At 44.2% G+C, this 512,378-nt stretch overlaps 5 protein-coding genes across 6 annotated transcripts; 3 read left to right on the plus strand and 2 right to left on the minus strand.

Moving 5' to 3' along the window:
- The first annotated feature begins 43,894 nt into the window (after positions 1 to 43,894).
- Positions 43,895 to 101,468, plus strand: PINX1 (PIN2 (TERF1) interacting telomerase inhibitor 1). The gene is made up of 7 exons (XM_033056521.1): positions 43,895 to 43,943; positions 47,569 to 47,678; positions 49,322 to 49,414; positions 49,737 to 49,815; positions 53,361 to 53,453; positions 55,725 to 55,801; positions 99,520 to 101,468. The coding sequence occupies exons 1-7, from the start codon at positions 43,925 to 43,927 to the stop codon at positions 100,117 to 100,119; spliced, it is 1,071 nt and encodes a 356-aa protein (XP_032912412.1). The 5' UTR covers positions 43,895 to 43,924; the 3' UTR covers positions 100,120 to 101,468.
- A 6,299-nt stretch (positions 101,469 to 107,767) lies between these two features.
- Positions 107,768 to 111,669, plus strand: SOX7 (SRY-box transcription factor 7). Its single transcript, XM_033056794.2, has 2 exons — positions 107,768 to 108,109; positions 109,696 to 111,669. The coding sequence occupies exons 1-2, from the start codon at positions 107,884 to 107,886 to the stop codon at positions 110,601 to 110,603; spliced, it is 1,134 nt and encodes a 377-aa protein (XP_032912685.1). The 5' UTR covers positions 107,768 to 107,883; the 3' UTR covers positions 110,604 to 111,669.
- A 40,114-nt stretch (positions 111,670 to 151,783) lies between these two features.
- Positions 151,784 to 178,677, plus strand: RP1L1 (RP1 like 1). Its single transcript, XM_042779099.1, has 7 exons — positions 151,784 to 152,422; positions 169,259 to 169,427; positions 171,332 to 172,668; positions 173,485 to 176,034; positions 176,257 to 177,193; positions 177,437 to 178,107; positions 178,234 to 178,677. Exons 1-7 carry the CDS (start codon positions 151,784 to 151,786, stop codon positions 178,675 to 178,677), a joined length of 6,747 nt encoding a protein of 2,248 aa, XP_042635033.1.
- A 42,402-nt stretch (positions 178,678 to 221,079) lies between these two features.
- Positions 221,080 to 237,509, minus strand: PRSS55 (serine protease 55). Its single transcript, XM_033054482.1, has 5 exons — positions 237,461 to 237,509; positions 236,396 to 236,591; positions 234,431 to 234,678; positions 231,551 to 231,648; positions 221,080 to 221,367 (listed from the first exon to the last, which is right to left on the minus strand). Exons 1-5 carry the CDS (start codon positions 237,507 to 237,509, stop codon positions 221,080 to 221,082), a joined length of 879 nt encoding a protein of 292 aa, XP_032910373.1.
- Positions 237,510 to 240,821: 3,312 nt separating this feature from the next.
- Positions 240,822 to 483,351, minus strand: MSRA (methionine sulfoxide reductase A). Of its 2 annotated transcripts, XM_033056459.2 has the most exons (7): positions 483,129 to 483,351; positions 480,362 to 481,133; positions 395,597 to 395,665; positions 370,506 to 370,625; positions 342,500 to 342,604; positions 324,949 to 325,055; positions 240,822 to 241,578 (listed from the first exon to the last, which is right to left on the minus strand). In XM_033056459.2, the coding sequence occupies exons 2-7, from the start codon at positions 480,501 to 480,503 to the stop codon at positions 241,414 to 241,416; spliced, it is 708 nt and encodes a 235-aa protein (XP_032912350.1). In that variant the 5' UTR covers positions 480,504 to 481,133; positions 483,129 to 483,351; the 3' UTR covers positions 240,822 to 241,413. The 2 variants fall into 2 exon arrangements, with proteins under 2 accessions (XP_032912350.1, XP_032912351.1); XM_033056460.2 differs by lacking the exons at positions 480,362 to 481,133; positions 483,129 to 483,351 and adding an exon at positions 464,244 to 465,523.
- Between the last annotated feature and the right edge of the window lie 29,027 nt (positions 483,352 to 512,378).

Consider the following 512,378-nt stretch of genomic DNA (forward strand, 5'->3'; position numbering starts at 1 on the left):
CCTGTGGGAGTTTTGGCTGTTGGTTCCGTGTCCATCGAGGTGGATTCGTCCCTGGTTGAGCCCCAAGCCACTCAGGTGAAAGCCAGGATAAACTCTCTTTAGAACGAGGGAAGGGATCCAGTTCATTGCTCCAAATGTCACCACTGGTCAGATGATTCAGAAGGGAAAAATGTGTGGTAGAAAGCCTGGGGTTTAGGGTTTTTTTCGTGTTTTTATTGTCTAAGTGTCCTGACCGTTCTATGATGTCTCTGGTGGGAATGCAATGCCAGGCAGGACTCCCTTCTCCCTTGTAGAGATGCTTTGTGAAGTCTGCTCACACTCTTTACTCAGGCAAAACTCCTGGGTTTTGTTGTTGGGTCTCCTTTTCTGTCCTGGGTAAAGACTGTGGAGCCTGGTTTGGGATCTCTGGGGGGTGTTTCAGGTGGCTGTTGTCTTCTCTAGCCCAAGACTTGCCTTGCATGAAGCAAGAAGGAAGCTCTGGCTTGGTCTGCCACGTACCTTCCCTGTCCCTTCCCTGTATCCACCATGGGGAGGGACTTCAAAATCTTCTGGCTCCAGGGGCCAGGCTCTTCCACCTGAATTTCCAGGCAGCTGCACATCTTCCTGTTGGGGCAGAGCAAATTTGGAAGCCCCACTCCTGCAGATGGGCCATCACTCATCTGCATTGGCTTTGGGTCTGCTCCTTCCCCTTCCTTCTCCCCAGCTGTTTCTTTGCCCTGTTTTAAGCACTCAGCTTGGTGCTTCTGGGTTCTTTTTACTGCTTCTGTTCCAAAAAATAGAAAAAAAAAAAAAAAAAAAGGATTGAAGTTGGGAAAAAAACAGCAATGTAACTCCTTCGGTGCTATGCTAACTGCTTTGTTTGACCCAACCAAATGCTGGCCAACAAACAGATATTCCCTCTTTGTCCTAAAAAGCACCACACATCTGTGTCTTGAACAGGGGTGGACTGAGAGGGCAGAGAGAGGGCAAGTGTGGTTTTGAAAGCAATTAAAGTCTCATGTTTATCTGGTAGAGCAAAAAGATGTAGGTGCAGACTGCTTTCAAAGCTCGTTGTCGCCCATCTCGTGGAATTAAATAGGATATAGCCTATAAGGTATTGAGGGCATTATATATATATATTTAAAAAAAAAAAAAGACAAGAAGTTCGCATTATTGATAAATCACCCTTTAATTCTCCTGAAATTGTGGTGTTTAACAGGGAAACCACCTGGCTGTGCTTGCACCCACTTGTTTTGGTATGAACCACTTCAGCAGCAAGAGTAAAACAGCAGGAAGAGAGAGAATTCCTCCTACTATATATTAAGCCTGAAGTGAAGTGGGTGCCTATGAATTTTCAGGATTAAAGGGATTAATCAACATGTATGTCTGAGTCTATATCCCCAGTCCTGTGGAAATATAGGTGAGCATACATGCCATGTTACTGCAGCAGTATATATGTTTTAATATATATATGAACACATTGTGAATTCCAAAGGGCTTTTTCGAGATGAGGAAGGTCATTCCTGGTGAGAGGTGCTAGCAATTTGGGATTTGCAAGCAGGGTTGAAATAAACATTCCTTGTAGGGGCTTTTTTTTTTTTTTTTAATTAAAAGACCATCAGAAGCTTAACGTCCTGAGGAAATGCTGTCCCACCTGATCTTCCACTTCTTAAGAAATTTGGAAGCCAAAATCAGACCAAACACGAGGGCCAAACGCAGCATCAGGATAAATCAGCAGAGCTCCACTGATGGCCAGGTGCCTCCTTACACTATCTATGCTAAAAGCAGTCATTTCCACTGGTGTTGGGGAGCCCAAACAGGGCCCCATTGGTCTTTTTCTTCAACTGTGACAATAGATTTCATCTTTGAGGCTGTAGAGTTTGTCAAAACCCTGGAAAAACTTGGGTGAAAGCAGGAGTATCTTTCCAAGAGCAGCCATATGAGTGTAGCCTAACCCTGATCTCTATAGGGGCTTTGTAATCCCTGGCTTTAGCTGAGGAAGAGATGGTTTCTCCTTTCACCAGTATCAGCACTGCAATGAGAACAGCCCTGTCACAACACACACAGCAAACAGGACCCTCCTTTGCAGGGAGCAAACCCTCCAAATCTGATTTCAAGCCCTTAAAATTCAAAATGCCAAATGCCACTCGAAGGGAATGATTATTGTTTTGCCTCCAGATGTCATTCCCGTTCATCAGTCACAAGGACAAGCAGCTCATATTTTCCTTTCTAGCTGTATTTACCAATAAAACTGGCTGCCAGTGCCAGAACCTCCTCCCCTCAGCCCCAGCTGAACGCCACCTGCATCCGCCCCCGCTTTTCCTCTTCCTTCACTCTAAAAGCAAACACAGTTCCTTCCTAACTAGGGAAGATGCAGGACAAATGCCAGCTGATTACACCTGCAATCTGTTCTCTTGAGGGCTTGGTTTCAGTTTCGGAGGGCACGCGAGTGCACGCGGGGACGCGCGCCCGCAGGAATTTCAGCAGCCTGAAGCTGAAGCCTCCCGACTTCAGCTCGGTCATTCTTGGGGTCATCCCATGCAGGGCCAGGGGTTGGACTTCCATGATCCTTGTGGGTCCCTTCCAGCTCAGGATATTCTGATTCTATGAGCTGGCACTGTGAGAGTAACGACAAAGTGCTCCCAAGGCAACCCCCTTGAATTTCTTCAATTTCACAGCATTCCCATATAACCTGCTTCTTTTTTAAAATCATCACTGAAATCTCAGTGTCAGCCAACAAATTCGTGATGGATAAGAAGTAGGGAAAGTGGACTGGTTTGCACTTATCCCTAGACTTCCCAGAACTACTCGAGCAATTAAACAAGCCTTAAATTGGATGTAATTGCAGTCATTTGGAGGAGAGCTGTGATGTGTGTTTTCTGAAGGAGGGTCTAAATAGGTATCACAGCCAAATCCCTTTGTCTCCCATCTTTTCTGTGTAGGGAGAGTGACAGGAAAGAGATTTTAGTTTGCATATCAACGTTTTCCATTAGCTACAAAATATGTCCCCTCTCAAAACAGATCCAAAACTTGAGGGGGTTTCCATGGAAAATATTTTCCTACCAGAAGAAAACAATGGTTCTGGCTACTGTTTCTGCTCTGCAGACTTTTACCATTCCAGCCTTTTGTTCCAATGAGGAATGGGAATTATTTTTAAAAGTGTTTTATTTACTCAGGGAAGGACTATTTCACATCTTGGTTTGGTGACTCCTGTCACTGAGCCAAGTTGGGACCATTCCACTAAATCTGATGTGGCCATCCATTAAGAAAACAGGATGAGAAAACAGGTGGGGTGAGGTTCTTGCCTGGTTTTCTGTATGTTCCTTGTTCCAGAGTAACAGGGATATGCTTGGGAATCTGATAGCATGCTCCATGGCGGAGCTGTCCCCCTGAAACCAGAATTATCACAGGAAGGCTCTATATTTTGAACAGCTTTGAATGACTTCCTGATTGCAAGGAAATGCCCATCCTGTGGTGTGAATATTTTTTGATTTGTTTAGAAAATCATGGTGCCTGAAGATCCCCATTCTCTCTCCATCTCTGCCATGGCTGGGAAAGCCAAGAGGATGTTAGGGTTGTGTCTGCTGCAGGTGTAAGATGCTCCCTGGTGCCATTGGTTTTCCAGGGCATGTGGTTTGGGAACAGTCAGTCTGTTGCCATCTCCACCCCTGGATCTCTGCCATGCTTACCCCAGGTGTTGCAATGTGCATTTAAAGTTCTTTGTCAATCCTACTTCTTGCAAACTCTTCTGATTGAAAGGAATCCCAAAAGTCCACAGAAACCTCTCAAATGAGCTGTCATCCTAGGAGAGTTTTTGATTAGTGAATTTTGATAGTACTGGAAAATTGGCACAGCCACAGAGAATAGCACAATTTAAATACTTCTATTGCAGAAGTGCCACTTTTCCCATAAACATTGAAATTTGACTAATCACTACTGGAACTCGTGAACAGTCAAAACCTGGAAAACACTCTGGCACTTGATGGCTCAAATAAACCTTATTCAAGGAGAACAAATTCCACAATCACTACAAAGTGGTAAAAATAAGTTGATAGGGCTTAACCTGGGGATTTTGGGATTTTTTTGCTCCATGTTTCATCTGTAAACTGGGAGAGATAAAGGTTGCCTCACAAGGGTGATGGAAGGATTATTTAAACAATGTTGGTGATGCGCTTCCAGACATTAACATCAAAAGTGGTCTGGGACTGTGGTGGTGGTGGGCAGAGCAGGACAAATCCATCGTGTCACCTTCCTTCCCTCCCCATTTGGCTCAGCAGACACAACCAGGCAGATTGTTCTGAAATGTCACAATAAGATTTTGGGAAGCTCTTTTCCCCATCCTCTGAAATGCCCCTCTCTCCTTGTGGAAAACCTCCATGGAAGTCAACTGAGAAACCACGGATTTAGCACAGTCCTGTTGGGCCATGGAGTTGTAGACAGCAGAGGTGGAAAGAGCCAATGGGTCCTCAGGTGCATTCCCAAGAGTTCATGCCACAGGCATCCCTGTGTCTTATTTTCCTGCCCTAAATCCTGTCTGGCTGAAAAAATTCCAAAGAAGAATTCTGCTCACCCCAGACCCTCTCCATCGGGTGCATCAGGCAGGAATGATTGCCTAAGCTTTCCAAGTAAAAAGTACTTTATTTTGTTAACTAAGCTTGAAGCTTGGTCATGCCCATGCCTTGAATTTGCCTTATAAACCAAACTCAGCCCATTCTGAACCCAGGTTCTCCATCTGAAGGTGTTCTTCCAGTGCCACCCCGACCCAGCGTGGCTTGTAGGTTAGATGCCCATCCATCCCAGTTAGGATCAAGGATTTTCAACTCATCTGGGAGAGCCTGGCTTCTTGCTAGGTCATTTCAGCACCTGAGCCAGCCTTCCTCAAATCCTAGAAAGACTGGGATCCAAATTAAACCCCCAAAAGTTGATCTGAATGAACAAGGAGAACTAGGTCAAGTCCTGCCGCGGGCAACTCCGCTTGTCCCCTACAGTGGTGTCCCAACACCATTCCTGGCTTCTGCCAGCAAGCCACACACACAATGCTTGGGTGACACGTGGCTGCCACCAACCCCTGCTCTGAGCTGGCCAGAAGTGGCCAGGGGCATTCCTGCCCCTCTTCTCCATCCAGTGAGCGAATTTCCGCCAAATTTGTTGTTTTGTCCTTGACGCGGCATGGTGCCGCCAACATTGGGGACAGGCTGCTCGCCAGCAGCTGTCGGAGGAGCTCGGGATTTGCAGATGGGATGGGCTGACAGGTGTCAACATGATGCAAAACCTGTGCTCTTAACTTGGCATAGAGTGCCTGCGAGTCTCTTCTTTCCCTTTTTTCGATCGCCAAGCAACGACCTTACGCGCAGGGAGCCCGCTGGGGATGGGCAACGTCTGCAGCAACTTCTTGTTTTGCAGGAGGGCTCTGAGGATGTGCTCTGGCTTATTCCCAGCTCTTCCTCTGTTTTCTTGGAGGGTAATGTGCTTGAGCGTGAGTTTACGAGCAGAAGAAATAGAGCAAGGGCCAACACAAAAGTTTAGCGCAGCGGAAATGTTGATTGAGTAAGGAGGGAATGAGAAGCACGGGCTAAGACCTCAGAAAACCAGACAGGTGCAGCTTTCATCTCTGCCTCAGCCTGGCAGGACTTCTGCCAACCCATCAAAATTGTTGCCTGTGTCCAGGACAATTTATTCTCTGGGCTCCTGGGGTGTGACAGATTGAGATATTCAGGGCAGGGCTCTGCAGAAGGATGAGATCAGACTCGCTGAGCGCCTTCGACTTCCCCTGGTTTAGGGGGAGCTGAAGGCATCCAGCACATCCCAGGAGGCAGCCAGGGCAGGCTGTGCCCTCTTTGTGTTGGATTATTCCCTGAGCCCTCCAAGTCCAACCCTGCTTTTCTTCCATGGGTGCAGGCATGTTGAACACAGCATGAAGAGTTTGAGTTGAGGAAAGCTGTTAAAAAGTTTCCAAAGTGCTACGTAAGAGCTCGCAAAATCAACGTGCCCCTTAAAAGACCAAACTCTGGTCTCAATTTCACCATCAGCCACCCTGCGTAAACCCCAGTATTTTTTTTCTGGGAAAACTCTGTTTTTTCTGTCATCAGCAAGGCCAGAATTCAGCCTGGCCCCACCTGCCCTCATAACTCCACCAAGATCTTTATTTTTGTTGATGATGGCTATGTTAGGGCAGCAACATTTCAACTCTCAAAGCCTCGTGGTGCCTTTCCTTGTGGTGCTCACCCTTCACAGGACTCCAGTCAAGGCAACCACTTGTATCCAGCAGCAACGCCAGTACTTTTCCTCTGTATTAGGTGCCAGTGCAGTAACAGACTTTAATGTATACTTATATAAATATAGATAGCTAGATAGATATATTGCTATAGTTATAATTATATATATATAATTGAGGTTCTGATGCCGCTGTCTGGGGAATGGACCATTCCCCTGCAGGATTAACACTGCTAGAGTGAAACCAACAGCTCAACATCCTGTAAAATGTTACAACTTTGGCAAGGAGCTTCTCCTTCCTATGTTTTTTTTTTCTTCCAGCTTCCTTCTCCCCTCCCAACTCCCAGAAACGCTCTCAGTGAAAGATGCTGTTTCACATCATAGAAATTTCTAAAAATTTCTCCAAATCTCCCCAGGGGATGCTGCCAGGCCACATCTTCCTCCTCACGTGGGATGGGGAGGTCTCCCCTTGCCATGGAAGGAGGATGATGGGGTGATTCAGGGAACATCCCAGGGGAGCATCCCAGGGCAGCATCCTTGCCTTTTCCTCTGCACCTTGTGGCAAGTGGTGTTATTCCCTCCACCCCGAGCAAATCCATCTGCTGTCGAGCCTCTCCATCTCAGCTGTCCCAGCAAATTGGTGAGTTTTTTTTGGTTTTTTTCCTCTTTGGATGCTCGGTTTTCCGTGCTGGTTGAGCGAGCCGCTGCCCCAGCCCGCGCTGGCAGGCAGGAGGGAAGCTGATAAAGGCTTTGCTCACACGAGCAGTTCTGCCTGACTTCAGAGGGGAGAGGTTTTTTTTTGTCAAAGGACTGCTGGTTTGGGTCAATCATCCCCTTATTGTTACCTTTGAAGTATTGCTGAAAGTAGAGAGAGATGATAGAACAGATGTGGAGTGAAGGTATATTTTTTCCTAAAGGGAACAACACCAATAATACTGTAAAAGGTGCTAGAATCAAACCTCATTTTATATACTTTGGTTCTTAGAGATAAAAAAAATAAAACACACAGTATTCTTCCTGTGCAGCCTTACTGTAGATCATTATAACCAACTCATTATCCAAAAGACAAAAAAAAAAAGTGAAAAGGTTAAAAGAGGACAAAAATGAAGTGATCCTGTATAAAGTGTAACCAATATGACTTTCCTATATAAATGTAAATGATCAGACATATATTAAAATACACTTGAGACAGGCAGCAAGCATGAAAAGCTTTTGAAATATCTTTTTTAATGTACAACACCTGTCTTTTTTCATTTGGCTGGTGCAAGAAGGAATGTGCCAAGTTGCTTTTATTTCATTTTCATTCCATTTGTGATTTTTGGAAAAGGACAGAGGGTTGGAAAGAGGGTGGAAGGTTTAGCTGGGACAGAAATATGGAATATTCATCTCAATTTTATTTGTTTTTTTTGTTTCATTGTTATTTTACGATGTTGGTGGCAGTGTTTGGCCTCACACCTCATTTCTCAAATGCTTTTGAAAGCTTTGCTGCCTGCCCCAGGTTCTGAGCATAACTCTTACCTCAAGAACACTTTTTAAAAGAAATAAAAAGTCAATTGTTTTTTCCCATCTCTGGAAAATTAATGTAAACAAATGACAACAACAAAGAGAAAAAAAATATATTTAAAAACAAACAACCAGCAGTGATGAAGGAATGAAAATTAAAAAGAGAAAGAAGTCAAAGCAGAGGTTTGGTGATCAAACCGAGCCATTGTGGTGCTTTTCCCCTTTTTGTGTTGCTAATGATCAAAATTACATGAGATGGGCTTAGACAAGTCTGTGGTCTTAGGATGTAGCAAAAAATGTATTTAAAAAGAATACAAATTTGCATGGAACAAACTCTGATGGAACCTTTAAAGAATGGCTGTCTCAGTGTCAGACGTTTAATGTTAGCATGTGTGTGTGCTGTAAATACCTTTTCATGTGTGACATGTACAGTTGACTGAGGAAAAAAAAAAAGTATGGAACCGAACAAAAAAGAATAATAATCAAATGCTATTTTATCAGATGATGCACTTTTTCACCTTGATGAGAAGCCACTGTTCACAACTATGCAATCTTCCAGTTTCTCTCTCTATCTCCTCTCTCCAACCTCAAATTTCCCAACTATTTTCCATAACCTAAACCGTTTTTTCTTTTGTACAAAGAAACACAACAAAGTTCCAAACTCTGGTTCAAGGTGAGAGTGCTACTGTGACTTTTCTCAAACAATAAGAGCTAACAAACAGACAAACAAAAGGGGTTTGGTTTTGTTTTTAAGAAAAAGGAGGTTCGGACATGACCCTCTTTATGTTCTCTAAGTGAATCAATGTTTTCTACATGTGCCAGGCTTCTGTTGACTGTTTTTTGGGTTTGATTTTCTTTCTTGATTCATTTCTCTCTCTTGGGTTTTAGAATTTTTTTCTTTATTTGGTTCCTTATGTTTTTTCTGTTTGGTTGGTTTGGGTTTTTTTTGAATTCTGGTTTTGTATTGTAGGTATTGGGGATGTGAAGATGAAGGTGAAATTTGGCTTAACTCCAAGTGTTTTAGTACATGTGTGTGCTATATGTACATAGTTTTCTACATAGAAAATTTTACGCGCTTTTTAACGCACTTTACGACTTGTATGTACAAAGTTGTCTATATAGAAAATGTAGTGAGTGTCCCCCAAGCCTCAACAAAGAGCCTTTTGATTCCATGACTTAAGAGAATTTCAGGTGTTTGAGTATCTCACGTGCGTGTGTGTGTGTGTATTATATACTATATTATATATTATAGAAATATATAATAGCCTATGTCCATGTGAGGGTGTGTATAATATAGACACACATCCAAACCCATCTACACCATCCAAATAGAGGTTTTGTAGTTCTTTAAGCTGTAATAAATAGCCTGGCTCTACTGGGTAAAATCCTTAGGTGAAAGATAAAAATTGACCCGTTATTCACAGCGCGTATTCCTTGGGGCGGAGGGAATTCACCCACCCCATTTTTGCCACGGAGAGAGCGTTGGTGAGGAAAAAAAGAGCATTGGTGAGGAAAGAGGAGAGAGCGTTGGTGAGGAAAGAGGAGAGAGCGTTGGTGAGGAAACAGGGCGGTGCCGTGATGAGCTCAGGAAACCACGCGGCCGCCAGAGGTGGCTGCCCTGTCCCCCGCCCACCACCGGCTCCCCTGCACGTCGCTCCCGCCTCTCTGTGCCTGTCACACGGGGGTTGCCACTGCTGACCCAGCCTTTAAGCACTTTGCACTCACGGTTCTCCTCGGCACGTCCCTCTCCGTGCCGGCGGGAGGCGATTCGGGCCAGTTTACGCTGAGTTCTTCACCAACATTGTCCTCCAGCTCGCTTCTGTTCAGGAAGCTCACTGCTGCTTCCTCTGACCTTCATCACTTCATCTTTATCTTCTGGTTGTGCTTCTTCCTTCCAGTCAAGGCTTCCCCATCCTTGGGGGCCATGGCCCACTGTGGTGACACTCTTCAAATCCTTCTAGCAGATTCTTCTCAGCTTGGCAAGCCAAAATCGTGGATTGCTGCTGTCAGCTCACTCTTATCCCATATACTGCACACAGATCCCATGGTCTGGATCCACATGGATGCCTTCCAACTTGAGATACTCTGTGATTCAATGATTCTGTGATCTTGAATTTCTTAGGGTAGGACAGATAAAATCCCATTTCCGACTCATTGGACAACCAACATAGTGAAGCTCTTCCAAGTGACCAAGGAACAGCTGTGGGTACAGAAAGGGCCCTTTCTGAAGCTGGTAAAAGTGGGGAGGATGAAGGGAATGGATTTGTGGCATCTCTTCCATGTATCATTGGGAACATACTTGTCCACATCATTCTTTGGTATCAATGGTGCTTCTTCTAGCCAATCTTTTTGCATTTGGATCCTCAATAAGAGCTTCATGTGAGTCTTCCTGCTCAATTTACTGCCACATTTACCTGAAAACAACTGTAGTGGAAAAGCTGGATGCTGGCATCTGCAGTTTGTGTTGTTAATGATTAATTTAATGGTTAATCAGTATTTTTCAAGGAGAATATTTTCCCCCCTGGCTCACTTTAAGTTTGAATTTCCATACCTGAAAATGCAGTGCTGAGGGGCCAAGTGGAGTCATCCTCTGCCACTGTTTCTTCTAAAGTTTTAAGGAAAAAATTCAGGATACTTTCCTAATTGCTAAATTCAGTGAGCAGAGGAACCTATAAGGCAAGTTTGGCTCAATCTGTAATCCTGCAGCTGAAATCTCTTAGGTTCATACACTCCAGTTCTTAAAGGAAGTAACTTGCAAAAGCTGCTTGTTCCATGACTCACCAAGAAAATCTGTCAGGGAAATGTATGGAAGATGCTTGGCAATACATTTTTCCTTTCTGTATTACCTCAAAGGAAAGTGAGGCACCCTTCAGAGTCTCAATAGAAGCACACCCATGTTTCATTTCCAAATGGCTTTTTTGGTGACGTGAAAACCCAAATTTTTAGCAGTGTCTTTGGGAAAAAACAGGAGAAATTCACTTTGTGGATAAGTATAAAGCCACTTCCAGCTTCCAGAGCCTAAGACATGGGTGTATTTTTTGACAGATTCCGCTGGGTAATGAGGTTTGTCCAAAATTCCTTGGCTTTATGTGAATGGGATCCAACCCTCTAATTTATCCAGAAGATCTGGGTATCCCATGAGTTACCAAGATCCATTCCATACTCAAGGGAGACTGCCAGGTAGGGATCATCCCAGTTGATTTCAGATCTGTTGTGTGGCATTTATTTGGTTACTTTTAGGTCAGATGAGTCCCATCCAAAGGGGACAGGATTTGCCATGCTTCCAAGACACTCTCCACCGTGGCTTCTCATGAGAATTTTGCACTCTGCTAATGAGCATTCAAAATTATCTCCTCCAAGACAGCTCTGGAGTCAGGAATTTGGCTCTGCAGCCCCTGCTGAAGTGGCACACCCTCATCAGGACTAGAGGTATCAGGCTGCAGTTCAGTGTAGGACTCACTCAATATATGGGGGAATTTGATTTTCTGAAGTGTTACACATTTTCTGTGATCATCTCCTGGTCGCTGTAGGGGTTCCCAAAAAATCTATTGGAAATGAATGCACAAGCAATAACCTTCTGTGTGTTTTCCTAGAGGATAAGGTCATTCTCCAGCAGTGACTTGTTCAATTCACACAGTGAACAGCCACACTGGCTTCTCCTCCTGCTCATTTGCAATTTGTTCTGGTCAATTCTCCTCATTTTCTTTAATCCAGCCATGACATTGTAAATGGTGGGAGAATAAAGCTCACACTGCCACTGTTTGCAGGAGAGCTGGGGAATCATATTTCTTACAAGGCTTTACTTCCTACCTTTGCAAGAAGATTAGGAGATGTTTGAGCAGCAGCAGAGGGGTTTCCTAGTCCAAAAAATCCAACTTGTTTTGTCTGTGTTGGACATAAACCACTGAGAGCTCCTTACACCACTGATAATTCATAACTCCTGAATGGTATGAAGGTGCCATATCCATCCTTTACTGCACATCCCACCTCATGGATGAAGGTGGTTCAATGGCCTAAAGAACTTTTACCAACCATCCCTGTGCTGGAAACACATTGGAAATGCTTTCCAGGATCCACCCTGGCTAACACTAAACCCACAACTTCTCACATCCCTCTTTCCACTCACGGAAGGAAGCACCAGGTACATGTTGTCCTGGGCTGACAGACTAAATTTAAAAGCCCAAGGCTATCCCAAATCCATCCTGGGATATTGTGCTGAGAATTACCCACAGAGCCCCAGTCATCCAGGTGCCTTAACAAGTTTCCTAGTGGGAATGCAGAGGGAGCAGCCAGACCCCTCCAGGTGCCAGCACCGGTCCCACCAGCGCCGGTCACTTCAGTGGCACCAATTTTCTTGCCACGTATCTGCTGCTGCCTGGAAAGGGCAGCAGGATCCATCCAAGGGCTGCCCTTCTGCTGAAGCCTTGTTTGGTTGGCCATCAGCAATGAGTCCAAGATGATATTCCCGAGCAAACGTTTGGGGATGCAGCCTCCAGCGTTCCCGGGGTGCGCTGTTTCCTCTCAGCCCTCTGAAAAAAAAAGAGAAGGGTTTATTTTGCTTATGTTCAACCCCAGTAAAATCCCCTTGCTGGAGAGTCCTCCCTGTTTGCCCTCAGGCACTACCAGTACCCCTAGATCACAGGCTATTTCTCAGAGCTGTTTTATCAACATTAAAAGTCATGAAAAATCAATGGAAAATTTTCCCTCAGAGACGACCGGTTTGTAGGAAACGCTTCTGATTTATTTTCCTCCCCGTTCCCCAGATGGCATCATTCCTAAATGGGCTCTAATATCAATATCAATGTTAGTAGGATCCATTGATCAAGCTGTGAATCAAAGCTCACTGCTGTGGTGGATATACAGATGTTAATGACAGTTGCGTTAAGCCAAATTTAGCAGCTGGATTCTTCAACATCCCTTTGTTTTGTATCTACCTCACTATGATTTCTTTGATTTCTTGTGATTTAGTGTTGTATACAATGTCAGAGGTGATATGTAGATAAAAATATATATATATATATACAAATATATATTTTTTGCTTTGCAATAAAGCTCAAAGCTATAACACGAATATTCATAAAATGTCATAATCTTTATTGTAATGTTTCCTTCTTAGTTGTAAAATCCTGTCTGGATCCTATTTTCCTGTACACTGGAATCGATATTGTGTTCATGAGTGAATGGTTATTATTTCTGTTCTTTTTCCATTGAAGTGATGTTTTTAAGATGTGAGATAGACACCAGAATTGTCAAACATGAATTTACTTTATTTCTTTTCCCCAAATACAGCCTGTTTGTAACTGGAATCAAAGAGCAAAATTGAAAGAAAATTATTTGCAGTCCTGATCTTTCAATTTTGGTTTGTCTGATCTCAACACTGAATTTGGCAGGAGGCAGAGAGGGAGCAGACAAAGAGAGGCTTTTAGGACTGATGGAGGAAAAATATGTTCATCTCTTTCCATTTGGGTGAAGAGGGGGTCCATTATTTGAAATAACTGGAATGTGGCACTTCCCTGAGCCATGGGACCACATTCATTAAAGATTTGTCCATCTAATGGCAGCCACTGACCCAGAATCACCAATCCAGGTCCTTTCTGTGGGAGTGGAGAGAGTCAGAGAGTTCCCCAGGACAAATCACCACTTGGCTAAGGCACGTGGGATCCATCTCCTTCAGTGTGCAATTGAGGATTTGAGGCTCACCTTGGATTCCTCACCTTGATGGGCTAAAGCCAAATTCCCATTTGGGCACTGATATCCTGGAAAATGAAGAGCCCTCGTTTTTTTTGGTCACCTGCATCATTTAGAGCCACAGAGTTCCTTGTGCTCTGGCAGTGGAAGGGGTGAGGAATGTGGGAGCTCCTGGCCAAGTGAGGAAGATTTTTCTGGTGGAAAATGTCCTTGGACCCTGTGAGGAGCCAGGAACACCACAATGACCAACACCAAAATTCTGTGGTGTAGGAGCAGTTAGAGAGAGCTGTTGAGGTGGACAGGACCTCCCAAGTGTTTATTCCCAGGAAAACCTTTCCAGGAGCCTCACAGCTTGGTCCTCCTGCCGGAAATGTGAGGACACAAAGCCCAAATCTGCCCAGAGCAATCCTTTTCAATGCCCCCACTGCTCCAATAAGCTGTAATTTAAAAAAAAAAAAAGCCCCAAATACTGGGATTCTTAGCTTGGTGAGGAAATATTTACAAGGATTTAACTTTACTGGGAGTAAAACGAGGGGAATCCTCTCCATTTCCTTTCCACCAGTGGGAAATGTAACATTTTCCTCCACTGCTTTGTCAAAGCAAACAAAAAATTAGTGACCAGAAAGAACTGGACACAAATGGAGTATGACATTTTTTTTTTTAAGAGCAAGGAGAAGAATTATTACTGAACATAAATCCAGCTGTTCCGTTAGGAAATGAAAATATTTTGAAAATCAAAAATTTAGAAAGGAAAAAGAAATAAAGAAAGCAGCAGGAAATGAAACCCAAAGATGAGTAAATCTCTGTGGAGAAAATGCTGTTGGGTTTCACTTAAAGCACAAGACAGGACTGCAAAACACAGATTTAGGCTGGGTTTCAAGAGACCCCCTTCTGCAGAGTCTTCTCTCTAAAACTGGCACAATTGTTCAGTACAAACAGCATTTTTTTTTTCCTCATTCTGATCTGGTGTCTGTACAAATCTGGCTTGTTCTTTGGTTTGGTTTGGTTATTTTTGTTGCCTGTTCCCACCTATTTCTATTTTTATGGTGTAGTATTTTGTCTATCTGGAATGAAATACAGGTGTGTTCACGAAGTTGTATAGCAGATGGAATTACAGGTTGGTGTTGAATTGGAAAAAGAAATAATCTAACAATGAGAAAAATATCTATATGAAAAGTATGCTTCCAAAGTGTGTGTTTGAATTTGGGCATTTTGTCATTCTACTGAGCTTTTTGAAAGGTTTATTTTGAGATAATGAGACTTTATGAAGTTTGAGAGGAGCTTGAGATACCAAAAAGCACAATTTATTGTTAAACTGCTATAATTTGATTGAGGGTCCATTATGGTAGTTCAATCTTTGCCTATTACAACCCCCAAATTTTGACATGAAATACACAATCCTTTCAATCTGTCCATTAATCATCTTGCATTAGGCAGAAGGGAGAGATGCAGCTGTTTCATTTCTGCTCACAAATCACACGGAATTCCTGGCCTTATCTGTTCTTTATTTGCTTCAGAAATAGGGTTGGATTTTGTATTTTGTGGTTATTGTCTTCAATCCCTGCTGTGAAGTCAAAAAGGTCTCCTTTTAATTGAGTGGCAAAGAGTCTGCCCAGCAAATGGAAGAGGCAGCCTGGCTTTTCTCTCATCCACAGTGAAACGAGTTCTGGGAAGGACCAGGTCCTGGAATTACAGCTGGATCTGATTGGGTCACACTAATTAATGTTAACGAGGTTCCTGTGGATCCTCTCTGCCCTCCAGAGCTGCAGTGTTGGATGAACCTCATGTCTGAAGGAGAATTCATGATGTCCTCAGATGTTCAGAGGGCTGGTGGTGGTTTGATGGACTGGGGAAATCTTCAGCATTTCTTCTTCTTCACCTCTTTGAAGTGAGCTCAGGTTTTCTTCCCTTTCTCCCACAATTATTTCCACTGGTGCTAATGGGATGCCTTTGGTTTTGGTCATGGAAGCATTTCCTTGTCCCATCTGGTTGGTTTGTGGTCATTCTGCAATGATTTCCTAATGCCACCTCTGAGGTTTCAAGTCCTTCTGGAGCATCAGCTTTGCTTTTTTGAGAATCTTTCTGTGTCTCATCCATCTCTGTGGATGCTCACTGCTCCTTTCCATGTTTCAGGACTGTTCATTTCTATAGAGCTCCCTTTTGTTCTGGAAGCTGTCTCCTGAGCAAATTCTCCTCTTACTCCACCTTGGCTAAATGTGGGAAAGCTTTAGCAGCTTCCATGGAGCTGACCCAGCTTTTATCCCAGCCTGGAGCAGAGCATCCCTCAGCGAGCAGGGCGTGCTGTTTGAGCAGGAATTGCCTCTGTGTGTGACAGGTGGGATAGAGCAAGTGGATATGGCAGCACTGGGAATGTCTTCTGCTGTCTCACCTGCTGCAGAGAAGGTTTGGGGTAAAATGTTGAGCAGGTTCTGACCATGCAGCTTTTACAGAAACTGAGCCTCATCTGATTTGGGTTTCCTGAGATCTTTCAGGCAGCAGAGCAGTGACAGAGGCTGCAGGACTCAGTTTTATTTTCTCTCTGTTGTTCCTGAGGTTTGGAGGCACAAGGCCCTGCACAGAGTCAGATTTTCTCACTCACTCCTCAGCTCAAGACAAGAAACAAATTTTTGTCCAAGGCATGAGGTCAAAACCACGGTTTGAGGCTCCCTTCATGGCTGTAGGGCTGGCAATCAGGACATGCCCAGGCTCACATGAGGAAGGACAGACCAGAAGATCCTACAAAAGAGCTTAAAATATGAGAAAGTGCTGTTTTAGCCCACTGAAATTCTGAAATACAGACTCAGCAAAGGAGGCTGAGGACGAAATGCCTGAGGGGACAACTGTGAATTATGTCCATTCTCCTGTCAGGAAAAGAGAATTGCTCAAACAAGTGATGGATCCTCTTGAACATGAGCAGAACTAGCCTGCACTCACCAAAGCAGCCACACCACCAACACAGCCCTGCCTGACCTGGGCTAGGCATGCCAGGAGGAGCTGTAAGGCTGGGGGAAGCTGAGAGGATGATCCTCCTCCTCCTCCTCCTCAGGGAGCCTGTCCCATCTCCGAGGCTGGCTCCAGGCTCCAATCTGCACCCTGAGCCACTGCTGAGAGGTGTTAATGGCACTGCTGTGAGGACACTCAGCTCCAGTCCCTCTTTGGATCATTACTCAGCACCAATGACATCACCTGGCAGGGGATTTGGTACAGCTCCTCCTGAGCACCAGAGGAGCCTTCACTGCCCAGCCAAGTGCACTCCTCAAGATCAGCAACCAAACTCCTTCCTTGGCATTGCCTGGGCTCTCTTCACTTTGAAGTGGCAAAACTCTAAACTTAATAAGACAGTTTATTCTCCCATTCCTGTTGCCTTCCTTGCCTCCACTCACACTAATGAATTACACAGAGCAGGATCTGGCACTCAGCTGTCGAAAGTTTTTCAGTTCTTGGCACAGTTTTGGTTGCAGTCAGTGAATATTGACCCAGAGATTCCCCCATGTGAGGATTAGAGACAATTTTGGTTGTGGGCAGCCTTTTGTGGAGGCTCAGGGACATGTCACAGGAGAAAGAACCACTCTCAGAGTGGTTTTTTTATTTATTATGGATAAAGTCATCACAAACCTTATCAGCTTTTGGTTCAATGTCATGACAAGCAACAGTGCAAAAGTCAAGAGGAGGTGATATCAGACTGAACCTGAAAACAAGTCCCTGCTTAATGAGAGCCAAGGTTTAGGGGAGAGGTCATATCTTTTACAAGAAATATATATTTTATTATTAAAATACCTCCCCCTTCAAACCATGCCTCTTGTATCACCTCAGACTGTGCCAGCTCCCAAAATGCGACTGGGAAGTGCTCGGAAATATCCAAAAATGGATTTTATCCCAGTGTTATCATTCTATTGTTAACAAACTCTTGTGGCCCATTTCATCCTCCTGGCTTGCACCCTGTTCTTATCCCACACCAAAGCAAGAGGCTTCAACTTTGCAAGGTGCCAAAGGTTTCTTATTAAATCCCAAAATACCATCCCTGCTTTCCATGGGAGCGGAGGGGATCAGAATGTTCCAGGAAGAGCCCAGAATTTTTTTTTTGGTCCATCCTTCCCTTTGTTAAGCTGCCAGCAGAGCCTCAAGGATGGCATATGGCTTTGTTACATTTGCTTTTTGAAAAAAATAACGACCCCACAGTGCTGCCTGAGTTTTAACAGTGCTGTGTTTATGTGCATTTCCCTTTTGATAAGTGAGATATTGCTGCAGAATTCAGCACCTTCAGAACTGCCTGCAATTTCCTGCAATAATTCCTCATTTTTCAGGCTAGGGTGAGTTTTTCTGGCTATTTTTTTCTTTCTGGCTTTCCCCCAGTTCAAGACTGATTTAAAATAAAATTCTTTGGGTTTTTTCCCCAAATCCTTTCCCATCTCTGATGCTTACTCTAAGAACTCAGCCTTGGGCTCTCTTAAAACTCACAGCCAAGAGCACTGAAAGAATTTGCATCAAGTGAGGCCTGGGAGATATTTGCAGCTTCAGATTGGGTTAAAATCCAGAGAATTGGCAAATCAGATTTGGCTGCACAACTCTGGATCACTTCAGTGCTGGTTCCATCAGGTCCTGTGTCCAGTGCATCAGATCCTTTTGTAATATTAGGGGTTTTTTTGGTATAAAACTGTCACATTTTACCAGAAAAGAATTAAATGTATTTGAATCTTTTTATGACAAGAGCAACAAATCACCTGTAACCCTTTATTTGAGCAGCTTGGTTCCTTTCTCAGGAAAAGAAGCACCTGGTTTGCATGAAGCAAAAAGGGTTGGACTCAATCTGGTATTAAAAACTACACCAGGTATTTAAGGAAATTATCCTGTGCTCATTTCTCTTTTGGTGTAGTCTGGGAATATTTAAGCAATGCTTGAAATCTGGTTGTTTCCACATCCCATGACTACATTTATAATTTATTTAGGAGATAATTCCCTTAAACATCAGGCTTTGGCAGCCAGATGTTCTTCCCCAGGTGTGCTCAGCCTGGTTATCATGGTAGGATTTTGGGATCATTGCTTTTGTAAAAACCATGAAGAACACTGGGAGAACACCCAGCTGGTTTTGTCCTTTCAAAATTTCTCTTAGCAGCAACAACAAGACAAGTTTTTAGCACGTGGTTTGTTTTCTGTTCTTTATTAAGATATCTTTCATCTAAATTCCCATGACAATTTGTCACCCCTGCACACCTTAGATGGGTGTGTGAGGCAAAATAATGATTCCCTGCCATTCTTCCAGGGCAATTTTATTTCTTCCCCTTGCTCTTCATCCAGAAAAGGTCTCCCTCAAATCTCTCAAATTTTAAGGTTTCTGACTGTCCCCTTAGAAATGAGATTGGTCCTTGAGATTTGTGTTTGCTCCATGACATCCTGCCTGCTTTTGGAGGCAAAAAAAAAATAAAAAAGATGTGAAAATGAATAACTTTGCAATAAAGGTGAAATTTGACTCATCCAGATTTAGACATTTGCAGCCTGGTTGTCCCACTTGTGTAGATTAATGAATGGGTGCCACATTTAGGAAGGAATGTGCCTTTCTTGGATGCAGTTCCTGTCATTGCCTGCACTTTGTCAGGTGAATCACGACCTAGAAATGTCTGCATTGTCTTGACTTTAGAAGGAGTCCGAGATACCAGCTCAAACACAGGCATCAATCTCTGTTTGTTCAGATAATGAGGCTCCCAGCATCCCAAGATCAAATCAATCTTTAAAGTGTGCCCTGCAGACTGCTCACCTGTCAAGGTGATCTCCTGTTTCTTCCAATCTTCATGGGAGGAACAGAGCTCCTCACTTTTAACACTGTGGCTCAGGGTGATGACAATTCAAAGTTTGATTTCTGTAAAAGATCTCATTGGAACCTTAATGGCCACTTAACACCGTGTTTATACAGCAGCACTTCCAAACTATCTCATTTTCATCCCAATCAACCTCATTTTCATCCTCTTCCCCAGCTCAGGGTTTCAGTAGAGAAGTGTCACCTGCCAGAAATCTGGAGCTGCTTTCAGTCTTGGTCTTCTGTCCAGATCTGGCCACAGCCACATTTGCTCATTTTGGGAGTTCAGATAAACTGGAACAACCAAGATCAGCTTGCCAAGCCCCTCCAAAGGGACGCTGTGAGATCCTGCAGCTCCTCTTCTAGATTTTTATTGCAACATCTAAAAACAATTCAGAGGCTTGAACTGCAGTGTTTGGTACCTTATTTTTGAAGAAGGAATCCTTCAGAGTACTGACATCTCTTGCACAAAGGTAACATCTTTTCTCTGGCAGAATGAGTGGCATCATTTGTTTTCACCTTCCAAAGAGATTTTAGAGGATTAACGTCAATGAGCTGGTGCTGAGACATTCCCTGTGCTCCAAAAAGATCCTGATGATCTCTGTGAACATCTGGCTGGAATCTGGACTCTGAGGGATGCTCCAGCAATCATTGCATCGCTCAAAGAACAAGAGATTCAGCTCCCAAAGCCACTGGCTGCACATGGGAGACCCAAGTAGGAAAACAATTACAGGTGCAGTGGGATGAGAGCAACTGTGCTGACAACACTGGGGAAAAGCAGCTCTGTTGCCTTGTCACGAAATGAAAGAACAAAAATTTAAGATGGCTGTTGCTCCAGTGTGGATTAATAAATTCAGGATGGAATAAGCCAGCATTGAAATGAGTCGGTACTTTAAAAAATCCAAACCTCCACAAACTTTTAAGACTGAATATTGATGGTAAAATCCACTTTATCTGACTTAGATAACTAAAAGTTAACTCTCCAAACTCAAACCAGCGCTGCTCAACTTTGCCTTTGATCCTTGGAGAAGAACACTCACCCCTCCTAGCAGAGATATCTAAAGCAGGAGAGATCAATCAGGCTCTGGAAATGCCAATTTCCTTCCACTGACTACAGAAGGAGCCAGGGGTGATCCTCTACTCTAACACAATGTAGAGATCACAGCCCATTTTCACTACTCATGCAGCAAATTCCTTTGTGTGGGAATGAGGCAACATTCCTGCTGCCCTTCTTCCATCTGCAATTCATCACAGAAGTTCAGACATTAACACCAAGGGGCAAAATCACTGTAAAAAAGTAGAGATCTTCATTGTTTCCTGGAATAAAAACCTCACAGTCTCAGATCCCAAACCTTGACATAACTTGACAGGAGGAATTTGGCTGATCTGATTCCCACCACTTCTTTTCCAGCTTGAAAGCTTGTGCTTTAATTGTCCAAGTATTTTCTGGGCTGGCCATGAAGTTTTCATGGAATTCCTGACTTTTCAGCCTTTTGTACTTAGACTCGTGCTTCATTGCCTTGCTGCTCAGAGACTGGGAGGAGGATGCTTTTGCTTTGAGAAGGTTGTAAGGGGGTTTTTTTTGTTGAATTAGTCTGTTAAAGGGATTTTGGCATTAGAATAATGATTATAAAGAAATTCCTCCTGCAGTGGGGCACCTCAGAACACCGGAGGCCTCCATGCTTGGATTGCTCTTCCAATGGCCCATCAAGCTTCCAGAGGAATGTCTTGTTAATTAAAGCCTAGGGTAGAGGAGCACTGTGATGAGAATGTGTCTAGTCCTTGATCCTTTCCTCTTCAAAGAGATTAATTCTTCCTGACCAGGGATTTTGTCAAGCTTTTTACTTCTCCATGAGCTAGACTGCTACGAGCTCCCCCAGTGCTGGGTAAACCCCACCAGCAGAGCCAGGCTCTTCTCAAACAGCAGGGAGTGTTTAAAAATCAGGAAACCCAGGTGCAGGGGCAGGTTGTCCATGGGGAAAAGGGATTCCTACATGGACAGGATTGGCAAGGAGGAGCTGAGGGGCAGTGGTGGAGCTGACTGCAGAAATCTGCTGGGAGGATGGAGTGTCTGATAGAGCTAAAACAGGGTGACTGACACAACCAAGGGCATCCCACTCTTGTGCTGCACTCCTGCTGCTTCTAAAAGTCCATCAAGTGTCCAGAATAAAATCTAAAGGGGAGTAGAGATGGAAGAACTTTTACAAGACATTCATCCTGATCTACTTTGAGCTCACAATGTTCATCAAACCTCCTCCAGCCTCTGGCTGGGACTGCATTTTGCTAAGGATTGCAGATGCAATTTTCAAAATATGTTCGGTATTTTTTGTGTAAGATACTCATTTTTTAAGTAATTCTGCAGCCTTTACCACCTGACTACTGCATATTTACTTAGCCACCCATTTAGAGTGGGGAGAGAAGCTGAAAGAGGAGTTAATCCACTTAAATTTCTCTCCCATAAAGAGTCTGGTCTGAGTTCTTTGCATCTGCTTCCTCTGCCATCAGGAAGGAGATGTGCACCTCTGGAGAGAATCTCTACCCCACTTTTCTGGGTCTGACTTTCAATAACTTGAACTCAGATGAAAAACACATTATTTACCTGAGTAAATGCAACTTGGGAAGGCAGAAATTGGAAAATCATGCACTAAATATTGCCTGGATCACTGTTGAGGGACAGGAACATTTCTGTTGGAAGCCTGTGTTTTTGGTGGTTATCAAGTCAGCTGGATCCCTCTTCTTGGAGCTGGGATTTAAACTGCAGCATCAGATTTTCCTGGCTGTTTTCTGATTACTGTTTTCTTGCTTTCAGAAAAGCCAGGTTGTGAAATAAAATCAATGTGTGACTAAATTAGTGAGTTACCATGGCACAGGGTGGGATTCTTGGAACTGTCCGGTGCAGGGCCAGGAGTTGGACTCTGATGATCCTCCCAACTCAGGATAGTCTGTGATTCTATGATTCTAAAGCTTCTTTAACTCAGAAAAGTCAAAGCTGGGTGCAGTGAGACCAGAGGGGATGTGGTTGAGGACACGGTTTAATGGTGACCATGGTGCTGGGTTGATGGTTGGAATGGATGATCATAGAGATCTTTTCCAACCAATTTCCAAGGATTATTGCAAGGATGCAGTCATTTGCATCTCATCCTGATCATTTCAAAAAAAGGATCCCCATCCAAATGAACAGGAGCCACAGACCCTCTGTGGATGATCCTTCTTTTCGAGAACTCATCCACCCAAAAAATAGAGTGCTGATAACATTAAATGCACAAACTCAAATCCCAGCTGTGGGAAGCTGAACACCACTTTGCCTGGCCAAAAAAAACCAAAACCAGCTGGTGGGTGAGCGAGAAGCAGCAGTTTGGACAGCACAGACTCATCCAGGAGCTCGGTGGAGTGGCAGAAAGCCGTGACTCAAACACACACTCACGTCCCTCATTGAACGGTTTTTACATTTCTTTAAACGTCGGGGTTTCGACCAAGTTTTCATGCTTTTTATTAAGGCAAAATTCCGTGCTTGTGAAATTGTGAACTTGATGTGTTATTTTGTATCTGTTTAAAAAAAAAAAAGAAAAATGTATTTAAAGCTAAAGAGCCGTTATTGTGCGGGGTTTTCTCTCAAACTGGTGCATACACTTTACATCAGGGACCTACTATACATAACAAAAATCAGTGCTACAGTTACTGTAAAACCAGATACACACCTTTTACTGTAATATTAACTTTTAAAACCTTGCACTGTAATGGTTGCTATTAAAAAAAAAAAAAAAACTACAAAAAAAAATCCTCTTGTCAGAACTGATTTTTGTATCTTTGATTATATCTGAAATTTTAGCATTTTTGTATACTTGCCATGTCAACCACAGCACCCTCCATGGTTGATTTCCAGGTTCTGTTTCCTTTCTGTCTAATCCAACACATGCATTGCTCCGTGTGGATGGGCAGGGTATGGCCGTGGGGGAGCCACGGAGGTCCTCACCCCGCTCTGCTTCAGAGCCGAGTAGAAGGAAAAGCAAAGAGCCCAAACCGTTGGGATGGTTTCAGATCCCGAGTCCCAGCTGCCCCAACAGAACCCAGCGAGCGATTCCCGAGTCATTCCTTAATCCTGGCGTTGCTCCAGCTCCATCCCACGGCAATGCATCGCGAGTAGGTAGGAAATCCAAACCAACGAGGTAACTTTGCAATCACTGAGTTTATCGATTAATTTTTTTAAATTTTTTTTTTCTTACCTTCCCCTTTTGAACATTTTTTTGAACTAAGATGTATTTGGAATCACAGCATGGTGTTGCAATTCTTTCTATTTTTAAATACTGATACATTCTGTGTGTAAAGTCTTGTTTCTTAGCTAAGAGAATCTTAAATGTGGAGCTGAGTTCGAACCATTTTTTTCCTTGTTGTACTGTGATTTGGGAATTATTTTGATATAATCCTTTAATTTGGTAGAAGATTTCCCACGCCTTCTCCCTCCTTCCTATCACCATTTCATATTTTTTACAAAACTGAAAAAAACAAACAAACAAAGGAACAAATAATCTTTTTTTCTCTATTTAGGCTGTGTAATGTTGTGTTGTCCAGATTCTGTATAAAAATATGTATATGATGTATCTGATATTTGGCAGTGAACGGCTGCAACTTTAACCAATATAATTAACAAAGAAATGCATAATGTTGGTGTTTTAAAAAGTAAAAAAAAAAAAAAAACCTAGTTAAGATGTTTGTGTAAACTTGCATGGTTTAAAATGTACTTAGTGCATTGAGAAATGTTGTTAGGGTCCTAAGTGAAAGGCTGGTTTACTTTTTGATTCTAATGGTGATTGGTTTGTTGATCAGAATATCCCCTATACTGTATGTCTTAGTTTATTTAGCATATTGGTTTCTTTTCTTTCCTCCAGACCTAGCATAGTGTATCTATCTCTGTGTGATACTGTTCCTTAAAACCAGGTTGTGGAAACTGCGTTTCGTCCGGCCAAAACGATGTTTCGCATCGCGCTCGCGGTTCAGTTGCGCTCCATTTGATTTGCTGTGAAGTCCAGGTTTGACTTTCCCTTGGGATCTTACGGCGGGGGAGACGCTCCAGGCCGGGTTGAGGGCGCCACTGGGACCAGGAGGATCCGAGGGCGCGGCTCCAGTGGGACACCAGCGCCAGCCCGGCGGTCTCTGACCACGGAGGGGTTTGAGGGCAGGATTTGCTCCAGCCTTACCCAACAAAGGCTGGGTTTTTCCTCTCGGCAGCGTGTGTTTTATCAGGATCCCAGCAGGCATCCCCTGGGCTTTCTCCCAGCTCTCTAATGGATGAATTTGGCTTTCGTGGCAGCCGTTCCACCCCGCTGAAGTCACAGGGTACCGGCAGCAGCGGAGTGTGGACGACCAGCCCCCGCCACCATGAGAAACACAAGGAGCCTCCAGCACGCGCAATAAGCTCCATGTTCCCTTCCAGAAGCACAAATCCCATGTTCCAGAGGAGCTGGCTCTGCATCCTGATGGATATTGTGACAGTCAGGACCAAATGTCCAAGAGGCGACCACGCGGGCAAGGGTCACGGTTCATTTTCACATCTCCTGCCCCCACCACACCTCTTCCCACTTCTCTCCAAGCTTTCCTACTGCTGAACCACCACAATGGGGACACTTCCAAGCCTCCAGCAGGAACCAACAAAATTTGCTGGGTTTATCGACCATTAATGGCTCGTGTCACTGCCCTCCCTGTGCTGGGCAATCCATCGCTCATGTTCTTGTCTCTTAATGCCTGAAAAATCTCCAGTGGCCTTCCCCCAAAAAAAAAAAAAAAGACAGAGCTAGGCTTGAATATATAGAGCTATCCAACTTCTTCAAGTCCTTCATCCCAGAGGGCTTTTCCAGCATAACATGATCTTACTGGGGCAGCCAGTGAAGTGGCAGAGCATTTTAGAGCCCTCGACCACTCTATGCAACAGTCTGGTGCAAGAGGTGTGGAGCACACCCTTGGGAGGACTTGGCAAAGCTGTAAGATGCACAAATCCCAGATAAACCCATGCTGAGGCCCAAGAAGACAGATTGATTCATTGAATTTTCCTTTTCTGGGCAGTCCCCCTCTTCTTTTCTGTCCTCACACCACAAGCAGTCCGAGTAACCTAAACTTTTCCAGTTTGCTTTCATCAGCTTTTTCCTTCCTGAAAGCTTTTTAAATATTCTTTTCACACAGGAGGAGAAGGAACAGACCTTTCCTTCTCAGCTCCATAAATAGAACAGCTCCACACCTCTCTCTTTGCTTGCCTTCCTTCTAGTCATTGACCAATTAACTTCCAGTCTTCCCTGATCTCCACCACATCTTTCAAACGACAACTGCGCGCTGATTTTGCTGCTTGATGTTCTAATTGGTTTTAATCCGGACAGAAATAAACAGCCTGACACTAGGCACTGGCAGGAATCCTTGCTTGGCATGCAGAAATAGGCACTGTCCTGTGGCCAAATCCTGCAGCTCGATGGACGCCGGCTTTTGGCCTTGCTGCTGACTGCAAATCCTGTGATTTGTTGCAGGATTGGCTGCATCTCTGAAAAGCTGCTCGTGGCACTCATCTCCCCAGCTTGGTAAGCTTTGTTCTTCCTGTGTTCCAGGTCCAGAATTGCTGCAAACAGTGGGAATGCCTCAGCACTGGCTCTCTGCAGAGAGGAGATCTCCTGGTTGATGTTTCCTGGCGTGGTGCTCGGTGGATCTTTCTGCCCAAAAGGAATTCAGTTGGTCCCAAATCTGAGCTCTTTATACAGAAAAGCTGGTGCTGGAATCAAGCTTGGCTTTCAGAGGCTGTGAGCTCAGCTGCTCCAGATCCCTCAGGTTTCTGGAGCATTCTCAGATGGAGAACATCAGCCCTCAATCCCTTCCAAGAGCTTTTCCCATCAATTTTCTTCCTGCAGAGCTGGCCTTCTGTATCTCCAGCACATCTGGAGGAAGGAGCTGTGCCCTGCTAGGAAAAAGTTTATTCCTTGAGAGATGCCATCTGGATTTATGGACCTGTAGTGTCCCCTTGCCCTTGGCCCATCTTGCCTCTTTGTGGCCCCACAGACATCAAGGGGAGTTGGCTTTTGGAGCAGCCTCCTGCAGCCCATCCTCCTTCCCTGTCCCAAAACCAGCATGAAAGTGTTTCCATTTGATTAATTAACCACACACCTGCTATAAATTACCAGAATCCCACAGAAATAACTCATGGCACAGCTCTGCACCAGCTGTTCATCTTCCAGTTGTCCACCAAGGTTTGGTTTGCTCAACAGGAACATGTTCTGGGATAAGACAAAATTCCTCTTAAAAAACATTACCCTGGGCATGGTGCTTTGTTCACCCTCACTAAAAACACATCAGAAGAATCTCTCTGTATAAACAGACTTTCCCCTTCCTGCCCTCAGAAGAACAAATGCCATGACCAGCTCTAATTTCCATCCTTGAAACCAAATTTAAAAAACCAACAAAACCCTCAAGCCCTAAACCCTGAAAATATTCAGCAAATTCAAGGTGAGGCGGGGATTTTGCAGGCCATGGCTGTGGATTTATGCAGGACTTTCCATGACTGTTTTATTTCCAACGCAATAAAGAATAACCAACTTATTGTAGCAAGCCTTGTGCCAGGTGCTATCTCCCAAAACCTTCTGCATGGGACAGTCTCCCTGTTTTTTTCTCTGCCTCACAGCACTTTGCAGAATGTTGGAAGGGAAAACAGCCCCTTTGCAGATTGCAAATAGGGAAAACGATGTGATTTTCTTTCTTTTTCTTCATTTTTTGTATCTTAATCTTTTTCTTTCTTTCTTTCTTTCTTTCTTTCTTTCTTTCTTTCTTTCTTTCTTTCTTTCTTTCTTTCTTTCTTTCTTTCTTTCTTTCTTTCTTTCCTTTCTTTCTTTCTTTTTCTCTCTTTCTCTTTCTCTTTCTCTTTCTCTTTCTCTTTCTTTATCTCTTTCTTTGTATCTTCCTCTCCTTCACTCTTTCTCTTTCTTTCTCATTCTCCTTTTTCCCTTTCTTTCTCCTTTCTTTTTGGTCTCTCTCATTCTCTCTTCCTCTCTCTTTCTCTCTCTGTCCTTTACATCTAATTTTTCTCTATTTCTCTTCTCTTCTTTCTTTTATTTTCCTTCCTCTTTCTTTTTTTAAAAAATATCTTCTTCAGTCTTGCTCTCCCAACCTCTTTCTTTGCCTTTTTTTCCTTCCTCCTCTTTCTTTCTGGTGAGATGAGGAGCTTCCACTGGCAGCCACTGGAATCTGTGGAAGAAAATCCCTTTGGTCTTTCCATCACAGTTCCAAAGCTCACTTGAGGGTGTGCTTGTGAAGACCCCACTGATGTCACTTTTGGAAGTGATTTCCTTCATGTCCCGACTTCCCAAATTTTCTTGATCCTCTCTTTCACTGGTCTTATGCCCAGTGTACTTTTCTGACCTTTAACAAGTCAAAAACTGGACTTCAAACAGGAAAATGAACATTGTCCCACCCTCCAGCAGACAGACACGTCTCTTCTCTCCCTGGAGCAGCAGGCTGGCATCCCACATCCCTCCATCCTTGTTGTTTTTCCTCACATTTTCTCTCTCCATTTCTCTGTGTGACTCTTTGCCCACCCAGGTTCAACATCCACCTCTCAGCACTGCTGTGAGAGCCTTGTCTGGGAGCTGGGGTAGGAGCAGCCACCGTTCATGGATCAGCTCATCAGCATTCCCAGACTCTGCCTTGACACACCTGTGCTGGCAAAAATCAGGAGTTTTATTCATTCCTTTCATCTGATGCCAAAATCCGGGGCGTTTGCATCGACATCCCACAGGCAAGGCTGGGTGTGAGATGTGCAGGAGATCAGATAAAGGAATTTCTGCTCTTATTCCTCAAATACATGGAATTTCCAGCACAATCACGGACAAAAGAGGTTTTGCCTCACATTCCCAACCACCTAATTCATCTTTTCCACCACAAACTCAACCTTTGGATTGCAAAACTCCCTGAGGAATGGTGCAAGTGCACATTTTGTCTGTGTAAATGATGCCAGTGCTTTCTGTGCCACAGTCCAGGCTGTCCTACAGGAGCAGCCCAGGAAATGTTTGCTGGTTGCTGTTTGAAAGGATGTGCAGGGAAAAGTAATTTTAAAATAATTTCTCAGCTTTGGCAGGGGTTTAGCACCCTCAGCCAGCCTCTCCTTGACTGTACACACTTCAGTCAATGGATTTGGGCTCCAGCAGACAAAATTTAGGACATGAAACCCAGCAAGAGGAAAACTTCATCACCATCTTAGCCTATCCCACAGCCAGTAAAAAATGCTATTTTATCCCAAGTTTTGTCTTAATCAGAATGAATGGTTGGCAGGGTGAAAAACATTCAATTTGAGTGCAGGAATTTCTGTTCAGAATTTCTGGAAATTCCTTCAAGAGCTCCATTGAGGTGGACTTTTGAAAGCTGTAAGAAAATTGGATTGAGGAACAAAATGGTAAAAAAATAAAATTAAAAAAAAGAGCAAAATGCCCTCTCAGGGATGGAAAAGGAGCCCACAAAAGACCCTTCTTGGGCACCATGTGGATTCAATTCAGGGAAAGCAGTAGGATAAGTGATCTCCTTTCAGCCACACTGGCACATGGAAATTCTTGGAGCAGCTTTGAGTGGGTCCCTCCCACTGGAAAGCAGCACTCAGAGAACTTCTGCACTATTTGCCTTTGAAAACCGAGTCACAAATCCAAAAGTAGAGAAGGGGAGAGCTTTAGGTAAGGTGAATCAAGTCTTCTGCACAGGGGGGTTGGATAGGAAAGAACTGTTCCATCCCTTAAGAATTTCTGTGGATTTATTTTTCCAACCCACATGGAAACCTCAAGGCTAACAGCAAACATGAAACAAAAATATGCAAAACAATGCATACACCAACAAAAACAATTGGCTATCATGGAGGGAGATTGTTTTGATCTTTCCCTGTTTGCATCCTCTTTTTTTTTTTTAATTTAATAGATAAACTATCCTGCATTTTGAAACAAAAGCTTTTCTGAAAACAAAAGAAAAAAAATTGAAGGAAAATGTCAAAGAAGACCTCCAAGAGCTGCAAATCACGTCACTGGTTTCCCAATGGATGTGATATTTTCCAACAGGAAAAGGCCTGAAGTTGGCATTTCCCAGAAAGTTTTAACTGTGACTCTTTTTGTGGAGGCAGAAAAAACAAATTTTCCCTCCCAAATCTTGAGTGTCCATCACATCTTCACGGGGTTCTTTTTACAATGGGATTCCCTTTGATATGGGAGCTCTGCTGGTGCCACGAGATCCTTCCTCACAGGATGGGAGCTGCCAGGATTCCAAGAGCATTTCAGCAACAAGAACAGCACAGGCAGCACCTTCTCAAGTCCAGGATGGGGCTGTCCCTCAATTCTGGGCTGGCAAAATCTTCTACTGCCTTCAAAGCAAGCAAACAAAGGAAACCCACCCTTAGCTCTGTGTGGTTTCACTGGCTGCCAGCAAAACAACCCAAAGATTGGCAGGATGATTCTCTTTAATTCCATTTTAACATAACCTCGTTTCTTTTCCCCTTTTGAGTGAAACTTGAAGAGTTCCTGGCATGCTGAAATTTGGAAGAAGTCACCACTGTCCATCAGGGGAAGCCCATTCTCCCACAGGCAGCCCCCACAGGACCCTGCCCACTGCAGGAATGATAAGCACATGGTAGAGGTTAGAGGGACCACAGCAGCCCCTGGCTGCAGTGACAAAGACAAAAAGCACACTAGAGATCAAAGCACACCTCCAAGCCTGCTCCAGGATCCTGATAAAACCCGCTGCCCAGGAGGGAATCCCCCACTGCCTCTCCTCCAAGGTCCCAAACCCACACTCACACCTCCCCTGTCACTCTGTGATTTCTCATCTCGACATCACCCCCCTCTCCCAGGCCAGGCTTACTCCAGGATATCCCACTGAGCTCGGCTCTTGCTTCACCACCAGCGAGGAAGGAGTCTGCAGAAGGTTCCTGTGTGCCAAGGGGGGATTTTCCCAGGATCATGAACACCCCTGGGAGCTGCAGGGGAGCCCAGAATGGTGGCATCAGCACTGATCTCCTTCCCCTGTGAAGAATAAAAGCTTATCCTGGCCAAAGCTGATTTGTTAGACCTGGCCTGGAGCTTTGCATCAGATCTGGGCTTGTGCACTTGCCTCTTCCTTGTCCCATTTGCTTTGGTTTCTGGGCTGTTTTCCTTTTTTTGCACTGTCAGGAGTTTCTTTACCCGTGTTTAATCGTTGTCAGCTGCAAAATGTTTGTTAAGCCTCTCCACCAAGCTCTTTAAATGAACGTCAGTGGCTGTCTTCCCTTGGACAATAATGAATGTATATATCGTAAGTGCAGACTATACAGAAAAGTGGCTAAGTCAAGGATCAGAGGGTTTTGTAAAGCCTGTTTATTTTTTTAAATAAGTTTGAGCATTTATATTTTACCACCATTTACGTGGTTTTGGGGAACCCAGATTGTGTCAAGATCTCATGCCAAAACAAGCCAAAAGTTGTTTGATTTCAACCTTTTCTTCCATGAACCATATTTTAAACGATACTTTGTCATTTTAAATGTTTTATTGAAACATGTACTGATGAAAAAAAAAAATGAAAAAAAAAAGAAACAAAATGTCATCTTGACAAAAGATTTATACATGAATCAGAAAGTATTTATTTCAATTTTGTACCTTTCCATTTTAATACATTATAATGTATTGACTCAACCGAGATAATATAAACAGTTCATTTTAATAACATGTTTGCAGTGTGCTGTGTCTTATTCTTTCCTTTCTATTCCAGAGCATCCTCCTGATTTTCTCCACTCCCCTCCTCTGCCCCCTGCTGCTCCCCCAGCCCCTGCCCAGGGAGGTGCAGGAATCCCTCTCACACACAGGACACATCTCCACTGCTGCCCACGAGCTTTGCTGCTCTGCTGTGTCCTTTATTGGGGCAATCCCAGATATCAACACAGATGGGAGGGGAACTCACTGAGGGCAACCCTGGGAAAGGGTTTGGGGGTTCTGGAGGGTGAGAGCTGGGCATGACCCATCCCTGAAATCCCCCATGTCCTGGGGCAGCAGAGGATGGGGGGATTCTGCCCCTCTCAAGTGAGACCCCACCTGCAGAGCTGCCTCCAGTCCTGGACCAACAGAAGGACCTGGAGCTGCTGGAGAGAGCCCAGAGGAGGCACCAGAGATGTTCCAAGGGCTGGAGCCAGGCTGGGAGAGCTGGGGGTGCTCACCTGGGGAAGAGAAGGATCCAGGGAAACTGCACTGTGGTTAAAGATTTGTAAAAAAGAGAAAGAACAACTTATTACCCAGACAGACAGTGATTGGGCAAGCAGGAATAGTTGTAAACTGAAAGAGTAGAGGTTTAGGTTCGATGGGATATTGGGAAGGAATTTTTCCTGTGAGGGTGGGGAGGCCCTGGAATAGAATTCCCAGAGAAGCTGTGGCTGCCCCTGGATCACTGGAAGTGTTCAAGGCCAGGTTGGATGGGGTTTGGATCAACCTGGGACAGTGGAAGGTGTCCCTGCCCATGGCAGGAGGGTGGAACAAGATAATCTTTAGAGTTCCTTCCAATCCAAACCATTCCATGATTTTCTGCTCCAGTTTTCTGGCCTCAGTTTGTGTCTCCTGTTGAGTCCCTCTCCCAGCCCACCCCTGAACCCAAACACACCTTTGATGACAACTGACCCCTCAATCCATCACTCCAGAGGGAAAACACAAGTACCAAGCAGTCTGTGCAAGCTGTCCTCCCTCACACCTGGCTGTGCCATGCCCTGGGAACTCTTGTCCACATTCTGCTTGTGAGGACAGGACCCTGCTCTGAGGGCTCTCTGCTGCTGCTGGAGGTTGGCATCATGTGAAGAACAAATCCTTTGTGACCACGAGGGAAATGCTGTTTCCATCCTGGGACCTCTGGCAGCTCCATGCCCCCAAACTCCAGAGGAGAGGAGAGTAACACCCAAACCACCTACTGGGAATGGCCTGTTCTAACTCCTGAGGCAAGCCCAAGGATTATTTGGGACATTTCCAGGTGACCTGGTCCAAAACTGTATGCTTGGAAACCAGAATTTGTTTAATTTATTGCTAGAGATATAAGCAGCGAGGACCAAAGCACACAACAACAAGGCAGGGGGGACATTCACTGCAGAGCCCCACTGGGTGCTGATTTCTGGTGGCAGTTTTTGGGAATTATCAGGAAAAGCAGATCCTAATCTCCATGACTGAAATACAAAGCTGTTCCCCTCAAGAAACTGCTGTTCTCTTCCCTCTGGGAACTGTGGACCCAGAATTGCTGCACCCCTTTATTTCACAGCAGAATGAATGCCCAGTACAGACTGCAGGAAAGTTCCTCACCAAATTTGCCAGTTTGGTACCAGTTCTGTTGTAAAATATCTGATCCTGGGAGGTGATTGGGAAAGAGGATTTCTGGTACAGTGATGTCCCAAAATCTTGGGGATTTTCTCCAAAAGCCATCAGCTTCACCTTCAAAAACTCCCTAAAAGAGCTTTTTGCACCACTTTTTGTACTCCCAGCTTGCTGCACAGCTGTGAAGGTCCAGTATTTCATTGCATATCAAAGAATACAGAGCAAGAGCTCAAACCAAACATCCTTGTGCTTCCCAGGTGCTCTGGGCAGGATCTGGATTTCAGGACACTGCCAAAGTTTGGTTGGATATTGAATGGGAAAATGAAGGAGAAAGGGGTGGGAGGCTGGGCAGCCTCAATGTCACACCTGAGACATCAGAGAAGAGATCTCATGGGTTCTGGAGAGGCATCTGGAAGAAAACCAGGTGAGTGTGGGCACTCACTGCACACGGTGCCCTTTATTCTGACTCAAAATTTCCCTCCCTGGGGATATCACAACAAACTCCTGCAGCTCCAGGCTGGGGCAGAGTGGTTGGAAAGCTGGAAAAGGCCCTGGGGGTGTTGGTGACACGAGCCAGGTGTGCCCAGGTGGGCAAGAGGCAGCTGGGCTGTGCCAGGAAATGTTCCCACCAGGAGCAGGGCAGTGCCTGTCCCCTGTGCTGGCACTGCTGGGACACCTCCAGTGCTGGGGACACCTCTGGGACCCTCCTGACAGAGGGACATTGAGGGGCTGGAGCGTGGCCAGAGCTGGGGAAGGGGCTGGAGCACCAGGAGAGGCTGAGGGATCAACCCTGAGATTAAAAATCCCTACCCCTCCATGCCCTCAACTCCCCAGATCAGGAGCAGAGATTCCTCCACTTTTCCATATAAAATGGCAAGTCTGGGTCACAAACTTCAGGCAAATGCTGTAGCAATGGGGTCTTTGAGGCTGGGATGTGGAGGGAAAGGGAGAGAAGAGAAGCAGGATATAGGGATGAGGCTGAAGAGGTCCTGGGATGGTGGGAGAAGCTGAGGAAGAACCTCAGGAAGAGAGAAAAAGCCAGGGACTCTTTAAGAGTGGAAAGGGAGGAGAAATAAATGCAAAAGGAATAACTCCTTTTGGGATTTCAACCTGCACCAGAACCAGAGCAGAGCAACAATTCTGGAAAAACCATCTTTCACCTATTAGGATGGGGAAAAAACAAGTGAAGAAATCACTTCACACAGCAATTCCTTCTCTCCTGCTAACACACCCAGGACAACCTTGTGACAAAACAGGCTCCCTGCTCCTTTTCATCCATCTGCCAGCTTCCATTTTAGCACTTCCGATAATAATTTTCCCTGTTTTGCTGCTAACAAACAACTGAAGAGGACACTGGCAGTTCAGTGAACAACCTGGCTGGTTTTTGTGCTGTCCCTCCCCTGCCTAAGGAGGGAACTCCTGCAGAAGGTAGGTAGCACCTGCCTCCACCTAGGCATGGGAATTACAGTAATTTCACGATTATAAGCCGCACCATTTTGACTAAAATTTTGGTCTGAACCCGAAGTGCGGCTTATAATCAGGTGTGGCTTATATATGGACAAAGAATGAAAAGTTGCTGTTTTAGTTGGGAGGACAGGTGTCTGCTGAGAAAGGCAGGAGCTTCTCTTTGAAATGGAGAATGTAAACACCCTCCCTCCAAATTATTATAATTTTGAAATCAAGGGGCTCTCAGGCAAAGATATGGGAATTAGGAATAACAGTTCTTTACTAGGGAAATTAAAATAGAAATACAGCACTACAAAGAACAAACCCCAAACCCTGACACAGTCAGAGTACAACCTGACACCCGTCAGGCAGGGTGTTGGCAGCAGTCCCATCCCATGGTGGCTGCATCCTCCTGCAGTGACAGATGTGGCTCAGTTGGAGCAGTGCTCCTGTACAAGGTGCAGTTTCCCTCCGGAGCTCCAGTGGGGATGTGGAGAAATCCGGTTTTCCTCTGGAGTCCAGTGGAGAAAGGGGCTCCCTTAGTGTCCCAAAACCTCTGTTTTTATCTTGGTAAGAAATGTTGGGCTCTTCCCCCTGGCTGGAGCAACTCCCAGTGGGATGCAGGAATTTTATCAGTGCCACAGTGGGACTCAATGGCCATGAGCAGAAAATGACTGGCTGGAGGAAGGATGGGTTGTGAAAAGATAAAGAACAATGCCCTGCCTGGTTTCAATGGATGGCCCATTAGCAGAATATCTCCCACAGAGATCAGGATCACTGCCCCCACCCTCAACAGATGGTGATAGAACAGATACCTTTTATCACACTCTGTATTGTAACGTGCAGTTTCTAATCAGGTGCGGCTTATAATTGTGAAATTACTGTACCTGGAAACTTTCCCAGTTTTTTGTTTCTGTAGGGAAGCTCATGGAAAGGGTCAGCATGGCCCCAAGTGAATGGTGGGACTAGAAAACAAAGCAATCAGGACAAAGAAATGGGTTTAAAAGGAGCAAGAAATGGGTTGAAAAGAAGTGTGGGGTGAGAGCAGGAGAAGCTTTCTCCTGGTAGGATAAGCAGACAATGGGGAGGTTCTGTGGGTGAGAGCTGAGTGTTTTAAGTGCATGACATAGCAAAATAAATGCTATATGTATAATGTAAATATAGCTTTTCTTTATGAATATGAGTTTTTTTCTAATAGCAAAAGTTAGATATACTTTTTTCAAAAATAATATACTTAAACTACCCACTCAGTTAAAATAACAGCCTGTAAATGTGTAATAAAAACCCTACAACTAGCACAATTATCAACACTCACCAGCTACAAAAAACCAAAACCACCACCCAAATTAAAAAATAATAATAAAAATAAATAAAACCACAAACCAAAAAACAGGCATACTCTAAAAAAGCAAACCCAAAAAGTAGCCATGCTAAATAGTTCACAAAAAAAGTTAAACTATGCATAAAAAAACTATAAATATGCAACAAGTTAATGTATTGTAAAACGTATTTAAAAAGCATTCCCAAAGCAACCATGTACTAAACACCCAACCATTTTAACCCTTTGCTTTATATATATCTCCTATTGTCTTTTTATTAAACCTTTTAAATTTTACCAAAGCAGTCAAACGTGGTTTTCACATGACATTCCCCAGGGGAGGTGAAGAAGGGGTTGGATCTGATTCAGCAGGACTGGTGTGGGTGGCACTGCAGCCACCTCCTGAGTGCCACCAGTGAAGGGGACACCGCTCCAGGGTTTGTAGGGAACAGATTAATGGATTAAATAGATTAAATTGGTTTTTCCAATTCTCTGCTTACAGAACCTCTGACCACGTGTGCATCTTACCTGTTTGTGAATCTCTCTCTCTCCCTAGAACAAGCCAGGACCTGAGTGCTGCAGTAAAGTGAAGATTTCCCTCCCAAACTGAGCACTTCCCCAAGTGCTCCAGAGAACATTAAACAAACCATGGCATTTACAGGCACTGCTAGTGCTGCTGCTTCCTTTAGATTTGGATTTGGAAGTGTCTGTGGGATAAGTGAGCCACAATAAATTCCAGGCTCGTTGACTCCACAGTGGGTGAGCAAAGCTCCAGCTCAGGTCCTGCTTTACAGGGGAAAATTCCTTCCCAACATCCCATCCATCCCTGCCTCTGTCAATGAAGCCATTCCCTGTGTCCTGTCCCTCCATGCCTTGTCCCCAGTCCCTCTCCAGCTCTCCTGGAAGGGGCTCTGAGCTCTCCCTGAAGGTTTCTCTTCTCCATTATGAACAGTTCCAACTCTCTCAGCATCGTTCCTGTGGTACCATGGGCTCCATGAGGGAATCCTGCTCTTCCAAGGTGTGGAAAAGGTAAGGACAGGGACACGGGCTGGCAGGGAATGACAGCAATGTCCCCAGACATGGCATTCCCCTGTCTCTGTCAATGGGGAGCCCACAGGACAAAGTGTAGATGAGAGAAAAGAAAACCAACGTGTAATTAAAGAGCTAATGAGCCCATCTTGGCTATTTTTAGTGCTCTTTTATTTTCCAGTGGTTGCTCAAACAGCTCTGAAATGACAGTACTGGGTCAGCCTTGAAAGTGCAGCTCCACTTTGAAAAGTGAGCAACGTCCTTGTGGGTTTCCCTCTTTATTTCTGTTCAAAAGCCCTAAATCTAATTTGCTGTGTTTACAAAGCTGAGCCCTGCTGGGACTGCGAGCGGTGCTGGTTTTGAAATCTTCAGAAGGAACTTCCATCCTGCCACGAGAACATCCCAGACAACCAGGGCTAATGAATAAAACTGGAAATTGGTTGCATTAAAACAGTTTAAAACCCGTTGCAGCTCTATTTGCTTTCTTCACTGCTGACCTCTGGTTGCTGCTGCTGGATCCTGACAAGTCTTCAGCACATAATTCCTTATGAATAATATATCAAACATGCTCTGCTGGGCCTGGCATTTCCTCCTCCTCGTGGAAAGCAATGAACTTTCCTTGCAACCATTTGCAAATAAAAAAAAAAAAAAAAAAAAAAGAAAGAAATATCTGGGGCAGGGATGTTTTGTTTAATTTTGCCAATTTCTTCCTGATATTTTTTGTTGAAGTGAACCATTGGTGTTGCTTTTGTGTTATTCAATATTTCCTTTTGTGCTTCATGACCAGAGGAGTGATTCCTGTATCTGCAAATTGCCATTTTCTTATCTCACATGTGTGGTAAATAACACATGAACTCCTGACAACAAATGTCTTGTGCAAATAAAATTTGCTGCCCAGTTGCTCCTCATAAAAAGAACACAACAATGATGGAAGGGGATTAATTTTGAAATCTGAACCAGCCTCTGCAGGAAATATTTATTTTTTTCTTTCCCATCTCAGTTTGAGCAAAGTGAGTGTTTCATGGGATTAAATGGGACACTTTATTTTGCAGAGTGAGCTGCACTCTACAGAGGAGCAATTAGCTCAGGGTTGGTTTTGTGGTTAAGTCATTGCATCAGGCCTGAGGGAAGATGTCTTCCCAGAGGGCTTCCTGAATCAACTCATAAATGATAAAATCTGGAGAGCTGGAGGAGCCTTTGAGCAGCCACCTGCATCCTTCCCTATTCTGTGGTCAGGTCAGACACTCCATCCATGACAAATGTGACCTTCAAAAAAGAATCCCAGCACCCCTCAGCCATCCCCAGGTGTTCTGTACCCTGCCTGTTCTCCAAGATGCTCCAAGATGTTGATTCCTGCTTTTCCAGGTGGCAGTGCACAAGGAAACCAATCCATCCCCAGCAGCCTGCACTGCTGGAGTTCCTGTGTGCTTTCCATTTCTGGATCAAAGAATCCCAGCTCATCCAAGCTCTTCCTCAGAGCATTTTTCAATCATCTGTTTGTGTCTCTTTCTCTCCTGGTTCATCCCTGATTTCCTGAATTGCAGTGGCCAAATGTGGGCACGTTGTTACAGCCCTGGGGTTTTTCCATCTCTGAGACTGGGACCAATTATCCTCTTCCACCGCAGGGAATGGATCCAGAAAAAAATTACAGTAATTTCACAATTATAAGCCACACCTGATTATAAGCCGCACGTTACAATACAGAGTGTGATAAAAGGTATCTGATCTATCACCATCTGCTGAGGGTGGGGCAGTGATCCTGATCTCCCTGGGAGATATTCTGCTAATGGGCATCCATTGAAACCAGGCAGGGCATTGTTCTTTATCTTTTCACAACCCATCCTTCCTCCAGCCAGTCATTTTCTGCTCATGGCCATTGAGTCCCACTGTGGGACTGATAAAATTACTGCATCCCATTGGGAGTTGCTCCAGCCAGGGGGAAGAGCCCAACATTTCTTACCAAGATAAAAACAGAGGGTTTGGGACACTAAGGGAGCCCCTTTCTCCACTGGACTCCAGAGGAAAACCGGATTTCTCCACATCCCCACTGGAGCTCCGGAGGGAAACTGCACCTTGTACAGGAGCACTGCTCCAACTGAGCCACATCTGTCACTGCAGGAGGATGCAGCCACCATGGAATGGGACTGCTGCCAACACCCTGCCTGACGGGTGTCAGGTTGTACTCTGACTGTGTCAGGGTTTGGGGTTTGTTCTTTGTAGTGCTGTATTTCTATTTTAATTTCCCTAGTAAAGAACTGTTATTCCTATTCCCATATCTTTGGCTGAGAGCCCCTTGATTTCAAAATTATAATAATTTGGAGGGAAGGGTTTACATTCTCCATTTCAAAGAGAAGCTCCTGCCTTTCTCAGCACACACCTGTCCTCCAAACTAAAACAGCAACTTTTCCTTCTTTGTCCATATATAAGCCACACCTGATTATAAGCCGCACTTTGGGTTCGGACCAAAATTTTAGTCAAAATGGTGCAGCTTATAATAGTGAAATTACTGTAATTCTTTTGAACCAGTTTTTTAATAAAAGTTCTCATTTAATTTGTCATTTCCCAGATTTCCTCCTTCCTCCTTTTTTATTTCCCCCCAGTGTTGGTGCTTCCTGGTCATTCCCACTTTCCCAACTCGGTTGGTTCCCAGGTCAAAAGCTTTCCTCCCTTTTGGCCCTCAGTCACCAAAACCAGCATCATGGTCAGAGGCAAAAATTGGGTTGGTTTGTGGAGGATTTTCCCCAGTGAATTATTCAGGTGTTTTTTTCATCACTCTGTTGCCCTCCAGTGTACAAACATTGAACCATTTATGGAAGAATCTCTGCAGGGCTTTCCCAGGGGCTGCTGGCAAAGTGGCTCCTCCATGATTCCCTGAACTCCACAACCCTTGCTCCCAGTATGATTCAAAGGCTGTTACATGACACTTCTCAAAACATCCAGGCTGAGCTTTCCCTGAGTCACAAACCTCCAAGTGGATGCATCAATTTTGTTCCTACTCCCAACCCCTCACCATTTAATTCACTCCAGATTCCACGAAAAACCGAAAACAACAAACCTGAAAAGCCTTCAGTCTCCTGTCAATGCTTCTTACAGGCTTTTCACCTCCTCACCTACATCCAGGTGAGACCAAAGCCAGGCTGGATGGGGCTTGGAGCAAGCTGGGATAATGGAAGGTGTCCCTGCCATGGCAGTGGTGGAATGGGAATAGTTTTAAAATCCTTTCCAATCCAAACCATTCCATGTTTCCATGACCCCATAAGGCCCAGCCTGATGAAATAAAAAGAGCAAAAATAAGAATATAAACACACTGCACTCAGAATAGAAGGAAAATCATCAGATTTCCTCTTTGCTGCCTCTTTTTCCACGCTCCCTCCAGCATTCCCAGCTGAGTTCTGTGCTGGCAGCACTTCCAGGAACATCACCCCCTCTCCCTGAGCCTGTTTGCGCTCCTCAGTGCCCCAGTAGCTGTTCTTTGACCTCCTCATCTCCTGGCTGTGGGCACTCGTTGTGACATCCCTGGCTCCATGGGTCACACCTTGTTAATCTCTTGCTCCCTGCCTGGCGTTTGATGGGCTGCTTCTCCCACCAGAGCTCACCTCTAATCCGTGTGCTCCCTCGAATCAGCGTCCGAAATCAGAGCTGTCTGGTCGTTTTAGGGTCTGCAGGCAGCCCCTGTCCCTCGTGCTTCCATCACACCTCTCCCAGGACTCCCTCAATAAGCATTTCCAGCCTGGCCTCAGGCCATTTATCACAGCAGAGGCTGATTTGTCTCACAAAGGATTGCTGCACAGCCAGGACTCACATCCTATTTCTTTCCTCGATTTCCTCCTCCTTTTTCCCCCCACTTTTTATTTTTTCTGGCTTCTCTCCCTCCTCCTCACATCTCCCTGGTTTATGGGGCATTGGAATGGGGCCCCTCTTCAGCTGGGAAATGTAATTCTCTCCTTCCAAAGGGTCTGCAAGGTGAGTATCAGGCTCAGATGTGCTCCCACTTTCCTGCTGTTCCAATTCCCATATTGCTGGCTCTGCTCATATCCCAGCTGGATCTTTCCCTGTGAGCCCAGCTCAGCCTGGGAGTGGCACCAAAGGAATTCCCCAAAGCCTGAAGGGACTCTGGAGCTGTCAGGATGTGCTAGGAGGAAAATTCCCAGCTCAGACTCTGAGCTCTGGTGATCCTTGCAGGGCTGGCTCCCGGGAAATTCCCCTTTCCAAGGATTCCCCCAGGAGGAATCTCTGGAGAGCTCAGCCTGGAATGCCCACCAGGCATCTTTATCCCTTTATTTTCCAGAGCAGAGCTACATCCCAACCTCCCCAAGCACACTGGAAACAGGATTTTAGGCTGTTTTCTTAGAGGGCTGGAATCACCCATAGCAGAAAATTTATATTCAAACATCCATGTGTTTTTTCTTTCCTGTGACACCAGCTTTTAGTAATTGGGAAACACACATTGCCCCTGGATGGAACCTTTTCTCTGCCTAATTTCACTGCCTCTATGCACATTCGTGGACTTAATTGTTTTATAAACTCCTAATTTGCAAGGACTGTGTCGGATAATTTGGACCTTGACCTCAAGCTACCCGTTAAGCAAATATTAAATAATAATTAAATCAAGTATGACCTCCTTTGTGTTTTGAGTTGTGATTCTTTGCCAGCCAGAGTGAGAGCTCTGGAGGCAGAAATGCCTTGATGCAGCCGAATATTAAGTTTGAAAACCAAACAAGAGAAAAATCTCAACCTCAAGGCATCCTTTAACAGAAATTACTTCACATTTTCCACCTCCAGTGATGTCTTCATACCACAGCCAAGCTGTTCCAAACGTGGGGAATGCTGCTCCCTATTGGAGAGAGCCAATACCACACTCAGCTCTCAGCCAGGAAACCTCAGTATCTCCAAAATTAAACCCAGAGCAGAATCCAGCTGGTGTGAGATGGATCACGGGTGACAGTACAATTTTATTGAGGTAAAATAGATCTTAGAGTTGTAATTCATGGAAATGGCTGCTACTGCCAGGAGGAGCACTTGGATCAGGGAATACAGGTAGAAGGATAAGGGAGGGATGAATTCTTTTATTTCAGAGACAGATGATGACACCAAAGAGTGGCCACTACAAAGAATGCCTGGGTGGTGGTGGAAGGGAAGGAGGAGACTTCCTGCAACTCCCCAAAAGGGGGAAGAAATGTCGAGTTGTGCCAGAGTGTCTTAGTTTGGAGGACAGGTGTCTGCTGAGAAAGGCAGGAGCTTCTCTTTGAAATGCAGAATGTAAACCCCCTCCCTCCAAATTATTATAATTTTGAAATTAAGGGGCTCTCAGGCAAAGATATGGGAATTAGGAATAACAGTTCTTTACTAGGGAAATTAAAATAGAAATACAGCACTACAAAGAAACAAACTCCAAACCCTGACACAGTCAGAGTACAGCCTGACACCCGTCAGGCAGGGTGTTGGCAGCAGTCCCATTCCATGGTGGCTGCATCCTCCTGCAGTGACAGATGTGGCTCAGTTGGAGCAGTGCTCCTGTAAACTTTGGTGTCATTTTTTCAGAATTTGTTCAGTATTTTGATTGGATGTGTCAATAATAGAACTCATTTGGAGTGGAAAGGACCTTAAATCTCATACAATTCCAAGCCCCTGCCATGGGCAGGGACACCTTCCACTGTCCCAAATTGCTCTAAGCCCCATCCAACCTGGCCTTGGACGCTTCCAGGGATCCAGGGGCAGCCACAGCTTCTCTGGGCACCCTGTTCAGCCTCCCAGGGAACAATTCCTTCCCAATATCCCATCCATCCCTGCCCTCTGGCAGTGGGAGCCATTCCCTGTGTCCTGTCCCTCCATCCCTTGTCCCCAGTCCCTCTCCAGTGACTCCCTTCAGGTACTGGGAGGTCACAATTAGGTCACCCCAAAGTTTCTCATCTCCAAATTCCCTCAGCCTCTCCTCCCAGGAGAGGGTCAGGACAGATTTCCCACTGTTTTTTCTCCATCCATCCATCCTCCCATGTCGATGGCACCCTCTAAATTTATAATTAGCTGGGTGATTTATTTTTAATAGTTCATATTCAGCTCCAATTAAACTGGCTGCTCTGGCTGCCCCACTGGGGTCCCTTCCAGCCTGACCCATCCTGGGGTTCTGGGCTCAATCCTCCCATTTCCAACCTCACTCAGGGTATTGAGGACACCCAGGTGACTCCAGATGGGAAAGAGAAGCACCAAATATCCACAATTCAGAACAGCACAGTGTGGAAAGATAAAAATACTGATTCAGTAAAGGGGAAAAGATTGAATTAACACACGCCACAAACACAGGATGTAAAACCTCTACACAGCACTTCTACAAAAGGGAGAGTAAAGAACAAAATATTGCATTTATATATATTTAAATTAAATTATGTATTGTTATAAGTGCATGACACATCGTTGGCTTTTCAAAACTATTAAGATAAATGCTATATGCATAATGTTAAAATAGCTTTTCTGCATGAATATAAGTTTTTTCTAATAGCAAAAGTTAAACATATATATTTTTTAAAATAATATACTTAAACTACCCACTCAGTTAAAATAACAACCCGTAAACGTGTAACAAAAACCCTACAGCTAACACAAATTATCAACATTCACCAGCTACAAAAAACCAAAACCACCACCCAAATTAAAAAATAATAATAATCAAAAAAATTAAAACCACAAACCTAAAACCACACATACTCTAAAAAAAAAAGACCCAAAATTTCGCCATGCTAAATAGTTCTCAAAAAAAAATTAACTAACTAAATTATGCATAAAAAACTATAAATATACAACAAATTAATGTATTATAAAATGTATTTTAAAAAAAAGTCCCCAAAACAACTGCGTGCTCTTAACAACTCATCAAGCACCCAGCCCTTTTAACCCTTTACTTTACGTTTATCTCCTATTATCTTTTATTAAACCTTTTAAATTTTACCAAAATAATAAAACGTGTTTTCCACATATATTATATTGAATATTGCAAAACGCAGGCAGAGAGGAGCCAGAGCTGCCTGAAGAACTCAGTCACATTTTGGGTGCTGTTCTTCAAACAAAACAACTGAAGAGATGCTAAAATCCCCAGAAAATATGAAAGACCAAGGGGTCAAGAAGGTAATTACAAATAAAGATTCCTGTATAGAAGCGCTCCTCATCAGAGGGGTTGTTTCACTCCTCAAATACAATTTGTGGCAAAAAGAAAAAAATAATTTTTCCCCCCCCACACACATTTTACAGAAAGGCAGGAAGGGGATATTTCTCAGGATGACTCTGTGTGTCTCCCCCCACTGTGTTCCTTCCCACGACAGCGAGATTTGGGGAAATCCAGGGACATCCACACCCAAAATTCCCTCGAATTTCACCCTGCCTGTAGCCCTTATTTCCAACCACACACATACATCCCCTTCTCCCAGCTCTGAAACAGCCCATACACAACCGAGATGCGTTTTGAGACATTTATTAGAATTTTAACAAATTTACAAACTTAGTTTTCTTTTCTTTATTATTATTTTTTTTTCACTTTGGTGGCCGCCGCGTTCGCCTGTTTTAAAACTTTTTTTTAATCAGGCGCTCCTCAGGCCGCCCTTTCTATGCGCCGCATGTGACGAAAGTCCCCCCGCACAGAGGGAGGCCCCCAAGATGGCGATGCTGGCGGAACGTGAGTGCCGATCGCGGCAGAAATGCCGCGTTAATGCCGGGGGAAATGGGGATGAGCCGGTGCCCCGGGAGCGGCCTCAGACCCTTCCCACAGCCCTACCTGAGGGGTCTGGGCCGCGCTACCCCTCCCGATCGGTGCGGGGGGATCCCAGGGGTTCGGGGGGTTCCAGAGTTAAGGGAAGGGGAGTGTGGGTGCCGGGAGGTGAGGGGTCCCTCTGTCCAGGAAATGGGGGTCCCTGTGTCAGGGGAAGGGGGAGTCATGGGGTGGGGAAGCCTCGGGATGGCCTGGAAAAGGTTCAGGGGGTTCCCGATGTTGAAGAACTGGGGAGCTGGGGGCTGGAAGTGCAAGAATGGGGGTCCGGAGGGTCCTCGTGTCTAGGAAAATGAGTGCTCTGGGAGATGGGAGAGCCAGGCTGGGCCGGCAAAAGGGGCTCCTTGTTGAAGAATGAGGGGGTTTCGGGTCTGAGAAAGGCAGGAATGGGGGTGTGGGGGATCCTAGGATCAAGGGAAAGGGGGGCTGGGATCTGGGAGACCTGGGCTGAGGCAGAGAAGGGTCTTCAGGGGTCCCTGGGGGTGAAAGGAGGATCTGGAGTCTGGGAAAGGTGGGAAGGGACATCCAGAGGGTCCCAGGATTAAGGCAGATGTGGGGTCTGGAGGCTGGGATGGCCAGGAAAGGGGTTCCAGGGGATATTGGTGCAGGGTAAGGGGGTGCACGGGGATTCTTTGTGGGGTCTGTCATGTCCCAAGCAGAGCAGGAGCAACAGGAATGTCCCTTGGACAGCTTTAGGGACAGCTTGTCCTATCAGTGGCTCAGGGCCATCTCTGTGTGTTTGAGTGGAGCTCTCCAGGCTGGGAGTGTTGGGGACACCCAGGGGATGTGGCAGGGCTGAGTTTTGGGGACACCCAGAGGATGTGGCAGGGCTGGGTTTGGTACTGGGTCATTTCTGGGGCATTGTTAGAGCTGAGCTCAACCTGTGCCAATGTCCAGCTTTTAGAGACCCTCCAGAGGAGGATTTGGAGGTGGGGAAGGGTCTGGAAAGGCCACACAAGGAGTGACCAAGGGTTTGTTCAGCTGGAGGAGACTGAGGTCAGACCCCATTTCTGACAGGGCACCTTTGACTGAGAGCTGGTGAATTTATTTGCTGGGCTGCAGGAAATATAAATACAAATTGCAAATATGGATAATGCACTTTACAAATTGGTTTACAATAGGAAATATATATATTTTTCTCCACTGGATGGTGCTGCTCTCTCAGAATTCCTTCCCCATCTGTGGCAGCATTTTCTAAGCAGCCCAGAAAATTGGTGTTAAGTTAGGAGTTGAATCTTGTGCCTTGTTTCGTGTCTCACTCTAAAGACCTCAGTGAACAAACATTTCTGGTAAATTATTGATTAATTAGTGGATTTCGTGGTTTGTTTGGAAAGGGAAGATGATTTTATGTTTTCTGTAAATGGCATAGAGCTGTTGCTGGCTTTCTAAAACAGCTCTCTAAAGATGAAACAAAGAGGTTTTTTTGGTATTTTTCCTGCATCCAACTCACCCTGTTTAAAAATCACAGAATGTTAACCTGGCAGAAACTGAGGATTAGTCCCACATTGCAGCTAAGAAGTTTGCAATACTTACATTGAAAGTGGTGGGAAAAGGAAAGTCTCTGAATTTCAAGAAATATTTGTGTCAGGTGCCCTTGTGCTTTGTTACAAACCTCCTAGGAAGCAAAACATCTCAGGGGCTTCTCCACAGGGAGAGACATTCAAGAAAAACCATTTTGTGATTGGAAAGAAAGGCAGCTGCTCAGCTGGGGAGCAGAAGATCTGTTGGAATCCTTGAACCAGAATCACTGAGGCTGGAACAAGACCATCAAGTCCAATCATCCCCCAGCACTGCCCCATGTCCCCAAGGGCCACATCCACAGGGCTTTGAAATCCCTGCAGGGATGGGGTCTCCACTGCCCTGGGAAGTCCCTTTTAATTCCTCACCACCTTTTCCATGAAGATTTTTTTCCCTCATGTCCAATCTAAACCTCTCCTGGCACAACCTGAGGCTGTTCCCTCTCCTCCTGTCTCTGTTCCCTGGCTGTCCCCTCCTGTCAGGGAGTTGTGCAGAGCCACAAGGTCCCCCCTGAGCCTCCTTTTCTCCAGGCTGAGCCCTGTGCTTCTCCATGGGCAGCAGAGAATCCCAGTTTGTTTGGAAGTTTAAAAATCACAGAGCACAGTGCTGCTTTCCATCTTTTGCTGGCAGCATGGACAGGGCTTGGAGGAGTTGCTGCTCTCAGAGTTTCCTGGTGGGAATAATCACAGAATCCCAGGATGGTTTGGGGTGGAAGGAACCCTAAAGCTCATCCCATTCCACTATCCCAGGCTGCTCCAAACCTCATCCATCCTGGCCTTGGGTACTTCCAGGGATCCAGGAGCAGCCATAACCTCTGAGGTTAATAAGTTGTTTCCTGTAGAGAAGTGAAGCAGGCAAAATTTGGATTCCCCTCCCAGCCCTCAGGCCTTTAATCCACTGTAAAAAATCTTCAGGGACTGTTTGGAGCTTCAAAGTTTCGGAAGTGTTTTTAAAAAAAGCCCCCACCTTGAATTCTGACAGCCATAATTCCTTAAAAATGAAACAAAACTGGGCAAAATATGAGTCAAACATCCCTGTAATATTCAGTCCCTCTGGCCCAAATCCCAAATCTTGTCTTTTAGGGAATGATGACTTCCTGATTGCATTGAAAACACCTCGTTGGATTTGGCTTCTCTCTGCCTTTGTGTGGCCTTGGCTTACCCAGGCAGTTTTGATCCAGCATTTCCCATGGTGTTTAATGAAGTTTGGGATCTTCCTGTCTCCCATTCTTTGTTTGTCTTGTTTATTTAGGTTCTCTTCCTGCCTGGGCTTAGGTGCACACTTCAATGGTTAACTGGGCTGGCTGCTCTTCCTTGATTTCAAGGAAGCTGTTCCTGGTGGGAAAGGCAACATGTGGGACTGGGAATCTGTAATTTCTTCAGGAATCCACACAGGACAAAGGACTCTTGATTCTCCTTTGCATCTCTTAACTCCTGCAATAATTTCTGGCAGCTTTTCAATTTCCCCATAAACCATTTTTGAGAAATCCAAAAGCTGAAATCCCATTGGTTTGTGCTCTGCCATTCCTTTTCTCTGTTCACTTACACTGGATTTTTGATTTGGCTTTTGTTAGGAAGGCAAATATTAAAATTTCTGGGTTCTGGTTAAAGGGAGGCTTGAAGAATTTATTCTATCCAGAACTGGGAAAGCAGCATCATAATCTCTTCCCCCTGTAGATTCCACGTTGAAGCCAGATGTAAAACAAAATTGGAATAAATATGGAATTTACACCTAAATGGTAATCCTTAAACATCCTGAAAAAATCCTAAACTAAAAATCCTAAACTGCAGCCCATCCTGAGCATCCATTGCAACCCCACTTTGGCATCTTCCCATTAATAATTAATATTTTCACTGCGATTTTCTTGTTGAGTTTTTTATTTAATAAAATTATCCCCCAAAGTAAGTTCTGGAGTGGGATTTTTTTGCAGTGAAGAGCTTTGTTTGAACTGATTCAATCCCAAGAATTCTCTGGGAATGCCAACAGAACCTGTTTGAATTTTCCCTTCCTGCTGCAGCCCGGAGGAAGCAGAAGTGGTCTGTGGATCCACGAAACAGCGCCTGGAGCAACGATGACTCCAAATTTGGCCAGAAGATGCTGGAAAAGATGGGCTGGTCCAAAGGAAAGGTAGGATCTGAAGGAGAATTGTGTAGCTGAAGGGATCTAAAACTGCCAGGGGACTCTGATTTATTGTCTTGAGTGCACAGAGAATTTGAGCAGTGATAGATTGCTGCACTTTGTTGTAAAGTCTTGTTTGTGCTTCTCCTGCTTTCCAGTTTCTCTCCATTCTTTGACAATCTGAATTCCCAAGTGAGGGCAGGAGTTGGGATATTAAATCAGGTTAAAGATTTTAAGCTACCTTTGAACCCTCAATTCTATCTCTGCTTTTGATACTCTTTAAAGCAGCTCCATTTAGTCTTTCACCTGATTTTAATATTTATTTTCTGATCTGTTCCTTGAGCCCCCAAAATGCTGTGAGCTGTGTCCCTTCCCAGCTCCTGGACCTGTGGGTGAGGGAACTGGGTCCTGGCACTAATAAAAACCCCCAGGTCAGCACAGACAGCTGCAAAGTGCAGGTTTAATTCCACAGAGGTGCTTCAGCAAAGCTGAGATTTGGGGCTGCACATCAGGGTGTTCAGTGATAAGAATCTCCACAAAACTCCCACTGCCTTTAATCATTCTTCTAGATTTCCTCTTCCAGACTTTCCTTAAAAGCCATAAAATTAGGCTCATTCTCAATTCTCTAAATGCCTTAAAGCCAATTTTTGGGTTTAAACTTTTGCCTCAGCTGTCTCACAACATTTCCCACTCTGGATCTTCCTTGCCAGCAGTTGTACAAGAAGGATTTATGTCTCCATTCCATTACAAACTTGGACAAATGGAACTTTGCCTTGATGAAATTAAGGGGCCAAAGCCCATCTGGGCAGTGAAATCAGGCTGCTTGCTTCCATACTTTTTGGGCAGCAGAAATTTCAAGGCAAATTTTCCACCCCATTGACCAAATAAACTCTTCTTTGTTTATAATAGCAACAGCTTTTTCCAAATAGGCCTCATCCCTTTAAATATTTGATATCCCAGGATGTACCTGCAGGGCTTCTCTCCTCTGCAGCACCACATAAATGTTTATTAAGATTTGTGACAGGTGAGGCAGGTAAATACCAGAAAAAAAAGTTTTAAACCCAAATCTTGGCATTTTAATTTGTGAGCCTTGACTATAGAATTGAGAAAGATAACCCTAAACTTGAATATTGCTTTATATTAAACAACCCCCAAACTGTTTGCTCCAATATTTTCATCCACTTATGAGGTGGAAGGAGTTGTGAATGTCCTGCTGGCTCCAGTCTGCTTCTCCTCTGTCCCTCCCCTATAAATTTGGTCTGGGTTGTGTGTTCCATGTGGCTCTGCCTTGCTCCCATTACCCTTCCCAGTGACAGAGACTTTTTTTGGCAGAGGCACATTCTTCTAGTGTGTTGTCTTTGAAAGCTGTAAACACTTTGGGCTTGCTTAGGAATGTCAGGTGGCTTCCTGATTAATCACCCAACTACTTAATGCTGTTGTTATTTCAGTGTTTATAATGTTTTGCTGGAGGCTTAAGTAGTGAATTTAAAAAACTTTGTGTGTTGTGTGGTAATGCCTGGGAATGAATTCAGCTACAAACAGGCAAATGAATAGGAAGTTGTGATTTCTTGCTGTATTTTCTTGTCTTAGAGTCCCAAAGCTCCAACTGCTGCTGTAAAATCCTGACATTTTTGCCTTCAAATCCTCCTTAGGGTCTCGGGGCTCAGGAGCAAGGAAATCCAGAACACATCAGGGTTAAGGTGAAAAATGACACACTGGGATTAGGAGCTGCCATCAATCATGAGGTGAGCAGGGCAGGGAATGGATCCCATTGCAGCAAATTATTCAACACAATTATTTGAATGGAATATCAGTGAAATCTGTTGTCACAGCTGCTGGTAGGGTTGTTCAGGAATTGCCAACACAACCCTTTTAATTTAATTTAATTTCATGACTGTAGGAGCTGTGGTTGTTGTTACCACCTGTGGAGCTTCCCAGGGTCCCTCCCACCAACAAGGACTGGATATGTCCAAATAATTTACTTCTAAAAACCTTAATATTTGTTTTGTAAAACTTGTGTTAGTTCTGAAGATTTCTGCCTCGTATTCATGTGGGTGATATTTACAGGACAACTGGATTGCTCATCAGGATGATTTCAACCAGCTTCTGGCTGAGCTGAATAGCTGCCATGGACAGGGTGGAACAGGTAGGTTCATGCTTGGCTCAATCAGATGCTGGAAGCTCAGCAGAGTTTCCATTCTGTGTCTTTAAAAAGTTCCTGAGGCCCAGTTTGTGATGCAAATAATATTTTTGGTAAGGTTGAGAACATCTTCTTCCCCAAAATCACTGAGAGCCAAAGGATGTGTTGCCATCCATGACCATGGATTTGTGGATCTCAGTGGATTAGTTTTGCTCTCAGGACTCAAAGGCTTTTGTTGAGGAAAGAAAACAAAATGCTAAACCTGTTTATTCCATCCAGGATCACAATATTTGGGACACTTTCCCTGCACTGCACCTAGAGGAACATTTCTTTATAAAGCACCCAGAATCTGTCTGAAAGCTCACAACAATCACTCAGCACTGCAATGCTTTGCCTTCCTTTGCTGATGATCTGTCACACTTGGCTTCCATGCTCCAGTGGCTTCTTAAATCACCTCCTTTTCCTGTCCTTGGAGAGCTGCTCTGTAGCTTTTGCCTCAGAGTTCTGCATCCCTGCTCTGAGTGTGGCATAAAGTGATTTTTGTAGCTCTGGTGTTGAACACACAAGTGGGGGAAACTTTCCCAAAAGGGCTATTTTTAAAGTCTTCTGTTTTGGAAGAGCTTCTTACAAACAGACCTTGCTCTGTGAAAATGAAGTTAGGAAGTTGTGGTTGGTGTGAGCTTAGAGAAAGGATTGATTTATCAAGTGATTTATGGTCTCTCCTTTAGTTAAATTGAGTTTAAACTCTGATTTTGTATCTGAAAACCTCTCTGGAGTGTTGTTAAACCAGGAACTCCTGCTTGGGCACAGCCTGTCCTTGTTCTGCTGGAGCAGAATTGCCAAATTAGTGAATTTAGCAACTCTTCATTCATTCATTCCTAACCTTTGAGCACAGAAGAATTTCTAGGAGAGAAAACAGGAAGAACAGCAGGAAGATCAGTTAGCAAGGAATTTTTTTAATCCTGAAGTACTAGGATTAAAATTCTGAGCCTGATGCCTCAAAACACCTTTTTTAATTTGCTGTGCAATTTGTTCCTGTGGGGTCATGAGGCCACCCAAGGACTCAGCACTGTCACTCAGCTCCTGGAGAGGCAGGAGAGCATTTCATGGGGAAATTCCAGAAGTTCCTGTCTCCCTTTAGAATTAAATCCTCCCCAAGTTGCAACTTGAGCCCTGGGAAGATCAGGGAGGTGTAACTGGTGGGAAACCTGCAGAGTGATGAGCAGAGAGCTGAAATGACTTGCCCAGGGCCACGGTGAGTCAGCAGAGGCAGGTTCAGGGAGCAAGGCTTGCTCCTAAGCTCTGCACTGTTCCCTAGGTCACCTCATGCAAAATGACCCTTGAAAACCCAGATTTCTCCTTGTTTCACTCAGTTCTTTTGGTCCTTTTAGAGGCAAGTTAACAATCACAGAGCAAATTCGGGTACACCTTGAAAATTCCAGGTCAAAGTCACGTTTGGCATCGCTCTGAAACTTGTTTTTTTGGCAATTGTTGAAGCTGGCAAAACTCATCCAGAAAAAAACTCTGCCTGCAGCTGTGCTGCAGGAGCAAATGTTACATTATTGGCCATCCTCCAGTTTCAAACTGCATTAAAAGTCAGCTGAAAAACCTCATTGTTCTTAAAGAACTGCTGCAGTTGCCAGAGCTGGATTGCAATTAGAGGTCGGAAAGGAAGGGCCCTGTGAGGGTTGATGCCAACATTCAAATACCCTCAGTGGATGCAGCTTTAGCTGTCTTTTCCTTTTTTTTTTTTTTTTTCTTTTTTTTCTGGCTGAGCACCCAGTGAAGGCAGGTTTAGTTTAGATTAAATGTTAAGAAGAAATTAATTCACTGGTTTTGAGCTCTGAGAAGCTGTGGCAGCTCCTGCATCCCTGGGAGTGTCCAAGGTCTGAAGGGGGCTTGGAGCAAGCTGGGATAGTGGAAGGATTTGGAACTGCATGGTCTTTGCCCATTCTGTAATTCCTGTCTCTTTTCCTGGGATCCTCAGTGATTAGGCTTTCCCATGGATAAAAAGTGGGAACAACACCCTGGCTGTGCTTTGGCAAATCCGCCTCGATCACATTTGCTGCAGAAATGCCACTTTGGTGACTTTATTGCCCCGAATAAATTGCTTTAAAAAGCACATTAATATTCCTGCAGTGCTTGCTCGGTTTCTCAGAGGATTTTCCAGTCCCTGGAAGACACAGAGATGTGTTTGTGTTTCCCTGCCCAGATAAGTGCCAGTGTTTTGTAGTGAAATTCCCCCTGCAGGCACGAGGCGGTGCTGCTGCCCCTTTCCCTGTAGGAACAACGACGAGGAGGAAAGCTCTGTGGAAACCCTTTTCTGTGTAATACTCCTTTTGCTACCAGGAGATTGGAAACCAGGCTCAAAGTGCTGCATTGGCAGGATATTTTAGTTGAGGATTTTTTTAGTTAAATCTGGATTTGCAGATCCTTTCTCTCTCCATTAGTGTGGCAGTGAGAGAGTGGATCTCAGCTCTTCTCTGCAGGTTGAGGATTTCAGTTTTAGCTCAGGATTATCAGGTGGCACTGCCTATCAAGCAGGGAAGTGCTGGAATTCCAGTGTCAGAAAAGCTTGGGCAGCAGAGCTTTCCAGGGTGGGATCCTGTAAAAAAGGTGACTCAACTTGGCCCTCGAGGTATGGGTTGATTTTCCTCCCATCCCACAGGGAGAAAAAAAAAAAAAAACCACCTCACCATAGTAACCTGTGAAGTTACAGAGCAGACACTGCTGTGGTGCCTCTTTTCAGGGCTAGTAAGGCAGTAATTAACTGCACAACAGGTTAATTCTCTCTGTCTGGCAGTGTTTTGTAAATTATCAGGCTGCAAAGAGAACATTTGTACCCCCCAAATCACCTGGCACAGCACAGGAACGTGATCTCTGTGCTGTTAAATAGTGAGGTTAATCCTTCACGTGGCTTTAACCTGCTCAGAGGCTCCCAAAGTGCTCCTGAGTGACTCTGGGACTGAGCCAGCCCCAGAGACCATTCCCAGAGGACAGTTTAGATGCTGTCCCTCTTCTGGAAGGCTGGAAAATGAGATAATAGGGATGTGGCAATTTGTTCTAGCTGGCCTCAGGGACAGAAAAGCTTTGTCACCACTCAGTTTCCTTACCCTGTATCAGCTTATGTCCAAATAAAGGAATTTTGTGTAGGGTTAGTAATGAAAATCCTGGGCAGGGGGAATCAGTATTTTATTTCTTACTATTTCTTACATCTTTCTCAGACTCTGGTGTTGGAGATACTCTATGAAAAACAACACTATTATTATTTTCTTACCACAGAGATAGATTTGCCTTTGACCTGGATCACCTTTTCAAATTACATTGGATTGGAAATGGGAAAGAAAGGGGATGGGGTAAAAAAAAAAAAATAAAAAATCAAACATTGACATATTTCAGACAAAACTTAGAATGTTTCATTCATTAATACTTTATGATATGTTGTTGACTGAATTAATTACTTTCAAACATCATTACACTGATGTTTGAATTTGGTGCAGAAATGCCTCTAACAGAGCTGGACCCTTGTTGCTTGGGGTTTGTTTTTTCAGAGTCCTCTGTGAAAAAGCAGAAAAAGACATTCAGCCTCGAAGAAAAATCCAAATCCTCCAAGAAACGTGTCCATTATATGAAGTTTGCCAAAGGTAAGAGGAGTTTTGTTGTTTCATAAGCCTGGCCAAGATTAGAACAAACCCTTCTCAAGGTGATCTGTTGCCTTGTGGAGTCTAAATTTGGCAAGTAAAACCTGGGTTTAGAAACACCCCCTGCAGCTACTTGCTTGAAGCTCTGATGTGCTGTTCCTCTTTATTTTGGGCAATTTTGGATGGCCTTAGGCTGCTGGTTGTTGGGAATAAAACAATTAATATCCTTAGTGAAGGAGGGGAATAAAGGAGCAGCGAATATTCCGAGCAGGGATGGGAACAGGAGGCAGAGGTGAGATGGGAGTGGGCTGGGCACTGCATGGCACTATCCCCTGCAATCCCCAGTAACCCCTGCTCAGAGATCATGTGGAGGAGATCAGGGATCAGATTAAACCTGCATGAAGGAAGAGGAAAACCCTCTTACATCGACCATGAGATAAATTAGGGCAGCCAGAAAAACTCTGTCAAGAACTTGTGGAGTTCAGTAATTTCTTTCTTTCTTGCAGTGATGCCATTATTTCAGTGAGCCCAGGTTCTGGCCCTTGACAGTTGTGCAGTCCTTTTCCTTTTGCTCTGCTCCCCTTAGACACAGTGTGTGTGCCCATTTCAGGGCATGGATAGGATCAGTTTCCACTAATGGCTGATTTATTAAACTGGAAGCTCTGTGTAATGTTTTCTGACAGCAAATACCTCTGCTAAAACAGAGCTAATTGATATCTGAATGGAGGCCAGGTTTTCATGTCAGGGTTTGGGAATTTTGGTGGCCGAGCTGTTAACATGAGCCTGCCACTTTATGACATTAAACAATTAAAGAGGCCATGGCCTGTTTGAGCAAAGAGGATTTATTTTGATTTGGATTTAACCTTTTACTAAATATAGAGGAAAAAAAGAAGTGTCTTTTGAGCATGTAAAACACAGCTCAAGGTTTTCATATTCACGATATCCCTGATTTGTTTGGTCACGTTTCCCCAAGGCAGCTCCCAATTGCTTGTACCCTCTGTGGCCTGACACAGGGAAACTCTCCTTTTTCAGGGAAAGAGGAAAAGTTATTTGGGAGGCTCATGTTGTTGAAGTCCAGTCCTGTTTCCTTTCAGACTAAACAAGACAAGCTGACACAAAAGCGGGAGAAGGGAGCAGCGACGGCACCAAACGCGGCTTCCGCTCCCGGGGCTGCTTTGGAGCCTCGCTGCTGGAGGAACAGCCACCCCTGGATCTGGGAAATACACCCCAGCCTCACATTAAAACACTCCTTTCAGCTGCTTCTCTAGTAGCTGCTCCCCTGTGATGCTGCAGGAGAGTGGGGCTGTCAGCTGAGCTGGTTTTCTGTCAGAGGAAAAATGGGGGATACATCCAGGAGGAGACACGGAAAGGAAACCTGGAAATGGGAGCAGGAGGATTTCAGCATCACATTCCAAACTTTGGCCAAGAGAAGGTTGAAAACAGCTCTTCCAGCTTGCTTGGACAAGGCCATTTAGAGGCAGTGCAGGGAGGCAGCAGGAAGCTGGGGAACACTTGCTTCTCTAGGCTGATGTGTCTCTTTATCCTCTTTACCCAGTTAAGAATCCCAGGAAAAAGAAGTCAGATTTGCTTTGTTTGTTTTGGGTTTTTTTGGCCATCACAAGATTCATTTTGAGGTCACTTATTTTGGGATCAGAAAATCAAATGATTGAGACTCCAGAAGATCCTTAAGAGTCTGGATTAATTTTGTTGCTTTAACTTTTTCTGACCTTTTCCAAAAGAATTTTCTGACAGAGGCAGTGGACAACTCAACAACTCCTGCACTGTGGAATTGTTTAAACCTTTGTTTGTATCTCTGAATATCACATCAGGCCCTCCTGCTTCCCCCTCCTTGCTGCATGTCTGATATCCAACTCACCACACAACAATCAAAGTCCCTACTGAATAAAAATATTTGGGTTTTTTTTCATTGAGTGGAGGGCCTGTAACTCCCTAAGTCTGTCAGAAATGGAGAATCATCATGAGAATCCAAATGCATAGAGACATTTCCTCTTGTGTGCCTTCATTTAGTGGCTTTAGCACAGAACCACAGCATGGTTTGGGATTGAAGGGACCTTAAATTTCATCTCATTCCATCCCCTGCCATGGCAGAGACGCCTTCCATTATCCCAGGCTGCTCCAAGCCCTGTCCAACCTGTACTTCCTGTTTGTTTATCTCCAAGAGCAATTCCTCTCTGTCTGTGGGTCACACTGTTCCCAAAATTCATTCTCAGATGTGAAGGGTTTGGGGTTTTTCCCTCTCTTTACCCCTTCCAGGTAAGGATCTCTCATCACGCACTGAACAGGACCTGTCCTGCATTTTTGGGAGGAGACAGAAGAGTGCCAAGACCCAGGTAAAGAAGAATCTTTTCCTTTCTCTTGTTTCCTTGTTTATTATCCCTCATAACAAAATATCCAAATGTGTTTTTTCTACTTGAAGTGCCCTGCTTGAACTGTGAGGGAATAAGAATAAATTTAATCCCTGTTTTTGTGGATTATCGTGATGGAACTTCTTTGGAGATAGAGAACTCCAGTATTTTAATGTATTGGAGGAAATGTACATCACAAAGAAGAATTTTGCTTGACCTGAAAGATCAAAGGTTGGACTCAATGCTCTCAAAGATCTTTTCCAACCTAAATGATTCTGGGAAAGATCCATGAATATCCAAAATAAAATTGGACATTTGGTAGCAACTGGGCAATCTCCACAAAAAATGGGAAAGGCTGAGCAGCTGCAAAAGATTCAGACCTGAACAGTGATAAATATTTGATGAGAAGACCTTTCCCCTGACTTTGTGTAATGACACTCAGGTTTGGACCAGCTTTTATTTTATTTATGTGTTCATTAGCATTTTGCACTTGCAGAGCACAGACCTGCTCTATCAGTGGATAAAATAACTGTGGCATGACCAACATACCCTGAAAAAATTCATTGGAAAAACACAAATGAATATTTGGCAGGCATTGCATTGTTGGTTCCAAGTTCTTGGAAATCTCTGGTTTAAAGGGAAAGATGGAGCTTGAAATGGAATGGAAATTTTTGGAATACTCTGTGGTGTTTGACACCTCGCTCCTTGTGCTGTTGGAAATTGTTGTGGAGCTTCAGTGCAGGTCACTGGGAGCTGAAATAAAGATTTGGGAACTTCCAGACTGTGAGAGCTGTTGGAGTTCTCACATCCTGTGGGTAAACTTGTACCAGAAATATGCCCTGGATCTTCTCCTTGGCTCCCTTGCTGCCAGATCAATGGAAAGGAGGACAAACTGGGATTTAAAGCAGCTCAGCACTGCTGGCCTTGAGGGAGCAGATTTTGCCCACTCCTGAGCTGTCATGAGTAGTTGGTGCTGTTGTCTCTCCATGTTCTGCATCTTTTGAACTCCAGAGTTGGAAAGTTGCTTCTTCTGGGACTTTTTTCTGCAGAACATTTGCTGTTTTGTGGATAAACACTGCAGATCACCTGGGTTTTGTGAAGGGTGTCTAAGTTTGTGCATGTTTCTGCCAATCCCTTGACAGATGCAGAGTTTGGCTGATGGCTACTGTGCAGATTTCCTGAAATGGTTCAAACTTCTGGCAGAAAAGTCACAGACTGTTCCCTGCTAAGCACCCAAATTTCCACATGCAAATCCAGGCAGGAGGGAACAGGATTTGGAGCTGCATTGTTGTCTTCTGGCTGCTGCTGAGCAGCCACAGGGGGAGGAAGCCAGAGGCAGCACAATTGCTTCCCCCAGCTCCCCCTTCTCCTTCTCTTCATGGATCAGAGATCTGTGGAGTTTGCACAGGACAGGAGTGCATGGCTCAGGCCCTCCAGCTCTGAGCAGTTTCATTGCACTGCACCCATGAACTCTTCTGATCCCTTTCCATCATGTTCCAGAGCCTGGGCCTTAAGGTGGCACGAAGGGAAGGGCAGGAATTCTCTGTTTTTGCCTTCTGGTTTGAAATCCCTGAGCTCTGGGCATTTCCCTGCTGTGGCACAGAGCAGGAGCAGGAGGGTGCTGCCAGTCTGGAACTGAGTTGTTCTACATGGAGATGATTTAGGATAGGCCCTGGGTTTGCCTGCAGGTTGTGATAGGCTCCAGTTCCCTTCAGATTTCAGCTTCTGCAACCCTGGGCTGGTTTCCCTGGTCACAGCACAAGGACTTCCATATTTCCATAGGAGCCAGAACTGCTCCTATCCATGAATCTGATTGCATGTTCCTGGCTGTGGGAGATGATACATGGATCAATCCAGGCTGGGGATGAAGGGATGGAGCAGCCCTGGCAGAAGGACTTGGGGGTGCTGGTGGGGGAGATCTGGACATGACCCAGCCCAGAAACCCCTGGAGGTGCTGGAGAGAGTCCAGAGGAGGCAACAGGATGAGCAGAGGGATGGAGCAGCTCTGCTGAGGGAAGGGCTGAGGGAATTGGGAGTGCTCAGCCTGGAGAAGAGATGCTTTAGGGTGACTTAATTGTGGCCTCCCAGAACCTGAAAGGAGCTACAAGAAAGATGCAGAGAGACCTGGAGGGGCAGGACACACAGAATGGCTTCAGACTTACAGAAGGCAGAGTTAGATGGGATATTGGGGAGAAATTGTTCCCTGGGAGGGTGGAGAGGCCTGGCACAGGGTGCCCAGAGAAGCTGTGGCCGCCCCTGGATCCCTGGAAGTGTTCAAGACCAGGTTGGATGGGGCTTGGAGCAGCCTGGGACAGTGGAAGGTGTCCCTGCCCATCTGGATGATCTCTAAGATCCTTTCCAACCCATTCCATGATTTTATAGCTTGTAAGTCCTGTCTCTGAGACTGTTTCTGAAGTACCATCTCCCTCCTCTCTTCTCAGAGATGCAGTTTGAGAAGCATTGAGCACACATTTGATGTGCACTGGGTGACCCCAACAGAGTTACCATTCTACTCCTGATCTTTTGACAAAGATTTCCAGCTTTATTCTTTTTCCCTTATTTCTATTTGTTTCAATCTGGAATTAGAAAAAAACTTGGGTGTAACTTCATGGGAAGGTGCAGGAACTGCTTTTCACAGAATCACAGAATTGCTGAGACTGGAGGAGACCTGGAGGTCTCCCTGCTCAGAGCAGGGTCAGCTGTGGCAGCTTCTTCAGGAGTTTGTGCAGAGTTTTGATTATCAGCCTTCCCTAAAGCCTCCAGTTTAATCCCATGACAAAATTTCAGTGGGTGGATAAAAGAGATCTTAAGAGACAGAAAAGATCACAAAATTATGGAATTATTAAGGCTTTACAATCCTCAACTCCAAGCTTGTTCACCACTAAACCCTATAGTTGATAGCATCAGGTGCTGTGTCCATGTGTTTCTTGAACACTTCCAGGGATGGTGACTCCTCCACTTCCCTGAGCAGCCTGTTCCCATGCTAGACAATGAAGAAATTTTTCCTAAATCCATTCTAAACTTCCCCACTATTGCACTAGCTCTGACTGGTTGGCTGGTGTCAAACCAAGCTGCCTTTAGAGGTTAGGAAAAGAAGAAAAAAGCAGAACACAGGGAATTCAATCTGTGCTTATGCTCCAAGGGGAAATTCTTGTAAAAAATCTGTCACCCCTGAACTGCAGCAGTGATAAACAAGGTCCCAGCAAATCAGATGTGTCACTGTTCCAGTCAGTCCTGTCCACTGTTTCCCAGTGTGGTCATTACTAATCATTCTGTGATCCTGACTGTGCAGGCAGCCTTTGGCAGGAGATCTCTGTGTGAGCTTAATCTCAGCTCTGGTAACTGTGGGGATGATCTCACACTCCTTTTTTTAACTGGTGGCCAAGGATTGGTCTGGTCATGGATCCTTTCTCTTCTTCCACAGCAGCTCTGCAGCAGTGAGTGGGGAATGTTGAAACTTGGATTATCTACCTTATCAGAGGAAGAGGGAGTTGGCCAGAGGACTGTAAAGATTGCAAAAGAGGGGAATTGCAAAGGATGTGGAAGGAAATGCTGTTTGCCCCTGAGGGTCAAAAGGAGTTTCTCTAGAAGTAATAAAACTACAATGCTGTGTTTTGATGGCTCTGGGATATGTGTTACTAATCAGAAGCAATTGCAACCTTTAATTTCTCCTGAATGTTCAACATAATTGTCCTCTTTTTAAAATTATTTTTGATAAATCATGTGTCCAACTCAAACCTCCTTAATAAACTACACAGGGACCTTTGTTTAAAACAGAAAAAAAAAAAATACAAATAAAAAAAACGAGGTGGGGAAGAAAACAATGGCTGGGCTTCAGAGTGGACCTAAATTGAAAACGTCTGCAGTTTTTCCCAGGGAGAGCAAGTGATCGAAAATATTGAATTGTAATTATGATGCTCTCTGGAGAGCTGCAGTGAGGACCTGTTTTGCAGGGTAAGATCTGCCAGACTTGTTTTTTGCCCCCCACTTTTCCCTGTGATTTTTCTCACTTGCTTAGGAACACTGGGGAGACAGAAAAACAAATTCCATTAGTTCCTATCTGCTTGAACTTCCTGGAACCCCCACTATTTTTTTTTTTTCTTTTTTTTTTTTTTTTTTTTTTTTTGCTTCTCAGAATTTCCTTCCTCCATCCAGCTGTGTTTCCTGATGGAGCCTTATCACTGGAGAAAATGCTCCTGAGCGAGGCTGAGGATTTGGGAATGAGTTGCAGACAGTCCCAACTTGGTTGCTGAACAACATAATTCTGGCACTGATTTTGCTCTGGGGGCTGTGGGGGGGAGGGAGCAACTCTGATTTGCTCCAACCCAGTTGGAGATGCATAAAAACCTGAGTGTTTTGTATCCATCTCATGGCTCAGGCAGCTCCATGAGTAATCTGCTTCCTCCAAGTTTGTGTAATTTGGATGCAAACCTGCGTAAGTTCCCTCGAGCCACCCAATCCAAGCAGCCCAAAAGTCTCAGCCTTGCAGTGATTTCTTCCTTGTTAGGCATTAGAAATGGAACTGTCCACCCCTGGTGCTTTTTCACTTTCCTTTTTTTTTTTTTTTTTTTTTCTGTTTTGTTTTTTAATCAGGAAATTGTCTTCTGACACATTTTGCAGAACTTCCTCGACTGATTTGTATTTCCCAGCACTTATCAGAAAAGCATGTTGGGCTAATCTTAGGGGACATAGCTGAAAATCCATTAAAGTCTGGCTCTGCCATGGGCTCCCTGAAGTTATGGGTGAGCTGATCCCATTCCCTGCACCTTGACTTTATCTCTGCAAAATACCAATCATGATCTTGGTATTTGTGGGGCTTCCCCAGTTGTGACTTTTAGGCAAGTTGCAAGTTTAATCTTGGGGTATTTTTTTTTTTTTAACCAGTGACCAAATTTGTTGCAGGGTTAGCACATAAATTAATTTGCTGCTCCCTTTTTTGGCAATGCCAGAGAAGGGAAAAAAAAAAAAACCTGCAGAAGAGAAAAATGAGTTACAAATTAACACAAATTTTTCACCGTTCTGCTTTGGAGACCACAGTTAGCATGAGGTATTTGGGACTGAGAAGCAGAACAGAACAATAAAAAAAAAAAAGGACATCAAAAACCTGGAGAGAGTCCAAAAGGATTTAGTAAAATGGGAGACAGGGTTAGAGGGCATGTCCTAGAAGGAGAGAGTGGAGGAACTGGATACGTTCATCTCAGAAAAGAGGCAGAAAAAAGATGACCTCTCTGCCTATAAATATCTGGGGGTCATGGGGAGGGAGGAGCAGAGGAAGGGAAGGGACAGTAATCAGAGCAGGCAAAAGCCAGGAATGGGACTGGGGGGTGAGAACTTCAATTAGAAAAAGGAAGACACAGACGAACTCTTCAGCAGGTTTCCTCACAGTGATGTCAGCAGGGCACTGGAGGAGTCTCCTGAGGGAAATCCCAGCTCCTCACTGAGTGATGCCAAGAAAAAAAGATGAATTTAACACTTTTAGACCCGTTGGGATGGGCAGAGATGGATCAGTTCAAGTGAAACATCTCCCAGAAACCGTTCTGTGAGCAGCTCCAGCACTGAAGTTGGATTCCTGTGGTTGTGTTGGGTTCTGTGTGGCTGAAGGAGATGAGCTCCTGCTGGAATCCCTCTCCCTGTGCACCTGGATCTGTTGGCCTTCCCTGTTCAGTCATCAAATATTTTAGAGTCTTAATATCTTTGAAATATCTGCTGCTTCAACCAGCACGTTTTACATGCTTCAGAATTTCAGTCTCAAGTGGTAGGACAATGGGGAATGGTCAGATGAGATGTGAGGACACCTTCCTCAGATGAGAATCACAGAATTATTAGGTTGTAAAAGACCTCCAAGACAATCAAGTCCAACCTGTGAGTGACCCCCACCTTGTCACCCAGCCCAGAGCACTGAGTGCCACATCCAGTCATTCCTTGGACACTTCAGGGAGTGGGGACCCCAAACCTCCCTGGGCAGCCCCTTCCAAAATGTCCCATATGGGAGCAGCTGATCTCACTGTAGCTACTCTACAGCATCTGAATTGATGACTTTTAGGCTGTAATTCAACAGCTCAAGCCAGTCATCCCATGGAAGTTTTAAAAGTGGTTTTGGATTTTTTTTTGGAATGACTTCATACTGAAAGAGTTTAGGTTGGATTTTAGGAAAAAAAATTTCTCTGTGAGAGTGGTGAGGTCCTGGCACAGGGTGCCCAGAGAAGCTGTGGGTGGCCCTGGATCCCTGGCAGTGTCCAAGGCCAGGCTGGATGGGGCTTGGAGCAACCTGGGACAGTGGAAGGTGTTCCTGCCCATGGAAAAGAGTGGAATGGGATGAGCTTTAAGGTCCCTCACAACCCAAACCATTCTGTGATTATTATCAATGGATTTTTACCGCCTCTAGTACTGCAGGAACTTCTTCAGCCTCTCCAGTTCTGCTCTGCACCCCACCATGGATTATTAACAGCAAAAAAAAAAAAGAGAGAAAACCAACTCAAAACCAGATTCTGCCAGCAGTGAGCAGTGCCAGGCCTTTGCCTGCACCTGAGGAGCAACCAGGACAGGCTGGTGACACAAAGTCACAAGGAGGACCACAGGACAGTGCAGCTGAAGGGCTAAATCACACAACCACAGAATGGTTTGGGTTGGAAGGAACCTGAAAGCTCATCCAGTTCCAGCTGCAAATCTGGCAGCACAGACCCATGGAAAGCAGATTCAGAGCCCTGTTGCTTTGAGCTGACAACATCCTCCATAGCAAGTCAGAAAATTAATCAGGCTCAAGGTTAATTTGGGCCATATATTTAATATTTCTCCATGCAGATCAGATTGTTTCAGCAATAGCAGGAAGAATTTCTTTTTACCCAGCATTCTAGTTGGGCTTTTGATAAAAAAAAAGAGGAAGAGCAAAGTATTGATGTTTTGTTGCCTTACTCTATAAGCACCTTGTTAATCAACTGGAGGATAAATTATTGCTGCTCAGATATCAGGAGAGAGGGAGAGGAGGAGATATCTCCCAATCTGGAATTAAAGGTGCTTTTTCTTCCTCTCTTCATTGGAGAAGTCTTGCCTCCACATTTGTTCCTTGGGGGGGTTGTTAAGGAACAGAAACAAAACTGGGGGGAGCTCTTTTTGATTTATCTTCTCTCCTTCCCTTTTGGTCACTTCCAGAGGCTTAAAGAGCCGAGTTGGCTTTAATGTGCTACCATTAGAGCCCAGGCATTAGCTGGAATAACAGTGAAAAATCTGCCTTGATTGGATAATTAATCAGTCAAAGGGGAATGACATGGCCCTCGGCTTGAGGGACTCTGCTGCACAGGTAAACAGGTCATTGATGAATGGTTTACCCACAAATTCATAGATCAAGAAAACTTAGTCATTTTTTAACTACACTTGGTGTGAAAGCTGTGCTGCATTTTTTTTGGAGGTGGCTTTTTGCTGTCTTTGCTTTTTTTTTTTTTTTTTTTTTTTTGCATGGTGGAAGCTTTTAGGCTGTGGAAGTTTGTGTGAGGAAAAGAACTTTGTCATGGTTGGAGTTCTTCTGTTTTCAGAACTGGAATTTAAAAAAAAAAACCCTCAAGGATTTTCTTCCCTTCTCAAAAAAAGAGGAAATCATTGTCATGGCTTTGTGTTTGAGTGGGTCTGAAATCAGGATGGCTCAGTTGCTTTTGTCATTTAAATATCCTGAGGCTGCTCAGTTGGTCATGGACAAAAAAAAAATAGATCCATAAATGGGTCTGATGAAATAATTGGGGAAAATCTGTAGTGAAAGAGACAGGTCTGTGTTGGTAAAAGGCTTTAACTGACCTGATTTCCTATTGGCTTTTGACATTTCTGTGCTAGATCCTTGTCATCTGTATATTTTATAACCTTGTCCTGCAAAGGTGCTTCTCCAGTGGGATTCTTCACTGAGAAAAAAGAGGGAAAAAAAAGAAAATTAAAAAGGGAGGAAGGAAATCCAGCTCAAAATTAAATTGCATGAAAATGTGATCTAGAAACACTTTAATCCATGGGGTAAATAGGGTTAAAGCAGTGGAATCATGTAAAGGACCACAAAACAATGTTTGGCATAGCTGCTTAACTGGATGCTCAAAACAAATCCTAATTGTGCTTCTTTTCTTGCAATTGTCTTTTTTTCTATTTTTTTTTTTCATTTTAACTGTGTATTATGTGAGAAAGTAACACACCAGTATCTAAAATATGGGTTTGGCTTCTGGGTTGTAAACTTCACCTTATTTTTGTCCTCTCAAGCAGCCCTTGCCATGGACCTGAGCTTTATAGAGCCTTGGTCTGTTTTTCCTTTTAAAAATATTTGTCTGATCAAAGAGCTTTCCTTAAAAAAAAAAATTAAAATGGCAGTGCAGCAGTTCAAAACAAGGAAAAGTACCTTTTTTTTGATCCTATCATAACAGGATTTGTATATGGAAGTGGGAACTAAGCAGGTGGCTTCCTGTTGATTTTTAAGCCAGGTGGGCAAATTCTTGATGATGAGTTGTTCTCCCTCCCTGCCCTGCTTTCCCTGGGGCAGGAATTTGCTTATTCCTGTGTCTGGAGGAGTGGGATTTGGGCTGAAAACTTGTAGGGATAATGCATCTTGGTCTGTCTCAGAAATCAGGGATTAGGTGACATTTTATTACCTCCAAGGTGGCAGCTGGAGCTGGACTGGGTGTTCACAGCAATCTGATTTTTGCTGACTTGGTGTCATTAAAGGGTGTCTAACCTTCCTCCAAGGGTGTCTTCTGATTTTTTGGCTCATCAAACTGGTTATGAAACTGCTGGTTGGTTCAGATGGGTTAAACAAACCAGAAGCTGGAGCAAAAGAAATGATTCAGCCTGAGAAAGTGCTTAAAATCTAAAGAAACAAGCTTTTCCACTTCCAATCCAGTATTTCAGCTTCTCTGCTGGGTCTCTCTTTCTTCAGCTGTGAATATTTGCTTTTTTAACTCTCCAGTCAGGGGAAATATCTGGTGCTGGAGAGTGACTTGGTGGTGAAGTTCCCCACCAGTGTCCAAAGTGGTTCCTCCTCTCTCTGAGCTCCCTCCAGCTCGCTGGCATGTTTGCAAACGTGGCCATTTGAATTTAATTTGGGCTTGTTTGAGTTTTCCCAAGGTTAAGACAAGGTTAAGAAATGTCTGGTTTTCACCACATCTGCAGACCACCACCAATCCCAGCGTGCTTCCTTTGAACAATGATGGTGTTGGAGAGGGACAAATGTGACAAAAGTGCTGATTAATGTCATTAATTTGACCATCTGTTAATAACTCAGCTAAGGAAAGAGGAGGAGGATGATGGGGAAGGCACAGCATGCAGGGGGATGGTTGGTGCCTCCTGTGCTCAGGTGGCTGCAGCAGCAATTTGGAAGATGTGTCCTGGTGGTGGATCAGGATCCTGGTGATGGATCAGGATCCTGGTGATGGATCAGGATCCTGCTGCTCTCCCCCATGGAATACTCTGTGGGAAAGGTGTCACATTTGGAGTTAAGGATCAATGTTGTCCTGCTTTGATTTGTTGAGAGGAGAGAGCAGGGACTTGTGGATCTGTTGGAATTTTAGAATCACAAGGATCCACCAGGGGCTGCAGCCCCTCTGCTCTGGGAGAGCTGGGGGTGCTCACCTGGAGAGGAGAAGGATCCAGGGAGAGCTCAGAGCCCCTTGCAGAGCTGGAGAGGGACTGGGGACAAGGCATGGAGGGACAGGACACAGGGAATGGCTCCCACTGCCATAGGGATATTGGGAAGGAATTGTTCCCTGGGAGGGTGGGCAGGGTCTGGAATAGAATTCCCAGAGAAGCTGTGGCTGCCCCTGGATCCCTGGCAGTGTCCAAGGCCAGGTTGGATGGGGCTTGGAACAACCTGGGATATTGTCCCAAGCTGTCCCTGCCATGGCAGGGGTGGAACTGGATGATTTAAGGTCCTTTCCCACCCAACCCATTCCATGATAACAACTGAAATCAGCCACAGAAAAGGCAACTGAGGAGAACTCAAAGAGTTTGCTGATTTGGACAGAGTCTGCTGAACAGATCCCAACATTTCCATGCACACAGAAGGGTCTGAAGTCTTCCCTGCTCTGGATGAAAGGAGGTGAATCCATCTGTGGTGTGTAGTTTGTCCCTTCTCTCCTTGGGGACAGTTGGTTGTGCCCTTGGATGTTGGGATTTGCTGCAAACCCAGTGGGTGGGGAGCAGAGGCTGGAGCTTGGTCAGGTTTTGGAGCAGGAGGTGCTGCTGTCTGTGACCTTTTAATTCCATAAATTGTGGGTTGTAGCCTGGGATGGATCTCCAGAAGGTTCTGCCTCAAAGATCCTGGTGGAAAGTTCTGGAGTCCCTCAGGATGCAGAATTCCCAGGGTGGTTTGGTGGCCACCTTGCCCTTACCTCAGCTGGAATTAAAAGCCAACATATATTGGATAAACTTTCAGCTCCCACAAAAAGTCAGGATTGAGGATGATTTCACCATGGATAGTAGAGTGTGAGTAGTGTGCCTGTCCACAGCATTCAATTTTAAATTCTTTATTTACTGGAATTTACATTAAACCTGCTCTGTTTCACTTTTTCCAAGAGCTGGGAAGAGTTTTTGACAGCAGAATCCAACCCAGCTCAGGGTAACACTGATCCTGTGTCACCTGTGTGGTACAGGTTGTTTTTTTAACAAATGAAGGGAAGATCAAAAATATTGCATGCCCTAAAATCCTGTTTTCCAGAATATTGAAGAATTTAAATGTCACTCAGTGCTTCAATACTTGAAAGAAAATTATTTATTCTCAATACTTTTTTTACAAAGAAATATCTGAGCTTGGGAGCAGAAGAAAGTTTCTGTAGTACAAGGTAGTCAAAGGCTAATGCTAATTAGGAAATGTTTTCTAGTTCACAGAAAATCCAATTTATTTTTCTTAAAATTTCTAAAAATAAATTTAAATTTCAAATTGTCAGCTTATTTGCTGTTAGAAAAATAGTAATTGCTACAAACATCTTGCTGTGGTCAAGTACAAGCTTGAAGGTGTATTTTTAATTATTCATTAAACCACTATATCTCATAATGGAGTAAAAAATTGTAGATGAGAAAAAAAAACAAGCAATTTTGTTGTTTCAGGAAACCCTTTATTAATGTATTTATTCTTTGATATCTCATCATATGGGTATGGGGGTTTTATTTAGTGGAGAAAAAGAGGAACAGTTCAGGTAAATAAGCAGAAGGTTTTTGTTGTTTCTCTCCAAATCTCATCTACTGCTTAAACTCTTTAAATATTGAAGAAGCACCAGACACTCCACATGCCTGGAAAAGTTCTCAGCTTTAGTGAAATATTTGTAAAGTCCTCTGGCTATCAGTGAATGTGGAATTTCTCTCCAAATACTAGTGGATTAAGCCACTAAAAATTTGATATGAAATATGTCAAAGACAAAATCCCAAATTCTGTCTTGATGCATTTTGGGGCCAGCTGACTCTCCATGTCCCTGCTGTCACATCCAAGCAAAAGCTGTTTCCTCCAGCAATTCCCAAATGATTTTAGAACTTCAGGTCTTTATTGACTTGCCTGGCTCTGTTCAGTTTGTAAACACCACATTTAACCCAATGGATTATTCAATTTTCTAAATATCTCCCTTTTCTAAGTCTGTGCAGTGATAGCACCAGTTCAAAACTCCAGTTGTTCCATGAAGACCACCATAATGTATAAATTATATAAATTACATAAATTATATAAATTATATAAATTAATTATATAAATTATATAAACCTCCTGGTGCTGCTCAGCTTCCAATCTGGGGCAGTGATAAAACAAAATGTGACTGTTGAGTTACCCAGCTCTCAAATTGCTTCCCCCTAAAAATATTTCTCCTCCTGACTTAAAGAATCTGTGGGGACAATTCAACCTTGGCCAAAATGACCTAAATTCAGCCTTTTGATACCTGTGTGTGTGCTGATGCTGAGAGCTTAAGCATTCATTTACATTTCATCTTATGAGCAGTGAGAATGCTGGGCCAAGCTTTGAGGTGATGAGAGAAAATTGGGTAATCCTACACGTCAGCAAGGGCTGAAGAGGAAGTTTTCTGTTGGAACTTGCACACTGACAAGGCACAATGTCCCTGTTTTAACTTCTGCCTTGCTAAGCCTCCTATTACGGTATTTTCACGATTATAATTTGCACCTGATTGTAAGCTGCACGTTACAATACAGGGTGTGATAAAAGGTCTCTGTTCTATCACCATCTGTTGAGGGTGGGGGCAGTGATCCTGATCTCCATGTGAGATATTCTGCTAATGAGCCATCCATTGAAACCAGGCAGGGCATTGTTCTTTATCTTTTCACAGCCCATCCTTCCTCCAGCCAGTCATTTTCTGCTCATGGCCATTGAGTCCCACTGTGGCACTGATAAAATTACTGCATCCCATTGGGAGTTGCTCCAGCCAGGGGGAAGAGCCCAACATTTCTTACCAAGATAAAAACAGAGGTTTTGGGACACTAAGGGAGCCCCTTTCTCCACTGGACTCCAGAGGAAAACCGGATTTCTCCACATCCCCACTGGAGCTCCGGAGGGAAACTGCACCTTGTACAGGAGCACTGCTCCAGCTGAGCCACATCTGTCACTGCAGGAGGATGCAGCCACCATGGGATGGGACTGCTGCCAACACCCTGCCTGACGGGTGTCAGGTTGTACTCTGACTGTGTCAGGGTTTGGGGTTTGTTCTTTGTAGTGCTGTATTTCTATTTTAATTTCCCTAGTAAGGAACTGTTATTCCTAATTCCCATATCTTTGCCTGAGAGCCCCTTGATTTCAAAATTATAATAATTTGGAGGGAGGGGGTTTACATTCTCCATTTCAAAGAGAAGCTCCTGCCTTTCTCAGCAGACACCTGTCCTCCAAACTAAAACAGCAACTTTTCATTCTTTGTCCATATATAAGCCACACCTGATTATAAGCCGCACTTTGGGTTCAGACCAAAATTTTAGTCAAAATGGTGCGGCTTATAATCATGAAATTACTGTAATTAAACTTCCAGGGAGTCCTGGAGTGTGACTGTCTCCAGCTTTCCTGCAATCCCTGCAGGAGCAGGGCTGTTTGCAGCATGGCACAGGGGTCTGTGCTCCAGGGCTCGGGGTGGGAGGGTGTAACCCTGCACTTCTGTGCATCTTGGGAAGCTGAGGCCAGGCAAGAAGTGCAGGAGTGTCTCACCTGTGTAAAGGGTCAAGTGGAGCAGCAGCTCTTGTTTTGACAGGCAGGATTTCACATTTCCCTTGTGCTGCTGCTTCCCTGCCCTCCCCTCACCCCAGCAGTGCCCCTGTGCCCTTCCCACCTGGAACACTTCAGCTTTGGGGATTTTTATCCACAACTACGGGGTCAGGTTGTTTTTTTGAGGTTTTTTCCCCTTTTTTTTTTAATAAGCCTGGTGTTTGTCAGTTAGCAAATGGCAAAGGAATGCTGTGTGTAGCAACTGGGATGGCTGTGGTCCAAAGGCAGGGAGCGTGGCCCGTTGGTTTTTCCGGCGCTGTCGTAGGGAAATGGGTGTCTCCAAAAAACGCCCAGAGCCCTCGCTCCTCAGCACAGCCAGCCTGGGGCTTCTGATCTGAGCACTTGCTCCTGGAAAACAGAGCCTTGTCACTCCTGGCAACTGGCTCTACAAAAACACTGATAACAATAAAGGGCTCCCTGCCCAGTCCAGGCTTGCTTTCTGGGAATATTCCAGGGTAGAGGAGATGCTGCCCCTCTGCTTTAACCCACACTGGGCCCTTCTGCTCCCTCCTGTCTCTCCACAGACCTAAAGACTTCCAGGGCTGTGGCAGATCCTCTTCCAATCACAGAATTTTCACTTTTCTTTCTTGTATCAGCAGAACACAATGCCCTTCACCTTCAGAGTGGCTGAAGGGATGGGAACAGCTCCCACTCTCAGAGGAAGCTTGGGAAGTAAGGAAAAATTATCTCAAGTTCATGTCAGGCAATAAGAGATTAGAATTTTGCCATGCCATCTGTAAAGCACTTAATTTTCCAAGAAGTTTTTATGGTTAAAAGTTTTGGACTGAAAGCTGCAAAACTCTTTAGTCCTAATTAGTAAGCAGTTTTTCTGGAAGCTGGATTGTCAGGCTGGTGGGAGAATTCTCTGTTTTCCTGGGTCTGACTCCACTTAAGGACCCTGACACAAAATCACCTTCAGGGTGTCATGCAGGAGGCACCCACAGGCTTCTTGTTTTATCCTTCAGGATATCTTGTTGCTGAATCCATCAGGATTCAAGGCAATATTCTCCAGTTGTTCCAGAGTTAAGCTGAACACCTAAAGGAGAGGGAGATTAATCCCAGCTGAGAGGTTAAATGCAGTGATGTAACATCTGAAAAGCAGGGGAAAAGCTGCAGTGAAGGGTCATTTAACCTGCTTAAGGTGTGAGCTGTGCACTTGAGGGTCATCTCTCTCCTTACTCCTGGATGTAAAGCTTCCACTAAATATTAAATATTTATTTTGAGCTTTAGGTACAAAGCTCTTGGTTTATAATCATATATTGCAAATATATTAAAGCTTTATACTGTTTTCATTTCTATACAGATACAATATGCTTTTGACAGTTTCTGTCTTTTATTTTTTATAGAACAGAATTACAGAATGGTTTGAGTTGGAAGGGACCTTAAAAATCATCTTGTTCCAGCCCCCTGCCATGGGCAGGGACTCAAATTTTTGGTGCTGCTAAAAGAATTCAGTCCCAGAACATGGCTAGGACCTCAAGGAACATTGGAAGGGACCACATGTACAAAAATTATTCTGCAGATGAATGCCACTTCCTAACTTATCCTTAGATAAATGATCTTTCTGTCACTTCTGATTGCTTTCCTTTCCCAAGTTCTGCAAATAAAAATGCCTTCCTGTAGGAGATACAAGCAGAAATCCTTCTTAAGGCAGGAGCTTTATGTGTCCAGGAATTTATAGGCACCTTTTCCCCAGTGTGCAGCTCTGAATCTTTACCTGGCTCTTATTTAGGAGGGCATATTATTCACTTTTCTCCAATATTTGGGAAAGCAGGACATGCTGCTCATTTGAAAATCATACCAGCTCCTTTATCACTGCCAGTCACAGTCAGCAGTGCTGCATTCCCAGCTTGACACGAAGGAGGAGGTTTGCCCTGAATAAATAGAGGAGATAAATGGTCCTTCTGTTCCTCAGAGGAATTTGGGCCACCTCTCAAACTTGGTGCCAGGAGTACAGTAGCAGAGTGGCATGGTTAAAGTTAATTGCCCTCAGATTTTAGTTAAAAGTCTAACTAGCTTGTCAGCTTTGAATTTATATTTTCACAGTTCACTAGGGAGTGATAATAGGGAGGCTTTGATGTAGCTGCCTGTTTTTTGCTTTGCACGAAATGCTCCCAAGTCTAGTAAATAAAGTTTTATTGAGAGGGGAGCAGGATTGACAGCTCAGAGCCAGCCAGGAGCATCACAGATCTCCCCTCAGCCAGGGGCAGAGGGGCAGCAGGACTTTGGAGCTGCGTGGTTGAATGATAAAGGAGATTTTGGTGGAGCACCGTGCTGAGCTCTCTAAGAAACAGCTCATCAGAGATTTGTTAATTAGGTGTCACCGGAGACTTGCTGAAACAGTGAAGCTGCGATGCACAAAGCATTGCCTAATTAACTCTTTAATAGCCCTGGAATACACTTGCTAGTTCCCTCCACCAGGGAAACTGAGGAATGCTGAATTATTCCCCAGGGCTGCCCAGGGCTGTCCTGAATAGAGATGTGAGACTGATTCAGAGCTTGTAACGAGAAATTGTGGCTTCTAAACCAAGAAAAGCCTTGATAATTAATTGATCATTCTGGCTTTAACTGGAACCAAAGTATCTTTTCAATTTTTATTTTTTTTTAAATTTTAATTTATGATGACCCCTGTTCTATACTGTACCTCCGCTCTATAGCCAGCTGGGAGGGACCTGAGCTGTTCACTCATCTTTCAAGTACAGAAGCAAAAAGGCACATTCAAAAGCATTTAAATTGTAATATTATTATCTTATTCAAGATTATCAGAGGGTGGTGAGGCCCTGGCACAGACTGCCCAGAGCAGCTGTGGCTGTCCCATCCCTGGAAGTGTCCAAGGTTGGATAGATTTTTGGAACAACCTGGGTTAGTGGAAGATGTCCCTGCCCATGGTATGAGGCTGGCATCTGGATAATTTTTAAAGTCCCTTCCAACCCAAACCATTCTGGGATTCTGTTATTGGTTAACTTCCCAGTCACAACATTATTAGGGTTGATACCTTCCAGCAGCTGTTCTCTGGTTGAAGGGCAGATCAACCCCAAGAAATTGAAGTGCTCCCCCTAATTCTTGCTAAAGTCATTCTTGAACACTTTTAAATTTTAATACATTTTTAATCCTTTCTCATTACTCTCCTGTTTTACCTGGTGATGTGTGAACAAACCACTGAGCTCTGTGAAGGTGTAAGTGATTTTCTTGGCTCTGCAGCCAGGGTGGATAAATTCCATTCCCAGATCTTAGTGCCATCCAAACCTTGTCTCAGTGAGCTGCTCTTTTTGTGGAATCTCTTCTTGAGCTGCTCTTTTCACTGCAGGTGGTTCTGCAGAGAGAGCTGGCTGGGTTTGGACACAGAGATGAATTTGTGCCTTTGTGGCTGAGCTTACACAAGCACAGATCACCTGCTGGCCAGCAGGAATGTGGTCTGATCTTGTTCTGGCTGACCCCAGTGAAAATGGGAGCTTGCATTGCCAAAACTATTGGAGCATCCAGTGGCTCCAAGGAGTCCAGCAGGCTGCAGACAGGTTTGAACCACCTGAGTGGGAAGGGACTTTGTGTTTTCCAAGCCCTGCAATATTGATTTCAGCACTGTCTGGCTGGGGCAGAGGCAATGCCAGCTCTTGGAGGAGTAGCTGTGGCTCTGGCTGAAGGAGAACTTGGGGTTTATCCACTCTGAAACCATAAGAATAAAAATGTTATTTCCTTCAGAAAGTTCTTAAAAAGAACATTTGATGAAAAGAATCCATTTGTAAGGCAAACAGTGAAATAGTTACATGTGAAAAGCCATTATTGCTTTGACATAAAATCACAGAATCACAGGAACATTTGGGTTGGAAGGGACCTTAATTTCATCCAGTTCCACCCTCTGCCATGGGTAGGGGCACCTCCCACTATCCCAGGTTGCTCCAAGCCCTGTAAATGGATGTAGATTTCCTCCAGTTAATTTTTAGTAAAGTGTATATTTGAGTTTTGGTTGAACTCAAAATTCTGAATTGTTTCACAGTGTCATAAACACTGTATTTAAAAATTATTTGTTTGAGGGAGAGGATGCTGCTCTTGGGTTTTTATGGCAAATTTTTGAAAGACATGTCTCTTAAAAAAAGTTTATGCCTTTCAGCTGTCTTGAAAATATTTGAATAAATACAATCCTGGAGTCCTGGGATTATTTGGGTTTTAGGGAAAGCTCCTCCAGTTTCACCCCTCTGCCATGGGCAGGGACATGTTCTGCTATCTCAGGTTGCTCAGGACCTCATCAAGCTGAGCCTTGGACACCAATTAATAAAAATCCATCAAAATTTTGGGGGATTTTCCTTTCATAAGACACATGAGGATATCATACAAGGGATATTTAAACCTCTATGAGGATTTCAGTGCTTGTACTTCCATCAGGCTGGAATTGCATCTTCTCCCACAGAGGTTTTGGGCTGCCTGTGCTGGGGTTGGGTGAGTGCTCCTTTATACAATGCCCTTCAGTCAGGAATTTTTTTCATCCTTTTTCTGCTCTCTATAACTTCTTCACATATCTTACTGAACCTCATTCAAATAGCAATTGATGTATAAAAAAAGAAAAAACACCAAACAAACCCCTGGAAATGCTGAATCTGAGCTTGATCGTGTAACTCGACTAGCTCCAACCCCACAATGAGATTATTTAGTCAATTATAATTGTTAAATGCATCATTATGTACAAACAGCTATTGAGTTTTTTGGGTTGTTTTCATTTAGGGTGTGCCCTTGGTTTTTATTTACATGCAGTTCAAATGCTGTTTGGAAAACAGGATTGGGAATATTCTTGCTGAGAATTTGGGAATATTCTTCCTATGGTGTTTACTGCAATTGTATCTTCATCCTTTCTGGTCTGGGGGCAGAGGACAATTTGTTAGATACTGAAGAACAAATCAAAATCTGAAGTTTGGGTGCAGCTGCCCCATGAGGCAATATAGATATTTACTGATTTTAGGTTGGCAAATTGAGATGGCTGAGACCTCAGCTCTTTCTGTTTTCACATTGCTTCAAATGGTTGAGTGTGAGCCCACATTCAGAAAGATTTTCTGTTTTCACTACCAGTCTGATGAGATAACTGAAGCACTAAAGAAGAGACAGTTTCTGATGTCAGCCCTGCTGCTTTGCTGTTTGTTTGTCATACATGGGAATGCTTTTCTCATCCTTCCACATACTCCTGGATTAAAGGAACAAGCATTATTTCAGGTGATATTATTCATGACAGCACAGTGGGGAGTTATTGTTTTATTAGAGAGGCAAATTATACCTCAGGGAAATATGCTGGTCATATCACCTTCCATTTAGCATGCTGTTTCATATCTGACATGTCTGCAGACAAAACAGACAAATTTGAATTTTTTTCCCCTATTGGATTCCATTTTTTTTAATGTATTGGTACTTCTGTCTTTTCTGGGAGGGGTTACAGTTTCTTAAATAAACAGAGCAGCTCACTCACAAGGGAAGGGATATAAATACCTGGCTGGGAACTCAGCCTCTATTAATTCATACCATCCATCTGGGATGCTGCTGATGGATGTCACCTTGTGAACAATGCAGGTGGGAAAACAGAGCACGAGAGCTTTGCAGGCAGCATTTCCTGTAAAAATAACAGGTGACATTTGTCAGAGGCTGCCTGAGTGTGAGGGATGTCCTTGTGTGTAACACACACAAGTGTGTGTGCCTGGAAGTGAGCACAGATTCACAGCTTGTGCCTTGCTGGCATGGTTTATTAATCAGATCCAAATGATGGCACTCATTGGGAATTCCCTGTGAACATGCACAGATTTGGATTGCTTACACTTCCACTGCATGTGTGTGACTCCTGGTGCATTCCCTGTGGTGCCTGAAGGCTCCTGGATCTGCAAAGTGCCTGTTTGGGATGGGTAAAGGTGCACAGGATCGTGTCCCTCTGTCCCTCTCAGGTGAGACCCCACCTGCAGAGCTGCTCCAGCCCTGGAGCACAGCACAGCAAGGACCTGGAGCTGCTGGAACAAGTGCAGAGGAGGCACCAGGATGTTCAGAGGGATGGAGCAGCTCTGTTGTGGGAAAGGCTGAGAGAATTGGGAGAGGTCAGGAGAAGAGAAGGCTTCAGGGTCATCTAATTGCCCTTTTAGTACCTGAAGGGAGGCAGGAGAGCTGGAGAGACAATGGCATGGAGGGACAGGACACAGGGAATGGCTCCCACTGCCAGAGAGCAGGGATGGATGGGATTTTGGGAAGGAATTGTTCCCTGGGAAGGTGGGAAGACCCTGACACACGCTGTGCAGAGAAGCTGTGGCTGCTCCATCCCTGAAAATGTTCCAGGCCAGCTGGGAATACTGTAAGGTGTCCCATGGCAGAGGGGAGCTGAATGGTTTTTAAGGTCCTTTCCACACCAGTCAATTCTGGGGTTCTGTGATTTGGAAGGCAGAGCTTTGCCTGATGCACTTGGGTTGCAGAGAGAAAATCTCTGTGTGTGTTTGCTCAGTGGTCACTCACACTCAGTTTCCATGGTTGCAACCCAAACCTTTTTCCAACATCCCACCTTCCTCACAATTCCAGGGTCCCAATCCTTCCTGATGATTTCATTTAACATGAAACATGTCACAGTGGCAGTGTAGCAATCACACAGAGTTTAGACCTCACTGAAATACCTCAAAATTTCCATTTTTGTGGATGCACAAACCATTTACTTGTTATTAGTGTGGAGTTATTTTAAGAGTAGCAGCAGGAGGAGTATCTGTGGGTCAGGTGAAAGTTTCCTGTGCCAGGGTGTAAAAGCATCAATGATTTGTCAGTATTATGAAATGCTGTGTCACATTTCTGTGCCATGCCTTGTCCTTTTGTCCAACTCTCCAACCTGAGCTCTGCTTTTGGGGTGGATCAGGGCAGAAAAGGACACCTTTGTGTTTCTTGGAGAGCCACTAAATTGACTCCTGGAGAGGCAGGAGCTGTCCAGGTTTTCTCCCCTTCAGATACATGTTATCACACATTAACTTATCTTGATTAATTCTGCAGCAGATATGGGAGCAGCTCCCTGGAGTTCTTGTGAAAATGAGAGGGACCTGCTATCTCCCCATCATCCTCCCTCGGCGTCAGAGTGTCTGTCTCTGGCATGACTGGGAGCCAAGGGAAATTGCTTGACATCACTTCAATTTCTGAATCTCTCTTGGCACTGGGAAGGTGAATTCCAAAGCCAGTTTTATCCATTGGATGGTACAGATCATGTTGACACACTTCCTTTGCTCCTTGTGCTAAATCTTCCAGGAAGACTTCCCCAGGTGAAGTGGCAGCAGCGTGAAAAGTTCAGGATTTTCTTTTTTTTTTCCCCTTTTTTCCCCCCCCTCTCTGTTTTTTTTCCAGAGGTGGACAGATGCCACTCTCCTCCCATCTAACCCCAGACTATTTCTGAGCATCAGATTGTGGTTCTGGTCACTATAAAATCCAGATTTTTTCCCCACTCTGAGGTAAATCCTCTCCTGTGTAATACAAGCAAATTAACAAACTTTGGATAAAAAGTCACATTTCCAAGCCATGATTTCAGTATCATATCCAGGTAATAGGTCTGCAATTCTTCAAGACAGAATTTATTAAAATATGTCACTTCTGGCTCATTTTAGTTGATGGAAACCTCCTTCTTAAAAAAAAAAAAAAATTCAAATAGCCTAGTTTCTGCTGGGGAAACTTTCTTCTGAATTGAGCGTGAAATGCTTTTTATTTTATTCAGAAAATCTGTTTCAGATGTGTTTCAGACTTCTGCTTTGATCAACAAACAAGTTGCCAATCAGCCTATTGAAATTCACTTTTCCAAAGGAGACCAAAAGGAAAAAAAAAAAAAAATTTAGGAAGTTCATTCCTTTTGTTTCTTCAGACACCACCTCAAAGTACCAAACAGATTCCCCCTGAAATGGCTGTCTTTTTTGTAATTTTTATTTTTTTTGGCTTTTCATTTTTGTTGTTCTTTGACAGAATTATCTCAGCAATGTCAGAAAGGACCTGACTTACCCAAAACAGCAACAGTTAACAAAATCCAGCCTCTGATCCGGGTTTTCCTCCCGAGACTCTGAGTTTATTTTGCCATTCTTGAGAGGTGGCTGCTTTTCCAGTCAGCTCTGCCTTTGATATCCCAGCTAAGTAAAGCTGCTAAATTTGTCCTGGCTGTGTTTTCTTTTTGAGCATTTTCTGGACAAGTGTTTCAACTCTTCCTTTCCTGTCCTGTCTGATATCCAGGGATAAACACACACACACACACACATGCTGGTTTATCCAGAATCCTGGGCTCAGTGCTGCTTTCATGTGATTAGAGTCTTAAAATATTTCTTTCATTCCAGTTTGAAGGAATATTTGACATTTTTTTGATGCCATCACTATTATTCCTGTCTTGCCCAAAGAGCATTTCATCATCATTTCCTTATTTTTGTATTATTGCAGGAGGTTTGAGTGAGGAAATTTTTCTTTTTTGTGGTAGAACTTAACGAGGAATGGCAGAATGGAGTTGGAGAAATGCTGAGCTCTCATGATTTGCCTTTTGAATTCTTTACTAGATAGCAGTAAAATAACATAAATATTGGTGTATATGTACACAGAAAAATGTTTTTCATTTAATAGAGACACTAAATCATATTTAAGGGTAAAAATGCATCAGCAACAGTTATTTTAAAAGCCAAATTTTAGAAGCTTCTTTTAAGGAAGAGGAGGGACAGGAACTTCTAAGAGGGAAGTTCTGCTTTGCCTAAAATGCCAATACATTGATTATTTCTACATTGGCCTCTGTTCATTTTGGTTCTTCTGTGTAGATACAGAGTAAACTCTTCCCATCACCTGGAAAGTTAATGTATTTTAGGATCTTATGTACTTTTAAAAATGAAACTGCTTCTTTTAAACACTTTGTCCTAGAAGAAATTGGTAGCAGGAGAAGGTCCAGAATTTGGGAATCTTGAAGTGCCCTGTCACATCCATAAAGTTCTCCCCCCATTTTTTGGCATCCTTTGACATCTGTGATGTGGATTTAACAGCTGCTGCAATTACATGAGAGGTGTTTTCTAAAATTGTTTCAATTTATAAATTGGCAGTGCAGCCATGATTTTAATAATGATATTGAGGGCTGGGGAGGAGCAATTCTTGAGGTTTCCAAAACAGCCATTTGGCATTTATATGTGGGCATTTATTTGCTGGGTGATTCTATTTTTTTTTCCTACATCAGTAGATCCAGGGGGGGCTTTGTGGAGAGCTGGCCACTTGGTTTCCATCTGGAATGTTTATTTACCACCTCTGTGTTCAAATCCTACTTGAAGGTGCCTCCTGAAATGATGCTGAGTCCATCTCACTCATGGCTGGCAATGTTTTAACAAGTAGCTCCAGTTTTATAGAGGGTGGAGACTGAAGCACCCATGAATTAAACCCTATGTGGGCAGGAGATGGAAAGATGGGAGAGAACCCAAAATCCTTGGAGGCTCTGTCTGCACACCAAGAAAATGAAGTGGCAGAACTGAAGGAACATAAAGAGAAAGAGGGAGCAGCAGAGAGAGAAGGAAAAGCAAAAAAAAACCCCTAAAATAAAAATATTTATTTATTTTTAAAAATGGGCTTTGGAGCAAAAGAAACCATGAAATAAAAATATTAATTTATAGAATGGGGCTTGGAGCAACCTGGTCTAGTGGAAGGTGTCCCTGCACATGGCAAAGGGTGGAACAGGTTGTTCTTTAAGGTCTCTTCCAAGCCAAAGCATTCTGTAATTCCAGGATCATTTCCACATTCAGGGAGTGTCCTTTTGCCAGCTGATTGGGGAAGAATTCTCCTGTAATAAAGATTATTTAAGTAGTTAGATATCTTTTAAACCCTAAGTCATCCTGGGTCTGTCAGAGCAGTTTACTCTGAGAATACAGAAGATTTTAGGTGGTTTTCAGTACTCCTAAAAATCCTAGCACAGTTTTTTTTCCCCAAAAAAACTTCAACCTTTGAATTACAGTTATGAGAAATACTTTTTTTTTTTTTCTCCTCCTTTTGCTTAAGTTTAATTTTTACTGCCAGCCTTGGTGGTGTCTGTTCTGGAGAGTAGCAGGAAAAGCTGATAAGGGCATAGGACAGAAATCTTTGTGCTTATCTCCCTGCAACACATGGAACTGAGAGTGCATCCTTTTCCTGTGCTAGGACAGGAGACGTAAACTGACCATCTCCTGACAGCAGGGACTTCAAACACAGCCTGCAGCATCCAGAGGGTAGGAATCTTCTCTCAACTTCACAGGCCAGCTAGGTGAAAGTGGGTCATTGGCTGTTTAGAAAGCTGGGTTTGGGCCAGAAAGAATAAAAAATTAAAAAAAAACCCCATTCCATTTCTGATAACTGCTGGGTCAATAGACATCTGTGTAGATGTTGTGGTGTTTTGTGGTGATTTTTTTCCCCCCCAAGGGGTATAAATTCAGCCTGACTCCTAATTGTTTGTGTGAATTAAGTTTAAAATTAAGGAAAGAAAAAAAGTGTATTCCAGAATTTTGCTGTCAGATTTGGAACAAAGGTCAGACCAAAACTGTCCTCACACAAGAGGTTATTTGGACAGTGTTGTTACAGATGAACATTCTTTTAGGCATTGTCTTTTTGTGACCTGAAAGTGAAGGGACTAAGGCAGAGGGAATGGGAATTGGAGCAAAGAGAACTTTCCACCAGGAATGCCTGAGCCTTGGTGTGCCTGGAGCTGTGCCAGGACTGGGCTGTGACTCTGGGTTGGGAAGCAATTCTTGGAAAACTGTAAACACAGTTAGGAATTGGTCAGAGCAGCTCATTTGTTCCACTTAATAACAGGTAGGGTTCATTCCTAATTTTCACCATTAAGAGAGGCACACAAAGTCCCAGCTCTTCTGGCTCCATGTGAAAATTTTCCCCAGTGGCCAAAGCCCTGGAAGAGAAAACCAGGAAGAAATCCAGGAGTCCCCACAACAAATATTGCTGCTGAACAGTTTGGGACAAACTGCTTCAGTGCTTCCTGGGCCTTGGTGTCCCTGGTGTAGGACAGCCCAAGAACTCCATGGTAATGCCAAGTTCAACACACAAGTTCACAATGGGGGAGAAGCTTTGGAAGTGTTTTTCTCCTCATTAAATGCCTGCCTGACAGCCTGACCCTTTCCAGAGTGCCACAGCTCCAGAAATCCTGGGACTCTGCAGATTTCCCAGCTCTGACAGCAGCTCACATCAGCTGAAGGTGCAGCCTCACTCTCTGAACATTTATTTATTTATTGCTCTGACATTGGCAGGCCTTGCTGAGGCAAGTCTCATCTGCTTCATATGTTCACTTGGAGACCTCAGCAAGGCTGAAGAAACAGCAATGATCTCATCCTTTCCCTTTGTTTCAGGATGCACAGCAGTTCCTCCAGAATGATTGATTTGTTTTATTTTTTTTTTTAACAGTCACTTCTAGTAAATGTGAGAGCTGGAGGAATCAGGAGCATTAAATCTCAAAGGTTTTCAGCTGGGGTTTGAGGTTTACTACAGTCCTTAATCTCAGCTCATGGTCACATAACTTTGATAAAGGCTGGCTTTGAGTGCAAAAGCAGCAAACTTTTATCTCTTCTCTCCTTATAATCTGATATTCCTGTCCCAGCAAACCTCAAATAACTTCCCAAATGCAGCTCTAAGACCCTTCAGCAGCAGGATGAATGGGATCTCTGGAATAAGTGATTAATCCCAACTTCCCAGTTCTCTGTGAATCAGATGCAAATTGTACCCAGTGGGGTTGGCTAATCTGTCATTGATTGCAGGATCTCAGCTGCCTCTGCAGGTCTTCTGGTGTTTCCAAAATCATCCTCACACCTTTGCTTTGTTGTTCTTCCACGAATTTCAGCTCTCCAGGATTCATGTTACTGTCAGCTCTGCTTTAAAGGCAAAGCACAGCCTCTGGGGAATGTTGTGAAAGCTTTTTCTGAAGTGATGTGAATGTGAGACTGGGTTAAATTTGCTGAGATTCAGGGTTTTCTGCAGTCTTCAAACTAGTGATGGACTAAAGGCCAAAATTTTGGATTCAAAATCTAAATAAAGGGATGCTGCTGAGTTTTCTGAGAAGCAGAGGAGCTGGAGCTGGGAGTTCAGCTCCCAGTTTACACCCACATCCCCCTTTTCTCCAAGGCAGGAAAGCTGGGAACTGGTCTGAGCACAGGGTGTGAAGATCCAGTCTGGGAGGGAACATTCTTGTACACAGCTCACCCTTCCCCTGGACTTGGCAAAGTGAGCTCAGCTTCCTCCCTCTGAATCACTTTTGCCTTCTGCACGAGCACAGAGCTGGGTAGCTGGTGAGCTGGGGTAGAAGATACAGAGGCAGAAATTTGGATGGTAATTAGAGTTATGGATGGTTTAGGTTGGAAAGGACCTTAAAGATGATCTAATTCCATGGGCAGGGACACCTTCCTATCCCATCCAGTAACTCCTGTGTAAGAAATTTGCCATTTGCTGTCGAGCCTGAAGAAAAATTCAATCAGTTGTTGGTTCTGCAAAAATTTCTGTCCTCTCAGAAGGACCCTGACCTCCAACTGGAATTTATCCCCATTCTTCCACATCCCTTGGCCACTGCCTGAAAGGCCACATGACCCAGTAATTCCTGTTGGGTATTGCAGAGGCTGTCACTCATCTCTGGAGCTGCCCAGCAGCGTGACAGGAGCTGTTGTTACGTGAGTCCCATCAGCTTTTCCGTGCCCCAGGACATTTGGGAAGCGAATCCCACCACCTGCCAGGGATTTCAGGGCTGTGGGTGAATTCCTTAGTTCCTTGAGAAGGGTTGCCATGGAAGGGTGGCCTTTTATTCCTGTTTGTGCTGGCTTGTCTGCATGAGTGTCAATGGCAGCATCAGACTGGGCAAAGTGAGACCTGTCAGTAGCTGCCTCCCCATGTTAGCATTGGCAGCAGCTCCTCGGAAATAGCTCTGGTGGCCAAATTCTTTCAAAATTCAGATATTAACCTGTTTGAATGGTTAACTCCTTCAGGAGAGCTCTCAGTCTGTTCCCAAGCTGCTGTCCAGGTTTCTTGGCACAATGGGTAGTTTAGGAGAGGATCTAAGAGCTCATGAAATCCATCACCTTGACTCTGAGAGGGATCAGCTCTGCTCATTTGAGTTTTGACAGATGTATTAAAAATCCCACTGTAACTGGGTGCTCTTTTACATCATCCCACAGGCTGTTGTGTGCCTGACTGACAAGGAAAGGCTTCTCCAGCTCTTTACAAAATGGATCTTGCTTGCTTCTGTTTCCAAGGGAGTAGAACATGGAGGTGAGACCATCGTTCTCTCCCAACCTTTGACACTCATGTTGCTGCAGGAGTCATAAACCCCAAATCATGCATTGCTGCCTGTGTCCCTGGTTAAAGCTTTAATAGCTACTGGCACTCCAGGCAGAGATGAGGCTGGCAGATTTTCAGGTTTTCTCAATCATCAAGGCTAAATTACCATTTTTCTCCTTACAGCAAGTATAACCTGACCAGCCCTCAGCGTGAATCATGGCAGGCTCAGACTCTGAATCTGTAATCTGGCATCCTAACCATTACTGTGACCCTGAAACAGCAGATTGTTGCTGTGCCTGACCTTCCCTCTGAACATATTTTAGGGAGTTAAACCAGAAAAAGACATTTAATATTGTTTAGAAAGTGTGTGTGTGAATGGGGGAAAAGATGGGTAGGGTTGAGAGATGAAGGGGCTGGGGAGCTGGGATGGAAAAGGAGGCTCAGGAGGGACCTTGTGGCTCTGCACAACTCCCTGAAAACAGGTTGGAGCCAGGTGAGGGTCAGGCTCTTCTCCCAGGATCCTCCACAGAAGCAAATTCCCTCCCAAACTGGAAGTGAATGAGCAAACCAAACCCCCTTAGAATTTCTGGAGACAGTGTCAGGAACCTTCCCATTCCTGCCATATGGGCTAGACTGAACCAGGTCTGGCTCCTTCCACCCTTCCTGCCTTTTTTGAATCCCAAATGTGGCATTTTGAGGATGTCAAGCAGGTTCCTTCACTTCAGGCAGTGATGCTGGGTGGGCTTTAACAATTACACTGTTATTAATTGAAAACCAGCTTGAATACACACGCACAAAACTTGTAACAAGAATTCCCAGAGCAGCATCCCATGGTGAACTCCCTCTGAGCGCAAGCAGAGAGAGATAAATCCAAATTTGTGCTTTTTAACTCCTACAGATGTGCAGCAAAGAGGGGAAGACTATTAGGGAATGAAAAATGTGGTTTCTCTCCAGGGAGTTGAATCTGTCCTGATGACTCCAGGCTTAGCAGGAGATACAAATGGTTCTGTTTCGCTGCTTTGTTTTAATGTTGATTTGTTTGTAGTCTGCCCGAGCTACTAATTGGTGTTTTACAAGTAGAAATACAAAGGTGTGTGCCCTGAAGAACTCACTAACAAAAAGCACTGCAGCACCGTGTTAATGACAGTCAGATTTTCTGCCTAATGAACCAATCGCTTTGATAAAATCTCGACCTCCTGGTGAATTCCCTGCTTTGATTTCCCCCTCGACTCCCATCTCCTTTTACACCTCACTTTGTATTCTTTTTTTTTTCCCCCCCTCTGCTTTAAATGTTGGGGGCGGGTTCGAGCTCTAATCAACACTTTTGCAGTGCAGCTCCTGGAAAGAAAGTGAATCACCTCTTTCATTAGGAACAAACAAAGATGTTGCAACTGTGGATATTTCAGCTGAGCAAGTGGAAGCCCCTGGCCTGGCACTGGATTTTAAGAGGGATGGTGGCCTGTCATTAGCTTTTAATCCCTTCAGCATGCTGCTGTGGCTAACAGGTTGTAACATGGATGTCATTCGCAGTGCTCATAGCCAGGATAATAATTGAACAATTCCTCCTCTTCAGTGCTCTGTTGGCTTCTTACCACCTATGACTTAGCATGGATTTTTGCTTTTTTTTTTTTTTTTCCCCAGGAGGTGTTGATTGCTGCAAAAATAGTCATGTTAATGGTTGCCATCCACACTTTACTCTCACTGCTTCCATTTGGATGTTGTTGCCACTTTTCCAGAGGTGATTTCCTCTCTGGAAGAGGGTCTGTGGCTGCTGCTTGTCTGCTTCAGCACAAAATATTGTTCTAAATGCTCTTCAGTGGTCATTTATGCTGTTGGGGCTGTTTTCCTGTTTCTCATTTTGCCTCACTTCCAGCTTAAATCAACACCTCCATGAAGGAGGTGAGAAATGTCTGAGAAATCTGATGAGGGGTAGTTAGAATTAATGGTAAATAGTTCTGGCACACTCGATTTTGGGGAGCTTTGGACCAATCAGATTACAGGGATTTCTTTTTAACCTCTCTGTGATATGCTGCTTTCTAAATTGCCCAACTACTTTTAGATCTGGTATTTTAGACATGCAGAAGCATCAATAACATCCAGTAACAGGCTGGATGAACTGCTGAAATACATCCTGACTTTCTAATTTTATACTATTTCCTATTAGGTTCTATTTTACCCAAGTGTATTTATTTCTATTTATCAACACTGAATTATTTTGGTTTTATTTCAAGTACTTAGAGGACTGCTTCTATTTTAGCCTGGCTTCCAAGTCAGTTAAAGAATAGATTATTTTTTCATATTTTTTTAATACTTATTATGCTTGGAAGTGTTTGGAAGACATGGATGTGGCACTTGAGGATGCGATTTATAGTGGTGGTGCTGGACTGACTTTTCCAACCTTATTGATTCCGTGATTCTGTGATTTTTTTCTCACTGATTTGAGGCACAATCCACAGCCTCACAAATATGAAGTCCCTTCTCTTTGTGAAAATAAATGATTGCATGAAATGGAAAGACAATTTTTTTTTTCCTGGCTGGGCTCAGCTGTATCATTCAACATCAGAGAATCCACCTGGAGGAAAAGTGTTAAAAATTCCATTATCACAGTTACAGCTTCTATCACAACCTCTTAGAAGCTTTATCAGGTCCAGGGTCATCCAACCACAATATCCAAAGATGCAGGATCAGCAGAGGGCAAACCCAAGGAAAGAGCAGGGCAGTGCAGGATTGACTGGAGGGAGGCAAAGCAAAATTAGCAAGCAGATTTAAGGTGGATTTTAGAGTGTAGGATAAGCAACATTTCTTGAAGCCTCTGTGTTCCTGCTAAATGCAAGGCCACTCAGGTCTGCTGGATGAGGGGACACTCCCCATCCTGGAAGTGTCCTAGGTCAGGTTGGATGGGGCTTGGAGCAACCTGGGATAGAGAAAGGTGTCCCTGCCCATGGTGTTCTCACCCAAACCATTCTGTGATTCTTTATTTCCCTTTTCTCTATACTGTTGTAATGCTCAGCATCAAGCAAGAATTTCTTTGCTGTTTGGCATCTGGTTTTTTTCCTCTGCTTCAGGGCACTTAGGATTTCTTGTTGAGCTCTTCTGAGCCTTCCAGTATGGATTTGAGACCCCAACCAACAGCACTTCCCTCTCAGCTGAGGAACAGGAGGGGGCAGGGGACAGCCAGCTCTGTGTTGGGCTGATCCATCCCTGACAGGAGAGTGCAGCCAGGTGGGAGTCAGGCTCTTCTCCCAGGTGACAAGTGACAGGAACAGAGGAAATAACCTCAAACTGCACCAGGAAAAATTTCTTCATGGAAAGGACTGTCCAGCCCTGCACAGCTGCCCAGGGCAGTGGTGGAATCCCCATCCCTGCAGAGATTTCAAAGCCCTGTGGATGTGGCATTTGGGGACACGGGTCAGTGGTGGCCTTGGCAGTGCTGGGGAGTGGTTGGACTCTGTGATCTCAGAGGACTTTTCCAACCTCGGTGATTCCACGCCTCTGTTTTCCTTTGCTTACCTGCAGAGCGCAGAGCATTAGGAGCAAATGAGACGTTGGGAACAAATTGCTCTTCCCTTTAATCTGACATTTCCTCTTGAGTCTTCATTTTGCTGCTTGTTCCTGGAGCAGTTTGCTGCTGAGCTGTGATAAGCATCCCATCCCCAGTCCTTTTCCAGAGCTCCTGTGCCAGGAGACGTTCCGGCTTGGAAGCTGCCTGCGGGATCGCCTACCTGGCAATTATTTGTATTGTTTTGTACCCACTCAGAGCTTTAACCTGCAAGTCCCTTGGGGCACAGCTTCTCTGTTTTGTGTGGTTCACTGGGCAACCACAGAGCTCCTCACTCCCCTCAGGGCATTACACAAAGTGTTAATAATAAAATCCTAGGAAATCTATCTGGAATTGCAGGCACGGGGATTTTCTCGTTGTTGTTTTTTTTTTTTTTTGCATTGCTGTGGAATCTTTATGCAGTTCCCAAAAGCTCAGACTTAGTGTAATGAAAGACAAGTGTGCCTTTAAAACTCTACCAGGTCAAAACCAGGGATGCAGTCATCACTAAAACAATTTAAAAAAAAAAGAGGAAAAAAGGAAAACACCTCTTCTGTACAGCCAGGCTGGGAGAGCTGGGAATGTTCACCTGGAGCAGAGAAGGATCCAGGGAGAGCTCAGAGCCCCTTGCAGAGCCTAAAGGGGCTCCAGGAGAGCTGGAGAGGGACTGGGGACAAGGGATGGAGGGACAGGACACAGGGAATGGCTTCCACTGCCACAGGGCAGGGATGGATGGGATATTGGGAAGGAATTGTTCCCTGGGAGGGTGGGTAGCCCCCAGAAAAGCTGTGGCTGCCCCTGGATCCCTGGCAGTGCCCAAGGCCAGGCTGAATGGAGCTTGGAGCAACCTGGGACAGTGGGAGGTGTCCCTGCCATGGCAGGGGTTGGCACTGGATGAGCTTTAGGTTCCCTTCCAACCCAAACCATCCTGGGATTCCATGAAAAGCAGAGCAGGAACACAAATGTCCTCCATGGAAAGCAGCCCAAAGGCAGAGAAGTCCAAGAATGGGTTTGAAGGTGGAAAATGAGGCTCTTTACTCCCAGGAATAGAATTCAGTGTCAACCCAGGAGCAGGCTGGACAGATCTGGACATGAAACAAGAATAAATCAAACGTTTTGACCTTTAATGCTTGGGAGATCAGGACTGGGTTGCCCATGAGCAAAGCTGAGATAAGATCCTGACTGTGAGGCTACAAAGTGTCTCAACATTTTAAGGATCAGAGAATCACAGAAGGGTTTGGGTTGGAAGGATCCTTAAAGATCACTGAGTTCCAGCCAAGCCTTTTTATCTGTTTTGAAGGACAAGACCTCTCCTCTTGGACATTTAAAATTTTCTTTGCCACTGAAGCCTGGGAAATGTCTATTCTGTACGTGCTGATCTGAGCTGTTCTCTCCTCAAATGACCCAAAGTTAAACCTGGGGAGTTGTTCTGCAGGTTGGGAGAGCCAAAGTTGTGCCAGGGATGGGATGGTGATTTCACCAAGTGACCATGAGGATCCTTTGTCCCAGGTCACAGCAGACCTGCCCTGTCTTGCTCAGGCTGCAGGGCTGGGTGGGACATCCTGGCACTCTCAGGCTCCAGGGATTATCCATAAATTGGTGCCAACTGCTCCATTGCAGGTTTTCTGGCTGCTCTGGGGCTGAAATGTGCTGTTCACTGTCCTGTTCTGAGTGGGGATCACCTCAGTTTGGTGTTTCAGGGCAGGATCAGTGCTGGGTGGATCTAAAATCAGAATTTCAGAGTGTGGTCATCGTTGTTAACCTACTCATGTAAAATATGGAGATTTAACCACATACTTTCTCCCCCCCTTTCCTCAACATTATTCTTCTCTGTACATTCTGAATGCCATCTTTCTCCATCCCAACAACCACTCCAAATGGATCATTTGTCCTTTTCTTCCCTTTCTTCATCCTCCTTTGTGCTTCCTTGGCTCCCCAGCAGAATTCCACGTCAACCTTATTAGAAATCTTTGTCTAATTGCTTTGGCACCTTATTTTTCAGTTTTGAAGGGACACCCTCATAACACTTCCTAGCAAGTGTGCAGGAGCCTTGAAGAGCTGTCTTACAGCAGGAAACCTCAGGAGTTGGAAATATTTTATTTGAGTGAGTTTTTAGGCTTTCCCTGATAACTGTTACCATTCCCTACTGGCTGTTGTGGTGTGTGTGGATGGAAACCCAAGAACAGGTTCTGTTCTCCTTCTCCTCCAGCATTTTTTTCATCCTAAATGATGTCATTATGTTGGTGTTGCATCTTGCTCATGGTTACATTCATCCTGTCTTTCCTTCCTTTGGTGCTCCCGTTGCCAGAGTTAATTTAGAACCAAATGATGATCCTTTCACCTCCAATTCTGAGATTGATTGTAGTATTCTCTGTGTAAATACTCACAACTGGTCGTGTTAATGAGCTGGGGAAAGCAGCAAAGCCTGGAAATCCAAATAAAGTCAGAACATTTTATGTCTTCTTTAAAACACAGAGTTCACCTTTGCTTTTGTGCTGCCTTGGAGGAGAATCTGTGCCTCCAGGAACTTGGAAGCTGCAAGCGAGCACGGAACAATGCAAGTCTCTGCAGAAATGGGGCTGTGATAACTTGGCTTTTTTGGCCTACATTTCTCAGTGGTTATTATTTGTTAATTATGTTGTAGAGTGCTCACAAGTGGGCTAATTGCTTCCCCAGAGAGCTTGCAAGGAAATGATGGACAGAACAAGGGCAGGATGTTACACATCTCAGATAGGGAGAGGGTAAGGTAGGACACAGGCAAGATGGGTAGGGAAACACTTGGAGCAGAATTTTGAAGCTGAGGGGAGAAGAGTTGGGTTGATTTTGGGAGGGGAGGATGAGTCCCAGTTGGAATTGATCTGAGGAGCTGATTGTCAGAAGAGTTGTTTAAGGAAGCACCGAAACTAAAGGCAGAAATGGAGAAGAAATGCAAGAATTTATGAAAATGAGGCTGCAGAGAGGTTGTACCTGGCTAGGCTGTAGTCACTGGGCAGTGCTGTGTGAACTCTGGAAAACAAGGATAAGATCTTATGAACTGCATGAATGGTATCCCTTAAAAAAATAAACCCCATTCCTCAGTCAAACTCTTTTCTTCAGACCCTTATAGATGGGAGAGAAGGAAAAAAAATGTACATCCACAGCCCTGCTGTTGTATTTCAAATTGAATTCTCATTCTTGCTGCTTGTGTTTCTGCATCTGTCTTTTAGCCCACACAGGGCCCAGCTGGTATTTTTGGTATTTCTGGTCTGTCCTGCCCCAAACTGGGAAGTTCTGATTCATTTCCCTGTGCTCTGAGTCCCCCCTTCGCACCTGCTTAGAGGAAAGGAACCAAGCCTGAGGAAGGCACACTCAAAAGTGACAACAAAGTGACACAGGGTTTTTCTCAGGGGCTCCTGGGCCGCTGCTGGTGCTGATAAACAGGAAATGTCTGTCCCCTTGCCCAGAGGTCTGAGCTGGTTTGGATCCATGGATCAGCTCTCCCACAAATCACCCTCTCAGATCAGAGAACAGAAAGTGTTGATTTTCCTTTTGAGAAGCATTTTCTGAGGGGAAGGGGAAAGGAGCAAAACTTTGGTTTAAATTACCTGCTTTGAATGCTCCTGGAAGCACTTTATTTCTCCCCAGATCTGCTTCTCTACATTTATTGTTAGAAAAGAGCCAGAAGAGGAGTTTGACGTAGGCAGGTGTTGTTTTCAGATTTCAAAGCATGTGCAGTTTCCTCTGCCAGAAGCCAAAGCTGTGATGCTGTGACTGTGCTCACTCTTGGAATTGCTACCAGCACTCCTTTCTCTCCTCTGGGTGCTCCCAAGGGATTTTATTCCCTTCTTTCTCTCCATCCCAAATCTGCAGAGCCCTCATTGATACCTCTGTATTCACAGTCTGGCTGCCCAAGCCCACTTGTTACTTCTCTTGGGGTTCTGTTTCTGTGGAGCACAGGAAGAAATCCTGAACTTGAGAACCAGTGAGGGTTTGGTCTCCTGAATCCTTAATAGCAGCTCCCATTCCACAAATTATAAAGGGATGATAAAAAGTGCCCAGGGAGTGACAGGGCTTGGATTGTGTCTGAGCATGGCAGTGCCACAGGGGTGACTGTCCTGGGTTCTTGAAGACTTTTTAGTCATTTAGAGTATGGATTCAGGATTAACAAAACAATCTGCACTGATTGGCATCTTGAGCTGATCCCCAGTGTGGGCAGCAGGGGAGGAGGGGATTCTGCCCCTCTCAGGTGAGACCCCACCTGCAGAGCTGCCCCCAGCCCTGGGACCAACAGCAGAAGGATGTGGAGCTGCTGGAGAGAGCCCAGAGGAGGCACCAGAGATGTTCCAAGGGCTGGAGCCAGGCTGGGAGAGCTGGGGGTGCTCACCTGGAGAGGAGAAGGATCCAGGGAGAGCTCAGAGCCCCTTGCAGAGCCTAAAGGGGCTCCAGGAGAGCTGGAGAGGGACTGGGGACAAGGGATGGAGGGACAGGACACAGGGAATGGCTTCCACTGCCACAGGGCAGGGATGGATGGGATATTGGGAAGGAATTGTTCCCTGGGAGGGTGGGGAGGGCCTGGAATAGAATTCCCAGAGAAGCTGTGGCTACCCCTGGATCCCTGGAAGTGCCCAGGGCCAGGTTGGATCAGCCTGGGATAGTGGAAGGTGTCCCTGCCCATGGCAGGGGTGGAACTGGATGAGCTTTAACATCTCTTCCAAACCATTCCATGTTTTTTCTCCTGCCCACTCATTTAAAACACAGTATCTGAGACTCCTGGTGATCTGGTTTCTCACAAATCCATCCCAGAAGTGCTGCTGGGTCACATCTGTGTTTCAGTGTCCCAGCCCCTGGTGCAGCTGAGTGGAATTCCAGGATTATTTTCATCCTCATTCCTCTGTGAAGGACCTCAGGACACCTTACAAACACTTTCTGAAACTCTCAGCTCTGCTGTGGGTTTCATGCAGTTGATCAGGCATGTTCTGTGCTTTGCTAACCTGTGCCAGAGCTGGAGGGAATAACTTCTCCAGGGTTTCCCACCAGCTGGGAAGTGAACTTGGGAAACGTGACCTTCCCAGTCCTGAGCTGGTTTTGCTGGACTGTACTTCCTCTGTTATTCAAGGTGAGAACAGAACAGTTAGAATTGATTTAGGTGCTTTTGGGGAAGATGAAGTCACTGTGTTTGGATCTCTGCATCGTGCCAATAGAGAGATCCTAGGGGAAATCTCTTCCTTTAGTTTTGTTTATATCCAGTGTAAGGCACAGATGTAATTTGCAGGGAAATGCGAAGGGAGAGAGGTTGTGCTGGCCTCAGCAGAGGAACTGGAGTGGAATGAGATGTCACAGGGATATCTAAGTGTCTCTCAAGATATGAGAACGATTTTCTCTGCCATATGCTGAGTTTTTTAACTCTTTCCTTATGTTCCTTCAGCCTCCTGCACCTCTTGGGAATTATCCCACAGTGTGTATTCCCCCTTTGCCTCAGCTCCTGGATTTTACTCGCTGCTTTGTTGTGCAAAAACTTAAATAAATTTTTTTTTTTTTTCCTGAAAAGTGTAAGAACAGTAGGAGGAAGTGTGTGTGTGCCCTGTGGGACACAGTGCTGGGATTCCCAAGCTGCCCTTGGACATACAGGTGCTGTGGCCTGACCAGGATCTACTCAGGACAGCTGGAATGAATCCCCAGGACTATCATTGCAATCAAGTCCCTGGTCAAAATTTAATCCGTTGCACTTTTGCAACCCTGCTGTTTCCTGTTCTGCTGGTGTTTGCAGGCTGGAGGCAAAACCTGGCTGAGTGTCACAGTTTTATTGTGCAGCTCCTGTTTCACTGATGGGATCAGGCTGGGCTCCAGCTCATCCTACACCCCTGGAAATGGATTGTTTGTATCACAAACAAATGGAATTTTGCATACCAGGAGTATTCAGCAAGAGAGACGGGGCTTTCTGTTGTGTGAATGAATAAAACTGCTAAAATTGGCCACTTGCTGAGGTGCAGGATGAGCTTTTAACAAAAATATAAAATAGAAGGACGAGACAGGCTGGGAGAATTTAGATGTGGTTTTAATAGAAGTGCATCACCACAGAATTTAAAACTGAAATAAAAATGGAATCAGCAAATACAATGTACAGTAATTTCACGATTATAAGCTGCACCATTTTGACTAAAATTTTGGTCTGAACCCGAAGTGCGGCTTATAATCAGGTGTGGCTTATATATGGACAAAGAATGAAAAGTTGCTGTTTTAGTTTGGAGGACAGGTGTCTGCTGAGAAAGGCAGGAGCTTCTCTTTGAAATGGAGAATGTAAATCCCCTTCCTCCAAATTATTATAATTTTGAAATCAAGGGGCTCTCAGGCAAAGATATGGGAATTAGGAATAACAGTTCTTTACTAGGGAAATTAAAATACAAATACAGCACTACAAAGAAACAAACCCCAAACCCTGACACAGTCAGAGTACAGCCTGACACCCGTCAGGCAGGGTGTTGGCAGCAGTCCCATCCCATGGTGGCTGCATCCTCCTGCAGTGACAGATGTGGCTCAGTTGGAGCAGTGCTCCTGTACAAGGTGCAGTTTCCCTCCGGAGCTCCAGTGGTGATGTGGAGAAATCCGGTTTTCCTCTGGAGTGCAGTGGAGAAAGGGGCTCCCTTAGTGTCCCCAAACCTCTGTTTTTATCTTGGTAAGAAATGTTGGGCTCTTCCCCCTGGCTGGAGCAACTCCCAATGGGATGCAGTAATTTTATCAGTGCCACAGTGGGACTCAATGGCCATGAGCAGAAAATGACTGGCTGGAGGAAGGATGGGTTGTGAAAAGATAAAGAACAATGCCCTGCCTGGTTTCAATGGATGGCCCATTAGCAGAATATCTCCCAGGGAGATCAGGATCACTGCCCCCACCCTCAACAGATGGTGATAGAACAGATACCTTTGATCACACCCTGTACTGTAACCCAAGACAGTTGCTGACACCCTGATGTGCGGCTTCTAATAGTGAAATTACTGTAAATGGAAATCAAGCACCTGTGGATTGCTGCAGAGGGGTGAAATGGGGGCTGTTATGAGGTGATAAATCCTCCTCATGAGGATGTGGTGCCATATCCAAGGCCAGGCTGGATGGAGCTTGGAGCAGCCTGGGATAGTGGGAGGTGTCCCTGCCATGGCAGGGATGGAATGGGATGGGGTTCAAGGTCCCTTCCCACCCAAAGCATTCCCTGATTTTGTAATCAGCATAGGGATATCCTGGAGGATGGTAAAACCTCTGTCTTTGGAGGTTTCCATGACTCCACTAAAAAAAGTGGAACTGGTCTAGCACTCAGTTCTGCTCCAGAGGTCAATGATGCTATTAATAACCTCCAGATTATTTTAGGCATAGATGTACTATAATAAAATTCCATGGCCTTTTGATTGCTAGAGAAGCAATCTGCTCTTCTGTAGTTGCTAGTGTAGCAAAAATGGATCTTCACAATTCCATGGAAAAACATTACATTTTTTCAAACATTTTTCCTTGTCCCCTTATCCATTAATTACTTCCTAACCTCTCTTCTTGTCCTTGTTGGCTAGAGACAGCTGATGGCTCATGTGGGGTGTAGAAGTTAATATCAACTGCAAGGCAGCAGCTGATGTTTCAATATATTCTGGCACAGAATTTATTTCAACAGAGTCAAGCAGGAAAGTGCTTCTCTGTAATAATTGGAACTTGTCCTTTTAACAAGTGTCATGTCATCCAGGTATTGGACATTCAGGATTTTCATTCCATTTCCCATCAGTGGATTCATTGTTCTATTGGTACTCAGGATCAATAGTAGTAAAATTAAACCTTACTCTGAATATGGTGATCACAGCAATAAAAAAGTGAAGTTGCAGGTGACCTGAATTTTTACCACTTTTGTCCAGGTATCCCTGCTTCTCATCTCTTTCATTAAACCCTCATTTACTATAACAGGCTGCCCATGGAAATGGTGGAATCATCATCCCAGGAGGGATTTCAGAGCTGTGTGGATCTGGCACTTGGGGATATGGGTTGGTGATGGCCTTGGCACTGCTGGGGGATCTTTGAACTCAATGTCTGAGAGGGCTTTTCCAACCTTAACAATTCTGTGATCACCAGGAGGTCAAATTGTATCCCTGTTTAGGTTTTTGAAGCATTACAGAACTGAAAGATGCTGAAAGATCCAGATCCCATTTTCCATTCCAAGCAAGGATTAACTCCCCCTAACCCTTCCCTGGTAGCTTTCAGTGGTTGAGACTCCCAGTGGTTGTTGAGGCTTCACAAAGACACTGAATTCTCCTACTGGCAGAGTTCTGTGGATAATTTCCATCTGCTGCTTGTCCTTTTCCTCACGAGCTCCAGGGCAATTGTCCCATTTTCCCTTTGCATCAGCCCTGTCTGTACTGGGAGTCTGCTCTCATCAGCTCTTCACAAGATGCTGTCTGCAATAAACCAACTTTAATCAGGTAAATTCAAAGCACTGGAGCCTCCTGGGTACCTGTTCTGATGCCAGAACTGACTGCAGAACCGATGGTATGTGGCCTTATTTATGCATGTATTTATTTTAATCCTGCTTAAACTCATCAGGCTACAGGTCTTTGTTCACCCTCTCGCCTGTTTGATCCCAATCCAAATGTTAATGCTCCTACTTAACTTGAAGTTGTCAACTCCTTAAAGCAAGGCTCTGTCAGCTGTTGATGTCTGCAAAGCTCCTGAGTGGCTCTTCAGGAATTTTCTGCAGCCATTCCTGGGATGGAAAGATACAGGGATGCCCTCAGCTCTTGCCTGTCAAGTTTTGAGCACTGCATGAAGGTCCTACCAACCTCTGGGTGAGGATCTGAAGCAGCAGGAACAGAACAGGATTATTTTAATCTCATTGTTACAGTTTCTCAGCAAGAAAGTTGGTAAGAAAGGCAGAACAGGGGTGGCTGCCTTTTAAAGCTAGGAGTGATCCTGTGTTTTCCATGGAACTCAGGCTCCATCCAGCCCACTTTGTGTCATTTGAGTGAGAGCCTACTGAAATAATTTAGCTTTATTCTGCCTTTTTGCTCATCCCTTCTGGACTTTGCTTTTTGTGTCATTTTTGTAAATCAGATTTCACAAAATTTTTGTGAATTAGTACCAACAAAGCAGAGTCACCTGAAATTACTGAGCTTAAGTAACAGTAGTTCATATGCAGCAGACAGAGGTGGTGTAAGAGATTGTTTTATTCCCCTATTTTAAGATTTAGGAACCTTAAAGCTCACCTCATTCCCACTCTGCCATGTGCAGGGACACCTTCCACTAGACCAGAGTGGCTTTCAAATATATTTAGTTTCATGATGTGCCTAAATCCTTCCCACTTTAGGCTTCTCTTCTTCTTTTCACTGATGTGAATTCCTTTGATAATTGACCATAATCCCCTGGTTTTTTGGGTTTTTTTTTCCTTTCACTGAATAACTGAAATAGAGTGGGATGCCCTAGAGATGCAATCCTGATCCTGCAGGATTCAGGGGAACCAGGATTTCCCTCTGTAAGTTCAGTGTACTCCCTTAATGATTTCATCAGCAAGAGAAGAAAGGCAGAGAAAAACATGAAAAACACGATGGTACATGGAGTGCTTTATGTCCTTTAGATTATTTTCCATACATTTCACTAATTACATAAACAGATGATATTTACAGGGGACTTCTGCCTGTAATTGACCTTCATCTCTTCCTGTGCACTTCCCAACCTCTCCTTGAATTTTCCTATTGTTTCCTCTTACTCATTCCACATTTAACACCACATTTCAAGCAGTCCTTTTCTTTTGCTTGGGACCATCCCACCAATTCCCTATTCCCAGTTTCTTCTAACTTCATCTCAATTTTGTGGGCAATTTTGGAGCTCATGGCATGGACAAACATCTTCTCCAAAGCCCAATCTTCAGGTTTCCCTCCAGTTCCAGCACAATTGCTCTTTTCATTTTTACCTGATCATCTGGAGCCAGAATATTTCTTTCTGTCTTTTATCTGGTCTTTCAGAAGCTGCAGCAGCACAATCCATTTTTGGGGATATCTGTCTTATTTTTCTTAGAATTTTTAGTCTGTGTTGGGTCAAACAGAGGAGAAACCCCCTGGTTAGAGTTCAGCAATGTTCCCATGGCTACTGGGACAGGTACACCACAGAAGCAGGAATACCTTGGCATTGAACAGCCCTTCCAGGTGATTTATGGTTTTACATAAGCTTTTCCTAAACCCAGAGGTTTTCTAAGGTTGGCACCTCTTTGCTTGTCTCCATGCCCTGTTAGTTCTGTGCTCAGTGGCCCGTGGTTATTAAAATTCTTATCAATAAAGGAGTTTCTGAGCAAGGTTCTTATTTTCTAAACTTGTACATACCTTTGGAACTCCTCTGCTTAACCAAAGGAACATTTGTTTTATGCCTAATGTACTTCATGAAAAGAAAGAAATGTGTAGAGCTCAAGTAATATTTGCCTTCAATTACAGTAATTAAGTTGTCAGGACTTGAAGTCACCAAGGCAATGAGAAAATCCTTTCCTGGTTGGCCAGAGGTGTTCTGGCCCCAAGTGTGTTTTACACATTGGGGTGGGGAAGGAAACAGTTCTGGCTGAAAACCTGGGAGTCTGTTTGTCCTTTTGCAATCCAGGGTGTCAAAATCCTGCTGTGGGGAGGAAGGAAAATGACCCTGCTTGCCTGGGCTTCAGCAGGGCCAGGGAAGTGATGGGATTGTCCCTCTGTGCTGGGAACAGAGCTAGGGAAGGGGCTGGAGCACCAGGAGAGGCTGAGGGAGCTGGGAAAGGGGCTCAGCCTGGAGAAAAGGAGGCTCAGGGGGGACCTTGTGGCTCTGCACAACTCCTGACAGGAGGGGACAGCCAGGGGGGTGGGGCTCTGCTGCCCCAGGATCAGAGGAAATGGCCTCAAGCTGTGCTAGGGTTGGACATCAGGAGGAATTTCTTCATGGAAAGAGTTTGTAAACATTGGAGGGGCTACCCAGGGAGATTTGGAGTCTCCATCCCTGCAAGTGTCTGTACACAGCACCCAGTGCTCTGGGCTGGGTGACAAGGATGGTCACAGGATGGTCTGGATGGTGTTGGAGCTCTTTTCCAACCCAAATGATCCTGTGATGACATGGGATTCTCTGCTTGTTGGGTTAGGTCTCATTAAAAACAGGTGTAATATAAATATAGCTCTGGGAATTCTGCCTTGTTAAACTTGTGCTGCAGCTCCCCTTTCACATGTAACCTGTGTGGACACATCCTGTTTTTCCCCCTGCTCCACATCCCTTCTTTGCCAGAAGTCAAATAGTTTCAGTTACTTCATAACCTTTCAGGAACGCTCCAACATATCCCTACAAGAAAAGTCCCTAATTTTGCTGAGTGCCCACACAAACATCACTGGAATCTCAAGTGCAGCCTTACTTTTGTTCCACTGGAATAACTCTCTTGAAAGCAGATGGATGAGGAAACCACCACTCATAATGCATCACTAATGACACCAATTTGTGCATTCCTGCTCATGGCAGTAAAGGTTATGGATGCACAAGGAGCCAGGCCTGGAAAACCTTACTCACAAACCCTAATAAACCCCACTTGAGCCCTGGAGTTTAATGATGCCCTCAAGAGAGTCAGGTCCTTTATCTGCAGCATCATGCAATAACTATAAAGTGTTGAGATAAGTGGAGTTTTATCTCCCAGCTCTCTGCTGCCCTTCCCTGAGTATCAGGTTGTGGCAGTGAAAGTGGCTCTGTGTTGGAACCCTGAAGCCTGGGAGTTTTGAGCTTTCTGTGCTTTCTGACACTGACCCCCTGGGAGAACACTGCTTTTACCCTGAGGCTTTGGAAAAAGCTTCCAAATTCGGGTGATGGAGTTAAAATCTGGGTATGGAGTTAAATAGCAGTGTGTGATTTCTCATGGTGAAGGGCTTGGAATTTGGAATTTTTAGAATATAGGAATAGCTATGGGACAAAATGGAAATTTTTGAGTGTGGTCTCTTTCTGTCTTCATTCTTCTTCATGATTTCAGGCAGTAGTTTCTGGTTGGACAGTTGGTGCTGCACTGTGGGTCACAGGAGTTTGGTTATTGGGTCAAAAGTACAAATTGTATAGGTGTTAGTTCTTTATTGGACTGTTTAGCTTTAAAAGACCTTGTAACTAACTAAATCCACCTCCATTTTATTTGCTTTTAGCTGGTAGCTAGAAGTGTTGCAGAACTCTCTGTACTTCAGATAAGATTTAATAAACAACCAAGTCCAAACACGAGAAATTCGTCCCCCTCGTGGTTTTAATCCTGCCTCTGAGTAAAACCAGAAGAAAATAAAAACAAGCCCCTAATTAGGTGGTGCAGTTAACCCATTTACAGCTGTGAAATATTTAGGCAGGCAGGATTCAGGATGTGTGGGCAGAGTGGGTGCTCTTACCCATTCTTGTGCATTTATGAATGGAAAAACAGGGAATTGCCTCTGTAGTCATTCAGGAAGGGGCTGTAGGGCAGATGTTGGTGAGGATTCTACACCATCCTTCCCAGCTTTTCCCATCCTGAGGGGGTGCCTGGTTCCCTGTGGTGTGTACAAGGCTTTAAAAAAACAATTTATGAGCTGAGGGTGCTGGGAAAGGGGCTCAGCCTGGAGAAAAGGAGGCTCAGGGGGGACCTTGTGGCTCTGAACAACTCCCTGGCAGGAGGGGACAGCCAGGGAACAGGGACAGGAGGAGAGGGAACAGCTTCAAGCTATACCAGGGGAGGTTCAGGTTGGACATGAGAAGACTTTCTCCATGGAAAGGGTGGTCAGGGATTGGAACTGCCCAGGGAGGTTTGGAGTCCCCATCCCTGCAGGTGTCCAAGGAATGACTGGATGTGGCACTCAGTGACAAGGAGGGGTCAGTCACAGGTTGGATTCAATGATCTTGGAGCTCTTTTCCAACCTGAACGATTCTGTGAACGTTTGGGACATTTCCAAGAGCCATCTGTGACTTTTGCCAAGCAAAAGGCTTTACCACAAAGGCTTTGTTTTGAGTGCTTTGGTATGTATGTGAACAAGCCTTCATTTCAGCTGCTTTTCTGGTTTGTTTCTCTGGTAAATCTCAGATAATTTAACAAATTATACCTTTGCATCTTGTGGCATTTGTTGCTTTCTCAGTCAATTCTCTTCGTGCCAGCCATAACATCCATCTCCAGAGCTATACTTTGCTTTTAGTTTGATATTTCCTTTCGAGAAAGGAGACTCTTCACCTGCAGCTGGAGATGAGCAGCTCTTTATTTGATACCTGCAGAAACCTTGTAAGATGTAACCTGTGATGTTGTTTGTGCCATGTGATAACGTGTGATCAAATGGAGCCCGTTTAAATAACAACATCTGGGACAGGCTGACAGCAGAGCAGCTCTTGAAACAAACATTTCCAAAGATCACATAACCTGGAGGAGATGCCTCAGTGCTGGATTGCTCCCTGGATCACAAGTTCTTTGCTGAAAAGTTATTCCAGGGATGGGATTTCCTTTGTGCCACAAAGGATTGTAGTGGATCATTTTATGTTTTGCTGTGGAAATGCACTGAGTGTGACATTGGTAGACATGAGTTGTGTAGGAAAAGGTAAAGTAAGGAGCTCAAAACAACTGAAAATTGTCTTGGTTTGTGTTCTCTTGCTGCCTTCCCTCCTCCCACCTCTTTTCCCTAAACCTACAGCATCTTTTCAAATCACCACGTCGCTTTTCAGTATTTTCCTTATTAGTGTGCAAAAAAAACCAGCATTATGTTTAAAGTCATGACTCCTGCCTCACTCCTGCTCATCTCTGTTCCCTTGCAGGAGGATGTTGCTGATCCTGACTCCCAGGAAGAGAAGAACAGCTCATTCTCCAGCCCTGGAGATGGCTCCAATACAGTGAAGAGCGTTCTCACTGTCCAGGAATATTTTGCCAAGCGCATGGCAAAGCTGAAGGGATCCCAGAAGGAAACAGAAACAAAGGTGGATCATCCCAGCCCAGCAGCTGATGAAGCTGTGGAGCCTCCAGAAGAGCTGGAAACCAAAGTCAAAAAGAAAAAGGAGAAGAAGAAGAGAGATGATGAGGAAGAGAGGACAGAGGACTGTGAGAAACCAGGGAAAAAGCCTAAGACAGGGAGCTTGAATGGAAATGAACTGAATGATCCACTAAATGAATGTCACAAAAGGAAAAAAAAGAGGAAACATAAAGAAGAGAATGAAGGAGAAGACATCAGTTGTGAGGAAAACACAGGCAATGGAGAAATTTCTGTGGGAATGTCTGAGGGGGAGGAACTCAGCACAGAGGAGCAGGAGGAAAAGCAGAAAAAACGCCACAAGAAGAAGCACAAAAAACAAAAAGGGGAGACAGGGGAGTGTGAGGAAGGAGCACCCAGAAAGAAAAAGAAGCACTGCAAAAATATTTAACCCTTTCAGGCTCAGGGGTCAGTCTGTGTTAGAGGAGGCTCTGTGTGAACACAGCACCAATCCAGGCTTGGACACTGCTCCAGCAGCCTGGGTCTAAACTCAGGCTGGGTCTAAACTCAGACTGGATCTAAACCCAGCTCTCCCAAGGGAAAACATGGTGATGGGCCAGCAGGAGCTTCAGTGCCATGTTCAAAAAGGATCCACATGGAGGATTAACACATCAGGACTGTGAAAGGCAGGGAATGACTTTCTGCTGCTTCACACTGACTGTTTTTTGGAATCTAGGAAAAAAATAATTAAATTTCACCTTAGTACTGCCTTTTTATTAAAATTGTTTTCAATTGTGAGAGCCCAGCTCTGCTTCTGGAAGCAGAAGGGGGTTTGCAAAGCTGTCTGTGTTCTCATTGATTTTTGCAAGGTGGTGTCTAATTTTTGTTGTTTCTTCCCAAAATGCTTACTCTGATAAAAGTTTGGTCCTAAGTGTCAGCACTAAAGGATGAAATAAAAAGACCTCCCTGTGCCTCCAAATCATTGTCAAACAGTTGTAACTTTGCACCAAAGCTAAAGGAAATGTGTATTAACCTTATCATTTATTAACCATACCTAAATCTTTGATTTCCAGGCAATACTCTGGATCTCCTCACTGGTACCTCTGGAATGCAAAGCTGCCTTGGATAGAGCAAGGTTTGTCCCTGAAATTGGGAGACCAATAGATTTTAAAAGCACAGGCAGATTGTTATTGCCATTCACACATGGAAAACTTGCAATTTGGATTTATAACCAAACTAGAGCTTGTTTCCCATTGTAAGAATGCTGGAACTGGGCACTGCCACGAGCAGTTTTTGTGGGAGATCTGAAACATTCAGCATCAATTTTGGCATTTTAATGTCACTCAGAGCTGTCAGAAGAGAAGTGGTGGACTAGGAAAAAGGATTCACCTTCCTGGTGCCCTGTTCTGATATTTCTTTGGCCACAGCACAACCCTGAACACCAGCCAGTTATCCTGGCAGAATCCAGAATCCAAATCCTCATTTCATCCAGGCTGGGTTTCATCAGTGTAAATCTAAAACATCCCATTGGCTGCTCTGCTGAAGAAAATGGGTACATTTTTATATTGTCTCAGCTCAGCAGAGTTGCTTAACATGGTCTGAGGAACATTGTCAAGATGCAGATGTTAATGAGGAAAAAAATTTCCTTAAGCTGCCTTTATTGTGCAGTGGAGGAAGCTCCATCTGCAGCACCCAGACCACATGGATGGTTTGGTTGCAGCTCAACTCCTCTTTTTTTAAGATCTTTTGCTTTCTAAAGCACCTTTTTTTTTTCCCCTACCCTCAGGACATGCTCATTCACAGCAGCAAAATGAAGTTTCACTTCTTGTATGGGAGAACAAGATGCCTTTCCCTGGATTTCACATCCCAGGGGTTTTAACCTTTGTTGCATCTCCTTTTCAGGCTGTACAAGTATTATTCACCATAATCTGCTTGTCCCTGGCTTCCTTAAATGAAATACCACCAAATACCATCAGTTCTTCTCAAACTGGGAGGAAACTCCATGCTTGAGGTGAAAAAAATCATCTCAGTGGAAGAAGACAGCAAAATAATATTTTATATTAAAACTGAAGCATCCCTCCTGATTTCTTGCTCACCACAAGTCGGAATTTTTGTTATTAGGATCCAAAAGCCTGATTGTTTCCAATTATTATTTTTTAAACTTTACAGCCTCTCTGGGATTTCAGTTTTAAAAGGTGCTAGTCAAGGAATAAGGTTTCCTCCTCCAAATGCTGCTGGGTTTGTTTGTTTGTTCCCTCTGTGAATTTTCATGTGTCTCTGTGTGCTGATTCTTGTGGGTGCTTGGTCACATTCCAGTGTCAGTTACAGGAGGAATTAAACCAGGAATAAACCTTTAAATTTGTGCTCTTGCTCCTGTTCAATTTGGGATACCCAATACTTAAATCTGGCTCAGATGGAAGAATCAGCTACCAATGGAAGATTCTCTATTTCTGCAATAAACACACGGCACTTTATCCTGGGAAATGTGGAATTTTAATGTGTCCCAAGCTCTGCATGTGGCTGTAGGAGGGGAAAAATCATAATAAATAAATAATCATAAATCATAAATTGCTTGTATTTGACAGAAGCAATTGATTTAAGTGCTCTGCTCTGTGTTTGTGGTCAGCATTACTCAATGAAAAGCTCTTCATACCAGATACTGTCCAGCGAAATGGGTGATTGGAGCAAGAGGAACATGTTTCAGAGTAATAAATTACATACATATATTTTAGGGTTTTTTTTTGTTTCTAGTGGGTTTTGAGTTCAGTTTTAACCCAACTCTTGGTTTGGCAAGAAGGCCTTTTTTAGAAAGCACAAAAAAGAAGAATTACGTCAGTGCCCAGATGGTGGAATTAGCAGAATGCGAGCACAAAGGAGCGACTTGGTTTCATTTCCGCCAAAATCTGACTTTCAAACTCCGAGCCCTTTTGTTATAAATTCATCCATTGTGCTCACAGAATGAGGTGGCTCCCAGTGAAATTACCTGGACACCAAGGAAAATGAGACTCCCTGCTCTGCTGCTGCTCCTGAATGGGGAGTGAAGCACAGATATTAAAATGTTTTCAGTTTTGGTAACCCCAGGTCAGCAGTGACTGAAGGAAATTTCCCTTTTTGCTTTGGGAGCATTCCAACACTGGTTTCTCCTGAGCTGTTCCAATCTTTGCAGGGATAGGGCTGCTCTTGGCTTTGAGGCTGGGAATTGCAGTGTTAGAGCAGCAATAGTGGAGGTTGAATTGTGCTGGTAAACATCTGCAGGCACCAAACTGGGAAGGAGAGAGCATGGCAAAATAGTCCTGGTACCCAATTTTGTGTGAATTTTATGGATTTTCCTAGGAGCCAGGGTGGGAGATGGCACCAGAGCACCCCAAGTGACAGCCCAGACTTGTGGTAAAGGCAGAATTCCTTGAATTTCCTCCCAAGATGTTCCAGCTCTGATGCTTCACACACAGCCAGCACAAAGCAGAGGTGGAATTGTAGAATCATGGAATCACTGAGGTTGGAAAAGCCCTCTAGAACCATCCAGTCCAGAGACCGAAGTTGCTGCAGCACCCACCTTCAAAAGGAACAATTTACATCATGGAGCCCCAGAACCTGCCAGCACTGAGGGAAGGAGGCTCCAAGAAGAGAGGGAAACCACACAAAGTCTATTGGAAACACTGCCCAGCATCACATCTGGAAAAAAAAAATATCTGGGAATGATGTATCCTATTGGATCCAGGGTGAGGATTGTGGCATTTGTCCTAGTTTGGAGGACAGGTGTCTGCTGAGAAAGGCAGGAGCCTCTCTTTGAAATGGAGAATGGAAACCCCCCTCCCTCCAAATTATTAGAATTTTGAAATCAAGGGGCTCTCAGGCAAAGAGATGGGAATTAGGAATAACAGTTCTTTACTAGGGAAATTAAAATAGAAATACAGCACTACAAAGAAACAAACCCCAAACCCTGACACAGTCAGAGTACAACCTGACACCCGTCAGGCAGGGTGTTGGCAGCAGTCCCATTCCATGGTGGCTGCATCCTCCTGCAGTGACAGATGTGGCTCAGTTGGAGCAGTGCTCCTGTACAAGGTGCAGTTTCCCTCCGGAGCTCCAGTGGGGATGTGGAGAAATCCGGTTTTCCTCTGGAGTGCAGTGGAAAAAGGGGCTCCCTTAGTGTCCCAAAACCTCTGTTTTTATCTTGGTAAGAAATGTTGGGCTCTTCCCCCTGGCTGGAGCAACTCCCAATGGGATGCAGTAATTTTATCAGTGCCACAGTGGGACTCAATGGCCATGAGCAGAAAATGACTGGCTGGAGGAAGGATGGGTTGTGAAAAGATAAAGAACAATGCCCTGCCTGGTTTCAATGGATGGCCCATTAGCAGAATATCTCCCATGGAGATCAGGATCACTGCCCCACCCTCAACAGATGGTGATAGAACAGATACCTTTTATCACATCCTGTATTGTAACCCAAGACAGCATCCAAAGCCATCTTTTGCATAATTCCTCCTCATTCCTGGGCAGGAACCCCCAGGAAGGATCAGAGCTTGGAGACTTCGGGACAATAACCATGGATTTTATCTCTGTATCTCTGTTCCATCCATAACCATGGAATTTATCTCTGTACCTCTGTTCCCTCCAGGGATAAACCCATTTTTTATTTGGATCAGCAAACTTTTAGTGATGTGGGACTGGGAAATACAGTACAAATTTTCTGGTGGCAGAAGTGGGAATATTGTACAACAAATTGAAGCTCTGTTTCTCAGCGAGTCAAAATTTGCTTCTGAATCATTCAAATACATGTTTTTCTTATCTTAATCCATCTTTATAAATTTAAAGGTGTAAGAGGGAAACTCCTCCTAGCTCCTTTTTACCTAAAGGCACTAAAATACATGTTTTTGTAACCTTATAACTGCAATTTAAAAGTAGTAAGAGCAGAAATATTCAACACCATGCTGAAAAATTCAGCATTTTGCGGGGGGAAGGGGGAGGTTTTCTGCATTTTTTTGTATAATGGGAAAGCTCTGGGGTTTTTTACCTAGAAAATAAATGGTCCAGGTAGCAATCTCTGGGGAAAACCTGGTGGAATCAGGGAGGATGGGCAGTGGGCAGAGTTGGGAACTGCAGCACCGAGGGAATCTTGTGCTGGGAACCCCCAGCTCTCTCTGCACAAACTTCCCTTGGGAGCCAGGAGTTTCATCAATAATTAAGGAGCATGTGAATATTGAGCTAATTTAGGATTTTGCACTTTCTCACATATTTGAATCTCCCTGAAGGTTGGTGGGGCACGAGTTGGTGGGGAGGGGGAGTGAAAATAAACCCTCCCTTTGCAGGAGTGAAATTCCAGATGTCAAATCCACCCCCCTCCAAAAAAAAGGGATATTTTTAAAGAGATGCAGGGTTCAGCCACTCATTTTCTGCCTGGCCCATGGGAGTTGTTGCCACTGTTCCCCATCCTTGAAAATGGGGGAGAACAAAGCTTTCTTCCCCCCTTTGTCTGCTCCTTCTATTTTCGCTCGCGGCTTTTCGCCGTAATTTCCCTGTTCCCAAAGCCCTGGGAGAGCTCTGCTGCTTCCTGTGCCCCAGATACAGGTGAAGCCTCACAGCAGAGCAGGGAAGGTGAGCACACACATAAAAAAAATAAAAGGTAATCCCGAGGTTTTGAGGTTTTTCCAGACTAATTACCCCGATCCGGTGGCAATTAATGGGTGGCATTTTCACATGGCCTCAGCCTCCTTTATGTAACGTGGGAGCTTCCCACAGGACAGGTTTGACCAGCATTTTAGGCAGGGTGCAGAATGAAACCCTCCCTGCTCATGCCATCAGAATGCCAGGTGCTGGAGAGGGGAAAAAGAGAAAAAAAAAAAAAAAAAAGTGGTTATTAATAATAGTAGCAGTGTTTGCACTTAAAATTCTGTATGGGGGCCCTGGGAAGGGAGGAAATCCAAATGAGGAATATTCTGCTGGATTTCTTTGTGCTGTAAGCACACAGGAGCCCCAGCTTGTGTCTCAGGAGGTTGTGGAAAGGCACGAGTTGACCCCTGTGATACCTTTGGGAGGGCAAATGTTGCTCCCAGGATGGGGAGGGAATAATGAGGATCAGGAGCACCCTGAGAGCTTCCAGGCTTCTGCAGCAGAGGCAGGAGGTGGGTGCAGGTCCTGTCCTTGCTCAGGATTTTTATCCTCTCCCAAATCTTCCCACCCATCCTGCAAAATGTGGAAACACAAGGCAAGGTGGAAGCAGTGCTGTAAAAGAAATCAAGTGGAATTCATCCATCTCTTTTCCCAGGAAGGGAAATTCTGCTGCTGCTACAAAAAATTCCTGGCCTCTGGGGCCTCGACTGAGGTGTTTTTATATTCGTGATATCCAGGTCCTGAGCATCCTGAGGCTTAAAAAATAACAGTGAGCCATGCAATGTACTCACCATACCCAAAGTACCGCCCCATTCAAAATAAAATTTTGCAACCTCGGGCAGCCTCTTTTTTCACCCTTCCTAAAGAGAACTGAACAAAATTAAGGATGTTGCAGGTTTTATTCCCAAATTCTCGCTGCCAACCCCCCACAGCAGTTCCAGGCTCCAAAATACACCCGGGGAGATCTGTGCAGGGCAGGGTGGGGAGTTTGGCATCCTCCCTCCCTGCTCCATCCCGGCACTTGGAGGTGTGAGACCTGGAGCTGCTGGGACAGAACAAGCTGTCCCCAGCTCCAAACCCCAGATAAAAGGCAGCTCCTCTCTCTCTGTGTGTGTGTTTGTGTGTGTGGAAAGGGTTTATAAATCTGTCCCGAGACCAGGAAATCTCCTGCGCCTTTTAGATTTAAGAGAAGTTGCCTTCCTGTTGTATCCCCAGATAACGCAGCTCTGATGGAGCCCACTTGTAAATAGCTTAATAGATTTAATCAGTTCCTTTGGAAAATGTTGTTGCTTCCGCAGGGTTTTAGTGCAGTCCCGGGGAAAAGCTCGGGGAGGGCACTTGCTGCTTCTGCTGGCAGATTCCAGCTCTCCTGAGCCCGAAATTGCTGCAACCCACAAAAAAAGCAGAGCCAGAGCAGAGGGAAGGGAGAGACCAGGAAGCCCAGGCGGATCCAGCACATTTACACGCACTCTCTCCATCACTGCTAATCTGACAAGAGTCAATAGGAACACCCAGGCACGTGGGAAACCTGCCCCAGCTCCCAGCCTGGGCTTTTCCCTGCTTTGGGGTCAGACGGGGCAGCCTTGGCCAGCCCCAGGAAACCCAGAAAAGCGGAGCTGCTGCAGCCCCAAAAAACCATCCAGGAATCCAGCTATCAAATACATTCCCCGGGGCAGGGCGTAGGGATGAGCCGGGCATCTTCTGTGCCATCACCTTCCTGGAAATCCCTTTTTGTCCTAGCGAGAGGAATGCTGCTTGGATGGTTTTCCCACCCAGCTGGGGTTAGTGGGGAGCACCATTTGGGATTTCCATCCTTTTTTTTCTCCATAAAAAGCAGCAGCAAGGAAAAGATCCTTTGTCTCCCAGTGTCCAGGGACGGGCAGAGGGGACAGGCTGGGGATGTTTCAACCTCTTTGAGCTGTGCCCAGCCCCATCCCTGCCTTGTTTGCCCCTAAAAGCTCTTTAGAGTCCGACCAGGCACGTTCACTGTGTCCCAGTTTCCATCCCATATGGAAATTTGGGGTGAAAACCCACATGGGGTGGGCAGAGCACAGCCTGGTGTTAAAGCAGAAGTGGGGGAAAGGTTTCCCTGTGGGATCCGTGCCTTGATTTCCCTTTGCAAAGAGGATTCCTGCAGCTCGTCAAAGCCTGGGGAGGGGCCTTTTCCACCCCGGTGGGATCTTCCTTTCGGTGTAATTTCCCTTTTTTCCCCAAGTTTTCGGTGCCTTTATCTCCTCCTTTATCAGCCTTTAAAGTTTGAGGTGCGGGGAGGCAGCGGAGCTGCTTGGGGGCGGGACATCTCCACTCTCCTCACTCCCTTCCAGCGGGCAAAACAGGGAAAAAATAATAATAAAAGAGGAGGAGGGGGGCAGCGGGAAGGAGAAAGGGGGGTACCGAGCAAAGAGGGGTGGGGAGAAGTTTTTTTCCTCCCAGCACCACCATCCCGGCCGGCGCTGAGGAGTTTGCAAACAAGGAGGAGCAGCGAGTCCCTTCGGTGTCATTGGAGGAGGCTTTTTCCAAGGAGCTCATAAATACGGGAGAGGCCGGGCAGGAGGCTGGGACTGCGCGGGGACCCCGAGGGCAGCCGGGGGGCCGGGGGGGGGCCATGGCAGCGCTGCTCAGCACATTCCCCTGGCCCGAGCGGCTGGAGGGCGACACGGGCGAGGGGCTGTCCCCAGGGCCACCCCCCCGGGTGTCGCAGGGGGAGAAGGGCTCCGAGAGCCGCATCCGCCGGCCCATGAACGCCTTCATGGTGTGGGCGAAGGACGAGAGGAAGCGGCTGGCGGTGCAGAACCCCGACCTGCACAACGCGGAGCTCAGCAAGATGCTCGGTGAGGAGCGCGGGGGTTTGGGGGGAGAGGAGAAGGGAGAGGTGGGGGAGACAGCTGGGCATCCCTTGGGGTGTAAACCGGGTTCCACCCACCCATCCAGGTGTAAATCCCGGCGGGATTCAGTGCCCAAAGGGAGAGCTCGTGTCCCGGTTCGGTACCCACGAGTCCATTCCCAGGATCGCACCCAGTGCACCGGGATCCAGCGCTCCGGGCACCCACCTGCGCTCCCTGGAGTGAAAAAAAAAAAAAAAAAAAACCCATCGGGATTCATGCATTAGGGTGGGGATCCAAGCACTCACCCGGTCATTCCTGGGGTGCAAACCCCGTCTGGATCCACCGTGCACCCACCCGGACATCCCTGGGTGCAAATCCCGTCCGGATCCAGCAGCCTGGATTGGGAATGCCAGCACCACTGGGGGTGCCAGCCCTGCCCAGGTGGGGACATCCTTACCTGGCCGTTTTTGGGGTGCAAAGCAGCACCCTGAGGCTGCAAAACCCGATGGAGTTGTGCACCCAGGGGTGCTCACCCCAAAGCTGTCCCGCACCCCAGGTGTGCTCTCAAGGCTTGAGGATGGTCCTGCATCCCAGGGGACAGGCACCCTGCCATGGCTTTACTGCAAACCCCGAGGGTGCTGCCCTGCTCTGCAAGGAGGGACCCCCGGATTCTCCTGGCCTGTCCTTGCTGTCCCACTTTGTCCCAGTATTGCATGGCTGTGTGTATTTCTGCTGTTACTTTTGGGAGATCACAACCCATTTCGAACACACTTTTGTTTCCCACTGTTTCTCCTTTTCTCCCAATTCCCATTTTGATGTGAAACCGAGAGGGCAAACCGAAATTACCGGCCCAGACAGCCTGAGAAAGAGCTGCTCGAATTGCAACACAGCTTTGCTGCCCAACCTCTTATCCAAAGTTTGTGTTTCCCTGGACAGTTCTGTGGTGTTTTCTTTGGTGGTTTGGGTTTTGTCCTTGCTGCTTTGCCGTGCAGCATCTCAGCTTATTAGTGTTATTTCTGCTGTCTCAGGCCATGGGAAGGCATCAAAGGCTTTGATCTGTATCCTCATTTCTCCCCCTCACCCTGAGGGACTCAATGTGGGATAAAACCCCCCTGCCCAACGCTGCTTTTCTGTCCTGTGTCTTGGGGACATTATTCTCAAACAGAGAGGAACAAGGTCATAGAATTAACAGAATAATGGAATGGTTTGGGTTGGAAGGGAGCTTAAAGACCATCTGAGCCCTGGGCAGGGACACCTTCCACCACCCAGCCCAGCTGTCACAGTGCCCTGGTGCAGGTCCTGGCAGGGCACAGGCTGGGGCAGCTGGAAGGACACCACGTCCTGACCCTGTGCTCAGCCAGGCACAGCTCGGCTGTCCCTGCTCCACAGCCAGGCTCTCTGTCCCACCCCATGGAGCTGGGAGAGTTCACCCTGGATTTATTTACCAACCCTAAACCCACCCTGTGTGGGGTTAAGTGAGTCAGAGCAGAGTCCCTATAGCAGCCCCTTCTCCTCCTGCCTGCGGGGTTTTTGGGATGCGCCCCCTGCCAGGTGGGATATGGGGCGCTAAGGGAGCGTGTCCTGCGTTTCAGGGAAGTCCTGGAAGGCGCTGAGCCTGTCGCAGAAGCGTCCCTACGTGGAGGAGGCCGAGCGGCTGCGGGTGAAGCACATGCAAGATTATCCCAACTACAAATACCGGCCCCGTCGGAAGAAGCAGGTCAAGCGCATCGGGAAGAGGGTGGATGCCGGCTTTCTGCTGGGCAGCCTGGCTCGGGACCAGAACTCTGTGCCGGAGAAAAGGACCTGCAGCCGGAACGGGGGGGACAAAGAGGGTCCCGGTGAGTACCCCCCCCGCCCGGGGCTGCCGGCTGTGCGGGGGTACCGGGATGCTCCGGGTAGCGCCAGCAGCGCCAGCGTGGACACCTATCCCTACGGGCTGCCCACCCCGCCGGAGATGTCCCCCCTGGATGCCATAGACCCCGAGCAGAGCTTCTTCTCCTCGCCCTGCCCCGAGGAGCATCACCGCTCGCACCTGGCCGGTGCCACCTTCTCCGCCGAGTACGCGGCAGGCTCCTTGCCCTGCGGCCACCACCCGCTCAGCCCCATGCCACAGCCGGCCACCTGCATGATCCCCCCGGCCTCCAGCTGCCCTGCCCTTCCTCCTCCTCCTCCTCCTCCTCCTCCTGGCTACTACACACCTGCCTTCCCCTCCCTGCCCCCTCCCAGCCTCCATGCCCACCTGGGCCAGCTCTCCCCGCCGCCCGACCACCAGGGCTTCGACACCTTGGACCAGCTGAGCCAAGCGGAGCTGCTGGGCGAGATGGACCGCAACGAGTTCGACCAATATCTCAACAACCACGGCGGCCACCACGGCGAGCACCACGGCGGGGCCTTGGCCAACGGGCACGCGGCGGCGTCGGGCGGCTCCGAGAACAGCCTCATCTCCTCCGTCCTGGCCGACGCCACGGCCACCTACTACAATCACTACAGCGTGTCTTAGGAGGCCTGGAGCGGCCGAGGAAGGAGCCGACACCGTTCCGAGGCGTTGCTCCCTGGGGACGTGGCCCCTCAGGGTGACCGAGCCCGAACCGAGGGCCCTGGAGTCTCCTCGGTGCTGTTGGGTAAAGGATTTGGGTTGTTGGGTCACCACCTGGAGTGCTCTGCTCCCACCGTGGCCAGGGGGCACTTCCCGAAGCAAAGCCCTTTGGTCAAGTCCCTCTTCCAAAGCAGGGAGCACAGGAAGGTTTGTCCCTCATTTTGGGGCGTCCCCAGCTCTGCTTTGGGGTCAGGAGTGCGGCAGCACCCCGCAAACGTCAGGTCTGAATTCCCCCCGGCGAGGGGGAAAGGCAGGGATGGGAGGAGGGAAGATTTTGGTGAAGGTCTGTGAGCTGGTTGTGGGTTCTGACCTGCCCCAGAGCATGGACTGGGGGCTTCATCCCTTGGGAAACCCCAGAGGGGATGGAACACCAGCCAGGAGAGGGACAGCCAGCCCTGAGGGTGCTGAGCCTGTTCTAGAATGGGGTAAAATCAGGGCTTGGAAAGGCAGGAGCAGGTCTGGGATGAACATTTTGGCCAAGAGGTGATGATGTAGCAGACACTTTTTTTTATCAAACATCCTTCAAAGGGGAAGGCTCCGTGTTTGGAGCCACAGTGCCCAATGCCTCTCCTAACTCTGGCGTTTTATTGCTTGTAATAAAGCTGTACATTGATTTATTCCTTCCATTATTTCTTCCCCCACCTCGGATTTTGTATTGCTCGAGTTCTCTTCCTTTCCATAAAGATGAAGCTTTATTTTAAATCAGTTATATGACATGATTAATCTTAGTGTTTACTGTATGGCACTTGGTAATGATTAGTTAGCAACGTGGTTATGATTTCCTGGTTTCAGTCCCCAAAATGTATTAATAATAATTGCAAAAAAAACTTTTAAAAAGAGCCCCAAAAGTTCACCGGTTTTTAAGCTAATACATTCCATCTCTTTTGTGTGACTCTATGCATTTTGAATGAGTGTAGATACGAGTTTGCATAAAATATTTAATTTAAATAAATATGTTTTTATATGATGACTGTTCGATGATTTAAATTGCTGTCGCTATTGACAACAGTTTTCAAAACAGAAACATTTCCCGTGCAAGTGCTATTTTTTTATATTTTTGTTGTTGTCGTTGTTGTTGGTATTTTCAGCCAAATTTTTCTACTTCCATTTTTTTTTATAAATAAAAGAAAGATCTGTGGTTATCTTTACAAATTGTGGATTACTTTCTAACAAACAGACTCGGGGCATGATGTGTGTTCATGGAGTGTGTCAGGGCTCAGGTCACTGTGCTGGCCTTGACCCTGCTTTTGCCATCTCTCAGATGTGATCTTTGTAATCCTGTTTCCACGTTCAGTGAAGCCAAGAGCTTTGCCTTTGGTGTCTTGGTGAGCACAAATGATGTTGGCAATTTATGGAGCGAGTGCCAGTGCCTGGAGCGTGGGTTTTAGTCACTTTTAAGGCTTTCTTTTCTTTTCTTTCATAGTTTGGGCCAATTCACCTTTTAAGGTGGGGATCTTGAGAAGGGCCCTGGTTTCAGGTGTAGATTGAGGCAATGAGGTCTCAGAGATGTGGGGGTCAAATTTGTGAAGGTGATGTTCAGTGATGGTCTTCAAGCCTGGCCAGCAAAGAGAAAACTTAATTCATGTTGTCCATGGGAAAAAATCACAGCCTGCTCTTGCCAGACATTAAATCAGGCTGTGTCCCTGCTGTTTTTGAGGTCAAGCCATGCACAGAGAATCCCAGAGCTGCCAGGGCTGGAAGGCACCTCTGGAGATCCAAAACCTCCCAAAGCAGTGCTCTCCCAGGCTGGGTCCTCCTGCTCGGCCCCAAAAAGTGGAGGAGCACTTTTCCCAGTGCACTTTGTGATGCCACCTCTGTGTGGTGGCTGGGAGGGGTCTTCAGAGGTCACCCAACCCAAACCAACCCCATCCTGACCCACAAATGACATCTCTGATCCACAGAGCCCAGAAGGTGGAGGCTGTGTGAGTGTTTGGGGAGGCACCAACGTGCTCCTGTCCTGTGTTCCTGTATCCCCCATCAGATCCCCTGGATTCAGCTCCCCCATCCTGCCTCTTCCTTCTTGCACCTCTCAGGCATCCCAGCTCACCCCTGGCCTTTAGTTTTTAGGGGGACAGCAATGGGTACCTTTGGGTGCCCTGCCAGCCCCAGGCACGGTGGTGGCTCAGCCCAAACGTGACTCTTGCAGGAGGATTTTGGAGCTGGAGGGAGGCAGGGAGGTGCCAGGATCCTGTTTGGCCTCCCTACCCAGCAGCGTTGACTCACGTGGGGCCGTGCCAGGAGCAGCAGTGGGGCTGGAGAAGTCCTGCTTTTCCCTTCTCCATCTCTCCCCGTGGTGTCCCAGCCCCAGAGGCAGCTGAGAGCACTGAAATTCCCTTGGGGAGGAGGCTCAGCTGTCCCAGCCCCCCCAGTCATTCAGCTCTGGGCATTGCCACCATCCTGATCTGGGATGTCACACTCCCACCCTACAGGACCCTTTCTCCATGCTCCCACTGATCCTTCTCCTCACCCTGAGGAACAATGGGATCAGCAGCACCACCCCATAACCCTTTTCCCTCCTTGCTTTCATCCCACGGTGAAAACAAACCCCTCTCCAAGCCTGATTTCCCAGGGGTTTCTCCTCGCACCCCATCCCCAAGGATCCACGCCAGCCGAGCCTGTCCCCACTTGCTCAACCCAGCGCCGCGTGAGGAGAGCTGGGAGCTTGTCCCTGTGCTCTCTGCACGCCAGGAACAGCTACAGGTCCCAACCAGGATCCAGGGCCCCCCGAGGGCGTTGGGAGCCCCAGCCAAGGCGAGGTGCGGCTCCCTGGGAGCCACGGCCGGATCTGGGCGCACGCCCAGCGCCGCGAGCAGCCGGCTCCCACCTCCAGGACAGCGCTGAGACGCGGCTCAGGAGCAGAACCATCCTCCCCTGCTCTGGTGGGATGGAAAATGAGATGCTCTGGGTCAATCCCCTCGTTTTTTTGGGATGCAGGGTGTTGCTGCAGGGAGCAAGGGGATGGCAGAGGTGGGAAAGAGGGGTTTTGCTTGGAAAATGGATATCCATCTAAGGACTGCTGGCCATCACGTTTTATGGGTGTTGGACTTGTTCTGCATCAGTTTCTCCTCTCTCCCCATCCCAAATCCAGGAGCCCATGTCTCTGTGCATGCTGAGGAGCCTTGTGGTTTGTGGCCCAGCCTGGGAACCAGCAGGAAAATCAAATCAGGGCTGCAGGAAGGGACAAAACAGCCTCACACCACATTTGGGGGGTGTCAGCGTGGGCTAGGACAGGGATATCTCCCGGCCATGAGGTGAGCAGGGTGTGAAACCTCTGTCCCCGTGTCTGGTGGCCTTGGGCAGTGCTTGCCCCCGTGGCTGTGCGGGTCGTGGGGAGCAGGGATGAGGTCACCTTTGGAGAGCCGGGATTTGGGCTGGCCAGGAGCTGCCTGTGTGATTTCCTCTGCATCCCTTGAGCAGGTGGTGACTCCTCTGCGCTCTCTCTGCTCGTCCCAGTGCCACTGGGCAGGGTGACAAACAGGCGCGTGGATGTTCCGTGCCTCAGTTTCCCTTTGTAAAACAGAGATAATCCTTCCTTCCCTCCCATCCCCTGCTGGGGTGTGACCTGTCTCTTCCCCACAATCTGAACAGGACCAAGAGTTTGTGCTGCCTTTAGCACAAGGGGTCCCTGCCCCATGTGGGGGATCTGGATCCTACTATGAAATCACCTGGGAGACAATTTTCCAAAGCAGAACCAGGTGAGGGAAGCAGAGGCAGAGAAGGGGGTGATTTGCTGAGCTGCAAATCAATGACAGAACCTACAGAAACCCTCAACATCAACTCCCCCAAACCCCCACATCACAAATCCCCCCCTTTTTTCTCACCTTCTCCCTCCATCCCACCCTGCCTCCAAACCCCACTGCACCCCACGGCGAGGAGGGCAGGATCAGAGCCTCCCTCCCATCCCTCCAGAGGAGGGAATGAGACAAGCTGCTGAGTGGTTTCCTGCCCAGCACTGCCAATGGGAGCAGGGGAGGATGCATCCGGAGCTGAGTGTTTCCTGGCAGATAAGGACAACCCCTCCTGCCGGATGTTATGAGTCCAGGTCCTACCTCCCACCTCAAGAGAAGGGGCCGAGGAAAGGCTTGGATGTTTATGTCAAGGAAAAATAACTTCTCCCTCTGTGTACAATCCTCTGGCTCCCCCAGGGCTACGTGCAGCAGGGTAAATGCTGGGAATAGGGAAATAGGGATGAGGGACAAGCAGAGCTGTGGGGTCTCTCCCTGCTCGCTGGGGATGCATGGGAATGTGCCAGGGTAAAGAGAGGATTGATCTGAAGAGCTTGAGGATGGATAATTCATGCTCAGCGCTGTGGGATCATGCTCATCATCAATCCAGGGTCACCTTGGCCCAACCCAGTGTGTCACACCTGCAGCAGGTCCAGCCCCAGGTGGGATTTCTCCTCATCCTTCACAGCCAGAGCCAAGGCAGCCCCAAAGCTGGAGATCAGGGTTATCCTGCCCACCTCTGTCACCCAGGGAATCACAGATGCTGGTAGAGTTGAGTCAGGCAGCTGGGCTGGCTGGGGACAAGGTGCAAGTTGTGCAGTGGGTATGGAGGGAATGAGGAAAACCTGGATTTTCTCCATATGTTTTGCAATGAATGGGTAGAATCTGGCCAGAACCTCCTTTCCAGATTGTAGCTGTGCCCTCCTAACACGCCTCTGGGAATTTCCCCAAGGCTCAAGGCAGAACCTGTGCACTGCTTGAGGGCTGGTCCATGTCCAGGGCCACCTCTGGATGATGGAAGGAACATGGAGACACCTGCACTGGGTTTGGACTGGTCAAGAAATTAGGACAGGGAAGACCCCCAAGTGTTACCATTCCCACTGAGATTACACCAGATGCCAGCACAGCCATGCCCAGACCACAGGACATTCCTGGGGAGGGTTTGGATGTGGTCACCTGGTTTGGATGGCTCCAGACATGGAATATCTTTTCATGGAGAGTTTTGTCTTCAACATCAATAGGGAGAAATCTGAAATGAGATTAAAGATCTGGCAATCTCCTGCCCAGGGTGATTAATGAGAGCTGAGCTGCCTCCCACTCCCATTCCCCACCCAGTGGGACAACAGAGCACTGGAGGAGAACCTGAGAAGAAAGCAAAGAGGGAAAAGCCCTGTTCTTCCTCCTCCGAGCTTGAGGAGTCCCACCAACATCTGAAGGGCACCCAGGGAGCGCTGCAGGGAGAATTTTGGGCTGAGAAGGCTCGTGCTGGAGCCCTGACCTGTGCCCTCCTGCAGTGTGTCCCACCCCTCTTCCCTCAGCAACCCGAATTCCCCCTGTGCCACCCAGCCAGGACGCCGCGCCCCTCCTCGGCCAGCCCGAGATTTTGTTCTTTCCCTTTGATTTCCAGGAGCTCCCACTCGGCCCCCACGGCAAACAAAACATCAGAAGGGCAGTGCAGGAAGGAAACCAGCTCATGTGGGGCTGAGTCACGATCCTGCTGCTCCTCCCGGCATCCCAGGGAGAGGGCTCGGGGATCAAGGGATGCCAGGGCCACCAAAAATCCTCCTGCTCCACCAGCACCCCCTTTGATTTGTTTTGGGAAGCAAAACACGGCTCCTGGGATTTTTGATTCAGTTGGAGTGGATTTGCTTCCCTGTTGAGTGAAGAGTCTTCATACTGCCCATTTGGGCCTCGGCCAAAATTCAGGGAGGATGCAAAAAAAAAAAAGTTTAAAAGAGGCTCCTCAGCACCCCTGAGCTGGGAGCAGCTGCTTGGTTTTCTCCTCTGGGTGTTCTTCATGAGAGCTTCACATGGGTGTGATTGGCACCACTCAGACATTTCCAAGTCTCTGCTTCATATTTACTGTAGATAAAAAAAATAAAAATAATAATTAAAATATCACACATACAAGTATATGTATATGTATATCTATATCATCTATATCATCTATATCATCTATATCATCTATATCTATATCTATATCTACACTATAGATATAGTTTATACATATATTTATTTATATGAAAGATGAAGATGGTTACTCCCAGCTCTACCCCTCTCATTTACTGGAGATACCAAATATACATATATAAAGATATAAATATATTTTAAAAATTTATATATTTATTTATTTATAAATATATACAAATATTTTTATTTATTTATTTATTGATAAATAAATATATATAAATAGATATACATATATAAAATATATATTTATTTATAAATAAATAAATATATAAATAGATATACATATATATACAAATATAAAATATGCACATACAGAAGATGTGTGTATACATATAATGACACACATATATATATATATATGCATATGTATATCTATACGTATATCTATATCTATATCTATATCTATATCTACACTATAGATATAGTTTATACATATATATATTTATATGAAAGATGAAAATGGTTACTCCCAACTCTACCCCTCTCATTTACTGGAGATACCAAATATACATATATAAAGATAAAAATATAAATATATATATAAATATTTATATATTTATTTATTTATAAATAAATATATATAAATAGATATACATATATAAAAATATCTATTTATTTATTTATAAATAAATATATATATAAACAGATATACATATATAAAAATATATATTTCTTTATTTATAAATAAATATATATATAAATAGATATACATATATATACAAATATAAAATATACACATACAGAAGATGTGTGTATACATATAATGACATACATATATATATATGCATACATATATGTATATATGTATAAGGGATCCTTATATATATAGGAAAAACAAGTTCAAACTTTCAAGGCAAGGCCATCATGATAGGATAAAGTGTAATTGTAGATTTAGATTAAATATTAGGAAGAAGCCTGGTCTAGTGGAAGGTGTCCCTGCCCATGGCAGGGGGTGGAATGAGCTGAGTTTTAAGATCTCTTCCAACCCAAGCCATTTTTGTATTTTATGATTTATACATATTTTTGTGTGTGTGTGTGCACACAGAGGATATAGGGCTAGGAGGAAGCAGCATCCCTTGGTCTCCTTTTCCACAGCTGTCTGGTGGAACTCTCAGCAGAGTCCTTTGAGGTTTGGGCACTGAACAGCTCCCCAAGGAATGGCACAGCCCCAGGGCTGCCAGAGCTCCAGGAGAGTTTGGACAGAGCTCCAGGGATGGGATTGTTGGGGTGTCTGTGCAGAGACAGGAGCTGGACTTGTTGATGTTTGTGTGTCCCTTCCAAATCAGGATCTTTTATAATTCCAGGATTCTGTTATTCTCATCCTCTTCAGTGCTGGCCTGGGAGTGGTGACAGCCCCTGACTGTGCCTCAGTGCCCTGAGGGTTCCAACCACCCTCATGGATGCAGGAAAATGAAGGGATCAGCTCTGAACCCTACTGTCCATCCCCTCAGCCTCCCAAAGAGGGTGACAGCACACAAACCTTGTCCTGGGAATGACCCCTGCCCTTTGCTCACCTTGTGGCTTGCATCCCTGCCAAAATCACCCCAAACAACTGGAAGGTCACTGGGAAGCCTCTGACCCTGCTCCTATTCCTTCATGGGTTCTTCTGGAGAGTGGATTTGTCTGCTGGGCTTTTTACCTTAGAAAAATTCCCACTTCCCTCCCCCATGGCCAGGAAGATGGAAGATGTGTTGCAGCTGCAGAGCCCAGTGCTCCAGGATCAGGAACGACCAGCCTAGAGCGTGTTTGTGCAACCTCCCTGCTCCTTCCAGGTGCCAGGCACTGCAGGAGGGCTGGAATTGCAGCAGTTCCCAGGATGTGACTGATTTGATCCGGTGGTTACAGCATCACAATGAACTTTTCTGCCCCCTTGGACCACTCTCAGCTCAGGCAGATTTGGGTGCATCCACTCAACATTGAATTTTAACAAGACTGCACTGGGCAAGCCTGACCAGTGATTTAAGGTGGGATTTAACTCCCAGCTTGTCCAGCTGTCTCCACTCTGATTTGGAGGTCAGTTTTCATCTCAGCTGGTTGGAAAATAATGTCAATAATGCCATGGTTGTGATTCTTCTATGGAAAATTCACACAAAAGTTGGACTTGATCCTTGTGGGTCCCTTTCAACTCAGAATATTCTGTGATTCCCACAGGAATGCTGAGGTTCTAAGGGACCTCTGGAGATCCCATATGGCATCTGTGACAGATCACTTGAAGCAGAACCCACATTTCCACCAGCACAAACAGGTTGGTGATCTTGGCACCGTGGTCCTGCAGAGGATCCCTGGATGTCCCAGCTCTCCCAGGATCCCCCAATCCAGGCTCCTCTTCCCTTCTTTTGCTCGAGGGAAAGAAGAGGAAACCCACAACCCAGACCCTCCACACCATCCTGCCTGCCTTCCACCCCCCAACCTCCTGAAAAGCCCCAAAAGCCACTCCAAAGGAATTTCTCCAAGGGATGGGAGTCCCCTGTGAAGGACCCATCAGACCTTCCTGGCTGCTCGTCCCTGCTGCCTTCCCGGGTTCAAAAGGTGATTTAGGATGACATGCCCTGCTCTACAGGAACTTGCCAGCTATTGCCAGCTCTTGCCAGCAGCGTGACGAGACACCCCTTCATTGTACATTAATTCCAGCAGGCGTACGGCCCAGCAATCAAAGTGCCTCATTAAACTTTAATTAAATTTCCCAAGTGATTTGCTCCCGGGCGGAGAACCTGCAGGGCAAGCCCAAGCAGGTCTCTGTGTGTGTGTGTGTGTGTGTGTCTGTGTGTCTGTCTGGGCTTTTGGGGTGGCTTTTTTCCCCCCAAAATGTTGTCAACACTTCATGGCTGGGGTATGACATAAAGCCAGAGGTGGAAATGCAGTTCAGACTAGGAAGAAAAGCCAAATTGAGCAGATATTCTGCTCCTGCCAGACCCCTTTCTCCAGGGTCTGCTCTTCTCCAGGCTGAACAATTCAAATTTTCCCTGCTCTTCTCCTGGAATATTTTGCACTACAGTCCCTTTGTAGGATATGGACAGGAGGTGGAGTGGTCAGGAATGAGAGTTCACCCTCAGATCAGTTCCCACAATCAAAGCTTGGCAAAAGGCACGAAGGAATTCCAAATTTGTGATGGATGGCAAACAAAATTCCTTCTCTTTCTGTCAATGACAAGTCTCAGAGGGGTGAGGATTAGAAGGGACCTTAAAGACAATCTGACTGCCATGGGCAGGGACACCTCCCAGTGTCCCAGCTTGTCCCAAGCTCTGTCCATCCTGGCCTTGGACACTTCCAGGGATCCAGGAGCAGCCACAGCTTCTCACATGAACCTGTGCCCGTGCTCTGCCTCAATGACCAGTTGGTCAAAACTCTCTCCAGAGCAAGGTGGCAGCATCTGAACGAGCCCCAGGATTGTCCCTTGGGCTGTGCTGACCCCTGACCCATGGCTGGGATCCTTTGGGCTCCCTCCAGCAGACTCCAGCCCAGACCAGGAGCACAAAGGAGTCCACATGGAGACATACCCAGCTTTGTCTCTGTCATTTCCTGCAGGCTGCAAGTCGATCTCCAGATTCCAATTCCCTGAAGGCTCCAGAAGGAGCCAAACCCAAGGCTTTGTTGAAAAAACCGACCCAGAGCTGGGATCCTGCACGAGGTGAAATTTCCCTGTGTGTTTTTCCTTGGCCTGGAGTGGATGGATGGCAAACAAAAGCGAATACTGGAGCACTTATTCACATGGAAAGAGGCACAAAAACCAGTCACCCCCTTGAAACTTGGAGTGAGGTGGGGATTTCCATGTATTGCCTGTGCTTCCAGATCTGCAGATAAGGGCACAGCTGGTCAAACATTTTCCATTGATGATTTCCTTGCAGAAAACATCCTTCTAAGGAAAAAAAAAAAAAAAAAAAAAAAAGCCCAGTAACTTAAAGAAAACTTAGAGTTTAGCTTTGTTTCCCTTAAGCACACTTAAATAGAAAGGGCATTTTGTGCAACTTTTCAGGTTTTTCTCATAGAAAAGAAAAATAGAAGTGATGAGGGACCAGTCAGAGTGAGATTGTTTGATTTTTTTAAATGACAAGTTGTATATTTTTTAAATGTGTTTTTTTTCATAGCAATATCCAAACTCTCCCAAAATATCCATAGAAAACAGACTTTTTTTTTTTTCTTCATGTTCTGTAATTTTCCTTTCCATTAACTATACTTAGCAGTTTCTTGGTCAAGTTAAGCTTCATTCTCATCATCGTATTCCATCAGTTTGAAGACCTATTTAGTCTTAGGGGTCAGAGCAGATGATCTTTGAAGATCCCTTGCAGCCCAGTGATTCTGTAATTTAAACCCTTTCTACATTAATATTAACTATATTCAGGTGTACAACTGTGAGTGAAAATAAGAGATGTTTCAATAAAATTGATAGATTACTATTCTCAATTAAACAAAGATGAAACTGAAATAGAGAAGGTGATTTTCCCTCTAAAAAGAAGAAGGTTTTAATAAGTTTTTTTTTCTGAAAGACAATTTTTTTAAAATGAGGACAGAAAAATAAGGACCTCAGCTGGGAGGATAATTGGGATTTTCCAGTTGTTTGTTGCTGATTTTGCCTGTCCATTTAGTCAAACTGGATAAAGACATTTATAGAATTAGGGAATCTTCATAAAAAATATGTTTGGAAGCAGAAGGAAAACAGGGATCTGTTTCCTAACTCTACACTCTGCATTGTATTAATGGAAGAGAATAATTAGGAATGGAACCAGATCTGTGCATTTACATTTCTCCTGCCAGGGAATCATTCCACACCCTCTGCCAGGTCCCTTAACCCCAGTGAGCTCTGTCTCACCTGTCAGCAGTGCTGGGAGGATAATTCCTCCCTTCAGGGACCTGGGAACATCCATCATTCCCTGTAAGATTGGCCTGGTTTGGAGGACAGGTGTCTGCTGAGAAAGGCAGGAGCTTCTCTTTGAAATGGAGAATGTAAACCCCCTCCCTCCAAATTATTATCATTTTGAAATCAAGGGGCTCTCAGGCAAAGAGATGGGAATTAGGAATAACAGTTCTTTTCTAGGGAAATTAAAATAGAAATACAGCACTACAAAGAAACAAACTCCAAACCCAGTGGAGAAAGGGGCTCCCTTAGTGTCCCAAACCCTCTGTTTTTATCTTGGTAAGAAATGTTGGGCTCTTCCCCCTGGCTGGAGCAACTCCCAATGGGATGCAGTAATTTTATCAGTGCCACAGTGGGACTCAATGGCCATGAGCAGAAAATGACTGGCTGGAGGAAGGATGGGTTGTGAAAAGATAAAGAACACTGCCCTGCCTGGTTTCAATGGATGGCCCATTAGCAGAATATCTCCCATGGAGATCAGGATCACTGCCCCCACCCTCAGCAGATGGTGACAGAACAGATACCTTTTATCTCACTCTGTATTGTAACCCAAGACAAAGATCCTAAAGGGAGCACAAGCTGTTTTTTTCCTCCAAGGTGACACCAACGAGTTGGAGAGATCTGTGTGTCTGTAGGAATAGGCTGAGCCTTGGGAGATGAGGCTGTCAGCATGGAAATATTTGTCTAGGAAGGAAAATCCAGGGCAAAACCTGGCAAAAGCCCAGCCCAGCCCACTGGGGATAAATTTGGATAAACTGCCGTGGTAATTAATCCCAACATTCCCTCGGTGCCTCTTTGGTTTAATTACAGGAGGCTGGAGGAGCCTGATGCCCACTGATTTCACTTGGAAGCTCATTCCTGGACTTTGTTGGGGATGGATGTCCAAAAATGAGTCATGTCCCAGGAACGGGGTTAGGGGATGAGACCAGGAATTGACTGGGTACGCCTGGTCCTGCCTAGGCATGAAAAATCTTTCAGGGATCCTGTGGGATGAAGAGGAACAGGTTATTGTTGTGCAAAGTGCCTGGCTTCCACTCTCCAGCCTTTTGCAATTGCAGGTTCAGGACTGAAAGTGGAGTCTGCTTCCTTTGTGCATTTATAGAGGAGAAAACTCGCAGGACTGAAGTCCCCAAATCCTGCAGCTTTGAGCACATCTCCCGGCAGACAAGGAGCAATATTATTTCTGGGGAGCTGAAGGCTGGAGAGCCACCCCCTGCCTCTGATTTGTGCACAGCATTGGTGAATTCCTTTGTGAAAATAGCAGGAGAAAACTCAGCTTCTGTCTTGTGATCACCATCTTGGAGCTCTTTTCCAGCTTTAAGGGTTCTATGGATTCTGTGGGCACAGAATAAAATGTAGGGTGCTGTTTATCCCACCTGAATTGTGGAAACTCAGTTTTATCTCCATTACTTGCCTAAATATTCTAGGGGAAAGTATTCCTGCCTGTGGTCTTTGTGGTTTCTTCCAATCCAAACCCTTTTATGATTTTATCATGTTTATTTCCTGCCCAAATAACCATAACATTAAAGATTTTAGGATGGTACACCCATATTGCCTGTTGGGAATCACCCTAGGAAATGCAAACTCCCAAAATCTGTACAGGAATACAGAAAAAAAAACCCAAAAACCCCCCCACATTTCAATGCTTTTTCTCTCTATCAGATGGGACTGCAGCGCTCCAGCCTTGGGAATTCCTGGTTTGCTGGAAGATGAGTAACCAAAAAATCCAGGTCCCAGCTAATTTAATTTGCCTCTAGTCCAAGAGGAGAACTGACAACCTCCAGGCATGGTCAGGGCATTTTGTAGGGCTGTTTTAAAATGAGACAACTTGTCCTTCTGAAAACCAACCTTTGTTCTTATTCCATTCTTCACTTTTATCCTCCAGAAGGTGTAAAGGGAAGCAAGAGCTTGGATTTCTCCAGCTCCAGGGTGGCACAGATTAATGAGCCTGATCCCAGAGACTGACCATCCTGCCTTTTCTGTGCAGGAAGACATCCCAGCTCAGGGAATGAAGCAGAAATGTTGTGTTGTTACTCCTCACTCATCTCCTTTTCCATCTAAACCTCGGCTGCTGCAAGCTCTGAGCTTCTTGTGCTCCAGCTGGCTTTGCTCTTCCAGCCTCTCACTGGAGATTTCCCTCACTGCAGCAAAGCAGGAAGAGTCTTTGTGCTCTCTAAAAATGCAATAATTTAGGGTGGCTTAAAATTCCCATGTAATCAAAGCCATGCACTGTGGTTACAGCCATTAACCTCAGGATTTTTGCTAAAAAACCCTTCCCAAAAGGGACAATTTCTAGGCTTGTAGAGGGAATAGAGCCCTCCAACTCCCAATTTTCATTGTTCCTGACCCCCCAGAGCTCCTCTGACTCCCAGGACCCCCTCCACTGGTCCCCGTGTTTGTGGGGATGTGTGAGAGCAAGAGCTGCCTCAGGATTTATTTTTTATTTTTGTTACACGAGGGGAAATGCAATACCAGAGCCCACAAGGCATTTTCTGAAACTACCCCCAAAAAATGCACTTCCAGAAATCCCTCAGGAGCTCACAAAATCCTCAAGGCTGTGCTTACCATCCTTGCTTCTTAAACTGATTTTTTTTTAAATTTTTTATTTAATTTTCCATCTCCCCACCTCCTCCCCAAAAGAAAGGAGTCGTGGAAGAACACCCTGTCTCCTCTGCAGGACTTTGGGCTGCCTTTAGCATCTCATGCATTATTCAGTGGGCTGATTATGAATGAATCAGCACAGATCCCTCCCCTTGGAAAGCTGAGAAAAGCTGCAGCTCTGTCACAATGCCCCGTGGCCCTTCCTGACCCAGCTGGCTGCAAAGGGAGATGTAATTTCTTAGTGACGTTTAATTAAAATTTAATTAATTTGCGAAGAAGCCGTGGATGTCCTGAATAGATTTTTATTTCAAATGGAATGCTTGAGAATTGGTGCCCTGATCCTGGGTAGTGCTGGGGAAGTCCTGAATGGACAATTTTTAATAAGGATTGGGGGATCAGTGGGGCAAGAAGCACCTGGAGGAGGGTTGGGAATGTTTGATCCGTGACTGAATTTGTGATATTTGCAAAATAAATAAGGGTTGAATGATTATTAAGCGTCTTCTGATTAGGAACATCAGCAAGAAATAAAGATCCCCTTTAAGTTATAAAGTTCTCAAGTTGTAAATTCCACCTGACCCCAGCAATCCAGGAGCAATCACCACGGTGAAATCCAGCTGCTTTTCCCTTTTCCTCTTTTCCTCCCTCTCCAAATCCACCCTGTGACAATTTCCTCAGCCTGAGAGCTGATCCCCTGTCGAATGTGCTGAATGGATAAAATCTGCAGCAGCAACAAGCAGTCTGTGAGATTCATTTGTCTCTGGAATCAACATTATGCAAACGGGACCCACCCTAATTTGTGTGAACAGGCTGAGGGTGTTATCTTGTGATTAAACAGCTTTGTAAGCATCAAAAATATCTCATCTGGCTTCCCTGAGCAGGGTCTGATCCTGCTGCCTTCCCTCCAGCTCTGCTCTGCACTTTTGGGCTCAGAAGGTCCCAGAATATTTTTTAGGGAGAGGAACCAGCTCTGTGTCAAGTTATAAATTAGTGGCATCTTAATTTTGTGTTGGAGGAGCCCTAAAAACCCAGTGAGCAAAGGGTCAGCACAACCCTCTGTTATCTCCCTTTAGCCATGGGTGAGATGGGAAGAAAACCAAAATATTGTACAAAATTCCACGGTGCTGTAGCACCATTCCCACTTTTCTCTCCACTCAGATGTTTTGTGGAAATCTTTTGAATTGATTGATGGAGTGTCACTGGTTCCTCTCATCACCTGTTCTGATTCTCCATGGAGGGATGAAGGGAAAAGGGCTCATCCTCACCTTCCTCTCAGCTTGGATCTGAGTCCTGCTTGAATGCATCAATTCAAATAAGGGAAAAAAAATCAAAATACCAAGAGGATGGATATGAAAGAGTCCAAGAGGAGCAGAATCCTTATTACACTTTCTGGGGTGTAACAGAACCACATCAGTGTGTCACAGAGGGTTTTTCTCCTTTTCATGGGAGGCTTTGCTATGTGTGGGACTCATCCTGGTCAGAGACTCCCCAGTTTTGAGCTTTTCCACAAGGAGGGGATTGACAAACTGAAGAGAGTCAGCCAGAAGGTCAGGGTATAGATTTATATTTATATTTATATTTATATTTATATTTATATTTATATTTATATTTATATTTATATTTATATTTGTATTTGTATTTATACTTATTTTTATATTTATTTTTATATTTTTATATTTTTATATTTTTATATTTTTACACTTATTTATATTTATATCTATATTTATATCTATATTTATATCTATATTTATATCTATTTTTATATTTATTTATTTTTATATTTATTTCTACTGACATGTTTAGGGAGGTAAAGAGCAGGATTTAGAAGGCAAGGCTGAGGGATCTGAGTTTGTTCAGCCATGGGAGGATATAGAGCATGTAGAGTCAAATTTTCCTTGCATGTCCTGAATGAAAAGAGACAATTGACTTTAATAGCAAGACCAGAAATCCCAGTTAGACATGAGGGGATTGAAGGTGAGGAAAACCCATCACAAAGAGAATAAAAAATGGTAGGGGTGACCCAAAGATGCTGGAGGGGTCTCCATGCTTGGAGATAAAATATTTCTGAGTGTGACCCTGACAATACAACTTTGAACTTGCACCTGCCTTCGAGCTGGGGTTTGAATTGGGTTTTTTTTGGGGTTCCCCCTGCTCCTCATTGCTGTGTGACTCTGTGAGGAGCCTGGGCTGGCTCCTGCTGCAGGTGTCCTGGAGGGGAGGGGAGCATCCCAGAGGTGATGTCCCAGCACTGCAGGGAGCAGAGCTGCTCTGTTACCTCACAGGCAAAGAGGGGAGGTGTTCACTCAGGATTAGAGAAAGAATCACACTGATGATGGTTTTTAAATGGCACTAACAATGCAGGTGCTTCAAAGCATTGAAGGACTGAGTGGGTTCAGTCTGAAGCCATTAACACAAGAAAATTGAGGTTTTTGCAGGGGAAACCCTCAGGATGCTCTTATCTGTCTGTGCCTAAAATATTCTTAATCAACAACCCACAAAGCAACATAAAAAACCCCCTTTATTGCAGTATCTATAAATCAAACAGTGCTTTTCCATTCTCTGGGACTTCATCCACCTGCCATGGTTTGGACACGTCCATCCTGTCAGGTTCAGCCTTCAAAACAGGGTGGGCCTGTGCTGAGTCCTGATCCACACCTGGGATTTGTTCCTGAGAGTGGTGCAAGGTCATGCTGAAAGCCTGCCAGGGATCTGACACTGGGTTTGGAGGCAGCCAAAGTTCCCAGTGACTCAGGGCAGCAGTCAGGTTACCCATGCACAGACACACTTCAGGGCTAATCCATCCCCTAAAATTCCCAGAGCATTCCCAGTGATCCTCAGGGACTGCACTGATGGGAGGGAGTGGGAAATGCTCCGTTAAAATCATCCCACCTCTCCTTAGAGAGCTGGGACTTCATGGGGAGTCAGAGCTGGGCAAGGGGGTGACATGGTGGTGACATTTGTACAGCACAGGGGTGGAGGCTCAGCAGGTCAGGACATGGGGTTTGGAAGAGACAAAGTGCAAAGGCAAGCCTTGATCTCTGGGAAAAATCCGTCTGCCCTGGGATTTGCAGCAGGATTCTGCAAACTCCACCCAGCAGAGCCAATTTCTCTGTAATGCCCAACATGAATGTAACAATCAGCATCAAGTGAGGGGTTGAATTGTGGATTTATTTTAATGATGTAAAGCCACAGTAGCTCCTTCACCTTTAATGTGATCAGGTCAATGCTGCTGTGATGGAGAATCTGTATCCAGACCTGATTCCCAAGAACATCTGAAAGTCCAAAGTAATATAAAATACAAATAAAAAAGCAATATTTTTTACTGCCAAACAGGGCACTGAAATCTTGGAGGTTTTATTTAATTTTTCAATTCTGACGTGGTGTAAATGGGACAAGGAAAGGAGCTGGATAAAACCCAAAGCTGGGGTTAAAGAGCCAGTTTTACCCAGGAGCAAATCCTCAGGGAGCTTGGCATGGGGGGCATGGGCAGGACCCCTCCAGCTCAGCACCACGGGGATGTTTTCCCTGCCACTCTCATCTCCCTGCTTGGCAGGGCACAGATGGATGTTGTCATCCCTGTTTCAACACAGGGAAGCTCTTCAGAGCTCACAGGGAGGTTGGGTGAGGGCAGGATTTCACAGCAGTCACACCAACCCCACCAGACTCGTTCTGCCAGGCTGTGCTCCCAGACATCTCACCCAGAGCATGACTGCTCCTGGTGTCCCCAGCAACCACAGCTCCAACAAACCCTTCCCTCCTGGGCTTATCCCAGCCATGGAAATTTCTGCCTGTGTTTACACTTCCTCCCTGAAACAGCATTGGATGGATTGGGGTTAGCACAAGGGGACACAGTTCTTCAGCTGTACCAGGGGAGGTTTAGGAATTTCCTGAATTTCCTCATGGAAATGGTGATTGGGCATTGGAATGGGAGGTGGTGGTGTCACTGTCCCTGGAGGTGTTTAGGAAAAGATTGAATGTGTGGCACTCAGGTGGTGTTTGGTCACAGGTGGAACTCAATGATCTCAAAGTTGTTTTCCAGCCTAATTAATTCTGTGATTCTGGGTTGGAAGGAGCCTTCAAGACCATCTCATTCCAAACCCCCTCCCATGGGCACCCACTCGCTGTGGTCTGGATTTTGAGCTAAACACCCCACACTCTTTATGTAAAACCCCTCTGGAGGCATCTTTCCTGTAGAGGACAGCACTGAAGATCCCAAATCCCAAATCTGGCTTTTGGGAAGCCACAGCAAAGATCTGAAGCCCCATTAGAAAATTATTGACTCTCACTGTTGGCTACTTCCAGGAAAAAAGGCAATAAAATCATTCCTGGAGGTGAATGGAAAGTGAAAGGGAGGAAAAAAGAAAGGAGGGAGTGTCTGGGAAGAGCAGAGTGGAGTGGCTGGGAGAGTGGATTTTGAATCCCAAAAGGGCACAAAGTGCATCCTATAAAATTGTCATGTCGGGGGGTTTGAAGGCATTTCCCTTTCCAGCAAAGCCAGGAGAAATCCAAGCCATTTCCCTGGAGGTGTCAAGCCCCACAGTTGTGATCAAACCTCTGAATCTCATGCCCTGAGAGCTTTTCCAACAGGAGCAGAGCTGGTTGCTGGGTAGGGAAGGAACCTGCACCTTGCACACAGTGTCATTTCCCTGGGGAAGCATTTCTGCCCTGATTCACATCCCCTCTGGCACTTGAGACCCTGACCAGAGTCAGATTTCCTTCTCCTCAGGGTTCTCCACCCTCTCCATCATGTTCCTGGCTTTCCTTCAGTCTCCAGCTTTTTTCTGCTCCCTGAATCCAGCAGTGATGATGCTGAGAACAGTCAGGGACAAGCACTGGGTTAACTGCTCTGTGAAAGCTGTTTGACCACAATCCCAGCTCTGGCCCAAGCTTGAACCAAAGCCCATCCCTGATGCCAGACAGGAAGCAATCACTTCATTTTGGAGGAAGTTCAATACTGTGGGCATTGCCAGCCCTGACAGTCGTCACCAGGACCAGAAAATGACTCCAAGCAGTGACTGGTTTCCTGGTAGAGATGTCACCTTCCTGCCCTGAATCAGTATTGCATCCTAAAACCCAGGTATGAAAATGCTCAAGTGAGCAAATCCTGGTTGACATCACCCTCAATAAATAAGAGTTTGAAATAAGAGTTTGTGTCCCAGGTTTAGAGGATTTGCTGAAGGATTCCCAGCCTGTGGCACAGCCAGGAGAGCACCAGAGCTTTAAACTTCCTGCTGATCATTTCCATCATGTATTTTGGATGTTCCAGTGTTCAAACAAGCAGTTCCTGGATGAGTGGGAGAGGTTTCCCCATGTGCTGACATGACAGGCCAGATCTCCAGTTTAGGATTTAAAGAAGTTGCATCATTCCTCAGAATACAGAGATTTCCACATTTCTCCCACCTCCACCTCCCCTGCATGGCCTGGGTTTTTCCCAGTAAATACCTTCCCTAAGGAAGATCTCCATCTACTCTATAAATACCTACAGCTTAGTTGGATGAATTCAGGCTGATGCAGCTGAAATTGGGGGAAAAGAACGAGCCATGAAGAGCTCTGCATTGCAGAAATTCCCTTTGGGCTGAAGGCAAGGACTGGAAGTGGAAATGTTGGGTTATGGCCACAGCAATCAGCCACAGCAGCTGATTCCTGCTGGGAAATTGTGTCCCCTGAGGAGAATGGGAGCCACCAAGCTGGCACATGGCTGTATCTGAGTGTAGCTGCAGATTTTGGGTGATTTAATTGAAGGGAGCCTACAGGAAAGATGGAGAGGGAATTTTTACAAGAGCATGGAGTGACAGCACAAGGAAGAATGGCTTCAGACTGCCAGAGGGCAGGATTAGATGGGATGTTAGGAAGAAATTTTCCTCTGTGAGGATGGTGGGGCACTGAGAGGGTGCCCAGAGAAGCTGTGGCTGCCCCTGGATCCCTGGAAGTGTCCAAGGCCAGGCTGGATGGGGCTTGGAGCAGCCTGGGACAGTGGAAAGTGTCCCTGCACATGGCAGTGGCAGGGACAGAACTGAGTTTTAAGATCCCTTCCAACCCAAACCATTCTCAGTCTCATCACCTGAAGGCTGTGAGTTTGATCCTCACACAGGGCACAGCTTGTAAAGGTGATTTTTGTGCTACTTAATTAGTGGCTTGTTTGTATTTTTTTAAAGATATTTTTTATTATTTAGAGTTAGGATTAAAAAACTCTAAGGAGACAATTTATTTCATGTTTGGGCTTGGTTGTTTATTAAATCTTATTTAAAGTACAGAGAGTTCTGCAACACTTCTAGTTACCAGTTAAAAGTGAGAAAAATGGAGGTGAACTTAGCTAGCTACAAGGTTTTTTAAAGCTGAACAGTCCAATAGAGAATTAACACCTATATTATTTATACTTTTGACCCAATAACTAGACTCCTGTGACTCACAATGCACCACTGATTGTCCAACTAGAAACCATGAAGAAGAATGAAGAACACAGAAAGGAGACAACACTAAAAATCTTCTGGTTTTCCCCATACCTATTACTATATTATAAAAACCTCAAATTTAAAACTCTTTACCATGTGAAATCACACACTGCTATTTAATTACACACCCAGATTTTAACTCCATCACTCAAATTCGGAAGCTTTCTCCAAAGCCTCAGGTCAAAAGCAGTGTTCTCCTGGGGGTCAGTGCCAAAAAAGCACAGAAATTTCCAAAATCCCAGTTTTCTGGGATCCAACATTCCGTGGTTCTGTGACTCTACAAGATGAGGAATGAGCTCTGGAAGGCACAAGGAGCAGGCAAGGATGGAGCCCTTTAAAGGCTGGTGACGTGGTGGGCGTGGAGGTTGCATCATTAATCGAGTCCCTAATGCTCTTAGTGCTAATCCATTAATGCCTCAGCATATGAGGCAGTTACTTCTCCCTCAGACCAATTTTGGGTCCAAGGGGATTAGGACAGGAGCTCTCATCTCCTGTGCTTGTGCTGTGCAGCACACCCAGGGCTCCTTGCATCTGCTGCACCACAGAAGGTGGAAAAACACAGTTCAGAACCTGCATCACCCATTGGAGGTGCAGCTGAGGCAAGGTCAGAGATTTATCTCAGCCCAGCAAGGCTCAGCTGGCTCCCAACAGCAAGGTGAGATCCTGATCTCAGAGCCCAACACAGTGAGAGCTTGGCCAGGGCAGGGATGTCACCCTGCTGCTGGTGTCCCAGCACCAGGAGATGGAGCCCTGAGGAGATGGAAGATGCTGTGCTCCAGCTCCAGCTCTCCTTCAGGCTCTCCCTGAAGAGCTGCTGCTGATGCTCAGACCGCTCTGGGAAGCCTGGGGTTGGTTTTAAAGAGGAGCCCAGGCAGGAGGTGAAGTCTGGGAGATGCTTGAGCATCCCACAGCTCTGTCTTACATCTGTGATGGACCAAAGCAAGGTAATGTCACTGTCCTGCCAGTCAAACCTCCACACAATTGGTGTTTTGAGACCAGTGCTTGTGGCCTCTTACTCTTGACCCTGCACAGACATCCCAACAATCCCACCCTGTGCCTCAGAGCATTGTCCAAACCCTCCTGGAACTCTGGCAGCCATTCCTGGAGAGCCTTTCATTGCCCAACCCCCTGCTTTCACTGACCCACGTAGCTTAATGCATTTATACAGCTGCATTTCAGGACACAGCATGGTTTTCAGGCTGGTTTGGTTTTCAGGTGTTTCTGTTTTTATAAAATTCCACAGCAAATGAAAAGCTTTCTCAAGTGACCCTGCCAGGCTGAAGCAGGATGTTGTTTTTGGTGAGGAAAGAGGAGAGATTTGGTAAAGAAATAACTCCAGTCTAATGGCAAAGAGGAGTCTGCCTGCAGCTGCATTTCTCAAGTTTCTTGACTCCCCTCCGTATAGAACAGAACCAAGGAATGGTTTGGGTTGGAATACAGGATGTTATAAAAGGTGTCTGTTCTACCACCATCTGTTGAGGGTGGGGGCAGTGATCCTGATCTCTGTGGGAGATATTCTGCTAATGGGCATCCATTGAAACCAGGCAGGGCATTGTTCTTTATCTTTTCACAGCCCATCCTTCCTCCAGCCAGTCATTTTCTGCTCATGGCCATTGAGTCCCACTGTGGGACTGATAAAATTACTGCATCCCATTGGGAGTTGCTCCAGCCAGGGGGAAGAGCCCAACATTTCTTACCAAGATAAAAACAGAGGGTTTGGGACACTAAGGGAGCCCCTTTCTCCACTGGACTCCAGAGGAAAACCGGATTTCTCCACATCCCCACTGGACCTCCTGTCCACCTGACCACCACTGTCAGGGTTTGGGGTTTGTTCTTTGTAGTGCTGTATTTCTATTTTAATTTCCCTAGTAAAGAACTGTTATTCCTAATTCCCATATCTTTGCCTGAGAGCCCCTTGATTTCAAAATTATTAGGTTTGCTCTCTTTTCCTGGGCAGCACAGCCACCTCTTGATGAACACCTCTGGGACTGAGGTCCTTTCACTACTTGGAAAATAACTCCACAGGGAGAAAGTGAGGCCAGAAGAGGAAAACACAGGAGGAGGTTAAACACCTCCTGGAAATGAGGTGCTGGCTCCTATGGGAACAGGGACTGAACGATTTCCCCAAAACAATGCCAGTTGTTCCACACTCACTTTTTCTGAGTGAGACCCAACAGCCTTGGTAATTTCACTGTTAAGTGTAAAACCTTTCAATAATGGATTAGAAACAGGTGCTAATAATATCCAAACATAAGGAGGGGTTTATGGGAGTCAAAGGGATTAGGTTCTCCCTGTCAGTCAGCAAATTTCTCCTGTCTTCTGCTGAATTTCTCCTCGAGGGGTAGGAAGTGTTCAGTAGGGGAGGAGGGGATTAGAAAAGGGACCCCTGGGTTTATTGCATGACCTGCTGCTGTGTCATGTTCCCTGGATGTTTGACCTCAAGATCTTAGAGAATTCTTCATCTGAGAAGGAAATAGGGTCAGAACAGCCACTGTTGTGAGGAGCTGGCACATCCAGCATTAATTTATTAAAAATAATCTGGTTAATAGTTATCCACCATGGTGCTTCCTCTCCCCTGTAGATTTGAATTTGAGCAGTGGGCCCAGCAGGAGTTTTTTCAAGCCTAACACATTTTCCAAAATGCCTTTTCCCCCCTGCATTCTCCCTTAACACTTCATAAACCTCTTCAGCCACCTTCGTGGGTGAGTCTATTTTTATTAATGCCTTGAAGTCACACGGAGATTTACAGGTAAAATAGTCCAGGGAGGCTGCCAAAACACAATTAATTATAATAAACAATTAATTATTGAGACAGTCTCTGAGGAGAAAAGTGCTGGAAATCCCACTTGGAGCAACTCTGTGTAATCTCCTTTTGGAAAAAACCCCAGGCAACCACGGCAGCGTGAGGTCAAGCTGATCATGTGCAGCTTTAGGTGCTGAAGTCATTAAAGGAAAGGGGTAAAGCTGGAGAGATTCCCCCTGTTCTGATGATAAACAGCCACCAATCCCTCAGGAGATTTAACATGACACCTGCCTGCAACGTGTGGAATCCTCACACATGGCTGAAATCAGCTCCTTCCCTTGGGTCTGGGGGTGCAGCACACCCAGGGAGAATCTTTTTACACCTCAGTTCTTGTGGCCACCTCTTTTGGGGTGTTATTTTGGGCCCATTGTGCAGGATTTTTGATTTTTCTGTGGTTACAACAGCCTCTTGTCTGTTATCAGAGTCACTTGCAGGGGTAATTCAGAGCTGGCTGAGCTTTCTCTGTTTCCCCCTAGAAGAAACAGAAGCACCTGGATGTAGCTAAGAACTTCTGAGACTTTTTATTTACAGCCACACCTCATTTAGAATTATAGGATTCATTGAATAAACTCCAACATTGAACTGTTCATGCTTCCACTGCATTTGTTTTGCATATGATGATGTTCCTGCTGGATGAGACATGGTCAGCAGGGCCTGGAAAAGGGTTCAGCTCTTTCTAAACAAGGATTCCAGAGGTGTCTGTCTTGCCCTGGAAGGAATAAAAGCACTTTTTACATGGCTTGGAGCAATCTGGGGTAGTGGAAGGTGTCCCTGAGCCTAGCAGGGGGTGGAATGAGGTGAGATTTAAGGTTCCTCCCAATCCTAACTGATCTAGGGTTCTGTGATGATTGTCCTGTGCTGCAGTCAGTTTTCACTCTAGGATGCAGAAAGATTTTAGGAAGTGCTCATCCTCCTGTATGCACGGTGAGAGGATGAACCCATCCCATGTAATTCCAGCTGTCCCTTCCAGAGGTCAGGATCTGAGCTAGAATCTCAGATTCCACTTATTCCCTGGAGAGGTGAAGTAATTCTTGAGGGTGAATCATGGAATCACAGAGTATCCTGAGTTGGATCATGGATCCAGCTCCTGGCCCTGCACAGACACCCCAAAATCCCACCCTGAGAGCATTGTCCAAACACTCCTGGAGCTGTGGCAGCTTTGGGAATGTCACCATTCCCTGGGGAGCTTTTCCAGTACCCAAATGGGAACAAAACCTAAGAAAACACGAGAGTTTTGGCATGGGGGCTTCATCTGGGGTGAGACTGGCATTAGGACATTTGGGTCTGGCCTTACTGTGGGGGGAAATACCAGAATCTGAAAATGTCTCCTCCACTGAAAGGGTGAAACCAATGAAGGAAGACAAACCTCATCTCTCTGGGGTTGTGATTTTTCCCCATTTCTTATAACTTATAATACAATTTAAGAGTCACTGATGAAATATTTGAAACTTTGTCCTGGATACTGAATTTTTCTTTTGGCCATCCTGAAGAGTTTTTTTCAGGTTGGGAGAAGCTTTTGCATTCACTTAATCTGATTTAATCATTGCATATCAGAGGCTGGAGACTTAAAACATGGGCTGGGTGATCAGAGAAGGCAAGAAAACCTTTGCCAACAGGAGACAGATTTTCCCTGGCTGGAATTCATGGAGGAGGGGACACTGGGTCAGGCTGGGTGAGCAGCACAGCCCACAGTGCTCACAGCGATGCAAAACTCTCCATCACCCAACCTGTGTAGGGAACAAAAGGAAAAAAAACCAACACAAAACCACAACCAACTTTAAAACCTCATTAGCTAATCATCGTCACCCAGATGGTGCCCAGCTGTAAGCTCCTTTCTGCTCATCCTAATCCCATCCCAAGCAGCTCCCCTTGGCAGAGGAGCCTGCTGCCTTTGTTATCTGGAGAAGTGGTGAGCATGGGAGCTCCTGGCAGCGGGCAGGGCTGGGCAAGGGCAGAGATGTAAAAGTTTAGGAGGGGAGTGGGGGCCCAGCTCCCTGTGCAGGCAGGGGCTGAGCAGGAGCATCCTTCACTCACAGGGCTGAGGAGCAGCAGCCAGAGGAATTCCCTGCTTGGCTTTTTGATCTCTGCTGTCAGTGCTGGAGGAAGGCCTGACCTGGGATGGATTATTGACCTGGGCAAAGCTATGTACCTGGATTACCTTCGCTGTGGTGAGTGGAACCTGCCTCTCCCCATCCCTCTGCAGCTTTTAAACCAGCACTGGGAAAAGGAGTGACAAGGGAGGTGCTGGAGCACTGATGTTAGCACTGGCTGCCTTTTTTCCTTTTGGATTTGTTCCTTACTAGGAAATGGAGATGTTGCTGGTTACAGGCAATAGGTGCCTGTGAATAACAGGAATTCTGCTTGCAGGGAAAGGCTCTGGTGGGAACAAGCCATAGCTGGTGGCTGTGCTTTGCTCTGTTGAGCAATGCAGATGTTATCCCTGGAAGGCCTCCAAGGGCTGTGCTTGTGTTTTCCTGGGAGGTTTTGCAGTGGGCTCTGGGTCCATCCTTTTTGAGGCATTTCCCAGGCAAACAGGTCTCTCTTTTCTGCATTCTGGTTTTCCTGATGTAACTTGCTGCGGGCTCTTAAAGTCCCTGCTGCTATTTAGGGGCAGCAGGAGATTGAGTGGATCAATCCCATAAGAAGATCCATGCTCCTGTGCATAAATAGGGGACTTCTGTCCATTTTAAGCAGTACTGGGAGGGAGCCAGGCTTGCTCCAGCCCCTGATGGGAGAGATGTCACTGTCACCACAAGCCCAGTTGGAGTCTAAACCAGAATTTTTACTCTGATTTTCTCTGTAAGAACTGGATAACCACAAAGCCATTTTTTCCCCTTCTTCTTTTCTTGGCAGCCCCTCAGTCTCCCTAAGCACAGGCTAAAAGGGGGGCCTGGTGTTTTTTTGGCTAACATAAGTCTCAGGTCATTAACCCTTGACAGTTCTTTAATGAATTACTATTAAAAAATGAATTGATTTTGGGCTGAAGAGACATTCATGCTGTTTGTGACACAAGGGTCATTTAGATCATCAAGTGTGACCATTTGAATAGAAAATGGCATTGAATTTCATCCTGTTGCTTTCTGATCTTTCCACATTCTGTTGAGAAACTCATGGCAGGACCCCATGAGCTGAATTAATGCAGAAGGGAAGGTGAGAAGTGATATAAATTCATATAAAGGTCAGCATCCCAGGGAGCCTTTGAAGAGAAGAACCTGGCAATCCACGGGTGTCTCTGCTGGAAACCCAGCTGGTCCCACCTGCCTGTGATGGAAGGATGGCTCCTGGTGGCCATACCCCTCAGCTGGGAATTTCTGCACCTCTGTGGCTCTTCTAGGGTTTGGATCAAGATTTCTATTTGCTTTTGAACGTCTCAAACTCCAGTCTCTTGGCCTGGCTGCAATCACCATGAACTACTGGTTGTGCTGATTGATTTCTCTTTATTTTCTGCATCTTCTACTCCCCCAAATTGCTCCTCACAGCAACTGAGGGCACAAGATAATGTCTCCATCCTTTGCTGCTCTTTTTTGATTTTGGGTTTTTCCCCCTGCTTCACTGGATGTCCCTTGGCTGTCCTTTGGAGCTTCAGTAGAGATCGTTTTTCTCCTCTCTTTTAACTTATTTCACTGTAACTGTGGCTGTCTTCTCATTTTGCTTTGAAGAAACACAAACCCTTGGCCAAGAGGTGAGTTTTACTGCTGTCAATTGTTACAAGTAATTTGTGCCCATTAATGTAGAAAAGGGACAAACTGCACATTTTAAGTCTAAAATGGCATTTATAATGCTTAGGTGGTTTAAATGTATTTAAAATAATTTCTGGGAGATAAACAATGCACCTTTTAATCTCTTCACAGTGTGATTCTTCCCCCCCTGCAAAAATAAAACAATCTCTTTTTTCCCCCCTCAGTTTAATTTTAAATAACCTGTGGGAAGGGGCTTCTGCTCCTTCATTTGAAGATGATTCCAATCTAAGCGACCTCACTTGCCCTTTTCTCAGTTTTATCCCATCACATCTATTTTTACCCTCTTGCTCCACATTAAGCTGTTCCTCTGCATGCCTGGGAAGAGGAAGAATTAGACCCTTAACATTTTGTCCACTTAGAGAACGATAAATACAGGAGAAAACCAAGACCCAGGTGCCTGGCTGCTGCCAGAAATATTCCAGAAAGGACCTGATTTCATCTGTGTGTGCAGTGCCTCCACTGCTCAGCTTCCCCTCAGCCTGATCTGGTTCCCAGTCATTCCTCACTGCTCATTTTCCAACAATGGAGATCCCACTTCTTCCTTGGCTCTTGGCTCCCTCCTGCCTGCCAGCTCTTGAATTTTCCCTTGGGCATTACTTGGCCAAGCAGTGTATATTTAGTTCTTTCAACATTTTGTTTTCTCCCTCCTTCATCTCCCCAACCCCTCAATCACTCTGCTGCTTTTTTCTACCAAAGCCTCCCCAAATTGGCAACATCCTGCAGGCTTGTGGTTGTCCAGTGCTGCCCTCAGTCTTCCTCCTCCTGCAGGGCATGGAAGTGGAGTTTTTTTCATTGTTTTCAGTGCCCTGGATGGAGTGAGAAGGGTCCTGTGTGTGTGCTTGAGGGGTGAGTTATGGAGAAGGGAGAGCAAATCCTCCCCTGGCTGTTTCCATGCAGCTCACCTGGAAACAGAAATTGTGGCAGATATTGGGGTTGTGTCTCTCTCTTTGCTTTAATGCAGAAATGGGGACAAAGGGGACAAAGGTTGTGTTCCTATTGCTGTCCCCATGGCCCAGCAGTGGTACTGGGCAGGTTACTCCATCCACCAGAACCTCAGTATTCCCTTCAGCCTTGGTCTGTCTTCTGTCTCAGCTCTGAGAAATTGTGGAAGTGTCCAAGCCTGGTTTAACTGTCCCTGGAATGGGATGAGCTTTTCCAACCCAAACCATTCCAGGATTTCATGACTATCACTCAGGTGTCTGTCTCCACAGCTCTGAGATGAGGTGACCCTAAGCTTTTCAGGCTTCCCAAGCTTTCTGTGCTGTGTGCTGGATTTCAGCACCCAGCACATGCTGGGAAGGATCTGTGCATGGATATGGGGAGAATGGAGACCTTGGAGAAGAGAAGGATCCAGGGAGAGCTCAGAGCCCCTTGCAGAGCCTAAAGGGGCTCCAGGAGAGCTGGAGAGGACAAGGGATGGAGGGACAGCTGAAGGAAGATAGACTGATGTTAGGAAGAAACTCTTGGCTGTGATGATCAAGAACTGGTGCAGGATTCCCAAAGAAGCTGTGGCTGCCCCTGGAAGTGCCCAAAGCCAGGCTGGATCGATCTTGGAGCAGCCTGGGACAGTGGAAGGTGTCCTGCCCATGGCAAGGGTGGCACTGGATGAGGTTTAACCCAACCCAAACCATTCTGATTCTCTGATCTGAAGAGGATCCCTGACAGGAGGTTGCAGTGAGGTGGGCTCACTTTCTCCTACCATGACTGCTCTGAGAGGAAATGGCATTGAGCTGAGACATGAGAGATTCAGATTAGATATCACAAAAAAAATATTTTCACTGTTTGGGTGGCCAGGCCTTGAAAGGAGCTGTCAGGGAGGTGTTAAAGGAGTCACCATCGCTGGAGGTGCTTGAGAAGTGTCTGAATCTGGCACTGGCTGATGTGGTTTAGGGGCTACAGTGGCAGTGCTGGACTGGATGACCCTGAAGGTGTCCCAGCCCTGCTGATTCCATGATTCCATGATCCAGTGATGGCAGTGCAGCGTGACCTGGATGTCAGCCAGCACAGGGAGGCTGGCTCACACTGTGGCACCCCCAGAGCAGAGGTGACTCTGTGTGTGCTCACTCCTGATCCCAGCAGGGCTGCTCCTGCCAGCGAGCCTGGGCTTGTGCTGCCTGCCTGTGCCCATGTCCCAACGTGTGCTCCAGCCTTGGAGCACTGCTGGAATCCAACACACCAATAAATCTGTGGAAATTATACCTGCTTGCTCAACAGACGTGATGCTCATCCCGGAGCCGCGTTGTGCCAGTTCTGCTCTTTAAACAAACATGGATTTTTGGATGTTCTTACCCAGGTGCAGCCAGTAAAGCTGTCAGAATTAGAAAAGGGCTCTTTGTTGCCTGATGGAACCGTGTGTACAGGTGCCAGTTAACCTCTGGATTCTGTGCTGGGTTGGACTGGGTGGTTCTGAGAGGAGACCCTGCCCCAGAGCCCAGAGAGCAGCGGGGTAATAAAAATAACCTGCAAAGCTGTAAACTGGGGAAGGGGCTGGAGCCCCAGGAGAGGCTGAGGGAGCTGGGAAAGGGGCTCAGCCTGGACAAAAGGAGCCTCAGGGGGGACCTTGTGGCTCTGCACAACTCCCTGACAGGAGGGGACAGCCAGTGGGGTCGGGCTCTGCTCCAAAGGAACAACCTCAAGCCGTGCCAGGAGAGGCTTAGCTTGGAGAATAGGAACAATTTCTTCACCCCACAGGGCTGTCCAGCCCTGGCACAGCTGCCCAGGGCAGTGTTGGAGTCTCCATCCCTGCAGGAACTTGAAAACCCTGTGGATGTGACCCTTGGGGACATGGGTCATGGTGGCTTTGGCAGTGCTGGGACAATGGTTGGACTCGATGATATTTGAGGACTTTTCCAACCTAAAGGATTCTGTGACCTAAATGTAGAATATTTGATCAAGAGTTACTAGGAAGAAACACATTTGCAGCAACTTTTTGGTGCTAAAACTGCACCTAAGAATAATGAGGCCACTCCAGCTGCTGCAATAAGTTACAACAGCCTGGTGGAACTTCTTGCCCTACTTCTGGGAACATTCCCAGCTGCACCAGAAGTTCTGTCTGAAGCTGTCCCACACCAACTGCTCCCAGGTGTCTCTTGCATTCTTTCTGCATTAGCTGACCAGGCTTATTCACCCAGTGTCATCCTCTGCTGGCTGCACAAACCAATCTTGTGTCACTGAGATGTGGCCACGAGGCTGGCAGGGAGGGAGTTCTGACTTGCCCTCCACCTCAGCAAGCCCACGAGCACATTTGGCAGGTGCCCTTGCCATTAAAGTTCAGGCAAAGTGAGCATTGAAATCAGGAAAAACGTGGCCCTTGGCCAACCCATGGGGAAAAAAATCAGCACAGATAATCCCAGGTAATTTTTGCAGTACTTTTCCAGACCTATTCCCATCCTGCTGGAGATCCAACACGCTATCACTTCAAGCTTCCTCAAAGGCGTGCAAAGCATCTTAATAAAATAATCTTGCTGCTCCTTATCACATCTGAGTGAGAGACAGGACAAATGGAACAGTGCTCCCATCTGAATCCAGGGCAGGATCAGATAGAAGCTGGGAAATGGGTGATCACTGCAGTGTTATGTAAGCTTAGCTTTAACTCTGCCATGTTTTGGAAGATCTGTGGTTTTAGGATGGGTGTGAAGCCAGGGAAAGGAGATAAATGGCAACAAGGATTGTGTCCCTCCCTAAACCTTCACTTGCTGCCCATTCCCATAGCATGAAAACAATTATTGTTTTACATGGATTGAGATGTGTGAGCAGGATTGGCCAACCCTTGCAGTCCTCAGCACAGAAAAATCTTCAGAGAAGCTGAGCATGGTAAAGACAAAGGTGAAAACATGGAAAAAAAGTGACTGGAAGGTGGTGGAGTCCTCACCCCTGGAAATGTTCAATAAACGACTGGATGTGACACTCAGTGCTGAGATCTCCTTGATGAGATGGTGTTTGGTGACAGGTTGGACTCAGTGATCCTGGAGAGGTTTTTTCCAACCTAAATGATTCTGTGACTGCAGAAGTGAAGAATTTTATAGGCAGGATTTTGAATGGCTCTTGTATAAAATTATGAAAACTGATAGAAGTTTGTGTAGGCTGAGGTAAGGTCACTCACAAATAAGTGTTCCACAGGGAGGGATGGCAGAGGTTTGGGAGCAATGTCAGCCAGGAATCTGGAAGATTTGGCAGCAGTGCAGATGTGAGTGTTTGGTGTGAAGGAGATCAAGGTGTTGAAGATGAGCTTGGGTGAGTTGTGGGTTAATCCAGCTGGGAGATGAGGAGGTGTTCTTTTAACTGTGATAAAATTCTGTCCAGGGATTTCATGGAGTCTCCCTCTCTGCAGGCATTCCAAACCCACCTGGATGCATTCCTGCTCCAGGTGACCCTGCCCTGGTGGTGTGGTGGGGCTGGAGCACCTCCAGAGATCCCTTCCAACCCAGATTATTCCTGATTTTGTGAAAAGCATTGATAGAAAATGGGAAAGCTCAGGAAGGAAAGGAGAGAGCCAGCAGGGGAGGGCTGCACCTGACACCGTGGATGTCAAGGCTGATGTCACCAGCTGACACCACAGGGATGAAATCAGCAGGGAGGGGATGAGGATGAGGAGGAAGCACCAGGACATTCAGATCCTACCAGGGGTGAAGGCAGCAGAGCAGGGCAAGTCTCAAAAATGTGGTGTGAAGGAGAACTGCAGCTAACATGGAGGAGGAGGTGACTTTTTTAGCTGTTTTGGGATTAAATCAGTAGTTCAAATGTGGAGTCTTGTAAAGACCCAGGATTGTGTCTCAATATGATATTTCTATTCTTTTTCAAGCATTCTTTCAAATGCTTTGAAAGAGTAATTAAGGTGAAGCAAAATTTCTAATTTATTATTTTTTTTAAACTTTCTCATCTCTCAAGAACATCAAAGGGATACTGTTTGATGGGTCAGCTCAGGGGGAAATTTGGGCTTTTTAGGGGCTTTTTATCCCTTCCTTCTCAGTACTTCAGGTGCTCATTCTCAGTAGTTCTTTTCAATCCAATAAGAAAAAAAATTTAAACATGTTCTTTGAAGGGTCAGCAAGGAGCCATTCAAGCACTCAATTCTCATAAATTAGAGCCAGGACACAGGGAATGAGACACAATGGATGAAACAACCTCATTGTAACCCTCTGTGTTCATCACCTTGAGCTTCTTTTCCAGACAGTGGAGAGAAAGAGAGAGCTCATTTGAGACTTCCAATTAAGAATAAAGGATGTGAAGCTGCTGGAATGAGTCCAGAGGGCTGGATCCAGGCTGGGAGAGCTGGGGGTGCTCACCTGGAGAAGAGAAGGATCCAGGGAGAGCTCAGAGCCCCTTGCAGAGCCTAAAGGGGCTCCAGGAGAGCTGGAGAGGGACTGGGGACAAGGCATGGAGGGACAGGACACAGGGAATGGCTTTAAGCTGAAAAAGGACAGGGATAGATGGGAAATTGAGAAGGAATTGTTCCCTAGGAGGGTGGGGAGGGTGCCCAGAGCAGCTGTGGCTGCCCCTGGATCCCTGGAAGTGTCCAAGGCCAGGCTGGATGGAGCTTGGAGCAACCTGGGACAGTGGAAGGTGTCCCTGCCATGGCAGGGGTGGCACTGGATGAGTTTTAAGTTCCCTTCCAACCCAAACCATTCCATGAGCTGAACACAGCCTGGAAGACACCAGAACTTTCTGGTGCTCTGAAGGAGAGCAGGACTTCTGGAGCCATCCACATTCAGCCCCCTGCCCAGCAGCATTTATTTCTCTCACATTATCCAGGCACTTGTCCCATCTCCCTGCCCCTGCTTGAGCAGTTGTGGGGCCACAAGTGACTGCACAACCCAACCAGGACACTTTGTTCTGCCCAAAACATCTGTGTCAGAAATCCCCCCCATTGTCCCCCAGCTGGCAGGGCAGGGGGAGCATTGTCCCTTCTGCCCTGCACACAGCAGGTGCTCAATCCCAGGAGATCCCAGCAGCTCCTGCTGGCTCATCTGATCTCAGGGATTCAATAGATGGGGGAAATCGGGAATGGTTTAATTGTGCTAAAAGTGTAGGCCAGCAGAAATCACAGAAATGCCAGATTTGGGGTTTGGCCAGGGCACCAGTGCTATCTGCATGAGAGCTCAGAGTTTTGCTGACGTGCAAATATCCAGGATAAGTAAGAAATGGAAGGATATAAATCTTGGGAGTAGAGAAAAAGTAGCAGAAAAAGCAGGGCTAATAATAAATTAATAAGGAGGACAATAATTCAAAATTGGCTGAGTTATTGAACACCTTAAAAAAAGAAAAATCTCCTGAAGAAGGAAACTATAAGAGAGTGATTTGGACAGGATTTGAAGTGAGGAAGGAAGTCACTATAAAAAAAAATGCAATTGGTAAAGAACAAATAGAGGAATCTTTAAAAAAAAATTAACAAATGGAAAGAACACAGATGAGCTTTGCTGATCTTGACAAGTTGGGTTTTAGAGAATGAATTGAGAAACCAACTCTGTCACTTCCCAAGGGCAGCTGATGTCAACTGGGATGAATAAAGGAGAAAAAACTGGGAAAATATCCCTGATAATTTTTTTTTCTCCTATTACTCAAAGCCAAAAGGAGTCATTCCAGGTGAGACATTGTGTCTTCTAGGACAATGGAGCAAATGTTGAGGCCCAAATAAGAGTGCAGCTGTATGGCAAGAGAATTCCAGACAAAAGGCCAGACAAACACATGATTCCAGAGAAATCTGACTGTTCCTACTGTTTATCAGATTTTACACAGGGCTGGATTTGGCTTGGAAAATTATTTAAAAGCATTTTAGAAAGAGACATTGTTGGATGAATAAATGCTGTCCATGGATTCAATAATACAGATTGAAAAAGTGAGAGAGGAAGGATATAGATGTTGGAATGTGGAGGGAGCTGATTTGATTTAATATATTTTAAAATAACTTTTTTAAGAGTGTAAAAGACACACCATTGAAAATCAAAATTAATAATAATTTGGAAAGAGCTGAGGGTATAAGAAAGGAAGGAGAAATCATATAAAGGGGCCTGGGAATGTTAACAATGGTCAGAAAAATGAGATCTGTACTGAGGGGAAAAAAACAGTTTCATTCAAAGGTTTAATAATCTCAAGTAAATGCCTTATTATAATTGGAAAATAGGGAAATGATTGTGCAGAGGAAATTGATTTGTGCCTCACAGAGATAGAAACACTGGGATGCAAATGGTTGTTGGACTTATGGAGAACCACATGCTGAACTCCAGAGGTCTGGGCAATAAAATGTCTGTTTTAAAAACCATTCCAAGGGTTGTCTGTTGTCCTGAGGAAGGACTGGAGGGGCTTTTTGTGGAAACAGGAAAAAAAAAACCCAACCCTTCCAAGCCCTGCAGTTTCTGGAACCTGGTGAGTTCCTTCTCCTGCCATACAGCCTTGAGCTGCCAGGCCAGATCCAGTGCAGATTGAAACCTCCCCAAAGCTCCTGGAGACTCTTCATTCTACAATCAGCTTCTGGGTGGTAATTTTCAGGTACAGCTCACCTCAGGTCCTGGGTTTTGTGCATATTTTGTGCATATTGTGTCCTGGTTCTTCAGCTTCTTCTCACTCCAAACTCCAGTTTGCTTCTCCAGATGCTGAATTTTCTCAGCCTCTTCCATCATTCCCTGTTACAGAGAGAAATTCCTTGTTACAGAGGAGCTCACCAGCTTAGGAGAACCCAACTTCTCCTCTATAAACTCCTTGTGTGCCTGAGGTTCCTCCTCTGAGCTGGAAACAGCCCTGGAATGAGGGGTGGGAGTACAGGAGCCCCCTTGTGTGGCTGTGATCCCTAAACCAAGGGACATCCCCACCAGACATCTCCATGGGGAGCCAAAAGAGCTGTTAACATCTGCTTGGCCCTTTCCTGATCTGGTGATCCATGTGTGCTTTTGGGATCGTGTTTCTGTCACTAATTAATTGTATAATTTCAGTTTGAGTTGGGCAAGCTGCTCCAGCTTTGCCACGCTCTCCTCTCTGAGTGATGAACAGAACCATGGAGTCACAGAATCTCCTGGGATGGAAGGGAGCCACAAAAATCACTGATCCAGCTCCTGGCCCTGCCCAGGACACCTCCACAATGCCACCCTGTGCTTGAGAGTGTTCTTCAAATGCTGCTGGAGCTCTGGCAGCCTTGGGGCTGTTCCAGTGCCCAGCCCCTCTCTTGGGGAGGAAACTTTTCCTGATACCCAACCTCAACCTCCCCCTGACACAGTTCCAACCATTCCCTCAGGCCCTATCCCTCATTATTAGAGAGAAGAGAGATAGCACCTCTGTTTATCAATTTCCTGGCACGAACATGCAGAGCAGGTTGGACATCAAACTTCACCTCAGAAGGAAACACAAAGTTATTTCCCCCAATATTGCCAGAAATGTGAGTAAAGGGCAGTGCTGGTAACCTACAACGATATTTTTGGGAAATGCCTGCCTTCAGCACTAGAAGCAAGAGCTTTGTCCCTAATCCTGGAGGTATTTCTGCCCTGTGGCTGGAGCTAAACAATGCAGCCTCAAACTCCCTGTTGCTGTTGGATCCTGTCACAGTGTCCTGGGGGCTCTGTCCCAGCCCAAGGGGCTGCCCAGGGAGGTTTGGGGTCTCCCCATCCCTGCAGGTGTCCAAGGAATGTTTGGATGTGGCACTCAGTGCTCTGGGCTGGTGACAAGGTGGGATTTGATGATTCTCAGAGGAATTTTCCAGTTTTATCATAGGTAAGGATGTGGATGTTTCCAAGTCCTCCTCCAGGTTCAGCAATTCCAGTGCTCTTATTTCTACCCACATCATGCACTCCTAGAATCCCAGACAGGACCTTAAATACCCCAGAATTCCACCCCTCTGCCATGGGCAGGGAACCTTCCACTAGACCAGGCTGCTCAGAGATCCATCCACCCTGCTCATGAATGTTCCCAAAGATGGAGCTTTACCCATCCATCTACCCTGCAAAAATTCCTGACAAAATCCCACAAGAGGAGGAAAAGAAATAAATTATTTGAGTTGCAGTAAATCCAAACCCTCCTAGAAAATAGTTGATGAAAATGTTCTAAGCTGTAGGTGCTGTCAAATCAAGAAGATTTTTGGCACAGAGGAGAGTTTGCATCTCCAACTTCCTTTCTGATCCAGTGGTGAGGTTCAAGGAATGGTGTCAATCCCTGAAATCCCCAACACTGTTCCTGCCTGGAGGTGATTTCCCTTGGGTTTAGGACCAGCTCTGACATGAACCTGGGTGAGGAAAATTGGGGAATGGTTTAGGCTCGTTCATCCATGGAATAGAGTGACATGTTGGCTATCAGAAATCTCCTCTCCAAACAATGAAAAACTTGAATTCCTTGTGATAACCCTTTCCAAGTAATTTAAGTGACAAATTAATTGAGGAGAAAATATAAATTTTATCCATTTTGGCCTCTTTTTATTTTCCCAGATAATTATTATATATTCATAGGGAAATAGATAATCTGCTTTCCAGTTCAGTGCTTTTATCTTTTTATGAATCAAATTTCTCCAAGTTTGTAATTTTCCATACACTGCTTTGTCTTGGTCAGACCATAAATACTCCTTGTTAATTAAGATCACTTTGATATTTAAAAAGTATTTTTCTTTATCAAAAAGAGCACAGGGCAAATTGAAATGAGGGAAAAAACACGGTTAAATCTTCAAACTGATTCCTCTTCCTAGCTAGAAACTCTCATCTACTCTGGGAAAAATTCCACATTTTGTTTATGATTTCCCTGGAAGGCAAACCTGGAGTTTTCAACCAGCTGCAATCCAAATGTTAGTGGTGGTTTGTAAATTTTTCTTTGCCCCTGGATCCTTGGAAGTGTCCAAGGCCAAATTGGGGCAGCCTGGGATGGTGGAAGGTGTCCCTGCTCCTACACTGGCATTACATTTAGAAGATTCCTGTTAAGGATCTGAGATGTAACCCTTGCTGAATTTATTCCTGCAGGATCCCCTAATCCCTGCCCTTGTAATAGAAGCCCTTTGTGACCCTGATCTCTCTGCAAGTAATTTGTTTCTTCAGAAGGACAGGCTTAGTGCTGGGAGTGAGGAAGTGGAAGTCATGGAATCGCAGAATCACAGCCACTGAGGTTGGGAAAGACCTCCAAGATCATCAGGTCCAATATTCAAGAATTCCAGTCCATGCAGGAGCAAGATTTATCACTGATTTTGTACCTAAAGCCAAATTTTTTGTTGTTGTTGGTTTTTGTATGTGTTGGTATGTATTGTTTTGTTTGTATTTCTTTTTTTGCAAGTAGGAACTGAGAGAAAACAGGAAGGCTCTTACAGGTGAATGATGACAGAACAAGTAATTTCCCATTATTTGTCATTCACGTGCTTGTCTGTCCATATTTCATGCTCAAATTTCAATGACACTGCTGTCAAGCATCATTCTGAGACTGTGACTTTAACATCTGCCACGGACTTGAAAATTTTGGGGCTGGGTCTCTCCAGAATTTCCTGTGGCTTTCTCTTTGTGGTCCCTGGTGGTATTTACCAGGACCAGAGAGTGCTAACATTGAGCAGTCTCTCAGGAATTCACATTTAGCCAGCAGAGAAAGACTGGAGGTCTTACTTGATGTGTTCCACAAGAGTCTTTATTTCATGGGAAGGGTGGTCAAGCAGGATTCTCTCAAAACAAAGGGCAGACAGTCACATTTATAGGTTCAGGGAGGATTCAAACTACAACCAATAAAAGTTTATAGAAAGAACAGCATCCAATCCAAGTGAGAAGCTCTGAAGGTGAACTGACCAATTACACAGACTAATTTCTGACCAATTATCTTCCAAAGTGTTAGAGAGTGACCAAATTCTTAAGGAATTTGGCTCAGCCTTGGTATCCAGGATACCTTATCTATTATAGCAAGTTCCAGGGGAAGATGGCTTTGGAGGAATTGTATCATCCACAATTTCCTGTTAATACTTCCCTGAAAAAGTTGTCATGGATCTCCCCCATCTCTGTCCTGAGTAAGGGACTGTCAGCCAGGTGAGAGGTGACAGATCCACACAAACCCTGCAGAGCCACCATCATCCTTACTCCAGTCCCACCGATTCCCCTGCAGCTGCCAGAAGATAAATAAGATTCCAAAGCATTTTAATGAGGGGGTTGGACCAGGAAAGTTTTCCAGGTGTCTTTATTTAAGAGAGGAACCCACCCTGAACTGCATTTCCAGTTGTGCTGGTGTGATTTCAGAGCAGAGTCAGATTTATACCAGAGTTACATGGCCACAAGGAAGAGGAGGATTGGACAAATTGTGGCTAAAACCCCAGTGGATTTGAGAGCCCTCTCCAGCAGCTTAGGTAGCTTTTCTTTCTATCCTTAGCAACACAGCCCTGCTTAACCCTCCAAGCTGTGCTAAGTCATTTTGAGGCCAGTTTGATTGACAGCAGGTAACCTGTTAACATTTTTCCCTGCCTTTTCCAGTGTGTTTGATCCTCTAGGTGGCTGGTTGGATGTGTTGCTTTTCTAAATCGTTATTATTTGGTTGGTTTTATTTTTAATCCCTTGGATATTCTGTAAGAGAAAGTCATCTTGAGCCAGAGGGATGAAGTATTTCAATGTAAGTACGAAAATATGCATTGAGACTTCTTTTATTTCTCTGAAAAGGTGGATTTGGGCAAGATGAGCATTTTCCTTCACAGATTTGCAGCAGAATTCCCTTCCAACTTTGACCCTTCAAATGGATAATATTAAATTTCTCTGTATGGGAACTGTTTGTATATATATATATATATATATATATATATTTAATTTTTTTTTGGTGGATATATGGCTTTATAAGAGCAGATCTGACAGACCCTCTAGACTGGGATGGGTAATCAGCTCTATCACCCAAAACTCAAGGAATAATATTCCTTTAAATTAACCATCCCATAACAATCCTATGAAATTATTCCCCAAGAAAAGCAGCATTGGGAAAGCACATTATGGGTTTTTTTTCTGTATTTCATTTTTTTCTGTACTTCTTACAATATTATTTAAAAACTTAAAAAATGTGCAATAAATCCTTGGGAAGCAGTTTAGATTTCTGGGAGTGCAGTCAGCATATTGTGGATCACCATTTGTCCAGTGACTACAATTTGGATAATGGGTTTGTTTGGAAATGATGCTGTTGCTGTTTGAAAGATCCAGTGTGGGGCTTGTGGAGAAAAAGTTGAACCCACCTTTCTGGAAGCTGCTGGAAAATAGAGAAATGAGATAATTTTTCCCTGGAAATGATGAGTTGGAGTAATGGATTGACCTTTAACTGGGAAATAAATAAGTGAATAATTGCTTGGTGAAATGTGTTTGTGGAAAGAATAAATCATACTGAAATCTTTGGGTTGTGCCTGAATGCAAAGAAAGCAGGGATTTGTCACAATAATGGTTTTTCAAATGATGCCTAACGTCTTTTCTCACCTAGCTGAGCTCAAACTTCCATTTATTGCAGCATTTGCTGTAGTACAACGTGCACAAATATTTCACTTGAGGGTACCATGGTGAGAATCTAATGGTTTTGTTCTAAAATGTAGAGAAGTTCAGCATTTACAGCTTTTTGAATGCTCCAACAGTGACAAAATTCCCATTAATGGTAGTGGGCACCAAATTGATTCTTGTGATTATCACAATTATTCAAACTAAAACTTCATTCAGATGCTGCCAGAGAGGCAACCAGGGGCAAACTGCAGGAACTATTTCATTATAAAGACATTTATATGTGTTTATTATATGCTTTCTAATTCATTTGTGAGCACTAAAAAATGTTCTTTCTTGTAAGATATTTTTTGAAAGTTACCATAGAAAACCAATATCAACTAAGAGCAGAATTTGGAAAATAAATTGGATGTAGATGTTTGTGACCAGAACTCCCTCCTGCAAGTTACAATTCTACTGGTTCCTTACTAACAATTCAAATTATTTCCTACCTGTGAGCAGATAAATGATGACATTTTTAGAGTCTCCATTGAAGACTGAGTAATTAACTCAGAGTAAACTGGAGAATCACTGTTCATATTCATGAAATAAATGTATTGTGCTCATTACAGTCAATATTTTAGTAGTTGTAAAAATAGCATTAATCCTTTTATTTTTTTCATGTCAAAATCAAAGTGTGGTTTTTTGGGGCATAATAGTTTCATTCCATGTGAGGCCTGAATTTTTTAGCAGCTGGCTTCCACAACAATGGATTTGATAAGGGCAAGTAACAAAGAGTCTTGTCTTCATCAGGACAATAAAATTAAAATCAATAATATTAAAATTGTGTTGAAAATGTGGCATGCAACCACCAGACCGAAACCCCAAAATCAGTTTATCTTTTAAAGTGAAGGACACCAACAAAAATTGCGCAGATAATCCCAACCAATTTCCAATTTTCCCACTCTTTAGAGGCACCAAGTTTTGTAGTTCTGTTTGATGTTTTGTGCTATTTGTTATTTGTTTGCATAACTACCAGAAATTTTTCATCCAGATCTCAGCACATTATGGCATGGCCTGTTCTAAAACCAGACTGCTCTGCCCCTCAGTGAGCTCAGGACTGATTGTGTGCTCCAAAATGCAATCACAACATGGAGAAATTCAGCTTTGTTTTGGTTTATGTTATGCTCCTGTCCATGGGGTTAAAGGGTTACATGAGAATCTAGGGGCTGTGCTTGTAAAAATAAAACTGAAGTAATCACTGCCTCTGGCAATTTCAGAGAAAACCTCAAAAATATAAACAAGGAAGACACAAAACTCCAACTCTTTTTGTGGGTTTTGCTCGGGGTCTGACTCATGATTTTGGTGCCTTGGGGGTGACTGACACTGACTGGATTCCCACTGGAATCTGCAGGACCAGGAGGGTTTGACTGTGAGGAACAGGGTTATGGATGCTCTTCCCTGTATCTGACTGATCCATGAATTCCTGAGAGTTGTTGGTACAATCTGCTCATGATGGAGCTTGTGAGGAGCACAAACCTTGCTCCCACACCAGTCAGGCTCTGATCCTTCCTGACTCAAACAAACCCCATGTCCTGGTTGGGAGGACAGGTGTCTGCTGAGAATGGCAGGAACTTCTCTTTGAAATGGAGAATGTAAACCCCCTCCCTCCAAATTATTATAATTTTGAAATCAAGGGGCTCTCAGGCAAAGATATGGGAATTAGGAATAACAGTTCTTTACTAGGGAAATTAAACTAGAAATACAGCACTACAAAGAAACAAACCCCAAACCCTGACACAGTCAGAATACAACCTGACACCCGTCAGGCAGGGTGTTGGCAGCAGTCCCATTCCATGGTGGCTGCATCCTCCTGCAGTGACAGATGTGGCTCAGTTGGAGCAGTGCTCCTGTACAAGGTGCAGTTTCCCTCCGGAGCTCCAGTGGGGATGTGGAGAAATCCGGTTTTCCTCTGGAGTCCAGTGGAGAAAGGGGCTCCCTTAGTGTCCCAAAACCTCTGTTTTTATCTTGGTAAGAAATGTTGGGCTCTTCCCCCTGGCTGGAGCAACTCCCAATGGGATGCAGTAATTTTATCAGTGCCACAGTGGGACTCAATGGCCATGAGCAGAAAATGACTGGCTGGAGGAAGGATGGGTTGTGAAAAGATAAAGAACAATGCCCTGCCTGGTTTCAATGGATGGCCCATTAGCAGAATATCTCCCACAGAGATAAGGATCACTGCCCCACCTCATCTCAACAGATAGAATAGATACTTTTGGTCACATCCTGTATTGTAACCCAAGACACCCCACTCTGTGTTTTCCTTCTTTGCAGTTACCTTTAAGCAAGAGGGATGACTCAGGTGCCTGCTGACCACCTGTCAACCACCAGCTCCTACAACTATGAGCCGCCCCTCCCCTCCGTGGCTCGGGCCAGCACCCTCACCAAGGTCCCTCCAGCCAAAAAAATAACCTTCTTCAAGAGTGGAGACCCCCAGTTTGCAGGAGTCAAGATGGCCATCAACCAGCGCAGCTTCAAGAGCTTCAACGCGCTCATGGACGACCTCTCCCACCGGGTCCCGCTGCCCTTCGGGGTCAGGACCATCACCACCCCACGAGGAATACACTGCATCAGCGAGCTGGACCAGCTGGAGGATGGAGGCTGCTACCTGTGCTCCGACAAGAAGTTTGTGAAGCCCATCAGCATCACCTCTAGCGGGCACCGGCCGGCGCCACCGCGCAACAGCCGCCCCTCCAGCACCATGAGGAGAGCGGCGCAGGAGGGCAAGCTGGAAGATTATTCCACACCTTTCACTCACCACGGCCCCAGAATACCCAAGAAAATCACTCTGGTTAAGAATGGGGAAAGTGGATTTCGGCGCTCCATCATCCTGAACCGCAGAAACGCCCGGAGTTTCAAAACGCTCCTGGACGAGATCACGGAGATCCTGCAGTTCCCGGTGAAGAAGCTCTACACTGTGGATGGGAAGAAGGTAAATATCTAATTGTTCAAAAAGGAGCCATCACATTCCTTGTGATGCAAATCCTTTAGCTCATGGGTCCAAAAGTTTATCCACACTGCCTTAATCCTTCGAGCTGTGTCACATTAATCGTTTCCCCATTAATTACACAATAGTTTGATGTACAAGAATCTCGTTCAGCCACTCAAGAACTTCATGCCAAATATTGTTTGTGGTCAATAGGAGGTTTAATGTTTTGCAGTCAGTTTTCTAGTTACAGTGTTTCTCACCTTTTTTGGGAGGCATTTCCCAACAGAGGTTCTGCTTTTACACACCTGACCACTGGGAATTTAACAGAACAAGGTGGCACCTTGTGGTTGTGCAGTTCCCACAAAACAAGGATGTGGGATCCTCAACAGAGATCATGATAAGGTGATAAGATAACCAAATAATGCATAAAAAATTAAGGTTTGAGTGGGACCAAGAAACACTCTTGTTTTGATGAATTAGTGAATCTGCTGTGGGAAGAATTATTTTAATTGGAAATCCCAGCATTCTTCTGTTCCCAAAGGAATTTCCTGACAAACCTGAGATTCTCTTGACTTCTTCACCATCTCTTTTTAGCTAACTAACCTTTACCTCCATTTTTTTGAAGGGATCTCATGAGTTATCCTGACATGTCCCTGTCCCTGCAGTGAATTCCTATCTCCATTGCAATTTTCCCCACCTTTACAGGGCTGAGAACCAGCTCCTCAGTGGTAAAAACCCAACCACTTGTGGTGTCACTTTTTGAGCCAGGTGACTGAAATGACCTGGATTCAAATGGCACATTATCCAGGAGAGGAAAAAATGCAGGAATATTTTGCAATAAACTCATTTTCCCCTGGCACAGGGGGAGGAATGTGCAGTAGGAAGGAGAGAGAGAAGGGATAATTTAAGGTGTCTTTCCTGGTGGAAGCATTGTGTCTTATCACAGAGATTTCTGCTATTCCCACCAGCATGGAAAGAGTTTCCAAGCAAACCAAATCCTGCTGACAAGATATTTTATAATCTATGGATAACTGACTTATTTTGCCACTGATTTATTAATTTTTCAAGCCTTGGACTCCTGCTCAATCCAGATGGGCATAATAATCTTGTGAACTGATAGCAGTTTCCTTTTCTTCTGTTTTTGAGAATTTTCACTGATTTCTCTAAAGAAAAGTTTTGCCTTCTACTTCTTAGTGCAGTCTTAATGTTCCCCTTGTAATTCTTAAATTAATTCCCCACAATTTTGTTTCTAGTCATTATAAACACCAATATTTTAGGTGGGATATGTCCTAAAATGCACTTGATAAACACAGTATCTTCAACTCAGTGATCTTGGAGGTCTTTTCCAACTTTTCCATGTTTTTCATCAGCAGAAATGTGGATGTGGGTCAAACACCATCACTAAATCTCTCCAAGGATTCTTCAGATTCTATTGTTTTTAATATGAAAACTTTCACTACTGTTTTGTCAATAAGGAGTTGCTTTTCTATGCCTTAATAATTCTATTTTCACTCCTTTAATTCCTGTGCTGGATATCACAAGGGGTCCAACCTCAGCAACATCATCATCTTCCACATAATTAGGAGATATGTGATGATTAATACTTTTCCTAGGAATCTTTTAGAGTTTTTTGGTCATTATTAGTTTTAGTAATTTACCTCCAGCTTTCCGACTGTTCATTGCTGTTCATTTATTAACTGTTAGGGATTCCTGTTACTCTAGGCTTGGTGCAAAGCTTTTAAACCACAAAAAAATTCACTCTGTCTTGGATTTTCCAATCTTTTCCTTTCACATGGATTCTCTAAATCATCTCTGTTCTTCTTCTAAGTTTTTTGTCCTAGCTCAGCTTCAAGACCTCTGTTGTGTCTGAGTTTTCACCAGATATAACTGTTTCACTGAGGAATGAAAATAATGAATTTAACACACAATTTTGAGTTTTCCTGAAGTAACCTCCTTCCACTGGTGCTGGAGTTTAGTTTCAGCTGTTCATCTTATCTTTATACTTAAATTTGCATTTTCTGTTAAAGACAATGGGAAGAAGCTTCCATTCTTCCATGATCACTCAAAGGTATCTGGATGTTTCCTCTTTCTTGGGTGTTTCCTTTTTTCTTGCATTATTCTCTTTGAAGAATAATTCAAATTCTCTTTAAATAATTTTGCAAACTTCTTTCATCCCAATTATCTACGCAATTTTTTCCCCTCAAGACTTAGCACAGACATTTTTCTGGGAAAGAGGGCTGGGATTGAGTGGAATGTAACTTTTGATATTTATTCCCATATTTTGACAGATTAGCAGAATAATTCCTAAGCAATGCATCTCGACTGCTGATGGATTGACTTCATATTTGTCTGGCTCAAAGCAACAAAATTCACAGCATTTAATACCAAGTTCACAATGTCTCTTTTTCAGCCAGTTTTTCCTTGAATTCTTGAAAACCAAACACAAAAAAAGGGGAAAATCTCCTGTCCTACATGTTAATTAATCTTCCATCCATGGAAAAAGTGTTCATAGATCTCAGAGTGTTTGCTCTTCAATCTCCTTTTGTTTCTTCTACTACTGTAATTCTAAATCTAAATCTGAAATCTAAACTTAAATCCTAAAATGAGTTAAAGCACCTCCGTCCCAGTGGCTCTGTTTTGATCTGCTCCATTTTAATATTCTTACCATTCTGTTGAATAAATTCAGGACACTTCAAAATCACAAATTTTTATGTGACTATAAATTTAGACACTCATGGGAAGGCTTGTTTTGTGTTCCTTTCATGGAGTATTGATTTGAGAAAGCAGAGAAAAGTGATTTCTTCCTTTTGTAGTCTGCAAAATTTTCAAGTAAACCTTTAAGTTTAATTCAATCATAGCTCAAAGTTAAATCACAGAATCTGAGAATTTAAAATTTCCATTTGATTTCCACAGATGTACATCCAGTTTAGTTCTATTGGTATTTGCATATTTGCGTTTTCATTCTAACTCCTGAAACCTTGAGTGAGGTGGAACCAGTATTTTTAATCCTAAACACCAACCAGATTTCCTACTAGGAAATCCTAGTCCCACTGAAGAAAGTAAGTGTGTAAGCTCATTTCATAGCCCATTTTCCCAAATTAACCAAGATTTTTCTTGCCTAGAAATTTTATGACTGTGGGACTGGAGAAAAGTTTAATTCAGTTTTAGGTAAGCAAAATCAGTTGAGTTTTCAGCAAGAAAAGAAGTGTAAATCATAAAGTTTTTCTTTTTTCAGGTCAAGCCACTTGTTGGTTTTTTCCAGGTGATTAACTGGAAATAATTGGATTAACTGCTCAAATAGAGAAATTTGTTATTTAGGTTAACATTGACACGCAATTCACTGGCCAATGAAACTCTGTGCACATTTTTCCACTAAAATACAGACAATCCTGGATGCAATTCATTAATTCATCTAAATCTGATTGTCTTGGGAGGCATTTGGGATGGGGTCACATTTTGCCTGTTGGACACTCTTTATGAATTATGGAATTTAGGAAGACTGACTGAGACTAGTAAATTAAGCTAGGCCTAAGTTTTCATATACTATTTACAAAGTACTACAGATATTTAGATATTGGCAAACACAAATACAGGACTTTATATCCATTAACTGATGAGATTGTTGGAAATCGTGTATTCCCTAGTTTTTAATGAGAACATGAGTTCTACACTTAAAAAACCCCAGATGAGCAGGTATCTCAATAAAAAGAATAATTGTAGGTTATCTTCTCCATCAAATGACCTTTTGACTCCATTCTGGGAAGTTTTTATACCACGTAGTGGGTTTTCTTCCTCATGGTCTAAACCACAGGAATGCATTTCTGTTCAGATCCCCACCACTGGTCTCTGGAGAGGGGAGGATGTCTCTGGGGGCAAAGAGAGATCACAGAAAGGGCAGAAATCCTCCCAGGCTGTAAGAAATGACGTGTAGGATAATGAGGCAGCGACAGAGGATTTCCCTTACAAATGGCAATTTTCCAGGGCCCACCAGCTGAACAGTCATTAAGACTTTGTTAAGTCACAGGAACCCAGCACCATGACTGTGTCCAGGCACAGATGTCCTGATTTCTGAATCACTAGGCCTTCCTTTTACTGGCTGCTCTAAATTAAAACAAAAACCAAACCAAACTCTTCCTTAAAATCCAACGTTCCTCCTCGCACGGCGTTTGAAACCACGCTGCGAGGTGGCAAATAGTCTACATAGTTTATGGCTACTGGTAGCAATTACCAAGAGCAGCTCAAATGGGATTTATCAGCCCTCGAAAGAGTTTTCCAGGGGATGTGGCCAGTTTTATGTTTGTTGGAGCGAGGCCAAGGCTGAGATGTTTTTTTGTTTGGGCGCACTCAAGGCTGACCGTAAGTTGTTACATTTAATGAGTGAATCTGATCCGGTTTTGCTGTGTGGAAAGGTCGGGTGGAAGACCAGAAAGACTCGATTCTGCCTCAGATTCTGCAAGTGAGAACGTTGCAGGAGGAGCTCCGTGTGCCACCGAATTTCCTGGAGGGATCAGAGAATTGCCGTGCGCGTTAATCAGGGAGCGATCGCGAGTTAAGGAATGTTTCCCCAGGCACCGCCAACTGGAGACTGTAAAGGATTAGTTACTAGAAACTCCTTGGAGGAAGAACCCTCAGTTTTCTCCTGTGTTTTTGTGTGGAATTTGGCATGGGTTGGACCATTCTGGGGCAGATCAAGCCATCTTTGACCACATCCCAAAAGACAGAACGGCCCAAATGAAGTGACTCCTTTCCAGTCTCCACCAACCTGTAGGATAAGATCTTCAGCCCAAAGCAGCACAATGAGCCCTCACAGCTATTCCAGTAGCCAGGAGAGTATCAGGGCACAGACTCTGGCACCAATGGATAATCCCATTTTGTAGCACCCAAAATAGGGTCTAATTCCCACAGGGATGGTCACGTTCAAGCTGCTGCTTAGAAAAGCTCCCTGGCATGTGTTAACTCCCAGATCTGACCAGGAATTGCTTGGGGCAGTGCCAGTTGATCCAGGCTTTAAATGCTCTAAACACCACTCTAAGTGTGGTAGTGCTGTTCCAGTGCCCTGCATCCAGAATTGATTTAATTCAGCGGTAAAGACAGAACTTTTATTTTTAGATGTTATTAGCCAAGCTGGTGGCCTAACTATTATTACCAAGTAGTTCTTGATAATGACTGTATTTACAGTGACCTAGGGGTGCAAGGCCAGGAAACAGGCTTGTCTGACATATTTCCTGGCTCAGATTTACACATCCATAGAGCCATTCCTAGGACATCTGTAGGCTGCCCGCAGGCATCCTCTCGGCCACTCGTGTTTGGGCTCTCTACCAAGATCATCTGTCTTAATGACAGGTGTCATCAAGACCCTGGTGGAAGTGCAGGAGGACACATGGAGGCAGATAAGCTGGTTTAAAATGTGGTGTGTGTATAAACAGAGAGAGAAGAGAGGTGATAATTTGCCTCCGTGGGATCGTTGATTTTCTGGTTGCACATTGAGGTATTCACTGACACCCGGGTTCTGTGCTCAGGTATGAAGGATTGCAACCAATTCCAGCCCCTGATCGTTGTTATCAAGCGAGCTGTGCCACTTTTCCACCCACCACGTGTGTGACTCATGGTCTAAAAACAAACCACAGGTTTCAGGTTTGATATTCTCTGATTCCGTGCCAAAACCACAATGACTCCAACGAGATTTACACAAGCGATCTGTAAACCTCAGCAAAACTTTCCATGAACCTCATCCACAAGGAGATTCATATCCAGGTGTGTTTTGTGAACCTTTGAGATGCCCTGAGATCATCTGGCCAGGTGCCTTACAAGGTAGAGTTAAAGGGACCCCGTGTTTAGTGACTTTCTTATCTAACAAGCAGCAAATCTGATTCTTCCTTATCTAACATACACCAAATGCAGATGATTCCTTTAGCCTGAGGAGGTTTTGTTCTTTCAGTAATAATGGAACAAAGTGTAATTGCTTTCTAATCCTTTTGAATTTAATCCAGGGCAAAGATATTTCTAATCATGTTATTGAGTATATGTAACAGTCATGGAATCATGGAATATCCTGAGCTGGAAGGGACTCCCAAGGATCATGCAGCCCAACTCCTGGCCCTGCTCAGGATATCCCAAAAAATCTCACAACATGCCTGAAAGTGTTTTCCAAACCCTCCTGGAGTTCTGGCATCCTTGGTGGTATGCCCACTAATATTTCCTAATTTTTCCTAATAGGAATTTAGAAAATTCTACCACTCATTTAACTTGTATATATGGACTTCAATTATAGTTTCTGCCATGCTATGGATACTTCCTACAACTGTTTTTGGCATTTTTAGGTTCTCCCCAGAACAAACTATTCTGTTTTTAAATGCAACTGGTTTTGAAAAAATAAGGAATTGAATTTTTTACAGGTACAATTTTGTCACATTTAGGGTTTTTTTTTCCCATCTTAAACAAATTTTAGAAAGCACTTAGAGGAAAATTACTTCTATAGTTACCAACATATAGCAGCTTGGAACTCTGGAAAGGTTATAGACAGTTAAAGAAGAAACAAAACACCCCAGACTTATCAAATGCAGATTTGTCAATGCAACAGAGGGCACAAAAGTGCATAATAGTAATTTAAACTTGATATGAAAATCCTGTATGGGGGTGTTATTTATAAAAAAAATGTATTGAGCCAATAAAAACAGTTCTGTGTTAGTAACAGGTAAATTGCCAGAAAAAATCAGGGTTCATCAGAAAAAGTTGTTTTACAAAATATTTTATGAGAAATGTGAAGCTTTTCTTGTTGATGATTCTCTTTATAGTGCAGAAAAGGAGCACTAAATAAAAGTGGTCTTCAGGAGAGTTCAGATTTGTCACCAGGATCTCTCTATTTATTCATTTGCTGAGAGTACAAAAAATAGCAGAATTCCACCCTCTCCTGGAAAAACTGTGAATTTTCTGTAGGTACTTTCAGTAGAAATCACTTTTTCTTCAAAGAATTTTCAGAGGAAAGTCTGGCTTTTTTCATAGGGAAATTAGGTTTAACAGATGCAGACTTGGGAGTCTTTAGCCAGTAAAAGGAGAGGAGAATAGAGGATTTTTACGTTTGCATTGATTTTATTTTTCCTTTTGGACCTTGAACATGGAATTCTGCTGCAACTCTTAGCAAGTTCTGGAAGCAGAAGTAAAAACTTTCCCAATTTCATCCACCTTCTCATCCACCATGTAAATATTCTCAGTATGGAAGGAGTGAGTTTTGACAGCTTCTGGCCATGGGGAAAAGCTTGAACTCCCCAGTTGCATCCTTCCCACTGACTCAGCCACCAAAAGGCTGAGCACAAGAGCCAAATGTTTCACATTTTTCAAGGCACATCAATTTTTAAGCTAATCCTGCCCCAGGAGAGGATCAGGGCAGGCTCACGGGGTGGAGTGGGTGTCACTCTGACTCATCATTTTCAAAAGCTGATGTTGGATGGACCAGATTTAACAAACCCAATGCCAAGGGGGCAGGTGTGGGACTCTGCTTTCAGTCAGATGAAAAACATCAGCAGCAAAACTTTTCTAGAAAGGCCATCCTCTCTTCTCAGTAGAAATTTGCACCTTCAGCAGCAGTTTGCTCTTTCTCTGCCTGCTTCACAGCTTGAACAGTGTCAGACCTAATTTTGAGCTGACAGAGTGGGTGGAGAGAGAAAAAGCCACCAAAAATTGCATATAAGGCCAGGGCAATGTGGAGATCTCCCAAAAACAATCCAGCATTTTGTGAAGTCTCCCATAATCTTCATCAGGAGCCAGCTCATCCTGCACAGGGACAGGACTGGTGGCACCACTCACACAATCAAAACTTCCAAACTGAACCAGGCTAGAAATCACTTTTCTTCACCTGTTTCTTAAAAACATGTTTTCTCCATGCCTTTATTTTCCCAATCAATCCTCTTCACTTCCCCTTTTCCCTTTTCCCATGAACTGTTTCTCTTCTGCTGCTCTCCAAGTGATTTCCAGCAGCCATTGATTTTCTGATTGCAATATTTCTCTTGGAATGATGAAAGAGCTGTTCATCCAAAGGATTTTCAGGGCAAAACCCAGAATGGTTTTTTTAATGAGTGTGCAAAGTGTCACACACAGGGAAAAAGCATCCTTGAGTACTCCAGGAGCAGCTGCCAGCAGAGCAATAGCTGCTCTTTGCCTGTGCTTGACTGAGAAAGCAGAGCAGGACATTTTTGCATTTTTCCTCTCTTTCACATGTTTTACTTGGCTCATTGAGTGCTTCCAAAACTCCCATTTTTTTCATGCACCTTTACACTGTGGGCAAACCTGAAAGCTGGGCAGATCAGGTCTGTTAAAATCTAGAAGATGCTGATGTTTGGAGAAATGCTGGAACAGCAAATTATCTTACATTGCTGCATTTCAGTGGAGCACTGCATTTGTCCATATTCTCATTAAATAAGCATAAAGTGAAGGTGGCAGCTTGTAATTTGTGTTTAACAAACCACCTGCTCTGACAAGAGCCTTGGACACTGGAATCAGTCCTGATTTAAGCATCTTTCTTTGCTAAAAGAAGGTTTTGGGATGAGCCTTCCAGTACCTGAAGGGAGCCTGCAAGAAAGATGGAGAGAGACTGGACAAGGACATGGAGTGACAGGAAAAGGCTTCAGACTGCCAGAGGGCAGGGATGGATGGGATTTTGGGAAGGAATTCCTGGGTTTGAGGGTGAGGAGGCCCTGGCACAGAGAAGCTGTGGCTGCCCCTGGATCCCTGGAAGTGTCCAAGGTTGGACAGGGCTTGGAACAACCTGGGATGGTGGAAGGTGTCCCTGCCCATGGTATGATGAACTGGATGATCCTTGAAGCCCCTTCCCTCCCAAACCATTCCATGATTCTGTGTGGTTCTGGGGACCTGATATTTAATTTAGTTTAAGAATCCATGTGAGTTTTGATTTGGGAGATGCAGGGATGCTGTGTGCTCTGCTCTGGATGATAATTTGGATGCTGCCATTTCCAGATGATTGGATCCATTTCCATGCAGTATTTCCTCAAAGTTCAGTATCACCTCTTGCTCTGTGTTCATCCTGATGACAGGGAAGAGCCTCCTGACCCCTGCTAGAGAAAGGGAGAACAAATCATGCACTTCCTGATCTCTTCCTCCTCCTTTTCTTCCACTGCTTTGCTAATTTGTATGTGGGCATGGAGAGGCAACACCCCATGATTCACCTTCTGACCACAGATTACCCAGCCACTCCCCAGAACCACTCTCTAATTCCTCCGGTGCAAACTTTGGGGAAGGGAAGGGCAAACGGGTTCTTTGCATGAATAAAATGCAAAATTCATTATGGTTAAACCACCACGTATCAGTTCAGAGCCTGGATGCCTCCGGGTTGGATGGGGCACAACCACAAAACAACAGGGCTGTTCACACTCCAAGGAGGTGTAAATGGGAGTGGAAGGAAAAAAAAGGAGCAGATGGAAGAGATCTAGGAAAGGATAGACCATGGATTCAGCCATTTACCTGCTCTTCAGTGGGTCTGTTTCCAGTTTTTCCTGTTTCTCCCATCCATCTCTGCACTCCTCTGGAAGGTTGATTTGTTCATAGATTTGTCCTCTGAACCATGCCTTGCATCTCCACATTCTAAATCTCAGATGTTTTTGGCTGGCTGGCAAATCAGAGGCAGAGCAAGGGTGTCTCCTTCACTCTTCATCAGAAACTGGTGTCTGTGTTCAGAGCAGGGCTGAGAGGTTTTTCTTCCTCTGGGAAGAGCCAGAGGGTGGCATGTTCTCCACAACAACCTCTGCTCCTCTATTTTAAAGTGTAACAGTGGTGGGAGTTTTGCACCACTTCATTAATTAGTGGTTTGTTTTCGTCTCTTCTGCTTTCACTCGTAGCTAGGATTAAAAAATGCACAAAGGAAATGGATTTTCTCGTGTTCAGGCTTGGTTGTTTATTAAATCTTATCTAAAGTTTAGCAGCACTTCTAGCCACCTGCTAGAAGTGAGCAAAATGGAGTGAGATCCAGCTACTGATCTCTTAAAGCTAAACAGTCCAATAGAGAAATAACACCTCTATTATTTATAGTTTTATCCCAATAACCAAACTCCTGTGACCCTCAGTGTGACACTGACTATCCAAACAGAAACTACTGCCTGAAATCAAGAAGAAGAAGGAAGATGAGCACCAAAAGAGACACCACCCAAAATCCTCCATCTTGTCCCATACCCATTACTATACTATAAAAAACTCAATTTAAAACCCTTCACCATGTGAAATCACACACTTCTATTTAACTACACACCCATGATTTTAACTCCATCACCCAAATTTGGAAGCTTTCTCCAAAGTCTCAGGTCAAAAGCAGTGATCTCCAGGGGGTCAGTGCCAGAAAGCACAGAAAGCTCAAAATTCCCAGTTTTCTGGGATCCAACATTAGAGGTGTTATGTTTGCCTTGCTTCTGTAGAGGTATTGATGACATTTTATTATTAATTGTGTTGCAGTAGCACCTAGAGGTCCTTGCTGAGATCACAGCAGTTGGTGGGTCCTGTACAGCAAAATTCATGGAGACAATCTATGGATAGCAGCCAGACTGGGAGAAAAGGGGTATTTCAGAAGAGAGGATGTGTTTTCATTTACACCTCACCTTCCCAGTGGAGCTTAATGTCTGTAAAACATTTTTATTGGAAAGAATATCAGGGTATTTTTAACCAATCTATAAATGCCATGTCCCAGGGCAGGGAATTTTGCTGGGGGATAATGAATCATAAATTATAGAATGGTTTGAGTTGGAAGGAACCTTAAAAATCATCTTGTTCCATGCCATGGACGAGGACACCTTCACTGAACTGAGACTCATCCAGCCTGGGCCCTTGCCCAGAATTTCACTTACAGTATCCATAATCCTCTTGGATCCAGAGTCTGTGGAGGTCACCATGTTTCTCTCCCTCTATTATGGTGGGACTTGGATCAGGTTTTACCATAAGATTGAGAAACTCAATTTAATTTTCAGGTATTACGCAATAAAAAATTTAATGGGAGTCTATTCCAGCCCACCAAGTGCCAACTGCTAGAGACTGATCCCATGAATTTTGGTGGATTCTTGTTTCTGATATTCCACAGCCTTGACTGTGACTGAGTTACATCAAGGGAACTCCAAAAAAATGGATCTTGAGTGGTCCAAAGGAACTCTTTGCTAACCCATCAAACATCTTTATCATAAAACTTTTTTTTTCTCTTCCATTTTATTCCTAATTCTTCACTTATGGATATAAATATTCTTGAAGTTCCCATGTTTTGGGACTCAGCTTGCCAATGAAGATACCTCATTTTCTAACTTTATGAATGTGGTTGACAAGTCCCACTGAGATTTCCAGTCTCATATTTATATTTTATCCTGTCAGCCACCCTCAGGCACATCTTGGATACTCTAGAACATCTGAAATTGTTCTGTGAATCTGCATTTAGACAACTGCATTGAGATTATTGACTCTGTCATCAGTGAGAGTCAGGCATGTCCAAGGGGGGTTGTTGACCTGGATCAGGTGAAATTAACTGTCCTCCAAAAATATTGGCTGCTCTGCACCAAGAAACCTTGATTGTAAATGATGAGTTACAATCCTGGGTGATGAATTAATGGAGAAATATGAGAGCAGGGCATTCTCTTCTCCATCACATCTCCTTCAGGTGATCACCGGATTTTAAGGATTTACAGTCCATTTCCTTTGGGTTTATTTTAGCTAAATTGTGGTGGGATTTAATTCTGTTTTCTCTGAATATTCTAGCATGACTGCTCAGGAATCTTGCCATGGCAGCCTGAGGGAAGTGGGGAATTGTTTACCAGAAGAATCTAAGGTTTTACTATTGCTTTAAACTACAGAATCATCATAGAAATGATCAAGGTTGGACAAGACCTTGACAATGATGATCAACCTCCAGATGAAACAATCCCCCTTCAGTGGCATTCAATTTTCTCCACTGTCTGTGAGAGCTAAGCAGATAAGAACATTCACCTTCTTGTCTTTAAATTCCACCCCACTTTTTCTTAACTGATGTCTCCATGAAAATAACATCCACTTCTACAATAAAACACAGAATCACATTATCACTGAGTTTGGAAAAGACTTCTGGAGATCATCTCATCAAACCTTCCTTTTCCTCCATATGTAGGAATTCACACTGTTCTCTGCAAGGTCATTTCCACCTCTTACCTAATCTGAACAGCAATCCAACATCAGATTATTCTCTGAATTTAATCCCATCTAATATTTCATCTCTTTCTCTGGGGCTCACAGGGTTCTGAAATAGGAATAACTGCTGTGTCTGCTTTTCACCATGGTCTTACTGCCACAGTGTGTAATATTCTCTCTCTCCAAGTTTCTGTCTGATGTCCAGTTCCTTCTCCCAGCATGAAAATCTGTGACAGAAATTGCATGGAAAATACAGTTGCTCAAGTCATAAAACCTCTTTGGTGGTTGTTGTGTCCAAGACAAAGAACTGGATCACTTCTCTTGCACAATAGCAAAAAAAAAAAAAAAAAAAGAAAAAAAAAAGAGGCTGGAGACTCTGGGAATCTTCACCTGGAGAAGAAAACCTTCCAGGGAGAGCTCAGAGCCCCTTCCAGTGTCTAAAGGGGCTCCAGGAGAGCTGGAGAGGGACTGGGGACAAGGGATGGAGGGACAGGACACAGGGAATGGCTTCACTGCCAGAGGGCAGGGATGGATGGGATATTGGGAAGGAATTGTTCCTTGGGAGGGTGGGGAAGGTGCCCAGAGAAGCTGTGGCTGTCCCTGGATCCCTGGAAGTGTCCAAGGTCAGGTTGGATGGGGCTTGGAGCAACCTGGGATGGTGGAAGGTGTCCCTGCCATGGCAGGGGTGGTACTGGATGATCTTTAAAGTCCCTTCCAACCCAAACCATTCCATGATGTTGATGGAAAGAAATCTCCCAGTTTTCCTCATTTCCCAGCTGTAGGCAATGCGATGCAGGCTCCAGAGAAGCCAGGGGAGATCCCACCACTGCTCGAAATGGGGCCAATATTTCACTCAGCACATCCAGGAGCAACAGTGGACACTGGAACACCTGCAGGGTCAGGATCTGACCCCTTTATAAAATATAAACAGTTTTTATAAATAGTTTTTACATATTCCTTAAAATGAAGGAAAGCTGAGAAGAACCACGTGGGCCTCACCAGGGCACACCGAGGGAGCTGAGAGTTGCTGAGCACACAAGAAGGGATGTGCTGCTCAGGGATTACCCAGCACAAGTAAAAGATGTGCTGTGGATGGCCCTGGAAACAGATGTTCTCTGCACAGTGTGTTCAGAGGATGGGATTCCTGCAGCAGTGTGGCAAGGCTCTGCATGGAGCAGATGGAATGAACTGTTATCCCAGCCCTGAAACAGTGCATGAACGTGAGAAATGGGATTTGTTTAACCCTCAGAAAACATCCAAACTACCAAAATGCTTTTAACAATGAAGCAATGCAAAGATTAACCTCTGGAATTGTTAATTCAAACAGATTAATCTTGCAAGACATCAGGAAGAAAATCTACATTATAGGCACAAACACAGCTAATTGCTGCTGATGTCAGAAATGCCCCATACTACAAATACAGACTATTTTAAGTGACATAACTCAAGTGTATTCCATATAAAAGAATGTATAAATTCCCTAACTCAGCTGGCTCAGCTCCATGGATCCCTGACTCTGTCATTGGCACCATCTATTTTCTGCACACACACTGCAGCAGTGATGAGTGTGATTGAAATATCTACACCCAGACATGGGACCACGTGAGAAAATGTGGGCAAAATATAGCTTTCACTGAAAAAAATGTCCTTTGCAAATAGGAACAGTTCCTAAACTTAGTGGGGCTTGAAAGACAGATTCTTTTACTTTAGGGACAGAACACATTTCATGTCTATTTTTTTTTTCTCTCCCTCTTTTTCCTTTTCTCTTTCTTCTTCTTTATCCTCAATTTTTTTCTACTTATATGAATCAGTGGAAAAGATCTCATCAAAGCAATAAAAATAAAAATAAAAATAAAAATAAAAATAAAAATTAAAAAAAAGGTAAAAATAAAAATAAAAATAAAAATAGAAAAGAACAGGTCAAAAAAGAACAGAAACATAAAGAAGGAAATTAAATATACAGATGGCAAAAACATATTCAAAATATTTGTTTTATTAAATTCTAGGATTTCTATAAACTTTTAAAGTGAGCTATGAGGATGTTTTCATTAGGATAATATAAAGATGTTTTCTTTAGGAATAGATGGACCAGAGGTGGAGTGAACAGAGGCAAACTGAGATTTGTGAGCTGTTTTTCTGTTTCGTGGTACCCAATACATGAATTTGGCAGTTTTGCTGCTTTGCAGAATTTAATGAAAGTTTCAGTGAGAAAAGCTCTCTTATTTTGGGTTTCATAGCAAACAGGATGGGCCTAAAACACAAGCATTGTTACAACATAAACAGAAAATTAAAAATAATGGGAAGACAGAGGGATTTTTGATGTATTCCCACTAAAAAGTTGATTCCATATGTTTTATTGTAAGAAATGTTTTCAGAAGTGATTAACTGGATCTAGAATGTGCTTCCATTTATCTCTGCCTTGCTCTTTCACCCTCCACACATTTATCTTCTTATTTGCACCAGATCCAGCACCCATCCCTTAGTGCCTCCCACAGTCCTGGTGGGACAACTTGGAAAATCCCAAAAGCATTTCACGAACTGAAATGAATGAAACTTGGGCTCTGATGGGCCCTGGTTCTTCATTAAACCCCAAGAGCATTTCACAAACTGAAATTAATGAAACTTGGGCTCTGATGGACCCTGGTTCTTAATTTTTTGGCTGTGACAATATCTAGATGCCAAGGTCTTTCCTTCACATGCTGTTATTTCAGGCACATGTGACAATTGCAGAACTGTCACCACTGCTCCTCTGAGATTCCTTATCTTGGTTCTCATTTAGGGGATGATGACCAAGTGACAGGGTGAGGTCAGGGTGCATCTTGCACCACTGCTGGCTTGGTAACCCTCTGGTTGAGATCTTCCCCATGCTCTAGAGATGTTCTCCCTGATGTAGGAAGGGACATCCCACTTTGTGGAGATGCACAAAGCTGCCAGAAATTGGCCACTCCAAAGTCCTCTCAGACAGCAAGACATTCTTCTTCTTTTGGAAGACATCAAGTATTTCACCTGAGAGCTCAACTTCATCCTTTCAAATGAGAGGTTGCAGAAACAAGATGGAAGATGGGTCCAGGATCTGTCTGCTCAGTGCTTCCCACAGGACTGATTCCTGCTCTTTGAGAGGGACAAATGGATTTGGGTAAAAGCTGGATGGGGCTCTGAGAAACCTGATTCAGCTGAAGACGTCCCTCCTCATTGCAGGGGGTTGGACTGGATGCCATTTAAAAATTCCCTTCCAACTCACACTGTTCTAGGATTGTACAGTTCCATGAGAAGTGACTCGTGGAGGGCTTGGTGTGTGATCCAGGAACAGCTCATGTGGTGAGGGTGAAGGGTGCAAACCTGAGTTCTTGTGGAGGAACAAAATTCCTTCACAGGCTGGGGAAAACATCCCTCATTGTCCAGCACTGAGGCAGTTCTTGGGGTTATAACTGAGGCAGTATTTGAGGGAATTTTAGGGGAAGTCACAATTCTTGTCGCTCTTCCTGAGCAAGAAAGGATCAACTAAGGGACAAAATGAAATGTAGCATTTTTCAGGTGATAAAAGCTGCCCCATACAGGAATTAAAATACTTTGAAGGTTATAATTATTTGTAAGGAAATCTGAAAAACCTCCAGTTCCACCCTCTTCTTCACTACCACATGGAATATGCCCAAATATTTTCCAGAATATGTGAAATCATTTATAAAACATAATAAATGGGATATATTCTCCCTTAGGCAATCTCTCCCAGCCCTTCCCTATCTTAGGAAATCTGATCAAAACATAGCAGAGCTTCTCTTTCAATGGAGGAATTCTCCAACAGGCTCTGGTAGACCCCAAAGTTCTCCAGAACATTTATTTTATTGAATCACAGAATATCCTGAGCTGGAAAGGACCTACAAGGACCATCAAGTCCAGCTCCTGGCCCTGCACAGGAAAACCCCAGAAACATTGCATGCCTGAGCCAATTATCCAAATGCTCTGTTATTTCAGTGACAACTCATTGTCAGTTGATTCCAGGCCTGGAAGGGTAAGAGCTGAAATGAGGGATGTGGGACTTCAGGTTGCCCTTTAAAAATACTGTTTATTGCATCCAGATGATACAGCAATTTATGGGTCGTGGGTAACAAGAGCCCAGCCCACAGCTTTTTCAGCCACAGTTTGTTTGAAGACAACTCTAGTTTTGATTATAATGCATTATATATTTTTTATTGCAAAGCATCTTAAAACATGACAACAAATTAGTACTTTTACTATTACCTATAGCCTATCATAACTACTAACATTACCATATTCATATTACTATTTTCCAATCACAAAATGTAAGTACATTATAGTTTAAACTAGAAGTTGTTTTTCAGGTTTTTTTGGAGTAAAAAATGTTGAATTTGTTTTTTACTTGCAGCATGGCATTTTTGTTAAGCTCCAAAAATCTTTTTGCTTGGGAAAAACATATTTTGTCTAAAGTAGATTTATCCTTTACTGTAAGTCATAAAAACCCCTTTCAACTCACTACTCACTTATTCTTTACCTTTTTATTATCCAGTAAAACTGGCTCAGCAATTCTTTTTCGCTACATCAGAACTTGCTATCATTTTTATTCCTTCTTCAGATGCTACATTGAAAAACCTTTCTGTTACACATACATATCCGTGAGACCTTTCTGTCCAACCCTTATCCTTCCCAAATGGAAGAACCAAACTCGTGTTCCCTTTGCAGATCGACAGCATGCAGGCCCTGCTCCACTGCCCCAACGTGCTGGTGTGCGTGGGCCGGGAGCCCTTCAAACCTGTATCCACGGAGAATCTGAGGAAACACTCGGTGGAGAAGCTGCCCAACCTGCCTCCCCGCTCCAACAATGGCAACAATGTCAACGAGAACAATGAAAGTAAGAAAACCTCGGGGCCGCGTCGCGCGCGGTCGTAGCCGGGCCTGCGTCCCACAGCATGGGGATTGCAGGCCCCTATTGTGCTGCTCCAAAGTACAGATTTCATGTGGAAAATGCACTTCCCTCTCCCTGCCTCCCAGGCCTTTCCATCCTCCCCTTCTTTTGCTCTGGTTTCCTTCTAGGATTTCCTCCCTACAACCCTTAGGCTTTCTTTTACGTGCTCCCCATGTCTGGCTGACTTCCCTTCCTCTTTCATATCTCTGGGTCTCCTTTTCCTTCCAGAACTCCCTCCTTTCCTGTGTCTGTCCACCCAGATCCCTGAGATTTCCCACAAATTCTCTATCCCCTCGTTGTCTGTCCTATCATGCCTTCCCTCCTGCGTTTTCCTACACCAGGACCAGAGGATGCTCTGGTTCTGCCAGCAGGAGACTCAGTTTCTCCTGCAGGTTACAGCTGGCATTTTGGGAACAAAGTGTGTTATTATGGAAAGATGATGTTCAGGAAGGAGTATGTCACAGATTATTCAGGATTATATTTCTTTGACATCCCATCATGAGTTATCTAAGGTCACAGGTAATTAAACTGGCCACCTCTGTAGCTTGAGAAAAGAAACTTCCCGATTCCAAAGGGCAATTAATCTCACCTGTATTAAGGATTAATTGTGGGATGAAATTAAGTGTACCCCAGAGGCGTGTCTGTTTCTCTCCACTGTCAGTACCAGGAGCTTGGAAAGATTCATTTGTGTGTTGCCAACAAGTTGTAGAAACTCAAGGACAGAGGCATCCTACCCTCATTGTCCAAGACATAAAAAATTGGAGGGAAACATGGGAATAAACTGGAGCTTTGCCCATCAGAGACTGAGCAAATCCATCAGTTCAATCATTAGGATGGTTAGGGAAGAGTTATTTAATGTGATTTTGATGTGCTCCTGTTCAGCACTTCCTTCCTTCAGCACTCCAATCAGCTGCATATCCATATGCCCATGGAGGCACAGGATTGCCTGGATATATGGACAAGGAAATTTTGGACAAACATACATTTGAAACAAGACAGATTAATATCTTGCAAGACAGCCTGATAGAAATATATTCTGCTTGAAGTGAAGTGACCTAAAAAAACTATGCAAATCACTGCATGGGTCATAAAGTTGTTCTTCCAATTGCAATTCCTAAATTCCCTTATTCTCACTGATTTCTTTTACAACTCCCACCATTTATCTTTGTAATCATCACCAGCTTATAATTCCTTTTCTATTTGTTCTTTATGTTTTAATAAGAATTATAATTATTCTTAGTGGCACATCCCTGCAGGAACAGAGTGTTGCTCAGGTCTACATGGCCACACATTTCCTGGAATATGAGTGGAGAAGTAGATGATGCACAATAAATGTGTGACCAGCTAAGGAAGAGGGTCACTTCTCCCTGTATTTTTCCCTGGTTAAATAAGAAGAATTAAAACTTGCACAGTTAAATAAAGGAATATTTGCTACGTGATAAAATGCCCAAACTCAGAGAGTAAATTTCTCTATATGTGTATATATATATTTTGAATTTTTTTTTAATTTTACTTCCTGACATGCACGTAATAAAAAAAAGTGTTTATGTTTCAATTTATTTTTTAAAGTTAAGGTGTAGAAGATTTTATTAATTATTGAATTGATTATTAATTCAAAACTTAACATTTAACAAGGAAGTTGGACTAGATTATCTCCAGAGGTCCCTTCCAACCTTAACTATTCTATGATTAATGGACATCACTTAGTCAAAGACAAATTTTCAAATTATGTAAATTGTTATTGGTTTCGCTTTAATGGAATGACATTAGGATTCACTAGTTTGAGGGTTTGACTTACGTATTTTCTGTCATCTTTATGTGAGTTAACATCTTTGTTTTCTTCACCCCAGTGAACTTTGGACTGAAAGCCAAAAAAAGCGTTATCCATCCACGGTCAGCATCCAGCAACAGGTCGATGAGATTTTCCTTGTCATCAGAAAAGTCATACCCCAATGGCCTCGCAGCCTCTCCAGACAACGGGGCACCCTTCTCCAATAGCTGCTCTCACCCAAAAGCTGGGGACCTGGTCCAGTCCTTGGTCAACGATGACATCGAGAAGCGGGTCCATGTGAACAAGGACGGGAGTTTGTCCGTGGAGATGAAGGTTCGCTTCCGTTTGCTCAACGATGAGACTCTGCAGTGGTCCACCCAGATCAAAAAGTCCAACCTGATGAACCAGCTGCCTTGTGGAGAGTCAGGAGTGGAGGACAGCGAAGTAGATCCCCTACAGAAAATGAACCCAGAAGCCAGCTCTGAGGCAGATGATTCCTTATATCCCTGTGATATCGATTCCTACATGTCCAAACTTGAGGAATCAGAATGTGACGAGGCCCACTGTCACAGCTGTGGAAAGAAACACCAGGACTATGACATTTGGAAGAACCCCATGCACATGTCCCAGAGGGAAGAGCCCAGCGTGCGAAGCACCTGGCACACGCGGTCGTCGTGTTCCAGCACATCTTCCCGGAGGAGAGTAGTCCACAAAAAAATGACATCCGTGGATAGCATCCACACCACATCCAGTGAGGAATTCTCTGAGCACATTGTGCGAGAGTCCTCGTCCTACTCAGAGACTATAAAGAACAGGGTGGGGTATCGATCCGTTAAAAAGTGTATGTGCCGAAGTGATTTATCTACTGGTGCTTCCAACGGAGAAGAACAGCAGGAAAACACTCGGACAAGCACAGGAAACAGCCAGAGGCCTTCATCCTTGGGCTTGATGTCACATTCAAGCTGTGAAAACAACCTGGATACTCAAGACAGCCCTGAAGACCAGGAGATCACCAAAATCATTTCACAAAATGAGGATGCAAATTGTTTCGAAGCTTCCTCTGTGAAGTGCTTGAAGGATGACCCAGAAGAGGTTGAAAGCAGCAGAGTTGGGAGCGTCATGTCCAGGTCATCCCTGCAGTCCAGGCAGAGCAAGAAGAACGTGTGTGAGGAAACCAGCAGCGTGGGCAGGAGCATGTCTTCCTCAAGCCTTCAGAAGGCAAATCAGGGAGACAACAGCCAGTGCTCCACCCCTGCCAACAGCGTGCACAGCAAGTCCAGTAACTGCACCACGCCAAAAGAAAAGACTGAGCAGGGTGACCTCTCTGATGACAACCCAGTGGTGTCCTCTTTCTCCAGCGAGTCCTGCCCCAAGAAAGAGGCTGAAGCAGAGCAGGAAGAAAGTGAAGTCAATGAAGTCAGCTCAGTGTCAGAAAAAACAAAGCCAAGCCAATCAATCAGGGCTGATAGCAGTGAAGGGGAACGATGCTCTACGCAAGGCACCCACCGTTCCAAGGCTAGTGACATAAACAGCAAGAGGAGTGACAGTGATGAAAACGTTCCATGTAGTGTCTCTTGCTCTTCCAGAGGCACCAAAAAGAGCAAACGTAGCCACATTCATTTGGATGCACGGTCTGAAATGTCTGTATCTTCACTTGGATCCACTCAGAATAAAAAGAATTCCCTGCATGCAGATAATGGGAGATCAGGCAGCAGGGCATCAATTTACTCCAAAAGCTCATGTGAAACCAAGAAAAAATCTGCTGGAGATGCCATGTCTCATAAGTCAGGATCTCTTCACTCAAACTTTTCATCTACCAGTGAGGTAGAGGCAACTGCAGGTCCTGCTGAGGTGAATAGCTCAAAAAGCACTGCCAATGGCTACAGTGAATCCTCAAAAAGCTCAAAGAAGAGAAACCATAAGGAAGGAAGCAGCAAGCCATCATCCCTCTGCTCTAGTTTTTCAAGTCCTAATGGAAAATCTGGAGAAGTTCATGCCAAGATTAGTTCAGAACCATCCTCTTCAAAACACGGAAGCATGAGTGAGAGTGTATGTTCAAAAGTTGACCATCCAGCTGAGGATGGGATCAGGAATGGAAAACCTACAAGCAGCTCATCAAGAGTCTCTTCAAAGTCAGAAATACAAGATAAATGCTTGTTGACACAGATATCCCAGGAAACTGATGATAGGTGTTCACAATCGAACATGTCTCTATCTTCAAAATCAAAACAGACAAAATCAAAAAATCTTCGTGTGAAGGTGTCGAACTCCAGCCGGGCATCAGTGTCAGAGACTATGTCAGTGTGCAGTCTGCAGTGCCCTGTCCCACCAAAAGGGAAGCCAAAGAGGAAAAATATCCGTTCAACCATGTTGAAGAATTCCTCCATCAGCAGCATTGGCACCGAGTCTGTGCTGACCGCAGGAAAAGAGCAGAAAGAAATTCTGGATTCCTCCAAAGCAACTTCCTATGGCTCTAAATCCACTGCAACCAAAGAAAATCAGAATAATAAAGAGACTGATGATTCTTGCAACAAAAAACCAGAGGAAGAGGTAGAAGACACAGGCATTCAGGAGGAAGGAGGTGATTTAATGCCATCAGCTCTACCAAATGCATCTCCAGAAGAAGTTGTGCAAGAATGGCTCAGGAAAATCCCTTCGGAAACATTGCTTATGAAATATGAAATGGAGGATGACGGAGAAGAGGAACACGCAGAGTCGACCACCGAGGTATCACACTGTACAAATGTCGAGGAAGCCCCAGAGGAGGAAAAAGCTGAGGAAAAGAACGAGGAGGAGGCTGAAAAGGATGAAGCAAAGGATGAAGCAAAGGATGAAGTGGAAGAAGAGAAAGCAGAAGACACGCCTATTATTGAAGAGGTTGAAGAATGTGGGAACCAGGAAGAAATCTCTGAGGTTGCACCTGAAGCTGCCAAAGCTGAGCAGGCAGAATGCAACCAGTCAGTTACATCCAGCCAAAATAACAAGAGAGACCTGCCAACCTCTGTCCAGACATCTGTCCAGATCATGAAGGCCTTGCTCAGTTCAAAGCACGAGACCAAATTTGACCGATCAAACAGTTTGCCTGAAGTGTCCCCCACAATGGGGAGAAAACTGAGTAATTCCACCAACATTCTGATTACTTGTCTTGCCAGCCTCCAACTCCTTGATGAAGAGTCAGAGGATCCATCAGATAAATCAAAACATTTGAATAAGTCAAGGTACACGGAGCTGCTAAATATTTTTCAAGCTCTATGGTTTGGGTGCACCCCGGAAAGGGACGGCCCAAGTTCAGGCCAAGAGGCAAGCGAGCTGGCAAAGCCAGTGTCTGGGTCTAAAGTCCCAAAATCCATGGGTCACGCCTTCACTCCCATGTCCTCCTCTGGGGTTGATGTTTGCAGTGGCTCTGGTGGCTCAGAAGAGTGCACAGCTGGTGCCACGTTGGTGGCACAGAAGACCTTGGAATGCAAACCAGCCGAGGAAATGGAAAACACAGAGACTGGCACGGAAGTGACTGAGGTTGAGGAGCAAAGTAAAGCGGAAGAGCAGCCATCCCGCCCTTCCACAGCCTGCTCAGAGGCAAAAGGTGAGGAAAAAGCAGAGTCTGCTAAAGAGGAGGAAGAAGAGAATAAGGAGGCTCAAGGCAGTATCTGTGAGGATGGTCAGGAGGAAGGGGGAGAAAATGAAAAGGAAGAAGAAAACAAATTAGCTGAAGCTGCAGAACAGGAAGAAGCTGAGACTGTGAATGATGAAGTCCCACAAGAACACCCTGAAGAAGAAGCTGATCATCCAGAGACAACTGGAGATGCCAATGTTGGTGATGCTGATGTCGGGACGGAGCTGAAAGAGGAGTTGCAAGAGCAGCCCCAAGAAGAGTCACCAAATGACCCCAAAGTCGATACATCCACCAGTGTGGGCACATCCCTTGTCCAGCAACACTCCATGGATCCAGACCCAACCTGGGTCCTGAGACTACTCAAGAAAATCGAGAAGGAGTTCATGGCTCACTATGTCAATGCCATGAACGAGTTTAAAGTCAGGTGGAACCTGCAGGACAACCAGCAGATGGATGCAATGATACTGGAGCTGAAGGAGGAAGTGAGTAAAAGGATACAGAAGAGCATAGAGAAGGAGTTGAGGAAGATCAAAAGCAGGGCTGGGAAGAGGATGCCGAGACCTCCAGAGGAGCCACCCACACGCGAGTCCAAACTCCAAACTGAGCAGAGGAGGTGGCGACTGCAAACGATGCATAAAAAGTCTCTCTTTGGGGACAAGAATGGCAACCAGGTGAAGCTGGAGGAGACGACAGACTTGTCATTCGATGTAGATAATGACTTTGATCTTAGTGCAGCTTTGGAGGACAGCATTAGCAAACAATCCAGTGAGGAGGAATATTGCCCATGTGACACCTGTGTGAGGAAAAAACTGGCTTCCAGGCCAGCCAGGGCTCCTGTGGTGGCCACCAATGCCCCAGTCATGAAAGACTTTGATTTGCAGAAAATCCTGAGGCTGAAAAAAGATGACAATGAAGAAGCCATTGTTGCAGAAGCAGCCCAGGACACCAAAATGCTTCCCAACGGTTCTGTGGAGGAAGGGGCAGAAAATGAGGAGAAGGATGAGGGGCAGCCTCAGACAGGTGAAACAGAAGCAGAGGATGATGAAGGAAAAGAGTCTGAATTAAATGAAGATGATGGCACAACGTTGACGGGAGATGGAGAAGAACCTGAACTAACAGAGAATCAAAACTCTGAGTTGGAGGATGAGGCCAAAACTGAAGAAACGAAAGCAGAAGCAGAAGAAGAAACAAAAGAAGGAGAAGAAGAAGCAAAGGAGGAGGAGGAAGAGAAAGAGGAAGAAGAAATGGCTAATGCTGAAGGTGAGGAGGAAGAGAAAGAGGAGGAGGGTGAAACTAAAGAAGAGGATGAGGAAGTAAAAGATGAAGGAGCAGAGGAAACTAAGGAGGAAGAGGAACTAAATGAGGAGGAAGAGAAGGAAGCAGAAGAAGAGGGAGTGAAGGAGGAGGAAGAAACAAAGGAGGAGGATGGGAAGGAAGAAGAGGAAGAAGCAAAGGAAGAAGAAGAAGGGGCAGAGGAAGAGGAAGGGAAGGAAGAAGCAGAAGAGGAGGAGGAAGAAGAAGTGAAAGAGGAGGAGGAGGAGGAGGAGGAAGAAGCAAAAGAGGAGGAGGAGGAAGCAAAAGAGGAGGAGGAGGAAGCAAAAGAGGAGGAGGAGGAGGAAGAAGTGAAGGGGGAGGAGGAGGAGGAAGAAGCAAAAGAAGGGGAGGAAGAAGTAGAAGAGGAGGAAGAAGAAGCCAAAGAGGAGGAGGAAGAAGCCAAAGAGGAAGAGGAAGAAGGTAAAGAAGAGGAGGAGGAAGGGAAGGAGGAAGAGGAAGAAGCCAAAGAGGAGGAGGAGGAAGAAGCCAAAGAGGAGGAAGAGGAAGAAGCCAAAGAGGAGGAGGAAGAAGCCAAAGAGGAGGAAGAAACAAAAGAGGAAGAGGAGGAAGAAACAAAGGAGGAGGAAGAAGTGAAAGAGGAAGAGGAAGAAGAGAAGGAGGAAGAGGAAGAAGCCAAAGAGGAGGAAGAGGAAGGGGAGGAGGAAGAAGCCAAAGAGGAGGAGGAAGAAGCCAAAGAGGAGGAGGAAGAGGAGGAAGAAGCCAAAGAAGAGGAGGAAGGGAAGGAGGAAGAAGAGGAAGCCAAAGAGGAGGAGGAAGAGGAAGAAGCCAAAGAGGAGGAGGAAGAAGAAGAGAAAGAGGAGGAAGAAGCCAAAGAGGAGGAGGAAGGGAAGGAGGAAGAGGAAGAAGCAAAAGAGGAGGAGGAAGAAGAAGAGAAAGAGGAAGAGGAGGAAGAAGCCAAAGAGGAGGAAGAAGGGAAGGAGGAAGAGGAAGAAGTAAAAGAAGATGAGGAGGAAGGGGAGGAGGAAGAAGCAAAAGAAGAGGAAGATGTGAAAGGCGAGGAAGCAGAAGAGGAGGAAGAGCAAAAAGAGGAAGAAGAAACAAAAGAGGAGGAAGGGGAGGAGGAAGAGGAAGAAGGAGCAAAGGAAGATGAGGAAGCAAAGGAAGATGAGGGTCAAACAAAAGAGGAGCAGGAAGTGGCAGAGGAAGAAAATCCGGAAGAGGAAGAAGAAGCAGAAGAAGAGGGAGAAAAAGAAGAGGAAGAAACAAAGGAGGAAGAGGAGGAGGAGGGGGGAAAAGGGGAAGAGGAAGAACAAGAAGATCAAAATGAAGAGCAAGAAGACGAAGAAGAGTCCAAAGGTGAAGATGAAGGTGAAAATGAAGCTGTAGAAACAGAGGAGCCAGAGGATGAGGAAGTTTTGGCTGATGATGAGGCAGAGACATCAGAATGCAGAGGAGATGCTGAGGGGTCTGGAACTGAGAACAATCCTGAAGAAGATGCTGCTGAAGGAAATGAAGAAGCTGAGCAAAATGAAGCTGAGGCAGAAGATGCAAAACCAGAGTCAGGAGATGAGGCTGAGGAGAAAAACAGTGAAGGCAGTGAGAAACCTGATGAGAATGGTGAGGAACCCACCGGTGATGACCCTGACAAGGCACATGAAAAACATGAAGACCAAGGCAACAACAAAGTGTCTGAGAAAGCCTCAAAGACCAAAGGCAAGAGAATCAGCAAAAGGTTAGAGTCTCTGAAAAAATCCACAGCCTTTTCTTGTTACTCTTCTGTTGGAAACTTCTCACAGCAATCCCAGAAGGGATCTGATGACGAAGAGGAAAGAGCAGATGAAGATGAAGGAGTAGTTGAAGAGGAAAAAGCAGATGAAGGAGTAGTTGAAGAGGAAGGAATAGTTGAAGAGGAAACAGCAGCTGAAGAGGAAGCAGCAGCTGAAGAGGAAGCAGTGGCAGAAGAGGAAGTAGCAGCAGAAGAGGAAGCAGCAGCTGAAGAGGAAGCAGCAGCAGAAGAGGAAGCAGCAGTTGAAGAGGAAGCAGCAGCTGAAGAGGAAGCAGTAGGTGAGGAGGAAGCAGGAGCTGAAGAGGAGGCAGTAGGTGAGGAGGAAGCAGGAGCTAAAGAGGAAGCAGGAGTTGAAGAGGAGGCAGTAGGTGAGGAGGAAGCGGGAGCTGAAGAGGAAGCAGTAGGTGAGGAGGAAGCAGGAGCTGAAGAGGAAGCAGCAGTTGAAGAGGAAGCAGTGGCTGAAGAGGAAGCAGGAGCTGAAGAGGAATGCAAAGGTGATGATAACCCCACTAGCGACCACCCCAATGGAGAGGTTCGAAGTGATGAGAGCTCCAAACCCTCCCAGATGTATCCTGACAGTGAGGAAGAAGAGGAGGACAAAGAATCCTCGAGTTCTGACCCTGTGGGAGATGAGGAGCAGCCAGCTGGTGAAGGTGCAGATCCAAAGGAGGCAGAGAACACCGAGGAAGTTCAGGCTTCTAAAAAGAAAGAAAACTCCGATGAGATTGACCAGGATGACCTGGACTTCTAGAACTGCTGACTAAAAACTGACTTTTTCTTTCTTTCTTCCTTTCTTTTGTTTTTTTTTTAAAGTATATTTTCATCACATATTTCGGTACCTCCGGTGAGTTGAGCCCTCATAATCGGCTTTTCTTCTGAGTTAAATGTGGTAAACTCAATCTTGAATCCTGTGAGTAATGTTGCAATTACCTGCCCTCATTTCTAGAGGGCTAGTAGCTCATTAATATCCTGTGGTCTCCATAGATAAGTGGTTTGGGGAAAGGGAAGGCTGTTTTGTTTGGGATACCTTCTAGTTCCCTTTAAGCCATGCTATTTGCTGCTGGAGTGATCTGTGGCTCTGCTGGGCATCGTCTCTGTGTGACTTTGGGATGCCTTTCACCTGTTGCACACCATTTTCCTGGAGAGATTGCCAATCCACAGGAACACGACAAAATCGGGATTCATTGCCAAAGTCTGGTCAGAGCCCACAGAGATGTGCATTCATCTTCCCTACCCTCCCTTCCCTGCACCCTGTATATTCATCTTGCCCTCACCTCCTCTGCACCCAGAAAAAAGGGTCTGAGATATCAAAGATTTTCCCCATTTTCCTTTTTTTTTTTTTTGTCTCTTTAGTAGATGTTGAGCTCATTCCTCATTTCACTGGAAGCCTCAACATGGAGAAAGGTCTTTCCAGTAGATTCTCTTCCAGACCCCATCTCTTTGTACTGTGCTCATCACTGTAGTGCTAGATAAAAAAAAAAAAAAAAAGATGAGTCAATTCACTCTGTCAGGTCTCTGAGAAGTGGTTCGATGCAATATTGACCAAATCAGGGATAGATCCAATCCCTTGTGATGTCCTTTACAATGCCAATGATGGTATCAAAGCACTTTACAACCATCTGGAATCCCTCAGACAATTTTGCACAAGGCCCTGTTGTGGGGCTAACGAGATTTGCAATGGCTCAGTGCCCCACCCTTGCAGACAAAATTTAAACTAATTTTCCCTTTAACATGGAAAAGCTTTGGGCATTTGTGCTGCGGCAAACAGCTGGAAGAGGCTGAAGCATTTATTGGAGAGCTTGGACTTTACAAACCACAATAGAACTGCAAACTTCATTTAGCAACTGTTTTTTACCAGATTGTAATTTTTTTCTTTTTTTGCTTCCTCTGGGGTAATATAAACATTTCTGAATAAATGCCCAACTCATGCCAGGAGAAGTTTGACCATACCTCAGCTGCATACTCGTGTGAAGCTCTTAGGGACACTGTTCATTTTATCAAAAATTTGCAGGGAGAATAAAACAGAGAGGTTGAAAACAAAATGCCTTAAATTGTATGGAGAAAAAGTATGTGTGTAGTGCTGTGTTGGGTTTGTGAAGATGTATGCAGACATGTTTGAATAATCAGTATTCCAAATTAAATAATTCCTGTGGCTTTCATTTCTAGAATCCATTTCTTAGACTTAGAGCCAGAGATAAGATTCATTTCACTCAGATGAAGGAGTGGGTTCACCTCCAGAGGTGAACACCTAATTTTGGGTGTATGAGGAATAGGGGAGGTTGGGAGAAGTCAGTGGAGAGCTGGATCTCAGCTGAGCTGTTCCCACAAAGGTCTCCAGGGAGATCATCCAGGGACAGCAGCACCATCCTCAAGATGGAGAAGTTAAAATTATCTTCCTCCAAAGAAGGACAATCCTATCTGAGTTTCATGGAATCACAGAATGGTTTGGGCTGGATGGTCCTCCCACATCATCTGGTTTCACCCCCCTGCCATGGCAGGGACACCTCCCACCATCCCAGGCTGCTCCAAGCCCTGTCCAACCTTGGACACTTCCAGGGATCCAGGGGCAGCCACAGCTTCTCTGGGAACCCTGTGCCAGGGCCTCCCCACCCTCACAGGGAAGGATTTCTTCCCAAAATCCAACATAAATCTTTCCTCTTTCAATTTTTACACATAAAGGTGCAGCTGTTAACCCAGCACTGCCAAACCCACCACTAAACCGTGTCCCCAGGTTCTACATCATGAACAGAACCCTTTTGGTCTCATAATCAGCTTTGTGACACATCAATTCATTCAGGATTCCAAAAAGAACTGAGCCTGGTAGTCACAACTCTGATCTTGACATGAGGCATAGACTGGAAGTGGTTCACATTGAGTGAACACACAACATTCCTGGTGAAATGTTTCCCTCCAGACTCATCATAACCTGCAGGGAGAGAGGGACAAAGACTGATTCATCTGCTGCAGGCAGCTCCCTTAGGAGGGCACATTTCTACCTGCAGAGTGCACAGGGAGCCTAGACACCTTCCTCAGATGAAAATCACAGAATTATTAGGTTGTAAAAGACCTCCAAGACAATCAAGTCCAACCTGTGAGTGACCCCCACCTTGTCACCCAGCCCAGAGCACCGAGTGCCACCTCCAGTCATTCCTTGGACACCTCTGAGACTGGGGACCCCAAACCTCCCTGGGCAGCCCCTTACAAAATGTCTCATATGGGAGCTGATCTCACTGTAGCTACTCCACAGCATCTGATGTTGATGACTTTTAGGCTGTAAGGCAACAGCTCAGGCCAGTCATCCCATGGAAGTTTTAAAAGTTTTTTTTTATTTTTTTTTTTGTTCCAATGGGGTTTTTTTGGCTCCAAGACCACAAGAGGAATGGCTTCAAACTGAAAGAGTTTAGGTTGGATTTTAGGAAAAAATTCTTCCTGTGAGGGTGGTGAGGCCCTGGCACAGGGTGCCCAGAGAAGCTGTGGCTGCCCCTGGATCCCTGGAGTGTCCAAGGCCAGGTTGGATGGGTTTGGAGCAACCTGGGACAGTGGAAGGTGTCCCTGCCATGGCAGGGGGTGGCACTGGATGATTTTTGATTTCCCTTCCAACCCAAACCATTCTGGGATTTTATACCATTCTGTGCTATTGCTAAAAGCCACTGCTGGAACTTAGCAGGTTAGGGAAAGGGCAAACATTTCCCAGGATTTCTCCTGCAGCTGCTGACTTTGATCACCTTAAAGCTGCTTACACAGTCAACGCCACACCCTGCTCGTGTTGAATCAGTCAGGGACCCACCTGCAGCACAGGCAGGGAGAGAGAAACTAAAAGGAACACAAAAATACAGTTATCAAACCAGAAACTGAAATCACCAAAATTCCTGCCCAGGAGAGCTGTCACACTGCTATCTGTGTTTGTCACCGTGTCTGGGCAGTGACTCACACAGCCAGGGCAGAGTCACCAAAATCCCTGCTCAGAGGGGCTGGGGAGCAGCCAGCAGGGATCCAGAGACAGATGTTGCTGAAGGAGGTGTCTCCTTCCTCCCCTAGTGTCACCCAGAGCATCCATGAAGGGAGCAACCACCTGGACAGGATCCCTCTCCTGCACATCCCTCGCGCTCCAACCTTCGCGTTTCCCCTTGGCTGCCGTGACTCAGGCTCCTGTTGGGTCTTGCATTTCCCCTCTCCCTCTGACAGCACAGGAACTCGTGTTCCCAGCCAGCCCCAGGCCTGTCACGTTCCTAGGGGCAGGGAAGATCACTGCTGTCACCACCTGGAAGGGATTACAGCTGCTGTCTTTCAGCAGGGCTGAGGAGGAGGAGGAGGGAGACTCACACAGCTGTACTTCGTGTTTTCCTGTGCTCCTCTGACTGGCTTTGGGGTGCTTGTTTTTGTTTCTTTACCAGCCAGACAAATTGCTTCTTGATGTGGCTCAGTTTTGTTTGCCTGCTCGGTTTTGAAATGGGAGATATCCAGTGAAAGATGAGGAGGAGCGTGGTGAAAATCAAAGTGCAAACCATGGAAATGAAGGAAATGTGCTTCCCAAAGCTGAGCTCTTTGCAGACGTGTGTGAGCAGACTCCTCTCACTGATGGAGAGCAATAATCCCCCTTTCCTGGTGGCTCCTTGTTGACATAGGGCCATATTTAGCTCCAGCCACTTGAAATCCCAGCTGCCTGACAGGAAAAGGTGGTTTGTGGTTATTTCTGGACCTCAGGCTCCTCCAGTAGGTTTTGCTCTGTTGAGTTTCCAAGCTGGCTGTGGATGTGCCCTGCAAGCTCCCTTTTTTTGATAATTTTAAGTTGAACTTGCACTGCAGGGCTTGGTGTCTCCTTGGCAAAGTGCAGGAATCACTGTTCCTCCTGGGTGGGATGGGAACACTTAAATCCATGCACACATAATCCCCAGGCATTTGGTAGGTGCAGTGTTTTGATCTAAAAGTGTGACACTCCTTTCCTGGGGGCAAATCCATCAATCTCACTGCTCCTCCAGAGAGGCACTTCCTCGTGGATGCAGGATGGGATAATGAATACACAAAACTGGTTTAAACCCTGACCAGGCATCACATCCTTGGCCACACTCATTCCCTGCAGTTTGCCCTGCTCCAGGTGGGATAGCCTGAGCCAAAGAGTTGGGAAAAGGTGTCTAAAGAAGGCTTGAAACAAACCCAGGCTGCTGGGGCTGTGGGATCTCTTGCCATCTCTTCTGCCCTGCTTTTGGTGAAAAACTTTCCCAGAGTTGCAGGATAAACTCAGCAGAAGGAGGGGCACTTCTGGATGGTGAACGACCCTTTTTATGTCCAGAAAAATGCCAAGACATCTCCTGAGCTGTGTCCATCCAACACAGCCCTTCTAGGAGGTGACTCAACTAGGGATTCCCTAATTATTCCAGTCCTTTCTTTTCTGCTGTGGTCAGCTAGGTGTGTATGCATCCTCTACACACCAGGGAGAGAGAGGGATTATTTAGGGAGGAGTCCCTGATATTCCAAACCTCATGCTAAAGGCAGGAGAAGAGGTGTTTTCTGTGATCCTCTAGAAAATATAAAGCCTGGAGATGTTTATTTTCTCATGCCCCTAAGCCGCAGACCCCATGACCTTGTCAGGCTCAAGGAGCGACCTCCACAACCCCGTGGCCACTTCTAATTTTAACTCCCTGCCCTCTGATCCGAGCACCAGGGGTTGTGCAGCCCCAGCAGGAAGCATCCCCGCTGACCTTTCTAATTCCAGGAGCTTGATGCTTGCTTATCCCTGCAATCCACAGGAAAACCCCTACCTAAGAGCCACCTGCACCGTGCACAAGGAATCACATTTTGCTGCAGCTGGGAGGACCCAGCCCTGTTTGGAAAAGGATGTGTTTATTCTCAGCCCTGTGGTGTGAAAGTGGGGCTGGAGTGTGAGGGTGGAAAGGTCAGGCTGTGACAGGCTGGTGGTTTTTTATTTCCCTCAGTAAAAAAGGGCTCTGCCCATTGTAGAGCGCTGGCCGACAGACGTGACACGTATTAACCTTTCAGCTCTTGCATAAAGGATGGTGCTGGGGCTCATTTTCCAGTTTTAAAAGAGCTGAGCCAGGCTCTTTCTGGCCTGTGACAGAGAGGGAGTGGGCGTAGGAGCAAGGTCAGGACAGTGCTTCCTAAGCGGATAGAAACGCTTCCCTGTGGTGCCTAATTAGTCTGTCCCAGCACAGAAATCCTCCCCCTGCACCAGCCCAACCTGGGAGCTCTCCCTGCTCCCAGAGGGAGTCCAGCCTTAGGGCAGTGGATGTTTTGGCTCCTGGTGTGGAATTCCTGATCCCCTTGCAGAGAAGGACTCAGGTTCACCCAACAAACCCCATCCTTCTCGCTGCTATCCCAAAGCATCCTCTCCATCACAGCCACTCAAGGGTAATTCCATGTGAACTTCCATGAGTGGCATGGGTAAGTCCCTGCAAAAAACCCTTTGCTGTGCACCAAAACACTTGAAGAATGATTTGTGCATTGCTAAATATTCAGATTTCTGTATTTCTTTTTCAAGTATTGGGTTCTTCCCAGGATATCCAGGGCAGGAACTTTACTGAAGTACAAGGAACCAACTCCTGCCCTTGAGAATCTCACTGAGCAGCAGGATTCACCCTCCTTGTCAGGAGCAGGTTTGGCTCTCCCTCTGTCTGTCCTGGGCTGCAGTCCCTCCCTGGCTCTCCCTCCTTGCATCAGGCACCTGATTCATCAAATCCAGGGAGGGCAGGCACAGCCCAGTGCTGCAATCCCTGCAGGAATTCACAGAGTCACGGAATGCTTTGGCTTGGGAGGAGCCTTAAAGCTCATCCAGTGGGCAGAGACGCCTTCCTCTATCCCAGGTTGTTCCAAAGTCCCATCCAGCCTGGCCTTGGACACTTCCAGGGATCCAGGGACAAGATAATGCTCTGCTCTGGGCAGGATAAGGCATCAGGTTGTCCTTGAGGATGGACACAACCCTTCTGCTCTCTCACCTTGTGGGCTGCACAACCCTTGTACCCCATGCACCAGCCAGGGTGTGTTTGGGAAGTTTTTTAAGTCTTTTCTTGATCTTTATGGTGACATCAGACAGGTTAGTTGGTTTGGGTTGCTAAACCCAGTCACATGATGGAGCAGAAAGGGAACAGAGATTTCACATTAAAATCTGCAGTGATTTGAAGAATGGAGGGTTTGCTGTTAGTAAAAACATCCCTGTGTTTCTGATAACCCAAATTATATTTTATGACACAAGCCTTGATCTCTTCCCACCTTGTCCTGAACCTGACCTTGAAGTCAAACACCCCTCAGTCCTAATGTGCTGCATTTCCCTTGGCTTCCCAAAAAACCTGGAGAGTAAAAACAGAACCATGGGATCACAGAATGGTTGGGAGGGACCTTAAAGATCATCCAGTTCTGTCCCCCTGCCATGAGCAGGGAATAGAAGGACACTAAGGAGTAACCTGAGCCATAATGCTCCCAGAGGTGAGGAATGTTTCACTCAGATCTGGCACCGTATTGCACAGCCAAAAATTCCATCCCAAGAAGACAAATTCACATCAGGAGTAAAATTTTGGAAGCTACTGGTGTAGTAACTGAGCTTTCTGAGCAGTAATGCAGTAATTTAGTTTTCAGCCCTTGGGATGGAGATCATAAATAAGAAAACTTAAGGAATGAGACCAAGCATGATGAGCCCACCACAGCAACGTGTGCTGGGAGGGAAGCAGAACTGAGGAGGAAAATGCACCTCTCACATGTGAGATGCTTCTTATCTGGCCGCTGCCCACGCTGAACTGCGAGGATTTGGTTACATCAGATGTCTTTTGGAGCTGTCAGCCAGTCCCAGCGAGGGACCACATCTAATCTCATCAGGTTTCACATTCCTGTGACATCCCTGAGCGGGGAAAGAGGATTGTGCATCTCTGGGCGCACCCTGGGTTCACGTCATGTGTGGGAGGGCTCTGCTGGAGAGGAAAGACAGGAATGGGGAAAAAAATGAGCTCCCTGTCCCCCTCCCTTCTCTCACTTTCCTGTCCCTCCTCCCTATCCCTTCCTGTCTGGTGACAGAGCAGACAGTGACCTTTCCCAGCAATAGGACAGGATTCCAAAGTCTTGGGCTCTTGGGAAGGCACCAAGGGGAGCTGGGAGAACCCACAGCCCACAGCCATGGAAGAAAAGGAGGGGAGCAGAAAATCCATCCCCAAACAGGGTTCTGGCAACATGAGCAAGCACAGGAGTCTGAGTCTCTTTTCCAAATGAGGAGTGGTTGTAACAATCCTGCTCTTGGAGAATGAAAGGGTGGATCTGTATTAGCTTCAATAATAATCAAGAATTGGAATTCAGATCTATCTAATTACACCTGCAGCTGGTGCTAAGATGGGAAGACTTTTACAATTTACTGACCCTCAGGATGTCAAGAGGCAGCTCCATGAGCTGGGTATCATAAAAGAATCATTGATTTGTGAGGATGATCCACAGAAAGAGGAAGATCCATTTTGCTCTGGCATGGATATACACACCTGGAGAGGAATTTGAAACAACACCACTGTTACCTATAGGTAAAGCTTTATAAAGGTAACACCTACAGGCTGGTATTTCTCCAGTCAACATATTGATAGGCCCTGATCCATGGATAGAATCATGGAATGGTTTGGGAGTGAAGGAACTTAAAGCTCATCTTTTTCCATGGGCAGGGACACCTTCCACTGTCCCAGGTGGCTCCAAGCCCCATCCAGCCTGGCCTTGGACACTTCCAGGGATCCAGGGGCAGCCACAGCTTCTCTGGGCACCCCGAGCTTCTCACCACCCTCAGAGGGAAGAATTTATTCCCAATATCCCATCTAAGGATCTGGTCAGAGCAGGCTATGCCACACACCATCAGCAAAAACAGGCACAGAAATGTTTTCTCAAGTCCCACCAGAGTTTTTCAGTCGGGGTAAAAGCAGGGAACTGAACTCTTGAGTGGTCTCAAGGTGTCCCATCTCAAGGTGTTTTTCTTGGCATAACTAATCCATGGAGAGAACATGATATTCCAATCATGTTCTGGGATATCCCATCCTTGCCATACCCTCTTGGATAGTCTGATGACAGAGAACCAGTGCAGAGCACCTATGGATTAATGACACAGAAAACACAGGTCAAGCTCCACATGGAGCTATTTTAACAGTGCTGGCAGTGAGGAGAGAGGCTCTAACTGCTCAAAAGGCAGGAGGTTCCTTCCTCCTGCTGCACAAATTTCTGCAAGGAACGAGCTGGCACCTTCTGTGTGCAGCCTCTGGATCAATCCCCAAAGTGAGCAGGTAGGGACACGCTCAGCTGGTGAATCCCAGCAGGGTTTAGGGGTGAGTAAACTCCTCACTGATCATCACTGCTGAGAGTCAGGCAACTCCAAACATGTCCTGAAGTGGAGAAATTTGTACGTGGTGAGGACTGGACTGATGGGAATGAGGAGCCACCAGTGCACCTAGGGGTGGGTGGCAGCAAACTATTCCTTTTGGGAATTAAATTACTCTAAAGGTTTGCAGCACTGAAATCCCAGGAGGGATGATTAGCACAGGGCTTTTGTTAAGCTCAGGGAATCCAGAGCACAAATTTTTGGGGAAAAAATAATGAATGCACTAACACCTGCAGCCCTCCCACCTCCCTTCCATTCTGGACTCTCCTCTGTCCAAAAAGTTTAAATTCAATTCTATTCAATGAATTTGGATTAAATCGTTGCCACGTGTGGCAGCTGTTTTGTCATGGACATGACACACTGTCCTCAATATTTATCCATCTCAAGTGGCACTTGCTGCCTGTGTAAGGAGAGGTGAGCCACCCCTGCCCCCTGGGACTGGTGTTTAACAGGAATTTCACCTGGGGACACCTGCAGGTGCCCTGACAGTCCTTGCCCATCAATTGGAGCTCTGTAAAGAGAGGTGAACCCTGCTCTGAGCATCAAGGAGAGAAAGGATAAAGCCACAGAATCCCAAAATGGTTTGGGTAGGAAGGGACCTTAAAGATCATCCAGTCCTACCCCCTGCCACAACCAGGGACATCTTTCATTATCCCAGGTTGCTCCAAGCCCTGTCCAACCTGGCCTTGGAGACTTGCAGGGATCCAGGGGTATCCACAGCTTCTCTGGGCAGGTACTCATAAAGTGAGTCAGATACTCACAGAGGGAGAAATTTCACCTTTAATTAGCAGTTCATCCCAGGACACTGGCAGAGAGTTGTATTTTTTCAGGAATGGCATTACAGCTGCAGTAACTCCCAGATCTGGGGGGGAAAAAAATAAATCTGAGCATAAAATATGAAGTTTGGCCACTGGAGTGAGTTCCCTGCTGCTTTTACCTTTTCCAGGAAAAAGTTCCATTTTGCTCCTCATCTTCCAGGTGGGGGAACCTGACAAAAGACCACCTTATGTCCATGTTTGCAGTCCCTGAGATCTCTGTGGAATCTTCCCTCAGTGCCTAAAGACAGGAAAGATAAACCCCACACCATGGGACAGAGGAGAAATCAGGCAGCTGCAGTGAGGCCCCACTGGAATAATCCCTGTGATTATATACAATAATCACATGGAGATAGATTAATAATGACAATCCCAAGAAGCCCAGAAATTTAAGAAGGTTGGAGTGGGACTTTTTATGAGATCATGCAGTGACAGGAGTTAGATGGGATATTGGGAAGAAAATCTTCCCTGTGAGGGTGAGGCACTGGCACAGGATTCCCAGAGAAGCTGTGGCTGCCCCTGGATCCCTGGAAGTGTCCAAGGCCAGGCTGGATGGGGCTGGGAACAACCTGGGATAGTGGAAGGTTGAAACAGGATGGTCTTGAAGGTTCTTTCAAACCAAAGCATTCCAAGATTCTGTGATCTTGGAAGAACTGAGCACACTAAGCATGAACAAGCAATGACAGATTGTGTCCCAGCCCTTGAGAAATGGAATCCCAGACAGACTGACACAGTGAAATGCATTCAGTGGGTTAAAGAAAAACTTTAAAAGGTCAAAAAAAAGAAGGTGACAAGACAGCAAAATTGCCACGGAGGGAAGTTCTCCACCACTACAGACAGCAGCGTAAATAGATCAGGTGTGCCAGAAAAAAGAGAAACTACCACATCATCATCATCCAGTTCCTCTCTCTACCCTGAAAAACACTTCCTGCCTGTCTCTTCTTGTCCAGGCAAGTTTTAAACCTCCTGAGGTTGGGTTTAAAGAGTGTGACGTGCGTTTTCTTGCCTTATTCAAGAAATAAACACAAAGCACAGGAATGGTGCAGCAGGAAAGATGGGAAGAAGGAGCAGGGCAAGGGGAGGGAGCAGCAGTGCAAAAAGGCAGCTGGGAATAGCTGGGGATCAGCTGTAAGAGGAAGGCTTCACTTTGATATATGGTGCCAGAGACTTTATTAATGATTTGCTGGTTTTTACCTTTAAAAACTGGGGGTGGATTATTTATTATGTCACCACAGAGCTCGTATGATCTATGGAAGGGGTGATAATATGTACCTGTTCCTGCCTCTCAGATTCACTGCATTTTTACAGCCTTTAATTAGGATTTAATTCTGCACTCCCAACACAGAGGAAGAGTTTGTGGTGTGCTTAAAGAAGATAAAAACACTTCCCCCCTTGCTTCAAATATCCCATTTGACAATGAATGAGCAGCTCTGCTGAGAGTCATCACGGCATTTTCACAGGTCAAAATATTTATTTTCCTCTGAAAACAATGAATAACTCAGGGAAACCCAACTGAACTAGAAATATTGCTAAAGCCCTGACTTTGGTGTCCTTCCATGAAGTTAGCCAGGGAAGCAGTGGGCCTTAGCTGCATCCTGAGTGGGAATCTCTGCAGCAGGGTTGGAGAAAATGGGAGATTTGGGTCCAGAATCATCATTTGAGCCTGGGGAAAGGCAGGAGCTGCATATCCAACATCCTCACTTGCCATGCACAGGCAGAACTGCAGATAACCCAAAGTTACTGGTGTCCTCAGCACCATCTTAATGTTTTCTCCTGGTAATCCTTCTCCTCTTCTCTTCTCTTCTCTTCTCTTCTCTTCTCTTCTCTTCTCTTCTCTTCTCTTCTCTTCTCTTCTCTTCTCTTCTCTTCTCTTCTCTTCTCTTCTCTTCTCTTCTCTTCTCTTCTCTTCTCTTCTCTTCTCTTCTCTTCTCTTCTCTTCTCTTCTCTTCTCTTCTCTTCTCTTCTCTTCTCTTCTCTTCTCTCCCCTCCTCTGAGCAGACAGAGACCTCAGAGGCTGTTTTATTTTTTATTTATCATGTTCCTTTTCTCCTCCATGAGCAGAGCATCTATTCCTGGTGGTTTGGAGAAGGACAATAATAAAACAACCAGAATAACTATTCTGAACAGAGGGAAAATGCAGTTTTATCCTGCTCCTGGCCTGATTCTGCCCCTCCTCAATGCCTCTCTGAGTGCTTTTGTTGGTTGGTAGCTTCATTGTGGGACTGAGGATGTGGGTGTTCATGCAATAAACACCAAGAGCACCTGCAATGGGCATTTTCCTGCCCAGGGGCACCCAGGCTCCCTAATTCCACCTGCTGGGATTTGGGTGGGTGGGAGTTGGGTGTTGGGTGGGTCAGGAGGTGACTGACCTGTGGTTTTCTGGTGGTGGTGATGGCAAGTTTCTAACAGAGGTAGAATCAAAAAATACCAAAATGATTTGAAAACTCATCTCATTCCACTCCCCATGGGCAGAGACACCTTCCACTATCCCAGATTGCTCCAGCCTGGCCTTGGAGACTTCCAGGCATGGAAAACCACTGCTTCTGGTGTGATTTTATAGATTTAGCCCTCAGGACATGGTTGGTTCTCATCATTCCTGCACCAGTGGGATGTGACCTGCAAATCCTCACCCTGGACTATCCCAGAAAGAGGAAAAGGGATGGCTCACGTGTCCTGGACTCTTCCATGGTGATCTTTTAGCAGGAAAGTGCAGCTGCAGACAGCAAAATGTGAGGAATAAAGCTCAGGACAGAGCTGACATGAGCTGTGGGATGAGCAGACCCACCAATAATTCAAGATGTTCATTATTATTTTCATTAAACTGCAAAGAAGCATTGAGGGATCGTGGATGTGATGTGACTTTCCCAAAATCACTCCAGGCACAGCCCAATTCCTGTCTCCCAAGCTGTGTTCCCACCATTTCCCATCCTATCTGCAAACAGAGCCTCATATCATCCCAAAACCCAGTCAGGGAAAAAAACCAAAAATTAAGACAGGACCATCTGGAAAATCCAGTGATCCTTGAGCAAAGCAAAAATCTCCACATACCCTGGTGGTAAGACTTTAACCCAAGCTGATGTTAAAATAAAAATAAGACACAGTCCCTGCTTATTTTAAAGCAAACATTTGCCAATAAAACAAGTTTTAGTTATTAAAATTAATTACATAAAGGAGTAGCGGCCTGAATGAACTTTTGGTTGAACCATTTACCCAAGCTGAGAGACTCAGGCTCATTTTTCAGTTTCAGTCCTGCTGGGGATGATATAAAGCTCCCCATAACCTCTGTGGCCTGGAAGAAGCCACGCTCAGCCAACACCCCCTCAGCATGACAGGTCCCAAATCCCACTGTGAGCCGTGATGGATCGTCCTGGGGTGGGATTTCATACATCTCCTGCTTTCAGAGGGGAGCTGACACAAATAATTGGTGTCACTTTGGCTGGGGCCGTGCCAAATGCTGACAAAACAGCCCCTAATCAGAAGAGCTGGGATTTGTGAGCTGGAACAACAGGGAGGGGTCGTGGTGGCAGTGAGCTCGAGGGGTCTCAGCTGGCTGGGACAGAGTGGCCTCTTGGCTGCTGTCACTTTGTGACAGAGGTTGGTGGCACTGATTTGGTAAAAGCTCTGCAAAACCCAGCTAAAGCCTCACCCTGAGCTCTGGGGAGCTCAGGAGTTCAGGAGAAAGGGCATCATTCCGTTTTTGTGCAACTCAGCCCTTAATTCTCCCTTGGAACACCCACAGGATGCTGCCATGCAGGAAGGGGAAACAGTCTTTGCTGCACCACTGTGTATGGTTTCAACCCTAAAAATGGGATTATTTCAGCAGTCATTCAGGAGTGACAAGGATTTATCACTTTCTCAACATCCCAAAAGGAGTCTGAATCCAGGGCCTCACCCTGTTTTCACACAAAACTCCTCCTGCACCTCAGTCCCCACCACTTCATTGCAGCCTCTGTCCCTCACCTGCTTTTCACCAAGAGCAGGATGTGCCCCCAGCACCAGCAAAACATAGCAGGGACAGGGAAATTCCTTATTCCCTGGGAAATTGATCCATCCTGACAGGCTGCTGGGATAAATCAAAATTCTCCACTAAGGCAGGGGGGTGACTGATACCACAGGACAAGTCCCACTGAAGAGTTTCAGGCTGTCAGAGGGATTCACCCAGTAAAACCACCCGGTTTCCATCCTTAAAAACTCGGATTTGGAGACACATGAATAGGGGGAGGGTTTTTTCCATGTCCCTAGGGCTTGCAAAGGGCTGCTTAATTGTCCTGTTCCTCTCCCACTTTTCCTTTGCCGCATTGTTAGCGTTATCAACAATTCCCATGCTAGAGCACCACGCAGGAAAATAATTCCACACCTGGCACTGGGCTCGTATCCTGTCTGCAGGGGCCACAGGGCGAACAATCGGGTCTGCAGCTCCCGTGTGGCACCGAGCACGGAGCAGGGAAGGAAACCTGGGACAGCGGCACAATTGGCGGGGAAGCATCGGCCGCGCTCCGAGCAAGAGTTTTGGCTGCTGTGGGATTTGCTGTTGGAATCGGGGCTGGGATTTAGGGACACGCGTGTGTTGGACGCCCTCTGCTGCTGATAAACGTGAGTTTGTAGTGTTTTTCTTTAAGGATGTAATTCCAGGCCTGATGCAAGGTCATGGAATGATGGAATCGCAGAGTTGGAGGATGTGGGATCAGAGAATCACAGAACCGGGGAATGGCAGAGTGATGGAATAGTAGAATCATAGGAAGAGCCATGGAATCATGGAATCATGGAGCCAGGACATCATAGAATCACAGAACTGTGATATCATGGAAGCATGGAATCATGGAATCATAGAGCCAGGACATCATAGAATCACACAGCCAGGACATCATAGAATCACAGAGCCATGATATTATGGAATCATGGAATCATAGAGCCATGACTCATAGAATCACAGAGCCAGGACACCATAGAATCACAGAGCCATGATATTATGGAATCATGGAATCATGGAATCATGGAATCATAGAGCCATGACTTCATAGAATCACAGAGCCAGGACACCATAGAATCACAGAATCATGATATCATGGAATCATGGAATAATGGAATCATGGAATCAAGATATCATAGAGCCATGACTTCATAGAGTCACACAGCCATGATATTATGGAATCATGGAATCATAGAGCCATGACTCATAGAATCACAGAGCCAGGACATCATAGAATCACAAAACCATGATATCATGGAATGAAATAATGGAATCATGGAATCATGTAGCCATGACATCACAGAATCATGGAATCATAGAACCATGGAATCATTGAGCTATTACATCATAGAATCATAGAACCATGATACCACAGAATCACGGAATCATGGAAACATAGAGCCATGATATCATGGAATCATGGAATCATAGAATCATAGAGCCATGGCATCATAGAATCATAGAGTCATGACATCATAGATTCATAAAACCATAATATCATGGAATCATGGATTCATAGAGTCATGACATCGTAGAACCATGACATCATAGACTCATGACTTCATAGAATCACAGAGCCATGACATCATAGAATCATGCAATCATGATATCATGGAATCATGGAATCATAGAATCATAGAGCCATGGCATCACAGAGTTACAGAACCATGATATTCCAGAATAATGGAATAATGGAATTATATAGTCACAGAGTCATGTCATTACAGAATCACAGAGCAGGACATCATAGAATCATACAACCATGATATCATGAAGTCATGGAATCACAGAATCACAGAGCCATGACATCACAGAATCACAGGATGATGGTATCATGGAATCATAGAACCATGGAGCCATGATATCATGAAATAATGGAATCATGGAATCATTGAGCCTTGACTTTATAGAATCACAGAGCCATGTTATCACAGAATCATAGAACCATGATATCATGGGATCATAGAATCATAGAGCCATGTCATTACAGAATCACAGAGCCAGGATATCATAGATTCATAGAACTCTGATATAATGCAATCATGGAATCATGGATTCATGGAATCATAGAGCTATGACAACATAGAATCACAGAATCATAGAACCAGGGAATCACAGAAGCATGGAATCATAGAATCGAGTCATAACATCATAGAATCAAGGAATCATCGAACCAAAGAATCATAGAGCCATTATATCATAGAATTGTGGAGTCATAACATTACAGAATCATGGAATTATAGAATCATAGAGCCATGACATCATAGAATCATAGAACCATGACATCATAGAATCCCAAAGTTACAGAATCATAGAATCATGGAATCATGGAATCAAAGAATGACAGAATGGTTTGAGTTGAAAGGGACCTTAAAAATAATCTCATTCCAAGCCCGTGCCAGCAACAGCTCTGTTTTTACACCAGCATAGAATAGTAACAACAATATGGAATGGAATTGCCCTGTATGCCATGCCCTACCCCAAAATAAAATAATTTTTGCTTGAATTCTGATTGCTGAAACTTTTTCCATCTTCTTAAATTTTCTTTTGAATTATATTTTTTGCCTGCTCCATTCTGCTCCTCCACCTGTTTAACAGCACAGCCAGGGCTGCATCCCTTTAGTACAAATGAAGCCATTGGCTCTGAATTCCTCAGTAGCTCATCCAAAATTTCTCTTTGCCCAGGAAAGCTGTAGCTACTCCAGCTCTGGAAGTGTCCAAGGCCGGGTTGGATGGACTTGGAGCAACCTGGGATAGAGGAAGGTCTCCCTGCCCATGGCAGGGGAGAGGAATGGGATGAGTCTTGAGGTCCCTTCTAATCCAAACCATTCAAGGATCCTATGACTGAGGTCCCTACATCCATCACCTCAGCTCACAGAGTTTCTGAAATTCTGAAAAGTCTGGCTCAACCTTGTCTCCCAGGATCATGACTTTCCCCATCCTGGATGGCAGAGATAAAGTTGAGGACACACACCTGACCTTTCAGGTTGAATCTTCTTCCAAAACCTCTCTGTTTTCATGGACTTGTCCACCTTGACAAGATTTCCACACTGGGGTGGAAGTCTCCTAAGGTTACCTGACCACTGGAGAAGGAGAAGATGCTCTTTAAAAGGTGTATTTTTCTGTGGGCAAAGGCTTAGAAATACCTGATTTAATAATTGTGGCTGTGCCACAGGGATTTTATCCAGGCTGAAATATGCTTGGTGTCCCATACAGACAGAAATCATCCTGCATTTTCTATTGGCATCAAGATTTATTTTTTTTTAATTTGAACTTTTAAGAAATCTCTTTGTCAATCCAATCCCTCTTTCTCTCCAACTGTGCTGTGATCCTACAGCCCAGGGAGCAACCTGAGGGAGTGCAGGTCTGAGAGAATCTGCCTTGTTGTGGACTGATTTCTGGAGTCAGAAACAGCATCCAGCTCTGACTGATTTTTTAAGGCACATTGACCCCGTTTCAACACCTTGGCATCCAAGAAAAACCTTAGGTAACTGAAGATCCAAAGCCCAAAGTTTAGGTGCCCACTCTGAATCATTTTAGTGTTGTATAAAAACTTCATCCTCATCTGTGTGTGGATAAAAGCAGTCAGGAGGATTAGGGAAGGCTTAGGTTCAAATTCCTCACCCTAGGGGTGCTTCAGACCAACACCTGTTAATTGCACCAAGGTTTGATGGACCTTAGGATGAGCCAGGCTGGGATCAGGGGTCCTTTACTCCACTCATGACATTTTCCTCACCCTTTGAGCCTTTCAGAGCCACTTGCTCCAAACAAACAGTCAAGGTAATGATAAAGAATAGGATTCTATTCAGGATTCTCAGCTGTTTCCCACCCAAATTCTGTTCAGGACTCTAACATGCCCTTTTCTCACTCAAATTTCAATACCTTGTGCCCATCCTGCCAGGTTGTGTCCCTTTATAGGGTGTCCACTCCTGTGGGTGTGATTTTCAGGGAAGCCAGGGTAGTTTGGATCACTTTTTTTTTTTTTTTTTTCAGTGAGGAGCTGGATGCCTCCTGCAGCTCCCAGGGATGAAGGCACTTCCAAGCTGTGTCCCACGATGCCCCATGGTGTGACAAACCCACTGCCATCCCTCTCTCTCCCACGTCCCACCTGCACCCAGCCGTGGCAGAGCTCCAGGCTCCCAAGCACTGATGAAAGTGTGGAGATTTACTTCTGGCAGTGGGAAATATTTCATCTTGACAAAACAACAGCCGTATTTCCTGTATCTGTACACAAAAGAAATAACAGGCAAACGTGTATCGAGTGGATTTATCTACACAGGATTTTGCCTTACAAGGAACAATGGAAACTCGAACCCATGCGGTTGCCCAACCACAGCAGAGTGTTTAGAATTTTTTTTTTCCTTTTTTTTTTTTTTTCTTTTTTTGGAAAATATTGTGCATAGGGGAGTTCCTTAACACAGCAAGACAGCAGGCAGCTTCCTGTTATGAAAACAGTCAACAACCTGACATTCAGCAATCTGACATTCCCCGCACCCAACGTGATAAACAGGGCTGATAACGATCTGCCACAATAGGTACAATAGCACCCCCCCATAGAGGAATAGGACGTGGACAGAGCCTCAATACACAAATATCCCAAGCCATCTCTTCCAGTTTCTTTTATACAGTAGATAATCTCATCCTGCTTTCCCTATTTTCCCAACATTGATTCATTTCCCCTCAGGCAGGGGTCAAAGTGGGAGCTGGGTGTTTGACACCACTTTCTCGCAGGTCTTTGTAGTTCAGAGATCTCGGTTGAGATCTGAGAACTGTTTACTGGGTTTCCCTTCCTCCTGGCCATTCATGATCCCTGCGTTTCAATGCCACAGCTGCTGGCCTCCTCTAGCTTGTCCCCAGAGTCACCTCCTCGACCTGAATTAAATCCCAGAAGCAAAACAGAAAATAGTGGGAACCTCTTCCCCCTTCCATGACCTTGGTAATGGATGCTGGAGCTGCTTTTTTTTCCTCCCTGATTCCCTATGGCCTCCACCACAGTGATGCTCGGGGTTTCTCTGCTAAAGCTACAGAAGAAATATCAGATAATATTATTTTCCCACCAAGTAAGCATTGGAGGAACTTTTCCTCCATCTGAAAGTGACTGCAAAATAAAAGATGATCTCCTTCACTGCTGCTCAGCTCCTAGGCTGCCCAGGAAAGCTGTGGCTGCCCCTGGATCCCTTGGAAGTTTTTAAACCCAGGTTGGACAGGGTTTGGAACAGCCTGGGATAGTGGAAGGTGTAGAGAGTAGGAACTAAATGGCAGAGGGTAGGGACTTAATGAGCTTCCAGGTCCTTTCCAACCCAAAACATTCTGGAATTTTATGATTCCTGCATTTATTTTAAAGGAGTTTTGGCCATTTTCCAGCCCCTCCACAAACTCCAGTTAGTGGAGCATCTCCCAACTCTTCCCCAAAGTCTGCAATTCCTTCTCTACATCCTATAGGAAAAGAAACAGGAAGGACACATCCTAATCCTCATCTTCTGCTCTCAAAGAAAGGACAACCTCTCCCTGGCTGGCAGGAGTCTTTGTGGAGGGGAGGATGTGATCTGCAATATGGAAAATTTTGAAGCACTCCTTGGAGGCACAGACCAGTCCCACTGGCCCTTGATTCTGCTGCTCACTCACAAAGAATCTTCCTTTGAAGCCTCCTTTGAAGGCAGCATTCCCACCCAGCTCCAGAGGGGATGGGAATGAGGGCAGGCAGCAAACTGAGGATTGTGTCCCACGAGCAATACCTGGCCAGAGGTGGCACTGGGGATTTAGTACAGGATTCATTGCTTTTAAAGGTATTTGAGTTCTTCCTGCCATGGGACAAGGCCATCAGCAATCTAGAGCCAAGAGCTTGTCCTGGTATTGTGTTTTATCTTCATTTTTCTCTACCAGAGTTGGGATGAAATGCTCAAGATATAACATATTGTGTTCAAACTCAGATGTTTATTAATTCTTATCTGTATCACAGTGAGTTCTACAGCACTTGTAGCTAACAAGTTGACCTATCTCTCTCTTTACAAGGCCTTTTAAGTCCTTTAAGTGTCCAATTAAGAAAAGCCACCTAAATTATTTTTACTTTTAACCCAATCACTAAACACCTGTGACCCGCAGTGTGAAATTTTCAATCCAATTAAACAAGATCCCACCTAGACCCATGAAGAAGAAGGTGAAAAAAGAAACCTCTGCCCTAATACCTCCATCTGAAACCTTAAATTCTAAGTTTTCCACCACGTGGTATTAAACATTTCCATTCAAATGACACACTCATGATCCCAGTTCTGTAATTTAATTTTGGAAAACTTCTCCACAGCCTCATGTCAAAAGCAGTGTTTTCTTGAGGGTCAGTGCCAGAAAGCACAGAAAGTCTGAAATTCTCAGTTTCCAGGGTTCCAACACCCTGGTGCTCCCAGACATGTGAGGAATTCCTGAGATGGGGATGCACAACCCTCAGCTCCCCTGAACTCTGGTGCCTGTGCCTGCAAGAACCATCATTCCCTTTGGAAGCACAGCTGGAGGAGGCATTGGCTCAGCAGGTTGTTGTTTCCATGAGGGTGCTGAAGCATTTTTGCCACTTCACCACGAGGCCACTGCCTGGGGAGCTGGGCCCTGATGTCAGGGCATAATTCTTTGTAGCCAGGAGTGTCCTGGGTGATTGTTCTGCCCCTCTGCCACATCTGAGTGCTGGCTCAGGTCTCACCCAGTGAGACCCTAATTCCTTTCTGCACCAGTCTATCCATGAAAAAAGGACAGCTGGTGGTCAAACCACCAATCCTGGAGAGGTTTATGATGGACATTAGATAAAGGTTCTTCCCCTAGAGAGTATCAGGCAGGGAATGGTGACATTCCAAAGCTGCCAGAGCTCCAGGAGGGTTTGGACAATGCTCCAGGGTGGGATTTTGGGGCTAGGGGTTGGATTTGATGATCCTGGTGGTTCTCTTGCAACTCAGGATATTGTAGTCTAATCCAGTCTAGAAAACAGCTGTGCATCCAACCCATATTACACAGCATTAGGTGATAAATGGAAATATTTGTGACACTTACTAAGACCAGTCAAGAACACTTAAAAAAACCACCCTAAGAGCCAAAGGGAGAAAGAGAAAAATCAATCCCATCTGGTCAGAGAAGGTAGCAAAGTCTTTGTGTGGCTGAGAGGGAAGGAGCTGTGCCACCTCAGGTCACGGTGACACCGTGTCTGGCACCACCTGGAACTCACAAGGACCAACATCTTGACCCTGGGGCAGCACTTGAATGCACCCTCAGCTAAAACCTTGCAGGGGAAGAAATGTGAAGGGTGTCAAAGGCAGTGAGAGCTGCACTGGGGATCTGGGAACCAGAGCACGTTTTCCTGGTGGGGAAATGTCACTGCCATGCAAACACACTCATTAAAATGGGTTCATGCTCATTAAAACAGGCTGGACCTGCACCAGCCAGTGCCAGGACTTGCTCCTAGCTGTGTCCCTGTGGAAATTGCTCTCTAACCCATGGGATGGGGTCCAACACAAGATTCCCAGCTGGTCTCTGGTCCGTGCTGATGGCTGAGCCATTCCTGGGCTGGGCCAAACCCATGTCAAGGAAAGCTGGAACAATCCAGAAGGAATTCCTGCCAGGGGTAATTCACTGGTGTGATGCAGCCCTCGAGCCCTCAGTGACCTTGTTTGCTCACAATCCCTAATTTATGCCACTGTTAATTGCCATAATTCACTATTTCCCCTGCTCTAACAGCGAGGAGCCTCAGGCTGGAGAAGAAATGCTTCTGCTGGGTGCCAGAGCAGCTCTGAAAAGGGTCTACAAATCAAAATATAACCTGTGAGGAGGAGAGCCAGCACCCACAGTGGAAGGGGAAGGTGACTGCAGTGACAACTCACATTCCTGTGATCTCCTGAGGGGGTGGGAAAGGGTTTTTAAAGCCAAAAATGAGAATTTAAAGGCAGATCAGAAGGAGAATCCTGGTCCTTGCCCTCACAGGGCACAGTGTATTTGTTAGAGAGCACCCAGTGCTACCTCCCAGGCACCCACCCTGGAGCAAAACCTTCCCAGGCCACTCAGGATTGGGTCACATCCTTCTTCCACAGGTGCCAAATGACCCCAAAGCAAACATTGTGGTGCACGAGTGGCTCATGTGTTGCACTTGGGGCTGTTTGCAAACCCTTCAGCTTTTGTGTGCTCCCCACCTGGGAGGTGCTGGGCTGAGCAGCTGTGTTTGAGCAGCAAACTCCCCAGTGCCTCCTGGTCCCAATAGTCTCAGGATCAGCCCCAAATGGTCTCAGGATCAACCCCAAAAGCAAAGGGACTTCCCCTCTCCCTTTCCATCAGAAATTGGAAAACTTCCCTGAGCTTCTGTTTGGCCACTGCATCATTTATAGGTGGGTAACACTGGCTTAGCAGGGGTTACAATAATTTTTAACATTTTTTTTTCTTCATAGCTGAGCTCCATGGAGAGCCTCACTCACCTCCTTTGCTCCTTGTTCCTTGAGAGGCATTTTTTGCTAACACAGAGCAGGCAGGATTTGCCCTTGCGCCCCGTCCAAGAAAAAGAGAGAAAAATAACCCCAAACAATTGCAAATCTTTCATTTGAGAAATTAATCTGCAGGGGAGCAAGGTTAAAAATAAAATTCCTTGGCCAGGGCCTTTATAAGCTCCAGCCATATTCTCTGGAATATAATTCATAAGCACAATATGTTTTTTTGTTGTGAATGAGTGTGAAGTACCAGAAAAGGAAAGAGGAAACCCCTAATGTAGTCCTGAATAGACCTGTGAAAAAGGATAATAAAACTTGTCCTGGATTTCCTTTAGCAGCAGGTGCTTCCTTTGGAGTTTCTATTCATTCAGACTTTGGGCAGACACAGCCTGCCAATTTTTTTTTTTTTTTTTTTAAACTTTTTGTAAACACAGCCCTCAGTTGATCTGAATGAAGGTGAATTTGTCTTCTTGGCCACTGCCAAGCTCATGGGCTCACAAGGTCAGTGCCAAAGCTCCTCCAAGATTTTGGGGTGGGTTCCCTTCCAGACCTGACAGCTACAAAGGTGCTGCCTCAGCTCAGGAGGTTTCTCCAAGAATCCAAGGCTGGAAGGCCCCAAATTTCCATTTTAAATAGGCCATCCCATCATTCCTGGTGAGACATCCACGCTTGCCCATCCACAAGATGACACCAGCAGGGGAATGCAGCTCCTCAACCTCCCAAGGCTCATTTCTGGGGGAAAAAAACAGGATATTGAGCACTGATTGGTGTCTATAAAACCTTTAACCAGAGGATTAAATTGCTCAGCATGCAAAGGCCTACATTATCCAGACCCTTTAGTTTTCAACATCTCCCTGGACAAGACCAGAAAAATTCAATTTCTCCTGTTCTTCCCTCCCAAACTCTTTTCCCAGCCAGACACAGCACCACAAACTCCTCCAGTCATGGAATCCCAGAGTGGTTTGGGTTGGGGAGGGACCTTACAGCTCATCCTGTTGTGTGCACAGACAGAAAAAGGCAGTTTGCTCCAAGGAACTGAAAATCTGAATTCACCTTTCCTGAAACAGCTGACACTTAGATGAGGAAAATACTGAATACATTAAAACATATCACAGCACATTACAAACCTTGTCTGCCAAAAGGAAGGAGGGATTGGAACCAGAAGATCTTAAGGGTTCCTTCCAAACCAAACCATTCTGCACAAACTGTCAGAACTGCTGGTTTTTAGTTGTCTTTGAATAATATAGATTATTTTCCATAGCTGCTTTGTCTTGCCAAACATCCTCCTACCGAGGAAAACACGAACAGCTCATCCCATTCCCTATATTTAACATCCCAAACCTGGCACAGATTTGCACCAGCCCTGGTAACAATGGCATGCAACACCTGTCAGTGACTGCATTTGCCCAGGGATTCACTCTGTTCCATGCAAACAATGGCACAAATAATTTTTTATTTATTTTTTTTTCGCTCAGCTCTCACTCAAGCCAACACCACTGTCCAAATTGTACATGAGGGGCCTGCAGAGGCTGCTGGTTGTTTCCTAGACTTGAGGCCTCTTTCCCTCAGAAAAAGGTGTTGTCAGCAGCTCTGAGCTCAGAGAGGGCATTTTCCACTTGTATGGAAGGAAGGAAGAGGAAGAATGAGCAGGAAAGGGGCAGCGTCGTGCAGGGCTCTGAAGGCGAAGGATGATGGATTTGAACTTCAAGCAGGGGATGACAGACACATCTAGATCTGAGCAAAAGGATGAGGGACAGCCAAGGCTGGAATAAATAACAGGGAGGAGGGAATAAATGCAGGAGCCAGGCAGGAGGGAGCTGCTGAGCAGAGAGTTTAACACACTGCAGCTCTGTCCTGGAACAGCTGGTGGGGATGGGGATGGGGATGGGGATGGGGATGGGGATGGGGATGGGGATGGGGATGGGATGGGGATGGGGATGGGATGGGATGGGGATGGGATGGGGATGGGGATGGGATGGGATGGGATGGGATGGGATGGGATGGGATGGGATGGCATGGGATGGGATGGGATGGGGATGGGGATGGGATGGGGATGGAGATGGGGATGGGGATGGGGATGGGGATGGGGAGCATGGGGAGCTGGTGGAAAGAGTTCAGAGGAGGCCACAGAGATGCTCCAAGGATGCTCTGGAACCAGGCTGGGAGAGCTGGAGAAGAAAATGCTCCCAGGGAGAGCTCAGAGCCCCTTGCAGAGCCTAAAGGGGCTCCAGGAGAGCTGGAGAGGGACTGGGGACAAGGGATGGAGGGACAGGACACAGGGAATGGCTTCCACTGCCACTGGGATATTGGGAAGGAATTGTTCCCTGGGAGAATGGGGAGGGCCTGGAATAGAATTCCCAGAGAAGCTGTGGCTGCCCCTGGATACCTGGAAGTGTCCAAGGCCAGGCTGGACAGGGCTTGGATCAACCTGGGACAGTGGAATGTGTCCCTGCCCATGGCAGGGGGTGGAACTGGATGATGATTCCATCTTTCTATGGCCCAATCCAGCCCCTTCATGCCAGCACAAAATTCACCTTCCCAGACCTTATGTCTCCTTCCAAACAGCATTTCCCATCCCTGCACCAGCCCCTATCCCCAGAGCAGGACCCCAAACTCATCAGCCAACCTCACCCTGCCTTGTCCCCACGTCCCCATCATTCCCCCAGTGGTGCCAGTCTGATCTCAACTGCTCTGAGTCTCATGCAACACCACCAGAACACACCTCAGGCAGAGCTTATCACACCAGAGTTATCATCTGAGGTATCTCAGCCCTCCTTAAGCAGCAGGAAATCCATCCCAGAGCTGTGCTCGAGCACCTAGAGCAGCACAGCTGGGGACAGGTGATGCTGGGGGACATCCCAGCCTTGGGGGACCTCCAAAACCAGCAGCCTTCCCTTAACATGGGCTGCTGGAGGCCATTCCTGCATGGAAAACAAAGTCTTCTTAGGTCATTTCACCTATTCCCAGGGTTCAGCAAAGCTTCTTGCAGCCCAGCCGTGTTACAGATATGATTCACACAATGATATTTCAATCACTTCCTCTGGGAGACTCTTTCCAACAATGCAGATTTCTTGGCAGGAGAAGAATTCCCAGGGACTGAGCTGAAGTTTTTCCTTCGCCCTTGCAATGCATCCTCTCCAACAGCTTCCAAATGAGAATTTTCCCTCACTTTTCATTGCCCTGCTGAGGAGCTACATCATTCCCGAAGGGCAGGTGCCAAGCCCAGGGAAAAAGTGAACTGAAAATGCAAAAATCAGTGATCCTAATCCAGTTCAGAGAAACCCACTGGAGAACAGAGATGGTGGGTTCTCCACAAGGCCCTGACAGGAGGGTGGAGCCAGGTGAGGGTCAGTGTCTGATCCCAAGGAACAAGTGACAGGACAAGAAAAAACACCAGGGGAGGTTTAGACTGGTCATTAGGGATAATCCAGGGAAGTGTTGGAATCACCATGCATGCAGGGGATTAAATCATGTGGATGCTGTCTTGGGTTACAATACAGAGTGTGATAAAAGGTCTCTGTTCTATCACCATCTGTTGAGGGTGGGGCAGTGATCCTGATCTCCATGGGAGATATTCTGCTAATGGGCCATCCATTGAAACCAGGCAGGGCATTGTTCTTTATCTTTTCACAACCCATCCTTCCTCCAGCCAGTCATTTTCTGCTCATGGCCATTGAGTCCCACTGTGGCACTGATAAAATTACTGCATCCCATTGGGAGTTGCTCCAGCCAGGGGGAAGAGCCCAACATTTCTTACCAAGATAAAAACAGAGGGTTTGGGACACTAAGGGAGCCCCTTTCTCCACTGGGTTTGGGGTTTGTTCCTTTGTAGTACTGTATTTCTATTTTAATTTCCCTAGTAAAGAACTGTTATTCCTAATTCCCATATCTTTGCCTGAGAGCCCCTTGATTTCAAAATTAGAATAATTTGGTGGGAGTGGGGTTTACATTCACCATTTAAAGAAGAGGCTTCTGCCTTTCTTAGCATCTTAACATTTGTCCTCCAAACCAGGACAATGTGGCACTTGGGGACATGGGTTAGTTGTGCCCTTGGCTCTGCTGGGGAATGGTTGGACTCAATGCTCTTAAAAGACTTTTCCAATGTAGAGGATTCCACTTTTTGTCCTTTTCATCATTTCCCAACTCAGAGGTTTTGGTTTTTTGGTTTTTTTTTGGACCAGGAAAATCCCAGTGGCACACCCCAGGTCTATCCCATGGTTTTTCTGCAGGTGCATCCCAGGTGTCTGTACAGGGATATTAACCCAAGAATCTGCTAATCCATGAGTTTCCTGATGTCTGACAGGATGAAACTTTGCCATGCTGGGTTTCAAAAATCGATGATTTCTGAAGTTTAAATACGCTGGAATGTCTTGTAGCACAAACTCAGGATCCTGGAATCTCTGAGGTTGGAAAAGCCCTCCGAGATCATCGAGTCCAACCATTCCTCCAGCAGCACCACTGAGCAATGTCCCCAAGTGCCACATCCACAAGTTTTTTTAACATCTCCAGGGATGGGGATTCACCATTTCCCTGCCAGAAAACCACCCCATTTTACCAGAAATGAACACCCAGTCATGGATCTGCTCTTGGAAGGAGGGGACAGAGGACACAGGACCCCTGGTGACCCCAGGATGTCCCTCTGGATGGCACCTGCAGGGAACACCTGCCAACATTCCAGCAGATGAAATGAGAAATTCTTACAGTGTCTTTGAGCAGGGGTGTGGGAGAGGGAGGAACAGAGGCATTTTCCTCACATTCAACTTCTGCAGGTGAAAATTGAAGTAGGAAAGTTCATTACATTGGTTGGGTTTTCTTGCTGTACCAAATGATGGCTTGGCCATGATTTTCCTCCCTCTTACAGCTCAGTCTCACAGTTTTTACTTTTTATTTTGAAGAATTCTCTACCCAGAAGTACAGAAAAATAAACTTCTGAGCCCAGCAAGTAATTGTGGTAGGGATCCAACAGACAAAGCAAAAAGCACAAATACAGCCAGATTTGTGGTGTTGCAAATATTAAATTGCAAAGAAACTGGCTTTGTATTAGAATTATTTGTTATTACCCACCTCTTGAGCATCTCTGAAAACAAACCTTCTCCCCTGAGAAAGAATAACTCATCCCTTTTTATTATTTTTATTATTATTACGGTGCTCAAGACACCGTTGTGGTATCAGATCAGTTATTGAAGGTGAGCAGTTTTCTCTTGTATTAAATGATGTGGAAACATTATGAGACAACCCCTGATGCTGCAAATTTGCAATTTAAATAACTGAGCACTGAGGAAAAACAAGGAGGAAACTGAGGCACAGGAAGGTGTTTTGCCTCCAGCACTTTATTTAATTTTATTTTATTTATTTAATTTTATTTCATTTATTTATTTCAGTGCTTTTGAGAAGGAAGCTGAAGCAATTCTGGCAATTTGGGCTGTTTGAGGTCACACAGAGAAAGTTTATGGTGCGCTCAAGAGGTGAAAGCTGAGCAAGATTTCCCAGGGCTTAACTCCAGCAGTGAATCCATGTTTGCTGGAACACAGGGAGAAATCTGTCAGGAGAGTTATTGCTCATGTCCACCTGTCTTGAGCATGAAAATATGGAATTAGGGAATGGTTTGGGTTGGAAGGGTTTAAAGCTCATCCCAACCCCTGCCATGGGCACCTTCCACTATCCCAAGCTGCTCCAAACCCTGTCCAGCCTGGAAAGGGTCACTGTGTGATGTGGGAATGCTGAGATCCTCTCTCCTGCATCCCACCAGACCCCGGAGCCTGGAAGGAATCCCAAAGTTAGGAAAGGTTCTGGTGAGCCCTGTGACATAAAAATCCCCATATCTGGGCAACAACCCTCAGGCAGGACCCACCAGTGTCACACCAGCTTGTGCAGGTGGAATTCCAGGTGGGATAAATCCCCAGGTGTGGGGGTCACTGGCACCCACTGAATGCTCCGTAGGGATTCCTTTAAGCAAGGAATGAAGTCTCACAACTTCCCAAGCCTGGAGTGCTGATGATTTTCCCATCCCTGGAAACACTCAAGGCCAGCTTGGGCAGGGTTTGAGTAACCAGACCTGGTGGGGGTGGGACTGGGTGACCTTCACACGTCCCTTCCCACCCGGACCATTCCATGATTCCTGGATCACCTTCCCTGCTGAGGTACAGCCTCGTGTCACCCCCTGGACCCCATCCCAGGCTTTATCCCACCACAGCACATCTTGCACAGCCCATCCTCTTCCCACTGCTCGTGCACACACACACAGATCTATTTTCCCATTGGGATCCCAGCAAAGCCCATGACAGAAGCGCCATCACCTTTTGGGATCTGCTCCCTACGGACCCGCGAAGGGGACGCGAATCCCTTGAGCGTTGGGTTTGGTTTGTCATGCATATTTTTTTTCCCTCTTTTCTCTCTCTCTGCCTGGATCAGGGATGAGGCCAGCATGAGAAAGTGGGGCCGTCCGTGCAGATGTTGCCCAGGGAAGCCGAGGTTCCCACACCAAGTCGGAAGCGGGGCCCCACGGAGCCGGGATGGGGACTGAGGAAGTGGCAGCAGGGCTGGTCCAGGGATGATGGGAGAGGAGAAGCCAAGAGGGGGGGCCCCGGCGTGGAGGGGGGGACATCTATTCTTGGAGAAAAAGGGGGGCCCTGCCTGGGGGGGTTTTATTGTAAGGCTTTGTTTACACCCCGAGCTGAATGAATCAAATGACCTTGTTTATTGTCGGTCTCCTGAATGGACACAGGCAGAGGGGGGAGGGATGGGGTTGTATTATTGTTAATTCTGCCATTTACAACTTCTTCTTCTTCTTCTTTTTAATTTTTTTCCCCCCCCCCACATGCATTGTTTCTGTGATAAAAGAATAAAAGGTGAAACTCTATTCCTTCCTTTCCCCATCTCCGCAGCACTCTCCAAATCCCCAGGCAGGAGCCTTGTTGGGATGAAAGTGCCAAACCAAGGAGCTGTGGATGAGATGCAGGGCCTGATCCTGCTGCTCCTGACCTCATTCCTTCCCAAAATCCTTTCCCATGGGGTGAGACCTGTCCCCACAGGGCTCAGTGTACCTTCCAGGGGGGACACAACAAACCCTTTGTCACCATCGTTGTATGGATCCCATTTTGCCCCTGGATAAATGCTGCAGCTCTCACATTCAGGCACACGATTCCCAGGGAATAACAACATCCAGGAAGGGTTGCTTACATCCCTGCAGCTTTTGGGAGCTGAACTGAAGCCCTCCTTGAAGGACCCAACTTTGCAGCAAACCACCTGCCTGGTGCACAGAGATATTTTGGTGCAAGTCCTGATTATAGTTTATTTTACCTTTTAATTGGTCCCCACTGCTGCTTGATAACTCCCCAAGAACCCAGCAATTTTTTTGAGTATTTGGCTTAGTAGAGATGTGAAGATCCAGGTTTGAGGATTAACAGGATTGCTGAGGGCATGAAATGGTCCTTTTGGTTTGAGCATCATAAAAACGCTCAGAGAGAAAGGCAGAGGATTATGTTGGGTTTGAAATTACAGTTTTCCCTCATTGTTACAATTTATAAAGATATTCACATCTCTAGGATGAAGAGAAAGGGTGAAATATTTCCCAAATTCTGGCCCCTCCAGGGTCACCCCTCTCTGTCCCTTGTCTCCACATGGGAGTCACTGGGATTTGAAATATTCGTGGGTGATTCCCTCCATCCCTTCACCTCTCTCCTCTTTCCCTTCAGCTTAGAGCACTTTGATTCCTTCATATTTTAATTTCTTAATGACTTCTGGATTTAATTAGCACAATGTTGGAGATTCTCACTGGGCACAGGTTGAAAACTCATCCCAGCAACCTCATCCTGGCTTCCTCCCCTCTCTCCCAACAACTTGCAAATGGTGATGGAGCTTTCCTGGCTGAGAGACATCAGTGCAACAAGGAAAGCATCCTAAGCAGTTTGTACAACCAATCTTCTGGGAATTCAGCCCTGGAAACCTGAATTGTTCAGGGATGCTGGTGTCTCAGGTACTTCAGAGCAGCTCAAATGTCACCCAGTGCCCACATCCTGTGTGGGCAGCTGAATCACAGAGCTGTGGCAGAGACTGCCACATCCCAGGTGGGTGTTTATCCCCCAGAAACCCAACCAGACAGCCAGTGAAGTGACTCAGACCACAGGGAGCTCTCTGATTTATGGGGAGGTGAATCACTGGCTGGGAATATTTGCCAGAGATCCATAGGCAGGGTAAGAGGGCAAAGACCTGAGCTGATAAAAAAGCCATAAGCACTTAAAGGCAGCTGAGATGAGCTCCCAGGGCATCCAGCTTGGGAAGTGCACCTTCCTAGGACAGATCCCAGGGAATTCCTGCCCCTGTGCTGGAGCTGGGGTTGTCCTGAAGTGAGCCTGATCCTATTTCCCCAGGCTGGCTTATGGAGAAGGAGAGAGATGGGCATGAAATCCCAGACCTGGACCTACAGAGGAACTCAGATACACGATTTTAGCTCCTTTCTGGCCATCAAAACTATGGATTTATTGTTATTTCAAGGAATAACAAATAATCCAGCCAGAACAAGGGCACTCTGACCACACTCACCCCTGGTAGAGACTGGATGGACTCATCACTGAAGTCATTCAATCTTGATGTTCTTGCTTTATATTCTGCCTTATGAGCTTTTCCAATTATTTATTAACTTCTCCAATCCTTGCTTGATCACAGACTTCTCAGTCATTAATATCAAAGATTATCCTGGGTTCTTTGGTCAGTGCTGAGCTATAATTAAGGTTTTGGTCCTTGACTTCCTGCATTCCTGTGCTCCATTTTACTGGCAGACTCCTTTTTTTTGCCTCAAATCCTTCAGCTTTCCCCAGGCTGGAGGGAGGTGGATTTAATGCACAGGGTACAGGACAGCCACAAATCTTGAAAATTTACATCAGCACTAGAAAAGCACATTATGGGCCAAGGTCAAGAAACTTTTGTCTGAGAAGAGAGATGGGAAAAGAGAATTAAAAACATGAAGAGGCAGAAATGAGCAAGGAAATGTCTCACCAGAGACAGAAGAGAGGATGGACAAGGCGAATTTTGGTTGTGACCCCATGGGCAGGCAGATAAATAAAGGCCTCTCAGTGGCCCAACCCTTTTCCCAGCAGCATGTGAACCCCTTGTTTGCCATGCAGGCCGTCACTTCCCAGCCTGTGCAGCCCCAGGTGAGGATGGGAATTCATAAATTTCAGTGAAGGAAGGCATGAGGCTACAAGAGTGCAGCAGCAATGGTCCTTGAACAAAGTGGATGTCCCAAGGAGGAGGAATTAATTACTTGTCTCACTCCATGGACAGCAAAAAACAACCTGAGACCTCCTCAGCCTGGATTCTTGAGTTACAATACAGAGTGTGATAAAAGGTATCTGTTCTATCACCATCTGTTGAGGGTGGGGCAGTGATCCTGATCTCCATGGGAGATATTCTGCTAATGGGCCATCCATTGAAACCAGGCAGGGCAGTGTTCTTTATCTTTTCACAACCCATCCTTCCTCCAGCCAGTCATTTTCTGCTCATGGCCATTGAGTCCCACTGTGGCACTGATAAAATTACTGCATCCCATTGGGAGTTGCTCCAGCCAGGGGGAAGAGCCCAACATTTCTTACCAAGATAAAAACAGAGGTTTTGGGACACTAAGGGAGCCCCTTTCTCCACTGGACTCCAGAGGAAAACCGGATTTCTCCACATCCCCACTGGAGCTCCAGAGGGAAACTGCACCTTGTACAGGAGCACTGCTCCAGCTGAGCCACATCTGTCACTGCAGGAGGATGCAGCCACCATGGGATGGGACTGCTGCCAACACCCTGCCTGACGGGTGTCAGGTTGTACTCTGACTGTGTCAGGGTTTGGGGTTTGTTTCTTTGTAGTGCTGTATTTCTATTTTAATTTCCCTAGTAAAGAACTGTTATTCCTAATTCCCATATCTTTGCCTGAGAGCCCCTTGATTTCAAAATCATAATAATTTAAAGGGAGGAGGTTTACATTCTCCACTCTAAAGAGAGGCTCCTGCCTTTCCTAGCAAACACCTGTCTCCAAGCTAAGGCAATTCTGAACTTTTAGGAACCAATTCTTAACCCCTCACCTGATCATTGTACCCACTGGACTGTGCTAACAATTCTGCAATGCCCTCATCTCCTCTCCACCTCTGCACCAATGCATCCAAATATTCCAGTATTTAGGCCCTGAGCTTATTCAGATTCACACTAAAGGACTGGACACCAAAAAGCCCTGGGATCTCTCTGGTGAGAGGACAGGGAGATGCATTTTGGCACAAGATTTGTAGTTTGATCAGCAAAAGCAATTTCAGTGAGGTTTAAAACTCCCTGATGTCCCACCACGGTCTGAGATCTTGGATAAGGCTCACTATCACAAATACTGAAACTCGAGCTCGTGGCATCCTGTGCAGGAATTAAAACAAACCAGAACACCTCAAAAGAGGGACTTTCTGCCATCTAGGGGTTATGCTTTTCAATTACAATCAGGACTGAAAAAGGAAAACTGTAATTCCACCTCTTTTGATTCTATGCATGTAAATACGGCAGTGTAAAAAAAAATGAGTATACATTCTTTCCAAAAATACCTTCTAAAAGGAAAACATATTTTTTTCTGTGAATTTGCAGAAAGAAACACCATTTAATTTCTGTTTTGCTGCAACATCTCAGCACTGTTTGTGTTAGAAATGTGCTGGATAAAGCTCATGAGAAAACACAGTTTATTTTCCATTTCTTGACTGGGAGGAAAGTTTTTAGTAAAATCCACAAAAGAGGAGGGAGAAAAGCAATAGGTCTTTTATTTTTTTCTTCTTTAAAACCTCAATATTTGTAAGATAACCAATAGCAACATTAGCATCACATATTTTTATGCTTCACACCCACAGCTAAGCTCAGCCTATAAAAGAATTCAACTTGTGCTTAAAAAATTTGATATTTAAAGTGTGCCCCACTCTTCATTACTTGGGCATTTTGCTGAAGGATTGTAAATCTTAATAGGCTAATAACAGAATAATATTTTAATATTTAATATTTCATTTCTGTGCTACACAGATGGCAAAATTATGTGATGAGTTTCTTTTTTTGATGGAGTGCCAGGACAAGGAGGAATGGCTTCTCACTGCCAGAGGGCAGGGGTGGATGGGATTTGGGAAGGAATTTTTCCCTGGGAGGGTGGGGAGGGCCTGGAATAGAATTCCCAGAGAAGCTGTGGCTGCCCCTGGAAGTGTCCAAGGCCAGGCTGGATGGGGCTTGGATCAGCCTGGGACAGTGGAAGGTGTCCCTGCCATGGGATGAGCTTTATTGTCCCTTCCAACCCAAACCATTCTGGTATTCCATGATTCCATGAAAATCCAGCATGCTCAGTTCATTCACAGTTTCCCCATTTCCATCTGACATTGCTCAAACTTTGCCATCTTGCCTGGCTGATAAAGATCCAAAATTCAGCAAGCACATGAAAAAAAATTGTCTTATTTTCATAACATTTCATTTCTCCACTAAAGTAACTGAAGGAAAGTGCCCTGAGCCAGATCGAAACTGGGGCTGTTTGGCCCAGTTTTGTGTCTCCAGACTTTGTAAGTGGACAATGCCCAGAGGAAAGTTTTAAGGTATGATAGGGATAAAATATTTTCCTGGTAGCTGAGCCATGGGAGCATCCCTAGCTGGGAGTCAGACTCAGCTGATGAAATCCTTGGGTTTAGCATTGTAGGACACCACACTATCCATCAGTTCAGGAATTTCAAGAGGCAGTGGGATTGAGGGCACCCATTTGGGGAAGGGAGAGATTTAAAAGTCAAACTGGGCCACTCAGCTCTGTGAGGTTGCCAGCACTGTTGGTACCATTGTTTATTGACATACAAGTGGCACATCTGGGATTCCTAAAACCCTGCCTGGGCTCTGCATCAGGTTGGACCAGGAGGTGACTTTGTAATGTTGGTGGTGTCTCAGGAGCTCCAGACAACCACTTGTGTAGTTTAAAAGTCTCTGTGTCCCAGCCCAAGAACCAAAGAAGGAGTCAGGAGTCGTCTTCTGTAGTTTCCAGAGGTTGTTTATTTTATCTAATCTAAAAGTTCTTTCCCTGACCACTGTGGTCTGTTCAGTAGGTCAGTCCCAGGCACACTTTTATTATCTTTTTATTATCTTTTTATACTATAAACTACCTAAACATTATTTACAGTTATCTTCCAATACCTGTCACCTATATTGTACAGTCTGGTTCTACTCTAAACCAATCCAAAAGTGCCAACATCACCCAGAAGATGGATGCCAAGAAGAAGGAGAAAGAAGGACAGATCACGCCCAGGTTCTTCCATCTTGACCCTAGACCCCTATTCTAAAAAATCTTTAAAATTTACTTTTTCACCTTTTGATAAACTAACTTAATCTCTACTTATTTTTTGTGGCTTGTAACTCTTCATGCAAAGGTGGTAATTTTCCCCAGGGGTTGAAATCAAAGGCACAGGGGTCTTGGGCTCTGTGCCAAGGTCTCTGAGCCCCCTGCCAGGGTCTGAAGCCATCCAAGGTACCCAGAGGGATGTTCTGGGTTCTCACAACTTTGCTTCTCCTTTACTCCTGTATTTACTTTGGGATTTTTCAGAATTCTTCAAAAACTGTATTACAAATATCTACACCCCCCTCACTGCCAGAAGGACACTGAGGGGAAGGAGGGAACGGAGCTGGGGAAGGGGCTGGAACCCCAGGAGAGGCTGAGGGAGCTGGGAAAGGGGCTCAGCCTGGAGAAAAGGAGGCTCAGGGGGGACCTTGTGGCTCTGCACAACTCCCTGCCAGGAGGGGACAGCCAGGGAACGGGGACAGGAGGAGAGGGAACAGCCTCAAGTTATACCAGGCGAGGTTTAGATTGGACATGAAGCAGAATTTCTCCATGGAAAGGGTGGTCAGGCATTGGAAGGGACTGCCAGGAAGGTTTGCAGTGCCCATCCCTGCAGGTGTCCATGGAATTCCTGGATGTGGCACTCAGTGACAAGGGGGGGATCGGTCACAGATTGGCCTCGATGGTCTTGGAGCTCTTTTCCAACCAAAATCATTCTGTGATTCTTGTCTCTTACCCTTTTATCCTTGCAAATACTCATGGATAAGATGCAGAGCAGCTCCCACAGTGACTCCCACCATGGACTCGTGCCCTGGATCCTGCCTGGGGAGGAAGGGGATGTTCCTCTCAGCTGACTGCAGCAGGAAGGGCTAACAGAGTTGGGATTCTGTTTCACAGAATCGTGCCTGGGTTATTTATCAAAACACAAAGCACAACAGGAAAAATCCACAGCCTCTCCAGCGTGCTCCCAAGATGGGATGCCCCTTTTCCTCCTGTGTCTAATTGGGATTTCTCCTGCTGAAACCATCAGAGGCTCATTATGCAGCGGAGCAGAAACCGATTTACCTTCATTACAGAGCAGTTCTGCCTTTCTCCACGAGGTCACAGTGGGATGGCACCATTCCCTTCCCTTCCTTGTGTTGTTAGCCTGTAATTGTTGCCTGGATTGCTTTGAAGCCCTGGCAGCTGAGCAGGGGTGTGGGTGGCATTGGGAAGTTTGGGATGCAGCCCCTTCCCAAATTGAGTGGCAGCAGGTTGGCCCAAACCCTTTTCAGCAGTGACTCAGGGTGCCCTGAAACACAGTGGGGGAAACAGAGCACCAAAATGCATCTTTTAAAGCCATTGGGGGATTTCTACCACGGCTTCATGACTCCAGCCAGCCTGCCAGGCTGTAGGAGGATGTTTGGGATGGCTGCAGAGATGGAATCATTGGCAGAAGAGCTGGGAAAGAAGCTGGGTTTGGAGGAGGAAATCAAGCAGGGATGAGTGGGTACAGGATTTTCCACCCACACAGAGCAGAGATGGCTGAAACCAACCCAAACACCAACCCAAACACAGGGCTCTTTGCCAGGAGGAAGTTTGGATCAGCCACCCTAATACAGAGAATGTGACCATATGGGTCAGGCAGGATAGGGCCAGCTGGTTCTGGGGGTGGAAAAGAGGTTTTGGTACCATTTAGGTTATGGGGAGATGTGAAATATCAACATCTGTGTGTTGGTAGGAAGGAAAATAAAATACTCACCTCAAGCTGCAGATGTGGTTTTTAAATGAGCCTTTGGAGGTGCATAAGTTTGGGATTTAAAATACCAGGAAAATGGAAGTGCAGGGTCCTGTGTAAAGGAAAAAATCCTACAGGGCAAGCTAAAGGCAGTTTAATAAGTGAAGCAAAGCTGTGTGCAAGCAAAGAGGCAAAGAATAATGGGAATTACAGAATGGATTGGGTTGGAAGGGACCTTAAAATTTAGCACTTCTCAACCCCTGCCTTGGGCAGGGACACCTTCCACTGTCCCAGGTTGCTCCAAGCCCTGTCCAGCCTGGCCTTGGACACTTCCAGGGATCCAGGGGCAGCCACAGCTTCTCTGGGCACCCTGTGCCAGGGCCTCAGCACCCTCACAGCCAAGAATTCCTTCCCAGTGTCATTTAAATATTTCACCTTTCTTTTAAAACCTTATGGAAAGGCTGAAACACACCTCCTTTCTCCTTCTTTCTCTAAGATTGTTCTGCTGAGCATGACATTCTGTGTTATGGAATTCCCTGTGGTCATTTGGGGTCACCTGTGTCCCCTCCCAGCTCCTTTTGCCCTCCCAGCCTCCTCACTGGTGGGGAGGGGTTGGAAACAGAGAAAGTTCTGATGATGTTCAAGCCCTGCCCAGCAACAGCAAAATCACTGACACCCATCTGGGGACAAATCTAACACACAGCACCATGTGTGTTGGTATAAAAAATGTGAATTCATTCCATTCCAGCAGAGCCAGTGCGTGGGCAGGAAGGTCCTGGCCAAGCCAAAATAGAGCAGGACAAGGTCACACTCAGATCTCTCAGTGCACAGAGCATTTTGGAGAGAATTAAATTCCCCCGAGGGATGGGGAGTGCCAGGATCCTCTGGGAAACAAGTTCAGATGTGGGGCACTGGGGAGATCTGCAAGTGGCAGCACACTTGGATGTGATAACAGGAATGTGCCAGGAGGCTCCTTCTGCACCTTCTTCTGGATATTCCCAGCCAAACAAACAAGCAAATGCGGCCACAGCAGCTCAGCCATCCACAAAACAACTCTCTTGTCACAAGGCACCATCAGTTGCACCCAGCCTGAATAAATATTTTGGGGATCTACACATCCAGCTCCAGCTTCCCTCTCCTGCTCCTCCTCTGTGAGCAGAGCTGAGCAGGGACTGTGGCACTCAGACAAATGGAGTTTCCCAAAATGTCCCTTAAGCTCCTGCACCACTCCTAGAATCAGAATTTCCCAAATTGGAAGGGGACCCACAAGGGCCATCAAGTCAAAAACCAATCCCCACAATCCCACCCTGTGCCTCAGAGCATTGTCCAAACACTCATGGAGCAGCCTTGGGAGTGACCATTCCCAGGGAAGCTGTTCCCAATATTGGAGCCCCTCCCATCCTAACAAACTCTCTGCTCTGTAGAGCATCACTTTCACCTCGAGTCTCTGGACAAAAGTTGCAAAACAGGACAAAATATTGGTGTAGTTTGAATGGAGGAATATGTGGAGCACTGGCTCAGCATTTCTAAACTCTTGCTCACAGTTAACAAATCACTTCCCATTTTTCCCTTGGCCTTTCCCATGATTCTGTTAAGGCTACTCCCAGATTTTTTTCTAGGATCTCAAAGGGCTGCTGAAAACTGCACTCCTGTGTTTGCACTCAGTGCCTAAATCATCCTTTCCCCCAGTTTATTTTCCAAGACACACAGGGCAGCTCTGGAGTTGTTTACATTGCTGCTCATGCCTGCAGGGGTGGTATAAATTCAAAAACCTTAAGGAAGATGAAATTTTGCATTCCAGCTTTGTGTTGAAGCCCAAACTTCGCGGCAGAGGAGCAGAGTGCACTTGGTAAATCATTTTAGTGGTTTGGTCTGTGGGAACAAAGAGAATTCCATATTGAAAAGCCCTTGGAGCAATGAGTCACGAGGGGACAGTTGTGAATACAAGAATTGTTAGAGGGCACAAGACACCCCCCAGAAAAGGCAGAGAGTTGGAAATACCCAAAAAGAGGATGTTTCCTGCTGCTGCAGGGCGTTGTAAGCTCGGTTGCTGGCAGATTGTCCATTTTACAAACCCTATTAAACACCAGCAGCAGTGACCAGTGAGAGAATAATAAAGGATGGGGGTCTGCCCAGAGGTGGCCAAGCTGCTCCTCTTGTTGCCCAGAGAAGCTGGGGCTGCTCCTGGATCCCTGGAAGTGTTCCAGACCAGTTTGAACAGGGCTTGGAGCCACCTGGGATGGTGGAAGGTGTCCCTGAGTGTCTCCAGCCTGACACCAGAAGTGTTCACCAGGTTTTTTTTTTCAACAAATCAAGGAGTTCAATACTGCCAGAGCCACCTTCAATTAACAGCAGTGATTAATCACTCTCATCACTGGTGCATCCCAAGGGGACATCCCTGCTCTTTAATTATCCCCCTGCTTACAGAAGGATAAATAGAGCCCTCACTCTGAAAAATAGCAGGAAATCCACATGGGAAAGTATTGAGATTCCTGAGAATAGGTTCTGATCCTGTGCAGCCTCCAGTCTCCACCTCAAATCCTGCATTATTATCAATAAAAAATCACATTTCACTCCATGGAGTGCATAACGGGTGACAAATGGATGGCACTGGCCATGTCCTTCTCCTCAGAGGGACAAAAAGGTGCTTGAGGGAGCAGGACAAAACAAACCTGGGCTTTTTATTGTGAAGAATATTGTGAAGAATCATTATTTATTTTACTGGGCTTCTTATCCCTGTGAAGAAATCCAGGCTGGGAAAGGAGAAAATGGGAAATCTCAGTCCCCTACAAGGACAACTGCTTTGTGTTCAGATCCCCCAGGTGACATGTACTGAGAAGGAGCTGGGTGACAGGTTTGGGATCACCCCCTTGAATCACAGAATCATGGAATATTTGGGGTTGGAAGGGACCTTGTCTTAGGCTGAAATATAGGATGTGACTTAAAGTCTGTATTCTGTCACCATCTGTTAAACCTGGTGGGGCAGTGATCCTGATCTCCATGGGAGATATTCTGCTAATGGGCCATCCATTGAAACCAGGCAGGGCATTGTTCTTTATCTTTTCACAACCCATCCTTCCTCCAGCCAGTCATTTTCTGCTCATGGCCATTGAGTCCCACTGTGGCACTGATAAAATTACTGCATCCCATTGGGAGTTGCTCCAGCCAGGGGGAAGAGCCCAACATTTCTTACCAAGATAAAAACAGAGGGTTTGGGACACTAAGGGAGCCCCTTTCTCCACTGGACTCCAGAGGAAAACCGGATTTCTCCACATCCCCACTGGAGCTCTGGAGGGAAACTGCACCTTGTACAGGAGCACTGCTCCAACTGAGCCACATCTGTCACTGCAGGAGGATGCAGCCACCATGGGATGGGACTGCTGCCAACACCCTGCCTGACGGGTGTCAGGCTGTACTCTGACTGTGTCAGGGTTTGGGGTTTGTTCTTTGTAGTGCTGTATTTCTATTTTAATTTCCCTAGTAAAGAACTGTTATTCCTAATTCCCATATCTTTGCCTAAGAACCCCTTAATTTCAAAATTATAATAATTTGGAGGGAGGGGGTTTACATTCTCCATTTCAAAGAGAAGCTCCTGCCTTTCTCAGCAGACACCTGTCCTCCAGACCAGGACACTGCTCTTCCCACCTTCCTTCTCTCAGGTGGACCCACACAACTGTGCTTGGAGCCCTCCCCACCTCTCACCTCCACCAGCTCTTGCTGCCAAATTTGCACAAACATCATCATCATCTTCAACTCTTCCAGCTCCCTGCTCCAGCTGGCGTGCGAGTGCCAGCTGGGATTGGGCAGACAGGGAAACACGTGGATACACAAAGCCCTTAATCTCTGCAGAACTAAGCCAAAATTACTTTGATGTATTGGCTTTTAAATTGCTGCCTTCAGTGCTCACGGGAGCTTTTCTTCTTATCTCCTCAGCAAAACGTGCAAGCAGCTCCTGACCACCTCTTTTCTCTGCTTGAGTACTCATATCCTCCTATTTTTTTCCCCCCTGAATCCTCTTACAGATGTTTTCCCAGGTCTCTAAGCATTTCCATATCCTGTTTATTTGCTGCTAAAGGTGTAGTGCTGCAAACAAAATCTGTCTCTGCAAAGAAGGGAGGGGCAATAAGAAATGAGCTGTGAGTTAAGATAAAAAGTGAACTTTGCCAGCTAAAGACTGAAGCATAAACATTGAGGTCTTTCTGTCTGGAAATGCTTCAATTTCATGCTCTAAACCCAAAAAAGAGAAGCCTGGAAATGTCCAAGGCCAGGTTGGATGGGGCTTGGAGCAACCTGGGATAGTGGAAGGTGTCTCTGTCCATGGCAGGGGTGGAATGAGATGATCTTTAAGGTCCCTTCCAACGCAAACCATTTTGGGATTTTACAATAATCAGTGTTTACACCAATGTTGTAAAATAAAAGAATTGGTGTGTCCCATTGAACAGTTGCATTTTGATTTTGGGTGACTCCAACATATTGCCATCAAATCCACAATCAGAATGCTCCCTGAAAACCCAAAGACCCTCAGAAAAAAACCCCACAGCATCAAGATGTTTTCATCAGGCCTAATTACAGCCTGGAATTGTTAAACAGACGTGTCATTTCTCACCCTAATTATTGAACAGTGGAAGCAGTAACAAAGAATAATTCACTTTATTGAGTTTTATGATGTTTTAAGTAAGGAGGAAAAGGTTTTTCCTGTTTATTTCTTTGCTGGTCTGAACTTGCAGAAGTGATGCTCCACATAGAAATGGGAGCCTCTTCCATGCTCTCAATTTACAAACAGGGAAATTGAGGCACCAAGCACAAACTTACCCCCAAATCCATTGAATAAATAAAGAGCAGGATGAATCAAAGTCCAGAGCAGCAGGGCCCTGCCTTCATTTAGCACAGACCATGATCAATTTGCAAATGCTTCTGATGGAAAAGACCTACTGGGTCATTTTGCAGGCCCCTGTAAGCCCAGGCTTTTTGCCTGCCATGTGCTGGAGACAAAAGTGCTTTATACAACCCCTACATTAAAATAATTTAAGCAGGAGGACTTCTCTCATTTCCTCTGGGGGAAACAATTCTGCAGCTGAAGAGATTGCAACATTAGGAAATATTTCCTGACGTCCACTGCTTCCAGAATCTGTTGATATATTATTAATAGAAAGGAAAATAAATATAGGTATTAATGCCAGCAGACACTGTCTGCTACTAATAGCTGTTAAAGTAATATATTCCCCTTGTTTTTAGCTCTTATTAGTCTTTTTGCAAAGGGTTACAAGACCCTTATGCATCCATTAGCCAGTCAGCCATGTGAAATTAATGTGGAGCAATTTTCATAAGCATTACTCAGAACTAATAATAATTAAGCATTATTTTCTGCTCAGATAACACAGAAAATAAAGCCTGACTTTTATGCCAAGATGGGTTTGCATTAGCTTAAGGTAGATGAATTAATTCTCATTTACAAGGCTTCTCTGCCAGCTAGCCAGAAAAATATCAAGGTAATTAAAACCAATTTGTGAGGTTCTGTCCCATTGCACATTCACTGGGTTTTATCATTGCTGCAAATTGCAGGTGCTTTTCTGCAAAGGTGGGACACGAAGGGGACTTTGCTGCCTCTCTCCTTCCCCATCACTCCCAAGAAGAGCTGGAACCTCCTTGTGAACAGAACAGAGTAGCTGTGGACAGAATATTTGGAATGCTGGAGATCCATAGAGGACCATGTGTAGGATGGAGGGATGTGAAGGATCAGCTCAGCCCCAGCTGAGAGAAATGCAGGAAAAAAATGCCTGTAAGAGAGAGGGGGGAAAAAAATCTCTTTTCCTTTGCTTTACCATAGACTTGAAAGGGACTAATTTAGATTATTTATAAAACTGAGTGGGTTTTGTAGGCAGAATTTTCTGGAGACCCCCCAAATTATTCTCCCATCACAAAATCCTAAAATGCTTTGGGTTGGAATGAACCTTAAAGCTCATCCCCTGCCATGGGCAGGAACACCTTCCACCATCCCAGGGTGCTCCAAACCCCATCCAACGTGGCCTTGGACACTTCCAGGGATCCAGGGGCAGCCACAGCTTCTCTGGGAAATCCATTCCAGAAGTTTGACAGCACCTGAGCAGGGGCTGAGCTCTCTGTGAGTGTTCTTAGTAAAAATAAAATCAGCTAATATTAGACAAAAATAAATTGGCACAGCTATTAATTAGCTGTAAAAAACAAAAGAGCTATCCTATACCACTAATGATAATCAGTCAGTGAATCTCTTCCTCTGGGTCTCAACTTTCCAAGGGGATCAGCACCTTCAGGTGGCACATCTGAGCTTGGCAAACCACTGAGTCCAGTGTGACCCAGCAGTGTGGAAAATCTGTGTTTTCCAGAGGATTGTGGCTCTTCTTGCCCAAATCCTTCCTCCTTCATTTCATTTCATTTCATTTCATTTCATTTCATTTCTCCACCCCCTGTCTCATTGTGACATCTCCCATTGGTGCCTGTGTCCACACCAGTGACATTGAGCAGAAAAAAAAGAATAAAGTGGCAGTTCTGACTTTTATTTTCAAAAATCTTCTCTCAGGGTAATCCAGCTGCTATTAAAAAGATGAATAAAAGGAGACAATGCTCCAAAAACACCACCTGTGTTCCAGCCCTGGAACGAGCAACCCTGAGATGTGCCCCATTGTCCACACCCTCGGTGAGGAAAGGTTTTCCCCTTATGGCTGTTTCCTTCTCAATCCACTCCTGGTAGCTGCAGACAGGTGTTAAAATCCTGTGGTTTGGCTTCCCTGAGCTGGTGATGCCGACCTGGAACCACTTCAGGGTGTTCCAGTAGCTGCAAACCAGGGGTCCCCCGCTGTCCACCTGTGACAGAAACAGCAAAGTTACAGCTGGATGCAGGCTCAGCTCCCTCAGAGCTGCTTCACACAGCCTGAGGGGGAAATCAATCTCTGTCTGAGGATTTGGGGAGGGAAAAAAATAAGGGGAATTTGGATTCAAAGTGTGGCAGCTCAGCCCTGAGATCCTGCAGGGTAAATAGATACAGAAGGGAAGGGGAGGAGAGCAGTCCCAAGCTCTGGCTCTGTCATTCAGCTGTAGCTGGAACACCAAGAGCACATCCAGCTCTGGAATCTCTGGACACAAGCTCAGGGAGAAGAGAAAGCAGCACAAAATCCACCCAAGGCAGGTGCAGAACTTTTTCTGAGAAAAAGGTGGGAGAGCTGGGGGTGCTCACCTGGAGAGGAGAAGGATCCAGGGAGAGCTCAGAGCCCCTTGCAGAGCCTAAAGGGGCTCCAGGAGAGCTGGAGAGGGACTGGGGACAAGGCATGGAGGGACAGGAATGGCTTCAAACTGGAAAAGGGAAGATTTTAGTGGGATATATTGGGAAGGAATTGTTCCCTGGGAGGATGGGGAGGGTCTGGAATAGAATTCCCAGAGAAGCTGTGGCTGCCCCTGGATCCCTGGAAATGTCCAAGGCCAGGCTGGACATGGCTTGGAACCACCTGAGATTGTACCAGAGGATTTTTAAATCCTTCCAAGCCAAACCAACCTGGGATTCCAGGACATTTTCAGTGCTGTGCAGCCCCTGCTATAAATAAATTTCCTTCCACAGTGGGTCTGAATCTTTTTTTCCACCTTTTCTAACCAGCACTTGTGATTAACAAATTCAATACAAATCCATCTCCCAAGAGAGCAAACTTTACTGGGAAATGTTGTCCTTCCCTGTTTGCCCCCTACTTTGGGAAACATCTTTGTCATTAATGGATGAAACCCCTTCTGCCAGCAGCTACCCCGAGCTAACACACATTAATTAATGAGCAAGGAAGGGGCTGAAGTTCCCTGTGCAGCTCATCAGCCCTTGCTGAAGTTTATGGCTGCATTCCCACTCCAGTAGCCAGAGGGTTCTGGTCATTAATATTCTTTTTTTTTTTTCCCCCCCTTTTTTTTTTTTTTTCAATTCAGAATTCATTCAGGAGGTAAAAATTAAGATAAATGCAGAGGAAATGTTCATAGAATCACAGAATATCCTGAGTTAGAAAGGACCAACAAATATCAGAGATTTACAAACTCATTTAGGCTGGGAAAGACCTTTCAGATTGAGTCCAAACACAAAATCAACTCTGTTTGTTGTTGTTACAGCCATGCCCTTGCATCTCAAGCAGTGCTGCTGGACCATCTTCACACTCAGCATCTAAAGAAGTTTCCTGATCCCATCTCAGCCAAGAATTCCTGTGAAAACCACAGAGGTGACCTTGGGATGAAGGAGCATCCACAGAGGATTCCATCATCAGGGATTTCACTGTGAGTCCCCTTCTGGAATCCTCCCAAAGGGAATAACGAGAGGAGTGTGGAGAGAGGGAGCACGGGATGCTCCACTCCAGCTTTTCCCAGCCGGAAAGAAAATTATAAATAAATATATTTTAAAAAAAAATTAAAAAATTTAAAAATTAACAAAAAAAAAAAGAGAGAGAGAGAGAAAAAAAAAGAGATTTTCAGCCTCCAATTTGTTCACTCTTGTGAAGGATCTCCCTTCCCAATGCCTGGTGACTGTCCCCATGGGAATTGTCGCATCGCGCTCCAGAGCTGGGACAGGGCAGGACAGGGATCCCTGTTGGAACTCTGCCAAATCAGATCTGCTTTTCCCCTCTTTTCCTCCTGAACTTTTGGTTCCCTGCCTGGCTGGTGGGGAAATGGGGATGTTTGGGGGATCAGTGATTAAAAACTTGGGCAGGGAAGGAATTCAGGAACGCTCCCAGCAGCCCAGGCAGCTGCTCCAAATCCTTTTCCCTAATCCACAAACCCTGGAACCCAAATCCTGCTCTCTTTCTGCTTCCTTCCATGGCATTTCTCTCAACTTCAGCTGTTTGGCATGAGGATTGTATCACAATATGGGCCAAATCATCCCCTCCATGTGATAACCTCACATCATTACAGCAGAGCCTGGATGAATCCGATTTTTGTAGGTTTTTATAGGACCAAAGATGTAGAAATAAATTCAGTCCTTGGACAATTCTGGATATCCCTGCATCCACCTTAAGCCTTCAGGAGTGCCAGCCCAAGGTTTTCCATCCTTGTGTAGGAAAGGGTGTGGGAGGAGCGAGGTTTGGAGTGCTGGGACAATTATCTCAGCTCCGTGATGCTTCCAGTAATGCTAATTTAATGAACGCTCAGCTTAATGACTCTGAGGGTTGAAGAATTATTAAATGCTGCTTTTTCAGGCTCCTGTACCCCAGTGCTGGTCAGCTCCACACACCAGATACCTGCTCCTGCTTTTCCCTCTGAGTGCCAAGCTTGTGGATTGGGAAAACCAAACTAAAAATAGCAGCTTTGCTTCTGTTTTCTCGTGTTTCTTGTCATCTCGAAGATGAGTGAAAAGCAAGTGTAACAAATCAGATCTGGCGCTGAATTCCTGCCTCAAACATGTTAATCCTCCCATTAGGAGAGGTGAAAGCAATGATACATTCACTGATAAATAGCTGTGGGTTGTATAAAATCTGTCACTGCCTAACAAGGTGCTTTGTTCACTGAAGCTGACCAAAAATTTAATCTTTTTCACTGTGGTCAAAACCATTTTTTTTTTTTTTTTTGTGAGCATCAGGAGCCTTTCTGCTGCCTTTAGTGGGCTTTGGATCAAAAGTCTAATCTCTCTTTTACATTTGTATTCGTGTCTGCAGCACAGCCATTGATCAGAACAAACACATAAATCTTCCGAGGTGGGAGAAGCTCTGGGGGTGGGGGAACAACTCATCTGATCCTCATTAGGTGGATGCACAATCCCTGCGAGTCATTGCTGCTTTCATTTTCATCTTGGTGAGCTCTGTGCAAACTGGGGACAATCAGCACTGGGAATGACAGCACTGGGAATGACAACAGTGCCCATCAGAGCTGCCCTGGCTGCTGGAGGCTTTGGCAAACATCGTCTTGCCCAGTTGTTTCCAGCTGTTTTTAAAGGAGGTTGTGGCTATTAATGAGCAGGTATCAGAAATGCAGCAGGTAGTTCTCACACAAACCCTGTGAGAACCTTCAGCTGCTCTGCTCCTCCATGCCCTGGCTGGAAAATGGGAGCAGATGACCCAAATTCACCCAGTGTGATGCCAGCAGGGCCATTAGTGGCTGCTGTGGCACAGACAGTGCAGATGATTCTGGCCAAAGCCCTGTGGCCCAGACTCCTGTCTCTGCCTGTCATCTGCAGCAAGAGGAGCAGGACCAGTATTTACAGAGCTGTATTTACATCCCAGTGGTTAATGGCCTCAGAGAGATCTCCATCCAGGAAATTGCCTAATTGCTTTTTGAATCCATTTATCCCTTAGGATGAATACCCACAACATCCTGGTCAGCGACTCCCACAGTTTAATTATCTGATGGGAGGAAAAACACTTCCTTCTCTCTGTTTTAGACCTGGTGAGGCCACCTGACACCCCTCCTTCTCTCCTCCTGTGACACGAGGACAGCTCGTGACTCCTCTCCACGCTGCCCATGAGGCTGGGAATGTGTCACATCCCCATCAGACACCTCTCCCACCAGCCTCAGAGCCTTGCTCTGCTCTTCCCTGTGCTGCCAGCAGCTCCTCCATGGCCCTGCTCATCCTCCCTGTTCCTCTTCCCTCCTTTTCTGAAGTCACCACTCCTCTCTCAGAAAGGAATCACACACAGGGAGGCTCCTGGCACAACACATTTGCTTTGCCACTCATTCCCACCCTAATAATTCCTAATGCTCTCCTTGCCCTTTTGACCTCCCCAGAGCCTCGAGCTGATGTTTTTGAAGGACTACCCAGAGTTCTTCTGACATGGTAATAGCTAAATTAGAGCCTATTATGGCCAGGAATTGCTTCTCCACATATCCATTACTTTTTTCTTTATCAATAATGAGCTGCAGCTGCTGTTTTAACTCACAACAATGGGGCTGCTGCACCTCTGCACAGCCACCTTTCCCTTTGACCACTTTCAACAATGCAAACTTGGTCATCTTGGCATCAAAATTCCTTGCATGGATGCCAACAAAACTCTTTCTTCTTTCTGTGTTCAAATCCCTTCCACTTCATGACAGCCCAGTTTCTCCATGAACACTTGGTGATGAATCTCCTTGCAGGAGTTTTTGGGAATCTCAGAACATGTTGGATGGTTGAACCACCCTCTTCCACAGGGTTGGCAACTCCTTTAAAGGATTTGGATGTGCCTGTGAGTCACAGCCTCCCCTCAAAGCTGTCATTGTATGAGATGAGAAGCAGCTCCTCTGAGTCATCACAGCCATTCCCCACTCCCAGGGCAAGCTGGGATTTTGTTTTCAGCTGGATCCAGAGGTGTCCTGCTCCCCACCAGGCACACAAAGCCAGGCTGGACTCCCAAACAGCTTCAGTTTGAGGGAGTAAAATCTATGACCCAAAGGCAGAAAGCAAAAAGACACCCAACATCATCCTCATCATCATCATCCCAGGAATTAATTTTTCACAGATTAAAGAATGAAGGAATCAGAGCCTGAATGTGCTCACTTGTCTGCCCACACCATAAAATGATAAAGTGCTGAAAACCCTAAAAACTCATGGGCCACTGGAAAAATGTTCTGGTTCTTGTGAGCTGCACATCAAAGGATCCTTCAGGAGTTTAGAAAAAACATCCTCACTGAAAGGGCTGTCCAGCCCTGGCACAGCTGCCCACACCAACCCTGGAAATATTCAGAAAACAGGTGGATGTGGCACTTGGGGACATGGTTTTGTGGTGGCCTTGGCAGTGCTGGGGGAAAGGTTGGACTCAGTGACCTCAGAGGGCTTTTCCAGCCTCAGTGATTCTGTGATTGAGGTAAGATACAACAATAAAGTGCTTTTATGCAGCTTGGACTGAAATGTGGATGGTTGTGGCTCCTGGCCCCAGGGAACATTTGGCTGAGAGGCAGAAGGAGCTCAGAGCTGCTGTGGATGCTCCCCATCCCTACAGACTGCAGGGACTGGCCACACTCTCCTGGTTTGTGCTCTTCCCCTTGAATCCATGACAATCACCTATCAAAACACAGCTTTCATTTGCAGCCTTCTTTCCTTTAAAAATTTCTATTTCCTGAGTCTGTCTTGGCAGTTTTGGGGGCATATTTGGACCAGCAAAAGGATGCAAGGCCGTGTGAAAGGATGCCAGAGCTTTCCCAGTGTAAAATGTCAGCTCCCATTGCACTCACTGGGGTGGGAGCAGTGGGATATCAGGATAACCTGGAATATCTAACAGAGAATTAATTGTCCTGCCTTGGAGTGCCCCCTGTGAGCTGGATTTCAGTTCCTGGGGAGCAATAAACACACATACAGGGCTTGCTGTCATTTTAACACAGATGCTTAAAACAATCTCAGTGACTCCCATCAGGGCTTTTTCTCCCTGTTGATGCAAAGATGGTTCTGTAGATGCTGGTGGTTATTAAAAAACATCTGTGAAATGGCTGGGAAACCCCATCCAGGTTTGCACAAAAATTGCTGCTCCTGTTCCAGCTCTGTGGGGTGAGAGCCCTGAGCATCCCAAAAGCTGTAAAGGGCATTTCCAGAGATGGGACAAGGGGGAATGGCCTGAACCTGAAAGAAAGCAGGGATGGATGGGATATTGGGAAGGAATTGTTCCCTGGGATGGTGGGGAGGCCCCAGAGAAGCTGGAAGTGTCCAAGGCCAGGCTGGATGGGTTTGGAGCCACCTGGGACAGTGGAAGGATGGAACCAGATGAGCTTTAAACCCTTTAAACCCCAACCACAGTGTGATTTATGGCCAAGACCCCCCTTGCTGCAGGCTGTAGGAGGGGGTGGATACCTGCAGCTGAGCTGGAACCACCCCACTGCTCTTGGGGGTCACCCAAGGATTCCTTTCCCTGGAATCAGAGAAGAGCTGGCCCCCCTTCCCGTGCTGCTGAACTGTGGGTGACCTGTGACTCCAGCTGAACACTCCTTGTCCTAATCACCCCATCAGAGCTCCCCCCAGAGCCCCTCTGAACTATAATTGGGCCATTTACTGAATTTTGCCTGGGCAGGGAAGGCACTGAAGGAGATATTTGCTTTGTGAGCCCCTTATACTCTAATTATTGTTCAAGTTACCGTTGCATCAGAGCCTAACAAAAGATACTTAAGAAAGCAAGGAATGAGACATCAATTGTGGTTCATGGGGTCATGGAAGAAATGTAGCACACAAAAAAATAATACATAGGCCATCTCCAGTGTCTGTTCTTTAGCACTTGTACCCCCTGAACATCCATTAATGTTAATGTTTATGACTAAATAGAACTATAAGTCAATTACAGCTCCTGGTAGTGATAATTTCCAGTCAATCCATGTATTTGTCTGCAGAACTGCCAGGGAATTGGGATAGAATAGATTTTTCTTTTTAAGGGAATGGACTATTTTTTTTTTTAAGTCCAAATAGTTGGGAGCTCTGCTATTCAATCCCCTTGAGATATTAGAGGAACACGGTCAGTTATCCACAAATTAGGCTGGTCTGGTATGAGGGCAGCTGGTGAAATGTCTGAGCCTTTTTAATTCATGGCTTTTCTGTTCATGGGGTGTCCTCGAGCTGCACCAGGGGAGGTTCAGGTAGGACATCAGGAGGAATTTCTTCCACTATCCCAGGCTGATCCAAACCCATCCATCCTGGCCTTGGACACTTCCAGGGATCCAGGGGCAGCCACAGCTTCTCTGGGAATTCTATTCCAGGGTTTCCCCACCCTCCCAGGAACAATTCCTTCCCAATATCCATATCCCAATATCCAGGTTCTAATAACCATGCTCCTTTGTCCTGTCACTGTCTCCCCGTGTGCAAAGTTGTTCCCTCCATCCCTGCTCACAGATTTGGATCCAGATGTGGATCATGTGGATTTTACAACCTCCATTCCAGCAACTTTCCTGCCTTAGCCTGGCTCTGGACATGAAAACATCTATTCTGATCCTCAGTAAATCCCAGGAAAGTTTAATATCTGGCTTTTATCTTCTCTGTGTGCAGAGCTCCTTGGGCTACAGCTACTGGAGCAGACTCAGCATCTCCAGGTTTTGTTCCCTGACCAGGAATCTCTGCCTTGCTCGAGCTTTTAACCCTTCCTGGCCCCTCCAGTGACTCCTGGGTGGCTCCTGATCCATGCCAGAGCTGGGGCATGGAAGTGCCCCAGGACACAGCTGGATGGAACAGACCAGCACCATGCCCAGGGCTCTGTCCCCACCACAGAGATGAGGATGTGAAGGGTTTGGGCACTTTGAAATCTGGCCTCACTCTGAGCTGACACAAACCCTGTAATCCTTGCAGGTAATTGCAGCTTGAGAGGCTGCACAGTGCTGATGGATTGTCCAGAGGGACATTGGGACATTGAGGGGCTGGAGCGTGTCCAGGGAAGGGAACAGAGCTGGGGAAGGGGCTGGAGCACCAGGAGAGGCTGAGGGAGCTGGGAAAGGGGACTCAGCCTGGAGAAAAGGAGGCTCAGGGGGACCTTGTGGCTCTGCACAACTGCCTGCCAGGAGGGGACAGCCAGGGGGGTCAGGATCTGCTCCAGAGAACAGGGACAGGACAGAGGGAAAACAGCCTCAAAGTTATACCAGGGGAGGTTTAGATTGGATATTGGAATAAATTTCTTCCCTGCAAGGGTGGTCAGGCACTGGAACTGCCCAGGGAGGTTTGGAGCCCCCATCCCTGCAGGTGTCCAAGGAATATCTGGATGTGGCACTCAGTGACAAGGTGGGGATCAGTCACAGGTTGGACTCAGTGATCTTGGAGCTCTTTTCCAACCTGAATGATTCTGGGATTCTGCTGCAGAAGAAGCATCAGGTTCAGCCCTGCCCTGTCCCAGGCCATGACCAGGCAGCCTCCAGGACAAACCACCAGGTTTCTGACCCAGCCAAAATGTGAGGCCAAAATGAGTCCCCCTGGCTTTAATCAGAAAATTCTGGATTCTCAGAAATCCAGGAAACCATCCAGCAGCAAAGTGCTTCCCCTCCAGTAAAATCTGGTGGCAAGTCCTGTCACTTGTTTCATCCCTGAAAAGCACAGCTTCTGACCCTCAGCCCTGTTTTGTTCTGATCCCTTTATTCCAGTTTACAAAGCATTCCTGCCTGGTCAAGATCCCACTAAAACCAGAGAGATGCTGAATTCTGAGTTTATCAACCATGCAAAGGCATTGTGCTCCCACTGCTTGGAAATCTCCCATTCCTACTTCATTCCTCAGACATTACTGTGGATCAAAATAGCTTCTTCATCATCTTTCTGAGCCCAGGAGATTCATTTTGCTGGGAAGAAGTGCTCCTGCTATTTCAGCAGCATCATTCACCCACAGAACTTCAGGCTAGGCTGGGCTGGGCATGCTTGAATCATTGTAATGTTATCCTGTGGCAGGCTTCTTTTTAAGATTTTTTGATTTACAAGTAATTTCACGATTATAAAGCGCATGTTACAATTACAGAGTGTGATAAAAAGGTATCTGTTCTATCACCATCTGTTGAGGGTGGGGCAGTGATCCTGATCTCCATGGGAGATATTCTGCTAATGGGCCATCCATTGAAACCAGGCAGGGCATTGTTCTTTATCTTTTCACAACCCATCCTTCCTCCAGCCAGTCATTTTCTGCTCATGGCCATTGAGTCCCACTGTGGCACTGATAAAATTACTGCATCCCATTGGGAGTTGCTCCAGCCAGGGGGAAGAGCCCAACATTTCTTGCCAAGATAAAAACAGAGGTTTTGGGACACTAAGGGAGCCCCTTTCTCCACTGGACTCCAGAGGAAAACCGGATTTCTCCACATCCCCACTGGAGCTCCAGGAGGGAAACTGCACCTTGTACAGGAGCACTGCTCCAGCTGAGCCACATCTGTCACTGCAGGAGGATGCAGCCACCATGGAATGGGACTGCTGCCAACACCCTGCCTGACGGGTGTCAGGTTGTACTCTGACTGTGTCAGGGTTTGGGGTTTGTTCTTTGTAGTGCTGTATTTCTATTTAATTTCCCTAGTAAAGAACTGTTATTCCTAATTCCCATATCTTTGCCTGAGAGCCCCTTGATTTCAAAAATTCTAATAATTTGGAGGGAGGGGGTTTACATTCTCCATTTCAAAGAGAAGCTCCTGCCATTTCTCAGCAGGACACCTGTCCTCCAAACTAAAACAGCAACTTTTCATTCTTTGTCCATATATAAGCCACACCTGATTATAAGCCACACTTTGGGTTCGGATTAAAATTTTAGCCAAAATGGTGCAGCTTATAATTGTGAAATTACTGTAATTTAATGGTGGTGAAAGTCACTCCTTGGTTGGTTTCAGAGGGAGATGCTGATCAAAAAAGTCATTTTGCAAAGCAACTTTCCCACAGCCCTGATGCCCCCCTGCCTTTGCCTACAGGTCAGAGGATCTCTCTGTGTCCTGGGTGCTGGTTTAGTTCCTGCAATCAATAATTCCTACAGGATGGAACTGTCCATCCATGTGTCTCCCCATGCAGATCCCTCCAAACCCATGGACACGTACAAAACACAGCTGGATGGGGCTTGAGGCAACCTGGGATAGTGGAAAGGGGTTGGAACTGGATGAGATTTAAGACCCAAACCACTCTGGGATTCCTAGAAAAGCATTGCCCAGGGGAAGAGGGGAATCTCAGTCTGGAAGCAGAGGCTGCAGGAGAGCCCAGACCCTGCCAGTCTCCCAGGAGAGGGTTGGAAGCAGGATGCTATGAAAGACAAGGTGATTTTTGGCTTCCAGACTCCCAGAGATCCTGGGGTGGAATGTGTTGTCAGGGAACGAGTTCTGGGTGATTTTTGCCTCATTTGGGTGTTTGTGTCAGCTCCCTGATATCAAATACTGCTCAGACTGTAATTTAGCTTGAAAAGCCCCTCATCCTCTGTCACCAACACACTGCCACAAGATGTGACTCATTCTGGCACCCACAGACCAAGCACATTTGGGTCAGAGCCTCCTCACCTGAGAAGTGTTTCTAATATTTAAATTAAACACTGCCAGATTAAACTCCTTTCCAAATTCTTTGCCTTGAACCTCCTGGACAACCATTCCTGTCTCCTTTCAGGCTGTGACCTGGCTGTGAAGCAGACCAGGAATGCTGCTCCCTTACCTTGCAGCCTCCTCTTCCTCCTCCTCCTCCTCCTTGCTCTGTCTCAGCACACACCACGCTCCCCACGAGTTGAGGGATCTGCTGCAGGCATTTTTCCCCTGGTGCTCAGCTTCGTCTGGGTTTTTTGCAGCACGTGGAATGCTGCAGCAAATGAAAAGAGAAGGGTCAGCAAAGCTGCAGAGCAGCTGGAAAATTCCTTTGGGAAGGATCTCAGCTGGGTTTCTAAAGCATCTGAGGGCAGTGGGGTGTCTGGGCTGGACTGTGGAGTTTTGGGGTCATGAGGGGATCCCCAAGTGTTGGCAGTGATGAGTTTGTGCTCCTGAGTCTGTCACAGAATCCCAGAATGGTTTGGGTGGAAGGGACCTTAAATCCCATCCATGGGCAGGGACACCTTCCACTGTCCCAGGCTGCTCCAAGCCCTGTCCAGCCTGGCCTTGGACACTTCCAGGAATTCCAGACTGCTGGGAACCCCTTCCAGGAATTCCGGACTGCTGGGGAACTCCCAAAGGATGGATTTTCCTGCTGGTGGTGTCAGTGATGACCTGATGAGCTGCCCTGCACACCTGGAGTTTCTCACTCATGGTTTTCTGGGAACTCTGAGGGGATTTTCATGGGATCCTGTGCAAGCCCCTGCAGATCAAAGTCCACTGAGCTTTCCCCAGAATTCTAATCTTAGAATTATAGAATAATGAAATAATTTACATTGGAAACAACCTTTGAGATCATGCAGTCCAACCATCCCCCAGCACTGCTGCATGTCCCCAGGTGCCACATCCACATGGATTTTAAATTCCTCCAGGGGTGGGGACTCCATCACTGCCCTGGGCAGCTGTGCCAATGCCCAACAACTCTTCCAGGGAAGATTTTTTCCTCCTAATATCCATTTAAAACATTGTTCTCCCTGCAATCTTCACAAAGTGGCTCTTGGGATGGCAGCACACAAAGGAAATATCTGCATTATTCTTCCCTTGGGATGGGAATTCAGCCATCACAGCTGGCACCTGCAAGTGGGCAAAAGACTGAAAACGTGCTGGGCTACTTGGAAACCTCACTTATTGCACCCACATTTCTGTCTAAAGTGAACCTGGGTCTAAGGGATAAAATCTTCAGATTATTTGAAACTCAGCCTTTGTTTCATATTTCACTGTGCTAAATCCTCCCAGAGCCTTCAGGAAACTGTGACTCTGTGACAAGAGCTAAAAGATGGAAAGTTGTCATGTCCCTTTTCCAGCTGAGATGGAAGTGCCCAAAGATGAAAATATAGGAATCTCAGGAAGGAAACCCTTCTGTTATGGAGAGAAACTGGGAGAGCTGGGGGTGTTCAGCTGGAAAAGGATCCAGGGAGAGCTCAGAGCCCCTTCCAGAGCCTAAAGGGGCTCCAGGAGAGCTGGAGAGGGACTGGGGACAAGGGATGGAGGGACAGGACACAGGGAATGGCTTCAAACTGGAAAAGGGAAGAATTGAGTGAGATATTGGGAAGGAATTGTTCCCTGGGAGGGTGAAGAACCCTGGAATAGAATTCCCAGAGAAGCTGTGGCTGTCCCTGGATCCCTGGAAGTGCCCAAGGCCAGGCTGGATGGGGTTTGGATCAACCTGGGACAGTGGGATGTGTCCCTGCCATGGCAGGGGTGGCGCTGGATGGGATTTAAGGTCCCTCCAACCCAAACCATTCCCTGATCTGTCCCTTCTTGGCTTTGCCCACATCACACCAGCACACCCCCTCTCTCCACACTCAGCTTCTGCTGGATTTCTTCTGAAGCCTCTGCCAGGCAGGGTGTGGGGGGTGCCAGGGCTGAGCACACCAGCAGCAATTTTTGGAAGCAGAATCTGTGTCAGCTGAGCCCTCACAGCAGCACGAGGCCAATCCCTGAAACTGCTCCGTGGATTTTGCACAGAGAAATCCTGCAGAGGGACCCTGCAGCAGCCCCTCTGCTCTGGGAACACGTTACCTTGGTGAAATGGGAGAGTTTCACAGCTATCAGAGTGCTGGGTGTTACTGCTGAGGGAGGAAAATGAAGCCTGAGAAGGCAAATGAAGGGTTTCATGGAAAAAAAAACAAAACCAAACCAGCAACACTTTGGAGCAGAACAGCAAGGATTCAATGGGATATTCCCTTCCTGCATCCTGGGAAGGAACACTCCAGCTCCAAGGCACCCCCCTGGCCTCCCAGTCCTGATTAATTCTTTCCAATAATGAAACAGCTCATTGGCTATCTAGTGGCATTTGCTCAGGACAGACATTTTGGGTCACAATCTGATGGAACTGCTTTAATTAGGGCTTAAATGAGATCAATTAGCAACAGCAATCTGCAGTCCTAAAGGAGTGAAGGAAGGAGTGGCCAGAACCAATGAGTCAATCCAGCTCATGGAGGCATGAAGCCAAAGACACCCCCAGACATTAATTTCTTTTAGTCCAGACCATTTTAGACCCAGCCTAACTGGGTGATTCATAAAATATCTGGAGCTGAAACGACCCACAAGGATCCCACAGGTGCTCAAGACCCAGCTGGATGGGGTTCTGAGCAACCTGGGATAGTGGGAGGGGATTGGAATAAAATGAGATTTAAGGTCCCTTCCAGCCCTAATAATTCCATGATTCTGTGCTAATTTACCCTCCAGGATGGAGCTTGTCTTAATCTGGGTGCCAAAAAGAGCTCCAGAGTTTGGAGGTGCTACCAGAAAGGTCCCAGATTTTGCTCTGGGGGTGTGTTGGTGACTGGTTCTTGCCCTGAACAGGGAACTGAGGCTGGGGAGGTCTGGATGCATTAACCAGCGAGGTGGGGAGTGGAATTTTGTCTGGAAAACCCCTCAAGGGAGAGAACAGCCACTTGAAATGGCCAAACCCATCCTCCATGAGCAATGCATCTCCCCAGGAGCTCGCCTGCACTCGAGTTCTCCCAGCCAGCAGCCCAGCAGTGCTGCCACGTGTCCGTGTCACACACAAAGGGCAGGCAGACTGGCATCTTCTCCTTGCTGAACTCGATGGGATTGCTGAGCAGGATCAGGGCAATGTCATTCTGCAGGCTGGTCCTGTTGAATTCCTCGTGCAGGATCAGGCTGTCAGGGCTATGCTCTTCCAGGGGGAGGCTGAGGTCGACTCCCCCCACTGCCACTGTCAGATCTGCTGGCCTTAAAAACAAAACAGGACATGGTGAACATGTTATAAATTGGATTATAAAGGTTGGTACCCCTTCCCCAGAGTAGGCCATGATGGTGGCTTAGGCAGTTCAGCTATAAATATCCAAGGAATTTACCCTCACTCTTAGAAAAGGATGATTTCCAGGGCAGGGAGGTGCAGAGGTAGAACGTGAGTGCAGCCAGGTTGTAAATAACCCAATAAATAACCCAGTCACTGGCAAACAGATGGAATGGTCTGGATCTTTTTGGGTCTCTTGGACCCTGCTGTCCCCAGCCAGCTGCTCCAGGCTGTGCTGCCACAGGCCATTTGTCACCCAGCAGCCCTGCCACATTTTGGAGGGGACTCACAGAGGGCTGCACTCTGCCCCTGGACACTGCATGGAGCTGATTTATCCAGAAACTTGAGAGTCTCCATGAGGTAAAGGTGGTGGCTGTGTGAAAGCAAAGGTAATTTGGGGAGATACAATGAGCAAGAATGGAATACATCACCTTCTACAAGGAACAGGTGTGGATGCACAGGAAATGCTCAGGGCCATCACAATAGCATTAGAGGCACTCATTCAAGGGTGCTCAGGCCATCCCTCAAAGTACAGTAATTTCACGATTATAAGCTGCACCATTTTGACTAAAATTTTGGTCTGAACCCAAAGTGTGGCTTATAATCAGGTGTGGCTTATATATGGACAAAGAATGAAAAGTTGCTGTTTTAGTTTGGAGGACAGGTGTCTGCTGAGAAAGGCAGGAGCTGCTCTTTGAAATGGAGAATGTAAACCCCCTCCCTCCAAATTATTATAATTTTGAAATCAAGGGGCTCTCAGGCAAAGATATGGGAATTAGGAATAACAGTTCTTTACTAGGGAAATTAAAATAGAAATACAGCACTACAAAGGAACAAACCCCAAACCCTGACACAGTCAGAGTACAACCTGACACCCGTCAGGCAGGGTGTTGGCAGCAGTCCCATTCCATGGTGGCTGCATCCTCCTGCAGTGACAGATGTGGCTCAGTTGGAGCAGTGCTCCTGTACAAGGTGCAGTTTCCCTCCGGAGCTCCAGTGGGGATGTGGAGAAATCCGGTTTTCCTCTGGAGTCCAGTGGAGAAAGGGGCTCCCTTAGTGTCCCAAACCCTCTGTTTTTATCTCGGTAAGAAATGTTGGGCTCTTCCCCCTGGCTGGAGCAACTCCCAATGGGATGCAGTAATTTTATCAGTGCCACAGTGGGACTCAGTGGCCATGAGCAGAAAATGACTGGCTGGAGGAAGGATGGGTTGTGAAAAGATAAAGAACAATGCCCTGCCTGGTTTCAATGGATGCCCATTAGCAGAATATCTCCCACGGAGATCAGGATCACTGCCCCACCCTCAACAGATGGTGATAGAACAGATACCTTTTATCACACTCTGTATTGTAACATGCGGCTTATAATCAGGTGTGACCTATATATGGACAAAAAACCAAAAAGTTGCTGAAACCCAGAAGTGTGGCTTATACTCAGTGCGGCTTATAATAGTGAAATTACTGTATTCCCCTTCTGCTTCTCCTGGTTATGCAGCTCTCTGCACATTTCTGTGCTCAAAAAATTGTTTCCCCCCAAAAGGAGACAATCCCTGTGTTCAGGGCTCAGCCCCACAAAGGTGGCACAGGACCCCAGTGCCCACCCTGCACCCACCAGGAGGAACCCTTTCCCCCCCCTGTGCCTGGAGCACTCACAGCTCGTCTGCAAAGCAGTGGGCTGCAGTTAAAATCCACAGGGCACTGATGATGGAGCCTGCACAGAGGTGCTTGCCCTGGCTCTGGATGCTCACGAGCCACGGGAACTCCCCAGGCTTGACGTCTGTCCCTGTGCCAATCCTCTTTCCAGTCGTCTGCAGGGACTCGTAGGACGGTCGGAGGCCACACCCTGGGTACAGAAAGGGACATTTTGGGCATGTTCAGCCTGTGCTGCTGAAAGGTAGGGGCAGGAAATCACTGAGAGCTGCAATGGAAATATCCATGGAATCAGAAAAATGCGGAATCGCACAATGGGTGGGGTTGGAAGGGATTTAAAAATAATTTTGCCAATTCCATTCAAACTCCAACTTCTACTATCCCAGGTTGGTTCAAGCCCCATCCAACCTGGCCTTGGACACTTCCAGGGAACCAGGGGCAGCCAGAGCTTCCTCACCCTGCCAGGGAACAATTCCTTCCCAATCTCCCACTCAATTCTTCCCTTTTCCAGTTTGAAGCCATTTCCTGTGTCCTGTCCCTCCATCCCTTGTCCCCAGTCCCTCTCCAGCTCTCCTGGAGCCCCTTTAGGCTCTGCAAGGGGCTCTGAGCTCTGCCTGGATCCTTCTCCTCTCCAGGTGAGCACCCCCAGCTCTCCCAGCCTGGTTTCATGGAACATCTTCATGGTTTCCTCTGGGCTCTCTCCAGCAATTCCACATCCCTCTGCTGTTGGATCCCAGCGCTGGGGCAGCTCTGCAGGTGGGGTCTCAGCAGAGAAAAGGATGAGAATGCCCTCCCTAGATCTGTTATTTGATGTCTCCCAAAGTCTGTGACCTCCCCAAACCTAAACTCTGCCAAGCACTGCCCGGAATTTGGGGTGGGAGGGACCATGGTCCCATGGCAGGTGGGATAAAATCCTTGTTTAGGTGGGATAAAATCCATCAGAACACAGCACAGGCCACACCTTCCTTCCCTCAGCAGCAGGAATAAGCCCAGCCCTGTTTCACTTACCCACATGTGAATACTCTGCAGCTCTCCTGTGCTGAGAATGCAGAGAAACAAACCCTGCCTGGGCACTGCTGGTCAGGGAGGCTAAACAGGAGAGGGTAAGGAGCAGCATCTCAGTCCATGCTGGTCCAACTCTGTCCCACAGCTCTCAGGGCAGATTTGCCCCTGCAGGTGCCTCAGGACATCACCTGCATTCCACATCAACACAACCGGGGTGACATCACAGCAGCCATTCCTCACTGCTGCTGCAGCACTGGGCTGCTCCTTCCCCAGGCAAAAGGGTCACTGAGAAAGCTCAGGATTCCCAAAAGGTGGGTGATTTCCTCCAGCTCTCACAGGGACAGGGCAGAAGTGAAATTCCTGGCTGACCTCACAGGATATGGCAATGGTGGTGAAGATTTCAAGGTCCTTTGCTGGATCCTGAGCCATCTTTGCAGACCTCAGGAGCTGGTCCTGGATCAGCTTCCAGCTCCATCTCTGCAGTCTGGTATCATATTCATTTCCTCATTTCCTGGTAAATTTTCTCTCCAGTTAGACCATGCCTGGGGTATTGACTTGAATGTACAGTAATTTCACGATTATAAGCTGCACCATTTTGACTAAAATTTTGGTCCAAACCCAAAGTGCGGCTTATAATCAGGTGTGGCTTATATATGGACAAAGAACGAAAAGTTGCTGTTTCAGTTTGGAGGACAGGTGTCTGCTGAGAAAGGCAGGAGCTTCTCTTTGAAATGGAGAATGTAAACCCCTTCCTCCAAATTATTATAATTTGGAAATCAAGGGGCTCTCAGGCAAAGATATGGGAATTAGGAATAACAGTTCTTTACCAGGGAAATTAAAATAGAAATACAGCACTACAAAGAACAAACCCCAAACCCTGACACAGTCAGAGTACAACCTGACACCCGTCAGGCAGGGTGTTGGCAGCAGTCCCATCCCATGGTGGCTGCATCCTCCTGCAGTGACAGATGTGGCTCAGTTGGAGCAGTGCTCCTGTACAAGGTGCAGTTTCCCTCCGGAGCTCCAGTGGGGATGTGGAGAAATCCGGTTTTCCTCTGGAGTCCAGTGGAGAAAGGGGCTCCCTCAGTGTCCCAAACCCTCTGTTTTTATCTTGGTAAGAAATGTTGGGCTCTTCCCCCTGGCTGGAGCAACTCCCAATGGGATGCAGTAATTTTATCAGTGCCACAGTGGGACTCAATGGCCATGAGCAGAAAATGACTGGCTGGAGGAAGGATGGGCTGTGAAAAGATAAAGAACAATGCCCTGCCTGGTTTCAATGGATGGCCCATTAGCAGAATATCTCCCATGGAGATCAGGATCACTGCCCCACCCTCAACAGATGGTGATAGAACAGATACCTTTTATCACACTCTGGATTGTAACGTGCCTTATAATCGTGAAATTACTCAGGAGAGTTTCCCCATCCCTGGAAGTGCCCAAGGCCAGGCTGGATGGGGCTTGGATCAATCTGGGATTGGTGGAAGGTGTCCCTGCCCATGGCAGGGGTGACACTGGATGGGATTTAAGGTCCCTTCCCACCCAAACCATCCTGGGATTCTGTGTTTGTAGGGGAAAGTGGGAGCTTTGTCAAATGACAGTTTTCAAAGAGTGGCCAATCAAAACTAATCAAAATCAAATCAAAGATGTCAATAAATAATTCAGTAAAATATTTTGGTGTGGGCCAATTGTAGTATCAATGTAGGCATTATGCTGATTTTTATATCATTTGCATCAGGACAGGGCTTAAAAAATCCTCAGCCAGTCTCAGACTTGAGGATATTTATAAAATCAGTTTTTCCCAAAGACTTTCAGCTTGCTTCTAAACAATAACTACAGCATGGAGTAAGAGGAGAGGAAAAGGGAAAAGGGAAAAGGGAAAAGGGAAAAGGGAAAAGGGAAAAGGGAAAAGGAAGTTTAGGAAAGGGGAAAGGGGAAAGGGAGAAGGGGGAAAAAGGAAAAAAAGGGAAAAAAGGGGGAAAACGAAAAAAGGAAAGAAGGAAAAAGGGAAAAGGAAAGGGAATGGAAAAGGAAAAGGAAAAGGAAAAGGAAAAGGAAAAGGAAAAGGAAAAGGAAAAGGAGAAAAAGGAAAAAAAGGAGAAAGGGAAAAGTGAAAAGAAAAAAGGAAAAAAAGGAAAAAAGGACAAAAAAGGACAAAAAAGGACAAAAAAGGAAAAATAGAAAAAGAAAGGGAAAGGGACAGGGAAAAAAGGAAAAAAAGAGAAAGGGGAAAAGGGAAAAGGAAAGGGAAAAAAAGGAAAAAAGGGAAAAAGGGAAAGGGAAAAAAGGAAAAAGGGAAAGGGAAAGGGAAAGGGAAAGGGAAAAGGAATTTTGTGAGGTCCCAGATGATTCATCACCTGAAGTGCTTTGCCTTGGAGCACATCAGGAGTTCTCCCACCAGAGTCTGGATTGGCAATGCACAGGATGAGGGTAACAATTTATTTCCCTCTCTTCTTTGCTTCTCTCTCACTTTGTGCCAAGGAAATGAGACACCAGTGCTGGTTTACTTGGCTGTGAGCACTGAAAAAACTCCATGGCAGGGCAGGTTAGGGACAGGATCAGTTACCACAGAAATGAAAATTCCAAGTGTGCTGTGGACACATTTTGGGGCATCTCCAGAAAGAGCCTAATGGGGCAATCCTGCCCAGGCAGCTCCCCAGGTGTAATCTGCCAAGAGGACAGACTTCCTCTGGATTTTGAGACTGGGATTAGCATCAGCTGAGGAGCATGAGGGAAGATGATTTTTCTGGCACACACTTACTGCCCATCTTTGGGACAGCAGGCAGGGCTGCAGCTCTGCATTTACAACCCCAAACACTGACTTTGTGGGGCACATTTTCAGTCTCTCCAAGCTTGGAGCAGGACCTGATCTGCTGTGTAGGTACAGGAGATGTTCAGGGAGCTGCTTTGGGCCTTTTTGAGCTTTGAAGTGAGCAGGAAACATCAAACCAAGCTTTGGGGAGCAGTGCTGTGGATTTGTGTCACTCCTTGAGGCCTGGATCCCATTTCCATGTGGGATAAACCATCCCTGCATCCTTTATCTGCAGCTTTGAGTCTGTGCTCTGAGAATCCCATGAATAAACCCAAAATTGATTTTTTTCCCCCCCTTTTCTGGCTGTCCTGCTATTTTGACTGCACACTCACTGCAGACTGCCCCAAGTTATGTTTGCCATGACTCTGCTCTTGGTGGGGGCTCCCCAAGTTACTAAAGTACAAATAATTAAACATAGGGATAATTCTACTCCTCTGTACTGTCATGCCTGATGATACAGATTTAAAAGCCCTGGTGTTTAATTAGCAAACTGCAGCATTTTATAATATTTGATTTTTTTTTTTTAGATTACCCAGATATCTACTTGGAACACATCACAGAGAACATTTTCTCTTTTTTTTGTTCTGTCATTTATTTCAGAGCAGGAAACAAAACCAATTTCTTTTTGTGTTTATTCATTTCTGTCAAAAAGAAGCATCACATCACAATTTTGACTTTTTTTGGCTAAAATAATTTCAGAAAATAGGCACTACAGGTGGTTCTAAACGCTGTGAAAGTTGTGGTAGGAGAATCTCTGATCTGATCAATGCATCATTCCCAAAGCCATCAAATTCCAGGGTTGTGACAGGTAAAGAACCCAACCACACCTCCAGAAGTCAAAGCTCTGGGAACACCAGGAAATTAATAAAAGCCAAGAAAATCAATAAGTCCAAAGGCATTGGAAATGCAAAGCAGCTCTGGGTGCAACCACCTCCCAATTTTAACAACATTTCCAACCAAACTTTTGGAAGTTTGGATCTCTTTCCACCTCTCCAGACAACAAGGAAAGCCCAGGAGCTGCACAGAAGCTGTGATGGAAGCAATCCCTGCCTCCACTTTGGATTTTGATGTCAACAGAGAGAAAACTTTGTGGAAAGCAGATTCCCAAATCTTTATCTACGGATGCTGTAGGAACATCCACCCCTGGCATTCCTGGTTGTTTTCCCAACTCCCTACCATGAAGAGGAGGTGGTGGAGCAAGCACAGGCTATTTCCTGAGGCCGATGGGGCAGGAAACTCCTGTCCCCCCCAGCCCACAGTATCCACCAGGATTCTTGCTGAGGTACTGCTGGTGATATTCCTCGGCGTAATAAAACTCAGGCGCCTCCCGGATCTCCGTGGTGATGGAGCCAAAGCCTCCCTCTGTCAACACCTAAAGGAAAAAACAGGGAAAGCCATTAGGGGTTTGCTGTGAATGACATCAGGGTTCCTCCCTGAAGGTGTCTCTCAGTGCTGGGACCACACTCCCAGCTTGTCCAAGAAGAATTTCTGGGTGAAATTTCAACCCCCAGCATGTCCTTGAGAAATCAGAGCATTTGGGTTCTTTTTTTTTCTTTTTTTTTCCTTTTTTTTTTTCTGCAGAGTCACTGCAAACTCCTTCTTCAAAGAGAAAAGTTCCATCTTGGCCAGAAAGTTTCAAGTTTTAACTCAAATTATGGCTCATTTTGGAAAGATTTGCCAATACGTGGACCAGGAGCAATAATCACTTGGCAGGAAGAGTAGATGGAATGTGGGTGGGGATTTTAAATTAGACTTTAATTGCTTTCTGATATCCCCTAACTGAATTTGAAACTCCTGAGAGGTTTCTGACAGAGGGAATTTCTTTTAAAGATGAATTGCTGTGACATTTCCCTCACTGCATTGTCCTTTCCAAAGGAAACTGGTAAACACCAACATTTTGGAGCCAATTCTCTTCTCAGTGGGGACATAAGTCGTGCTCTGAAGTCCGTGCTAAAACCTAATAAGCACTTTAATTAATGTCAGAGTGCTGATGCAAAGTGTGGTTATAAATACTGGATGTAGATAGAATTGATTGAAGGGTCAGCATCCCAGAAAAAGAATTGTTACCTCATCATACTATTAAATATATAAAATATAAATGGATGGAAATCATCACATGGAATCACAAAATTGTGCATCTGCCATCAGTCATCAAGTCCATCCTCCTTCATCATGGTAGACTGAATGATAGCAGCCTTGATCCCCAAAAAAACATTGGTTATGGAAGATCTTTGGAGATGGAGATCCCCACTCCAACATTTTCCATCCTGTTAGAGAGTCCCTCCTAAGCCCAGCCCAGTTAAACCCAGTAGAGTAATTTCACGATTATAAGCCGCACCAATTATAAACCACATCTTCAGGTGTTGGCAACTTTTCACCTGATTATAGGCCTCACATTACATTACAGAGTGTGATAAAAGGTATCTGTTCTATCACCATCTGTTGAGGGTGGGGCAGTGATCCTGATCTCCACGGGAGATATTCTGCTAATGGGCATCCATTGAAACCAGGCAGGGCATTGTTCTTTATCTTTTCACAACCCATCCTTCCTCCAGCCAGTCATTTTCTGCTCATGGCCATTGAGTCCCACTGTGGCACTGATAAAATTACTGCATCCCATTGGGAGTTGCTCCAGCCAGGGGGAAGAGCCCAACATTTCTTACCAAGATAAAAACAGAGGGTTTGGGACACTAAGGGAGCCCCTTTCTCCACTGGACTCCAGAGGAAAACCGGATTTCTCCACATCCCCACTGGAGCTCCGGAGGGAAACTGCACCTTGTACAGGAGCACTGCTCCAACTGAGCCACATCTGTCACTGCAGGAGGATGCAGCCACCATGGAATGGGACTGCTGCCAACACCCTGCCTGACGGGTGTCAGGGTGTACTCTGACTGTGTCAGGGTTTGGGGTTTGTTTCTTTGTAGTGCTGTATTTCTATTTTAATTTCCCTGGTAAAGAACTGTTATTCCTAATTCCCATATCTTTGCCTGAGAGCTGCTTGATTTCAAACTTATAATAATTTGGAGGGAGGGGGTTTCCATTCTCCATTTCAAAGAGAAGTTCCTGCCTTTCTCAGCAGACACCTGTCCTCCAAACTAAAACAGCAACTTTTCATTCTTTGTCCATATATAAGCCACGCCTGATTATAAGCTGCACTTTGGGTTCGGACCAAAATTTTAGTCAAAATGGTGCGGCTTATAATTGTGAAATTACTGTACTTTGATTTAAACCCAGTATTGTGCATTTACTCATCCTAGAAAAAGAAATCATTCCCTTCCTCCTTCATCTCCTACATGGCTAGGGAGAAGCAAGGATGGCAATGGAAATACAGGACTTAAACACCAGGTGATTATTTGGGGCAAAAATCTAGATTTCCCACACTGGGGTTTCCCAGATCCTGCCCACAGCCTGACAGCAGCTGCTGGGCTTTGGAGAGCATTGCTCTGATTTATTCCCACAATTTCACTGCCTAAAGGACACATTCTGCTGTGTTCAGCCTTCAGTCAGGAGTGAAGGAATAAGATGGATGTAAAATCCATGATTGAGCAGTCTGGAGAGCCCTGAGTTCCCAGTCCTGGACCTGTCAGCTTAGGGAGGTGTTGACTCATTAATTCCTTGTGTTCCCACACAAGGAATTGGGATCACAAGCCCCTTCTTTCCCCATGTAAAATCACCACCCAGCCTTTTTCCATCTTTGGGACAGAAGGGAATTGGGTTATTCACCTGCCAGACATGTGAGTAAAGAAGACAAAACCTGTGAAGGTTTGTGCCACAGCACATCAACAGCCCCAAACACAAAGAGGTGTCAGCACAGCTCCTTTTTCAGAGCACTGCTTCGCTTTCTAACCTTCCCAGCAGAGAGAAAACACTTTGGAATGATCTTCACTGCTGAAAGGGGGCACAATCTCTGCATTACTCATTTACCTGCTGCTGCAAATGCAGCCAAAATTGGCCTCTCCCCCTTCCCTGAGTCGTGAGGATGCTGCTGCAGGGGGAGAGATTTTTCCACTGTGCAAAACAGTGTTTGTTACAGGTTTTTAATCTGGGACTTTTCCATCACTGGCCTCATTTTGTCAGGGAGGAAACCCATTCCATTCGATGAGGCACCACAAGAGGGCATGAACATCATTCATCCCTTCCCAGCCCATCAAAACCTGAATAAAGCAGAACCCAAGATGAGTCCTCACACTGCACTTTGGTCCTCCTGTCAGGAGCAGTGGGAACCCCAGGCTCTGACTCTCTGCCAAACCCCACCTTGCATATTTGGATTTTAAAGGGAAAAATATTTTGCTGGCACTGACAGTGTTGATGTGAAGATAAAAACATCACTTGGAGACGTGGGGAGGTTCAGGATGTGCTGGCTCTGGCAGATGTAAATCAGCCCACTCTGGATTGATTTCCTGCCACTGAGGCTGATATAATTTGATGGTAATCCTGTTCTAGAAGAATTTTTAGTCCTCTCTGTCTCAAAATTCCTGAGCCATCCAATGGAACCTCTCATTACCGTGCTGCAATCATCCCTTGGGAATTTTAACTCAGTGCAGGAAATTTTTTAAGAACTATTGGATCATTCACCCCTACCAATATTCCGCTGCAATTCAAAGAGAATTTATTCCTTTAGAGGATTTCTGTGGTGTTTGTCATAGGAAAGATCAAAGCCCTGACTCCAATTGTTAACCCAGCACTGCCAAGTCACTGCAACATCACAAAAGATCCTTTAACTCATGATAATCCAGCCCAAAGATCCTGTCAGATCCCACCAGGGAGGGGCCAAACAAAACCAGAACCCAAATCTCACCCAGCTGCAGAGGGGACACAGCACAGCCAACTTGGGAGAATCCCAGAATCATTAAAGGCTGGAAAAAACCTCCAGGATCATGGAGGGGGTACAGACAGCACTGGGAACCTCAGCACTACAAGATTTTCAGCCAACCTGTACTTTCAGCATGTAAAAGATGTGTTTGATGATTTTCCTGCTTCTTTACAGCCTGTGGAAGTTTATTTCCTGTTCTTTGCATTAAACTCCTGCCTGACCATTGATGACCAGAGTTGTCACCACGTCCTCTATCACAAAACTCTGGATCACAGAATCCCAAATAATTTGGGGTTGGAAGGGAACTTAAAGCTCATCCAGTTCCAACCCCAACACCTTCCTCTATCCCAGGTTGCTCCAAGCCCCATCCAGCTTGGCCTTGGGCACTTCCAGGGATCCAGGGGCAGCCAGGGCATCCCCACCCTCACAGAGAACAATTCCTTCCTAAAATCCAATCCAAACCTACTTTCTTCCCATTTGAAGCCATTTCTCCTTGCCCTGCCACTCCAGCCCTTATCAATAGTCCCTCCCCACATTTCCTGCAGGCTCCTTCAGGCACTGGAAGGCCCCAAAGTCACCCCAAACCCTTCTCTTCCCCAGGCTGACCAATCCCAGTTCCCTCAGCCATTCCTCACAGCAGAGCTGTTCCATCCCTCTGCTCATCCTGGTGCCTCCCAATACAATTCCTTCTCCCTGGTTATGGTCAGTGGTGTCTCAGGAGCTCCAGACAACCACCTGTGTTGTTTTAGAGTCTCTGTGTCCCAGCCCAAGCATCAAGAAAGAGTCTGGAGGTGTCTTCTGTAGTTTCCAGAGGTTGTTTATTTTATCTTATCTAAAAGTTCTTTCCCTGACCACTGTGGTCCGTTCAGCAGGTCAGTCCCAGGCATACTTTTATTATCTTTTTATACTACAAACTACATAAACATTATTTACAATTATCTTCTAATACCTATCACCTATATTGTACAGTCTGGTTCTACTCTAAACCAATCCAAAAGTGCCAACATCACCCAGAAGATGGATGCCAGGAAGAAGGAGAAAGAAAGACAGATCACACCTAAATTCCTCCATCTTAACCTTAGACCACTATTCTAAAAAATCTTAAAATTCTACTTTTTCACCTTTTGATAAACTAACTTATACTCTACTTATTTTTTGTGGTTTGTAACTCTTCATGCACATGTGGGAATTTTCCCCAGGGGTTGAAATCAAAGGCACAGGGGTCTTGGGCTCTGTGCCAAGGTCTCTGAGCCCCCTGCCAGGGTCTGAAGCCATCCAGGGTATCCAGAGGGATATCCTGGGTTCCCACACCTTCTCTCCATAGAAATCTGGGTTTTACACCTTCATCCTGCCCGTCCATGCCTTCAGCCAGACCCACACCAGTCCCTGACCCAGAGCTGCCTCCTCACCCCTTCCTGCTCCTCTCCCAGCTCTCCTTCCCCTGCAGTCACAGGGGTGACTGGAATTCCACTGGATTGATTCAGCCCCGTGCTTACATTTCCTCTTTCATTGCCCATCTCTCTCCCAGCAATTCTTTGCATTCCTCTTGCCTTCCTGACCTCTGCTGAGCACGGAGCAGATGTTCCCAGAGCACCATCTGCAGTGACGCCAGAACCTCTTTCCCGGGCTAATTTAAACCCTCTCATCGTGCCTGCACTTGACTTTTATTGACATGGAATTTCAGCAGCTATTTTCTGTGGTATTGTCAGATTCTTCTGCAATTTTTTTTTTTTTTTTTTTTTTGTGGCTGTGTCTGCTTTGGTTCACCTGGAATAACTCTGAACCCTCAGTGGGTTTTGGTGCCTATCTCCCCTTTTTTCACTTTTTTCAGCCTTTTTGTGAGGATATTGGACTGCACAGCTTCCCAAGACAGGTTAATCTCCCTTCACTGTACCTTTTATTTCCTCCTTGTAACCAGTTCTTCACTCAGAAGAGCAACTTTGCTCCTATTCCACATGTGGCACCTCGTTATGCACCCGCTCTCTTAAAAAAAAATCAGTATTATGTGTGCAAGACATGAGTCTCCTCATGCTGAACTCATTATAAATTTGACAAAAAGGCTTTAAAATTGGTTTTGCTAAATGAAACCATTTAATTTCCCGAGCAGAGGCATTAATAAAGCAGGGGAGTATTAATTGGCTTCGAGCATTTTGTGACTTTTAATAAAAATGGCATCATCCTGTGTTTGACTCAATAGACACTTTATAAACCAGCTTATACCAACATCCATCCACTTTGTCTCGTGTTCCAGTGAGTTGCAGGAAGCTGCTGCATTTCTAAAACCTTGAAAAATCACTGATGTTGCAATCAGAGCATCCTGAAATGTGTGGCAGCTTCTGTACCATCACCCCTGATGCCAAACCCTAACAACAATCTCACCAAATAAAATCTGCCTTCATTGCAGTTGCTACTCAAAATTTCACACCAGCAGCAGCAATCCTGAATTTCAGCTCTTTTCCCAAAATTTCTAAGAATTAAAGGAGCTGCACTATGTTGAATACCTGCAGGAATTAGTTCAGGGAGTTTTCTAGGATGGGAGGCTGTGGGTATCCTAGACACTTGATTCCTGTGATATTTTTAACTGCAAAACAACTAAGCTGACTTTGCCAGGCTTGTGGATTAATTGCTACAAGGTTTGGGGGCAGAAATTCAGCCCTACAGGCTCGCTTGATCCACAGGAACAAACTTTGGTCCAGAGGAATGAGCAATTACCAATGTTTTATTTTCTCCTTCATTTATTTTCTCTTTTTTTCCCCTCTCCTCTCTGGCAGTTCAGCCCACTCTGCTGTGTCATCGATGATATATGATCTGAGATTGTTTCCTTTGTGCTGCCTTCACTTGGCTGGAACAGCTCAGTTTGTCACACTGGGTCCACTCTCCTCTCTGTCACTTACTGATGTTGGCTTTTCCAAATTAATTGGTGCCAGCAACCTCCACAAGCGCTGGAATGGGCTGGAATCCTGATTATTTGTAAAAATCTGCATTCCCAGCCTGTAGGTGACCTGTTTTTGGAAATCATGGGTTTGTGACAGGAAGAAGGACCCTGCCAGGGAAATGTGGGAGCAGAGGCTGGTGAGTGCTGCAGTCCAACCCCTGGACTGGGACCAGATTTCCACATTCCCTTGTTTCCAGCTGCCTCTGCCCAGTGGATTCCATGGAATTGATGCATTTGATAGGAGGTGCTGGAATTGATTAGCAAATGCTTTTTCACAGGGCTGTGGAGTGCTGCATAATTAGCTAATGCTCACACAGGGCTTGGAGAGCTGTGTCATTCCTGAGGATTATTAATATCCTTGCAGGGAAGCTGTCTGGTCTCAGAACCCTCTTTGCAAAGTGCCTCTGGCAATCTGGGCAGGATCAAAACTGGGAATGATGGAATCATGGGGGTGTAAATTCTTCATCTTTCACAGAATGGGCAGGTGGATCTAAGGGTGAAATCCACAGACTCCACACTGGGAGGGAAAAGCAGCTGCTGTGGGATTAAGTGTGAAGAAAAATGTCATGGAATCATGGAATGGTTTGGGTTGGGAGAGATCTGAAAGATCATCTAGACCATGGACAGGACAGTTTCCACATCCCAGGTTGCTCCAAACTCATCCAGCCTGGCCTTGGGTACTGCCAGGGATCCAGGAGCAGCCACAGCTTCTCTGGGAATTCTCCCAAGGAACAATTCCTTCCCAATATCCCACCCATCCCTGCCCTATGGCAGTGTGAAGCCATTCCCTGTGTCCTGTCCCTCCATGCCTTGTCCCCAATCCCTCTCCAGCTCTCCTGGAGCCCCTTTAGGCTCTGCAAGGGGCTCTGAGCTCTCCCTGGATCCTTCTCCTCTCCAGGTGAGCACCCCCAGCTCTCCCAGCCTGGCTCAGAGCAGCTCCAGCCCTTGGAGCATCTCCAGGATCTCCACTTCCCTCCCATGTTGGGATCTCCAGAGCTGGACACAGAGCTCCAGGTGGGGAACACCAGAGAGAAATCAGCCCAGGACACATCCTGCAGGGATTTCCCATTCCCTGGCCAAAGAGGAGAAGTGCTGCTGCAGGAACATGCAGGAATTTTTCCTAGGAATTTATCCTTCCAGTGCAGCACAGAGAAAATGCAGGTAGGAAGGAAATAGGATAGAAAAAGATGATAGTACAGAATCCAAGCTGAAGAATCCTGATTTTCATCAATAAAACTGCAACAATGATGTTGTCTGAGCTGTTGACAAATCTCCCACAGAACAGAACACATCACCAGCATGGAGTAAAGTGATCCTGGCTGGAGACACATCTGCAGGAGCCTTAGGGGAAGCTGGGTGTGTGGATAAAGTGTGTTTTCCCTCCTTCTCTCTCTGAAATGTTTCCCTCTTAGCTTGGAGCAGCTTGTTGGTCACTCCTCCCTGCCAGAGGGGAAGGAATTGCTGGGCTTGCATAGCCATCAGTGCTGCCAAGGTAAATCACAGTTGGATGATAGCCTGGTATTAACACAGCCCCAAGTGGTTGTGCTCAGAGGGTCTAGGGAGGACCAGGAGTGCAGTTAGGGTGATATTCCCTCCTGTTTTACCTCTGAGTGTAAAACCTGAGTGCTGCCCACAGCAATGAGCTCTGCCAGATGAAATATCACACTCACCCAGCCAGATTTCGTGGTGCCTTCTCCCACAATGGGAAAAGAGGAGTTTGAATTTGTCCTAAATCATCTTAAGTGCGACTGACAACGAAATAAAATCTACAATTCTATTTTTTTCCTGTTGGATGCTGATCCTGTGAACGTGCACAGGAAGGAAGTTGTGTCCTGCTCTCCATCATACCCATCTAATTCTGGATTCAAAGCTTTTTCACTCCAGATACTGCCTGGTTTAACAGGATCAGCTTGACCCAGAGTCTTTACAAGCTTGACCTTCAGCGTGGAGCTTCCTGAACACCCATCCTGTTTTCTCCTGAGGGAAGAGAGATGAAAGTGGGGAATGGCACGGGCGGACATTTAGGAGGCAGAGGGAGATAACATTAGCAAAGATAAAAGACATCTTGCCCCAGTAGCATCTGGGAGCTAATTAGGTGTTGAAGGAGCCATTGAGAGAGATGGAAATTCTGTTTGTCTGGCCAATTTTAACGCAGCCAAACAGCCTCTTACTGCACATCCTGCATGGATAATTGATGATGCCTAAGAAAACTCTGTGCCCCGTCCTGAGTGATCTAAAGCTCAAATCTCCTCCCTGGCTGGAGGCAGCACAGTCTCCTCCCCTAATCACTCATCCATTGCTCTCATATTCCTGAAACAAAAATTTGGGGTGAGCTGGGATGGAGGAAACGATCAACACACAGAGCAACACAGAGCAGAACGTTCCACACTGCAGCCCACAAGTGGTTTGGCCCTGCAGGACTCTGAGAAGCTGAATCAGGGCCAAAATTACTCTAAGATCAGGCAGCCCCAGCTGCAGATAAAACCCTCCACATGTAAATACTGTGCTGACAAGACTTTCCCACCTCCATTAGCTCAGTTATCTCTGGATCACATTTTGTTCCAAGTGCAGAGCTGCCTGTGGTGCTCCCTTGGGTGTGAGCCCTTGGCAATGCATGTGAGGCCCTGCAATTATTTTTTATTCAGGGGAGCAGCAATGAAGAAGTAAGAACATTAATTTGCAATATCAAACCCAGAGGGTTCAGGTCAGCTCTGCTGTTACATGGCCATCATTTTATTTTTCTCACTGGATTGGCATCAAGAATTTCTTCCATGATATATGATCATGACAGATTCTCAGGAACACATAGGAGTTTCCCAGAGAAACAATTTATCTTTACCTAAACTCATCCTGAAAAATCCAGAAATTATTTCTGTTGTGATTGGAGGGAAAAAAACTTCCAGACAAGCGACCATGCACAAGTATTTACTGCTAAAAATCATAAAATTTGCTACATTGGAATACCTTCAATGTCATCCCTACTTATTTTGCTTTTTTTGCTACTTATTTTTACCTCTAATAACACACTGGGATTTTCTCTTCAGCCTCCCATTGCTTTATAACCCTGAGCCATTGCATCCCCCAAAAAGTTGGGAGATGGTTTGTATTTTACTGCTCACTCTCTGGAGAGGTGAACACCCACCATGAGCCTCACCTGCTAAACTCAACGCTGTCACCTTTATTTTCAGTCTGTGTTGGTGGTTTCTTATATATAAGGAAATATATCTATATTATATATATATATATATAAAATATATATTATATTATATATATTATATTATATTATATTATATTATATATATTATATTATATTATATTATATTATATTATATTATATCATATCACATTACATTATATTATATTATATTATATTATATTATATTATATTATATTATATTATATTATATTATATTATATTATATTATATTATATCATATCATATCATATCATATCATATCATATCATATCATATATAAGGAAATATATATATATTTCTTATAAGGAAATATCTCAGAAGGATCCAACAATTTACAGCGAAATTATTTACGTTACACATTCCAGCAAATAAAATAAAATCACAGAATCTTTTTGGCTGGAAAAGCCCTCTAAGACAACAGAGTCCAACCATCCTCAGCACTGCCAAGGCCACCACTAATATGTGGCCCATCAGATATTGATTGTGCTCTAAAGGATGGGAAAAGGAAAAAGTCAACACCATGTTTTTCTGGTTTTTTGGGATATTGTCCTTTTTTTTTTCCCCCATGGAGATGCCTTCTGCAAATAATTCCCCCCTGGCTGCCCTCTCCAAACATCATCAAACAGAGAGGAGATGGATCCAGCATGAGACTGATCCAAACACAACACTGCACACCAAATGAAACAGAAAATGGAGGTCCTTTCCCTGGGGGTATAAAACAGGGGGCACATCCCAGTGCTGGATCTCAAGGATCAGCGCAGCTGCAGCTCTGTGAAATTCCCAACTAAAAATCCCACTCTGGTTTAAAACCCAAATTCTCCTGCCCTGCCAGTGTGTGTTGTCAGGCAGCTGCTGCATTTCCATCCTTTCTGACCTTCCTGTCCAGCTGATTTCAGTGGAGTATTTGCTGGGTTTTTAATACTTTAAAGCAATTTGGATCCTTCAGGAAGACAAATTGTTTCTGTTATCGAATATATGCATAATTACTACTAAAATTATATTTGAGATGGCTACCAGGCAATACAATTTTAGCCCATTCCAAGGACTGAAAAGTCAAGAGAAAATGAACAGAGCATTTTTTAATCAGAAGATAAGTAGTTTTCCAGCCACTATAAATAGAAAAGCCTGGAAGAACCCATCCAACAAGAAAGTGTGAGGAGGGTAAAATTCCACAGTGTTTTGGCTTTGGACTTCAGAAGGTAGTGAGTACGAGATAGTGTGAAACACAAAGAAGTCTTTGTTGTTTACATCTGAAGTTTGAAAGTGGCACAGTGTGAATAAACAAAGGATGTTCCATGAGACGCTGCAGCAGGGATGCGCTCGCTCCGCCGGAGCTCCGCGTCAACAGAGCTTTGCAAAGACGGGGAGGCAAACTTGAAAGCTTTGCCTTCCAGAAAATCTCATTTACCCGGATCCTCAGGCTTTTAAGTGGTAGAAAAAACACACACAAGCTTAATAAGACCAAGATCTGGATCATTTAGCATTTGCTTTCAGGTTGGTTAAGCTCCTTCCTAACGATAACGGCGCGCGTGCTCAGCAAAACCTGAATTAGCTGCTCCTTATCTTCCTGGGGAAAATAAGTTTTGCTCTCAAGAACTGGGATAATATCAAGCAATTTCTTTTCTGGCAAACAATAAAGAATACTGCCTTGATAATTTCGTGAGTTAACTGATTGTTTTCCAGGAGGGTGCATAGGATAATTGGTAAGGACAGAATTTAGAATACCCAGCTGCAGTTTGATATTCATGGTGGTATTTCCTGTTCAGCAGTCACATAGCATTGAACTTGATCCATAGGATCATGGAATGGTTTGGAGTTGGAAGGGACCTTTAAATCCATCCAGTTCTAACCCCTCTGTGATGGGCAGGGACACCTTCCACTATCCCAGGTTGTTCCAAACCCATCCAGCCTGGCCTTGGACACTTCCAGGGATCCAGGGGCAGCCACAGCTTCTCTGGGCACCCTGTACCAGGGCCTCCCCACTCTCTCAGGAAAGAATTTCTTCCTAACATCCAATCCAAACTAACTTCCTTTCATTTTGAAGCCATTCCCTCTGTCCTGTCCCTCCATCCCTTGTACAAAGTCTCTCTCCATCTTTCTTCCAGCCTCACTTCAGATACTGGGAAGCCACAATTAGGTCACCCCAAAGTTTCTCTTTTCCAGGCTAAACAATCCCAATTCTCCCATCCTTTCCTCACAGGAGAGGTGCTCCATCCCTCTGATCTTCCTGGTGGCTTCAAATTAGTTATGGTATCTGTATATAGCTTTTTATGAGAAAGTCCCCTCTTATTTGACAAATCTGATAAAACTTGATTTTGATTCAAAATATTTTCAGCTATTCCTATGATCTACAGAGGGTAACTTTTGATGAAGTTAAAAATAAAATTGTAATGATTTCTCCCTTGTTCTGTCCCTCCATCCCTTGTCCCCAGTCCCTCTCCAGCTCTCCTGGAGCTCCTTTAGGCTCTGCAAGGGGCTCTGAGCTCTCCCTGGATCCTTCTCCTCTCCAGGCTGGACACTCCCAGCCTGTCAATGATTTAATACAATCCCCTTTCTTATACACTTGTGAAAATTGGTGCAGCAGAACCATTTCACCAGAGGAGGAGGAAAAGATGCATTTGGGTGGAACATCAGCTGCAAACCCAGCAGCGTTTCACAGCTGCCAAAAGTGCTGAGAGTTCAGCAGCAAGGCTGAAAACAAAAATGCTTCATAAGGAACCAGGGTAAATCCTACAGCTTCACTCCTTCCCACACCATCCCTACTCCTCTGGACACAACAGGGAGTAACTTGTGTGTACAGGGCACCTACAACAATCACAGTCACAGAATGGTTTGGGTTAGAAAGGATCTTAAAGCACATCTAGTTCAACCCCAAAACTTTCTTTTGACTCTCCCTACCTTTTAAGAGCAGCAGATTTCTTTCTCAAGTTTCTTGATCAGCTCTAGTGATTTTTTTTATTATTAAAGGGGTGCACCTCAGGATTCTAGAAAAGTACCAGTGAAGGAAACCCCCAGAGCTGCTTTAGCTTTTCCACCTGCCCCAAGCTCTGCCTGCTCCCTCCTGGAAGAGTTTAGGTACAAACAATTCTGATATATAGAATTAGTGACCCTCAGCACAAACACACCCCACAGGGGCTGAGATTTGAATGAGACAGTCAAGAAGTTGATTTGTCAGGAGGTTTGGAAAATACAAGACCCTTTTGGACTTCAGGGTCAAATTCCACTTGTTGTACGAATCACCCACCACCACTGGGATGGATTTGTGTGTCTGGAAAGGAGATTTGAATTTGGCCATTAGGAAAACAAAATACCGAGCTGATTGAGGCTGGAGAGGAAGCAAAGAAAATGCAGGGAATGCACTTTACATTTCAGAGAGAACCTGGCATTTGCAGCACATCATCCTCCTGCCAGCTACAGAACAGCAGTGACTTGGCAGAGGCTCCATGGCCAGATGTCACCCTCATCTGGTTCTCTTGGCTCAGGCTGCTCCTTTGAAATGAGCAGCAAAGCAGGGCCAGGATGGCTCTGCCTGGTGCTCCCTGCACAAGGAATAGGAGGAGGAAAAGTTCCCCAGCCCCCCCAAAACCTGGCAGTGCTTCTCACCATTTTGACAAATTCACAGCCCTCAGCAGGCAGAATCTGGGAGGTGGAAGGAGAGTCAAGAACCAAAGAGATTTGTTTGACAGCTGCCTCTCTTTGGGTGATGGGCACAGCACAAATCCCCTCCGTGTGCTTTCCCTGCAGATTCAAACACTTCAGCACTCAGAGCCTGCTGCACCTCCCAGCAAAAAACCCTGCACTTGGATTTCTTTGTTTAAAGGCACTGCTGTGTCTCTGTTCCACTGCACCCTTTTAATTGGTTGTTTTATTTAACCAGGGAGATCCTTGAAATGAGATCTTTAAGATCCCTTCCAACACATCCTACAATTCTCTGATTCCTGCAATTTCTATTGTATCACCACAACCAAGAGCATGGAGAAAAACATCAGGGTGTTCCCCACCTAAAAGCTGCCTGTTTTGGAGTTAATTGCTATCCAGGCAATTAAGGATTTATGATAAATATGAAGGGACACAGCCTAACATCACACCTTCAGCTACAGCAGGAAATCTGGACCAACAGCCAAATATTTGTGGTAGCAAAGCCCCCAGCTGCCTTTAGACCCAGGGAACAAAAGAGACAGGCACAGGCTAAACCCCCCCATGTGAGTGACCTTCTCTCAGAAGGAGAATTCCTTTTGAAACCCAGCACCTGATAGCACGTGCGTGTTTGTACACACATCAATATGTGTGATAAGAAGGCTGCTCCGTGGCAGAACCTGCCAACAAACCCATTTTTTTGTCACCATCTGCTAGTGAGAGAGCGAGCACCTGTTAGGAGCAGCTGCCTGAATGCAGAATGGAGGTGAGAGAGAAAAATCAGTTTCATTTTGGACTTGGCCTGCTGCAGGTAGCACATGGCTCCCACCACCGAGGATGCCAAGCGGTCCTTTTTAAGTTTGTCCTAATTAAGAGCGTTATGAAACCTCCAAATTGTTCATTTATTGGCTGTTACAGCAAGTAAAAGGAGTGATGGGGTCCCTCAAAGCACCTCCCCATTCCCAGTGGGGTCTCTGCCCTGTTTCCCTGCTTTTTTTGTTCCTTGGAAGCCAAGGAGGATTTGGAGGTGCTGCCCCAGGACGAGCTGCTCTGAGGAATCCCAGCACTGGCAACACCCCCTGCCTCCTTTCCTTTGGAGAACAACTGCTTCCCTTTGGCTGTGCCCATCCCTGTGGGGGTCCTGGGAGGGATTTGGGAGGGATTTTGGAAGGGATGAGGGAGCTGGCTGTGATCAAGGCAGCAGCAGCTGCCAGCCCTGCCATGCTGTCCTTTCTCCAGGGGGAACAACGGGGGTGCCACCACCCAGAGAACTTGGAGAGGGCAAAAAAAACCCAAACACATGGAAGGATTTCCCATCCAGATCCAAGTTCACAACTCAGCATGGCCTCTGACACCAGGGATGGGCTCAAATCTGGTGCCTTTAATCCCCACTTATGGCATCTGTGCATCCGTGGCAGGAATGAGGTCACTCAGTTTGTTCTTTCCCAAGCTCCCAAGCATGGATTGTTCCTGGTTTTCCACAGGCAGAAATGCTTTGTGTGACCTGTCCTGTGTGACATAGCCATCCACCAGTGACAGCACCTGCTAAAAATCACCCATCCTGCAGGGAATCTTCACCACCCAGCCCTACATCCAAGAGACATTTGGGGAAGAACAATAGGATTGTGAGGAGATCCCGTCTCCATCAACAGCAACAGGAGGTCAGGGGATGGGCTTGCCTTGCAGAGGGAATATTTGAAATATATTTCAATATTTGGGAGCCCTTTGAGGTCCAAATATCTTCCTCATTTTTCTTATTTCCCTGCTTCTTCATTTTTATCCTCCATTTCTTGTCATCCCAACTACTTCTGTCCATCTTCTGAACGACCCTGCCACAATCCCCTTTTATGAGGAACATAAATATTTTTTATAAATCATCTGTCTGACCCATTTGACCCCAGAAATTTGTGTTTTCTAAAATGGCAGCAGAGAATTGGTGGGACTGTCACAGCCTGGGAAAATTCAGGCAGTGCCTGAGGTTCCAAGCTCTGTGATGTGATTTACACTTCAGCTGGGTCAAATGCTGATCCCCAAAAAACCCAACCCTGATTTCTGGATGGGAAAACAACACTTCAGCTGGATTAAATGCTGATTAAAAAAAAACCAAAAAACAAAACAAACAACCAAAAAAACCCAAAAAACCCACAAAAAAACCCCCACAAAAACTCAAAAAACAAAAAAATTTTAAAAACCCACAAAAAATCCCACCCAACCCTGATTTCTGGAATGGAAAACAACATTTCAGCTGGATCAAATGCTGATCAAAAAAAAACCAAAAAACAAAACAAACAAAAAAACCACCCCAAAAAACAAAAAAACCCCACAAAAACTAAAAAAAAAAACAAAAAAAAAAACAAACAAAAAAAAAAACCACAAAAAAACCCACCCAACCCTGATTTCTGGAACGGAAAACAACACTTCAGCTGGATTAAATGCTGATTAAAAAAAAAAAAAAAAAACAAACCCAACCCTGATTTCCAGGTGTGAAAACAACACTTCAGTTGGATTAAATGCTGATCCCCAAAACACCTAACCCTGATTTCTGGATGGGAAAACAACATTTCAGCTGGATTAAATGCTGATTTAAAAAAACCCAAAAAACCAAAAAAACACCAACCTTGATTTCTGGATGGAAAAACAACATTTCAGCTGGATTAAATGCTGATCAAAAAAAAACCAAAAAACAAAAAAAAACCCCAACTCTGATTTCTGGATGGGAAAACAACACTTCAGCTGGATTAAATGCTGATCAAAAAAAACCAAAAAACAAAAAAAACCCCAACTCTGATTTCTGGATGGGAAAACAACACTTCAGCTGGATTAAATGCTGATCAAAAAAAAATCCAACTCTGATTTCCAGGTGTGAAAACAACAGTTCAGATGGATCAAATGTTGATCAAAAAAAAAAAAAAACAAACCCAAAACAAACCCAACCCTGATTTCTGGATGGGAAAACATCATTTCAGCTGGATTAAATGTTGATATTAAAAAAAAAAAAAAAAAAAAAAAAAACCCAAAAAAATAAAAATCCAACCAACCCTGATTTCTGGATGGGAAAACACCCATCCAGCTTGAGAGTGAGTGCCCAAGGCTGAGGGAGAAATCCCATTTCTCCTGCTTGCAAAGGAGCAAATCTGCTCTTGCTGCAGTGAAACCCAGACAAAATCCCACAAAGCCACCCCACAGATCCCTGTTCCCTGCAGAGCTGCACTTCCAGCCGTGTGCTTTAGCACACAATTCTTTTTCCTGATGCAGATTTCTCCCTGTGAGCACATCTGGATGGATCCCTGCCCCTGGGACAGCCTAATGGGCTCTGCATCCTCTCTGCCTCATTTCTTGGGGAAGCAGTGGGAGGAATGAAGAGGGGCTTGCACCGAGGGATGTTTGTTCATCCTGAATTTAAATGTGCAAAAATTTAAATGGGGGTTGTTATTGCCCAGAGAAACGACAACAGAGGGCTCAAGAGTCACAGAGTGGGGAGTCAGGGACACAGAAGCATCCAAGGACAGGGTGAGCTGGTTAATTAATGTCACCCTCTGCTCTTAAAAATGGTCCAAAATTTCCTTAAGAGCTCCTGCTCCCCAGCAGCCCAAGGGCAGCGATGCAGGAGCACAGGGAGGGCAGCTCTGGGTGTCCCAGCTCCTGCCAGGATGGTTGGTGGTGAGCAATCTCCTGTGATTCCCTGATGGGTTTGGCATGTCTGAGCAAGGCAGGGGTATTGAACAGCTCAGTGCTGACTTTGCATGCAGAAGAGAAGGGGAGGGAGCTGGAGCTGAGCTCAGTTATGGATCATGAGAGCAGAAATCAGAGGGGTCCATGCTCAGGCAGGAGGGGATCCCACCAGAAAAGCTTTCCCCCTAAGAAACATGGGATAAATCCACCCTAGAGAGCAGCCCAGTGAAGCTCTGCTGCAAAGCAACCCCCCTTGGGGCACTCTGAAATATTAAAATTCTCCATATTTTTACCACCAGCACATGCTCAGATGAAGAACCTCAAATTAGGAAGAGCTCAGTGTTAGAAACAATCTGGTGAAAAATCCAAACTCTCCTGTATTTAAAAAAAAAAAAAAATAAAAATTCCAGCAACTGAAAGGGAAAAAAAAAAAAGAGAATAAAAAAAAAGGAAAGGAAAAGGTTTGTTCATGCTGTTACAGTTTAGGAACTGCTGGCATGCCTGTCTGAGAGAGGAAGGGATGGGGAGCTGACTGCTCAGCAGCTGAGAACGTGTGTTCTGGAAGCAGCTCCCGGAGCAGATGGTGCAATGATTACTGCCAGTAAATGTTAGAGCCCTCTTTTCCTTTCTCTCTTTTTAATTTTTTTTTTTTTTTTAAACTAGAATTCTGAACAACAGGGGGAAAAAATAATGACAAAGAATACATGAAAGCAGCTTGATTTCCTTTCTTTTTCCCCTCTCCTTCTCTGATACCTGAGGCTGCAGAAGGGGGATGTTCCCTGGGATTGCTGGGATGGTGGAATCCTCCACCAAGCACTTTGTCCTGGGGAGTTTGACTCTGCTCTTGTGCTCCAGGCTGTGTTCCCTGGGAAATGAGGAGCTGCAGGACCATGTGCTGTGTGTGGGATCCTGAAAGCAGGGGGAAAGGAGAAGGGAAATGCAGCTCTGTGTGATGGAAGGGGTTGGAATTGGTGGCTTTGAGGTCCCTTCCAACCCCAACCACTCTGGTTGACAATGATTCCATGATTTAAACAGTCACCCTGCTGGCCTGTGGTGTGATAAACAATCCTTGGGCCAAGAAATGGGAATTATTTCCCCTTTCATCACCAGGTCTGGCTCCCCTGGCCCCATCTCCCCTTCCAATGTCTCTGAGTAGCCCTAAAACATTTCTCCTCCATTTCCTCTCTCATTCCCCTCTCTTTGTCCCAACATTTTCTTTCTCCCTTTATATATATTTTTCCCATTTATTTTGCCTCCTAGCTTGTCCCTAATCACTTTAAAATCCCTTTAAACCCCCAGGAGAACCTAGCTCCCAAAATTTAAGAGCAAACATCATCCAGGATGGGAAGGAGCATCCCCACACCGTGGTGCTGGAGCAGCACAACTCATCCCCTGCAGCATCTCTTGAGGGATTCAGCTTTTAAATGCTGTGACATCTCTCCCAAATGTGTCTCAGGGTTGGTTTTTTTTTTCAGTTTTTGAGCTTTTTTAATGTCTGTAAATTAAGAAAAGCCAGGGAAATTTCCACAGGGAGATTTAAAAAAAAAAAAAAAAAAAAAAAGCAGGATATGCGCAAAAAAAACCGCCTCCTTCCTGAAATTCAGATCCCTGCTCTGCAGCAGGGAGGTACCAAAGCTCCTCATAGACAGGCTGGGAGAAATATTTTAGTATTGAAAACAACATGTTTTTCTCCAGCTTCCTGTTCCCAACAATTTTGGCTGGAACTTTAAAAATATCAGTCTGAGGAGGCAGAAAACTGGCACGGAAAATGTCACCCCCCCTCCCCAAATTAATGTTTGCTGAAGTATCAATCAACTGAGGGAAAAGACTTCTGAGAGGAGCTGTCAGACATCCCTAAAATGGGGAGCATCCAGCCCCACTGGCAAGGCTGAGGTGCCAGAATTCCTCACTGTGATTCCAGGTCAAAGCAAATCACATTTTCAATTAGAAGACTGAGGTTTCTTTGTGACCATATAGGAAAATGAATGGTCAACATCTGCTAAATTATCAAATTCTTCTTATTATTAGCCATAAAATTCCTCTTTGAAGGTCAGGAATGGCTTTTCAAGGTGAAGCCTAACAGTAGTTAAAGAACAAGATTTTTTAATTTCAGTTATAATAATTTTGTGGCTTTGTTGGGATGTTTTCAATTACAATCACAGCTCTCATCCTTTGACAGCTTCCAGGAAAGAAAAGAAGGGAGTAAATGAAATGTTGCATCTTCATTCAAAGCCTGCAGCACTCACCAAACAAAACTGAAATGAAGGGTACCAAGAAAGTCAGCACTGGACCATCCCTGAATACTCCTCTCCTTGAGATGCAGCACTTGTATCAAGGACACAAACCATCCATAATGACAGCAGCAGTTGTTTGTTCTGCAATTTGTGGGTATTCAGAGCCCACTCCTCAAATCCTTGCTTAAATTGTGGCAGCACAAATGGAGTTGGACAGAGCCTGGTGCTCGAGTCCTACACCATTTTCTGGGTTCAAAGGCTGAGCGTTTTAGCTGGATAATAATGGGTGGTATTATCAGGTATTGTGATGAAAAGAAATCTTCCTTGAGATGAAAATACCCTCTTTGCACAGAGCATGAACCCAGCTTTCTCTTTCTTCTGTGCTGGATCAGTGGTATTTGCAGAAAAACTCTTGTGGCACTTGTGGGATAGCACTTCATGCTGAGCTACCAAGGAACAGGTCAGGCTTGGGGTTTTTTTTTCTTTTAATTTGTTGTTCCAGCTAACTGAGGACACCAGATTTAAGACTGGCAGTGCAAACACAAATACTGCATATCTGACACACCTGAGCATTTCTTGGCTGATTGACAAATAAAAGTGAGGAAATGTGCAAGGGATTGGATGTATTTTTAATATTTTTGTTGTGCTCTCCAGGCTGGATGGGGCTTTGAGCAACCTGGTCTAGCAGAGCCATGGCAGGGGTTGGAATTCATGATCCTTAAAGTCCCTTCCAACCTAAAACATTCTTTGATTCTCCTTCAAAGTACATTTACTGAAACCTTGTTTTTCCTTGTTTGCCCCCAGCTACTGAAGGGTTTTATTCTCTTCTCTCAGCCTGGCTTAGTGAAAGGCAAACCTCCCCAGCTCTTTCCTTGTAGGGTTCATAAAGTGATCCTGTGGTCATCAAGAACAAGGCCAACCTGCACTCCAAGACCCCTGTACAACCCCAGAGGTATGATATTGTTTTCATGATTTTCCTGACTGTCTTCACATCCTGATGCTGATTTCATGGGATTACGAAGAGAGGCTTAGAGATCTCACTAAAAATATCACCAAAATTTAAAAAAAAAAAAAGTCTTTGGGGGAAAATTGATTTGTGATGCTGTAAACTCAAGATTTATGAGGCTGCAGAATGAGAGGCTGGGGCAGGTCCCTTCTCTCTGTGGGGCTGCTTGTAAAGCAGATGTTGCCACATCTGTACTTGCAGCAGGGCTGAATTGTTTGATATGAGAGCACTGCTTGGCCACACGGGATCCTCAGCATTGCCTGACCTGCTGAGGAATCCCAGGAGGTGCAGCCACACTGAGAAAAGTAATAAGGGATTGGTTGCCCAGAGAAGCTGTGGCTGCCCCTGGAAGTGTCCAAGGCCAGGTTGGAGCCACCTGGGATAATGGAAATTGTCCCTGCCCACAGTGGGAGGGTGGGAACAAAATGGTGTTACAGGTCTCTTCCAACTCAAACCACTCCATGATTCTCGTGCCAGCCTTCCACTTCCCCTCCCTCTGGTTTTTAAACTTCCACCTTTACCCAGAGAGTGCCCCTGAAGAGCTTTGGGAACCCGAGGTGAAAAGCGCAACGCAAAACTTCGCCGAATCCCACGCTGGCCTCTCGTTCCCAGGGCTGTTAATGAGGATAATTGATAGAATTCCACTAACACAAATGCATTCCAAGCACCCCTGCCCCCCACCCCAAACAAGGAATCAATTGAGGGAAAATGGCCCATGACAGGAAAGGAGGAGAGATGGATTAAATATTTAAAGCGTTCCTGTAAACGAAGACGCCGAGGCCAGGTCAGTAATGAGCTTCCCCCAAAGCCACTGGGAGCTCACATTAGTGCTGCACTTGACTCCTGCAGGTCTCTCCCACATGCCAGCAAAACTCTCCCAAGCTGCCAGGCAGACACATGGAACAAAGTGTTGTGTTGGGCTCTGGGCGTGTGGGCAGGATGGGGAGAGAGATTTAACCCCTTCTGCACATCCAGAGCCCTGAAACAAAACAAGGATCAGAAATCGCTCTCATTTGGATCTGGGGTTGACTTCTAGCAGTGAGATAATCAAGTTCCCATGAAAGACTGTGATTCTCCTGAAGAAGTTGAACCAAACATAGAATAAATGTATTCTGTAGGTTGAGACTCTGAAGTGTTCTCAGAGGAGAGATGCTGGAAATAGAATCATGGAGTGGTTCTGGTGGGAAGGGACTTAAGGAGCATCGAGTTCCAATTCCTGCATCATGGCCATTAACACTCATTTCACCAGATATTTCCTAAAGAATTCATTCTATAACATGTGGAAACTATGTGCTGCACTTAGCATTGTCCAGCCACCCTCCTGGAGCCCCTTTAGGCACTGGAAGAGCTCTGAAGTATCCCTGGAGCCTTTTCCCTTCCAGGTTGGACACCCCCATCTCTCTCAGCCATCCTACCATCCCACAGCAGGAGCAGCCCCATTTCCAGCTCTCCCAATGGATATTTTCCCAATCTTTTCCCAGCCTTGCTGTTTTCCACTCCAAATACAAGACTTGCATTCCCTTGCCTAAACCAGAGCCCTGTGAGCTCCATTCAATGCAACTTTCTCTTTTGACACAGAACAAATATCAACATTTGTATTAAATTCTCTGACTTCAGACTCCCAGTAAATTTTCTGCAGAATTTCCAGCAGTTCCATGTAGACCTGGTTGCCTTTTCTTTCTTTCAGGGTGTTTGTGGAGGCTTTGATCATTTGTGCCAGCGTATTTCTAGGAATTAGAATGGTTGATGCCTACACTGCCAGATTCTCCTTTCCCATTTAGACAGGTGCCAAATATTCTTTATTTCAGGTCCCCACTCCCTCACCCATCTCCTGCAAGTTTCAGCCATTTGGAAGTGCCAACAGCTCCAAGATTAATATGAAGAAGACTGGAAAACCATGGAAGAACAACCAAAAGTTGAGCACTCAGAAATGGATGAAAAAGGAAGATTTAAACCCAGGCATGAAAAGAAAAATCTTCAACTATTAAAAAAAAAAAAAGTTTGAGCTGTCCCAAGTTTGGGAGTCCCCATCCTTGGAGGGATTTAAAAGCCATGTGGATGTGGCACTTGGGGACATGGGGCCAGGGAGCATTCCCAAGGGAAATTTCCACATATTTCCAAAAGTAAATCAAGAGCATGAGCAGTAATTAATACCATGGATGAAACCAGGCTCTGCCCTTCAGGCTTCACCCATGATGCCTCTCTTAATGAGACAAGTGGAACAAGGGATAGAATCATCCAAGAAATCTCTTGGATTGAGACATGGACATTAATAATTTCCTCCCAGGCTGCTGGTGGGACTGTCCAGAGCCTTTCCTACAGGGTTTATTCACATTACAGAACTTGTACACTGCACAATTTCTGAGGCTGTTTGGGGCATCTCTTGATCTGTTCCATATTAATTAGCACTTTTTTTTTAGCTTCCACCTGTGCACTATCAAGCAGCTGAAAACATTATTCCACTAATTTATCTGCTGATGACACAAGCTGGGGTGAGAAGTCTTCAGTCATTAGTCACTTTGGCTCTGGCATTTGCATCTCTCTTCTCCCACTGGATGATATTTGCAGATAAATCTGCCAGAATTAGGGAATTTCTACCTCCATGATATCTCTAAGGCTTAGGAGCTGATCCCCACTGTGCTGCTGAAGCAGAACCTGCATCAGCCAACCTCAGAGTGGCAGGATGCTGCCTTTCCAAGATTTTGGGATCAACCTGGCTGTCAAAACAAGATTTTTTTGGCAAGCCAGTGGGACCTATCCAAGGGTCTCCCAGGATTCTGCCACTGATCATCTCCCCTGGCAGCAGAGCATTATGAATGGATGATCTCAGAGGTGTTTTCCAGTGATTCCATGGTTAAACTCCAGGATAATTCATCCCATCCTGGTGCCTGTTCATTGCTCCATCCCCATATTTCTGCTGTGTAGGGAATCCACAGCCTCAACTCCTGCACTGATGAAAAGCTCACTCAAGCTCCAGTGCAAGAAAATCCCTAAATCCTCCGTGGTTTCAACCTCCCAAATCATCCATTATCAGCTTTGTTGTAGTGGTTGGCACAAGGAATTAGTCCAACAGGCAATGACTGACAGTTTTCTCCTAAAAAATGGCACCATCTGGCAAAGCAGAGTTGCCATTCCACATTATCCTGGTCCTCCAAAGCATTTCTGTTCCCTGTCCAAGGCCCATGAGCAACCAGCAGATGTGGACAGGCTTTGAGAGAGAATCTGAACCACAGCTGTGGCTCAGTTGGCCGTGAAGACATGTGGAAATTAAATAAAAAATATTACAACCAAAAATCTTCCAGATAAATGAGGTTATTCCCCTCACAATGGGAATAACTGGGAGAAAAACCTCACTAGGTATGAAATGGTATTTGATCCATTTTTATGGGAATGATTCCATGAGATTATTGCCCAGAATAACAAGGAACCACATTAGCTGACCCAGGGAATCCTTTCCAGACCCAAGTTTTGGTTCTGTTTAAACTAAATAAAAGGAAAATGCAGTTCTCATCTCTGAAATGAAAATCAGTTTTCCTGGAGCCCTGACATGCAAACAGGACTTTTTTTTTTTTTCCCATCTGCAACAGTTCAGACAGATTTAATGTGATTAATGCTGCTAAACTATGTCACCTATGGCATTTTTCTGCTTTCCAGTAGATGAAAAGGCTTCTGTTCAAAAAGCAAACTGCAATATGTGCTGCATGAAATGCCAGCTGGGAGTGGAGGGAGAGAGTGTAGTGATGGCAGATACTTGATTTAGCTCTGCATCAATAAAACATCCACATTTGTAAGAGAGAACGTGATGGAAAACATCTTAATTGAGCAATATTTGTACCAGGACATTGGGCCACTCACCTGGAAACACTTCCAGGGTGCCCTGCTCTACTCCTTGAATTCAGACTTAGATCCCCCCCTTCAAAGCTCTCACTGAAAACAACATCAAAAAAATGAACTTCATGGGTTTGAGGCAAATTTCCATCAGATTCAGGTACCATGAGCAACCAAGTTCAACAAGCTGGGGGTGCTCACCTGGAGAAGAGAAGGATCCAGGGAGAGCTCAGAGCCCCTTGCAGAGCCTAAAGGGGCTCCAGGAGAGCTGGAGAGGGACTGGGGACAAGGCATGGAGGGACAGGACACAGGGAATGGCTTCAAACTGGAAAAGTGGAGATTTGGGTGGGATATTGGGAAGGAATTGTTGCCTGGGAGGGTGGGGAGGGTCTGGCACAGAGAAGCTGTGGCTGCCCCTGGATCCCTGGAAGTGTCCAAGGCCAGGTTGGATGGGATTTGGATCAATCTGGCACAGTGGAAGGTGTGGCACTGGATGAAATTTAAAGTCCTTTCCAACCCAAACCATTCCATGACCTCTAAGGCTGCTGAGCCCAACAATCCAGTGATTTTCATTAAAAAATCAATATATCTGTACAAGGCTGAGGTGCTGATGTCCCCTGGCCAGAGGCACAGGTGCTGCTGCAGGGACCTTGCCCAGAGCTCTCCCATCTCCCCAGGGGACTGCTGCAGCTCCTGCTGCCTTCTGGACAACTTGCCCAGGGAATTGTTTTCAGTGGAAAACTGACCCACAATATTCAGTGTGCCAGTTTAGATCTCTGAAGTGGCTCAGCACACGAATCCACGTGCAAAGGAATTGTGTTAGGGGGCAGCAGGAGAGAGGAGAAGCCAGGATCTCCTTTTTTCCCAGCCGTGCGACTGCACCTGGATCTCCTCCTCCTCCTCTTCCTCCTCCTGCAGCTCAGCCTTTGATGCCAGAGGAGCTATTTTGGTCCCCACTGGGTGTCCTACATAGCAGCCTGCTGGCAGTGATGGCGCAGAGAGTCCTGACTCACGTCCCCTCCACGGAAATTCCTTCTCCAAAGTTTACATCACCTGGCAGCTTTTTATTATTTTTATTATTTGGGTACCTGGCAGTCAGCTTGCAGCTCCTCTCTCTGTCAGGAGTACAAGCACAGCAGAAGACAACATCCAGGATGCTGCCAGTGATCAGAAATTATTGTGGCTTTATAAAAGGCAGGATTATTTTGTTCCTATTGTATCCCAATGAAAGGATGCTGCTGACAGGGAGTGTTTCACTTCACTCTCACTGTTGGGGTTCTTTCACATTATCAGAGTTTAGCCTCTCAACCAACTTTTAAAGGTTGGTAGCAGCAAAATAAAATGAAAAACTTTCATTTTTTCACATCCACATCCAAGGTTCAGGATATTCTTCCCATGGTCTGGCCAAGCTTCCCTGTGGCATCCAAATCTCTCCTTGTTCTGTGCCATAAGGTCTTGCAAATCCTGCTCCAGATCCTCAGATTATGGAAGTTTCTGCTCCTCAGCACAAGCTCTGAGCTGTGCATGTCCCAAAACAAGGAGTAAACTCCCCCAGAGGCTGGGATTTGCCAGTGGGAACTGGAGCAGATGGCTTTGGGAATCTGGCCAGAGCAAGAGCTCTCCATCCCAGCCTGGTTAACCAGGTGGGTCATAAATCTGCTCCTTTGGATCAAAGGGATCAACAAAGAAAGATCTGAAACTCCTACTCAAGTTTGTTCTAAATCTCCAAGATGACACCTCCTCTCTGCATCTTTATTATTTGAAGATAATAAGGAATGACATCACAACATTCCTGTACCCAGAACTTGTCCTTTTCCTCCTAATACCTTTGGAAAAAGAAGGAATTATTCTGATCTGGAGGTCTCATCTTCTCCATTCACATTATCTCCAACCCTGCCTGGTTTTGTTTGAGCTGTGCTTTTCACTTCATCATATTTAGGCTGAGATTAAGGCCCAGCCCAGGTGGCTGCCATGGGAGCAAGGTGGAGCTTTGGTCAGCCCCAGCACACCTGGCCCTGTGTTTTTGTGCAGTTTGCACAATTTTCAGCCTTCCAGAATAACAGATTGGGTGAAGGAAAATTGGCCTGGGGATGGCAGAAAGCTGCTTGCAATTCCCTGCCCACAGAACAGACCTGAGTCTAATCTGATTCCTGCCAGGTTTGGGTCCACATCCATAGACAAAATCATTCCAGGTTTGCATCAGCAGTGCCAGGGACTGTGAAAATGCCTGAAATGTCCATCAAACCCCATTTGTGCACATCCCAGCCACCCCTCCACACCTACCCAGACATTTTATTGCTGTGGTAAGAATATTTATTGTGGGGAGTGCCCTTGGGAGCCAGATGTAAATATGTTTTACAAGGGTTTGTCCAAATTTCAAAACAATAAATGCAGTAGCATTATAACTCCTGAAGTTCCTGGAAAAAAATGACTTAATTTGCATTTTATCCAGGCCAAGGCACTTCTGTTTGCAGGCCAGTCCTGCTGGGTAACACAGGGTTGGTACTTGGATATAGCCTTCCTGGGTGTTTGGAGTGCAGAGAAGGTTCAGATGGGAGGAACAAGCCCTGGTGCTCTGAGGGCTTGAGGATGAGAACAGGATTTCATGGAATCACACAATGAACCCACAAGGATCATCCAGACCCTGCACAGACATCCCAACAACCCCAAACTATCCCTGAGAGCTCTGTCCAAACTCTCCTGGAGTTCTGGCAGCCTTGGGGCTGTGCCCATTCCCTGAGGAGCTGTTCAGTGCCCAAACACCCTCTGGAGGAAGAATCTTTTCCTGATTTCCAATCTAAACTTCCCCTCTCCCCATCCAGCCACCCAAGTGTGATGGCAAGCCCAGGGTGTGAACACCAAGAGCTGCATCACCTCAATGCTCCACCTCCAGGTGCTGTGCATTAATTTGGGGATTTATTATTTAATGTGATCTCCCACCTGCAGGGCTGTGCAGATCTGTGACTCTGACACCAGAGCTGGCAGGTGGCAGCACAGCCAGGCAGGCACATTAAAGAGCAGAGCAGTGACACTGCCTGCTGAGAATTCAGCTTTTTCTCCTAAGAAGTTACAAGAGGAAACATTTGTAGTGTGCCTTGGTGACATCTCTGGGAATAATCCCCACTGAGCCCCTTCCCCTGCGCTTCTTAAGAAGTCACTACCTGCCCTTATTTTTGGAAATCTGTTTCTAAGCAGCTTTACTTCATTTCAGCTCAGCCTTACAACAAGGGAGCTTCCACAATCCCCTGCAGCACAACTAAGAATACATTCTAGGTCACTTCCCCAGGCCAGGTTTTCCTCCCCAGTTCAAACCAGCAAAACAGCCTCTGCTCCTTCTTGTTTCCATCAGGACAAAACTCTTCCAGGAATTTCAGCTCCATGGAATTGCCTCTGTCTAAAGGTTCTCACAGAGAAGCTGTGGCTGTTCCATCCTTGGCTGTGTCCAATTTGGGATAGTGGAAGCTGTCCCTGCCCATGGAATGAGTTTTAAGGTCCCTTCCCACCCAAACCATTCTGGGATTCTGTGATTTCACATTCAGCTGATGTCTGCCAGCACGTCCTCTGACACTGGAGAGAATCATGCACAGCCCAATTCAGGAATATATTATAAATCAGAATTATAGATGTGGCTTGCAGCTGATGTCACTTCAATTCACATCATGCAGATCCCATCAAAACAATGCATCTTCCGTGAAATAATTCAGCATCCTCAAGTAGCAGGAAAGGGCTCTTTGCCTATAACGTGTGCTTCTCCTTTATTTTAATATAACATTAAATATGCACAGTTAAGCACTCAAAAGTCAGGAAATGAGAAATGCAAGGCTCATAGAGCTTTAACTCTGCCTCCTTGAGGATATTAATTATGTTGTCATCTTTTATCAGATCATTGCATACTGTTTCTTAAATAATTTTTTTTTTTCCGCAACCTTTCCCACATCCAGACATTCCAGAGCAGCCCTGGATGGCTCTGCTGGAAACCACCATGAGGAGAGGACACACTGAAGGATTCACATTTCTGTTCTGCCTTAGCCTTCCTTGGCTTCCCAGAGTTTAAATGTGCAGCTGGAAAGGTTAAAATCCCACTTGCTTTTCATTGCTGTTCACCCCAAAGTGTCACCATGGAATCACCATGGGATGTCCTGAGCTGGGAGGGACCCACCAGGATCATCCAGGACATGACATCCCAAAATCCCACCCTGTGCATTTTGTCCAAACTCTCCTGGAGCTGTGGCAGCTTTAGGAATGTCACCATTCCCTGGGGAGCTGTTCCAGTGCTCAAACACCCTCCAGGGAAGAACCTTTCCCTGATATCCAACCTAAATCTTTCAGCTGTCCCTTGGGCCCTGTCCCTGCTCAGAGTAGAAGTCCCCCCAACTTCACTCATTGTTCCCCCCCTTGTTCTGAAACTGGTCCTTCCCCAGTGCTGAAAAACATTTTAGGAAGCAATAATTCCATTTATAGGTGAAATTTCCTTTGTACTTGCAATATCATATATAATATATAGATATATAATATAGAGATATACATCTTGTATAGAAGAGCATCTTGTCTTTATCTACAGACTAATTTTCCATAGAGAAGGGGAAAAAATTGCAAATTTTGCACTTAATGATGGAATCTGAGTGCCCTGAGTTGGAAAGGCCACGCAGAATAATGATGGGAACAGAGAGGCCTCTCTTCAGGAAAGGCACAGAACTTCCCCTCCTTGAACATTAAATATTAATATTCCACCTCCTTTTTGTTTCAGGACCTGATCCCATCCCACTGGCTTCCATTGGAGCTGAACTGCTCCCTGCAGAGCATCTCTACAGGGCTGGCAAAATTAATCCCTCTTTTCTTTTTTTCCCCTCTCCTCTGGCTGTCTCCTCACTGAATATTTAAGGAATAGAGCACAGGGACAAAAGAGCAGGTTCCCACCTCCATGCTGGACTTTTGAGGTGTCACTAAGAATTACAGACAGGCTCTTCCTGCAGGAGAGCCCCAAACCCCAACAAAAAGCCCAGGTTTGTGTTGGGTAAATTATAAAACAAGCAGGAATTTTCTCAGGGCTGCAGGAAAAGCTGACAGCCTCTGGTGAGGTCCAAAGCAGGGGGATGCTCCTACTCCTCCCAAAAAAAAGGAGCTGTACAACCTTATGGAGAGTTTTTGCTCCCCCAGGGGTGGGTTGGATGCTGTTACAGATAAGGTGAGTTGTTGTGGTTGATTTGAAATAAAAGAGGGTCTGTGCATAAGATTAACTGCATTACAGCAGCTTTCAAATCACCATGACAACCCTGGGTTTATAGGCAAGATGATTTTATAGATATATTTATTTATACATAGATATATGTATGTATCAGCAAGATGTGTATGGGTTTTGTTGGGATAATGAGGAATGATGGGGCTCTGTCCCAAGGAACTTTCAGACTGAATTTGGCACCCCAAGGCATGGAGCATGTCCACTCTGGGCAGCAGGGAGGGTGAAAAACACCACAGGTATTTTCAGCAATGATTTCAAAGCTCAGCCAGATTATCCACACTGCACATATGTGATTTATCTTTTACCAGGAAAATAAAACATCTCTTCTTCTTCTCAATAATGCTTCTCCATGACATTTTTCTCCCACATAAAGAGCTGAGTTGCAGGAATGCTGAATCCCCCGAGAGTAAAGCTTGGTTGGAGATTCCAAAAGCACTGGGAGTGTTTTAGGAACCTCCACACACCCTGGCCTTGCTGCAGGCACATGGCACAGATAACCAGGTTATCTCCCAGGCAGGGAAATCCCAGGCCATTTCCATCATTTCTAGATGAGCTCAGCTGAATGAACCCGACACGGAATTGTCACCGTCTGTTGAACAAACTGTGTGGAGCTGTTGAACAAAGGGACATTTTTGCATCTGGCATGGCACAACAGAGGCCCCACATGAGCAGCTGTGCAAAGCTGGGGCTGGAAATTGTGTTTTCAGCACGAGCAGTTCTGCTCAAAGTTCTCCATTCCCAGCCTAACACCAACCAAACCCTGTCCTTGCTAATATCTGTGTAAAGGTAATCTAATAATATCTTTTCTTGCAGAGGATGTTTACAAGAAACCTTTTTTTTGCCCTGAAATCACTCATTGATTGCTGTCTCTCTCAAAACACACCTGAGACCTCAAGCAGTTTAAATGTTCCAGCCCAGCTTGCAGCCATCCATTAACCTCTCCCAGCCCCTCAAGAAGGGTTTCCATGTGCAGATTCCACACTGGGAATGCTCCTTGCCCTGTGCTGGCTTGTCCCCCATGGCCAGGAATTGGCAGAGCCAGCCCCACCGTGCCAAGGATGTGCCCAAAAGGTGGGGATGGGCCAAGGGGCATCTCCAATTTAATGCCCAAGGACAAGGCAGGCTGTGCTTTGTGCATTCATTCCCACTGCCAGAGGGTGAGGTTGGGTGGGATATTGGGAAGGAATCCCTCCCTGTGGAACTGGGGGAGCTGTGGCTGTGCCATCCCTGGGAGTGTTCAAGGCCAGCCTGGAGTAACCTGGGATCATGGAAGTGCCTTCCAGCCCAAATCATTCTGCCATTCCATGATTTCCACTGGGCTTATTTCCCAGAGCATTTCCAGACAAGTGATGGGATCTCAGTTCCTCCAGATGATGCCTTTCCTGGGTGCTATTTTTTCCACTAATGTGTTAAACTATTGAAGCATTGCTGCACTGGGGGAGAGAGGGAACAGGGTGTGGAACTATTTTAAAACTTTTGCTCTTCCTTCTCTCTGTAATCATGGATCTCTTCTGCTTTTCACTGCTATGTACAGCTCAGTATCCAGGCAGTTTCCCTCCCCATCTGCCACCAGGAGCTGCAGTTCAGGGAATTATTTCAGTTTAAGATGGCTGCTCTCAGAGAAAAGAAACACATCCTGTGTCCTACCCTTGGATTTGGATTCCCTTTTGGATTTCTTTCATCAGCAAAGTCCTTCACTCTCCAGGGATGCTGTTGCTCTTTATTTGTGGATGTTCCTGAACTCACTTTTGGCTGAAGGGACCACAAATGGAAATTCTAAAACTTCCAACTAACTGCTCTGAATGTCTTGTGAGCACTTGTGCCACCGAGCTTCTTTAGCAGAAAAAGAAAAAGCTTTTTCAACTCAAATATCCCTGACAATAAACACAGAGACAACACCACCTGTGAAACCAGCCTCGATTTCCTGCTGCAACACCTCAGACCCTTTGCAAAGGGCTCCAGAAAGTTCTCAGCCAGCTCCACCCAACCCTTGGAGCTGCTAACCTGCCTGCTACAAAGCTAAACCCATTTCACTGCACTGCAGGCGCACGTTGGAAAGGCAGAACCGCTCGAAAGGCACGAAAAATTCCACGCTGCAAACATGGAAACAGCTCCTGAGAGACGGAGAAACTCTTCAAAATAGCTCCTTGATTCATTAGGAACAACAGCAAGGTTGACACATCCCCCACGATCCATCCCACCCGTGGGTTCATTACAGGCACCAGAGAGATGCAGGCGCTGAGGAACCGAGTTCCTTCCCCCTCCTTCCTTCCCTCCAAAGCCTCTCACTGGGTTTTATCTGTAACTTCAGCAACAGCTTGAATTGCTGGGGAGCTTGACAGGGTGATTTATCATAGCTTGTTGCATTTTTTCTCAAAACATCCCAAGCAGATGATATTATGATATAAAGGAGAGGGGGGGGAAGAACAAGATGTAGTCATTGTACATGACAAAAGCTCATTATTAGGGCATCACAAAACAAAATAGAGGAAGATTAGGGGCAGATAATGACAACCAGTGCTGAGACAGACAAAAAAAGAGAGAAAACCAGGCAATTGAATAAACAAAAAGGTGTTAAAATGGGGAAGGACCTCTAACCCAGCCTACCTGTGTCAGTCCCAAGAGATGTTTGTGAGAGTCCTCAGCAAAACCAGTGTCCTGTGCTAAGTAATCACCTGCAACAACATCAGTGGAATTCTGAAAAGCCCCACACTGAGCCACAGCTGCTGATGAAACTGAATTTCAGAGGGAAGAAATAGCTTGCCATATTGTAGAGGAATAGGAACCCCTTGGTGATAGAGAAAGAGCTGACTCCTCGAATTCCAGGGGGCTTGGGGAGGGGGCCTAGGAAAGAAAATGTTTCCTTTCTCCCCAGAAGTGTCTCTGCTTTGGAATATTATTCTCCTCAGGGCTTGCTTTGGGATGGCACATGCTCATTACATCATTTTGCAGCAATATTAGAAACAACAAGACCGAATAAATAGATCTGAAATGTAAGATTCAAATGTTTTCCCTTTTTTTTTTACACATCTGTCTGGGAAGGGCTTCATAACATCCATGAGCAACACCAGGATTCTGGAAATGTCCTTCCAATTCCAGAAGGGCAGGGTGGGTTTGAGCTCACATCTCTGTGGGTTGGTTTATTTATGTGGGGTGTAAAAGGCAGGTCCAGCTCCAGCTGTGCTATCAAACCAGCTCCCAGTGCCCATTCCTGATGAGCCTCATGGAGACCTGGAGCCCACATTTTAGGAAAGGCTGGAAAATCCCAAAACTACAAGTGAAAAAGCTCTTTAAAGCTGTAAGGCAGGGTGGGTGACCTACAAAGCAGAGGCTTCTTTTGGTGCTCATTGCACTACACACCAGGGAGAGAAAAAGAAATCTTGTCTTGAGCCAGTGGTGAGTCAGAATGAAACAAAACCTTCACCATCCACCTGAAAGCCACAGTGCTTGAAGGTGAAGTTGTCCCTGTGTCAGGGCCAAGGTGACACCTGAATTCAGCCCTCAATGGGGTTACACAAAGCTCTGAGCTGCTGCTGTGACCCACGTGGGAGTTCTTCATCATTCCTTTCATAATATCAATTTCACACCAGCACTGGAGTCAATACAGCTCCTCAGAAAGGAGAAATAGGCACAGAAATGTCTCATCTGTGACCAGCACATCTCCTGTAGGTGCAGGTTGGCCTGACCTGACCTGCCACAGTGCAGGTGACAAATGGAGGAAGGACAAACTTAGCAGCTCTTGCTTAAGGTCTGTGGAACGAATTCTTCTGCATACGACATGACCAGTGTCAACTAAAGCAGAAACAGCACAGAGCCACAGAGCCACAGAGTCACAGAATCACAGAGCCACAGAATCACAGAGCCACAGAATCAGAGTCACAGAACCACAGAACCACAGAGTCACAGAATCACAGAGTCACAGAACTACAGAGTCACAGAATCACAGAGTCACAGAGCCACAGTCACAGAGCCACAGAGCCACAGAGTCACAGTCACAGAATCAGAGCCACAGAGTCACAGAGCCACAGAATCACAGAATCACAGTCACAGAGTCACAGAGTCACAGAGTCACAGAGTCACAGAGTCACAGAACCACAGAGCTACAGAATCACAGAGTCACAGTCACAGAACTACAGAGTCACAGAATCACAGAGCCACAGAATCATCACAGAGTCACAGAACCACAGAATCACAGAGCCACAGAGTCACAGAGCCACAGAACCACAGAACCACAGTCACAGAATCCCAGAGTCACAATATCACAGAGCCACAGAATCACAGAATGGTTTGGGTGGGAAGAAGAGTCCCAAAGCTCACCTTGTTCCAACCCCAACTCCTTCCACTATCCCAGGTTGTTCCAAGCCCTGTCCAGCCTGGCCTTGGACACTGCCAGGGATCCAGGGGCAGCCACAGCTTCTCTGGGAATTCTATTCCAGACCCTCACCACCCTCACAGGGAACAATTCCTCCTCAATATCCCATCCATCCCTGCCCTCTGGAAGCCATTCCCTGGGTCCTGTCCCTCCATGCCTTGTCCCCAGTCCCTCTCCAGCTCTCCTGGAGCCCCTTTAGGCTCTGGAAGGTGCTCTGAGCTCTCCCTGGATCCTTCTCCTCTCCAGGTGAGCATCCCTAGCTCTCCCAGCTCCAGAGCAGAGGGATCCAGCCCTTGGAATATCTCCGTGCCCTCCTCTGGATTGGCTCTTTGATATTTGCCCCAAACCCTTCCTATTTTAAGTCACATCCCTTACTTTCTGCCTCAATACATTCCTGTATCATTCACCCAGACCCACATTCCCACATTACCTTTGAGCTGCCAATTCTTGTTTGGATCTAATCTATTTCTGCACCTGTGGGCAGGTATTTGACAACATCAATGTTTCCTTTCTGCAGCTACTGAGCCACAAATCCACTACAAAAGGACGTGTTAAGACTCTGTAATGGATGCTTAGGAACACAGATTTGTGCCTACATTTAGAAACTTCCTCTATTAAAGTGTTGGGTTAATATAGAACATTATGTTTATATTATTATGATAATTAATTTTATATATCTGCCTCTAAGCTCCTTTGGAGGGTTTTTATAATAGATAAAGGACTGGTCTAAAGATCACAAAATCAATCTCAAAATGTTTTGGGTTGGAAAGCAACTTTAAAGCCCATCCAGTTCCACCCCCTGCCATGGACAGGGACACCTTCCACTGTCCCAGATTGCTCCAAGCCCCATCCAACCTGGCCTTGGAAACTTCCAGGAATGGGACAACTGTCCTGGTTCTGTTTAAGGACATGAAAAACAAATACTCCAAAACAAGAGGCCACATCCAAATGTCAGTTTGGCACATGGCATGTGCTGCCTCAGCCCCCATCTGGGAAAGGCCCTGTTAATGTGGCCAGAACTGTGTCAGAGGATTTACTGAAAACCCCAGGCCAACATCCAAGCCCATGTCCTGGCTGCATTTAGGCTCCTAATAGAGATGTATTTATTAGGCTCCACTTGGAGCATATTAAAGTGGTGGGGGTTTGTGGGATCCAGCTCTGCTGGGCTTGGCTCACAACTGGGCTCAGCTCAATGCAGCTGGAATTCAGTGACCCTGCCTGGTGTCAGCTCAGCTCCCGTGGGCTTTGCTTTTATCCACAGGGCATTGCCAGCACCCAGTGCATATGCTGAGCATAATTAAAGCCTCTTTCTTCAATTAAACCTTTTGTCTTTGTCTAACAAGGCAGAATCCGGTCAAATCTCTGCGTAATGCAGAGAAACGTGGAAACAAATGGCTCAGAGAATTCCTGTGCACACGTGGGTCTTGTTTGTAAATCAGATTTACAGTAATTTCACGATTATAAGCCGCACTTCCAGGTGCAGCAACTTTTCGTTCTTTGTCCATACATAAGCCACACCTAATTATAAACTGCACGTTACAATACAGGATGTGATAAAAGGTCTCTGTTCTATCACCATCTGTTGAGGGTGGGGCAGTGATCCTGATCTCCCTGGGAGATATTCTGCTAATGGGCCATCCATTGAAACCAGGCAGGGCATTGTTCTTTATCTTTTCACAACCCATCCTTCCTCCAGCCAGTCATTTTCTGCTCATGGCCATTGAGTCCCACTGTGGCACTGATAAAATTACTGCATCCCATTGGGAGTTGCTCCAGCCAGGGGGAAGAGCCCAACATTTCTTACCAAGATAAAAACAGAGGGTTTGGGACACTAAGGGAGCCCCTTTCTCCACTGGACTCCAGAGGAAAACCGGATTTCTCCACATCCCCACTGGAGCTCCGGAGGGAAACTGCACCTTGTACAGGAGCACTGCTCCAACTGAGCCACATCTGTCACTGCAGGAGGATGCAGCCACCATGGAATGGGACTGCTGCCAACACCCTGCCTGACGGGTGTCAGGCTGTACTCTGACTGTGTCAGGGTTTGGGGTTTGTTCTTTGTAGTGCTGTATTTCTATTTTAATTTCCCTAGTAAAGAACTGTTATTCCTAATTCCCATATCTTTGCCTGAGAGCCCCTTGATTTCAAAATTATAATAATTTGGAGAGAGGGGGTTTACATTCTCCATTTCAAAGAGAAGCTCCTGCCTTTCTCAGCAGACACCTGTCCTCCAAACTAAAACAGCAACTTTTCATTCTTTGTCCATATATAAGCCACACCTGATTATAAGCCGCACTTTGGGTTCAGACCAAAATTTTAGTCAAAATGGTGCAGCTTATAATGGTGAAATTACTGTATTTCCTTTGTGTCGGGGTCAGGGTCTGGCACAGCTGCCCAGGGCTGTGCTGGAGCCCCCATCCATGAAGGGATTTCAAATGTGGATGTGGCACTTGGGGACATGGCTCAGGTGGCCTTGGCACCTGGTCACAGGTTGGATGTGATGATCTTGGAGATGTTTTCCAACCTATAGAAAATAGCACTTCATTGCAGGACACTGGGCTCTTTCTGTGGCTTCTGTCCTCAGGCCTCTCTCCACATTTTATTTCAATTTTCTATGATGATCTTGGTTCCTTATCACTGTTAATAGATACGGAATCAAAATGTCTTAATTACAAAATGTGTCCGGATTAAAATACCGTGAACAAAACCAGTTTAGCAAAAGCCAGAGGAAACTGTGTCCTTTCATCAGCCAGTTTATTAATAATGTAATAAGTTCTCTCCAAGTTCTCTCAGGGCTCACGACTTTCTGATGGAAGATTTTGCTGGAGGGATGTGAAAGGATCTTGTGCTCAGTGAGCCAAACCACGCTCGGGGCACGAGCTGGACTGCTAAAAAAAAAATACATTTAAAACTGGGCTTGGTGTCACCTTCGGGGGAGAGATGTTTAAGCCAAATATAAATAAATAATTGCAGAGCCCATGGGAAAGAAAACCATAAAATAAACACACAGCAGAGAGATTTGCCCATTTCCAGACCAGCAAACTCTCAGGGATGCTCAGGAAGTTGCCCTAATTAAAGGGAGATTTAGGACGTGGCCATCTGTAAATCTATTTTGTCAAGATCAGGCGTTAATGGAAAAGGAAAATAATTTGGAGAAAGCTCTTGGCTAAAAGCTTCCTATATATACCCACCTGTTCTTCTAAAGGTTTTCTATAGCAACCATCAACAAAGGGCTTTTAGAGCAACAGCATCACTGAACAGAAATGTGGAAGCCATTAAATTTTCTTCTGAAAAAATGAATTTTTTGCCTGGAAATGAAAACTTCAGTGGCAAAGCTGTGTTTTTATGAAATATTCTCATTTTCCTAAGAAATCTCAATTTTTGAACTGTGAATTAGGGTTCTTCTGGTCTTCTCTGTGCATCACAATTATGTTCACCTTTGATATGCTTTTTATCCCTGTCTTTTTCCCTCCCTTACCATCAAAATAATAACAAGAAAATAAAAGATGGCCATGAAATAATGAAAATGTAGTGAAGCATTACATCTTTTATGATATTACAGGTCAAAATGGGGATCACAGCAAGGTAAAGACACAGCAAAATGTGATTTCTTCAAAAATGGTCGCACAATGGAAAGATCAGAAATTCCATTTCATTTCTGGAAAAGCATAACTTCAAAATGCCAACATCTCAATAACTTTCCCCCTCTCCTTTCTGCCTCCCTTCCCAAAAAAACAAAATAATTTAACTGAGGACTCACAGATTGGAAGGAGCTGTATTACAGAATACAAATACACACACTCATGCACTGAACATCTCTGACCAGCCCCAGGTTCCTGGCTGTGAATTTCCCCTTTTTCTCATTAAATTGATGAGTTTATTTCACTTCAAGAATGTCATTGCCTCTAGGAATGTGTAACAGGCAGCAGGTGTTTCAGTTTTTCGAGGAAAACCTCAAAACATCTCCAGGAAGAACGGCTCAACCACTCTGTTCTGAACCACACCAAGGAACTGATTCAAACTAAAATGAAAATCAGAAAAAAAATTAAAATAAAAAAAAGAAAAAATAAAAGCTTTTTTTTTTTTTTTTACAGCATGAGAAGTCTTTTGATCTGGTTTCTTGCACGTCCCCATCAACAACTTCTCTGCACTGTAAGACTCAGCCATGATGCACAACTTTTCTGGACAGTCCACAGCATTGCTAAATTGTCACAGAAACAGGAATTCAGGAATTCAGACATAGATCATTGAGAAAGGTATCTGGTGGCCTGGTAAAAATTGCAAAAAAATGCAGCATTTTGTCCCTGCCTTGAAGGTCCCTGGGATTGTTGGGGGGTTGGGACACACCAAACAAAGGAGGGGCTGAGAATTGGGTTCGTCCAAAGAAAGAAATGCTGATGGAAATCCTACTGCTTTCTTAGACTGTTAAAGAGGGGGTGCAGAAGACAAAGCCACACTCCTTTAGAGGTGCAGAATGGAGGAACAAGGAAAAGCATTTCTCTTTAAAAATTCATCTGGGCACAGCCATGAGCAACTGAGCTTGGACCTGCTTTAAGCACAGGCTTGGACCAGAGATCTCCAGAGGCTCTTCCAATCTAAATTATCCAAGTTTCTACAACCCTAATATTCAAATATCTTCAGTTTTACTGTCCCAGGTTGCTCCAAACCCATCCAGCCTGGCCTTGGACACTTCCAGGGATCCAGGGGCAGCCACAGCTTCTCTGGGAATTTTATTCCAGGTCCTCCCCACCCTCCAGGGAACAATTCCTTCCTCAGAGTTAATCTAAACCCTAACTCTAATATTCTATTCTAATTTCCATGACTTTCACTTCCAAATGGATCCAGAACTGAAGAAAGGGTATCAATGACTGTCTCAAAACCACAAGAAATTCCAAGATCCTTTACCTGTTTCTCCTCAATACACCCACTCATCCACCTTTGGACCAAACATCACTAACTAAATTATTTTTTTATTGGATTCTGGCTGTTTTTCCAGGATATTGACTCCACAACTTGTCTTCTCCACGACTGAGCACCAGCACAGTCTTTGTCTGAGCATTGTACATCACATCAATGTTATTTTTGTGGAGAGGGTCAGGCCCTGTCAGGCACAAAGAGCACAGAACTTCCGAGGTGGAATTCAGTGCACAGCACAGGAGTCGAACATTCCCTGAATTCCACCCTCCCACAGACAGTATCTCATGCAGGATGAGTCTCTCAGAGGGAAACAAATGAATGGCTTTTCTCAGGCTGAAAACATTCCTTTCTCCACACAGCAGAGATGATGCCCAGGCTGAGAGAGGTTGCAGTGAGGAATGAAAATGCACATGGGAAAAGTTCTCTCCGGCTTTTGTCCTTCAGTGATCCTCTCTCCATCATTTTTATGAACATTTCTACCAACTGCTTCTCAGTGACATCACTGAGATGGCTAAATCTGACCTCAGTAGCTTCCTTTGCCCAAGTTTTATCTATTTTGGTCTTATAAATGGCCTATATACAGACCTAGAATTAATTCTGACAGGCTTCTTATTTTTTCTTCTGTTTCACAAAATGGACGAGTCCATTTATATCAGGATGGAAATGAACTTCTTACCAATTACATCCCTTGCAGCACTTCCTTTCAAAATGACATAATTCAGATGACAACTCAGAGTCCTCCATGCATGAGCTTGAGCACCACACCAAGCACAGGGTTGCTCATTGTGCCTTTTTCTTTAAAAAGTTTGGTTTTCAATTAATCCACCCACACTTCCTATGTTTCCTCAGTTTTTTATAAATAACAGTACAGGGGTTATGGACACTAATATTTATATCTCAAATATTTTCTTGAAGCTATTTACAGAACTGGAATAAAAATATGAAGTTTGATCTTTTGTGGCTATTTCCATCATTGATGACAACAATACTGTGAAAATGCAGTGACTTTCACAATTTTTCCCTATAAAAAGTTCTTTAACAGAGAGACATCAAAGAGATTAACAGCCAAGCACAGATTTCTCTTCCAGAAACCTGAAGGAGTTGGATTCTCATAGCCTGAGCCCACATAAAAAGTCCAGAACTTCTCCCAAATTAAGGGCAATTTTCACCAGGTGCTATTTCCTGTAGTCCCTTTTTCCTTTTCTCCCTGACAGCTGCTGAGCATTTCTGGTGGCTGACCTTCAGCTTAGGCACAAAAAGAAACCACAAGATACGCCCCTAAATGCATTTACTGACAAATGCAAATCACAGAACATGATCTAATCCTTCATCCTCACTTTTCTAAAAGGAAAACACTTTTCAAGTGTTTCCGTGAAGTTTAAGAGCGTTGGATAGCTGGAATTCAATTCTGATGAAGCGTCTCTGAGACCTTGGACAAGGCAAAACAGATTTTTTTTGCTAATCCTCAAGCACAGCTGGCAGGTGAAAGGATTAGCAGGGGCTGAGCTTCTCGGTGTGAATGAGAGACGTGACACATCAGCAACCAGAAAAACTCAGGGTTTGTGCTGATGGCTTCAAAGCACCTCCTTTGCCTGTGAGCAGGTTGGACGTGCCAGCCTGAAGCTCCACATGGGTAATTTTCCCTTTCAGAACCATTTTGGAAGCAATTTGGATATCAATATCCTCCACTGGTTTTTCTGGAGCTGCACTAAAGTCACATCTCCCAGCTTGAGTCTCGCCACCCTCAAGCCTAAACTGAAGTTATTTTCTTGAGTTTTAGGAGTAGTTTCAGCCTAAACCACCTTTTGTGAGACCTTTGGGAGAGGAGGCACTGGAGGAAATTCACTGAATGCCTTCATTAAAGGATCTCTTTGTTATCCTGCATTCCCACCATCTGTTCCTTGAAAATACTCCCCACCTCTCATCTTATACAGCAGCCAGAAGTGGGTTTGGAGACAGGACAATCTTGTGCTGTGTGACAGGAAACACTTGCCCTAAGTGGATTTGGGGCTTGTAGTGGCTATTGAAATGTGAGAATATAAAAATGCAGGAAGTTCCAAAAGCAGAGTCTGAGTTCTTGCCCAGTTCTGAGCACACCAAGCAAACCTTGGGCTGCTCCAGGACTCGGTTTAGATTTTATAACACCTAAAATGCAGGTGCCTGGCATGAATTCAGAGCACTTCAATTAAGCACACTTCAATCCAGACACTCCAGCTACCACCTAGACTGGCAAAAAATGGGCCAGCTCCCATTTGCTGCCCCCGAGGCCCAAAAACAAATGGCACAGCTCAACTTTTTTCCTTCCCAAACCTACTGCTTGCATCCAAAGAGCCAACTGGGAATAGCTCCAAGTTTTCTAACCATGCCTGGTCACTGTCCAGCTCCAAATCTGTCTGACTGTACCAGGAATTCTGATATAATTTTAATAGTGTGGAGAATGACTTTCTAAGTACCCAAAACTCTGCTGGGCTCTTCAACAGAACAATGCTAACTTGGTCCCAGGCACTTCTGAAGAGTAATTCAGAGTTCTAGGCATGGAGATGGGTCAATCCACTTGATTTGAAGCTTAAACATCTGAGTGAAGCATTGCCACCATGGATATCCAGCCCTGACTTGGAATATAAAGTGGTCTCCTGAGGCCAAATGTTCAACTGAAAAGAGCTCAGCCTTTTGAAAATCAGTGAAAAAAAAAATATTTTCAAAATGCATCTGTTGGATCCTGGCAGGAGAAAGACCCAGTGTGTCATTTCTGGAACAAAAAATGGGAGGTAGCATCTATTTCAGTAGGATTCATTTAAAATATAGTCATAGGATCATGCAATTCCAAAATGGATTGTTGGATGTGACCTTAAAACTCATCAAATTCCAGCAACTGTCACGGTCAAGGACACTTCCACTATTTCAGGTTGCTCCCCCAGCCTGGCCTTGGATACTTCCAGGGACATGGGAATTGCAGGTAGGTAGTTCTAGTTAATTTTCTAGGTTCAGCAGAAAAGTGGGGGGAAATTGCCATTGATTGACACTGACTCCAGACCGATCCTGGGACATGTTGGATTGTTCCCAGGAGGAGCTGCTATCTTTCCACAGATAATGGAATGTTTAGGTTAAGGCCATTACTCTTAAAGCTAAAACCAGGTAAGATCAGTCCCCCTCTGAGTGCTTAAGTAATCAAATTGATGAGCTCCTGTTCTTTGGCCCAAAACCCAACTTTCCATCCAGGTTTACAGATCCTGGAGGAGATGCTGCTGGAAAGGAATTCCTGAATGTTTGGCATGTATTGGGCACCACAGAAAAGCCATCCCACTCTCACAGGGTGCCCCAGGCCGAGACAGAGACATGTCAGTTCTGTGATGATTCCATTTGAAAGGATTAATTCATTATTAACAAATGGATATTGTTCCAAATGCACCTTGCCCACAGTTCTGGGAGATGAGAAGAATGAGCCTGCTATTATCCCATGTGCTGGAACACGCACTTATTTTCCCTTTTACAAGAGCTAAATACGTTGGGAATGCATCTTGTGGGCTGACATTTCCACACATTCCTATGTCTGTGTTCCTGCACCTTCCATTACTGAAAGCAACTGATTTAATTGGACTTGTCACTATCCATGATTCCTTCGCCAACGAGGATATTTCCAGCACATTGCCTGAAGAAACCACCCCATTAAAGCAATTTTTTAGGGCTCAAGAAATTTTAGAACCATGTGGAAGCTTTGGAAGAGAGGAGAGAGACAAGTCAAAGACTGTTGGTGATATCTTAACCCTTTTTTCACTGCCTTTATTAACAGGCCACAGGTTGGATGTGCTGATGGACTTTTCCAAGCAGAGATATTGGCTGAAATTATAGTTTAGATGCCAGGAACAATGACTGATCAGAGGAACCATGGTCAGTCATCAGATCCCTCTTTTATTTAGGAATTTTTACAAGCAAACATGACCTGTGGAGACCTTCACTGCAGGTACAGTGTGGTGGGTGATGTTTGAGTTCAAAAGACTTCTTAGAGCACTGTCACTAAAAGAGAAAATGTTACCATTGGCTTGGAACTACCTTAAACATCACCTGGTCCCAACCTGCCCCCTGGGGCAGGGATATGTCCTAAAGCCTCATGATCTATTAAAAAAACAGCAGAATGTGCTTCTCATTTTCAGTATATTTATTTTTTTGCCTCATAATGACTAGGATTAAGGATTCAGGTAATTTAGATCTCTATGAAGTTAATACTCTGCTAAAACAGCAGGCACTCATCTCTGCTGGTGACCAGGGACAGAACCCAGGGGATGCTGGAAATGTGCCAAGGAGGTTTAGGTTGGACATCAGGAAATGGTTCTTCCCCAGAGGGTGGCAGGCACTGGAACAGCTCCCCAGGGAATGGTGACATTCCCAAAGCTACCAGAGCTCCAGGAGAATTTGGACAATGCTCTCAGGGATGCAGAGGGTGGGATTGTTGGGGTGTCCTGGGCAGAACCAGGAGCTGGATCAACAATCCTTGTGGGTCCCTTCCAACTCAGGGTATTCCATGAACAGCCTCATTAATTCACAGCTACTTGTGTAGTCATCAAAACCATACACACATTGCACAGGCCAGGAACCTGTGAATACTTAATTTTAAGTATTTGAAGACAGAGAAACTGAGGCTCAAGGAGTGTTTGACTCAAAAGAATTGTCAGAGGGTACCAGGCTATGCACAGAAATCAGTTCTGGATCCTGCTGCCCCAATCCATCAGCTCCTATGGAATTGCCTCTGTCTGAAAAAAGGAACAGGTTGGCCAGAGAAGTTGTGGGTGCCCCATCCCTGGAAATGTTCCAGGCCAGGTTGGACAGGCCTTGGAGCAACCTGGGATAGTGGCAGGGGGTGACTTCCAACCCGAAACATTCCCAAATTCCATGAATAAAGGAGCTTGCCTTTCCAAGGTTAAAATTTTTAGCCTTGTCATCTCACTCCCAATCAGGTAACCAGCAAATTCAAAAACTTTACCTCTCCAACTTTCCCCCCTGACTCCCCTCCCCGCTCTTTTCCAAGGCACATTTGGTATTTGTTTTGAATCCTGGCCGATTTTCAGCGCGCAAAAACCTGATGCCGAGAGATACTTGATATTCCGAAGGCGTTATTTTAAGATGAAACAATGTAAATTCTGCCTCGGATGGCAGATGGCTGGCAGTTCACTGTTTGGCAAACCAACTGGTGGGGTATGTTGGAAAGTCGGAGCAGCAGGTAGTACAGCTCAATTTGAAACGACCACAGATGCTCGGAGAGGCGCGGGGGAAGGGCGCAAGCTGGTCAGGAAATTAAGAACAGTAGTCAGAGCTCACAGGGGAAAAAAAAAATTAAAGGGAAAAAAAAATGACAGTAATTAGCTGAAAGTTTTCTTCTCCCAATCAGCACTTTTTGGATGGGAGCTAGCGGAGATGAGAGCGGGCGTTGTCGCAATTCGCGCGAACGCGGCGCTGCCTCGCTGAGGGCTCCTTTCTGTGCTGTGCCCTGATGGCTTCAAAGCCCTGCACCACTGCCATCCCACATGAGGGCTGAGGGTCACACAAACCTTGTACAAAGCTGCTCTTTCCACAGGGATGGATGTTATCCCTGCTCTCCAGGCCAGCCTGGTGCTTGCCCCTTGGTGCAGGCCTCTGGTGCTTCCATCTGGATGGCCCAAACATGAGGCTGGACTCAAAAATTTTGAATCATTCAATCCCAGAATGGTTTGGGCTGGAAGGGACCTTAAGTGGATTTGCCCTAAGTGGATTTGGGGCTTGTAGCGGCTTTTGAAATGTGAGAATATAAAAATGCAGGAAGTTCCAAAAGCAGAGTCTGAGTTCTTGCCCAGTTCTGAGCACACCAAGCAAACCCTGGGCTGCTCCAGGACCCTGTTTAGATTTTATAACACCTAAAATGCAGGTGCCTGGCATGAATTCAGAGCACTTCAATTAAGCACATTTCAATGAAGACATTCCATCTACCACCTAGACTGGCAAAAAATGGCCCAGCTTCCATTTGCTGCCCCCGAGGCCTTCGTTTCTGTGCTGTGCCCTGATGGCTTCAAAGCCCTGCACCACTCCCATCCCACATGAGGGCTGAGGGTGACACAGGCCTTGTACAAAGCTGCTCTTTCCACAGGGATGGATGTTATCCCTGCTGTCCAGGCCGGCCTGGTGCTTGCCCCTTGGTGCAGGCCTCTGGTGCTTCCATCTGGATGGCCCAAGTACGAGGTTGGATTTGATAATTTTGAATCATACAATCCCAGAATGGTTTGGGCTGGAAGGGACCTTAAGTGGATTTGCTCTAAGTGGATTTGGGGCTTGTAGTGGCTACTGAAATGTGAGAATATAAAAATGCAGGAAGTTCCAAAAGCAGAGTCTGAGTTCTTGCCCGGTTCTCAGCACACCAAGCAAACCCTGGGCTGTTCCAGGACCCTGTTTAGATTTTATAACACCTAAAATACAGGTGTCTGGCATGAATTCAGAGCACTTCAATTAAGCACATTTCAATGAAGACATTCCATCTACCACCTAGACTGGCAAAAAATGGCCCAGCTCCCATTTGCTGCCCCCGAGGCCTTCCTTTCTGTGCTGTGCCCTGATGGCTTCAAAGCCCTGCACCACTGCCATCCCACATGAGGGCTGAGGGTGACACAGGCCTTGTACAAAGCTGCTCTTTCCACAGGGATGAATGTTATCCCTGCTGTCCAGGCCGGCCTGGTGCTTGCCCCTTGGTGCAGGCCTCTGGTGCTTCCATCTGGACGGCCCAAGCAGGAGGTTGGATTTGATAATTTTGAATCATACAATCCCAGAATGGTTTGGGCTGGAAGGGACCTTAAAGCTCACCCAATTCTACCCCTGCCATGTGCAGGGACACCTTCCTCTATCCCAGGTTGCTCCAAGCCCCATCCAACCTGGCCTTGGACACCTCCAGGGATCCAGGGGCAGCCACAGTTTCTCTGGGCCAACACAGAGAACAATTCCTTCCCAATATCCAGTGTATCCAAATACCCAGTGTATTCCTAATATTCAAAACCTACTTTCAGTGTAAAACCATTACCCCTTGTCCTGTCATGCCAGATCCTTGTAAATAAACTTGCTCCATCTTTCTTGTGGGCTCCATTTGGGAGGTCACCCAAAGCATTCTCTTCTCCAGGATGAACAGCCCAAATTGTCTCAGCCTTTTCTCACACCAGAGCTGCTCCATCCCTCTGATCATCCCAGTTCTTGTTCTGCACTCTCTCCAGCAGCTCCACATCTTTCCTGTGCTGGGCTCCAAGAGCTGGAGGTTTCACCTGAGCGAGGAAGAGGGGCAGAATCCCCTCCCTAGGATCCTGTGATCTCTGCTCCCATCACTTCCCACAGAGGGAATTTGCCCTCCCCTCTCCATCAGCACCTGCTCTGCCACGAGGCAGGAAGGCTCAGCACCCACTGCCAGTCTTTCCCAAATTGGTAACTAAGTGGGATGAGTCGCCCTTTGGAGCAGCCCAGCTCTCTGCACTGCCGCAGCTTTGGGAGCTCAGAGGAGCCGTCTCACTTCGTGGTAGCTAAAAGTAGCTCTGCTGGATCCCAGCACGAAGGGTGGGAGCTCTAAACCAGAACTTCACTCCAAATGTGGAGTGGAATTTTATACCCAGTCCCAAGGGCCAGCTGGCATGGGCTGGCCATGCTCATGATCTTCTGTGCTCCAGAATTGGGTAGCAGCATCCAAAGTGCCTTTTGGGAATGGTGTCTGGCAGGGGGCATCTCCCAAAGAGCGCTTGGGAAGGGTCTGGGAAGTTCACCAGGGCCAAAACTGTGCCAGGATCAGGCAGAAAGGAACATCCCTGCAAGTGTTTAAGGCCAGGGCTTGGAGCGACCTGGGAGAGTGGAAGGTGTCCCTGGATATGGCAGAGGGTGGAATGGGATGAGCTTTAAGGTCCCTTCTAACCCAGGCAATGATTCAACAATTAAGGCTGGAAAAGACCTCCACGATCATTGAGTGATTCCACCACTGGCACTAGGCAGCCTGTCCACACTTTCAGTGAAGAAATTGTTCCTAATATCCAATTTAAACCTCTCATGATGCAACTGGAGGCCTTTTCATCCCATTTCTTCCAGCTGTAACACAGGATGAAGCTCTCCTATGAAAACAACTGCAGGATCATTCTGCTGTCAACCTTTAGTCTTGACCTCACCTCAACCTTTCCACAACCCAGCAACACAAAGCGGATTTGGACACACTCCTCAACTCTTAACACCTTGCAGTAAAAAAGCTGCATTAAGGAAGAGCAGCTCATTAAAAGGGAGCACATTAATTACCTGATCACATGCTCCAAAACTCTGGATCCACATTCAAGCTTTGCTACATGATCATTTCCAGCCTGGATGCTTCCTCCAGGTATTTTTGAACCGTGCCCATGCTGCTTGCTGTGTATCACTGGGTGCTAACGAGCTCTGAGTGGTGCTCAGTTAAAGAAATTCCACTCTGAGCCAAGTGTATGAGGTTTCTCTGCAATTAAGCAATCAACAAAATCAGGAAATGCCACCTGCACGCTTTTCTCTGGCCCCCAGACAGCACACATGGTTCCTTTCATCTTGGAAAGGGCTTGGAGCAACCTGATCTAGTGGAAGGTGTCCCTGTCCATGGCAGGGAACTGGAACTTGATGGCCTTCAAAGCCCCTTCCAACACAAACCGTTCTGGAATTCTACAGTCTTGCCCAGATTTATTCTGATCTAACTCCTCTGAAGTAAATGAAGTTATTTGTAGGAGGAAAATTTGGTTTTTAAAGTGATTCTGCTGTTTTCTGCTGTCTATAATTTCATGGACCTCCCTCCAGTGCTGGTTTGTTTGTAAGAGCAGGCAGCATTCTTTCATGGCTACTTACTCTGCTTAACATCACCTTAATCAACTTTAAATGATCTTTCCTCCCTCTAAGGTGTGGATTTCAATATTTCAGCAAGCAGCAATCATGCAGTACAAAGCTCTACAACCCCTTTCTGCCAACAATTCATGGAAATTAAGCAGTTAAGCACAAAAGCAATATACCTGTGAACACACACAAATTGCAGACTGGCAGATGAGGTAATTAGATACAGAGTTAATTTACATGAAAAAACTCAGCAGAGCTGGATATTTCCTCAGCTGTACATTGGTATTCTACAACATTCACATGTAGAAGATTATATAGGAGTGCTGTATTACTTTGCTCACATCATGCTGGATTTTTTTTCTGGAAATTGTAGAAAATGTGTGTACAGAGCACTGGATTACTTGGAAACCTGTCTGCAACCAGGAAATTAAAGTTCCCTGTAAAGCAAAAGCAGGCAGGGAAAGCATTAAGGCTGCTTGGGAAACGTGAGCCTGAAATGACTCCTGAATGTTGAGAGGTTGATGTGAGTTCTTGATGTTATTTATTGTGGGATTTCATAGGGCCTTGGCACCCCAAATTAGAGAGCCAGAAGAAGGAAAGATTATTATTTAAATGCTGGGGGCAGGAACAGGGACAGCTCAGCTGGCTGAGTTACCTGCCCATGTTTGCCTCATTTTTATCCTTTCTTTAAAGAGATTTAATGGACAATGTTGACCAGTAATAAACATCACAAGCATCACTACTGCCCATTCATCTGCACCACTGAGAACCTGAGAATTGCTCCTACACACCCCCTGCTTCCCACTGGCTATAAAATAAACCACTCCAGCCATTTCCCCAGTGTTGCATCACCTTTTAAAGGCCTTGTCTTAGGTCTAATGCTATTCAATTTTCTTTATGGCAGCTGGAAATAAACACAAAACCATTGCTGATAACATTTGTGAATGACACAAAGTTTGACATCATAATAAGTATTAAGGAATGTGAGGTGGCCATAAAATCAGCTTGGATTCCTTAGTACATTAGGCTCAATCAGCAAACCCATATTTAGAGTGTGTGTTCAGCTAGGAGAGCAGGAAAGCAGGAATGGAGAGAACAAAGGATTACATAATGGAAAATAGCATCTGAAAGTAATTTAGGGGTCACAGTAGCCAAAAAGCTTAGCACTAGGATCCATTAGGATGCTGTGATGAAAAGCACTAATGCAATTCACGGACATGTGCACAGCAGAGGAGGAGTGGGAGGAAAGAGTGACTTGATTTTCATTTATGGCAGTGAGAGTAATGCTGGGATGTTAAATCCACTCTTGCCAACCAAAGGATCTTGAAAAACTAAGGATGCTGTGGGAAAGGTCTGCAGTAGGAATGGCAGGACTGAGAGCTTGTCTTTGGTTTCCAGGTGACTTCAAATTCTGCACGTCCAGGAAATACAAATTATTATAGAATCACAGAATGGTTTAGGTTGGAGGGACCATAAAGTTAATTTAATTCATTCTCTGCCATGGATAGGGATGCTTTCCTCTATCACTCCAAGCCCTCTCCAGCCTGGTCTTGGACACCTATGCTGTGTTAAATTTTCCTCTGGCATAAGGAAAAGTGACTGAACCGTGCACACGGGGGAATTGATGAAAAATTCTAAGATGAAAAAATCTCAAACCCTGTTGGATTTGGTGAATGAAGAGATGATCAGTCCCAGAGCTTGGCACTTCATCAATATTTGACCATCAAAATTTGAGAGCAACAGTTAATGAGGCAAATGAAAAACTTAATGTTACGTGTACGAAGATGATTAGGATCCAATTACGGCCATCAAAAGAAACTGCCTCGGAAATGAATTCCTTAAATGTCCTGAGGAAACCAGGGAATGCTGCCATCCACTACACTGACATATGCTTGGGACTCAAGGACTGAATTCCCTGATGCCCTGGAATGACAGATCACTGAATGCATTCCTAAACAACTTGAGTGACACCCAGGATCAGGCTCAGACACCTGAGTTCAGGCATCCACACAGACTGGGATCTGTCACCACACATCAACATCCAGTGTCAGCCAGATGCCACCCAGAGGGACCTGGACAAGCTCCAGCAGTGGCAATCTCATGGATTTAACAAAACCAAGTGCTGGTGCTGCACCTGAGTCAGGGCAACCCCCAGGGTCAATCTAGGCTGGGGATGAGCAGATGGAGAAGCCCTGGGAGAAGGATTGGGGATGAGAGATTGGTGGGTGAGAGCTGGACATGACCCAGCCCAGAAACCCCCATGGGCAGCAGAGATGGGGGAGGATTTTGGATAGCTTCCCACTGCCAGAGGGCAGGGTCAGATGGGACACTGGGAGGGAATTCTGCCCTGTGAAGGTGGGGAGGCTCTGGCACAGGTTGCCCAGAGAAGCTTCCCCACCCCTGGAAGTGAACTTGCAGGTATGAGACATCCCTTCAATTTTATAGTAACTTTATTTTTAATTATTGCTACAATAATTTAAAATAAACTCAGAAAACCTGAATATTTTGCTAAGAAAACACTGAGGTTTGTCATGAACATCTGCCTATTTTGGGTTGCATTAGGTGAGAAAGAAAATGGTTTACAAAAAAAAAGAGCATTTGCTTATCTTTCTGGGACCTGCACAAATCTGCCTTTAAAAAAATCTAAATTAAAATGGTATGTCAGAAATCAGGTTCCCCCTTTTCATGCTGTCACCTTTAGCATAGAAAACACATCCATTAGGTTCCCTTCTCACTTTTTTTTAAGATGTTTGCATTCAAAAGTGAAGAGAAGAAAACACAGAGGATTGGATTTCCCCCACCCAATTATGAAAAGCAACAAAGCAGAGGCTTTGAAGAGTGCAACTGCAATGACAGAATGACACCCTGTGACATTGGGAGTTGGCAAAGTTGTTTCCCAAGGGGCAAAGAAGTGAGGGAGGGGATGAAAAAATAAGGCCAAAGTGGGAATTACCTAAACAGGATTAAGGGATTTTTTTTTTTTTTAATTGGGAAAGGAATAATAGAATCCCAGAATGGTCTGAGTTGGAAGGGAGCTTAAAGCTCATTCCCCATGGGCAAGGACACCTTTCACTATCCCAGGCTGCTCCAAATCCTGTGAATTTTCTGGTGGGGGAGGATGAACACCTTGTTTTTCCTAGAACATTTCTATTCCTTATTCCTTTGAGATATACACAAAAGAAAGGGCTGAGCATCACCAGAATCTCTTTATTTCTGTTGTCATTACTCAGGGTTCAGGGATCTGTCCAGCCTCACTGCTATTTTAGGAGCAGGTTAAGAGGTTTCACCCCTATTTTATTGCAATCTTGAGGCTCAGCCTGTCCTTTAACAACTTCCCCTAAAAAACATCACCCCCAAACTCATTATCCTTTTGCACTGACATCTAAACCAGCACTGAGGGAAGTAAAAAGAAATCACACTTGAGGAGGTTTTCAGAAGATAAAAGGATTTTTCTCCTGAGTCAAGGACATCACAAAGCTCTCCTGTGTGTCCAAAGTTCCAAAATGCAAAATTCCCTCTGCTGCAGCCCCCAGGTGAAGGTTCAAACCCCAGTGGTGCCACAGGTGAGAAGTGCTTCAGTACCACATGGGCAAGGGACACAGAAGTGATTTATCCCCAGGACACAGGGCTAAGCTTCCATTTCAATTCCCAGACTCCCTGCACCCCCCAGGGAATGGATAAATTGCCTCTCCTGCTGCTACCCATGCCATGCACTTGCAAGAGATTTTTTTTTTTTCCTTGATTTAGTCTATTAGAGATATAGAGAGTTGAAAAGTCCAGAGTCAGCACCTGGCTCTTGCAATTGGGCATTTATAACACACAGGCAATGGCCAGAAGCTAGAATTACTGATAAAAGTAGAGCTGGTAGGAAAATTCTTTCCTTTCCCCTGAAGAACTCAGAGAAATGAAATAGAAGAATCACATTTTAATCTATTCTTAACCCACTGATTTTTCTAACTGTCATGAAAAAAAACCAAAAATTCACATAATGGCTATTTATACAGCACATACACACACCCATATGTCAACACACATATACACAATCAACATTCTAAAATAGATTTTTGAGAAGCTTCATATCCAAAGATTTTTTAAAAAATCATCCTAATGAGACAATTTCCCTCAGTTAAAACCCCACACTTTTTTGGCCAAAAAAATAAAATTTTCAGGGAAGTGTAATTTAGGGCTCTAATTTGCTGATGGTTGAAATCCTTTCTAGTCTCTTTTTTTTTTTTTTTTTTTTTTTTCCTTGAAATCCAAGCTTCAGATGTAAAATGGATAATAAGGCTTTTTCTTTTAAGGAATATGCCTGGAGCTGAAAGCTTTAAATTGAAATCTCAGGAGCTGTAAAACTGCTCCATCCAAGAGGGGCTCGTGGTGGATGTAGCAACGCTCACTTTGCATTTATCTGAGCAGGACTCGGTGCAGACACCAATCCAGCATTTTTCTGTGCCAGAGGTAGGGAAAGGATGGGATGCAGAGAGGAGATTCTGCAATTCCAGCACTCTCTGATGGAGAGGGAGGGAGAAGAGAAGGATCTAGGGAGAGCTCAGAGCCCCTTGCAGAGCCTAAAGGGGCTCCAGGAGAGCTGGAGAGGGACTGGGGACAAGGCATGGAGGGACAGGACACAGGGAATGGGTTCACACTAAAAAAGTGGAGATTTGGGTGGGATATTGGGAAGGAATTCCTGGCTGGAATAGAATTCCCAGAGAAGCTGTGGCTGCCCCTGGAAGTGTCCAAGGCCAGATTGGATGAGGCTTGGAACAACCTGAGGTAGAGGAAATTGTCCCTGCCCATGGCTGAATTTAAGGTCCCTTCCCACCCAAACCATTCCACGATTCTCTGATTGTGCCACATGATCCCAACAAAATAAAACAGCTGCCAAGAGCTGCCCAGATGTGGAGCCCACCTCCTCCAAGAGCTGTGGGGGCCCAGCCTGGCTGCAGCACAAATGGAATCTGTCTGTGTCCTAGAAAATGCCTGAACTGTGTTTGCATAAGACTCTGACAAACAGAATTAATACACAAAAGGTGAATGAAGTCACACGTCTGCCACTGAGTTGCAAAAGCAATCTGTTAAGAACACAAAAGGAGAGCTTTTTGTTTCCTTGTTTGTTTATTTTTGTTTGGGGGGTTTTGGGTTGTTTTTTTTATTTTTTTTTTTTTTTTTAATTTGCAGCTTTTATTTTCCACCCTAGGAATGAAAACAGTTTTCATCTACTCCTGTAAGGACTGCCCAGGCACAGGAGTGCTCACTCCTCAGACAAGAAGTCAGTCTGCATTCTTTTTGTTCATTGTCTGTAGAAACTTCTGGGTTATTGATAATGTGAGCACAGTGTAGGCAAATAAAAGATATTAATGCATCTCTTTGTATCTGGAAAGACACAAAGCCATCCATGCTCCCTCTCTCCACAAAGAACCCCTCTGGAAAGTTCTGGTTTTTTATATTTCTATGTATATACTCTTGAGAAATGGTGTAGACACAAATGAATTTTCAGAGACTTTTGGACTCGGTGTCATGAAATCAAAGTGAAAATGATTTCAATAACATCACCCAAAGCCTTCCCATTGTGGTGGCAGGGAACCATCCCTTGTTAAAGGACTTACAGGGAGCTGAGCACCTATTTAGACACCATTGTAAATGAAGACAATGCATTTATTTCATTGCTATGGTTACTGAATCAAGTCTGAAGTATAGAAATATGGTGCACAAGGAGGAAAAAAAATAAAGAGATGAAGGAAAATAAATGATACACTGCTTTGGAAATGCAGAGGGGAAATCAAACAAACAGGCTGCACAGTTTAAGAAACAATTAATTATTAGAACTTTCACAACAGAATTTGATATGATCTCATTGTAAACTGATTGCAGCCATTCTTACCCGGTGTTATCTCATCTCCTCACTTGTACCCATCTCATCTTTTGTACTGCTGCTGGTGTGGGAAAAGCTGCTGGTTTTTTATCTGTGAGATGGAGAAAATGAGGAATCACCGCAAACCTAAAGCTCTGTGGGGAGGATTCTCCTGGGATGGGCTGGGACAGAGCAGCTCCTCCTCTCCTCCACGGGAGCTGTTTGGCACAAATGGGCTCCTGCTTGGGCTGAAGAGCAGCACAGGCTCCTTTCACATGTCTGGCCAGACCTCCAAGTGTTTCCTGGGGAGTTGCTGAAATCACAGAACCATGGAATGCTTTGGGTGGGAAGGGACATTAAAGCTTATCCAGTCCCACACCTTCCATGGGCAAGGACACTTTCCACTGTCCCAGATTGTTCCAAGCCCCATCCAGCACAGTGCTCTGAGTGAAAAAATCAGATTATTTAATATCTGCATGTGCCACCACGACATAGTATCAGGGAGCCAGTCAGCTTGATTAATTTATTGAAGATAAAGTTAAGAGGAGAACTGGCTCTAAATTAAAAATACATTTCTAGAGGAAAAAAAACCAAACCAAACCAAAACAAAAAAACCCAGATAAATGAGGCTCTTCAGTCTTGCCAATGTTGTTTTAATTGGGAAAGGCAATTTAAAATCAAAGTATCCAAAATCCAGGTGGGAGATAACATCCAAGCAACAAAGAGCATTTATCTCTTGGACAATGCACCTAAAGCCACATTCCATTGCTGAGGGCTTCACTTTAAGGAAATACATTTTCATAGAATCACAAAATCATAGAATCACAAAATCATAGAATCATAAACCAGTTTGGGTTGCAAAGGACCCTACAGATGACCCAGTTCCAACCCCCTGCCATGGTCTGGACACCTTCCACTATCCCAGGTTGTTCCAAGCCCCATCCAGCCTGGCCTTGGACACTTCCAGGGATCCAGGAGCAGCCACAGCTTCTCTGGGAATTCCATCCCAGGGCCTCCCCACGCTCACAGGGAACAATTCCTTCCCAACATCCCATCCATCCCATCCTCTGGCAGTGAAGCCATTCCCTGTGTCCTGTCCCTCCATCCCTTGTCCCCAGTCCCTCTCCAGCTCTCCTGGAGCCCCTTTAAGCATTGAAAATGCAGAAGCTCAGAGGCCCAGCAGGTCACAGATTTTTTTCTGCCCATCAGCTCTGGTTTGGACCTTTCCTCAACAAGGGAGCAGATCTAGGCCAGAGAGGTAATCCAAAATTACCAAAATGACCAACAGAAATGGTCAACATCACATTTTAATGCTTGTAAATGCTACAAAGCTGCACTTTTTGTATTTTGTCCAGTCAAAGTATTTAAAAGGTTTTCTGATTAAAAATTTTTAAAACTACTGGCCTAAAACTACAAGACTATAAATCCCTCTGCCCTTTCTTTAATGACACACAGTCAACAATTTAATTCCCCTCCCTCACACACAGGAACACCGCTGGCTCCAGAGCTGCCAGTCAAATTCTATTTATCTCACAGCACCCTCATCTGAACAATTCCAAATCCAAGGCTAAAAATGCTGCAGTGAACTCCTGGGCAAAGTGGGTGGGAGGCCCAGGGATGACACTGTGAGCCAGGATGTGCAGAAGCCAGGATTAATGCACCTGACACGCTGTTGCAAACTGCTCAAGGCACATCCAAACAAATTCGGGACAGCAGTGGCAGGAACAGCCTCTCTCTCATCTGAGCAAAGCCACTGTGTGCTCTTGGCATGCTGAAAAATCTCTTTGCCACAGCCAATTAGGAAGAGATCTGATTAATTAGGACTTCTCCATCCTCCTTTTCTGACCAACACATAGCAATGGATTATTCAGTGCATTAAATGGGGTCGTTCAGCTACGCTGCCTCGAACAAGAGCTCTTGTGGGGGCACTGAACAGAGCCAAGGAGATCCAGATGGAATTAAAGCACTCCAAAGCATGCTGTTCCCACACAGCCCCGTGCAGGAGCACAGCTGTACCCAGCCATGGCCAGAAAGGAGAACAGGCTGGCTCTGCCCTGTCACTTAACATCGTGCCACAGCTCCATGACACAGCACTGGCATCGCTCCAGGGTGCTGGCACAGCATGTGACAGTCATTGTCCCCATCAGATTCCAGGGGAGCTGGGCTGAAATTCCCTCAAGTGGCTGAGGAGCCTGAACTTTGCTGAGTTTGTTGGGGCTGAGCCTATTCAGTCTCTGTAGGAAAGGCCATTTCCTAATCCAAAAGGTGAGAAAAGAGGAAAGGATGGAATCAGACTAATAACAAGGACAAGAGACTGAATAAAATTCCTTCTTTTTCATCTCTGACACAAGATACAGTTATCAAAAAGAGACCAGAAACAAGGCATGTGCAGATCCATGAAAATAACCTTGGTGTATCCCCTACAGCCCCTGGGATCAGCACTTCCAAAGTCTCCCTAGGAAAGCACAAGTGAGCATCTCAGTGAAAAACAAATTGAAAACCACTTTGCTGAGGTATTTCTGTCTGACTGAGTGTTGCACCAAACCATATAATTTCCATGAAACGGAAAATAACTGCCTGGTGGCTTGCAGTGAGGAAAAGTGTGGAGAGCAAATTGCAGGAACCAGCAGTCCTGGTGGATGAGGCACGATGTGCTTGGGAGCTGGGAGCTCTGCTGGGTCAGATTTTGGTGGGTTTGGGGAGTTTTAAATGCCTTTGTGACACTTGATGTGGTGGTTTAGTGGTGCTGGGTTGATGTTTGGATTTGGTGATCTTGGAGGTCTTTTCCAGCTTTAAAGATTCTGATTATATCAGCTCAAGGAAAAGCAAGGTCAAGAGCTGTGATGAACACTCAATTCTCTTTTGATAAAATCTGTGAACCTCATCTTCTTCTTTGCTGAGCCTTGTTGTGAACTTGGTGCAGTTGCTCTGAAAAGAAGCTATAAAATGAGAATAAAAATTTCATGGAATCACAGAATATCCTAAAGGGACTCATCCAGCTCCTGGCCCTGAACAGGCATCCCAAAAATCCTACCCTGCCCCTGAGAGCATTGTCCAAACACTCCTGGAGCTCTGGCAGCCCTGGAGCTGAGACCATTACCTGGGGAGTCTCTTCAGTGCCCCAGCACCCTCTGGGGGAAGAAACTCTTCCTAAAATCCAGCCTAACCCTTCCCTGCCTCAGCTTCATGCCATTCTCTTCTCAAAGAGCTTAAGGAAAGGCAATATGAAAAAAATCAGAATCCAGAATTTTATTAGCATCCAAAATCCAAAAGTCAAACTGAAACATCCTGAGATTGAAGGGGGAGAAGAAACCCTACAGAGAAAAAAATTGGTGCAACTTTGAAACAACTTCCAGCAGAAGCTGACAGAGAGTCACCTTGTCCTGCAGAAAAAGTTATGTGAAAAATGAGCCATTAGAGCCTGAAAGTCACCCATTATTTTGCTTACATGAGCATGAACCTGTGTTTTTCTTCCTGGAGGTGGCCCAAAGGAGCAGCCAACAAGTGCATGGAGAAAATTCCAAAGAGTCTGGCACAAAGTATTAAAGAAAGAGTTTTCTTTGGAAGGTAAACTCGCTCTCCCAGAGGGGATGAGTAAGCAGTCACTTCCCTCACAGGCAAATGAAAGCTTTCAAACATGTCATTCACAAACCTGCCCTTAATGGGAGAGCAGAGTGATGAATCCAGCCAGGAAATCAAGAAACAGGGACGGTCATTTTGATGAGGAGACTCAAAGGGAGCAGAAAAAGGAAACAAGGGCTGTGCAGTGCTGTTATCTCCTTTGACTGGGTCCCATTAATAAGAGAGTGATGAAAAGAATGGGGATCTTTACATAAAACAAAACTCTTTCAAAGGCATAACTCTGAGTTTCTGAATTTCTCCTTCCAAATACACCCAAATACGTCCCAGCAGGACAGACAAGATTATGCTGTATGGATTATCCAGTGACAGGGGGATTGTCATGGAAACATGAGCTTTGCTCAGACGTGATCACTAACTCCTGCTTGCTCTTCATATCTTAATTATAGATATTTTTTTAAAACCTATATTTTAAAATTAAATTAGTGACAGACTATGGGCCCAAATCTTCTCCTGTCTCCTGTATGGGTTTCATCCTGGATTTCAGCTTCTTTGAGATTTTGTTTCTCATTTACAGCCTGACTGTAAATTCAGGAAGGAAACACAGCATCCCATCCTTTTCATGAACAGACACAACTTTTTTGGCCTAAGAGCCAGTGAACACATGGCAGATGTGAAGAATTCACCTCAGTGCATCTAATAAAATAAATTAAATGAAATTCTCCTCCAGAAACTTTGCACTTGGGCATTTCTAGGAAGACATGCAGACACAGCCCTTGGGGACATGGCTCAGCAATGATCCTGGAGGGCTTTTCCAATCTGAGTTATTCTGTGGTGAACTCACAGAGTTATACAGGACTGTGAGTGAATTCTGGTGGCTTTGGATCATCTCTTAAAATGTGTAGGGTTAAAACAGGCTCTTCCCCCCAGAGATGAAGGCAGAGCCCACCAAAAAAAAAAAAAAAAAAAAGGAAGAGGAAAGTTTGGAGACATTTGGGACATTTGGGGGAGAAATGTATTATGTCTGCCAGACTGGTAAGCAGATTTCATAGAATCATGGAATGGTTTGGGTTGAAAAGGATCTTGAAGATCATCCAGTTCCACCCCCTACCATGGGCAGGGACACTTTGACTATCCCAGGTTGTTCCAAGCCCCTTCCAACCTGGTCTTGGACACTTCCAGGGATCCAGGGGCAGCCACAGCTTCTCTGGGAATTCTATTCCAGGGCCTCCCCACCCCCACAGGGAAGAAGAATCATTCAGGCTGGAAAACATCTTTAAGATGGAATCAGAGCCTTTAACTACAACTTAACTCTTCCAAAGTTTTCTATGAAACTCTACAAAATTTCATCCTGTTAATGAGTGGAAACACCACTAATTTCCAGGGCAGGCCCAGAAAAACTGAGCTCAGATTTATTTCTCAGTTGCATCTGTGTAGCTGCACCCTCCAGATGCATTATTTAAAAATGCAGGGAAACGGTTCTGTTTAATTATTTTGCACACAAAATTGTTGGGATGATGGGTATTGTTGCTTTAACTGCACACAAGCCCCCTGATGCTGCTGAAACGGTCACTGATGAGCTTGGAACCGAGTTTTACAACAGTGCAACATTAAGAGCAGAGTTAATTTTTAAAAAGAGTGAAATCCATGTATCCACCATCCTCTTCCTCCTCCCTCCACCCCAAGCCCCGCAAAGGCCGGGTCTGGCGGTTGTTTGATCCCTGGAGCTTGAGGCATGTTTGATTCACAGACTGCAGCATGTCTGCACCAGATGGCCCCGAGTTAATGAACACAAACTCATCACTTCTACTCACGAGGGAAATGTGCAGCTCAATCTGACTCGTACTCGACAACTAAAAATATTTGAGTATTTTTAGTGAGCATTTTACTGTTACAAAATGGCATTTGAGGAAAGCAGTAAAAGAACACAGCCTACCCAACACATGGACTTGCACAGATGAAGAGCAGCACTGCTGCCTTTCGCCCTTCTCATCCCAGCTCACATATTCCCAAACCTTCCAACTGGGAGCAGCACAGAAGGAAAGCTGTAAGACCTGGGTCTCCTCAGGCTCCATTTGCAGAAAGGCTCCTGAGTTTGCTGAAAGCAGGATTGGGTCTGATTTTGTTATGGGTCATAACCTCAGCATAAAAGAAAGGGAATGCCTGGAAAATCCCAGAACTGGGATTATTTGTGCTGGTTAATGATCTGTCTGCTCGAGGTCACTGTGATTATGGAATTCTGGAATGCTGTGGGTTTGAAAGGACCTTAAAGCTCATCCCATTCCATCTCTGTGCCACAGACAGGGCACTCCCACTATCCCAGATTTCCACAAGATGCAACTCCATGAGAACATAAAACACACCCAAACCCCAGCTTTACACTGCCATGATATCCAAAGGATTTTTTTTCTCCAAGGAACCAAGAGATGTTTGTTAAAGGATGGAACCCAGATTCCTCAGCCTACAATCCAAAAATGGATTAATTGTTTCCATTGGAGTCAGTGGGCACAAAGTCAGGATGGCAAACACGTGGCAGGAGTGACATTCCCAGAATTTAAAGGAGTGCTGGGTTCACTTTTACTCTAAAAGTTGTTGGGTATGCCAACAATTTAATGGAATGTGATTTCCTGATTACTCTCAAGTATTTGATTTTACACAGAATTGTTTGGTTTTGGAAAAGCCCTCAGAGATGATCAAGTCCAACCATCCCCCAGCACTGCCAAGGCCACCTCTGACCCATGTCCCCAAGTGCCACATCCACATGGCTTTGAAATCCCTGCAGGGATGGAGATTCCAGCACTGCCCTGGGCAGCTGTGACTGGGTTGGACAACTTTTGGTGAATAAATTGTTCCCAATATCCAACCTACACCTCCCCCAGCACAACCTGAGGCTGTTTTTTTTCATCTTGTCCCTTGTTCCCTGGGAGAAGAGAGTGAAAAACTCTCCCTGAGCCTCCTTTTCTCCAGGCTGAGCCCCCCAACTCCCTCAGCAGACTTGTTTTCCCACACCATGATAAGATACAATTCCTTAAAAAAAAAAAAAAATTGAAAACTCAGAGGCACTGCATGTTAATGTAAATATTTCAGACAAACCCTTCAGGTGTGCAATTCCAGCTCCACAGCAGTATTCCCACAGAGCATATGGATTGTTTTGATGGCCTTTTTACCTCTCTAACTACAAATTTTCCCAACAAACCCCATCTCCATTGCACACTGGTGATAAATTATGAGTTATCAAAGAGCAAAGTACCAATCCAACATGGGTGTCAAGCAGGATATTCCCAATGGTTGAGCTGATAAAAAAGAGAGAGGAAAACCAGAGGATGCTGAGAGGTCATTGTTGTCTCCTAAGGCATGGAAGAATTATCCAAGGGAAACACCCATTCATCACTAGGTGCAGGAGGAAACCCCAAACCAAGCTTTGCTTCCAGCTCTTCGTGCTGCCTCGATCAACCTTCTTCTCTTTACAGTTCTCCACTAAAATCCAGGAATATTTGCAGCTTGCCATGAAGGGATCACCTCCCATCAGGATTGCACCATGCCAGGGCAGGAGATCCCATGGTCTCACCAGGATCATCCAGGAATCAGTGCTAGGGAGCAATCTCACAAACTGGGCAGGATGCACAAACCCTCCTTCTCTCAGGATCTAAATCTTGGTTTAATGTGAATCAAATCAAATAATTCTAAAATCAAATAATTCTAAATCTTGGTTTAATGTGAAGCAAAAGCAAGCACAGAAATCTTGATAACCTTGATATTTTCTAGGAAACAATTTGGTTTTTGACTCACCCCACATAAAGTCTACAAAGCATAATAGAAATATTGGCAATAAATCTGCTTTAATCAATCAAGGAGTCAAAATTCAATTTAGAATGGAATATTGTGACTTCAGCACTCTAATAATACCTGTTGATATGCACTGTGATGCAGTGAAGCTATAACCTGGGCACATTCTCTGTTTGGAATTCTTTCTTTTAGACTCCTCTAAAGACTCAAATGGCTCTAGGAAATACTTCTTTGTCTCATTTATCTCTCCTCCAATACAAACCTCCTGGTGTACAAGTTGTTCACTCTCCCCATCCTTCACAACTGGATATAAACATGAAATCTGAGAGGTCTTTAAGGGAGCAGGGACCATCTATCATCTGGGACAGCACAGAGTAATAGGAGAAGGCGGGAATGGTTTTAAACTAAAAGAGGAGAGATTTAGATGGGATATTGGGAAGGAATTCCTGGCTGGGAGGGTGGTGAGATGCAGGAACAGAATTCCCAGAGAAGCTGTGGTTGCCACTGGATCCCTGGAAGTGTCCAAGGTCAGGCTGGATGGGGTTTGGAGCAATCTGGGATAGTGGAAGGTGTCCCTGCCCATGGAGGAGGGTGGGATGAGATGAGCTTTAAGGTCCTTTCAACCCAAATAATTCCACAATTGGATAAAGTTACCAACATTTCCTACACACTGATTTCAGCTGCTCACAGATCAGGATTGCTCTGCAGTGCTAGGCTGGGGTCTCTGCTATCAGCAAAATTCAGCACATGTTTCTAAGGCAGATATCCCCTTTCACCTTCTCATTCTTTCCTTACTCACCCCACTTTTAAACACAAGTTGAGGCAAAAAAATGATATTTTAGCCTATGCCCATGCACCATTAAAAATAGGCATGCAGCACTTCCCATGCATAATTCATTCTTCCTGTATTTCCAGTCAAGACGTCTTCACTTTGCAAGTGCAAAGTGACAATTCTTGCAGATTTGGGAAATAATCCTTTACATCTGTTACAAGCTAGCAGACACCATTTGGCAAGTGTTAAAAAATACCATATAGGACCAGGACTGCAGTGTCTGTTTGGTTGTGAGCACTCATGGTCTAAAGTCTGTAGGAAAAATATGAGATGGCTTGAATGTTCTTTCCTTCTAGCAGAGATATTCCAGTTTTCCAGCCATTTCTCTCTCTTTGTGTGTTATATCCTCGTTATTGCTCACTCTCTTATGTCTCAGAGAATCTCCTGAGTTGGAAGGGACCCACAAGCATCATTGAGTCCAAATCTCTGCACAGAACACCCCTAATCATCCCACCATGTGCTTGACAGCATCATTCCACTGGGTTTTCCTTGTTTTGCAAGTTTGGGATTTTTATTTCTTTTTTTTAGTCTTTAAAACTGACCTTTCAGCCACCACAAGCTTCAATTCCTGCTTGGGCTCTCCCGTCCTCTCCCCATCTCAATTCCTTCTCTCAGCCCACGCTTTTCCATCATCCCAGCCAGTCTCTACCCTGCCTTCACTTCCCCAATCTCCCCAATTTAGCTCAGCTTTTAAGTCTCATTAGCCCAGCCTCGGAGCGTGAGCAGCAGCGCTGTCACAACAAAAGGAGGGAGCGCTCGCAGCCCCGCTCCGGCAGGGCGAGGAGCATCTCCCTGCATGCTAATTAACGCTGCTTTAATCACGCTGCCCCGACAGCCCGAGCCTGTGCTCGCAGTCTGCAGGCTCGCCGGGAGCTGGGGATGGGATCTGCGTGCACAGGAGGAGTTGAGATGATGGCGAATTCACATTTTAGCCAAGTTTGCCACCGCGGTAACATCACATCTCGTTTGGGTGTTTTCTCCCACTCTACCACTTTGCTCCCCGCGTTTCAATCTTCTCCATTTGCATTCCATCCTCTGCTGGAAGCCGCAAGAGGAGCGGTGCCATCCGCACAGCTAAATAAAGCGATATATATTAACAGTACAGTAATTTCATGTTACAATACAGGGTGTGATAAAAGGTATCTGTTCTATCACCATCTGTTGAGGGTGGGGGCAGTGATCCTGATCTCCCTGGGAGATATTCTGCTAATGGGCCATCCATTGAAACCAGGCAGGGCATTGTTCTTTATCTTTTCACAACCCATCCTTCCTCCAGCCAGTCATTTTCTGCTCATGGCCATTGAGTCCCACTGTGGCACTGATAAAATTACTGCATCCCATTGGGAGTTGCTCCAGCCAGGGGGAAGAGCCCAACATTTCTTACCAAGATAAAAACAGAGGGTTTGGGACACTAAGGGAGCCCCTTTCTCCACTGGACTCCAGAGGAAAACCGGATTTCTCCACATGACCACTGGAGCTCCGGAGGGAAACTGCACCTTGTACAGGAGCACTGCTCCAACTGAGCCACATCTGTCACTGCAGGAGGATGCAGCCACCATGGAATGGGACTGCTGCCAACACCCTGCCTGACGGGTGTCAGGTTGTACTCTGACTGTGTCAGGGTTTGGGGTTTGTTCTTTGTAGTGCTGTATTTCTATTTTAATTTCCCTAGTAAAGAACTGTTATTCCTAATTCCCATATTTTTTCCTGAAAGCCCCTTGATTTCAAAATTATAATAATTTGGAGGGAGGGGGTTTACATTCTCCATTTCAAAGAGAAGTTCCTGCCTTTCTCAGCAGACACCTGTCCTCCAAACTAAAACAGCAACTTTTCATTCTTTGTCCATATATAAGCCGCACCTGATTGTAAGCCGCACTTTGGGTTCTGACCAAAATTTTAGTCAAAATGGTGCAGCTTATAATTGTGAAATTACTGTAATTTCATGAAAGGTGCACCAGAGTATAAGGCATACTTCCAGGTTGGCAAATTTCTGAACTTTGTCCATATATAAGCCGTACCTGATTATAAACCGCATTTCCGGGTTCAGACCAAAATTTTAGTCAAAATGGTGCAGCTTATAATAGTGAAATTACTGTAATTAAAATGATGCTGACGCAGCAGCCGGGCTCACGCTCCGCCTCTGCTGCCGGCAAAGACGGGTCAGCAAAAACATCCCCAGTGCTCCGGGGACCCGATCCTGCCACCTCATCCCAAAATGCAAAGCTCCTCGAGCATCCTTTGAGGTTTCCCCTCGGAAAGAGTTCAGGACTTGCAAGCGCTGCCTCAGGCATGGCTGGAGGGAGCCCAGAGTTTGCAGGGAGCCACAGAGCCCAAGGAGGAATTTGCTTTTATTTGGTGTCATGCTGGCAGAACAGCTGTGGAAAAAACAAAAAAACACACGCCCAGAGTCACAGCTGGGCGAGGTTGTGAGAAGTCACATTTAATCACAGAATGGCAGTGTGGTTTGGGGTTGAAAGGGGTCGTAAAGATCATCAGGTTCTAACCCTATGCCATGGGCAGGGACACCTCCCACTGCACAAGGTGTGGAGGAAAAAAGTTCTAAGTTTATTTCAGGTTTCAGAGGTGAGACTCTAAAATATCTGGTTTTTTTGTTTTTTTTTAAACAATGGAAAGGAAAAAGCCACTCTCGACCTGTCCTTTTTCAGGTTGAATTGGAGGAATGCTAGACCAGCTGGATGAAGAATATTGATTTTTCCATTTGTGGTTTTGATGGGAATTTAATGGCAACGCGCTGCAAACGGGGGTTTGAAATTTATCTGCAGCGTGTTCCACAGGCAAACCATGAAAAAGGGGTTAAAAAACCCCAAACACCCAAGGATTTTTTTTTTTAATCTCCCATCTCCTGGAGCTTGAAACCCCAAGCATTTTATTCACTGCCTATAGACACCATGTTTTGTCAGCAGAGCTCAAGAAAGCTGCTGACAATTTATTTTTCATCTTTTATTTTCCTCCTTTTTATGTAATTGGAAATGGTCAGAAGGATTTACATCAGCAACACTTCAATAAACTGAAAAACGAGGTAACACCCCAGCTCCCTCCTTTAGGATTGATTTGCTTAATGTGAAACATTGGGGGAAAAAAATCTGACACTTCTGAAGTTGTTCCATAAACCCACCTTGGGTCCAAATATCCTTTATTGTTTCTAGATCAAAAAATGCCAAGGACAAGCCTGGAGAAGGAAGCAGTGACAGGGTGGGATGCCACATGGAGGGATCTTTTTAACAGCAAACAGGAAAGAGTGACACATCCCACAGATTTCCTCCACTTGTTTTCAGGGAAAAATACCTGCAGGAGGTTTTGGTGGTGTCACTGTATGAACTTGCCATTGTGTGAAATGAGTTTTTAGTTTAGTTCTGGCCCGGAATGTGAGTTTTTCCCAAAACTTCTCCCACTAGCTGCAGTCCTTGTCACAAGGGGAATGTGTTCTCCCAGAATTGGAGCCCAAGCTCAGTTCAGATCTGAGATAAGGGATTACACAGCTGCCTGATCATTTAGTGACAATTCCACATATTTTGCTGTCTCACCTGGAAGTGTTTCCAGTTTGGGATGGTAGTTAAATGTTCCCTTTATCTGCAAAACCTCAGACAAAACTGGATGTGTTTCTGCATTTCCCTTGTAATATGGCAACAGAATCATGGAATCATGGAATCATGGAATCATAGGATCATGGAATCATAGACTCATGGAATCGTGGAATCATGGAACAATGGCATCATGGAATCACAGAACCATGGAATAATGGAATAATGGAATCATGGAATCATGGGACAATGGAATAATGGAATCATGGAACACTGGAATCATGGAATCATGGAATCATGGAATAATGGAATAATGGAATCATGGAATCATGGAACAATGGAATCATGGAATCACGGAATCATGGAATGGTTTGGGGTGGGATCCCTGAGGATCATCCCATTCCATTCCATGGGCAGGGACACCTTCCACCATCCCAGGTTGCTCCAAGTCCCATCCAACCTGGCTTTGGACACTTCCAAGGGTGGAGCAGCCACAGTTTCTCTGGGAAAACATTCCAGTGCTTCCCCACCTCTGTCAGCACCAGGAGATTTGATCTTTCAGCTTCCCAATGCCCAGGAGGAAAGGGTTGTTTTGTGATAAATTTGAGGAGGATCTCAAGAAAATAAGGATATTTCCATCTGACACTGACACTCTTTTCTCAACTTTCCAGAAAGCTCCTGGCAAACTTCTCCAGGGAAATAATATTAATTAAACAGATCAATCAGTGGGATGCAGCATTTCTTCCTCCCTCTAAGCTGTGTATAAAATAATATCATGTCCCTCACAGCCTAATGGAGGCACATGGAAATGGAACTGCAGTGTGAGGATGAGAAAACCATCACATGGCAGGCAGTCCCAGGATGAGAGTATCTGTCCCACATTTGTATTATTTTGGGAATAATAAACATTATATGTAGGAAAACACGATGCCAAAAGAAGCTTGGTCATCCCACAGAGCTTGTGACAGATGGCAATTCCAGTTCTATAATCAAAGCAATAACTAACCTCGTAGGTTAAAAAAGAATCAAAGTGCATTTGCAATCCAGTTCTCCACATCAGGGATATGCTGGAATATTCAGCAGTGTTTTCAGATACTCTGATCACCTGAATTAAATACAGCTCCTGACAGGAAAGCTCTGCTCCTGCAGCAGACACCATGGACCAACATCTAGGATTTACTGATAACTTTTGGTAAAATGTTGCCTGAAATTTGAAAACAGGATCTGTTCAAAAGACCTAAAACCACTTTTGCATCCATACACAGACTGAATTACAGCTCTTTTTATTCTCTTTTTTCAATACCTGAAAAGGCTAATTTCAGTTTTTTAGCTGCTTGTGATCTGTATTCCCTCTGAATTCAGTGGTGAAAATAAATTCTACATCTATCATTTATGGGTGAACTGGTTGGACTTTCTGTTAACCTTTATCGTTTGAAATAATATTTTTAAGCTGGAGATGGTAAAATTAATTTTAAAATAAATAGGATGTGTGTGAGTTTGTATAGTAGACAGTCCAGAGGAGGCCTCAGAGATGCTCCAAGGGTTGGAACCCCTCTGATCTGGAGACAGGCTGGGAGAGCTGGGAATATCCAACCTGGAGAAGAGCTTGGAGTTCTCCCTGGCCACAGAATTTGCTGATTTTCTGTACATCAAATCTTTTCAGTCCATCTAACTTTGCAAATCGTTGCACAAACAGCTGGGAATAGTGGGACACACCAAACATAGGGCCCAGGAAATGGAATATTGATGAATTGGCTCCCCCAGTTAATCCATACATTCATAATGGCCAGGCATGGGATGGAGGACAGTGGTTTAATGCAGTCACAGCTTTTTTTAAATGGGGAAAAATTGAGGAGAAATGGGTTCATAAAGCAGTAGCACTTTGTAGTGGTGGGGACACAGGTCTGGAAAACCTTGTCCCATGTTATCCAGTTGAGTTTCTTGCCACTGCAAGCTCACATCCATCCTTTAATGAACTTTGCATGCTCTGTTGAATAAATTGTCAGATTTCTCACCTCTTCTCTTCTGTTTGGGCAGCTGTTCCTGAGCCCAGCTGCTCTAATGATTACAAAACATCTGATTTCCAATCCTAAACATAAAGATGGGCAATTTATACCCACCTGGATTTGTGCTACCATTGTTCTTCACCTTAACAGCTTTTTCACTTCTTCCTGATATACATTTATTTTTTACTATTTCTTAAAAAAAAGAAAATCTCTTTCCTTGCTTAGCTTGTTTGCTAGGTAACAAATCAGAGTCTTTTTGAAATCAGTAATCCCATGTTCCCTGATCACCCCATTCCTCAGTTCTACACAAAATAATTTGGCCAACAGATCCCAGATTGACCCAGTGCCTCACAGTGTCACCTACAAGTGTCCCCAGGTCACAGAACCACAGAATGGTTTGAGTTGGAATGGATCTTAAAAACTCCTGTACCATGGGAAGGGGCACCTTCCACTCTACCAGGTTGCAGGAAGCCACATCCAATGGTCCTTGTCTGCTTGGATAATTGAGAATCTCCAACCACCAGAGAAATTTATGGGTTTTTTTGCCAAACATTCCAGCAATTTTCTCAGCAGGCAGGATGATATCCACCTGCCTGAGGTGGGTTTTGTAGGGGTAATCCTTGATTTCATCACAATTCAAGGAACCAGTGTAAGTCCTTCTCATCCCCAGAAGTAATTCCAGGAAATGACTTCATTCATCCTGGAAAATCGAGCGTGCTGAGTCACCCACCAGTCACTCAGGTCCAGAAGAGCAGGGCATCACCTGGGCCTAGCTAGGCCAGGCTTAACACACCAAGGTCAGCCTGGCTTCCAGCTGGATGTGTAACAGATAATAAAACAGCCCAAATTGGGATCCAACAACCATAGTGTACCCTATAATCCAGTTCTGGATGACTCCAGCAGAGAGATCCGCTGCTAAACTGGTTGGATTCAGCCCAAATTCAGATTCTCTTTGATGGCCCAGCAGCTCACAGGACTTCTCCAGATCCTTTCACCCTACACAGCCCCACACAAATGGCACAGACACCCTAAAGAGCCACACACTGCACCAGGTGCTGCATCAGGCAACCAAATTTCCCCTCTACTATCCCCTGCAGAATTCCCAAGCCATCAGACAGTTGTGTTCAAGTCTTTGAAACTGGAGTAGTTCATCCAGGGTGGATCAGGCAGGTGGGAGCACAGGCACATACTGGGCTTTTGTAGAGGAAAAAAAAGTTTGGGAGTTTTATTTCACCCACTAAGCCAAGCCAAAGAGGGGAGATGGCAGGAGAAAGAAGAATGTGAACAGCCATGGAGAAAGAAAAAAAAAGCAATCAGGAAGGTGAGAGCCATGATGGAGCTGCTGGAGAAACTCCAGAGGAGGCACCAGAGATGTTCCAAGGGCTGGAGCCAGGCTGGGAGAGCTGGGGGTGCTCACCTGGAGAGGAGAAGGATCCAGGGAGAGCTCAGAGCCCCTTGCAGAGCCTAAAGGGGCTCCAGGAGAGCTGGAGAGGGACTGGGGACAAGGGATGGAGGGACAGGACACAGGGAATGGTTTCAAACTGGAAAAGGGGAGACTTGAGTGGGAGACTGGGAAGGAATTATTCCCTGAGAGGATGGGGAGGGTCTAGTACAGGCTGCCCAGAGAAGTTGTGGCTGCTCCATCCCTGGAAGTGTCCAAGGCCAGGCTGGATGGGCTTGGATCAACCTGGGACAGTGCCCATGGCAGAGGTGGAATGGGATGAGCTTTATGTCCCTTCCAATCTAAACCACTCCATGATTCCAAGATAATTATTAGCAATTAAGACTTCACTAAAAGGGTAACACTGGACTTTTTCCACTCCATGCACAGTTAAAACACCACACTAGAAATGAAACCTGCTGACCACGATCTCCTTTGCCCTTTTATGCTCAGAGATGGAATTATTTCATTTTTGTCTTTGCAGCATGGGCAAATTCCAAAAGGACAAGTTGAAATGGAAAAACACTCCATGGCATTTTTTTTTTGTTGTTTTTGCAAGCTGCATTTTTCCATTGACCCAGCAGCATTAATAAACATTGCAGAGCTTTCTGAGGGGAAGATTTCCCCTCCCCTCTGTGCTCTACCTCATTACCTTTTCATTTTGTTTTGTTTGCTTCTTCCTGTCAGGATAAACACGAGGCTCTGTCAGGCAAACAGCAGGTCGGGGGATGACATTTTTTAATGTTCACAGAACAACCTGACCTCCTGCTCACAGCCACTAAAAGGGAAATAAGGAAACCCCCTGTTTTAAGTCCTAAATGCTAACGAGGTTCTCTACTTGATTTGTTTCTCCTTTCCCAGCAACACTAATTTCCAATTGAACCACTGACTCAATTAGCAAAATGTTGAATTTGGTGAGACTTTGTATAATAAAATGTCCCAGTAATAAAAAGGAAGCCAGCAGTGGTTTGGTGCCAGTAACTAAATCCATTTTAATGGGCTATTTTAATTAAACAAATTAAATTAATGATGGCCTCTGCACAATGATGAACTACACTATTTAATAGATCATTGCTATGTGCTAATCCCTTTTTTAATATTATCTTCTAACATTGATCCATGTGTAGACACATAAGTCATAAACTGAGCTCAAGAACAAAAAACAAACAACAGGTGCAAAAGGGGCAAAAAAAATGGAAAATGTGGGATGATCTTAGTTCCAAAAAATAAAATTTTTAAAAAATTTCAGTTGAGGTTATGGCAATTATGCACCATTATGGGATAATGGGAACCAGGTGGAATCTACAGTGCCCTCCATGAGGGGTTCAGGTTGGATATTAGGAGGAATTTCATCATGGAAAGGATTGTTAAACATTGGCAGGGGCTGCCAGGGAGGTCCCTGGAGGTGCCCAGGGAATGCCTGGATGTGGCACTCAGAGCTCTGGGCTGGGTGACAAACTGGGGATCAGTCACAGCGGGGACTCCATGGCCTTGAAATTCTTTTCCACCCTCAATGAATCTGTGAGAGGAAGGTCCTGATAATTGTATCATCTTTTAAAGAGATCTAACTTCATTTTTTGGCTGCATTTATAAGGCAAGGGTAGGATTTAAAGGTTGGAATTGATGAGCTAAATGATTCCCTGATTCTGAGTGTGATTTTCTCTCAAGGGACTCAAGTCAGAGCTCAGCCAGGCTGTGAAGCCTCTCTACTCACAGGCAAAAAGGGGGGAAAGGGGAAAAAATGTGTTTGTAAGGACTGCTAATGACAAATAGAAATGGAAAGTGGTTTAAGGGTGGCAGTGATTTCCACAAAACACATGGGAACAGGAGCAAGACTGAGGGTAAAACAGGGGGACAAGCAGCACCTTAAATTTGGGAGACAACCATAAATACTAGGGATGGTGGTAAAGGCTCTCCTGCTGCTGTAGTCTTCCATAAAAAAATCCAGTTTGCCATAGTTTTTCCATCAAAAAGTCCAATCTGGGCTGGTTTAGAACCAGAGCACCAGACTCCAGCTGATTTTAGAGGATTTGTCATGTCACTGACCACTCCTCAGCTGAGGGGATCTGAGGTCTGGCTTGCTGATAAAGACTCCAGGAAAGATTATTTGGGATTAAATGGGAATAAGTGACAAAACAGAATGAAAAAAAGAGATGCAAGGTGCAAACACAGCTGGATAACAGAACCATACAAAGTACAGCAGGAATGCTGAAAATGTAAAATATTCTTTACATAAGACGAAACATTTGGCCTTAGCATCCTGAAATTCCAAGGATTACAGGAAATGGAATTTAAAAAAAACACTTTTCAATGAAAAGAAATAAAAGAAGCATGGACTTGAAAAAGACCTGCTCATCTGCCACAAAGAGAGCACTTCAGAGTTCTCTAAAGTACATCCAGCACTCAATTCCCATCACCCAGACAGGACCTGGAGATGTGCCAGAGCTCAGCATCACCCTGTGCCCACACAGCACACACGGGCACAGGAGGCACCACCTTCATCCCTGGCCTCTCCCAGGTGCTGGGACAATCTTTAGGCTCCCTTCCAACCCAAACCATTCCATGATTTCAGGATTTACCAAGTTCAGATTAATTTGTGGATCCCAGCTTGTGTCCCATAAAAAAACTGCTCTAAAATGGATTTATCCTTGCAGTGGTGTGGCTTTATGGAATCACAGAATGATTAATGCTGGAAAAGCTCTCAGAGATCACTGAGTCCAAGCATCCTCAGCACTGCCAAGGCCACCACTGACCCATGTCCCACTCCAGGGCTGGACAATACTTTCCATGAAGAAATTGTTGCTAAAATCCTTATTCTGATTCCATTCTGCACAGAATGTTTAAAAACGAAGAAGTGGGCTCTGCATTTTTCCCTTTTAGCTGCAGTTCAGAATCCTGGTGCTTGTATCTGAGGGGATGGAGGAGTGAAGGAGCCCCAGACAATGTGGCAGGATGCTAATTCAGGCTTCTTAATGAATTCAGAGCCAGAACAAATCAAAGAAGAGCTGTGTTTAAAATAATCTTTAAAAAAAATTAAGAACACAGCTACAGGTGTAGATTGTGAACTCGCATTATCCTCCCTTGTTTAAGAAATGACATGGTAATTCTAACGACAAACTCTGTTATAAATAGACACTTAATTACAATATCTGAGGTCTGCCATCTGCATTTTCCCCATCTTAAAGGCAGAAGCTGAGGAGAGTTCAGTGCAAACTGGAGACTTAAACAAGACAAAAGGAAACATGAAGTTCAACAAAACCAAAAATTTGCTGCTCTTCACACCCTCCACTTCACTGCCAGCCTGCAGGCACTTGTCCCAGGAGAAGGAAGGAAATGGAATGTCCTGCCTGCCCTCTCCCAAGGGAGAATGGACATCCTGCACCTGAATTCGGCCACTTGGAGCATTTTTTATCTCCTCTGCCTCCCAGTCCAGGGGTCCAGTGGCTACAGCAGCTACCATAGAAACCAAAGTGCTGCTCTGCAGCACACGGAGCAGATGTCACACCCAGAGCACAGGAATGGCACTGTGGGGAGGAGGAGGAAGAGGAGGAGGGAAAGCAGCATCACACATTCAGAATGAAATGTTCCCACCAGAGGGAGTGAGTCATTCCTGAAGTAAAGTGCAAAGCTGCAGGATTTTTTTTTTTTTTTTTTTTCCCTGCTGCTCTCAATGCACATCTGCAGACGTGGATGCACAAATCTCCATCCTGTGCAGGATGCAGGGGGAATGGAACAGCAAAGGATGAGGAGCAGCTGGGGGGTCCTTAACACCTTCTTTGCCTCAGTTTTTAACAGCCAGAGCAGCTGTTCTCCAGAGAGAAACAGGGAGCAGGATGAATCCCATAACCCAAGGCTGTCACCAACCTGTTACACCACCAAAATAAACCCATGGGGTGGGCTGGGATCCACCCAGAGGTGCTGAGGGAGCTGCCTGAAGCACTCCCTGATCCACACCCCATCATTTCCCAACATCCTGGCAAACCAGGGAGATCCCAGTCCGCTGGAGGGCAGCAAGTGTGACACCCATGGCATCAGTGGATACAGGGATGGTGAATCCATCACACAGGACAGCAGGGAACGGCCTCAGGCTGCACCAGCAGGGTTTGGATTGGATATTAGGAATAATTTATTTCCCAAAAAGGTTGTCCTGCCCAGGGTAGGTGGAATCCCCCTTTCTGGAGGGATTTCAAAGCCCTGTGGATGTGGCACTTGGGGACATGGGTCAGAGGTCTGGCAGTGCTGGGATGGTTGGGCTCAGTGATCTCTGAGGGCTTTTCCAACCTAAACCCATGAATCCATGATTCCAAACAACCCTGCTTTGGCCTCTTGCTCAGGTGCTTGAGTCCCTCGTGCTCTGCTCTCTAATGAGCACTGTGATTTTCTCAGGATGGAAATTAATGCCTGACCTAAGCCAAGTATCTGAGGCAGAACTGTGCTGCCATTTCCAAAATGCCTTTTAGAGAATTTTCCCTTCCTCTCTTTCCAGGACAGTGAAGAAATACAGCTTTGTATGAAGCCAACATGTATTAAACAGGGAATTTACATCCAAAAGTCACCCACTTTATAATCCATAATACTTCATGATATACTATATATTTGTGAATTGTTTGCTAATTCAAAATAAAAAATAAAAACAGCCAGTCTGGAGTTGTGTTTGATTTCCTTTAATCTTGCTGTTCAAAATTCATCTTTTTGCCTCAAGGGCAAAGGGACAGGACACAGGGAATGGCTTCCCACTGCCACAGGGCAGGGATGGATGGGATTTTGGGGAGGAATTGTTCCCTGGGAGGGTGAGGAGGGTCTGGAATAGAATTCCCAGAGAAGCTGTGGCTGCCCCTGGATCCCTGGAAGTGTCCAAGGCCAGGTTGGATGGGTTTGGAACAACCTGGGATGGTGGAAGTTGTCCCTGTTCATGATCCTTAAAATCCTTTTCAACCCAAACCATTCAAGGATTCTCTGACAAATCACAAATAAATGGGATGGAACATTTGCCAAGCCCTCCTTCAGCTGGGCCGTGGGATGAATTCACAATTCAACACAGCTACAACAGCAGAAAATGATAAAAAACCTGCTCTCTGCTTCTCCAGATTGTAAATATTTCAATGACAGCCCAACACCTACGAGTTCCTTTCCCAAATCTCACCTGGGGAACGCTCACTTGGGTCGTGCCCATCCCCTGCTCTCCACAGCAAAACACAGAAACCTCTTTTTGTCATCAATTATAAACCCCAGCAGGATAATTCTGCTGTATCTGATCCATGAAACCGTGCTCTGGGAATCACACAAACATGGACAAAATCACAGAAAATCTGATGGTTTGTGTGGCACTGAGAGAAGGGGAAATCTCCTCGTTCCCTGCCCTTGCAGAAGAGCTCGAGCCCACTAGAGGGCAATGAAAGAAATCAGGATTTCTCCAGCCCTGGAAAACCCCTAATTTCCCACTGAAGGTTTTCCCTGTGATAATATATCACAGGATAATGGGGAAATATATTTCCTAGGATTGCTGGCACATAAAATAGCAGCCACATACACATAAGGGCAAGGAGAGCTGCATGAAAAATCACCACCCGGGATATAATTAGCTGATTGAGATAAAAATAAAAAATATTACAGAAAATAAAATGATGATGATGTTAAAAGTGCACATTTGTGTGTGTGTGTGTGTGGAGAAAGAGGAGGGATGCTACAATTCCTCACTGCAAATTTTCAACTCTTAATTTTCCTTTGGGTGTTTTAATCTCCACAAAACCTCATGATTTGGACTGAAAGTTGTCAATGCTGAGGAAAACTGCTTTTTCTATATTTCTAAGATAGCCACGCAGCCATTTGTGATAAATACAATTTTATTTGTTAAATATTTAATAAATAAATAATTATATAATAATATAATAACAATTATATAATAATATAATAACAATTATAATATAATAACTATAATATAATATAATAAAGATGATAACAATTATAATATAATATAATATAATAACAATAATAACTAATATAATATAATATAATATAATCGTAAATAATATAATATAATCGTAAATAATATAATAAATATAAATAAATATAATAATTATATAATGATAATAATTGTGTTTTTTAAAAAATCTAGCTTATCAAGGAATATCTAGAAAATGTCTTTAAGAAGTGCAAATACCTTTAAGTCTGAGCGTCTTTCAACATGAAGCACTGGCAATAAAGGTAAATTTGTCTGATGTTTTGGCTTTTTAAGGAAAATTTGGGTTTCATCTAATCAGTAGATGATGAATATTGAAAATTTTAGAAGAGGGAATGAGCACCAGTTCCCTGAGCACTTCAAAAGGGAAAATAAGACAACACAAACAACACTGGGCCAGTGTGTATGGGGGTAAAAAACAAACAACCAAAATCAAAACAAACAAAAAAAACCCACAAAAAAAACCCCAACACCCCCCCAAGAAAAAAAAATGACATTCAAATGATAGGGAATATAATCAGTGCCAATCAATGTTTTTGTAGAAAACAGGTCAAATATAAACCCAACATCTGTCTTTGATGCTATTACAAGTTCAGCTGACACAGGAAAATTTGCAGATTCAATGCAGTGAACATTTTGTGTTTGATTAAGCACCATAAAATTGTTTTAATTAAAAAAAGGAATGCCAAAATGGGATTGATGGAGGGAATGATAACGGGATTTAGATGGACTTTCACCACGATTGTTGTGAATTGCAGTGATCAATTCACAGAAATAATTTTTAAATGAATGCTGGTACAGCTGGGAGATCAGCTGAAGGTCAGAGCCCTGCACCACTGACATCATTGGAATGGGGTTAAATCTCACATTGCCTCCAATTTTTTTCCCTAAAAAAATCCAAAATTCCACTTCACCCCTTGTGTGATACAGCCCCACCACCTCACAAAGGGTCTTGATGTATAAAAGAATTTTTTTTTCTTCTGTGGACACCTCAAATACAACTCCTTTAAAACTTGAAAAAATCCTGGTTTAAGGGAGCCAACTAAAAATAACCAAAGCACAGGAGAAAGCCACAATGGAAATGCATTAACCCCAAAAATCCATAGGAGGCTGCTTGCTCAGGGAAAGGTCAGGATTAAACACAGGATTTAATACTGGGGCTTGAAGCAGGGATTCATTGGAAGTGATTTCTCAGTCTTTGATGACTCTTCCTGCACAGAACTCAATGGCCCTGCCCTAGAAGGTGTCTCAGGATGCAGCAGGAACAGGGAATATATTTTGTTCACTTTATGTTGGGTAGTTGGATTCACTTTCAGACCCAGTGAGTAAATGACACCTAATAAATGACAGTTAGAAAAAATAAAAGATTGTTTTTTTCTGCAAGGATAAAAAAAAAAAAGAAGGTTTTTCAGCAACACAGGCCTGAGGGAAAAAGATGGAAAATCAGAGGACTGGGGAAAATGTGGAACTAGGAAGGAAAGGATGAGGGACATCATCAAATGACAGAAGATTGTTCCCTGGGAGGATGCTGAGACCCTGGAATAGAATTCCCAGAGAAGCTGTGGCTGCCCCTGGATCCCTGGAAGTGTCCAAGGCCAGGCTGGATGGGGCTTGGAACAACCTGGGATAGTGGAAGGTGTCCCTGCTATGGCAGGGGATGGAATGAAATGAGTTTTAAGGTCCCTTCCAGCTCAAACCATTCTGAGATTCTGTGATTCCACAATAAAACAAAAGGAAAGACCAGAAATCTGTGGAAGTCAATAAAGGAGAAAAAAAAGAAAAAAAACGTGATGAAAAAAGATGAAGAGATCAAACCAGACATGGCAAAGTTGCTGGCTAAAGCATCCTCTGATTTTTCCTTCCAGGAAGTTTTGACTTTGAGGAAGTTTTGACTTTGAGGAAGTTTTCCCCAAAGCTGAGAGCTCTCTGCTGTAGGGGCACACTTCATACAGAAAATAATACACACAATCCTGTGACAGCTCTTTGGGCAACAAAAATACTGAGTGGAACCAAACTCCTGGGCCTGATTTTTATCTCAATTGCATTGCTGAGAATCCAAAGCAATCCCATGAATTCAGAAGGTGTTGCTTTGGATTTGCAGCTTATGGATGATCTGCACTGGGTCCTGTGAGGGAATCTTGAGAGTTATTTAAGCAAATGGCAACATCAGCTGGAAAACAACTTCAGCAGGGATGAACTGCCAGCACAATTGGTTATCAGCCACCTGGTCATCAAATCAGGGGGGCCTGAGTGTTTAAGTGGACCCTCCTATGTCCATGTTTTATAAATGTTGAGTGTCTGTCATTTCCACATGAGAGCTCTGTGGAGCTCAGAACTTCCTGAAGTGCCATCATGCTCAGGTACATTTTTTTGCTTTGTATTTCAGAGCTGGATAAACAGTGGGGAAGTGTTCCATGAGTGTTATTTTAAATCCTGGCTCAGGCATGGTTCTGTGCCTGAGAAAAGGAGGTTTGAGGAGTGCTCTTGGATCCCACAGCTCAGCACTAGGGATAAACAAACTGTTTGGAGAGCAGGAGGAATGCTCCCATGCTCATAGGAAATGCACATGTCACTTTTAAAAAAGGCTTTCTTTTTAATTTTTAATTTTTTATGGAAACCTCCAACCAGGCCAGTCTCTCTCCCTCTCTCAGTCCATGCAGAGATTTCAACTTCAAATCTTGTCCTTCACCCGGACATGGATGGATCCAAAGGCCACAGCAGAATCAAGACACAACATTTTCACACTTGATAACACTGAACACATCTGGAGATGATTCCTCAGGTTTAGTTCCTGGAATTTTTTCCTTAGGTCAATTTTAAGGGCTCTGTTTAACCCAGAGAGAACAAGAACAGCACCAGCTAATAACCACCATGTTCATTTTACCTTGATCTTTTTCTATTTTATCCTGTCCTCCCCAGAACTAATCTCTCAGTTAAACTGAACTGCAGGAGCAGGAAGGAATTCCATCCTGTTCCCTGTAAATCTGGTGCTCACTTAAACCACCATCACAGGTAATTATCACATTTATGCACCTCCCATTTAAGGTGCTTGGACACTTTGAGAATGCTGCAACAGATGCATAATCAAGATCAGGAAATTGAAAAGCCTGGACTGGAAGCTCTCCAGAAGGATCCCAGATAGACTGAACCATGGGAGAGAACACTTCCAGCTGGTGGGAAGGGATTTAACCTCTGTGCTGGCACCAGGGCACATCCCTCCACTTTTCCTTGGCACATGTGCCAGGTCACACAGGGTAGGACCCCTCAAACAACAGCTTCAGCCCTTTAAATCTTCATTTTCTGAAGCAACATGGGGATCTGCCCTGGAGATTGAGAATTCATCTGCCTAAGAACATGAGAATGGATGTCGACACAAATCCAGCGTGTTTTTACATTAATGGCAGGCTGAACAGGGCAAGCCACACAAAGCAGGGAATGTTTTATTTACAACCCACTCTTGGAGTCAAATCCATTTGATATTTGCATTAGTTTATTACAGGGCAATTTCTAGCATTAGTTTAAATGTCCAATATAAACTTTGCATTCCCAGTGCAATAAAGCAAACGGTGACCCCCGCGACCTCCCAGATGAAAAAATGATTGCAAAACACAAATTCTGGTTTCATCCTGCTGCTCCTTGCTCTAAATCCAAATACAGGATCATCTCTATTTGCAACAGTCAAAGGGCCAAGTGAAATGCCTGGCCTTTATCAAGTGAAGACAATAAATGCAGAATTGAAAGCTATTAAAAAAAAAAAAAATCTTGCTTTTTCTCAGCATGAATAGAAATTAGCACCACGTGCTGCATTCCTGGGGAACAGGAATAGTAGCAGGATGCATTCAGCATGGGATGGTGGCACTTCTGTGTCTCAGGGAATGCCCATCCCCAAAAGGGTCCAAGGCCAGGTTGGATGGGGCTTGGAACAAATTGGGACAGTGGGAGGTGCCAGGAATGAATGAAATGGAATGAAGTGGGCTTTAAGGAATCCACCACCCCCTTGGGAAGCCACTTCCAACATCTAATCACCTTTGTCATGGAGAAATTCCTCCTGATGTCCAAACTAAACCTCCCCTGGCCCATCCTGAGGCTGTTCCCTCTCCTCCTGTCCCTGTTCCCAGATCCTGACCCCCCCGGCTGTCCCCTCCTGGCAGGGAGTTGTGCAGAGCCACAAGGTCCCCCCTGAGCCTCCTTTTCTCCAGCTGAGCCCCTTTCCCAGCTCCCCTCAGCCTCTCCTGGTGCTCCAGCCCCTTTCCCAGCTCTGTTCCCTTCCCTGGATGCTCCAGCTTCTCCAGTTCCTTCTTGTCCCAGAGCTGTCCCCAGCCCTGGAGGTGTCCCAGCAGAGCCAGCACAGGGGACAGGCCCTGCCCTGGTCCTGCTGGACACATTTCCTGGCACAGCCCAGCTGCCTCTGCCCACCTGGGCACATCTGGCTCGTGTCACCAACACCCCCAGAGCTTTTCCAGCCCCTCTGCCCCATCCTGGAGCTGCAGGAGTTGTTGTCACCAATGCAGCATCATCCCCCAGCACTGCCTGTGCCCAGCCATCACCAGTTAACTCAGCCCAGAAGGAACCTGCCCAGGCTGCTGGATTTTCCAGGAATAAACCCCATGGGAGATGCTGTCAAAGGTTTTCCTGACTCCAGGTAGACACATCCACAAGTTCATCCTAAGTTCATGCCATTAATGCTCTTATCTTGCTGCCACTGCCACCAAGAAATGGATTAGGATTAGTTTTGAGAGATGTTCCTGCTGTGAGGTGCCTGGGTTTTATCAGAGTGGCAAAGCCAAATTTTCTGCAGTTACAGTAACGTGAAAAGAGTTCACACAAAACCTCCTCATCCGTAGCCCCATGCAGCTTTCTCTGAGAGGGATGAACATACAAAGGGTCTCTCTGCAGCACAAAAAAGTGATTACCAACCAAAGAATGGCTCAGTTTATCAGATCAGCTTTGCTTGTCTCCACAAGAGCCACCACCATCAATCAGGAATCAAGTCATTGCCATTCACAGCAGAGTGAAGCAGAGATAATTTGACACATAAAGCCCTGAATTAGACATAATTTGAAGAGGAGTAAGCAGGTGTTATTTTTTTATTGACTATTGTATTGCTTTAATAAAAACAATCTAATTTTAAAAGAGCTATTTAACTTCTCCCAGCCAAAAAAATCACATGAAAAACCATCTTGCAGGCAAAGCCTGCTCTGAATTCACACAGCACGTCAGATAAAAACACAGATGAAGGTTTTGAATTCCTGCTGCCAGGCATTCCTTCATGGAATTAACCACTCAGAACTGCAGATGCCAGGGGTGTGTAAACAGCCCTTCCTCCAGCTTTGACAAATCCAACCCTGAACACTTCACCTCCTTACAGGTTGCTGCTCCAAAGCTCACTGCTTTTGGAAACTCCAGCTTTTCGATCTCTTTTCCCTCACACCAAATTTACAACTCTTATTTTTGCACCTGAGAGCTTTGCTGGTTTTTTCCCACATCACAGAAAGCCAATAAAGTGCTGTGCTCCAGAGATTGTTGCATCTTCTACTGCCCAGTGCTAATTCATTGCCTTACTTATTCTATGGAATGCATCCATCCAAAATTTCTGCTCTCCAGGCTGGGAGAGCTGGGGGTGCTCACCTGGAGAAGAGAAGGATCCAGGTAGAGCTCAGAGCCCCTTGCAGAGCCTAAAGGGGCTCCAGGAGAGCTGGAGAGGGACTGGGGACAAGGCATGGAGGGACAGGACACAGGGAATGGCTTCAACTTGGAAAAGGGAAGAATTGAGTGGGAGATTGGGAAGGAATTGTTCCTTGGGAGGGTGGGGAAATCCTGGAATAGAATTCCCAGAGAAGCTGTGGCTGCCTCTGGATCCCTGGAAGTGTCCCAGGCCAGGTTGGATGGGGCTTGGAGAAACCTGGGACAGTGGAAGATGTCCCTGCCATGGCAGGGGGTGGCACTGGATGAGCTTTAAGGTCCCTTCCAACCCAAACCATTCTGTGATCCATGAAAGGGAGGCACTCAGTGGATTCTTGGAGCCTTAAAACCCAGTGCAAGTGCTTAAGAAAACATCCAAATCTAAAAACAACAAAAAAAATTAATACAAACTTCTTCCCACCCAGATTTCACTCTCTGGATCACAATTGTTTTGATAATTCATTTGAAAACCAAACCCAGTCGAGCAACTGTCTTATAAATTGAGTAACCTCAGCTTCACCTGTATTAAAAAACCTCAGCTTCAGGCAAAACTGCTCATTCACAGTGATTTCACCAAGGCCTGGCCCTCATTTGATGTTTTTTTCTGATTACACTTCCATTGTGGCACCTTTAGCAGCAGCACTATTGTACCACAGTCTCTGGTGCTCCAGCCCCTTCCCCAGCTCTGTTCCCTTCCCTGGACACCAGGAGCAGTTGGGAAAAAAACCCAAACCTCATCTAGCAAACCCATCATTTTCTTTTTGAAGTCCATTTTCAGGGCTCTTTCAGGCTTTCAGCTCAACCCACATCTAAGAGCACATGCACAATTATTCAGTGAACAAAAAAATAAATGACATTTTGATTTCATTTCCCTTCCTTTGCAGTGCCAGCAAACTCTGGAGTCACCCATGCACACTGCAGTTATTGTAATATTTGTTAGTCCTTCCTCCCTTGCTGAGGGCACCACTGCTTATCACAGAAAAATTGTGCCATTCCCACATTTTTATCCATGATTATCCGGCGTGTGTCACTGCCAGGAAAGCTTGATATTTATTTTAAATTGCTGCAATAATAAGGAAAGTGGCTGTATTCCGTTTACATTAAAATAATGGAATGCACAGCATTTAATATGAAAAGGGATTCCTGAACAAATTGTTTGCTCAGTATGTTTCCCACACAACCATTCCACTGCTGCTGCAATACCCCAGTAGATAATATTGGAGATATTGTTGTTAATAATACATGGGAAACACACATCCCTAAGGAATTTCACTGCATATTTGCTGGGTTTCCTTAGCTGGCAACACCATCCCTTCCTTCCCCACTTCAGTGCAAAAACAAACTCTACATGTGCTCACTTACAGTTGTGCCTAATTATATAAATGTACTAATTACACACACTTTTCAAAGTAGGTAAATTTTAAATGGTGCCATTAAGGAAATCTATTTGATGATGGAAATTTCTGTAATATCATATTGCAATCTCACACATGGCAATTTTGCTCTCATGTCAGTATTTATTTAATGACAAATAACAGCAGAGGATAATAGAGTTGGGAAAGCAAATTAAAGCTGTAAGATTTGCAGGATGATGTTGGTCAGCAGATGCTAAAAGAAAGGAATAAAAATAATTTGGAAAAGCAGTGGATCTAAGGTAATGATGAGCAAAAAGAAGTTTTGAATGATAAATATCTTCCAAAACCACCAGATAAACACCTGCAAGATTGACTTATCCCCGTGAGAAAAAAAAAATGTCATTGAGCATTTCATTTACACACACAGTTATCAGATCTGAAAATCACTTACCTGCACTTCTGAGCACCTCTTTGCACTCAAAATAATTCCAATTGCAAGTAGGAACCAGCCCTAGGGGCTCACCCAGTCATACCCACACTGGCAAAAAAACCAAATTGCTGCTTTTTGGGACCTTCTGGCTGGTATAAAAAGTGTTTTTTACTTCTAACATCAAAAACACCAAAACTCCTGGTTCTTTAACATAACACCAGTGAGGTGATTGCATAATTAAATATAATGAACACTATTTTCTTTTAGTACTATTTAAGCTTACTGCCCTGATGTCCCAGGTGATTTTTCCATACAAATAATAATAATTTAATATTCTTCTGCTGCAGAATCTGGATTTTGCATTGACAAGAACAGTGGGGAGCACCACAGTACAACAACACTGCAGGATATTAATCCCTCTGTCTTTACTTAAATAATAACATGGCAGGGAGGAGACAGAATCCATCTATCCCAGAAAACAGGGAAAAATTCTGTGTAAGAAAGGGAATTGGTCGATGTTCTCTCACACAGATCTTTGTGTCACAACAAATACTCTCAGTAAGTCACAGGCTGTCACATCTCATCCGAGACATTTATGGAAAGGCTTCATAGAAGCGTCTCATAAGCACCAGGTGGGTGATCCTGAGTTACCCAGCTCAATCATCCATCAGCAATGTTCAGGAACCCTTGGAGCTGGGTTTTTGGGTGCACCCTTCAGGGTTTGGGGTCCAGAGAAGCTTGAATAGTTTTAAAATCAGATTTCTCTTTCTGGTGAACCCATATTAAATAAATCTGCAGAGGAGACTCAAAATATCTCTGCATAAGGAACGATTTTTCTTTCTGTGTGGTTATAAAATGATTCACACACACCAAAAAAAATTCCTAAAAGTTGGAATTTAAAGCAGCTATGATGCAAGTTGGGCATTGGACTGAGGAGCTGCAACAGCAGCATGGAGAGTTGTCCTAGATTACAGTGTAAAGATGTGCCTAAAAAGTCTGTATTCTATCACCATCTGTTAAACCAGGTGGGGCAGTGATCCTGATCTCTGTGGGAGATATTCTGCTAATGGGCCAGCTGTTACACCAGGTGGGGCAGTGTTCTTTATCTTTTCACAACCCATCCTTCCTCCAGGAGATCCCTTCTGTTCATGGCCACTGAGTCCCACTGCATGACTGATAAAATTCCATCATCCCATGGGGAGATGCTCCAGCAGGGGGAGGAGCCAAGCATTTCCTACCCAGATAAAAATCTGAGATTTGGAACACCAAAGCAGCCTTTTTCACTGGATTCCAGAGGACAAGAGCTACCAAACCTTTCTACAGGATCACTGCTGCAACAAGATCACTTCATCTGGACTGCTACCACCACCCTAACTAGTGGTTGTCAGGTTGTATTCTGAATCTGTCAGTGGTTTTTTTCTTTTGTACTATTGCATGTATTTTACTTTTTTCTCTTTTTTCCTATTAAGTTGCATTTCTGGCTTGGAGTCTCTCACTGGTTTTGCTTTCAAACCAGTACAAGAGTGCGCAGCACAAGGATTGATTTGATGTTGATTGCTGACATCTTTGTGCTCACAGTCCCACCCCCCTGCCCAGTGTTACCTTCTGATATTCCTCCTTGGATCTCAGGGCGGCTTCCATCTGCTCCTGGGAGAAGGTGTAGATGGCAGAGCGGTACTGAGTGCCCACGTCGTTCCCCTGGCGCATCCCTGGGGGCACAGAACACAGGGGATCAGCTTCCCTCCCTCCCTGCCTGCTGGGAGAATTCAGAACAACCCCCATGCCACACAATCCCAGGATAATGGTGGAGGTGTTAATTAATGGTGGTTTGTCTGGAGTTTCTTCTGTCTTCACTTGGAGCCAGGATTAAAAAACACACGAAGGAAATGGATTTTCTGATGTTTGGGCTTGGTTGTTTATTAAATCTTATCTAAAGTACAGAAAGTTCAGCAGCACTTCTAGTTACCAGTTAGAGGTAAAATGGAGCAAATCCTGCAAAATGGAGACAGATCCAGCTGCTACAAGGTCTCTTACAGCTAAACAGTCCAATAGAGAAATAACACCTCTATTATTTATAGTTTTAACCCAGTAACTAAATTCCTGTGACCCTCAGTGTGACACTGACTATCCAACCAGAAACTGCTGCCTGAAATCATGAAGAAGGAAGATGAGCACCAAAAGAGACACCACCCAAAATCCTCCATCTTGTCCCATACCTATCGCTATATTATAAAAACCTCAAATTTAAAACCCTTTACCATATGAAATCACACACTTCTATTTAACTACACACCTATGATTTTTAACTCCATCACTCAAATTTGGAAGCTTTCTCCAAAGCCTCAGGTCAAAAGCAGTATTCTCCAGGGGGTCAGTACCAGAAAGCACAGAAAACTCAAAAACCCAGGTTTGTGGGATCCAGCAGGGTTGGGAGAGACCTTAAAGCTCATCTCATCCCATGCCCCCACCTGGGACACCTCCCACTAAATTCAGGATATTACATACAGCTGGGTTAGCACAGTTCCTTCCATGCACACTTAGCAGGTAATTTTAGGAAGTCCAAGTCTTTGGTTAAAGAATCCTGAAAGGATTCAATGCTGATATCTCATTCTAAATGCCACAAAAATGAATTATGAGCATTTTACAGTTTTTTTGCCATCACATAATAGGCAAATACACATGTCAAACCATAAATAATTAATCTGCAGTCACTGTAATGAAGGAACTCTTAAAAAAAACCCTGATTTTGAACCATACAAATGGTTATCAAAAAATGTTGATTTTATCAACTGCTTTTAATTTTTCTTGTGCTGTGGGAATACAACTTCATGGGAGAAAGGTACAAAATACTTTTGGAGAAAAAGAATTATTTTTGGGACAGGCTGTCCAGAGAGCTTGTGGACTCCCCATCACTGGAGGTGTTCAAGGCCAGGCTGGATGGGCAATTTTGGCACCAGGATTTTGTGATATTTCTGCTGATATGTGTAACTTGATGTATGAAGTTGTTAGTGTACAAATTTGCAATGTATGGGATGGATTCTCTCTGAAAAGCTACAAAACACTGGGCCAAAGCAGAGAGGTGACAACTGTCCCCTCAGGTCACCAACTCAGATCTGGTTTGGCACGGCATTCCTGGGAAGCCACTGCTGCTTCCCATTCCCATCCCATCCCATTCCTACTCTCATTCCCATCTCATTCTCATTCTCATTCCATTCCTGTTCCCATTCCCCAAATCCCATTCCCATTCTCATTACCTAAATCCCATCCCATTCACTAAATCCCATCCCATCCCATCCCATTCCTATTCTCATTCTCATTCTCATTCCCATTCTCATTCCCATTCCCATTCTCATCCCATTCCCATCTCATTCTCATTCCATTCCTGTTCCCATTCCCATTCTCACTCCCATTCCCATTCTCATCCCATTCCCATCTCATTCTCATTCCATTCCTGTTCCCATTCCCTAAATCTCATTCCCATTCCTATTCCCATTCCCTAAATCCCATTCCCATTCCCATTCCCCTTCCCTAAATCCCATTCCCATTCCCTAAATCCCATTCCCCTTCCCTAAATCCCATTCTCATTCCCTAAATCCCATTCCCCTTCCCTAAATCCCATTCCCCTTCCCTAAATCCCATTCACTAAACCCCATTCCCATTCCCATCCCCATTCCCATTCCCTAAATCCCATTCCCATTCCCTAAATCCCAATCCCATTACCCTTCCCTAAATCCCAATCCCATTCCCCTTCCCTAAATCCCATTCCCATTCCCTAAATCCCAATCCCATTCTCATTCCCATTTCCTAAATCCCATTCTCATTCCCCTTCCATAAATGCCATTCCCATTCCCTAAATCCCATTCCCAGTCCCATTCCCATTCCCTAAATCCTATTCCTATTCCCATTCCCATTCCCATTCCCTAAATCCCATTCTCATTCCCTAAATCCCAATCCCATTCTCATTGCCATTCCCATTCCCTAAATCCCATTCCCATTCTCTCCAGCCAGCTTTGCTGTGGATCATTCCCCAAGGTCAAACACCAGCCTCAGAGCAGCTTCAGCATCAAGAATTTTCTGGACTTGCACTTTTCCAGCTGCATTGGCAGCTTTGTTATCACTGCCTTTCCCCCTTTGTTCCCCATTTTGAGCTCAACAACACAACTTTTCACTTTGCTGGAATAAAATGTGTTCATTTTGACTTTATCTGGTGGTGTGGATGAACTTGGGGGACTGAAAAAGTTGGAGTTTCTTAAGCAGAGTGCTCCCAAAAAGCTGCAATCCAAGACAAATTGGAAATGATCAGGATTGGTGTTGTGATTGCCACCTCCCTCTGAGGATTCCCATCAACTCTCAGGATTGTGGAGATGAAATGGAAAAGGAAAAGGATGTCCTGATAACCCCCTGGCAAAGGGCAGAGGGTGGAGGAAGAGATACTGGAGGGAAAAGATACCATCAACTCACTACTCCTCATTAAATCATGGATTTATCCCTCTTGGACTCCCCAAGGCAACAAAAAAATGATTTAAAGGGAAATACAATAAACAAACAAAAACTGCCTGAAATATTTATGAACAACAAGACACAAAAATATTTTTAAATATGCATTAGGACAACAACTCCATTCGATGACCAGCAGTTACATGAAACAATCTGATTCCAAAACATCTTACAGAGTTTTCTGATGATTTGGGTTATTTTTCAGCTGTTAAAATGTATTATTACAACTTAAAAAACAACAATGTTCTTCATCAATACTTAATAGTGCCAAGTGCCACCAGAGAATATTTTGCTGATTCCTTTGGAAGTTCTTCCAGGGTGGCAGGGAGCTCTGGTAAAGCCAGTTTGGAATAAAATGAGGACAGGCCAGGAAAGCTTTAGTTTTGCCAGGGTATGTTAATGCTGATTGATGTTTGAGCTTAAGCATTTAACATTCTACAAATCTATTTATTGCTTAACAAACTGTTTAACAACCAGCTAGGGAGGAGATTACAAAAATCTCTCTAAATGGAGGATCACTACAGAGGGTGCTGGTTTCCAGCATGAATTTAGGAGTGTGAATTTGGTATGTGCTCATGTGCACAGTGCTCTGAGTGAAAAAATCAGATTATTTAATATCTGCATGTGCCACCATGACATAGTATCAGGGAGCCAGTCAGCTTGATTAATTTATTGAAGATAAAGTTAAGAGGGGAACTGGCTCTAAATTAAAAATATATTTCTAGAGAAAAAAAAAAGAAAAAAAGAAAAAAAAAGAGAGAAAAAAACCAGATAAATGAGGCTCTTCAGTCTTGCCAATGTTGTTTAAATTGGGAAAGGCAATTTAAAATCAAAGTATCCAAAATCCAGGTGGGAAATAACATCCAAGCAACAAAGAGCATTTATCTCTTGGACAGTGCACCTAAAGCTACATTCCATTGCTGAGGGCTTCACTTTAAGGAAATACATTTTCATAAAATCACAAAATCACAAAATCATAGAATCATAGAATCATAAATCAGTTTGGGTTGGAAAAGACCCTACAGATCACCCAGTGCCACCCCTGCCATGGCAGGGACACCTTCCACTGTCCCTGGTTGATCCAAACCCATCCAACCTGGCCTTGGACACTTCCAGGGATCCAGGGGCAGCCACAGCTTCTCTGGGAATTCTATTCCAGGGTCTCCCCACCCTCACAGGGAATAATTACTTCCCAAAATCTTAATTTTCCCTCTGGCAATGGTCCTGTCCCTCCAACCCAAACATTGGCTTGGTCTGCTAAACCACACATGAGGAACAGATATTGCAAATATTTCCCCAAAGTGTAAACTTAATGTGACCAATTATCTAACCCAAATTTTGTTTTCTTTTCACTTGCTGTTTAAATTATTTTGTATCTAAAACCCCTACAATATGGGGCTAATACACACCTAAGCCCCTAAGACTATGAGATAACAATAAATTCCATGTGTGCAGACATGGCCCAGTGCCACCTCTGCTGTTGTTATTTTCAGTGAACCTCACATGGACAAATATCTCAGGGGTCCATCACTGATTTTTCAAACCCTCTGGCAAGTCTGACATGCTGAGATTCAGAACTCAACAAGCAGCAAACGGGAAAGAAATTTTATTTATTGAATTTGTGGGTGGATGATTGAGCTTAACGATTTTGTCTTTAAAAAAACATATTTACTGACAAAAAAACCATGGTTGGTTCTTTAAAAACTCCACAATGTATCTGTGATTAAACTCTTAACTGGGAGAAGGAACAATTCCTACAGAACATCAGCTGAACATCTTCAGAGCAACTGGATTTTCTTGGGAAATGCTGGTTGTGTCTACAGCTCTTCTGTGAGCTGTCTCAAAGCTATTTTCTGTGCAAAACCTGCCAGTTTAGGGATAGTTTTTAGGGTAGCTCCAGAAAAACAATGTTTTTTCCTCAAGGATAATAGGGAAATCTGTCAGTAGGACCTGAACCTCCCTTTCTTTCAGGACTGAGATGATAAACAGGTTCCTTCTTAAAGTTGGTGAGAAAAATTATTAACCCTGAGGAATCAGAGAATCACCAAGGGTGGAAAAGGCCTCTGAGATCATAAAATCAAATCATTCCTCAGCACTGCCAAGGCCACCACTGATCCATGTCCCCAAGTGCCACATCCATGTGGATTTTAAATCCCTCCAGGGTTGGAGAATCCAGCACTGCCCTTGTGCCAGGGCTGGACAATCCTTCCCATGAAGAAATTATTCTCATCCAGATCTACTTTAATAAAATCAGTGGGGCAAGACAGAGAGTGGAAAAGGCAAACCCTGTGTCCCTGAGCAGGTGATCAGGATCACATCCAGCAGGAACAGGAACAAACACATCCAAGGTAACAGCCTGGCACTCACTGGTGGAACAAAGAAAATGGGCAGATCTGCTGGGAGCAGCCAGAAAACCTCTTGTCAAGGAGATGCTTTGATAGAGAGACAGAGAGAAAAGCAGAGAATTTGCACCTCTCTGGCAAAAGAGAAAAATATGTGGGGATTGGATATGGTTGTGTGGTGCCAAAGTATCAAAAAGTCCAAAATCCAACAGCCCAGATGCTGTGTGAGCTCTTGTCTCTGGAGAACCAGGGTAGATGAGGACAGCTGGAGCTCCAAATGTGTTCAGATGCTGGGCATGGATCATATTCAGGAATTTCCCTCTGGCTGTGGTCAGCTCAGCCGTGAGCACTCGGGAGAACAGAAAACATCCTCACCGTGCCAGCAGAGCCCAGAGCACCAATTAACCACAAAAAGCCCTCAAGGGCTTTATATGAAATGGAAATTTGTGGTGAGAGGATGGTGGCTGGAGAGAGCAGGGAGCTGTGATGGGCTCCCAGATCCTGTCAGAGGAATGATTCCCAGGCTGAGGCTGCCATGGAATACAAACACACTGCCACAGGCAGAGCTGCTCTTTGCCAAAGTGCAGATAACAGGCAAAAAATGGCTCTAAAAATCCCTTTTGCACCAGCACTTTGGTGTCTTCTGATGCACCTGGGTAGGAATGACTTAGTTTTCATCTCACTCACATTTGTTGGCATCAAAGCAATAAATGCTGGCTCTCCTCTGGTTTGAATGACTGGAATATGGACTGGAATATGGAATCCCCATCCCTAGAAGAGTCCAAAGCCAGGCTGGACAAGACTTGGAGCAACCTGGGATAGTGGAAGATGTCTTGCCCAAGGACAGGGGATGCAATGAGATGATCTTAAATTTCCCTTCCAAACCAAACCATTCTGTGATTCTCTGATTTAAAAAAAATAAATAAATTAAAAACAGATTTCCCAGTACTGCTTTTTTATTTCAGAAACTGCAAACAAGCAGATTTGTTTCCAAAAAAGCCAATGTTTAATACATTACCTACAGAAAGCTAAAGCAACAGACACTTTATTTTATTGGCTAAATCAAGGAATTCTTTCGAAGACTCAACCCTCTAATGACTTGAAAGTAACACTTACACACCACTCCTTATCTTCCCTCCATTTAAAAATAATAAAAAAAAATGTAATGGCATCATCCGTCAACTTTGCTATTCTCAGAGGATCCCAGGCATAATGGAGATAAATGGCTGAGGTCTCTTCCACTCTTCTCTGCCATCAAGTGAAATTTTAAAGGGCAGTTCATAGCTCTTATTTTTATCATAATTTTTCCTGTGATTTATAGACTTTTCTGCAGCTGTCACTTATTTTCTTATACCTGCAGCAACCTGAGATAGGGATTGGTCATTTTCTTCTCCCCAATCAATCCTTGCTGAGTTAAGACTAATAAAACTCCTTCTTCCAGCTCATCATATCATTATTTAGTAAAAATCAATTGCACCATGTCACCCTGGCTTGATGTCATCACTCACTCTAATGATTACATCCATACAGCTTAAAAGTTGCCAGGGGAAAGTAAAACTCTTTATGGCACATGATTAAAGGAGAAAAATGTTAATAGGAAAGATTTTTGTTACAGTGCTGTGCATTGAGAGTTCTGGATGATTTTCAAGGTGCTGTGGTGCAGGAAATATAAATTAAATAGAAAAGAGTTTCTTCAGGAGGTTCAAAAGAATTATTGAGCTTGTACCTAATAAAGAAAAGTTTTACACTGTCAACAAGGTTTAGAAAGTTTTCAATGTACTCAGTTTTTTTAGGAGGAAACTCTGGTTTTGGTCTTCTTTTGGCACTAAAAGATCTTTGAGGTCTTTTCCAACCCAAACCATTCCATGATTCACAGACCAGAAGCAATATTGCTCCTCTAACACTTCAAATATTTCCTACATATTTTTAAAAGTTGTAAATTCTCAAGGAATACTTAGTTTAGAAGAAAAGTTCCCCGTATATTCATTATTTAATTGGTTCAGATATACCAATGTATAAATGCATTTTGAATGACCTTTGAAGGAAGTGCATCATCAACCTGAGCCCAGAAAAAACAAAAAAAAACCCCACACAAGTTTGTTTTGGATGAGTGTAACAAAGCTCAAGCATTAACTCAGGTATCACTGGCAGGCAAAAGTGTTAATCCATTTCTAATTATTCGTTGAAAATTCATATTTACCAGTAGTGCACAGAACAGATGAATAGAACAGTGAATTATGCACATAAATCATCCTTAATGGCACTAAACTTATTGTAGGGGACTTTTACTTTAATCAAACTTGACTTCACTTTAATCAGAAGTTAAATGATTGGGTTTAGGCAGGATTTTAGACATTTTCTGCCATAAATAGGCATTAGGCTTTTTCAGAGGGACTTTATTTTAAAAATCTGTCTGGGAGCTGGATGAACCTCAGCCTGCTGGAGAAATTCCAGAGGAAGCCACAAAGATGCTCCAAAGGTTGAAGGATCCAGGCTGTGAGAGCTGGGGGTGCTCACCTGGAGAGGAGAAGGATCCAGGGAGAGCTCAGAGCCCCTTGCAGAGCCTAAAGGGGCTCCAGGAGAGCTGGAGAGGGACTGGGGACAAGGCATGGAGGGACAGGACACAGGGAATGGCTTCCACTGCCAGAGTAAGATGGGATATTGGGAAGGAATTGTTCCCTGGGAGGGTGGGGAGGGCCTGGAATAGAATTCCCAGAGAAGCTGTGGCTGCCCCTGGATCCCTGGAAGTGTCCAAGGCCAGGTTGGATGGGACTTGGAGCAACCTGGGACAGTGCAAGGTGTCCCTGCCCATGGCACAGGGTGGGATGAGATAATTTTTAATGTCCCTTCCAACTCAGACAATTCCATGATTTTATGAACATGAGAAGGGAATGAAATTTTTATCAATATTTATTGGTGAAGCTGGAACTGAGCTTTGGTTTAGGCAACCAAAACTGACCAAACATTGATGCCTCATTTGAGTCAATTCAGTTGACCAGATCTTTCCCAACACCTGTGGGAGCTGAGCCTCTCCATGCCCATGGAAACATCTAAATTTCAATGGATTTAGCTGAGCCTTTATCCCTCCTGGCTGTGCCTGAGATGTTGGTAGCCTTCAATCACAAATAAAATCTGTGCAGCAGGGATGGAAGAGACTGGAGGACATGACAGAGGGCAGAAATGAGCTCCACATTTTCTAACTGCTGGAAAACAGGAATAATGCCCACAGGCATCTGAGACAGCAAAGGCATTTCTGTTTGGGCATCAGAATCAGGCCCTGATTGCTGATTTTCTGCAGGGATTAACTTTGCTGTGATGTTACCAAAAGCTGGACAACAACTGATAATGGAGAAAAATATAATTAAGAACTGCAGGGATTCAGACCAATTAGCACATGGGCTCAGCTCTGGAACTACCCAGATTTGCTGTTGTTTTCTTCATGTGCCTTCTCCTTTCTCTTCATTTATCTGCTGTTCATTAGTGCCTCGCCTCAATTTAGGCATTTGCCAGCACTAGGAATCCAAACCCACTCTGATCCACCAGGTGCTGTTGCAGTAGTAATAAAAATAATTAGTGATAATAAAAATAATAGTGTTGTCATTTGCTTCTATCAGCAGATATGCTCGTGGGACACTGCTCTCTCAAAACACAGACAAGTGTGCTCTTATAAATATGCACAAGGAAATTGCAGGCAGAGAAAAACAGTCATTCACTGAAAATATTGTTGTTCAGAAGAGAGTCAGCTTTGACCTCTTGTACCTAATTATACACGAAAACAAAGATTAAAAGCCTACTAATAATCACCATAAACTATGATTAATGATGCCACGCTTCAGTGCCTCAGATTGCCAGACCCAAGTACAGTAAATTCACTATTATTTGAAGAAGAAAACAATGTTTGGTATCTCTTTGTTTTGACTTCATCTGTTGTTTTCCTTGCCTAAGGATTAGGATCAATCCATCAAAAAATTCTGCAGAAAAAAGACTTTCTATGGTTGCCCTTCCCTAATTCTACAAACACATCAAAATTTAGATGTTGTTATTCCCACCACATTCCCGTTGGCTTCATGGATAGAGCCACAGCATCATGGAATAGTTTGGGTTGGAAAGGAGTTTTAAAGATCATCTCATTCTTATATCACAGAATATTCTGAGTTGGAAGGGACCCACATGATATTATATTCTATTTTTTTTTTTTAATATATATAATCTCATTCTTCCTTATATCCAGTATAAACCTCACCTCCCTCAGGTGGATTCTTTTTCCCCACAGTGTCAGAGTTTTAATTTTCAGTAGTGCTGGGGAAATGGTCCAAACACTCTGTCAGATGTAAAATAAAGCACCTAAAAGCAGTTGAAAGAGGAATTCAGAGCCCAGAAGGACTTTTGCCCTTGAGCAGGAATTGATTCAGCACCACTCACTTCAAAATGCAAAGTGCTCAGCCCACCTCAGCAAGCACTGCTTTGGTTAATAATCCCCTTCATTAAGGAAGGAAAAACAGGGAAAAAAACATCATCTCCTAAACTGCAAATATAGGTCAGGAAAAGTCTGTTCTAATTTATATGGATAAGAAGAGTCTAACGTGCAAATCAGGGCACGGCAGCTGAAATTCCTGGGGATGCAAAGCAGCCTAATAACATCTATTTATTTTTAATGCCTGTTTGCTCCTGGAGAAACACAAAGAGTGGGAACAACAAAATAAGATTTCTGTTCAGGAAGGAGATGAAGTTGCATTCTCAAAGTGAAACTTTGGCAAAAACTTTACTACTTAAAAAAAAAAAAAAAAACAGGTATTTTGGAGGTCATTTTGGGGAGGGGACTAAATTCTTTGCTGGTGGGACGAGTCAGCCTCAATCAACTGTCCCACCACTGGGATTTCATTGGAAAGAGCAGGAATTGGAAGAAGGCAAGAGAAAAATCTCCTATCAAACAACCCAGTTCTATTCTTGAGTTTCCAGCCCTGCAGGAGCCACCACACATTTCTCTTTATTGTGTCCTGGCACATCGATTTCCATGGCTTTTGTTAATTTATCAACACAGAGCTGTGCTTTATTCGCTTCCTTCAAGAGCCTCCCAGCAATGTCTTTACAACTGATTTAATTAGCATCCTCTTCACTGTATCCTCCGAGTCATTAATGAAAATATTGAGGAGTATTGGACCAAGAATGGCTCCCTGAGGGGCTGGTAATTCTATTTTGAATATATTTAATATGCCTGGTGACAATAGATTTTGTATTTCTACCGGTTTTTGTTACACCTTGTAATAATGCTGAGACCATCAAGGCTCTTAATAACGTTTGAAATGCACAACAAAGATGCTTTAATCTGAGACTCACAAATCTCACTCAAATTATAAAGGGAAGTGAGTTACAAAAATATAAAGGCAAAACATGAAAATGGTTACATTTTACAGGGAGAGATTATTTTTTTCCCTTTAATCTCCAAATGAAGTTCCAGGCCTGTAGCAGAATACCAAATGTTGGTTTAGGGTGGCTGCAGCGATTTTTTTATGTGTACAGCTGTTCTTCCACTGGTATAAGTAGACACATCTGCTCATTAGCAACACAATGTCATTTCTAGTGTCTAATTTTAATTATTTGCAGATGATAGATTCCTTATGCAATGTCTAAAAAAAGTACAGGCCTTCAAAGCTGGGGAGAAATAAATATCCCCTCTGCAAGCAAACTGGGTCAGCACAACAGAAAAGCAGATATTAATCTGGAGAATTCCTGTATCAGCACCAAGGCTAAATGCCAGCGTGTTTGGAAGGTCACAGGGAGGAGAAATGGCTCCTACATTTCTTCTTCATCGTGGGTACACAAGACATCTGGACTGAGAGATGTTCTGAACAAGTCTGGCAGGTGATGGGTTTGTTGTAGGACAGATGGTCCTCAACTGCTGGAAAAAAAACATCAGCCCTGCTTACATTTCCTGCACAAACACAGGCAAGATAAGGATTGGCCCTGACAGGAAAGGGGGATGAGATGTTTTACACTGACTTTGGTTCTCACAAAGGATTAACAAGGCTGGAGAGGAAATTCCAGAAGCCCCTGAGCAGCTTTGGCCACAGGTTTGTTCTTCCCCCACTGTGGTCAGAGATTGACCAGAACTGTGGAGTCCTGGCTTCCTCTCTGCCACACACACAAAAATCCAAAGAGATAGACAGAAAGAATGAAAAATGATGGGATTTGTGGACAAACAGGGAATTGGGGCTGTACCTGAGTTGTTTCCTGTGGGTTGGGAATGATTTGGTACTTTTGAGGAATGTGGGAGCAGAACCACCCAAACAAGAATCTGGTTTGGACTGTGCTGAGGGAGGCAAGTGGATTTTTCACTTCTCCCAAGTATGTTTTCAGAGAATGGTTTGGGTTCAGCAGGACCTTAAAGATTATTTTGTTCCATCTCCTGCCATGGATAGGGACACCTTCCACTAGACCAGGCTGCTCTAAAAGGAAATCATTTTGTTGTCTGCTTGACTTTTGTACAGACCATGAAAGCAAGAAGGAGTCTTTCTTTAAAGTCATCTTGAACTGGCTGAAATCTCTGACAGATAAAGGACTTCACCCACACTCAGGTCAGGAGAATTCCAAGATTAAATCCCTTTACAGGACTCACATTTGCACCACACCACTCTCCTCTGGTATTGATTTTTCCAAAGCTCTGAGGAAGAAGTTTCTGACAGCCCAGAAAGAGCAGCCAAAGTCCCTGGTCTGATCCAACATGACACATTCCTCCCCAGGAGGAGCACAGAGGGGTTTGGAATTGGCTCAGGCACTGCAGGGTGGTGCTTATGCCAGAAGGGTGATCCCACCAGCATTCCTGCTCCTGGCAACTTAAATCCTGGCTGGAAACCTCGTTCCACTCCCATTCATGCAGGGTTAATTTTCAGCCTGAGCAGAGGACTTTGTCAACACAAACAAAGAGCTTGTATCTGGCTGAAAGGTTGGGTGGAGAGGAGAAAATCACCCTTGTTCCTAACAGGGAAAAGTCAAATATTGCTCTACAGCAATTTGACACTACAGAAGAGGCACAAAACTGATGGGCTGAAAGTCCAAGTCCCTCTGTGGAGGCAGCAAGGAGGTGCCAGTAGGACCATGGTCAAGATGCAACTTTCAGGGGACAGTCAATCTAAAAAATCTGGAAAGCTCTGAGGACAGCCCCATTAAAAAAGAAGCAACACACTTTGCCCTACACCTCTGCAAACGTTAAAAAATAAAATTATCCTCAAGGATTTCTTTTTTCAGTATTTTTGGCATATCCCATTCATGCCTCTTTTCTTTCTCAATGACAAAGAAACATCATCTTGAGCACTTTTAGAGCCATCCAGAGCAACCCTCTGATAGATCAGCTCGCTCCTGGGAGAGCAGGAATGCTGAGCAGGGCACTGGAGGCTGAGCAGAGACGACAGCCATATGCCACTTGGCAGAAGTCAAGGGGTTTTTGGTTGTTTTTCAGTCTCCCAATTCTAATGAATTATAAAATAGAGCCTAAATTAACAGGCAGGAGGACTTTGTCAGGGCCCCACACTTTGGAGATGCTCATTGGGGAGGATCTCTTTCAGCTGTTTGATTTGATCAAAGGTTCCTGCTTTTCAATTGACTTCTGTGCACTCCAGAGCTTCCCTAAACAAGAGCCAGGCTCCTTCCCGGGGACAATTTGAATCCCAGTGAGGTGTCAGTCTCTTCTAAAGGACAACTGCTTGGAAAGCAGGAGTTTTTGAATATTAATACACTCATACAATGATGGGATTTCCAGTTTGTACTCTTCAGCAGCTTGGTACCAACTAAACCAATACTGAAAGGTCTTCATCTGCCACAGAATTACAAATTTGATGTTTGATGACTTCAGAACAATGAGACAAGACCATTATTTCTGCTGGGGGTAGAAGGGGTGAAATGGTGTTACCCCAAATTCTGGAAAAAGATAAATCACACTGAGCTGTTGTATTTTTGAATGAGAGTTGTACTCAAGCAGTTCAGCCCTGGCTGTACCAGACACTGGATTCACCCAAAGACTGGGCTGAATTTCATGAATAAGAAATCCTCTCATTTATCTTCTTAGTCAAAATCTTCTCATTGGCAGCCTGAGTCCTGCACTCCCTCAAGGCTGCCTGAATAAAACTCACTGTGTGCACACAGCTCAACCTCAAAGGAGAAAAACATTGTGGGTCAGAGAGGTAACTCTCACTTGCAGTGTTTTTACATAAAACCACATTTCCCACAGCCAGTTAAAAACAGAGAATAGGTACAAACCAAAAAGAAACAATCCCAACTTAGAGACTTTTACCATCCCTACCTTAGAAATTTGACATTGGGACCTTGTGGTTGAGGTTTTTCTCAAATCAAGAAATATGAATGAGGTGTGAAGAGCTTTGCAGAATTAGAGATTAGAACAACAAGATCACAGAACCATTTAGGTTGAAAAAGACCTCCAAGACTTCCAAGATTAAGTCCAATCTTGTCACCAGCCCAGAGCACTGAGTGCCACGTCCAGTTCCAGAGTTTCCAGGGATGGGCACTCCAACAGGAAGGGGACAGCCCTCTCCAAAGTCTGACAGCCCCTTCCATGAGGAAATTCCTCCTGGTGTCCAGCCTCCCCTGGTGCAACATTAAGGAACATAAAAATACCCAGGTAGAGCAACCTGTGCAAGGCTGGGGTGTGCAAAATCTCCTGAGAACAATTCCATCTTTTCCAGGGGTAAAGTGATGCTCTCACTTTTGGTGAATTATTATGGCAGAACCACGTGGAAATTCCATTGATCCCAGCTTAGATGAAGGTTTGGGAGTGTTTCCTCCAAGAACTGCCTTGCCACAGAGATGTCTGACAGTTGTGAAGGACCTGGGTGTCTCATGGAGACAGGAGCTCATTCCCAGAAGGAATTCAGCCACATTAGCATGGCCTGGGCTAATTAGGTGATGCTTCCCAGCTGCCAAAAATCCAAGAGTGAGTCACACATCTGCCACATGCAGCCTCCTTCTGAAAGCACAGACTGGTGCTGAACCTCAGTTATGAAGACATAATGTCATGATTTTACTTTGGTTTAGAGCCAGGAAGAATCATAAATTCAGCTGATGAGTTTATCTGGTCTGTTCTCACAACTACTGCACTTCATCCACCTCTCAGATAATGAACTCCAGTCATCCTAAAGCCCTGAAGTCCTGCAGGCACTCCTTGTTCTCTGTAGGACACAGGCTGAGCCCAACCAAGCCAAAGCCAAGACTACACAGGCAAGGCAAAAAGATTGATTAGGTCACTGTTGTCCAATTTCAGCAGAAATCCATTTCTCATACCTGGAAGATGAAGAATTTATAAATTCCTGCCCATCAGCTCCAGGTCTGCAGTGAGGATGAATCCAAACCTAAACAAGACACGGGGACCAATTGTCCTGATGTACCCAAACAACCAGTGCAGGAAAGTCATGGAAACCCAGAATGGTTTGGGTTGGAAGGGATCTTAAAAACCAATTCATCCCACCCCTGCCATGGCAGGGACACCTCCCATTATCCCAGGTTGCTCCAAGCCCCATCCAGCCTGGCCTTGGACACTTCCAGGATCCAGGGGCAGCCACAGCTTCTCTGGGAATTCTATTCCAGGAGGAACAATTCCTTCCCAATATCCCATCCAAACCTACTCCCTTTCAGTCTGAAGCCATTCTTCTTTTCCTGTCACTCCAGGCCCTTGTAAATATTCCTCTCCATCTTTCCTGCAGGCTCCCTGTGGATACTGGAACACCTCAATGATGTCACCCTGAAGATTCCAAAGAAGCCACCCTCTGGTGATGGCCAATTGCTGATAATCCAAAGGAAAAAAAGAGCAAGAAAAATATCTAAACCCAAAACCAGGTAGGACAGGAAGAAAAACTCTTTCATAAACTCTACAAGAAAATCAGGAATGCCCAGCAGTGTGATTAGAGGGTGGAGATTGTCTCAGAATCACACAATCCTGGAGTGATTTGGAAAACACCTTAAAGATCACCTCATTCCAGCCCCCTGCCACAGGGAGGGGTTTGTCTCAATGCAGAGCTCCAAGTTTTGCAGGGATGGTGCAGATGAATTATCCTGAACACAGCCTGAGGGAGGGGGCTGGAAAGGGAGGCTCATAAATCAACAGCATGGGCCACTGCACTCGACAGATTCACAGGATTCCTCCTCCTGACTGGAATCAAGCCCCTCTTTTAAAATGATGGATTATCCTGTCTGAAAGACTCCAATGTTTAATTACACTGAGGGATGTGAAGCTCCTTCATTCCACAGTGGAACTTTCCAAACTTCAGCTCCCAGCTACTGGAGCTGGTTCCAGTTTGTTGGGGTCAGGTGCTCGACTTGTACCTGCAAGGATGACTGGATCATGCAATCACAGAATATCCTGAGCTGGAGGAGACCCCCAGCATCACTGATCCAATTCTTGGGGTCTCCCAGGACACCCCAACAATCCTACCCTGCCAATGAGAACATTGTCCAAACACTCCTGGAGTTCTGGTAGCCCTAAGGGAGGTGACCACTCCCTGGGGAGCTGTTCCAGTGCCTAAAAAAACATTTTCCTGATATCCAACCCAATCCCCCCTGACATGGTGCTCTCTCTAATGTGTCTATTCCCACCTCTGGGGCAGTTTTCTGGGCTCTAGATCCAATTTATTTTCCCTCTTCAAATCCCCACCAGTATTTCCACAGATCCCTGGGATGGCAACAGAGGAGCTGCACAAACTGTTCAGATTTCCTGGCCCTGCAGACAGAAAATTCCTGACTCAAGCCTTTTCCATACAGGCAGAAGTTGCAACAACCACTCTGGGCTCAGTGGAAGACACTTATCCACAATAGTCCCTGGATCCCTCTTTGAGTTTCTCTTTCCCAGGATGGCATCACATTTTGGAGGTATCATCTGCAATTTTTTTGTTCCCAGATGCGGTAACAAGTGGCATAATTACGATGGCTGTTCAAATATTGAAATGAGTTCCTTGTGTGCAGCGTTTCAGGGAAATGGGAGAAGGGATTGAGGTTTATTGGAACTCTATAAACATGCAAAATGTTTTCTTGCACACAGTTTCCCATTCCTGTTTGCACAGATGTGGCTCGTGTCAGCACAAAAGCTCTGCCAAGAAGGATAAATTAAATCCAAAGCTTTGGATAAAGGCAGACAGGTGGAATGATCCACTGGTGCCTCTGCACAACATCTCTAACCCCTTTTTTGCTCCCTTTTTCTAATCACAAAATATACTCACTACCATTGAAAAAATGTAAAATCCCAGGTTGTGATGAAGGATAAAATAAAATAAAATAGAAATGAAATGAAATAAAATTAAATTAAATTAAATTAAGCAAAATAAAATAAAAAAATTAAAATAAGGTAAAGTAAAATAGAACATAGAATAAAATAAAGTAAAATTTTAAAAAATAAAATAAAGCAAAATAAAATCACATTTTGAAAATAAGACAAAGTAAAATAAAATAAAGTAAAATAAAATAAAATAAAGCAAAATAAAATAAAAATTTAAAAATAAGGTAAAGTAAAATAGAACATAGAATAAAATAAAATTTAAAAATTAAATTAAAATAAATAATAGAAATAAATAAATAAATAACTAGACTAGATAAATTAAATTTTAAAATAAAATAAATTTTAAAATAAAATAAAGCAAAATAAAATCACATTTTGAAAATAAGATAAAGTAAAATAAAATAAAGCAAAATAAAATAAAAATTTAAAAATAAGGTAAAGTAAAATAGAATAAAATAAAGTAAAATTAAAATAATAAATTTAAAAATAAATAATAAATATAAATAAATAAATAAAATAGACTAGAATAAAATAAATAAATTAAATTAAAAATAAAGTAAAATAAAATCACATTTTGAAAATAAGACAGAATAGAATAGAATAGAATAGAATAGAATAGAATAGAATAGAATAGAATAGAATAGAATAGAATAGAATAGAATAGAATAGAATAGAATAGAATAGAATAGAATAGAATAGAATAGAATAATGGACATTTTGGGCAAAGAAATCCGCTCTAATTGAAGAGACAAAAGAAATTACAGAATAAATTGTCATAATCAAAGTTGAAGAGAATTTTCCATTGTCTCCCGTGCCACTCTGTGGGAATTTTCCCAGCCCAGGCAGCTGGGAGGGAGGAGGGGCACTCAGAGCTCCTGTGCTCCCATTCTCCCTCTCTTTCTCTGTCAATAAACGTCTGCAATCATATTCCTGAGCTCCAGTGTGATTTCAAGGTTCATCTCTTCCATGCAGCTCAAACACTAATTATCCCAGCTGTAATTAGTAAGATAATTAAATACTGGCTCGCTCATCACTCTACCTTGTGTCGGGTCGTGATTCTCCCAGAAGACCTTGAGCAGTTGCTCGAAGCTGATGGTTTGTGGCTCAAACACCACCCGCACAACCTCGGCGTGCCCGGTTCTGCCTGCAAATTCAAAATAAAATCCGATTTCAGCAGTGACAATTAGCCAGGGCACGCTCAGGGGTTTGGCTCTGCCATCCCAAGCGCGGTCCTTGGGTTTTGTTTCATGCTTTGATTTCGCGAAGGTTTTTTTGCACAATGTTTTATTGATGTCGGCTCTGTTGAATCTGTTTGTTCAGACATGGTGAAATAAACTGTGCAGAGAGGTGAGAAGCAGTTTGTTAGCTTAAAGGAGAAAAAAATTAATAATTCCAACAACTATATAACTGAGAACTAGCAAAATATTTTAAATATTGTAAATAGAGCATTAAAACTTTTGTGTCTAAGTTGTCTTGACTGGGCTTGGTTTCGGTGGAGATATGGGTAATATAATTGATTATGAAATAATTATTGTATTATAAAATATCAATAATATCGATGATGATGAGAAAAACAAATGTCAAGGGTGTGTTTACACAAGATCACACAAATAATTCCAAAATGTTTCATGATATCCAGCAGGCTCAGAAGTGTCAAAGAAAGCCTGGCTGAACTTTAAATGTTATGATGTAAGTAATACAAGGAAGATTAGCTGATGTTACAGCACTTTAAAAACTCTTATTCCTATTTTTCAGTTACACTTTGGACAGAATTCTTTCATTTCTGGTGTGTTTATGACTCACAATATTATTGAAAGATCCAAATTCTGAAGGATCTGGCTGCATAATTCACTTAAATTTTAATTAATAGCAACATTGAGTGCTCAGACTTCTCAGGTGAGAGTCTGCTGCATAAAGTGCATTTTATGTTTTATATTTTATAACTTGAAAATTAGACATTTTTGTTGTCATTACCTATTCATGGTAATATAATGGGAAATAAAAATCCTGTCCTTTAATTAAATCATAAGAAGTACATATCTACAAAATAAACTGGATCTGCCTTTTGGTGGGGACATATTAAGCTCCTTGATCACATTAGGGAGGTTTTCATTTAATTTACATCAGCACAAACTCCAGATTTTTTCCACTGGTTTCAACAGAATCAAGGAATTCCATGCAGGGTGAATCTGGCCCAGTGATAGCTCCTGAATGAGCTGTCACCAAACAAGAAAAATCAGATTCTGTGAGTAACTGAGAAGGGTTCAGTAGAGACATAAGGAGAAATTTGAATATTTTTTAAAAATAGAGAGAAATAAAAAGGATGTTGGGAAATATTAAAGAGATGGGACAAAGTGTGACAGCATTTTATCAGTTTATGGAAACAAAACCCAAATGAGGCACAGAGGGCTGGGCCAGCTGATAAAAGGGATTTGAAAGACTGGGATTAAATTTAGTCTGGAATACAGAGGAGTAAAGGAGGACACCTCTGGGATATCTAGATTTGATAAAATCGAATTGCTCCCTATCTCAGTGTAACAAAGATGTGCTCAGTGAGATGAAAAGGGAATATCCAGGTTTCCTGCCAGGTCCCCCTGTCCTGCAGGATGTCCCCATCTCTGACCCAACTCCTCTCTGCCTTCTGCAGTCCAGGGAAGCACCTCATTACCTGAAGCCAAATTCAGATGGTGGGAAGCAGGAAGGATCATCCATTCAGCAGAATAAAAATTCAAGTTAGAGATAATTGGCTTAATAAAGAAGTGAAATGATCTTCAGCAAGAACTGACCAGCTTTGGACAGGGATGGAATTTATTCCACATTTTGTGGTTGGATGTTTGGAGAAAGATTTTTAAGGAAAGTGTGATAAAGCACTGGAATTGTCTGCCCAGGGAGGTGGTGGGGTCACCATCCCTGGATGTATTTTAAAAAAATTAGGATGTGGCACTCAGTGACATGCTCTAGTTGAGGTGTTAGGGCATGGGTTGGACTCTGATCTTGAAGGTCTCTTCCAGCCCTGTGATTCTGTGAATTCTGTGTGTGATTGTACAACTAAAATGAGATTAAAGAGTGGCTTCTGACTTCGGTATTTCTTATTTTTTGTAAGCCTACATGAAGCTTATGAAATGTTTTTATCACTCAGGAGCAAATTACTTGTTTAAGATGAACGGGTTTAGATCACAGGAAAATTTCCTAAAGGACTTAAAAACAACAGAGGCTTTACCTTTCCTCCTGGCTGAAGCAGCAATTACACCTTGTCAACACTGCCTGCTCCTGCTAATCCAGAAGTTCAAAGGATCAGCCTCCTTTTCTTCCCAGAATAAGGAAATAATCGTGCTCCTCTGAGAACTATAGCCTGACCTCATGAAAAATATCCTCAGATGTGTGGCTAAGAGACTGTTAGAATAGATTTAAAATCAATATTCACCCTGAGGAGAAAAGAAAGGAAGTAATGCTGCTGGTCCTACCAGATTCACCTCTCATTTTCCTCAAAGCCTTTCCACAATACAGTGGATTTTCTTTCTGCTGTGGCTATTCCTAATAACAATCTTGGCATTGGTGACTTTTTGCATTAGGCTTGAGTCTATGAAAGCAGAATAATTCTATTTTGTGTGTCTCACACACTTGGTAAATCCAATGCCAAAACAGCACAGCATCAACCCAGCTCACTGCTCCTCTGTATGGGGAAAAAAAAAACTGAAATATTTCTAATCAAACCTTTCTTTGGAAGAGTCCTTAAAATGGAGAGGCAGCAATCAAAGGGGAACAATAACCCCACTTGTTCTCCAAAAACCCACGTGTCTTTAACAAGGAATTCAACAGCCTGACGCTGAGGGGCTGCAAGGATTCCAAATGATCAGTGGGAGATGTGATTCTCTCAGTGACATCCAGCTCTTCACCTCAGTGCCTCCTTCAGAATTCCTCCTGAAATGTCCATTTATATTGTCAGAGAGTCACAGAGCCCTCAGCTCACCCACTGCTTTTAATTGGCAGACCTTTAATATCCCACAGCAAAAGTTCGAACAATTTCTAGAGCCCTCAAGGTCTGGATCGCGATTTTAAAATAATTTATGGAATTATAAATGTAATTCCATGTACTGCTCAGTGTACAAACAGAAACTCTTTCTTTATAGGAACCATTCTCAGATTTCCAGTGCTGGTGCTTGGTTCCTTCAGCTCTGGAAGGGCTTGAACCATGGAAGACCCTCCCTGCAGAAGGGAGGACTTTATTCCACCGAGGCAGAGAGGGCTGAGTGCCAAGAGCAGATTGTCTGTTTATCCTGGATCCATTTCCCACTTAGAAAACACAGCCTCCCCCAAGGATTAACTCCTTCAGTGGGGATTCCAACCCTGGCAAAAAAACAGGAGAAAAAGACATCTGAGCAACACCTTTTCAATTCCTTTTCTTCCTAAGAGCATTTAGACTCTCACCTTCTTAATCATGTCCCAGGTGAGTGCCCAAGCTGAGGGATTAGTGATGAGAACTGATGCTTTTTAACTGGCTGGATCCAGGGAGTGTTTAATTATCTCTGGCAAAGTGGAGCAGCTTCCTAGGGCTGGCTGGAGAGCTCCTCACCTCCACCTGGCCCTGCCTCAGCTGAATTAAATTCTACAGTGTAAAAATTCCAAAACTACTCCCTCCTGCCTCGATTCTGCAGTAAAAAAATAAGCTCTTTTGAGAAATAAGGTCCTGACTCCAGTAAATCACAGAATGCCACAATAGTTTGGGTTAGAAGGGAGCACAAAGATGTTTTGTTCCAGTTTATAATTTCACGATTATAAACCGCATCTGATTATAAACCGCATGTCCGGCTGTCCACTGTCTGGGGTTACAATACAGAGTGTGATAAAAGGTATCTGTTCTATCACCATCTGTTGAGGGTGGGGCAGTGATCCTGATCTCCATGGGAGATAATCTGCTAATGGGCCATCCATTGAAACCAGGCAGGGCATTGTTCTTTATCTTTTCACAGCCCATCCTTCCTCCAGCCAGTCATTTTCTGCTCATGGCCATTGAGTCCCACTGTGGCACTGATAAAATTACTGCATCCCATTGGGAGTTGCTCCAGCCAGGGGGAAGAGCCCAACATTTCTTACCAAGATAAAAACAGAGGTTATGGGACACTAAGGGAGCCCCTTTCTCCACTGGACTCCAGAGGAAAACCGGATTTCTCCACATCCCCACTGGAGCTCCGGAGGGAAACTGCACCTTGTACAGGAGCACTGCTCCAACTGAGCCACATCTGTCACTGCAGGAGGATGCAGCCACCATGGGATGGGACTGCTGCCAACACCCTGCCTGACGGGTGTCAGGCTGTACTCTGACTGTGTCAGGGTTTGGGGTCTGTTCTTTGTAGTGCTGTATTTGTATTTTAATTTCCCTAGTAAAGAACTGTTATTCCTAATTCCCATATCTTTGTCTGAGAGCCCCTTGATTTTAAATTTATAATAATTTGGAGGGAAGGGGTTTACATTCTCCATTTCAAAGAGAAGCTCCTGCCTTTCTCAGCAGACACCTGTCCTCCAAACTAAAACAGCAACTTTTCATTCTTTGTCCATATATAAGCTGCACCTGATTATAAGCTGCACTTTGGGTTTGGACCAAAATTTTAGTCAAAATGGTGCGGCTTATAATCGTGAAATTACTGTATTTTGACTCAGGCCTATTTATCAGATCCTCATCATAAGAATGGCCCTGAGTTTGAGGAACAACTTATCCATTACAGCTCCTGCTCCCAGTGTATTCCATAAAGAGCAGATAATGACTTCTCACACGTTTTTCAAAGAGTTCTCAGAAAATAATTCCCTCTTTTCTCACCTCTTCCAGGAATCCCTGAACTGCCCCTGTCACAGCAGCAACAGAACCTCTTTGGGATCCCAGAATGGTTTGGGTGGGGAATGACCTTAAAAATCATCCAGTGCCACCTCCTGCCATGGCAGGGACACCTTCCACTGTCCCAGGTTCCTCCAAGCCCCATCCAGCCTGGCCTTGGACACTTCCAGGGATCCAGGGGCAGCCACAGCTTCTCTGGGAAACCTCTGCCAAGGCCATGATGCCAACGTGGAATGTAAAGAAATACAACCAAACTTCAGCACCCCCTGATTTGGGCGTTAAACCAAACTCTGGTATCCAAAATCACGGCCCACGTTGAAAACGCAACACCAAAAAAAACCCCAAACTCATCATGGGAAGATCTTTGGAGCATCTCTTTCCCCAAACCAGCCTGGGAATTTTTATTAAGTCATGGTTATTGTGAAATAACCAAAATTTCCAGTGCCTTCCCATTCATTAAATAATCAAACCAAAGCACTAAAATACTGAGATCCCACATTTTGGGTGTCCCCTTCCCTTTACACTTTTTATGAGGATGAGAAGAATGGAAATAATCCCAGATTCACAGATTTTTAAGAAGGGTCTATTAAAATATTTTTATTTCAATTCCTGCCCAACACTGAAAGAATTTAATGGAACAGACCCTTACTTTGTACTTCTACACTGGCACTAACATGGCTAATTTATTTTACCTCCTTCTTTATATTTTAAAGCACTTTAATGACTTTACCAGCACTGAACTAGGAGATAATGCTTGGTTTATTAACCACTGTGAATTTCTGCTGTAGAAAATAACATTCTTTAACTTCTCAGTGTGATCCACACTCTTTTTTTATCCAGTTTTATCAAAACATGTCAATCCTCTCCAGCAAGAAGCCAATTTATCACTATGGGCCGGCCAATCCTGCAGTTCTAAATCAAATAAATTGTCCATAAATTCTAGAAACTTCCAGAAACTTCTGCCTGGACCACAGAAAATCAAGTATTTTCTAATACCTACAGAAAGCAGCTCATACAGCAGCTACAGTGTGGTGCCTCTGAAGAGAAAATGTTCTTAAATTTTATTTTTTTTTGTTTATTAGAGGACAGGTGAATCACCCAATAAATGAAAATTCATAAAGATAAGAAAATTTGCTGCTAAAACAATGAACTGCTATTTCTGGTGCCTTCAAGAATCACTTCATTTTTACCCCTTAAAAACAAAATTAAGAGAATAAAATTGCCAGTAAAAAATGGGGTTGAACATGCTGTTGTTGTTTTGGTTTTTTTCACAGAATTGCTCATATTTTTCAGTAAACTACTTGAATGAAATTAAAAAAGATTGGCAGTTTCCACAAAAAAATTTTTTTTTTAATCTGCCAAACAAAAGCACTAAATGAACCTGCTTCTTATTTGCAAGTATTTAAAATTTCTGAGGCAGAGCTGTAAAAATTTTCACTGTTGTTTGCTAAAATCCTGTCTGTTCTTTAGCAGAAAAATGGGTTTGACAAACAGAGTATTGATTGGTTTTGCTGAACAGAATATCTGGAAGCGAGACCACTGCTAGAAACCCTTTTTATTTGTAAAATGGCTGCACATTGAACAGCCAATAAAAGGGGGAAAATAAATTCTCTAAACCTGTAGGAACAAAAGGAGATGGCAAAACTTTCCTTGTTCACTGTACTTATTATAGATTATATTTTTATAGGCTGAATGTCCACACTACAAGCCCTTAAAAAAAGATTATTTTTGGCTCCCTCTGGTCTGGTCCTGTGGGCCAGGTGCTGCTCACAGTTGGAATGTGCTCCTAGAAAAGATATTCTGGTTTAATTTCAACTATGTGAAGGAAAAATTTCTAAGATGGGTTTATAATTAACAGCATGATCCTATGGAATGCAGGTCTTGTCAGCCAAACTCCATCTCATCCTCCCCTGAAATTACAAGTCTGGCTGTAATAAATGTGGGATGTAATAGCATGGATGGAACTTAGGCTTTATTAATGCATTTGACTTATTACTTCATGACTGATTAAAAAATTAACACTCCCCCATATCGATAATGCACGTGTTAAGTGGATTAAGAATTGTCTAAATGACATCTGTAAAAAAAAAAAAATGTCCAAAGGGAACAAGGCTTGAATGGCAGCATTTTTATCTGTCCTCTGCAGAGACTGCCACAGAGCCTGTTGCTCTTAAAGCCCTTCATCAGGAATTTGAAAGAAATATAAAGTCTCAATTTATAAACTCTGTGGATAACTCAGATGAGGAGCTGATGGGATGGTCTTACAAAGCCATTCCTTGCTCAATCAAAAATGTATTGAAGAAGTCAGAGGTTAAAATTATCCTGAAGGGAAAAAGTGACACACACGGAACCTGCAAATGGGGAGTGACTTTTCAGGTAAGGGTAAGGGTGGAAAAAACCATGGAATTTCACTGGAATAAAAGGAAATAGGGGCTGAATTGGGATGTCAAAGAGAAAAGGGGTTGTAAGAACAGCTCTGGTGAGATCAACCCTGGCACTAACAAATCCTGAAAAGTCGTTTCAGTGACAGCCACCAGATGAGTTTACCCTTTCCAAATGAAACCCATTTTTAACACAAGGAGATGAGCATGGCCTCAGGAAGGGGATGCAAAAGAGAAAGCAGTGGAAAGACAGGCCAAGAGTCAGAGGTAGGGATGGAAACATGGGAATTCCAAATGGAAAACAGATTTTACATATGGACATGGAAAATGCTCCCTGCTCAGTTGTACCACTGGATCTTGGGCTGCTCCTCTAAACCCATGCCCTATAAATCACCTCTCCATTTCCTGACATTTTCAAACCAAATCAGGTTTCCTTCTTGGAGAGACACTTCAGTCAAATGTCAGCTAAACATAAAGGAAAAAGTGATAGGTCTTGATAAAACAGTAACACGATGAAATATAATGATCTATAATATAAAAATGTCCGATTAAATTATGCAGGGAGCCCTTACCAGCCTTAAAGGGTGGGAATATGTGAGTGAATTTTCCCTTTTTCCTTTGTTCATTTGGCTTTAATGAAGATTTTTCTAGGCCAAACTCATCCCTGCAAAGAGTTGGGATTTTTGAGTTATCTTCTTTTCATCATGGTTGATGAGGAAGACTGACTCAACTACAAGTTCTATACAATTTTTATATAGTGGAGTTGAAATCTTTTAGCAATGGAGTTGGGAACATAAAAAAAATAAAGTCCTTAAATTCTCATTTAAAGTCCAAATTTTACCTTTAACACACATTGACAAATCCAATGGATGGAGCCTTTACATTCCAATAAATTGCATTTCCTGACAAATGGGTTATGCAAAGGTTGGATGGGGCTTGGAGCCAAGAAAAGCTGTGGCTGCTCCTGGATCCCTGGAAGTGTCCAAGGCCAGGTTGGATGGGTTTGGATCAACCTGGGATAGTGGAAGGGTGGGACAGGATGAAGTTTAAGGTCCCTTCCAGCCCAAACCATTCAGTGATTTCCTACTTAAAATCAGCACATTACAGGAAAGATTTAGTGACCAACAATTTCAGATTCTGTATTTGGGCAGAATTCAGACTCGAACTGCTCAGTTTAGGTTCCTGTTGGATATTTTGGGCTGAAGGAATTGTTTCCTCAGGGGAAATCATGGAATCACGGAATGGTTTGGGCTCTAAGCTCCATCCAACCTGGCCTTGGACACTTCCAGGGATCCAGGGGCAGCCACAGCTTCTCTGGGAATTCTATTCCAGGCCCTCCCCACCCTCCCAGGGAACAATTCCTTCCCAATATCCCATCTAACCCTTCCTCAGTAGCCCAGATATTGAGTTTTACCCATTTCCTTCAACTGTGACTCATTCTAAAGAAGGCAAATGGAAAAGAAGAATTCCCCTCTGTATGGAAAGGGAGTGATATCCCAGGAGCAGAAGACCCAAATCTTCAGAAAAGAATCACAAGAGATGATTTATTGCCAAAAATTGATGTAATGTCCCAAACCAAAGCAATACTGGGGGTCTGCTCTGGAACAGAAAAAGCCTAGATTTAAAAGTTAATAATAAATACATGAACAACATACCTGGATTTAGCAACCCAGCTTCAATCATAAAGGGAATTGTTGTAGCATCAATATAAACTGAAAACATGATGATTTTTTTTCCCTTAAAAGTTTACAGCTTTTAGCTGCAAAGCCTCTGTGCCACTGTAATGCAACAGGAAGAATTTCCTTAAATAAATGGGTGTAATGGAGAGCAAAGGATAATAGGAATGGGAGGAATATGTCATGCACTGAGAAGAGCTTTGTAAAGGGATAAATGGAGGTAAATATCATACCTGGGGACATCTATTAATAGCAAGCTGGAGAGTTGGAAAATATTAACTAATCTGGAATTTAAACAACAAGAAATGAGAGTGAGATATTCTAATATTTAATATTTGCTATTAGAATTACAAAAATTGTGGTTGTCTCCTTGTCTCTCTAGGGTGAATCCAGTAAGAGATTACTGGGTAAGAGATGCTCAGAGGAGACCTCTGAATAAAAGGTTTGGATTCTGAAATGTGACAGTTCTGACTCTTTCTAAAGCTGGAAACCACCAAAGAGCTTAGAAAAAAAATGTGCAGATCTTAATACCTGAGAACTGCAGACCAGAATGCGAAAAAAAAGAGGATAAATTTCTGTATTTGTGCTCTGAACGCTTCTCCTTCATAGGTGATTTTTATTAAATTACTCTGACAGTTGTGTTATAAATATAAATAAGATTGGGATCATTGTTTCCCTCCTGATTTCCCCAAAACAAATCTGCAAAAAGCAGTAGAGGCAACCTGGTTTCACCAGAGAGCATCAAAGTGCAAAGAGGAGGCCACAGAGCAAAGTTTGTGATGACAAAAAGGGAGCTGAGGTGAAAATTCAGTATTAATTTGTACTAGACAAATACTTCTAAGTCCACCAAAATTAATAAAAGAATTCTAGAAAGTTCTAAACATGCCCAAGCAACTATTTGCTGAAAAAGTCTTTAGTAGAAACTATGAAAGAGATTCAAAAGATAAATTTTGTACAATTTATATATCTAGAACAGTTTTCCCTCAAAGAACTTTAGAAATCCTGCTTTTTCTTTAAATTATAAATTAGCCATAGCCCCTCTTCAAGTGATATTCCTGCAAGGTTGTTGAAGAAAGGGGATAAAAATTTGCCCAGCAAAGATATTAAAAGTTGTAGTAGAGATATTAAAAATTGAAGTAAGGCCAGAAACTGGGAAATCAGGAATTTGCAGTCTTGAGTGCATGGTACAAATATCTCCAAAGAGCAACAAAGGAGAGTTCAAATCACAAAAGGTGACAAAATTGGTTGTGTGGTTGATAAAAAGACATTTAAACCCCGGAAAACTCTGTTAATCAAAAGAGTTTGGAGGCAGAAAATCATCCTGGGAATTCATTTTCACTTCAGCTCCTTGACGGGAACTTTATTTTTCCCCACCACTCTCACAAAGGGCCCTGAGGGAGAAGAATTTTGCTCCATGCCTGGCATCATCAAAGGCTCTATTCCAGAATATCCCATTTCTGAGAGTGGAGAGAGGAATTCCTCATTCCTGGAATCTGAGCACAAATCCCCACTTGGTGATGAGAAGAATTTTGTTGTAGCCTGTGAAAAACACCCTCCACAATCCCATTAACCACAGAACCAGATCAAACACCACAGCTGCACGACCCAGGTCTGAAACCAGGTCTAAAAAACAAAGAGGAGTAGATCAATCATTGGCCTTGAATAAATCTTTACAGATATTTCTCCTTTTTAGTTTGTGGCCAACCTTTCAGACATTATTAATTCTCTATTTTAATGAATGGCTCCACCAAAGCTGAACCTCAAGAAGTCACGTAAAATGAATTATTATGATGATTAATTATGCTGGGATAAGCCAATAAGAGCAGCCTTTATTTCAGCCACTAATACAATTAATTAAAATTAATTCCAGTAAACAGTGCAGTGCTACTCACACAAAACAAAAAGTATTTTTGCTTTTTTTCTTCTGCTAAAATGTAAATATCATCATTCACATTAGACCAGTAAAAGCATTTACCTCCAGTTTAAACCTAATGAACATTCATTGGTTTTGATTATCCATTATTTCTGTTCAACCAGACCCAAATCAAGAGTTTTCAACTATGGGTCACTTGTGTCCTTTTTATATTCCCATTTAAAGGGGATCATTTCAGCAAAGCAAAGAAGGGATTTTTAATTTAAGTGAAACCAGTATTCCTTGACATTTATTCATAAAAAGGAATGACCAATCTGGATGCCCAAGATTATTCAAAAGACAATGAGAAAAAAAAAACTTACTGTTAATTTATTTTAAAAAAACCAAAACTTGGGGAATTAATACATGGAAATAATGTGGATCACTGTACTTGTACATCCTTAATTACTTGGAGGACTGTTGGAATTTGGGAACAACTCTGGCAAAAGGAGGGCCACAAACTTCCTTTCTCCCAGTTACCATTTCTTGGAGATTTTTTTTCTCATATTGAAATGAGCTCTGGTTTTGCTGCACTGGAAGCTCCTGTGGCCAAAAGCTGAGGTTACATAAATCCAAACTGGAATAAAATTTTAGTAACACTGAGGGAGAAATGCTTGACATTATTTCTCTGCTTAGGATATCTGGAATCACAGAAGGGTTTGGGTTGGAAGGGAGAATAAAAATTATCTTGTTCAGACACCTTCCACTACCCCAGGTTGCTCCAGCCTGGCCTTGGGCACTTCCAGGGATCCAGGGACAGCCACAGCTTCTCTGGGAATTCTATTCCAGGGCTTCACCCCCTCCCAGGGAACAATTCCTTCCCAAATCCCATCCATCCCATCCTCTCGCAGTGGAAGCCATTCCCTGTGTCCTGTCCCTCCATCCCCTGTCCCCAGTCCCTCTCCAGCTCTCCTGGAGCCCCTTTAGGCTCTTGGAGTAAAGACTTCCAACCTCAATTTCCAGGATCCCACTCCTTGACTCTAATTATGGCCACAAATCACAGCTCAATCTCATTGATCTCCATTTCAAATCAGAGATTTATTTTAGGTGAATCAGACCAGTCTGTACATACCAAGAAACTCTGGCATCTTAATCATCTTTAGAAGAGTTTAAGACTGACTTTATCTGCAAATACACAGAACTGGGAGCTGTCCCAGGTACTGAGATGAGATCTTTTCAGTGTTCCCAGGCACTGGGATTAGATCTCTTCAATTGTGTGTTTTTGGAGTGTTGGATCATCCTGTAAATGCCTTTCTCCCTACTCATGTAGTGTCCAAGGCCAGGCTGGACAGGCTTGGAGCAGTCTGGGATAGTGGTAGGTGTCCCTGCCCATGGTAGGAGGTGGAATGGGATGAGCTTTAATGTCCATTCCCTCCCAAACCATTCTGGGATTCTGCCATTCTGTTCAATGACTTTTTGATTCCATGATCCCACACAGAAATCTGTGTGGATGTAATTCCTGAGGTGGGAAATAAGCCAGGACAAACAGGAACCCTCACCACAAATGGGGTTTAAGTGTGTGAGGGATGGCCCCCCCCCTGTATGATGGGTCTCTCTCACACTCCTTCAGCCCCTGGAATGGCTCTGGGATCAGAAATGGATGTGTGCAAATAGCCATAACAAATTATCCTCTGTTATATTTTATCTCTTCCTAAGCCTTCCAGAAGTCCCAGCTCCACTATGGCCTGGCCCAGCTGTTATGAGTCACATGAAAGACTCTCCTTTACAAATCTTGTACATGAAATGCAGACTTAAAGAAGGGATTAAAAATAAAAATAATACAAAAGAAACCCCACTAACTTCCATTTAGCAAGCTTATAATAAAAATTAAAAGATACTAATAAATACTGTGCTTATAAGCTGGTCTAAATCTATCCAAAATGCCCTGCAGTGAAGTCTTACATCAGTTATTATTGAAACATTAAATGCTTTTCTTCCAGGCTTCCAGCAATCAATTTAACTTTCAGTCATCTTGTCCCCATATGTGCTGCTCCTGTTGATGAAATGGCTATTAATAAAGGAATAGATGGCTATGAATTAAAGCAAGCTCTACTTAATCACATTAATCCAGAGTATGTTAAAGGCTTCAATTTTCTAAATAATTTTGGGCTTAATGCCTCTGAGATGGGCAGACTGCTCTATTGATGCAGCATCTGGTCCAATTTAAGCTGCATTGTGAAGGAGGAATTGTTAGGCCCTTGCAAAAATAAGGAAGACTGACAGTTTTAGGGATGCAACCAAAACTGCTAGGGCTGAGACAAAAGATCCTGCAAGATATTGAAAAAGGGCCCGCCACAATGAAAAGGCAGCCCCTGCTCTGCAAACGCAGCTCCAGTGCTCAGTGAATTGTGTATGATTAACTTACTCCTCCTGATGGGATGAGCACTCCACACACTTCACCAGCGCCGTATTTTCCACTCATTGAACATCCAACAGCTGCTGCTGTGAAATATGTTCACTTACCCATTACATTGGGATACCAATTAGGGAGGAATTATTTCAAAGGGAACGGCACCACCAACACTATCCTTGCAAAAGCAGAAATTTCTGGCTTTGGGGATTTTTTTTTTCCCCTGCTGAGCGTATTTTTTTAAATTATTTTTATTATTATTTTGGTTCTGTAAATGGAGGAATTTTACAATGAAATTAGATTTGCCTTGGCTTGTAGCACTGAAATTCTGCTGCATTCAACTCAGATTTTTTTAAAAAAAAGTATTTTATATACTTCTAGGGGGAATAAAAACCTTCATTGGAGAAGGGGTTTAAAATGTTTTTAGAATATTTCTGTAGGAGAATGATTTTTAAAACCTTATCTTCATAGAAGGTTGTCAGTGAACAAGACAACATAGTACAGTCCATCTATATTTTAATATTAAAACTAATATAACCTTTGTTATTACATTTTTATTATATTTAATATTAAAATTACAAAAGCTTCAGGGGCAGATACTTTGTCAGTAACTTGATTAGAAATTAAAGCTAAATCAAATTAACTTAGTGAATTTTCACTCCATATGTAAGGAATGAATGAAGCCAGAAAGTCACATCCTGCAGAGCTGTAAAGATCTATCTGAAACCTTATTTCAGTTAAAATAATGTTTAAGTTAAATATGGAGAGCAGTTTGGGGGATAGACACTGTATGTAATTTGTAATATTAAATATTGCAAAATGTGGACAATCATAAGGTGCCCAAAGAACATTTTACATGACACACTGGAGCATCTATTTCATCTTACAGGACCTGAGAGCAATCAGAACTTTAAAATAAAAATTAAGCAAAATATCCAGATCTATAGTTCCCCTTCAGCTGAATTCAATAATTTAGGTGTATAAATACCAAAATATAACAGCAAAAATTCTCTGTGACTCCAGGAGATATAACACAATTCAGAGCTCCCCTTGCTGCCTGTGCTTTCCTCCAACACTCAGTCCCAGAAAAATCCACACATCCCTGGATTTCAAAGCCCCTTAGAAGATAAGATAACCTATCTCCCTTTTTCCTGAGTGAGGACAATGGGCAGGAAGAGCTGAAGGTCACCCAAGTCAGCCTTGGAGCCAGGAATGAAAGGGAATGAGCTGGATTCTCCAGGTACCAGCTCAGTTGCTCCTCCTGCCATCCTGCTCCAAAGGGCTGCCAGGAAAATTCCAGCATGGAGCTGCTGCTGGGGAACAGGAGAGGCAGGAGCAGCAAAGGGCAGGACAGCAGAAATCCCAGCACATCCCCTGAAACACCTGGGCTCCCCTCTGAATGCAGTGGGAATGTCTTGGACTGCAGCAGGGAGAGGTTCCAGTCCTGGGAAGGGTTTCCAAAGGGATTTTGTGACCAGCAGGAAAGAGGGGATTCTGTCCCTTTGCCCCACCCGCAGAGCTGCTCCAGCCCTGGGGACAACAGAAGGATATGGAGCTGCTGGAGAAACTCCAGAGGAATCCACAGAATCCTTCTGGAGCCAGGCTGGGAGAGCTGGGGGTGTTCACCTGGAGAGGAGAAGGATCCAGAGAGAGCTCAGAGCCCATTCCAGAGCCTAAAGGGGCTCCAGGAGAGCTGGAGAGGGACTGGGGACAAGGCATGGAGGGACAGGACACAGGGAATGGCTTCCACTGCCACTGGGATATTGGGGAGGAATTGTTCCCTGGGAGAGTGGGGAGACCCTGGAATAGAATTCCCAGATGTCTGGGGTTACAATCCAGAGTGTGATAAAAGGTATCTGTTCTGTCACCATCTGTTGAGGGTGGGGCAGTGATCCTGATCTCCCTGGCAGATATTCTGCTAATGGGCCATCCATTGAAACCAGGCAGGGCATTGTTCTTTATCTTTTCACAACCCATCCTTCCTCCAGCCAGTCATTTTCTGCTCATGGCCATTGAGTCCCACTGTGGCACTGATAAAATTACTGCATCCCATTGGGAGTTGCTCCAGCCAGGGGGAAGAGCCCAACATTTCTTACCAAGATAAAAACAGAGGTTTTGGGACACTAAGGGAGCCCCTTTCTCCACTGGACTCCAGAGGAAAACCGGATTTCTCCACATCCCCACTGGACCTCCTGTCCACCTGACCACCACTGTCAGGGTTTGGGGGTTGTTTCTTTGTAGTGCTGTATTTCTATTTTAGTTTCCCTAGTAATGAGCTGTTATTCCTATTCCCATATCTTTGCCTGAGAGCCCCTTGATTTCAAAATGATAATAATTTGGAGGGAGGGGGTTTACATTCTCCATTTTAAAGAAAAGCTCCTGCCTTTCTCAGCAGACACCTGTCCTCCAAACTAGGACACCAGAGAAGCTGTGGCTGCCCCTGGATCCCTGGAAGTGTCCAAGGCCAGGTTGGATGGGGTTTGGAGCACCCTGGGACAGTGGAAGGTGTCCCTGTCATGGCAGGGTTGGCACTGGATGATTTTTAAGGTCACTCCCCATCCAAACCATTCTGGGATCCCAAAGAGGTTCTGTTGCTGCTGTGACAAGCACAGGGGCAGTTCAGGGATTCCTGGAAGAGGTGAGAAAAGAGGGAATTATTTCCTGAGAACTCTTTGAAAACGTGTGAGAAGTCATTATCTGCTCTTTATGGAATACACTGGGAGCAGGAGCTGTAATGGATAAGTTGTTCCTCAAACTCAGGGCCATTCTTGTGATGAAGAGCTGTTAAATAGGCCTGAGTACAAATAAATAACCACTTGTCGTGCAGCTGATTTAAAAAGAACTCATTTCTAGGTGTAATTCTATGGCAACAGCTTTTGTAAGGCACTCTTTGACACTGCAGCAGAGCTCCTGTTTAACAATTCAAATGCAGAAAAGATGGGAATAAAGGAGGCAAAAAGCAACTCAGCGAGATCTCTGCTCGCAGCTCAATTGTTTTGATAAATTCTGCCCTTACAAGTTATATGAACATCTTGCGTGCAGACAAATCCTGTTTCGTGGGAACAATGGGTGTGCATGGAGAAAAGTCTATTATCATATGGAAAATAAAGGAATTAGAGGAGAATCAGAGGCAATAAATAGATGAATATGCAGGGAGACACTTGGCTTTCCACTCAGTTGGTCTGCAGGATTTGCCTTCCATATCTGCTGTGACACTGATTATTCCTGCACTTCACTGGATCAAAACTGCCTGGCAGAAAAGCAGGAGCAACAAATGCAGTTCTGCTGCAAAGCTGTGCCATTTTTAATTCGTTATTTTATTTTTCAGAGTTGCCTGAAATAGTCATCCCTCAAGCAGGCCCACAGAAATGATTCTCTTTATTATGCAAAGTTCCATAAATCTCAACTGCTGTGTATGAAAGATACTGCTAATCTTTGGAGACTTTGGGTTGGAGTCTGTGAACTTTTTGGGAAAGACCAGGAAAAGTATTTTGCCTTTCCTAGTTAATTAGATCAGGAACTATGGAGTTGGTAGTAAAATATTGCTGAACTTTGGTGTGACAGCCCTTGGTTCCAACACCTGCCCAGGGCATTTGGAGTCTGGATCCCAAAGGACTCCCAAAATAAGAGACAATTCTGTTGAAGTCTCCTAACTCCAGGTTTAGAGGAAATGCTCAGGATGCACATTGCTTACATGTCCTGGTAAAGCCAGGCCACTGCTGAGACACCAATGTGAGATTAAAAAATTATAAAATCATCAATCCAATTCAATTTCCCAGCACTGCCAAGGCCACCACTGTCCCATGTCCCCAAGTGTCACATCCATGTAGATTTTAAATCCCTCCAGGGATGGACAATCCACCACTGACCTGGGAAACACATTCCAATGCTTGCTCACCCTTTCCATGGAGAAATTCCTGCTGATGTCCAACCTGAACCTGCCCCGGCACAGCTTGAGGCCATTTCCTCTTATCCTGGGGGAGCAGACCCCAACCCCCCTGGCTGTCCCCTCCTGTCAGGGAGTTGTGCAGAGCCACAAGGTCCCCCCTGAGCCTCCTTTTGTCCAGGCTGAGCCCCTTTCCAGCTCCCTCAGCCTCTCCTGGTGCTCCATTCCCTTCCCTGGACACCAGGTGCCAGTTGGGTTTTCTTCTACTGCTTGGGGCAATCTGGGCAGAGAGAAGAAGAAGAGGCAGAAAGGAAAGATTCTGGAATTCATTGCCAGGGTTAACACCTGGGCTGATGCACCTTGCAGCAGCTTCATGCCAAGTACAGTGTGGGAAGGCAAATCTCTTCTTTTCCCTGTGCAAGAATCTCATCTTGTTTGCTTCTATTTCCACATTTTGGATTGTTTTGATATGGATTCCATTTTTCCCATTGGATTAAGCACTGCTGCATGTTCAGGGGAAGAAGGAAGAAATCTCTCTCCACCCAAAATCTGACCCACTTAATTGCAAACTGGATCCTACTTTCCTTGTGCTTTCCAACCTAAATTCAGCTCAGACTAAAGACACCAGATCCCAGCCTATCCTTTCCCATTTAATTTTAGCTTCACCTAAAGACTTCTGACCGCCTCACAAAGGCAGCTGGGACATGAGGGGAGAGCTCATTACACATTGCTCCTCTCTTTGAACACCTTTGAACACCTGCAGAAGGGCTGAACTGGCCCTGAGCACAGAGCAGCGAGGCAGCAGAGAAAATGAAACCATTTGTTAAAACAAAATAAATGAAGCGGTGAAAAATAATGGTCCCATCTGCACCTACCACTGGTTCAGGGTCAGCTCTGCTGGAGCCAAAAATTCAAAGGAGAAGGGTGGGATAGAATCCTGACCACCTCCCCCACCATCACCAGCCCTTTCTGAAAATAATAACAATAAAAATGTCAATATTTAGCACTCTTGCAATGCTTTGTAGCTTCAAACAGTGCAGAAACAGGGCAGGATCAGTGAGAGTGGAACTTCTTTTTCCAAGGCTGTTTGCTCCTTGGTAGCCACATTTTTATCTTATCATCACATGAACAGGCTGAGAGAAATTTCTTCCTGATGTAACACCATTAACATCAGCAGAATTACGTCTAGGATCAGTTTGACCCAATTTATTACTTTTTTAGCAGATGATAAGTGTGCTATAATGGTATTCCATTTGACTTGGAACAAAGAATTTGCACAGCATTCAGCAGAGGGAATAACATGATTATACCTTGTGTCCTTTCCAAATAAAAATCTAAGCCATTAAAACACCAAAAAAAAAAAACCATTGAGGAAAAAAAAAGCAAAAAAAAGAAGTAAAGAGTGTGTAATTATGACAGTTAATGATAATTCTAACTTTCAGTTTAGCCTATGGTACCTGTCACCTCTCAGGATGAATAAAGCAAATTTGTGGCCTGGATCAATCAGGATCTCCTTAATCCCAGGTCATGGATTAACTTTTTGCTTTACTGGTGTCAGACCCTTCTAGATCACAAATCACTGGGTGAGCAAAACAGCCTCAAACTACCTCAGGGAGGTTCAGGTTGGACATTAGGAAAAACCTTTTTATGGAAAGGGTTCTCACACTCAGGGCAGGGCTGGGTGACATCCCTGGCATGTCCAAACAGCTGTGGAGGTGGCACTTGGGGACATGGTTTGTGTGCTGGTGGTTGGACCCAGTGATCTCAGATTTTTTTTTCCCAAACTTTCCATCTTTTCCAGCTTTACTGATTCCATGAATGGAGGTCACCAAGTGCCAGCAAACAGGAATGCAGCTCAGTTTTTCATGGCTCACAAGAGCCCTGAGAGGAAGCACCAACCCCATCCACATCACGCTCCAGCTAAACCCCAGTAACAGCCTGGGAACCCAAGGACAGCAGAATTAAAGCTGATTTCCATTCCCTTCCTCTCTCCCCCAACCCAGGCAGTGACATCTTTGTACACACTGAGATCATGGTTCCTCATATTAATTAAAATTCTCCTAAGCCTTGATTTCTCCAACTGTCTGCACAATCTGCTGTCTTTTTTCTCAGTCTGACACAACACTTTGGGAGTAAAGGACCTTCTTTTTTTCCTCTGCTTTCACCACCAAGGTCCCAGCCCACGCCAAGTCCAGCATTCAGAATATTAAACCCACTTTTTTTAGCATTTTTGTTCTGCTGCTGCACTCTCTTTGCAGAAAGCAAAGTTTTCCTAGATTTTATGGAAATGTGACATTAGGAGAAAATCACTCGAAGGCATTTCAGCTACAATTAACATTCCTCACTCCTCAGAAAGAAAATAAAAACAGCTTCTAATTGAATCGCTTGACTGAGTAAACACTGGATTAAACCAAGAGGGGAAGGAGCAGACAACAAAAACTCCAGTTGGACAAATGTTGTGATTGGGGTTTGTTTTCCCAGGAACACTGGATGAGTGTGGATGCATTGTGGGCATGTGTGGGAACACAGACACTGCCACAAAGCTTTTCTGGGCTCAGAAACGTCTCCAGGCAGAGAAACCTCATGATTCCCTCTTGATTCTTCCCAGACTGAGCATTCCTAGGATCCATGGATTTAAAAGGGATGGTTGGGAATGTCAGTACACACAACACACCTCAGAAGGATTGAGAACAAGAACAGAGCAGTGCAAAGAGTGCACTGAGCTTCTCAGAGCAAAATATTTCCTGCTAAGTACAAGGAGGAGTCCTGGCTATGTAGAATCCTGGAATTAGAATGGTTTGGGTTGGAAGGGACCTTAAAAGTCCCACCCTCTGCCATGGCAGGGACACCTTTCCCCATCCCAGGCTGTTCCAAGCCCTGTCCAGCCTGGCCTTGGGATCCAGAGGCAGCCACAGTTTCTCTGGCAATTCCATCCCAGCGAAGAATTTCTTCCCAGTATCCCATCTAAACCTACTCTGTCAGTGTAAACCCATTCCCCCTTGTCCTGTCCCTCCAGGCTCTTGTAAAAATTCCCTCTCCATCTTTCTTGCAGGCTCCCTTTTCCTTTTGCTTTTCATGAAGAAGCTGCTTTAGAAGCCAAACAGAACAAACCTTCAGTTGATTTTTAACAGCTCCAAGAGGGCTCTTTCCAAGGTAGGAAGTTTCTCCTCCTCTGGAAGGACAGGTGTCAGGTCAGACACCTCAGGTTGGTCACTTTGTCCACATCTCCAGTGACCTCACCCATGCAGAAATCAGGCGTGCTCTGAGAGCTGCAGGAACCAGACCAGCTTAAGGTCCCTCCCTAATTCCAGGATCACAGTTTGGTACACTCAGTAAGTGGCTTTGTAGCTTATTCTTACTTTGCAAGTGTCTCCAGAGCAAAAACAAAAATTTCATGATTATAAGCCGCACCATTTTGACTAAAATTTTGGTCTGAACCCAAAGTGTGGCTTATAATCAGGTGCAGTTTATATATGGACAAAGAACAAAAAGTTGCTGTTTTAGTTTGGAGGACAGGTGTCTGCTGAGAAAGGCAGGAGCTTCTCTTTGAAATGGAGAATGGAAACCCCCTCCCTCCAAATTATTATAATTTTGAAATCAAGGGGCTCTCAGGCAAAGATATGGGAATTAGGAATAATAGTTCTTTACTAGGGAAATTAAAATAGAAATACAGCACTACAAAGAACAAACCCCAAACCCTGACACAGTCAGAGTACAACCTGACACCCGTCAGGCAGGGTGTTGGCAGCAGTCCCATCCCATGGTGGCTGCATCCTCCTGCAGTGACAGATGTGGCTCAGTTGGAGCAGTGCTCCTGTACAAGGTGCAGTTTCCCTCCGGAGCTCCAGTGGGGATGTGGAGAAATCCGGTTTTCCTCTGGAGTCCAGTGGAGAAAGGGGCTCCCTTAGTGTCCCAAACCCTCTGTTTTTATCTTGGTAAGAAATGTTGGGCTCTTCCCCCTGGCTGGAGCAACTCCCAATGGGATGCAGTAATTTTATCAGTGCCACAGTGGGACTCAATGGCCATGAGCAGAAAATGACTGGCTGGAGGAAGGATGGGCTGTGAAAAGATAAAGAACAATGCCCTGCCTGGTTTCAATGGATGCCCATTAGCAGAATATCTCCCATGGAGATCAGGATCACTGCCCCCACCCTCAACAGATGGTGATAGAACAGATACCTTTTCTCACACTCTGGATTGTATCCCAAGATAGTTGCCAACACACGGACGTGTGTCTTATAATCAGGTGCGTACAATAAATACAAGGAACACAGAAAGGAAGGAGCCCTCACTGGCCACCATAACGAGTGAGCTTTTTGGTAACATCATTTTCACAAACACTCCAAACTGTTCTAGGACTGGTGGCCACAGCTCACATCATAATTTTTTATCCTGAGTAAATGAATAACAGCAACTGTTTGAACTATTGGGTAAGAAAAAACACATCCTGACAGCAGCCTTGTGCATAAGTGATATTTTCAGACCTCCTATGGCAGATCTGTCTGTTTTTATCCAGTGCCTTGTTTTTTCATCATTTCCCAACTCACCTATTGCTCTGAGCCCTACTGATGGTACAAAAGTACAGCACATCACTATGGAATACTCATAAATAAGGGAGGAATATCATTAAAGCAGATTTTTCCTCGAGTCTCAGAATAAATACTTAATTTCCAGACACGTTGATTTGTAGCTGCCAAGAATTAACCTTTAGCAAAATACCCTTTAACAAGTTCTCTTTGAAACTTCCTGCACAGGTTCAGCACCAGAGTTAATGAACCCCCAATTTCCCCTCCTATTTGTGAATGCCAGGAATAAAATCACATTAAAGAGGTGGATAAACAAATTAATATGGAAAAGGTCATCGGTGATGATTGAAGACTAAATCATTAATACCTGGAAGCTGGCAGGTAAATGGAGACAGAACTTGGTCTGGTTTGGGTGGGAAGGGACCCTAAAGTTGATCCAGTTCCAAGCCCTGCCACAGGCAACCTAGACCAGTTTTTTCCAAGCCCCATCCAGCCCAATTCATGGTGATTTTTGTTGGAGTGGATTTTTGCATCCTTGGTGTGAACCAGCACAGCAGATACATTCCAAACAGTCCAATACCCTCCCTTTCTTTTAGTCCTTTTCTGAGATAAAATATCCAAGAAATTTCCAGAAAAGTAGTTTAAATAAAAAGGGGATTTGGTTCCTGAGTGAAGGGTAAAATAAACCTTTGAGTGACCCAGTTATCCCAGCAATGGCCAAGGTATTCCATAAAACATCCTGGGGTCAAGAAAAGAGTGATCCACCCTCTCTCCTACCCCATTGTAGGAGCAGCCATGTCCCATTTTTGGGAAGGGTTTTGAACTCAATGAGCAAGAAACCAGTAGAGTCCCAGCTGTACCCCAATTATCTTTTATCAGAAGTATTTTGGGTGCCTTGTGAGTTATCCCACAGGTAAAGATCTCTGCTGCAGTGTTAAAAAGAATTAACTGAGTCCTACAAATCATTTAAGAGGGGGGTTGCACCTTATTACTGTGGGAAAGTTGCCCACAGATGGAAGTGGTGGAATTTTTATCACTCTGGGTGCTCAAATAAAAATTGAATTAGTTTTTTCCATTGCTTCCAGCCAGGGCTTCCAGCCTGAGAGGTACAAAGGGATGGGTTGTAGCTTGAAATAGGTTTTGATATTTCACCCAGGAGTTTGCAGGTGCCATCCTACACCTTGTCTAATCCCAGCTTCACAATCTGCCCTTTTTTAGTGCACCAAAGCTTCTGAAAGGCTTTTGTCTCTTTTGTCTCTCTGAAAAGAATTCACCTGCAATGGATGTGCTCAAGTCTTAGCCCACAACAAATCCATGAGGAAATCCAAGAACTCCCCTGAAAGCTCTGGCTTTCCCCAAAATCCTTCTCCAAGTATCCTTTATGTTGGTGCTGCAGTGCACAACACTCATGAGGATCCAAATTTTTTGCCTTTCCCTTCACTGGATGAAATTATTCTTGTCTTCCTCATGGACCAAATTCTCCTCTCCAGGAGGAAGCTCAGGTAAAAGTGTGAGTGTCTGCAAAGGCAAGACAGAGCACAACTTCACTATCATAATTCACTTATTAAAATCTGAACTACAACAGTCTGGGGCACAGCTGAGCAAACAGAAGCAAGTTAAACTCCTGTGGTTTGATAATTTCATTATTCATCCAACACCTAGAAACTGTGCAGGTCACTTGTAGAATTATTCAAAATCTTAATCACCTCAGTGAGACAAGAGCCAATTTCCAAACTTTCCTATGCCAGCACAGGAAGGTGTTCCATAAAACAAGCAAGTCAGAGGGGGTGATGTTTGCACAGAGTAATTGCAGTGCTCTCCCAATTTCAGAAAAAATACATTATCACACTGACACCACAGCATTTCAGGCCTGAAAGGAAGGAAGATTGCACCTGGGAGAATGAGCAGCAGGAGCAGCAAAAGGAACACAACCCCAATAAACAAGAAATGTAGGGAAAATACCAACATGTTCCATCACCTGCTTCAGCTCCAGAGTCACAGATTCCCAAGAGCTGCAGCTTCTCCCTGGTTTCACAGACAGTGGTTTTGGGTTGGAAGAGACCTTAAAATTCATCCCTTTCCACCTCCTCTGCCATGGGAACTCTCCCAGGTTGCTCCAAGCCCCATCCAGGCTGGCCTTGGACACTTCCAGGGGTCCACCCTGTGCCAGCCTCACAGGGAAGGATTTATTCCCAATATCCACCACCTGTACCCACCACCAATTCTGGGAGCACACTTAGCACAGACTGAATAACTGCCTTTGAAGCTTATTTTTTCTTTACAAGGTCTCCACAGCAAAAAAACAAAAAGAACAAAAAGTAGGAACTTCCCCCACTGGCCACACCAACAGCACTGAGCTTTTTTATAACACCATTTTCACACACACAACGTGTTCTGTACATTAAAAAAAAAAGCAGCTCTGTGTTGCATCTTCTGTTTTCAGGTCCAGTGACACAGGGAACATCAGAGCCCCATCCTGCACAGTCTCCTGTGAAAATAAAACTCCTCTGGGAGCTTCCTGCAGGCTCCAGGTCAGAAGATTTTGTCTTTGACTTGCTCTGTAATGGTTCTTTCAACCTCTGGGGCTCCCACATTTTCATCTTATATATATCTTTAATAAAGCAGGAGACAGGAAAGATGGAAACAATGCATCTCAGTGGAATACAATTCAAATAAAGTTGTTAATAATAAATAATGGATTTGGTATTTATATTGCTGCTGCAACCCAAGCCTGTGATTGTGGGCAATGCTGGGATAAATAGATGAAAGGGGCAGAGGACAGCACTGAGGCTATTAGGATTTTAAATTTGCCACGAGGCACAATCAGGTATCTAAATAATAAATATCACTTTGGTTTCTTCAAGCCTGAAGCAGACAAGACATTAACCCTGAGAAGTCAAATTCTGAGATGGAAAAGTGAAATCAACCTTGAGCTCTCTCAGCAGAGCTGCTCCATCCCTTGAGGACAAGCAGCTTTTTGTTTTCCAGGCAATGGCAAATTTATTTACCATTTATTTACCATTAAAAAAATAAATATTTTTTTCTGTTTCATCTTTACATGACAAATCTACAGGCTCCATTTCTGCATCCTGGATTTTAAGGTGTAATGAAGATTTCTTGGTCAACTTCTCTGCTTAAAAAAAACCATGTCAGTAGTGTCAGCTTTGAAAATTTGGAGGTGGAGCTGTAGAGGAGCAGGTAAGTGAAATTCAGTGCATCTGTTGGGTTCTTGTTGCCAAGGTTTTATCGTTGCAGCAGCATCTGCCATCACCTTTCCAAACGATTTTTGAAGTGAAATTGCTACATTCATTTTATTTCATGACTTAGCAATCGTAGGGAGGACAAATTATAGTTTCTAGGGTCATATCAAGGTTTAGATGCACATCCAGGAGGATCCTAGGACGATAATCTCATGATTGCAGAGACACAACTTGCTCCAACTGTTCTGGTTAACAAAAATTACAGATTTGCTACAAAATCCTGTTCTTCAATTGCTACAAAGAAATACACAAAACAGCAATTCCCACAGTTCATGACATTACCTTTGATTGATGCAGTATTTTGTACTTGGTCTGACCTTTCCATCCTTTCTCACAGGTGAACTTGGGGGGGGAAAAAAAGGGGAGAGGTGGAGCAATTGGCCAATCCTATCAAGGCACAGATCAAGGGCATGGTGAGCACTGAGATTCTTCACAGTCATTAAAATTCCTATATCCTGTTCTTATGAGGATTAAAAAAAAGACCAGACAAAGGCACAACAGGAATCTATTCTCTTGACAGCAATTTAATAACAAAAGAAAATGTTCTGAGCCACTCTCATTACTGCTTGGAAACTTTAATCTTGTGGACTTAGTTCCTGTCCATGGAAACCTTCAGATCCCTTTTACAAGCTACAGAAAGGGAATATTTGTAGTTTAATTATACATTTAGACACTTTGGAGAACCAGAGCCGCTTTGGAAGTGTTGTGGAAGGGTTCTCCAAGGAATACAAGGTCATGTTGGAACATCAGGAGAGTCAAAAATTCACCCAGGGCTGAATCCCCTCTGCTCTGAGCCAAGCTGGGAGAGCTGGGAGTGCTCACCTGGAGAAGAGAAGGATCCAGGGAGAGCTCAGAGCCCCTTGCAGAGCCTAAAGGGGCTCCAGGAGAGCTGGAGAGGGACTGGGGACAAGGGATGGAGGGACAGGACACAGGGAATGGCTTCCCACTGCCACTGGGATATTGGGAAGGAATTGTTCCCTGGGAGGGTGGGGAAATCCTGGAATAGAATTCCCAGAGAAGCTGTGGCTGCCCCTGGATCCCTGGAAGTGTTCAAGCCCAGGCTGGATGGGGCTGGGAACAACCTGGGACAGTGGAAGGTGTCCCTGTCATGAGTTTTAAGGTTCCTTCCCACCCAAAACCATTCCAAGATTCCAGGATTCCATGAACATGCTGACAGTTTGTCACAGGACACTATTCTGCATTTTTAGGCAAATCTGAGAAGCCAAGAACTTTCCAAAATTACATTTTTTTCTCTCTTGCCATCAACAGCTCCTGAAAAATTCCCATCAGATTTCCCATTGTTGCCTTTAATACCAGCAGTTTATGCACAAATATGTAAAATTAAACCCCACATTACCCAGCCAAACCCTCCCCACTCCTTTCCACCCTCAAATAACAACATCCCAACCACCACCCTGCTCTGGGCTTATGGAATTAACTTGGGAAATCACCAGCTGACCACAGGAACAGGAGGTAACAGAGCAAGAAATTAATTTTCCCTCTCTCCACTCTCTTCCATCAGCTATTTAGAAGCCTTCCAGGTGACCTTTGGAAGCCAAGACATTTTAAGGAGAACTGGAAATCCAATATGGAAGAATCAGTCAAAAGACAAATTCTTAAGTAAGAGACACTGGTATTCCTCAGAAAAAACATGAATTTGCTGCTGAGGAGATGTGAAACAACTTCACAGCCAAATATTTTACATAACTCAGAGCAGAAACAAAGTCTGTGTGGCACATTTTTATATTGAATTGCAATTATTAGAAATTGTGATTTGTGCATGAGGGAAAATGCTTTAAAGATGAGAATTGACAAGATTATAAATTGGTTTAATTCACTAAATCTCAGCCTTCTGACTAATACCATATAATAACCAGACATGTTTGATTTTTCCTTACATTCCAGTCACTGAAGATAAACAAAGAAAACAACTGGAAGCAAACCCAAATGACCTGCTCACATGTGAACAGCCTGAACCACAAGCCTATAAACGACCCTGTTTTTAAGGAAATCATCCTTAGCTGTGTATTTTATATGGTAATTGTACATCCCCAGTTTATGAATAACAACAGCAGAGTTCTTCCCTCCTGATTTCAGTGCCACTTGAGCTATGCAGATTTCTAAGAGCTTATGAATATACACAGCAACAGAATTGTTCTGAACATCTGTAAGCAAAATATGAAAAGATGTTTGGTGCTGAATGAACATCCTGGGTTGTCTAATGCTGGCCAAAAATGGTGTATTTGTGTATTAGGGGAATGCACTGAAAATAGCTCCAAGTCCTGCACGCCCTCCAGAAGGCTTTTTCACATTGTCCTCTGTATGGCTGCCACCAAAAAATGGAAAAAGAATTTTCCATTCCATCCTATTCAATTTTAATTTCCCTTCCCATTTTACATTTCCATTCCATTCCAATTTAATTCCCTTTCCCTCTTTTTCCCTTTCCCTTTCCTTTGCCCTCTTCCTTTTCCCTTCCCTTCTCTTTCCATTTCCATTTTTTATTTCCATTCCATTCCAATTTAATTCCCTTTCCTTTTCTTATTCCCTTTCCTTTTCCCTTTCCCTTCCATTTCCATTTTTCATTTCCATTCCATTCCATTCCACTCCACCTTAAGTCATCCCTTCTCCCCCTTTTCACAATTCCCAGGAAGTTTTTGCCTTTTTGGCTGCCTTGCAGACCCTCTGCACAGGGTTTCAAGTGTCCATTATTTCTTTGTGCCACTTTTCACACCCTTTCCATGAATCCATGTGAGAGTTTGTCACTATGAACAAGTCCCAGTGTCAGCATTTGGCATAAAAATGTTAACAAGAAAACAAACCAAAGGAAAACTTCCAAGTGAGTCCAGGAAAGGATTTCAGGATTTTATCCACCAGCAGCCAGGGGTTCTGTGCTTCAGATCATAGAAAGAAACTGCCTTGGGGTTTTGTAGTGTAGAGTGAAAAATAAATGCAAGGGTTTTTCCTGGAAATGACAGGATGGTGTGCACTGAACTGTGTGAAAAATTAACAGATTATTAATCAGAACAGAATATTTGTCCATGCCTTGACTCATTAATTATCAGGAGACAGCAATGGGATGGGCATCCAAAGATTTCAGCACATTTAGGATGTGAAACCAACCCCAAATCTCCTCAGTCACTGCAGTCACTCATTTCACTCTTTGCTGTCACTCAGAATTCAGGATTCCACCCCCAATCCTTAAAAACCAACGAGGACAGACTCACCTGAGCACACCTCTTTGTAGGTGGGGTTTGGGGTGTGTCCTCCTGCATAACCCACTTGAGTGGAGTAGACTCCTTTCTGCCTCCAGAACTTCCTCTCAGCTCCCCAGAAACAGCCCATACCTGAAGAGGGCACAAAACACACATTGCAAGGTCAAAATCTGCCACTACCAAATCATTCATTTGCATGTTAATTGATAGAGGGCAGAGTGGAGGGAGCATCCATAGGCAGCACCTGCTGGTCAAGTGTTTTCCAAGTTTATTTATAGGGTAACTATAAAGAGAAACCCATTCTGCATCAGAGCACGACTCAAACACAGCTTGATTTATGCTTCTGAATATCAATTTATCACAGAGGGCAAACCTTGGGAGGGTTTGGAGGCCCAAACAAGGAGAATTCTCATGCACACACCAAAAAAAAAGTTCCTTACAAGGCGATTGTGCTGTTTGTGCAGCACCATTTTTACCTGAGCTGATTAGGATCTGTCAAAACACAATAATTTGTATTAATGGCAAACAGTTATTTAATTTTCTGCTTTCAGGCAGAGGTGGCAGCAATAATGGATTATATTATATGTTATATAAAGGGAAAAATGCTTCATTTTAACAATTTATGCAGAGATATTTGATGTTCAGACAAGATTTTGTAGTTATTCACCCCCATGGCAAATTATCAAAGGACATCAGAGTGTTTAAGGGTGCAAATTAAAACCTCTCCTGGCTAAAGGAATTCAGGAACAAACACCACCAACACTGACAATTGTCTGATGGCTTAGTTAAATAAATGTTTAAGGGACTATTTATTAAATTATTTATTTAGAATGTCATGGAGCTTCCAGTATTGTCATGCTGGAGCAACGAATTTTCCTTTTCAATTATAACATCCTGTTATTATTCCCTTTCTAAAACAGTTGAAATAAGAGCAGTAAAAATAAACTAAATATTAAATACACTATTTCTATATAGACAGAAATCAGTGATCCATGAGAGTTTTCTCCTGGTAACACTGCAGATATGACAGGTTAAAAAGTCACAGAAATGATCCTTCAAAGCAAAACCAGAAGAACAGAGCAGCCCCTTCTCCAACCTTGATGGCTCATGATGTTCTTTCTTTGAACTTTCAGAGATGAACTTCAAATTTAAGTTTTAATGCACCAAAAAGTACAGAACTGGGATTTCCAATTCAGATACTTAAATGAGATGCAGAATTTAAGAGCCAAGGCTGCTCCTGGAGATCCTGGGAAGAGGCAGAACCTCCTGGAGGACAATTCCTGCGGGAAACATAAATTGATGAAATTGCAATTATTGTCCCATGATTACAGAGATAACGAGAGCTCTTGGACTTGGGTTCTTCACCTAAACCAGACTCCAAACCCCATCCAACCTGGTCTTGGACACTTCCAGGTATCCAGGGGCAGCCACAGCTTCTCTGCAACCTATGCCAGGGTTTCCCCACTCTCACAGTCAACAATTCCTTCCCAATATCCCTTCAAATCCTTCAGTGCTTTGCATCCTTATTATTGCAAGGGGAGTTTGAGCTCCAGCTGCCTGAAATCCCAGCTGTGCCTGCAGCAGAGGAAGGACTCTGGAGCCAATTTATCACTGTCTGGCCAAGGAGCAACACCACCCATGCCAAGGAATGGGACAGATCCACATTTTATTTCACATCGTGTTCCTAGGCCAGCACCTGAGTGTGAATGAGCAATCCAAGATTAAGGAGACAACCCAAACTCAGCTTGGAGTTCAGGTGCAAGCCAAAGTTCAAATACAAAGAAGAAATGCTCATTCTTAGCGTTTTATTTAAGATTTTAATGCTCAATAAATCCCTAGTGTTGCTGTTGAAGTCCCTGACCATCAGGGCTGTTGCCAATGATCTGTTCAATACAGTAATTTCACGATTATAAGCCACACGTTACAATCCAGAGTGTGATAAAAGGTATCTGTTCTATCACCATCTGTTGAGGGTGGGGCAGTGATCCTGATCTCCATGGGAGATATTCTGCTAATGGGCCATCCATTGAAACCAGGCAGGGCATTGTTCTTTATCTTTTCACAACCCATCCTTCCTCCAGCCAGTCATTTTCTGCTCATGGCCATTGAGTCCCACTGTGGCACTGATAAAATTACTGCATCCCATTGGGAGTTGCTCCAGCCAGGGGGAAGAGCCCAACATTTCTTACCAAGATAAAAACAGAGGTTTGGGACACTAAGGGAGCCCCTTTCTCCACTGGACTCCAGAGGAAAACCAGATTTCTCCACATCCCCACTGGAGCTCCGGAGGGAAACTGCACCTTGTACAGGAGCACTGCTCCAACTGAGCCACATCTGTCACTGCTGGAGGATGCAGCCACCATGGAATGGGACTGCTGCCAACACCCTGCCTGACTGACGGGTGTCAGGTTGTACTCTGACTGTGTCAGGGTTTGGGGTTTGTTCTTTGTAGTGCTGTATTTCTATTTTAATTTCCCTAGTAAAGAACTGTTATTCCTAATTCCCATATCTTTGCCTGAGAGCCCCTTGATTTCAAAATTATAATAATTTGGAGGGAGGGGGTTTCCATTCTCCATTTCAAAGAGAAGCTCCTGCCTTTCTCAGCAGACACCTGTCCTCCAAACTAAAACAGCAACTTTTTGTTCTCTGTCCATATATAAGCCACACCTGATTATAAGCCGCACTTTGGGTTTGGACCAAAATTTTAGTGAAAATGGTGCGGCTTATAATCGTGAAATTACTGTAAATATTATTTGGGATTCTCCCATTGATCTCTGTCTCTGACACCTCTTTCCAGGGCAGTGGTAGAGTCTCCATCCCTGGAAGGATTTAAAATCCATGTGGATGTGGCACTTGGGGACATGGATCAGTGGTGGCCTTGGGAGTGCTGGGCGATGGTTGGATTTGATCTTGGAGCAGTTTTCCAATCTAAACTATTTTTTTCCACTAAACTCTGTGGATCTGACCAGTGACCTGTGTCCCCAGCATGGACTCCTCCCTTCTTGCCTCTTCCAGCTGATCCGTGAGTTCACTGAGCTGCCCTTTCCCAGGGACAGAGGGATTTTATTCTCCTGAAGAACCACTCTCATCATTTTCTCAAGTGTGCTGCCACCTCACACAAACAATAAATCCTCCCATCCCCGAGAACAGATAAAATTGAAATCTTTGTCATAATAAAACAACCTGCTGGTAAAGAGACATCATTTACAACAATCCAGCACGAAATTGCTTTCCCCAGCATTAATCCATTCAGCTGATGTTTGTTATTCTGCTAAAGTGGTGCCACGTTCGACAGAGAAATTGTCAGAAGGAGAGAAATATTAACAATAAAACCCCACATAATATTCCAGAATTAGACACGTGAGCTCATGGAGTGCCTGTTTTCCAGAGCATTGGCTGCTTCTAGCCATGGTTAACATGGATAATTATTACCAAAACAGGGAAATAATTTCAGTTCAAGGTTTCACGTGGTTTTGTAGTACCAAAAAAAAAAAAAGAGTTTACTTCCCTTAATTATTACTACTTCAGCAAGGAAATTGAGTAAATAAATAATTTAAATAATAAATTTAAATAATTAAATAAAAATTCAGAGGGGGAAACAAAATAGTAAAAAAAAAAGGAGGAAAAGAACCATAAAAGCAAAATAAGCCACCCATATGATAATTTAAAACTCAAAAACATTAATGTGATTTTAAACTATTTATGAAGTGATTTGCATAATCCCCAGTACTGGGGAAGTGAGTGCAGCTTTGGAGTTACAGAGGGAGCTTCCAGAGGCATTCCTAAGAGGAAGGGAAAAAAAGGAAATACAGGGAAACACACTCACATTTTCAGGAAAAAAAAAGTCTTATTTGAAGATAATGGGTATTGCAGAGGAGTGTTTAAGCACTGAAGACATTTGTCACTTTTTAATTGCTAATTTGCAAAACAAAAACAAGAATAGTGATGGGTTTTGACTGACTCTTAATTGGAGTTTCAAAAGGTATTTTAATATCTTTTTTTCTGGTTTTGAACTTCATACCCAAACAGATTCAGACAGGAATCTTTAAATGTTCAAGCATCCCTATGAAAAATATTAATCAAACAATGGGGGATTAAATTATAGAATCTATATTCCTTTCCAGCATCCACAGCCATTTTCTCCAGCTATTCCCTTTATGGATCCATACTCCTGTAGATCCTCTGAACAAGGTTTTTTTGTCACCAAGGACCCTGTGTTTCCATAGGCAACCCAGAAATTTGCATATTCCTAATAAATAGTCAGCATAAGCTGAAATATTCTTCTAAAATAATGAAAGCAAAGTGCTACTCTGATAAGGGAGATAAGCACTCCATTCTTAGAGATAAAAAAAATTTAAATATTCCAAGAAAAACAGAGCAGAATGGAACCCCAGGTGTTCACAGGGATGAGCAGCTTTATGGATTAACCACACTGACCAGGTCTCCTTTGGCTGCACAGGAGCTTCAGCATCCAGGGATTCATTTATTTGCCTAAATGGAGACATTTGGGATACCTTGAGATGCCTGAGGATACCCAGGACATCTGTGTGCACAAGGCTGGCATAAATGACACAGAATTTGGGAGAGACATGTGAAAGGGCAGGGAAAATGCTTCTGGAAATGGCAAATGGAACTCATGGAATCACAGAATGGCTTGGGTTGGAGGGACCTTAAAAATCATCCAGTTCCACTCCTGCCATGGCAGGGACACCTTCCACAGTCCCAGGTTGATCCAAACCCATCCTTGGACACTTCCAGGGATCCAGGGGCAGCCACAGCTTCTCTGGGGATTCCATTCCAGACCCTCCCCACCCTCCCAGGGAACAATTCCTTCCCAATATCCCACTCAAGTCTCCCCTTTTCCAGTTTGAAGCCATTCCCTGTGTCCTGTCCCTCCATCCCTTGTCCCCAGTCCCTCTCCAGCTCTCCTGGAGCCCCTTTAGGCTCTGCAAGGGGCTCTGAGCTCTCCCTGGATCCTTCTCCTCTCCAGGTGAGCACCCCCAGCTCTCCCAGCCTCTCTCCAGCCCTTGGAACATCTCTGGTGCCTCCTCTGGGCTCTCTCCAGCAGCTCCACATCCCCCTGACATCGGGGAACTCATAACTCCAGGTGGATCTCACCAGAACATACCATTTGCATATTTTACACCAGTCCCTACCCCAGACACAGCCCTTAGAGTCTCTGAATCTGAAGTTGGATCAAATCTCCCAAAATACAGTGATATGTGTCTGAAAGTTGCCTATTTCCCTTCCACATCCATAAAAAATTACCAGCCTGCCAAGCTCAGTAGGACTCTGTGCTGCAGAGATGAATCCCAGACAAAATTACTAATTCCAAAGTTATCTATCCTCATAATATTGTGCACAGCTTGTAACATTGTTCATTGCTTTTTTTTGTGTACAGAAGCCATCACAGAGCACAAAAAAAATATGGGAAAACTTATTTGAAAATGATTCAACATTCCAGACATTTTCCCCCAATCCCACAAGGATTGGGAAATCTCCAAAGGAAATCTTTCCTCACCTTTGCTCTGATCTCTTCTCCAATGCCTGATCTGAAAGATCCTTGGTCTCCACAGAGATTCCCTGATGTAAATTCCTGTTTTTGATTCCATTATCAGATGAGCACAGGCAGTACATTTGCATCAGAAGGGCATTCCTGATCCAAACCCCAGCCTCACAAGCTGCACCTACTCTGTGCTAATTAACACCCATTAACTCCAGGGCTGGTGGAAGCTTTGGGGAATCTCAGCCCCCCATTTATTCCATTTATTTAAAGAAACAAAAGTGGGTGCGTTGTGTTCTATACTGGCCAATTTTCACTTTTTACACTGTGCACATACACAATGTTTTCATTTGTGGAATATTTTTTAATGCTTTTTATCCTTTATCTTTGTGGAATATCCTTCTCTGATGGCATCAGGTGCAGACACACCTGACTCCCCACCGACCTTTCCCTCCTGCCAGCTTTATTCCAATCCTTCCCAGCAGTCCAGCAGAAGCCTCCTTTTTTTCTTTTTTTCTTTTTTGGTCATATTTTGAAGAATGAATGCTTTATTTCCTTGGCATGCCAAGCCTCTCCTGGCCCACTGCCTGCCATCCCTACACCCACACTCCAAGGCACTTTTCCATGCAGCAGATTAAGGAGCTGTTCCCATGCCAGCAATGCTTCTCTGAGGAAGATGAACTGCAAAGGACACGGATCCTGCTCCTCCTTCTGTCAGCAGGATTTTGGGATACATTCCACCAGCTGGGAGGGGTGGGGAGGAAATGTCAGTTTTAAATATAATAAAAAGTGCTGGGAGAACAAAGAGCAGAGTCCTGGAAGCCTCTTCCCAACGCCCAGAGGAGAGGAAAGGAGCAGGACAGGATCTTTCCAGTGCCAGGCTGAGTCCCTGGGAGCAGGGGCTGTGCCAGCTGCTGCAATGCCACAGGATGCAGCCACAGGCTGCTCCCATGCACTGAGGCAGCCAAGAGCACATCCCACTGGCCACCTCAGAGCTTCCTGCCCCAGCCAGCATCTCCTGGAGCTGGAGGTGCAGCTGCCAGGATCCTGCTTCCCTTGGCCAGCACAGCACTTGGCCCAGGTTTTGAATACGATTGATTCCGTTCGCTCTATAAAATCTGGAGAAGAAAATGCTCAGCTGCTTTGAACTGAAATGATTTTTTTTTTTATTTTTTTGCTCCATCCCTCCCCAGTTGGAAGGGATAAATTGAGCCTCAGCGAGTTCTATCCCTATAGAATAATGCTCATTCCATACATTTCAGCCAAATGCCGAGTGTGATTGGCATTTTCCTCCTTAAAAAAAAACTGTGGAGAGCAGTTGGTACAGCTGATTGATTGAAGACAGTCCAAGTACTGATATTTCTGAGCACAGAGCCAAAGGGATATTGATGCTCTGTGCTCTGAAATCGTGGAGATCATTAATTCTTAGAACTTCTCAGGCTGAAGAGAGGACCTTGGCTTCACTGTGGAAGGTCAGGATGAGACCTTGGTGAGCAGCATTGTGTTTCCTCCCCAAAAAAAAAGGCAAGGAAACTGTGATGGGAACCTGTAGATATCTGGAGGATCTGTTGGGGAGAGCCCAGAGGAATCCACAGAGATGTTCCAGGGGCTGGAGCCAAGCTGGGAGAGCTGGGGGTGCTCACCTGGAGAGGAGAAGGATCCAGGGAGAGCTCAGAGCCCCTTGCAGAGCCTAAAGGGGCTCCAGGAGAGCTGGAGAGGGACTGGGGACAAGGGATGGAGGGACAGGACACAGGGAATGGCTCCCACTGCCACAGGGCAGGGATGAATGGGATATTGGGAAGGAATTGTTCCCTGGGAGGGCGGGGAGGCCTGGAATAGAATTCCCAGAGAAGCTGTGGCTGCCCCTGGATCCCTGGAAGTGTCCAAGGCCAGGCTGGATGGGGCTTGGAACAACCTGGGATAGTGGAAGCTGTCCCTGCCATGGCAGGGGATGGAATGGGATAAAGCTTTAAGGTTCCTTCCCACCCCAACCATTCTGTGAGTCCATGATCTCCCTGTTTGGATAACCAGATAAAAATGTCCTGGGAACCCAGGAGAACATCCAGCACATCCAGTTTACGCACAGTGGATGTTCACCTGGCTACTTCTTGACTTTTATCACTCCACAGCACCAATAACACAGCAGCAGATTCCCAAAAGGTTAACTTTTGTTCTCTAGAGGGAAATACTCCCATCAGTCCCTTTGGCTCCACTCTGATTGTGGAGCAAACTGCATCTCAAATCCCTTGGGAAGTGAGTGGATGCAGCTTTGTTGAATGCTTTGATACTCTCCATGCACTTACACAACTCTTATTAAGGGCTTGAAAATCCAAAATGATCAAAGCCATGTCCTGAAGACAAAAATACTGCATGAAACTACCCCAGAGCCTTTGTTCTGAATTTTTTTCAAGTTCTTGTCGAGGATCTGGAAAGAGCTCCAGATTCAGATTGAAATGCACTCTCCTCTTTTGCACAGGGTGCTTTGGCAGCCATCTGGATCCATACAGGATTAATGTTATCAATCAGGATTTGAAACAAAATTGGACTATTGATACCCTCAGGGGCTTCACATCCAGCAGCCCCTGAATATCTGAGCAATCACAGAATATTTGAGATCACTGGGAAATAATCAGCTAAGAAATGGTTGGGAGGAATAGAGGGGGGGAAAAAATTGGTGAAACGGAGAACAAGTTGAGCTGAAAGGAATAAAACTGCTGATGACAGATGGCATTAAGAGGATGATCTTCCTCAATGAGCATTGGCTCTAATGCTCCAACAGGGTTGATAAATATGTTGAACAGCTTGCCTGGGGCAAGTCAAACAAAGCCCTGGGCAAGAAATTTAAAATGCAGTTTGCCTAACAGAGCAACTAAAGAGGAATTTCTTGGCTCACCGTTTTGCCAAGATGTGTTCTGTTCACACTGCATGAATTCCCAGGGAAACTGTTGGGTTTGCTTCATTTTTTTTTTTTGTTCCATAGGAGAAGCAGAAGCCTCATGTTCATTCAAATTAACAAATGCCCAGGAAATTGGTTCCTGCCTGTGGCTGCTGACGTTGGACGCGGGCGTGGGCACGTGTTTGTGTAGGGATGGATGTTTGGATAAAAGCTGCACAACAGATTATTGCAAAAGGAAGAGCAGATTATCATCAGAGGGAAGGAATATTTTACTGTCAAGAGAAAAAACTGCCATGTTTTCAGCACGGGAAATGTGTCAGAAGGATGACTTTGGGGAAAAAAAAAAAAAAAAACCTTGAAGACAACAGCACTCAAACTGGGAAAAGCAATGGGGAGATACAGAAAATGATTGTAAATGTGTTTATCAAACCCATCCTAAAGCATGTTACAAGTTATAAATAATACAAACTCAACAGGATTCAAACAAAGCTGAAGCCAATACCCAGAATGTTAATAAGGCACAAAGCACAGTTGCTCTGAACTTCCCAGGCAGAACACAAGAGGTTTCACATATTCCTATTTCAATGCAATTTTGAGCTTAACCAGCAGAGAGCAGGGACAGACCCAAGTCAGTGAATCCCAGCACTTCCCAAAGTGGCCTTAATCACTGCCTCCATATCCTTTCCCACCCAAAAAGCAGGAATATTTAAACCATTTTTGTCCTGAAAATCACCAGAACTGATTTCTGGTGACTCCACACAATAAAAATGCCATCATCAAAATTCTCTGTTGGAAAACCTGCCTCAAATTCCCAGAAACTGGAAGAAACAGCCCAGCCAAAAAATCATTTCTGGTGACCTGAAAGGTTCTCATCACACACTGGAAGGAGAACATGGAAAAGCAGCAGAGGCCAAACTTTGTGACCTTTGAGAGAACGTCCCATGACACCTCCCCAAAGGAGAACGATGGTGCACCTCAATTTCCACCCAGCAGCAGCACCTGGACCCTCACTATGGATCAGAATTCTCAGAATCTCAATAATCCACTTTTCAGGAAGAGAAGAAGAACTTCTGAGAGTGAAGAAACCTTTCTGTTCTTCCCTCTCTTTTTCCTTAATCTGGGGATACAGACTTTTTTTCCTAATCACTGCAAATAATCAAGCCTTATATAAATTACAATATATTAAATATTATTTAAATACTCCACAACTGAGGTATGAGTGGTATCAAAGCAAAACAAAGAATCCTTTTTGGAAAAATACCAAAGGATCCCAACTACAGGTCTTTGTTAAAAATCTTTTTCATGTCTTGCCTGTGACTTTCAAAGATTGGACTCAATGATCTAAGAGGTTTTTTCCAACCTTCATGATTCTCTGATTCTGTGTCTATTGAGTAAGACAAACATCACTTGATAAAATTCTGTATTTTCAAACTTTTTCTTTCCCATATTTTGTTTGGTTTATATTCTTCAGTAAAACTTGGGAGGAATAAAGGGAATGGGCACAACCCCAAGGCTACCACAGCTCCAGGAGTGTTTGGACAAAGCTCTCAGGAATGCACAGGGGGGATTATTGGGGTGTCTGTGCCAGGCCATGAGTTCAGTCAATGATCCTGGTGAGTCTCTTCCAGCTCAGGATATTTCATTATTCTCTGAAGATCAGGCATGTGAGAATAGAAATCAAAAATATCTAACAATAAATAGAAAATTCATCCAAAAAAAAAACCAGTTCAATGTCTGACTCGTGAAGGTTTCCATCCTAAAAAATGTATTTGGTCATTGATCATGGAAACATCACAGATCCCAGATGGGTTTGTGTTGGAAGGGACCTTAAAGCTGATCTCATTCCACCCCCTTCCACTAGAACAGGTCGAGGTCCTGACTAGTCCATTCATTAAATCAAGTTTAAATCATGAAAGTGAACTAAAATCTGTCTACTTGGCTTTGTATAAATCATCAATCCCATCATATTTAGACCAGTGGAGCACTGGGAAAAACAAGATGAGCAGGAGGCTTTGGGAATTCAAGGCTGAACTCAGACTCAAATATTTTAATATTTTCTCTCTGAAGCTGATTTCCATCATTAGTGGTATTGCTATTTCCAAACCCCCAGCACATAAAGCCCTTTGCCACAGATTTGAATTCCACTGTGCTGGGTTCTGGGTACAAACACAGAACAAAACAGCAACATCCCCAAAAGTTGACTCTTTCTATTTACAGGGTCATTCCTATTGCTACGTTCCATAAACATCAAAGCAAACTGTCACAAAGTGTAAAATTCAGGAAGGGGAAAGCAATAAACACCTGATTCCTTTCATGTTTGGGGATTTGGGAATGCAGCTGATTGAATGTTGTGGCTGGGATCAACAGGCAGCATTTTCCATGAACAACTGACTGACACCCAAAGCAATATTGCACCACAAATGGATCTGAGGGCTATTCACAAAGCAGCAACAATCAGTCCTAAGTGCAAAGTGCTGGGATTTAAATTGCTCCAGTTTCATGTCTAATCCATTAAAGTCATCTTGAGGTGTGTCCTGTAGGCACCTGATGTTTCTTGGCCACAAATACGATGCCTGAAGTGTCTCAAGGACACAGAAAAAAAAAAAACAACTCCTTATTGAACTGTTTGTTTACTCCTTCTAATTTCTCTTACCAAATAAATTATTTGAGCAATGAAAATGTGATGAATAAAAGCTTCAGAAGTTCTTGGCACAACCCTGAATTGTCCAAAAATGGAATCAAAATTTATCATAGATTGATTTGGGTTGGAAGGGACTTTAAAGATCACCCAGTTCCATGCCCTCCCATGGCAGGGACACCTTCCACCATCCCAGGTTGCTCCAAACCCATCCAACCTGGCCTTGGACACTTCCAGGGATCCAGGGGCAGCCACAGCTTCTCTGGGAATTCTTTTCCAGAGCCTCCCCACCCTCCCAGGGAAGGATTCCTTTCTAATATCCAATTTAAATCTCTTCTCTGTCAGTTTGCAGCCATTCCCTCTTGTCCTGCTACTCCAGTTCTCATTCCAAAGTCCCCCTCCAGCTCTCTTGGGGGTTCATTTCAGGTTCTGGGAGGCCACAATTAAAGAGTATCTTCTCCAGGCTGAACAATCCCAATTCCCACAGCAGTGCTGCTCCATCCCTCTGACCATCCTGGTGCCTCCTCTGGACTCTCTCCAGCACCTCCAGGGGTTTCTGGGCTGGGTCATGTCCAGCTCTCACCCCCCAGCACCCCCAAACCCTTTCCCAGGTCTGCTCCATCCCTTCACTCCCAGCTTGGCTTCACCCCTGGGGCTGCCCCAAGGTGCAGCACCTTAATCTGAATGAGCACAGCAGAAACCCCACGGATTCAGCCACTAAAGAACAAATCATGCCTCAATCTGGCCACTCTCCTCTGTTCTTTAAAGAAGAGAGCAGTTTCATAATGTATTATGTTTCCAAAGTCTGTTAGGGATAAAAAGAACTGCTGCTACAATAATATGGTGAAGAGATTGAGACAGAGCTACACAGTCCTATCATCAAGCTGATTATTTGCTTCATTGCAAAGCATCACATCTTTAGTTCAGCCATTGATTTGAGGCTTTCAAATCATTTTGTGATCTTCCTTCACTCTGAGCATTCCAGCGCTTGGCAGAGATTCATTTCAGATCATCCCCGGTCATTTGCCACACTTTAGTGCTCCAGTACTCAAGTAGAACTTGATATACACAGAAAATAAGAGATGTCATCAGGGCTGTGTAATCCATTTCATATAAATCCATCTCTGCAATAACACCCAAGCCTTACCCTTGTCTGCTGAAAATCTCTCTAATCTCCCAAGCCACCTTGGGGAGCTTGAGATAGAGAGAAGCAAAACAAAATATATTCTACTCTTATAAAAGCAAAGAGCCACGTTTTGTTGCCAGCAGAATAGGAATCACTTCTAGGGCCTTGCTGCAGAAAATAATAACTTGTTTACAAGGTTTGTTTACTGAAAGGAATAGAAAAATTGCCTTTTCTTTCCTTTTCTTCTGATGACTCTAGCTGAGTTAAATGAACTGCCATAGCCACATTCAGCACAAGTAATCTCATATTCCTTATTATATTCATAGCCTTAGATTTCAAACAACAATAGAAAGCTGTAGGCACCCTGACAATTATTTAAACCTACAATCTATAATTGCTCAGGAGCAAAAAAATAATTACATTCAAATAACAAGCAATTCAACAAGCAGCCCTTTCGTCCTCCTTTCCCCTTAACCCTTTTCCAAACCAACAAATGCCTTCCAAGTGCACCTAGATCATTCAAATGGATCTATTTTGAACCATAGCTGTCCTTAATGGAAATATGGAAGTTCCAAGAGTTATTTTCTCATCTGTTGCAAGCCAATGAAATGATGGTGAGTTCTCACTTGCAAAAGGGAATAACTCTTCCTGCCCATCTCCAAAAAAAAAAAAAAAAAAAACCCAAAAGATAATTACTCAAGAAAATACCAGAGTAGATTGTTAGAGAAAAACTAATTTATATCCTAAGGGGCAGACAGAGGCCAAATATTAATGTGGTTAGTCATTTACCCATCATGCAGCACAATCATTCCCAAAAAACCTGGACTGGCAGCGTTGGAAATAAAGGAACTATAAAAAACCCTGAGGCAGAGTGGCACCAATGGCTCAGCAAAGGAAATGCCATCACCCACAGCAAAGTCCATGACCTGCAGATCCATGATTCCCTTGGATATCCCCAAAAAAAAAGCCCTCCAGTGGTTGGCAGGAGGCTGAGCTGAAGGGCTGGGGTAGCTCCAGCCCCTCTAACCCTGAGCTGGATTTTGGGGAGCCCCTGCCACAGATCCTTGTGGGAATGAGTTTGGATAGCTGGAGCTGTCCAGCCAGGCTGGGATAACTGCACAGGGACACAGGGGACAGAGCTGTGGTGGCCCAGGGTGGCACAGGGAGGGGTCATTCCATGCTCTGACCCCAAGCAGGAATCCCACAGACACATCCAGAATGAGCTGTGCTATTTAGAGCATCGTTGTGCACTCAGCCATTTGTCTCCTTTGGAATTTTGGGGGGTTTGTATGGACATAGGACCTCAAGGCAGGTCAGGGGTGATTATTGGAATGTTTATCAAGTTTGTAAAATTTGTCCAGCAGAAAAAGATTCAAAAATACCTTTAAATCATCATTTCTCATGATTAATCATGGAATAAAAGGATGGATTTGGGCTAAAAGGGACATTAAAGCTCATCCCATTCCACTCCCTGCCATGGGCAGGGACTCCTTCCACTGTCCCAGGGTGATCCAAGCCCCATCCAGCCTGGCCTTGGACACTTCCAGGGATCCAGGGGCAGCCACAGCTTCTCTGGGCACCCTCCTCACCCTCACAGGGAACAATTCCTTCCCAATATCCCATCCATCCCAGATTCACAGAGGTCTTCACAAACCACACAATGGTGTGAGGAGGGACCACACGAGTGACCCAAAATCCTTCTACATCTCAAAAACATGCCCAGATCCATTAAAAGTAAAATAATCTTGGGTTTATTGGTCTCCAGAAAACACAGCCAATTAAAATCTCATTATCTGCCCCAGGGATAAACCCCATGTCATTGGGTGAGGCTGGGTGTCACCATTCTAACATTTAAACCCCTACACTTGTCCTCTCTTGGCTTGTCAGGAAAATTCCACAGAATCACCTGAGTGAATCCCATCCGGCTGTGGAGCTGGATGTTGGGGACAGGGATTGTCTGGAGCTTTGGGATGCCCTGAGCTGGTGGAAATTCAGAGACTGATGGTGCACAAGGCACAGACACAGTGACAAAAACATTCCTTACACACTTTCCATCCCAGAAGAGTCAAAAAAACTGGATGACCATTGGCTAAATGAGTCTCCATGTCACCTTTTTGGATACCAGGACACCCTGCCCTCTCTCCACCCCTCATTCCTACCAGAATTCCTTCCAGAATTCCACTCCAGCTCCATCCCCTCGACTCGAGCACGTGTCTGACTCTGCATAATTCAGTACATGGCTCTCAGTAATTTTCAGTCAAGGTTCAAGCAGGAATGTGTCACACCAGGATTAGATTATTTATGAGCATAATGTTGGATTTCAGCCAATGGCACACCAATAGATTTTATCTCCAAGCCTGACATATCTCATGCTGTTTTCCCTGGCTCACAAACAAGTAACTGTGTCTGTCTCAGAATTATTGGCATTCAACTTAAATCAGAATTATTTTTTTATTGCTTGATAAACTGATCATGATGTTGCTTTTTTTTCCAGAGGCTGAAGTTTGGTTTGCCTTCATTTCCCAGAACAAAGTCAGGTATTCCAAAATAAAAATCTGGAATGAGGTGCTGTTTGAGCCTCTTAAAGGATGGAGTTTTTACTCTTTTTAAAGACAGAAGACTTGTGTCACCCAGGAAAAGCAGAGCCTGTTCCAGCCAGCATTAATTGCCATTGAAAATAATCCAATATGAGCATTACCCAAAACAAAAGAATAAATAATCTACCATTATTACATAAATACACATTTTATATAAATGTTTATCAATATAAATATTGTTATATAGATATGTGCTGGGACATAAAGGATTCTCTGATGAATTCTAGGAGCAATTCTTCTCATTCAAACTTGGAAGAACTGCACTAAAATCTCCACTATTTGTGTTCACATGTGACAAAAGGGGCTCCCATGACAGATCCAGTTCCAAGAGAATTAAGTGACCTTCAAGGACCCTTCCAACCCAAAATATTCTGGAATTCTGGGATTCTACTCCAATTGAGCCCTCCAGGAATATTTCTGAGCCAGTATTTTAAAAGCTGGTGAAGATTTTTGTATCTTTGATCTGGAGCAAAGTTATCCAATGATATATTTTTTCAATAAGTTCATCAGCTGAGAAAAACTCCTGAAAATCAGGAAAATCACTCTAAATTCTCCCAAACTAAATAACCCAATAGTAAATAATCCATATTTTTTAATATAGAACCCTCTTTGCTGAGTCTCACATGTCCAGATCTCAAATTTCCAGGCTGTGGAGATAAATCCATTAGGATCTTTTTCAAAAGAAATCACCCAAACATTCCCACAAATTACCCACAAAATGGCCCCAAAATCCCCTCAGACTTTCCACAAAATCGACCAAAAATACCCACAAAAATTCCCTCAAAATCACCCCAAAATTCCCACAAAATTCCCCCACAACCCGCTCCGAATTTCCACAATATCTCCACAAAAATCCCCAGAAATTCCGCTCAAAACCCCCAAAAATTCACACTAAAACTCCCACTAAATCATGCCAAAATTTCCTCACAATTCCCAAAAAATGACCCCAAAATTCTCTCGAACTTCCCACAAAATCACACGAAAATCTCCTCAGAAATGCTCCAAAATGCCTTCAAAACTTCCCCAAAATATACTATGAATTCCTCCAAATTCCCCAAAAATTCCCATAACAATAGCTTTGTGGATGTCACAGTATATCTAAAATAATCAAACCAGCACCATTTTCCCCCTCCAAAAATTCTCTAGTATATTTTTTTTCGTGGCTGAACAGAATAAATCCCCAGCTCTCCGTGTGTTTTATTCCATGTCACCACTTTCTGTGCTTTATTAGCAGGAATCCAAGGATAAATCCCATGGTAAATGTGCCCATCCCAGCACATAAACAAACACACACACAGATATATCTCCTGCAAAGCAGCATCAATCTGATCAGGGCAGCCTCCAGTCATTAACAGGATAATTTACTTCTATTTCCAACTTGAAGCAACTCAGAATGATGCCAAGCATATGTTCCTCCTGCTCATTGATATACTCCTTTTTATCACAGGCAAGGAATTACTTCTCTGCAAGGCTTTTGCAATTGCTCAAGGTGCTCATGCTGCTTTTTTTTGCATGGAAAATACAACAATAAATTGACAGAATAAAATAATTAAAACCCATAAATAAACGTTACTAAATTTTTTAAATTTATATATAGATGAAGAGAAAAATAATGATCTTCTTCAAGATAATTCCTGCTGCTGGAGATCACCAAGCCCAATCCCAGAAGTCGCAGATTAACTGCTCCTTTCTGTGGCAATACCCCCAAAACATAATTAAAAGGTTGTTTTAAGGTGAATGACGCTGATTAAAAAGCTGCAGTCTGACTTTTAAAAACCCCCAGACCTTCCTTAATGTGCAACAGCCACTCTGAGCAGAAATCCACACAAAGCTGAATTCTTCATTACCTCAAGAAACCTAAATTAACATAAAAAAACTCCCTGATGGGGAAGCACAGAGATTGTGTTTGAAGGCCACATTACTTTTGTTTTCTGGAGGAAAAAGAGATGTGGCTCCTTTGAAAGAAAGGGATGTTCTGAAGGGTTGTGCTCATCAAGGACAGCTTTCACTTTGTGTTAGGGATATTTTGTTGTCCCTTATTAGTGTTGATAAATGTCAGGAAATGTCCTTGGTGAGGACCAAGCAGAACTGCAGCATTTTGTTTGTATCAGGGTCTCCTTGCCCAGTGCTTTGCCCATTTACATTCCCACAAAGCTGATGCACAATTCCATCAAAACAGAGCAGCAGCATTTACAGCACAATGCCCAGGATATTCCAAAGAACAGGTGAAACTGAGTATTCAGATTTTTATTTCAAAAAGTCACAGAGTTATGGGTTTTTTTCTGTGTTTATCACCTTATTTTTACAATAGATTTAGGGGTAAATTTTTAGTTCAGAACTTTTCTGCTTTAGGCTTTAAAATCTAAACAGACAACATTGCCTGGCAGTGACTTTAAAAAAACCTGCAGGTTTGCCCAGCAAACCAGAGCATCTCACTTCAAGGTTATGAGGAAGAAGATGATCTGAGAAGGATTTGGGGATGGTGGTGAAGGAAAAGCTGGACACATCCTGAGCATGTGCACTCACATCCCAGAACTCCCCCATATCCTGGGCTGATCCCCAGTGTGGGCAGCAGGGGATGGGGGGATCCTGTCCCTCTGCCCTGCTCAGGTGAGACCTCACCTGCAGAGCTGCTAACAGCAGAAGGACCTGGAGCTGCTGGAGAGAGCCCAGAGGAGGCCATGGAGCTTCTCCAGAGGCTGGGAGTGCTCACCTGGAGAGGAGAAGGATCCAGGGGGAGCTCAGAGCCCCTTCCAGACCCTAAAAGGGGCTCCAGGAGAGCTGGAGAGGGACTGGGGACAAGGCATGGAGGGACAGGACACAGGGAATGGCATCCACTGCCAGAAGGCAGGATTAGATGTGATTTGGGAAGGAATTGTTCCCTGGGAGGATGGGTTGAGTTTGCCCAGAGAAGCTGTGGCTGCCCCTGGATCCCTGGAAATGTCCAAGGCCAGGTTGGGGTTTGGAGCGACCTGGGACAGTGGAAGGTGTCCCTGTCCATGGCAGGGGTGGCACTGGATGAGTTCTAAAGTCCCTTCCCACCCAAACCATTCCATGATTCCATGTTTAGGCAGTGGCTGCAATAATGCTGAACCAGGACCACACAGCAGGGCTTGGGAACTGGGCTGAGTTTCATTCCTCTGCAAGAGGCAACCAAAAGATAAAATCAGTGTCTGGAAGAGAGGAAGAAGGGAAATGGGAAGGAAGGGCAGATTTCTTTAATAAACACCCTGCAAAGGTAAGAATGGGAACAGAATTTGGTTTAGGGCAGAGCAGCCTCCCTTTGGGCCACTCCCTTTTGTTATGCCCTGACTTCCCAGCTTTTTCTCTCATTCCAGAACTGCAGAAATGCTGGGTCCATTTTTCTGTCACTATGTAAAAACAGGACAGCATTAATGCCTCAGAACTCTGCAAAGGCAGCCAATTAATCCATTTCCTTCTCTTTTCCACATGCTGAAAGAGAATTAACACGAGGGACATGAGCCCCTTCTGCAACACATTCCCTCTGGCTCTCAGTTCTTCCACAACGTGATCCTTCACCATGTGATGATATTGCTGTGCATGTTTCTCCTCCATTTGGGTCAGAGCAACATCATCAACATCATCAAGCCTTGCATTTTCTTTAAATAGAGATAAAACATCTTCTGATATCTGTAGCATTGTTTTGAGTTTGCTTCTTTTCCTTTGAGAAAATTTGCTTGTTCTATTTTTGCTGCCAGTAGAAAAAGGAAAAGGAAAAGGAAAAGGAAAAGGAAAAGGAAAAGGAAAAATGAAAAGGAAAAATGAAAAGGAAAAGGAAAAGGAAAAGGAAAAATTAAAATTAAAAGGAAAAGGAAAAGGAAAAGGAAAAGGAAAAGGAAAAGGAAAAGGAAAAGGAAAAGGAAAATGAAAAGGAAAAATAAAAGGAAAAGGAAAAGGAAAAAGGAAAAGGAAAAGGAAAAGGAAAAGGAAAAGGAAAAGGAAAAGGAAAAGGAAAAGGAAAAGGAAAAGGAAAAGGAAAAGGAAAAGGAAAAAAAAGAAAAGGAAAAGGAAAGAAAAAAAGAAAAAGAAAAAGAAAAAGAAAAAGAAAAAGAAAAAGAAAAAGAAAAAGAAAAAGAAAAAGAAAAAGAAAAAGAAAAAGAAAAAGAAAAATGAAAAAGAAAAAGAGAAAATAAGAAAATAAAAAGAAAGGGAAAAAAAAAAAGGTGTTTCTTTTGGGACCAAACTTCGTTCCCTGTGATTTTCTTTTCCTGGTGAAAAACAGTAATTGAAAACTCAGCTGGACCAAAAGATTTCCAAACACTGGCTCTTCTCTGACACAGCCACCAGCAGCTGTTCCAGTGGGGGACAAAAGGAAACTCTGTATGGATTTATCCATCCTTTATCCATCATCCCACTTTCAAGGGAAATAATTTTCTTTTAGTTAAGAAATTGCCCTAATGAGGCCTTTATCCACACAAACAGAATGGGTTGGGTTGGGTTGGGTTGGGTTGGGTTGAGTTGGGTTGGGTTGGGTTGGGTTGGGTTGGGTTGGGTTGGGTTGGGCTGGGTTGGGCTGGGTTGGGTTGGGCTGGGTTGGGTTGGGCTGGGTTGGGTTGGGTTGGGTTGGGTTGGAGGGACAATTAAAGCTCATCCTGTTCCATTCCCTGTCAAGGGCAGGGTCAACTTCCACTGTCCCAGGTTTCTCCAAACCCATCCAATTTTCTGGGCAGGAGTTGAAGCCCCCAAGGGCAGGGTGTGCTGGAGGAGCTCAGCTTTCCAAGAGCCCCAGACCCAGGTGCCTCAGGAGAGGCTGAGACAATCCTGGTGGATCCTGGTTTAATTTTTAAACAACCTTTGGGAGCAGTGCAATGCAATTGTGACAGGGCAAAACACAGCAATAACAAAGCTCCATGGAATTACTGGAATGTGCTGCTGTCTAATAAGAGCAGAGCAGAAGGTGACCAGGCCTGGATCCATCTGCCAGCTCCAAAATATCCATAATTAGACCTTATCAGTTCCTTAACATCCTATTTCTGTCTGCACTTTGTTTACATCAAGAAACCAATTATCCCATTACAAGCCAGTCTATGTCAAGCAAATACAGTTCAGTGTGCTCTTACATTTTGTAAGTGTTGTAATTACAAACCTGAACTATTGCCAGATTTCACTGGAAGTAAATAAGAGCCCTTCTATGCACACACCATATGCACAATGCTTCCTCTTGGAGAAATCAGGTGACAGAAATCCCAGGGAATGTGGAGGTGCTCTGGGATAAACTGGAGTCTTGCACCAGCAGCAGTTGATAGGGAAAAGGAGTGATTAAAATTCAACAGAAACCTGATCAGAAACATTCCCAGGCATAATTTGCCTGCCCATGGCAGGGGGTTGCAATGAGGTGATCTTTAAGGTCCCTTCCAGCCCAAACCATTCCATGATGTTATGATAATGCAGTTAAATGTGTATAAAATATGCAAGAGTTACACTGGTGCTGAGGAAAATACTAATTTCTTGAAGTAGTGAATGTTCTGCAACTTTCAGGCATTTGGGATTTTTTTTACCCCTGGTAAATAAGTTGACTTTAGACCCTAAACTGCTTCTTTTCAAAATATTATCAATCCCCCTTATATATATTCAGATTCTGAATTTTGATTAAGTGTGGGGTCAAAATCAGAAAAAAAAAAAGTACTTTTAACTGAATATATCCATGGCCATAAAACTTCCAATACAACTTTCTGGAAAAGCATTTACTGAAGGACTTCTACTTTATCATTCATGACACAAACATGTAGCATCAAGTTTCACCTGTTCCATGGAAACACAGAATGGTTTGGGTTGGAAGGGACCTTGAAGACCACCAAGCTCTGTCACTATCCCAGGTAGCTCCAAGCCCCATCCAGCCTGGTCCTGAACAGCTCCAGGGATGGGGAGTCCACAACTTCTGTGAGCAGCAGCCACAGAATTTGGGAATAGGCTTCAGGGAATTTTTGATGCAGCATTCCAGAGTCCCCTGTGCACATTGTGTTCCCTGAGTGCTTTAATCTTAGCTGGGAGCTGGATTAGGAGGAGCATTAAAAGATTTCCATTAAAGAATCACCCTCACCCTCGAAATGTGGCTTTTTTCCCTTTTGTAGAAACAAGGACACATTTCTTTATCCTAATGAACAATAGGTGCAGCTCCAGCAGCTGAGTGATGCTGAGCAGACAACAGGAGAGTCTCAAGATCATTTAAATCATCCTTTTAAATCTGTGAGGGTCTGCTACAGATGGGAAAGCTGCAGGAACAATGCCCCAAGAACATTCACCCTGTCCCTTGATCCAACAAGCAGTCCCACCAACAAATAAATAATGAACCATTAGGAAGAGCATCTCTGGGAGGTTTTGCAGGAGAGGGAGCTGGGAAATGAAATCCAACTGCATTTTGCAGCAGGTGGAAGGCTCAGTGTTTACAACCCTGCATTTTATTTCATTCTGCTGGTTTATTGGAGCATCTGAAACTGTCCAAGCAGGAGGAAAATTCACTGCAAGTTGGCTGTCTCCACACAGCAATTTTTGGGTTTTGCAGAATTTTTTAAGCAATCCCAGGATGGGTCAGGTTGGAAGGGAGCACCAGTGGGGTCATCTGGTCCAAATCCCTGCTCCAGCAGGGTCATCCCAGAGCACAGGGCACAGGATAGTGTCCAGATGGGTCTGGAATGAGCCCTGTGAGGGAGACTGGAATGGACACTGGAATAACCCCAGAGAGGGAGACCAGAATAGCCCAGAGAGGGAGACTGGAATAACCCAGAGAGGGAGACTGGAATAACCCAGAGAGAGACTGGAATAACCCAGAGAGAGACTGGAATAACCCAGAGAGGGACACTGGAATGGAGACTGGAATAACCCCAGTGAGGGAGACTGGAATAACCCAGTGAGAGTGGAATAACCCAGAGAGGGACAATGGGATAACCCCAGTCAGGGAGACTGGAATAACCCAGTGAGGGACACTGGAATGGAGACTGGAATAACCCCAGTGAGGGAGACTGGAATAACCCAGTGAGAGTGGAATAACCCAGAGAGGGACAATGGGATAACCCCAGTCAGGGAGACTGGAATAACCCAGTGAGGGACACTGGAATAACCCAGTGAGGGACACTGGAATAACCCAGGGAGGGACACTGGAATAACCCAGAGAGGGACACTGGAATAACCCAGAGAGGGACACTGGAATGGAAACTAGAATAACCCAGAGAGAGACTGGAATAACCCAGAGAGGGACACTGGAATAACCCAGAGAGGGACACTGGAATAACCCAGAGAGGGACACTGGGATAACCCAGGGAGGGACACTGGAATAACCCAGAGAGGGACACTGGAATAACCCAGTGAGGGAGATTGGAATAACCCAGTGAGGGACACTGGAATGGAGACTGGAATAACCCAGTGAGAGATACTGGAATAACCCAGAGAGGAACACTGGAATGGAGACTGGAATAACCCAGAGAGGGAGACTGGAATAACTCAGTGAAGGACACTGGAATAACCCAGTGAGGGAGAATGGAATAACCCAGACAGGGACACTGGAATAACCCAGTGAGGGACACTGGAATAACCCAGTGAGGGAGAATGGAATGGAAACTGGAATAATCCATTGAAGGAGACTGGAATAACCCATTGAAGGAGACTGGAATAACCCCAGTGAGGGACACTGGAATAACCCAGTGAGAGAGACTGGAATAGCCCAGTGAGGGAGAATGGAATAACCCAGAGAGGGAGACTGGAATAACCCCAGTGAGGGACACTGGAATAACCCAGTGAGGGACACTGGAATGGAGACTGGAATAACCCAGAGAGGGACACTGGAATAACCCAGTGAGGGACACTGGAATAACCCAGTGAGAGGGACTGGAATAACCCAGTGAGAGGGACTGGAATAACCCATTGAGGGACACTGGAATAACCCAGTGAGGGAGACTGGAATAACCCACAGAGGGACACTGGAATAACCCAGAGAGGGCCACTGGAATAACCCAGAGAGGGAGACTGAGATAACCCAGTGAGGGACACTGAAATAATCCCAGAGATGGACACTGGAATAACCCAGTGAGGGACACTGGAATAACCCATTGAAGGAGACTGGAATAACCCAGTGAGGGAGACTGGAATAACTCAGAGATGGACACTGGAATAACCCAGTGAGGGAGACTGGAATAACCCAGAGAGGGAGAATGGAATAACCCATTGAAGGAGACTGGAATAACCCAGTGAGGGACACTGGAATGGAAACTGGAATAACCCAGTGAGGGACACTGGAATAACCCATTGAAGGAGACTGGAATAACCCCAGTGAGGGAGAATCCACACAAGAGGGATCTCTTCTAAGTAACCACTGCTCTTCCAGATTCATCCCTGTGAATCCCAAGGAAAAGAGTAAAGGATTTTTCTGGAATAGGGGTGTGAAAATCCTGTCTTGGTGAGGTGGAGTCAGAAATTCCACTGGCTCAGGCTCTCTCCTGAGCTTACAGAGTCCCAAGACACAAAGAACTTGCTGTTAACAGGATCCCACGTGGAGAGGATGAGTAATAATCCCAGCAGAGGAATTCCTAGCTGATAGTTTTCTTCTTCTAGCGCTTCTTTTAGAATCAGGGGATCACAGAATGGTTTAGTTTGGGAGGGACCTCCAAGCTCATCCAGTTCCATGGGCAGGGACACCTTCCACTGCTCCAGGATGCTCCAAGCCCCATCCAACCTGGCCTTTAATTCCCATTCACGTGGGCTGGAGGGAGAAAAATGAACTGCAGCTCCCTTTTCCCATCCCACCCCTGCCAACAAATGCCAAATGATCATCAGAGTCATGTCTGTGCACTATTCCAGTGCAGGTCTAACAGCAAAATCAGGATGTGGAGTTTTCTGCTCCTTCACAGCACAGATGGCAGCAGCCTGAGCTTTCCCCACTTGAGCCCAACACTTGCAATCACAGCCTTGTGGAAAATCTAGGGCAATTGAAAAAGAATGGGAGTTCCCAGACTTGATAGGAATGTTAGAGATTTCCTCAGGAATGCTTCAAAGTGCGCTGTTTAATAAGGTTTTGCACTTTTCCTATTAAATTCTGTAAATTTTTATAGATTGTGTACAATAATAGAACCAACACTCATCATAGACACTGGAAATCTGATCTGAAAATGACACAGAAAATAAAATTTAAAAAAAATTTAAAAAAGAGCTTTTTTTAAAAAAAAAATCTGAACAGCAAAGACTGCATCAATATCAGACTGTACCACAACCCTCTGACCCTTCCTGCTGTAAGAAATTCTAAGAAGAATCTCTAAATCCACCTCAGCCTTGAAGCTTAAAATCATTTTCCATTCGCTCCAAAAGAAAATTACAAAACAATCCCTCATTTCACCACCCCACAAATTTGTTTATGCTCCCAAAATCCACAGAGAAGGAGTCACTGACAGAAAGGCAACATTGGATTGGAGGAACTCTGAAGAGAAGTTGAATAAATCATGTTGGAGCTGAAGGTTGACACCCACAAACCATTTCCCCTCTCAATGAAACTACACCAACATTAATTCCACAGGAAACATCACACTCACCAAGACTCTTTTGCCATCACCAATTGAAAAGATCACTTTTGGAGTATTAAATTAATGTGTACCAAGGAGTGATTTGATATTTGCTTCAGCACCACAGACAGAGAAACATTTAATAGAATAAAATACATTTCCTAAGGCACTTTGGATCATCCTGCACATGTTAATGGAGAAATTTATCCTTTGTAAACAACTCAGTTGTATCAAAACATTAGGAAAATTTTCACTCTCTGCAGCAATAAATGTTAATAATATTTGCCATAGAAATCCACTTTTTTCTTCCCAGTAAATCCCAAAGGCTTGCCTTAAGGACTAACCAGCACATCCCAAAATGAGAGCTCTGACAATTCCCAGATTTGGGTAAACTCCAGATCTTGGTTGGAAAAGGGAGATTTTGATCTATTTTAGGATGTTTATTACTTCCAGAAGTAATTAATTTCTCTGGAAAAACACCTTTTCAAGTCTTCAAAATGAGCTCAAAGAATGACATTTTCATAGAAAGATCTTAGACAAATGATCATACATTAAAAAACTATTATTTTGGAATTTTTAGGGAACAAAATACAAGATGTACATTTTCTGTTTATATAGCTAAGAAAAAAAAACATTTTTAGTGTATTTATTAATATGGAAATGACATATAAAGGACATCTCCCAAAATGCCCAGTGGTTTTAGCTGGTGTCAGTGATTGGGAAATGGCAGGAGCAGCCCAGATTCTGAAACTTGAAGGAGTCAGGCTAAAATTAAGAAATTTGGAATGCAGAAACACCACAGAGCTTTGAGGTTTGATTTTCAAAGTGATGCCTTACCAAACAGAGCCATCTGTGTTCCCTCTGGGAAAGGTTCAACCATTCTGTTCCCATTGACATGATGTTTATCTAGAAGGGGAGAAAAAAAAACAAAAAAAAACCCAAGTTAAAATGTGATAGAGTATTCGCTTTGCATAAAATCAATTGTTTATTTCTCATGGATCCATTGAAAACTGAACAATTCCCATGGGAATTCCATTATCCCAGGTTGATCCAAGCCAATCCAGCCTGGCCTTGGACACTTCCAGGGATCCAGGGGCAGCCACAGCTTTTTTCCTTCCCAATTCCTTCCCAATATCCCATCCATCCCTGCCCTCTTGTAGCTCAAAACATTTCCACTGCTATCTCCACATTTATTTTTTGCTACTTAGGCACATTTTAAACAGAAATGAAACTGCCTGAATTCAAAATACAACTTTCTGGTTTTTTCCTGTTTCCCAGGGAGGAAATCAAGATGTTTTCTCAGTGCATGCATTATTTTAATTCCTGGTGAGGAATAAACCAGGTCAGATAAGGAATGTGGGCTCACTTGTGAATCCTCTGGAAACAATATTTGCCATTAGCAGGGAGGCACATTGCTAATCCCAACATTCACCAGCAGCGAGGAGGGGAAATCAGAGTTATCTGCAAGTGGAGCAAGAGGTGCCACGAGTCAATTGGTGGCATTTAGGAAAATTGAAAGTCCTGTGCCTCAAGAGAGGGGGGCTTTGGGAAGAAAACTGTTGGGAAGCTCCAGAGTGGGAGTGAGAGGAGCAAGGTTTCAACCTCGTTAGCTGCAGCTGGTATTCCCAACATGATCTACAGCCACAGGAGAGGAGTGAACAGTCAGAAAAATTATGGAACATCTTGTAAGATCAAATAAACTAACCCTGCCCTCACCCTGATAGCTGCCTTCATTTACGGAGTGAGTGACATCCATGATGTATGAAGCAGTTATCATTTCAAATGGCCAGGCTTTCAATATATTAAAATTAAAATTAAACTTTCAGAGGTGAGACAGGCTTGAATGAAAGTAATATTTTCAGAGTTCTCAAGTTGTCTCCCAATGTCTTCACACTTTAATTTTGAAGATCTCAGCCAGATAAAATGATTCATTTTCTTGTCATTCACATTTTGGCTCACTATTTTTTCCAGTATTTCCTGCACAGATGCATTAAATAGTAAAAAGTAAACCAAAAAAGAACCCCCAAAATTTAAAAGGATCTTAACAAAATGCACATTCAACCTTAAGAAGAAAGTAACAACACCTAAATAACACTGTGTAAGTAACAACAACTCTCCCCAAGGAGAACTAAAGAATGTCCCAGTTTGGAGCTTTTTAACTGAACAGTTTTCCATGTGAAAATATTTTAATTCTCACCTACAAATTGGATAGACTAAACCCAGAAAATCAAGAATACTTTGGAATTAGGAAAAAAAAAAATAGGACTATCCCTGTAGCTTGCCAACAGAAAGAATAAATTATTTCCAAGCTCATTGTCATTCCAGAGACAAGGGGCTGCAGTAAGGAGGATAAAACCTGGTGGTACAGAGCCATGGAGAGATTTCCAGTGAGCACTGCACTGCCTGTGAGTTCATTTCAGCTTCATTCCACCCAAATACTGTCAATTTATGGAGTCCATCCATTAATGGGTGCAGAAAAGCTGAATTAGAAGGACATGGATCATCAAATCATGGAATGGTTTGGTTAGAAGAGACCTTAAACTTCATCCTGTTCCACCCCCTTCCACTGTCCCAGGCTGCTCCAATCCCTGTCCAAACTAGCCTGGAACACTTCTAGGGATGTCTCTATATCAATTTTTTTAATCTCCTTGATCCTCAGAGTTCCCAAGTAAAGTTAAGGAACAGATTCTTATTTTTATTCTATTGATATTCATGCAGTCAGAATTTTCACAAACATAAATTCGTGAACAGCCTCCCAAAACTTCCAAATGTTGCTCCATCATCAACTGCCAAAACTCTAAATTTTCCAAACCAAGCCTGAGAGATTGCTGTGACACACTTTGCTCCCTTTGAACAGAACCAGCAGGAGCTGAAAGCAACAGAGATCCTGGAGGATTTGACATTCACCTTCAGCTCCAGGCAAAGTCTGCTGCAGCCAGGTGCAGTGCCTGCCTTGTGCTCCTTGGATTCTCTTGATTGTGACAGAAATAATCCTTCCCAGATGCAAAATACATGGAAAGATAATAAAAAGGTGCTGAACAGATCTTCCATATTTTTCTTAGGCATTACTAAGTTTTTAAATCTATCACTGGATAGTTTCCAGCATGGTCCTACAACAGCCCTTGGCTAAGGAGGCACTGACTGATTACCACAGAATCATGGAATGGTTGGAGAAGGAACCTCAAAGACCATCTAACCATCGAAAAAATCCACCCCCTGCCATGGCAGGGACACCTTCCACAATCCCAGGTTATTCCAAGCCCCATCCAGCCTGGCCTTGGACACTTCCAGGGATCCAGGGGCAGCCACAGCTGCTCTGGCCAACCTCAGCCCACTCTCACAGCCAAGAATTTCTTCCTAATATCCCACCCTTTTCCAGTGTGCAGCCATTCCCTGTGTCCTGTCCCTCCATCCCTTGTCCCAAGTCCCTCTCCAGCTCTCCTGGAGCCCCTTTAGGCTCTGCAAGGGGCTCTGAGCTCTCCCTGGATCCTTCTCCTCTCCAGGTGAGCACCTCCAGCTCTCCCAGCCTGGCTCCAGCCCTTGGAGCATCTCTGGGGTTTCCTCTGGATTCATCCCAGCACCTCCCCATCCCTCTGCTGTTGGATCCAGGGCTGGGGCAGCTCTGCAGCTCTCATGTCCCTGAGCAGATCCATCTCCCTCCCTGCTGCCCTCACCCTGAGTCTGCACCAGTAAACCACTCCAACAGACAAATCTTATCTCCAAACTATCCCAGAGTTAATTAGCCCAGCTGAAATCATGTTTGATCCTATCCCAGCAATTTATCAGCGTGGACAATCGAGTTCCAATGCCCAGACCTGTTCTCTGGCACATTTTAATTTGTTAGGATCCATTTCATTTATCCTCCCAGTTCCGTGGGTTGATGCTATCACACCTATAAATAGATACATTTAACAATGAAATATGTTCAAATGGGAAAGTTCTGTAAAAAATATCTCCTTTCAAACTAGCCTAACTTAAGTTCCAACAAGATTTACAAGCCCAGGAAAACTTAAAGAACTCTGGGTTAAGATGCCCCCAATCATTTAGTGAACATCACTTCCCTTTTTGTGGACCCAAATGAAGATACTTAAAAAAGGTTTGGCTTTCAGAGAGTGCTGATCCAGCAGTGAGTGAAAATCAGGAATTTTCCAGTCTCAAAATATTCAATTTCTAGCAATCACAGCAAAGATTTGAGAACATTTAAATTCTATTAACAAGAGATTCATATGTTCTTCATATTTGTCTTTTGATTTTTTTTTTTTAACCATTAGGGATTATTTAGATTACATAGCCAAACTTGTTTTATCAGAGCAGCCAGAAAGTTATTATTTTTAAATGAAAACTGAGATTCTCGCATAATCAAATTAATCCAGGAGTAGGGGTCATATTTATATGAAAGGACTGTTAATTTTCCATGGTAAGTACAGGCAGGAATTGAATTGAAAATAGCTGATTAACCAATTACCAGGAGCCTCCTCCATCTCCTAAAGCACAGCCACGATGGGGATGGGGGAGAGGAGGAGGAAAAGGGAAAAGCAGGGATGGGAACATCCCAAAGCAAATTAGCTCCTTCTTGAAGGACTCCTTTCCCCTTTTTTCTTACATTTTTCCTACATTTCCCATCAAATCCCCATTCTGGAGGATTTTGCCTATTGAGGGGGTGGGAATCTGGGAGAAAAAACAGATCAGGGGACACAAGAATTATTTTAAGCTCTTATAAAGAGATCACACAGGTCATTATTTCCAAAGAATGGAATATAAGGCATAACATAACTAGTAAGTTCATGATTATAAGCCACATCCCTGGTGTCAGCAACTTTTCATTCTTTGTCCATACATAAGCCACACCTGATTATAAGCCGCATGTTACAATACAGGGTGTGATAAAAGGTCTCTGTTCTATCACCATCTGTTGAGGGTGGGGCAGTGATCCTGATCTCCCTGGGAGATATTCTGCTAATGGGCCATCCATTGAAACCAGGCAGGGCATTGTTCTTTATCTTTTCACAGCCCATCCTTCCTCCAGCCAGTCATTTTCTGCTCATGGCCATTGAGTCCCACTGTGGCACTGATAAAATTACTGCATCCCATTGGGAGTTGCTCCAGCCAGGGGGAAGAGCCCAACATTTCTTACCAAGATAAAAACAGAGGGTTTGGGACACTAAGGGAGCCCCTTTCTCCACTGGACTCCAGAGGAAAACCGGATTTCTCCACATCCCCACTGGAGCTCCGGAGGGAAACTGCACCTTGTACAGGAGCACTGCTCCAACTGAGCCACATCTGTCACTGCAGGAGGATGCAGCCACCATGGAATGGGACTGCTGCCAACACCCTGCCTGACGGGTGTCAGGTTGTACTCTGACTGTGTCAGGGTTTGGGGTTTGTTTCTTTGTAGTGCTGTATTTCTATTTTAATTTCCCTAGTAAAGAACTGTTATTCCTAATTCCCATATCTTTGCCTGAGAGCCCCTTGATTTCAAAATTATAATAATTTGGAGGGAGGAGGTTTACATTCTCCATTTCAAGGAGAAGCTCTTGCCTTTCTCAGCAGACACCTGTCCTCCCAACTAAAACAGCAACTTTTTGTTTTGTCCATATATAAACCGCACCTGATTATAAGCCGCACTTCAGGTTCGGACCAAAATTTTAGTCAAAATGGTGTGGCTTATAATTGTGAAATTACTGTATTTATTTTGTTCACCTGCTTTAGAAAGCAGGGATCTGACCTTGGTTTGGGCTTGTGCCTGAGAAAATGAACTGATTGTAGGAACTTCTGGGCTCCAGAATTTCTGCTCACTTTTCACTTGTGAAAGCCCCAACTGGCCAGTACTTCTGTAAAACAGGTCATTCATTTGCAGGCCTAAATACCTGATTTTTTTAAACCTAAGGATGTTTATTTATTTTTTTCACTGTTTCATAACCCAAGAGGTATTTCCCTAAAGAAAGGGTTTAGCTCTCCACAAAGGCACCTGATGTGTGTGCCAAGAGGAGTCACACATCTCACGTACCAAATTGTGCCAAAATTTAGGATTTGGTAAATTGTACAAGGATGGGATTCTTCCACATCCTCACTTATTCAAGCAGAGAATGAAATCATTCACTTTATTTACATCCACCCCCTCTCCCAAGTTCTCCTGGACACCAGAAAATCTGAGGTCCTTTCACAATGGTCTGCAAAGGGCAGAGGGAAAGTTTGGTTTTTGAGGAGAAAGATTGTAGGAAATCCTTCTGAAAGAATAGCAATTACCTGTTAAATGCCCCCTTTTCCAACCTCAACTAAATCCCCCATTTTTCCTTGTTCCTGAAGGTGGAGTTTGGATTTCAAATTTTGGGATTTCAAAAACTACTCAATGGGAAAAAAAAAGCAGGAAATCAGAGATTCACTGGGGCTCTTGGAGGAATAGAGGCACACAAGGGAGAGGGCTGCTCTCCTTGAGTGGGATGAGATTTTTAATTTATGGCAGAATTTCATCCATAAATCCTTCCTAGCTGGTGATGAAACAAAAGCTCTTCTTTCTTTTCAGGTCTAGTTCAATGAGCAGAACTGTCAGTTCTAAAAGCTCCTGTGCAATAAGAAAACCTCCTGTCATCTCAGATGAACTCTCCAGTGTCACAGTTCAAACCCCTTTGTCTCCCAAAGGACATTTTCAGCACAGAGACATCGATCCCCAGTCCTGACCATTTATGTCCCCACCTCTGACGAGTCATTTGGATCCTCAGCATTGGCAAAGAGATGGTGAACAGGATCTGCTGGGTTTCTTTCACCTCTCACTTCTGCACTTCCATTCTCCAGCAGGAGAGATCAGCTGCCAGCTCATGATCAATTCAAAGGAGAGGTGGCTATGGCACAGTAATCCAACAATTTGAATTTTGAGTTATTTGAATGATTTGACCCACAACTCTTTGCAGTATTGTGGTGCTGTCCTCACATGAGGGATCCCAGCAAAATGCTGGTATCACTCAATGGAATGCAATAATCACAAATGTTGTTGCAAAATAAGTTTATTGATCAAAACAGCTCAAGAAAGGAAGAGTGGCAGCTGAAACCAGTTTGGAAATGTATTCTGGAGGTGATGTCCCACAATGTGACACACTGTGCTCTCTGCATGCAGGCCATCAAACAGATTGGGACACAGGAACTGACTGATGAATGTGATGTGTCCTGGCACAGAGTGTCAGCTCAGCCTCCCAAACACATCCAAAAAAACAGAGGTGCTGCTTAAGGCCAGAGATCACACACTGGGTTTGTTCTGCAGGTCTGTCCTAGTTTGGAGGACAGGTGTCTGCTGAGAAAGGCAGGAAATTCTCTTTGAAATGGAGAATGGAAACCCCCTCCCTCCAAATTATTATAATTTTGAAATCAAGGGGCTCTCAGGCAAAGATATGGGAATAGGAATAACAGTTCTTTACTAGGGAAATTAAAATAGAAATACAGCACTACAAAGAAACAAACCCCAAACCCTGACACAGTCAGAGTACAACCTGACACCCGTCAGGCAGGGTGTTGGCAGCAGTCCCATCCCATGGTGGCTGCATCCTCCTGCAGTGACAGATGTGGCTCAGCTGGAGCAGTGCTCCTGTACAAGGTGCAGTTTCCCTCCGGAGCTCCAGTGGGGATGTGGAGAAATCCGGTTTTCCTCTGGAGTCCAGTGGAGAAAGGGGCTCCCTTAGTGTCCCAAAACCTCTGTTTTTATCTTGGTAAGAAATGTTGGGCTCTTCCCCCTGGCTGGAGCAACTCCCAATGGGATGCAGTAATTTTATCAGTGCCACAGTGGGACTCAATGGCCATGAGCAGAAAATGACTGGCTGGAGGAAGGATGGGCTGTGAAAAGATAAAGAACAATGCCCTGCCTGGTTTCAATGGATGGCTCATTAGCAGAATATCTCCCATGGAGATCAGGATCACTGCCCCACCCTCAACAGATGGTGATAGAACAGATACCTTTTATCACACTCTGGATTGTAACCCCAGACTAGGAAATGGACCAGGAGCAGCAGGAAAATGAGATTTTGGAGTGAAAATGAATAAATAAAAAGAGGTTGGTGGAGGTGCAGAGGAGGAGAAATAGTGATTGTGAAATTCCCAATCCCCTGGGGTAGATATACATACTGAGAGTGGGGGAGTGGATTTGTGGCAGATGGGACAGAGAAGCCAGAGTGTGGGAGTAAAGTGTGAGGATCAGGGATATATCTGGGGTGTGAATAAAGGAAACCACAAACCATGGAGAGGCTGAGGGAGCTGGGAAAGGGGCCCATCCTGGAGAAAAGGGGGATCAGAGGGGACCCTGTGGCTCTGCACAACTGCTGACAGGAGGGGACAGCCAGGGGGGATTGGGATTTTTCCCAGGGAATATGGACAGGAGGAGAGGGAACAGCCTCAGGTTGTGCCAGGGGAGTTTCAAGTTGGATATTTGGAACAATTCCTGCCTGGAAGGGGCTGTCCAGCCCTGGCACAGCTGCCCAGGACAGGGGTGGATTCCCCATCCCTGGAGGGATTTAAAATCCATGTGGATGTGGCACATGGGGACACGGATCAGTGGTGGCCTTGGCAGTCAGGAATGGTTGGATCAGTAATCTCTGAGGGCTTTTCCAACCCCAACAATTCTGGGATTGTGAGATTATGTGATTTTCCCACACACACAGTCCATGAGGGCCAGATAAAGGTGACCCATCACAGCCTGACTGAGACCACACGTTCTGCTTGATCTCTGACTCTGTAGGTGTTGAATTTTGGAGGTCTGGGGTACAAAAATTCAGGCTAAATTAAATCTTCTTAAACTTGGATCCTTACACTCAGCTTTCATCGTCCACACTGGATATTTACATTGAGTATTCAGCCCTGGATCCTCCTGTACTGTGGGAAGAATGAGACACGTGTGGTGATTCATTGGACACACTGCTTTCTTCAAGATAAAACCAATCATACTTAAAAATGTCACTTTCTGAGCACTGATCATAAGGAAAGCAGTGACAAACTTGGATGAACTCCACCTATAACCCTGCAGTAATATCACAGAGGTTCAGGATCTGTTCAGGGGAAGGATTAGATGTACCTGTGTGTACACAAATATTTATTACAATATTGCCTCGACACCAATGGAGATTGTGGGTTATGAACCAGAACAAATGTTAACAGTAAAATACAGGATCAAAACAGCAAGGGAAACAATGGCAGAGGAAAATAATGACACCAACCAAAAGGAATCTATGATTGTGTAAGAATCCTGTCTAGAAGGGCTGTGAGATCAGAAAGATTACACAGACAGATATATGAGATACACAAACTAATCAGCTCCTGTGGTATTTTTGAGATTGTCACATCACTTAATTTCCCAAAAACCTAATTCATGGGGTACTGTCATAACAAAAGCAGCAGTTCTAATTTTTAAAACTTATTTTTAACCTCCCAGAGAAGCTGTGGCTGCCCCATCCCTGCAAGTGTCCAAGGTTGGATGGGGTAACACAAAAAAAAAAATAAAAATACAGACACCTTCCACTATCCCAGGATGCTCCAGCCTGGCCTTGGACACTTCCAGGGATGGGAAGTCTACAACTTCCTCAAATATAAAATTGAAAAGAAAATAGAAGAGCCTTAAAGAGTCATCAATCCCTGGCACTGAGTTATCCACCTACCAAGGACTATCCAGGCCATCTCTGCCATTCCTGCTTTTCTTGGAGCCTTTGTTAGCACAGGAACTGAATGAAGATGATAAAACACAACCGGATTTACTTCATAATTACCTCTCAAAACCCCACTTGAAACCCTTGCATTAACCAGCTTGGGTAAGAATGGCACCAGACAGGCTGGAAAACCAAGAGATGCAAACAAAGGATGGTGATAAACAGAGCACAAGGGAGCAGGAGGAGACGTCCAGCGGGCTGAGGCGAGCAGGGTTGTTAAACCTGGCTTTATTTAGCAGCTTTATTAATGATCCCGAGTAAGGGGTGAAAAGCACATGAATAAAACATGCTCTGGATGCTCATCTGGAACATGGTGTGTGCACTGTGAAAAATGGGAGGCAGCACAAAGCTCTGGGCAGGAATTCCACAATGGAGAATGGAGAGAGGCAAAGCAGCTCCTGGAACTCTGTTCTGCTGTTATTATGGAATTTGAGTTTGCATCCCGTAATTATTGAGGGAAAAACTGTCTAAAAAGGGCAGGAACCACCTGAGGGAAGGCCTGAAGATTCGTGGGAGAAATAAACTTTTATAATCTCTGGAAAGCCAAGGGCTGGGGTCTGATCTCTGCTGGCCAGTGAATTCCTGGCACTGCTCAGCTCAACATCTCCTCACTTGGGAATCAGCACCAGAAATGCCAAATTCTAGGGAAGCCTCTGCAATGTGAAACAGCACAGACCTAAAAAATCCCCTCCCAACTGCTTTGTTCATTTACAATTTCCTTTTAAAGGTAAATATTTACATAAACAAGTTCCTGAGTGTGACTGTGGATTTAGACTGCTCCTTTTTTGAGGGTTCACCCTGACAGCAGTCAAGCCTTGTGCCACCTAACACCAATGAACTGTTATTTATTTTTCTGTCCATGGCTTCTCTAAATGAGATTCAAGATAATTTTTGCTGGACATTCATCTTCAAAGTGGGAAAATCTCTTTGAAATTAATGGCTGGCCATGAATTTGTAGATAAAGAGAAGAGCTGTGTTGTTTCAAATCTTTAATTATATATAAAGAGATTGGAACTGGACAATCCTCAAAGCCCATTCCAACCCAAACCATTCTAGGATTCTACAGTTTTATGATATTTAAACTTTACAACATCACAGAAAGGTACTTTTGGGCAGATTATAGCAATAAGACAGTGACAGGTTAAAGAATCACAACAGCATTGGTAAAACATGTCTTCATTCATAAGAACTTTATTCCAAAGGGTTTGTCCAACTCCCTCTCCACTACTTGGAAAAATGTGTTTACTGGGCTAATAAAACCCAGTGGAGGGAATTCAGGAGTCACTCTCTATTAATGAGTTAACATCACTCAGTCACCTACATTTTAATTTTTCTGAGGCTCTGAGATTTTAATTTGGGTAATACTTCTATTAATTACAATGTCTAATAACAATGTCAACTTCAGACATCTGTTAAAAACATGTAATGTTAATTTATTGGAAAATCTCCAGCAGTGCTCAATTAAAATGTTCCCCAGTTAAGTCAATGCATATGATTTGTCATGAAAAGCAAAATGGGATACAGTTAATAAAAATAACAAATTCAAAACAGTAAGTTTTGAGTTGCAGATTGACCAAATTCAAGACGCAAAACTTTTTATTACGTGGTAGAAGAAGAATTTTTGGGATCAATTTTGGATATTCTCATGCTGGCTTGGGAGCCATGCTCTAATCAACAGCTACAGGAAATATTTTATGGAATCAGGGAATGGTTTGGGTTGGAAGGAACCTTAAAACTCATCCCATTCCACCCCCTGCCATGGGCAGGGACACCTTCCACTATCCCAGGTTGATCCAAACCCTGTCCAACCTGGCCTTGGACACTTCCAAGGATCCAGGGGCAGCCACAGCTGCTCTGGGAATTCTATTCCAGGATCTCCCCACCCTCACAGGGAAGGATTCCTTCCCAAATCCCATCCATCCCTGCCCTCTAGAGTGGTAAGCCCTTCTCCATGCTCTTGTAAACATTCCATCTCCACTTTTCTTTTAGGTTTCCTCCAGGAACTGGAAGGAGCCACAATTTGGACAATCCAAAGCTTCTCTTTTCCAGGCTCTTTTCCAACCCCAATTCCCAATTTTTTACATTGAGCATTGCAGGAAATACTTATAAACCTCCTCTTATCAGATTTTTCCTGCTGTAATTTCAGTTTTATATCACAAGACATTTTTCTTGTTCTTTTAAATATTTAGATTAGTTGAGGCCTGCATTTGCCAGGGTGGCTTTTCCTATTTCCAAATAATTCCTGAACTTTGCAGCAGAATTAGACTGAGATGTTGTGCTGGTTTTACATTGACTGGCACCTGGGGGGAGGGCATACATGGAAATTTTCTCCTTGAAAATTTCCTCTGTGTGTTGATGGGACTAATTGGAGGCTGGTTTGGTTGTTAACAGCCTGAGAAATTAATCGAAAAATTTAGTTTTTTCTGTTTTTTTCTTCTTATGGAAAAAAAATCCTTATAGCCGGACAAAAATAATACTCCTCTCCCTAAAGGGAACTAAAAAAGATTATTTCAGTTAGTATCTAACTGAAGTGTTTCTGTATGTTGTTGTTAAGAAAGAGAAAAAACGTGTAAAGAAGAGGAAGAAGGGATGGTCTAAAACTTTTATTCAAAATTTATTATTTCTTTATATTGTCATTTTGAAGGGTTTTTTAAGGGGATTGGAATTATTATTTTTATTTTTATTTTTATTTTTATTTTTATTTTTATATTTGGAAGTTTGGATAGATTCAAACATGTTAATCCACCCACACATAGAATGGGAGTTTAAGTAAAAGAATAAGCATAAGTTTAAGTTTAGATGTAAGCTTGAGCTTTAGGATAAATAAGTCAGTAAGTCAGTAAGTTTTAGTGAGAGCTGCAATGTTTTTAGTAAGTAAAAGATTTAAGATGCCAGAGTAGAAGAACAAGTTCTAGTGAAGGTTAATAAACACATTAATGTTTTCAGTAGAAGCTCCAGAAGCTCTTTCTTAGACAAGACTTAGACAAAATGGAACTCCAGTGAGAATATTGCTGACATTTTTCAGATAGAACAAGACAGATCATGTCGTAGTTTATACGTATCCTAGTGTGTTGAGAAATTAGGATTCTCATAGGTTAAGTAGTAGTGGTTTGAGTTCATGTGTTAACTTGTTAGAATAAGATTATGTATTAGGGAGAGTTAGTGCTTTTTGCCATTGTTTTTTTGCTTTTGCTCTTTGCTTTTTGCCACCACTTTGCTGTGCCTGTCAGGGTCTCCAAAACCGGACAAGAAGATCTGAGCTCCAGCAGCAGCACCAACCTCCCCGGCACCCCCAGGGACAGCTCCTGCTTTTGTTCAGGACTTTACGCTAAAACTTAGCCTAGACTTTAATGTCTGTGACTGTGCCTTAGAAGACTGATGCACTTTTACAATAAATAACCTTTTCAGCAACTACTAGCAGCTTTAATCATTTAGAGATAACCCAGCACAAAGAGTGTGTCGAGAGTAGTGGGGGGACAAACCCAAACCCAACCCCATTTTAGCGACAAATCCCAACTCCCAGCACCCCTTAAAGCCCTGTTGCCGTTCCCTGTGGCCTGGTGGAGCCGTGGGGAGCAGTGTGTGGCTGTGATAGAGTATCTCCTTCGCACACAGCCCCACTCCACGGCAGATTATCTGCGCCAGGCTCCCGTCAGCTGTCGCTCCGCGGATGAGCGCCAACGCTCCGCTGCCTCGTCCCCCTGGCCCTGCTGACAGTGATAAATGACCAGCCCCAACGCTCAGCTGAGCCTCCCAATCTGCTCCAGCCTTTTTCCTGGTGATTCCCCCACTCAGCACAGCGATGGGAAAACGGGAGAGCCAAGCTGGGCTTTGTTGAGGAAAAGGGAATTGTGATTTTACCGCTTGAAGCGGCTCAAACGAAGGGGAGAACCAAGGTGTGGGTTGGTGGCACAGATGATCTTTAAGGTCCTTTCCAGCCCACACTATTTTATTATTCCATGATTTCAAGAAGTTTCCAGAGGTTTTCCCCAATGTTTGTATAGGGTCAGCAGGATTGGCCAAATGAACACAACATTTGTTAAAGGAGCCATTCTTTATCTCCAATGCAGCACCTCATTTCACTTTCATTTTCCAGGGAATCCACTATCCAATTCATTTCACTCCTCTGAGGAAGAAAACAACCTCATCAAGCCTGGTAAGGGCTCACTATGTAATGATACAGAGTGGATGAGGAAGGCAGTCTAATAAAAAATATTTCTAAAGTGAAATAGGAAGTAGTTTTCCCAATTCTAAAAAATTGTTATGACTTCATCATGAGCAGCTGACACAGTTTAAGGCTAATATGTTATTTCTCAGTTATCATCAGGGATGATAATTGCAAAATAAAATATATCATAAGTAACAAATGTCTTTTTTTTTTCACTTTTACCTTAAGCAAATTGAATCATTCCGAAGTTTAAGGCTCAAATTCTGTTTCTTTTCTAAAGTTGTGACCACTGAAACCAAACCAGCCACCAACCACTACAAAACTGCATCTCCAGGACCCATCCTGAAGGGATGGCTCACAGTAAATTCCCAGTTCCCACCCCAACAATCCCACCCTGTGCATCCCTGTTGTCCAAACACACCCTGAGCCCTGCCAGCCTTGGAGCTGTGAGCAGAGAGCAATTCAGACAATCTAAAATCAGCTTTTAGCCTTGAACTTCCTTCTGAACAAGGTTTTCTCTGTGTCTCCACTGATTGTGGAACAAGAAACATGAGAGATTTTAGCTCCCTCATGCTAAAATTAGCTTATTTATGCTCATTTCTATGAATAGCTCCAGAAATCGCAGCGGATTTCAGCTGAAAATGAGAATTTATTCTGAAAACCATCAAAACGAACATTTCAACCTGTTATGGCAAGAGAGACAAACAAATAAAGCATGGAGTGTTGTAGGCTGGAAATTCAAAACATGATTCATCTCGTCCTAAAGCCATCAGCTAAAATATTCCAATCATTCCTTCAGGACATTTATCCCATTGTGATGTGATGGAGCCAGGGGTGACTGGTCTGGGGTGGGATTGGCCAAATGAATCCAACATTTTTTATTATTTGTAAAGAAGTGATTTGGCATCTCCAATGCAGCACCTAATTTCATTTTAATTTTCCAGGGAATCCTTTATTTCCAACGAATTTCACTCCTCTGAGGAAGAAAACAACCCCATCAAGGGCTGACTGTGTTGTTATGCATTAGTTGAATCCCAGAATTTATTATTTTAGTAGATAAAATTCCATAAGTAACAGTGAATCCACTTTCCTTACATGACAGACATCCAACCTTTCACTCAATCAATACAAAATACTTGTACCCAAATCCACAGCACATTCCTTTTTCCCTAAAAGTTCCTTTTATTAACAAATAAAGGTCTAATTAATAAAGTGCCTTGTTTAGAAGTTGAACATTCTTCCCAGTCTTTTTTTGCTCTGAACAATCTTAATAACAGAATTGAAATCTTCAGAGCTGTCATAAACTGAAATTACTGACAAACTGGGATAATGCTTGTGGTTTCATGCCAGCCAAAATACATTTTTGGGACATAAAAGGGGTTTTTAAACAATTTTTTCCTTCCTAAAATGACAAAACTAATGATGGTTTTAGTCCTTTAATGTGTCTTGATTTACCAGAAATACACATAACAAAGTGCCCAGAGTTTTTAAAGCCTATTTAGCAGAAAACCATAACAGTTCTACAATATTTTTGCCCTTCTGTTGCTGAAGCAGTGTCACAAATGTGACTCCAATTTTGAACTGATTTTTTTCTTGCCTCAACTGCAGCCTCTAGTGCTACAGAATCAAGGATTTCCACAAGGATTCAACAGCTCCCACTGAACTGATTTTTTCTGAGAGCTCAGCACTTAATATTGTAGGATCTTTCCAAAAACTGTCTCCTGGGTATTATTTCAACTGGTATTCGAGGAAAATAATTGGAATTTAACAGGATTGGTGCCCATTTAATCACATAACCAAGCAATTCACAGAAGGAGCAGAGCCTGGAAATTATGGTTCTGAATTTATGCTATTTTTGAACTTAAACTTATTTTGGAAAGAGGAGGAATCTTTATCTTTGTACAAACAGAGCTGCTGCCAAAATTCAGTGAGCAAGTTTTGCCTGCTCCTGACTATCAAAGATTATGGGGTGATGCCCACAGATGAAAGGCTCTAAATGATATTAAAAAGCTAAAAAATATCAGGTTAATTGGTGAAAAAAATACCTATAATTAAGTTTCTCTGACCTTCTCACATTAAAACACTTCCAGTATCAATAATTATGTTTTTCTCCACACTTTATAATACCTCTCAAAGTAAGATAATGTTTATTACTCTAGATCCATAAAACACTCCAAACCCGATTTAACAAGCAGTGAGGGAATAATGAAAATATAATTGCTGTCTTTATTAAAGTTACTGCTGAACTTTCCCTGGTATTTGAAAATTGGCAACCAAAATTGTGCATAGAATATAAATATATATATAGAGAGGGATGATGATTTATCAGGTAGGGTAATGTAAGTTAAAAAACTTTTAGTTTTGAGTTAGAAATTACAAAGGATCCTAAAGTTCATCCAGTTCCATGGGCAGGGACAGCTTCCACCATCCCAGGCTGATCTAAGCTCCTCCAATGAAGGCAAAGTTTCTCCTCCAAATGAAAAAAAATATTCAAGGCTCTTTCAGGAAATTTCACTTCAAATTTTATTTACTGCAGCCATGGGATTCTGGAAGCCTTTATTGAGAAGGGTTGGAATTGCACCATAAAAATGGGAACTTGAAGAGAATGACAGGCTGTTTGTTTCTGAAAGGATCTGGTTGAGCTTTTTGTGACACTGATGTTCAAAAACATATTTCATATTTCAGGAAAAGACCACAGAACCAGAGTCTCTAAACACAAAACACAAAGCATCCTTCTAATCTTCCCTATTCTTCTGAATCCTTGCAATCTCAAGATTCTTTCTGAGCTCAGGGTCATGTCTCCATTAATGTTCTACATTGTCCTGTAGAGTGGAGCACCATGTTCCCAACTGGATGTGTCAGTTAAATCAAATGATTGTTGTTATTATTGTTATTTTATTTAACAATGCAGAACTTTTTATAAAGGACTTTTCACGATGATGAACGAGAAAATCACTTTGGGGGATAATAAAGGAAGCCAGGTCTATGCCTGCAATGATACATGAAACTTTAAAGTGGAAGAAAAGACAGAACATCATATTAATCTGAAGAATAATAAAAAAAAAAAAAATCAGTGGTTACTTTATACAGGTTTTTGTTCCCTTAAACTTCCCCAACAATGGAAGGTAAAAAGGTTTAAAAAGATCTCAGCCCAAAACACTTGGAATTCTGAAACAACTTGGAACATCATTCATGTCATTAATTTTAAACCTTCCTATACAACTATTTTAATTTCTTTCATATAAAGAAATATATATAAAAATTAAGACACTTGTCTTTCAGACTCTAAATTTTCTGCATGAAACACAGCTTTTCATTATTCCTGATCTAATAAATCCTATTCTCATCTGGGCTATCAGCAACTCAATAAGTAATTACCATCCACCTTGGGCTGTTCCAGTCCATTAGACCAGTGCTGATGACTCAGTGGAGGCACAAAATGAGGAGCATGGGCTGATGAAGGCACAGAAAGTGAGGAGAGGAAATGCTGCAGCTGGAACTCCTCCCCATGGCTGGGTTTACTGAGAAACACTCAAATCAAATCAAATCAAATTGATACCATCGAAGGTAGACCGAATTTGTAAGGTTTTGCACAAATAAATATCAGAGCTGTTCTCTCTGATGTTGCAGAGGAATGTGAGAGGAGGAATTTATTCCTGATCCAAGCATAAGGAATTTATTCCTGTCTAAGAGACACTACTGGAAGCAAAAGGCACCAATTCATCTCCACTCAGCACAGGCTCTGCTTCCCCCCCAAAAACCCAAGAGTTATTCCAGGCAGTCAAAGAGGTTGGGAAGTTCAATTAACTCTGATCCTTCTCTCACCCAGACCAATCATTCAGCACCTGAAGGGAGCCAACAAAAAAGATGGAGAGGGAATTTTTCCAAGAGCCTCGAGTGACAGGACAAGGGGGGAATGGCTTCAAACTGAGAGTGGGGTTAGATGGAATATTGGGAAATAATTCCTCTCTGTGAGGGTGGTGAGACCCTGGCACTGTGGCTGCCCCATCCCTGGAAGTGTCCAAGCCAGGCTGGAGGCATTACCCATAAAATTGCCATTTCTTCTTCTGCTTGCTGATCATCTATGCAAGCAGAGGATGATCATTTAAAATCCTGTTGGGCAAAGAAAGGAGCAGGCAGCTGGATTTCTCCATGTCCCACAACTCTTGGGTAAAATTCAGCTTTTTCTTCCATCCAAATGGATGCACTTGTGTTTAAATCTGTGTGCCACATCCACACAACTCTTAAATCCCTCAGGGATGGGGACTCCACCCTGGGCAGCTGAACCCTTTCCACAATGAAATTATTCCCAATATCCAAGCTAAACCTCCCCTGACACAAGTTAGGGCTGTTTCCTCTTGCAGAAATTGAGAGGGAAGGTTCCAGTTGATGCAGGGAGGACTGTGAGGATGAAGCTCTGGAACACTTTGTACAGAGAAATTGTCTGACCCTGCTTTGACCTGAGACCTCCTGAGTCAGTCCTGTTCCCACCACATGATTTGTCCATCCAAAAAGAGAAATTTTAGGAGATGATTGAGGGGCCACCTCTGTCAGGACAAACAGATTTATAGGCAATGTCAAGTGTCCAAATAAAACCCCTTGGTAATGAACTTCACACCCAGTTTTCAATCCCAGCTCTTAAATTAAAGATTGCCTGACACAGCCTGTCCAGGGCTTGTGACTCACAGATTTGTTCCTCACTGGTGTTTAAACAAATGAATTAAAATTACATAATTGTCAACAAAACCTTTACAGAGGATTGAGATGGTTCTGCTGACCAGGGTAACAGCACAAAAAACACTTCTAGATAAGTGCCCACAATTAAAGGGACATCCAAATATTGAAATAGATCTGTAGAGGTCTCAGATGCAGGAAAAAATATGGCCCAGTTTGTGTGAAGGCTGTTTGTCATTATACAGATAATTTTACATTTGATTTCTCTGCTCAGGATGGCTCGTTAGTTTAAGTAAAACGAATGCTCAACATTCATTTTATTGAACTCTGTCTCATCAAATCAAAATCAGAGTTAGAGCAGAAATGCTTTCACTGTAATTGCATTTTTCTGGAACGTTCCAACTCAATCTCAAGTTCACAACAGCAATTAAACACATTGTATTTTTAATATCAATATTCCTTTCATCAAAACAATCCTTTGACCATTTGGCCACCTCTGTTCTATCCCCATTTCACAGCCACAAACCCACGGAATTTCACAGGATCAGTCACAGCCACTTCGCAGCCTTGCAGATGACACGCACTAGAAAATTTTTAATGAGCTGATCTGTGAGGAAAAATGTCTTTATTAAGATGTGCTGCTCCTCTCTCAGTGGCTAAATGATTGTTTCCAGAAGCAATAATCAGCTACTGATATGAAAGCACCCAGTTAATTAGTGAAGGGTTGTACTATTCGAGGAAGCTGCATTATTCAGTCAACCATAGGAAATAGTTTTATTTTACAATATTATTAAATGCAGCTTTTGAAATTGTTTAGCTGGTAATGCAATTCTTGAAACATGATTTTCACTAGAAAAATATCTCTGTTGGTTAATAACTGCAAAAGAAAACACAGAGAGTCAGGCAGCCCCGTTGTTGTGCAACAGGATTATTTCCTCTTATTGCTTTTCATCTTTTAATTATTGTAGTAGAGATTACAATAATCTCTAATAAACAATTATATAAAATTCTTGGACAGTGAACTGAGAATCAAAATGCAATTAAATTGCTTTCCTTGTTGTATTTCATGCAGAGAGTGGTGGATAAAGTCTTTCATATTTGACTTTTTGGGACTCCAGAAAATCACTAAAATATTATCTTAGGTGTGGGAATGAAACTTGGTTCAACTACACAGAGAGAATGTTCACACAAAGACAAGGGGCTGCTTTGTTTCTGGATAAATCCAGATCAATTGAACAGCAGGAAAAGAAGATCTGTAAATTTAAACAATGACATTTATCCAGTCCTAGAATCACAGAATTGTTTGTGTTAGGAACAAGTTCCTAAATTTCATTTTTCACGTTTAATTGTTAATGTTAAATCCCAAGCTTTACCCTGTTCTGATTCCTAATTAATGTTGATTGTTAATGTTAAATTATTGGCCTCATTCTGTTTCAGTCCCCAATTGTCTCACCCTATGTGCCCTTTCCCTTCCGTCGGGTGTTGCTGCTGCTGCTCCCCTGAATTGGCGTCTGTGAGCAGGGTGACATCATGGATCAGTATGCAAATGAAAGGAGTGCAAAGGACGCTGGGACAGTATTTGGAGCTAAAACCCCTTAAGACAACGAGCTCAAATGACATCTGGGACTGAGGATAGTGTTCCCAGGTTGGGACAACAGTACAGGACACGGATTTGTCATCTTCAGCTGCTTTGATTCTGTTGCCATGACATAAACAGCATCTTACCAACATGACACCCCTAGACTAAGAGCCAAATTCAATTTCCTTGGGATTCCCGTGAGGATGGAAGCCCCAGTTCTGCCTGTGAAGACAAAGCTGCACTCCTCCTCCTCCTGGGTATCCATCAGGAGCAGCGGCAGCATGTGCAACCCCTCAGGCTCCCCACCCAAGCTGATTTTCTAATAAAGGCCTTACAAAGGAGCTGGTCTCCTGGCCTGATTTATTTCAGTTTGGGTTGGGAGGGACCTTAAAGCTCATCCCATTCCACCCCTGCCATGGCAGAGACACCTTCCACTATCCCAGGTTGCTCCAAGACCCATCCAGCCTGGCCTTGGACACTTCCAGGGATCCAGGGGCAGCCACAGCTTCTCTGGGAAAACCATTCCAGAGTCTCTAATGGAAGGTTCTGGACTAGAGCTCACCAGCAGTAAAGGAACTCTGTAAGGGGAGATGTGAAGGCACAAAAATAAAGCACCAGGACACAAATAGATCATTGATTTCACCACTGCAGGGAGTGACAGCAAAGAGAAAAGGGAGCATTAAGAAGGCAGAAGTGAAAAGTTACCCCAGTTTCCTAAAAAAAGGGGAGCTGGCAGTGGGACTGACAGATTCTGAGATGTCACAGTTCAACAAGAACTTACTGGGGAGAGAAAAAGGAACAAAATAAGAAAGATGAGCCTGGAGAGAGGTTACAGGAGTCCCATCTTCTTTCCTCCTCCCTCTCCATCCAGTCCAGATGTTCTACATGAATTTCACTAAAAGAAATACATGAAAAGATAAGGGAAGTGTAAGAAAAAATTCTCATGAAGAAGTGAGGATGAGGAAACTTTTATTTATTGACTGTAAATTTGGGCTAAGGAAGCAGCACTTCCAACCACAGCACTTCCAGGCACTAATAAGGATCAATAATGACAAAATGACACTTTGATTACAGCTAACCAGGAGGAAAAGAGATTTGACACAGTTCATGGTGGCAGGAAAAACTAGGGACTGGAAAAATGCCAAGCCATTTAATTTGGAGCTTGATTAGGCCACCTTCCCCTTCTGCCCCTCCACAAACAGCAGAGCAAGATAAGGAGCAAAGCACTCCTTGAACTGGAAGAAGGGGACTTGATTCATTTTCAAATTCTGGGAGATTTCCAAATCTGAAATAGCCTGTCAGCTTGTTGATAAGTTATAGAACATGACAAGCAATATTTAGTTTGGGAACTGTTCTCCAAAATTCTTCCTCCTTTAATCTCTCTCTCCTTTTCAATAATCCTGCCTCACCAGCACCCCAGGCATGAGGGTTGTAAGGAGTTTTTTAGGGGCATCACTTCAGCTTTCAGCCAAAAGAGTGGCTCAACAGCAATTCAAGGCGTTCTCAGAACCCTCCAAGTGTTCTGAATTTGCTTCTGTTTAGGGTTTTCTTTTTAAAAAACTCAATTGATTGTTTGCTTATCACCTCGAGCACACTCAGTGAGTGCTGAACAAGCTCTCCTCATGCAGGAGAAAAAGGGAGAACAACTGGAAAACTCTTACTCATCCTGTTCCTCTCCAAGAGACCAGAACAGGCACAAAACCTTTGGAAAGACACGCTGCCAGATGGAAGACAGCAAGTGGCCAGAATTCAGAGTTCAGTTATTTGCTGCACTGTTCTCCAGTGTTAATTCAGAATTCGGGAGAGCTGCTCAGCGGCTCTGGGCCAAAATAAACATCAGCAAAAAAATTCCACCCTGCTGTCAGAGTAACTCAAAAGAGGCAAGAGGCTCAGGTGTATTTATAAATGTGTATTTAATGTAGTAAAAGAAGAAAAAAAATAAAGAAAATAGCAAGGAAGTTACTGAGCTACCCCACACACTGGAAATATTCAGGCACTTAAATGCAGCTGATGCTATTTCAGAGGCCTGATGTCTCTGAGATACCTGCAAAAAAATGAACAAGAGAGAGAGATTTCCAGTGATGTTTTGGTTATTACAGTCCATGGAACACATGTGGAATTCTACATTCCCAGGAAAAGAAGAAAAAGTTTTGTTTAGAAAGGAAAGATTCATAAAGCTGATGGATAAAAAGGAATATGGGGCCATCCAGACTGATTAATTAGCAGATCATTGCATCACACCCATTTATTAACAGAGTTTTTCCTCTATTAAACCCAGCAGAATATTTTTCACAGCCATCAAATGGAATCCATCATCCTTGGCAAGGTAGAGAGTTAGGGCTGATGAACAAGGAGGGAACAGGATGGATCATGGAGTAAATATGTACTGGGAATGGACAGGGCTCCAATTATCACAAATAAATCCCATGATCACCAGCCAAAAGGAGGTGGGTGAAGAAATCCCTCCAACCTCTCCTCACACTCTTCAGGCAAAATGCTTCAGGAGTTGTTTGTGCCCTGAGCCCTCGAGATCCAGAAGAGATCCACCACAGCCCAGGCCAGGGGGAAAGCTCCAAACCAAAGCCATTAATATTTGTGCTTGATTAGTGGGTTTGATGTTCAAATCAGTACTAAATGTTAACGACTTAATCAGCAACGGAAAGAGATATAATTTGAATTAGTGCTAGATCTTGACAAGGAAATAAATTTAACACAGGGAAATGAAGTGACTTGAGTAAAGAAGTCACAGTGGTTACACTAGAGGGCATAAAGTGTGGGAACTCTAAAGATGCTGAAGTCAGAGTTGTCAGATTTAGATTCTGCCCTCAAGTGTCTCACAAGCTTCCTGAACTGGGACAGGCAAATCCTTCCAGTTAAACATTTGCAGCAGTGAAAAGCAGAGGGCAAGGCTTGCAAGAGAAGCCCAGCTGAGAAATGGAAATCAATGAGCAGCAAACCCAAGGCCTGACCCTGTGAAACTGAACCAAGTCACTGCTCCAGTCCAACTGGAACTCTGTTATAGGACACATAAAATCATACCATGGAATGGGTTGGGGTGGAAGGGACCTTTAAAATCATCCAGTTCTACTCCTGCCATGGGCAGGGAGTCCTTCCACTACACCAGGTTGATTCAAGCCCCATCCAACCTGGCCTTGGACACTTCCAGGGATCCAGGGGCAGCCACAGCTTCTCTGGGAATTCTATTCCAGGGCCTCCCACATTCACAGCCAATAATTCTGCCCCAATATCCCACCCAAATCTCCCTTTTCCAGTGAGAAGCCATTCCCTGTGTCCTGTCCCTCCATCCTTGTCCCCAGTCCCTCTCCAGCTCTCCTGGAGCCCCTTTAGGCTCTGCAAGGGGCTCTGAGCTCTCCCTGGATCCTTCTCTTTTCCAGGTGAGCACCCCCAGCTCTCCCAGCCTGGCTCCACATAATTGATGCACAAAACAAACTCCAGCCAAACCCATCTATATAATTACAAATCTCCAGACAGTAATTAGTGATGGAGGAAAACACTCACCAGAGGTACCACTCTGCATTATTTTATAGAGTGTGACACATTAATGCCTGAGCTCTCCCTGGGTGAAGGACAAGAAGAACAAAGGGGCTCCTGGGGCTCACAGCCACCCTCGTTAGTGCTTCTCTGGATTTGGGCATCCTGCACTAGAGCTGATCCCAAAACATTCCTGTGGAAAGCTGGGCTGAGGTTCCAGCAGGATGAAAAACCTGGAGTCTGCTCCATTTCTGCTTCAAGCACCATTTGCTGTGCAGGAATGTGCTCAGGAATTGGGATTTAACAGTCCTGCAAATTAATCACACAGGAAGGTCAGGTGGAGCATCCTCCAGGAAAAGGGGCAACACAGGAGGAAAACTTTCCAAAAGGTCAATATTTGCTGACCAAACTTCAGCCTCAAGCAGCAAAATGTTAGAAATCACTCCTAGAAACCACAGTCATTCACTGTGAGGAAAATATTGAAACAAAACCAGGGATTTTCCATCAGGAGCTCGGTTGTAGCTGCAGTGTCCATACATGGATAATTGAGTTTGACCATTGCTCACAGTGGATTCATTTCATTTTCCCTATAAAACTTCCATTGCTCAAAAAGAATTTTTGTGTTTCAATGTCCCTATCCAATTTTTATAGAAAGTTTTTCCATTTCAACATCTCTGTCTATTCAATTTTTATAAAATCTACATAACTTCAATTCAGTTTCTTCTCAGGACATATTTTTAGAAAATAAAGGGATATTTACCCATTATCAAAATAAAAATCTTTACAAAAATTTAAGTTGAGAGTTCAAATTGCCCCCCACTATTTTAAAGCAGGAACTTGGCTGTAAACCTTGGCTTGCTCAGTGCTAAATATTCATTTGGATTTCTCAGACTGGAATTCAAAGCAAAAGCCTCAAAGCTCATTGCTCTCTTCAATCAATCTAAAAACTGTCAAAATCCTCTGCTCTGGAGACAGGCTGGGACAGCTGGGGATGTCCAGCCTGGAGAAGATGCGCTGGACTTTGTTATTAATTACCACTGACACACATAATTTGCATTTATTCCCTCACATGTGTCAGTATCCCACATTAAATCCCAGAAATTCCCATCTCAACAGCCTGACTTGGAAGATTTTAAACAAATAAAATTTAAAACAGGAAATAAAAAACAAGCTTCAGGTTTAACACTATTAATTAGGTACAAACACATATCTTTAGAATTAAGCCATTCTCTGATTCTGATTAATTTTATGGTAATAATTTGCTATGACATCATTGGAGCGTCTCTCCATTATTTTTCCAAAGGTAAAGAACAAACAGCAGCACTTCCCAGAGCTTTGGTGAAGGTTGTTGTCTTATGGCTTGTTTCATTTTGGTTTTAATTTGTAAAAAGGTTCAATTCTTTGTACACTGTAAATCAAATTAAGGCCTGCCTGGGGACTCATCAGCCCAAGCATCTAATGAAGAAAATACATCAGGGCTGATGCAAATTTATTGGCTGATTTCTGCACAAAGGAAACAACAAAACAGCCAAGAAGAACCACATATTAATGAGGAAGCAGATGATATTTAATTAAATAAATATCCTCGGCACTGCTCCAAGGAATGGCATTACAGGGGTGTTGGGACAGAAAAATTTTGAAGCAGGTTACTGAGATTTAAATTACATTTGGTTTCTTTCTACTTACAGAACAAATGAACAGTTCCTAGAAATCAGACAAATAAAAACACAATAACATCACAGGTTCTCTGCTGACATTTAATTGCTTCCTTGAAAAGAAAAAAATCCATTTTTGTTAACACCACATTGATACCCACTGAAAGCACTTCCACTCCTCCCATGAAAATAATTCATCAGGTTAATTATTCTATTACTAATGGAATCTCAAATAATACACCGAGAATAGGTTAGTGAATTTTAAGAATTCCTTATTTGGATGACAAATGAAGGAGGACTTTGAGGAATAGGTGCCCTATGAAGTGTTTTAGGAATAGCACAGCAATTTAACCCTGACAAAGAACCTGGCATGGAGATGAGAGAAATGATTCATTTCACTGAGTGCAGCTGAGACACAAACCCAACAAAGGTTCCTTGAACTCAACAAGGGCAATAGAAGGGGTTGGAACTGGATGATCTCTCCCCACCCAAACCATTCCAGGTTTCCATGAAATTGAAATTCTGTTGGTCTCAGTGTCTGTTTTGGTCTTGGAACCCCAAGAGGAAAAAGCTGTAGCAGAATCAGGGGCACCATAACAAAACAAAATACTTGGTATCCTTTGTTCATAGTGTGTTTATATTAACTGGGAGGGAGTTTGCTGTGGTTTCATTTTAATTAGTGAGATGAGAGGGAATGAAGTTTTAGTGAATAACTAAATTGGTTGATTATCCTAGAGAATAGTAGGATTTAATGATGGACTTCAACTTCATGCTACTTTAGTCTAAAAGTAAGAATATGATGCAATCTCTACTGATTTTTGACCTGTCCCATTTGGGGTCTCAAATCCTTTCCAAACACCATCCACCACCAGTAAAGGTTGACCAGTTCTAGAGTCACTTGTTCCCCTTTTGGCAGCCCAAAAAGTGACACCTTTAGTACAATTGCAGGGAATTCTTTAAAATACATCAGGTTTGCTGACACTTTTTAAGACAAACATCGTGTGATGTCTCCCAATTTTCTGCCTCTCCCTTTTCTCTCCCCTTTCCTTGTAGCAAAGGACTAAAATCCACTTTTTATGCTGATGAGCAAACTTTGATTATTACTTTCATCCCTTACATGTTCATTAGCAAATACAAACCCAGACAAACATAAAGGATTCCATAATCTGCAAACAGTCTGTGGTTCAATTCCATACAGGATTTCATTATCCTCAACAAATGGGAGTTGTTAAAATGTCTGAGCAGAAAAATCATACAGAACTAACATCTATATATCTGTAACATCTATCTGGGTGTTTCTATCACTTCCATTAAATTATGTAATGGTCTTTTCTTCACCATAATTCCACCAACCTTTTTTTTTTTTTTTCTGGACTGTTATTGAGCTTTGAAGATTTAGCTGACAGGTTTGTCAGCAAAGCAGTGATAGTTTGAATCTTCCCCAAATCACTCTAATAAACCACAGCTGTACTTTGAACTAAAACATCCCATTATCCCTCTTTTTGCAAGATTCATGTTGATTAGTCCTCAACTAAAGGAGAGTGAATGCCTCTTGAACATGTTTAACAGCGAAGAAACAAGGCTGTGTGTGTGCATGGGAGATAAAAGGAACGTTCATCTCGGCAAAGTTATCAATAAACTATCTAAAAAAAATGCAAATTCTCGCTTTCATTATTATTAATCACTGATTTGGGTCCTCTCTCTTGCTGGGAGCTGAGCAATCTGGCTCCAAGCCAGCAGAGCACTTAAGCATTTTCTTATCTTGCAGCATTGAAGTCGATATCGCCATTCACACGCTCCAAGTTCAGCGCGTGTAAAACAGAATGTTCAGCCTTGCTCCGGCCCCAGCGCCTCAGAACAGAGCAGTTAATGGAATATGGAAATGGGAGAATCAAATCCTAGGCCAGGATGTTCTACAGATTGGAATAATGCTCGTTTTTAAATAGCTCTATTCCTCCAAGATCTGCTCCGTTTCCTCGGGTCGGCGGCGTCTGACGGAGGAGAACGATGGCAGGATTGCGATTCAAATATTATCTTATCCTATTTATCCCTGTATCCTATAAAACTGTAATTGCTGGGGACTCGAGCCATGCCTGGTGGAGCTCTGGCTGAAATCAGAGTTGCAGCAGGGTTGAAACTCTCCCTGTGTGCTTTTTCTGTCAATGTGGGGAGACTTCAGGACATTCAAGCTTCTGAAAACCTCCATTAAAGAGCTTTTATCAACTCCTGTTGCAGTTTCCATAGAAACAGCTGATCATAATTTCGGGGAGAATATAAAACCTTTTTCAACACATTTGATAGTAATTTTCTCCAAATGACCTCCAGGTAATTAATGTGATGGTTTGACCCCTGCTTTAACATTATTTTCTAAGAAACAAGCTGCAATGCTCCATTAAAAGCCTGAATGCATTGTTCATACCAGGCAAAAAAGACCTTGGAAGTTTGGGATCTACTCAGGCAGGGATTGTGTACGTGGCCAGCTCCTGTTTCTGGTTCTTTTCAGATGTTTCTCTGATCTTTGGAAAGATCACATTGATGTGATAAACTCTGTGCCTTTGCAGAATTCGCAGTCAGAAACCTTGACTTGAAACCAAATAAAACCAGAGTTGTCCATCTGCCTAAATCCCACTGGGAATCTGTGATGTCCAAACTTCAGGATTTACTGCATGACATGCATATAAGACTTTTTAGTGATCAGCCTCTATCAGAGCAATGCTGCCTTTCTGGAATTGATCCTGCAGCACCACAAGAAGAACTCATTGTTCAGAATTTTACTTTATTTTCTCAAGATGAAAAGCAAATCAAGTCAAAAATATTTTCTAGATACTTACATGAGCTGACTGATTTCTATTTCCTTCAAGAATTATTTAGCATTTGATTCTGATGGTGGTATTAAATGTTTACAATTTTGGAGAAGTCATCAAATCTTGGAATGGTTGGGATTGGAAGGGACCTTAAATCTCATCTAATTCCACTCCCACTGTCCCAGGTTGCTCCAAACCCCATCCAACCTGGCCCTGAACCCTTGAACCTTTTTATTGTTCCACATATTTCAGTTCTCTTTTCCTTTCCCAGATGAACTCTGTTTATCCAATGATACTTCCAGTTCTGTCTACAGTCTTATATTTACTTTTTTTATTATTATTTTGATTTTAATTCCGTAAGAAATGTAACAGATCACCTGTCACTTTTGAGATCTCATTCCTAGCTTTTTTTATCATTTTACACAGAATGACACCTTTGCTCAAAAATAAAACTCAAAGGAAAAAGCAAAATACTCAAATAGAAAGGATGGTCCTTTCTGTATAAAAACTTTGCAGTCTTCTCCAAATGAGATTATTTGTGTATGGAATCATAGAACCACAGAACCTCTGGAAAAGGCCTCTCACACCATGGAGTTCAATCAATATGATCATGAATACATGAAAACTACCAGCTGATCAAAAGTTTCCTGACAAATAAATCCACCAGAGCGTGTCCTCAAATACTCTGTATTTTGTGCCATTTATTTAGAGATCTCTGCTGAGGTACAAAATAGACACCACTGTTATGGGAGTGTTAAATCGTGCAGAGCAGAAATCTGTGTCTGACTCAGATCCTGAAATTGTTCAGCTCACGTGGATGTTTTATTTTCCATTGGGTTCTGTTACCATTGGAAACGCTGCTGCTCTCATGGACAGAAATTTAAAATACAGTTATGATTACTTGCCATGGATCTCAGACACCTTCTAGCTAGCACAGAAGGAATTCTGACATTCCTAACATGGATGATTTGTTTGTTGTTGGCTCCAAAAAATGAGAATTTCCTGCATAACCTCCCTGGATCATCTCTTTCCACAACCTGAGACAGTGTAACTCTATTTACGAGGAATAAAAAGGCATTTGTATAACAAGAGCTACTCCAATTCACTCTTGGGTGGAAAAGAAGCATTTATTTCAGTATTGCAGTGGTTTTTCCACTATTTCCAAGGATTCCCACAGGTTCTTCAGGCTCCAGGGTGGAAAGCAAAGGTTTTACCTGACAGTGTGACCCGTGGGGTGATGCTGGAGGAAACAGAAGTGAATTCCTCAAAATTCCTCTCCCTCACATAGGGAGTTGTATTTCCATAAAGAAGGAACAAACCCCTGCCTTTTCTTGGATTCTGCACACCCTTGTAAATGTGTATTTAACCTCATCACCTAGCTGGAAGGAACAACCTAATTTTAGTTTTGCAAAGATCAAAGATACCCTCACTGCTGCCTTCAATCTCTGTTCCTACCATCTGAATATCCACTGGTTTATTGACTTCTCTCTTTTTTATTTTCTTTTTTTTTTTTTTAATTACTCTTTCCTGGACCTTTCCACAATAGAAAAATCATCACCTCAAGTTTCATGCTCCAGTATTTATTGATTGTTGGAGTGACCACTGTCCTCCCCTAAGGGCTCAAGGGCTGCTCCCTTTCCCTTGCAAAACTGCAATGGGTGCAAAAGTCCTGCAACGTGATCCTGCTGGAGGAACTGTTCTGATTCAAAATTTTACTGTTGGGGAAGCAGAATTATGGAATAATAGAATGGTTTGGGTGGGAAAGGGACCTTAAACATCATCCTATTCCATGCCCTGCCATGGGAATTCCACTATCCCAGGTTGCTCCAAGTCCCATCCAGCCTGGCCTTGGACACTTCCAGGGATCCAGGGGCAGCCACAGCTTCTCTGGGAATTCTATTCCAGCCCCTCACCACCTTCCCAGCCAGGAATTCCTCCCCAATATCCATCCATCCCTGCCCTGTGGCAGTGGAAGCCATTCCCTGTGTCCTGTCCCTCCATCCCTTGTCCCCAGTCCCTCTCCAGCTCTCCTGAAGCCCCTTTAGGAACTTGAAGCTATTTTTTAATCTTGATTTATTATCTTCAGTTCTGTAAAGACCATTTCCTCACCTTGTTAATCTTTAAAATGCAAGAGGAAAACTGCTTTTCTACTCCAACAGAATTTGTTTAATTTCTGGCGTGCTTTACTCAGCTCCAGCTTCTTGTGCAAGAAACCTGACACATAAAATTGAAATTTTTATCCCCAAATGACCTTTAATACCATTCAGGATTTCCAGTAGAAATGCAAAGTGCTGAATCTACTGCTATTCTGTTAAAGAAGTGGAAAAATTCCCTTCTTTGCTGACTGTGGTCCCTCAGCTTCCCTCACCTTATTTATTGAGGGGAAACACTTTGGATCCTACTGAAATTTTATTCTGCAAAATTCAGTGGATTGGTTGATTACATACAGAGCCAACCCAGTTTGTTTGTGCTATTTTTAAAGGGGTGTCCAAAATAGAACACAGCACTCCAACCAGGCAAGTAGGGCAGAAGAATGACCTTATTCGAGGTGTTTGACATTTTTAATAGGATCACATTTCTTACTCTCTGAAATTCCTCAGCTCCTGCAACTGTGAATTCCAAACCTGCAAAATCCCACTGTCATTTTGTAAGACAATTTCGAGCACTTTATGTGTTTTCTGTACACCTCACACAGTTTATTTGCACTTCAGCTGTCATTTCCTCACTCTCTATAGCTTTAACACCTCAATCCTTTTTTTTTTCTGCTTGCTTCAAGGTTCCTAAATTTTATCTGCAAATTCTCACAAGTGCACTCAGTGAAAATTGCATTTTAGATCATCCAGTGATTATCTCTTCTACCATCAACCTGTTGTTGCAGTGGATCAAGACCAACTCAAAGCCCAAAGTTTAGAACAGCTGGAGCATCCTCTGGAAATGGGATGTTTGGGTTCACTTCCCTGCTACAGTGAATATTTATTTATTTCTTATTAAGTGAAAAAAGGTCATGGAATAATTTGGAAAAGACTTCTGAGATCATCAAGTTGAACAATTAAAGGTCAAATGCATTACCTAAAAAAATGTGTTTTATTCACTGCTTGGTGATCAAGGGAATTCCTTAGAAAGCAGAGGAAAAATAATATAAAATCCTGTTAGGCAGCAGCAAACTGGATTTTTCACATCTGCTGAGAGCATCCCTGTCCCAAAACTCCTGGGTAAAGTCCAGCTTCTTCCTCCTTTATGTTTTCCCAGAGGTGTCCCAAGTAGATAAGGTTGGGATTAAACCAAAGGAACGGTTTTACCCAGTTTCCTTCGTTCAACAGGAAAATTCTGGGTCATGTCACAGAGTCATAGGAAGTTTTGGGCTGGAAGGGACCTTGAATCTCCTCCAGTTCCACCCCCTGCCATGGACAGGGACACCTTCCACTGGACCACACTGCTCCAAGTCCCATCCTTAACTTCTCCAAATCAGATTTGTTAATCAGACAGAAGAGCTGATCGGTTCCACAGATCTGTTTCCACCTCGTTTGTACCCCCAGCAATCCCAGCATGGAAAGGATTCCTTGCTCAGGAGCAGGACAGGGACACCCCCACATCACTGCAGGGCCAACAGCCACCAAGATGAGTTTGGAAAAGCCTGCACTGAAGCACCCCCAAATTCAGGTGTGTTAACCCTGAGCTGAGTCCAGCCCCTAAAGTGCAGTTTAATCTCAGCAGCTGTTCAGATTTTGGCAATTCTTCCCCCACCTATTTCCCACGTAGGGATCAAGTTGATATTATGCTGTTACTGCTCATTTTTACACTAATCACTTCAGAAAGGGCTTTGTAAAGTGTCCAATTTCCATTCACTCTTGAGAGCTCCATACTTAACTCCCTTTTGTCTTCTTAAAGACACTCACCATAGTTTACAGGTAAAATTAAGAGGGACACTGATACCAATTCTTATTATTACCCAATCATTTTACAAAGAGGAAATTATGATTTGTTGGCACTCCTCAAATAATAATTCAGCACACAAATCTTACTTTGCTCAGAGAGCAGGTCCCACACAAACACATTTATCCTGTTGTCAGCTGTTTCCCAGTCACTGCCTAATGCTTCCCAGCATTTCTGTTTTCCTGAAGAATATTAAAATATTCAATCATGTCTTAAAAAGGAGATGATAGGAACAGCATTGTAAAAAGAAAAAGGCAGATTGGGGAGTATCACCTTGAGGCCACCCTTGGATTGGGATATACAGTAATTTCACCATTATAAGCTGCACCACTTTGACTAAAATTTTGGTCCAAACCCAAAGTGCGGCTTATATATGGTAAAAGAACGAAAAGTTGCTGTTTTAGTTTGGAGGACAGGTGTCTGCTGAGAAAGGCAGGAACTTCTCTTTGAAATGGAGAATGTAAACCCCCTCCCTCCAAATTATTATAATTTTGAAATCAAGGGGCTCTCAGGCAAGGATATGGGAATTAGGAATAACAGTTCTTTACTAGGGAAATTAAAATAGAAATACAGCACTACAAAGAACAAACCCCAAACCCTGACACAGTCAGAGTACAACCTGACACCCGTCAGGCAGGGTGTTGGCAGCAGTCCCATTCCATGGTGGCTGCATCCTCCTGCAGTGACAGATGTGGCTCAGTTGGAGCAGTGCTCCTGTACAAGGTGCAGTTTCCCTCCGGAGCTCCAGTGGGGATGTGGAGAAATCCGGTTTTCCTCTGGAGTCCAGTGGAGAAAGGGGCTCCCTCAGTGTCCCAAAACCTCTGTTTTTATCTTGGTAAGAAATGTTGGGCTCTTCCCCCTGGCTGGAGCAACTCCCAATGGGATGCAGTAATTTTATCAGTGCCACAGTGGGACTCAATGGCCATGAGCAGAAAATGACTGGCTGGAGGAAGGATGGGCTGTGAAAAGATAAAGAACAATGCCCTGCCTGGTTTCAATGGATGGCCCATTAGCAGAATATCTCCCGTGGAGAACAGGATCACTGCCCCACCCTCAACAGATGGTGATAGAACAGATACCTTCTATCACACTCTGTACTGTAACCCAGGACAGTTGCCAACACCTGGAAGCGCGGCTTATAATCAGATGCATCTTCTAATAGTGAAATTACTGTACATAAATAAATAAATATACATAAAAAGAGTCACAGAATGGTTTGGGGTAGAAAAGACCTAAAACATCACCTAATTCCAACTAATTGCCATGGGCAAGGACACCTTCCACCATCCCAGGTTGCTCTAAGCCCCATCCAACCTGGCCTTGGACACTTCCAGGGATCCAGGGGCAGCCACAGCTTCTCTGGGCATATAAAAATATACATACACACACAGATACATATCCACATAAAGAGATAAAGTCCATCTCTCTAAAAAGAACAAGTTGACAAAAGACTGAAAATCACCATTATTTCTTGATGGCAGGTCCCAGATCTCATTTGATAAGATCATGAGGAACGTGATTACTTCACATTTTTTACATTCTTGGATATGATGTAATGTATCCACACATTAATTGGAATTTTGGTCACAATTAGCATGTAATACATTCCTGATTAGTTGTACTCATTTAGAGCGCTTTAATTGGTTTGTTTCCATTGATAAAATGTAATGTGGTTTAAACTCTGTAATTTAGAGGTTGTAGTTAGTTATCATTGATTGGCTCATCAATAGCATTGTCACAAATGTGGGAGGGCTGCCTTAATTGTGGCTGAAACTCCCATTTTTCAGGAAACAAGTGATGTAACAATTTTCCCTCTGGCTGTGTTAGCACTTCATTTGCTGCTTTTATTAAGTGTTGTGGATTCCAAGATGAGTTTGCATTCTGTCCCTTTTTTTTTTTTTTTGTGAAGCACTTGAAATGTCTCACAGCTCAATTCCTGTCATTAATTTCTTGTAAACTTGTAACTCCACTGCTCAGAGGAAATATTTACCACACATTCACCACAGTGAAATGAAAAGTTCACTCAGCAGAGACTGGAAAGCTGGCAGCCCCCTAACCACAAACTCTGTTTTGTTTTGAAAGGTTATGAAAGGTTTTGTAGTGTTTTCAGGATTCTTCATTGGATTATGACTCTAAAAATGACACTTAGACATATTTTAAAAATACATCTCTTTAATACCTATCTCTTCCACTTCTACTCTGAGTTCTTCTTGCAATTCCCAATTGAAAATTGTTTTCCTCTGTGAATTTACCCTCTTCCATTTGTTAAGTTTGTTTTTCTTTCTGATCTCAATGGAACTTAAATCGTGCTTAACATTAACTTCAATTATTTGAGATCTACATCATTACAAGACATTCTTATACAACTATTTCAAAGTTATTCACCTAATTGTGATAGAGATCATAAAATCACGGCATCATGGAATAGTTTTGGGTTAGATGGGACAATAAAGCTCATCTTGCTCCAACCTGACACCTTCCACTATCCCAGATTGTTCCAAACCCATCCAGCCTGTCCTGGACACTTCCAGGGATCCAGGGGCAGCCACAGCTTCTCTGGGAATTCTATTCCAGGGAACAATTCCTCCCCAATATCCCATCCATCCCTGCCCTCTGGCAGTGGAAGCCATTCCCTGTGTCCTGTCCCTCCATCCCTTGTCCCCAGTCCCTCTCCAGCTCTCCTGGAGCCCCTTCAGGCTCTGGAACACCACATTAAGGTCATCTCTGAGCCTTCTCTCCTCACATTTCTTAGTAAACAAATACACTGACAATACAATTTCCTTTGGAGGTCAAAAATCTTTGGCCTTTTTGTTCAAAAATCCCAGCAAGTAATCCCTACAACAGCTGTAAAATCCAGAACTACCAAATTCACTTTGCATGCCCAAGGCATAACAGAGGACCAAACCCTGCTGAGTTATTTCCATTTTTCCCTTGACTCCCACATCAGACAGTCCAGAAGTGATCCCCAAGCTCTGACTTAAAACCAGAGAACATTTTAAATGTTTCTTAAACCACCACAGCAAATTTTCACACGCTGAGTTTAATGCTTTGGCCTCACAGTCGTAACACAGGCCAAGCTTGTAAAATAATAATTCCCCAATAATAATAATTGAAAATAAATATTCCCCAATGATGGGAAGGTTTGCAATGGGGAACTATGAGGCTGTATCATTTCAACCAAGGAGATTTTGGGAGTCACACAGCAAGGCAAGGGCTGAAGTGGGCTTGGCTCATTGCAGGAGATTCCCACCAAGGCTCTCATCTCAGTATTCCATATAAATCTGAGAACATCCATGCTGGATCTGGCCAAAACCACATCTGGGTTCCTTTCTTTGATGGTTCTTTAGGTGTTTCCCAGTGCAACAGTGGAAATTCCTCACAGATCTCTCACTCACAGCTGCACCAAAAGCATCTCCTGGAAGTTGTAGCTACTGTTTAACAGCTTTTCATTGATTTTCCTTCTCTGAATTTCTCCAACTACTAGCATTCCCAGAAGCTTTTGCCAATGAGATGTGTGAGCCACTGAACCAAGAGATTCCCAACCTTCCAACAACATTAAACAGCATTTTCTTGGAGTAAGAAGATTCCTCCAGAACAGCAGCTGCCCTAACTGCCTTTTAAAGAACAACCAAGGCATTTGGTTTCATTGCAGGGCTGTTTCAGATGGAATTAGCTGTAATTACCCTGCTCCTCTGCAGCTGATGCAGTTCTATTAAAGTCATGTCCAAGTGCTCAGCCTTTCAAATTAGCAAGATAAAAACACTCCAAAAAGAACTTTCTGCACAGAATGTGTCATCCAGCAATGATTTGTTGTGGTACAAATCCTTGCTAAATGCTTGATTTGGGTGTCTTGTGCTTCTCACCAAGCACTTGGCCACTCAGAAAGAGCAGGACCAACTCACATTGCTGTAAATAGAATTTTTATGTCTCACCATGCACAGCTTGTGCTCTCTTCTTGCTGCTCTCAGTTGTCCCAGTGAACCCAAATGGATCTTGACCCTCTGCAAACTCCTGGTCAATTGTTTAAAGAATCAGTAAAAAACATTTTTTCTTTTTTTCTACCCACAAAACAGAGACAGTTACAGCAATGTGTTTGTGACTAATAAAACTCTCATCTTAGGAAAACATTTAAAGGTTAGGACGCTCAGAGAATGCAAAATGAAAGACTTTCAAACTGAGGGAACAATGCGTAAAATTGTAAACAACAAAAACACAAAGGGACTTGCCCTACAAAATAGATGACAATACAGATGGATCATCAGAGCCCAAACGGGTACTGTGCTTTGAATTTTGCAAAGAACTCATAAGAAATTGGTCTATTTTCAGCTTCAAAGTACAAACATGTTGAGTGAAGCAGAAGCTGTGTGAGGATGGATTAAATAGACACCAATTTCCTCCTGAGATGTCTTTTAAAAAGTTCATAAAGGACACCTAACCTGAACCAGGTGAGATTTTACCTGTGAGTCCAGGTGGGCAGGAGGGCACTGGGCTGTGCCAGCTCTGGGGTGGCAGCAGGGACAGGGCAGTGATTGTCCCCTGTGCTGGCACTGCTGGGGCACCTCACTGCTGGGGACAGCTCTGGGACAAAAAGGACATGGAGAAGCTGGAGCATCCAGGGAAGGGAACGGAGCTGGGCAAGGGGCTGGAGCACCAGGAGAGGCTGAGGGAGCTGGGAAAGGGGCTCAGCCTGGACAAAAGGAGCCTCAGGGGGGACCTTGTGGCTCTGCACAACTCCCTGCCAGGAGGGGACAGACAGAGGGATTGGGCTCTGCTCCAGGGAACAGGGACAGGACAAGGGGACAGAACCTCAAGCTGTGCCAGGGGAGGTTCAGGCTGGACATCAGCAGGAATTTCTCCATGGAAAGGGTGCCCAGGCACTGGAGCAGCTGCCCAGGGAGGTTTGGAATCCCCATCCCTGGAGGTTTTCATGTGTGAACATGGCACTCATGGCTGGGGATAAGGTGGGGACCAGCCACAGGCTGCCCTGGATGATCTCAGAGCTCTTTCCCAACCTCAATAAATCTGTGAACAGTTTGTTCAGCAACACCAGCTCTGCCTCAGCTCCCCACTCACCAAACATTTCAGCAGAATGCATTTATTTATTTCTGTGTTTCTCGTAACTGAAAGGATGGCACTCCAGAACTGCACAGAATTACATCACCCAGTTCCTGTGGGTGACATCCCTTCCCCCTCCTGTGCCACTTGATTCTTGACTGAGCTAAAGCACTGAAAAATTAGACTTCATTTCAGTATGCTAATAGCAATCTATCCAAAACAATGTAATCAAGGCCTCATGTGCTCCTATAATTTCATTCTTGACATAAGTCTGACAGCTATTTATTGTTGGAGTGAACTGTGGGGAGGGGAAGAGAAAAATTCCTGTAATTTCCCCTCCCCCCCAAAACAACACAACAGCTTTGCAGTTTGAAGCAGGATCTTTGTGAGCCACACAAAATGGGAATAATCAGGGGGTTTACATATGTCTTGTCTTAAGCAATCAAGGCCCAGAGTTAACGGAGAGGCACATTCAGATGTGCCAATTCCCAAACTGGCCACCTCTGATGAGCCAGCTGTGAGCTTCAATTGTCACATTATAATTTAGGCAAGGAGGAGGAGGAGGGGGGAAGAGAAAGGCATCCAGCTCCACACTGGATGAACATAATTATTCACAGCAGGATGCTGCAGAATTAATTTAGCCAATCAGAATTATAGTGGGGGCTGGGCATTGGCAGCAGAGAATGGGAAAAAGGAGAAGGAAAGGAGAAAGAAAATCAGGAGAGGGATCAAAACAATGTGACTAACACCTTGCTAATGTTTTGATTGTGCATCCCTCAGTGTACTTGGGATACAGTGAAGTGGAAACAAAACTGTGACATAGATGGGCCTGGCTCTAGGGGCTGGTTGGAAATGAGAGATGCTGAGAATTTGGTTCATTGAGGGGGAAAAAGCATCAGTCTGAGGGGGGTTTGTCAAATATCACATGAAATGCTACCTGGCTGGATCACAGTGATAACACACTGTCAGATGAAGGTCAGGCTGGACAGGATTTGGGATAACAACCTGGGATAGCAGAAGGTGTCCCTGCCTGTGGCAGGAGCTGGAACAAGATGAGCTTTAAGGTCCTTTCCAACTCAAATCACTCTGTGATTCCATGATGAGCATAAATCTGGGAACAACACTCGCAATGTCACATCCTTCTGGGGCAGAACTTGAGAAACTCTGCCAAAATGCCACTCAAATAACAGAGCAGGCAGGAAAAAAAAAAAAAAAAAAAAACAAACCAGCCCAGGCTGTGCTCGAATGATGTGATCCTCCCAACTGCAGCTCAAAATCCACCACGAATTTGGTGATGACAACTTTGGGTTGTGTGAGTGAAAGGAGCTGCCTGGGGGAGTGAAGAACAGGAGCTCTTCCATCAGAGGTCTGGGCTCGGAGAGAAGTGTTCTGTTTAATGATTCCCTTAAATTCATCTGGGACCAACACTGAGCAATATTGGTCATCACTTCAGCAAAAAACCCCTGCTGAGAGGAGCAGGGACTTTAACTCTTATGTTTTTCTGTGAGTTTTGAGTGCAATGTTTCATCAATTTACAATTTACCAACAGCTTATGTTTTTCCTTTTTTTTTTTCCTGAAGTTAAATTATATTCTTGGCAGCAAAGGAAATGGTAGTATATATTAAAGGACTCAAGCAGAAATGTGTATCTTGGTTTAAGCTTGGTTTAAGCTCTCAGCATCCAGAGAAATATTTCAACCCAGGTTACCAAGTGAGTAAATTGAGATGGAAAGAATTCTTCCTTTTTCTGTTGCCCCAACAGAGAACAGCCCAGGAGCAGGGAAGTCACACTCTGACCCTTTGATCCTCCTTTACCTGAAGAAGGATCATACAATTTATACCTGTTTGTTCCTGCCAACACCTCTTTGCAGCTGCAAAAAACAGAGGGAAGATTGAAAGGACAGGGAATATCCATGGAGTGTTGAATCCTCCATAAAAATAAATATCTCTGTTTTCAAATTTCCTATGCTTAGATGATGTTAAGCTTTAATTCTACCTTAAGAGAGGCTCAAAGAAGGGATATGTAGACAGTGGACCTCCAGAATACTCAGTTTAATTCCCCTTAAATGAAAAATAAAATTATTATACTGATAAGCAGACTGCAAGGCTTGGTTTGGGTTTCTTTTTTCCATTTTTTTTCCTGGAATTGTACAAGAGTGACAGATGGAACGGAAGCAGAATCCTGGAGTTCCTGTAAAAGTTAACTCAAGCTTCTGCTCTCTGATTCTGGTAATGGAGAGGAAAATGCCAGGAAGGTTGGTCAGGTTTTATTTCTGGCGATAATGTTTGATGAACACCACTGTCAACAAGAGCTGTGATTTAATCTGAAAGGATATAAGGCCTCGTGGTAAAAATGGTATAACTACAAATCCTGATTAACAATCACTGCAACAGTAAAATTGGTTCCCATAGCAACAGGAGTGGAATGATACAACAAATGGCAAAGCCACCTCGGATAAATTACCCCATGAAATGGCCCTTTTTGGAAGTCATTTGCCTTTCTGCTGCCTTCATCTTTAAGGACTTGCAAATACTACTTTCAATCTCCTGATCCTCGCTGCTCATCCTCTAAATTCCATCATCATTTGTTCTTCTAACAGCCAAGGTAAAAGAATAAAATAAAAGTAATAAGCAGACAATATGGTATTTAACATCTGAAAGCTCATGGCAGATCCTGACAGTTTAAAAAAAACCACACACATTCCTATATATCTTATAAATTTTCCTCTTTTCATCCTCTCTCTGTTTATTTTATGGTATTTCCATAACTTCAGCTTCCAAAAGCAAATAGCAATTTTAGATATTTTGCATTTGTAAAACAAACGACTGCAGCCACCTGCTTTGCAGGCATTGCTTAGGGAAAAAACATGGAACCAAGGAAGAAAATAGAACTTGGAGATGGAATTGGAGATTATCTGTGTGATTTAAGTGATCAATATCTAATATCTTTCAATGAGAATGACCCTTTGAGTTATAAAATGTGTAGTTCCAGCTGTGTAGCTCATGGAGCCACATCCAACCTGGCCTTGGACACTGCCAGGCATCCAGGGGCAGCCACAGCTTCTCTGGGAATTCTATTCCAGGGTGTCCCCACCCTCCCAGGGAACAATTCCTTCCCAATATCCCATCCATCCCTGCCCTCTGGCAGTGGGAACCATTCCCTGTGTCCTGTCCCTCCTTTTCCAAAGTCCCTTCTTGCTCTCTGTCCAGCTGCAGGATGTAGGAAAATAAACCAAACTCTTCCTGCAGGTTTAAACTAAATAGACAAGAAGCAACAAAGAGAAGCTGAAACAGTGGAGATTCCAACTCAGAACAAGAAAGAATAATAAATTTACCACAAATCTGGAAGGGTTTGGAAAGACAGACACCTCCCTGATTCTCTGACAGTCAAATCCTGAGTGATCAGCTCTGTGCAGGATGGGGAACTAAAAGCCTTGGGAAATCTCTTTAGGTTTAGGTTGGATATCAGGGAAAGGTTCTTCCCTGGAGGGTGCCAGGCACTGGAACAGCTCCCCAGGGAATGGTGACATTCCCAAGGCTGCCAGAGCTCCAGGAGAGTTTGGACAATGCTCCCAGGGATGCCCAGGGTGGGATTTTGGGGTGTCTGTGCAGAGCCATGAGTTGGACTGGATGATCCTGGTGATCCAGCTCAGGATATTCCATGATTCCATAATTCACTCTGTACTTGTGTAAAAGAAAGATTCCAAATGTCCTTTTACAGCAGTAGCTTATAAAATCCTTTTATTCCTGATTTCCAGGTGAGCCCTGGACACCTCATCTGCTCAGTGACATGAAAGAGTTGCCAGAAATCCCTGCACCTTTCAAGCCATACAAACACTTTGTGTGCCCACAATCCATCCCAAATTCCTGCAGCACCACTCTCCAGCCCCAGCCTGGCAGGAGCTCTCCACCATGGAGAGTTTACATGAGAAAATTCAAATAACAGAAGAGTGAAATCTCCACATCTCAGCTCTTCAAACAGCGAGGGGAAGAGCAGAGCTGATCCCTCATACAGTGCCCTCCAGAAGGGATTCCTGCCTTAGTTTAAACCACAGAATCACAAATTATTTGGGTTGGAAAGGACCTTAAAGGTCATCTAGCTTCAATTCCCCTGCCTTGGACAGGGGGCACATGATGCAAATTATTTCCCTGAAAATTAGGAGAAAAAAAATTTCTGTAACACACTAAAAGGTAATGTTTTAGCATTTACAAACTAATTAAAAATACAGGTGATAAAGCTGTAGCTCTGAAGTTACCCAACCCTGTATAACTCTGTATTTCCTCCCTTCAAAACAGCAGCTACTTGGAGGCAGAATAGAAATACAAAATCAGTCTATTATTGACTTCCCAAATATCCTGAATGCTGAAAATCCAAGAAGCTTTAAGACCCATAAAAGGATCTCACGCAGAACCATGCAGGTATGACAAGAATCAAAGAATTCTGCAGAAAAGAATGCGAGGAAGGAGTAAAAATAGCAGTTTTAAAGAGCTTTAACGATGAGCTGGCACCAAATAAATAAGCCTGAATGGCAATCAAACAATTTTCAGCTTCTTAAATCTTCAAAATTTACTTTGTCCAGCTATTCTTAGAGCTGAATAGGTCTGAAGAAAAGAAAGACAAAAGCTTGGGAAGGAGATGTTTGTTGTATCCGGCTCTGAAAAGCAGCATCATGAACTGAGCTGGAAATGCTCTTTATGTCTCTGGGCAGGAGAACTATTCATACAGAAGAAAAAAAAAAAAAAAAGAAATGTATATATATATATATGTACACATTCAGGTCACTTTATTCAGTGTGGTTATATTTAGAAGTAGAATATTTTATCAAGAATTTGATCAACAGAGTTTATATAGAATGCAGCAGCAAAATATCTCCTGTTCATTCCTCCCAGTGCCATAACTGGAGTGAACTTGGGAGGTAATTCAGATAAATATGAGCATGGAAGTGGCCAAAATAATTCCTCCATCACTGCCTTGATGAGTTGTTGATTCAGTTTTGGAAGGATAACATCAGCACATTTTCATCTACTCCTCTTGCCTGGAAGTGAACTTCAAGTCTGCTTGCTGAAAGATCCCCTCAGCATGACTTTACAGGTGCTCGTTGTGTAAAATTAATAAAATTAATAAATCATGCATTCAGCTACTTACCTATTGCAATTAACTCAATTTCAGTCCTCAAAATCGTATATTTTTAAGCCCCCAACTGGTTTAAAATGTCAATCACCATATTAAAAGGTCTCTAAGATATACTGGTCCAATTCTAATTAGAATTAAGAGGAAATTTGTTGAAGTGAGATTCAATGTTAAAGCATTTTCCAGAAAAAATAAACATTTATATGCACAATGCAGCACTTTGGAAAAAACTTCAAATACTGTGAAGGAAGACAACCCCTTTTTCTAAAAGAAGTTTTACATAAATAATGTAAAAATAATTCTGTAAATGGAGCAGAGTGAATATTTGCCACCCATATGAAACAACAAGGTTTTTCACATGTTTAAAATGTAATCATTTTGCTCTCAGTAGTTACTTAGGCAAAGTAAACAGAATATGTCAGTGAAAGAGAAAATTAATATATGTCATATTTCTCCATGAAATACAGCATTTATCCATAATTCCACTGACTCAAATTTAGAGGCTGATGTGCTCAGTAACCAAGAGATTTACCATGAAAAACTTCCTTCATAGAAATATGTATTTTTAAGAAGCTGAGCTGCAAATATCACGGTTTTTTTTAGCAGAAGGGACGAGTTCATCTTCATTCCATTAACATTAACTCTTAGAATCTGAGACTGCATCTTGCTGGGAGATTTAACCTCAGCATTGAGCCTGCCAGAAATCCACAACTGATAAAACCAAGAGTCAAATCAGACCCTTGGGCCTGGCATTTACACTCAGAATTTGTTTTTAAGTCATAACTTGAAGACAGGATTATTTATGATGTCATGTCAAAAAGACACAGACCTTTTCATGAGCTAGAGCCACATTATTTGATGTCACACTGGGCTTGCCACCTTCTAAACATTCCCATTACCTGGAAATTCCCTTTTTATGGCAGCAGTTACTGAAGTTCAGCTGTTTCACCCCTCAATATCTCAATGTCACTCCTGATGGGGCACATTTACAGTTTTTATTACAGGAGAAAATGAGTACAGTAATTTCACGATTATAAGCCGCACGTTACAATGCAGGCTGTGATAAAAGGTATCTGCTCTATCACCATCTGTTGAGGGTGGGGCAGTGATCCTGATCTCCCTGGGAGATATTCTGCTAATGGGCCATCCATTGAAACCAGGCAGGGCATTGCTCTTTATCTTTTCACAGCCCATCCTTCCTCCAGCCAGTCATTTTCTGCTCATGGCCATTGAGTCCCACTGTGGGACTGATAAAATTACTGCATCCCATTGGGAGTTGCTCCAGCCAGGGGGAAGAGCCCAACATTTCTTACCAAGATAAAAACAGAGGGTTTGGGACACTAAGGGAGCCCCTTTCTCCACTGGACTCCAGAGGAAAACCGGATTTCTCCACATCCCCACTGGAGCTCCGGAGGGAAACTGCACCTTGTACAGGAGCACTGCTCCAACTGAGCCACATCTGTCACTGCAGGAGGATGCAGCCACCATGGAATGGGACTGCTGCCAACACCCTGCCTGACGGGTGTCAGGCTGTACTCTGACTGTGTCAGGGTTTGGGGTTTGTTTCTTTGTAGTGCTGTATTTCTATTTTAATTTCCCTAGTAAAGAACTGTTATTCCTAATTCCCATATCTTTGCCTGAGAGCCCCTTGATTTCAAAATTATAATAATTTGGAGGGAGGGGGTTTACATTCTCCATTTCAAAGAGAAGCTCCTGCCTTTCTCAGCAGACACCTGTCCTCCAAACTAAAACAGCAACTTTTCCTTCTTTGTCCATATATAAGCTGTACCTGATTATAAGCCGCACTTTGGGTTCAGACCAAAATTTTAGTCAAAGTGGTGCGGCTTATAATCGTGAAATTACTGTACTTTCTTATTTCAAAGTATTGTGGCTTCTCCCTTTCCCCCTCTAATTGGGGGGGAAGGATTTCATTTTTATTGATTAAGTGTGTTGCAAAGCCTTTATTCATTTTCTCTCTTTGATATTAACTCCTTACTGATCCGATACTTCTTTTCTCCCTCCTGGAGGAATTCTAACAACAAAGGAGTTCCTCCTGACAGAGGGACATTGAGGGGCTGGAGCGTGTCCAGGGAAGGGAACAGAGCTGGGGAAGGGGCTGGAGCACCAGGAGAGGCTGAGGGAGCTGGAAAGGGGCTCAGCCTGGACAAAAGGAGGCTCAGGGGGGACCTTGTGGCTCTGCACAACTCCCTGGCAGGACAAATGACAGGACAAGAGGAAACAACCTCAAGGGAGGTGTAGGTTGGATATTGGGAAAAAATTTCTTCATTGAAGATGTGGTCAGGCACTGGCAGAGCTGCTCAGGGCAGTGCTGGAGTCCCCATCCCTGGAGGGATTTAAAAGACAGGTGGATGTAGCACTTGGGGACATGGGGCAGTGGTGGGTTAGCAGCTGGATTTGATGATCTTAGAGGTGTTTTCCAACCTAAAAAATCCTGTGATCTTACCCTAAATCATCCTTTAATGCCACATGCCTCAGCTTTAGGGAACACACCATCTGTGGCAACATCAATATCAGAAAAGGTTCAGAGCACACCTGATCAAACCTCTACCACCATGTGGCAGAAGTCTTACCTACAAAAAATAAAAATATTTTTCCACCACTCTGTCACTCCCTGGGCCAGGACACAGCTCTGCACAGACAACATGGCTTTTATATTCCATTTATAACAATGATATCGTCATGATGAGACTTGAGACTCCAGGAGCTGCGAGAAGAAACCTCAGGCAGGGCTTCTGCTTATCCAGAATAAATTCTCATCTTGTTTTAGAGGATCTTTGGATGGCTCTTTTGTTATTGCAGAAAGAATCTGACAGTGTTGATAACGACACAACCCTGGATCTTGCAGTGCCTTTGAAAGCTCAGACAGAACCTGTCGCTTCAAAAAGTAACAGAGAAAATCTTCTCCTGACTTTAAATCCCAGAAAGAAATCAACGCCTCCACAAAAATAGAGGAAAATGCCTTGAAAAGCCTTTGAAGGAACAAAGAACCAGCAATAACGACGAAAAAAAAAAAATAAAACAAGAAACAAAATCCTCACTGCTTTTTAGGTGACATACACAAAATCCAGCAGTGCAGAAGCCAAAATGTTAAAATTAGTGCTGGTGCCTGAGAGAACCCTGAGGGAGTTTGCATTAGCACAACAAAAGTTTGCATAGAGCAGCTTTGATGAAGTGTGCAGGCCCTGCTCCGAGCAGGAGATGGAGTTACAAAGGGTGTCAAACCTGCTGTGCAGACTCTTCTGATGGTGCCTTTCACAGAACTGAGGAAAAAAAAATTATTTGCTAACATTTTACAGCCTCCTCGTGGTGGAGGAAATGCCACAGGACAAAGAATGAGAGTAGGAGTTCCTAGGTGACAGAATAAAATATTTCCAGGTGTTTAAGCCAGGTGACAGTAACTCAAGAATGGGCCTAAATTCATCATGGAAATGAAAAATGCAAACAGAAACACTAAGGGATAGCTGAGATATCCCAGCACTGTTTGGAGCAGTCCCACAGCAATAATCTACAACACCTCTGCCTTACTTCCCAAGCCAAACACCCAGGCAGAGCCCAAGATATTAACAGAGTAATTAAGACCCAGCTAAATCATTTCAAGCACTTCCAGTAGAAAAGGATTTTAAATTCAGGGAAAGAATTCCATGGGTGCAGAGCTGTGCTGAACTCGTCACTTAACTGAAAACTTCTAAAAAGTTTTGAGGTAAATTAGAGCCACACAGTTGTATTTCAAAACAGAAGCACAAGGACTAAGGTCTCACCACTGCTCCTATTAAAAAAAAATGAGTGCAATAAAAATTCTATTGGCTGCTCTGAGTCACCAGCAGCATTTCAAGAGGCACTTTGTCACAGCATTGCTCTATTCAAATAATTCATTCAAGTCACATTAAAATCCCAAAATCAGGTGCTCAGAAGTTTGGAAGTGCCAGAATTATTCCTGTCCACATCCATCCCAGCAATCCTGCTGGGTGTCCCCATCCTAATACCAACTCAGTTATGTCATTCCAATTTTCTGACAGGACCTCAGCCCTGTTTTGTGACCAAGAATTTATCCTGTGCCTCATTTTAACCCAGCACCTCTCTGTATCTCATAGTTTCCTTAAACTCTTTGCAGCTACACCTGATGGCAGCCATGGAATTGCTCAGCCAAGGCTGCAGGTCCCAGTTCACTTCCCAACCCTCCAGGTTTTACAGCTCACAAGAGCCACCTTTATCCACCCAGCACAATTAAACTTCCATAATTTAATGTACAAAAGCAGAAAGTTATTCCAGCTGCTTCATTAAAACCTCTGTATTAGTGATAAATCAATAAATAACTGTGTTCTATTTATTATTCAAGCTGTTTTATGGACATGTTCCCACAGACTGCCAAGATCAAAGGAAGTTGCCAAAACAGAGCACAGGATGCAAAGCTGGGCTCCACGATTTAATTGGATCATGTGGAAAATGCACAGAAGCTGAAATTCAAGTGATGATCACATTTGATCTTACCAGGAGCTGGAAGAACACCCAGCAGCACAAGGACTGAGGACAACAGGGAAAATGTCCATGCCCTTCTTGTGCACAAGCCTAGAAGCCTTGTCTGTCACAAATTCAAGAAATCAAATTGGTTGTTTCTTATTTGCTTTGTATGTGGTGATCAATTAAATTGATAAGAAAAAAAAAAAAAGCCAGTCATTTTGATTTGACAGAAATTCAGGATTCTGTGAAATGTGGGGTTTAGGGCAATCACTCAGCACACAGAGAGTTACTCTGAGAAAGGGAGAAGGTTTTTTTAAATGTAAATAAGAGAAAAATAGAGATTTGGACTCCAAACTGCCAGACAGACTCCTTAGGGAAGACCCAGGACAGTACTGAACAACAGGAATGAGGCAGCTTCCAATCCCAGATCCAGGAAATTCATGTATTGGAAGGTGTGCCATGACTCCAGCCAACCATCCCACAACTTCCTTAATGCTGTCAGCAAGGCTGGAGGGAATTAATGACAATTGTCATTGGGTGCTCAGAAAATTACAGATATTAGTACTGCAAATCACAAATAAATGCAAAAAAGAATCATAAAAGGCAAAATCACAGGCTCGAGTCTCATTTTCGGTGTGCGATCACATTTGAAAACCACCCATCTAACAGCAAATGCATAAATACACAAAGTAATCAATTTTATCAGGTAGCTTGCAAGGTATGAGTCTGCATCTTAGACCTGGCTTTCAAATTAACTTGTCATTTTTTAAATTACAAACAGTAGTTTCTGCCATAATTTAGTACGCCATGAATGATGTATCTAAATAAATATTCACTTGCTGTCTAAATATGAAAATAATGCTTTTCCTATCACATAAAACTAATTATTGGAGTTTTGCATGGCCCTTTTTTCCAAATTGCATTATGAATTATTCATGATGCTGAGTTTAATACAGTTATTTTAATGATAATATCTCACCGAAAAAAGTTTTTGAAGAAGAATTAAACACATCTTTAAACAAAAGAAACAAAGGGTACTGAGTTAAAATCATCCTTTTGGTAGTTCCAGGGAGATTAAAGTCACAAGCAAATAGAAACTTGGTCTCTTGAAAAGCAGGCAGTTCTTTGGCTCCAGGGTGACACTTCAAATTAAAATGTAACAGCTGAGCCAGGAGAGAACAAATGGAGACAGTTTTTGAGCAGAAAATGTTTCCTTAGAAGTGCAACATTGGATTGGGCAGGTGGAGAGGATTTGAACTTCCACCTTCAGATTTTTGACAATTTTTTTAGAGTGAGAATGAGGCTAAAATGTGAATTTTGGAGATTCATGCTAAAGGAGGGGGCAAAGAAAGGAAAATGCCCTGAATGTTCATTGTCACTGCTGTGTGTAGGGAAACCTTTACATAAAAAGCCTGGCTTGGCTTCACACCTCAGAGAGTCACAGAATTCCACAATGGTTTGGATTACAAGGGATCTGAAAGAACACCTCATTCCACCCCCTGCCATGGGCAGGGACACTTTCCACTACCCCAGGTTGCTCCAAACCCCATCCAACCTGGCCTGGAACACTTCCAGGGATGGGTTTCCTGTTTATTTGCAGACTTTGTTTCCTCTTCTTTTTTCTACTTTTTTATTTTTTGCTGCTGGAGAAGCAAATGGAGTTCGAGACCAAACTTAAACACTAAGAGGACACACAGGACACATCCTGATCTGTGTGACAAGAGCCCCTGGAGCAGAGGAACCGAATTCCAGTGTGAGCCCTCACTGCTCTGTTTCCCTCAGTTCATGCCATCCTTCCCTCAAATTTCCCTGAGGCTGCTCAGCTGGATCAAAAATTCCTGGGAACAGCAGGGACAGATGTGTGGCACAATCACAGATGCTTTGTCTGGTCCTAACGCAGAGCTACAAGCTGGAAGTATTTTTTTCATGCCTTAGGCAGAAGGAGATGAAGAATTAATAAGAGAGAAATACGACCAAAATAGCAGAGATATTTAATGTCACAGAATCATGGAATAGTTTGGGTTGGAAGGTACAGCAGGACCCACAGCTGGTCTGTAGGTTAGAGAGGGTTAATAAATGAGGTTTGTTTTGAGAAGTATTCTCTGACCAATGCTGTTGGCATGGAGACCAAGAAGGGAAGAAGTAGAAAAAGAAGATAACTAGGAAAAAAAACCACAGCTGTGGAAAGTATGTTTAGAAAGGTCCTGGGAAGAACAGGGGTGGAAAACTTTCCACCAACGATTGTTATGTCGACTAATTGTGACCAATGAAGAAAGTGTAAACTGTGCAGGATTATAAAAGACAGGGCACTGTTGTAATAAACAGGTATCAGCCTTCTGAAGTACGGTGTGCCTGTTGTGTGTCACACTGCCTCTGTGGTGTCACTGGTGACCCCGACGTGATTTGCAGTTGGATTGCAGGGCTGAGCCCACAGCCTTGGCCAGAGAATTCCTTTCAAAACAAACCTCATTTATTGACCCTCTCTAGCCCACAGACCAGCTGTGGCTCCTGCTGAAAGATCATCCAATACCAATCCTGGCCATGGGCAGGGACACCTCCCATAGATCAGGTTGCTCCAAGCCTCATCCCAATGTGGCCTTGGACACTTCCAAAGAGAAATCATCTCTCTTTTGTCTTCTCCAAAAGTCTTCCCATTTTTCAGCAGGATAACTGAACACCCTTGAAGACACCTCAGCAAAATGATTCCTCCATTAGTGGCCAGAGAGGTTCCCATTCCCCCACAAAGAGGAAAAGAGGGTCAGGTGGTCACACACATTCTCTCCTCCTCCACAGCAGTAATTCAAACCAGTTTTCTGCAATCAAACTGTCTTAGCGCTTTTTTTCTTTTAATAAAAAGCTTTTTTCCCTCAATTTTTCCTGCAGCTGAACATATATAAAAGATCAAGATATGAGGACCATGGATTGTGTGTTATCTTCTGTGTCATTATATCAGATCTGTCTATCAAAGCTCTCCTTCACCTCTCCCCTGCCACAGTTCATTACAAGGATCTGCTCTTTTATGACTAAATGATGGAGTAATATTAATCCTTGCCAAATGTAAAAAGGGAGATATGATAGCAGGAATTTAATAAAAATACTTTTATTCACCAAGGTATTTTTCCGCACCTATCAAATGGAATAATAGCACATCTCAAGACTCCCAAAGAATGGCAGCATATTTTCATCAATGAGTTAAAATTTTATCTTCAGCCTCTAGTTGTACAATTCATAAAGGCTGAAGAGTCAAATCATTATTAAAAAAAAAGTTGGATATTCCGATAAACACAATTCCCATTGAAAATTATTTTATATTCTCAGTTACTGTTTAATTGTTATTCTATTAGGAAGGTCACTGAGGCAATCCCATGCTCCCAGCAATACTCATGTCCTTTAATTTATACAACATTTATATGATTTGCCTCATTACTGCCTTTGCAAAGCCAGTCCAGAACTTGATGTTTGCAATTTTTGCAAATCCTCTTCGAATTTTCAGGTAATCTTATTTTTGGCCAATATTTATTTACTACTCTGAACAGAAAGAGGAGAGCCTGAAATGAGATGTGAGAAGGAAATTCTTCCCTGTGAGAGTGAGGCCCTGGCACAGGGTGCCCAGAGAAGCTGTGGCTGTCCCTGGATCCCTGGAAATGCCCAAGGTTGGATGGGGCTTGGATCAACATGGGATGGTGGGAGGTGCCTTGCCCATGGAAAAGGGTGGAACTGGATGAGCTTTGAGGTCCCATCCAACCCAAACCATTCCAGAATTCTCTGATACCCCAAGCTGATGCATTATAAATGAGAATTTTAAAAGTCATGAAAGCTGGCAAAAGAGGAGAGCTTGATGGTTTTTGGGTTTTTTTTCAATTAAAAGTACAGCTATACAACATCCCTTCCAATATCTTCTCTCAAAAAATTATTTATTTCTGTGCTTGGATAATTACCGAGTAATTAATGTAGACTTACAAGGGCATCATCCCAGGGCTTTGCCGACACCCAGCAGAGCGAGGTTACAACTGAGCCTGTCCCTCTTCAACCCCACAACATTTATTTCAGTCAATCACCTCTTCATGTCCTGCATGTCAGGGAGCAGCAAGAACCAGGCTGGCCCCTGTTTTGGGGGTTAAATTTCCTTGTGTGTGCTTTTCACAGCGTTAAATCTCATGTACAGCAACTTTGTACAAAGAACCTCCCGGAGCTGAGGATTCATTAGCATTCCAAAGGAAGTTGTTCCAGCAAAGATGATTAAGCAAACACCCCTGTGAGAAGGGGAGAGTTCTTTGAAATGTCTCTCGTGGTTCAAAACAGCGTCTTGGAAAGTGCAGAACGATTTCTGAACTCCCCAGATCTGCAGCAGGAACAGATTCTGGGAGAGCTCGTCCCAATTTGACAGTTCTTGGTCCCCTCATCTAAACCATGACTGAAAACTGGCATTTGTGCTGGGACAGAGAAAACCAGTGTGTAAAATGTAAATAAGGACAAAATGCTTTCCATTAATGAAAATAACATCCTCCTCTGGATCGATGAGTATGTTTATGTGACTTTTAAAAAAAAAAAAAGTAAAATGGGCAAAACAAGTCCCTTAAGCCAAGCATGGCATGAAATGGTACAAAGTTGAGAGATCAAGATTTTTCCAGCATTTGAGTTTATCAACAATAACTTTTTAACATCCCCAAAGGCTTGCAGGAACTAACAGGTATCAAATGCAAATGTTACTTCTTTGTATGTGCTACTTCTGCTTTGTTTAAAATAAGGTTTGCTTTAAAATGCAGGTTTAAATAATATTTAATATTAATGCTCACAAGCATCCACTATGCAGGGATTGTGCTGTAAGAGTGAAAACATGAGGTAGATTAACTTAAAATCCTAATAAAGTCATGAACTTAATCAAATTAATCTCAAGACCCATTGGGCAGTGAGCAGAAATGAGGAATTCAGGGACTTTATAACCCACTGGCATAAAAGGACATTTAGAAACTTTCTTTTAACCTGGTACAAAGTGAGTCACAGAATCACAGAGTGCCCTGAATTGGAAGGGAACCACCAGGATCATCAAGTCCAACTCCTGGCCTTGCACAAGACACCACCACAATCCCACTTAAAAAGTATTAAGATACTGAAAAGTATTGAGCAAATAAATAGGAATGAAGACCTTTTTTAAAAAAAAAAAATGGCTGCAGTTTTCCCAGTTAGTAAGAGCATGAAATGAATACATAAGTAGGGAAAAGTAGATTTCTTCATACACAACCTTTTTTTTTAAACTCATTTCAGCTGCTAGAACAGTACAATTCCAAATCTTCAATAATTATGGACATTATATTAAATTTATCTTTATTAAAGAATGATCAAAGCAACCTGTACCTTTAAAATGATGTGAAATAAATAATTTCTAACTCAAAAAAAAAATCAAACTCAACTTCTGAATCAAAAAAAATCAAACACAGTAAATCAATGTCTTAAAGGCTTGGTGACTACTAAAGAGTGTGTGATGCACAATCCCAGAATGGTTTGGGTTGGAAGGGACCTTAAAACTCACCCAGTTCCATCCCCTGCCATGGCAGGGACACCTTCCACTGTCCCAGGTTGATCCAAACCCATCCAGCCTGGCCTTGGACACTTCCAGGGATCCAGGGGCAGCCACAGCTTCTCTGGGAATTCTGTTCCAAGGTCTTCCCACCCTCCCAGGGAACAATTCCTTCCCAATATCCCATCCATCCCCGCTCTCTGCCAATTTGAAGCCATCGCCCCTTGTTCTGTCACTCCATCCCTTGTCTCAAGTCTCTCTCCATCTTTCTTGCAGGTTGCAAAAACAGAATTGTCACTGACAGATACAAACCAGTGGAAATTTTCAGGTAGCACAACTCATCCTTTGCTGTCTTGGCAGGTACCCCCTGGCATAAACCAAGAGTACGTACAGTAATTTCACCATTATAAGCCGCACTGAGTATAAGCCACATCTCTGGGTGCAGCAACTTTTCATTCTTTGTCCGTACATAAACCACACCTGATTATAAACTGCACGTTACAATACAGAGTGTGATAAAAGGTGTCTGTTCTATCACCATCTGTTGAGGGTGGGGCAGTGATCCTGATCTCCCTGGGAGATATTCTGCTAATGGGCCATCCATTGAAACCAGGCAGGGCATTGTTCTTTATCTTTTCACAACCCATCCTTCCTCCAGCCAGTCATTTTCTGCTCATGGCCATTGAGTCCCACTGTGGCACTGATAAAATTACTGCATCCCATTGGGAGTTGCTCCAGCCAGGGGGAAGAGCCCAACATTTCTTACCAAGATAAAAACAGAGGGTTTGGGACACTAAGGGAGCCCCTTTCTCCACTGGACTCCAGAGGAAAACCGGATTTCTCCACATCCCCACTGGAGCTCCGGAGGGAAACTGCACCTTGTACAGGAGCACTGCTCCAGCTGAGCCACATCTGTCACTGCAGGAGGATGCAGCCACCATGGAATGGGACTGCTGCCAACACCCTGCCTGACGGGTGTCAGGTTGTACTCTGACTGTGTCAGGGTTTGGGGTTTGTTTCTTTGTAGTGCTGTATTTCTATTTTAATTTCCCTAGTAAAGAACTGTTATTCCTAATTCCCATATCTTTGCCTGACAGCCCCTTGATTTCAAAATGATAATAATTTGGAGGGAGGGGGTTTCCATTCTCCATTTCAAAGAGAAGCTCCTGCCTTTCTCAGCAGACACCTGTCCTCCACACTAAAACAGCAACTTTTTCTTCTTTGTCCATATATAAGCCGCATCTGATTATAAGCCACACTTTGGGTTTGGACCAAAATTTTAGTCAAAATGGTGCGGCTTATAATCGTGAAAGATTACACAGAAACTACAAAAAAGGGATGAAAAAATCTTTTGGTACTTGTGGATAAGGTGAAGCTAATTCAAGACATTTTAACCTCGTAGTGATCATCATAATCAAAATCAACATCAAAGGTTTTGTGAGCATTTACAATGCAAGGAACAAGGTGGGCTGGCTTGGCAACCAGGACAAATGCAGGTGTTTATGGAGTCACTGCAGAAACAGATCTGTAGTTAGCAGAGCCTTGACTAAACCAAAAGCCAGAGAGAGGCCATTTGTGCTCGAATTTGTGAGCATGAATGTTCCTGGGCTGAATAATGAACCTCCTTGGTGCTTTGGGGCTGGTTTAAGGTTCCTGGAAGCAGCTGCTTTGTATTCAAATACAGGATTTAATGCAAGCTTTAAAAAAGATACTTTTCACATTTAGTGAAACCTCTTGATATTAAAAGCGTGGACACATCACATGCCCTAATTTGGGGAAGGTACTCATGAAAGAGATAAACTAAAACCTTGCTGCTCATGGATACAGAGATTGTTGGGGGATCAGTTCTGTTTCCAGGAGGAATCTGAGGATCCTGCTGGGAACCCCAGCTAGGGGAAGGGTCTGCTCATGGTGTGGTCAGTGATGAGGAGGGAACATTTCAGCTCTTTTTGGTGGCTTTCCTCTGTGCCTCATGACCTTAAAAACACGCCCCTTTAAAATTCCACATCTGCAAGTCCTCCTCCCTCCTTCCCTTCTCCCACTCCTCCACTCAGATTGCCTGGGGGCTCATTCTTAGCCCTTTCTCCAGCTCTCTTCCTCCTTTATCACTTTGGGTTTGGAGTCCCCATCCCTGGAGGTGTCCAGGGAATGTCTGGATGTGGCACTCAGTGACAAGGAGGGGTCAGTCACAGGTTGGAATCGGTCATGGAGGTCTTTTCCAACCTGAATAATCCTGATTCTATAATTCTGCCTCCAATTCTTTATTCTGTCACAGTCAAATTGGCCTCCTGACTGTCAGCCAGACCTTTGGTAATATTGGTGCCTCTATTCTTGAAAGAGAAATAATAATTAGCACATCTTTTAAATTAACTTTCTTATGCTTAGTCCACAGAGCCAGGTTAAAGCAGGCCCCATTTTTTCCTATACTGCAAAATACTTTTTCATCATTTTTTTGTTTTGTCATTGACATTCTGGCTGCTAAAAACTCTCTTAATAGAGACAGCTCAGGAAAAAAAAATCTACTTTTACTTTCCACAAACAAAACATTTTTGATAGATAGCTATCTATAGTTAGATGGGTGGGCAACTTCACCTCCACAGACCTCAAGATGACTCTTCCAACCTATGATTACCCAACACAGTGCAACTTTCACTTTTTATTTTTCAAAAGAAAAAAAAAAAAATAAAACCCCTGCAGAAGCTTCAAAAGTATTAGTTGAATGTTTTTGAAACAAAAATATCAGCAGCAAGAAAATTTTCCTTTTCCCCAAAAGGAAAATATTCTTCACAATGGAAGGAGTTCAGCACAAGAACAAGGTGCCAAAAAATGGGATTAAAACCTTGGAGATTTTCAGAAGTCAATGAGCAAGGCCCAAACTTTGAAGGCTGCCTTGCTTAGAGCAAGGAACTAAAGCATGAAAACTTCCAGAATCCCTAACCTGTCTGTAACAATATGAAATAATGATATTTTAGTTCATCACTGTCTGTTTTCAAATTCAAGCAGGATAACAACAATTTTAAATGGATTAAAATATTTCTAGATGTTCAATATCTCAACATTTTTACTTCTTTTACCTTCCTCATTTGATGGCAGATATTTCTGAATCCTAAAACACACAACAGACCAAGTTGAACTAAAATTCGGTTTGGATCCTGCCTCTCCCTCAAGACAAGAGCAACTCCCTAGAATATTATTCCATACCCCTCTGTGGTTCTTCCATGAGTTTTTCCAGTCTCTTTTAGAAATGTGGACACTTACCAGCTCATAAGTACACTTGAGATTTATGTCCTGTTGTCCTTTACAGCTTTAAAGCAATTCTGTACCAGGCTGATTTTTACAAACACTAAACAATAATTAACTGAAAAGTAAAAGCTTTTAGAGAACATTTTTCCTTACTCCTAATTCAGTGGGTGGTTTAATATGAAGAGGTGCCTGATCACCTCCCCTGCAGCAGCTGTGTCATTTCCACTCTTCACAAACCCATTCTCCAAACCTGCTGCTGGAATTTCTCTCATTAATCGAGCTCAATAAGTCCCCAAAAGCCTTTGGTAAAACAGACACTAGATTACATTAATTAATCATTTAAATTTTCTTCTGATTTTGCTTCGACTGCCACAGGCAGCTCTGCCTCTTCAAAGGTACCTCCAGTGCCAGCACAATAACTACAGTTCACAAGGGCAGCAGGAGAATTGGAGCTGAGGTACATTAAGGGAAAATTTGAGCCAATTTATTTGCATCATATATCCTACCAATTATTTCTCTAAGTGAAGTTAAAACCCCCTCCTGCTCTGACTTCATTTGCACAAAACAATAAGAAATTAGGGGGTGGGGGTGCAGGAATGTATTTCATTTTTAAGGGATGCCTCTCTTGAGGATACATAAAGGGAAAATATTTATTAACCTGCACATCCCAAACCAGGTGATGGCACATGAGGATTCCTCTTTTCTAAATTTAAATTGGTTCTTCATTAGAAACCTTTTCAGAGATTTGCTGCAACCAAAACCAGCAATTCAGCCCTTTAACAACACAGTAACCTTCTCCTGCTGCTGCCCAAAACTCCCCCTCCTACCTGTGCATTCCTCCTAATTCTACTTGGTAGTAAACAATCTCTTTGATAATTGAGTATGTTTATCCTTTCTACCCAAAATTTAGAAATAAAAATGCACAGTATCAATTATTAAATAACTGTAAATAATTGTAAATAATAAACACCACTCATCAGAATGCACTGTTCATAAAAACCCTTTTGATATTATGAGTGTTAAACTGTTTGATGTGAGAAAATTGAGAAATATTTACCTTTATTCTATGGTTCAGTGGTGGCTTGGCAGTGCTGAGTAAACAGCTGATGATCTTAAAGGTCTTTTCCAACCTGAACCATTCTGTGATTCTCTAATAGTCAAGAATCAAAGACCTTTTTAAAACTGAGGAGTCATCAACACCAATCACTTAAATCAAAGAACTGAAAAATTCTCATTTCTTGGGCCATCACACCTGTTACCATTTCACACAGAGAACAGCAGACTCTGCAAGCATCCAAACATCAAGAATTTCTAGAGATATCAAGAATTCCCTCAAAAACAACACTGAAGATCAAGCATCCAAAATTCAGCAGTGAATTGTCAGTGTCTGGTCTCAAACAAAAATCAATAGCAGGACACAGTAATCTCCATTTATGTATCTATAACACCCATTTGTTACTGCCTGTATTTACAAAACCCACAAAAAGCAGGGCACAGAATGTCACTGTGAAACCTGTGCTCTGCCTTATTGGGTGAGAAAGGGGAGTGACCCCACCAGGAGTTAATAACCTCCTTGTAATTCAGGCAAGAACAAGGGGCTCTTGCATATGGAGTGCCAAAAAAATTGTGTGATCTCAGTGTGCGAGGTCACTGAGCTGTCAGGAACAGAAGCAGAGACAAACCAACAAGAAATCATGAAGCTGAGGAGGAAAGAGAAGGGAGAAAAATTCTAATTTAAGGAAATTTAGATCCAAGCTGGTCTAGTGGAAGGTGTCCCTGCCAATGGAAGTGGAAGGAGGGGATCTTTAAGGTCTCTTCCAGCTCAGCCCATTCCATGATTTTGTGATTCAAAAGAGTCCTGCAGACTGGCTGTGTATTTTTCTACTCAAAAAGTGTCAGTACAGACCAGGAACCTCCCCAAAAGCTTTTTTGAATGTTGCTGTAGTGCTCTGTCAGCTGAAGGAGTTTAACAGTGCTCAGACTGGCTGAAAAGCAGAAAATTAATTTACTATGAGGTAGCCTTTCCTAGACAGAAACGTATTCCAGGTGTGATCCTAGGATGGGTCAACCAGCATGGGCTGAGCTCCTTCCTGTCAAGTATTTAAAAAGTTTGTAAATATTCCCCACCTTACTCATTGATTGAGAGCAGCTGACTCCAAGGATGAATTCCCCAACTTATCCAGAAGTTTCTCCACGTGGCTGAGCAGTTCAGGAACTACTAAAGCAGGAGAGTGAGAAGATGGCTCCCACAAGGAGTGAGAACACAGAAAAGCTGTCTGGCATGGCAGAAATTCTGGAATCCACAGCAGCACCTCCTGCTTTCAGTCACTGAAGGATGCAGAGTGGAAGAGTGGAGCCCAAACCCCTGCTCACAGTGGAACACATCCAGAATTCAATCCAACTGCTCAGAGTCACCTCCACACAAGTTTTCAAATTCTCCAAGGCTGGTGATTCACACTCTTGACTATGAAGAATATTTTCCTTAATGCAATCACGCTTTTCCCTGTCATGGTTTTGCTATTCATCAAGAAAACAATTGATAATCATTGCTGATGTAGAGCTGGAGGTGTGATAAATCCTCCATATCAAACAGGGCTCAGGAAGCTGCTGGTCACACACAACAGCTTCAGCTTCCAAATTATTTCCAAGCACAGTGCCCATTGTGTGGAGGCTGATACATAAATAAATCAGGAATGGTGATGGCCCCTTTGCCAAGCACAAATCATAAATGTGATGTCCAAAAATACCCATTCCCTCATTGTGCACTGAGCAAACACCCCTTGAAAAAGACATCAGAACATTGTTCACGCTCCTCTTCAGCACACAAATTACAGGTGATGTTACAAATCCCATAAGCTTCCAATTTGGACAGAGTCTATCAATTTGGAACCCTGCTTGGCATCACTTCCAACCTGACTGTCCTGCCAGTTCACCTGGAGTTTGGAAAATGCCACATGAGTATGGCTTCTTGTTATTTCAGGTATTTCTGGACTGCTCCTTCCCTTTCCCAGAAAGCCTCAGGAAGTGGGAAAAAAGACTTAAAAATTTTATGGAAGAGCCCAGAAAGATCCATCAGTAACTTATGCTAACAATGACAACAGCTTGATGGTGGCACAATGAGGTGTCACATTCCCAGCTCCAACCTAAGGAGATTCAGGAAATTCATATGGGTGGTGCTCCTTGAGTTCCTTGCTAACATTTATTTATTTATTGAAGTTTTATACATCCCAGTGGCTGCAGAAAAGAAGTGGGTATGTGGTAGAAGCTTGTAATGGAGTAAACTGTGCTTCCCCTTTATGTGGAGGAAATAAATGTGTAACATGCTCACAGAAGAACTCCCAGACTGGAGATTAAAGTTTGAGTGCCACAAATGGAGGAAAACTCAGCTTTTATTTGTGAATTCTCAGAAAGCAGGACAAAGCCACGAAGGAAAGGGACGGGAATGCTGTAAAACAGAAAGCACTCCACGAGCAGAGATTTATAATTAATCAACAAGAGGGATGCAGCACTGTTTTACAAGGCAATAATCCAGCCCCATTCCCTAAGGAAAAGCCTTGGAGAATGAAGGCCAAGTAGCTTTTTCAAACAAGGCAACTGGATTATTGCCCCATAAAGCAGCACAGCTCTGTGATTATTACCTTGGTGCTACATGCCCTTTTTAAAATGGTTTTCCCCCATAAATGTTTAAAACCTCCCAAGTAAAAAAAGATCAGGGGAAGGGAAAGGAGATGTGGGGTAGAAAGCATCATGTTTAATGTTTCCTTCTAATTTCCTGGGAAATACCAAGCACGCCATGTGAAAGAAATGCTTTCAATCGGGGTTATTACAAATAGCAGCAATAAATCCCATTAATAAGCAGCATTCTAAGATTTTATGTCTCTCTTATTCCTCACACGTTGTTTCCCCTCTCTGCTTGTCCCCTCCCTTTTCACACTCAGCAGCAGCAGCAGAAGCATTTTTCTTCATTTACAATTTTTGTAGCATTTAAGTTTCACTTTATATTTGATACACCAACCCCACAATAAGGCTGAGACTCAAATATATCCCAGAATCTTATCTGTGACAGTTGATAAAACTTTAAGCCACAATTAGCCTTTGTCCTACACAAAAAAATAAGATATTTGGAGAACACAGAGTCTTGTCCCCTTGGCTGAACCCTGCCTTGTGCCATGTGCACTCAGGGTCAAAAATCACTTTTATTTAGAGCAGAAATATCCAGAACAGCCTCTGTATGTCCCATCAGAGCAGCAATGTAACATAAATTCAATTTACCAGCTTAAAAAAAAATATTCCTGGTAAGATGCTCTGAATACTCCAAGGATAGTCTAAATTCTTCATGTGTGAATTAAAAGCAAAGCACCAGCTCCATTCACAGCACTAAATATGCACAATTCAGTGGATGAGAACAGGATCAAAATAAGAAAATTCAGCAGACTCCCAAATCCTTTGTTTCTGAGAATATTTAGACATGTCCCAGCTGCCTCACGAATCTGACATCTATTCAAGGTACTGAATTTGAAAGAAAATAGCAAGTGGAAGTTTTACAAATATTTCCTGTCTAAAAACTCTTCTTTATTCCATTTTAAAAACTTTGCAATTCCTTTCATAAAATTTTCTTTGTGAAGGCAAACAACCAAAACAAATATGATGTCGACTGATGTTGTTTTGAAAACATTAAATGGAATCCCACTGGGAAATTAAATGGAAATGTCACCTCTAATAATGGGAGAGAAATGATTCATAGGCAGACTCTAACATTTTAAAATATGTTACCTACGTAATTAGAGGAGCCTGATTTTCCAAAGGAGCAGTCTCACACACCTTCCAATAAAATCAAAGCCCAAATACAGGCTGTGAAAGCCACTTTCAACATATGGGCTTCAAATATTTTGTCACAGTGCAGAAATTAAATGTGGGAAGCCCTGGAAGCCTGTTCTTGCTATAAGGCATGGAACTCACAGGGTTCCAACTGCTCCAGGATTGTCCTTTTGGAATGGGACACCAGTGGCAAAATTACAGCTTGGTTTCACAATGTTTGAACTACACAAAATATCTATAATCATCTTTATGACCTTTATGGTTAAGCTGTCCCATTGAAGGCACTGGGACTTTGGAATCTGCAACTGCTTGGTCAAAAAAATCAGGAGATAAAGAAGGTGACACTTCCCAGGTTAGGAGAGAGGAAGGGTTTAATTGCACTTATTGCCACACAAAACAACATTTTAAAAGCTCAAGTTTTATGTAATTCAGAGAGAAGCTGTGTGGGGATAGCAAATGCTCAAGTCCCACTATTCCAGTCCAATCCCAGTAAAACCTGTGAGGTGCACGTTTCAACTCAGCCAAAACAGAGTTAACAATACAGAACAATTTTTCCAGGCTGTTCAATTTTATATAAAGCCAATTTTCTCTGAAACTGCTAAGCGCTATTCATAGGTTATGAATAAAACTATTTAAAGGATAATCTAAGCGAGCCTTTTCATCAATATTAAAGTCATTGCACATTATACTGAGTTACTGGAGAAGGATATTCCTCTAACTGCTCCCAAATTGTGATTCCTGAACTAGGAATGGCAGGCTGGAATATGGAATCTGCAGGTGATCCATACAAAGCACCATTTCCAGGTGTATCTTTAGCTCTGCAACTCTGAAAAGAAGCTTGAAGTCGTTTTCTGAGCACCCACAGGAGTGAGGAAAAAACCCTTTTTGTATCATTTATTTTCTCATTGAGGAGCCAGGATCTGGGAGATATATATATATATATTTTTTTTTCCTTTCTTTTTTTTTAATACAGCAAGTGGGGTTTATTTACTGGACCCTGAGCTGCAGGAGAAGGTGGGAACAAATTCATCAACTGCCATGAACATCTCAGTTTCCCCTCCTGTAACTGCAGGGGCTCTCTTTGGGGTGGAGCATCATGGAATCATGGAATGGTTTAGGGTGGAATCATGGAATGGTTGGGTGTGGAATCATGGAATGGTTTGGGGTGGAATCATGGAATGGTTTGGGGTGGAATCATGGAATGGTTTGGGGTGGAACCATGGAATCATGGAATGGTTGGGTGTGGAATCATGGAATGGTTTGAGGTGGAATCATGGAATGCTTTGGGGTGGAAGGGACCTCAAAGCTCATTCAGGCCCACCCTCTGCCATAGCCAGGGACATTTTCCATATCCCAGGTTGCTCCAAGCTCCATCCAACCTGGCTTTGGACACTTCCAGGGGTCCAGGGGCAGCCACAGCTTCTCTGGGCACCCTCCCTACCTTCACAAGGAAGAATTTCTCCATAATATCTAAGCTGGCTTCACAGCAAAGCCTCACAGCTTCCCAAGTAACAGGAAGGAATTTTCCCTGCTGCTGCCATTTCTGGAGGATCCTTAAGGACTTTGAGATGTGATTCCAATCCAGGAATACAAAAGACCCATCTGGACAGAAAGGGGCAGGAGAAAACTCAGGTCCTTCAGCAGAAATCCCAAATGAAGCAAACTGTGCAGGTGCCCTTCAAGCAGAAAGACCCAGTGGAGGTCCTGCCTTCCAGTCCATTCATGGTTTTAGGATCACAGGAAGTGCACTCCAAGTTTTCCATCAGGTATTTGGACTTTCAGCCTCCCAGTCTCATCCTGAGACACTCAAATGACAAATTTTATTTTCACACCTCCCTCAGAAAGACAAGTCCCTCATTGCAGCATTAAACAAAAGCCAGCCTGAAGCTCAAAGGCACTTTTAAAATCTAATAACTGCATTCCCTACCTAAATCTATAAACTTTTTATACATAAAAATGGTTTGTAGAAGAAAAATTATGAATTTGAGGCAACATGAGACACTCCAGCTCCCACCACAGGCTTTTAAGGAAATGGTTCACTACAGGATGGGCAGACAAGGACTTTACACATTTCCTTGGTTTTTTTTTAACTATTACAAATTAAATTGGAACTATTTGCTAGAAAATAATTACAGAGTTTTTGGTCCAAATGTCACCCAGAAACTCAAACCGAAGCAGGTGTTGAGTTGAACACCAGAATATTTGGAGAATTTATCAGAAAAACAAAAAAATCTTTAAACAAACTTTACGATGCCTGATTATAAAGCAAAAATGTAAATGGTTTAATTACCTCAAAGAAGCACATGAGCAAAAAAAGTCTTTCACCACATATACATACTGTAGAGAAAAATACACACCCCTCTCATCTTTAAATAAAATCTTTTATGTGAAAGATTAATAAAACATACTAGTAAGCTAAGAATATTTTAAATGCATATAAGGACCTTGCAATTACTCAAATAAAAAGGAAAAAAAATATTCCTTGAACATAAAGAAAAATCCAAATATGCTTTAAAAATCCAAGCAAGCAGAGGGTGCAAATGGTTTTAACTGACATGAAGCCATAATACAATAGGATTAGTGACTCTTAATATGCTGTCCAAAATTAAATTAATTTAATTGGCTCTGTTCCCCCATACCCCAGGAACACAAAGATAAAACTTTTTCCCTGCCAGAGCAGGAGGTTGATCATTCACTACAAAGTACAGAGGGCAAGGAAAATCATTGGTGCAGAGTAAAAGAACTCCGTGTAACCAAGAGATTTCTGTTCCTAATAGCAAAAGAAAAGTGACCACGAAAACTTGTCAGAGTCACTTCTTGGCAAGATTTCACCTAAAAGCATTTTTCTCATTCCCCATTTCTTTACTTGGTTTCCTTCCTCCTATTTCTGGCATTTTTTTGCATTTTTCTCACTATCTGATAATGTTAATTTTTTTTTTTTTCATTTTCAAACTACCTTTGGCTGCTGAATACCCAAAAGATTTGTTTCAATGAGCTCTTTACAAATGAAGCCACAAAGCAAATCCAGTCCTGGCCACTCTGGGGCTGTGCCCTTTCACAATGAGACACGGTCAGAAATGTTTTCCAGTAATATCAGGCATCATTCCTGCCAGTGGGATCGTGCCTGATCCCAGAGGGTGGAACAGCAGAGAGGAAATACCACAGGCAAAATTCTCCACATCTCACAGACAGCTCAGAGGTGATGTCTGCACTCTGGAGCACTGAGATTGTGACAATGACAATTGTGAGGACATTTGTCATGCAGGGGAAAAGCCAGTTCCATGTAAGAAAAGGACAACAAAGCAGAGGAAAGATTTTTCTTTTAAAAACAACAAAAAAATGTAGAGTAAGAAAAACCCCTAAAAGCTCATACAGAGTGATCAGAGCATTGTGAACTTCGTGGCACTACAAGGTCATAAAATCCAGAGATGCTGTTGGTGCAGGATTTGAAAAAATCCTAGAATGGTTTAAGTCAGAAGAGACCTTAAAATCTCACCCCCTGCCATGGCAGGGACACCTTCCACTATCCCAGGTTGCTCCAAAGTCATCCAACCTGGCCTGGGACACTTTTCTGGGCATCCTGTGCCAGACCCTCCCCACCCTCCCAGGGAACAATTCTTTCCCAATATCCCACTCAAATCTTTCCTTTTCCAGTTTGAAGCCATTCCCTGTGTCCTGTCCCTCCATCCCTTGTCCCCAGTCCCTCTCCAGCTCTCCTGGAGCCCCTTTAGGCTCTGCAAGGGGCTCTGAGCTCTCCCTGGATCCTTCTCTGCTCCAGGTGAGCACCCCCAGCTCTCCCAGCCTGGATCCAGAGGGGCTCCAGCCCTTGGAGCATCTTTGTCCTCTTATCTTGACCATTTAAACATTTCTGCATCTTTTTTATGCTGCTTTTAGGAGAAAATTCTTTAGAAGATTCTCTGTTTTACTGGAAACTATTCCACCTGCAGCTCCAGTAGCTTGGAATTAGATAATGAACAAATCTGCCAAAAAATGCCCAGCTCTGGCTGCTGACTGAGGGAAAACTGGAGAAATGAGTCCCACACACCCACACCAGATCCTGATCCTGCCCCAATTCTCTCACCAGTCTAAAGAGACCATTTAAAGTTAAAATCTTACAGGATAACAGCTAAGACCACAAGAAAATGAGTTTACAAGTCATTAATTGAGCATCCATAAAAATATTCTCCCTTTTCATCAAGACACATTGGGCAAAGTGCATCGCTCTTAAAATTGTTGTCTGAAAAGTTGGAAAGGTTGGAGAGAACTGGCAATAGTTGGGCCTTTACATTAGCATAAACACATCAAATATTCATTACAGCTGAGCACTCATTATGTCAGCAACTGAATTAAATAACAAGAATAATGTTTCCCAACTATAAAAATAAGTGCCACAACAATCTCCTGCACCAGAGTAATTTTCAAGAGGAGAAAGTGAGACAGTGTTGCAGAACCACATTGTTCTGTCTGCTAAAAATGCTTCATTCACTACAAATATATTGGCTTTTAACAGTTCCTTTTCAGATGAATTTCTACCAAAAAAGAATTATGCTCTCCAACGTGAATCCATATGAAAGGAAAAGCATCATACTGGGACAATGGGGTTTATTGCAACAGCAGAATGTATCTTAAATGCAAAATTACACCAGCACTATGAGTTTACCAGTTTAATCATAGCTTTAAAAAAATAAACGCAGCAGAAGTTACAAAAACTCATTTATATGAAGTTTTTACACTGGGTGCACAAAACCAGAGAAATAGAACCAGGAGTGTAATGGCAGCAGAAGAAAACATCTCAAGCCATGGAAATGCATCAAAAAAGGAACAACTAATGGAAGGACTGATAAAATATAAATATAGATACAGGTAAAACAAAAGCCATGTAAAAGGCAGATAATGAAGCCATTAGGACAAGGAGGAATGGCTTTAAACCAGAATAGGGTGGATTTAGATTATATATAGGGAAGGAATTGTTCCCTGGGAGGGTGGGGAAACCCTGGAATAGAATTCCCAGAGAAGCTGTGGCTGCCCCTGGATCCCTGGAAGTGTCCAAGGCCAGGCTGGATGGGCTTGGAGCAGCCTGGGATAGTGGAAGGTGTCCCTGCAAATGGCAGGGGTGGAACTGGAGGAATTTCATGTTCCTTTTACCCCAAAGGATTCCTCACTCCATGATTCCACCATGTCAATGAGAGCAACAAGCCTTAACTTAGTACAGATCATCTCTCTCCTGGAAGTCCTTCCTGCCTTCCCACCTATCAGAAAAGATCAGAAAGAAGATGAACAATGAACAAGGACAGCAACACAGCTCTGTCCAGTTGGGAACAGATCATAATGGAAACTCAAGGGCTAACACCAGGCTGGTCTTGGAAATGGGAAAACTGCCTGAAACAAGAGGTTACCAATTTCCTGGAGAAGATTTTATCAGTGGATACCACCTACAATTCAGTGTAAAACTTCCCAACCTACCATATTTAACCTCTTCTGTCAATAGAGGTCAAAATAAATTGAGATTTTTCTGAGTATGTTCCTCCTGAACCTACACATTTTCTCACAGTCTGTCTCTGCAGGTGCTTTAATCTGGGATGGAATTTTTATCACCAAAATCACTGTGGAAAATAAAAATTTGAATAATCTTAACACTGTGCTGTCTGTAGAGTTCTTAGTTTTTACTTGCTGTACATTAGATGAACAAGAAACAGACTTTATTCCTATTCTTATCTGTAGGACTGGAAAAAACACAGCTGTGGGGCTTCCAAAAAAAACCCACAGAGGAATTATTTCCTGGAGCAAAGCACTTTACTCTGTATCTACTCTTACACTGCACACTTGGTGCTGTGTAAAAGGTGTAAAAGGGACAAAGGTTTGCATGGAAAAATCAATACAATGGAAAGCTCCCAGTGCTGAAATCCAAAGTTTGCATTTGGAGAACGAGGACTAAACCCTTGTTATGCATCAGGGAAAAAAAGCAGGAACTCTAATGTGCATAATCCAAGAAGACAGCCAAAGAAATCTGCCACTTTGATATAATTTAGCAGTGAAAAAAAATCAATGTTTTTTCATGCTGCTTCTCTTATTCTTTTAATATTAATGTATATGGAAGGTTTTTTCATTGAGTTTAGTGAAGTCAACCAAGCCTTTCTTCAGACATTCCAGTTTCTTTTGTTGTGTCCGTATGAGGGAGACACTTGGGAGCTGATGAATTCCTAAACTGTGGATCTGGAAATGTCTGAACCATCACTCATGGACCAGCTGCCCATGGAGGTGATGGATGTCCCATCCCTGGAAGTGTCCAAGGCCAGGCTGGACAAGCTTGGAGCAAGCTGGGATAGAAGAGGATGTTCCTGCTCAGGATGAGGGATTGGATATTCCCTGATTTCTCTCCTATTAATCAATCTGTTGTGCATTTCCTGTTTTAAAACCCCAAAATTTGGTAGTGCAGAGGTCGTGACTTCAGGCAAACCAGAATTTGGCACAGGCTGTAGAGGTCAGCAGCAAAGAGGAGAAAAGATGACACCAAGACTCTGCATGATCCTGGCAAACTTGGCAAAAACAGGTGATTAAACAAATGCAAAGGAAACATAAAAATGGGAATTTTTTGCATTTATCCCTAAAAACACTTTCAATTCCATAGCATCCAATAAATATGGAAAAACTGCTGTAGTGACTCAGAGGAACAGATGGACACTGGGCATAACTTATAGAAAAAAAACAGGAAAACATGGATGTCCATAATTACTAACGGTACAAGCTTTTATTCTTTCTACAATTTCAAAGAGAAAATTATCAGAAACAGTCAGATCCTAAACAACTGTGAGCTATTCCTCATTAATAAATAAATTAGAATATAGCAGACAATATAACTTAAAAATACTACAAATGAATATTTTTTAATTCTCACCATTTTTCCTTCTATTTTCCAGTTTTTTATGGTCAGTAAAGAGAACGACTCACAGGACTGATGGGACAACCTCCCTCATCACCTCCTAAAGGTGTTTATTCCTCCACAATGATTACAAAGGTTACTCAACTCTTAAATGACATTTTAAGAGTTACAGTGGATTTTGCTCAGAATTTTTGTGGCATGGATAAAGACTGTGGCCTGTATGGAATAAAGGTGTGGAATTCCACCCAAGTGAATCCCACTGTGCCAAGAGAAAACACCTTGGACTGGTGAACTACAAAAAAACAATTCTTCTGGATTAATGGTAAAGAATAAATGGTAAATGGAAATAGTCTTAAAATAGAGATATATATCAAATATAACTTTAAAAATTTTTAACAATATTGTTATAGATGCCTCAGCACATGGAGTTCTACCATATGCAGAATATCAAGATAATCTCCCCTGGCTGTGGGAATGCAAAATAACACCCCAAACCTCCATAAACTGCATTTCAACATTTATATTATTGTCCTACAAGCATATTTAAGAAGAATCTACAGTCATGGTGAGAACTGCTCATCTCTTCCTTGTCCCATAACCACAGGGGTTCAGAGAAAGTGTTCATTTAAAAAATGCTTTAATATATCAATATAAAAGGCACAAACTAAGCCCACTCCAGGCCCATTTTGATCTCCAACTAGTTTGACACTAATTAAAACAGCAAAGTAAACCTTGATTTATGTGTCCTGTTAATCACCACAAGTGAAATCAGACATTGGTCCATCACAGTATCAAATGTGATGTTCTAAAGTGAATTATTATCTGTGGTTTAATAACAAAAATGAAGTTAAACCCCAACCACCAGCCCTCACCTCCACACTGAAATGTGCCACGTTAAGGAACTGTACAATCCAATCTAAAACAGATACTAAGGATTCATTAAGAATTAAACACAGATTGTTCATTTATGAAGTTATTAAACCTATCCAATAATTAAGGATCATAGATGAATGGTGGAAATGAATAATCAGATTAAAGTATCTGGAAAACTCCAGCTGATAAAGAAAATACAATAAACCATGCCAAATTACACCAGAAATTCCATTTGCATGCAATCCAACCAATGTTCAGGGTCCAACCATTTAAACCTTGCAATTCCAATTTCATTTTTAAACTGCCAAGTTGGGATATTTTCCAAAAAAATCAGCGCTTAGATGAACTTTTAAAATCGAAGAGTTTAGCAGGAAGAAAAATATTTTATTATGTAGGCCAAAAAGAAATGTGCAGTGGTGTGGATTTCATTTAGGAACCCAAAATGTACTGATGAGGTATTTCAGAGATAAACAGTGTTGCCAACACTGTAGGAACTGCTTTGAAATAACTTCAGTGTCCACAGATGTTGAAATATTTGTACAAATATTTCTCTTTATAAATGCACTGCAAGCACCCACATGTTGATCATGTTTAAAACCTGAATTTATGAAATTATGTAGGTATTTGGGAGAGAAATATAGTTATTTTAATGTACCACTTAGAAATGTAATGGTCTTTTTAAAATTTCCCTTAGAGGCAGCACCATCAATGTTTTCTGTTGTTTTCTGAATTTTAATAGGGGCACCCAGTAAAGATTTGGTTTGGAATGTCACGAATAAAGAAAACAGCAAATGCTTTGAGACTGCACACGATTTCTGAGAAATGAAGGGAATTCCTTCCAGAATTCCCCATGGACAGACAAACTTAGGGCACTGTTGTGATGCAAACTCAGCCCAGCACATCCCTGTGTCCCCGAGCACATCCCAAGGCATTGCCTGCACAGGAACAACAGACAAGAACCACACAGAGAGCACAACTCAACTCCTCCAAACACTCCCCTTCCACCCAGGATCCACCTGAAATCCCCCACAGGACACCTATTCCCACACTGAGGATATTTTTTAAGGATTTAGAAAGACAAATATTGCTGTGTGAATAATAGAAATTTTTCTTCAAAACTCCCTAAGAAACCCTATTAAAAGGTTTCAGTGCACCAAATATTAATCACAACAGCATCTTACCCACTATTTAACTACAGCATCTTTCAAAAGGCTCACTGATACAGTAAAAAATCAGACAGATCTTGCTAATAAACTAATTTAATGTAATATTAAGTAACCCAAGTTTTCGACATCATCAAAAAGCCCAGTTAATTTCAGCAGTCTCATAATCCAAATGGCACAGTTAAAACACAAACACATCCCTACTAAAAAAACCTTTCTGTTAATGTTGTTTCTTCCCTTCAGCAGGGAAGAATGAGGGAAATGCACTTGTGCAGCATGCCAGGAATTGCACATCTCACAGGCTGAACAATCCGGTTTTTAAGGAGAGGGTAATACTTACTCCAAGCAAAGCCGAGCCGTAAAAATCTACGGTTTACAGTTACTCCCTGAAATAATAATGCTGATTGTCACGGCAGCAGGAGGATAATCCCAGCACATCCAGGCCTAATAGGCAGTGTGATCATATTTGCTCCCAGGAAATCAGAAGGCAGGTACCTCTCTCCCTGAAAATCCAGGCACCTTTGGAGGGAACAATGGACTTTCAGGTCCTTCGTTTTATTGAAATCGTGAAGCGTCCACGCTTCAGCCGTCACTGATTTTTTTTTTAGTCCATTTTGTTTGAATTCCTGAGAAAAGAGCAGATTTTTTCACTGTTTGCAGCAAACAGGTCCTGTAACTACAAACTGAAGTTTCCATATCCAGTGCCATCAACTGTGTCATCTTCAAACATCGCTCACTTGGCAGCAGCCGATATTTTTCCATCTCTTGTTGCTTCTAAAAGTAGAAAATTCAGCGATTTCAGGGGCTCTCTAGGAAGATGCTCTGAAGGGAATGTTTGAGAGTAGGAGCAGAATAACCACGCTCTGATTTTGCCCTTCAGGCACAGCCTGGGTGTCTTCGGCGTGTCCTGCTGGGTCTTGAGGTTTGTCCCTAAAGGCTGGGACATGAAGCCAGGACAGCACCAAGCAGCAAAAACAAACGTTGTGGCTTTAAGAACATACTCACTTTTCTATTGAGGTGTCACAACTTTCTCTCTACTCTTACTTCACTGCTGGGTCAGATGAAATCTTTAAGGAGGTTCCGTTAAAAGTTCGTTTCTGTCGAGAGAAACGCTGGAATTCCCGTTCCGAACGTATTCCGAAGGAGGTCAGGCTCGGTTTTAAAGCATGTTTGTGTCGACGAAAAGTTTTTGTTTTGCTGCAAAAAATGAAAATTCTCCCTTTTATTTACACATTCCCTCTGTAATCTTCCAAGTTACTCGGCTCCCTTACAGTTTAATCAGACATAGGGGAAAAAAAAAAACAAAAAAACCACCAAATATCGCATTTCCCATATGTACAAACTGACATTGTGGTGGCTTCATTAAAAGCTTTTATTTCTCTGCTCACTGCTAACTGGACGTCATTTAATGTCACCACCACTTCCCAAGAGCCCAAGAGACTTAAAAAGCGACGGAAGTTTGAAAACCAAAAAAAAAAGTTGTGAGTTTTTCTGTACCCCAGGACGGTTTTCTTTCGCGAAGCTCAAGCCGAGACAGCAGACAAAAGAAGCTGATTTGACTGAGCCGTGCCAAGTCTTGCCTTTTTTTTTTTCTTCCCTCGCCTCGCTCTCGCTCTCTCGCTCTCTCGCTCGCTCGCTCCCAGCATGGCAACCTTCCCGAGCAGTCTTGGCGGAGCTCCAGCCTGTGCCAGCCTGTCTGAATCCTTGTTTTCCAAAAAGATGCTCTTTGCGAATCAATTAATAGATTTCCAAACAGGAAACTGTGGGTCAGTAACCAAATCTTGGCACCAACAGCCGCTGCTCCTGCCAAATCGGCTTTATAGATTTCATGGTTCCCTACCTTTCACAATGGATGCAACGTTTGTGCTCCCGGATCGTGGAGCACTGGAAGCCATTCCCCGTTCTCGCAGGGATAAGAAATCTGCTCGCTAAAAATGTCCGCATGCGACACATGAGCAACCTGCAGTAAATCAAGACTCTTTGGAAGGCGGGCGTATGTGTAATTTTAATAAGCACCAAATACTCCTTAAAATAATGTGTTTTCATTCTCTCCTCCCCAGACTCATGGGAAGATGCCAGGAGCAGGAGATGTATAGATTTGAATTAAGATCGTGCTCAGAAGTCGCACACGTTTTAACTTTATCTGAACTCCAGCTTGAAAACAACCGGTCTTCTCCATTCCACCATTATTAAAAATTAGCTGGAAATTAATAAGAAATTGGATCCCAGCTCACACACAAAAATATCTCCCCACATCTGTAGATCCAATGATGGCATCTGTTAATTCAACAGCTCAAGTTCTTGTGGCACTCGGAGCAGAAATGGCTCAGCATTAACAGTCAACTCTGGTGGGAAATTTTCTGATGTGCTGCAAGACTTTAAGGATAGAAAATTATATTTGGAACTCAATTCAAGATATTCGAAATGACAAGAATTCATGCGAGGAAAATTACAGGAATAAACTTTCTTTTATCTTCAAGCTATTTGCCAAGGCAAAATGCCAACTTTTTGAAATACATGCATTACATTAATGAGCTAAATAGAATATTCTGAGGGGGAAAAAAACTTCCTGTTTAATTTTTCTAAGTTTATTCAATAGAGAGTCTCAGAAGTTCATGGGATCATAGAATGGTTTGGGTTGGAAGGGACACTAAGTCCATCCTGTTCCATACCCAGCCATGGGCAGGGACATTTTCCACTATCCCAGGTTGATCCAAGCCCCATCCAACCTGGTCTTGGACACTTCCAGGGATCCAGGGGCAGCCACAGCTGCTCTGGGCACCCTGTGCCAGGGCCTCCCCACCCTCACAGTGAGCAATTCCTTCCCAAAATCCAAGGAAATCCCTCTCTGTTTCTAAAGGTTCCATTCTGTCAGAGATTGGGTGACCTTATCTAATGATTTAAAAAAAAAAAAGGTTAATTCTTTTCCCTTCAGACCTCAGCTATCCACTCAAGTTTCCCCTTGTCTTGTTTTCCCATCCAGGTTTCTCCCAACTCCAGAAGTAACACCATTAACTTTAAAATCACATTTTTGCCTCAAAATATTGCACACACTCTCATTTTACGTTTGCACCTCGCATCCTCGTGACAGGGCCAACTTGGGAAAAGAACTATGCATAATCTATTTCTTTTCTTTGTGCACTTGACAGCAAGCTAAAGTGTCACTTTGCCTTTACTGAAAGACCATCAGGCATCAACATGGGAATGAAAAGATCTCATGGAAATTATTGACAGTGGAATTAAGTCTGAAAGGCTACACTACTGCAGCAATCGTTACTAAATGCTCGGCTTTTAATTAGTTTTCCTTCAAAAAATGTAGGTATTGACTTCAGCAAGACTAAAAATATATATATAATTCCAATAGAGATGAACTATTTTAACTATTCCTTCAGTACTCTTAGTGAAAGTTAAGTGAGTAAAAAAAAAATATGCTTCTGAGCAGCCAAATGATTTCCTGAAAAGAATTTGCTAATGGGATGAAGGGCTCTATTTTATCCCTAGAATACTGCTGCAAAGGGAGTGGATCCAATGAGAGGGGATCTCATGTGCAGGAATGAAACCACTGGAATTGCTCCCAGCTCCATCTGTGAACCTTCCAGGATGCACCTTCCAGTCCAAGGTGTCGGTATCTCCCAATGGAACTCACTTCTCCTCCTTCATTTCTCCACTTCCACATAAAGAAGTTTTCAGCTCAAAGAGTTGAGCGTTCAGTATCCTCCAGACAGGAGGAAAAGGTAAAACTTTCTCCATGCCTTGTTTTGGGTCCTTTTTTCATGTTTTCTGCCTGGTTTTCACCATGTCCTTCCCCCTCAGCTTCTCCAGTTTGCTCTTCTTGTTGTCTCCCACAGTTCTGAAGTCAGTCATTTCCTTCCTGCACAAACTCTATGGATTTTTCCTTGGAAGGCTGCAGAAATCCAGCACACAACTCCCAGATAACCTGAGCTGACACCAGGTCCAGTATCAGTGACTCCATAAAGTGCTTTTTCACCCTCCCATGTTTCTCCTGAGCATTCTCCTCTCTTCAGCTGTCCTACTGATGTCTCTTTGATGTCATTCTCTTGCAATGCACAAAACATGGAAAGAGTCAAATTCCTCATCACTCCAAGTATTTTCCTATCCATCTCCAGTCCAAATTTGACCATTTTGTTGTTTACTATTACAGAACCACGTGGAGCTCTGTCCTTCAACACCTCTATATCCCCATACTCGGAGAAAAAAACTCAAATTCATCCTTTTGCAGTATCTGAGCTATCACCGGTCTTTCTTTGAAGAATTAGGAAAAAAATTAATACTGATCTGTGCCTTGGTCATCATTCATTTCAATTTTTTTTCAATTTTTTCAATTTCAATTTCTCCAATTTTTTTTTTCAATTTTTTTTTCCATCTTGGACTTACATCTTAGAGCTCTTCTCCAACCTTAATGATTCTGTGCTCTTTTATGCATTTTACCTTCATGCCCCTGGAATTTGTTAATTTTAAATTCTCCCAGTGAGAGCTTCCTGATGTTGTCATATTCCCTTTTATCCACATATTTTTCCATCTCTCACAAATGCCTCTGTGTCTCCCCAGTGTGGCACACCAGGACACTGTCTCACCTGTGAAGTGAGAAGGATTTCCCACCTCCCAAGCGGAAAATTTTGGAATAAAAGAAGTAACTCATTCTTTTAAGCTTTCTATTTGGAATACAACCCCAAAAAGTCATTTTCAAATGTCAGGTATTTCCCTTTTTCTCTTCCCTGCTGGACACCTCAGTGTCATGGACCAACAAAAGCTGTGTAACACTCATCCTGATTACCTGATACAAGGTCAGTCTGCTTGTGACAGTCCCGCAAATATTTTATTTTTTAAAATAAACACATTGGAATATCAGGGATATATTGGATATTTGGAATATCAGGGCTAACTCTATCAGTCTTGTGGGCATTTCCATTAGAGATAAGTGAAGCCAATGCCTCTGAGGAGAAGCCAGAGGTTTTTAGGAGTCTAATTTTGGAGCCAGGTGCTTTGCTGATTTATTATTGAAGGGTGAAAGTGCATCATGTGACAGAGATGATGACAAAGAATTTCCTATTGACTCTCCACTTTTCTGGGCTTTATTATTAAACAGCCACACACTGGGGAAGCTCTAAGAACATATAAGTGAGTGACTGCAGCTATTACACAGAGACCAATAAATTGAGAAGGAATACTGAGAGAAGGAAAAGAAGAAGGAATATTGCAGCCACCTGGAAGAGGTAAGGGAAGACAGCGAGAGCTGAAGTCAACATTTCAAGAATTAACCAAATAAAATTTAAAAATATATACAAGAACACTAGAATAAAAGCCTGGAAATGCATGAAAAAAAAATGGAACATGAATTACTTGACCTGCAAAAGCCTCAGGTTCTGCAGATTCCCAAGGTCAGTGAATACAAGGATCAACTCTGGCAGCTTGTTTTGTGCATCCCAAATTAATTCTTGTCCAGGATGAGCTGTCTCCTCCTGGCAGCTGCCCCTCTACCACCTGCATTTACCATTTATCATTTTGACAACATCATGTATGCTTCATTGTGGTCTTTCCTGTGCCATGGAAAACATCAGCCCCAGGAATGGAGAGTTCCAGCTGAATCCAGGTGAAATTCAAAGCAGTGGATCCACGAGCCTGCTGGGTTTAGGGCAGGCTCACACTGTGAGGTGGAGACCTCCAGCTTTGCAAGGCAAATAAAGACCAAACTCTGTGGGGAGCTGTCAACAACTTCATACAACTGTGGGATTATCCTTCAACTGCTCATCATGTGCTGGCATTCCACCCCAACTTGAAATTCCAAATCCATGGGTCAATCTCCACTAGACATGTTCTTCAGTTTCTTTAGGTCCAGAGGGTTTCCAGAGTATAGCCAACAGAATTTGCATTCCTATGTTAAAATATTTTCCCACTCTCTCCATCCACTACCACCCAGAACACTTCAAATATAAAGTGTAACATGAATTTTTTAATCTTGTTGGCACCATTAATTGGTTATTATCTCCTTTTAGTTCTCAGGAGAAAAACAGTTACAGGTAGAGCTGAGTGGCATTGAAGAAGTGATTGAAAAATAAATGCACCAAACCTGAGGTAGAAATAGTTACTCATAATAAAATCCACTTACAGTTAACTTGGATGGAGTGAAAATAGACTTGTGGCTAGAAATTCTCAAATATCTACAATTATTAGGAAAATGAAGGCTCTAAAAAATCAAATAACTAGGAGAATTCATCCAAAGTTTGGTCCAGTTAGGCTCTCATAATTCCAGGTATCAGGAATAAGGACATATTCTTTGTTTTGCAATAATAAAGGGATTTATTGCAAAAATCAGGTACAAAGTGCTTTGTGTTCAGTAACTGACTTTTCACTAATTAAATATTTTAAATGGTTCTACAGAGATCAGTATCTCAGAATTCCTCATCTTCATCCAGCCATCAGCCCAGACAGTGCTGGGTTTCCCTCATTTTCCACTTCCATTGTATTTAATACTTTCACAACAGGAGTACCTGGGAATGTCTGTGCACAGCTATCCCAAAGGATAAAATACACATTTGGTGATTTTTTTTGCCTCTCATTCAAAAAGTTTGTTTTTAGTTATTGTCAACTAAATCAAACACTGAGTAGCTTTTAACTGGTGTGTGAATGTTTAACAGCAAGATGACTCCTTAAACAAGAATTTAAGGAGAAATGAGATCATGTGAAAGGGTGGGAGTCTGCAATTCCACCCCACCAAGGACTGGATGGAGGAATACTCCATCCTCCAGTAAAAGACAGAGTCTTTCAGGTCATTTGAAAAGCAATTTGACGACTAAGAATGGCACAAAGGATCAGATTACAGCAAATAGCAAGAAGTGTAGACAACTGGTAAGAAAACAAATGCATTAAAGCCACTCAATGAGGTGTGAGGTCCTAGCCCAAATCCCTTCAGTGCCCAAAACCTGAGTTTTAAACAGGGATTCTGTTCAGATGCCAACATGAGAAGGCACCTTTCAGAAGCAGAACTCCAGAACTGAATGTGGCCAACAGATGGGCCATTGGTCCTGCTGCTTTACTGCAGAGGATGCAGCTGGACTCCAGAGCAGTTACACCCATTTATGACTGGATTTATAAGAAGTGCTAACAAAGTGGATGAGGGGCAGAACATCCTAAAATCGTTTTTTAAAAAAGGACCTTTTCTAAGTTCTGACTTTCTGAAATTAGTTTCTTAAAAACTAACTGAAAACTTACCTCTAGGCCAGCTTATGAGTACTTTTCTTCTTCATATAAAGACATATTAGAACATATTAGGACATTCTGCTTAAGAATGCACCCTCTATATTTGTTTTACCTGTTCTTTTTTTCCCTTTCCTGTTACCTTTCTGAGTGGTAACTTGGAAAATTGTCAATCAAGATCCTACTGAAATGAAGCATCATTGTTCTGTGAGAAGCTAATTTTACTAGAAGTTGTCTGAGTGCAACCTCTTCAAGATGAGATTTGATCTCTGCTCCCCAGGTCAAGCTCAGGAAGGGCAGAAGGAGGTTTGCATACCCCTGCTTAGGTAAGAAGGAGAATCCTTAAGGAAGAACATAAACAAAAGAAAGAAGCAATATAAATACTCCACATAGTCACTGTGTGACTGATAAAATTACTGCATCCCATTGGGAGTTGCTCCAGCCAGGGGGAAGAGCCCAACATTTCTTACCAAGATAAAAACAGAGGGTTTGGGACACTAAGGGAGCCCCTTTCTCCACTGCACTCCAGAGGAAAACCGGATTTCTCCACATCCCCACTGGAGCTCCGGAGGGAAACTGCACCTTGTACAGGAGCACTGCTCCAGCTGAGCCACATCTGTCACTGCAGGAGGATGCAGCCACCATGGGATGGGACTGCTGCCAACACCCTGCCTGACGGGTGTCAGGTTGTACTCTGACTGTGTCAGGGTTTGGGGTTTGTTTCTTTGTAGTGCTGTATTTCTATTTTAATTTCCCTAGTAAAGAACTGTTATTCCTAATTCCCATATCTTTGCCTGAGAGCCCCTTGATTTCAAAATTACAATAATTTGGAGGGAGGGGGTTTACATTCTGCATTTCAAAGAGAAGTTCCTGCCTTTCTCAGCAGACACCTGTCCTCCAAACTAAAACAGCAACTTTTCATTCTTTGTCCATATATAAGCCACACCTGATTACAAGCCGCACTTTGAGTTCAGACCAAAATTTTAGTCAAAATGGTGCGGCTTATAATGGTGAAATTACTGTAATTTCACCTGTAAACAGTGAATGGGGAATGTCAGAAACATAAAGACACTTCCAATGTCTGTACCCTGCACAACACTTCTCGTTCCTCACTGGGTTCCTAAAAGTTTTGAGCCCGAGACTCAGGCACCAAACCTCTGCTGCAAAAGTCCTGAAGTAAAACATTCGTTTCCACTGGAGTTCTGTTTCTCAGCCATTCCATAAAGCATCTCTAGAGGCTCCTAGAAAGTCAAATTCTTGAGAAATCAAGCCCATGTTACAGTAAAAATACAGATATCATCTGCCTGGCCACATTTCTCAACAGAAAACAAGATCTTATCTTCAAAACAAAGACCCAACAGTCTCCACTAATTCCAATTTTGCATTATATGCAGCAGGAATTAACTCTGAGCAGTACATGAGAAACTGCAATAATCATCCCTGGACTGGGATGGTTTTTATTGCACAGGTTTTTATCTGATTTGTACTAAAGGTTTATTTATGTGCATTATTTTAATTGTACTGGAAATGTAAATGTGAGTTTCCTACATATCATAAAAATCTGCAACAAAGTAAATGCAATAATCAAATGTATCCATATCACAGAGATTTCATACATAATAATTAAAGGATAAGCCTATCACACAACAAATTACAAGCCAAATAATTCAATGGTTGCAAAGTAAAAATAAATTCAATAAAAATTACATAAACCTGCAGTTAAGGCAATGTACACCACTGTAATTTGAAGGTATAAATTTGACAGGAAGATATTAATTAAACCACAGAAGCATTTAAAGCTGAAAAAATTCAAAAGGAAATATTGTACATCAAAGAAACACAAAAGATGCAGGAATTAGTACCTGAAATATTCAAGCTACCTTAAATCTGCCTTAAGGGATATTCTGCACTTACCTTCTCTCAAATCAATTAAGGTGAGGAGTTTTATTATTTACACCTTGTGTGTTCTGAAGGAACTAAAGATGCTGCACCTCTGCAGTTCCATGTGTCAACAACTTCACTCTCATCTGGATAACCTGACTGGAAATTCTTTCCTTCATTATTAGCAATATTGGATATATGAACCAGGAAAATTAAAGAAAGTAAAGGAAAAAAACTGTGATTCTGTGTACTAGTATTTGGTGTAGAGAGTTAAATAAAAATACAGCTGGGTAATAAATTGAAAAAAAAATTAAAGGCTTTACATTGACTATCAACTACATGGAGAGGTCATGAATAGAGCAAAGCCAGAACTCTGGATGGTTATCACACAGACACCTCCATGTGAGCTGGCATTGGAAGAAAAGTGGAAGAAAACAGCATTTTGGGCACTATTTCCCTGATTTAAATGCATTTGGATGAACCAAACACAGCAGTGCCTGTTCTACCTGTGACAGCCTAACTGGGCATTGCTGCAGCACCACTGAGCCCTTCCCAGGGCTCTGTCCTACCCTGTTCCTGCTGCAATGGAAAGTTTACCTGCTGTGGAAAGAGAATTCCATGTCTGTGCCTGGGATATACATTCACTTAATTATGGAGGAACATGTGGGATCCAGGGCACAACATTACCTGAATGTCCAGTCAGTGTCATAAGTGGACACCATCAGCCAAAGCAGCAAACACATCCCAGGACTCAGACAAAATCAGATTAAATATTCTCTCAGTAAATATAAACCTGTATATCTGATAGGTTTAACACCCCAAACTTGGCAAATTCAGACCTTTACTTCCCTTTTCAATAGGAGAAGCTCCTGAACCCTGTGCACCTTCACTCAGGAACAATTATCCCCTTTTATCACACAGCTCTGAATGATCCCTCAGAGCAGCACCCACACACCAGCCTGTGTGTAAAGATCCTCCAGATTCCTCTCTCATTCCAGAGGGGGGAATTAGGGCAGGAGTAGAGCAGAGCCTCATTTGGATGCACGAGTTGGGTGAAGTTTCTCCCCTTTTAGGCGATGCTGTCTCCCAGCAACCCAGGCTGTTGCCAGGAGAAGCCCTGGGAGCGTTTCCTCTGCACCCCCAGGCTGTGAGCAGCATGCTAAGCACAGCTCCAGGAACTCCAACAACACTTTTTTCTCTTTTTTTCCCCCACTATTTTGTTATATATTTTGAGGGGTTTAGTGCTGAATGATGTCAACCTTTCTCTTGGGATGTGGTGAGTAAGCACAGGGTTATTCCATCAGGGTTATTCCACCTCAAAAGCAGCGTTTGGCAGCTGGATGTGCAGCTCTGTAAATATATTTCCTGTATGCTTTCCATCTCTCCAGCATCCTCTGTGCCTGTTAACTTCCTCTGGGTTGTTGTTTTCCAGCTGCCAAGAGCAAAAAAGCACATGCAAGCAACAACAAAAAAATCTCTGTACTGATTTCATGTTTTTTTCTCCTTGCAGCACCTTCCAAAATGTAAAATGCAATGGGGGGGTTAAAAGAAATTCCTGTTTTTCCAACAAGAGCACAATATTTACATCTGTACAGTTGGCTTGAAAATTAGGTGTTTAGTGTGTGAATATAATTACCTGACAGAGCACACAAAAAAAATTTAGAGAATAAAAAAAGCCATGACAAGCAGGATTTCCAAGGAAATTCTTCCCGGATGTACCTGTGAAGAAGTTGTAACCACAAATTTGAGAAGTTTTTTCAATAAATAAACAGTCCCTGGGGTGAGGTGTTTCTCTGTTGTGCATTCTGCTTTCAGTCTTGGCATACACAACAAAATTGTAATGAAATTTAATAATTTATGGAAATTGATGGTTGGAGTATGTTTGAGGCAAAGATTGTCTCCTAGAATGAAGGAATAAGTAATTAACTCTTCTGAGTTAGAAAGGTAAATTGCAATTTGGAAAGTGTTAAACCACAGATGACATTGTTGCTCAACACACTCCACTGAACTGAAATGGAAGTAAAATATCACCTTTTTTTGGTCCATATTTCATACAAACTCAATAAAAATGGACAATTAATTAATTCATTATGTAAAATCCTGTACCACATAAATAAAGTGGTGGAAAATTTGAAGAAACAAATCCTCCTAAACCTTAAGATGAACTTTGAGGTTTTGTCCTGAGGTATGATCTCACTCAAGAATCTTTATTTTAGACATAAAATACAGTGATATTAAATTCATGTCTGAAAACATTTTGTATTTGTTCATGATTACAAATTCTTTTAGCCAGTAAAGGAAATAAAGCATAAATATTTTTCATTTTATTCCTTATTTTGAGGACATAACTTAAATGGTGAGCATGATAGTGAGACAACTGGAAATAGCAGATCACAGCCACTGGTTTGACCACAATAATTTCTGTTCAGTGTCTTAAGAATGGTGAAGAAAGACTAACAGGGAGAGCACGTGGCTCCTCTGTCAAATGACATTTTTAATCAATGTTTTCTTTAAAGAGCGTGATCTGATTCAAGCAAAAATTAATTCATGGCAATGCTGTGCTTTTTTTTTTTGCACAGAAGGTCAGACTAAAATTCACCATGACCTCCTTCACATTTGTAATTACTGCTCTATTAATCTTTAGACATAAAGCTAAGAGGCCTAATGGGTTTAAACAATCCTAAGGCTCTCTATCCATGAGCTGCACTTTCTCTGCCTCAAAAAAGTCAAGCCACTACAGATGTGTAAGAAGATATTCTCTGACACTGCTCATTGGGAACAGTAGGAAAAACATTATTTTAATTTATTACACATTGCTACCTCAGGATATCTAGTAGAAAAAAAAACTGTGTGTGTATATATATATATGTTACTCAATGTCTGTATTCATAGGAGTCTTTGACTAGTGCTCCTACCACTGTCATAAAATAAAATAGTTCATTAAATAGTGTAAGCAATATATCCTCACCTACTCAGAAAACACAGCCATGTTTCAGCAGCAATCAAACCAAAATTAACTCTGAAAAGCAGAGTTACACCAGAAAGGTAGAAGCAATAAATAAATAATGTGTGTTTTTACTATAAAGCACAACATCATCTTGCACCATTATACAAGGATATGAAAGAAGTGATTTTAAAAATGAATGCAGATGCTCTATTGCAAGGAAAGAAAACAGCACAACAAACTCTAATTCCAGTTAGGAAATTTGTGCAAGACCTGATAAACTCAACTTGCTTACAGAAAAATTAAGTGAAGTTTGCTAATGTCTGTACTCCTATGAGAGTGGTTTATCCAGGTCTAACAGCATGATTTTCTTGGATCTTCAGTGTGCACTAACATGTCTGGATGCTCAGCCTCCCTCCAGCTCTGGGAAGAGCCTGGTGCTCCTCCACAGGGATCTCAGGGATCTCAGCAGCTCCTTTGGGAGCTCTGCTGTGGCAGCACGAGGAAGGAGCTCCAAGGATGTTTTTATTCCAGGAGGAGGAGCAGGAAATCAGTGGGATCTCCAAGAGACAAGGAGCTAAATGCTCTGCAGCTCTTCACCTAGGGAATAAAAGGCTGCTAACACCACTGGAGGTGAAGAGGATGGACACTGCAGGTCCAGCTTGGCTCACCTGGATGTCCAGGTGTGGGGACACCTTGTTTCTGATGTGACACAAATCAGAGAGCTGGCACAGCACACACAGCTGGAGCAGGGAACAGAGCAGGTTATGCAGAATTTAGGAATAATCCATCCAGGATGGGGAGCTGCACTCTACTGAAACACAACTCCTTGAGAGCAGAGGGCTCCAGAGGGAAACAGTCCTGTCAGTAACCACAGGACAGCAGAGATGGGCATCCAAAGGAAGGTTGGAAAGGTACACAGATTTAGCATTTTCAACTTGTTATATTCCTTATATAGGGAATGATCATGGAATCATGGAATAGCCTGAGTTGGAAAGGACCCACAAGGATTGCTGAGTGCCAACTCCTGACCCTGCCCAGGACACCCCAACAATCCCCTCTGTGCATCCCTGAGAGCATTGTCCAAACACTCCTGGAGCTGTGGCAGCCTTGGGAATGTCACCATTCCCTGGGGAGCTGTTCCAGTGCTCAAACACCCTCTGGGGAAGAACCTTTCCCTGATATCCATCCCAAACCTTTCCTAACACAGCTCCAGCCATTCCCTGTGCACTGTCCCTGCTCACAGAGAGCAGAGATTGCAGCTGGCCCTCCTCTGTCCCTTCAGAGGAGTTGCAGCCCCTAAAAGTTAGAAGCACCACAGGGAGAAAAAGGCTCTTCAGGTTGGTCTGAATTTTGAAAATAAAAAAAAAAAAAACTTTCTAAGACAGCTAAGGAACAAAACATCATGTATTAAAACTGGGAACTTCATCAGAAACACAGAGCTGCTTAATACAGTAAAATCCAGAGACCAAAAACAAGCAACAAAGAAGGCACAGAAAAGCACCAACTCAGCTTTCAGGCACAAAGTCAGAGAGGTCAAAGCTGGAGCTCAGCCTAGCTGGGGACATAAATGGCAATAACAAATGAATCCACAAAAATTACAGGAGTATGAAGAAGCTCAGAAAGAATCAAGGTGCATTGATGAATACAGGAGACAGTCTAGAAGTGTGTACAGAAAAGACTGAAGTGCCAATGCACAAGTCTCCACAGACAGCAACTGCTCCAAAACCTCTCCAGGATGGTACAGTCAGAAAGAAAATCAGCAAACAACACAAGGAAAAATGGGTTATGGCTACTTAAAGCTAAATGTGTTTAAATCCAAGGAGCCATGTGAAGTTTTTCCAAGAGCTGGGAGGTCAACTTTGCTGGTGTGTCCATCAGAACACTGTGACAGATCAGAAATAATGAAAAACCACAGTGATTTGGGATCTGTGATGATGAGATCTGGGCTAAAGTAACAATCACTTTTAAGAAAGGAGGAAAAAAACAATTGAAGGGGTGTAGGATGCTCAACTTAAGCTCAGTCCTAGGAGATATCATGGAGAATACCCTCTTAGAAATTATTTCCTAATAGGGAACAATGAAGTAATCAGGAATAGCCAAGACAATCACTGAGCTGCCCTTTTAGTCTGAAATGATGGCTGTGCAGTGGCTGTAGCACATGTTGACTTCAGCAGGGTTCTGACAACCTCTCTCCCAGCATTTGCCCTGGGAGCTGACAAAATCCTGGCTGCAGGAACAGGCTGCATGTCAGAAATGGGCAGGAGCAGCAGCCTCCAAAGGCAGGGATCGATGCCTTCATGCCTGGTGGGCAGCAGGTGACCCCAGGGGCTGATGCTGGGGCCAGAACCATTCGATAGCTGCAACAGCAACGTGAGTGATGTGACAGGAAACACGCTCAGCAGATCTGAGGGCAGCGTTAAACACACAGGGAGAGCAGGCACAGCAAGCAGCAGAGGTTTACCCCAGGAGACCTGGAAAAATTCCAGCTCTACACCAACAAAAACCTCAGGGAGGTCAACAACAGGAGCAAGATGAGCTCAGAGCTGCTGGGAAGGAGCTGTGCTCCTGCTGGATGCCAGGTTAAATTGGCTCACAGTGCACATTTTCACTGGACTCTGGACAGAAGAGAAAGGAAAAATCCCTCTCTCCTATGCTGAATTAATCTGGAATACCAGTCCTGGGTGCCAACTTAGCAAAAAAAATTATTAACTTGACAAGTTTGCAAGGTCAATCAGCCTTAAATTTCAATTGCCATTCCTTTCTGAGCAGTTTACATCTTATTGTAACACTGACAGTTCACAATACCACACTGGGCCACAGAAAAACATTTTACAAAATTGTATTTGCTCTTATGAGGATGCTTTTTTTTGTACAGCAGCCCAAAATTATTCTACCTGTGCAGTCACTCTGCATGAAATGAGCTTGGTGTGTCTTCTGTGCACTCTTTTTTCAACAAACAACATGAAGCTGCCACTTTAATTCAGGCAATGTGCTTCTGTTGGTGCCATCCCTCATACTCTTGGAATCATCTCTGGAGTTCACTGCTGTATTTACACATAACCCACCTCTGCACCCCTCCTTTGAGACAATTTTATCTACATCAGAAATTATATTCTTCCTGATAGCTTTAATTTCACCACTACCTTCAGCTTTTTACTAAGTATCTATAAAATGCAAGATTTTATTATCCTTTTGACCACTGGGCTTATGCCATCATCCATTTATAATTCTTCCACCAGCACTTACACACTTAATGTGTTTAAGTATTTATTTTATGCCCTAAGTGCACATACTTTGTTAGGGTCCATAGGAGCCTGCAGCAAAGATACATATAAATAACATCTTTTTCAATAAATACTTTGTATGTCAACTATCCAGTACATGTTAGAGCACTCAAGTGCCACTAAATTCCTCCTGAACAGCACTGACAGTCGTCTTAGAACACCTTCAGTTCCTAGGACTGTTGGAAAGGAAATTCCTTAATTCTGGGTTTGCTTACCTGACTGCACACATCTACTCAAAGGAGAAATATAAGAATTATTAAGAACTTGAAAGCACTTTGCAAACAGAATCAAAAAATTATTTGGGTTGGAAGGGACTCTAAAGCTCAGCTCATTCCATTCTCTGCTATGAGCAGGGAAGTTTTCCACTATCCCAGGTTGATCCAAGCCCTGTCCAGCCTGGCCTTGGACACTTCCAGGGATCCAGGGGCAGCCACAGCTTCTCTGGGAATCTGTGCCAGGGCCTCAGCACCCTCACAGGGAAGGATTTCTTCGTACAAAATCCACAAAAGATACACAGCATGTCGTGGTTTTATTTTCAAGTATTATTATTTTAAAAAAAAACAGCAAGGCTAAGGAAATCTGCTTACAACACTGTTGCTAGCTTCAGTAAAAAATAAAGAGAAAATTCATACATAATCAAGAAAAATTATGGAAAATAATCACAGGGTGGTTTGGGTGGAAATAAATTAAAACCTCATCCAAGTCCATCCCCCTGCCATGGTTAGGGACACGTTCCACTGTCCCAGGCTGCTCCAAGCCCCATCCAGCCTGGCCTTGGACACCTCCAGCGATCCAGGCGCAGCCACAGCTTCTCTGCGCCAACACAGAGCCGCGCTCCAACACCCCACCCATCTTACAGCACACAAAAAACGCCGCTGACCGAGTGAACCCGGCCACAAACACCTTCCCAAAGCACCTTTACCCCGCCGTCCCCTTCCCCCCTCACACCGCGCTCCCCCCGCCGCCGCCATGTTCCGTTCCTGGCCCCGCCCCTCAGCGCGCGCGCGCCGCTCGGCCCCGCCCACCGCGAGGGCACCGCGCATGCGCAGGAGCGGCGCGGGGAGGGGGCGCGCGGCTGGGGCGGGAGCGGGGCACGGCGGAGGGGAGCGAAGGGACAGAGTTAGCACTCACCCGGCACCGCTATGCGCTGCGTCCTGCCGGGCAGCGCTTCGCCCGGCTGCGGCAGGCGGGAGGCCCAGTCGCCCATGCCGAAGGCGGAGCTGTGGAGGGTGCGGAGGAAGAGCAGGAGGTGCAGGCGGTGGCGCGGAGACATCGCCCGCTGGGTGGGGGGGGCGCGGTGAGGGAGCCCCGGGGAGGGAGGGGCGAGGAGTGCGCCCCCTACCGAGCGGCGGCGGGGCGAGGCGGCTCAGCGCTCATTGCCTCAGGGATCCCTCAGGGACACAGCCCGAGTGTCCTCAGTGACTTTAGCCCGAAATGTCCCTTCCCATGGGCTCTGCCCGCTGGGCTGTGTGCCTGGGAAGCGCCTCTGCTTGCTCTGAGGTCTGCCTGCCGCGTTGTTCGCAATGTTTTGGGACCCTCATGGAGCCCAAGCCGCCTCCACCTCATGTCCTCATTCACCCTCTGGCCTGCCCACGCTCCTGGGTTAGAGGGGATTTTGCTGCCATACCTAAGAAAACACGCTACACCTTCAATTCATGCAGTCATGTGCTCTATTTGTACAATAACCAGAGTGCTTTGGGTTGTAAGAGCCATTTAAGTGTTTCATTCCAACCCCCAATCATATACATATTTAATTTTCTTTACATTACTTTCCTGGTTGTTAATTTTGACAGCAGTCTCCTGTGTTGTGTTTAGCCATTGTTGTGTATCATCCCAACTTTGCAGAGTATGTTTTCAGTGAATATGTTCCAAGTAACAAATCTCCAGGGAGAATTTTCTGCACCTGTAAATAAAAAGTTTGCAATAAAAATACATAAAAAGTGATCAGAGTGTGAGTGCTTCTGTGTTTTTGTGGGTAATACAGCGCATATTCATAAAATCACTGAAGGATTTGGGTTGAAAGGTTAAAGTTTCTCTCATTTCATCCCCTGCAGGGACACCTTCACTGGACTATACAAGGGACAGGATGTTAATTGATTACAAATTCATCTGGAGGGTTTTAAAAAAAAATGAGTTGTTGGCTGAACAGAGAGGTGATAAAAAATGGATTAATGCCTGGTCTGAGAAGGTCAGATAATTCAAAAATTTGTCTGTGGATATTTGTCATGGATACAATAATCCTGAGGCCTAGAATTTTATTCATAAATATATAAATTTGTTGGATATTTGCAGCAATATGGAGAATTCTCAGGTGCTCTTGAAACAATCTAGAGGAGCAGGAAAATGTTTTAGGAGTCAGGCTTTTTTCAAAATTTAAAAATCCAGACAGAAACAGGAGAAATAAAACTGTCCCACCTCACCTTTCAGGTTCTCTGTTTTGTCTTTGAGGAGGTGAACAACATTCTCTGAGCAGAGGTAATCCCAAGATTACAATGAATTTTTCAAGGTTTTTTTTTTTTGCATGAACAAAATTTCTAACTAATGATAACTAAAATTACTGAGGTCAGGACTGGAGAGGATCTCAGGTGATCTCAAAAAAAGTCTTTTAATAACCTGGAGAAACTCCATTGGATAATGGGTCAATGTAGAGATCCTGAAATGCTCAATAACAAAGTGTAAATTTATTTAAAACATGTTTACCTAATTATTTATTCTCTCATTATGGTCACAGTGTCAATGCCCAGCTCTTTTTTTGTAAGAAACCACTAAAGATGACGACATCCACTGGTTTTGCACTGCCCATCTTTTCACTTTCACCACACACAATGTGTCCCTAAAAAATGCCCTGCTCACTGTCAAGATGGATGGCAGTGGAATTTTCCCTTCAGAATTAATTTTCCCCTCAGTCTCCACTTAGGAGTTTAATTTTTTTCTGCCTCTTCGTGTCGAGTTTTGTCATTGCCATCTTTCCTGCGCGAACTGAGGGCGGTCAGAGGTGAGGGGCACTAAACCAGCTTCATGTTTGGTGTTCCAAAGGTGAGGTGAGGTGTTCCAGAGCCTAATCCCAGCTGCTGAAAATCCACCCTTGCTCCACTCCAGTGCTCCTGACCATCCTCCACACTGACCTTGGGTGTTGTATCCCTTAAATCATGGGTGCCCTTTCCATGGGTGCATTAATTCCTGCAGGAAAAACTGCTTTGTCACCCATCACCCAGTCCAGCTGCTCCTTCATGAAGCTGAAAGCATCAGAGGATTGGGATCCAGAGCAGTGACAGCAGGGCTGCTGATGCTGGAAAATGCTGGAAAATTACAGCTCTTGGGGGCAGGAATCAGCCTGGCATTCCCTGCTGGCTTGGCACTTCACACACCCTGTCCCTGACTCGTCACTGAATCCCAAGTATTAAATGGTAATAAGCCACCGTGCCACTTAACAAATAAAAAGTGATTTTCACAAGGGTTTAGTGCTTGTTGGCTCCATGGAAACAGAAGACTGTTTAAATTAGATAAACCCCGCTTATATTTCAGGAAAGTGTGGGCTATCCCCTCCTCTTGTTGCAGAGGGTGAGACACTCTGAAAATTGCACTCTAACTTTAAAAGTTTTCTGATTTTTTTTTTTTACCTCTCCAAGCAAGCAGTAGAACTTTATTTATTTATTTATTTATTTATTTATTTATTTATTTATTCACGCTTAAACACAGACTTTCTATGTACTAATACACTGAATTAAGAAATACATCAGGGGAAAAAAAAAAAAAACCTACACAGTGCTTGCATTCCCATGTAATTATCACAGTATTCCCAGCACAGCAATTTTATGGCAGATGCTAAAAAATTTTCCGTGAGGATGGAAAAAGAGAGGAGAGTGAGCGAGCAGGAAGAAAAGGGACGTGGGCTTACCTCTCTCCTTTCAGCCAGGGCTTTGCACAAATTCCTACTCATCCAGTCCTAGGAACTTGCTCAAAATTTTTTCCCAGGACCTGAAATTTCCTATACATAATCCATCAGAGTTAAATTTCCTAGTCTTTGTGCTTTGGAATAGAAGCGTTTTTCCCGTGTAACAAAATCTGTCGTATCTTGAAACTGATAAAGCCCTGTGTGGCCATCTCCGTGGAAATACAGGGATTGGGAAGGCAGGTTTGTGCTGCAGTGTGCATCTCCTGGAAAAGCAATCTCTTTTTTATCTGCAAACATGCAGTGAAAGAAGATCCTCCACAGGCTTTAGTGGATTATTCAGTGCTTGATTACTGTTAAAAATATGCGGCTTATTTTTAGGTTGGCTTTGGCTTCCCACCCGTCACAGCTTAGCTTATCTTCCCTGGAATGAAGAGATTGCTTTGATCCAGGTTTTGTTATCCAGACTTAGCGCTGCAGGCTGCGGTCATCCCTCAAGAAAAGATAAACAGGACTCTGGGAGTTCATCACTGTCAAGGATGTTTTCTCATTCTCCTAAGTCATTGCACATCTCTGGACGCTCTCCAGGTTTTCAAGTGACGTATTTCCTCTTTTTTTTCCCCCTTTTTGATGAAGATGTGAGTAAGGAATTCACCATTCTGGTGCTGCTCAGACTGTAATCTGGTTTCTTGATTCCAGCTGGAGGTGCCTTAATCTGTCCAAGAGCAGTGTTAGACCTTCCAGCCTCACAGATGCATTGCTATGACTGCCTGAGGGCTCCCAAAGGAATTGATTACCAAAGTATAGAAATATAAAGGTGATTATGGCAGCTATGTAGAAAATTGAGTTCTCTACCTAGACCTTGTCACCATTTAAATCACTAATCTAGGTTTGTTCCAATCCCTTGCCTTTGTTGCTGTTGCTTCTGCATATTCTCCTCAGCTGCTGACAGAAATAATTTTCCTGATTCTCCATAGCTGATAAAACTCAAATAGTGAATCACAGAATCACAGAATATTCTGAGTAGGAAGGGATTCAACAACAATCATCGAGTCCAGCTCCTGGCCCTACACAGACACCCCAACAATCCCACCCTGGGCATCCCTGAGAGCATTGCCCAAAAACTCCTGGAGCTGTGGCAGCCTTGGAGCTGTGACCATACCCTGAGGTATGTTCCAGTGCCCAGACACCCTCTGGGGGAAGAACCTAATGTCCCAAGGGAGAAGGATTGTGCCCAGGATGTGCTCAGGGCTGTTTTGGGCACAGGGCCATGTCCATGAGTCCAGTATGGTGCTCCCACACCAAAGGGTTGCTTCCCCTGGGGAAAAGCCCAGGACAGTTCCCTCCAGGGCTGCCTGCACTGCTGGCCCTCACTCAGGCCTGGGGACTTCTTGGTACCTTTTGGGGCTTGGTGGCTCTGCTTTGGGGCTCAGTGATGCTTTTGCACCTCTTGGGAGCCACTTCCTGAGGCCCTGTGTGCTCCCTTCCCATTGCATGCAGACACAGACAGGTTATGGATGAAATTGTTTTAGTGCAAAAACAGAGCAGTGAACAACATCTTCTACATCTTTATCTACAGCTACAGCTACAGCTACATCTCTAACATCAAAACCAGCGTGGCTCCATCCCGAAGCAATGTGAGCCCTCAAAAGCCCTAATCCTGTATTTCTGTTCCAGGTCTGTCCCTTCATCCTGCCTGGCTCCTGATGTTTCCTGCCACTGCTCCTGCCTTGCTCTGTGCTCAGGATGACTTTGGAGCTCTGTGCAGTGAGGGGCACCTTCCCAGGCAGCCAGAGCTGGGTGACTTTGTGCAAGGGCTGGTCCCACTGGTGCCTGCAGAGCCCATGGCATGGGGACACTTGTGGCATCACCCAGGGCACAGGGGACACACAGGGGCCCCCAGGGCTGGCAGAGCAGCTCACAAAGCTCTGCCCTGGGCAGATGTGGCCCAGGCAAGGCCAGGGCTGCTGGCCATGCCCTGCTGAGCCCACGGGCCACAGCTGGCAGGGGCACAGGGGTGCTGGGGGGGCTGGGCTGGTCCTGGGGGAGCTCACAGCCCAGGCTGGGGCTCAGACACTGAGGGCACTCAGGAGGAGGAGGAGGGAGCAGAGGAAGGGCTGGCAATGTCCCCACAGTGCATCCCTGGGCTGTGCACTCGGGATCAGCCCTGTGCCTGTCCCTAGGGCACAGGAAGGGCTGGCAATGTCCCCACAGTGCATCCCTGGGCTGTGCACTCAGGATCAGCCCTGTGCCTGTCCCTGGGGCACAGGAAGGGCTGGCAATGTCCCCACAGTGCATCCCTGGGCTGTGCACTCAGGATCAGCCCTGTGCCTGTCCCTGGGGCACAGGAAGGTCTGGCAATGTCCCCACAGTGCATCCCTGGGCTGTGCACTCAGGATCAGCCCTGTGCCTGTCCCTGGGGCAGAGGAAGCTGCAGGAGCTGGCCCATGACAGCACCATGGTCACTCAGGCTCTCTGGCCACTCAGCTCTGTTCACTGGACACAGGTGTGGACACTGCTCTTGGAATGTCCCCAGGGCTGGAATGTTGGGCTCCCATTGTTGTGTCCCACAGCCAGGAGTGCTGGGGGTGCCCTGGTCCTGTCCCACCCACAGCAGCTCTGCCAGCTCTCGGTGGGGACAGAGAGGCTGAACCACAGAGCTGGAATTACAGAATATCCTGGGATTGAAGGGCCCACCAGGGTTATTGATCCAAGCCCTGGCCCTGCACAGACACCCCAACAATCCCATCCCTGGGAGCTCTGTCCAAACTCTCCTGGAGCTCTGCCAGCCCTGGGGCTGTGCCATTCCCTGGGGAGTCTTTTCAGTGCCCAAACACCCTCTGAGATAGGAAGCTTTTCCTGATATCCAACCTAAAGCACCTCTGGCACACTGCAGATGTTTCCTCAGTTTGTAATGGAGCTGAGGATTGATGCTGATATATCACTAAAAACACAGCAACCTCATGATGGGTGCCTTGTTGCAATCACATTTTGTAACTGGTCATATAGCATGATCTTTGAAAAATCCCAAATTTTCACCAAGAAAAGTCATTTTCTCAGCTTTAACAAAAAATCTGCAACCTGGTTCTAAGAATTTTCAATCAAGGGACCCAGAGACTTTAAGTGCCACATTTCTTTTTGCAAACACAAATTCCTGTACCAAGAGCTGTATCTGTTACCCCAGAAGGACAGCAATGATGATAACACAGTAAAGGATCAACATGAGACGGTTTCCAGAGTGAGGAGGGAAGATTAATCAGTCATTCATCCGCCTTCCATTTGGGATCTAGATGAGCATTGATAGAGATTAAGCTACATAAATTATCCTAAAAATGGAACTGACGTAGAAGGAGCCATCAGTACTGTACCTCAGGATAATGCAGTGATTTGGGATTTACAGAGGGATGTCAAAAACAGTGGGTAATTTCAGGGAACACTGTTACCATATGTGCCAGGCAGAAGATGAAAACACCGGATACAAACAGTTTTTTTCACACAGGTTCTTTATTTTTCCATGGCACTGTAGCAATGATGGGAAGAAATACTAATACAGCACAAGCTCTCTGCAGGGAGAACCTTCATCTCTCTCTTCCCTTCACTGGAGTTCAAGGTACACTTTTATCACCACACAACCCCAGGTGTGGCTGCCCCACCCCTGCAAGTGTCCAAGGGCAGTTTTGAAGCAGCATGGTCTGGTGGAAAGTGTCCCTGCTCTGCAGGGGTAGAATGGGATGAGCTTTAGGGCCCTTTCCAGCCCAAGAAATTCCATTACAGTAATTTCACGATTATAAGCCGCACCATTTTGACTAAAATTTTGGTCCGAACCCAAAGTGCGGCTTATAATCAGATGCGGCTTATATATCGACAAAGAATGAAAAGTTGCTGGTTTAGTTTGGAGGACAGGTGTCTGCTGAGAAAGGCAGGAGCTTCTCTTTGAAATGGAGAATGGAAACCCCCTCCCTCCAAATTATTATAATTTTGAAATCAAGGGGCTCTCAGGCAAAGATATGGGAATTAGGAATAACAGTTCTTTACTAGGGAAATTAAAATAGAAATACAGCACTACAAAGAAACAAACCCCAAACCCTGACACAGTCAGAGTACAACCTGACACCCGTCAGGCAGGGTGTTGGCAGCAGTCCCATTCCATGGTGGCTGCATCCTCCTGCAGTGACAGATGTGGCTCAGTTGGAGCAGTGCTCCTGTACAAGGTGCAGTTTCCCTCCGGAGCTCCAGTGGGGATGTGGAGAAATCCGGTTTTCCTCTGGAGTCCAGTGGAGAAAGGGGCTCCCTTAGTGTCCCAAACCTCTGTTTTTATCTTGGTAAGAAATGTTGGGCTCTTCCCCCTGGCTGGAGCAACTCCCAATGGGATGCAGTAATTTTATCAGTGCCACAGTGGGACTCAATGGCCATGAGCAGAAAATGACTGGCTGGAGGAAGGGTGGGTTGTGAAAAGATAAAGAACACTGCCCCAGCTGGTTTCAATGGATGCCCATTAGCAGAATATCTCCCACAGAGATCAGGATCACTGCCCCACCCTCAACAGATGGTGATAGAACAGATACCTTTTATCACACTCTGGATTGTAACGTACGGCTTATAATCGTGAAATTCCATTATTCTGTAGCAGGCACCTGCATTTTGGTGTCCCATCTGCCTGAGGTCAGAATTCACACTTTGCAGCCAGGTAACCCCAGCTTTAGCAGAGATCTCCTTCAGTAGAATGGCTTCTCACAGCTCCATGGATTTCCTAGGATTCAATTCCCAGCAGCTGAGGCTTGGCCCTACAGGTTTTAAATCAAGATTTCCCACTGTGGTACAGAATACTCCGTAGGTCAGGTTCAGGAGAGGACAAATTCCTGGGCACATCAAGTGGCCAGTGCTGTGCCCTTCAGGCTAGATGGTCACTGGCAGTGTCTTTGCCTAAAATCTGACATTTTAATACAGATTTCACTAGTTTGTGTCATCGTGACACAGCACTTTTGTAATTTTGTTAAGAAATTTCTCAATAAATAGTTTCGATTCAGTTCGCTTTGGGGGTTCTGTGTTTTTATCACCATGAGCTCTGTTTTTGCAGGACTGACTTTATGAGCATTTTTTTCCTTTATTTAACTAGGGAAAATTGAAGACTTTTAAAGCCAATTTTAACTCCATAAAAGTACTGACTAACAATTCCAAAATAAATTGCCTCTTTAGCACAATATCCTTCACATTCCCCACCCTAAATAGCATTTTTCATTTCCCACTCCAGATTTTCCATATTGATCTCATAGTCCTCAAGATTTCATCCCTCCCTTACTAAAATCTTTTTTCTTTCTGAACCCCAAATTCCTATTTGCTCAATTATTTGCTTTTAATCACTGAAAGTCTGAAGTCTATTCACAAGCAAGTGGCTGAAGTATGTTAATGACTTTTATTTATTTAAATTACCATTAGTGAAGAAATAAGCATGATATTAAATTATCATTAGAAAAGATAAGTATGAAAAGAGATAAACTTAACTTTGGGGCAGCATTTCACCAAGGTAACTGCTCTGCTGGAGGTGCTGGTGGGATTGAGCTGGAAAATACAAGGGAATGGTGAATAACTGGGTTTCCTTTGTATCTCCCATGGTAAAGAATGATATAAAAAAAAAAATAATGGAATCAGTTCTATATTTTGGTGGGAATTTAGAGATCACACCCATGCTCTGGTGGTGGTTCTAAATGCATTGCCTTGGCCTCATCAGTGGGTGCTGGTTTGTGTGATGACTTTATAAAAACAAATGACAGAGTTGTTTACGCTGCCTTGCTAAAGAAAATAATCTGATTTAATAGTGCTGGTTTCCCAGTTTAAAAAAAAAAAACAAAACTAGAAACAGGAAAAAAAAAATCCCAACAACTCTTGTGCTATGTGCTGTAATAAGCTTTTTATAAATGTGCTCATGTGGTGCTGAGCAGAGCCCGCTGTGCCGACACCATAAAACCGAGAGGGAGCTTCATCAGCTCTAAGTGCCATCGTATATTCCCTGCAGCAGCATTCCCCGGGATTAATAAAGTTTGTAAGAAATAACACAGGCAAAAGATTAAAAATACATGCGTGATACTACCCGTGGTAATAAAAGCTGATGTTGTTTGGACTGCTTGTTTATTGGCTTGCCCTAGATGAGATGTTTTAAGGTGAATATGATTGAAGAGATCAGCTTTCCCTCAAGGCCCTGCTTTTCCCTGCCCAGCAGCTTCCCTGGGATGCTGGTCCAGGGCTGCTTCCCTGAGCCCTCTCGTGGGCTCCTTCCTCCACTGCAACAGCACATCCTGCAAACGAGGCATTTCCTGGGCTCCAAGAAGATGATCTTTGTGGAATGTGAGCTGTCTCATCTCCCTGCATAAGGAAACACGTAAAAATAAAGTAAAATTAATATTTTGTTAAAGGCATGAGAAATTTTTTAGGGGTTTGACCACAAATACCTTGTTTTTGTTGTGGCATCCAATGATAATAGTAATTATGGAATAGCAACACAGAAAGCTCTTCTGGGAATAGATCTGCAGCACAGCCTGTCACTGCTTGGCAAAATGCACTCAGGTGCTGATGGAAATGGAAAGGTTGTGTATTTGAGGTGGTTTCATTGAAAAAAATCATAATAAAGTGGATTAAGAGACACCTGAAATCCTTCCTGGCTTTAAACAAAAATATCAGGACATTTCTTGACAGCATCTGGATCCTTGAGGGAAATTAAATGCCAAGTAATATTCTGTTTGGAAGAAAACAAGTTAACAGCATGTGTAAAATATATCTGACTGCCCATTAGATTATCTTTAATCATCCATGGGATGTTGTGACTTTTGATTCCATTCTTTATTGGAATTGCTGCGCTGGATGTTGCTGTGCAGTGCTTATAGCAAGACACAGGTCCAGAATGGTTTTGTTGGGAAGGGACCCTAAATCTCATCCAGTTCCACCCCCTGCCATGTTCTGGGACACCTTTCACTATCCCAGGTTGCTCCAAATCCAACCTGGCCGTGGATATTTCCAAGCATAAAAGATCCTCAGGTATTGAAGTGCTGTTGGTATGTAAATATTTTAGTCCCAGGGAAATCAGTGGGACTTTGTCACCTCTTCTGTCCCCCAAGGAGTTGCATTCCAAATGAGATAGAGCATCCCAAAGTGGGGCTCTGAGCAGCCTGGTCTAGTGGAAGGTGTCCCTGCCTGTGGACTGGATAACCTTTAAAAAGCTCCTACCATCCCAAATTATGAGTCTGTGAAGGCCACAACAAGCCCAGTGCAGATGTTATTTATTGAATTTATTTTTTCATGTTGATGGGGTAGAATTGTGAGGCTGGTTTGGAAACAGGGACATGAAGTGTATTAAAGTACAGACCATCCACAGAAGAGTGCCACAGTAATTGTGGGGTGTAAGGCACCAAAAATGAGCCTGAGAGGGCTGGCAAACAACACAGAGGATTGGACTGCTATCAAACCAGATTAGAGAGAGGGGTAGAACATGGGAGAGTGGGATATGGAGAGCTGCAGAACTCAGTATGACTTTTAGGGGCTGTCAACAGCAATAGTTTTCATGGACAAAGTGGGCAGAGAATAATTTACAACCTGTGTCCACGGATTAAGCAAAGGTTGTGACTTTCAGCAGCAATGTGCTTGGACAACCAAGTGTCCTGCAGCTGCTGTGAATAAAAATTCAACATTTTTCATATCTCAGTAATTGCAGTCCCTTGGTGCCTTCTATTCTGAGTGTTGGAGGTTATAAATATTGTTGATGACTCAGCATTTGCTTTAGACTGTTTGGGCTTTACCATGTTTGCACTCCTTATTCCTATTGTTTTTCAGTGTGAACCTTCACCCAAGGGGAGGAGATTTACACTGAATTCTCAGGAACATTTGTCTTCAGTTCAGTTTACACCAATCTGGATCTTTCTTTCATAAAGATTTTTAAAATGGATTTACTTTTCATTGGAAGATGCAGAAGAAGAACAAGATGATGCTGTTTTTACCTCTCTTTTGGGAAGGGCATGTTCCTTCAAATATTTTCCAGGAGGGCTGGAAGGATACAAAAATCCTGATTTGGGGATGAGCAGTTCTGGCACAAATACCAAGAGACGACACTTCCATCCTTAAAATAAGCCCCCCGACATAAGTGATAATTTAATATACATCATGCCATCTGCTTGCAGAACTGTGCAAGCTGCTCCCAAAGAAGTCAATGGGAAATGCATTTTTCCTATTATTTTAAACATTCTGGGATCAATCTTGATGCCACAAAGGCAGGCAGTGATCACCTTTCCCCAAAGACAAATACAGAGAGAATAGCCACTGCTGCAAACCCACCATTTCTCCTCCTCTTCCTCCCTCTGTCCTTCCTAACCCTTGGGATGAAAACACAGAGTGCTCTGCCAGTTAAAAAAGCAGATGGGGAAAGGAGAAGGTTTCAGAGCTAAAAAGCACAGGAGCCCTGGTAGCAGATTTTCCCTTTATCCACTGTGAGTTCCATCTTGGAAATATTTACTGTCCTTGACCTGACCTCCAGAAACCTGTCAGCAGCGTTTGAGGTTGGAGGAAGGACTCATCTCACTGTTTTCCCTTTATTCCAGTTTGTACAAAGGCTGGGTCAAGCCTTGCAGAGGTATTTTTGTGCGTGGGTCTTCTGCTGCTTCACTGCAGGCTCACTGGAATTTGGGAAGGCAGCACGGACTCCACTGAGGAATTTTCTTTTTCTGATGAAATCACTTACAAACGTGCAGAAAAATGGGAGATTGAGGCTGATTCTTCCCCAGAACTTGCTGCTGGCTGCTGGTGAACCTGCATTTGCTCAGACAATCTCTGGATCTTGTGCTATGAAATCACAAATGTTGCCTGCTCATCTCCTTATCGCGTGCAGAGCTCCCTCCCTCTTTCTTCAGCTCGAGTGTGCAGTTTAGTCAAATTCCCCTCTTCTCATGTTAGTGCTGCACCACCACTCCCATCATCCTTTTTCCTGTCATTCATACTTTCCCAGCTTCCCAGTATCCTTTTTGAGGGGAGAGAAGGGAGACTCGAGCAGCATCAAGCTGATTTTTCAAGGTGCAGAGGCACCAAGATCTAGAGACAGGCACCAAGATCTAGAGACAGGCACCAAGATCTAGAGACAGACAAGGCCATCCTGGTTGGAAAGGACATTTTGATGTCTCACTCAATCACAGAATCGTGGGATCATGGTATGGTTTGGGTTGGAAGGAACCTTAAACCTCATCCAGGTTCCCTTCCACCATCCCAGGCTGATCCAAGCCCATCCAATCTGGCCTTGGACACTTCCAGGGCAGTCACAGCTTCTCTGTTACAATTCCAAGCAACTTTCTCTGCCCAGACATTTCAAATTCAAGTTCCTTTGGTGTTCTTTGATCCATCTGCTATGGCCTGAGGATCAGAAGTTACTCACTTTACACCCTGCTCCTGTCTTGGCCCTCCACACTGCCTGGCAGTCTTCCTAATCCACTCGTGTTTGTCAAAGGATTGACAATTCATTCCTTCTCTTAGAAAGAAGTTCTTCAAATCTCTTAGTCTACCTTTTAATAGAATGCCTGCTCTCTATTTTTTCCGTGTTTGAACACGAAGTCTTCTTACTTGTAACAGCCTCCTTCGCTCTGATCTTTAATTACAGTAGCTTTCTTCTGGTCTTTTTAAAAGGCTTTTTTGATACACTCCGAGTATTTTCTCTGAGCCTCTAATATGGTGTCTTTAAACAATATCTCTGCTGCTTGCAAACATTTCACCCCGTCGTGGCTCGTACTAATTTCCTTTGAACGAGTCGCCTCATTTTTCGTCGGGCTCCTTTTTAAACCCAGCGCTGTGCTCGGTGATATTTTTGGCTGCCTTGTTCCTATGACTATACAGGAGCTCAGCACATTATGGCTTCTCCTACAGAGCCTGTCTTTGATAACACCATAATGATCCTGGGCTGCACATGGAGTTCTTTCTCCAATGACTAAATCTCCAAGGAGTGTTTGTTCACAGGTATCTAAACATTTGCTGTCAGTATCCATTATATTTATCCATTGTACATGAACGGAAAGGTTTCCCCTTTTTATTTCATCTTGTGTACCCAGAGTGTCTCTGGGCTCCTCTAGGACACTTCACTGCCCTGAACAAGCCATTGAGGAGTAGCTCTGTTGTTGTCCTACTCTTGGCTCTTGCCCAAAGAGATCTTCACTGCTTCCCACCGTGTCTTTCTCACCTTTCATCATACCCTTCACTCCAGAACAAACAATCCTTGGCCAGAATTCAATTTCCAGACAAACACAATCCTTTACACTCACACCAGGGCACTTGGACAGCCAGGAGGGATGAGCTGAAGGTCAGGAGAGCAACATCACAGCTGGGAGCTGGAGTCTGGACTCTCAGCAAGGAAAGGACATTGCCTGGAGGGTGGGAGAGGCTGTTTCTAGTACTCTTCATGTAAGGACTCTGAAAATTGGGCTCTGAGCAACCTGAGATAGTGGAAGGAGATGAGCCTTAATGCCCCTTCCAACCCAAACCACTGATTCCCTGATATTATACATCTTACATAACTTTATATTCCTCTATATCTATATTTGATCCTGTTTTATGTGCATTTCCTCACATTTTAGGGGACTAAATCTTTCCTCAGCCCTACTTTTTGGAGGGGACTGTTACCAAACCCCAGTGGCATTGTTGATCTGCACATTCTGGAGCAGCACCAGGCCCTGCTGGAATCTGGGCATTGTCTTCTGCATCCCGTGAGAGGGGAGCTGCCGGGCTGGGAATGAAGCTGGAAAACATTCTGATGCTCGTACAGGTGTGCTAATGAGAGGCTCTGCTCATCACAAGCCTGAGACCTTGGAGAATATTAGTAAAAATGCCAATTTGCATGTCTTGGGGTTAATTGAGGAAATCTCCGATGGAAAAATCTTGCTGTCACTTCAGAAGCCGGTTGTGAATACAAATTATGTTTTTCCATTGGATAAAGCAAAATCTTTTCTTCTTTGCAAACCTGTAGGAACAAGGAAGGTTGTTGTTCCCAGAAGTTTTCCTCAAAATTTCAGACATTTTTAATCTGTGGTGGCATTAGCATGGGACTCCAACTCCAAGCATGGAGCATATGTGGGATCCTCCATGAAACAAACAAGAAAGGGGCATGAATATTTTCTTAGATATTCCCCAGGCCATATTCCTTTTTCATAGGAAAAGACACATTTCTGCATGCAAAATTCCAATTCTTTTCAAGTGGGGCAACACTTTTATTTTATGCCTGTACTCTAATCCAAGTTTCTTGCATGTAAAAATAATTACTGGATGTTTTTATCTTTGCTTGAGCTGAGCAGTTGCTTGACAACATGCAGTTGTCTCATTGAGAAACAGGGAAGCAGAGAACTGGTTCACTCACCTGATCCTGATTAAAAATCAGTTCAGTTTTTTATTATCTTGGGATCACAGTGACTTTTCTCATCACCTGGTCTTCCTTTCCTTCTACAGCTGTTTTATTGTATGCCACTATAAGATTACCACCAACAGTGCAAGGCACAACCAGAAATCCTGAATATTTCTCTATTTAATTGCAAATGTTTTGTGATGCTCTGATCATTCCATCAGCCGTTGGGGGATTTTATAAATGGCTTGCTCCACATTATGTCTGTATAATTAACTGCTCTTGTTGAAACACCTCATTTTTGGAGGAGTTTATGGAAGAACACGAGGGAGAGGCATGGGTTTGATGCTGATTTTAAATGAATTATTCCTTGGTTTTCAAAGTTTCCTTTTAGTAGTTTTGACATTCGCTCTGTCTTTTTTTAAAGTAGCATGTCCTGTAGAACAAAAAGATAAAAAATTAATTAGAAAAGACAAGGAAAGAGAGCAAGAAGGCCAAATTTTCCCCTCAGCAAAAATTTCTTAAAACCAAACTCAGTCTGTGAACCTCCAGCAGAACAGGAAAGTTTTACCAAATTTATTTCTCTTCCCTTTTCCCAGTTTCCTCGTTTGAGCATTCCGACGGGGCTGTGCGACGCTGCTGATTTCAACCTGTCGCAAGGGGTGTAATTAAAAGCAGAATTCTGCCTTGATTATGGCTCTGATACGTGCCCCTCCCAGCAGCTGGAAGATGATGAGCTCTAAAACCATGGAATTGTGTAAAGCACTGCAGGTAATGCTGTGTTCCATAGTAGGGATGAGTGACAGGAGGAGAGGAAATGGCCTCAAGCTGTTCCAGGGGAGCGTCAGGTTGGACATCAGGGAGAATTTCTTCATGGAAAGGGTGGTCAAGCATTGGAAGGGGCTGCCCAGGGAGGTTTGGAGGTGTCCAAGGAATGGCTGGATGTGGCACTCAGAGCTTTGACAAGGTGGGGATTGGTCACAGCTTGGTCTTGAAGGTCTTTTCCAACCTGCATGTGCCCTCAGCTGGGGTGGGAGTCAATTTAATGCTGCAGAGGCACTGGAGGGGCAGAAAATCTTAGGATGAAAGGCATGTCTGGGGTTGGTGTCATTGCTCCAGTGTTCTCTTGGATGAATCCAAATTCTCCAGGCCCAACAGAAATATTATAATATAAGGATTATAATCCCTTCCAGGACCTAAAGGGCTCCAAGAGAAGGACTGGGGACAAGAGATGGAGGGACAGGACACAGGGAATGGCTTCCCACTGCCAGAGAGCAGGGATGGATGGATGGGATTTTGGGAAGGAATTGCTCCCTGGGAGGGTGGGGAGGCCCTGGAATAGAATTCCCAGAGAAGCTGTGGCTGCCCCTGGATCCCTGGAAGTGTCCCAGGCTGGATGGAGCTTGAAGCAACCTGAGATAGTGGAAGGTGTCTCTGCCCATGGCAAGGATGGGATGAGATGATTTTTAAGCTCCCTTCCACCCCAAGCCAATCTGTGATCCTATAAACACAGCATCCATGAAGTGGGGACAGCCACACAGTGTTTTTCGCCTTACAAAGGCAAGGGGTGTTGAGAGGATAAATAAAATTAATTAGTGCCTGAAATAGTAAAGATACACACTACAGTGGGGAACTGTACAATGAGGACAGGTCTTAAAATCTGTCACAAGCTGCTGAAGGAGAAATAAAAATCAATTTTTTTTTCACCAGGTTTAACATGGAAAAAGCAACCCAGGCAGTCGCTTTTGAAGAGAAATTAGGAACAAAAGAGAACACATGTGGTGAAATGTTATAACAGTCAGAGCCAGAAGATCCTACTCATTTCCTGTAGGAGGAAAGTCACCAAGAATTGGGAAGGGGAAAGCCCACATGATTAAAGGAGGAACAAGATTGACTTCTCCCTGACTGACAGTCTCTGCATCAATGCTGTTCTTTTCCAAGACTCCTGCTCCCAAGGTGGTACAATCCAGCCAAAGATAAAGCTGCAGGAAGGCAGAGGGAACATCAAAGATTCACTTACTGATGTAAGAAAGAGGCAGAAAATTAAATCTCAGGTGGCAAACGAGGTTTCCACCCAGGTTAAGATTGACCAGAGAGACAACCCTTGATATAAAATATAACATAGCAAGTGCAAGACTGGAAAAATGGAGTGTTGTGGGTGTGTTTAACATGTGACACACACAGTTCTGGCAGGGTGTTGAGCTCCATTTCCATCTCTAGTCACAAGGTGGGTATGAGTTGGATGAAGCCACAGCAAAGCTGCTGCATCCTCGAGTTTTATGGTAAAATGAAACCTTTGAAAAAAGATGTTTCCCTATTTACTCTTTATTGTGAAATGGCTTTAAAGTTTCAGTGTTTTTGTGTGTGTGCGTGTCAGAATCATCTTATGTAGATGTGTTTACATACAGTCAGATAAAAAGATGGGTAAATATTTGTATAAATAGATACTTGTACTCTCGCCCACCTCACTTCTATATCCAGCTTTATGAGATGGGACCCACACATGGAACTCATTTCTTTGCCAGACCATAGTTTTTTCTGACCACAGACCTGTGAGTAAATTTTCTAAATTTTCAAAAGAGGCTTGCCATGTCCCTGAATCATCCATAAAGCCATCTCAGCACCGTGGTGAGCTGTGTCTTCTGAGATCTGGGACAGGGCTGGGATGGGCAGCACCAACCTCTCCAGCTTTTCTATGACATCAAAAGCACAATTGTTTTTCCAAATCTTATGTAGAGGCCTTCCCACTTACAGATTTCACAGTCCAGGTACTTGAGATTTTGCTGTCACGAGGAAAAAAAAAATGGGGTTTTCTTTTCCAGCTCAGCAAATCGGTGCTGTTACAACACATCCACTAATCAGTAAATTGGTGGGATGGACAAGCAGGTTTGCCCTGACATTTCTTCCTCTCAGGGAGGGAACCCTTTTAACTCCTTGTGCTGAAATTGTTGAGATGGGTCTCTAATGGGCCATATGCTCCTGGAGCTGCTGGGAGAGCCCTGTGACCCAGCCCTTGCTCCACCAATTAATCCCTCACCTTCCTTCCCACTGACAAACTAAATGGGAATGAACAAAGGCCAGGGAATGGCTTTTTGCCCTGAGGCCAAGTGGTACAAGCTCCCCTAACCCAAAACAAGGCTGGCCATGTCCACACCATTCACTGGGAATGAGCCCTGGCCCTAGGCTGTGCCTGGGGAATTTTTGGGTCAGTGTTAGTTGGCACAGACCAAAATTAGGCCAGGGAACATGCTGACCATTTCTCTGCCCTCACAGCCTTATAGCCCAGCTCAGCCCTCACCTGGGCCTCCCCTTCCAGGCTAAAGGGCTGTGTTTTCTCTAATTTAATATTCCAATTAGAGTAAAACTGAGAAGCTTCCAATGAAGAAAGATAATGCACCTACACCCCATCCTGGGATCAAAGCTCTGCAGAGAGATGGGGGCTGAAACTTTTCAGAGAAAGGAGGGCATAAATCCCTGGTATCCAGCATCCTGCCAGAGAAACCCATTCCCAGAATTAATGAGATAAAACCATCTTCCAGTTCTCTGGATTGTGCTGGTCCTTCCTACCAGATTGAACCTCTGAAGTGGGATTGATGGGGGGAACCTAAAACACGAGCCATGGCAGGTTCAGTGCCCAATCACATAAACTGGATTTAGGAATGGCACAGCTAATTTAACCATTACATCCATGAGATTTACCCAAATCCCTTTGAGAGTCTTGTTCACATCTCCCCAGTTCTTGCCCCAATGAGAGAATCACACAAATAAAGACATTGCAAATAAAGACATGGGGGGAGGCCTTGGAGAAGTGGCCTTCTCTAGGCCTGTCCTGTTTCCAAAATCCACAGTCTCCCTGCAGCAAGGTATCTCTTTTATCAACACTTTCAGATGTCCCTGGGGATATCAGGAGGAAAAGGTTCCTCCCCCAGAGGGTGTTTGGGCTCCCCAGGGAATGGCACAACCCCAGGGCTGCCAGAGCTCCAGGAGAGTTTGGACAGAACTCCAGGGATGGGATTGTTGGGGTGTCTGTGCAGGGCCAGGGCTTGGATCAATAACCCTGGTGGGCCCCTTCAATCTCAGGATATTCTGTAATTCCAGCTCTGTGGTTCAGCCTCTCTGTCGCCACCGAGAGCTGGCAGAGCTGCTGTGGGTGGGACAGGACCAGGGCACCCCCAGGACTCCTGGCTGTGGGACAGAACAATGGGAGCCCAAAATTCCAGCCCTGGGGACATTCCAAGAGCAGTGTCCACACCTGTGTCCAGTGAACAGAGCTGAGTGGCCAGAGAGCCTGAGTGACCATGGTGCTGTCATGGGCCAGCTCCTGCAGCTTCCCCTGCCCCAGGGACAGGCACAGGGCTGATCCTGAGTGCACAGCCCAGGGATGCACTGTGGGGACATTGCCAGCCCTTCCCCTGCCCCAGGGACAGGCACAGGGCTGATCCTGAGTGCACAGCCCAGGGATGCACTGTGGGGACATTGCCAGCCCTTCCTGTGCCCCAGGGACAGGCACAGGGCTGATCCTGAGTGCACAGCCCAGGGATGCACTGTGGGGACATTGCCAGCCCTTCCTGTGCCCTAGGGACAGGCACAGGGCTGATCCCGAGTGCACAGCCCAGGGATGCACTGTGGGGACATTGCCAGCCCTTCCTCTGCTCCCTCCTCCTCCTCCTGAGTGCCCTCAGTGTCTGAGCCCCAGCCTGGGCTGTGAGCTCCCCCAGGACCAGCCCAGCCCCCCCAGCACCCCTGTGCCCCTGCCAGCTGTGGTCCATGGGCTCAGCAGGGCATGGCCAGCAGCCCTGGCCTTGTCTGGGCCACATCTGCCCAGGGCAGAGCTTTGTGAGCTGCTCTGCCAGCCCTGGGGGCCCCTGTGTGTCCCCTGTGCCCTGGGTGATGCCACAAGTGTCCCCACGCCATGGGCTCTGCAGGCACCAGTGGGACCAGCCCTTGCACAAAGTCACCCAGCTCTGGCTGCCTGGGAAGGTGCCCCTCACTGCACAGAGCTCCAAAGTCATCCTGGGCACAGAGCAAGGCAGGAGCACTGGCAGGAAACATCAGGAGCCAGGCAGGATGCAGGGACAGACCTGGGACAGAAATACAGGATTAGGGCTTTTGAGGGCTCACATTGTTTGGGGATGGAGCCACGGTGGTTTTGATGTTAGAGATGTAGCTGTAGATATAGATAGAGATAAAGATGTAAATAAAGATGTAGATGTAGATGCAGATGCAGATGTAGAAGATGTTGTTCACTGCTCTGTTTTTCCCCTAAAACAATTTCATCCATAACCTGTCTGTGTCTGCATGCAGTGGGAAGGGAGCACACAGGGCCCCAGGAAGTGGCTCCCAAGAGGTGCAAAAGCATCACTGAGCCCCAAAGCAGAGCCACCAAGTCCCAAAAGGCACCAAGAAGTCCCCAGGCCTGAGTGAGTGCCAGCAGTGCAGGCAGCCCTGGAGGGAACTGTCCTGGGCTCTTCCCCAGGGGAAGCAACCCTGTGGTGTGGGAGGCAGGTCAGAGTTTTTGGGAATTTTAGTTTGAATGTCAAATGTTTTTATTCACCTCCTGGTTTTTGGAATGCTCAATGTTTTCAAGACTCCTAGAATCCTAGGATCTGTTTTGGTAGAGACCTTTAAGATTATCTAGTTCCATCCCATCCCTCTATGGTGATAGACTCCTGCAACACTTCTGCTAATGCAGGAGATAAAAAGTTCCTTCAAAAGTGAAAGTTGTTTTCCTCATACAAGGAGATAATGATAGTTCTTGGGAAAAGGTCTCAGGATGAGCCTTAAAATTGTGAGATATGCAATGAAATCATGGGCAGTAGTGACCTCACATTTCTGCCTGGGTAGGACACTGTGTGTATTTCCTATCCTAAAGGTACAACAGTAAAATATTTCAAAAAGAAAATAAATGTAATGTATTCATAATTGCTAATGTGATTGAGAATGTACATTTAAGAAATGTAATGGCATAAACCTGAAGAAATCTAATTCTGAAAGGAAGCTGTCTAAATTTAGAGTGATGTAGTAATAATTAATCCATTTAGCATTCCATGCTGGTTTCAGCCCCAGGAATGACTAAACAGAGGATTGTCCCCAGCTTAGGAGGGATGAGGAAAATGAAGAGGTTATATATATATATAAATATATGGGTGCTTTTTCTGCCAAGTCAGAACAGATCATCTCTGATCATCTCCAACAGAGATATTTTTTCCAGGTCAATTTGCACTCTGGGTTAGATGAAAATGCTTTCCAGCAAAGTGAGGGCTAAACTAGACCATTATCCCAGGTTGCTCCAAGCCTAGACTTGGACACTTCCAGAGATCCAGGGGCAGCCACAGCTTCTCTGGGAAACCTGTGTCAGGGCTTCCCCACCCTCACAGGGAAGAATTTCTTCCCAAAATCCCATCTATGGCTTTGTGGGAGGAGTTGTGGGACATAAATACAGAAATAAAATCCATTATAACTTCAGGCCTTTGGATCATAATATAATATAATCATAATATAAGCAATGCAGTGGATATCAATGAGTTTTTCTCAACTGAACAGCATCCAATCCCAGTCCTTTTGCTTTCTGTCAAATATTCAGCCAACTATTTTTGTTCTTATGATTTGTTTTTCCCCCTGCCCCTTGCAAAAGACCTGATAGCTGTTTTCAAAACCTACTTAAAGTCTGAACCCAAAAGTTAGTGGAATGTTGAAATGTCACACAGATCTCACTGGAACACACACAGCTTCATTCTCCATGAAGCTTGCAGTGAAAAGGAAGCAATTACAGTGTAGGATTGAAAACTAAAGCATCACCTGAGTGTCTTGTCATGGAGAGCAGGGAACGTGCAGACCCCAGAGGCAGAGCTGTCACCTGGATTGAAAGCATTTAGTGTCAAGGGACGTTACCCTGAGGGAGAGGGGACAAGGGGATTTTTCTCTCTGTGCTGGTCAGACATGTGAAGCTGTGGGGCCGTGGTGCAGGTGTGCAGGAGCTGGTGAATAACAATCAGGCTACACTTGAGCTGTCACTGGGTCTGGGCAAACTCATCCCATGAAAATATCCACTGGGAAGGCCCAGGACTGGGACCATATCAGACACTGTGACAGGCAGATCTCCTGGGGAGCTGCCATGCTGGGATGAGCATGGTCCTTTTTGGCCTCTAAAAACAAAAAAGCTTCGAAATCTAGAATATAATACATATATACACATCCATCTCACTCTGTTTGTATAAATAAGATTTTTTTTTTCACATTAAACCCTTTCTTCATTCCCAGCCTGGCCTTCAGGTGCTCTAAAGTGATGTGCCAGGGTTGACTGAGCTCTGCTGGCTGTGGACACAAAGCCACAGGGAGAAGGGAGCAGCAATGAATGCGGCTTCGCTGGAATTACGTAATTACTTTCTTCAAGCTAAAAGTATTTCGAGTGTTTGATTGCCAGTGCTACATAACAATCTGGAGTAATTATATAATTAGCAAGAAATTGCAGCTCCCATTAGGTACTTAGAAGAAGTCAGATTTAGGTTTGATTTTTTAAAAAGGTGGGAAGTTATGCACATGTGGGGTTTTTGCATAACGATATGACCTCGAAGAAGTGAGGGAGTCGATTTTTTTTTTTCCTTTCCATAAAGGAACATTTCAGTGTTCATTTAGAAAATAGATCAAATAAGACTTGCTTGGTAAGATTGAGAAATCTAGTGAAATTGGTGATTTAAAAGTTCATTAGGATTAATTGCTTCCAATTGTTACCATAAAGCTTGCCAGGATAGGTAATATTGGATTTCAATATCACTGTGAATAGAAAAAGACTTGGATTAGCTCCAGGAAGAGTCTTCCTGGGGAGAAGGCCAGAGGGTGGTTAGGGTTGGAAAGGACCTTGAAGATCACCTAATTCCACTGCCATTGGAAATGGGAGAAGAAGCCAGGTCTGACACCCAGTTTGTGATTGTTCCCTTCTGTTGGGAGCTGCCCTCTGACACAACACTCTTATCTGGTACTTCATACCCAGGGCTGGAGAAAAGGGCTATCACATCCCTGCCATATTGCTGATCCTGTTGTTCAAGTGATCAGCATTTCATTCATTAAAGCTGCTGGAGCCTTGCCATAAGTATCAGCCAAATTTCCTCCTGGAGTCAGCTCCTGACTCTTCCAATGATAAACAATTTTATACCAAAAAAAAAAAAAAATCCAACATGAGAAGGGGAAAAAAATGCCTATGCATTTTCCACCCAGATGTGCAAAATGAAGATCCTGCCTAACCTCTTTTAAAGTCTTGAGCAAGGCCCAGGAGATGTAATTGATTTGGATTTTTTAAAAGCCGGTGCCAATTTCATCAGAAAGACGCCTTGTGCAGCTCAAACCCACCGGGAGCCGGCATGAAATAATGGAATGGTTAAGTAACTTATTATGGACAGCAAGGAGAATTTGTAGCAGAAACTGTCGGCATGTCATTCCAGTGCCAGGGCAGAGAAATCAGTTCTAAAATTGATTTCATTTGGTGGTGATGCAAAAAAGCAACGGTGCCAGACAAAGGGAGATGGGGCAAGTGGAATATTCCTGTTGCAACACTGAGCTGCTGAATGGGGAGAGAGCACTGAAACAATGGGAGAGGAGGAAAATGGCTGGAAGAGCTGCATATGAGGCTGAAATTATGCTGCAAACTTTGGAAGCTTTGCCGTCACGTGGAAAAGTAATTTAATAGCCAGGCAGACAGAGGACTGAGCCTCGGCTAAATGCAGGGCTGAGCAAACCTCACTGATTTCCATGGAAGGCAGCAGTGGATGTGGACAGATCCTGCAAAGGGGGACACAAAAATAGGGAGCATCTTGGCACAGGGGTGGCGTGGGGAGCAGCATCCCGTGCCACGTGTGTAGCACCAACCTTTCCCCACCAGCAAACCCCAGCAGTGGGATTGTGTCCGATGTGGGATGGGAGCTGCTGCTGCTCCCTGCTCAGATTTTACAGTCAAAAAACAGGGGGGGGAAGCAATAAATTCTACCAAGGACAAGGAATTTGATGGCGAAGATGGTGAAGCGGGGAATGGCTTTGGGAGATAACCGGTGTAAATCCCCGCAGCCGGCTCTGGCCGTTTACACCGTGAGGATCCAGCCCTTTGTTCCCCGCAGACTCCAGGATTAGGGAAAATGAAAAGGATAAAGAACAGCCCTCCTGAAGCTGCGATTCACCCGCACGTTAATGTATGCGCATAAAGGAGCGGCCACCCGGGCCAGGCTGCGCCGAGAAAAGATGCGAAGGTCATTCAGGAGCAGATGTCACCTTAGCAGAAAACAAAGCAGTAAAATGAACAAGCCTCAATGGACCAAATGCCTTTTCAGGCAGGCTCCAGAATCCGTGTTCCAGTAACAGGAATAAATGTACAGGGGGAAAATGTGTGTGTTTGTTTCTCTCTCTCGCAGCAATAGAAGCACGTCCCCGCGTCTGGGCAGGAGCTACTTGAAATAAAGCTAGAACAACGCTTATCTCTTATCAGCACTCGGGATTTGCAATAATGAAAAGATTTGCATAACAAATGCTTCTTCTCCTTCTTCGGATTGGGATGGAAGTATTAATTTCCCCTACTTTTCTACCATTTTTTTTTAAATATATCCACCTTTGAGCCAAAACACAAACCTTACTACTTTGTAACCACTGCCTCAACCCTTGTCTATGCTGACTCTCTCCTGCTGCGGTTTGGGGATTGAAAGAAACACATTTTTACCCTCATTTATATCCTTATATCCTTATGGCTTCTATGCACTTGCAGAGAAAATAAAGACAAAGGCCTCATTCATCCCTCGCGTGGCCCCGTTTTACACCCGTGCCACTCCGCTTCTTCAGAGCCGGGGAGGTGAGAGAAGGATCCTCCCCGCGTAGTCAATTAATTATGAAGTCAATCAGGAGGTAAATATATGCATTAGCATCGGCGAGGGCTGGAGGCGATCTCTGCTGCTGTATCACAGCATCTCTCTGCACATCAGCCTGCTCTGCCCTTTGATCATCGACGCCTCAGCCGGGCCCCTCCTGTGAGTGCGTGCTGGAACTCTGAGTTTTGTGCCTCAGCCATGGGGCTGGGATGGATGGATGGATGGATGGATGGATGGATGGATGGATGGATGATGGATGGACAGATGGACGATGGATGGATGATGGATGGATGGATGGGTGATGGATGGATGGATGGATGGATGGATGATGGATGGATGGATGGATGGATGGATGGATGGATGGATGGATGATGGATGGATGGATGATGGATGGATGGATGATGGATGATGGATGGATGGATGGATGGATGGATGGATGATGGATGGATGGATGGATGGATGGATGGATGGATGATTGATGGATGATGGATGGATGGATGGATGATGGATGGATGGATGGATGGATGGATGATGGATGGATGGATGGATGGATGGATGATGGATGGATGGATGGATGATGGATGGATGGATGGATGGATGATGGATGGATGGATGGATGGATGGATGGATGATGGATGGATGGATGGATGATGGATGGATGGATGGATGGATGGATGGATGAATGGATGGATGGATGGATGATAGATGGATGATGGATGGATGATGGATGGATGGATGGATGATGGATGGATGATGGATGGATGATGGATGATGGATGGATGGATGGATGGATGGATGGATGGATGGATGGTTGGATGGATGGTTGGATGGATGGATGGATGGATGGATGGATGGATGGATGGTGGATGGATGATGGATGGATGGTGGATGGATGGATGGATGGATGGTGGATGGATGGATGATGGATGGATGGATGATGGATGGATGATGGATGGATGGATGGATGGATGGATGGATGATGGATGGATGGATGGATGGATGGATGGATGGATGGATGGATGGATGGATGATGGATGGATGGATGGATGGATGAGGGGTGGATGATGGATGGATGGATGGATGGATGATGGATGGATGATGGATGGATGATGGATGGATGATGGATGGATGGATGGATGATGGATGGATGGATGATGGATGATGGATGGATGGATGGATGGATGGATGGATGGATGATGGATGGATGATGGATGGATGGATGATGGATGATGGATGGATGGATGATGGATGGATGGATGGATGATGGATGGATGGATGGAGGATGGATGGATGGAGGGAAGGATGGATGGATGGATGGATGGATGGATGGATGGATGGATGGAGGGATGGATGGAGGGAAGGAGGGATGATGGATGGATGGATGGTGGATGGAGGGAAGGATGGATGATGGATGGTTGGATGAATGGATGGATGGATGGATGGATGGATGGATGGATGGATGATGGATGGATGGATGGATGGATGGATAGATGGATGGATGGATGGATGGATGATGGATGGATGATGGATGGATGGATGGATGGATGGATGGATGATGGATGGATGGATGATGGATGGATAGATGGATGGATGGATGGATGGATGGATGATGGATGGATGGATGGATGGATGGATGGATGGATGGATGGATGGATGAGGGGTGGATGATGGATGATAGATGATGGATGATGGATGATGGATGATGGATGATGGATGATGGATGATGGATGGATGATGGATGGATGGATGATGGATGGATGGATGGATGATGGATGGATGGATGGATGGATGGACGGACGGACGGATGGATGGATGGATGGATGGATGATGGATGGATGGATGGATGGATGGATGGATGGATGGATGGATGAGGGGTGGATGATGGATGATAGATGATGGATGATGGATGGATGATGGATGGATGATTGATGGATGATGGATGGATGATGGATGGATGATGGATGATGGATGGATGATGGTTGGACGGACATCCAGAGGCTTTCCCAGATGGTGGTCAGACTCCTCTTTCTCCAGAGTGGAAAGAAATAGGCTCCATGGATATTTGATTCAGCCCTTCAACTCCGTGAGGGCTTTCCAGGACCTTCCCAGGCCATACAACAACACAGAAATGTGGAAGAGTGATCTCCTACAGCCAGGACCTGTCTGAAACTTAATTTTCCTCTTGTCAGATCTATGATGTTCCCCACTCAAGCCACAGCTGCTTCTTGAACATGTCATGGTCATACTGATGCAGTATTTTTTTACCAGGTTCTTGGAAAAAGTCTTCTTCCACTCTTAGAGTGGATCAGCTTTCCTAATATCTAACCCTGAATCTTCATTCTCCAAATAAAGCCTTTTTCTTCCAGTCCTTTTCCTGAGGAACAGCTACATTTGCTGCAGAAGAGCCTTGCACAAGTGCATGCTCTTCTCACGCCACATCATTGCATTTCCTGTTTGGTAGCAAAAAAAAAAAAAAAGGAAAACTTCAGACCTTTTTTCTCCCCTTCTCTTTATCTTTACTCCTGCATCAGCAAAAAGTCCAAATCAAGTGTCAGCCTAAACTGACAAAGGTGAATTACACCTGCAACCTACTGCAAAATCATCCTTTTACTGACTTTATAACCAAGGCTGGCCAAGCTGACTGTGGGAATTTTGAGATGTTTTCAACCCCAGGTCACTCAGGAAGAACTTCCATGAGCCTCCTCTGGAAGACTTATGATAATTTGTAGCATTGATATTGTTTTCCCAAAAAATGAGCCTGTATTCTGAGATCCCCACGAAATCCAAGATAAAGGCCAGAATTCAGTGTATCACCCATGTGAACATTACTGTTGAAAAACATCTTTTTCTCCCCAAGAGAGGAAATTTAAAATATTACCATTCTTTCCAGTTCATTGTGCTGTAAGAGTCCATATTAATGATATCCATAGGTCAAAAAGGAAAAGGGGGATGCTTCCTTATTCATGGACATTATGGAGAAAATTTAACAGGCCTTTTATTTATTTCTTTTTCTTTATTTAGGACATTCATGCGTGCTATCTCTTACTTCAGGGCACAGGGCTTTTTAATTAGGACATAGGCTTTGAAACAAATGCATTTTGGAATTGCTGCAGAAATAAAACCAGAGGACATAAAACTAAAATTAAAGAATTAAAAATGTATATTATTTTCCTGATCCCACCCCAGTTTTGAAATTGCTGGGCCATCACCATCACTTTTTTAAACTTAAAATAGAAGAAACTTTTTTCTTTCCCTAACAGGGTGGTGAATCTCTGCAACATAAGAAATAATGGTTGTGTTTTGAAATTCCACACTTAGTTGAAGTTTAATTCACTGTTCTGCCATGGCAATGTCCATGACTGACTTCCACATTCCTTACTACTAAGGGGAAAAAAGTCAGGTATTTCTATCTCTGATGTTTGTGGCTGTTTGGTCATACAAGAAATGATGCCTGTCTCCCTCAATTTCTCCTCTTGACAGTGAAGTGCCAAATAAAAAGCAGGAACAAAAAGGATCAGCATTAAAAGTCAATGCAGTAGGATTTGGCTTTTGTGTCTCACTTACTGGGGAGGAATTACAATGACAGGTGAACTGATCTGGTTTTCCTGCCCAGGGATGGGTGACAAGTTCAGAGAAGTTATGGATGGTCTAAGGATCTTCTTGCAGAGGTCTTCAGAGCAGAATCACAGAACCATTTGTGTTGGAAAAACCCTCCAAGATCATCCCAACTGTTAACCCAGCGCTGCCAAGCCCAGCTGAACCATGTCCTCAAATGCCACATCCAAATAACTTTTGAATACTCACAGGGATGGTTGCAGTTGTGCAGTCTCAGTCCTTGGGTGTTTTTAAGATCTGATGGATGACCAACCTGGTCTAAACCCATTGCTGACCCTTCTTGGGTCATAAACGTCCTTCCAGCCCAAATTCTCCCACCATCAAGCAAATCAACACCTTGTTAATTTTCCTTTTTCAGCTTGAACTCCACACACTCAAAACTGTCCCCACCTCTAAACAAAGGACTCTGGTACTGGTTGATGACCTGGGCTATCCCATTCCAATCCCTTCTTCACCCAACTTTCCTACAGGGCTCTCCATGTCTCCCACCTCCATCTGCAGAACAGATTTCTCTCTCTGCAAAAGGCAGCTGCGAGATGAATTTGTTAGAGATCAACGGGTCCTGGATTCAGTGGCAATAAGGGCCATAAGACAGACAAAATACAGGGTGGGAAAAATCCGACAAGATTTTGATATCCGGTCTAGTTGCCTGGATACTCTCTCCTGGCACAGAAAACTCATGCGCCACAGCCGCCGTCACATGGTGTGAGCTCAGAAGTTGATTCACTTCAAGGCAGGGAGGAATAAACAGAAAATAAAATGTCTTCCACGATTATTTCAGGGCCAGAACATTAGCAGTTATAAATTGCTCGAGACCTTTTGCTTTCACAGCTAAGAGTACCTTGGCTGATGCAGAGGAGCAAAATTGTCTTTTTGCCACGAGGCTCGGGCTTGGAGGAGCCTATGGGTGCGTCGTGTAGGGAGCATGATTTTGGAAACTGGAGTGTGTTAGACAGTCAAGATCTGCAGCCTACCTCCATATGGCCACATTAATTTCACGGCAACTCTGCAGAGAGGACGGTGATGCACCTCCCACCATCCTTGTGGGGGAGAAGCAGTGCTCCTGCCAAGCAGTTTGCACAGGACAGCAATTCTAAGCACTATCCCCTCTGTGAGCAGCTTCAGATGGGGCTGATGAATCCTCCCATCACTTCTCCAAACCACTGACAGGACAACCCCTTGTAAACCTTCTAAGAGCCCAGTGAGTTTTTTCTTCAGAGTGTGACAACAGAAATAAAGTGAAATAACTTTCCTTTGCTGAGGAAGGAGACAAAGTGTAACTGTGGCTCTTAAAAAGCTTGAGGAGCTTCCAAAATACAAGAGTTGGAAGTGTAGAGAATGCAGGGCCATCTATTTAAGGGCATTAAAGGCATTATGACACTGAATCACCAAGGAAAGGAAATGTAGCTCCCACTTGGAGACCTGTGGTTCTCTGGTGGAAAGGAAAGGGTCAGAACGTGTTCTGGAGCACCACCACCATGGAGGCTCCTTGCCAGCCCCAGATCAGTGTGAGCCTGCATCATCCAAGGAGAGACACCAGCCCACTGCATCCCATGAAAATGCCAGGCTGGGATTCATTTAAAGTTAGGGAAGTCTTTCAGGAAGAGTTTTTTTCCCAGCAGTCTGGTGCTGTGGGCACTTGTTGTGAAGATTACTTCTTCAACTATTTTTTTTTTTCCCCTTCACATTTTATTCCATTGGAATTCCTCAGTGGAAAGTTTGTTTCCCATCAATTTGGGTCAGAATTTGAAGCTGCAAATTTGAAGTTCTGGATCCACAATTGAAAGGTGCTGACCCAGTCTCCCTCTCTTTGTGGCTGGACAAGAGGGGTGAACAACAGAAATGTGTAACAAAATTGGTTTATTTATTTGATTTATTGGATAGGGTCCTGAGCAACCTGATCTAGAGGAGCTTTAAGATCCCTTCCAACACAAATCTTCTGTGATTACAAAGATTCTTTCAGAAGACTTCATGAACCTGGCACTTTGGCTTGGTTCAAAATTTAGGATCCCACAAAAATGAGTTAGTTAATCCCAGCAAAGCACCCATAAATGCCACGCTGTAGGAAAGGTTTTAAAACTCCAAAGACTGATCATTTTAATAATTTAAGAGCCACACCTCAAGTGCCAGCTGCCAATCCACAGGCCTGGAACACGCCTGTTCTTGGCTGCTCAGCATTGCAATTGCAAATGGCCCATTCTGCTGCTTCCCAACATTAACCCAAGTGACAAATGCACAAAAAAAATAAATAAATAATAAAAAAGCCATTTACTGTGCAGGACATCTGAAAAGGTATTTTATGTTCATTTAACAAAGTTCCCAGTGCAAAACCTGCAGGCAGGAGGTGCCTGCTGGGTGGGAACTCCTCTGAAATTGCATGGAATTGGCTTTGGCCAAAAAATGGCAGGAGCTGGAGTGAATCCTTCTGTTTGCTCCCTGGAGTCCCCCCATCACTGGGAGACTTGTTGTAGATGAGCAGGATGGGTGGATGGACAGAAAACTCATCTCAAAACCCAAGTTTCAGCCTCTGGAGTTAAACTCACATCAATCTTCCTCAGAGCAAATTAAATCTTGTTAAAACAAAAAAACACAAAAAAAACCCAAAAAAATAAAACAAAACAAACAAACAAAAAGGCAACCACTCCTCCAAAAAGTTTATTATTTAAACCAGGAGGAGCTTCTCATGTTAAAGACTCTGGGTTATCACTACCAGAGATAGCAATTAATTTTCTGGAAGACTGCATGACAATAAAGCCCAAATCAGTCCTGGCACTTGGTCACGCTGGACAATGTGCTGGAGTTATTAAAAAGCCAATTACCATCAGCTTGTGTTCCAGATGACAGCAGGAACAACTTGGACAAAGTGGAGTGTTCCAGGGAATCCTGACATCCTTGCACCACTCGTGGTAGTTGCAGCTCCCACCTAAGTAATCATTCAGCTGCAAAAGCAACCCTGATTAAAATGTTTACAGAAGCATTTCTGACAAGAAAGGGATTTTCATTCTCACCCACTGATAGATGCCTTGCTCCTTTCTCTGAAACATTCAGCAGGGGTCAGCTTCAATCAGCTAGGTAACTCAGATATTCTTAAATTAAAATCAAAAAGAAAATAGAATATTTCCTCCTGACCTCCACCTGGCAGATCAGATGAGGACAATAAAATAAATGAAATTTTATGATCAACTTGGTCTCTCTTGCAGGGGGGAAGGAAGGCTCATCATGGGTTTTGATAGGAATTGTCACAGAGGTAGGATTATGAATATCAAATATATTTTCCATTTCAAAGCTCCATTTTGGAGAGAAGACACTTCCTAAATTCCTCAACATCAGTGTGTATGGGTGGAGAATGCTGTGATGGATGGATCCACATCCTTTCAGGACAACTCCTGAGAAGGAAGAGAGTGTTCTGTCTTTTTTTTTGATGTGTATTGGATGGACATCCCTATCCTATGACAATCCCACAAGTCCTGGCTGCACAAAGTTGGGATCTGCAGCCTCTGGCTGGCACAGAGCCCTGCAGGTGGCTTTTCCTCCCATGCTTGAGTAGCCCTGGCAGGGGTCAGTGCTGCTGATGGCCTCCAGACCTTGGCTTGTGACCACTGGTGACATTCATGGTGCCAGCACACTGTCCTTCTGAACAGAATTAACTGCAGTGCTCTGCCAAGCTCTGACTGGAGTAATTTGGGTCTGTCCTGCAATTTCTCTTTGAGAAACTGAGTTTGGTGCTCCATAGAAGGGGATCTTCAACATAGGCATGTGAGATCCCATCTCATGGCTGTTCATGGGTACCTCCCCACCACAATGGGCATTTCTTCCAAAGGGAAAGGCTAGGTGAAGGCAGAGAGCTGGATTTTAGCCCTGAGGCAGTGAATCTTTGTGTCTGTGATCATGGAATCGTAGAATCACAGAATCAGAATGTTCTGTGTTGGCAGGAGCCCACAGGGATCATCAAAGTCCATCTCCTGGTCCTGCAGAGGACAGCCCCAGGAATCCCAGCATGTGCTTTACATGATGCATCACAAATCACCTTCTGAGGCACTTGCTCAGACCATAAATGCAGGTCTGGGAATTGCAAGAGTGTAGGTGCCAGAACAACCTAAAACCATGGATGACACCTGCCAGGAGTGACTGCTTTAGGGATGGACTGTCAGCAGTTTTGTCTTGGACTTTGATTTTCTAGCCAGGTTTGAGGACACCAGGTGAGACATGGGCCAGGTCAGACGTGCAGAGATGCTTCTCTTTTACTGTCTGCTGTTTCCACTCCTCCCATAAACAGGGAGCTGTTGTTTCCTTCCCAGAGAAGATACATCCCACAAGAAGCTGTTACACAGTGCAATGAATAACTTGTGATTGTCAGGTTTTCTCCCCTGACTGGCAGAGAAAAATAAAAGCAACAGCAACAACAGCTCCATGCTGCCTTTCACTTGAACTTTCCCAAGCACT

Source organism: Catharus ustulatus, chromosome 3 (assembly GCF_009819885.2).
Source record: "Catharus ustulatus isolate bCatUst1 chromosome 3, bCatUst1.pri.v2, whole genome shotgun sequence".
NCBI lineage: Eukaryota > Metazoa > Chordata > Aves > Passeriformes > Turdidae > Catharus > Catharus ustulatus.

What these genes read in the sequence shown, in the direction of transcription:
- PINX1 (XM_033056521.1), top strand. An exon ending in TGGGCTGGTCCAAAGGAAAG is followed by an intron (nt 47,679 to 49,321) that starts GTAGGATCTGAA and finishes AATCCTCCTTAG; the next exon opens with GGTCTCGGGGCTCAGGAGCA. An exon ending in CCATGGACAGGGTGGAACAG is followed by an intron (nt 49,816 to 53,360) that starts GTAGGTTCATGC and finishes TTGTTTTTTCAG; the next exon opens with AGTCCTCTGTGAAAAAGCAG.
- SOX7 (XM_033056794.2), top strand. Translation starts at nt 107,884, where the DNA reads ATGGCAGCGCTGCTCAGCACATTCCCCTGGCCCGAGCGGCTGGAGGGC. An exon ending in GGAGCTCAGCAAGATGCTCG is followed by an intron (nt 108,110 to 109,695) that starts GTGAGGAGCGCG and finishes CCTGCGTTTCAG; the next exon opens with GGAAGTCCTGGAAGGCGCTG.
- RP1L1 (XM_042779099.1), top strand. Translation starts at nt 151,784, where the DNA reads ATGACTCAGGTGCCTGCTGACCACCTGTCAACCACCAGCTCCTACAAC. An exon ending in TGTCAACGAGAACAATGAAA is followed by an intron (nt 169,428 to 171,331) that starts GTAAGAAAACCT and finishes TCTTCACCCCAG; the next exon opens with TGAACTTTGGACTGAAAGCC. An exon ending in AGAAGAGGAAGATGTGAAAG is followed by an intron (nt 177,194 to 177,436) that starts GCGAGGAAGCAG and finishes AGGGGGGAAAAG; the next exon opens with GGGAAGAGGAAGAACAAGAA.
- PRSS55 (XM_033054482.1), bottom strand. Translation starts at nt 237,509, where the DNA reads ATGCTGCTCCTTACCCTCTCCTGTTTAGCCTCCCTGACCAGCAGTGCC. An exon ending in CTCCCTGACCAGCAGTGCCC is followed by an intron (nt 236,592 to 237,460) that starts AGGCAGGGTTTG and finishes GTCCCTTTCTGT; the next exon opens with ACCCAGGGTGTGGCCTCCGA. An exon ending in CTGGGAGAACTCGAGTGCAG is followed by an intron (nt 231,649 to 234,430) that starts GCGAGCTCCTGG and finishes GCTGAGCACCAG; the next exon opens with GGGAAAAATGCCTGCAGCAG.
- MSRA (XM_033056459.2), bottom strand. Translation starts at nt 480,503, where the DNA reads ATGTCTCCGCGCCACCGCCTGCACCTCCTGCTCTTCCTCCGCACCCTC. An exon ending in GAATCACGACCCGACACAAG is followed by an intron (nt 325,056 to 342,499) that starts GTAGAGTGATGA and finishes CTGTGCCCCCAG; the next exon opens with GGATGCGCCAGGGGAACGAC. An exon ending in CCAAGGAGGAATATCAGAAG is followed by an intron (nt 241,579 to 324,948) that starts GTAACACTGGGC and finishes TTTTTCCTTTAG; the next exon opens with GTGTTGACAGAGGGAGGCTT.